General features: G+C 37.6%; 19 protein-coding genes and 3 long non-coding RNA genes across 52 annotated transcripts; 12 read left to right on the forward strand and 10 right to left on the reverse strand.

Moving 5' to 3' along the window:
• Window positions 1-1,958: 1,958 nt before the first annotated feature.
• zgc:154075 (Gfo/Idh/MocA family oxidoreductase) lies at window positions 1,959-35,132 on the reverse strand. Of its 2 annotated transcripts, none has more exons than XM_049462888.1 (14): window positions 35,022-35,132; window positions 15,059-15,163; window positions 14,896-14,980; window positions 14,726-14,799; window positions 13,476-13,535; window positions 11,650-11,757; window positions 11,483-11,539; window positions 9,957-10,087; window positions 9,801-9,855; window positions 9,410-9,502; window positions 9,153-9,287; window positions 3,611-3,712; window positions 3,359-3,520; window positions 1,959-2,444 (listed from the first exon to the last, which is right to left on the reverse strand). In XM_049462888.1, exons 1-14 carry the CDS (start codon window positions 35,076-35,078, stop codon window positions 2,319-2,321), a joined length of 1,350 nt encoding a protein of 449 aa, XP_049318845.1. In that variant the 5' UTR covers window positions 35,079-35,132; the 3' UTR covers window positions 1,959-2,318. The 2 variants fall into 2 exon arrangements, with proteins under 2 accessions (XP_049318845.1, XP_049318846.1); XM_049462889.1 differs by lacking the exon at window positions 35,022-35,132 and adding an exon at window positions 17,802-18,048.
• Window positions 35,133-36,302: 1,170 nt separating this feature from the next.
• On the forward strand, window positions 36,303-47,392 carry emc1 (ER membrane protein complex subunit 1). The gene is made up of 21 exons (XM_007246342.4): window positions 36,303-36,454; window positions 37,943-38,070; window positions 38,245-38,310; window positions 38,400-38,493; window positions 38,571-38,699; window positions 38,838-38,964; window positions 39,582-39,737; window positions 39,864-40,031; window positions 40,137-40,208; window positions 40,690-40,788; window positions 40,869-40,965; window positions 41,755-41,871; window positions 42,861-43,060; window positions 43,253-43,402; window positions 44,176-44,337; window positions 44,423-44,680; window positions 44,810-44,983; window positions 45,729-45,939; window positions 46,053-46,137; window positions 46,248-46,377; window positions 46,540-47,392. Exons 1-21 carry the CDS (start codon window positions 36,363-36,365, stop codon window positions 46,717-46,719), a joined length of 2,895 nt encoding a protein of 964 aa, XP_007246404.3. The 5' UTR covers window positions 36,303-36,362; the 3' UTR covers window positions 46,720-47,392.
• Window positions 47,393-49,880: 2,488 nt separating this feature from the next.
• ubr4 (ubiquitin protein ligase E3 component n-recognin 4) lies at window positions 49,881-101,028 on the forward strand. Of its 11 annotated transcripts, none has more exons than XM_049462980.1 (107): window positions 49,881-50,019; window positions 53,494-53,591; window positions 53,819-53,922; window positions 54,035-54,164; window positions 56,375-56,514; window positions 56,612-56,714; window positions 56,817-56,958; window positions 57,052-57,176; window positions 57,260-57,384; window positions 57,490-57,549; window positions 57,675-57,865; window positions 58,533-58,632; window positions 58,742-58,879; window positions 58,975-59,092; window positions 59,399-59,506; window positions 59,612-59,653; window positions 59,840-60,027; window positions 60,303-60,459; window positions 60,722-60,816; window positions 60,921-61,090; window positions 61,326-61,605; window positions 61,693-61,831; window positions 61,959-62,038; window positions 62,152-62,280; window positions 62,520-62,702; window positions 62,813-62,935; window positions 63,026-63,255; window positions 63,425-63,543; window positions 63,787-63,884; window positions 63,983-64,140; window positions 64,242-64,448; window positions 65,349-65,450; window positions 65,555-65,655; window positions 65,750-66,137; window positions 66,224-66,287; window positions 66,373-66,564; window positions 67,104-67,174; window positions 67,283-67,430; window positions 67,939-68,172; window positions 68,672-68,842; window positions 68,958-69,140; window positions 69,268-69,426; window positions 69,513-69,665; window positions 69,786-70,013; window positions 70,667-70,824; window positions 71,004-71,175; window positions 71,295-71,496; window positions 71,645-71,808; window positions 72,114-72,330; window positions 73,255-73,471; window positions 73,898-73,930; window positions 74,285-74,348; window positions 74,459-74,593; window positions 74,683-74,857; window positions 74,961-75,101; window positions 75,216-75,337; window positions 75,456-75,567; window positions 75,866-75,996; window positions 76,153-76,330; window positions 76,876-76,980; window positions 77,427-77,582; window positions 77,726-77,894; window positions 79,000-79,204; window positions 79,313-79,426; window positions 79,951-80,160; window positions 81,420-81,569; window positions 81,678-81,905; window positions 82,021-82,099; window positions 83,582-83,797; window positions 83,908-84,076; window positions 84,193-84,337; window positions 84,467-84,552; window positions 84,643-84,730; window positions 84,839-85,032; window positions 85,130-85,369; window positions 85,512-85,650; window positions 85,774-85,899; window positions 87,043-87,171; window positions 87,298-87,641; window positions 87,770-87,860; window positions 87,951-88,035; window positions 88,878-89,005; window positions 89,093-89,222; window positions 89,678-89,838; window positions 89,933-90,042; window positions 90,296-90,437; window positions 90,559-90,640; window positions 90,773-90,946; window positions 91,027-91,148; window positions 91,439-91,636; window positions 91,747-91,827; window positions 91,959-92,046; window positions 92,146-92,273; window positions 93,423-93,530; window positions 93,635-93,754; window positions 93,872-94,062; window positions 94,559-94,732; window positions 94,837-94,936; window positions 95,060-95,278; window positions 95,411-95,524; window positions 95,627-95,769; window positions 95,857-95,982; window positions 97,291-97,485; window positions 98,239-98,463; window positions 98,925-99,015; window positions 99,239-99,401; window positions 99,724-101,028. In XM_049462980.1, exons 1-107 carry the CDS (start codon window positions 49,895-49,897, stop codon window positions 99,786-99,788), a joined length of 15,666 nt encoding a protein of 5,221 aa, XP_049318937.1. In that variant the 5' UTR covers window positions 49,881-49,894; the 3' UTR covers window positions 99,789-101,028. The 11 variants fall into 11 exon arrangements, with proteins under 11 accessions (XP_049318937.1, XP_049318935.1, XP_049318936.1 ...); XM_049462978.1 differs by having other exon boundaries at window positions 60,722-60,807; window positions 67,283-67,475; XM_049462979.1 differs by lacking the exon at window positions 73,898-73,930 and having other exon boundaries at window positions 67,283-67,475.
• A 1,806-nt stretch (window positions 101,029-102,834) lies between these two features.
• iffo2a (intermediate filament family orphan 2a) lies at window positions 102,835-139,051 on the forward strand. Its single transcript, XM_007246329.4, has 9 exons — window positions 102,835-103,643; window positions 123,618-123,678; window positions 124,469-124,564; window positions 128,801-128,977; window positions 130,810-130,955; window positions 132,029-132,215; window positions 133,331-133,420; window positions 133,509-133,645; window positions 134,895-139,051. The coding sequence occupies exons 1-9, from the start codon at window positions 103,093-103,095 to the stop codon at window positions 135,214-135,216; spliced, it is 1,767 nt and encodes a 588-aa protein (XP_007246391.3). The 5' UTR covers window positions 102,835-103,092; the 3' UTR covers window positions 135,217-139,051.
• A 2,272-nt stretch (window positions 139,052-141,323) lies between these two features.
• LOC103022653 (taste receptor type 1 member 1) lies at window positions 141,324-150,616 on the forward strand. The gene is made up of 7 exons (XM_007246328.4): window positions 141,324-141,542; window positions 142,493-142,781; window positions 144,146-144,898; window positions 145,964-146,185; window positions 146,300-146,420; window positions 148,216-148,586; window positions 149,753-150,616. The coding sequence occupies exons 1-7, from the start codon at window positions 141,376-141,378 to the stop codon at window positions 150,305-150,307; spliced, it is 2,478 nt and encodes an 825-aa protein (XP_007246390.2). The 5' UTR covers window positions 141,324-141,375; the 3' UTR covers window positions 150,308-150,616.
• A 2,948-nt stretch (window positions 150,617-153,564) lies between these two features.
• her12 (hairy-related 12) lies at window positions 153,565-154,819 on the reverse strand. The gene is made up of 2 exons (XM_007246324.4): window positions 154,711-154,819; window positions 153,565-154,596 (listed from the first exon to the last, which is right to left on the reverse strand). Exons 1-2 carry the CDS (start codon window positions 154,777-154,779, stop codon window positions 154,132-154,134), a joined length of 534 nt encoding a protein of 177 aa, XP_007246386.2. The 5' UTR covers window positions 154,780-154,819; the 3' UTR covers window positions 153,565-154,131.
• Window positions 154,820-161,248: 6,429 nt separating this feature from the next.
• Window positions 161,249-162,506, reverse strand: LOC111194126 (transcription factor HES-5-like). Its single transcript, XM_049462988.1, has 2 exons — window positions 162,369-162,506; window positions 161,249-162,235 (listed from the first exon to the last, which is right to left on the reverse strand). Exons 1-2 carry the CDS (start codon window positions 162,429-162,431, stop codon window positions 161,816-161,818), a joined length of 483 nt encoding a protein of 160 aa, XP_049318945.1. The 5' UTR covers window positions 162,432-162,506; the 3' UTR covers window positions 161,249-161,815.
• A 2,069-nt stretch (window positions 162,507-164,575) lies between these two features.
• On the forward strand, window positions 164,576-165,982 carry LOC103022045 (transcription factor HES-5-like). Its single transcript, XM_049462989.1, is given in 4 exon segments — window positions 164,576-164,764; window positions 164,897-165,074; window positions 165,077-165,145; window positions 165,148-165,982. Coding segments are annotated over 4 exon segments (468 nt in total). The 5' UTR covers window positions 164,576-164,701; the 3' UTR covers window positions 165,306-165,982.
• A 6,428-nt stretch (window positions 165,983-172,410) lies between these two features.
• Window positions 172,411-173,771, reverse strand: LOC103022347 (transcription factor HES-5). Its single transcript, XM_007246327.4, has 2 exons — window positions 173,642-173,771; window positions 172,411-173,508 (listed from the first exon to the last, which is right to left on the reverse strand). Exons 1-2 carry the CDS (start codon window positions 173,702-173,704, stop codon window positions 173,089-173,091), a joined length of 483 nt encoding a protein of 160 aa, XP_007246389.3. The 5' UTR covers window positions 173,705-173,771; the 3' UTR covers window positions 172,411-173,088.
• Window positions 173,772-175,993: 2,222 nt separating this feature from the next.
• On the forward strand, window positions 175,994-177,685 carry LOC107197550 (uncharacterized). Its single transcript, XR_001518635.3, has 2 exons — window positions 175,994-176,111; window positions 176,897-177,685. It is a non-coding gene; the product is annotated as an uncharacterized LOC107197550 (long non-coding RNA).
• Window positions 177,686-180,697: 3,012 nt separating this feature from the next.
• Window positions 180,698-194,198, forward strand: draxinb (dorsal inhibitory axon guidance protein b). The gene is made up of 7 exons (XM_007246323.4): window positions 180,698-180,836; window positions 184,241-184,629; window positions 185,563-185,621; window positions 186,044-186,164; window positions 186,294-186,386; window positions 192,962-193,051; window positions 193,150-194,198. The coding sequence occupies exons 2-7, from the start codon at window positions 184,242-184,244 to the stop codon at window positions 193,263-193,265; spliced, it is 867 nt and encodes a 288-aa protein (XP_007246385.3). The 5' UTR covers window positions 180,698-180,836; window position 184,241; the 3' UTR covers window positions 193,266-194,198.
• A 2,351-nt stretch (window positions 194,199-196,549) lies between these two features.
• Window positions 196,550-204,266, forward strand: icmt (isoprenylcysteine carboxyl methyltransferase). Of its 2 annotated transcripts, XR_007423780.1 has the most exons (6): window positions 196,550-196,801; window positions 198,924-199,012; window positions 199,201-199,370; window positions 200,266-200,483; window positions 202,894-203,791; window positions 203,828-204,266. XR_007423780.1 is itself a non-coding variant. In XM_007246322.4 (5 exons), exons 1-5 carry the CDS (start codon window positions 196,583-196,585, stop codon window positions 203,074-203,076), a joined length of 879 nt encoding a protein of 292 aa, XP_007246384.2. In that variant the 5' UTR covers window positions 196,550-196,582; the 3' UTR covers window positions 203,077-204,266. The 2 variants fall into 2 exon arrangements, 1 of the variants encoding a protein (XP_007246384.2); XM_007246322.4 differs by having other exon boundaries at window positions 202,894-204,266.
• A 1,075-nt stretch (window positions 204,267-205,341) lies between these two features.
• Window positions 205,342-219,549, reverse strand: rnf207b (ring finger protein 207b). Of its 3 annotated transcripts, none has more exons than XM_049462833.1 (18): window positions 219,417-219,549; window positions 218,866-219,056; window positions 214,882-215,014; window positions 214,602-214,746; window positions 213,358-213,439; window positions 213,193-213,268; window positions 212,967-213,092; window positions 211,842-211,892; window positions 210,989-211,057; window positions 210,840-210,908; window positions 209,825-209,893; window positions 209,627-209,751; window positions 208,305-208,482; window positions 207,307-207,492; window positions 207,059-207,110; window positions 206,862-206,979; window positions 206,690-206,782; window positions 205,342-206,066 (listed from the first exon to the last, which is right to left on the reverse strand). In XM_049462833.1, the coding sequence occupies exons 2-18, from the start codon at window positions 219,054-219,056 to the stop codon at window positions 205,907-205,909; spliced, it is 1,923 nt and encodes a 640-aa protein (XP_049318790.1). In that variant the 5' UTR covers window positions 219,417-219,549; the 3' UTR covers window positions 205,342-205,906. The 3 variants fall into 3 exon arrangements, with proteins under 3 accessions (XP_049318790.1, XP_007246382.3, XP_007246383.3); XM_007246320.3 differs by having other exon boundaries at window positions 210,989-211,061; window positions 211,846-211,892; window positions 219,417-219,547; XM_007246321.4 differs by lacking the exons at window positions 218,866-219,056; window positions 219,417-219,549 and adding an exon at window positions 216,837-217,771 and having other exon boundaries at window positions 210,989-211,061; window positions 211,846-211,892.
• Window positions 219,550-220,963: 1,414 nt separating this feature from the next.
• On the forward strand, window positions 220,964-225,363 carry LOC103046662 (60S ribosomal protein L22). Its single transcript, XM_007246319.4, has 4 exons — window positions 220,964-221,042; window positions 221,964-222,071; window positions 224,933-225,057; window positions 225,171-225,363. The coding sequence occupies exons 1-4, from the start codon at window positions 221,031-221,033 to the stop codon at window positions 225,313-225,315; spliced, it is 390 nt and encodes a 129-aa protein (XP_007246381.1). The 5' UTR covers window positions 220,964-221,030; the 3' UTR covers window positions 225,316-225,363.
• A 1,627-nt stretch (window positions 225,364-226,990) lies between these two features.
• On the reverse strand, window positions 226,991-239,076 carry rcc2 (regulator of chromosome condensation 2). 3 transcript variants are annotated; one of them, XM_022677450.2, is made up of 13 exons: window positions 238,964-239,076; window positions 233,435-233,652; window positions 233,232-233,325; window positions 232,503-232,646; window positions 231,866-231,997; window positions 231,212-231,300; window positions 230,980-231,094; window positions 230,668-230,834; window positions 230,102-230,282; window positions 229,910-230,015; window positions 229,721-229,793; window positions 228,530-228,607; window positions 226,991-228,057 (listed from the first exon to the last, which is right to left on the reverse strand). In XM_022677450.2, the coding sequence occupies exons 2-13, from the start codon at window positions 233,636-233,638 to the stop codon at window positions 227,953-227,955; spliced, it is 1,488 nt and encodes a 495-aa protein (XP_022533171.1). In that variant the 5' UTR covers window positions 233,639-233,652; window positions 238,964-239,076; the 3' UTR covers window positions 226,991-227,952. The 3 variants fall into 3 exon arrangements, with proteins under 3 accessions (XP_022533171.1, XP_007243312.1, XP_007243311.1); XM_007243250.4 differs by lacking the exon at window positions 238,964-239,076 and adding an exon at window positions 235,581-235,767; XM_007243249.4 differs by lacking the exon at window positions 238,964-239,076 and adding an exon at window positions 235,158-235,359.
• A 2,398-nt stretch (window positions 239,077-241,474) lies between these two features.
• Window positions 241,475-317,480, forward strand: arhgef10lb (Rho guanine nucleotide exchange factor (GEF) 10-like b). 8 transcript variants are annotated; one of them, XM_049463267.1, is made up of 31 exons: window positions 241,475-241,812; window positions 251,970-252,035; window positions 258,810-259,136; window positions 259,246-259,273; window positions 260,356-260,429; window positions 260,544-260,615; window positions 262,408-262,476; window positions 264,321-264,449; window positions 266,588-266,724; window positions 270,080-270,193; window positions 272,855-272,963; window positions 275,076-275,179; window positions 275,459-275,536; window positions 277,982-278,161; window positions 281,312-281,428; window positions 282,635-282,727; window positions 285,319-285,489; window positions 290,554-290,699; window positions 290,868-290,909; window positions 291,273-291,445; window positions 294,248-294,363; window positions 297,005-297,132; window positions 298,754-298,854; window positions 298,974-299,095; window positions 307,872-307,958; window positions 309,375-309,589; window positions 310,995-311,152; window positions 312,555-312,697; window positions 314,755-314,926; window positions 316,236-316,358; window positions 316,465-317,480. In XM_049463267.1, the coding sequence occupies exons 2-31, from the start codon at window positions 251,999-252,001 to the stop codon at window positions 317,037-317,039; spliced, it is 4,140 nt and encodes a 1,379-aa protein (XP_049319224.1). In that variant the 5' UTR covers window positions 241,475-241,812; window positions 251,970-251,998; the 3' UTR covers window positions 317,040-317,480. The 8 variants fall into 8 exon arrangements, with proteins under 8 accessions (XP_049319224.1, XP_049319227.1, XP_049319220.1 ...); XM_049463263.1 differs by lacking the exons at window positions 241,475-241,812; window positions 251,970-252,035 and adding an exon at window positions 253,770-253,955; XM_049463268.1 differs by lacking the exons at window positions 241,475-241,812; window positions 251,970-252,035; window positions 270,080-270,193 and adding an exon at window positions 253,770-253,955.
• Window positions 267,402-267,978, reverse strand: LOC125780680 (uncharacterized). Of its 2 annotated transcripts, none has more exons than XR_007423953.1 (3): window positions 267,896-267,978; window positions 267,607-267,688; window positions 267,402-267,480 (listed from the first exon to the last, which is right to left on the reverse strand). It is a non-coding gene; the product is annotated as an uncharacterized LOC125780680 (long non-coding RNA). The 2 variants fall into 2 exon arrangements; XR_007423954.1 differs by having other exon boundaries at window positions 267,847-267,934.
• A 7,338-nt stretch (window positions 317,481-324,818) lies between the features above and the next one.
• Window positions 324,819-349,620, forward strand: igsf21b (immunoglobin superfamily, member 21b). Of its 3 annotated transcripts, none has more exons than XM_007246313.4 (10): window positions 324,819-325,255; window positions 333,033-333,145; window positions 334,021-334,142; window positions 334,270-334,388; window positions 335,126-335,241; window positions 337,087-337,570; window positions 341,428-341,528; window positions 343,073-343,265; window positions 344,583-344,621; window positions 347,503-349,620. In XM_007246313.4, exons 1-10 carry the CDS (start codon window positions 325,159-325,161, stop codon window positions 347,577-347,579), a joined length of 1,461 nt encoding a protein of 486 aa, XP_007246375.2. In that variant the 5' UTR covers window positions 324,819-325,158; the 3' UTR covers window positions 347,580-349,620. The 3 variants fall into 3 exon arrangements, with proteins under 3 accessions (XP_007246375.2, XP_049319230.1, XP_049319229.1); XM_049463272.1 differs by lacking the exon at window positions 324,819-325,255 and adding an exon at window positions 330,687-330,980; XM_049463273.1 differs by lacking the exon at window positions 333,033-333,145 and having other exon boundaries at window positions 325,176-325,255.
• Window positions 349,621-350,901: 1,281 nt separating this feature from the next.
• On the forward strand, window positions 350,902-362,675 carry dhrs3a (dehydrogenase/reductase (SDR family) member 3a). 2 transcript variants are annotated; one of them, XM_007246312.4, is made up of 6 exons: window positions 350,902-351,412; window positions 357,673-357,816; window positions 358,374-358,493; window positions 359,363-359,601; window positions 360,212-360,337; window positions 361,370-362,675. In XM_007246312.4, exons 1-6 carry the CDS (start codon window positions 351,215-351,217, stop codon window positions 361,452-361,454), a joined length of 912 nt encoding a protein of 303 aa, XP_007246374.2. In that variant the 5' UTR covers window positions 350,902-351,214; the 3' UTR covers window positions 361,455-362,675. The 2 variants fall into 2 exon arrangements, with proteins under 2 accessions (XP_007246374.2, XP_022533172.1); XM_022677451.2 differs by lacking the exon at window positions 350,902-351,412 and adding an exon at window positions 353,631-353,756.
• Window positions 362,676-371,812: 9,137 nt separating this feature from the next.
• Window positions 371,813-442,534, reverse strand: vps13d (vacuolar protein sorting 13 homolog D). Of its 4 annotated transcripts, none has more exons than XM_049486365.1 (70): window positions 442,351-442,534; window positions 440,087-440,295; window positions 439,914-439,991; window positions 439,002-439,192; window positions 438,826-438,906; window positions 438,601-438,717; window positions 437,968-438,072; window positions 437,693-437,863; window positions 436,665-436,765; window positions 435,806-435,974; window positions 435,266-435,367; window positions 434,820-435,021; window positions 434,267-434,449; window positions 434,058-434,188; window positions 433,914-433,980; window positions 433,576-433,755; window positions 432,895-433,025; window positions 432,668-432,800; window positions 430,308-432,563; window positions 429,417-429,568; window positions 428,236-429,333; window positions 427,444-427,534; window positions 427,220-427,346; window positions 426,925-427,105; window positions 423,675-423,899; window positions 421,885-422,053; window positions 421,549-421,762; window positions 420,028-420,199; window positions 419,592-419,707; window positions 418,796-419,008; window positions 418,050-418,321; window positions 417,796-417,929; window positions 417,069-417,224; window positions 416,759-416,957; window positions 416,298-416,372; window positions 414,274-414,471; window positions 414,009-414,098; window positions 413,097-413,237; window positions 412,841-412,972; window positions 412,360-412,434; window positions 410,889-410,994; window positions 410,615-410,767; window positions 410,263-410,398; window positions 409,933-409,980; window positions 409,683-409,833; window positions 408,398-408,614; window positions 408,039-408,286; window positions 406,408-406,599; window positions 406,168-406,294; window positions 405,899-406,041; window positions 405,635-405,765; window positions 404,644-404,819; window positions 404,031-404,154; window positions 403,657-403,892; window positions 401,852-401,954; window positions 401,600-401,757; window positions 400,021-400,129; window positions 399,748-399,918; window positions 398,301-398,402; window positions 397,908-398,057; window positions 397,649-397,798; window positions 396,202-396,295; window positions 395,958-396,106; window positions 394,277-394,411; window positions 393,918-394,085; window positions 384,657-384,789; window positions 384,358-384,553; window positions 378,844-378,975; window positions 377,090-377,330; window positions 371,813-374,646 (listed from the first exon to the last, which is right to left on the reverse strand). In XM_049486365.1, exons 2-70 carry the CDS (start codon window positions 440,181-440,183, stop codon window positions 374,515-374,517), a joined length of 13,236 nt encoding a protein of 4,411 aa, XP_049342322.1. In that variant the 5' UTR covers window positions 440,184-440,295; window positions 442,351-442,534; the 3' UTR covers window positions 371,813-374,514. The 4 variants fall into 4 exon arrangements, with proteins under 4 accessions (XP_049342322.1, XP_049342323.1, XP_049342321.1 ...); XM_049486366.1 differs by having other exon boundaries at window positions 423,717-423,899; window positions 441,829-442,534; XM_049486364.1 differs by having other exon boundaries at window positions 441,829-442,534.
• Window positions 442,535-455,544: 13,010 nt separating this feature from the next.
• lrrc38a (leucine rich repeat containing 38a) lies at window positions 455,545-471,384 on the reverse strand. Its single transcript, XM_007246311.3, has 2 exons — window positions 469,846-471,384; window positions 455,545-457,456 (listed from the first exon to the last, which is right to left on the reverse strand). Exons 1-2 carry the CDS (start codon window positions 470,474-470,476, stop codon window positions 457,212-457,214), a joined length of 876 nt encoding a protein of 291 aa, XP_007246373.1. The 5' UTR covers window positions 470,477-471,384; the 3' UTR covers window positions 455,545-457,211.
• Window positions 471,385-481,227: 9,843 nt separating this feature from the next.
• On the reverse strand, window positions 481,228-485,342 carry LOC111189403 (uncharacterized). Its single transcript, XR_002648748.2, has 2 exons — window positions 483,822-485,342; window positions 481,228-481,514 (listed from the first exon to the last, which is right to left on the reverse strand). It is a non-coding gene; the product is annotated as an uncharacterized LOC111189403 (long non-coding RNA).
• Between the last annotated feature and the right edge of the window lie 4,016 nt (window positions 485,343-489,358).

Genomic DNA, 489,358 nt, shown 5'->3' on the forward strand with positions numbered 1-489,358 from the left:
CAGAAATCAAACTCTGTTAAAGTTTAGCTACAACCAGATCCCTGGATAGACCAAACATCAGTAGATAAACTAAAGGAGCTTCAGAGAAAACATCAAAACCAAGTTAGACTGAAGGGCCTTAAAGGTTACTTGGCTGAACCTGAAGACACCTTATAAAACTTATGCCAATTCTGCCCCCTGCAGGATTTGGACTATTACTACAATCCCACAGTAACTGCTACCACCAGTTGGGTCAGATGAGTCCGTCACAGTGCCATTTTTGTCCCCAGGAAATTACATGTTAAATTTGCACACAAAATAACTTGTAACTAATAACATAAAAATGAATGAGTGACAGTAACAGGAGTCAGTGCCAGTAACTGGAGTGAGTTTTAGTAACAGGAAAGAGTATTGTCCCCTGGTTTATTTGATTTATTAATGTGAATATTAGTAAATGTAAACCACTTTTTCCATTTCAGTTTGGTTCATTATTTATCAATTTATTTAATAAATTGCAGGATGATACATTTTATCAATTTCAGGTCTTCTTGAAAAGATAAAAATGTGCATGCTCGTATGGTATTTTTTTGTCATAAATATAAATTGTTTAACCTTCTGCCTGAGTTAGACCAGTTCATGTTTTGAATAGTTAAATATAAGTTATTAGATTCAAAGTTTAAAAAAAGTTTAAAGAAAGACAGACAGAAGTGAGAAAAATGTGCAAAGAGTATAAAAACTTTGGTAGAACAGTGTATTAGATGGTTTTAAATAGCCAATTATCAATTTTCAAAGCAAAAGTGCAAAACGTTTAAAACCCATTAACCTGTGTGAACAACTGGTTCCACTATGTACTGTTACATTATAATCTCAGAGTGTTATGTGATGTAACATATGTAAAAAGATTTCTATTTACTGGAATGGTGAAATCTCTCTCCTGTTAAATTTTACCAAAAATACACTGATGTCTTTGTACTAAAAAGGGGAGTACCATGTGTTTGTGTTACTAATCCAACATAAACAAGCACAGCTTAGTTCCATTAACCAACTGACAGCTGACTTTCAGAGCAGTTCCTGCAGAGGACGGCTGCTCATCCAGAGTTCAAAGTCTGCAAAACCACCCAGCTTTATATAACACATGTTCTCCACTGACCGCAGGTCTAATGTCTAAACTGCTCTGACCAGAAACTGTGTTGGCCCAGTTTCCCAAAAGTAGTAGAGTATAATGCTTTTTGGCACGTTCTGTTCCACATTCTGTGTTTTTAAGTTTTGTATTGCTTTTCAGAAAAAGGTCTGTTTACTGTATTATTTAATTAGTTCTAAACACAGATTGAGGGCCATCAGGATCACATATACTAAATATACTAAATAATTTTGTTTTAAATCACAGAATTGTTCACAGTTATGCTCCTATAATGCCAAATTCCATTTTCCTTGAAAGCAGAACAAATCTCAGATAAAAAAATTATGTTCACATAGTGAACATCAAAATATAAATTGTTTAAAAAGATTTTCAAAAGGAAATTTCCTTTTAAGAACAGTTGCTGAAAAGGTTCCTGCTAAAAAAATCCTGGTGCTGGTTGACCAGTTTGGTCAAGATTTGTTGTATTGGTTGTCTAACTTAATTAGGCTGCTTATACTTGTAGACCTGTTAAATCATTAAATTCAATACATTATAATATAAGCTAAATTTTATATTATGCAGAACACAGTGCAGAGCCTGCTTACTTCTCTACTATTTAAAGACACACATAAAACATTGTGAAACATTACATTACATTTGGCAGACGCTTTTGTCCAAAGCGACTTACAATAGTGAAGTACAAAAGTAATAGAAGGTAAAAACATCTTTATATAGGGCCTAAAGGAGGTCAAAGGGAAGTAATGCGATAGAGGAGTGAAGGAGGGCAAGAAGGAAATGAGGTTAGAAGTAGTTAGTGTGTTAGAGGTGTTAGATGAGTAAGTGCTCTTTGAAACAAATGCAGTGTAAATTAACTACATCTTTATTTTTAGAATTACATTCATTTATGATGGTTTATCTTTGATTCTACGTGAAATTGTTACATAGGACTGCCTACAAACATTTAAGATCATTACTACAGATACGCCACATAAAATTCATTTTACATAATATAAAAAATCAGTAGAAAAATCACAATAAAATCTGATAAACTGAAAACAAATTAATTTCTGTTGTCACTGTCTTGCCCCAACAAAAAATAGTGCACTTTATTTCTAATACAAACTTGTAAAAATGATCAGGAATGTCCTGTATTTTACACATTAAAACAGGTAAAGTAAAGTTGGTGTAGATCCTTCATATACCAGTGTTCTTCTCACTTTTAGTCATGATCAGTTCCACAGAACACCACCCTGTTCTCTAGACGGGAACGTTCAGCCTCGAATACCAGTCTGTGACTCTCTAACGTCTCCTTCGGTCCGGACTTGATCAGCTGTGGATCTTCATTCTATGTCAGTTAAAAAGGACAGACATACAGTGGTTAGAACTTTAAGACAAATATATATCATTTTTTAAAGATATAAGTAAAAATTGATGTGGATGTGATTCTGTAGAGTTAATCGCTTAGGATCATTATCACCCACTGCGCTGTCCACTATGGGTGGTAATGCCTTCTATGATGTATTCCTGGTACACATGAAACACTGTGAATCCAGGAATGTTAAATGCCCACACAACTTAATGAGGTAATGGAATGTCTCCTTTATCTGGCAACACACTTTTCTCTTATAACTCAAGTCACCTTGCCATAAGTGTTCAATGTATACAAGATGACACCTCAAAAGTTACAACACTTCAGGGTCAATTTACATACTGCTGTTCCAGGATATGTCAGTGTATATACTAACGCATTCCAAAAATTAGAATATCATTAAAAAAGTTACTTAATTTCAGTAATTCGGTTCAAAATGTAAAAACTCATATATTGTATAGATGTATTACACACAGAGTGATCTATTTTAAGCGTTTGTTTCTTTTATTATTGATTATGGCTTACAGCCAATGAAAACCCAAACATCATGTCATCTTCTGGTGTTGTTCCACTGTGTTATATGAAGTCTAAAGTAAGTGCAGTGTTTTCCTGGGAAATCTTACAGCACTTCATGCTTCCCTCTGCTGACAACTTTTATGGAGATGGGGATTTTAATTTCCAGCAGGACTTGGCACACTGCGCACACTGCCAAAAGTTCCAATTGGTCTTATATAATATTCAAATTTTCTGAGACACTGATTTTTGGGTTTTCATTTATTTCATATTACATTTACAATGATATTCAATTTTTTGGGAAGCACTAGTACACTTATTAATACTTATGTTAGTAGCATGGTGTGCATGTGTTAGATTGAAAGTATGTAACTAACCGCAACAGCTGAAATGAAGGCAGAGACAAGGTGATAATCTGCCACCCCATGACCACCGGTGTTGAAGTTTCCAGGTGCGCTTTTAGGCACTGTATAATCTGTGGTCTTCTGTGTAAGAAAGTCGAACACTTGGAGATTCTTTCCATTGCAGGTCAGCTCCCCCTGTGGGACAAACAGAAAAATGTCAATTACTACTCAACACTAAAATCATTGACAATATAACAAAACATATAATCACCCTACTCTACCTACCCGGCTGCCTTGAATACTCGTTTTACGGTTGCATATTTCTTCTGTAAACGCCACCATGCTAAAAGAAGCAGTGAGGCCTCCTTCAAACTCCATGTTCACAACCTGAAGAGAAAGGAAAAAATTAGAGCATATGGTGGGCCTTCAATGTATACCTCTTAAATCCTTTATATAGCCCTAATCAGATGGAATTAGTTTCGCAGGGGGTTCTGGGGTAATTTTCTCTTTTACGAAGGGTCCTCTGTGATTTTATTCCTGTCCGGAACGACCATGTATGTGTGTTTCTCAGACGTCCTCTGAAAAAATTACAGGCTGAATAACCTACTGTTACAAACTCCACAGTCCTCCGGTAATTTTAGTCCCGTCCGGACAGACATCTTTCAGTTTCGTCATCTCGTATAATAACATAGCTACTTGTCCACTGCCACGCACTGTAGTTAAACTTTGGGTGCACGTTTCCACGGAGATCCATGTAAACACAAAAGCGAGTAGAAATGGAGGAGCTACTGAACCCTGGATGCAAGAGTTTCACTGAAAAGAAGTGTGAAATATTTTTTACAGACGTCCCCCTGAGAAACCAATACCGTCCAGATAGGGCTTATGACTATATTAACAAAGCTTTATTTAAGCCATTTCACACTTTCTGGCAAAATTATTTTAGTGTTGTGGGTGGTACGGTGGCTTAGTTGTTAGCACATTCCACTCCCAGCACTGTGTTTTCTTGGGTTCAAGTCCCTATCTGGGTGGAGTTTGCATGTTCTCCCTGTGTCTGCGTGGGTTTCCTTAGGGGACTCTACTTTCCTCCCACAGTCCAAAAACATAGAGATCAGGGGCCTCATGTACTAAAGGTGCGTACGCACAAAAACATTGCGTACGCCATATTTCACGCTCACGGTCTGATGTACTAAATTTGACTTGAACGTGTGAAAGTGCGTTCCCCCACGGAAGTTTTGTTTTGGGCGTACGCCTTTTTTTTGTGCGTATGTATTGTGTTTTCGTCATTTGGCGACACTTAGAGGCGATGCATTGAAATTACAACTATTAAGATATCCTTTATGCACACATTGAAGTAAGCATTATTGGGTAAAATAAAGTAAATTAATCAGACAGTTTCATTGTCTTACAGAAATAATCGTTTAACGTGTTTCCACTTAGCCTAGATCAGGTTTGCGCTGGAGTTGTTGGAGATGCAGCGTTGGCATTACTGGAAAATACTGCTAATGGCCGAATTCATTGAGCGCGCATTTTCCGTGACCATTATGTTTTTTTGGCCCATGATGATGACTGGCTTATAAGCAGTTTTAGATTTCCAAGAGCATAAGAAAACAAGCTGAGTGCGTGACGTGTGTCTTTTTGGTAGGCAACTCATTTAAAGCATTTAAATGAAAGCATTTATCTTAGAATAATAAAACTTAAAACATGGGTAATTATACGCTATGCGTATATAATTAGGGGTTCGAGCACGTAGTGCTAGAAACCCTATTGTAATTGTTCCGATTATTATAGTTCTTATTCTTTTTCTGCCATAGAAGTGATTGGGCAGAAGAAACCGTAAGGCCTACAGGGCTGAGACTTGGTCATATGGTAGTACTTCTCACCGCTACTCATATTCAAAAGATGAGCCCGATCGGCCTCAAGGGGGCGCTTTGGCGAAGGTCAACGAGTTTGGCCTCGTAACTCCTACGCCCTGATAGCTAAATTCTTGCATTATATGATTCCTTGGTTAATGGCAAATCAAAAAGGTCAATAGAACCACTAAGCTCCGCCCACTTAGATTTTTTGCTATTTAGCATAATATGCAAAACCTACTTTTGAGAACTTGTCCTAGGGTCATTGACTAATCCTGTCATATTTGGTGTCAAACAACTCAGCAGAGTCCCATTCTCAATAATTATTAAAAAAATCTTGAAATTTGCAAACAGTATGGCCGCCATATGCAAATTAATCTTACCGTGGCACACCCAAATTTACTTTAACAGCTGTAACTTTTGAATGCTTAAACCGACACTAATGCCACTTTAGACCTTTGATGGCAACATGATTCTGAGGTAGCATGTCAATCTGTGTAGACATACGCCCCCAGGGGGCGGAGCCAAAGCTAACAATCTGTTTCTCAGGAACCGTACGAGCTATCAAGCTCCCGTTTGGCATGTATCATCTATGGCCTATTACCAAATGATTCACTGAAGAAAAATTTGATATGCAAATTTTTGTGATCGCTATTAGCCAATCAGATTCCAGCAAGCTTTTGACAGGCTAAACAATGACCAGTCAGGACGATACTTATACCCTACATGTATATGAGGGCCTTCTATCATCCATTAAAATATGGCATTGATTGGCCTCAAGGGGGCGCTATAGCAGAAAATCAGTTATATCTAAAGGTACAAGTGGCCTAGGCTTGTTATTCTTTTTTAGTTGTATACTTTGCTGTAGCCTTTACAACTTTGTAATTACATGTGTTTACCAAAAATGCAAAGATTTTCATCAGTGGCCAAAAGCGTAAAAATTGCTCTTTTCGAACTTGTCTTTAAGTCCTTAATCAATCAAAACAAATTTGGTCTTGATGCAATCTTGAGACCCTGTAGGTAAATAATTATCAAAAAAATCTTGACATTTTAACTATTTGAGGCCCATAAACCTTGATCAAACATGTACGTGAAAGCCTTTTCAGATTTATTTGGCCAAAACTCTGTCAAAGTTTAAAACATGCCAAAACTGTTGAAGCTACTAATTAACAATGACATTTGAAGTACATCTGCCAAGTATGAGCCAAATAAGTCTTCAGTAGGCTCTACAGTGCAAAAATAACTATTTTCAATTTATTCTATTTATCGCTATTTTCCAACCTAAATGGACAGAAGACAGGAACCTTTCACCCTATCAACACACAAATTTATACACATATATAGACTGATAATCTGATCTTGATTGCAAATTTTCAGCCAAATCGGACATGTTTTGCCTCTACAACGGCTGGAAAACTACATCGATTTTGTAGGCCTCAAGCCTGTATTATCGCTTTTTTCAAATGTAAATGGACAGAAGTCAGGAACCTTTGACCCTATTGACACAGAAATTGACATACTTATATAGACTGATATTGTGATTTTGATTGCAAATTTGAGCCAAATCAGATATTTTTTGCCTCTAATATGGCCAAAGAGCAACAGCCATTTTGTAGGCCATAAGCCTGTATTATCACTTTTTTCAAACCTAAATGGTCAGAAGTCAGGAACCTTTGACCCTATCAACACACAAATTTACCTACATGTATATACAGACCACTTGATCATGAGTACCAATTTGGAGCCCAATCGGACTTTTCTTCTCTTTTTAATAAATAGAAACACACTGATAGGGAATGTTCTGTCTTTCTGATAGAGTGATAGATTTCCAGCAGGTTATATGTGGTCTCTTGCTGCGCTCTGGCGGTCATTTGGTGAAACAGTTACAGGTGAATTATTCTAAATAAAAGCTCTGCTGAACTTATTTAATCTTGCTTGTCTTGCTTAATTGAACATCTCTATCCTTCTTGGTCATGCTGGTCAGCCACCTGGGTCATTCTTGTTTATGCTCCACCCAATTTTTTTTTTTAATTTGCATAATATGCAAAACCTACTTTTGAGAACTTGTCTTTGCCTCCTTGTCCAATCATGACATGTTTGGTGTCAAACAGTTCAGCAGAGCTTACTCCTCAATAATTATTAAACAAAATCTTTAAATTTATAAACAATATGGCCGCCATATGCAAATTAGTTTTTCCATGGTGCAGTAAAATGTCTTTAACACTTATAACTTTTGAATGCTTAACCTGAAACTAATACCACTTCAGTCCTTTGATCATTACATGACTCTCAGATACCCTGTCAGTTTAAGTAGACATACACACCCAGGGGGCGGGGCCAATGCTCGATAGCTGTTTCTCTAGAACCATACAAGCGATCAAGGTCATCCTTGCCAATTATCATCTATGGCCCATGCACTAATGGTACACCAAATGAAAATTTGATATGGACACTTTTGTGGTCACTATAAGCCAATCACATTCCAGTAAGCTTTTGACAGGCTAAATGTTAATCAGGTCAAAACTTATACACTATTATTGATATTATTGGTTATTGATATGTGCCCTTTTATGCCTCACTGCTAGGCTCTCCAAATGCCCACTAGAGTGCAGCAAGAGACCACATAAAACCTGCTGAACACTACAGCACAATTTATCAATGCATTTCAACTAGTTTACTCACACCAATCATCTAGCATTGTCATTATGGTCTTTATGGTCACGCTGTTCACCTAGCTTGGTTATGCTGCCCATCCAGCTAGGTAATTCTGGTCATTCACATTGGTCATTATGGTCCTGCTGGTCATTCAGCTTTGTCATTATAGCAATGCTGGTCATCCAGCTTGGTCATACTGGCCAAACACCTTTGCCATGCTGGTCATCCAGTTTGGTGATGCCGGTCAACCAGCAACATGTTTTAAGCCTAACTGGCCTCCAGGGGCCTCTTTGACTGTAAAGCTCGAACCCCGTAAATCGCCGCTTGCGGCTATATTATTATTATTATTATTATTATTATTATTATTATTAATAATAATAATAATAATAATAATAATAATAATATTATTATTAATAATAATAATAATAATAATAATAATAATATAACATTATACTCTGAGTAATTGAGGGAGGAGTCGTGGCAAGTGTGCTGCTTTCGTGCATTTGCGCTTGATTTCAAGTTGATTGTGATGTACTAAGAGAAAGTACGTGGAATTCTGCCTACGCACGGTTTGATAAATCCGGATTTTTTGTGCGTACGGAACTTTTCAGATCTGAGCGTACGGAACATTTTAGTAGGAAGTCCACGCAAGTCTTAGTACATGAGGCCCCAGGTAAATTGGATACTCTAAAATTACCCAGAATACCTTAAATTGATCTGGTGTGTTTGTATGTGAATGTATGTATGACCAAAATATGGATTTGCACTCTGTCCTGGGTAAATGCTGTCTGTAGTGCCTGATGCAGTCTTTCAAATGGGCGGTTGTTTCTGGTTGAGAGTATGCTGTGCGCTATTGAAGTGTGTGTGGATGAGTGCTGATTATAAATCATTGTTTTTAAAACAGGATTGTATAGCATCTTGGGTTTTTAGAAAGGCACTTTATAACTAACTTTATTCATTTATCATTTCAGTCTGACAGTTCTGCTTTGCATTGTGTAAAATTACTTTTTTCATTTTTTTATGTGTAAAGTTGCTAATTTGAACATACAAATAGCATTTCTCTCTAATAACAATAATCTACACACTCCAGTCAGAATATAATGACCACCTTCTTGTATCTACATTCGCTGTCCATCTTATTAGCTCCACTGACAATACAGGAGTATATTGTAGATCTGTCATTACAAATTGTAGTCTTTTTATTTCTCTGCATACTGTATTATACCCTCACATCACCACCATGTCAGTGTCACTGCAGTGCTGCGAATCACCCACCACACAAATAATACCTCAGTATATAGAGTATATACAGCATAACTCACCTGATTTGAGCACACATCGTTGTCACACTCATAGACACATCTTCCATAGGGCCCAGTTTTCAAGGCCTCAGTTACTGACTCAATGTCAGGAACAGAAGTGGGGCACACTACTGACACTGGCCATCTTACCCAGCCCTAAAATACATTTAAAATTAAGAATAGAAATCCAATACTGATTATTATCCACAAACCTTTAGACAAAATTTTAATTCAGAGAGTATTTGGAATGTTATGTAAATGGGCTACAGTAATATTACCTGTTTAACTCTGTCCAGGTAGATTTTTTTTGCAGAATATGGGCAGCCACTCTCTACAGAACAGTCTAAGCACCGACTGGAAGCCCCTGAAGGCTAAATAAAAAAAGTGGTCAATTTAAGTATAGAACTACAAAGACCCTGAAATAACATAGTGTATTTTTTGCAGATAAAAGGGACTGGGTATTTTTTTATTTAGGTAAAAAAAAGGGATTATAACCAGATAGTATGTAGACCTGATAGTATCTGGAGCTCACCAGTTATTATCTGGTGCTTAATGCATAGTTTTTTAGTGTTTACCAGTTAGTATCTCATTAACATCGCCCTTTTACCTGATAAAAATACACCATGTTCTTTCAAATGCTGTGTACAGATCATTAAGCTGAAAACGTACCTTGTTTTCTTTACGGAAATGGCTGAGGGACCCAAATGATGAAACTTTTAAACACCTGTGAACCATAAGTGAAAACTTAATGAATTGTCCTTAAAAGTTACTTTTAAAATAGTGTCTTCAAATATGCTAAAACTAGTAAATACATCTGTTCAATACTTGCGTTCTCCAGCCCAGTGATGAATCAGGTCCAGGTCATGGCAGGATTTGGCTAAAAGAGCAAATGAGCTTTCGGCTTCATTCCTCCAGTTCCCTCTCACAAAAGAGTGAGCAAAGTGATAGTACCCCACCTGACAACACAACAGAGATGCAGTTAGTTTGCAGAAGAAAGTTAATTTAGATGTCATTCTAATAGATTAGAATTTACAGGGTACCCATGGCTGCCACAGCCTCAGGGTCAAGCATTTGACCCATCACATTTAAAAGCACTGTTGTGATGCCCAACCTCTTTTTAATTAAATGAAATCTGTTTAAAATCCTCCTCTCTTTACAACCACATGGACCACTGACTGATAAACACGAACAGTCAAACTTAGCAACACAACCAATAAAAAAAATATATTAGTCTGAAACTGTGTTAATCTGTTTAATTTATATTAAATGCTGATCTCCTGTTTTTTATGATCTACAGTTTAATCATACAACATCCAATAAGCCATAATTCTGGAGATGGAAACACCCTGTTGAGAAGAAAGATCAAGAGAGAAGTGCCAGACAGATTAGAGCTAACAGAAAGGTTACAGTGACTCATAAAACCACTCTGAATAATTTTGGAGAGCAGACAAGCACCTCAGAACGAACAACATCTTGAAAGATTTGAGGTGGATGGGCTCCAACTAGAAATGAAATGAAACTTAAAAAGATTTTTGGCCAAAACTGAGACTGAATAAAAATGAGACTGAATAAACATATGGCTGTTTTTCGCAGCTTTAAAATAAATCAAATATACTAAATGTTTTTTTATCATGCTTTAACACATTAAAAATACTTAACAGTGAACATGTTCTTCTTCTATTAATGTCCAAGAAGACTTATCAGAAAACAACAATTTGGTTTGGTATAAATAATTTGGTGTTTTTCCATTTTTGGCCAAATAATTATAGTTGCCAGATATTGTATCCACTGCTAACTCCAACAGCAGAAGAGCACAGTTTCTGTCAGTCAAGAACAGAAAGCTGAGGCTGCAGTCTGAACAGGCTCATCAAAACTGGAAAGTTTAAGACTAAAAAGCAAATAGAGGCTGTAAAGGCTGGTTTATGCTTTTGCATCGAGTCAAAGCATGGTCTACAGCTTAGCCTATGTGAGTGCCTTGCTATGCACTGCTTTCATGTGTCTGTGTCGCGCTGTAGTTTAAGCAGCAAAGACAGGAGGACTGTGTGGGTGGGAACACAAGGCTTTGTGGACCAATCACAGCCATAGTTACATTCTTAGAGAGGTGTGTGACAGACTACAGCATAGTTTGGACGCAGAAGTATAAATTGGTCTTAATGCAGAGATTATTAACCCTGCTTCTGGAGAGCTACCTTTAGCAGATCAATTCCACCTGATCCATCTCCAGGAGATTTGGGATGGTAGCTATCCAGCTATCCTAAGCTGTATTACTCAAGTATTCCTAATAAAGGCACAGTGAAGGGTTATTTAAGGCAGGTTAAAAGCATAAATTAGTAGTCCCATTTATCTCTTACCGGTTCAAAGTGCTGAATATGGAACACTTCTCCAACAGCTCCATTGTCAATGAGCTCCTAAAAGAAGAACAATCAGATCGGAACAAAACAGACAAATCAGAGCACACATCAGTCATTTTACTCACTCATCCAATATCATAAAAGTGCAGAAACTTAAATAAACACACCTTAATTTGGCTGATGACAGGGTCATATCGGAGAACGTGACACACTGTTAGAATTACACCACTCTGAATGCAAGCTTCTGCAATCTGCGTGCAGTCCTCTAGAGTCACCTGCAGAGAGAAACCAGCCCTTTATAGTCCAAAACAAAAGTCATACTGATATTGAGTCAACACCCATATATTCTTTAGATCTTTTCAGTAAAACAGCTGCACTCAGATTTCCCTTGAAAGCAACCAAAACAGGGTTTAAACACACCAAGCAATGTGATCAGATTTCAACAACATTTAGAGACAAAATTACATCAGCTGCAAGACAATACTTCCCCTCTCCCAGTTAGACGATTCATTGCCTGTTTAAAAGGCTTCTTGCAATAGTTTGGCAGTATGATAATAAGCAACATAAGCATTAATGTGCAATTTATACCAAAAAAAAGCAGATCAGATCTCAATCTGGTCACACTGAAGAAAGATTTTTAGTGAGAAATTTAAACAAACTTGAACAAAATATATACAGATACAATATAGACATTAATTGTAATGTTTCTGTCACAGCAAACTCACAAGAGAAGTTTTTGTACAGCACCAAAACAATTCACGTCGTTTACAGATAAAAAAAAAAAAATGTGTTTTAAACTTGGGAAAGTGGCCATGTTACTGAAGGCCTTGTTTTTAGGGGCAGTAATTAAGGCTACCCTTGTAAAAGAAAAGTGCACTTAAGTATATTTTTAAAAGTACACTTAACATGGAAAAGTAAATACTTTTAAAATTAAAATGAATACATACTTAAATTCATAATAAATGTACAATGTCGAAAGACCTTCAAGCAACGTAAGTATATTTCAATTGTAATTAAGCTCTATTTAAATACAACATAAAAGCATTAGCTTGTGCTTTTGAGTGTTTTTTGTAGAACTTCTGCGAAATTTAGGTATGTGTTTTTAAACATAATTTTTAAAATACTGTAAATGTACTACTTTGCATTTGATGCACATATTGTGTACACATTAATTCTACTGCAAAAAAACAACAAAAAAGCATTTTTAATAACTGCAAAAAAAAAAAAAAACTAAAAAGAATTTTAACAACACTAAAAGGCACTAGCAGTATTTAATTCCACTAAATATATATATATATATATATATATATATATATATATATATATATATATATATATATATATATTATCAACACAACATTTAATTTAAAGCATATTGCTTAAAAATATATTATATGGAAATAACGAGAAAATATATTTAATGTGTAAAAATGTGTAAGTATATTAAATTGAAAATGTTCATTTACATAATTGGAACATACCTTTAATGCCCTTAACAATACTTTTTTTTTCACAAGGGTAATCATAGATTATATTTTGCTTACAATGGAAAACCCCCAATCAAAATGCTGCATGCAGACCAAGACTAGGCTTGATATCTGTCTGAGAAACTGCCCCTTAGAATTTAGTATAAGCAGCCTTATTACGTTTTATTGTGTCCACTTTTATGCAACAATATCATATAACGACTTCAAGGCTATCAGTCTAACTGAAGTTAAACAAACAAAAAAACTGTGTCCTGTTTATGTGGAAGGAATGATATGACATGAGATATAATTATGTTTACTTGGAGAGGCTAAAGACAGTCATGTTATGTGATTTCTCTGTCAGTCACAACATGGAAGCTTACATTTACTGAATCAAAGTTTTCCCAAACTGATTATTCCTATGTGCCACCTGTTCTAACTTCGTAGAATTTGTTTTGGTCCTCAGAGAACTAAAAAAAAAGGAGCTGAATTCTCAGAACAGTATTGTTTGCAAAAGGATCACTTACAGCCATTGGCTTCTCTAGCAGTATATGATATCCCTTTTTCGCCAGGGCCACTGCAGGATCCTGGAAAACAGAGATTATCTATAAACAAGTGCAGATGGTGCAACAGTATTGTGCTTTCAAGGTTCAAGTTAATAAATACAACAGCTCAAAATAAAATAATTTACCTTTTACTTTTGTATGAAATGTATGGTCTTCATAAGAGTACTGTGACTTTTGGCCCTTAAAGTGACTTATTGAATATTTATCATATTTAAAAGGCTTCCAACTCACACATAATTCACAATTTTCCAGCTTAATCACTCTTTATTGTCACTAATTATTTTCTGTCATGGATGTGTCTACCCTGTCATAGCAAGCTATAGGACAAATGGAAAACATATTGTTTACATTATTTAAATTACCTCAATAATTTACCATGACAGGGTGGACAGCTTAAAGAGGTACTAAACCCTAAACTATATCTTTTTCATTTAGCTTAGCTCAAATGTGTTCCTTTGCAGTTATGAAACATACCAGTGCTTACAATCGTTTTTACGCTTTATTGCCTTCACCTTTATTGCCTTTATTTCCACCTCTGTAGCACACCTTCAAAAGTTCAACTGTGCTATATGCGAGTATGATATGTCTGTGTACTGGAGAAGTCCAACCATCTGCATCTTACCACTATCAGAGGCACACTGCTCCGCCCCTAAACCCATACATCACCCAGTGCTCTCTCCAAACTATTTATTTTGTGTTTTTTCTTTCGTTTGTTTTTTTCAAATTTGACCTGTGGGTGGTGTTAGCTAAAATCAGGGGGTTTAGTTACTTTTTAATATTTACCTTATATTAAAATATACATAATAATAATAATAATAATAATAATAATAATAATAATATAAATATTAGGTGGGATTATTATTCTTAAAATAAAACAAAGTGAAGGTTGCAATGTCACTGATGTCAGTGGTTACTTTCTTAAAGGGGAGGTGTTATCCTAAAATGACAGGATGGACAAGGCTTGATATACTTTCTAAATTATTAAAATAACATCTTTACAATGTAAAAAATATCATGAAAAATAATTAGTGTTAAGAAAACTGTATAAACTGTACAAAAAGTGCGATAAATTGATGGTTAATATTCCTCTATATTAACAATAATGTGTTTATTCAGATCAAATCTTGAGAAATGTATTGTTTCATTGTGTTCATATAAATTAAGACTATGCTGCACACAAAAGAAGCAAAACAATAGAAAAAATGACAAACCTTATGCAGGCGATCAGGAGTGCAGATAAAAACTGCATCTGCAAACTTCTCTCTCTCTGCCACACAGTGCCAGTCTGCAAACACCACAGTGATACGTTTTAAATCATCAGATGAGATGAATATTAATGAGATGATATAAAGAACTCTGAAAGAAGAGGCTAACCCTTTACCATCAAATGTGTTTTCTTCAGCAACTTTATGACGTTTCTGGAGCTTCGTTCGTGCAAAAGCTCTCGGGTCTGCAATCCCTACAACCTACAGTGAAGAGGATCTGACAGTTATAGTGATAAAGAAAGGTTTACACAAATAAAAACAGTAAATAGTCAGACATACCTGCATAAGTTCAGGATGGAAGGAGGCAAAGTCGGAGTAGGTCTCACCCCGACTCCCCGCCCCAACCACAATGACTTTAACAGGGGACGCCATGTTATCAGCAGTCTAAAATACAGAAAAAAAGGTTCTGTCTGTTACTGAAGAAATGTTTCTGACACTGTATGGAATCAATTTGGTTTTATTTATTTTTTTAATAATGGATATTTAAAAGTAAAATGCTTGTAATTATTGTATTGTATTTTGTATCTTATTCTTCCTGTAGTAAAAATCCAGTTTGGGAGTAAAATAAATTATATTTGGCGGACATAATTTTCTTCTCATAGGCACGTAGTGAAAATGAGAATAGTGTGAATTAGGGGTGTACTATTCTACACAATAATATCATCCTTATTTTTAATAATAAAAAATCCATATTGTGATAATAATTATATTCTGTCTTGAAAGCAGCATATTGTGTATTTGTTTTGTTGTTAATCATGGTACTGTAAATCTTTAAGGGTATTTTGTTTGTATATTTGTTTATGTTTGAAGTTACATGCATAAACACTTCAGCATTGTGAAATATTTGTATAAAATTATTTTATTTGTATGTTTTATTATTTATTTAGATACATTGTTATTATTGTTATAAGCAAATTGTATGTCAATTTTATTCATATAATATAAGGTAAATTATCTTAACCATATTTAAAAAATAAATAAATAAATAAAAAAGGCTTCGAAACTTTAAACAGACAAAATTGCAACCAAAGTGAAGTTTTAACAGAGGTTAGACAGTTCCTTCTGAGTAACACTTTAACCCTGGACTGTGTTTACTGCACTAAACTGATGCAACACTGTGTCACTGAGAGAATTCTTGACCTCACACACAAACTTATAACAATACAGATTTTACTGGCGTTTCAGAAGACTTCTAAAAGCCTGTTTGATTCAGGTAACATATAGTTTAGAAAAAACTATTAAACTATTTATACAGCTTAGGTCATTTTTAAGCTGTACATTCATAACCATCTACTTCCCACAGACACTGATGTCTGAATGCCACAGGTAATATGTATGCTTTGTTGTTTCTGATTTAGGCATTCCTCAGTTTATTAAAACAGAAGCTTAAAAACCTCAGGCAACACAAAACCCACCTACCCCTCTCCCTAATTCATACATTCAGACTGAACTGGGGCTGAGGGATAAAAGGGATATGAGTAAAAAATATGAGAGATTGAAAAGAAGTGGCAATATACAATATGGCACTGTACATTCATTACTGCCCCTTTAATAGTGATGTTTCTACAGCATAATTTGCAAAGTCTGTACTCTCTCCCTCCAGAAAGACAACCTATGCAAGTACCTAGCAGGTGCGATATTACAATATTGTCATGGTTGTATAAAATATATTTGATTCATATTTATATAACTTGGTATCTCTAACAAGCTGAAAACCCCATATTGTTTTATATGCATTAAAAACTGGATGTTTAAATGGTTGCTTGCCTGGTGGTTAGTAAAATGTTATTGCTTACACCGGTAGAAAATATTCTGTAGGTGATTCAATACAGTAACAAGAACCTCTTTTCAGCATTAATGAACCTTTTTTCCGCTTAAAATGTCTACCAGTGACACATTCTTATGTATGTCCTGGTATCTTTCTTACTGTTCTATACTGCTAAAAGAAAAAAATGTGCTTCTGCATTTTTTTTAATGTTGTACACTAGGCCAGTCAAAATAACCAATTTTTTGGACAACATATTTGTTTTCAGAAATAACTGCAATAAACAATAGTATTGTGAATGTATGTTAATTTTATGCCACTTAAAAAAATCTATATAATAGCATTAGAATGTAACTGCACTCTCTTAAAGAGCAATTAGCATTATCTAAGCATATTCTGATATTTGAATTGGAATATTGAAAAGGTAATTATGCAAGTAATGCACTAAAAATTCAGCAGTCAAAATGATTGAGCCAGAAAATGTAAAAAAATCACTTAATTTAAGTTATATTGTGCTTTACTGGTATGGTGTTAAATATAAATATTACATAATTTAATAAATAAAAACATCTATATATTAATAAGATAAGATAAAAAAATAAATTCAGGCTATTAAATGTATGCAATGGTGTAAAAGAGGCAAGATTTAAACCCTGCAAAAAAACAACTCAGCAAAAAAGTGTTGAGGTTATGTGGATGTATTGTATGATAATTAAATAACGTAGGTTATTGTGACAGGTCAATTTATTGTACACAATTATATATTTTTAATTATACTGTACATTATTAAAAGCATGTTTAGGTAGGTAGCTAGTCACATAAAGTCCTGGTAAATGCAGTATAGGATAGATTACTACAAAGAGTCAGAATTACAAAACAGTACTCTTTATCCAGCTGTTTAAATAAACATTTATCCAAAAGCAGTGTGTAAGACTGGTGGAGGAGAACATGCCCAGACGCAAATGAATGCTCTAAATGACAATATTTCTATTTGGAGTTGTCCGTAGTTTATAGAATAAAACATAAATGTTTATTTTACTCAAACATATACTTATAAATAGCAAAATCGGAGAAACTGATTCAGAAGCTGAACTGGTCATTTTTTTCCAGAGCTGAATATATACATAAATATGCAATGGCTTTATGAGCATTGATAATGATTATGTATTTAAAAGGCTACATAAGAATTAGCATTGTATATACAGTTATGAAAAAGGACTTACACTGATTTACCTAATCTAGCTAACATTAACTTACCTCTCTCTCCTCACAGCTCCTGTTTCTGCATTATTACACAGCGCTAATGAACAGCTCCAGCTCAGACTGTTGGGGTGCGTCTCAAACTGAATCAGCTACCTCAGGCACTTGCTGACTATAGATAGGGGACTTAAAGTGGGCGTTCTGATGAAGCTTGTCACTTGTAACTGTTTCGAGTCCAACACGCGAACAATAGAAGGTATCAGTACACGCTAAACAATGCCAGAATCCTGTTAACTATTATCTAGCTCTTAGAGATTAATACAACGCAGTAATCTCAGCTCGCAGGATGAAATGCATGCACACAATACACATTATTTAGGCACCTTCCTGCCTTAAAGTGCTCCCTGACTAGGCTTGATGTGTTGCATTTCAGACACAGCCATTAGATCCGCTGCTCCCACCTACTTCCTCGTTCACGTCACATCGAGTGTCACGAGACACCGCGTGAGGAGGGGATAGACCAGCGTGGAGAGCATGGAGAGATTAATAATAATAATAATAATAATAATAATAATAATAATAATAATAATAATAATAATAATAATAAACGTGTCTACCAGCGGTTTACTAAAACGCTAAATCCACAGAATTATAATTTTATTCCAAATTTTCATTTCGTTTTGATTACTGCAAACAGCACAGAAATATATGCATTCACAGTAAATATGTTTCTGTGGTGCTACACCCGCTGGCACACCAACTAGCACACGTACATTAATACACAATCGGCACACCAAACTGCAATCTTAAAGAAGCTGGCACACCAACTGGCAAAAAATCCAACACACCAAGTGGCACATCTTACAAAAGCCAGTACATCGACCGGCACATCTTTTAAAAAATCCGGTGTTACACCGTTTTCTGTGACCGTCGGGTTTTGTGACCACAGAGGGCGCTACTTCACAGTTTCTGTTCACGGGCACGAGCGCGCTGCGTAGACTGCGTAAGCTACGCGGACTCGCTTTATTTTCTCTTTCTGCTGCTGTCGAACGATGAAAAAAGGGTGTTTACATTTTTATGTTGTCTATAAATAAAATAAATGATCTTGAACATGAACGTTTCATTATTAATTCTCTGCATTTTCACGTCGTATGAAGAAAGTAGGGGGGGGGGGGGGGGGGGTGCACTGCAAAATACAAGCTTTTTCCCTAAACAAACCAAAACGTCAGAACCAGTAAAATATTAGATAAAACAGAAAACTGAGTAACACTAAGAAAATGTTTACTTTTATCCAATTACTTTTATGTTGAGTAGTATTGCAAAACAGAAGAAAATAGATTATCTCATACTTTACACCTGTTCTATTATGCTAAACATACATTAGATAATGTGTATCATATTTAAACTGATCTAAAAATTATTCAAATGGTAGTTATAATGCCCTATCCGATGTTAAAAGATTCCATTTTAATTCCATTTATTAAAAGGGTTAGGTTATTTTTTCATTGTTTTCTGTTATTTTGGAGACAAAATGGGCTGATACTTGATTCAACTGTAAAAATGTGCCTTTGTCAGGTCCTATCTTAAACATGAGTTATAAAGTTTTTTTTGTGAGAGTGAGGCAATCACTGGCCTTTACTCAAACTCTGACATCTGACATCAGAATATGTGACACTATTCATCTCCGTGTAAAACCAACCAAATCTTCACTCACTATTCCTTCACATTTTCAGCTTTACAAAACATTTATTACTGGACTTGATCGTAATGCTTTAGAATAGGGGTCATACTTTCTGACAGCTGGTATCAAAATATGTGACCCTATACCATCTTTATTAAATATAGTTTAAAACTTACCACATTTTCTCAGATTACTCACCATTCCTTCACCTTTTCAGCTACACAAAACATTAGTTACTGGACTTGACCATAATGCCTTAGAATAGGGGTCACACTTTCTGACAGCTGGTATCAGAATATGTGACCCTATACCATCTATACTAAATATAGTGTAAAACAAACCAAATACTGTCAGATTACTCACCATTCCTTCACCTTTTCAGCTATACAAAACATTTATTACTGGAATTGACCATAATGATTTAGAATAGGGGTCACACTTTCTGACAGCTGGTATCAAAATATGTGACCCTATGCCATCTTTATTAAATATAGTGTAAAACTAACCAAATCTTCTCAGATTACTCACTATTCCTTCACCTTTTCAGCTACACAAAACATTTATTACTGGACTTGACCATAATGCTTTAGAATAGGGGTCACACTTTCTGACAGCTGGTATCAGAATATGTGACCCTATACCATCTCTATTTAAAACTGTGTAAAGCTAACCACATTTTCTCAGATTACTCACTATTACTTCACCTTTTCAGCTTCACAAAATATTTATTACTGGACTTGACCATAATGATTTAGAATAGGGGTCACACTTTCTGACAGCTGGTATCAGAATATGTGACCCTATACCATCTCTATTAAATATAGTGCAAAACCAACCAAATACTGTCAGATTACTCACTATTCCTTCACCTTTTCAGCTACACAAAACATTTATTACTGGACTTGACCATAATGCTTTAGAATAGGGGTCACACTTTCTGACAGCTGGTATCAGAATATGTGACCCTATACCATCTCTATTTAAAACTGTGTAAAGCTAACCACATTTTCTCAGATTACTCACTATTACTTCACCTTTTCAGCTTCACAAAATATTTATTACTGGACTTGACCATAATGATTTAGAATAGGGGTCACACTTTCTGACAGCTGGTATCAGAATATGTGACCCTATACCATCTCTATTAAATATAGTGCAAAACCAACCAAATACTGTCAGATTACTCACTATTACTTCACCTTTTCAGCTACACAAAACATTTATTACTGGACTTGACCATAATGCTTTAGAATAGGGGTCACACTTTCTGACAGCTGGTATCAGAATATGTGACCCTATACCATCTCTATTAAATATAGTGCAAAACCAACCAAATACTGTCAGATTACTCACTATTACTTCACCTTTTCAGCTATACAAAATATTTATTACTGGACTTGACCATAATGATTTAGAATAGGGGTCACACTTTCTGACAGCTGGTATCAGAATATGTGACCCTATACCATCTCTATTAAATATAGTGCAAAACCAACCAAATACTGTCAGATTACTCACTATTCCTTCACCTTTTCAGCTACACAAAACATTTATTACTGGACTTGACCATAATGCTTTAGAATAGGGGTCACACTTTCTGACAGCTGGTATCAGAATATGTGACCCTATACCATCTCTATTTAAAACTGTGTAAAGCTAACCACATTTTCTCAGATTACTCACTATTACTTCACCTTTTCAGCTTCACAAAATATTTATTACTGGACTTGACCATAATGATTTAGAATAGGGGTCACACTTTCTGACAGCTGGTATCAGAATATGTGACCCTATACCATCTCTATTAAATATAGTGCAAAACCAACCAAATACTGTCAGATTACTCACTATTACTTCACCTTTTCAGCTATACAAAATATTTATTACTGGACTTGACCATAATGATTTAGAATAGGGGTCACACTTTCTGACAGCTGGTATCAGAATATGTGACCCTATACCATCTCCACATACAATAGTGTAAAACCAATAAAATCTTCTCAGATTACTCACTATTACTTCACCTTTTCAGCTATACAAAACATTTATTACTGGACTTGACCATAATGATTTAGAATAGGGGTCACACTTTCTGACAGCGGGCATCAGAATATGTGACCCTATTCCATCTTCATTTAAAATTGTGTGAAACCAATTAAATCTTTTCAAATCTTTTCAAATCAGTTTACTCAGCATTCCTTCACTTAGTCCTTTCAATCTGTTTCTTAGGCATTAAAATAATAATAATAATAATAATAATAATAATAATAATAATAATAATAATAATAATAATAATAATAATAATAATAATTTTTAAGTGTGTGAGAACACTAATATTTAAGAAGAAAATGTGTAATATATTGATTGTTTACACTTGCAGTGCATGGACATTAAACGTAGGGTTGGGGGAGGGGCTGTTTTCCCCCATCATGCTCTGTAACTGATGTTTTTTTTTAGTTGTGGTCAAGTTAGCTAGTTTCGGATTACGGTATACGGTACATGGATTGATTTTATTATGGACTCCAAAACTGCCAAAGAAATCAGAGAATTTCTTCTCACTGGCAAATACCCTGATGTTTTTGATAAGCATCAGAGGTACATACTGAGACGGAGGGCATCCAATTTCTGCATCACTGGTAAGGATACAGGCCATTAACATACTTCAAAATGGTTATTTTGTTAGTGATACTAATTATTGTCTGTAATATGTGCCTGCATATGTTGTAGAAACGTCAGTCATGATGATTTCTGTTGACTTCTTTAGACAACGAACTGTACTACATAAGACACAGGGGAACCGAAAAAGAGTGCAAGGTGAAGGTGGTGTGTAGTGCGGCAGAGGCTGATGCTCTCTTTGTCGAGTTTCACAGTAGTGGAATCGGAGCTCACTGTGGGCAAATAAAGACAAGGGATGCAATCTCTCAAAGATTCTACTGGCCTGGCATGTCTGGGGATATTGAGAAATGGGTATGTTTATATATTTAATCATGTTGAGTTGCAATTACTTCTTACTTCAGCAAATCAACTGTGGGATCGTATTATGTTTATCTATTCATATTTTGATATAGGTGTCACAGTGCACAGTTTGCCAGAAAAACAAGAGAGATATAAAGGCCAGCACGGAATACAAGCCGATCAAGGTATACACTTACATCAGTTGCTAAATAACACTTGCATATTTAATCCTTGTGAGTACTTAAAATACCCCTTTTTTATCTGGCACACTTGTGGGCCTCATCCTTGCCTTTGTTTTGGCCCAGTTGTGACTGAGTCTTCTGGCCCATATATTTTCAAGTAAATAAAATGAACAAATGTGACAGTATACTACCTATACTATAATACCTTTTTAAATTATATTGTCAAGTTAGATTTAGACACTGATTGAGCAGTCACGAAAGGAGCCAAATTATTTACTCAAGTCCTCTGATGTGTTTTTTTTTTCTCTTTTATTTGTTCTAGTATACAGTAACAGTAGTCATAATGAAGTAGGAGATTTTTCTACAATTGTTGGCTACATATCAGGGTCAGGACTGTACAAATTTACAAAATATGCTCCTCACATTACTTAAATTGTCTTCACCCTGACATGTGAAGCATTGGCATTGTGTTGTAAAATACAATTTTTGCAAATCACTTGTGACATTTTTTTATTATTATTAATCATAGGTTGTAAAAGAGTCTGCACACAATTACCAAAGATAGGTTATACTGATGTTTATACTTACTAAAAAGATACCATACTGACTGTAGGTTTCATAAATCTATTGATTGTTAAATAAATCAATTTTGTCACTATCAAAAATGCTAAATATTTGTTCTTATTCCTGATTGATTCAATAATCAATGCTGGAATTTAAATCTGTATGTATGTTTGTATGTATTATTATGGTCAGGTTTTTACTAGTTTCTGTTCTTTTCCTACAATGAATATTATAAATGTATATATGTATGTTTTTGCCTTTTTTGACAGACCAAAGTTCCATTTGAATTGGTGGGAATGGATCTCATCGGCAAGCTTGTGAAGACAGAGCAAAACCACCAGTACATATGTGTCATAATTGACTATTGTACTAGGTGGACTCAGGCATATGCACTAAAATCAAAGTCTGCAGAAGAGGTCACACAGAGCATTTTGAAATTTGTCTACCAATTTGAAGTGCCAAAACGGATTCTGACTGACCAAGGTAGAGAATTTGTCAATGCTGTGAGTATTTTTATTCCTTTATGATTATTTTACAGTTTTTCTCTGTCCCTTTAGAGCAGATTAACATTTAATTTCTCAAAAATATTAATTAATTTTCACATCATCTAATCAATTGTGCTCATCACAGAAACCATTTGTCATAATTTTACAGAAACAGCAAATGCTTTGGAGTGCAATTGCAAATGATTTTGTACAGCTGTCTGCTGTCATGTAGATCGCAATATATTATACTTTACTGTGCTGGACTGTCCTACCCCTCCATCCTAAACATCTAGCCATTAGTTCACTTCATATCTCCTTAAATTCAAATTAGTTAAAGCAGTTGTCCAGACCTGAGAATCCGATTTTATACATTTCTATTAGATATTTTGGATAAATATTAGTAGAATTGTGCCTTTTAGCAATGAAGGAAATTTTTTTGGTATGTTTCAGATAAAATAAGGGCCACATATGATCAATCCTGGCCCTACATTGGCAAAGGCCAATTAAAGGATGGCCTTAAACTGACAAAGCGCAGTGCTCTGATAGTTCTGTCTGCCAATCTGTCTAATGTGTGTTGTAAATCCTTTTCAACCGATATTCATTAACACAATACAAGATAGTTAATGTTCCAACAGATAAACTTTATTTTATTATTTATTTTTTATTATTTATGTTGTCAGAACCAGGCGGGAGGACAATAGATTTATTATACTGAAGACGTAGGTGTCAGGCAGGCACGGGGTCATGTCAAGATAGGATACAGTTTATGGGACCAAAGGGGGGGGCTGTTCAACCTTCTTCACTCACACCATAGTGGGATGATCTATATAATCTTGTGTATGTCTTTTGGTTTTCGAACATTCTCCTCGACTCTCTGAGCGGAGCATTGTTCCCGGAAGATCTTCTGAAATAAACTGTTAAATTAGCTGAAGACTTTGGTATCCTGACTCTTCTTGACTTCTCTACTCATCTCAACCATTTAAAAGAACTCAGGGGGAAACGCACTGGAAACGGCGCTGTAAGGGGTAGTGCGGCCTTTCCCGACAACAGTCATGACCCTTACCTGTTTCCAATTAACCTGTTCATCTGTGGGATGTTCCAAACAAGTGTTTTCTTGAGCATTCCTAAACTTCACCACTCTTTTGTTGCCCCTGTCCCAACTTTTTTGGAACGTGTTGCATCAAATTCAAAGTGAGTGAATATTTGCAAAAAAAAAAACAATAAAGTTTATCCGTTTGAACATTAAATATCTTGTCCTTTTAGTGTATTCAATTAAATATAGCTTGAAAAGCATTTGCACATCATCATATTCTTTTTTTACACAACATCCCAACTTGAATTGGGGTTGTACTTCAGTGAATCATACTCACATTTTAAATAGAATGTTTCTTTACAATATAATTGCTTTTCATGTTTACCTTTATGAATGGAAAAAATATCTACTGTTTCTTGGGGTAAAGCAAAAGTCTATGTCAATACACATATATTTCCAATATGTTTTATTATTTTTTTCTTATTCTGTAGATTAACTCACAAGTGTGTGAAGTACTTGGCATTAGAAGAAGTCTCTGTGCCCCATATCATCCTCAAACTAATGGGTTGGTGGAGAGACTGAACGGAACTATACAAAGGTAAAACAAAGACTGTTAAGGCTGTCATTACATTCTTCGTTAAGCTACTAAAAGTGTTGCTTTTCATATAATGATTTAGATAATGATGTTTATAAATATTATGGCTACTTGTGTATGTATATGTCAAATTGTGTATGTGTTTGTCATGTTTAGAGCTCTTGGCAAGATGGTGGATGAGAAACCTAACAACTGGGATCTGTACCTGGATGCAGTAATGTTTGGACTGCGCACAAAAAAGCAGTTAACCACACGGTTCTCCCCATTCTTTTTGATGTTCGGGAGAGAAGCACGTTATCCTGCTGAGGTGCCAGAGGACTATCAGGTTAAGTAAAATGTGTTCTTTTAAGAGGATACACATACAATGAGCAGCTATTATTTGGGTGATGGGACATTCTCAGCATTGCAGTGACACTGACATGGTGATGGTGTTTTTGCATGTGTTGAGCTGCAGTGTCCTTGCTGGACTAAAAATAGTCCACCAAAAGCATCTTATGGGTGGCGTCCTGTGGGCAACATTATTTTGGGCATTGTCTTGTTGGTAGCATCCTGTAAGCACTGATAAAGGACTAGAGGTGACCAACACAAACAGTGCTGCAAAAGATTCAGAGCTTATGTCTCTTTTACAAGGTGGAGCAGCTGTAGATAGGAGTGACTAGTAGAGTGATAGACAATGAGTGAACGTTTAAAAACTCCAGCAGTACTGCTGTATCTGATCCACTTGTACCAGCAAAACACACACTAACACCTCATACACCACCATGCTAATCAGTGCTAATCACTGCAATGCTGAGGATAACCACCCATCACGCAAATAATAATAGCTGCTCTGTGGTGGTCTCTCCAGTAGTGATCCTGATCCAGATTGTAGAATAGGGTGAAAGGAGGATAATTATATGCAGAGAAACAGATACAGGACTACAGTCAGGAATTACTGTATTATATATGCATTATAAACTACAAAGTGACCTATATGATCAGAGGAGACAGTGAGTGTAGAAATAAGTTGTTCCCAATAAAGATTTTGTTGTGTCTATACAGAAATTATTAATGCAAGATTAAGAAATTGCTCTTATTGAGATACTAAGTATATATATCTCAAGTTTTTTCCTTCCTTGTAGAATGAGGAATGGCTTCTATCTGTAGAATATGTTTTTCCACATAGAGGCCTAGTTTTTCTGGTAATCTGCCATGAGGGTTGTGAAATGGGTGGCGTATTAATGACATTGCTAACTGGTGTATTCAGACTATGGCTCCTTGTTTCATGTATATTTTATGTAACTTTTTAAAGAAGTATTTAAATTATGTTCAAGTTAATGAACAATAACTGTTGTACAATACATTATAAGGTAGAAAAGAGAAATTTGCTCATTTTTCTTTTAAGTAAGTTATTGGTATTACTGTGTTGGCTTTTAGTTTTGAGTAATCTGATTAAAAACTAGTTAAAATGAATGAAATTAATAAAATAAATACCACGTCAAATACTTTCAAGGTTGAACTGACCTTTTTGTTTTACTGTGAAAGGACAAAAACTACATTACTGCATTATACCAGAAATAACATAAATGCATAGAAACAACATTTAATGCATAGTAACTAACCAATGAATAAAGATAAAAGTATGTATTATCTAGCAGATAAAATCTGTGCAGGACAAAGAGTGTGCTTGCTGTATGAGGTCTGCATTATTTGATCACACATTATTTATATTAGTTCAGTTATTTTCTCTTGATGTAGCCAACAGATGTTGTACTGTACTGTAAGTACACATTTTTATTTGTTTATTGCCATACATTGTTACAGGTTGATGCTACTGTTGAGAATGTGCTTTCTGAAGAATTGGTGGCAATTGACATTGAGAGGCATGACAGAATCCTGAACATTGTCCAGGAGAATGTGGAAGGAGTTCAGGAGAGAACAAGAAAAAGGCTGCAGTCAAAACTCCCTCAGCAAAATCTTCAGGTGGGGGATGTAGTTCTGAGAAAGAATATCCGCAGCCAGCAACGAAAAGGAGGAAAGCTTGACCCAGAATTCCTCGGCCCCTTTACTATCACCAAAGTAGCAGGAAAAAGCATTGACCTTGTTGACTCCAATGGAAAAGCCATCCACAAGGTTAACATTGATCATTTAAAACTGTACAATGAACAGACCCCGAGGATACCACAAAAGTTAAAAGGGCATCATGATGTATTCAGTATCGCTCCTCCCTCAGTCACTTCCTCTCCACCAGCCACTGTCATCTCCTCTCCACCAGCCACTGTCACTTCCTCTCCACCAGCCACTGTCATCTCCTCTCCACCAGCCACTGTCATCTCCTCTCCACCAGCCACTGTCATCTCCTCTCCACCAGCCACTGTCATCTCCTCTCCACCAGCCACTGTCATCTCCTCTCCACCAGCCACTGCCAACCTCCACCCTTCTGTCATCTCTTCTCCATTATCCACTGTTCAACCTGCTGTTCAACCTGCTGTTACCACCTCCCCACCTACTTCCACCTCTTCTCTACCAGTTCCAGTCACATCCTCTCCACCTCCTGTCATCTCCTCTCCACCTTCTGGAACCATCTTTGCTCAAACATCTGTCTCCTCCTTAGAAAAATGTATGTATACATGAGCAGATTAAATTAAACCATCAGTATAGTACATACACCAGAAATACACAAGAAACTACATTTGTTTCTTTGAGTACAAATTTTCAGTTGGCATTTAACACTTTCAACAAAGCTTCATTACACTGTCTCACAAAAGTAGGTACACACCTCACATATTTTTTTAAATATCTTTTCATCTGAACACTGAAGATATGACACTTTAATACAATGTAATATAATCAGTGTACAGCTTGTATAACAAAGAAAATTAGCTGTGCCTTCATACAACTCAACACACATTAATGTCTGAACTGCTGGCAAGTGAGTACACCCCTAAGTGAAAATGGCCAAATTGTGCGGAAAGTGGCAATATTTTTTGTGACCACAATTATTATCTAGCCCTGTCTTAACCCTCTTGGGCATGGAGTTTACTAGAGCTTCACAGGTTGCTACAGGAATCTAATTTTGGTGCCAACAGTTTAGACATTAATAGCTGTGTGTTATTTTGAAAATTGCAACAAGAAAACACAATATGCTGCAGATTTTTTACACTTTATTGAAAGACCTTTCTACAATTTGTATTAATTGTTTCTTTAGGTGTGAAAGAGGCTTGGGAAGGAAAAAATGTTCATGTCCTTCTGTCAAAAATTGGACCATACAAATTGTTTTATTGGGACATCGCCAACCTAGCACCCAATCAACAGGTTGAAAGTGAGGTAAGATACATATTTTACGTTTTACGTTACGTTTTATCAACCTGTGACATCACAGAACATCATAAGTGATGTATATGAATTGATATTTACATTATTTTCTTCCTCATAGGTGATCAATGCTTATCTGAAGCATATTGTTCACAAGAAAAATCAAGAACATGGAGGCAAACAGGCACTATACATTGATTCTTTTGAAATGACTGGTATGTGGCAGGGGAAGAACACAAAACTGAAGGTAGGCAAATTACTGTTTTGCATTTTAATAATGCTGTATTATATGGATTTTCTAAAGTCTTGTTATAATTTTATAATTTTTGAACCTTTTTTAAGTGTGACCCCAATAACTTTCAAGTGATTCTGGGAGCTGTAAACGAGCCAAACCACTGGATACTGACAGTAAGAATACGATATTTTGTAAATTGTAATGATACTGTAATGTATCTGTAATATTATGTGTTTTTTGCTGTGACTATATGTGACTGATATACAAATATTTCTACACCTATATAGGCATTTTTTCCACAACAAAAAAGGAGTTTGGTGCTTGATTCTCTTGGAAACGCCTCCACAAAATTAGTCACATGTGAAAGGACAGCAAGGTACTCTTTTCATGATAATGAAAAATGGTCTATTATGAAGGCCAAGGAACAATATATACAATAATCTTTGTTTCTTTTTAGAGCATTCATGAGAAAGCGAGGGTGTGAGGTGTCCACATGGACAACAGAAACGGTTCCTCATGCATTACAGACAGATGCTGTGTCATGTGGAGTGTTTGTGCTGAAAGTAAGTTGATTTAAGTGTCCATTTTGAACTGAAGAACTGTTTGATGTTTTTCATAAAGCTAAATTGTTTAGTAAAAAAATATATGTATGGCCCAGTCAATAACTGTAAAGATTATACATATTTGAATATATACACCATAGATTCAAAATAGATGTTTTGGGATATTTTTGGACATAAGAATTGTTGGGTTCCAAATTCAGTTTTAGAACATTTCAAGCGCTATGAATTAACAGTTATATATGAAAGTGTTTTTATATGGCAGTTGATTTTAATTTCTTCATTCCTTAGTACGCTGAGAATATTCTGGCAGAGGAGCCACTGACATTTACTAATTCAAAATCAGCTGTTCAGACTTACAGATGGGAGGTGGCAATGACTTTGCTCAAGGAGACAGGTAAAATTCTTGTGTTGACCAATAATTCTATTTTTGATAAAGTAAGTATGTGTAATGAAAATCTGATCATCACAATCTGCAATTACTATTGTATTTTAATCAGATAATCTCGAAGATGTGTGCCACTACTGTGGAGAAAAAAGTGGAGAAACAGAAAAAAGCAAACGTGGGAAAAAAAAGAAAGGGCAAGCATGCAATACTGTCTGGGTAAGATGTTTTTCATTAATAAAAATAAAATTAAACAATATATAGGTATAGTATAGCATAATTTAATATAGTATACAGTAGTATAGTATAGTATGGAAAATCCAGTTAATATATAATATATAAAAATATGCATGTGATTGATTACAGATCCAGTGTGATGACTGCACTAGGTGGTTTCACCTAAATTGTGTGGGGAAACCCAACATAAATGAGAGCTACAGCTGTGCTGCATGCCAATAGCAAGAGAGCTATCTTACAAAGAGATCACTATTTTTTTTTTTTTATATATATATATAATTTTATTTCCATTTTTTTTCCCATTTTCTCCCAATTTTACACGGTCAGTTACCCAACCCACTCATTAGGACTCCCCCTAATACTAGTGATGCCCCAACACACCAGGAGGATGAAGACCAACCCCCCCCTTTCTCTGACAGGTGAAGTCAGACTCTGCCTATTTTTGAACAGCTGCTGATGCAGCATTGCCAAGTAGCATCATCAGCTCACAGACGCCTTGTGCTGATCGAAATCATCCTTTGGAGTGATGAGGGGAAAGAGTGCCATGTACCCACCCAGAGAGAGCAAGGCCAATTTTGCTGCCTGAGGGTTCCGGTAGCTAATGGCAACTACATAAACAGGATTTGAACCGGCGAGCTCCTGGTCATAGAGGCAGTGCAAAGCCTGCTGGACCACTCGGAGGCCATCACTATGTTTTGTTTTGACAGAAAGGTTTGTGTTTATGTGTATGTATCTTTTGCATGTTTTCCCATTATTTGAGCTTGATTATTATGTAGACTTTGCAATAAATAAGTATTTTCAACAGTGCCTCACTTTTTGAATTAAAATATATGTGCCTAGCCTGAATACACTCCTTTGCAATAATTATTGCTTTACTGAAAAGGTAAAGGAATAGTGAGTAATCTGAGAAGATTTGATTTTTGAATAGAGTCACAAATTCTGATACCAGCTGTCAGAATCAGTGACCCCTATTCTAAATCATTATGGTCAAGTCCAGTAATAAATGTTTTGTGTAGCAGAAAAGGTGAAGGAATGGTGAGTAATCTGACAGTATTTGGTTGGTTTTGCACTATATTTAATAGAGATGGTATAGGGTCACATATTCTGATACCAGCTGTCAGAAAGTGTGACCCCTATTCTAAATCATTATGGTCAAGTCCAGTAATAAATATTTTATATAGCTGAAAAGGTTAAGGAATAGTGAGTAATCTGAGAAAATGTGGTTAGCTTTACACAGTTTTAAATAGAGATGGTATAGGGTCACATATTCTGATACCAGCTGTCAGAAAGTGTGACCCCTATTCTAAATCATTATGGTCAATTCCAGTAATAAATGTTTTGTGTAGCTGAAAAGGTGAAGGAATAGTGAGTAATCTGACAGTATTTGGTTGGTTTTACACTATTTTAAATAGAGATGGTATAGGGTCACATATTCTGATACCAGCTGTCAGAAAGTGTGACCCCTATTCTAAATCATTATGGTCAAGTCCAGTAATAAATGTTTTGTGTAGCTGAAAAGGTGAAGGAATAGTGAGTAATCTGAGAAGATTTGGTTAGTTTTACACTATATTTAATAAAGATGGCATAGGGTCACATATTTTGATACCAGCTGTCAGAAAGTGTGACCCCTATTCTAAAGCATTATGGTCAAGTCCAGTAATAAATGTTTTGTATAGCTGAAAAGGTGAAGTAATAGTGAGTAATCTGACAGTATTTGGTTGGTTTTGCACTATATTTAATAGAGATGGTATAGGGTCACATATTCTGATACCAGCTGTCAGAAAGTGTGACCCCTATTCTAAATCATTATGGTCAAGTCCAGTAATAAATATTTTATATAGCTGAAAAGGTTAAGGAATAGTGAGTAATCTGAGAAAATGTGGTTAGCTTTACACAGTTTTAAATAGAGATGGTATAGGGTCACATATTCTGATACCAGCTGTCAGAAAGTGTGACCCCTATTCTAAATCATTATGGTCAATTCCAGTAATAAATGTTTTGTGTAGCTGAAAAGGTGAAGGAATAGTGAGTAATCTGACAGTATTTGGTTGGTTTTACACTATTTTAAATAGAGATGGTATAGGGTCACATATTCTGATACCAGCTGTCAGAAAGTGTGACCCCTATTCTAAATCATTATGGTCAAGTCCAGTAATAAATGTTTTGTGTAGCTGAAAAGGTGAAGGAATAGTGAGTAATCTGAGAAGATTTGGTTAGTTTTACACTATATTTAATAAAGATGGCATAGGGTCACATATTTTGATACCAGCTGTCAGAAAGTGTGACCCCTATTCTAAAGCATTATGGTCAAGTCCAGTAATAAATATTTTGTATAGCTGAAAAGGTGAAGTAATAGTGAGTAATCTGACAGTATTTGGTTGGTTTTGCACTATATTTAATAGAGATGGTATAGGGTCACATATTCTGATACCAGCTGTCAGAAAGTGTGACCCCTATTCTAAATCATTATGGTCAAGTCCAGTAATAAATATTTTGTGAAGCTGAAAAGGTGAAGTAATAGTGAGTAATCTGACAGTATTTGGTTGGTTTTGCACTATATTTAATAGAGATGGTATAGGGTCACATATTCTGATACCAGCTGTCAGAAAGTGTGACCCCTATTCTAAAGCATTATGGTCAAGTCCAGTAATAAATGTTTTGTGTAGCTGAAAAGGTGAAGGAATAGTGAGTAATCTGAGAAGATTTGGTTAGTTTTACACTATATTTAATAAAGATGGCATAGGGTCACATATTTTGATACCAGCTGTCAGAAAGTGTGACCCCTATTCTAAAGCATTATGGTCAAGTCCAGTAATAAATGTTTTGTGTAGCTGAAAAGGTGAAGTAATAGTGAGTAATCTGACAGTATTTGGTTGGTTTTGCACTATATTTAGTATAGATGGTATAGGGTCACATATTCTGATACCAGCTGTCAGAAAGTGTGACCCCTATTCTAAGGCATTATGGTCAAGTCCAGTAACTAATGTTTTGTGTAGCTGAAAAGGTGAAGGAATGGTGAGTAATCTGAGAAAATGTGGTAAGTTTTAAACTATATTTAATAAAGATGGTATAGGGTCACATATTTTGATACCAGCTGTCAGAAAGTATGACCCCTATTCTAAAGCATTACGATCAAGTCCAGTAATAAATGTTTTGTAAAGCTGAAAATGTGAAGTAATAGTGAGTGAAGATTTGGTTGGTTTTACACGGAGATGAATAGTGTCACATATTCTGATGTCAGATGTCAGAGTTTGAGTAAAGGCCAGTGATTGCCTCACTCTCACAAAAAAAACTTTATAACTCATGTTTAAGATAGGACCTGACAAAGGCACATTTTTACAGTTGAATCAAGTATCAGCCCATTTTGTCTCCAAAATAACAGAAAACAATGAAAAAATAACCTAACCCTTTTAATAAATGGAATTAAAATGGAATCTTTTAACATCGGATAGGGCATTATAACTACCATTTGAATAATTTTTAGATCAGTTTAAATATGATACACATTATCTAATGTATGTTTAGCATAATAGAACAGGTGTAAAGTATGAGATAATCTATTTTCTTCTTATCTAATATTTTACTGGTTCTGACGTTTTGGTTTGTTTAGGGAAAAAGCTTGTATTTTGCAGTGCACCCCCCCCCCCCCCCCCCCCTACTTTCTTCATACGACGTGAAAATGCAGAGAATTAATAATGAAACGTTCATGTTCAAGATCATTTATTTTATTTATAGACAACATAAAAATGTAAACACCCTTTTTTCATCGTTCGACAGCAGCAGAAAGAGAAAATAAAGCGAGTCCGCGTAGCTTACGCAGTCTACGCAGCGCGCTCGTGCCCGTGAACAGAAACTGTGAAGTAGCGCCCTCTGTGGTCACAAAACCCGACGGTCACAGAAAACGGTGTAACACCGGCACACCAACTGGCACATCTTACAACAGCCAGCACATTAACTGGAACATCTTTAAAAAATTCAACATACCAACTGACACATCTTACAGCAGCCAGCACATCAACTGGCACATCTTTAAAAAATCAGGCACACCAACTGGCACATCTTTAAAAAATCCGGCACACCTTACAGCAGCCAGCACATCAACTGGCACATCTTTAAAAAATCCAGCACACCAACTAGCACATTTTACAGCAGCCAGCACATCAACTGGCACATCTTACAACAGCTGGCACATCTTGGGAGAAACCAGCACATTGACCGGCACATCTTGCAGCATCCAGCACACCGACACATCATTGTTTTGCACACCATGCAAGCTTGATTCAAACAGGTATTAATACATATTTCAAAGAGATCTTATAATTTTTGAAAGCTTAATTTAGGATTTACCTGCTTGAATGGAGCAATCGAAAAACGCACGAGATGCGTAATTACGCACGGGATGCGTAAAAGCGCACGTGATGCGTAATTACGCACGAGATGCGCAATTACGCACGAGATGCGCAATTACGCACGAAATGCGTAAAAGCGCACGAGCTGCGTAATTACGCACGGGATGCGTAAAACGCATGAAACGCGTAAATACGCACGAGATGCGTAAAAATGTATATAAAATAGGAGAGGAGGAGTAGGAGAACCCTATACAGCACCGTGTCCGGTTCTGTCTTCTTCAGGACACGATTTAATAGGTGTGACATGGAAGGCATGTCTTATTCAAAGGACAGAAGTCCAAAGAAGTTATCAAATTTTCTAAATCTAGACAGCACACAATAACACATTTTCACTATGAGTAGCCTAGTGCAGCCAATAGGGCACTTTGTCTGTTTTTTACCAGGTACCAGGTTTCTACATGGTATACTTTCTCAATCGTAAAAACAGCATCCAGCGCCTCATGACCTGAGGTGTTTTAGAGCAGGGATACAGCTCTCCCGTTCTGTGAAAAAGGACTGCTAACGCTAGAGGGAGTCCGCGAGAGAGTCCTCAATAAATGGGGTAAATTGAGCTAAACAGCTAAAAACTCTAAATTAAAATAGTAACTACTACCTGTCCAAAATGCTTCTTTAATTTTGAAAATAATAATAAAGAACTGTTCTAAAAAAGTAAAGAAACTTACCTGTACGTAGCTATTTTTCGTACAGCATACAAGTTTTAGGCAGGAAGACGCTAGCATTTCTGCTAGTGTGCTGACCGGTTGGTGAGCTGATGCTACAATTAAAGCCAGAGCACGTTTAAAAGTTATACAACGATTTTAACTAAGGTTTTAAAGCTCGCTGTTTAATTAAAAACAAGTATCTCAATTTGGTAAATTTTTGGTTTACTACATACTATTTCATAGTCTAAAACACAAACTGTCCTTTTTACATTGTGTAAAAATTGATAAATGGGCCAAAATGAGCTGAAATTTACTCTTCACATTGACTTACATTTAAATAAAGCTAAGAAATCTTTAGCTAATTATCTCTCTAAAACGCTAAAGTTGCTGTTTTTGAGATACATGTTTTTCTTTGGACAGCGACTATAAATCAGCGGTGCTAAAACATTTGATATTGTTCTATGTTCAGGAAATAAGCAGCGATTTCAAACTCAAAACTCAGATTCGAACTGAATCGATTCATTTGAATCACAGTGTTTGATTCAAACTGGTTCGAAGTCTGTATCGAAACAAAAAATAAGCTTGACTTGACGGTCACAAATCAGGTTTTGAACCTTTTGATTCAGTCTTCCCAAACCCTCTGTTTGCCATCACTAGTAAAATGATCAGACATTTAGAAAATGTTGCTCAGTTGCTCCATGTGGATCCATTTTTTCGAACAACTCCAAATCTTTTCTGTTTGCAATGTATTTGCTGTATAGATTTTATAGTAGAATAGTAGTATATAATATGAATATAATATAATATTCTCATATAAAATCTATATAGCAAATAAATCAAATTAACTAAAATATATAATATATATTTTATTCAAATTGCATTGGAAGGCTGTATGTAATATTTTATATTAAATTACATAAAACATTCCTAAACAGTTAAAGAAAACATGATTAAAAAGTGTTATAAATGTTATTAAATTCAATTAAAGTAAAACATAACTTTGCCCCAAAGGCTAAAAACTTTAAAAAATAAAGAAAACGCATGATAATGTCTAAATGATGTACATTGTAATGGATGAAAGGTCGGAAAGGGTTAAAATATAGCTAAAAGGCTGCCCAGGGAACTGCCTGACTGTAATAATCCTAACAGCCTTCCTACAGATGCACATAAACACTGTAGTCAATCTGTTAGGGGTAATATGGAAAGTACAGTATGAAAAAACTGAAGGTTTAAATAAATGATATTATTTTCGTTTTGGTAATTAATGAATTAACGGATAGTGAGGGTTTGGTCGTTGGGTCCTGAATCGCGGAGGCTGATGGGACCCGCGGAGGATCTACAGTAGCAGCAGCAGCAGCAGCGATGGCCGGGCTGTGCTCTGTGTTTTCTGTGTGTCTGTGTTTATTAGGGTTCTCTGCGGCGGTGTTTGAGGACCAGGTGGGGAAGTTTGACTGGTATGTACAGGCGGAGAGATTATACACTCTGTAAATATCGCTGACAGGCAGCTTTCTGAAACACACCATTCAAACTGGTCACCGGGGAGCTAATGGCTAGCTGACTAATGGCAGCCAAAGCTAAAACTGATTGGCTGGTGGTGAGATGTAGCTTAGCTAAGCTAGTTAGCTTGCTTAGTTGTTCTAAATCATAATTATTGTAATCAGATTTATAGCTAGGGTTAAGTATCTATCATATCAAACAACTGGTCGATTAATGACAATAGTTAAACTGAATACACCTGCTGTCGCTTGCTAACCTAACCTATATGTTTTTGCTTCCTTAACGACTGATCCCAGCTTTATAGCTACAGTCATCATAATTATTCTTTCGGAAACTGCTAATCAGTTTTTCAGGTTTCTGAAAGAGAAATGTTGTGGTTTCAGTCTGAGTAGAACATGTCTACCCTTCTATTATTTTAACTAAGGACATTGACTAGAATTGCAAGATTATCTAGATTTCATTATTCTCATTTTCCATTCCAAAGATTGTGTAGACATGGTATTATTTGAGTCTCAGTAGAAATGTAGATTTTTTTGTTTGGTTTTTAAATGACATTTACTAGAACTTGTAACATAGCCCTCATTTTTATGTTGTGATGTTTAATTTAAGTAGGGCTGAACTGATGTGGTAATTCTGGGTTGATGCAGATATATTGAATTACAAATGTAAAGCTGATGATATCAGTATACACATTAAAAACTTACCAGCTAACTAGTTCTTACATCAGCTTTAAATGAACTAGTCTTATTAAACAATATATCTATTGAAACTAACAACAATATGTACATATCATTGGATTTTAAAGTAGGGCAGCCAGTGTCGGCCTGTTGTCAGTGGTGCAGCCAGTATTGTACAGCAATACACACGTAAACAAGATTCTGTTTAAAATATCTAGACATAGATATGATACCAATATGAGTCCAATGTCATCACGTATCCCTACGTTTTAGCCAGTGATTTTTTAGTGTAAAGAACTTACTACAGTCAGTGATGTGCAATAAATTTAAAACACATTTCGTGTTTTTAGTATCTTTTAGTGTTTTTGTTGGTTTTGTCTAGAAGCCAGTTAGTCAAAAATGTGCACACAACTGACTAAATGTGTTTTCCAAAATAGACAAATATAAAGATATTTGTATCTAAAGGCTTATACTAGCCTCTAGTGCTATCTGAGCCAAACCTAATATGATAAGAAAAATATGCATACTCATTTAAGTGTTTTTCACATGGCCAAAAATATATAATTGCTGTTTTTCTGTGAAAAATCTCATTGTATCTATTTCTTTTGTACATAATTTGATACAAGCAGCTGTGCATTGCATGAAACCATCATCATGAATGAACCAATGCAATACAATGTTCTGGAAACAGAGCTAGACTAATGAACAAATTCAACAGAAGCTAATTCATTATTGTTGCCTAAATGTTGTTGTGCAATCTTATTTTAGGAGACAGCAGTTTGTGGGGAAGGTGCAATTTGCACTGTTCGATACTCATTCCCAGGCATCTAAAAAGCTACTGGTGGCAACTGAGAAGAATATTTTTGCCTCTCTGAACTCCAGAACTGGAGATCTTTGTGAGTATTACTCTCCAAGATGCATTAGTTTAAATAAGAATAGTTACATTTTTTATAATTGACTGGAAAATGTAAGTTAAAATACATCGAATGTATTTATTTTTCTATGTATGAAGGTGTAGAATGAAGCAAGGATAAATATATGTAAGAGTGATCTCTTGTTTCTTTTTGTAGTCTGGCGACATGTTGACAAGACCGGACCAGATGGACATATTGATACACTTATGATGCATGGCCAAGGTACCTGTGAGAAAGTATGAATTTTAATTTTGCTACTAAATAAAGTGCAGCGAGTAAACTGTGAAACCGTGGTCTTTGCTGTTTACTAGATGCCGTTGTTGTTGTTGGGAATGGTCGACTTCTTCGATCCTGGGAGACCACTGTTGGAGGCTTAAATTGGGAGACAGTGCTTGATACTGGAAGGTTGGATGTTTGTGACCTTTATGATTATAATGGTGTTGTGATATTCAGAAATGTAATAACATATATTATCCCTTTAGTTTTCAGTCTGCTGCTTATATTGGAGTCCAAGATGTGGTGAGGTATGTTGCGGTGCTTAAGAAGTCTGCCATCTCGCTTCATTACCTTTCCAATGGCCATCAGAAATGGGTGGAAAATCTTCCAGAAAGGTGAAACTAGTTAATATTTTGCAGATGAATTATTTATTTTAATAGATATAAAATTGTTCTTTATGTCACTTATTTTTCTTGTAAATCTCTAAATCACTTCGTTACATTTTTTGCATTCTATTGTTTTGTATGTTTTAGTGACACTGTTCAATATCAGACGGTCTACTCTGGAGGGAATGGACAGGTCTTTGTTCTTGGTGTGGTCCCCAATTCTCATATTGTTATTGTTGAATACAACATAGAAGATGGAGAAATCATGAAACAGGTAAGCATGGATTCTATTGTTTTAATCAGGGCTGCCCAAAGTTACCCCGTTTAAAGAATGTTATTTGGCCCATTAGTAATGTACCCACAAAAATAAAATTAATATATATACACTCACTGTCAAAAGAAAATTGTGGCGAAAATAACTGCAATGCTATTTGGAAGGAAGATAAAGCTTGCTAGGGACAGTAATTGATGAGCTTATATGATATATGATATGGGAAGTACTTATTATGCTACACACAGAAGTAGTGTGTGACACATGTGAAACACAACATGCAGAATCTCCTGCAGTAATCCTTCCCATGCAGCTGGATTATTCATGCAGTTCCTGCAGATTTTGCAACAGATGTGGAGTGTTGATAGCACCTCTAATAGTATCCCACACATTTTTAATCAGGGGTCTGGTGATGCAGCTGGCTGTGGCATGGTGTCTGACTTCATGGCTTATTCCTTTGTCTGGAAAATATTGTTTTTTTTTTTTGTTTTTTTTATGCACGAAAAAATGTTAGCCTGTTTAATTATAAATAAATATTTTGTGTATTACAAATGTAACATTTGCAAATATTCCTGTCCTGGTGTGAATGATTCTCAGAAAACATATTTTGTTGTTCCTAGAAATCAGTTGCGGCTCCATGGTTGTCAAGCTTGCAGTCCAGCTGTGTGATGGTTGGTTCTGGGGTGCTTTTGTGTGCTGACCCAACTACAAAATCACTGTACACCTTCCCACTGCAGTCTGCTGATCAGACAACAATGACTCCAATCCTGCTTGAGGTAAACATTTTCCCTTCACTTGATATATATTTTATTTTCACTTTGTATCTGCCTAGCCTTTTTATAGGGTTGTCATTTTTATTGTTTATTTAACATGTAGATTATAACTGGTCTTTCTCTTTCCAGTCTCTGGGTGTTGAGGTGGCTGCAGGGTTCCAGCCGGTACTGATCTCCACTCAGCCCCATCCTGCCCGTCCTCCGCTCTCTGAATTCTTCCTGCAGCTTGGTCCAGATTACCACATCCTGCTGCAGCTGAAAGATGGCCTGGTTTCTACTCTCAGAGACTTTAACCCAGTATGCTATACACAATTGATTCTTAGCCGTAGGTGGTAAGATGGAAGTTTAATAGCACTCCTTTTTTTCCCCCTCAAAGAGCTGATTGATTTTTTTCCCTTATAGTCATATCTGGTGGCTTTTGCAACAACCGGGGAGAAGACAGTAGCTGCTGTTATGTCGCCAAAAAATGAGACCGTAAGTATTTTATTTATCCTCAGTAACTCTGACCCTTTTCATCTCCACACATATTCAGTAATTAGAGCTAATGGCTCTAATGTAACTTATTGTATTTATTGTATTGTTCTAGTCTTATATTTGCCCATTTGTTGCACGTTTGCTATTAAGGTAGTCTGTATTGTACGCACTGTATTGAATAGGGCTGGACAATATGACTGAAAACTCATATCTGTTTCAGAGAATAGCAATATATGATATATGCTACATGATGTGGAATCATAACAAAGTATAATGTCCAAGTATTAGTATTTATTTATAACACTCAAATAAAACATAGAATATCTAAATGGTAAATAGTTAATTGTGAATCTACAAAAACTGAACCCAGTAAACTGCACTGGATTATGCTGTTTGGTTGATGAAATTGGTGTTTTAAACCTTTCTGTTTTCCAATCCACTTTAATGTTGGGTTTTTATTTATCCATATTCCTATTCCTAGGCGAGTGTTATCAACCTGTACAGTGCTGATACGGGTCGGAGGCTTCTTGACACTACCATCATCTATTCCATGGACCCTAATGGAGGAAAGCCAGCAAAGGTAATTATTACTTATTGTTTTTAAAAGTGTTAAATGTTTGGTGTCTTACAGAACAAAGCAGATTTGGTTTGTCTCCTCAGTTGTACATCCACGCATTTCTGAAGAAAGATGATTCTGTGGGCTACAGGGTCTTGGTGCAGACTGAAGACCTCGTCCTCACCTTCCTACAGCAGCCTGGTATGTTTGCACAAGTTAATTAATTCATGTTTGTTCTGTACGTGAAATTGTGTGATTAATATGTTGTATATTTTCTATACAGTAAAAGTGTATTATTGTTGTAAACAGAGACAGGTTTTGACTTAGAAGACACATTGCAGGTTTTAGGGATTTTATGTATTGTAGAAACTTTTGCAACTCTCAATTCGCTTAACCGACCAGAAAATGTTTTGTGGCCCATATAACAATGTAACTGACCATTTAAAATAAACAACAGAGACTAATTAGTAAATGATCCATCTTTTGGATCTCGTGTTGTGTTGCATTGTGATTTATTTTTTCTGTTTTACTTTTATAAAAATCTGAATAAATTTAATAATAATTGCTGTTTGTTGATTTTACCAATTTTTCATTTTGCAAAACAGAAGAAAAAACATGTTTGGCCAGCAGACCCCTAGCAGTACCTCTAGTAGTAGTTTCTACCCACAGGTTGAAAAGCACTGCATAGAAAACAAACTAAAGTATGGCGTTTTCTCTGCAGAGCACAGTTTCCTATACATTTTAATTTAACAAAATGTACAAAAATTGTGTGTTCTGCATAGAGACAGTATTAATTACTTTTATTTATCCAAGGTGTGCTAACAATTGTATGGCATTTGTGAAACTCTTAGAATATTAGAATATACATTAGAAAATATTATTGTCTGAATTCTAGTTAATTCTCATATTAATCACAGTTACAGTCAAAGCTTTATTTTAAATATTACAATGTTCTGTTTTAGTGATATTATAGCTAAATGTTCTCTACAGGCAGGGTAGTGTGGAGCAGGGAGGAGGCTCTGGCTGATGTTGTTACAATGGAGATGGTGGACTTACCGCTCACAGGAACACAGGCAGAACTGGAGGGAGAGTTTGGAAAAAAAGCTGGTAATGTACAACATCCTGCATCATGTTGTGTCTTGGCACGTTCTCAGGTTCTCTCGGTTTTGTTATAATCTAATTCTCTTCTGTTTTATGTGCACAAAAATTATTGTGCTGTTCTTTTTTTACTACTACAATATTTGTCTTCTTTTCTAAAGCTTTGTTAAAATTCACTGTAGAATATACTTTTCTATGCTGTGAATGATTTTTACATTACTTTTATGGTCACATCAGCTGCTTACTAATGCTGCCTATGCTCACTAATGCACTGGTCTTCTGTCTGTCCCATAAGCCCTTGTCTTTTCTTGTGCTGCCCTCTGTATTTATTTTCTTTCCCTGTCGCTCTTTCTTTTCGCTGCACTTGGATCCAGCTATTCAAGGTAATTTGGAACATTTGCTTATATGTGTTTTATAACAGTATGTGCAGTAAGGTTTTCCATGTCGTATTATTTATTGTCTATTATTTATTGTGAAGCTTTATGGTTTTTGTAATTGTTTATGGTTTGAGTTTATATGCATGCACTAAATATTCAGTATAGTTATATATGTTTTTATTTTTATGTTCAAGTTTTATTTTGTTATATATTGATCAGTGACTTGAGTACTGTTTACTAAGTTACTAAATGTTTTAAACGGTTATTTTATTCAAACCTTTAAAACATTAGTTTTGTTGCAGCAGTATGTTCTTAAAATACAATAAAAAATATTTTTTATTACCAGGAATGTTGGTATTGCAAAAACACCCTAAAATACTGTGATATTATTCTTGGGCCATATTACACACTCCTAATGTACAGTTATTTTTCATAATAATTTACTAAACTTTATTTCGGTATAATTTAATATAATCTAAGTTTAAGGAGCAGTTGTGATTGAGATGGTATTGTTGCTTATCTGTTTATTGTAAACGTCAAGGGCAAATATAAAGAATTATGATTAGCAGGCGTACATTTATGTATGTGTATCTAAATGCCGTATTTTTGTGATGTTTGCAGATGGACTGTTACCCATGGTTCTTAAGAGGCTCTCCTCACAGTTCATCCTCCTGCAGGCCTGGATGAGCCATCTGTGGAAACTCTTCTATGACGCCCGAAAACCCCGAAGCCATGTTAAGAATGAAGTAACTTTTGAAACTTTATCTCGGGATGAATTCAACCTGCAGAAGATGATGGTGATGGTGACCGCATCGGGGAAGGTATGATGATTTTAGATTAATAGCTCGGAGAACCTCTTCTGTAGAATTTTTGTCTTTTCGTTTGTCTGTGGTCTTTTGTACAAATAAATCTGAGGAAGACGAGTATGACTTTTTCCTTTTTTTGTTTTTCTTTTTTTTGCAGCTGTTAGTATGTTTAATTTTTTGTTTTGTTTTGTTTTGTTTTGTTTTCAGCTCTTTGGAATTGATAGCAAATCTGGAACAGTTTTATGGAAGCAATACCTGGAAAACATCCAGCCCAATTCAGTCTTCAAACTAATGGTGCAGAGGACTACTGCTCATTTCCCTCACCCACCTCAATGCACTCTACTCGTCAAAGATAAGGTAGGTTTGTGATCAGTTTAAAAAAAAAAAACACACATTTATGAACTAGGGCTGAGTATTGGCCAAAACCTGGTGATATGATTTGTTTTACAAAACAGGGGATACAAATCAGTATATTGTGTGATGTATTGTGGTGGTTTCTTTGCCTAAAGAAATGTTTATTTTTTATACAGCTAGTAAGATGTCTACACAACTATAGGCTGTCTACAACACTGCTATCTAGTGGACTGAGTTTAGAATAAAACCAATTAAACTCCACTCTACCATCAATCTCTAATGTGTTTTTGAGAATTATTGCAAAACACAATACTGCAATGCTTAACACATTACACAATTTTCTCAGCATCCCTTTATTGACATGATGGCATGTGGGAATTCTATGCCGATGCTGATATCCGATATTATACATATAACTGTATATTTGCCGATGCCTATATACTTATTTACAACTTGCAGAGTAATGCCAGTAATAGCTATTGTAAAAGGCCGGACACTTTTAACCTATGCCTTAGACCAAAAGAAAAAAGTTCTTTCCAAATTCCAAATAAAAATATTTTCATTTACAGCGTTTATTTGCAGAAAATGAGAAATGGCTGAAATAACAAAAACGATGCAGAGATTTCAGAACTCAAATAATGCAAAGAAAACAAGTTTATATTTCTAAAGTTTTAAAAGTTCAGAAATCAATATTTGGTGCAATAACCCTGTTTTTTAATCACAGTTTATATTTGTAATCTGGTTGTTAACAGTTGCTTTCTTTTTTGTCTCTTCAGGACACAGGCCTTGGAAGTCTGTATGTCTTCAATCCCATTTTTGGCAAGAAGAGCCATATCAGTGTCCCAGCTTTGCCCAGACCCATCCTTCAGTCGCTGCTTCTTCCCCTCATGGATCAGGACTATTCTAAAGTCCTTCTTCTCATAGATGATCAGTACAAGGTTGGTCTTATTGGATTTTGTAGAAAGGACTAACAAAACAAACGAAATGCTTATACTTTAAGCACACTGTATCTGCCTCCCTCAGGTTACAGCATTTCCCTCCACTAAGAATGTTCTGCAGCAGCTGCAAGAGATGGCATCCTCTATTTTCTTCTATCTGGTCGACTCCAGTCAGGGCAGGCTGTCGGGTTTCCGTCTCCGTAAAGACCTGTCCACTGAGCTGATCTGGGAGGTGGTCATCCCCACTGAGGTGCAGAAAATAGTGGGGGTGAAAGGCAAGCGTGCTAATGAGCATGTCCACTCCCAGGGTCGGGTCATGGGAGATCGCAGTGTGCTTTATAAGGTAATATTTAGCCTACCTCAACAATTATTCAAATATTTATTTTTAAATGTAGGACTTTCAATTAAAGCTAATGTAGTATGTTTGTTGAAAATAATTAGACATTTGTTTCTCTCCTTAAATACCTTTTAGTACCTGAACCCCAATCTTCTGGCAGTGGTGACTGAAAGCACAGACAGCCACCAGGAGCGGAGCTTTGTGGGGATTTTCCTCATTGATGGTGTGACTGGTCGTATTGTTCATGAAGCAGTGCAGAGGAAGGCCAGAGGACCTGTTCACTTTGTGCACTCTGAGAACTGGGTGGTGGTGAGTAAACTGCTACCTCTGTCCTTTAATATGTTGGTTTTGAACAAGCCAATTGCATGTGAAACCTAATGCTGCAGTATTTTCGGCAACTAAAGCCAGGTTTGCATTGCACGATTTTAGGCCAGAAGTCACTGAGGGTTTTTGGAAATCTCTGACAAAACAATGATACAATAACATGCGAGTGATCGAGATTTGATATCTGGACCTGTCTACAACTATAAACTCGATAGTGTGAAAAGTGTTGTGACTGGACGTTAGTGCAGCAACTAGCTGCAGTCTATAAGAGGTTAAGAAGCAGGGTGAGAAGACAGCAATGGGTGGAGTTATACATGCATTTTATTTATCCATTTTCATTATCCATATTTTCCATTTTTTCTTCTGTACGTTTCTGCTGCCAATCAGTTCGCAATACAAATTCGTTTCTTACAGGCATTTGTTTTAATTAAAAGAAAAAAGATTTTTGGAGAGCAGACAGACTTGATTGGTATCTCTTCTGGGGAAAGACCTTTTTAAATTGTGACCTTTGCTCACTGATCAGACATGTAGTATGCAAAGAACAATCACTAAAATATTCCTGATTACAAGACAACAAGTTGTGTAGAGTGAGGAGTACAGCGATCTGACAATTCTGAAAGTCATGTAGTATAAAAATTATATTGTTCTGAATATGTATTTTAATTGTTTGATTTCTCTAAAATGAGGAATACAAAAATAAATGCTTGTTCTGTTTTTCTCTCTTTTGTAGTATGTGTACTGGAACACAAAGTCTAGGAGGAACGAGTTCTCTGTGCTTGAGCTGTTTGAGGGAATGGAGCTGTATAACAGCACAGTGTTCAGCTCTCTGGATAGACCTCGTCCACCTCAGGTCTTGCAGCAGTCCTACATATTCCCCTCACCTATAAGCACCTTGGAGGCAACACTCACTGAGAAGGGCATCACCAGCAGGCATTTGCTTGGTCAGTTCAATGGATTTAATTTGATTTAAATGATGTATTGGAAGTTGTGGTAAGGTCCGTTTCTAATTTTATAGCATGTTTATTTTATTTTTATTTTTTTTCCCTTTATTTAGTGGGACTCCCATCAGGAGCCATCATGTCTTTACCAAAGATGTTTCTGGACCCACGGAGACCAGAGGTGGCCTCGGATCAGAGCCGGTGAGCAATGAACTTACAGCTAGTGGCCACTATATATCTCTCTCAGATCTTATCAATGTAGTAATTAATTAATGTGTCTTGTTTTTGTGTCTCTTTCTTTCTTCCTTCAGCGAGGAAAATCTAATTCCATACTCTCCCGAAATGCCGATTCGCACTGAGTGGTTCATTAACTACAACCAAACCGTATCAAGAGTAAGGGGTATCTATACTGCCCCCTCTGGCCTGGAGTCCACATGTCTGGTATGTATTTTGAGTATTAGTATTATTAAAATATTAATGTATGAGATCACACCATATATTTATTTGTTTAATGCTAATGACAGTTTCATCTTGCCCGACATTTTCTAATTGGTATACTTACTGTATTTTTGAAGTAAGTGTCAATTTCTTCTTCATTTCAAGGTGGTTGCATATGGACTTGACATCTACCAGACCAGAGTGTACCCTTCCAAACAGTTTGATGTTCTAAAGGACGATTATGATTATGTTCTGATCAGCAGTGTGCTGCTTGGTCTATTTTTCGCTACTATGATAAGTAAGCGATTAGCAGAAGTAAAACTTCTTAATCGTGCATGGCGATAAAGAGCAGTTCCAGGCCTGATGACTGCATTCTCCGCCTTTTTTGCCACATGAAGACCCGGTTGATGACAGAAGACCAGCTGATGCCCGTGTCAGACTGCAAGGTCACAAAATGAGCATTGTGGGAGTTTTTGAAGTTGCAGCTAGCTGTTAAGGATGATGGCAGTACATGTTGGATTGTTTTTTTTTTCTTTATGCAAACACTGTCTTTAACATTTGCCCACACCATTAAACAGTTTTTCTAATTTATTGTGGTTTATGAGGTAAGTTCTATTGTAAATTTAGGCCCAATGTTTTTTTTTTTTTTAATAAATTATTTGAAATTTTTCAGATTGCCACAGCAGTTGTGTTTTCAGGTTGAGTAAATATGTATAGTGAAAAAATAATGTAACAGATAAGAAATTATGATCTCTAGTTTAAATATGTTTGTGTGGGTGATAACACTGGAGAATTAACATAAAATATACCTCTTAACTTATAATTAGATTTTTTTATATAAATATGGCCAAATTGTGTGATGTTTAGTTCCTCTTAATTTGCTTGTTTATCTTTTAGGACTGATCAGCCTTTAAACTATGTAGTTTCACAAACAGAATCAAATTTACAGAAATATGTTTAACCTTCTGTATGTGAAAAAGAACAAATCATCCAATAAAATTAAGTGTTTTTTGATCAACTGTAGGAATGGAGTGGTTTGTGTCGAGTGTGAACTCAATTGTGTTGATGAGACAACACTTCCTGCTTAAAGTTCTGAAGTATTTTATTTTATTCACCCCTGCTGGCTGTTTTGGTTCATGTTTGCGCTTTTACCCTATTATTAAAACTCTTAGGCCGGTATTGCTCTCCACATTTATATCACTATTTAGTTATTAAGCTATTTGAAACTGAAACCACACAGTTGCTGCAAAGCCTAGACTATGGCCCAGTTTGTAGGTGGGATAGGGTTTTTTTTCTGCCCTTGGGCAATGCTTGAATACCGTATATATCTTCGAAGTGAATTGATTCATATATATTTGAGCTGGAAAATAAGGAACTGCTGAATGAAGAAAAGTAGAAAACCCTCTGTATACCTAACTTGATTTAATGTTCTGGATTAATCCATGCATTATGGTGACCCACACAATTATGTTTTGCAGCTGAAGTCCAATTTTACTTATTTGATATGTTTCATTGTTTTTGAGGAATCATTTTTTTATCATTTTAAGGAATAGTTCACTGCAGACTAACTTTTTTGTTCCCTATAAAAGATAGGTGCAGAAACTAGTATACTTTGAGATTATGGTGAATCTTTTTGCCAAACCAACATGGAAAATAATTTTAGCCTGCAGTGCCACAAGTAAGTTGTAAGTTAAATGCAAGATCTCTGTAATATAGTTTTTCAAAATATATTACGATTGCAGAACTAGTTACGTTTTGTTCATTTTTAAAAAATTAGGAAGTTAATATCTAAAACTAGAATTTCTGGTATTAAAAGTTCAGCTTTTATAAATGGATTATATATGAAAGAGTGTTGTTCCAAAAGTCAGCAGGAACAAGTCAAAATTAAATTAAGGATATGTTCTTCTAACAGTCAGAATGGCTTTATTGATCATTCAGTCTTATATTATCAGAAAAAGTATCTGATATCTAAAATTTTGATTTTTTACGAGAAGTTGCATTACAGAGACCTTGCATTACATTTTTACAAGTAAAAATGAACTCTCAACTTGTATCACTGGGGCATTTTAGGCTACGATAATGTGCCACTCAAGTTTTGTTGTATGTCATTTATTATTCATTAACAAGATATGCATTTTAAGACCTTTGTAATTTAAATAATACAAGGCATGCATTAGATTTTGTTATTCTTTTTTTTTTTGTTTGTTTTAATAATAGGTATTGTCCAGATAAATTTGAGGTCTTGTTCCAAGATGAGGATTATGTTTAATAATATAACTCAAACATAAAACTCTGGCTGTGTGTTGTGTTAACAGTGTCTGAATGGTGCAGTAGATTGATACATTCATACATGCATACATAATATTCCCATATGGGGCCTCTTCTGCTCCAACAAGAAAGCAGAATATCTGGGTTGTACACTGAATCTTAAGCGAAGGGCAGACAGTAGACATTTTTAGGACACTTTGTTTTGCTTTACCACTATAGAGGTCACTTTGGACTTTGCATTTTAATAACAAGCTGATCATTTGAATTAGATGTTTAAGAGGAAGCGCCCGAAACAGAGCAGAGATGAGAGAAACTTAGTTTGGAGACATGTCATCTGCTGGTGTTGGTCCACTGTGTTATATCAAGTCCAAAGTCAGTGCAGTGATTTCCAAGATCTTACAGCGCTTCCTTCTTCCTTCTGCTGACAACTTTAATGCAGATTTCATTTTCCAGCAGGACTTGGCACACTGCCCACATTGCCAAAAGTGCCAATTGGTCTTATATAATCTAATTTTCATTGGCTGTAAGCCATAATCAACAATAAAAGAAATAAACGCTTAAAATTGATTACTCTGTGTGTAAAACTTTTATTTAATATGTGAGTTTCACATTTTGAACTGAATTACTGAAATGAAGTGACTTTCAATGATATTCAAATGTTTTGAGATGAACTAGTATATATACTTCTGAGTAATGAGAATAAGTAATGAGTAATGTGAATACTTATTGTGTATTTTCTTGCTCTGTTTGGACTGATCTTTTTTTAGACTCTAAGAAGAGGCTGTGTAAAGAAAAGTCCAATATATATGACCCTTATTTGGCCATAAGGAATTTTAATGTTAGGTAAATTTTTATACACAAAAAGAAATTTGCTAAAAAGATACCCTCGAGGAAAAAAAAAGTCAAACCTAGATAATTTGAAGCTTTCCAATTTTATATGAATTTGAATACTTTTGACACCTTTACCTGTACAGATACAGGTTTTATAGGTAGTTTTACTTTATTAACTCCAATGAAAATGTAAGCTAGTCACCTGCAGGAGATATTAATATATGAGATATATGAAATATTTAATGATACAGTAGATTATACAGGGTTTTTTTCTCTTAAATGTTGAAATGAGATAGCTAAGCTAGCTAGCATATAGCTAATGTTTTTTTTTTTCATGTTTACGTGTGACGACACGTCCTGTTGATCTGCGTCTGGTGATTAACCTCATTTCCTCCGCTAGACTCTAATAGAGAATCGCAAGATGGCGTCGAGTGGAGGAGATGGAGAACCGGAGTGGACCGCAGCCGTGCGGCCGCTTTTATCAGCGTCGTACACGGCCTTCGAGACGAAAGAGCTACCTCAGCTGATAGGATCCATCGTAAACAGGTCAGCGCGGGGTTTGTGCGGGAAAATCACGCGTGCAGGTCGTTAAACGAATTAGGAAATCCTGGCGTTAGCAGCAGCGGCGCTGCTAATGCTAACCGCTGCTGTACAGAGCGTTAGCTCCGCTAGCAATGTGGCTACATAAGATTCTGCTTCATCATCAGGCCGAATAGGAGACGAGCGGCTGGGTTACACCCCCTGGAACCCGTTAGAGACATCCAGTTATGGGTGTTTTGGGTGCTTATCGTGTTAGCGCAGGGGGAAGGCCTCAGTGTGGTGTTTTAGTCTGTGTAAATTATGTGTTTGAATCGTTTGTGAAGCCTGTTTTTCTGGTTACCACCCAAATAATTTAGCCCTAAACACAGCCTCAGAACCAGTAGTTAGCTAAGCTAGCTTGCTAGCTGGGTTAGCTTCAGAGCTAATGTCAGGAATAGCTGACAAGCAGGCAAGCGAGCTGAGGAGTTAAGCTAGCGGTAGTTAGGTAGCTAGCTTACACCGTGAGAACTGACACTTATTTATCTACAGCTTGCTATAGCTAGCTTAGCTAATTTCTTTAAGTGAAATATAGCTATAATATAACAGCAAAGTAGCGGAAACATTTATTTTAACTAGCTGGTGAGTTAAAAGTGTATCTAGGTAACGAACTGCTTGGCTTTTAGCATGTTTAATCAGCTAGCGCAGCCAGCTAACCTAGCGTTAGCGTCAGCCTGAACCCAGTTTTGTTTTGTTTAAACAAATCTAATTTTTCACCTGGATGACTAAACGTGTTGCCTATAGCATGTTCTGACTGTCAGTGTAGGTGTGTGTTTAGACAGAGCTGTCGGCACTGCTGTCAGTTTAAGTTTAGATAGCTTTCCGTGTTCTGTGTTGATAGGGAGAGACCCTGCTCTACCTGGTATTTTATTTAACCTAGCTAAGCTAACTTAGGTTAGCTAACGCTAACTAAGTAGTTAAACTGTCTCTGTAACTAACTATGAGACGCTGGTGTTTTTAGTGTTTGAGACTTTTAGTTTTTTGTGTTTTAAGCACTGGTGGAAGAAGCACTAACTACTTAATTCAGAGATAGCAAAGGGAAAATATTAGTTAACCTATGGCAGTAAAAATAGAAGTCCTTTTTTTAGAACTTCATCTGAGAAAGTAAAATATTCGAATTCAAACGTTTCCTAGATTAGCTTAATAAACTTTTGAAGGTAAAAAGTGGCAAAAATGTACTTGGGCTGTAATGTCCTGTTGTCATTTTTGTAATGTTAATGAACTGAGCAATTATTTAGATGTAAAGACCCCAGTATATACAGTAAATAGTCTGTTTTTTCTGGTGGAAGAAGTAACCAAACAATGTTGCTAGCTCTATCTACTGCTTAATTTAGAGATAGCAAAGAGAAATTATTAGTTACTTCAGTAAAAATCCACTTCTTTAGACCTTCACCTGAGTAAAAGTAAAGTATTTGCCTTCGAACATACTAAGTACCCTTAGCTAGATTAGCTCAATAAACTGTTGAAAAAAAAGTGGTATAATTTGCTATGGCTGTGATGTCCTGTTGTCATTTTTGTAATATGACTGATTGCCTGAACTACAATTATTAGATGCAAATACTCCAGTATTGCTAAACGGTTGTTGTTAAATATTCAGTTTGATTAGGTTGTAAATAGTGGTGGAAAAAGTAACCAAACCATGTAGTTAGCACTAGCTACTACTTAATTTAGAGATGGCAAAGGAAAAATATTAGTTACTTTAGTAAAAGTAGAAGTCTTCATTTTATGCCTCCCATCAAAGTAAAATTCTTTACTTTGAATGGTTTACTAAGTACATTTGAAAGCAAAAGTACCATGATTTGTTGAGGCTGTAATAATGTCCTGTTGTCATTTTTGTAACATGATTCATTGCTTGAACAACAATTTTAAGATGCAGAAATGCAAGTATTAATCCTGCTACACCAGATTTTTAATGCCAGTGGAATATTTGGTAAATAGTCTTCTGCCATTCTCTGTTAAAATGATAATAAACATGACAACATAACAAACAACTGAAGACTACCAGTTTCCATTTGGTTGAATCGAGTGGATTAAATGACTTTTTTTAGTTTAGTTAATTTAGTTACTTGTTTAACAATAACTTGCTGTAAACACATGTTAAAGGTTTTACTTTACTATACATAGTATACATAGTATCAACAAGCTGTATTGATAAGCATATAAGGATATAATCTTCTTAATTAAGATTATAAGCAGCATAAATTAAATGAAAAACATGTACACTGTACTACACATGAAATAATATTTGAACAGTATTTTTTTTAAGAATCTGTCACTGCTGATTTATTTTGGGTGCATGTTAACATTGCGGTAAATATTGTGTAGCTCTGTCTGCGTGTGACTATTTATGCCTTTATGCCTGCATTTAGACTGTGGTTTTATAGTAACCGTATCGATATAGAAATTATATTGTATTGATTGAGATTTAGAAATGTATTGTTAAATGCATTTTAGCCATATCGTCCAGCCTAAACTATACTGTACATTCAGTATGAATGAAACCTTATGGTTGAACTCAATATTAAAATACTGCAGAGTACAGATACAAACAAAAGCTACTTTACTGCTTTCATTCACGTAGTTCCTGTCCACCACTGCTGTATTCTGTTAATAGGGCAAGGTGTCCTTTACCTGTGGTTATGTCTTGCTAAACTGCTAACCTCTACAGGTCTGGTGTTGAAATGCTGTTGTGTTCTTATGATTTGCTAAAATTTTATATGCTTATATACTTTCTTTTCTGTAGTTTTTTGCTATGTGATAGTTCAGAATGAAACTAGAGTTCTCCTAATGTTATTTTATGTAGCAGGCTATAACTCGAAACATATGCAGTAGAGAAGTTTCATATTGTGTTTAAAGCACAGGAAAATTAAGTGTTTTTTTGCCTGCTTCTTTCATGTTGTTTAGTTGTATAACTTGTGCTGAAATGAAACTGAAACCTAGCTTTACAGTTCCTAGTGTTTTAGGCTGCATCAAAGTATATGGTATTACAAATTGGATATTTTGTTGATGTGAATGGAAATTTATGCGCTTTATTTCTTTGAATGTTTTATCACTTGGTCTTTTTGATTTTCTCATTAAATGTTAGTGTTACCTAAGTGCAGAATTGTCTACTTGGGCATGTTCTGCTCCTGATATTTTGCTTGCACTGCAACAGCTCTCAACTCTTATCAAACTCTCAGCCTTATGAAACTTACCTTTCATGTTTGCGCATGTTCTCCAGAGTCAGTATTTGATTCTGTGAAAATAGCCTGCTGCTCGCTTTTGCTGATAAAAAACGTCAGTAGCAATTTTGTGGAAAAAGTTATTACTTTGCAAGGGAAAAACATGAGTTTGCTGTCACATACTGTTCATTCATGGCAGGGATGCATGCCTCCACATTCAAATAAATACTGCTGTTTTTCAGGGGATGTTATATTTACTAATGTTTGACTCTTTCTTTGGCAGTGAATCTGAGATACTTCATCATGATAAACAATATGAGCCCTTCTACTCGTCTTTCGTGGCGCTCTCTGCACATTACATCACCACAGTATGTGGACAAAGTATGTGAATTTCCTTTATACATTTTTTTGAGTTAACAATGGTGTTATCAATCATAACCTTATTTAAAAATAAGTACTACTACTACTACTACTACTACTACTACTACAGGCAATTCAACTGAAAGTAGGATGTTCAAATATACTTTGCTAGAAGTATTGGAAAGCTGTTCCAAAAACTGAATAAACATTAACCTCTGTTTTTCCTCCTGTTTTCTTTCTGTCGCCAGTCCCCAGAAATCAGTTGCTGTCAGTAGCTGCAGCTTGTAAAGTATTGATTGAATTTTCTTTGCTGCGGCTCGAGAATCCAGATGAAGCATGTGCAGTTTCACAGGTGGGATGTGCAACACTTGGATCCAGAGTGCTGTGCAAATAAAATAGTCATTTACAAATTTTTAATTGAGCCTGGGTCTCTAATAATGGTTTATTCATTGTTCTTGTTACAGAAACACCTAATACTCTTAATAAAAGGCCTTTGCACTGGTTGCAGTCGACTAGATCGAACAGAGATCATCACCTTCACTGCAATGATGAAGTCTGCCAAACTTCCCCAGACTGTCAAAACGCTCTCTGACGGTAAGGAATCGTACACTTGCATGTTTTGTTATGGTTTTTACATCTTTTTAATTCAGCTTACAAAAATCTCTGCTTGATTGCTGTGTTTTGTGTGCCTACATTGATATGCCAGGGTTGTTTGTCTTGATTGGTTGATTGGTTAAAACTAAAGCTGGAAAAATATCTTAAGACACACAGGCCTAAAGGCTCATTTTATGATGTGACCTATTTCAGATTGTTCTAGTGACACGTTACCTTAGATATTGGGTTTTGGGTTTTCTGACTTACACAAATGTTTGTATGCATAGAAGAAGGGAAGCTATTTTGTGTCATTTGCATCACATATTTATGCATTTGTTTATGATTTAGGTACAGCAAGTTAAAAACAAATCATGGAATGATCTGTTGGCTGCACTGCCCCCATGATTTTTAGTAGTACTACTGCATTCCTTCCATAACCATAAGCTGTCAAAGAATGTGCACAAATAAAGATGAAATTAACTTAGAGTATAGATGATAGAAGGTTCTGTCCATATCTATATGTGTATATAACGTTGAGTAATAATAAGCCTTTAGATGTTGGTTTGCTGACTCAAAATATACAATATGATATTACAGTAATGATGTACCAGAAGTAATACATGAATTCTGATCTTAGTCAAAGTTTGACACATTGGCTTTTGTTCATTTATGCTTGTATGTATACAGATAAGTGGATCTTATCTGTAAGAGAGTGTTGCAGCTTTTACACATTGTGCATCGTACAGCTTTCTAAGTGGATCTTATCTGTAAGAGAGTGTTTCAGCTTTTACACATTGTGCATCCTACAGCTTTCTGTTCTCAATTTAAATAAATGTGTTTCTCCAGGTGTGCTTCACACTGCTTTTGCTTCGTTAAAACCACAGTGTCTTTCTAAGGTGGAACATCAGTAAGACACTTTAAGCATAGAAATGTGCTATCTGTTAAAGCTGATGTTTAGTGGCTGGTGTTGTTCGGGGATAAACGTTGCTGATTTTAACTGAAAAATTTGGAATTGGCCTTGCTTGTTGTTAGGATGCGGTATTAATCTATTCTAAGTTGTTACCAGTAACTCTTTACACTTTTTATTGGCTTTCTTCGCTTTGTAAGGGAGACTTGTGCTTGCATAGATGCATTTAAAGTATTGCTGTTGTGAGATATTGGCACTTATCGTGAGGTTAACTTGACATCATTTTTGAATAAACATACTAAACAGAACCCACAAGGGAATAAAAAAAGAACTTATTTGTTCTTGACTGTTTCTGTGTTGCTTTATGTGTGTTGTAATTTTTAAAGTAGGGATGCACTGAAAATCTTAATTGATAAAAACGGCAAAAAAATGTACTTTTGGTGTTCTACCAAATGTTTTATTTTGTTCAGTGTGGGGAAAAATGTTAATTTAGGTGCATCCCTAACCTGTAGTGGGAAACATCTTGAGCTGTGAAATAGTTCCATGCGGCTGACTTTTATTTGATTTATTTACTTTCTTTTGCTGCTCAGTTTTAGTGCTTTTTTTGTTGACTGGTTGAATTGGAGAGTGAGAGAACTAACATATCAGTTAAAAATCAGACTCAATTAAATTCATTAAGCTGTTACTATCTGAGCTATACTTTGGAAAACCATTCAGCGTATTAAAGCATTGTACTTGTTGGATCATGCCCTTGTTATTCTAGTTTTGCTCCGGAAAAGAGAATTGCATTATTCTTGTACCTGGGAAGACCTTGTACCTGATCTTGGTGCCAAAATTCACATTTATACTTTTGGTATGGGATACAAGCAGGCTACATGAATTTAGCTTAAGTCTCTGTTGCTGTGAGTCTTACCAAGTCAGCTATTTTTATGTAGCTTGTATGTTAAGTTTCAAGAGCACATGGCTTTTTAAATAATGGTTCAGTGACTTAAGATGAATAAATATTTTTTAATTATGCTTTAAAATTATACTTCTTTAGTCCCACACTGCAGAGTCCCATGAGCAGCATGTTACATTCTCAGAAGCGCAGATGTCTAGACAATGTCTTGTCTCTTCTGAGTCTATTAACCTTTTTTTCCCTTTCTGAGTGCCAACCGGGCAGAAAGAGAGCTTTGTTCCCTTTCCTCTGTCCGATAGGATTTGAACACTCTCGTTTCCAGATGGGCGCTCTTAGAGCTGGGGTTTTCTGGGCATTCGTGTGTACGCTCTGTGCTGATATCCTGTTCTCTTGTGTGTTCTCTAGTGGAGGACCAGAAGGAGCTGCCGTCCCCAGTCAACCCTGAGCTCCGGCACAAAGAAGTGCAAATGAACTTCTTCAATCAGTTGACATCAGTGTTTAACCCTGATATTACAGTCTTAGCCTCACCCTCTGCACACATGCAGGTATGCAGATACGTGCTTACACTCATACTTTATACATAGAAATCCTGTCCATAAATTGTGTGGTCTTAATATATGATGTCTTCTGTTTGCTTTGCAGACTGAGGGAGAGTGTGACGACCAAACAACGACAGATCAGGCAACACAGGCCAAAATGAAGAATGCCTTTGTCACACAAAATGTGTCCAGTTTACAAGAATTGGGTGCGTGGTTTTATTATTAAGATGGCCCTTTGGTGTTGTCTTGTCTGCATTATTGAGATACAGGTTCAATTAACTGAATTTTCTAATCTCGTCTCGTCACAGGGGGCTCGGAGAAGTTGCTGCGTGTGTGCCTCAATCTGCCCTACTTCTTACGCTACATCAACCGCTTCCAGGATGCTGTATCAGCAAACTCATTCTTCATTATGCCGGCCACTGTGGCAGATGCCACGGCTGTCCGAAATGGGTAAGGCTGTCGCTTTGTTATTGTTATTTTTGTACATAAATCGATTCTGTGTTCTTGTTATAATGTATGCTTTTCCAACCTGCTGTCTTCCAGATTTCACTCCCTTGTAATTGATGTGACCATGGCCTTGGATACTCTCTCTCTGCCGGTGCTGGAGCCTTTAACTCCTGGGAGACTTCTTGATGTGACTGTGCTGGCCCTGAGCTGTCTCTATGCAGGTGGGTGATCAGTCATTCAGCCTTAAATAGTAAGTCTAATGTTTATCTGAGAATTTAAACTAATGTTTATTCTTCACTTGTAGGTGTGAGTGTGGCAACGTGCATGGCCATTCTGCAAGTGGGTAGTGGCCTGCAGCTTCGCACCGCCTCCACAGGCTCTAAAGAGGAAGACTATGAGAATGATGCTGCTACTATTGTGCAGAAATGCGTGCGTTAAGTTCATCTATATATATTTTTTCTGTTCATATATCTTTTTTATTATATTAAATGAAATTCTTTCCTGTTGTAATCTCTTTTGGTGTCATCTGAACAGCTGGAGATCTACGACATGATTGGACAGGCCATCAGTAACTCGCGCCGAGCTGGAGGGGAGGTAATTAGAAAATGAATGTTGATGGGTAAAAAAATAAATAAAATAAAAGTTAAGAAATGCTGCCACGACATCAGAACCGGATATGCAAGTTTTTTCATTGTTTATTATTTGTCTTCTGATTGCAGCATTATCAGAACTTCCAGCTGCTGGGTGCCTGGTGCTTACTGAACAGCCTCTATTTGATATTGAACCTGAGCCCCACAGCTCTGGCAGATAAGGGGAAGGAGAAGGACCCTCTAGCAGCGCTGCGGGTCAGGGACATTGCTGCTCGCACCAAGGATGGGGCAGGATCCCCTAAACTCGGCCCTGGGAAAGGGTAGGTCCTTTTTGCTTGATATTTGGTTGGTCTAATTTCCCTTTTGAATGATAAGTGTAATGCTCCAGACCTTTTGACTTAGTATGAACCAAAGCAGCAGGTTTAAAAGATGCCTGAAACCACGGTCCGAACCAAAGGACCGAAAATAATAAAAAAAATCTGCAGTGTGAAAGCACTTAATTTTATATCTTTTTTATTTTATATCTTAATGGTCTGGCCTTTCAGACTTATTTCAGGAAGTTGAGGCAGGCTGTCCTCATCTATTCAACAATATAAGAAGAAAAGGAACCCGTGTTGTGCCAAAATCTGACGCCCCTTTGCACACAGTTATGCTTGTAACCTCTGTACTGTAACTGTATCTGAATCTGTTATTCTTATTCTGCTGTTTGAAAGTTAAAAGTTTGGCACTTAAAAGTGCAGAATTCTGATAGGAAGACAAAAAACAGAATCCAACTCTTCGCTATTCCGTGCACACGGTTCTATAAACCAATCAGTGTTCATTTTAGGAAGGCACAGCTCAAGAAGGTGGTGATAAGACGTAGATAAGTTCTTTAAGCTAGCTGGACCAAATGTGTACAGTGAAACAAAAACGTGAACTTTCAGGTCTGAAAATGCCCTAATCCTTTTTGTTTGTTTTTGTTATTTACGTTTTTTTCCTCACCTGAAGTCACCAAGGTTTTGGTGTTTTGTCTGTCATCCTGGCAAACCACTCAATCAAGCTGCTCACCTCACTGTTCCAAGATCTACAAGTTGAGGCACTGCACAGGGTAAGCGCACACAATGACACGTGCTAGCCTGTGCTATCTGATCTTTTTTATTATTAATTTTCAATTTAAATAGATGATTTGGCTCAGTGAAATTTTTTATCCTACCCAGGGCTGGGCCAGTGATGGGCCGCCGGCAGAGTTGAACATCATGGCCCAAAGCACATCAATCCAGAGAGTGCAGAGACTCATTGATTCTGTGCCTCTTACCAACCTGCTTTTCACGCTGCTCTCCACCTCCTATAAAAAGGTATGAGGTCAAACAATTGGTTAATCCTTACTGGGAGGAACCTCCCTGGTGTTGCTTGATCATAAATGTGGCTCCTCTGATTCTGCTTCTTTCAGGCCTGCGTGCTGCAGAGGCAGAGGAAAGGCTCAGTGAGCAGTGACGCCAGTGCCTCCACTGACTCGAACACTTACTACGAAGATGACTTCAGCAGTACGGAGGAGGACAGTAGCCAAGGTAACGAATGCAGCAGAGTTTTTCTTTCATGCAGACTTTGTAGTCGTGCCTTTAGAAAAGTTTAATTAATTTGTGTTGACAGATTTAAAAAACAGTATTTTGTATTTTGAGCAGAAATTAGGCATATGGTTGCCAAAATAATTTCTTCCTCTTCTCTATCATCTTTCTCTCTCTTTTTTTCCCTTTTTCTTCTTTTCTTTCAATGAATAACCACTTGAAGTAATCTAGTAGTGACCTAGTTCTGTAGCCCAGGCATATTTTCTTCAGCTTTGTAAGCTAGACTGTGTCTTTCATTGGCTGAGCTAGCATCAGGGCTGAGGAGAGTTAGGAGTGTTCTGAAGCAGTTTCTGAAGACTGCACGCTGTAATAGATGCACCAAAGTCAGGCCATACATGCTTGAGGGCGTAGAGACAGGTCAGTTTATTCCTGCTGCAGAGTGCTGTTGCACGTCAAGCATGCTGTGCTTTACTGCTCCGCCCTGGCAGCCTGCGCAGCTAGTGACAGTGTTCGTTATTTCAGCAGAGAGAAGACAGGAGAGGACAAGAGCAGCTTGTGTCTCAGGTCAGCAGATCTCTACATTAGGTCAGCCTTGTAGTGTCTAACTATGCTCCCTTTTATTGTGCTTTCAACAGTAAAGACTTGAAGTAGTCTTATCCACAGCTTGTAGAAACAGCAGCTGAGTATTTGCCTGCAATACAATGACCTCATAGAATTTGGAGATGAACTTGTGTCTCTGCGTGTTCACAGATGATGACAGTGAGCCCATTCTGGGCCTTTGGTTTGAGGAGACAATCTCTCCAAGTAAAGAGAAGGTTGCTCCCCCACCTCCCCCTCCACCCCCTCCTCTGGAGACTTCCCCAAGGCTTAAGAGCCCCAGCAAGCAGAACGCAGGAGAGAATGGGAATATCCTGGCAAGCCGCAAGGACCCAGAGTTGGTGAGGACAAATTGCTCTGTGTTGAGGTTGATCTATGAGTCTGTCTTGTGAAAAAATAATGTGAACAGTACAGCTGCATTCTTAGAACAAGAAGTGTGCTTTTCCTTTATAATAATTGGTGGGAATTTCCAGGCCAAAGAAAGACTTCTCTTCAAAAAGATCTCTTCTCTTCAAGCAGCAGTTGAATAAACTTTCGAACCTGTTAAAACAAGCTTGTCTTTTGACCTTTGAGGAAAATGTTTTACTTAGCAGAGAGTGATTATTTTTCTTTCCAGTTCTTAAGTCTGGCATCTAGCATCTTGAATTTCATCACTACATCCATGTTGAAGTCAAGGAATAACTTCATTCGCAACTACCTAAGTGTGTCCCTCACTGAGCAGCACATGGCCACCCTGGCAAGCATCATCAAGGACGTGGACAAAGATGTGAAGGGTAAGTTGTGAGATGTACATTTTAAGGTGTCCACGGATCCTAAAAATGTCTTAAAAGGTCTTAAATTTGTGTAGATAGAAGAACGGCCTTTAATATGGCTTGAATCCATCTCCCAAAAGTCTTAATCACAAAGATAATACATACAGTTCTGATACAGTAGGTGTAGAAAAGTGTAAATTTAACAAAGACTGGTTGGATAAATTGGGATTTATTTCCAAGATTACTCTTAAAGTGTTCATAACCTCACATGGCTTCTCTTCAGGTTCCTCTGATGAAGAATTTGCGTCAGCGCTGTACCACTTCAACCATTCTCTGGTAACATCAGACCTACCCTCTCCAGCTCTTCAGGTGTGCATGGTATTTGCCCCATTATTGGTCACATACAATTACGTTAATTCATTAAAAATTTCTGCTGTTTGTCTGTTTGTTTGTTTAACATTTTTTCTGTGTGTTTGGTTTAGAACACGTTGTTGCAGCAGTTAGGTGTGGCTCCATTCTCTGAAGGCCCCTGGCCCATGTACATCCACCCCCAGTCACTTTCAGTGCTCTCCAGGCTGCTGCTGATCTGGCAACACAAAGCAAGCCAGCAGGGAGACCCTGATGTGCCAGAGTGTATGAAAGTGTGGGAGAGGTGAGTGTAATATATATTTATGTTTAGCAATTTGAGCATCCACTGACGAGTCTAAGAAATGAGGAATCGCCTGTGGCTCTTTAGTGCATTAACGAATGCATTAACACCTGTGGAGTGTGTTTCTCAGCTAAATAAATTCTTAATGATTATTATTATTATTATTATTATTATTATTATTATGATTTTCGTTCTGGCCAGTGCAGCTTTTTAAAGTCTTCTCCCTGCTTTGTCTCAGGTTTATAGGCACTCTGAAGCAGCACACCCTGCAGGGAGCATTGCCCAGTGAGGAGGACCTGAATGTGGAGCACCTCCAGCTTTTGCTGCTCATCTTCCACAACCTTTCAGAGAAGGGCCGCCGCCACGTCATTACACTCTGCACGCAGGCCATCGCAGAGGTGGCCTCCCAAGTGGAATCTCAGTACCAGGCTGTGCCCCTGAACTTGGCCCGCATTCTGCTCGTTTTTGACTACCTACTACACCAGTACTCTAAAGTACCAATGTATCTGTTTGAGCAGGTATTTATTGTATTAGATTTTATTTATTATGGGTTAGTTGTTCATACTTGGGTGTGATCTTTATGGAACATTTGTTTGTGTGATCAGGTTCAGTACAATCTCCTAACTGCACCGACATCTGGGGCCAGTTCTACCCAGGAAGGGGGAAAACGAGGTACTTTACCAATTTACTATGGTTTTAAGGAGGTGGAAGAGAACTGGACCAAGCACTGCTCGGCAGGTAGGAGTAAGTCAAACCTTTTGTTTCTTTCAGTACTGTTATCAAAAATGTTTAATTGCTCACTAAATTTTGAAGCATTTCTAAGCAGTTAGAAGATGTCATCAATGATGTTTTTTCTGTTTATCTTGTTTAGATTCTACTGTGCAGCCCAAGTTCTACTGTGTGCTCTCCCCTGAAGCTTCAGAGGATGACAGAAGTCGACTTGACAGCAAGGTAAAGCAAAAAAAAAAAAAAAAAGTAAAACACAAGTTCACCATTTGAGTTCCCAGCACCAAATGTTTTCATGTGTCTGTGTGTTGATGTTCCTGTTGTTGTTTGTATCATAGGTCTTCCAAGTGCTGTTCAATGGGGCTGTAAAATACGACACCTTGTATTCCTCTCTCATCTCCCTGCTGGCTGCAGGGTCTCAATTTGACACAGCCAGGAGGCAGGAAAACAAACCTATCAGCCCAGTTGTGAGTCCCTTATTTTAACATTGTGATTTGTTTCATGACTAGTTAGTTAGAATGAATGAGTGTTTCTAATTTCTAAGTTTAGCTTCTCACATTTTAATTATTTTTTGTTGTTTGACAAAGTTGGGTAACCTCACTAGTGTGCATAGGTTAAGGTGTTTGTTTAATTCTGTTTAATGATATAATTTGCTGATTGATTCTTGTAGGCCTAACTCATTACATTTGTCTCTCTTTTCTTGCAGGAAGCATGTTCTCTCCAGTATTACTTCTTGATTCTGTGGAGGATACTGGGAGTTTTACCCCCATCTAAAGCATATATTGAACAACTCAAGACTGGTAACAGTGATCCTAGTGAGAGTGACATCCTGCACACTCTTAGATGGTCATCACGGTTAGGAGTCAGCGCATACGTCAACTGGATCAATGTGGGTTTTCTAAAATAAATTCATGGACTAGCATTCTTTATTACAGGAATACACAACTCTTCTAAATAGTTGTTTGGTTTTTCTAACTATTTTTTTTTTTATCCTCACAGGATCATTTGGTGAAACAGGGAATGAAATCAGACCAAGCGACCTATCTGATTGAAGTGGTGTCTTCCAAATGCAGCGCTGTGAAATATGATGTGGAGCTTGCGGAGGAGTACATTGCCAGACAGGTACTAATGACTGCTTGAGGGTAAAATAAATTGTTTTATGTTATTTTTTTGTAAGACATATAACTAAAAATCCTAATTTGTGTCTTCTAGATCTCTTCTTTCTGTTGTGTGGACCCCAACAGCATCCTGCCTCTTCACCAGATTCCTTCCCTTCAGACTATCTATACGCTGGACGCTGTCATCTCGAAAGTGCAGGTCTCCCGTAATGAGCATTTCTCGAAGGTGGCGGCAGAGACAGACACTCACAAATCCTTTGAGATTACTAAGAACCTGCTGCCTGCCACACTGCAGCTGATTGACATTTACACAGCCTTCACCAGGTGTGTACTATTATCTCTGCTGCTTAAAGCTTCAGGCTTATTCTGTTTTCATTATGATTATTATGAGTGTAACAGTAACATAATTATTTTTGTAAAAAAAATAAATAAATAAATAAAATCAGGATTTTCCACAGTTTAACACGTTCGTCTGTCTTGTTTGTCGGCACAGATCTTACCTGTTAATGAGTCTCCCAGAGGACGGGGAAAACAAGCCCACAGAAGCGAAACTGCAGGGCTATGCAGCTGTGCTGTCAATCGGCTCTACACGCTGCAAAGCGAATGTGCTTGGTAAGGATGCTTCGCAAGGATTTTAGCAGCTTTCTTTTTTGGTTTATGATGTAACTTGACTCTAAAACTGCACTAAAATAAATTTCATGTTATCATTCTGTATGAAGCTCGATCACTTTATTATATGCAGCCTGAAATAACAGGGAATTGTTCCCTTTGGTCTGTTAGTTATTATATAAATTAAATTCTGATTTTGAAATCAATTAACATTACTGTATCTTCTGCAACACACTGTGGTTTCAGGTCAGTCAGTAATGCAGAATCTGCCATCTGCTGTTCAAACACTATGTGAGACGTGGAATAGCATTCACACTAATGAGTTCCCAAACATCGGTTCATGGGTAAGTGTACTCCCGTAGTGCTATTTAACACCAGCATTATTAACCTGTTCTCAGGTCTGCAGCATTCTAATCCAAGGTATTTTTCCCCCCCATATCAGCGAAATGCCTTTGCTAATGACACCATTCCATCAGAGAGCTATATCAGTGCTGTCCAGGCGGCCCACCTGGGAACACTCAGTAATCAGTCTTTGCCCTTGGCCTCCTCCCTCAAACACATCCTGCTCACACTGGTGCGCCTTACTGGGGACCTCATTGTGTAAGTTACGTTACAACAGCACTGTACACTGTACAATACTGAGTGAACTAAATGATTAAAATAAAGTGGATTTATTGCTTTTTAAACTTGATTACTTACAGCACAGAGGAGCTGAACCCTCCATTGGTCATCCGCACACTTCTGCCTCTTCTACTGGAGAGCAGCACAGAGAGTGTGGCTGAGATCTGCAGCACATCTCTGGAGAGAATCCTGGGGCCTGCAGAATCTGATGCCTTTCTGGCACGTGTCTATGAGCGTCTCGTCACAGGCTGCTACAACATCATCGCCAACCACTCTGATCCCAATAGGTGAGAGACTTTCTTTAAGATCTAAATATACCATTTAGACATTTAGGCTGCCTTTCCACTGCAGGGCCAAATGGTTCCTTAAGCCACATTTGTACCATTTCACTTTGGAGCAAACGTACGGTTCCATTTGCTGTGCTGTGAAATAAGGACCAAGTGCTTTTCCACCAAAAGAGCTCGGGTTCTTGAACCCTGGTGCTTTTCTGCAAACCAGCCCGCGTTTCCACCAGTTTTTGTGGAACTGTCAAAACGTCACATTATACATCATAAACAGAAGGTGTTGCACAGCAACGTTGCTCCTGTACAAAAACTTTGCGCTGAAGAACCTAGTATTCTTTGGTTCTCGTTGTGAAATTAGGTTCAAAATTAGGTTTGCGAACCAGAGCAGATTTCACGAGTGAAACAGAGCATACTAACTACAACTTCTCCAAGCCTTGTCCGATGTAACCACCAGCTTTGTTCAACATCACTACTACAGTGCTAGCATGCCAACTATGAGTGCTATCCAGCATCGCAACCGCATCATTAGCACGCTGGCTACCTGCCTTATCCCACATTGGCTAGCTACATTAACATGTTGACTACAGTTTTTGTTCAGCATCAATATAAACATTAACTCACTGGCAACCAGCCTCTTCCCACATCACTATTCTACCTATCCAGCCTAAAACAGTGTTGGCAAGGTCCAGCTAGCCAGTCAGCAAATCCCAACACCATTAAGCCATGGTGAAATGTGCCTGTGTAAAAAAGGCCACCAAAAGATTATCTTCCTTGCTCAGAACTACTTGGAATTACAGTGGAAAAGCAGCCATTGTAATATTTCCCCCCTGAAAAAACTGGAGAATAAAAATGCTTTCAGACATGCCTAGAGTTTAGTCTTGTTTCCTTTTCGCTGTCTCTTAGTGGACTGGATGAGTCTGTGTTGGAGGAATGTCTGCAGTACCTGGAGAAGCAGTTGGAGAGCAGCCAAGTCCGCAAAGCCATGGAAGAATTCTTTTCATACAAGTACACAGCTACCTAACCTTTCTATTTTTCTGTACTTCGAAGAAAATATTTTATTTTTTTCCTAAATTCGCTCTTTCACACACTTTTTTTCTTGACCTTCTCAGTGGTGAACTGGTGCAAATCATGATGGCAACAGCAAATGAGAATTTATCCGCCAAGTTCTGCAACAGGGTTCTGAAGTTCTTCACCAAACTTTTCCAGCTCAGTAAGTAACCAGGAACAACATAATATTTATGTTAAATCTATCATCATTAGTCATATCATTTAATCTCTAATGTCTCTTTTTGTGCGCTCATTAGCGGAGAAGAGTCCCAACCCCAGCCTACTAAGTCTGTGTGGCTCTCTGGCCCAGCTGGCATGTGTTGAACCTTCAAGGCTGCAGGCCTGGCTAACCCGAATGACCGCGTCACCTCCAAAAGATTCTGACCAACTAGACACGGTGCAGGAGAACCGGCAGCTTCTGCAGCTTCTCACCAGCTACATAGTGCGAGACAATAGTCAGGTGGGCGAGGGTGTGTGTACAGTGCTGCTCAGCACTCTCATTCCCATGGCCACAGAGATGCTGGCCAGCGGAGACGGGGCTGGTTTTCCTGAGCTTATGGTCATCATGGCAACACTGGCTAGTGCTGGCCAAGGAGCGGGACACCTGCAGCTGCACAGAGCTGCTATTGACTGGCTTGGAAGATGGTGAGAAATAAAGGCCGATGGGCAAAATATGTGTAATATGTGTTGTGTGTGGACTGTAGTTAAATCACAATATTTTTCTTTTTCAGTAAAAAGTACTTGTATCAGAAGAATGTAATGGAGAAAGTCACAGCCAATGTGTCTCAAGGCAAAGTGAGTAAGCAATTTAAATTATTATTTTTCATATATATTTTCCAAGCAAACAGTCTAAGTGGTGTTTTACACTGTTTTGTCGCAGCATGCCAGCATGTTGGAGTGTGCGTGCCACATCATCTCATACCTGGCAGATGTGATGAATGCTCTGCGGCAGAGCAGTGGTCAAGGTTCATCCCAGCTACTGATGGAGGGCGAGGAGAAGGCCATTGAGGTGGACTCTGACTGGGTGGAGGAGCTGGCTGTTGAGGAGGAGGACTCGCAGGCTGAAGACTCGGTCAGGAATCTGTTTCAGATGCTAAGAATGATTGGCTTTTAAAGGAATTTGAGAAAATGTTTTAACTGATGATGCTGCAATTTCAGGGGTTTAAAGCCTAAAGATTCTTTCACACAGAGTATTTTTATTCATTTACTCATTTATTTATTGACACATCTATAGTGAAACCTTCACACGATGCATTTTTTTTTTGCCTTCTGTGCTCTGTAAACAGGGCTAGAAACTATGTATCTCTCAAATGTCCACAATTTTTTTTCTCTGCATACTGTCTACTTTGCTCTGCTCTGTTTTACTAATTATTATTATTATTTCTTTTTTGCTTTGTTTAACCTCTTCCATGCCTGCTCCTTAGCTGGTGGTTCTTTGTGGACATAAACAGACAAAGATGCACCTATGCAACCTAAACAGCCTTTTAGCTCTGCTTGATGTGTTTTTTTTTTGTTTTGTTTTTTTTTTTTGTCTGTAGAAATCAGTCTCCGTGTGAAAGGGTCTTAACTCTGCTGTATTTGTGATAATTTGGGTTTCTGTTCATCTTTTAGGATGAGGATTCCCTCTGCAATAAGCTCTGTACCTTTACCATTACGCAGAAGGAGTTCATGAACCAGCACTGGTAATGGAAGAACTTGCCATCCACTTAACGTCCCCACCCCCTCCAATGAAACACTATATATAATTAAACCCACAACCCTGGCCTTACTCCTCTCCTTTCACTATACAGGTATCATTGTCACACCTGTAAGATGGTGGATGGGGTAGGTGTGTGTACAGTGTGTGCCAAGGTCTGTCACAAAGACCACGAGATCTCCTATGCCAAATACGGCTCTTTCTTCTGTGACTGCGGGGCCAAGGAGGATGGCAGCTGCCAGGTGAGACCGAATACTTCAGGTCATCATGGGAAAAGAACAACAGCGGTAACTTTGGCTTGCAAATCATTTATCATTGACTTTCATCAACTAATTTGAGTTGTCCCTCAGCCCATCAGGACTTTCAGTATTTTTTTTTCCATGAGCCATCAAAGTTGTTCCTTCACAATAATGTAGTTATACATTTAAATTGATGATTGAATATGATATAAAAAATGCCTGTATTGTACTGCTGTGGCACTTTGCCCTAGGTAATTGGAAATGCTCAATCTTTTGCATTAAGCCATAACATCTCATGCATGCCTCTTTTATAAAAACACACAGCATGCAGAAACATTTTCAGTTAACCCTGACCTATAATTATAAATGTTTAAACATGTTTAGTTCCTTGCCTATCTTTGTACATCAAAATATCCCCTTAAACATGAATCACAGTTAATAATAAGATTTTATCTATAAGTGTCCATAAAAAAAATAAAACATGTCCCAAAATTGTTTCCTTGTGTAACAGGCACTGGTGAAAAGAAGCCCCAGTAGTGGTATGAGCTCCAATATGAAAGAGTCATCAGCCTTCCAGAGTGAGCTGCGGATGCCTGAAAGCGCCATCCGCCACCAGAGTGCATCACCTGCCGACAAGGGAAAAGTCACCATCTGTGATGGCAAAAGCAGCGACGATGAGAAACCCAAGAAAAGCAGTGTGTGCAAGAATATTGAGGGTTGCAGAGAAGACCTACTGGCCCAAGTGGTAAGAATGGCATGGCCGTGCTCTACTACTGTAAAGTAGGGCTGCAACAATTACTAAGCATAATTGAAAATCAGTGCATCGTTTAATTTGTATCTATGCATACGCTGCATAAAGTGCTTGAGTCAGTTTTATACACTGTATACCTGTTTTCGGAAGAAATGGGCTTACTGTCTCTAAAAGAGCCCAAACACAACATATTACAACAATAAATATCAGCCCATTCCACATTTAAACAAACTAACCACAAAGATAGAAAAGTACTAAGCTGTCCTGGTACAGTATTCACACCCTGAAACAGGAGCATCGCCAACTGGTAGCACAGATGGAAGGCATGACAAATAATCGCTGGCCAGTAGACTTGTATTTTCGACTACTTTAGTTTGAGCCCTACCAAAAATGTCTTTGATGTCAGCACTGTTGTAAATGCTTAACTCTTAGATTTTGTTCCTGTGCCTGACTTGTTCACACATGCACTGTAAATATTGTTTTTCTGCTATAGTCAAGTTCATCCACTGCAACTCTGGTGCTGGACCTGCTGATCTTTCTCATGGATGCCATTCAGTCAAACTTCCAGCAGGCCTCGGCTGTGGGCAGCAGCAGCCGTGCCCAACATGCTCTCAATGAACTGCACACCCAGGACAAGACTGTGGAGATGACTGATCAGCTCATGGTACGAATATAGCCAACAGCAACACAGAGTATAGATTTACAGAGTATAGAGGCATGTTATATCTAATACAATGTGAGTGTATGTCTAAAACGTGTGTGCTTGTGTGTATGTCCAGGTTCCTACTTTGGGCTCTCAGGAGGGAGCATTTGAAAATGTGAGGATGAACTACAGTGGAGATCAGGGTCAGACCATCAGGCAACTAATCAGTGCTCATGTGCTGCGCCGTGTGGCCATGTGTGTGCTCTCTTCTCCTCACGGGCGCAGACAACACCTTGCTGTCAGCCATGAGAAGGGCAAGGTAAGCTAGCAAACAATGTTGTGGTGTTGCTTAAGTTGTAAAGCTGTGAAGAATAATAATTATGCGATAGTATTTGTGTATTAAACACCTTATTACTGTTTCTTTTTTTATATATATTTTTTTGCAGATCACAGTCCTGCAGCTGTCAGCTCTCCTTAAGCAGGCTGACTCCAGCAAAAGGAAGCTAACTCTCACACGCCTGGCCTCTGCACCTGTGCCCTTCACTGTTCTCAGCCTGACTGGAAACCCCTGTAACGAGGACTACCTGGCTGTATGTGGTCTCAAGGTAAGATTAGTTATCTGCAGATCTGTAGTTGTATTTGTTTGTTTATGTATTTACTTATTGTCCTAATCATTTTTTTTTTTTTGCAGGATTGCCATGTGCTCACGTTCAGTAGTACAGGCTCAGTGTCAGATCACCTAGTGCTGCACCCCCAGCTGGCCACTGGCAATTTTATCATCAAAGCCATCTGGCTACCTGGATCTCAAACTGAACTAGCAATCATCACAGCTGACTTTGTTAAGGTTGTTAGTTTTTTATGATCACAAATATTAAACTTTGTAAAAAAAAAAAAAAAAAAAAAAAAAACGATCAGTTTATTTCCAAGTTTTATAACCGGAATGCAATTTTTTTCCCCCTCATAGGTCTATGACCTGTCTGTTGATGCTCTGAGCCCCATGTATTACTTCCTCTTGCCAAGCTCGAAGATCAGGGATGCTACATTCCTATTCAATGAGGAGGGAAAAAACATCATTGTCATCATGTCCTCTGCTGGCTACATGTACACTCAGGTGATGGATGAGTCCAGCAGTGCACAGCATGGCCCCTTCTATGTCACAAATGTGCTGGAGATCAATCATGAAGACTTAAAGGTACTTAAACTCTAACTTTGTAAATTACATACATACAGCTCTGTAAAAAATTAAGAGAACACTTCAATTTCTGAAGCTTCTCTGATTTTGCTATTTATAGGTATATGTTTGAATAAAATGAGCATTGGTGGTTTATTCTATAAACAACAGACATTTCTCCCAAATTCCAAGTAAAATACTGTCATTTAGAGAATTCATTTGCAGAAAATGAGAAATGGCTGAAAAAAAGAATGCAGAGCTTTCAGATCTTAAATAATGTTCAAAGTTCATATTCATGAAGTTTTGAGAGTTCAGAAATCAATACTTGGTGGAATAACCCTGGTTTTAATCAAAGTTTTCATGCATCTTGGCATGTTCTCCTCTGCCAGTCTTACACACTGCTTTTGGATAACTTTATACCTTTACGCCTGGTGCAAAAATTCAAGCAGTTCAGTTTGGTTTGATGGCTTGTGATCATCCATTTTCCTCTCGATTATATTCCTGAGGTTTTCAATTTGGTAAAATCAAAGGAACTCATCATTTTTAAGTGGTCTCTTATTTTTTTTTCCATAGCTGTATATACAGTTTTGCTCACATGACTTGAGCTGGTTTAATTTAAGTGAATTAGTCAGAGATGAATTTGCAAAATGACTCCTGATTGCTCTGTGTTACAGGACAGTAATGGCCAGGTGGCAGGAGGGGGAGTATCTGTGTATTATTCCCATGTCCTCCAGTTGTTGTTCTTCAGTTACAGCCAAGGGAAATCCTTTGCAGCCACAGTCAACCGTAGCAACATGGAGACACAGAGGCTATTTACGATAAATGTCAAAGGGTATGCCACTTCTTTTTTTTTTTTTTTTTAACCTGAGTGACTATTACATCAGCATTGCATTTTTATGCTTAATGTTATTTGTGCTTATGGACATTATAGTATGTCATCCCTTAAAACCTGAAATTTACATTTAACATTTAATTAATTGCTTTAAATAGAGTTTTTTCTCTTTTGTTTAGATCAAATGGAGGCAGTAAGACCTCTCCAGCTTTATGCCAGTGGTCTGAAGTAATGAACCACCCAGGGCTGGTGTGCTGTGTGCAGCAAACCACAGGGATCCCTCTGGTCATCATGGTCAAGCCAGACACTTTCCTCATTCAGGAGATAAAAACCTTGCCCGCCAAAGCCAAGGTATGTCTTTTTTTTTTTTTTTTTTTTTTTTGAGTAGAAATGAGTAGAAATATATGTTGGTCTGTCTGCATGTGACTCATTGTTTGTTGTTTTTCCTGAACTGTCTCCCTGCTGCCCAGATTCAGGACATGGTGGCCATTCGTCACACAGCCAGTAATGAGCAGCAGCGTACCACTATGATCCTTCTGTGTGAGGATGGCAGCCTACGTATCTACATGGCCAATGTGGAGAACACCTCCTACTGGCTCCAGCCCTCTCTGCAACCCAGCAGCGTCATTAGCATCATGAAGCCTGTCCGCAAACGCAAAGCTGCTGCTGCCAGTGAGCATTTCTCCTATTATTACAGCATATGTTGTCATACAGTCGCCTAAAGTTTGCAGCATTCTACATTTATTTATTTATTTATTATTTCTTTTTGAGTTTGCATTTTGATTCACTTGTTGTCTTTAAATATAAATCTCTGCTGCAGCTACACGTACATCCAGCCAGGTGACCTTCCCTGTGGATTTCTTTGAGCATAACCAGCAGCTGACAGAAGTGGAGTTTGGGGGAAATGACTTGCTTCAGGTTTACAATGGTCAGCAAATCAAACACCGCCTCAACTCCTCAGGGATGTATGTGGCCAACACCAAGGTAAGAAAATAACAATTGAAAATGTTATTGTGATTTTTAATATTTGTTGAAATAGTGAGGTTTCAAAGCAGGTAGATGAAAATAAGCATGACTGCCAAAGGTGGGAAGCTCTGCACAAGGAGCAACTGTGTTGAAGTTCAAGATGCTGGCAGTTTTTTGTAGTGTAGGCATGATAAATGCTTGCAGGGGTGGGTGTGGAAATAAAAAATAAATAAAATAAAGCCTGTGCAGTCTTCTACCTTGCAGCATATTTCAATGTAAAGCCAACAGCTTTTATTTATTTGTCCCTCCCACCTTCCTTTCAGCCTGGTGGCTTCACAGTGGAGGTGGTGAATAATAACAACTCTATGGTGATGACTGGAATGAGGGTGCAGGTTGGCACTCAGGCTATTGAAAGAGCTCCGTCGTACATCGAAATTTTTGGCCGCACAATGCAGATGAATTTGACTCGCTCCCGCTGGTTTGATCTGCCTTTCACTCGAGAGGAAGCTTTGCAGGCAGACAAGAAACTCTCAATCTTCAGTAAGTGCTTTGCATTGGTCTTTTTTTCCATACAAAATGATACTCTGTGTTGGGGTGGGGGGTTTTAACAAAAATGCATATCAGGTTGTTTTGCAAGATTCTGACTGTTTCACAGTATACAGTATTTATTTATTATTATTATTTACATTTATTTGCACAAATGGTCTTAAATATAGATTTGTGACTTACTGTACTGTTAGGAGTACATATAATATAATATAAAATACTAAGGCTTAAAAAGAAGACTTTGATTACTGTTGGGTTTATTTTGTCCCACAAAATTACACAATATATGAAGGTATCAGACTTCATTAGCAGATAAACAGCTGAAGAATTTAAACAATAGACCTTAAAAAGAGATATGCCAACAACTTGAACAGGCTTCCTTTACAAAACTAAATATTTTAAATGCTTCCATAAACACTTAAAAGGGAACTAAAATACTCAAAATGTAAGTATTCAAAGTATAAGATTTCTCAAATGTTCAATTAGACACAAGTTTAATATCAATATACAGTATATTATTATTATTAAAGCCACCAGAGGCGTTACAGTATTTAAGCAGCTGTTTGTCAGTTTCACAAATAAATTTAGTTCAGTGTGCATTATTATTTGTCCTTTAAACTACAGTATTAATATATTTAAAAGGGCTATAGTTACTCATATTGCAAGGAGCAGCAGAAGCTCCAAGAGTTCTGTTCTCATGTTTCTCCAGGCAGGACGGTGTGAGGCTCCACTGAACTGACCTGAACTCCAGCTAGCGTTAGCTATTAAGCTCTGCTACTGTGCTTTTTTTTGCCGCTGATGTTCTACACAGTGCTCTGCAGAGCCTCTAGCAGTATGGCTGTATGTGGAAAAACTGGTATACTGCCCAGAACTACCCTGTGTTATTTATTAATTATATATCCATTCACTTTGATTTAGTTGGAGCTTCTGTAGACCCTGCAGGAGTCACAATGCTAGACTCAATAAAGATCTATGGCAAAACCAAAGAGCAGTTTGGCTGGCCCGATGAACCTCCAGAGGACTTCCCTTCTGCCTCTGTCAACAATGTGTGCAGCCCCAACCTGAATCAGGGCAATGGCACTGGGGACAGCGATATCACCACTCCCACCTCCACAAGCGGCACAGTGCTGGAGAGGTAAGTCTGGACTGTGCACTGTTTATACTTCGTTTCTCTGATTTCAGATCAAAGCTTAAGTACAATTCGGTAATATTGGTACTCAAAGCTCAAAATCCTTCTCTTTTGTTCCATTTCTCTGTCCTCACTGTTAGTGTTCATCTCTACATGTGATCTTTTAACATATATCATTAACATAATTTCTTTTAACACATTGATGCTATAAAACAAGGTTTTAATAATACTTAGTACAAGAAAGAGGGCAGAGAGGTGTGGAGTGGAGGAGTGTGTGGTGCGTCCAGTGCATGGCTGCCTTCATATTGACTTGTGCTTGCATGCTTACATGTCCTCTGTTACATACAAATCATTTTATTTACTTGTTTCTTTCTGTGATCCTCACACATTTTTCTTTTTCTTTGCTCCCAAAAAAAAAACAATAAAATAAAGTTGCGAAACTGAGTCCTTATCAACCTTGGACCGGTTAGTAACCGCCCTTTCTCTGCTTGTTTGCATGGTGTTTGTGTGTGAGCGTGTGTGTGTGTGTGTGTGTGTGTGTGTGTGTGTGTGTGTGAAAACACACAAGGCAAAAGGAAAACAGTTACACTAAGCTTGCAATTAATTGCATATAAAAAGAAGGTGCAAGAGAATTTCACCTTTTCTTTAATGTCATGAATTATCTCATGTTATTGCTCACTTAGATGCTTATAAACATAGTTATATGATTTGGTATTTTGTGCAATTCTTTAAATTGTGTGGTTTTGAAGTATTTAATATTTTTTAAGATTTAAATTCCATGCATTTTATGGGAATAAATATTTTCTTTGCCCTTGTCAGGTTGGTGGTCAGTTCATTGGAAGCTCTGGAGAGCTGCTATGCTATTGGCACTGCCAGTGAGAAGGCAAGTATAAGCTGTTAACTTTTAATTTAATCTAATTTACAAACAAAAGTCCATAAAAAAACATTTTAACATAAATAAAATTTTGCACCTCTTTGTTTATAATGTTTTAGGAAAAAAGCAAAGGCCCAGCTCTGGAGTTAGCCACTCTTCTTCTGTCTATGCCAACTCCTGCTGGAGTCCAACAGCAGACCAAAGGCCTTCTGGCCAGTCTGCACACAAGCCGCACAGCCTACCACAACCACAAGGTATGGACACAGGCACATCTAGATAAACAGGGCCTAACCTGGGCTAATTTGACCACTTTCCCTATTGATTTATCTCTCTTTCTATGTAGGATCAGTCTCTGCTGAGCAATGCAGTGCAGTGTTTGAACAGCTGTAGTAAAGACGGTAAGGACTTGGACCCCGACGTGTTCCAGCGGCTGGTGATAACTGCCCGCTCCATTGCCATCATGAGACCCAACAACCTGGTGCACTTCACAGAGTCCAAGATGTCTCATGTAGAAACAGGTACACAAGAAAAAAATAATCATTAACATCTTACATTTGTTTAATATATTTTATGTTGTGTTTAAAGCCTGTTTCACTATAACTGATCTTTTGTCTTCTTTAGATCTGAGTGAAGATGGTAAGGATGGCTTGAAGCAGGCTGATGCTGAAGGCTGTAATTTTATCATGCAGCTGGTGAACAACTTCTGGAAGCTCCATGCTCTAAAACCCAAGAATGCTTTCCTTGCTCCTGCCTGTTTGCCTGGTAAATAATCTGATCTCGGTATTTTAGGCTGTGTTTATTGGCAATTTATCAAAAATATTTACACAATTTTTGCTCACACCATTAATTCCCACATTAATTTATTTTTTTTCCCAGGTCTGACTCATATTGAAGCCACAGTAAATGCACTGGTGGACATCATCCATGGCTACTGCACATGTGAATTGGACTACATCAATGTTGCCTCCAAAATCTACATGCAGATGTTGCTCTGCCCTGTAAGATATCATACATATGTTGTTACTGTGATGTCATTTTTTGCCATTTTAATACTTGCATTGTGCCTCATGTGGCTGATTTATAAATAGTAAATTTTGATATCTACAATTGTTACAGGATACGTCTGTAAGCTTTGCTTGCAAGCAGGCCCTGATAAGAGTGCTGAGACCCAGGAACAAGCGCAGGCATGTGACCTTGCCGTCTCCACCACGCTCCAACACTCCAATGGGTAAGAGCTTAATTAAGGATGATCTCGTCCCTGTCCAATGAAAAACAAGTTCTATCTTCATTTTTGTAGATTTTTAATTATTTATAATTTGAACACACGCACTGTCACTTACACGGTGTTAAAAATGTATTAAGACCTGAACCAATAGAAATGAACCTCTTAAACTTAAGTAGTTCTGTACTGTAAAGTTGCAGTTTTAAAGATATCTGTTTTTATTGGAGAGCAACGTCATGTATTTGTTAAATGTCTTATACTTTAACTTTATTTAAACTTGGCACATTTCTTGCTAAATGCTCAGGTGATAAGGATGATGATGACGACGATGATGCCGATGACAAGATGCAGCCGTCGGGTATGACAGGAGGGGAAGGTGGCAGGCAGGAGAGCCAAGAACAGAATGAAGTGGACCACGGAGATTTTGAGATGGTGGTGAGTTTTGGCCAAGGATTGGCCTTTTTTGAGATCCTGTTAGATTTTTTTAGCTTACTGTTATTGAGTAAGAGTGAATAGAATCCTGAACAATAGTGTTTTTTTAATAGTACATGAAGGCAGGTGTTATGTAACTCTCTTTTCTCTGATCTACAGTCCGAGTCCATGGTTCTGGAAACAGCGGAGAATGTAAACAATGGAAACCCATCACCTCTGGAGGCTCTCCTGGCTGGGGCTGAGGGCTTCCCCCCGATGCTGGATATCCCGCCTGATGCTGATGATGAGACCATGGTTGAACTGGCCATAGCTCTCAGTCTTCAGCAGGATCAGCAAGGTTAATATTTTGGTCAATAGCTTGACTCACATAAGCCAAGCATTTTATGCGTATGTACATAAAAGAAATTCTCTATATTGTCTATGTTTAGTTTTTTACGTTATTCGTACAGTCATGAAAAACCTTGAAAAGTCATGGAAATTGAAAATAGCAGTTTTCAGGCCTGGACAAGTTCTGGAAAAATAAAAATACCTGGAAAGTTTTGGAAAATTCATGGAAATTTGTTCTACAAATCTTTGCGTTTCTGTTTATCGATGGAAAAAATCTATTTTGAGCTAAAAGATATGTCAGCTCAGAGTTAATTCAGTAATTTAGCCGTAGACAATGGAGCTCTCAGGATCTGACACACATTTTATTATTAAAGATTGTTTATCAGATTTATTTAAGGCTGACTATAATCAATTTTAATTATAGTTTTAAATGATTTTCTAATTTTATTATTTATGTCTGTGCTGATGGCCATAAAAATTTGCAAAATTTAAAAAGTGTTTGAACACTGTTTTTTATTTTTATTTTCTTAATGTTTCTTTGTCTTCCTGATACAGGTAGTAGCAGCAGTGCTCTGGGCCTGCAGAGTCTGGGCCTTTCTGGCCAGGCTCCCAGCTCATCGTCTCTGGATGCAGGCACCTTGTCTGATACAACCGCATCAGGTAACTGCACCCACTGTTGTAGTAGTGCTTTAAACAGATACATTCATAGTGTAGTCATTTAATATTGATAGCACATCAACATCACAAAATGAATACATTTTTAAGTATATTGCATGCCCTATGTTTAGTTTTCTTATTTTTGTACTAGTGTTGGGCTAGAGCATTGTTTCTCAGTTCTCATCCAGGCACCCTGCTCTGCTCTGCACATTTTAGAGGTTTCCCTGCTTCCGACACACCTTCTGCCGTATAGAATTGCTTTGTTAATGAGCTAATTAGTTGAACCAGGAGTGTTTGGAGCAGTGAAAGCACTATATGTGCAAAGCACAGAGGCCCTGGGCTAGAGTGCTCCCTCTACATATAGAAAACTTTGGCATGCTTGTAATGATTGTTTGTGTGCACCTTTAGAAAACCCCCTTGCAAAGCCTGCTGTTTTTTTCCTGTAACAGCTCTGGTTATACTTTCAGCCCCAGCCTCGGACGATGAGGGGAGCACAGCAGCCACAGACGGCTCCACGCTGCGCACCTCTCCCGCCGAGCACGGGGGCAGTGTGGGCTCTGAGAGCGGAGGAAGTGCCATCGACTCAGTGGCTGGAGAACATAACGGTGAGTATGCAAATCTGCCTTATTATATATCATCTTATATGATATCTTTTTGTTCTTAATTAATCTTTTGACATCCAAGCCTGAGGCTGACTGTAGAATTTGAGGTTTTTTTTTTTTTTTTTTTTTTTTTTTTTTTTTTTTAGTGTCTGGGCGCAGCAGTGCTTATGGGGACACAGCAGTGGAAGGTCACCCTACAGGACCAGGCAGCGTAAGCTCCAGCACAGGAGCCATCAGCACCACCACAGCCCAGCAGGAGGGAGAGGGCTCGGAAGGAGAGGGAGAAAATGAGGGAGACATCCACACCAGCAACAGGTTTGCCTTTAACATAACTCCAGCTCTGGATGCTGCAAAGCTTTCTTATATTGAGAATCAAATGGCACATTTGTTATGAATTGTTTTTTTCATTATTTATTTCATAATGCAGTAAAATGAGTAAAGTGTTATAAGAGTACAATAAATTCCAATAATTGGGTAACAATAAAGGGGAGATAAAATGTGACAACACAACAACCCTTATTATATGCTAAAACCGAGATAACAGACCCGTCTTAAATAGAAAATACACAGAAAATAAGAGCTACCAGATTCAGCAATCAACCAGAAAGTCCTGAAACAGCTGGAAATATTAATGATTCTCTGCAGCTTAACCCATGAGAGCCCAGACCCGTTTCTGAATATTGATTCAGAATTCAGGAAGCAGCTCATTAATGTTTTTTCATGGTTACATGATTAATATTTGAAAGTTAAAATCCTGATGTAACACAAACCACTTTATATTGTTTTAGTAATCAGGTCAGAACTAGTTCTATGAAACATAAAACATTTAATTAAAGCATTTGAATGATTTAAATGGTTGTAAAAAAAAAAAAAAATACACTCTTTAAAAAACTAGTTTTATCTCCAGCTCTAAAACAGCACTACTACATTCTGTTAAAAAATATACTAAACATACTTGCACACTGCCCTTTGATGCTCCCAGGATGTTCAGTATATGTCCCTTAGTTTCGTAATAAATTATAAAGACAGAAACTTCTGTAAATAATGTTCCACATCTTTTAAAAGGTCTGTGACACATCAGTATGGGCTCTTTTGGGTTAAGAAAATACATTGAAGATGTCATTGTTTGGATATGCTGCTGCTTAGCATAGTGAAAAGGTCCTATTTCAAAACTTTTTCAGGTACTATCACTAATTTATTAAAAAAAAAAAAATGTTGTCAAGCACGCAAATATTACTGTGCTGAAATGCAGTAGACATTTTTTGACACCATAAGAGAGCTACTGTTTAAGCAGGTTTGATTATATTTACCAGTCAATCTGTCTGTGCTAGGGTTGGGCCGTTGCGGTCCTGGAGGACCTCTGGCTTTGCTATTTCTAGGTTACAGTTAAAAACTCTCTGCATGTGTCCCTTATCTCCAGGTTGCACATGGTGCGCTTGATGCTGCTGGAGCGGCTCTTGCAGCACCTGCCCCAGCTGCACAGTGTGGGTGGGGTGCGTGCCATCCCATACATGCAGGTGATCCTCATGTTGACTGCTGACCTGGATGGAGAAGATGAGAAGGACAAAGGAGCATTGGACGACCTGCTGGCTCAGCTCATTGCCGAGCTTGGCATGCACAAAAAGGTCAGAGTTCATCACCAGTGGTCTCAGTTAACACAAAACACAAAATTGATTGTTCATTGTTTTTCAACTGTAGCAGGTTTTACATGTTGCAAATGTTTTTGTATTTAGGACGTCTCCAAAAAGAATGAGCGCAGCCCAGTAAATGAGGTGCATCTGGTCATCATGAGGCTACTCAGTGTCTTCATGTCACGCACAAAGTCCGGCTCAAAGTCATCTTCTGAGGTATCAAGCATATTAAAATTTCTACAGCTCTAAAAAAAAAATAAGAGACCACTTCATTTTTTTAATCAGTTTTTCTGAGTTTGCTATTTATAGCTATATGTTTGAGTAAAATGAACATTGTAGTTTATAGAATAAAACAACAGACAACTTTTCTCCCAATTTCCAAAGAAAAATATTGTCATTTAGAGCATTTATTTGCAGAAAATAAGAAATAATGTAAAGAAAACAAGTTTATATTCACAAAGGTTCAAGAGTTCAGAAATCAATATTTGGTGGAATCATCACAGTTTTAATGCATCTTGGCATGTTCTCCTCCACCACACTGCTTTTGGATAAATTTATGCCACTTCTGGTGCAAAAATTCAAGCAGTTCAGTTTGGTTTGATGGCCTGTGATCATACATCTTCCTCTTGATTATATTCCAAAGGTTTTCTATTTGGTAAAATCAAAGAAACTCATCATGTTTAAGTTAGTTTCACTAAATTGTTTGGCATAACTTCTGTTTTGATTGTGATCCTCTGCAGTCCTCCTCTCTTATCTCTAATGCTACGGCTACTGCTCTGCTGAGTCTGGGTGCGATAGACTACTGCCTGCATGTGCTGAAGTCTCTGCTGGAGTTCTGGAAGACTCAGCAGGGTGAGGAGGAGCCAGCAGCTGCCAGTCAGCTCCTCAAACCCCACACCTCCTCCTCTCCCCCTGACATGAGCCCCTTCTTCCTGCGCCAGTATGTCAAGGTGAGAACCCCCTTTTTATGACCTGGAGCCGTGTCACTTTATACGGCTGTGAGAGTGCCTGTGTAAACTGTAGGTAGGTAGGTATGATGAAATATATAATTGAATAAAATAGTTCACTATTCAATTTTAAAACAAATACGGGTTTTAACATGATCTTACCCAGTTAGTAAAAAAAAGGCATGAAATATGACCAAAATTATTATTACTGTTAGGGGTGAGCCATATTGTATCGTACACAATATCACCAACATTTTTGAATATCGTGAATGGTAGTATACCCTGACACATCGTGCCATATTACCCCCCCCCCCCCCCCTAATTATCACATCAGGGTACTACTTTTAAGCTGTTTTTAGCAAAATAAAAATCTTCACTGTTCTCATTTCCCCGTTGTATATTTTCAGAGACAGATTATATCTGTACAGTATCATTTATTTTACTTTAATCCTGCATATATAGAAATATTTGGAGTGCATTATTAGTATCATGACATTTTGAATCAATGACTTCTTTTACAAATCTGATAAAATCCTTGTAATTTTAATATCTCAGTTAGGGGTCTGTCATATCATTGTACACACTAATAAAATTTAATTGTCATTTTCTTGCAGTAGTGTAATCTTAAAATATATTTTTTTAAATTTAGTGTTTTGACATATTGCCAAGAGTATTGTTATCATGAAAATACCATGAAATATTGTGATATTATTTTAGGGTCATATTGCCCACCACTAATTACTATTTGTCTTAATTTCTGTAAAACAAGCAATCCTATATTGATATAGAGAAATGAAGCCACTGCCTGAGGTCTACGGTTTTGTATCTTTAAGTTTGATTTACCTTTATTGACCTAAAAATGACAATGAATTCATAGGAAACAGTTACCTGTAACTGTACCTTTGTTATAAAGCCTGGGATAGCACTATGATTTTCCAATATATTTTATTAAAAAAAAATCTAAAATATGAATTCATATTTTAGCATCACTAATATAGAAACAATTTCTATTAGGACATTAAATTATTGTCCAGCCCGAATTGACCATAAATAAAAGAAACTAATCAGAAAGTTGTTAAGCTCAGCCACCAAATCAATGTGTACTTTTAACAGTAAGCAGAAAGGCTTTCTCAGCTTCTCTCTATGATCTTGGACAAGCCAGTTCTATATGCTGTGCAATCTACTGCAGGGAGCCAAGTCATTTAATATTTATGCATGTTTTGTTCTATATCATGCGTTATAATCTTCTTTTTTTCCGTCAGGGTCATGCTGCTGATGTCTTTGAAGCATACTCTCAGCTCCTCACTGAAATGGTGCTGCGCCTGCCCTATCAGATCAAAAAGATTGCTGACACAAACCCCCGCATTCCACCGCCCATCTTTGACCATTCTTGGTTCTACTTTCTCTCTGAGGTATGGCAGTTGTATACTTTCCAGGAACACATTCTTACAGTTTCACATTTCCTGTGTCTTAATTTCACTGATTTCATGTGATCAGTAATTTTTCTCATTCTTTTGTAGTACCTGATGATCCAGCAGACTCCGTTTGTGAGAAGGCAGGTGAGGAAGCTCCTGCTGTTTATTTGCGGGTCGAAGGAAAAGTACCGCCAGCTTCGAGATCTCCACACACTTGACTCTCACGTTCGCAGCATCAAAAAGCTTCTGGAAGAGCAGGGCATCTTCCTCAGGGGAGGCATCGTCACAGCAACCTCTGGCTCTGCTCTACAGTATGACACACTCATCAGTCTGGTGAGTGAGCAAAGCCCTGAGAGTGTGGTGTGTACAGTATATGTGTAGTCTGTGTTGCATAGGAGGTGCACAGGTACTGATATTGGGACTTTGCTTCTTTCTTGTTTTGTTTCAGATGGAACACCTGAAAGCATGTGCAGAAATTGCCACACAGAGAACTGTCAACTGGCAGAAGTTCTGTATGAAGGATGATTGTAAGTTTTCAATTTTTTTTTTTCTATTTTTAGGGAATTAGTTTAATATTGGATATGTATGGTCTACAAATTGCATTTGAATTTTGTGTCCTGTCTTTAGGGCTTGAGTTAAGTTCTCAGGTGTATTATGGCCACTAATTATAGAGCAGGCCTGGCTGTCCTCTCATTGGCCTTATTAATGAAACACGAGCAGAAGAAATATGTTTATACATATATATTTATTCATCAGGGTTAAGACTCACAATGTTTGCAAGTATGCATAAAAAAGCATTAAAGTGACTGCAGTGAGTATGTTTTATGGTAGTGATATGAAGTGGCAAAAAAATTTCCATGTGTGCACAATTTAGGAAAACATTGGCTTTCATTAGCATCAATTTGTATTTTTTTTCAGGAAGATCCATTTTACTGGTATTTTTATTTTATTTTATTTTATTTTTTTTTAATTACTTTTTTTTTTTTTTTTTCTCCCAATTTTCAAACTGCCCCGGAGAGGCTGACTTGCAGAAACACAGGGTGCCACTTTGCTTACAGAGTCAGTTTACATGTTGTATCATGAGTTACATCATTTTGCACAGTGCTAATTATTTCAAAGTGCTAGTTTCGCCCATAGGGAAGGTTAAGATCCATTTATCCCCAGTAGTATTTAATAAACTGATTCTATCTTAGCTGCAACATAAACGTAAATCTTTTCCATTGTGTATATTTCGAATCCCGCATCAATCCACTGTTTTTTTTGTTGGGGTATCCTGCTGCATCCATTTTCTAGTTACAGACTTTTTACTTGCTGCCAACAGTATTTAAGCAAATATTTATCATTTTTTCCTACTAAATGCAGCACCTTTCCCATGAAAAGATTCAGCCATGAAAATTCAAACTCAATTCCAAACAAATTCACTATAGCATTTCTAATCTCCTGCCAAAAGCCAGCCAATTCTGGACATTCCCAAAAAATGTGAAACTGATCGGCCATCTGAGTACCACACCCAGCACCATCCCTGCTGCTTTCCTTTTGCTATCAGGGCTCTTCTTTTAGGAGTTAAAAAAAACCTAACCAAGCATTTCCAGTTAAATTCTCTTAATAATCTGGAGTGTGATGTTGACATTGTCCATCTACAAAAGATAGCCCAGTCTTCATCTGAGATCGAGTCACTTTCTTTCTCCCATTTCGATTTTATTTTATGTTGTGGAGTGTCTCAGAGTAATCTAAATGCTCCTATATATGTTTGAAATTATCTTTTTGGTATCCTTCATTGTGTAGACATCTATAAAAGCCCAGATTGCCCTTTGGAATACTGATCTCTTTTAGTTGTTTGTTATAAGAATGTCTACATTTCGCTGGTAATTTTTGTGATGTTTTTACATTTTTTTCACAAGTTAAATACATTAAAAAAAAATTATTTAAACCAGGCATGCCCAGTTTTATCTGCAAATGCCAGTATTAATACCTTTGCAAAACTAATGTCTCTGTCTTTTCTTTTGCAGCGGTGCTGTACTTCCTTCTGCAAGTGAGTTTTCTGGTAGATGAAGGTGTGTCTCCAGTGCTGCTGCAGCTGCTTTCCTGTGCTCTGTGTGGTAGCAAAGTCCTGGCTGCCTCTTCCTCTGGAGGTTCTGCCTCAGGGACTGGAGCCTCACAGTCTTCTCAGAGCAAGTCGTCCAGCAAAAAGAGCAAGAAGGAGGACAAGGAGAAGGAAAAAGAAGGTGATTACCAATACTTTCAAGAACAGATGTGTTGTGAATGCAACAAATGTGAAAAATCACTTTGCCAAGGTTGCTTCAACTTTTTTTTTTTTGTTTTCTTCTGTTATCAGGCGAGGGAGCAGCTAGCCAGGAGGATCAGTTGTGCACTGCTCTGGTTGGTCAGCTCAACAAGTTTGCAGACAAAGAGACATTGATTCAGTTCCTGCGCTGCTTCTTGCTGGAGTCCAACTCTTCATCTGTGCGCTGGCAAGCACACTGCTTGGCCTTGCACATTTACAGGTACACCACAGGGCTCTGTTCTTTGGCCACTGTTTTTTTTACAACTAATAATTGACATCTTTAGTCAAAAAGAAAGTCACTGTATGTCATTAACTCTGTATTATAAATGCTTACAGGAACTCCAACAAATCTCAGCAGGAGTTGCTGCTGGACCTGACCTGGGCTATCTGGCCTGAGCTCCCTGCTTATGGTCGTAAAGCTGCTCAATTTGTGGACCTTCTGGGCTACTTTTCTCTTAAGACCCCTCAGACAGAAAAGAAGGTATGTTAGTACAGATCAAATGCATTTTACGTTTGAAATTTTGTGACGGGTAAATCTGTTGTGGGGTTTAATTTAAATACTGAAATAAAATTCTCACCATATATTGTTTATTGCATTTTATGCGTGTAGCTGAAGGAGTACTCTCAGAAAGCTGTGGAGATTTTGAGAGCACAAAACCATATTCTCACCAATCATCCCAACTCCAACATATATAAGTAAGTTTACAGAGTCTGTTGATGATCATTTGATTGCTCTGATGTCATTTCCATCACAATTTTAATTGTTTTACTGTCTCATTTGTTAAGCACCCTCTCTGGACTGGTGGAATTTGATGGATTTTACCTTGAAAGTGATCCCTGCTTAGTGTGCAACAATCCTGAAGTGCCCTTCTCTGTGAGTACAGTGGATCATATGGGAGTGCATTTTTATATTGTTTAAACCTTTATATTGGTCAATATATATTGTTTAATCACTATTTATTGCATCATTTTGTTTGGTTAGAACATCAAACTGTCATCTATCAAAGTGGATACTCGCTATACCACAACACAGCAAGTGGTGAAGTTGATTGGCAGCCACACCATCAGCAAAGTCACTGTGAAGATTGGAGATCTCAAAAGAACCAAGATGGTGCGCACCATCAATCTGTACTATAACAACAGGACTGTGCAGGCTATTGTGGAGCTAAAGAATAAGTACGTCATTTTCATCAATTGTTTACATATTTTTACCTGTGTGTCAAAATGTTTGGCTTAAATTAATTGCAAAATTGTCCCATTCATTCTGTTTTAGACCTGCTCGTTGGCATAAAGCTAAGAGGGTACCCTTGACCCCTGGACAGACAGAAGTGAAGATCGATCTCCCTCTGCCCATTGTGGCATCCAACCTGATGATTGAGTTTTCAGACTTTTATGAGAACTATCAGGCATCAACAGAGACCCTGCAGTGCCCTCGCTGCAGTGCTTCTGTACCTGCCAACCCAGGAGTGTGCGGCAACTGTGGAGAGAATGTTTACCAGTGTCACAAATGCAGGTACAGAGACATATTAATGCACTGTGCACAGGGATAAAAAATAAAAATAATTATTGTTATTTAAGGTTAAAGGTGGTTAAAAAATAAGTTTAAGTGACGTTAATTTGCTGAGTGTGGTGTTCTGATTTTTCCCAATTTCTAGATCCATTAATTACGATGAGAAGGATCCCTTCTTGTGTAATGCCTGTGGCTTCTGTAAATATGCTCGCTTTGACTTCATGCTCTATGCCAAACCCTGCTGTGCTGTGGATCCCATTGAAAACGAGGAAGACAGGAAAAAGGCATGAAACACTTCCTTAGATAAATATTTTTTTATATTTTATTCTCCTTGAATTAAATGAAATGATGATTAAGCGTTGTATTTTTTTTTTCTCTTTTAATTATTCTTTGCTTGTTCTGTGTAGGCTGTGACCAACATTAACACTCTTCTGGACAAGGCTGACCGTGTGTATCATCAACTGATGGGCCATCGACCTCAGCTTGAGAGTTTGCTGTCTAAAGTGAATGAGGCAGCTCCAGAGAAACCACAGGTCAGTCCTTAAAACATGGACAGTCTTGACTCATAACGTAAATGAGACCTCTGCTTGCAACCCAAGTTGCCAATAAGTGGATAATATTTCTAAATAAAACTAAAAAACAATTTAATCTTTAATCAATATATTATATAGGATCCTAGCGGGAACAAGAAAATAAAGAGAAAATAAACTAAACATTAACCTAAATTCTTTACTAACAAAGCAGGAGAAAACAAACATTAAACCATAAAACCCTTTTCTCTGCTCTGAGAGAATAGATATATCATCAATCAGACCAGCAAACTCGTGCTCATTACCTCCTAGTACTCTGGTAAAATTCCATGTACTAAAGTATGTATTTTGTTTTGATCATGCATTTTGCAATGTATTCCCAATTTAATCTGTAGTGAGTGTTTAGGGCCGCTTCCACTGGCAGATTAACAAACATGCTAATTCAGTAAGCCACCTATTGAGCTATCCGCCACTTTTATCCACATTTTCCTCCATACTGTTAACACTGTCGCTGTGCTGAAGACTCTTTTTCTACCCTGAGATTTTATAATACGGTAAAAAGACTTTAGTCAGCCTGGCTTAAACCACAATAAACTATTACTGCCCCCTCTCAGACATACAGGGAATTAAAAAAAAATAATAGCATTAAAAACAATAAATCAAGATTTTAATTGATCTTTAAGTGATTGTCACCATTAATATAAATATAATTTATTTTGCCAATCTAATGCTGATTCTTTAGATATTTAAATACCCATTTAATTTTGAATACCCATTAATAAACACTGAAAGGTTGGTATTCATAAAATTGTTTTAAGATTGGCAGGTCTGAATAAGTTTAATTAGACAAACTGAGGTCATGCACAGACTTGCAATCAATAAAGTCTAAATAATGCTTCTGTGTCAAACCTACGCCATAGGAAGTGTAACTGCACCTTGTGACACAGGTCAAAGTATAAAACAGTCTTAAAGCTGTGAGCTAGGAACACTCAAACAAATATACCCCTTTTTTCCTGTTCCTGTCCCTTTTTAAAACTGACTCCCTCTGGGTGTGGTCAATCAGGCCAGTGTGTAGTGCTCCTTCTTCACCCTGCTGTCATGAAGAACATACAGTTGTACTAATTGTGTAATGATGGTGTGTTGTAGGATGACACTGGTGCAGGAGCAGGCCTGGGCACCTCCACTGCAAGTGTAAACCGGTACATTCAGCAGCTCGCTCAGGAGTACAGTGGAGACTGCAAAACCTCATTTGATGAGCTCTCCAAGATCATTCAGGTAAGAGACAGTTCATCATATTTACATTTTAAAACATTCTGTCTCTACATATTTCTTAAGCAAAGTAAATAGTTGACCCAGTAAAACACACCAGAACCATGTTCGTGTTTCTCCTTCTTTACACAGAAAGTGCTTGCTTCTCGTAAAGAGCTGCTGGAGTATGATCTACAACAGCGAGAGGCAGCTACAAAGTCCTCCCGCACCAGCACCCAGCCCACCTTCACTGCCAGCCAGTATCGTGCACTGTCTGTGCTGGGCTGTGGGCACACCTCATCTACCAAGTGCTACGGATGTGCTTCTGCAGTTACTGGCCACTGCATCACACTTTTACGTGCCCTGGCCACTAACACCGCCATCAGGCAGATTCTGGTACTACAGGGACTCATCCGGGAACTGTTTGAGTACAACCTTCGCCGTGGTACTGGAGCCATGAGGGAAGAAGTCCGCCAGCTCATTTGCTTGCTGACCAGGTATAACTTTTTGGAAAAATATATCTGCAGACCTAATGACTTTAATAGCATAGTTAAAGAGCAGTGTTTTCTCAGACCCTGTTAATAATTTATATTGAAGTTAATGGTTGTATTGATCACTTTGGCAGAGATCACCCTGAAGCCACTCAGCAGATGAATGACCTCATTATTGCAAAGGTGTCGGCTGCCCTTAAGGGACATTGGGCCAATCCTGACCTGGTATGCCCTTTATCTTATCTAAGAGTAATGCTTTTTTTCTCCACTTTGTTTTATTTTGGTTATGTGACAGTGTGTGGTTTTGTTTTTTAGGTCAGTAGCCTACAGTACGAAATGCTGCTCCTCACAGACTCTATAGCAAAGGAGGGAGGTTGCTGGGAACTGAGACTACGCTGTGGTAAGCCAGCACACAGTTACCATGTTTTTCACATATAAATCACTATAAATCAACATCTATTTTCATACATAAGCCGAATTGTAAGCAACACTAGTAAGAAACTTCTAATAAGAAAAGTTAAGCTAAGTAAATAAAACTGTTTATTTGGATGAGTAAACTCTTCCATTTATTTACAGTAAGCTTACATTTCCTAGTTTCTCCAGCACTAAGGCTGGAGCATTAGCATAAGCGTCTATCTGCTAACAGTTAGCAGCTAATGCCACCTGTCAACGCTGAGGAACCCTGTTCCAGTAAGCCAAGGCGATATTAGCTAGCGGTTTGTCCCACGTAGCTTGTTTTAACACTGTAAACACTACAGGCCTATAATACTCCTCTCTAAACAAAGAGCGAGCTAGTGTGGTTGGCAGCTAATGCTAATGCTGCTCCAGCAGTGCTAGCCGGGGTTAGCAACAGGCTACAGACTGATAATACTCACCTCTGAACAGCTAAAGAGCTAGCGCTTAGCATACTTAGCGGCTAATGCTGGTGCTGGAGAACTGAACTGAAACTCCTGTACAACGCTGTACTTTACCAGAGTGGCTTTACTTCTCCTTACAACCTGACTGGTAAAATTCATACATAAGGTGCGCTGTATTAAAAGGCACACTGGCGTTTTTGGGACTATTTAAAAATGTTAAGTGCACCATATAATGTGAAAAAAATATACCGTATATATTTTTTAATGCTGTAGTTCTGGCCTGGATCTTGGTACTTATAACATTGTTTAACACAGACCACTTTTAGTCTCTGACATCATTTCATCGATTACACTCTAAAACATCACTATTTTATGTTGTCTACAGCCCTCAGCTTGTTCCTAATGGCAGTCAATATAAAGACTCCAGTAGTGGTGGAGAACATTACTCTGATGTGCCTGAGAATCTTACAGAAACTCATCAAGCCCCCTGCACCCACCAGCAAGAAAAACAAGGTACTGTGATTAAACTATCAACACTGACATTTTAAGTTGTTTTCTGGGCTTTCCATTCTATTAAATCTTATTCTCACACTTTTTCAGGATGCTGCTGTTGAATCCCTGACCACTGTCAAGCCATATAGCAACGAGATCCATGCTCAGGCTCAGCTCTGGCTCAAAAAGGATCCCAAGGCATCATATGAGGCCTGGAAAAAGTGCCTTCCTGCTAGATGTAAGTATTCTAGGTCTGCCAAAACACTTGAATGTGTTTACACACATTCATATAGCCTTGAGAGTACTTTTTTGCAACCAGCCATTATTCTCACAGATTAAAACACATGAACATAACGTAACACCCACTTGATGTGTTTTTTTACACATATAAGGATTAATATTATATAATCCTGTAGTTTCAGTGTAGCTCTGAGGTTGTTTTGTCGGGTGTGTGGATGCTTTGTTAAACACTGCTGACTTATTTCCAGTACCACAGTTTGTTTGCACTTATGCACAAACAGAGAAATTCTACAAAACTTCAGATATGCATATTCATGGCCTGATGAAAAACAATTAGTGAAAAAGTCCAGATTTCATAATCAGTAGTGCATGGAAAGATTCGTTGTCATCAGGTGCTAAAATATTAACTTAAACTGCTTTTATGTTCTACAATTTGTTTGCTCTCGTCTCCAGCAGGTCAAGAGCCTGCCTCAAAGCCTTTGAATAAGGCTGAGATCAGAAGACAGTACCTGATGGAGAAGTATGTTTGGAAGTGGAAGCAGTTCATGAGATCGAGATCAGAGGGTCTGTTTCCTCGCTTGCTTAAACTGGGCCACAACAACTGGCTAAGACAGGTGGGTAAACTCAATCTCTCTGATTTGCCTTTGTTGAACTTTTTGGGTCAAATTTCAAATTTGGGAAGCATCCTAATGTAATTTTGTTTTCCAGGTGCTCTTTACTCCAGCCACTCAAGCAGCAAGACAAGCCGCCTGCACCATTGTAGAGGCCCTAACAACGATCCCCAGCCGCAAGCAGCAAGTCCTGGACCTTCTTACAAGGTATGCTTTTGGGTATCCCTTTGATTAAGAGGGTGCTACTCTGAAATTAAAATGGTTTCACTGGTCATAGATTCTTTGTTTCAGAAAAAAGTACAGAAATACACCCCATAGCAATATTAACTGGTTTTAGTACTGTTTTTTCGTAATCATTTCTGTGGGACTATTTGCTAGATTGTTGGTAGGAAGTGAAGGCAGTGTTTGTCTGTCTGTCTGTGTTTGTATCTAAGCTAACGAAGCCCTTTTTATCATTCAGTTACCTGGACGAGCTCAGTATTGCTGGGGAATGTGCTGCTGAGTACCTGGCTCTCTACCAGAAGCTCATAAAACCGGCTCACTGGAAAGTGTACCTGGCTGCCCGAGGTGTTTTGCCATACATTGGTAATCTAATAACTAAGGTAACAGCATCTTCAGCTTTTCTTACAGTCAGTACTCTGTAACAACAAACTCTCATATTGTAGAGAAGTCCACATCTGTACATTAGTCTTACCTATTTGTTTCTTTAATTTTTTGCTTCAGGAAATTGCCCATCTCTTAGCACTGGAAGAAGCGACACTGAGTACAGACCTGCAGCAAGGATATGCCCTCAAGAGTCTCACTGGTAAGAGCAGTTCATAAATATATATTTTTTTAAATTGTGCTTCACTTGTTATATAGACATAAATGGCTTGCAAATTCATTATGCACTACAGAACATAAATGCTCTAATGCTATGTTATTGTCTCTGTTACAGGCCTGCTGTCCTCCTTTGTGGAAGTGGAGTCTATAAAACGGCATTTTAAAAGCCGGCTTGTGGGCACCGTGCTGAATGGGTACTTGTGTTTGAGGAAGCTAGTGGTTCAGAGAACCAAACTGATCGATGAGACTCAAGACATGCTGCTGGAGATGTTGGAGGACATGACCACAGGTATCTGCCATAACACTTAGCCTTTTCAACACTTTACAGCTGTACTACACAGAAATACTAATGTCTGATTATTGTTACAGGAACTGAGTCTGAGACAAAGGCCTTCATGGCAGTGTGCATTGAGACAGCCAAGCGCTACAACCTGGATGATTACCGCACTCCTGTCTTCATCTTTGAGAGGCTCTGCAGTATTATCTACCCTGTGAGTGACTCCTTTCTTGCATATTTTTTACCAGATAGACACGAAGTTTACAAACATGACAGACATTTGTTTGTGTCTTATAAGTGTCATCTTAGTATTAATGTAAAATGATTGTATTCCAGGTAATTTGGCTGTATTTCTAATGGTCTATTCATTTAAAATATAAAATTCAAATTGCGGAATACAAGTTTTAAATGTGGTTGCAGTGACCTTTTTCTACAAACAGCCCGGCTGATGCAATTCTTTGACATTCACACTTGTTCTCACTCTTGCACGTCCTGCTCTCTCAGGAGGAGAACGAGGTGACAGAGTTTTTCGTCACTCTGGAAAAGGACCCACAGCAGGAGGACTTTTTGCAGGGCCGCATGCCAGGGAACCCTTACAGCAGTAATGAACCTGGCATTGGCCCACTCATGAGGGACATCAAGAACAAGATCTGCCAAGATTGTGACCTGGTTGCTCTGCTGGAGGACGACAGTGGCATGGAGGTAGCTAATAAATACAGCAAACTTGTACTAAAGTAGAGCACAGGATTAGTTTTCTTTTTTTCTTTTGTGCTTTTATGCCTAATCATTTTGTGTGTTTTACCTTTTTTTAGCTTCTTGTGAATAACAAGATCATTAGTTTGGATCTGTCTGTGGCAGAGGTCTACAAGAAAGTCTGGTGTCCAACCAATGAGGTGAGGTTATGCAACAATATTTAGTGACTTATTAATCATTTATTATTAGTTTTAACCTGTTAGAATTTTATTTTGCATTTGTTTTGGCTTTGGATGCACTCTTAGATAGATGTGATTTGTTTTTTGTGAAGGGTGAGCCAATGAGAATCATTTATCGCATGAGAGGGCTTCTGGGTGATGCCACAGAGGAGTTCATTGAGTCTTTGGATTCTACCACAGGTCTGTAAAAGCATATTTACTAACTGGTCATTACTGTCAAGAAGCTGTTGCTAGATTGCTATTTATTCATTTTATTTTCACAAACTTTTTTATATTCAGATGAAGAGGAGGATGATGAAGAGGTGTATAAAATGGCTGGAGTCATGGCACAGTGTGGAGGATTGGAGTGCATGCTCAACAGACTGTCTGGAATCAAGGATTTCAAACAGGGCAGACACCTACTCACAGTATGTGTACAAATTTATTTATTTTATTTTATTTTTTAATTTATTTTGGACTTCGTCTTCAACATAGCATACACACTGACATGACAAAAGTCATGGGATTGTGAAATGTTAATTCAGGGACTGGCCTTGGGATAACACCCACATCTGTATAAGTTGTAAGGTGTGGTGTGGTGCAAGGTGACCTAAGTTTTCATGTCACACATGTTTGAAAAATATGTAATAGGAGGCATTACAGCTCGCTGTGGGCAGGGCAGTGGGTGATTTATGATTATGATTTGTGGCATCTGGCTAGAATTGTCAGTGCAGACAGACAAGTTACTCTGGCACAAATTATATCCATATTTAATGCAGGAAGCCCCACGTTATATTCTGCACATCAGTGCTGTTCACTTTAGCTACCATGGTACTATATTTTTTGCTCTACAAGGCGCATTGGATTATAAGGCGCGTTTTATTCGACTCTATTAAGGCACAGAGGTGTCGCAGTGTTTTGCTTCTTATTTAACAGGGCTCACCTCTTGGTAGAAAGACCTGTAAAGCTAAGCTAAGTAAAGTAAACAAAATTGCAATTCTTACAAAAAAAGAAAACATTTCAGATGAGTCAGACAAGTCAAAGCAGCATTGGATATTATTCTACACAGATTTCTCTCCTTAAGAGTTAAGTGCTTCCGTTTATTTACAGTAACCTTAGATTTCCAGATTAGCTAACCGCTAATGCTGCTTCAGCAGTGCTAGCTGGGGTTAGCAGCAGACTGATAATACTCGCCTCTAAACGGCCTAAGAGCTAACTAGCACTAAGCGGGTAATGCTATTTCTGCATTAGCAGTGCTAGCCAGGGTTAGCAACAGGCTACAGGCCGACAGTACTCACCTCTGAACGGCCAAAGAGCTAGAGCTTAGCGGCTGATGCTAATACTGCTGGAGAACTAAACTGAAACTCCTGTATAATGCTGTACTTCAGGGTGGCTTTACTGCTCCTTAAAACCTGACTAGTAAAATTCATACTTAAGGCACACTGGATTATATAGCGCACTGATTATTTTTGGGAAAATTAAAGGATTTTAAGTGCGCCTTACAGTGCGAAAAATACAGTTTCATATTTAAAATTTCAGAAGTAATAAAATTCGAAATCTTTGTTTTTCCTGTCTAGGTGTTGCTGAAACTGTTCAGCTACTGTGTTAAAGTAAAGATCAACAGACAGCAGCTGGTCAGACCAGAGATGAACACCCTGAATGTTATGCTGGGTACTTTGAACTTGGTGAGTAAGAGGAGAGTTTCAGTTTGCAAAATAATCAGACATTGCTGTAAATGTGTGTTTGTGTTTTTGTCAGCATGTTAGCTAAAGTTCTTTTTGTTCATCAGGCACTGGTAGCTGAGCAGGAGAGTAAAGACAGTGGAGGAGCATCCATAGCAGAGCAGGTCCTCAGTATCATGGAGATCATACTGGACGAGGCTAATGCTGAAACTGTGTCTGAGGACAAGGTGAACTATAAACAAGATTCCATTAAATTTTAAGCCTGTAATAAGTAATTATTGTATCAGTCTACACATGCTTTGTGAATGTTCTCTACCAACACGGCGCTATGATCTTTTTTGCAGGGTAACTTGCTGTTGACAGGAGATAAAGACCAGTTGGTGATGTTGCTGGACCAGATCAACACCACTTTCGTGCGCTCCAACCCCAGTGTTCTACAGGGTTTGCTGCGCATCATCCCGTACCTGTCCTTCGGCGAGCTGGAGAAAATGCACATCCTGGTGGAGCGTTTCAAACCCTGCTGCAGTTTTGACAAGTACATAATTTTATTAATTTAGTGTTTCATCAACATTAACATGTGATATTTAAGGTGAACTTAGAGTTTGTTAAAGTGAAGTTGCACTGAAGTAAATTAGTGATGCACTGATCTGAATTAAAAGTTCCGTTATGATACATAGACTTAGTTTATGTGCAATTAATAAAGCATATACAAAATATAAAAAAATGTATGTAGGGGGAGATCAAATAAAATAAAAATTATGGAATAAAGTTCTTAATTATTTGTGTTATTTATGTATTTATCACTGTTGTCCAAAGAGCCGGATATTTTATGAGCCAGTGTGTTCATCAGGTTTGTTCACTAAATATGTACCCAGTTCAACTAATTTTGTGAATATATGGACCAATATTGAATTCTAATATCTGATTAGTGCATCCCTAGCAAAATATAGCAAGTCTGCAGACAAATTCTTAACTGCTTTTTTATTTTATTTTATTTATTTATTTATTTGTTTGTTTGTTTGTTTGTTTAGGTATGATGAGGAGCATAATGCAGATGATAAAGTGTTCCTGGACTGCTTCTGCAAAATTGCAGCAGGAATCAAGAACAACAGCAACGGCCATCAGCTCAAAGACCTAATCCTGCAGAAGGGCATCACTCAGAGTGCTCTGGACTACATGAAGAAACATATCCCCAGCGCCAAAAAGTATGGCCTGTTTTACCACAGTACCACTGCACACTTGCGTTTTGGGATTTTTGTTCTAATAGGACTTTATTTACCCTATTTAAATGTACTTCAATATTTTACAGTCTTGATGCAGATGTTTGGAAGAAGTTCCTCGCCCGACCAGCCCTTCCCTTTATTCTCAGGCTGCTGCGGGGTCTGGCTACCCAGCACCCCCCAACACAGGTATTACAAATCTATTTATACTCCTTTGTTGTGTAGTCATATGATCATATCATGGTTTTTCAATTATCTGACTGTTTTTAAGATAAGGTGAGGCCTTTATTTATTTTTCCCTTGTTTTTTAAGATGCTGATTGGAACCGATTCCATTAGCAATTTGCACAAGCTGGAGCAGGTGTCCAGTGACGAGGGCATCGGCACTCTGGCTGAAAACCTTTTAGAGGCTTTGAGAGAACATGCAGATGTGAACCTGAAGATCGATGCAGCTCGAAGGGAGACGCGGGCAGAGAAGAAGCGTATGGCCATGGCAATGAGGCAGAAAGCTTTAGGCACCCTTGGCATGACTGTGAGTCTTTTATGTACAGAAAAAAATACCCGACAAACTATATATCCAAAATATCCATTATTTCTTAAGAGCTTATTTGAATTCTGTGTGCATATGTGTAATGTATGTTTGTGTATTGATGTTTCTTTTCAGACCAATGAGAAAGGTCAGGTGGTAACGAAGACGTCCCTGTTAAAGCAGATGGAGGAACTTATAGAGGAGCCAGGGTTAACCTGCTGTATCTGTCGAGAAGGCTACAAGTTTCAGGTTTGTGTGCCCAATTTATACATTTGACTTTATTTAAATTTATGAACAAAAATATTACCAGGATCTCTATCTTAACTTTATTTTTTTTATTTTTTTTTATAGCCAACTAAGGTCCTGGGTATCTACACGTTTACGAAGCGCGTGGCTCTGGAGGAGTTTGAGAACAAATCCCGCAAGCAGCAGGGCTACAGCACTGTTTCGCACTTTAACATAGTCCACTATGACTGTCATCTCGCTGCTGTCCGGTACGGGTGCTCTAACTTTGCTCTTGTTATCTTTATACAGCATGAAAATTATGGTCTGATCGTTTTTTGTGGTTATTATTGTGTCAGGCTTGCTCGAGGGCGTGAGGAGTGGGAAAGTGCCGCTCTACAGAACGCCAACACCAAGTGCAATGGGCTCCTGCCTGTGTGGGGGCCACACGTACCCGAATCAGCCTTTGCCACCTGTCTGGCAAGGTAGGCCATGTTTTATGTTGAGTTTCATAAAAAAACATTCTCATGAACGTAAATGACACAAATATTTGAAGTGTTTGTGGACACCATCCTTTATAATAAATGCATTCACCTACTTTAAGTTGTCTAGTTACTACAGAGTAACTAGTATTGCCAGTAGAATAGGACTCTTTGGATCATACCCTATTGGCACCATCAGCTGACATAGACTAAATGGAATGGGCAGAATAATGGTGCTTCCCCAGAGGTTTTGGTATTTACCATCCAACCTGAAACTCAGAGCAATGCTTTAAAATCTAGAAGAAGACCCCAAGACAGGAAACAAAGTTCTTCCAACAAAAGCAGAAGATAATGTTCCAATACTTTTGTCTGGAATATAATCAAGAGGAAGATGGATGATCACAAGCCGTCAAAACAAACTGAACTGCTTGAATTTTTGCACCAGGAGTGGCATAAAGTTATCCAAAAGCAGTGTGTAAGACTGGTGGAGGAGAACATGCCAACATGCATGAAAACCAAATATTGATTTCTGAAATGTATGAATATGAACTTGTTTTTCTTTGCATTATTTGAGGTCTGAAAGCTCTTTTTTATTTTTCTGCAAATAAATGTGCTAAATGACAATATTTTTATTTAGAATTTGGGAGAAATGTTTTTTGTAGTTTATAGAATAAAACAATGTTAATTTTACTTAAACATATAAATAGTAAGATCATTGAACCAGATTCTTCAGAAAGTGAATATGTTGCAGATAATTTGTATTAGGTGAGCATTTGTTATCTTCTAAAGCAGGGGTATTTAATTAAAATTTAGTACGGTCCAGTTGGAGAAAATTTCGTCAGTCCAAGGTCCAGACAGTCATTGTGTTATAATAATATATAATAATAATAAAATGCTTCTCTGGCCAGCATTTGTGTATATTCCTCCCCTGCCTCTCTCGCGGTCAGCATGTCTTTAGTTTCTGCCCGTTCTCTTTATAAAGGTGTTTTTTTTTTTCCCAGCCGCGTCCCAATTCACTAGCTGGGGCAGCAGGCTGCACAGGTCTGATTGGCAGAGGAAAGTGTTTCGGGATCTTACAACAAACGTGATTGGTCTGCGAGTTTACTGCGCCACAAAGCACGTAAACTGTGAAGACAATAAACGTTCTGATGCTTTAAATGAACAGTCAGAATTAAATCCTTCTCAGTAGTTTATGGGTTTGGGTCCACATTGAACAATGTCTGAGTCCGGACCTGGACCGCGGTCCGCCTATTAGTGACCCCTGGTCTAAAGCATGTAACTTTAATCACAAATCTCTTTGCTGCTTTGTAGGCACAATACATATCTGCAGGAGTGCACAGGGCAGAGGGAACCCACGTACCAGCTCAACATCCATGACACCAAGCTGCTGTTCCTGCGCTTTGCTATGGAGCAGTCCTTCAGTGTGGACACGGGGGGAGGAGGCCGTGAAAGCAACATCCACCTCATTCCCTATATCATTCACACTGTCCTTTATGTCCTCAACACGTGCGTTACTGTTTCATCACATTTGCTTACAGAACTCAATTTAAACCTACTTTTAAAAGAGTGTAAATCTCTTAGTACATAATTGTTCAGTTTATTTGAAACACTCTGTTTGGGGCTCTGGTGCCTTAGAGGTTAGCTCTTTAGTTATGTGGTTATTGACAGCAGGGCTGTGGGTCCAATACCAGGGTTCGACAGGCTGCAACTGCTGACTCCTGAAAAAGGTGCATCAATATTCTTCAATGTTCTTCAGACTGAGGAATCTACAGCTACACCTCTGCTGTTGATTGTTATTGTGCTAACGTTAGGAATGCACCGAATATTTGGCAACGAAAAATATTTCTGAAAATAGCAAAAAAAAAAAAAGCACTTTTGATGTTTGGTAAGTAATGAAATCAACAAAAAAAAAAACGGACCAGAATTGATTACTTTATGTAAGATCATATTACAGTGTTTAAAACAAATTTAAAGGCCTGTCTGCTTGGTTTTCTGTTAGTGTCAGCCACCACTGTGGTATTTTTAGAAAAAATTATTTATTGTTTTTGTCTGCTGGGATGTTAATGTACAAAAAATATTATTAAACTGCAGTTTATGCGACTGCTTTTAGTTAAGCCTTTAATATTTATACAAATGTTTTATTTTTGTTTGCTTTTAATTTGGATGCATGACTATTAACAGACAATCTAGTGAGTTCTATGAATTCCCTTTTATAATTTGTGTAGTGATAGCTTTTTAATGTCTATCTATATGTTCCAGCACAAGGGCCACGTCACGGGAAGAGAAGAACCTGCAGAGCTTCTTGGAGCAGCCGTGTGATAAATGGGTGGAGAGCTCTTATGAGGTGGATGGGCCACACTACTTTACTGTGCTGGCCATGCACATCCTGCCTCCTGAGCGGTGGAGGGCCACACGCATAGACTTCTTGCGCAGGCTCCTGGTCACTGCACATGCACGAAAGGTCTCACCAGGGGGCGCCAACAAGTAAGAGAGAAGCCTAGGCTGTGAAAAAAGCCTTTTTCCTTTAGTGTTTTTGCTTTGCCGCTACTGTGCCAACTTCCCTGTGGAGTAGGTTAAAATGAAGGTCTGAATAAATGCCAATGCTTAATTCAGCCTTCAGTGCTTAAAGTATGCTCTGTTTACTGTGTGAGATTCTGATTCTAATTAAATTAAACAATGACAAGACCTAGTTCTGCCACAGAGCAGTAGTGCTTAGCTAGCTGAAGATCTGTCTGTGTATGTTGTTGTGTTGTGTTAAGTAACATGTTCTGTTAAGGGACTTTGATCTTTTAATAAGCACTAATGTGTGTTTAATTGCAGTTGATTTTGTCAGTGTTGTTACTTTGATGTGTTATAATACCTAGATCATCTGTTATCACAAATAATCTGATATGAAATTATATGAATATATTGTGTTTGCTTAATTTACAACATGTCTGTTTCAGACTTACAGACAAAGCAGTGAAGGAGTATATGGTTTATCGCTCACCGCTTCTCTTCTGGGGCTTGGTGGACCTCATCTATGACATGTTCAGGGTAAGAGCACTTTGTCTGCCATCCAATAGTGTAATCTGTAATGATGAGAAGGTTGGGACTGTGTTGGTTTATTAATTAATTGTGAAAAGATTTATTTACACTTTCCATACTGTTCCAACTTTTTGTGGATGTGACTGACAATTATGCTTAAACTATTGTATTCCCTGTATATTACTAAAAATGCTGCTCAGTTCTGATTCAGTTTTTCTTGTGACTATTACAGAAAGTGCCCACCAGTAACACAGAGGGAGGCTGGTCCTTCTCACTCGCAGAATATGTGCGGCACAATGACATGCCCATCTACGAGGCTTCAGAAAGGGTGCTGAGGACTTTCCAGGACGAGCTGATGCCTGCTGAATCTTTCTCAGAGTTCCTGGATGTTGTAGGTGAGTAGAAACGCACAATTTTCGCCCACATTCCAGTCTGTATCTTAAATTACAGGGGAATTTACAGATTACACAGCATTTAGATTTGCCTGTAGGCTTTACTTGAATTTATTGTGTAGGATTAAATTACAGCTGTTAAGGAGCTGAGCAAGTGGCTTCTTGCAGTGAAACACACTGAGTAAATGATTTGTTCTCTTTATTAAACACTTCAGATTTGATCTAGATGAAGAAAAGTAAGGTGTGGTTCATGTTGATTCCTTTATCTTTCTAAGTTTGAAGCAGCTAGACTTTGTTTCAACCCTCTCATGATGTTTGTTTGCAGGGCTTCTCTCAGAAATCCCAGACCCTGACGGTTTTCTGCAGGACCTGTTGAACTCTGTGCCCTGATGGCATTCAGCCATTCCCCTCACCGGACACATGTCCACCCTGCTCAGTGCAGGTGTTCCTTAATCATGGAGGCTGTCCACCACATGGACACTGCTGCTCGCAGCTCCAAAAGGACACCTTTCAATCGGGAGTCTGCGCTCCCAAATTACAGCTCACACACTCTCTTTCACCACCACCTCCGCTCCTGATATCCGCTTGGGTTTGTTCTTTTACAGAATCTTCAACTATAACACTCCTAAAACAGAGAATTATATATGTAGTCTGACGAGTTAATGCATTTATTACAAATGTTTCCGTAACATCTAATACACTGAAACATGCTGTTTTGATCCAACACGTTGACAGGTGAATTCTTCAAGTAACTTTCAAATTTTGGGAATTTAATGATTGCGTAAAACAACTTCATGGCTTTTATTTGACCATTTTTTCTTTTCTTTTTTTTTCTTTTTTGAGTTAGCTTCCAGAATGACAGAGTGCTTCAGTTTCACAAAAGTGTGGACTGATACCTCGGCGTCATGCACATTGTTTCTGGACATTTTTGCAGTGGTGTTTAATAATCTGATTGTAATTTGTAAGCAAGGCAAGGCCTGTTGCTGGGTGTTTTTGAAGAGGTGCTTGTGTGAGGTTTCTCTCCTTGTCTGAATGAAAGAAACAGAATGGGAGTATATCTGATGTGTGTAAGCCCATTGAATCTGAAATGTATTTGTATTGAGGTTTTACCTGCTTCTACAATGAAACTCAACAACTGTCGAGATAACATTAATAAAAGGGCCTGCATCTTTACTTTGGAAGCTTTTTTTTGTTGGTTTCTTTTTGCTTTGTTTTCCTGCTTGGATTTTGTTTGTTCTGATCTGAAGTTTACAACACTAGGTTATTTTTGGGCTTTATCATTTTTATGTGACTTTTCCCCCAACATGAACCAAAATGTCCTACAGACAAGACATTTTTCTCAAAGGCCTTTTCTTTTGTTTTTGGTAAGCAAGGCGCCACTGAGAGCTGTCTTGGTGATTAAGTTAATTCGTAATATATATACATATATATATTTACAGTATATACACCTGTGAAGGGTGACCTTGTACTCTGAGCTGAATGCATGGTGTGGAGTTAAAAAAAAAAATCAATAAATAAAAGAACCCAGTTAGTGTTTCTTCACCTATTCCCGCTGCTACAATGTTCAATTGTTGCTGAATGTCCGCTTTTTGAATTAGCTCAAATTAATAAAGCTGTACGAATTCCACAAGCGACTCTTTGTCATCTGAATAATGAAAAAATGAAGAGAAGAGAGGGAAATAAAAGTGGAGGAAATCATTATTCTCTGCAAGCAGTTGTTTTGGAATCTAATTTTGCAGATTGCTTCTGTTGCCAGGAAACGATCCATCATGGGCTGGTCCACGGTGTCCTTCTGTTTAATGAGACAAAAGCTGTACAGCATTCTCATTAAACACATTTAGCTAAGCAGGGCTTATGCTACTTTACATGCAAAATTTAAACTGCAACAAAGCAAACTATGGACTCTGATACTGTTATTTTAATCCTAATTGTCATTAATCATTTATTTACTTGAGTAGATCACCACCACTAAAACATTTCGAAACTGTTTTTCTACTGTACTAAGACACAAAACCTTTCCTTAGTGTAAAGACTGGCACATTCTTCCTCCAATACATGTGAAGTCAGCCACCACCTCTTTTTGAACTGATGGTGATGCAGCATTTTGCCAAGTAGTATCACAGCACTCTCAGAAGAAAGCGCAGCGACTCTGTTCTGATGCATCAGCTCACAGATGCCTTGTGCTGAGTGACATCACCCTTTAGAGTGATGTGGGGAGAGAGCAAGGCCAATTGTGTGCTCTCGGGGCTTCAGCAGCCAAGCCGAGCAAGCTACATGAACAGGATTCGAAACAGCGATGATCTAATCATAGTGGCAGTGCTTAGCATACATAAAACAATTTTTACCTCAAATTGAGCTTCAAGCTGCCGCTGAAGCAGCATCACTAGGCAGCCAGTGCACTTATAGGAAGTGCACCAGACCCCGCCTCCTGGTACACTAGCTAACAGACACCTGTGCCAGAGAGAATCACAATGGGAGTAATTAGGGGAGAGAGCATTCACCATTGTGCTTTCTCAAGCTCCACCTTCCTAACACAGCATTATGTGGAACTTGGGTGATAGTGTTATTGTCTCTAAAGCTTTTAACTTGCACACTTAAACATAGTAGCAGTAGAACAATGCCAGATCACCTACCAAGTGTTTTGAGGAGGGAGCAGGAAACCAGATCCTGGGAAAACCAATGCAAACTCCAGACTCGTCACAAACAGATCAGAGCAAGGGGCATGTATAATCAGCATTCCAGGCTCCTAACCAGGCTCCTTAATTTCACCCCTAAATCAGTTATTATTAAATCAATAAAGCCTAATCATTGTAATAATAACTAGTATCCATGCTGAAAACCCCCATCTGAAGTCAGTGTCTTTGAAAATTAGAATTAATTAAACAAGTTGGTAATTTTGGCAGTGTGAACAGATGCCAAGGTCTGCTGGAAAATGAAATCTGCATCTCCATAAAGCTGGTCAGCCAGGGGAAGCATGAAGTGTAAAAATCTCTCATCCCGGCCCTCGTGATAAAGCATTGATGATTTAACCCTTTCAGACCCTGCATTCATTACAATGGACATCATGTATTTTCTTTATTTTAAAATGTTTTTTGCACATAACACTATTTTGAGCTGCTGTCCATCAGAATAGACCATGAACCAGCCAAAGAACAAGTTTATAAGTGAACGGGAAGGTGCTGTGTGTTGTATTTGCAGTTTTGAGGGTTGAATAAAGAAATAATGGAAAACAGTAAATGAAAAGGTGCTGTGTTGTATTTGCAGTTTTAAAGGTTAAATAAAGAAAAACACTGAATGAGAAGATGCTGTGTGTTGTATATGCAGTCAGCCCATCCCTGGTAAGTGAGGTCTGCAGCTCGTGCGCGCCCCTGTCCCGGGGGGGAGTTGGGCGGAAGCTGTCTGTGATTGGCTGCGGGGTTTTGGGGGCGGTCTGTGTGTGTGTCCTCAGTTTTCCGTGTGGAGAGAGTTCAGCCCGAGCCTCAGAGAGCGGATCCAGGCCGGGTCAGAACTGGGGAGCCGGTATCAGAGAGAGCGGTAATGCTATAACCGGGTTCCGCGCTCTGCTGTGTGTGAGTGGGTTTACCGGGGGATGAGGAGCCTGAGCCGCCGCTCCGTTATACCGGGGGGAGCGCGCCTCGCCCGGGGCCGGGCTGTGATGTGAGGACCCTGTGAATGAGCCGCCCGGAGCGCAGGGATGGATCTACCTCGCCGATTCCCAGACCAAACCCCGCCGCCGCTGTTCACGGAGGGCCCGCTGCCCTCAGCCTTATCCCACATGGCGGTTCCGCCCGTCGGTGCTGCCCCGGGGAGCGGCGCCGGCGCGGGGGTCAGCAGCGCCCTCAGGAACGACCTGGGCTCCAACATCCACGTCCTGAAGACCCTCAACCTGCGGTTCCGCTGCTTCCTCGCCAAAGTGCACGAGCTGGAGCGCAGGAACCGGCTGCTCGAGGCGCAGCTGCACCACGCGCAGGAGCTGTCCCGGTACCGGGCCCGCTTCCCCCGCGACCAGGCGGTGCAGACGGACCATGAGCTGCCGGTGAGAGAGGCGCGGATCCCGGGGAAGATCTGGAGCTTCTCCCACGCCACAACCCACGCAGGCCGCGTGGAGATCCACCACGGGCCCGGGGTCTCGTGGACGCACCCGGACGGTGTCGGGGTTCAGATTGACACCATCACCCCCGAGCTCAGGGCCCTTTACAACGTGCTGGCCAAAATAAAGCGCGAGAGAGATGAATACAGGAAGAGGTAAGATCAAACGCTGGCCGATATATCGTTTATAGCGGTAAACCGCGATACAGCTGCTCAGCTGTGGCGATACTGTCTTATTAGCGATGTGCTTAAAGGAGAAATCCGGTGTGAAATGGATTTGGCGTGTAGTGAAACATTATAACGAGTACGAGATTTTGTCAAATAGCCCACCCTACATTGACCCATCGCTTTTAGCTGATGTTTCCAACAGGTTGACAGTGCTAGAGATAGGGGCATAGCATTTTCCATGCAGAGAAATCACTTTTTTCGCTATTTTAACACCATTAACAAGCTCAAAGTAGCTCTGCACTTCATTGGTAGAATTCGGAGAGCCCTGATGTTTAAAACGAGGCACTGTGAACTTTGAAAGTGTTTAAACAGACTATTTAAACACACTGTAACTCGATAAGTCAACTGACGAGCATAAACAAATACATAGGATAAGGAAACTAATTGGAAAATGGATTCAGTGGAATTGTCTGTTGCTGGAAATATCTCATGCATCTCCTGCATTTCCACAGAATCAGTTTTGCAATCTTTTCCCCTATCCTAACTGTTCATTCGTGCTTATCAGTCATCAGTCAACTTATTGAAGTACCTATGCACTTTCAAATGCAAAACCCTCATATCCCTAAAATAACATCTTCACATGTAAAGAAATTTCAACTTTCAACTTTCAATAAAAGTCAGTTTAAAAAGGAATATAATTCAAATTCATATTGGGCCATTCAACATAATTTCTTTTGAAGCAAGCAATGTAATTGTGTTTTAGCCTTTGTTTGGATTGGTTGGGATTGATAGTTGGGTCGGATTAAGATCACAACACATTCTCACCTCACTTAAACTGCTAAACATTTCATTGCTCATTTTGTCAAATATTTTCTTATACTGTCTCTTGCTTTACTCTATTCTATTCCTCAATATTGCTTGTTTTTTTGTGTTTTTACTGCTGAATTTAATAGATTAAATTTCACTGTGCTGCTGATCCAGGTAGATTTAGTTAATTTCTGCATTTTTATGATCATTCATCATCTGCATTTTGTAAACACACATTTTATTTTAAGTAGCGCATACACACTCAAACCCATGCAAAACACTTGGATCTACAGGCTTCTGTTTAGAAGCATTCTCTTTAAGGCATAAATAAGCAAAGAAGGCTAGCTAACAGCACATAATAACTTATTTAATGCTAATTTAAACATTATGAGTCGGTTTTCTGGACAGGGATTAAGTCTAATCATAGATTATATTTTCCTTTTAATGGAAAACCTCCATTCATAACCCTTATATCCTAGTTCCTCCCAGCTCTAATACAACAACATATGTTTCACCTTGTGTCCATCTTCAGCTTGGATTGTTAGAAAAAAATAATACATCTCCTCTTATTTTAGATTAGTAGTATTTGTAGAATGATAATCTCCAGAGCTGAACTGTAATTGAGATGTTAGCACTCTGCTGATGGTTGGACCTGTTCCACAACATTTTAAACGAGTAACAGTATATCATACTCTCTCAGTCTGTGTCTACTGGAGAAATAGAATGAGCTCTAACGTATTTTTTATCTGATCTCAACAACTGTGAAGTATTTTTAAACAAATAGTATACTGATGTTTACGGTTGCTTAGCTGAGGTGTTCTTATCAAAGATCATGATAAACCATGCCAATGCCATTATCTTTTCCCACCAAACGAACAGAGCACATAGGGGCTTATTCATTCACTGGCAGGCACATCCTGTGAATGGCTTGCTGTAGCTTTAAGCCATTTCCTGCCTCTGTAGACTGGCCAGAGATGTTGCTTGTCTGCCTGCCATAACCATGCCGTAACTCAAACAAAGGCCAAACATGTTTAATACATTCACAGGACAGGCTAAAGGAGGAACTGTACAGAATCTTGTTAAATACTCAAATAATAATCAGTTAATGTTTTGTTTTATAATCTAATCTAGTCTTGTTTGAGGCGGGGGCTTTCCTGATAGCAGTGTTTTATCGCTGGATGTCTCATTCCCTCTGGTTTCTCACACAGTAGTAATAGTCTGGGTATGTGAACTATTGGATGAAAGAGCTTTGACCTGCACAATGATGCATTTCCAGGAATAGAATAGATTTGTGATTATTTTTATGCCCTCCTCTGTCCTCTTATTCATCGCGTCTCACAATAGTGGTGACGTGAAAATGAACAGACTGCTTTTTTTACACAGTGCTCACTAGGCCTGAACCTGCTGATATCACATATCACAATTCAGAGCTTTTGATTATTAGAGATGAAGCGCTAAGTGTTTTTGAACCATGACAACCATTGACAAATGTCTTTTAGCTGAATGTAACCTTTCCAGACATACTTGATAATAATGCATCATTATTATTGTGCATCTGCGATGGATTGGCGGCCTGTCCAGGGTGTATCCTGCCTTCCGCCCGATGCCGGCTGGGATAGGCTCCAGCACCCCCCCGCGACCCTTAATGGATGAAGCGGTTGATAATGACTTGACTTGACTATTATTGTGCATTGTTTCTCAAAGTAAAAAAATACTTTTTGGAATCTACCACATTTAAAACCTACTACTACACTAGTAGTAAGCACTAGTAGTGAGAGTCTGAGTGATGTACAATACCTGTCAACATTTTGGACAAATCACTTCCTGATTTAATGTTTTTTCTACATTTTGGATTAATATTAAACACATAAAAACAGTTAAAGGACATATGGAATTACAAAGTAAACCAAAAAAAGGATTTGGCCTCCTTAATCCCCTGAGATAAACCCATCTGAAGTAGGTGATTTGGGATGAGCTGGAGCACAATGTTAAGACAATGAGAAAATGCGAATAGTGGGCATATCTGTTCTTAAAACTAAATGTGGTACTTAGAAGAATCTAAAGTATAAAACATGTTCTGCTTTGTTTAACACTTTTTGTTTGTAAAATACAAATGTGTTCCTGTATCACTTTAATTGCTTTAATATCAAATTTATTCATGAACAGAAAAATCATACAAAGAAATAAAAAACACATTGAGTGAGGAAATGTGTCCAAACTTTTGATTGGTCCTGTACTCTTAAGAGGGTTATCCAGTTAGCTAGTGGTGTTGAGTGGCACATTAGTTTTACACAGTCAAAAATATGTGTGAGGTAGGAGCTTGAGGAAGAAACAGTAATTGCAATCACTTAAGTCCTTCTTATATCCAGCAGATTTGACATATCAACACCTCATAGCTTATTTATATTCAGTTTGGGTGAGTCCAAACTAGTTTGGAATTTAATCTCATTGCATTTCATGTTTTATTTCTTCACTTATCAAGTTCTTCTAAAATATGAGGTTGTCTTACGTGTTGACATCCAGCTTCAGTCTGCTTTGAAACATCCACTGTTTAAACCAGCTCTATTAATCTGTGCAGATTTAAAAGAGGTATTCTCTGTAGTGAAGGGAATTCATTCTTCAGCTGTTCGTGAAGAGCCAGCAGACACTGGCATGGTGCCAGCATATAATGCCATCCTCCACAAGCAGCTAGCCTACATTTACAGACCATCGTTAATCTTAGAAGTGGGCCTTACAAAAGCACTTAGAACTACTGGCATCATTTCTGTATTCTGCAGCTGAGCACATCTGAACTGAGTGCTAGCACATGTAATGGGTGATGTTTGGTGGCGGGAGGCTGAGTCTCGCTGTGTCCTGCTGCTGGATTTTGTAGGAGCAGGAGCAGCAGTGTGTATTCAAATCACTTTGTTCCTTTTTTATTTCCTACTCCCACTCTTTCAGTTCCATGGAATGCTTTGTGACCCGGATTAGCCATGTGTGGGAATTCCAGAGATGTGCACGGATGGTTAGCTCTGCTGTTGTGTTGATGTTTTATAATTAATGTGCATTAGAATTAATTTTTCCCTTAAGTTTTCTTTATAAAACTTTTTTTTAAATCTTTTGTTTGTAAAATATGTTTTAGGGATGCATCAAATATATATGGCAACTAAAAATATTCAGCTGAAAATCACAAAGAAGCACTTTCGGCTAAATCAGTAAAAAGACTGAATAATTTATACCAAATAAAGTTTTTCATGTTGCAGTATTTCCTCTAACATTGGAAATAATTAGCACTGCTGAGGTAACTTTATTATTAGAGAGTACAACAGCTGTAAAAAAACAAAATTGCTTAGGTAGCTAGCTAGCTAAATATCTGACTAGAATGGCACTGCTGAAGTAATTTCATGATTGGAAGAGCACTGCTGTAATTATTTCAGGATTAGAATTGCAATGCTGAAATAATTTCAGGATTAGGATAGCACTGCTAAAATAATTGCAGGATTAGAATAGCACTGCTGAGATCATTTCAAGAATAGAGTAGTACTGCAAAAAATAATAACAGGTTAGAAAAGCACTGCTGAGATAATTTTAGGATTAGAATAGTACTGCTGAAATAATTTAATTATTAGAATAGCCCTCTGAAAGTCCATACCTGTATACATTGTGAGGTGTTATCGTGTGAGTGAAGTGTGAGACATTGGCCAGCATGCTAATTGTAAAGCGATGTGAATTATCAGAGTTTGAGTAAGGCCTGATGGTGGGTGCTAGATGGGTTAAACCTTTAGCAATGCTAAGTTGTCCTCTGTGTCCAGTGGTTCCAGTTAGACAGGCCACAATATTTATTATATTAATCAAAAGCAGATGTTTTAGTGCATCTGCCTAGCATCACTTAATTTTCTTGCTCTTTCTGATTACATCAAAATATCTGCCGAATCTAACCATCTGTCCAATACTTTTTCTTTTATTTTTGATATGCGCCAATGCCAGTATCATCCTTCATCCCTGCTGAAGAGTTTCTTACGAAAGTGACAGAAGAAAATGAAGGGTGGGAATTGGGAACTCCTATTCAGGTTTACTGTTCTCCTGGGAAAGGGTGTTATTCATTCCTTTGCTGTTACACTGAGAGTAAGCACAGTCTGTACATCCATGAGTCACCACAGAGCTTTAACACGCTCTGATCACACAAGCGGGTGTGCTGGAGCATAAGGCGAGGCACGCTTTTGGAGGGTGGTCTTCACACACTGCTGTATGCTTTAAAGACTGGGACTGTTGCTGTCCAGTTCTGGTCAGAAATACTGGAAAAGGTTTTGCTTGAGGCGCAGTGATGGAGACACAGAGGGTGGGCTTTAGGCAGTGTGAAGTCATCTCTCAGGGGATTGGTCCATAGTGCTGCCTCACTGGGGGGAGAGGCCTTTGTCCTCCAGGCTCATGGAGGGTAGAAGGTTTTAGGCTGGCAGGGTCTGTATTTTTGCTGTGGGTGTGAAGCAGAGTGGTTGAACTATATAAAGATCTTAACTCCTGACAGTCTGCGGTTTCCTAGAAAATTCCATGTAATTTGGATGAGGACGTTTTGGTTGCTGCAGTGAAATGAGATGTTCCAGGCTTGAGAAAGTGGTCATTGTGGTAAAAAAGCAAGCCGTCAAAATAGCTGTTTTCTCCAGACGTGATTTTATAAACGGACAAACTTATAGAAGAGTCTAAACAAAGATTAAGAAGTGAAATTATTTGAGCCTCACTTTTAGCTAGATTAGATATCATTACAGTAACCTAATCATAACCTAATCTTTTATATCAAGAATAGTAAAATAGGAAAAGGAGCATGTTCTTAAAATTATTTTGTAAATAAATGTTAAGGCACTGTCTGCTGTTTTATATAGTGTGAAAAAGATTGTGTGTTAGGGATGCACCAAAATGACCATTTTTGCCCCAAAACAAAACTGAACAAAATAAAAAAATGCCCCGGTCATGACAGTCTTTTTTGCAAGTTTTGAATGCTCTTGAACTGATTGTTTTCAGCGCACAGTTTGCAGGCTTTCTTGTGCATGAGCTTCAGAAGAGGCTTTTAGGACAGTGCCAGGCAGATCGAGTATATGCAGTGTGTGGCTCAGACTTCTCAGACCACTGCTTAAACCTCTGCAGCAATGCTGGCAGCACTCAAGTCCTAATGTTATGTCTTGTAGAGAGTGAGACAGATTTTATATCTGCATTCTCAAACTTGGGTGGATGCAAAAGTAATATAGATATGACATATTGTAATTGATATCAGCACAACAGGTTACAGGTAATATAATCTTTATATGGTCAAAAATCGGATTTGATCTGACTCCAAAACCAGGATCCTTTATGAACACTAAACACTGTTTTGGAAAAGAATGAGTAGAAGCATCCCACCTCTAATGTCATGGCTTGTATATGCATAGACAGGATACTATGACACATGATCTGGTAGTTTTTATGAAGGGCAGGCACTCAGTGACATAATATTACGTTACGCATGTTCATACACTGTTATGCTCCAACTGGGGCTGATTGTAATATTATGTTACGTGCGCCAGATAGATGAGAATCACACCACAGGAATGTTGATGGCCAGTTCAGCCTTTCTCACAAAACACTGAGTACACAAAGTCAGTGCCCCTGTTACCCCCACCACCACCACCCCCTCTCTGATTTAGTACCTATTATTTTGTGGTCATGCACATGATTGAGTTGCTTGAAAAGCCTTTTCAGGAGCAGATTCGCTTGAATTGAGGTTGGCTTTTCTGCAGAAGGAAGGCCGGTGATTAAGCAGTGTATGACATAACCGCAGCAGAATGACTGTGGTAGCTGTGTGTGCAATCAAATTCACTGTGCAAAGCAACATGCGGAACAGAGAGCGTGCAGAGGCACATATATATCCACAATGATGGAGATATGCATTCAAACCAAGGCTATAAATGAGTCAGTCATGCAAATGTTCTCCACATGTGCTGATTAGTGCAGTTAAAGTAAAAGTTATACAGTAAAAATGACATCTAAGAGAATTCTATAATTTAACACTGTCCCGGATAAAATATGGTCCTACTCTCTACTGTGTTCAAAAATACTCTACCACAACAGTTGAAAAATAAACTCTGCGGTAGCCAATGGCAAGCTACATAAACAGGATTTGAACTAAAGTGTTAATTTAGTTCAAATCCTGTTTATGTAGCTTGCCATTGGCTACCGGAGCTCTGAGAGAGCACAATTGGCCTTGTTCTTTCTTGGTGGGTAGATAGCGCTCTCTCCCCTCATCACTCCAAAGGGTGATGTCGATCAGCACAAGGCATCTGTGAGCTGATGTATCAAAACCGATGTGATTTTACTCAGTAATGCTACATCAACAGCAGTTTGAAAAGAGGTGGTGGATGACTTTACATGTATCGGAGGAGGCATGTGCTAGTCTTTACCCTCCTGTTGTTGGGGCATTACTACTGAAAGGGGGAGTCTTAATGAGTGGTTTGGGTAAATGGCCATGTAAAATGGGGAGAAAATGGAAAAAATGAAATAAAAAAAAATTATAAATTAAGTAATTTATTTTAAAGGAAACTCACTGATTTTATTTAGACTGTAGACAGTGTTCTTTTGAATTAAATTTGGTATATTGTTATTTTCTGGGTCATTTATTCAGTTACAACATATTACTTTCCCAAAACTGTAAAGCAGAGTATATACTGGATTTTCATTTAGTTAATTGAAAAAGTAGTGCATGAGAAAATGTATTAGATTATAATAAAATTGCAATGCAAGTTAACAAGTTATGCTTCATAAAAGATATATCCTGAGCATACTTTATTTAGAACAGTAGAGGCAGTGGTCCTCTCATACACCACCTCTCCCATGGAGACTCTTTTCCAACTCCAAACAGTAAATTCTCATTTATCTAAACAACCAATATAATACATACACACACAATCTTCTGGAACAGAACACACTGTGGGCAGTAGAATGTTTAACTCCACCTCTCTGGATGTTTAACACTGAGGATTGTTAGGACAACACCCAGGGACTCAAAAATGATATGAAGTTGATGTTAGTGATTATAAAAGTGATTGACAGTCCAGCATATAGAGAGTAGATGTATATTAATATAATATAAGTATAATGTCAGTCAGAGACTAGAGGTGGATGTGTGTCAGACAGTGGCAGGGTTTAGCTGGTTGTAGGGTGTATCATGTCTAAATATTGATCTGGAAAGCAGTCAGTTCAGCCTTCTAGCCTCCCAGTCTGGACACAGATGTACATTTCTGAAAACCCTCGGGCTTCAGACTGGGATTATATTCACATGTCGGCCAACTGTCTCCTTTTGTTTCCTTCACACTAGTCCTCTTTCTTTCTTTCGTTCTTTCTTTCTTTCGTTCTATCTTTCTTTCTTTGTGTCTTTATTTTCTTTCTTTCTTTCTTTAGTTCTTTCTTTCTTTCTTTCTTTTTTTAGTTTTTTTTTTCGCCCTTTCTTTCTTTAGTTCTTTCTTTAGTTCGTTCTTCTTTCTTTAGTTCTTTCTTTTGTTCTTGCTTTCTTTCTTTAGATTTTTCGCTCTTTCTTTCGTTCTTTCTTTCACTCGTTCTTTCTTTCTCAGTTCAAGTTAAGTCTTTTGTATTTAAAACAGTTTAGATCTAAAAGAAAACGCTGTCATTTGCTGCATTCTTCACTATGGTATTTTTGCTGTTCTTTTTAAAAAACGTTTTGTTTAGTATAAATATAACAGTTTATAAATTTCTTTAAAGCAAAAAAAATCTGTAACTGTTTGTCTGTAGCAAAAACAGTACTTTACCCGGACTCTGATTTAAAATAATTATAACAGTGTATAAATAGTATATAGTGTATAGTGTAAGTGGTGCAGACAACCAATTCAAAGTTAGTAGAGTAAACTGCCAAATAAACAGCTTTCAAGAATTATTAAAATTACAGATATTTTTTATTGTGTCAGAATTCTTTTGCAATATTATTGCGTATGATACAATATGACACCCCTTTAGGACAAGTCATCTAGAGCAGGTGTTCTCAGCCCTTTCCACCTCATGTCCCACCTGTTTATAACTAGAAGACATAACGGCCCACAAGAAAAACCTTAAGAAAATCTCACTTTTCTTGTACACTGTCCCCAGAGGACAGGCTTGCGGACACTACAGGGTGAATTACGGCCCACTGGTGGTCCACAGCCTACAGGTAGAGAAACCCTGATCCAGAACTATCACAATCTGAAGCTGTCACGATGATTTATCATACTGCTGTGAGAAGTTAATTGAAAAAACGTGATATTATTGGAGGAGCCTGTTGTTCTAACAATATTTTATGCAGTTTAAAATGTAATTTTAAACAATGCCTCACAATAAAAATCCTTACATTTAAAAATGAATAAAAAAGTAAAACTGACTGATTCTGTTCAAATAAAAATTACAAAGCTGTTTGGTTGTTTTTGGAGTTCTTTAACACTGACCCAAGGTAACACTTGCCTTGTAGATTGGACTGATACAGAAGCAGTGCTGCTTCACAAGAGGTGAAGAGGTGAGTGTACTTAAGAGCAAATGCTTCTGCATGTGTTCAGACAGACACAGCACATTCCTGGGTTCAGTGTGCTATGTTTAAACTCTGTCTACACTGCTGAAAAGCCAGCTTTTTTTGGTACTGGGTTTCAGATGATCTAAGATGCTCTTTGATGGTTAAGGTGGTATAAATGCTGATCGTCATAGCCTATAACATGTTGTTGACCAGTAGATCTGTTTAATGCATTTGATTCTGGTCTTGCTGGTCATGTTTATCGTCCTGAATACTCACCCTTGTAAAAGAAAAAAAAATTAAGTATACTTTAAAAGTAAATACTTTTAGCATTAAAAGCAATACATACTTAAATACAGACTTAATGTACTACTTTGGAACAACTTACAACAACTTAAGTATATTTTAATTGTAATTAAGCTACATTTAAATACAACATAAAAACATTCAATGCTTTTTTTTGTACAACTCCTGCAAACTTTAGGTATATTTTAAGTAGATATGTGTTTTTTTTGTTTTTTAACATCATTTTTAATACCCTTGAAGCATATTGTAAATGTACTGATTTGCATACTGATGCACATGTTGCATACTGCACATGTTGTGTACACTTTAATGCTACTGGAAAGAAAATACACTAAAATGCACTCTAAGCAGTAGTTAATGCCACTACATATATTTTGTAACACAACATTTAATTTAAAAAACATATTGCTTAAAAAATACATTTTATGTAAATACAGGAAAGTATATTTAATGGGAATTTTCATATTCAATATTACATTAAAAATGTACTTTTAGTATTCTTATACTTCCTTTTCACATAGGTATGTTTGGTCATACTGTTCATGCTGGTTGATATTAAATATTAATATTTATGTAATATTAATATAATTATTATTATTATTAAGTACAAATGAAAATTAAACAATATTAATATAGCTTAACTTTTTTTTATCATAATTATTTTCTGGAACAATATATTGCTCAATCAAAATTGTCTTAGTGTTAGCTACATGTATTGTATAACACATTTCTCATCATACAGTGATCATAACTGCATTACGAATGTCACAAGCTCTCTTATCTGGGTTTGTTATGCTTTCCGTAATTCTGTGTTTCAACACCAACTGGGCTCAGGACTCTGCCGTGTGACTCTCTGACCCTGTGAGTTAGTATAGACAAAGTGATGATATGCATCAGAGGAAGAGGAACATGATACTATTGGTAAGGTTTATTTCCTCCAACCCCTGATTATTTCTACATGTTGTAGGAAGATTACAAAAAACGTCCAGAGTGTTTTTTAAATAGAATTAATTGAAAAGTTGGAATAAAAGGGCAGCTTTAATTACAGGTTTAGCTCAAGTTTTTATCTGTATGCTATAAAATGATGATTTTACTAATAAAATGATTTACTAATCAATGGTCATTTATCATGAAATGCACTCTTGTGATTGTGTTGTTAACATTCCTTTTGATATATGTTTCATGCAGTGCGTTACAGACAGTTTTGACTCCGGTTAGATCAGACTTTATGTTGGAAACAGAAGATTATCTCAAGCTCAGGTTTTAAGTTTGAGGATTACAGCAGATCAGAAGTTCCTGTTCATAATAAAGATTTTTCCATTGCTAATCTCAGTCAAAAAGCAAACCTGGAGGGTGCATTTATTTCTTTTCAGCTGTCCTTTGAGGTGATAAGATTTGTTCAGATGTTTAACAAGCCTGTTTATTACCCTTTTTATTTAACTTTAGAATGATACAGAACCCACATATGGTAGCAAAATTATAACGTTATTAAAAATTGTTTGAATATTATATATATAAACTGTATGTATGAATAGATTGTGGCCTTTCCTATACAGTAGCCTATACAGTATATGTTGTGTGATCAGCTCCACTTTGGTTCAGCTGAGCTAGTCCAGTTTGTTTTTGAGGGAGTGGATGATGAAGAGAAACGATGGCAGAAGCCAGCATTAGCTAGTATTAGCTTTTAGCCTATTTCAGATCCCTCTATAATCTCCTCCACTTTTGATTTATCATCTGCCAAAATTTGAGTTATCCCTCTACCAATATGTCGCAGGAAAATCAAATAACTTCTATAACTACCCGAGTCTGGAGGTGAAGTGCTGCTCTTCAGTATCAACAACATCATGCTCTCCCAAAGACAGTCAGATTTGAATATTAAGAGTCAAGACTGATAGTGTTCTGTTTTTTATGTTTTTGGAATTGGCCTGTATCACAGCTCAGTTTTGGTTTTGAAGCTCAGTTTTAATTTTGAAGGAGTGTTTGAGGTTTACAGTATTCCTGTTCTGTGTACTCAATTTTTATTGTACAGATATGTCAAGGAAAATACAGTTTGACATCCTTTGTATGTTGCTGAATTCTTTCGTGTTTATATGTGTCTCACCTGAGCTATTCAGCTATTATCTCACGATCACCCGAGATCTTCTTTATATGTCCAAGTTACAGCTGCTTGAATCCTTTCACATTCTAAAAAAAACATCCAAAATTCCTTAATTTAATTTACCCTACTGTCTGATAAATATAAACATTCCCTGTTCACACACAAGTACATGGCCTACCTCTTTCCTATTGAGCTGAACTCACCTGCTGAACTGCTCATATATTTAGTTTTAATATTTGTTTCTGACAATGCTGGAGACAAATTCTTCAGTGTCATGGTCTGCTATAAACTATAAAACATGGTACCACAGTCTCTCGGCTTCTGTTCTTCACTTTTTTAAAGTGACAGTCCATAAGTTTGGGGGATTTGGAGACCTCCCTGGTGAGTGAGTAATTTCCTACAGCAGGGGTCGGCAATAGGTGGCCCGTGGGCCAGATGTGGCCCACAAGCATGAAAAATGTGAGGTTGTTTGAACTATAATGAATGATAATGAAAAAAAAAATTAAATAAAATGGCGTGATTTTAGTTTCTGCCCGTTCTCGTTTTTCCGCCCATTCTTGGGCTCCCTATCTCCTTATAAGGGCGTTTTTTTTCTGGCCGTGTCCCAATTCACTAGCCGGGGCAGCGGTAGTGTAATGGACCGTGACCCTGACGACACAGGTTTGATCCCACGTGAGGAGCGGTGTGTTTATTTATTTATTTATTTTTTCCTTTCTTCTTGTGTTTACCTGCTTTGAATTCAACTCTTCTGCAGTTGGGTTCAACAACCCTCTGGGCTGGAGAGCTACTAGTCTGTAGCACTTCATTCCATTACACTCCATTTGCCAAACTTAATTGCCGACCCCTGTCCTACAGCATATGGAAGATTACTTTTTAAATGCAGATTAACGTAAACACACTGCCGGGTGAATTTTTTTGTCATAGTGTCAAATAAAAAAAAAAACCTCTAAATCCATCAAATATACCAGACAACTTTGCTTTAAGAATTTATATACTATGTGATACATGGATGATTATGCCAAGAGACTGATTCCATTCCATACATTCAAATATTGTGTCCCCTCCCAACTCAGGAATACTACTGCTTTCAATTTAAAAGAAAACAAATCTTACAGACTGCTGCTTTAAAAATGAGCTCAAAACCATCCATTTCTGTGTGATTCTTCTCTCAAGCCCCTGAACCACAGGTTTAGTATTCAGCTATTGATCTTCAGACTTCAGTATCTACTATCAGTTCTTCAGGAAACGCTTTGAAACTAATATGGCCGTTATGTATTTAGGAAAGTGAGGAATTGGAGTGGGCATCTACAGTCAGACCCTGAGGGTTTAAAGGGGATAAGGGGTCTGAGTGATTGAGAAAGTAAAGGATGAGCGTGAGAGTGAGGGTATCTCTGTGTTGCTCTAGGGAGGTGATATCTGCTTTTGAGGTCAGTTTTCTCACGTTCCCCCGGCTTTGTTCTCTTTCCCATTAACAGTTCTTTATTGGTTATACTGTAGAGAACAGGGTCGGATGGAGGAAGCGTACTGCAGGTTTTTAGAAGAGGATTATGTTTTCGTCATGCATTATTCACCAACAATGATGAAGTATGAAACTAGTAAACGCTCACGTGAATCCCGTGGGAATGAATAGACTGCCAGATAGTTTGTTAAATAGTAAAATAACATAACATGCTTTATTTTGTTACTCAGAAATGCATCATACCTTATTTTTTGTGTTAACCATGTAGACTCATTAAATAGTTAGGGGCATAGAAACATATTGATATTAGATTAGTTTGTTTATTTCTTTAAGTTACTTCTTCCCCACCCAACGTGCAATTTTCTTTTTGGAGTGGTTTGCTTGTGGTGAGAACATGATCTGGTTTTGATCTGACCCAGCTATCAAGTATACTGCTTTTTAATTAATCTAAACTGTTGATAAGGCACAGTTTAATCTGATATATTAGCCAGATGATATACTGCTTTGAACAAACGCTGTCTCTGCTGCTCCATGCTGTTTACACACTGAGCGCAGTCTGTGCAGCATTCACTGCTCACTGCAGCCTCAAAAAAAACAGTTTAAAAGCATATTTTCAGCGTTCTGTGTTAAAGCAGCTTCACACTGCACAGATGTACATGCTGGAATCCCGCTTGTATGGTGCTAGGCTTGAAACAAACCCAAGATATCGCACGGCACTCCATGCTGCACACCATGCTGAGTGAATATTTAGAACACCAAGAAAGCACAGTGTCTCATTTAAGAACTAATTACAAACCATATTTGCTTGTGACATACACGCTTGCTTTCACTCTACCTCTTGCCTTTCCAAGAGATCATATAACTAACTCACTTCAGCTAATAAAATAACAATAACAGAATAACAGTAACGCAGAAAATTCTCCTGAGAGTGAACAAGTGCTTCATACATCCGGAACTGAACCGGAGATTCAGTTCACATTCCACAGGGTGTATGAATTTGTCAGTGTCATGTGTCATCGTAAGCTCATCAGACTCACACTATGGGCTTTTCCCCTGAATCTTTAGTATTTCTTCTTCTCAGAGTGAACTGAAGGCTTGTGTACAGAGTGCTGGTGCTGTGGATCAGAGTAGATCAGGGATTATAAAGGGACTGAGAGGAGTCAGTTTCTCGTGCCCTTGGGCTATTGTCCAGTCAGCTGCACTGGAGCCCTCATCACTCTTACTTTATCCTGCTGCTGTCTGACCTACTGCTGTCTGACCTGTCCAGCCTACGGCACACACACACACACACACACACACACACATCTGTGTCACTGCTAATTCTGTGCTTCCATCTGTCCCACTGACCCACTACCCACTACTGAGTCATTCCAATAAATAAGCATATATCAGTTTCAATCATTTCTTCTTTTTGGGAGAAATCCTTACTATTGTCTTACTATTATTATACTATTTCTTACTATTGTTAGTCATTATTTTTTAAGTTATTATTTGAAGTGTCTTTATGAATAAAGAAATATAAGTCTAAACAAAGCACAATATAGTTATTTTAATAAGATATTTTTTATTTAATGCCCCAGATTCACTTTACATTCTACAGCAACTTTTTTTAAAGGGGTACTTAAACCTCCTAATTTTTGGTGACTCCACCCTCAGCTCGAATTTGAAAAAGGCAAAAAAAAAAGGGGTAAAAGGGGTAGTTTGAGTAGGGCACTGGGTGATGTATGGGTTTAGATGCAGGGCAGGAGAGAAAGCTGATTGGCTGAGGTGCAGCAGCAGCAGTGAGACACAGGTAAACCTAAAAGGGCGCTGCAGAGGCAGAAATGGCTGCAATAAAGGCGTTTTTTAAAGGTTAGGAAATGCATAAAATGTTTCATTACTTCAAAAGAACACATTTCAGCTATTAATGGAAAAATACAGTTTAAGGTTTAGTGGCTTTTTAAACAGGATTGTTAAATAAATAGGTGTATGAATTGTACATATTGAAATGAAAAGTCAACCTCTATTTTAGTTGTCTCTTAATTTTCCTTTACAGCTTTGCAGCCTCTAAATTGTATTCTGATTTTTTTATAATGCTACAGGTGGAGAAAAGTAATATAATATTATAATTCATGTTCCTTCCATGTTGCACACTGGACAGGGTGAAGGCACATTTTTAAGTGGACAGTACATTAACAAACACAGTAGAAAAAAACTACATTAAAAGTTGCAGAGTGCAGCAGAAGTTACAAAGCATTTTTTGGGCATGATATTTTGATCCCATTCATTTCCAGCAGTGAGTAGCAGAAATGTTGGCAAAAGAATCTGCAAAATTCTACACAGCAAAAATGTCTGTGCTGCAGCTGTGGAACAGTGCATTTTTCAGCCATATTGTTGCTACATTTAGGAAAATAATTTGAATATAGAAACTTTTACTAACATCTTATATATATAAAAAAATGGAGTTGTTTAAATATTTTAGTGGTGACAATCGCTTAGAACATTAATTGTATTAATCACAACAGTATTCTGTGATTAATTGTGGCCTGTACTAGAGATAGTATAACTTTAATATAACATCTCAGAGCAGTTTTGATGCTTTTTAAATTAGAACCTTTCAATGTGTTAAGCATCAGACATGAGCAGCTGTGAAAAGAGTGAATTGTGGGAGGATGTTTTGGCCAAACTTGGTAAAATGATTAATTTGTGGTCTAGCGGTCTAAAGCGCTGCCACCATGAACAGGAGATTGTCGGTTCGAATCCTGTTCATGTAGCTTGCCAGGATGTTTAATGTCACATGAAGCAAATTCAATTAAATTCCTCAGGCTTTTGCTGCTTGATACAAAAGAAAATTGAACAATTTTAGTTCCCAGAAGAAGCTTGTAACTTCCCATTACAATTCATTAGATTTATTTTTGGATACATATAGTGCATTATTTAATGTCATTACATTTAGGATCATTAACATCAATTCATGGGTTTTATAATATCGCAATTTACATTGCAGAGCAGCAAAATATCGCAATGTCATATTTTCCAATATCTTCCAGTCCTAATGATAAGTTGTGACAGGTCCAGGTATAAATGTAATAAATGTAGCTAGAAAATACATTCTATAAATGTTCTGAAAGCACAGAACTAGAACTGTTTGTGTTTCCAGTCTGAAAATGATTTATGTCTGAGCTTAGTCAAGCTGATGTTTGGCTTAAAGAATTAGCCAGACCATGATCCACTGCATATCTGCGTGGCTTAGAAAGTGTCTTTTCCCTCCCGGGGTCATCTAAGGACGTCAGACAGACAGAAGATCAGATAGACTTTCTCTCTGAGGGGAGAAATTCCCTGACCTCAAAAGTATTTTCTCATTATTTGTTTCTCATAATGTAAATTAAAACATGAATCCCAGACAATCCCAGAGAGTGGGAGAACAATGCAGCAGATGGCTTAACATGCAGTAAGCTGATGCAGTAAGCATGTAATACCTCTGCATTCCTCTGTTAGTAGAGTTTGTGTATTAATGCAGTTCTAACAGGCTCCTCAAGCCCTTTATGAGCTCTGTCTGCAGACCAGCTGACCCTGTCTGCGTCTCGGCCGGCTGAGTCAGCACTTGCCTCCACAGACTCAAACCTGCTTTTACAAGATGTTCTGAGATGCTCTGTGTCTGCTCCAGATGAAGGGTAGCGGTGTGTAATCCCTGGACTATGAGAGGAATGAATGGCATCCCAGGGAGTGAAGATCTCACCACAGAAAAGCTGCCTGAGGACTTTCATTTAACACTGACCACAAGAATCATCAGTCAAACGCCTTCATCTGAAAACCTGCTGCAACACAGGAACAGAAAAAAACATAGTTAAAAAAAAAAAAAAAACTATTTTCCCAGCTAACAAAGAACATTGTAGGAACATTTATTACCCAGAGCCAGAGGCGTATAGCCAGAGGCGTATATCTGCTCATTACAATTTATTTGATTTATTTTTGGATGAACAGAGTGCATTATTTAATGTAATTTTGGGTCAGAGAAATCAGTTTAGGGTTTTTTATAATATCGCAGTTTACGTTACAAGAACATTATGGGAACATTTTAAAAATGTTTGGAAAAGGTTCCAGGAAGGTTATGCTATAACGTTACAGAAACAAAGTTCCAGGAACATTCTAAAAACATGTGGCGTGATAATGGATTGCCTCACAATGTTATTAGAACGTTCCTCACATAACGTTTCTAGCTTGATGAATGTTTGGGAAACATTTTTGCTGCAAATTAGTAAACATTTCGAAAACATTTTGGAAACTTAAACAAGTAATATTCTCAAAACTAAAAATTAAACATTATTGCAGCAACCAGATCATTACCATTACCAGAACATTTAAAAATGTTAAATAAAAAACATTCTACTAACTAAAAATTGTTAGCACCTTTGTTTGAGTCATTAACTTTTTATCTCAACATCTGTATGCGTGTGTCTGTATCATGTTTTTATGTGTATATATATATATATATATATATATATATGTGTGTATATATATATATATATATATATATATATATTAATATATATATATATATTGCAGCTAAAACTTACTGTTTATGGGACAAACAAATAAATAGAAAATATATTAATAAATAGTAAAATATAGACTGGAAAACACAAGAGACCACCTACAAATTATGAGTTTCTTTGATTTTACCTAATTAAAAACCTCTGGAGTATAATCTAGAGGAAGATGGATGATCACAAACCCTCAAACCAAGATGAACTGCTTGAATTTCTCATTTTCTGCGAATTAATGGTCTAAATGACAAAATTCTTATTTGAAAGAAGAAAATCTGTAGTTTATAGAATAAAACAATTATGTTCATTTTACTCAAACGTATACTTATAAATAGCAAAATCAGGGAAACTGAAGTGCTCTCTTAATTGTTTTCCAGAGCTGCATATCACATTTTATATTTTGTCTTGTATGATAAATAAGCAAAAAACAGTAATTGATATTAAATTTGCTACACAAAGTGTTCGTAAATGTATTTATTTAATTAAAAAAGAGAGAGAGAACTTGGTTTATTTAAATGGTTCAACACAGACATACCAATGTTACCGATGTGTTCTTCAGTCCTTTTGCTTTTTGATTGTATATATAAACCCTTAGTTGTTAATGTTTGAATTCAGTTACTATAGCATAACTGATGCTGCAGTGAGGTAGGAAACTCTGGGAACATCAGAACATCAGAGACTTGACACAGTTAAACTGTCCACCAGTGACCCGCCATAAATCAGCAAGAAACAAACCGTGAGGTTTAAAACTGAGCATCTGCTGCGTGACACCCAGCACGACAACACTCAACAAAGACGAGCAGCTCAGTGAACTTCTTTAGAGGAAGTGAATCAGATGTTCCACTTTTAAGGCCTTGCTTGCATGCTCTATAGCCCTCTCCCATCACCATAGCAATTGTAAGGAAGCATGATAAAACCCTTTACGAGGCGTTTAGTTAGGGCCAATTTGTTGTCATGCGTTTGTTAGAGGGGTGGTTCTTTTCTCTGTTATTACTCTAATGAATGCCTCGTATATTAAGCCTTATTTAGTATATTTAAGACTTGAGTTCATGCATCTTTATCTAGATAAATTCTTTAAATGCATTATGTCACCTGTTATGCAATGTATTTTTGTCTTTAATGGCCTTTAAAGTTTGAGTTTGTTTACATGCATGTTTCTAATTTGATTCTTCTAGTTATCTGATCATTTAAGTAGTCATGTAAACAGATTAAAAAATCTAATTATAAAATCTGATAAAGATAACTGCATTTAAGCTAAGTTATCGTTATTAGTTAATATGTATATATTTTTACCTGTAGTATTGTCGAATTTCTCAGTCTGTGCACTTTTGTGCATAATCAACAATTTTGATTATAAATGTTTTTATTGAAAAAATTCTTCCATTTTTTTGGCAATTGTATCACCTGTTCATCTGCTAGTCTGCTAATCCACATGTGCTAAGGTAAAAACTAGCACATGCCTCCTCCGATACATGTGAAGTCAGCCAACGCCTCTTTCTTAACTGCTGCTAAAATAGCATTACAGGGTAGATTTACAGCACACACACATACAGCATCACATGTTCTCTCGTGTCTCCGGCAGCTGATGGCAAGCTAAATGACCGGGATTCGAACCAGCAATCTCCTGATCATAGTGGCAGTGCCTCTGCTGGACCATTTTTGAAGAGGATAACTGTCTACTGTACTTTTCTTTTCAAATTTCATAATAATAGACCAGAGGAAACCATAGCCTGTATTATTTAATTAATTTGTCTCATTTTTATTATGATTACATATATTATTTTTGTAAACACTCAAGCATACATTTCATTTTTGTATTTTATGATATTTTATCAGCAGACCAATTTGTTTATGGTCAACATACTGAGTTTATTGACTGATTATAAAGCAAAAATCTGACTACTGCTTTTCCTCATGTAAACTCTCGAGTTTAACTATGATCTAATTACCCACGATAATGAAGTGGATGTAGATGCTTTCTCTTTGATGACATCATACCGTGCCTGTTAAATCTGCACTGCAAAAATATGCTTTAAACTTCAGTTTAAATGATGATTCAGGTGTGTCAGTTGTGTGTGCACATGACTAAAACATGTTACACCAACACAACTGCTGCCAATCAGTTCATTTATTTTGGCGGGAAAAACACTTTAATCATTTGCATCCACTTGACACATCTAAATCATGTTAATTCCGGGCAGCGCTGTGTTTCTGCATGTGTTTCTTGTCTTCACATAAGATGTATAAACCACATGTGTGTACTGTGTTCCAGATGGGAGGAGGAGTTGTCCAAGCGCCAACAGATGGAGTCCATGGTGGAGACTTTACAGGAGGTGAGAGCTGCTCTCCACTGCCACACATCTTTCAGCTGTTCTGTTTAAATCATCGTCCAGGTTCATTTCTGGCTTCTGGGTTCAGTAAACAGATTTTAATCGGCTTGCTAATCAAATCTTCCAGTGTTTCACTATAACTGGGCAGTTTAAACTGGGCACCAGATGTTTTTACAGCAGCAGATGTTCTTTGGAACTGCTAATGCTGGAGGTCTTCATTGTTATGCTTTATTTACTTACATAATAGCAGTATGTAATTTGATCAAAAAGTGTTACCTCAAAACATGGCTACAGAACAATCGCACCTGTATAGGTTGTGAGGTGTTATCTTGTGAGGGAGGTTGGCGTTGGTCAGCGTGCCTGTTGGAGTTTGAGTGAGGCTTATAGTGGGTGACAATCTTAAGCTTTTCATAACAATCCTCAACCCTCAGTTTCACATTTATAGCATGTATTTTCAGAATATTAATTACAATACATTTGTGATGGTAGTAAAGAACTGAAGACTAATAGTGCTGCTCTCTGTAATGAAATGTACAGTTGGGTCAGTGTTGTTCAAGCACTGATATTAATTTATATTAATACATTAACAATATTAATATACAGCTCTGGAAAAGTAAATAGCAAAATCAGAGAAACTGATTCAGACACTGAAGTGGTCTCTTATTTTTTTTATACATGTATATATATTATATATATATATTACAGTTTATTGTATCAATATTAGCTGTTTAAAGTTAAGCTGTCTTTTCACAGTATTGTTATAATGTGGTTTTTGCTTGTGTTTTTCCCATAGAGCGCCCAGGAGTCTGAAGCCATACAAGGAGAGCTAAGTGAGAAAGTAGAACGCCTTAAAACAGAGCTGGTCGTCTTTAAGAGTCTCATGACTGATGTAAGTATTCTTCGTTTGCGATAATGGACAGTTGTTAAGTGCTCTTAGTGATGCTTAATAAGCCAGTGGCCATCTTTTGGTTTAGACTGTATTACTGGCTACTAATATACAGTACAGTCAGAATATTATGACTGACTTTATCCTTGTTTTAACACTTCTGGTGTGAGTGGATCAGACACAGCAGTGCTGCAGGAGTTTTTAAACACTGTTTCCTTTCACTGTCCACTTTATTAGATACTCCTGCCTAGCTATTCCACCTTGTAGATCATCCTCTAGTCCTTTGGCAGTGGCAAGCAGTAATACTGAGGTGTTTAAAAACTCCAGCAGCACTGCTGTGTCTGACCAACTAAAACCAGCACACTACACACTAAAGCCCTATCTTGACGGGATTAGTTTTTCAGGGGGATGTCTGTGAAAAATATTTTACCCTTCTACTTAGTTATAAAATTCTTGCATCCGGAGTGCAATTGAATTTTGAGTTTTTTGGCTTTCTCAGTCACATGACATTGCATTCAGTAGCTCCTCCATTTCCACTCATTGTTGTGTTTGCATGGATCTCTATGGAAACGCACACCTAAAGTGTAATTACGGTGCATAGCAGTGGACAAACAGCTATTTTATTAAATGTGAGGAGACAAAACTCAGAGATGTGTGTCCGGACTGAACTAAAATTACTGGAGGACCACAAAGTTCAGCGAAGAACAATAGGTCATTCTGACTGTAATTTTCTCAGAGGACGTATGAGAGAAAAAAAAAACACATACATGGTTGTTCTGGACGGGAATAAAATCGCAGAGGACCCCTCATAAAAGATAAAATTACCCCAGAACCCCCTGAAAGACTAAACCGTTTGAGATCAGCTTGTTAGGAGCATTATAATGTATGCAGAGAAACAGATGCTGTAATTATAGCAATACAAAGTACTTCTATATTATCAGTGGAGCTGAAAAAAATGAAAAGATATGTGTAGAAACAAGGAGGTGGTCATAATATACTGATTGGCCTCTGTGTTTGTGTTATTTGAATAATAAACAAGCAGATATTTTATTATCTTTCCTTTTTGTTCCATAGCTGTAAAGCTTTACAAGAGAACTTATGTGTTCCACATTAAAAGTTCCTCTTATCTTAATTGCACCCAATTAGTTCTGTCTCACGCAAATGATTCAGAACTCTTAAGCAAATTCCTGTAGCAGCTGCATCGCTAAAAGAGCACAGTAAGATAAATAAAACAAGCAGTAGATCAGTCAGGTCTCTGGCCCCACACAGATGCTCATTGTTCGCTTATGTTCAGCGGACCTGGCTCCTCACACTGCCACAGCCATAAACCACTGCCATGACTGCTCCATATTTTATGGCCTGGAACGCGTATGTTCACAGAACTGCCATGAATAACCAGAGAACCACAGTCCTGGAGTTCTGCTGAACACAGCTCCTCACTATCCCTTCCCTTCTCTTCTCTGCCCAGTCTTTAACTAGCTTTAACACCAAAGCATCTGCTCTCTGTCTCTCATAACGTCCAGAGCTGTACCATCTGCTCTCACTGCTTTAATTATGAACTTTCATAATCTTGTTGAGATGCTTTGAGCCTCTAACAGAGTGAAAGCTCTGAGTAACGCAGTCATTTAATACCATGCGCCACATTTTATCATTACACATGATCAAGTGCATCTCTAGAATGACTCATTCTAGCACTGGGCCCTGATCATCAACTGGACAACAGTTAATATACAGCTCTGAAAAAATCATTTTCTCTGATTTTGCTATTTATAGGTATATGTTTGAGTAAAATGAACATTGTTGTTTTATTTTATGAACTATGGACAACATTTTCCCCATTTCTCCTTGTCATTTAGAGCATTTATTTGTAAAAAATGGGAAATGACTGAAACAACAAAAAAAAAGATGCAGAGCTTTCAGACCTCAAATAATGCAAAGAAAAAAAGTTCAAAATCATAAAGATTAAGAGTTTTAAGAGTTCAGAAATCAATATTTGGTGGAATAACCCTGTTTTTTAATCACAGTTTTCGTGCATCTTGGCATGTTCTCCTCCACCAGTCTTACACACTGCTTTTGGATAACTTTGGTTATCCAACTCTGGTGCAAAACTTAAGCAGTTCAGCTTGGTTTGATGGCTTGTGATCATCCATCTTTCTCTTGATAATATTCCAGATGTTTTCAAGTTGGTAAAATCAAAGAATCTCATCATTTTTAAGTGGTCTCATTTTTTTTTTCTAGAGCTACTCATTTATCGTATTAATATTGCTTTTTTTAAGTTGCTTGTTTCATATTATAAAGAGCTGTCGCATCAATCATAAGACAAATTGCTTATTTTTTTAGCATTTTTATCACTGTTGCATACTTGCATTCTTATAACACTCCTTACAAAGATTGCTCAATTGATTGCATCCAGCTGCTGCCTTTCTTACAGCAATACAGACTGAATTGCTGCACTTGAACACAGAACAAAATCCTGCTTACTAAATAAAATACAAATGGCATGCATATTAAAATACAGATACAAATACATATTCTTCTGAATATCCAACACATACTGTATTTGTAACATATATTAAAATACATTTATACAAGATCTTTTGAATAGAAAAGGTATATCATATATTATATATTCAATATTGTCAAAATGTCAAATGTAATGGAGTTAAGTTAGCTCTCTTAAAAAGATTTTAAAAGTATTTTTTTATATATATTTCTATTGGTCCAGTCAAGGTTTAGTTGTGACACAATGTAGAGAACAACTGCCACAAGTCTGACAACTGAAAAATGTAAATAACAGAGAGGTACAGACAATTGCTGCTATGTGTCATACATATTTTTGTTTGTGTTTCAATCAAAATTAAAAAATAAAAAGCATTGTCTGTATATTTGCATGTGTCTAATATGTGATTCTTGTGTGTTCTCAGTAGAGTTGTATGTTTTTCTTCAGAACTCAAATATAGCCTGAGAACTTTTTGTCCCAGGTCAACCTGACAGAACCAAACCTGATCCAAACTGAACTGAACTGAGTGTGAAACAGGATCTAGATTCTGAAAAAAATCGAATGAATCCCAAAGCAAGGAGAAATGCAAGTCAAATGCAGTATAAAATAGAAGTTAAAGGCTGTGAGAACATATATGTGAAATCTGAACCTGACTCAAGCCTGACGCATATTTGGGAAGTGATGTCTGAACCTGACTGAGGAAATATTCTAATCTGTAGGGCTGGCTGACTCCTACTCTATCCTCAGTGAAGCTGTGGAGGGACAGTAAATCACACACTGTTGACTGGCAGTGAGGTGTAAAGTATCTCTGTGTTCTTGGCCTCGGAACTAAGTGTAGCTCTGCCTACGTCCAGAAAAAGAATCTTCATTCTCCTCAGTTTTAATAGTGTTAGTCTCTTTCTGCTCCTAGACAGAGGAAAATATCTGGACTATATATTTTCCTTTCAATGTAGAATTAAAAGCTTTAAAAGCTGTGTAGTCCAGGAATATGTTTAATCCCTGTCTGGAAAACTGCCCCTGTGGGTAATTTTGAATGGAGAACTTTTTTTTAATAATAAGAAAATATATTTGAAGTCTTATGTTTAATCCCTGTCTGGGAAACTGACCTCGTATTTCCCAAAAAGTTCTCTGACGTTCTCATACAGCTCTGGAAAAAAATTAAGAGACCACTTCAGTTTCTGAATCAGTTTCTCTGATTTTTCTATTTATATGCATATATTTGAGTGAAATAAACATTGTTGTTTTATTCTATAAACTACTGACAACATGTTTCCCAAATTCCAAATAAAAATATTGTTATTTAGAGCATTTATTTGCAGAAAATGGCTGAAATAACAAAAAGATGTAGAGCTTTCAGAACTCAAATAATGCAAAGAAAACAAGTTCATATTCATAGCTCAAGTTTTAAGAGTTCAGAAATCAATATTTCAATAAATCAATTTCAATGTTCTCCTCCACCAGTCTTACACAGTGCTTTTGGATAACTTTGTCACTCCTGGAGCAAAAATTCAAGCAGTTCAGTTTGGTTTGATGGCTTGTGATCATCTATCTTCCTCTTGATTATATTCCAGAGGTTTTCAATTTGGTAAAATCAAAGAAACTCATCATTTTTAAGTGATCTCTTAATTTTTTAGAGCTGTATATCACTTTTTAAACTTTGTTCATCTTTCTCTACACTGGATATTGAATAACCTCTGCATCAGGTTGACAAAGTTGTTTTTTCTTTTTTCACCAAACAGCAAATGTCAGAACTGGACTCCAAAATCCAAGAAAAAGCCATGAAGGTGGATATGGACATCTGTAGACGCATCGACATCACAGCCAAGTTGTGTGATGTGGCCCAGCAGAGGAATTCTGAAGACATGAGCAAAATGTTTCACGTCAGTCCCTCCAGAGCACCTCCAGACCAGAAAGCGGTACGACATGCAGACACATGGAATAAAACAGCCAGTGTGATGGTGTCCCTTTAAAGTGGGCTTAGTTCAGGCTTAAATACTGCAAGTAATCTCTGTATAAACTTTAGTGCTTCTGAGAAACAAGATTTTCTTTTTTGTGGCCTAATCAGACTAATCTCACCTCCTCAATCTTATCATTTATCATAAATCTTTCTACTATACTTCAAAAATAGTTCATGCTCATTCTTTTTAAATTTTGTATTTGTGTTTATTTGTGTTCAGAACCCCCCACAGTTAAGCACTGATGTTGCTCTGAGGTTGATCTCCCTTTTTGTCTTACGAGAAAAGATTTCAGAAACAAGTAAAACAATATTGACGTCTGCTTTAATTCTCTTCAGACAAAGAGAATAAAAAAAAATATATATATCCCTTTGGGGAGACTTTTTGTTTAATCAGTAATACCGGTATTATACATTAGAGATGGTATAAAACACAGAATTTAAAATGAAATGCAATATAATACTTTCAATTCAGCAAAACTACATAGACTCTGATTTTAACAATGTGCTTTTATTTTTTTCTGTTATTTTGTGCATTAAAAATGTAGCCATTTTAAAATTGTATTTTTTTAATATTTTTATTTTTTGTAACAATTATAAAAAATGTCAAATGAACAATTATCCGACTAAATTCACAACCTCAAAAATGTGTGGGTGGCTAAATAAATAAATTAGGGCCCTTCGTTGCACAATTTACTCTGATCTTCATATCATTGACGGTGGTTTACATAACTCTATATAGTCATTGTTTTGATGCAGTTGTTTCTTTACTTTTACTGCAAACTGCTTTTCATTATACATTTTAATTATACTGTATACATGAATTATACTATATTCATAATGCATACCTATATATTTGTCACAATATAAGTTGCTTTACTAGACACTTCATCCTGTCTATTGTAGTTGTATTCTACTGCATTTTCTGCACATTATTATTATTATTTTTTTTTTATTATTTATCTTTTACTATATGCTATTTTATAATTTGCTCATTTTGTTGCCTAGTATCTGCCTAGTATGTTCCCATTAGGGGTGGGCGATATGACTCAAAAATAATATCACGATATTTCAGGGTATTTTTGCGATACCGATATACTTGGCAAAAGAGGAAAACAGAAAAATTATTCATTAATTTCAGGAATATAGTATAATAGTATAACAGCATAATCATAATGTGGCAAAATAAATAATACAGCATAAAATAATATAATGCAGCAAAAAATATTGCAGAATATTTAGTGCATGCATATAAACTGCAAACTAAAACAATTATACAATAAATGCACCTAAAGCTTCACAGTAAATAATAGACTACTTTTAAGACAAACCATCCCTATTATCACGATATAGATTTTTAATATCATGATATTTCTGTCACAATATATTGTATACGATATAATATTGCACACCCCTACTTCCCATAACAATATGGCATTGCTATTTCTATCCATTTCCTATATTGCATTACATTGCTAATTTGAGCTTCTACAGTGTGTTTCTGATGCTTATCTTAATTGAATTGACTGTGCACACAGCAGTAATATGGGTGTGTATGCTCTGTGTAATATGCTAGCAGTAGTCTCACAGTATTAAACAGCATTAATGAGAAGAGTAATGCTCAGTGTTTACAGCAGCACGCAGGCTGAGTGAGCGTGTTCAGTGTGATTTGAGGGTGAAGTGACTGAGGATACACACTGTCCCTGGTCTGCTCTTGCTGCTGATATGAAGGGTAATTGAATTGTAGTTTTGTATTTGTGTGTGTGTGTGTGTGTGTGTGTGTGTGTGCTGAAGGTGTCTGCGGCGTGTAAGATGAGGGAGCGTAAGAGTGTGTGTGAGGAGGACGGTGTGCAGGCAGAGGCGGATGGTGGTGATCGTGAGGAGGAGGTGGCGGGATCTCTGAACATCACTGACGAGATGAAGCGCATGCTCAACCAGCTGTAAGTCACAGCCAGCAGCTTACCAACCCCAAGTTACAGACTTCAGTAATAATGTACAATGTAGAATATATCATTTAGAAAATAAGACCACTTAAAAAAGATGAGTTTCTTTGTTTTTATCAAATTGAAAACCTCCGGAATATTATCATAAGAAAAATGGATGATCACAAACCATCAAACCAAACTGAACTGCTTGAATGTTTGCACCAGGAGTGGCATAAAGTTATCCAAAAGCAGTGTGTAAGACTGGTGGAGGAGAACATGCCAAAATGCAGGAAAACTGTGATTAAAAACCAGGGTTATTCCACCAAATATTGATTTCTGAACTTTATAAATATAAACTTGTTTAAGAACTGAAAGATATTTTTGTTATTTCGTCCTTTTCTCATTTTCTGCAAATAAATGCTCTAAATTACTATTTTTATTTAGAATTTGGGAGGAATGTTGTATGTAGTTTATAGAATAAAACAAAAATGTTCATTTTATTCAAACATATACCTATAAATAGCAAAATCAAAGAAACTGATTCAGAAACTAAAGTGGTCTCTTCATTTTTTCCAGAGATGTATATACTTTTGTATTTGTGTTATTTGTATTTAATATAATATTAATGTTTTATTAAGCAAATAAACACTTACAGCTCAAATAAGAATCTGCAAACATACATTATCAAGTCCATGTAATGTCCTTTTTAGCAGGATTAAATACAGAAAGATCTTTGGGTGTTTTGCTGCTTGTTGCTTATGGTATACTGCCGCCTAGTGGTTATACAGTGGAATGACAGTTACAGTGTTCAAAATTTCACGATGCTTTGGATTTTTTTGAAGAGTAAAAAAATTCACCTCTCTTTCAAATTAATTTTGGGTTCTTTTTCCAAGAAAAATAAAAATAAAAAATCCAAATTTGTTTTGTTTTAGAAAATAGATACATTTTCTTACAGTGTTGTGTAGAGGAGGATGCTGTTTTAGCTTCTCCTCTTTCTTCTTTATCTCTTGTTTTCATGTATAAATACATTATATACTCATAAATACATACATAAATACAGTATATACTCAGATAGTGTTTTGTTTCAGGAGAGAGACGTTTGACTTTGACGATGACTGTGACAGTCTGGCCTGGGAGGAGACGGAGGAAACGCTGCTGCTGTGGGAGGATTTTGCTAACAGCCCTGTGATTAATACCAGTGCTGCTGGAGCTTCTGCTGGTGCTGTGTCTAATGCAGCCTGTGCTGCTGACTGCCAGGGAGAGACACAGGAGCAGGTCAGATTAATCAGCCCTCTTCCACCACTCAAGCTTTTACTGCTATTTATTTACTACAGCACTGCCATTAGGTGTTGATAGTGTGTTTGCTGCTTTCACTTTCATTACTTTGAAGAAAACTGATAAACTGTGACTTTAAAGGAGATCTCCGGTGTGAAATTGACTATTGGTGTAGTAAAACATGATGAAGAGTACTTACCTTTGTTTAATAACCCACCTCCATTCTCCTGCAGCTTTCTTCGACCCAGCAGTTTTTTTCATTTGTCCAAACACCCTTTAGACTAGGTGATGCGGAGCATGTTCCTGCCCCTGCAGATAAATAGCTTTTTACACTGTTATCCAGGCTCAAATTAGCCCCACACCTCATTGGTAGAATCTAGAAAGCCCTGACATTTAAAAAACGAGGCATTAAGAACTTTAAAAGTGCACAAGCTCATGTTTTACTACACCCAAAGTTCCCAATTTCACACCAGAGTTTTCCTTTAATGCTATAATATGTATTTTATTGCAATGTTTGTGGCATAAAATGTTCTGAACAAGTTTCTTTATTTATTTGTTTGTAAGAAAGATGTAAGAAAGATGACTATTATTGACTGAGTCATGTTTCACAACTCAAAATCAAATCAAATCTGTACTAACACTGTTAAAAATGATTTTATATTAAGTATTTCATTTAAATTAATGCTAATTTAGGCTCATTTTATTAGTAAAATGTTTCTGTATCAGCCACATTAATATTTTCATTGTTGGCCCCCAATAAATACAAATATTTTTATTTATTTATTTTTTTTTTTTTTACTTTTTTCGCATTAATTGCCTTTGTTTTGAAAGTAGAGAGTGTGGAAAAAGGCATGATTTAATGTAACACAGCTTGAACACTATTAACTTTTCATCCGATTAACATAATTTTAATATAAATAAAAGCTCACAATCCGATCCATGCTCACTCTATGTTTCTTAACCAATTATTTTTTAACACCAGTAATAAATATAAATCTACCATGTTATTATACAGCTTTATATATATATATATATATATATATATATATATATATATATATATATATATATATATATATATATATATAGTAAGTTGTTGTCTATGGTTCTTTCAGGATGGGAGTCTGCGCAGTCTGATAAATGAGACTGAGTCCATCTTTAAAACCAGAGAGCAGGAGTACCAGGCCACTATCGGACAGATCGAGGTGAGGGAGGAGCGGTTGAGTTATATTTGATTGATTTTTCTGTGTTAGTCCTGTTCTGGGTCTGAGGTTGTTGTTCTTGTCTCTGCAGCTGGAGCTGGCCACAGCCAAGAACGACATGACCAGACACCTGCATGAGTACATGGAGATGTGCAGTATGAAGAGAGGACTGGACGTACAGATGGAGACGTGCCGCAGGCTCATCAGGGGCTCCGAGGCCACTGGCAGGTGTGTTTAGAGGCGGAATTTAAAAGCCAAGTCTATGGTATAGCCCATGCAAGTGACCTAAGCTGTTGTGAGCCTTTATAGTTATGCATTTATGTGTCCTTATTTCTCTGAAGTTAAACTGTGAAAGTAGGAAAGTGTTAGCAGGAACAGGCATAAATTGGCATAAATTGTCTTGACATACTCTGTAGCATAAAACTCAAAATTGACAGTGAATCATGATGCACTTTTATTGTGTTTTTTGTGATGATGCAAAGTGAAAAAGAACATTATTAGTCACTACTGATCATTTTAGCTTCTAGTTTCCACAGTGTTGAATGTTCAGGGGAACTGTGGGGGACAAAAGGAAGTTGAAGGAAAATTAAATTGGCAGTCTGTATTATTTTGTTCCTAAACTGAAAGCAGAAGCATTTCTGAGTGGAGAAGGGACAAAATATTGTGTTTTAATATTGGTGCCAGTGTGCTGAAATGACCTTACCTGCTAAGCCTAATATATTTATTCTAAAAACTGGGGTGTCGGGTCGCTTTTCGCAGGAGTTCATTTGAGCATGTCACGCGTCTTTATGAATTTACGTCACAGGTACAGCCTCTGTAAGAGGATCCGGCTCAGTTTTTCTGAACAAGAGCGGCTGGTGGAGCAATGGAGACTTCAGAAGGGGAAACTCAGAGCTTAGTAGCTCATTCACTCATAGTAAAAACAAAGTGTGTTGAAATTTCTGACTAAGCGCGCTATCTCTCTCTCTCTGACTGAACATAACCTGGAATTGGATTCATCCGCTCTGAAAGGAGACCGCATCACACCCGCCCAGTTTAAAATGATTCTTCCGCATGTTCTGTGTAATTACCCATTCTCACCAGAAAGGGCCCTGTATCCAGTTCTGATGAAACAATCATACCATGGTTTAGCCTTTAATTATCTAGACATTTGAATACATTAGAAAACATTCATTCTGATTCATTCTTAAAATCAAAATTCTGAACTTTCATTCTTAGCGATTCAGGCTAGATTACTTTTTAAGCAATGTCGTACCCACTTAAAACTGTCTGTTCAGTAAAGAGATAAAGAGAGATTGATAAGAATAAACAAATGGACTTATAGTAGAATTAATACTTTAAGAATATATTTATTGAGCTTTAAGTATATATGTATTTGGGGAAATGTTTCTAATTGTATTCAACTGAGTGAACTGCTGTATAGCTCTTGTGTTCTGGCTTGGATTAAAGGCTTTGCTCTGATTGTTCTCTTTCACAGACACTCGCCCTCCTTCAGCTCCGTGGCCAGCAGTGACTCAGGAAACACAGACGACATGCAGGACGAACTGGAGAGAGACAGTGAGAGGGATGGAGACAGAGACGGAGAGAGGGATGGAGACAGAGGCGGAAAGAGGGTTGAGGACAAAAACGAAGAGAGGAATGAAGACAGAAACAAAGAGAGAAATGAAGATAGAGATGATGAGGTGGTACAGGAAACGGATGGAGAAAGGGAGGGAGAAAGAGATGGAAAGGAGAGCCCAGAAATGGACGGAGACATAGAAGGAGAAAGTGACAGAGAGAGAGAAGGAGAGGTCAGTTGACGATCAGCCCGGTCACTGTCCTCTTCTTTTAAGTAATGGTGAATCTCTGGCCCTCTCTTCTTCCTCTTCCTTGTTACATTATGACTTGGCATCTCTGAGACTGTCAGACCTGAAACTGTATTGGTGCTGTATTTGCTGTCCCTGCGTCAGGGGGATCAACTCTACCAGCTTAAAGCAGTTATAAGGCCTTACGACACCCACCCAACAAACACCGACAGGCACCAGCCTCCCACACTGGTAGAAGAATTTTGGCACTCAGCTTTACTCTGTTCTACAATACAAATGGCCAAAGCAAATGAAGCAGTTTGAGGGGCGACAGTAGAAGAGTATGGGTGGAGGAGAAACGTCTGGAAGAGTGTCTGTATTTAGCTGGTGTTTGTTGGAGAACTCTGGGTCAGGGTGCTCTGGAACTCTGGCCTATACAGGAAGATTCTACTGAAGCTGCGTCAAAGTCCTCCTCCTCATCAGCACTGCCACAGCATGGCTCCTTCACTGGCTTGCACACAGCTCACTCATTAAACCTACAGTGTACACCACTACAACACACCACATCCTCAGAACTCTCAACACCAACTCGGCTTTATAGTGGGCTACAGTTACAGTTAAGGTGGTCATTTGGAAGGTGCAGTACCTGTCAAAGGTTTGGACACACATTAGGGCTGCATGATATATATTGTTTAAGCATCGCCATTGCGATGGACGTGCGATGTCACTTAAAGCAATTATATCAAACACGTCATGTTGCAATGTTTTGATTCTTGCCACAAGAAGTAGATACACAGCGCTGTCTCTGTGTCTGTGTGAGTGACAGGCTGCTGCTGCCTGAGACGCGTGAAAGGGAGGGGGAGCCTAAGTGATGGGGTGGGGGGCAGGAGTAAACACGAAGTAACCGCATGGCCTTAATCATCCACATGGTTAAGCACATGCTTGTAAACGCATGTGTTGAAAGTTGTGAACCTCAGTCCAGCACAGTTTTGCGAAGATATTTCCAGTTACAGCTGAATTTAGGCTTTTATTCCCAGAAATCCTAGAAAAAACACTCTTATTTATCTTTTAAAAAGCCATCTTAATGCCTGATTAAAGAGCCGATTACTGTTGTTTTGCTGTTTTCCTTCCTAGAGCTTGGCGGTGACTCAGCTCTTAATCAGGTGCGGGTGTGGGCGGGGCTGGTGACGTCATGGGCCCTGCATTGTTTAATATTGCAATAAATATCATGGAAAAAAAAAGAACATTGCATTGTAAAAAAAATGTAAATATCGTGCAGCCCTAACATATGTTGTTTATTATTATTATTTACTGCAATGTAGATTAATATTAAAAACTTAAAATCAAGAGCTTAGCACCTCTAGAAACTCCTTTAAGACGGTTGGACAAATAATGAAGCCGACTTGACTTTTTTTCTTTATTTCATATCATTTTTTTTATATGCATTTTTTTATAGTGTCGATGTCTTCAGTATTAATCTACAATTAATTAAATAATAAAAATAAAGAAAAAAACATTAAGTCAGGAGGGATGTGTCCAAACGTTTGACTGGTGCTGTATTTGATGGTCAGTTAATGACAGTTTTAAAACTTTTGTATTACTAGCTTTATAAAGGATTGATTTTATTGGTCATGTTTTATATCAATAATGGTTTCAGTGGCAGTGGGCCAGATTCATAACACTCAGTACAAATATATAATCTAAATTACAGTTTTTACTAAGGATACAAACATTGTATTAAATGTTACAACAAATGCAGCAATGTAGAACGATGAAGAAAAAAAGGGAGATAAAAGCATTCAGATCCATCCATATAAACGCCATTGTTTCTATATCTGATCTGTGTTTTTATTTGACTGGCTGAGCCATATTGTAAAATATACATGTTACCTTCTGAAATCCGTCTTAAGAAAGTTTAGTTTATTTCAACTGCAGTCGTTGCAGTTTGCCATGATTCCCAATCTTATTACATCAAAAATGTGCCTTTTAAATAATAATAAATGCTATTCAGGCTTATGTGACCAAACATAACTGGAAAAATTACCATAATCATCATGAATTTTTATAGTTATGGACAGTGAGCGTTGATATTCAAACTCAAGAGCAAAACAAACACACCACTTTTTTTCAGTGCTGCTTCAGAAGCGCCGCCCCAAATTCACACAGAAGCACTGCGAGGAAAATAACACTGGGCTTGCAGACCAGAAGACAGCAAAGCATCCAAAACACAACATCCAAATCTCATTTCTGCTGGTTGGTAGCTGGTTGCAGATAGCCTAAGATGGTGTTTGATGGTCAAGGTGATTGAAAACACACTGTACCAGTGAGCTCACTGGTTAACCAGCCTTTTACCAGCGTGGCTGTACTGATCATGCTGTGGTCCTGCTGGTCATGAAGGTTGTTGACCAGCCCTCTCAAGCTTGGTCATATTGATTGTTTAGCTTGGTCGGTTTGATGATGCTTATAGAGCACCTAAACCATCAAACTCAATGCTCAAAACATACTCTATGCTGGTGAACCAGCTTAACCAGCTTGAGCGATTTCATCAATAAGCATTGGAGGAAAACAACATAGTTGTGTTATCATTAATTATTTTCACCCAATGAAATTAAAGACTTAATATATACATTTTGATTTAGTCTTACTGTGTGCCTTCCTGTCTCAGAATCCTGTCTGAATAGGCAGCATTTCTAACATTTCAGACACATCCACTCTATCTACAGAATTCCAGAGAGTAAACTAAAGGTCATTTGTGAGATTTAAAGGCTGGTGAGATTTATGAATCTGGTCCAATGCCCTGTATTGTTGCAATGTTTTTCAACAACAATGACAATATATTTTTTGTCTCTTAGTCAATCGGTCAGCAGTAGTATTGCATTGATTATGTCAGTATCTGTTATCCGGTGAAGAGTAACAGGAACAGGAAAAGATAGAAATCTAAAATATCTTCAGGAAATGATCACTGATACAACAACAGATCAGCCATGCAGTGTGCTTCCCAAAAATATCTGCACTCAGGAATTGGGTGACTGCACAACAAAACCAGTGGTGAAACTGTGCATTGAGTACTATGCAATAAGCTGTCTTGGACTAACTTTAAATGTGGTCATACCTTCTTTTTCTAGCCTTTTTTTCCTCTAAATACTGAATATAAGGTTCAGTATGTGTGTACTGACGTCCCTGATTAAAACCTTGTTGTTTTATTTGGCCTGTAATTCACTGAGCGTTCTGATCTTCCAGTGTCCAGAGAGGTGATGTCAAATCAGTAGTAAACCCAAACCCCATGTGCCTACAACTCTTCTTTATACAGTGTCTCTGTTGCCTTATAAGATCTGTTCCTTTATACATGCTTTTTAAAATAAAACATAATTAGAGACCTTAGACTGTAATTATTAATGTTCGAATCTGATCCTAGTTTAAGTCAAATTGTGAAATGTACATATTTGTAATATGTGCTGTAATTTAGTAAAATTGAGAGTCCTTTTTAATTAAAAAGCCATACTTGGTCCTCAGGTTTTTGTTAGTTTGTTTGTCAATTTGCTATTTGGAAAAATGCTTGTCAATTCCTTTTAAAACCTTCATCCTGCTCTTTATTTTGACATTAAATATCTGATCCAAGAACCTAAAGATATGAATACAAATTTGTGTTATTATTTTGATTGATTTCTTCTTGTTTGTATTATTTTACATGTTAAAAAGGGCTTGTTTTAGTGTGTGCTATTACGACTGTATTCTGAGTAATATGGAGATTTTAATCATTGTTGTCTTTTTTTAATTTATGGAAATTAATCATTCCATATTTTCTATCTTCTGTTTAATGGTCACTGAATAAATCAACATTGATATTGTATGTTTTCGGCTTTTTTTGTAGTTATTAACCTACAGTAGCTATATAGCAACCTAATTCAAATCTACTAACACTCTACTAACCCATCTATTTTCTTTCCTACTATATTAGTTACTTGATACGGTTTATTTATTTATTTAATTTAAATTCTATTTTTCTTTTTTTTTCCATTTTCTCCCCAATTTACACTGCCGATTACCCAACATTAGGATTCCCCTATCACTAGTGATGCCCCACCACCAGGAGGGTGAAGACTAGCACATGCCTCCTTCAATACATGTGAAGTCAGCCACCGCCTCTTTTCGAACTGCTGCTGAGTAGCATCACAGCGCACTCGGAGGAAAAAGGGTAGCTGCTCGGTTCTGATACATCAGCTCACAGGCGCCTTGTGCTGATTGCCATCACCCTTTGGAGTGATGTGGGGAGAGAGCGCCATCTACCCTCCCAGAGAGAGCAAGGCCAATTGTGCTCTCTCAGGGCTCCGGCAGCTGATGACAAGCTACAAGAACAGGATTCGGACCTGCGATCTCTTGATCATAGTGGCAGCGCTTAGCCTGTTGGAACACTTGGAGCCCCTATACGGGTTATTTTTACTATTATTTCACAGATTTGGTCCCTACTCTTCATTAAGACCGTTTAAGACCATGTATAAGGCTGATTAGTGTAGGTGTAGCTAATGTAACACTGTAAAAATATATAGTTCATCAGTTCAGTCTAAAAAGTGGGCCTGGTCAGTAGGTTACACTTGGGTTATTTTTATTTCTTATTATATAAACCCTATTTATTAATGTTTAATGTCTGTATCCCTCCCTCTAATCCACTGTTTTACATTAATTTGCCTCCTTCACATATAGGCTGCACTAGTGTGAAGTACAGGTTCAGAAAACAAAACAACACTGTGGTCTGATGTTTATCTTATACTGTGAAAATGCTCAGGTCTGCAGGCAAATTGCCCTTCAGTGGTCTGAATGTTGATACATTTGGCTGTAATTCAACTCCCCTCCTAAGTGGAGGAAACAGCAGAATTTGCTTGGACGGAGAGTTCGATCACATTTCAGGTTCCCAGAACGTTTCCACAATATCTGCTGTATGTAGAAATATCCAGTAGGATAAAACTGACAAAAAACAGGCTGATATTAAACTCATAGTCACTAGTTTGCAACCAGTGTCCTCACTGGGTAAAGGTTTTTATTTCTTAGAGTTTGTGAATTAAAAACCTTACTGTTTTTGTTGAGATTTTACATATTATTCTTTCATCCAGAAAACCTATGGTGAAGAGCAGAAGTCATTCACACACCAAACCTCCACACAAGCAACAAAATAAATGTTCCAATAGTAAACTCTAAAACTTAGTAAAATGTGTTTTGCCCTGCAAACAAAATGCTTTTTTCCTGAATCCTTGGCTCAGGGTAAACAAATTAGCTCCACCTGCATAATTTATTTGCTATTTTTGCAAACTAGTTCTGGGTTTTTTTGCAACAAGAAAAAGGTTAAACATTAACAAGACCCTAATCGTCAATTAGGTCACCATATGCAAATTTACCTTTTTAAAGGGTTTTAAAAAGCCAGTCGGTTGAGAGCAATTGAGCGAAAAATTGTAAGGGCATCTTTTTACAAATTCTAATTTACTCCATAGTCGTAACTCCTCAGTGTTTCGACTCACATTTGAACTCACAGATTATAGCTATATATTGGCTATATATTATATTTAGAGCATATAGCGCTTTTAGCAACAGACATTAAAAGTAAAGTACCTACTTATGTGATTTTTGTATTCATTTCCATGACCAGCGTTTAATCTGTAGAATTGGCTTTGTGTGTTTTTGGTTATTTGTGCTTGAACCAAACAATTGACACTTGTTTTATTTTATTTTATATAGCGTTTTAACAAAAGACATTGCCAAAAGTAGCTTTTCTTCTGTGCTTTGTTGTGCTTTTACAATCATTCTCCTCTTTTAAGTCATTATAAATTACTTCTAATTAGGAGATCATTGTATTCATTTCCAAGACCTGAGTTTTGTATAATGTAAATCCAGCAGTTGTTCTTTACATTGTGTCATGATAAATGGAAGACAACAGTGATGATACCACAGCAGAATTAGGCCAAACCTTCTTTTTCCATGTTTTATGAAATGCACACAGTCCTTTATTCTTAGAGGAAAACATGATGGTGAGAAACAAATGGCTGAATGCAAATCCACCTTTCTGTGACATTAACACTCTCGAACATGCAAATCCTGGCAGGTGATGGAGTGTAGAAAAGCGAGGATGTGTGTGTGTGTGTGAGTGTGGGCAAGGGGTCTGTGAAGAGCAGGTGTGGCTGAATCATGGGGGAGCTGATGTTTGGGACTCTGGTGCTGCTGGTGTGTGTGTGGAGCTGCTGTAATGGCGCTGGGCTGCAGTTTAAAGGAGATTTTACTATCCACGGCATGTTTCCTCTCCATAACGCTGTTCAGACCACCTCAGCTACGCCCTGTATGGCTACCTGTAGAGAGTAAGTCTACATTATATTTATATAATAAAAGTCTTCTGTTTCATTGTTTATGATTCTAATGAGGGGTATCTCTTGGGTTCTATAATATTATAAAATATATCCATTACAATTACATTTATTTTATGTATGTACAGATTTTTTTCAGTGATGTGTCAGAATTCACACTCCTTGACTGGTATTTTGACTTTTTTATTCAAACTTCAGCTTATGATACAAATATCTCTGAACATATTGGTTGACAGCTCTTGGTCAATAAGCTGGTTCATGCTTGAACCCACAAATTTCCACTTTTGTGGATATATTTTATTTTACAGCTTTTTTTAATGTTTTTTAATACAATTGATTAAATGTCTGCAGGTTTTTTATTTCCCTGAGCAGTGTTTAGTCTTAATTTGTAGCTCTGGGAAAAATTAAGAGACCACTTCAGTTTCTGAATCAGTTTCTCTGATTTTACTATTTATAGGTTTATTTTTAAGTAAAATGAACATTGTTGTTTTATTCTATAAACTTCGGACAACATTTCTCCAACATTCCAAAAAAAAATATTTTTCTGCATTTATTTGCAGAAAATGAGAAATGGCTGAAATAACAAAAAAGATGCATAGCTTTCAGACCTTAAATAATGCAAAAAAAACAAGTTCATATTCATAAAGATTTGAGAGTTCAGAAATTATTATTTGGTGGAATAACCCTGGTCTTTAATCACAGTTTTCATGCTTCTTGGCATGTTCTCCTCCACCAGTCTTACACACTGCTTTTGGATAACTTCATGCCACTCCTGGTGCACAAATCCCTCTTGATTATATTCCAGAGGTTTCAATTTGGTAAAATCAAAGAAACAAATTTTTAAGTGGTGTAGCTGTATATTTATGGAATTGTTGTAATTTATGGAATTCTTGAAATTGTTTTTGGGCGGATTGTTGCTGAAATATCTTGGGTTCTCTCTTTAGAGGAACAGATAACAAGCATGGCTTCCACTTGGTGCAGGCTCTGAGATATGCTGTGGAGGAGATCAACAGCGGCGCTGGGAATGAACAGCTCCTGCCAGGCATCACTCTGGGATATCAGATGTATGACATTTGCTCCCTCAGTGCCAGTGTTCTGGCTACTGTGGACCTGTTGGCTCAGCAGTATAACAGAGTGAAAGTGGAGCCCCAGGCGGTGGCTCTCATCGGTCCAGACAGCAGTGACTTCGCCTTCACTCCAGCTTCTGCTCTCGGCACCTACCTACTACCTGAGGTACCTCTATAGTGCTCGTACTGACCCAGTGACCCAGTGATGGAGTGACCTGTAGATTCTCCAAATCCTGTAATATTATTATACTGTGTTAGTTTAGTTTAGGTTAGTTTAATTTTTTAGAAATGTTGTGTAATATGTTACAAGGTTAGTACTGATTCATATACAGGCAGGTGATAAAAGGTAAGTGTGTTATATTAACTTATATTACAGTTTAAGGAACAGGAGATGAAGAAGATTTTTGTATTATTATTATATTGTGATAATATTGTGGTGTATGAGAAAAAAGAATCCAGCAATGGTTGCCACTATGTATAGTGTATGTCTATGTAATCTCTCTCTCTCTCTCTCTCTCTCTCTCTCTATTTATACACATTTGTGTCAGTATCAGAATACTGTGGCCTTTGGCCCTCAAAATATATAAAAGATGAATTAAGATTTTAACGACAGGGTGGATAATTTTAGGGACTTTCTAAGATTATTTAAACAGTTTAAGTTTTACCTCAACTAAGTATGGACACACTATGAGAAATATTTAATAAAATAATATTTTATTTATTAATATGTTTTCTATTTATTAATATTTTATCCCAACAGGATGGACATAACATCTTGAACACATTTAAATAGCTTCACATTTTTATGAAAATAGCTAAATATTTTATTTAAATTGTGCTATTTAATGACTTTAAAGAATTAATATTCAGCAATATTTGTAATAATGTGTTAATTCAGAGTAAATCTTGAGAAATGCATTGTTACACAGTGTTCGTATGAAACTGGAGAGCTAGGATTCATAATCAATTAATATTGATATTTTCAGTCATATTCAAAAGTTTGGTTTCAAGGGTTCTGCATATATAATGCAGAATTATATTCACATACACAGCTCTGAAAAAATATAAAAGACCACATTTTACCAAATTGAAAACCTCTGGAATATAATTAAGAGGAAGATGGCTGATCACAAGCCTTCAAATTAAGCTGAACTTTTTTGCACCAGGAGTGACATTAAAGTTATCCAAAAGCAGTGTGTAAGACTAGTGGAGGAGAACATGCCAAGATGCATGAAAACTGTGATTAAAACCAGGGTTATTCCACCAAATATTGATTTCTGAACTTTTAAAACTTTTTTTTATTTTTCATTGTTTGAGGTCTCAACGCTCTGCATCCTTTTTGTTATTTCAGCCATTTCTCATTTTCTGCAAATAAATGCTCTAAATGACAATATTTTTATTTCAGTGGTCTCTTAATTCTTTCCAGAACTGTATTGTTTATGCTTGGTACATTGAAGATAATTTACGTTCGGTGTGTATATTATATTATTTATTGCTCTGATGTAAATTTTCTTCTGTTCATTTTCACAGATCTCCTATGAAGCTTCCAATGAAGTGCTCAGTAACAAACTCAAGTACCCATCTTTCTTCCGCACCATCCCCAGCGACAAGAACCAGGTCGATGCCATGATCCAAATTCTTCTCAAGTTCAACTGGACCTGGATAGCACTTCTTGGCAGCGACAATTCTTATGGGCAGCAAGGAATGTTGAGTCTGTCCCAGCAAGCATCAGATAACGGCATATGCATCGCTTATCAGGCTGTGATCCCCACCCTGAACAGTGGCACACAGCAGAGAATGAGGGACATGGTCAGAAACATCATTAAAACCAAAGTGAACACTATAGTGGTGTTCTCCAGCAAGAGGATCGCCAAAGGCTTCTTCCCCTTTGTTATCGAGAGGAACGTGACGGGTAAAGTGTGGATTGGGACGGAGGACTGGTCCATGGCCACCCTGGTGTCTGCAATCCCAGGAATCAGCACTATTGGAACAGTTCTGGGTGTTTCTGTCAAATACATGCCTTTCGGGGGGTTTCGTGAATTTGAGACCCAAGCTATATCTAAGCTCAGAGATTTAAACTCCTCAGAGATTGACATGGTCGTCCCATGCCTGCAGAACACAGACCTGTACACAATGGCAGCTAAAGCCTATTCTCTGGAGAATTATGATATTACATCTTCTTTTAATGTGTATAAGGCGGTGTACGCAGTGGCGCATGCTCTGAGAGGGGCCCTCGGGTGTATGTCAGGAGGATGCCTGAAGAATAAAGTGCAGCCGTGGCAGGTCAGTATTTTTAATGCATAAGATTTATAGTTTGAAATGAACCAATTGATCATTTTGAGACTTTCTCAGACAGGCACTACACAGAGCTTTGAATGGAGAAAGTCTATGACTAGGCTTAATCCCTGTGTGGAAAACTGACCTCTATTTTGTTTGTATTATTTTGAATATAACGTAAGCTTTAAAATGTATGCATCACTGTCGCACAAAAACATACATTTCTCTTATTTTTTATGGTATCTATGAGCTGTCCTTTACATTATGTCAAAATGTTTTGATAAAATGAACAATTAAAATGCTCTTAAATTTATATTTTTTTATTTACTTCTACTTGAAAGTCTTAATTCTCAGTGGTATGGTGTTGCTCTCAGCCACCAAACCACTTTTTTGATCATTACACTGTCCTCTAAATTGTCCTCTAAATACAGCTCTGAAAAAAAAAAATACAATTATTTTAAAAATTAGTTTCTTTGATTTTACCAAATTGAAAACCTCTGGAATATAATCAAGCTGAACTGCTTGAATTTTTGCGCCAGGAGTGGCATAAAGTTATCCAATAGCAGTGTGTAAGACTGGTGGAGGAGAACATGCCAAGATGCATGAAAACTGTGATTAAAACAAATAAGTATTTCTGTTGATTTTTATTCGCAACAGAGATAAATATCATAAATAGAGGATTAAGATGTTTTATAAAGTTGAAATTTTACATTTTTGAAGGAAAAAGGGTTTTGTGTTACAGTGACAATATGCTAGCATGTCAAATGTCATGGGATAGAGTTGTCTACACCTTCACACAAGAGATTCTGGCAAACATCACTACCACTATCAATGCAGGAGGTGCTACACTTATTCCACATATTCCACAGGTCAGGTGGATATGACAAATGTCATGGGACACAATACTGTTGTTCTTGTCTTAATGGATTTGGCATGTCAGTGTGTTTATGATTATACATGAATTATACAATATTTTTGTCTATTTTTTTGTCATTGAGTGCTGTGAGAGACAAAAAGCTTATTAATTTTATGTAATTTCCTATTAACTCTATTTGTCTCTGAATTGTTCAGCTCTTTCAGCAGTTAAAGCGAGTGCGATTTCCTCTCAGAAACACAACCGTGTATTTTGATGAGAATGGAGACCCACCCACAGGATATGACATAGTGACGTGGACGTGGAAGTCTAAAGTATGGGCATTCAGAGTGGTGGGCTCATACAGCCCAGACCCCCCTGCTTTTCAGGTGGATCCAGCCCAGATTCAGTGGACAGGAGAGGTTTCAGACGTAACCATGGTGTGTGTATTTCTCCTTTATTGTTATATTTAAAACGTTTAACTTGTGAATGTATTGATTATGATCATCGTGGGTGAACATCTGTGCATTTTCTGTGTGTGTTTGATTTCTCAGGTGACTGTATCACAGTGTTCTCCAGAATGCCCCTATGGTCATCGGGAGCTCCAGGTTGGACAACATAAGTGCTGTTTCGAGTGCATGGCATGCCCTGCTTCCACTTTCCTCAACAAGTCTGGTAAACAAACAGTTCTCACAATAAATAGATGACTGAACCTTATTAAAAAAATACATTGAAGGTGACTCTCATTTACAATGCAGCCAAGCATTTACAGTTTAAACAGGATTTAACATATTTAATTACCAATAAGAAATATAAGAAACAAAATAGTAAAATAAATAAATGAACAAATACACATTTTAATTTGACATTTAATGTAGATGAATAAAATATGTGAAAAGGAGATAAAATAGGAAATTCTAAAAAGAGCATAAAAAACTGATATATAAAAAGTTAAGAATCTGAAAAAAATAAAAAGAAGAAAATATAATAATAGTAAAAGTAAAGTAAAATGATAAGAATGATAAGAAATGATAAAATGAATAATAATGAACTAAGAACATAAGAATCAAATTTAAAACATAAAAACAAAAAAACTGACTGAATAAATAAATAAATAAATAAATACAATTTTAAAGCAATTAAAAAAAATGAAAAGATAAACTCATTTAAAACAATCACAGGCTTTCTGATGTGCCTAGAAACTAAAAAAATAAAATGATTTAGTGAATCCCAGCGAGCTGAGCTTCAACATTTCCTATAGAGAATTCCAATTCGCTGGTGCACTGTAGCTAAAAGCAGATTTACTTATTGAAATGATAGAAATGCTGTACAGAAAATCAGACCACAAATAATCCAGGCTTTATTACATGCAGTACATGTAGCTCTGTAAATCACCACAAGGTGGCACACACTGCATTACATTGCACTACAGTTCATCACTCTCACAACTGTTGGAAGTCAAAATAAATGTCATATAATAAATAAGCATTAAAAGTTCATTGAGCGTTATTCTGAGTTTATTTTACTGTATTTTTATATCTGTATAAGTCTATTTATATTTAGCATAACATTATAGTTTGTTAGCCATCTTAATAAAGAGCATAATAAAATAAATAAGCTTAATTAAAGCTAATTTTAAGATCAAACCTGTTTGTGAGATATGTTGCCTTTATACACAGTTGTGTTAAAACATGTCATTGTCAGCTCAATGTCATTCAGCAAACTTGTGGTCATAAATAGATCAATTTTCGTAGGGTTATGCATGGAAAAAAAATCAGCCACAGTCTGTAATTCTGCCATTGCGGATCTTATAACGTGTATAAGAACTTTTTGGTAGAGAAAGTTCATAAAGTTTTCACTGAATGGAAATGTTTTATTAATATTTTATTTATTAATATAACACATATTGTGGATCATTTACTAAAAAATCCTGTATTGTTATATATATAGCTCCGTAAAAAATTAAGAGACCACTTCAGTTTCGGAATCAGTTTCTCTGATTTTGCTATTTATAGGTAAATGTTTGAGTAAAATGAACATTGTTGTTTTATTCTATAAACTACGGACAACATTTCTCCCAATTTCCTAATATATAATTTAGAGCATTTATTTGCTGAAAATGAGAAATGGCTGAATTAACAAAACAAGATGCAGAGCTTTTAGATCTCAAATAATGCAAAGAAAGCAAGTTTATATTTGTAAAGTTTTAGGAGATCAGAAATCAATATTTGGTGGAATAACCCTGGTTTTTAATCACAGTTTTCATTCATCTTGACATGTTTTCCTCCACCAGTCTTACACACTGCTTTTGGATACATTATGCCACTCCTGGTGCAAACATTCAAGCAGTTTAACTTGGGTTGATGGTGTGGGAGGTCTCTTATTTCTTTCCAGAGCTGTGTGTATTGCATTTTTGGAGAATATGGGAAAAAATCTTCAGTAACCAGTTTTACTCCATGTATCACTCCAGGCTCTACCAGCTGCCAGCCCTGTAAGCAGGATCAGTGGTCTCCAGCTGAGAGCGAGGAGTGTCTGAACAGGACTGTTCTGTATCTGCCCTGGAATTCTCCAATATCTTACGCTCTGCTGGTCCTGCTGACTCTCACTCTGCTGCTCACTGTGGGCACAGCTTTCCTCTTCCTGATCAACCTCAGCACCCCGGTGGTGAAGTCCGCTGGGGGCAGGACCTGTCTGCTCATGCTGCTGTCCATGACTGCAGCGTCCTGCAGCACACTGTGCCACTTCGGCGTGCCCACAAGAATCGCCTGCCTGCTCAAACAGTCCCTCTTTCTCCTCAGCTTCACCATCTGCCTGGCCTGCGTCACCGTTCGCTCCCTCCAGGTGAGAAAGGGCAGGTAGAGGGCAGGGTGGGTGAGAGGGGCCTGGATCTCTGAGGAGTAGAATAGGGAAGATTATTGAGAAAATTGGTCTTTTTTAAGTTATTGTTACATAAAAAATCTGTCTTTAATATTTATCAGCATTTAAACTTACATTTGTTGAAGACTTGTTGAAGCAAAATTCTGAATCAAAAGAACAGAAAAAAGCAACCAACATAAAATTTGTAAGATTGCGATTAAGGCTGTATGATAAACTGTATTTTTATCGTTAAATTTATCAAAAAGTTTTCACAGTTACCAAATCAAAAGAGCTGCAGTAATGCCTTAAATAACAGCAAACTCAAATTACATTACCCACAAACAGCAACAACAACAGAGAGAGCTCAAACTAACTAAATGTAATATATGCATCCTGACATGCCAAATGTCTTGGGACAGGAACTAGTTTTATGTCATAACATTTTTTATTCTTTCTTTATTTTGATTCAGATATCAATATGACATCAGTATTTTTTAACATGTTTCAGCATTGTGGATTACCTTGGTATGTGATTCATCTTTTTTTTACAACAGCCAAAACCAAGAAAGAAAATAAGAAAGAATAAAAGAGCAGAACAAACAATCTTCTTTTATATTTTTAAGAATGGGCATTTCTGGGAATATCTGGGAAATGTATCCTTCTAAAGCCTAATGAAAATAGGTTTTTCTTTACATTATATAGATTCAATAAATTATATTTTTTATATATTTTGTGAAAATCGTGAACGTTATTATACCCTGAAATATCGGCCACCCCTAATTATCACATCAGGGTACAGCGTTTTTGCTGTTTATAGCAAAAGAAAAATTCCCACAGTTCTCATTTCCCTTTATATATCTCTCTCCATTATCAATTATTTATACTTTAATCCTGGATATATGGAGATATTTGGAGTGCATTATTATTATCATGATATTCTGGATCATTGACTTCTGTTACAAATTGACTTCTGATAAAATTCTTTTTTTAATATCTCAGTTAGGGCTGTGCCACATCATATTGTATGCAATAATAAAATTTAATTTTCAGGTCAGTGCAGCATTCTTTAGTTTCCATATTGTTATTTTATTATATTCTATTATTATAGGTTTTTTTCCAAGTGTTTCAAGTGTGTTTGTATGTCTCTGCAGGTGGTATGCATATTCAAGTGGTCCTCTAAACTTCCCAGGTTTTATGACACCTGGGCCAAAAACCGAGGCCCTGAGTTCTTCATCCTGATTACGTCTGCAGTGGAGTTCCTTATCTCTGTCCTCCATGTGGTTTTATTCACACCGTACCCCTCCCAGAATTATGATCTGTACCAGGACAGCATCGTTCTAGAGTGCAGTAACACTCTCTCTCCCGGATCGTTTGTGGAGATTCTGTATGTGTCTCTGCTCACCATCGCTTGTTTTTGCCTTAGCTACATGGGTAAAGACCTGCCAGCCAATTACAACGAGGCCAAGTGCATTACCTTCAGCATCATGATCTACATGATCTCCTGGATCAGCTTCTTCACTGTCTACACCATTAACAGAGGGACTCTTACTATGGCACTGGAGGTGGTTGCTGTACTTTGTAGTGTGCTTGGAATACTTAGTGGATATTTTTTACCCAAAGTGTACATCATTGTTTTAAAACCTCGAATGAATACCACCGCCCACTTCCAAAACTGCATTCAAATGTATACCATGGCCAAACAGTGAAACCCCTGCTGCTGAAAGTCCCAAAGCTGATTAAATTAATTTATTAAATCATTGCAGACTTTTAAATGGCAAAAAGTATGCCATATTATATATACGGCATACTGGACATTGGAAGGTTAGGGTATACAATTGTTACTACCATTATAACAAGATACAAAGCAATCACTGTGTGTTCCATTTGTTTACTTTATGAGAAATTATGTAATACATGTAAGTTTAATACAAAAACCTCCTGAATAATAAAGAACATTTGAATATATAAGCAACACATAAATGCAACAATTTTCAGTACACAAGAATAAACATCTAAACATATGTGTTTAGTGAGACTTTCCATGTATTTATATAGGATAATAGAGAGAAATGTACATTTCGTTCAGTTGTAAAGTTCAATGGCTAATAAAAACTGAATCTCTTTGACAAACCAATAAACAGGCAAAGTTGTGAAGCAACGTTTTAACCCTTTGATGCGCAACATGGGAGTTTTAATTGTCTATATATTTGCAATGAATTAATTTAATTATTTAAAAATGTAAAGTATTTCTCAATTAACTTGTTTTTGATCATCAAACCTCCTTATTTTATTTTTTCCTTTCTTACTGTTTAAATTGAACCCCTTTGTGTGCACATCTCCCCATTTAGTATTCCGCATTCATTTTATGTCATTCAGAATTCTAGATTGTCCTCAATTAACTTGTTTCTGATCATCATACAACTTTATTTTATTTTTTACCTTTCTTGCTTTTTGAATAAAAGCTCTATGTGTGCATATGTTGTGCATCAAAGGGTTAAAGTGAGGATTAAAGTGATGATGTAAAACATAAAGGTAAGTTGTGGGTCAATATCTATATAACGTTTCTTTTGTGTCAGCTGCTTAGTCGTTTAAATCTCATACAAACACTGTGAATTAATTCATTTACAGTATAAAGATTATATAAATTTTACTTAATAATTCTCTATAATAAGCTAAGCTGCCCATCATGCTGTGGTAAATTTTTAAGAAAGATAAAATAATTTTAAAACATTAAAATGCATCTTTTACGCAGAACAAGGTCACTATTAACAATTCAAAATGTTTGCAGCTGTAGCTCAACTAGGTTTTCATTAAAAGCCAGTTTTTGCCAAAATTGTCCACCCTGTCATGTAACTTCCTGTGACAGGGTAGGCAAATGCATGGCTGAAAATAAACAAAAGTGAAGAAATAAAGTGATTAAGCTGGGAAAATATGATAAATAGTCAAATAGTCTGTGAAAACCTTAAAGGATAAATTCTGATATCCAGAAATTTTAACAGTTTGAAGCTTATTAGAAACCACGCTAGCTACAGCTCCGAGCGCCGCCATCACTGAACTGAAAATAACAGACTCTGCATAGTGTAGCAGCCAGCGCCAGGAAGCAGGCTATGTGGAGTCTATGTATATATATGCCTATGTTATTTTCAATTCAGTGATGGCGGCGCTCGGAGCTGACGCTAGTGTTATAGGATGTAAACCGTGTTTTTTTTTAATAAGCTTCTCGTGCACTTTTTAAGTTATTAATGCCTTATTTTAAATGTCTGGGCTCTCTGGATTCTAGCAAGGAGGTGTGAAGCAACTTGAAGCCTGGATAAGGGTGAAAAAAAGCGATTTATCAGGGCAAATTATGCCCCGTGTCACCCAGTCTGAAGGGTGTTTGGACAAACTGTTAAAAATACTTGATCTCTGAACGCTGTGGGAGAACAGAGGTGTGCTATTCATCAAAGGTAAGTACTTTTTATCATGTTTTACTACAATAAAAGTACATTTTACACCGGAGTTCTCATTTAAGTCATATAGTTTGGAAAGTTTTAAGGGCTAAAAGGCACAGTGTTCGGATAACAACCCTTTAAAAAAACGAGAAAAGGAATGTCCAGTATACCCGTCACTGGAGCAGAGGAGGATACAGTGTAACATAATAACAGTTTCACCCGTTTAAACAGCAGCTGGTTCTGAGATTGTCGTTTGCACGTTGTCTGCTTGGCATATGCTTGGACCCGGTGTGGAATAAAAGAAAAGGGGTAATTGTGTTAACAGACGAGAGAGAGAGAGAGAGAGAGAGAGAGAGAGAAGAGTAGTGCCTGCCACAGTCTACGTTGGCACAAGTGGCCATCTGTTCAGAACGTACTTTCGGGTAAGCGTGCCCAGTTTCACTGAAGGGGTTTCTTGGGAAAAGGTGAAAAGGTTTAACTGGGCAGCTGCTTTAAAAGGGTGCCACGGCAGATGTCCGTAAATCCCAGTGGTCAGTGATAGCTTTTAAACCAACGACACACAGGGTATCATGTGTATCTGGACCTCAGAAAAATAACCATACAGTCAGTATCACCACATCTATCTCCATTAGTTACTTACTACTTGTTTGTAGTGCAGGCACCCCCCCCCCCAACCCCCAACCAACCACAAAGACACACACACACACCCTGGGGGCAGATGAGAAGATAAAACAGGACATAGAGGAGGTCATCTCCATTGATTCTCAAGTGTGTGAGTAGCCTGACTGGGTGTGCTTCCCACACTACTCCCCTATTCAGTGTGTAATTCTCTCAGGGGGGCAGGACAATGGAAGTGTGCCTATAGAGAAGAGGCTCAATGATGCCATTTAAGAGGCATTTTCTTCACGAGCACAGATGTTGTGTTGCTAGTGAGTGTCTGTGTTGGTGTTTATAAGAAATGTGCTGCTCAGGAATCCTAATCCTGACACGATTATTTGGGAATATAACTGCCCCCCCCCCCCCCCTCCTTTCTTAAAAAAAATACAGAGTGAATTATGATGAAAGTTTTGTGAAGAAAAAAAAATACTTAGTACATACTTACTTAGTTGTAAAAGTATCAGATACGGATAAAAAAAGAAGAAACATGGGACAATTTTATTGATGAAAGTTTTATGTATCTCTAATTATTTTGACCATTTATGTGTAATATTGAGATAAATTGGGGTCTTTAATGGTGACAAGAAAATAAATTATCTTAAAACTGAGTTCTAAAAGTATCATATATAGCGAAAAAAGAAGAGAAATTGTGTTACAATTTTATTCCCAATTTTATTTAGGACCTTTAAATAAACAAAATTTGATACTTATAAGGCAGATTACCAGACAGAGATTAAGCCTAGTCTTGGACTACAAAGCATTCTGAATGGAGATTTTTTATTAAAAGTAAAATATAGTCTATATAACTAGACTACCATGGATTTGAGAATGTGCAACCGACAGGTATGAGAAAAAAAAAAGAAATGCTCAGCATGTTATTTGAAAAATAGAATTTATTAGCAATAAAAGTGAACAAGCTTGGTTTTACAAAATCAATCACAATACAAAAGTACAATATGCACAATCTGCTTACACACATACACAATGGACTGGTTCCTTTATCAAAGTTTACCGTAATCCTTAGTGAACATACAGTGCTGAATTCAATTCTCAACACGTAGAGAAATATTCTCTGGAACACTTGTAAATACAACACAAATTCATAAATCTGGCTTGTATAACACACATACTCCACTGGAGTAAAACGTTACCTATATATAAAGACACATCACACAGTACAGTATTTGCTCTAACAGAAGTCAAAAAAAAAAAGTTAGAAAAAAACGCCATGTGTTAAATATGCAAATAAGAGCCACCATTACACATATATATCTTTACATTGGCAAAAACTTGCCCACACATAAATTTCAAGCTTTAGCCAATCAATATGATGACAAAACATGATATGCTTATAATTCTGGAACTTAATATCTCCTACTAGAGTGAGGAACATGAACATCACTATTCCTCAGGTTTCAAAAGTTAATCATTCACCCAAACTTCTACCAAGGCCTCCAGACAGGCCTGCCAGGCTGCTGCTGGATGGTCAGTGCTTGACTATGCTTGGAGCTGGGGCTTAGGCTGGAGCTGGGGCTTGGGCTCAGTCTTGGGCTGGGGCTGGATGGAGCTTGGCTGCTGCAGCTGAGCTCTGTGCTGGTTCTTCTCTGGGCTTGGTGGAGCTGCTGGAACTCCTGGGCTGATCGTCCTCTGGTAGAATGGACGTTAAGGAAGTGCAGAGACTCCCTCCAGCAGTGTGAGTAGCCTTCGTTATAATCCTTCTGGGCCTGTACGGCTGGCAGTCGCTGCTGCTGCTTCAGGAAGCTGACAGTCATCTCCAGGATGTCTGCTTTCTCCAGCTTGGTGCTGGGGTCTTGGCTGTGGAGCTCCTTCTCCAGCAGCTTCTTGAGCTGGTCGATGCAGCTGTTGATGCGGTCTCTGCGCATCTTCTCGATGATTGGCTTTCTCAGCTGGAAATAAATTAGAGAAGAGATTTGGTTAAAACACTGTTCATAAAATTGAGAAAGAATAAAAAATAATGAGAACAGTAGAACAGTTTTTTTACAGCTTAAACTGTAACATACCTTAAGTCTGTCCTTTTCACTGAATCTCAGGTGGTCAAAGGTGGAGAGAGGAGCTGCGTGTGGAGCCATCTCTTTCTGTGTTTCTTCTTGGCTGCAGAATAAGTTGTGGGACCCTCTGAGGGACAGCCTGCTGTATTTATACTCCAGCATTTCCATTACAAAGTCATGTGGCTTGTGCTGGATTACTTTTCCCACACTCTGAGACCAGAGGGCTGGCTCATCACAACAATAGAGGCCATTCATTTTATGGTTAACTGGCTGCATGTCTTCTGTCGGGAGAAAGTTTCCCAAGGTATCAGAGGCATGCCACTTTTATTGTCTGAGAACTTTCTCGTAAGCTCTGGCTCAACTTTTAGGGCCAACAGTCGTTTGGCTGATCTACTTTACATGATATTTTTTCAAGCCCCTTGGATTTCTGACTGCTCTATCCTATATACTTAAAACCTTCATTAACAGGGTTAATAAAGCTGTGCTTTAGAGTGGCTGAAGCATGCACTGAAGTCAGCTTGATAAAAAGTAATTTAAACTTTGTTAAGTTGGATTTTTCACAATGTGTTTGACCTACATATAATTAATGGCTCATTTTTATAATCCTACAGCTCTGAATCTGAATCTATTGAGCCAAACAAATTCTATGGAAGTATATCCAGCATCTGTCAGCCTAAAACTAAAGTTTGTTGGCGACTGTTCTCTTCTACTTCCATGATATTTTGCTATTGCATCAAGTGGGCAACAAGTACTGGCTTTTGTTTCCGTAGACCATATGGCCATGCCAAAGCCAAGAGCTTTACCCAAGGTCTTCTAATCATTCTCTGCCTTCAAGTCCACCTCAAAAGTTCATACATACATATTCTGTTGCCAAAAGTATATAGTATAGTACAATATAGTATATTTACAATTAATGTAAAAAACGAACAAAGAAACCAAACAATCAGCAAATATATTTTTATTCAGTAAGGTGTATTAGTAACATATCTGATTTTTTATATGAATCAATGTAAATTGTTTAATAAAACAGACTAATTGCGATAGCACTCATTTATACAGTTATCAGCATTCATTCATATTATACATCCCCAACTCAGAAAGTCTGGCCTTTTATAGAATTTAATTTGTCAATGGTAAACAGAAGTTTAAGATGGTGTTATGCACCTACAGCTCTAGAAAAAAATAAGAGACCACTTAAAAATTAAAAATTGAAAACTTCTGGAATATAATCAAGAGGAAGATAGATGATCACAAGCCATCAAACCAAGCTGAACTGCTTGAATTTTTGCCTTAGGAGTGGCATAAAGTTATCCAAAAGCAGTGTGTAAAACTGGTGGAGGAGAACGTGCCAAGATGCATGAAAATTTTGATTAAACTTGTTTTCTTTGCATGAAAGCTCTTTGTTATTTGAGACATTTCTAATTTTCTGGAAATAATTGCTCTAAATTACAATATTTTTACTTGGAATTTGGGAGAAATGTCCGTAATTTATAAAATAAAAAACAACATGGTCATTTTACTCAAACATATAACTATAAATAGCAAAATCAGAGAAACTGATTGAGAAACTCCGGTGGTCTCTTAATTTTTTGGTCATATATATATATACATAAGAAAAACATTGGGGGGGAAATAGACTGTAGCTAGCTTTTTCCCCACTTTTCTCAAGCATGCCTGCAGTTTAAACACACACTAAACCTGTCCCACACTTCTACAGGAGTCCTGCAGAAGCACACAGAGGTGAGATAATGGCACGTGGTTAAACCGCGTGCACATCAAAGCGTTTCCTAGCACGACTGTAAACACACGGGCTGCTGGTTTGTGGGGTTTATTTCAGGCAGGACTGGCTTTGATAGGCGCTTCAGTAGCAGAGAGGTGGCAGAAATCTCACACTCAGACCTGACAAAGCTGTCACGTCCACGCGCCCGGCTCCGGAACTGAGGGACCGCGAGGAAGCGTGTCACATTAAATACTGACCGCGTGCGGGGGAGCGTGGGAGAGCACGTGGACCCACACTGCTGTCTGCAGCTCACACTTCATGAAACAGCTTATATAACCTACAGCCTAAATAACTGGAGAACCAGGCTGTAATTGTAAACTGTAGCAACAGTGGACGCGTGTGTGTATATAGTTCTTCCCAGGGCCGCCGCTCTGCATACGCAGACAACGCAGCCAGCGTTAGGCCTCAACCATTTTGCAGTTGCAGGGAGCCAAATTGACTGAGAATGAAATGTGTTGAAATTATGACATTATTAAATTTAAAACCCAATGTGAATTATTTATGATACGCTCATCTTTTTTGTCTTTAAACGTTGCATGGGGCACCTACTCTACTACTTAAAAGCGGCACGTTATTATTTTTGTGCATAATATAATGCCCCCACCCCTATTGCCTGAAATGGCACGGCTCGGTTTGCTCTGTTGGTTGTTGCCAGATGTGACATTTTCCAGTCAAATAAATAATCAAAAAAATGCATGGAGGCGCTAAATCTTGCGCATGTTTAACCATTTTTAAAGTGTATGTGGCCATTCTATACAAAAACTTGTCCAGTGCAATGTTTGTGTAAGTTAAAAACTTAAAATAAAATAAACAAATAGGATGAAAAATCGTAACTTATCTGGCAACCTTAGTCCTGACTAAAGTAGCAACGCTACTTGAGTTTGGCAGGAGACAAGTTCACCGCGCGAAGTTGCTACTAAATGGTAATTCAACTATGAAGCGACGGTTGAGCCTCCCTGACCAGTTATGCTTAGGGCCTCCAAAACCTTAGCAGCGGCCCTGGTTCTTCCCCTCAACCCACAGCTGAACTCACTGTATTTATCTAACTTATATTATAGCTGAGAAGAAACCTGCAGCCTGTAAACCAGGTGAGATGTTCAGCACTGACACGACAGTTCTCACATAAACACACTAACCTAGCTACTGTTTAAATGTTTGGGTTGTTTGCCCGGCTAGATTTGTGTTGTCCTTAACTACATATTATTATTTCATGGTATTTAAAAATATTAATTGAATTTTAATACATTAAAAACAAAACATTTGATTCTGTGTATGACACAGAAATAGGTTCAAATTCAATTCAGTTCAGTTCAATGAAACTTTATTTTCATTATACTGATCCTGGTCTGGTTTAACAGTACAACGAAACGCTGTTAGGCTACATCTCCAGTAAAGAAGGAAATTTGTGCAAAGATAGACATTAGACAGACATAATGCAATACAAAACACATAGTAAATGGACAAGGAGTACAGCAATAGACAGCAGACAATAAGCATGTACAAGGTGCAGTTAACTGTAGAGAATTTGTAGTGCAGTGATATAATTGGCCGATATGCATATACACATCTTGTACACATCTTGTAACTAAAAATGATGACTAAAATGATGAAAAATGAGTTTGTGCATGATATTTTATTAGTAAATGTCACTTTCCTGTTTGTAGTAGATGTAAATGCTTCCTCCATAGACAGTATTTGAGGCAAGAAGGCAACAGTCATGTCTGAATCCAAGTGTAGTACTGTGGTCTAAAATATTTGTATTGGGTAAATAAATGCTAATGAATAATGTTAAAACAGCTGAACATCCAGCCGTGGGTTGAAAAGTTCTGTAGATAATTTGGGTGCTGTTTAGCTTTTAGCTAAAGTTATCAATACACTAGAGAATGAATTGTAAGCAAGGCATAAACGTCGTTTCTTTAACTCTGCTAAAAATCCAGTTGGTCATTCAGAAAAAAACATACTCTATGTTAAACAAGAGCTAGTTAATGAGCTAGTCTACCAGCAAAGGCTATGCTGGTCTTGAGCTGGTCTTTTTAGCAGGTTTGTTTTGGACTTAGGTTAATGCTAAACAATACCACACTCTTTTACTAACCAAGTTTATTTGATCACTCACCATTTTACAAAGACACTTTGTTGAAAATATTGTGTGTAACTTTTGTACACAGAGTCTACTCAGAGCTCCTCTAAACTGCAGAAAGGTAATACAAACTGCTGTGAGATAAAACGCATACAAACCAACCCCAGTGTTTTGGAATGGGTCTGTCAGTATCTAAGAAAGTATCTGAATTAATGTGGTGGTGACCTTTAACACCAGCACTCGTGTGTGGGAATGGGTGGGGTAGGCAGTGCTGCCCTGTGTTTTGCTCCTCGGATTGTGCATGTGTCTCCCACACTCCTCACAAGCCACCCCAGACTCACAGACTCCATTCTTAAGAAGAGCACAGCCATGACTGATCCCTCCTATTGTCTCGACAAAGAGACAGCTTGGTTGGCTGGTCGAGTGTGAGAAAGCACCGGGCCTGCTGTCCACTGCCACTCCGTCCTGTAAATCAAAGCGGTTAATACCTTTAGACAATGAATTGAGAAAGTAAAAGGATTGTAGAGGTTTCACATTAGTTCTTTAAATTGTGTGCTATGATCCTCTCTCTATATACATCTCTGGTGAAAAAATAAGAGACCACTTAAAAATTAAGAGTTTTTTATTTTACCTAATTAAAAACCTCTGAAATATAATTAAGAGGAAGATGGATAATTACAAACCATCAAATCAAGCTGAACTACTTGATTTTTTGTACCTGGAGTGGCATAAAGTTATCCAAAAGAGAAGGAGAACATGCCAAGATGCATGAAAACTGTGATTAAAAACCAGGCTTATTCCACCAAATATTGATTTATGGGATCCTAAAACTTTATGAATATGAACTTGTTTTCTTTGCATTGTTTGAGGTCTGAAAGCTCTGCAGCTTTTTTGTTATTTTAGCCATTTCACATTTTCTGCAAATAAATGCTCTGAATGACAATATTTGTATTTGGAATTTGGAAGAAATGTCAGCCATAGTTTATAGAACAAAACAACAATGTTCACTTTACATATACCTATAAATAGCAAAATCAGAGAAACCGATTCAGAAACTTAGCATTGCCAAAGAGTGAGTTTTCTCCCATTACTTTTTATGGACGTCTGTAGCTCAAGGCCACTTATAAAGCACAGACAACAGGTGAGGGCATGTGAACTGGCTTTAGCTTACCAAGACCACATGGTCACACCAAGGCCAAGAGCTTTGCTCCAGTTCCCACCACCCTGTGTGGTCATACACTAAATATAAAAACCCTAAAAGAAAACCAGTGTCCTGCATAACGTACAAAAATGATAGTTTTATTGTGTTGATTTAACATTAGATAGTCTTGATTGCCTATGGTTCTGCTGTTTTTTTGTTTTATTTTGCATAAAAACTTAATTCACTTCATTTTTTAATTAATTTTCACTTCACTTCATACTTTCCTGCGCATGTGAAAGTATGCTATTTGTTGACCAACCTGTTGACTGGTATGGGAACTACGCTTGCAGTAGTCAGGCCTGTGCTGAGATTCCCATGCATTCTGTGTGAGAGGGCTGTCTTCCCTTTCCCACAGTCCATTCATTCACTGCCCTCAATAAAGGCACAAAAGAAGTGTGTCTTGTTACACATCACATTAGCCACGGTGTTTGATCTCTCTTTGTTCAAGGGGGAGACCTTACACATAGCAGGACCATCTGGACCTTAAGAGCTGCTTTGCTCCCAAGATTTTCCCAAGACTTCTTGTGTTGTAAAGTTGGCGGTTTCGGCATATGCTGTGAAGAAGTTGTAGAACTGGCACGGGGGGTAATTCCTCTTTCAGGAAGTCTGTATTGTATGGTTATGTTATTATAAACAGTACAATAGTGTGTAATATATTATCTTAAAGTTTGTGAAAACTTTTTTGAAAAAGTTTTTTAGAAAAAAAAAGTATTGTGAAGAACTTGTCAGATAAACACATCTTAAAGTTGTAATGTACAGCAAAGCTAATTATCAATAGTATAGTCCTACCAATTTATAGATTCTAAGAATTTGATGGTGTTGCTCACAGGTGGAATTTGGCCTCTGTCTTTAAACTATCCATGCGGGTAACTTAACACACACAGATACACACTAGTAAAAAAAAAAAAAAAAAAAGACATGCCCAGAGAGGTGGGCAGCCATCACCTGCATTAAGGGCCCTGCTCAGAGGTCCAACAGTAGCAGCTTGTTGAACCCTGGGAATTAAACCCACAATCCTGTTATTAATAAACCAGTGCTCTAAACCCTGAGCCACCACTGCCCTATATCAATAATGAATAATTATTTCTAAATGCAGTCTGAACTGCTAATGTACTGTAATAGGCTAGTGAGTGGTAGTGCAAATATAGACATTAGGTTTCACAAACCTCACCCACATCATAATCTCTAAACCATGGGTCAAGTCTTTAGTACCAACCACTAATCAGTCCCACTTATCTAATCTAATTACAGCCTCCAGAAGCACTTGAGCAGTTCAATGAGGTGTGATAGATTATAGATGTATAGATGTGTAACCTGTAGGATGCTAGCTCACCAGGAGCTACAGAATCCAGGCCACTGTCCAGGAGCTATTTAATTAGAGAGATCTAATAAGCAACTGGATATAAACTTTGGTTTATGCCCCATTTAATGTTGGCTGAGTTATTGTAACCAGTACTATGTGAGGTAAGAAAAATATGACAGACACAAGTGATATATTTCAAGAAAAATGCTTTTTTTTTAATGAGGTAGATGCTCAGCATCTTCGTAGACATCACTTTGATCAAAGTAATAACAGTACCAATGTGGTTTCACAGTTCAATGCACACTTTGCACAAACATTTCACCTCTTAAAAGAGATGATAATACACATACATTCTTATCATTGTGATAAAAAAAGGATCTAGGAAACATCCGTTCCAAGAAGGAACGTGATACAATACATGAGACAATCAATCCATAGGATCAATAACATTGGTTTCATAGAAACAAAAACAATGAATCTCAATGTGAGACTCTCCAATAAGAATAACTCTTAAAATAGAGCAGATTTAAAAACAAAGCAAAATGAAACATCGTACTAAAACAGTAGATATTTGCTATAAAGCTCTGCTAAGAGCTACTGTGATCTTCTGTGATCATCTTGATCAGAAATTCTTCCCAATCAGGAATACACCAGACAATGGTTTATAAACCAATACTCTTCTTTAACTGCAATAACAGTTAGAACGTTGAACTGTCCATGCCATCACCTTCAGGCATTTAATGTGGCTTGGTGGCTCTACCAGGGTCTCCAGAGAGCAGTAGATGCTGGAGGTTTCTCTTTGCTGCTGGTGCTGCAGGCTGGAGAGCTGAGCTGCAGGACACTTGTTCTGTTCTCCATGGAAGGCTGCATGGTGAAGAAGTGGCTCAGCAGTCTTCTCTGGGACGGAGTCTGAGCTCCACACTGAGACAGGAAGCTGACGGCCTCCTGCACGCACTTGCTGTAGCCTTCATTGGCTGCAGTGGAGCAGACAGAGTCATTGTGGGGCTGCTGCTGCTGCTGTTTCAGAAATTGAAGTGTCATCTCCAGGATGTCAGCTTTCTCCTGTCTGGAATCAGGCTGCTGCTTCAGGAATTCTCTGCCCAGGAGAGACTTGAGCTTCTCGATGCTGCTGTTGATGCGTTCTCTACGCATCTTCTCCACTATTGGCTTCCTCAGCTGGAGAGAGAAAAAAGAAATGCATGTTTAATTCCACTGATCAACTTCTGCTTTTGATTTCCACACTAAATCAATCTAGAAATGAAAGATAGGAATATAGGAGATGTGCTGCTGTAGTAGATTTTAGATTTACCTTGTTTGAAAGTGGAAGATGATCTTTGGAGTAGATGAGAGCTGCACTGACTGTAGGAGCCATGGCTGTGTGTCTTCTGTTGGAGTTCTCTGGGAGGAGAAGATGTGAGCTGTGCTGATCTCTCTCTCTCTCCCTCCTCTATTTATACTCCCCAATCTCCATATGAATGTGTGAGGCCTGGCTTTGCTGGAGGTTCTCACAGTCTGCAGCCAATGGGGGAGCTTGGATGACACTAAGGAACGGAGGGCTGCCACATGCTCAGTGAAGTGTGTGTTACTCAGGAAACAATCAGCCCAGCTCTGGGCAGCAGGTGGAGGGTGTGTGTGTGGGAGAGAGAAGTGTGTGAGAAAGTGGAGACCTCCAGATCTGTTACTGACAATACGGGGGTTAATTGGTGAAACAGCACGTGCCGCTCATCTAGAGTACATTTAGAAATTATTATATACTTGAAAGGATATTTAATTAAATTAGAATTACTTTGTTTCACATTTTTCGGAATTCAGGAAATTTATTTTGTAGCAGATTAGATTTAGTTATAGTTTATTGCAATGTGCAAATTTTAACCACTTCTGTGTGAGATAACATTAAGAAATGAACCATTAGCCCATGGTTAGAGTTGTGACTGCTCTTTTTACGGCTTTCCCACACTCCCTCCTTTCAGGCACAGGGGTAAACAAATATGTTGACAGGTCTAACAAAGGCCAAACATTATAGATAATGCTAAAGGCTAAGGAGTAAGAACATAGTTTTGAAATGTATAGTTTGTATTGTGGCACAATCTGATCCATGTACAGCACAGCTGAAATTCTATATGTTAGAAAATGTGATATGAATGAGTGCAGATAAATGCAATAATCTGATTTCTCAGCACATGTATACATACAGTATATTCAGAATTATTTCAGTCAAGCATGCAGATGCAACTCAATTGGACAGAGAAAGAAACCGTAAAAATACAATAGACTAAAAGAAACCATAAAAAACATATAAACATATGTTGTTGTTTTTTTTGCTGATTGTGAAATTATTGGTGGATTGCAAAGAAGAAATTAAAAGTTTTCCTTTATCTGATTATTTGAGTGCACGTTAACACATTGTAAACACAGTCATTTATTTAAATATATTAGACAGCAAGTGAATAGTCAGGTTTTTAAGTTGGTGTGTTGGAAACTGTTAAAATTGTCAAGCATAAGAATTTGAGTTTTAACAAAAAACTAATTCAGGCAGGTCTTGTGGGGTGTTTGCAGTATGCAGTGGTCAGTACCTTCAAAACAAGTAACAGGGTCACGGGTGCCCAAGACTCTTTGATGCCTGTGGTCTAATATCCAAGTAATATAAAGCTGTAAAGTTAGCTTTCTTTGTGGCACATGCTGAACTGACACACTTGTAGGCACTTTGGTGGTATTGATGTTTTGGGCTGAGGTGTGTTTATAGCTACCATTGCCAGTGACTTTTTTTCTAGAGCTATAGGAATGTTTGCAAGAAAGAGAAAGGGGCACAATAAAACCATCAGTCTGATGTTGGGCATCTCCACTGAGTTCTCAGCCATATGCTGAACTGGCTGTAATGAGGCACACTTCTATTGAGCTGTGTGTGTATGAATGGGGAGAGTGTGGGAAAGCTCTGGAGAGAGCAGTCTCACTCCTCTACTGCTCACACACTCCTGTATTTGTCAAGTCTCCATTCAACGACTGCTATTGATGTACACATCTGGTGGCGTGTAGGAATTTATGCTGGAATGTCTTGAGAACGAAGCTCAAAAACTGGGATGTCAAAAGGGTTCACAGTGATGGTTGTGAGAGAAATCAGACATCTGAAGTGTTTATAGTGACTGAAAGCTACAAAACTGAGAATTATTACATGAATTTAATTGTTGGAAAATTGTCTGTGACATCATATTTAGCCCAAAATGTAATATTACAAAGTGTTAAAAAAGGCAGACTACATGTGAGAGTTACATATTGGATATATCTGCACAAACATGTACTGTGAATGTTAATTTAAGACACACCATGCCACCCAGTGCTGATATGTACGTATCTGCTTTCCCACACAGTCCAGACCCCTCAACACACACCCCCTCCACCTGCTGCCCAGAGCTGGGCTGATTGTTTCCTGAGTAACACACACTTCACTGAGCATGTGGCAGCCCTCCGTTCCTTAGTGTCATCCAAGCTCCCCCATTGGCTGCAGACTGTGAGAACCTCCAGCAAAGCCAGGCCTCACACATTCATATGGAGATTGGGGAGTATAAATAGAGGAGGGAGAGAGAGAGAGATCAGCACAGCTCACATCTTCTCCTCCCAGAGAACTCCAACAGAAGACACACAGCCATGGCTCCTACAGTCAGTGCAGCTCTCATCTACTCCAAAGATCATCTTCCACTTTCAAACAAGGTAAATCTTAAATCTACTACAGCAGCATATTACCTATCTCCTATCTTTAACTTCTAGATTGATTTAGTGTGGAAATCAGAAGCAGAAGTTGATCAGTGGAATTAAACATGCATTTCTTTTTTCTCTCTCCAGCTGAGGAAGCCAATAGTGGAGAAGATGCGTAGAGAACGCATCAACAGCAGCATCGAAAAGCTCAAGTCTCTCCTGGGCCGAGAATTCCTAAAGCAGCAGCCTGATTCCAGACAGGAGAAAGCTGACATCCTGGAGATGACGCTTCAATTTCTGAAACAGCAGCAGCAGCCTCACAACGACTCTGCTCCACTGCAGCCAATGAAGGCTACAGCAAGTGTGTGCAGGAGGCCGTCAGCTTCCTGTCTCAGTGTGGAGCTCAGACTCCCAGAGTAGACTGCTGAGCCACTACCTCACAATGCAGCCTACCATGGAGAACAGAACAATTGTCCTGCAGCTCAGCTCTCCAGCCTGCAGCACCAGCAGCAAAGAGAAACCTCCAGCATCTACTGCTCTCTGGAGACCCTGGTAGACCCTGTGGACACTTTACCATTAGGAAACACTCTTTAACATGTCAGTCTAAGATTGACATTTTCTAAGATTTCCTAAATATGTAGGAATTTATTCCTCTTTTCTTTATGTCTCATTCTTACTATGCAAGAAGAGTCTCTTCATCCTTCATGTTTGTTTGAAGGGAGAAATAAAGCCCATAGTGGGTGGATGTTCTCTGCAGTTTGCAGCATGTTTAAATCTGCTTTCAGTCAAAGAAAGCTTTTCCTCTGATCTTCTTTCTCTTACTGTGTAAGAAAAATGCTTTCTGTTTGAAATGGAAACTTTTGATCTGAACTCTTGAGTGTAAAATGTCTGTGACATTCTGTAATCCAGTACTTTCCACTCCTGTGGAGTGAGATCTAGATCAGACTGTAGCTTCTGGACTCTGTGCAGTCTAAACATTTGTAACACAAGTTCTTTGTGATTGCAAACAAATGCATTTTTTTGCATGTATGAGAATATTCATATTCATTCAGCTATGTTAGCTGTGTGCACTTTGTTATGAGTTTATTACAACTTTAAGGCTCAGAACCTGAAATTTTCTGAGTTTATCTCCTTCAGTGAAGGTTATTGATGTTATATATCATTGTATTTGTGAAACCACAAAATCATTATATCCAAACATGTCCTGGAAATAAACTTAAATGAAACAATCAATATGTCTATGAATCATTCTGTTGCTGCTGAATATGATCAAACAATCCAAACACTCACATAAAGGTCAGTTTAGGTTTTGTAACTATAATAGTCCAAGCTAAATTTCCCCTAGGGTACATTAAATCAGTACAGTAGGGAAGATGATCAGTAGTCAAATGATGAGTGGGAGAACAGCTGATTGTTTGGTTTTGAACTGGTGACCAATGAATCAGACTGGAAAATTAAATCTGCATCTCAATAAAAGTTGTTGACACTATAAAGAATCACTTATTTTGCTAAAAATAAAAAACCCTTTCTATAGGGAACAGTTTTAAATCTGTTTAACAATTAACAATTTAGAGATTTCTTAACTGGTTCAAATGTATAACTCTCTGAGGTTTAATATTATAGTTCATTTACATACCTTTACTGTCACAGAAGAAAACCCACACCTTCAAAACAGGTAACTTTATAGGGAAAGGGAAATTGTTTAAAAAAAAAGTATTAATAATATAAACAGTCTTGTGATTTTTCCCATATTTAATCAAAAACAGTAGCATGTGTGAGGATGTTAGCTATCACCTTATGTATTAGTAAAATTTAAATATATCAAGGTTTGTAAAAAAAAAAAAAAAAAAAAAAAAAAAACAGCAACTGTGTTATTGGACTGTTGCCATGTGTGCAAATAAGAGTTCCACATTACCATGAACTGCTCAGCGTGACAGGGTTCTGATATTTTAGTCAGTGCATCTTGTGTGTTTTCTATGCAACTCCTGCACTTTTACGCATCTCATGCGCAATGAAGCATTCGGTGAGCTTTGATGCATCTGGGGTGGATTTCCTGAAAGCTTCATTAACCTGTACTTAAGATTGATCGTTAATTAAAGAGTGTTTCCTAAACCCGTGTGTAACTAAAGTACTAAGTAAACTCGCTCGCAGATTAACGAGTAACCCCACCCAGTCCTTATTCTAAAAGAGCATCTTTAAAGGTCACCTTCCGTCGTTTTTTCTTTCATTTTAAAATGTCTAGTTGTGGTCTCTAGTATGAATGAATGACATGTGAGCCGTTTTTGTAAAAAAAAAAGTGCTCAGGTGTCTCTGTATAGCTCTTTTTTAATGGACTGTTTGAGGGGTGTGTCCAAAATGACCGGATTCCAGCTTTGCTCATGAATATTCATACATGCAAACAGCATGCAAATATCTCTCATCTGATTGGCTAGGAGCACTGCGACGCCCCTCCACCGCTCTGCCGCTCACTGCCTCCCACCTCCTAACTGATGAGCGGTGATGTTGCGTCGCTTCAGCTCCGCCTCTGGGAGTTTCTCGAGCCAAGGTGGGCTGGTCTGTGAGTTTCTGCCTACGTAGGCAGAAAGATAATTCAAAATTCACCCGTTTTTCGGAGGGGGGGAGGGGGGATTTCTTTGCTTAGCTCCTGCAGACAATGGGGGCTGCAAAACAGTTTAATGTGCAGGTGTACACAACCTACTGTATTCCACAAAAAACAAGTAAAATCGGATTTTCGCGGAAGGTGACCTTTAAGGGAATTCTGCTTGCAGTTCAGCACCTTAAACACCAGGGACTGCCAATACTGAGGGAGAAAAATTAGATTAAAATCCCAAGAGTGTACAGAACTGTTCTCAAAGATAATTGTATAAAATATAAAACATAATCTGGTTGGTTAAATTTTTTGTTTATAAAATCATGTGTTTCTGTAAGTAAATAATATATATATATATATATATATATATATATATATATATATATATATATATATATATATATATATTGACTTGTGTGCTTTTAAGCTTTAATGTGTATTTACGCATCCAGTGCGCTTTTACGCATCCGTGCGCTTTTACCAATCCAATATGCTTTTACACGTGTGCTTTTACGCATTCCATGAGCTTTTACGCATTCCATGAGCTTTTACGCACAGTGATCAATACAAGAAAAAGACTGCAACTAAACCATAAACGCTTATTTTGTCACTTTGTGTACTGCAATAGTGTGCTTTTATGTAAGAATATTATGTGAAATTTTTAAACAAATTATTCTAAAGACTTCTGAAATAAGCTTTATTTAACGCCAGTCAGCCCCTATAAACAATGTTGCACTATTGAGGAAATGCTTGAGGTTTAGTGTGCAAGTACTTGAATTAAATGAATGATGTTCACATGAATATGCGCACCTTTTTTCCAGCAAAATGCAGTACTGTGTATCTTTGACAAAAACACGAGTGATATAGTTTCACAAGTTGTTACCACAAGTAATATATATTTCCCGTATAATATATATGTTCAGTATTGAAGTTATTTGACAGAGTTAATTTTTTTAGTGTTAACCCAAATGTGCAGCATCCGTTATTTGCATAATGGGTGTGTTTTAAAATCAATTTAAAATCATCGTTTCCTCAATTTAAAAGCATTGTTCCCTCAATTTAAAAAACATTGTTCCCAAAATGTTAAAATCATTGTACCCTCAATTTAAAATCATTGTTCCCTCAATTTAAAAAACATTGTTCCCAAAATTTAAAAATCAATGTACCCTCAATTTAAAATCATTGTTTCCTCAATTTAAAAATTATTGTTCCCACAGTTTAAAAATCAATGTTCCCTCATTTTTAAAAATCATTGTTCCCTCAATATAAAATAATTGTTCCCTCAATTTAAAAATTATTGTTCCCACAGTTTAAAAGTCATTGGTCCCTCAATTTAAAATTATTGTTTCCTGGGTTTAACACATTATTTCTTTAATTTAAAAATCATGTTAAAATGTTATTGTAATTAGTAATTGTGCTTTTTTTGTTGTCATTTTCTCCAAATATTCCAGGGTTTTAAAATATGAAAGTGTTTTTTCAATAATATTAGATTATTAACACATATCTTACATTCATTGTTAAGGAGATTATGTTAAAATTTACTCTTGCTAAGAGAACTGTCTGTATACTCTAAATGGAATAATTATTTTAATCCCACAACAGTTCAGATTTAATTTTAACTGTGGAGAAAATAGTTACTTATATTAATAAAAGAGAGTTAATGATACTAACTCAGGGAGTTTATTCTAAAAACCAGAATTTGTGCATCCTCTCCTCCCCTATATCTATCACTTCCTCTTCTATGCTCTCCTCCTCCTTATCTCCTTCTTCCTCTCCCTTAATCAGCTCTCCTTTATCCTCATTATCTCCTTCTTCTTCTCCCCTCATCATCTCTCCTATTTTCTCCTCCTCTTTATCTCCTTTTTCATCTCCTCTTTTCATCTCTATCCTCTCCTCTTCATCTTCTTCCTTCGGAATCCAGCAGGATCGCAGGTAAAAAGATCCAGCGACTGCAGCTGTAAATCCGGCACCGCAGAACAGAGGTATTAAAGAAGCCATTCCTTGCAGGAAGCTAATTTTTACCCGATGAACGATTGAAGTCTACCGTTCTTTCTTCCCCTTTTATAACGTCACTGGCGTCATAACGTCAGTGACGTCATCACTGATACGTGCTCTTACCTAGCTGTCACTTGTGCTCCATTAAGCAGCCCTGGCAACGCCGCGTACCATGTGACGTCACTGACAGTTGTGACATTACTATGACACCATGTAGCTAAGCAGTTGCTAGGTGGTTGCTAAGGTGTTGCTAGGTGGTTGCTAAGGCGTTGCTGTGGTGGTTGCTATGATGTTGCTTAGCAGTTGCTAGGTGGTTACAAAGGCATTGTATCCATGCTAGCAACTGCTTAGCAACATCATAGAAACCACCACGGATACCATAGCAATGCTTTAGCAACCACCTAGCAACACCTTAGCAAGTTGCTAGGTGGTTGCTAAGGCATTGCTATGGTATCCGTGGTGGTTTCTATGATGTTGCTAAGCAGTTGCTACGTGGTTGACAAGGTGTTGCTAGCAATGCACAACCATAATAATAACAGGACTAAATTTATTTGCAAAACATAAAACCAATCAGACCGTTTGTTTTCCCTCATAACTTCATTTAATTATAAATATGATGGCGAGTTGAGTGCACTTTAAATGTAGATCGAGATCTGTATCTTTTTATCGGCGCATCTTGTGTATTTTTTTAACTTTTTGTGCACTTTTACGGTTCTCCTGCGCTTTTATGCATACAGTGCACATTCACGCATTCCGTTTTTACACGCATTTAGTGCGGTTTTACGCATGAAAAAACTGTAAGAGCTTATTTTAACATAAATACCTGCATGCTGCCTAAGTTCTAATATTCATCACCTCTTTTTTCAGTACAAAAAAAAGAAAGAAAAATTAAAACTGAAGAGAGAGAAAGAACATAAAATATATTTTTGGACATTCCCCACAGAACCAGATCTCCTTCTTTTCCTCCTCTCATCTTCTCTCCTATCCCCTCCTCCTATATCCTTCTTCCTCTCCTCTCATCTTCTCTTCTATGCTCTCCTCTTTATCTATTTCTTCCTCTCCTCTTATTATCTCTATCCTCTCCGCTTGATCTTCTTCTTCCTTCGGAATCCAAACGCAGAATCGGCGGAGGTAATAAGATCCAGCGACTGCAGCGGTAAATCCGGCCCCGCACAGCAGAGGCAGTAAAGAAGCTATTTCTCGCACGAAGCTCATTTTTAGCCGCTAGATCGGAGCACAAGCGCACGCTAGGAACGTTCGATGAACGACTGAAGTCTACAGTTCTTTCTCCTCCTTTTACACTGTTAGTGACGTCACAATGTACACGGCGTTGCCAGGGCTGCTACCTGGAACACAAGTGTCGCTAGGTAGGAGCACGTATCAGTGTCAGTGTCAATGACGTTCGGCGTTGCCAGGGCAACAAACAACAAACAAATAAAAAAACATTCCAGATAGAGTAGGGACATTGATCTCTGAGTGACATTTACATAATAATAACAGGAATACATTTATTTACAAAACATAAAACCAATCAGACCATTTGTTTTCCCTCATAACTTCAAATTATTACAGATATGATGGCGAGATGAGTGCACTTTAAATGTAGATCGAGATCTGTATCTTTTCATCGGCGCATCTTGTGTATGTTTAACATTTTGGGCAGTTTTACGGTTCCATTGCGCTTTTATGCGTACAGTGCACATTTACGCATCCCGTGCGCTTTGATGCATCTGATGCGCTTTTACTCGTCTCCTGCGCATTTACGCATCTCGTGTGGTTTTACACATCTTGTGCATAGTGCACATGTACGCATCCCATGCACTTTTACACATCTCGTATGCGCATCTCGTGCGCTTTTACGCATGGTGCTCGAAACAAGAAAGCTGTACATACATCCCTAAACGCTCATTTTGTACCGGGATAATGTGGTTCTATATGAGAGTGTGCTATCTAAGCTCCCATAAACTCATTGATGCATCATTTTATCTTTGCCTGTGAATGAAAGAATAAATATAATATAATCTATATGATTTTAATAAATATAATTGAATTTTGCTTTCGTTCTATTGACTCTTCATAAACAGACAAGGAAAAATTTGTCCTGAATGAAATCTTTACTAAATGTCCCTGAAATCAAGCCCAGAATTAAGAATTATTTTAACATGCAGTTATGTAATTAGGCTTGGAGCACTGGTGGGTGTCTTCTGAATATACAGAAAGGTTCCCCTTAATTTTTTATGGTGTTTAGAGTACACTTAGTCTGTTCAGACACATTTTATCACTGAACTGTTGTATAAAGAAATGTATGATGTTTGATGAAATGATTCCTGATTCCGGAGCACTGGTCTGTCAACGACTTTAGTTATGTGCGCTCTCTGGAAGAAAGTGACAGAAGTCAGAGTCATGATTTTTCTTTTTCTGTTTTCTCCTACTTTTTTAACCTCCTGGTTTTTATTTTTATTCAGTTTGATGGCTATACTGAAACATGTCATCAGAAGGGATTTTAACTTTTACAATAAACATTGTTATAAACAGCTTTTCTTGTAAATGTATTTATGTGCTATGCTCAATTTGATCTTTGAATTAGATTTTTCTCACAAATAATTGTTTTACTGCTTTATTCTTTTTTCATTATTTTACACCCTTGAGCATGTTGTTTGTTTAACAAATGCTTCAACTATAATAATCAAAACATCTAAAAAGGTCATATTCAGCAGGAAAAGAAATAGAGAACATATTAAAATCATGCAGCAAATTACTCCTGGATGTGTTTTTTAGATGCTGTTCTTTGTGACCAGAGCTACTAACCACTGGCCTGTAGGAGCACAGAAGGGGAACAATGTGTTCTTTAATCATCAAAAAGGACCAACCAATTAGCTGTTCTCTCATCATGTAAGTCCTGATCATGTGCCCTACTGCACTGATTTATTGCCCCCTGGGCAAATTTAGCTTGGGCTATTATATCTATTAAACCTAAAAGTGAGTGTGTGGATTGTTTGACAAATGCTTCAATTATAATAAACAAAACATCTAAAATGATCATATTCAGCAGGAACAGAAATATATAGACAACATATTGATTGTTTCATTTGAGTTTATTTTCAGGACATTTTTGGATATAATGATTTTGTGGTTTCACAAATACCATGATATATAACATCAATACACTTCACTGAAGGAGATAAACTCAGAAAATTTCAGGTTCTGAGTCTTAAAGTTGTAATAAACTCATAACAAAGTGCAGACAGCTAACATAACTGAATGAATAATGTTCTCATACATGCAAAAACATGCATTTGTTTGATCAAAATCACAAAGAACTTGTGTTACAAATGTTTAGACTGCACAGAGTCCAAAAGCTACAGTCTGATCTAGATCTCACTCCACAGGAGTGGAAAGTACTGGATTACAGAATGTCACAGACATTTTACACTCAAGAGTTCAGATCAAAAGTTTCCATTTCAAACAGAAAACATTTTTCTTACATAGTAAGAGAAAGAAGATCAGAGGAAAAGCTTTCTTTGACTGAAAGCAGATTTAAAACAAGCTGCAAACTGCAGAGAACATCCACCCACTATGGGCTTTTTTCTCCCTTCAAACAAACATGAAGGATGAAGAGACTCTTCTTGCATAGTAAGAATGAGACATAAAGAAAAGAGGAATAAATTCCTACATATTTAGGAAATCTTAGTGAATGTCAATCTTAGACTGACATGTTAAAGAGTGTTTCCTAATGGTAAAGTGTCCACAGGGTCTACCAGGGTCTCCAGAGAGCAGTAGATGCTGGAGGTTTCTCTTTGCTGCTGGTGCTGCAGGCTGGAGAGCTGAGCTGCAGGACACTTGTTCTGTTCTCCATGGAAGGCTGCATGGTGAGGAAGTGGCTCAGCAGTCTTCCCTGGGACGGAGTCTGAGCTCCACACTGAGACATGAAGCTGACGGCCTCCTGCACGCACTTGCTGTAGCCTTCTTTGGCTGCAGTGGAGCAGACAGAGTCGTTGTGGGGCTGCTGCTGCTGCTGTTTCAGAAATTGAAGTGTCATCTCCAGGATGTCAGCTTTCTCCTGTCTGGAATCAGGCTGCTGCTTTAGGAATTCTCGGCCCAGGAGAGACTTGAGCTTTTCGATGCTGCTGTTGATGCGTTCTCTACGCATCTTCTCCACTATTGGCTTCCTCAGCTGGAGAGAGAAAAAAGAAATGCATGTTTAATTCCACTGATCAACTTTTGCTTCTAATTTCCACACTTAATCAATCTAGAAATGAAAGATAGGAATATAGGAGATGTGCTGCTGTAGTAGATTTTAGATTTACCTTGTTTGAAAGTGGAAGATGATCTTTGGAGTAGATGAGAGCTGCACTGACTGTAGGAGCCATGGCTGTGTGTCTTCTGTAGGAGTTCTCTGAGTGGAGAAGATGTGAGCTGTGCTGATCTCTCTCTCTGTCTCCCTCCTCTATTTATACTCCCCAATCTCCATATGAATGTGTGAGGCCTGGCTTTGCTGGAGGTTCTCACAGTCTGCAGCCAATGGGGGAGCTCGGATGACACTAAAGAACGGAGGGCTGCCACATGCTCAGTGAAGTGTGTGTTTCTCAGGAAACAATCAGCCCAGCTCTGGGTAGCAGGTGGAGGGTGGTTTTAAAGAGTTGCATTGTGTTTTGTAGGTGTGGGAAAGCAGTGACCTCGTAGTGTGGTCTCGATCTTTTTTTCTCTCAGCAATTTCACTTAGTGATATAAATACTAAATATTAGATTCTTCTATAGATTATTCTATATATAGAACAATCTAAAGCCTAAAACATATTCTGGTTTGTTCACTAAAATAACTCAACATGTGTGTAGAGCTTTAACATCTTCAATATTAAGTTTACAATGTAAAAAAGTTAAAAAAGCGCATTAAATGGGAAGGTCTGTCCAAAAGTTTGACTATTTTTTATATTTTATATACAATTATAGTAATTTATCATAGCATTTAAACAGTTCCTTTTTTATTATTTTATTCTACTCTTAAAACTGATACAGGTTCAGGGATTAAGCCTAGTTGTAGAATGTATTTTTTTTTTTTTACTTTTAATGGAAAATCTTAATTTAAAATGTTGTGTAGTTTAAGACTAGGTTTAATCCTTGTCTGCAAAACTACGCAGCAGACCTTATCTGTGCAAGTCTAACCATCTTGTGGCAAATCCAAAACTGTAAACTGTGACTAGCTCTTCTCCTTTCAACTTCTAAAGGTCAGAGTTACACACCTTTGCCACCTCAGTATGTTCACACTGTCCACTTTGGTCAGTTAAGAAGCCCTTTGGCCGCGTGCGGACACACACACACAGCTGGCTGGCCTGCTGTATAGGCCTCATTCAGGCGGTTGTGTTTCAGCAGGGAGAACGTGGGAGCGACTCTGCAGTACGGCTTCCCACACTTCTGGATTAATGACATTGAGCCTGAGCACAAAAGAAGTGTGGCCCTCTGCACAAAGCCAGAGTGACCAGCCCACCCCCATCAAAACTCGCAGGCCAGCCATCTGGATGGGGTTGTTCAGTTACTTCCCATAGACTGAATACACTGCCCAGCTTCATGTGTGGGAATAAGATATTGACTAACATCAATAATCAATAAGCAATAGCATATAATAAAACTAGCTTTTTTATTTTGTAATGCAGTATTATTTTGGTAATGCAATGAGATTGGTTTATTTACAAAATGTTTTAACTTTTATGTTAAAAGTAAGCTAAAAACGTAAGTATAAGGGACTTAAAAAGGTTGATTTCAAATATCTTGCCAAGATTTCATTGAAAACCCACCACCTATCTAAGCCCTTTATTATAAGTACCTTAAGAATGCACCAATAAATAAATAGATAAACATATATAAAAATAAATACCTAAATTGGAGCTTTACAACTTTGGAAATACTGAAATTGCAATAGTTCTTTGTTAACTGCATTATAAATCATGACATAAAAAAAACCTTAATACTAAAAAAGTCATAATACTAATAATGCACATTATGTATACAAGAATAGAAAAAAATAAAGATATTTTGCAGACATAATCTGCCACTGGTAGAAAAACAGTGTAAAAATTCCTTGTCCATCAATCAGTAAAAAATATCAGTTAAAATTAAAGGGCTAATATAACTATAGATAAATAATGTAGCCTTATAAACTAAAAATTATTTGGTAAGATGAATTAATAAAATATTTTTAGTAAATGTTCTGTTGAATATTTCACTTAAATAAAATAAAGATACAAAGAAATAAGCAAATAAATATATGATGCTCCTGTTTTTTTCATACTTGCCAGCAATCTTACCCATTACTCTACTTTTATCGTACTTGTTATTATAAAATAAATAAGGTATACACATGGTAGCTTAGCTTGTAGCTTTAAAGCGCTTGGGCAGATGTTTGACTGCACTTTCCCACAGCATTTCACAGGCAGAAGACAACATGAATTGCATCTGTGTTGATTCTCAGCCCTCAAAGCCGCCTTCTTAACAATGACTCTGTGACTTGATTGACAGGGGTTATGAAAAGTTCTCCCTCCCACCTGCTTGTGTAGTTCTCAGTTATTGTTCCTCAATTATTCCAACAATTCACTCTTGCATCGTTGTCTTGTTGAAGAACTCGGATTGGTTAAGAAGCTGTGAGAACTTGCATCTCATTACATGTAGATAGATGGTGTGTGTATAAATGCTGGATCAGGAGTAGATCAGATCAGATACGCCGCTCTTCCTTACAGCACCCTGACAACACTCAACTAAACACCATGAGAGATCTACAGACAAGGTATGCTTGAAATTTGGAGTATTTGGATTTATTTTGTTTATTTTATGATTTTCCTTTGATGCTAAATATAATAACATAAATCAGTATTAAAGTTGGTGAGGTTAAGAGATGTAATCCTGACACAGACCTTTAAATGGTTCTATGAATGATGCCATAGCAGAATCAAATTTGTAATATAGATGTGAGTCACTGGGCCTGTGCTACAATAACATATTTTATTGGAAAGTATATTGGCCTAGAAATAATTGCGTATTGCGTATAATAAGTGCTATTATTGTATTTGTAAGAACATTTTTATTACAATTATTTAATGATAATATAATAGCAAAATATTGCATTTACACACAGATTTAAATTATGAAAAACATTATATATTGATAATGATTAATATATTGAAACTGAAACATAAGCATTTTAAATATCTTATACAATTTTTTTATAAAAAATTTTAACAATGCCGACATACCAGCTTCTTTAATAGGCTCTTTTTGCTAATTAAAACATAATGAGCAATACTGAGTTCAGCAAAAATCTATCCATTCCTTGTGCGATAAGTTGTTAAAACGCTATTACTGTGACAGATCTGTGTGCGAGGCTTTAAATCAAGTGAAAAAGGTTCTTTATAATCACTCATGTCTATTACAAACAATGTTCTCTTTATAAACTCAGTAGTTGTGGTTCTACTATGGTGGCATCCCCCAAAGAACCATTTAAGGCCCCATTATTTTGAAAGAGTGTAATCCAGCATAACAAGGCCCTCACACTGGTCCTCTCTTTTTTCTCAGATGCAAGCTCCTGAGCTTGGAGAGGAAATGCACTGATGGTGTGGAACGCATTAAGACTGCTCTGGAGATCCAGCTGCACAGTGGCATCTCTCACACAGACATCTGGGAGAAGACGGTCTCGTTCTTCGCCCCAAAAAAGGCGCCAATCTTCCACGACGGTTACTCCAAGTACTCCAGAGAAACCCTGCGCTTCTTCCCAGCCTCGGCTGAAGATGTGGCCCCTCTGTGTTTTCAGCAGTAATTTACCTTCAAAACACAGAACTGAAATGAAACAGAAATGAAAACCAGTCTCGAGATGGATAAACATCACTCAGCACTGATCCTGGAATACTTGAAATTTGAACTCTTTTTTTTTTTGTGAATTTATTTTGATTATTATTTTTTGTTACTCTGAAGTATCAGAGTTTGTAGCTTAACTGCATGTGAGAAGTCTTTTGTAAAGACAGATTTTGTTTTAATGTTGTAATGAACGCAGCCCTGCATGGGTTTAATTTTGTCCACAGATGGACACTGGAAATGCTAATGTTCCTTAGCAGAACATAACTTAAGTGTACTATGAAGTGAAATGTCTGTTTAACAGATACGTGTAATATGTAAATGTTGAGCAGAGGATCTGAATTAAAGCCACATTCCTTTGTACAAAGGAACCATTAGTATGCGGTAATGCAAAAAAAAAGTCTATGTGTTAGAATTTTATATTATTTAATACATATTTGCAATGATGTATTACTTAATATGTATTTTTGAATATTTGTACTGAATGATTTTTGTAATAAAACCAGAAAATAATTTCTTGTGTGAACAGCATTTTTATATACATATTTCCTTTTGTTTCTTATGAAGACTTAAATTTCTGATTATTTTTTATTTTTTTCATTATAACAGTGACTATGCTTTTTTGCTTTCTTAATCTTGATCTTAAACAAGATCTGTTTAGAACTTATGCAAAAAAAACATGTATTTAATACTTATTTAATTATTATGTTTCTGGCATTATTCTATTAAGAATAACCTTAACACTTTTAATGTAAAATTTATTTTATTTTGTTTTATTTTAATGCTATTTTAAAGAGTTTATGTAGATTTTATAGGCTGGAAATCTCATCTGGTTCCAATAACAGAATTGAATGTACTCTTATGGTCATCATTTAAAGCAGGTGTTTAGAAAATATAAAAAAAATAAACTCTACAATGCCGTTATTGTTTCCTTAATTACATTTAAAACATTGTTTTAATGAGCCAAATAACTGAAACATTTTGCTTACAAAAAGAAAGAGTTCAGTGTTTCTCGGCCCTGGTGCTAGAGGCCCATTGTCCTGATTTAACACACAATTTAACCTCATAATGAGAGATTAATTAAGTGAGTAGTTGGATTAGGGGTGTTCGGAGAACCGCAGAGTACGGCAGTGTGCAGCGACTGAGAAACACTGGATCAAATCACAGCATTAAAATCAGTTAAACAAAAGGATTGATCTGTATCTCCACCTAGAGGCCATAACTAAACAACACAGTATCTGAATGGCGGTGTACACAGCGCCACCTGCCGGCACTGTAATTATTTCAGCTCATAATCAATTTTTGTAGAAATTAAAACATTGATATGAAAAGCAACATCAAATATATTATAGACAGAAATTACATATTTAGTATGTACAGTTTCCATTCTAAGTAGTTCTTATTAGAAGTTATTATTAATAACAACACTATTTTTACTATTGCATGCAAAACTACTTACTCAGCATAGCTGTAATGCTTTATTGTGTGCAATATTCAATTTACTATGTGTACCGTGATCTCTTCATCACCATTTGTGCAATATGTTTAACGTGCAATATTTTTTCTCAGCTTTTCACCTACTATTTATTTGCTATTTTTTCACTATTAGTCCTTGTGTAATAATACTGGCCACAACCTACAATAATCATCTCCCCTGTCCTTATTTTAGCTGCACTATATGTATATATTTTTCCTTTACTATATTTTTTGTATGTGTAATCTGTAACAGTACTGAAATCTTTTGTATATATAGATTTATTATCATTTGTTTATATATTTTCCTGAACCGTTTCTCTGTCATCTGTGCTGCTGTAAACATTGCAAATTTCCCCATTGTGGGATTAATAAAGTATTAACGTATCTTATCGTATCTTAGAACCTTGTCTTAGTTCTTTCCTGCTTTAACAAAAAAACACTTAAACTCAATAATGCACTGCTTTTGAGCTGATTGGTTGGATCAGGTGTGTTGGGAGCAGCGAAATCACTGTTCAGTGGGTTTTATTTTTTTATTTATGCTTAATTAATTTAATTCAATTTTATTGATATTGCACTTTTACAACAAAGGTTGTCACAAAGCAGCTTTACAGAGATACAGGTCCGAGCCACCTATGAGTAAGCAGCACCATGCTGATAGTGGCAATGCAGAGGGTAGTGGCAACTCCTTCAAACTAAAAGGAAGAAACCTTGAGAGGAACCAAGACTCAGTAAGAGGAACCCATGTCATGTTTATATCTACCTCATGCTGAATATACGCATATGTTATACTGTATATCAGAGTACTGTGGAGTCTTCATACTCTCTACTCACATTACAGTCATGGCACCCATCTGTCTTAACCATGAGGGAATTCCAAGCTAATACATTTCTTACAGCTGGGTTTCAGTAGGCTGCACATACCCTGAGGTGAGAGAGAGAGAACACCTCCTGGTTTCATCATCTGCTACAAAGGAGCCACAGTTTCTGTAGGAGACGCAGAAAACAGTTTCAGTAGAAGAATTATGGCGAGGACAAAAAAGAGGCAAACAGGAGACACAGTGCCCTAAGTCTCATAGGGAGAAATTTGATTGTGAGCCTATTATTTAATTATTTTTTTATTATTATTTTGTTAATTTAAAAAATAATAATGTGTCACAATAAATGCCAATGGAAGGGTGGAATAAAATAGAGAACTGTCTATTTCAGGGTTTCTCTATATAACATAACATAACAATCTTAATCTTGATCAGGGTTGGAGACCATAATATTAAACATTTTACATAGCTCTGGAAAACTAAGAGACTATTTAAAAATGATGAGTGTCTTTGATTTTACCAAATTGAAAACCTCTGGATTATTACAAGCCATCAAACCAAGCTGAACTGCTTGAACTTTTGCACCAGTAGTGAGACAAAGTTATCCAAAAACAGACTGGTGGAGAAGAACATGCCAAGATGCACGAAAACTGTGATTAAAAACTAGGGTTATTCCACCATTCATTAATATGAATGTGTTTTCTTTGCATTATTTGAGGTCTGAAAGCTCTGCATCTTTTTTGTTGTTTCAGCCATTTCTCATTTCTTGCAAATTAATGCTGTAAATGACAATTTTTTATTTGGAATTTGGGAGAAATGTTGTCCGTAGTTTATAGAAGAAAACAAAAATGTTCATTTTACTCAAACATATACCTATAAATAGCAAAATCAGAGAAACTGATTCAGAAACTGAAGTGGTCTCTTATATTTGTTTTTGTCATAGCTGTATATGCCAGTGTCAGTCTGAGGGTGTCTGTCTCTTCCAGAGATTGTTAGAGCTGTCAACGTTAAAGCGTTAACGCACGAGATTAATTTGGAAATTCATTTTTAAGCAAACTAATTACCACCAAATTTGACTTCAAATTCCGCCGTAATCTATACAGTCCAACGCGCGGATTTTTTTTCTGAAGCGGTTCGCTCCGCCTTCCTGCTCTCGGATTGGCTTTTGGAGCCTGTTTCATGCGCTAGTAGCTCTGATTGGCTACTTCAGGTCTTAGTATAAATATGGGAGGGAAATAAAAAAAGCATTGCCTGGCAGTATTTCCCACATCTGAAGAGCTGGAGTACCACTCAGCTACAGACATTACTACACTTTAAACACAAAAACCTCTCAGCCAGCCGAGGAGCTTCTGATCCAGACTGAAGAGAAACAGGTGAGGTGATTTTTTTCACTGGTTTAATATATGTGAATGTATGTATAACTAAATAGAGTGAGGAGCTTTATTTCATACTGTTCGTTCCTTCTGGTCCAATTTAGTTCAGATCAGTGTGCAGATCAGTTTTCAGTAATTAGCATACTACTGCAGCACTGGGTTCTGAGTCCTCAGGCAGTCCTAATGTAAGAGCCTGCTGTGATGAAGAAGAAAAAGTGATAAAAGAGTTGAATAGTTGTGTTTTTTATTTTCTATTTTCATTAAGAGTGGGCCAATATCAAAATATTGGAAAATTAATCAAAACGAATACTTACATTTGTAACTGTATCATGTTCAGGATCTGACAAGCATCTCCACTTCACTGTCTTTCATTGGAATCACTGTAAATTGTTTATTTAAACTATGTAGTTTTATATTTTACTCTTTTTTTCTTTTTTTCTTTTTGTTATTCACTTGTTTGCATAATTTTAAAAAAGTGGGAAATATCAAAATGTTGCAATGAATGGACCAGTAGAAATGGTCTAAGATGACTTTAAATTAAGTCCTTTTACATAGACTACCACTGAAATTGAAAAAGTTCAAATGATTATTATAGATTAAATCTGATTATGTCCGCCCACTGTCATTAATTTCAGTTCAGTCTTGGTTGATATCATGACATGTTGGATCACTAACCTCTGGTAAAAATAGCCTACCTGTAATATTTTAAATTACAATAAATATTTTATATTTTAGTTAAACATATTTTTAATTATGACATCAAACAAAATGAACTACAGAGCTTAAAACTAAAAATGAAATGGAACCAAGAAATATATATCACACACCCCACTAACTGCTACAGTCAAAAAGCGTAACAAATGGCATTATAAGAAATGTTCCTTTTTTTTCTTTGATGATTCCTTTCATTCTTTGAAGGAAATAATTCTTTCATCATATAGGGGGGCGGGGAACAGCAGTGCCTCAGTGCCAGCAGCATAACTCCATGAAATTGAAGATGATGAAACATGTTAAAATAGTTCATTTGCAGTTGTATCTGCATTCGCACACAGTATTTGTTCATTAAGTAGAAGGGGACAGTGCGTGGAGGTTCAGCTCTCTGACAAATTACCATAAATTACAGCTCAGAGCGCTCCATAAAAGTGGTTTCATGTCTAGCCTTGAGATATTGAGATTACAAACCATGGATCCAAGACTGTCAACACAGAGCCTTTAATAAGAAAAAATGCAGGGCAGGAAGACGGGGAAGAAGGCCATGTTAACTGAGAAGCTACTGATAAAGGTCAGATGGTCACTTCTAGTGGTCAGAAGTGTGGATGCCTGCTGGTGTTTGGAGATTGAGGAGTGTGGTTTGCCTGGTGGGGGTGTAGAGTAAATTAATCTTCAGATGTGCTGAAGGGTCGCTGTGGCTTGTTCTGTAGGCCGTGGGCTGTTAACCCTGGGTTACTGTGACAGGTCTGGAAACTTAAATACTGTGTAATTAAATATTAACAGGGAAAGGTTTTCCTGTGTGTGGTTATGGAGTGTGGGTTGTAGACCAACTGAGTATAACTACCCTGTTGAAAAATCCAGCTCAGGACCAGCCATTGCTGGTAGATGGTTTTTGATAGTCTAATCTAGTATTTTGTGTTCAGCAGTCTAAAGCACTGGCACTATGATCAGTAGATCACTTGTTCGAATCCTGTTTATGTAGCTTGAGTCCTGAGAAAGCACAATCAGCCTTGCTCTTTCTGGGTGGGTAGATGGTGCTCTCTCCCCACATCACTCCAAAGGGTGATGTCCGCAGCACAAGGCATCGAGAACCGAGTTGCTGGCCACTCGGCAAAGAGGTTCGAAAAGAGGCGGTGGTCAAAATCTTTACCAGCTAAAGCTGGCCATGCTGTTTCTGTTCAGCAGGGTAGTGTTAAACTGTATATAAGCTACACTTACATATCTCAACACACATATAATCAGTTAGATGTGCATTAAATGTATTCATAATTAATTGGTGCTGTACCAACTCAAAGAAAACTCAGAACTCTGAACAGAACTCAGAAATCTGTTCTGTATTTTAGATAATGTACCCTCCTGACATTTGCAGCTGTGGTGCATCTCTGTGGATCTCTGTGTTTTGAGTGCGAATTTGTTAAATCTTTGGTGGGACAGGACATGAAAGCAAACTTAGCTTGGCTAATTAGCCAGCAGCTACACCCCCCCCCTCCCCCCCCGAAGTGTGTGTGTGTAATCCATTTTTTGCTGGGAGAAAATCCCTTAGCTCAGATCAAGTTTTTCATCCCCATCGCAAAGATGCTTTACAAAAGTGCATCCATTCAGAGGAGCTTACACGGCTGTGTCTTGTCTGCCTTTTATATTTGCGATCAAATGTCAAAGAGTGAACACAGAATGGCCAAATATCCTGAGACAGCGAGCTGAAACACCACCCCCCCAAAAAAGCCCCAACCATGTTCTTTCTGCTGACAAAATCAAAGCATGGGGTGCTACACTGAGCTCTTATTGGTTTTTGGCTTCACTGCTTATGCATGTAGGGCAAGAACACAAAGAAAAAAGCCCTAACACAGTTAAAGAATCTGTCTCGGGTTTTTTGGAGGTTGGTAATCTTCATTTCTCAGCATGAACTGCTGTAGAGCTGAAGGCATTGAAAGCTATTAGAAAAGATAGGACCAGTTTTCTGGTAGCTCTGCAAGCAAGCTAGTCATGAACACGCAAAAAAAATGATAGGTTATGGGTCAGAGGAGTTTTAATGCCTGTTCCTGTCACTGTGTTCCAGTTACATGGCTTAAAACCAGCAACTCCCTTCTTCTGTTCTGTACTGCTATAAAAGAACATTCTGCACTTTTGCTTGCAGCCGAGTTAAATCACATTATTTGTGCTGGTTTTACTGAATGTTCCAACCCCACGTATCCTTTGCAGTGGAGAAAACTGCAATATATACACTCAGACGGAAGAATCTTGGCAGTATATTTGCAGAAAATGTATATACCATAGTATAAGCCTGGATAAGTTGAATTTGTTTATTTAATTTATTTTTTTCTCCCCATTTTCTCCCTAATTTAGCTACTTTAGGTGCTACTCAGCTGTATATCCCCCATAACTAGTGATGCCACAACACAAGGAGGGTGAAGTCTAGCACATGCCTCCTCTGATATATGTAAAGTCAGCGACCGCCATTTTTCAAACTGCTGCTTTGCATCAGAGTGCGATAATTTAATACCATATTTTTCCTTGCTCCAGGATTTAGGCAGGTGACAGGCAGTATAAAATACATTCTGAATACATGTTTCTTATTTTAGCACTTCTTAACAGTCTGTTTCAAAGACAATGCATTAGTACTGTTGTTTTCTGATTGAAAACTAATGTATTGAGATGTATTTGTCTTATGTGTTGTTTTTCTCTCTCATACTCAGGATGATGTCTTCCTCCTGGTGTTTTGGCTTTGCTGTCCTCCTCTTTGCCATGTTTATTCTGACACATGCTATAGAGGTCAACAGTAAATCTGTTAAAAATACTGCAAGTGACCAACATGACAATCCTGTCATCCGTTCCAAGTCAGAGAAACTGGGGCTTCAGAGGAAGCTGGATGGACTGAATGCAGTGCGACGGAGTGGTAGGCCTCAGAATGTTCGTATTGTGATTCAGAGCCAGTATGAAAGGCCTGAGGTGGAGGGTCTTACCCCAGTGCGTTTAGAGGTGGGTCCTGGAGACAAGAGGAGGAGGACGCATCTGAGGAAGAAGAGTCCTCAGTCTGGATACAGAGAGCTTGAAAGGCATAAAACTAAGGCTGTAAACGGCAGAGGTGAGTCTCTCACCTGTATCTGTTGCCATGCAAAATTTTATCTAGAGGTAAAAAATTAATGATGTTTTATAGTATTTGTGATAAATTGTCTTATTATATTGACAATATGCTTTTTTAAGTATATTAAGAATATCATCAGTGCTTAAAGAGCACTGCATAACTGTACATTCAATTTTAAATCTGAATAAACCAAAATAATAACTTCCACTGCATTAAATAAAACGTGAATACTAGTTTAGTCTAGTAAAATCTGCCACTGCTGATGCATTTTGTCTGAATGTCAAACAGCAAAACGTAGCTTGGCTAACCAGCATGGTGCCATCAAACTGTCCTTTACTACAATGAGTAACCCTGTTCAAAAAACAGTTAGCATCTCGGCTAACCGGTTCACACACTGCTGAGGCCTGCTTTTAGCATAATGGCTATCCCAATTCCCCCATGCAGTGGCAGGCTTTTGGCATTGTGGCTAAAACTCTTGTAGCCTGCTGAGGCCTGCTGTTAGCATTACAGCTAAAATGCTATTTGATTAAGAGTTTGTTCATAGTCTACTCACACATGATTTACTCAAAACTATTTTCAGGTATAAAGTTTACATGTCCATTAGGTCATACTGTGCTTTATTGGTATGTCTGACGAGATCAGTTTAATTGCAGTTTTATAATTGTTTTTTCTTTAATAAGTAGAACAAAATACACGTAGGCAATTCATATTATAAAACAGGGAAAAAGTGGGGAAAATGAATAAAAACGTAAAATAAAAAATGTTTTATTTAGTAAAAAAAAATTAGTTGGTGCATCATTAGTTAAAATCTGTCATGTTTGATTCCCACCTGTACAACACTAATTGAGGAGATGGTTTGGTTTATTTTATGGTTTGGTTTATTTTTTTGGTTTATCTTCACCATTACTGTACGTTTGACATTTACTCCTTTAGAACCTGAGCTAGCAGTGAAGGAGCAGGAGGTTTCCACAGTGCAGATGACGCCCCTGAAGGTACGAAGGTTTCAGTAATATTGCATTATCAATAATAATGGCTTCATGTGATGAGATTACCTGGATAATGGTCAAATAAAAGCCCAGAAGGATACGATTTTTATATTTCCAGGGCTCACTGGTCCATTTGGAAGCTGGTCAGCATATTACTCTGACACTCACTCAATTTTATGACCTCATTTCCAGCTCTCAGTCGAATAATATTGTACCTACAGGATGTTCTCCTTCTATTTATGAATGTTTAGTGTTCGCTTGATTTGAACTGAAGCACAGTGAAGCTGAGCTATTCAGTCTGAAGATGATCATCTTTAAGTATAAAGGAAATATTGTAATGAATCTGAATTGAAATTATGTAAATCAGTCTGACTCATATCTTTAACCAAACTGTTTTTTTTTTTTACATTTTAATGTGTGTCTTGTAGGAAGGAGATGATTCAGATAAAAACATGGTATTTACTATTGGCATGGCACTGTTAGACCATGATGTTGATAAGGCTGTGATACATAAGGCAGATACACAGCAGCAGCCATCTAAAAACACAGGTAAGATACGTATAATCAGATATGAATTTAAAAAAATGATGTGCCAGCTCTGCTTTTACCAATCTCAGTATCAATGACTAGATAAGGTTCAGGTATATACTGTATTTATAATATACAGTTTGGTTACAGGAAGACTGCAGACAAGGAGCTCCAGCAGTGGGAAGAAAATGACACCTTCCAAAAAAGCTGCAGGCTGTGATCATCATTTGGACTGTGTCCCAGGTCTCAGTATCTCCCTTTTTCCCTCTGTTTGATAAAAAACAAGAATTCCATTGTAAGAGTCTAGCTCTACACATAGCTGCAGACTTGTGTTTTCTCCATGCTTATGTCCTACCATGTGTTTTTTGCCATGTGTCTCTGTTCTGGTTTCTTACACTATGATTGCTTCAGCCCACCTAATTTGTTGTCTTTAACCATACCTTAGACTAGGGTTTCCAGTGTTTTTGGTATATCTATACCAGGAGTGGCATAAAGTTATACAAAAGCAGTGTGTAAGACTGGTGGAGGAGAACATGCCAAGATGCTGTGATTAAAAAACAGGGTTATTCCACCAAATATTGATTTCTGGACTCTTAAATCTTTATGAATATTGTGGCGTGGAAGAGGAAGGAAGACCCGTGAGACTCATGCTGAATGCTCAACAGCTCCTTTATTGAACAGGCTTGCCACTCGCTTACAGTCTTTAACAAGACTAGGAGAGCTAAAACCATTCACACCCAGAACTCAAAATAGCCCAAAGGCCACCAACCCAGCTGTGTGTCTCCCAGATGGCAGATCCAGAGTGGTGCCCACCCTCTCTGCATAACCCCTCCCAAGGGAGATGCCCCACGTCTGTCATCCTCGCACAAAGGAGAACAGAAACATGCCTCAGGCAGCCACACACACAACCCAGAGCCAAGACAAACCCCGTGTACAACAGAACATTTTTTTTTTTTTTTTTTTTTTTACAATCAGTCGCAAACAAAGTCATTAAGGCGGCGGGCGGCCTCCGTGCCCGCGGCAGCCTGGAGGGGCCGGGCACGGCACCGCCTGCCAGCGGCTCCGAAGAGCCAGAGTTCAGGTCAGGCACGAGTGCAAGGCCGGAAGGCTCCGCACCACCGTCCACAGTGTCCGACAGTCTCGGCCTATAGGGGGCCAGCCTATCACGGTGCACAATCATAGTGCGTCTGCCCCACCGGATCTTATACACCACCTCCCCCAGCCTGGACAGCACCAAGCACGGACCCACCCAGGCCGACTGGAGCTTCGGGCACAGTCCCTTCTTCCGCTGAGGGTTATATAGCCAAACCCTCGCCCCCACCGCCAACGGGTCCCCAAAGCAGCGCGTGTCGTACGCACGCTTCTGCTTCTGTCCGGCAGCAGACTGGTTGCAGCGCGCTAGACGGTGTGCTAATTCCAGCGAAGACATAAGGTCCGAGACAAAAGTGGGCGTGTCCGAAGCGTACCCGCCCCCGTCAGGAGGCGCCCCAAAAGCCAGGGAGACCGGCGTCCTCAGCTCGCGCCCGAACATAAGCAGAGCCGGCGTGAATCCCGTCGTCTCCTGCACAGTGGAGCGACAGGCCAGCAGCACTACTGGCAGGTGCCTGTCCCAGTCACGCTGGTTCTTGTCCAACACCATGGCCAACTGTGCCGCCAGCGTGCGGTTAAAACGTTCCACCAGTCCGTCACTCTGCGGATGAAGGGGCGTCGTCCTGGTCTTATGGATTCCCAGGATGCGGCAGACCTCCGCCATGACCTCCGACTCGAAATTTCTCCCCTGGTCGCTGTGCAGTTCTTCCGGAACCCCGAATCTGCAAAAGAACTCCCGCACCAGGATATCCGCAGTAGTGACCGCCCCTTGGTCCGGCACCGCGTAGGCCTCTGGCCACTTCGTGAAATAGTCCATCGCCACCAGAACAAAGCGATTTCCAGAGTCCGTCACTGGAAAGGGGCCCAGCACGTCCACGGCCACCCGCTCCATCAGGCTGCCGCACTGGTAAGGGTGAAGTGGGGCGTGGGGCGCCCTCGAGGGGCCCTTCTTGGCAGCGCACACGTCACAGCAGTGCATGAAGAGTTCCACGTCGGTTCTACACCCAGGCCAATAGAAGCGTTGCCTCAGGCGCTTCAGAGTCTTGGTGACACCAAAGTGCCCAGCCCCAGGTGACCCATGAACTCCCCGTAGGACCGATCCCCTAAGCGCCCGCGGTACCACCACCTGAAAAACGCGCCGCCCGTTCGCCGGATCCTCCCAGGTATGGCACAGCACACCGTCGGACAAACTAAAACTAGCCCAGTTGGAGCGCAACGCCTTAGCAATCGGGCCCAGCGGCACCACCTCCCCCCATGACGGTGTGACATTCGAGCTGAGCGCGTGTACTGCCCACGATAATTCACGATCCGCCCGTTGCGCATCGCGGAGCTGCTCTACGGACACCTGAGCCACCCGACAGCGCCAGTAACATCCCCGGAGATTGCAGCGCAGCGCGCAGTCTCAGCAGATTTCTCCTCAGCACGAGCACAATGTTTGCAGTCGGCGGCCACACACGGCCAGCGCGACAAAGCATCCGCGTTACTGTGGCCACGGGCCGGGCGGTGCACAACCTCAAAACGAAACTCCTGGAGTCTACACTTTGCCGGATTGAGCTTCAGGTTAGCCGCCTGAATCGCGCCGAGCACCATTTCAAGGTGAGACAGTGCGGAGTCGAAGTCGGTTCCGTGCGCCAAGACATCATCCAAATAAACGACGCAGCACGACCGCGGAACCCCGCATAAAACACGCTCCATAAGACGCTCAAAAGTAGCCGGCGAGTTACACAATCCGAACGGAAGCACCATGAAATGCCATAGGGCTGAGCCGAGCGAGAAAACGGTTTTCTCCCTATCCCCCGCCGCGAGGGGCACCTGCCAATATCCACTCCTCAGGTCTAACGAGCTGAACCAGGCTGAGCCAGACAGCTGGTCCAGCGTATCGTCGATCCTGGGGAGCGGGTAGGAGTCAAGCTTCGTGACAGCGCACGCAAAAATCCACGCAAAAGCGCCAATTTCCATTCTTTTTTGCAAGGACCACCGGGGCCGACCACGGGCTGCTCGAAGGCTCAATAATGCCCGTACTCGCCATCTCGCGGACTAACTGCTCCGCCGCTACGCGCTTTGCTAACGCCAGACGGTGCGGCCTCAGCCTGATGGGCTGGGCGTCACCCGTGTTTATCGAATGAACCGCAAGGTTAGTTTTAGTACACTCGCGCTCAGACACAGCGAAACTCGTGCGAAAACGGCCGATCAGTTCGCGCAAACGGAGTTGTTGGGGACCAGATAAACCCACACAACTGCGCTCCAGCATCTCCTCTATCGGATCTACACTCAACCCCGCATCCAGCGGACCCTCTACCATATCACGCACCGAATCACACACATTCCCTCCCACCAGTTCACTTACCCCTAACTCGTCGCGTAGCTCTACGGGGAGTCCAGTCACCAGCACCGAGCCCCGTGCACAGTCAATAGCTCCGACGCGTGAGAGCAGGTCCTTGCCCAGAATGCACGGGTCGTTGATGCGTCCTACCCAGAACTGTTGTTGAAAGGGCCCCTTGACGACATCAGTCGTCAACTCCGTTAATCCTAGGAGACCTATAGGCTCCCCAGTGACTGAAGAGAGAGCGATGCGCTGGCTGTTGTCAGTCACGAACTCGCCTGCTACCTCCGTCGCGAGCTCGGGCCGTATCAGTGAGACTGACGAGCCCATGTCCACCAGCGCGTTCACCGTCACTCCATTCAATGTGCATTTCAGGAAGTAGCCGCTGAGTCCGGCAGTTCCGGAAGCAGATCCCGAGGGTAAGTATAGCGTTCCTGGGGCCACCGTAACCCTCACTGGGTGGTCCCGGCTCCGTTTCCCGGCCGGCTGCAGTGCGCTCGCTTGTGGCCACGCCCCCCGCAGCGCCAGCACTCCAGTTGGGCATCAGACCGGCTCCGACCCCACCTCTGCGAATCACGGGCACCCGGCGACGCCCCCCACGGTCCAGGATGGCTTGAGAGGATGAGTTCGGACCGCTCCGCCACCTCCACCGCGGACTCCAGGGTCTGCGGGTCGGCCAGCCTCACGCTGAACTCACAAAAGTTGGGTAAGCTTGGCGGGTTAGCAGGGCCATCTCCGATGCCAGCACGCCCAGTGTCTCTCCCTGCTGTCGGCGTCTGTCCTCCACTAGCATTTTGGCGGCCGCCTCCGACGGTTGGCGGCTGAAACGCGTTCTCAGCGCCCGCGTCAGTTCAGGCAGCTCGCAGCGGCACTCGGCGGGGAGCTCGATCAGTACCCTCAGCGCGTCGCCCTGCAGCGCCAGGCAGAGGTTGGCTGCCGTCTCGGCGTCCGTCCAGCCCTCACCGCCCGCCACGATCTCAAGCTGAGCTTCGAAGGCTGTCCAGTCAGCGCTGCCGTCGTAGGGGGTAAGGCGGGGTTGAGCCGTCAAGCCCGCCATCCCGGAGGCTTGCGCCGCCATCATCGCGCCGTCCATTCCGCGAGTCGGCGCCGCTGTCTTCGTGCCATCCGCTCCGTGAGCCAGCGCCGCCGTCCTCGCGCCATCCGCTCTGGGAGCCAGCGCCGCCGTCCTCGCGCCATCCGCTCTGGGAGCCAGCGCCGCCGTGCTCGCGTCGTCCTCTCCCAGGCCACGACCTCCGAACAGCCCGCTGGCGCCGTCAGGTCCAAGTCCACTCCGCTGGAGAGCCTTGCCTCTAGTCCATTGGTCCGCTGTCTTCCTCCTCAGCCGTTCGATTTCCCCTGCCAGCAGCTCAATATCTTCCAGTAGGGTCACTTCTGACACCAAATGTGGCGTGGAAGAGGAAGGAAGACCCGTGAGACTCATGCTGAATGCTCAACAGCTCCTTTATTGAACAGGCTTGCCACTAGTCTTTAACAAGACTAGGAGAGCTAAAACCATTCACACCCAGAACTCAAAATAGCCCAAAGGCCACCAACCCAGCTGTGTGTCTCCCAGATGGCAGATCCAGAGTGGTGCCCACCCTCTCTGCATAACCCCTCCCAAGGGAGATGCCCCACCCCTGTCATCCTCGCACACAGGAGAACAGAAACATGCCTCAGGCAGCCACACACACAACCCAGAGCCGCCACAATATGAACTTGTTTTCTTTGCATTATTTGAGGTGTGAAAGCTCTGCATCTTTTTTGTTATTTCAGCCATATCTCATTTTCTAAAAAATAAATGCTCTAAGTAACAATACTTTCATGTGGGAAAAATGTTTCTGTAGTTTTTAGAATAAAACAATGTTCATTTTACTCAAACATATACCTATGAAAAGCAAAATTAGGGAAACTGATTTAAACTCTGAAGTGGTCTCTTAATTTTTTCCAGAGCTGTATTGTACTCTGAAGTGGCACAATCAGCCAACCAATATGTTAGTTAAGCTCAATGAGATAATGTGTATAACCCCTGTCTCTACTCACATATAAAACCTGAGGAGACCCTTGTCTCTACTCACATATAAAACCTTAAATACATTTTTAACACAAATAACGAGTAAAATACATTGGTCTGCTTCCTGCCCCCTCCGGACAGCAGCCCGACAGCCGCTCGTCTCAATTTTGAAATTACCAATATGCAGAATTTGATTAAACCGGCTCTGCTTACCTGTTTTGTGAAGTTCGGGCGTGAGTGGATCAGTACCGGATGCTGTCCTCTGCCATACTCGTCGGGGTCGGGGTCACCAAATTGTTGTAGAAATGAAAGTGAAAGATGGGTCCACACCCATCCCTCATGCGGGGTACAACTCCCCTGCATGTTCGTTTGATAGAGAGTCACAGACAGGTGGAGTGAAGTTGAAAGCAAACCAAGTATTTATTACAAAGTACTGAAGTTCAGGAGAACCCACACATGAAAGACAGTCTAAGAGCCGTCCCAGCATAAGTTCTGACCCCCCTCTGATCTGACTCCATGTTTATACCCCAAATGACGTGAAACCTGCTGATGAGGCGTTGCTAAAATCCTCTCATGTTAGCATGCATAATTTCACGTGTTAGTTTTCAAGTTTCACAGGTCTGACCGGACCCCTAGTGTTTGGCCTTGACTGTGTCCGGCTGGACAGTGTGGTATTGTTTCAAGAATTGACTGGGTCCAGTCAGACAGTGTGATATTGTTTCAGTAATTAGACAGTGCCGCCCTCCCTATGTGCGCGCGTCCTCCTCCCGCTTTGGTAGGTGAAGAATTTTGCGCGCACAGAGAGAAAGGCCGCACTGTTCGTCCCGAAGTCTCCTTTGTATCAGTTCAGTTCGTACAGAGTGCACCAGCCGATGATTGATGGCCGTTAGTCAGAGACATGCAGTGAACGAAATGTTTCAAGCATGAGCTACGCAAGTCACACAATAGATTTCATATGTTATATGTTAATGTGTTAGTGGCGCGTGGTTAGTCCGCCATACAATAGATCCTATGTGTTAGTAAATGCCTTATGTATCATGTGGGTTAATTTGTCATAATAAAGTCTGTGTTAGTCACATGCCTGATCAAACAATGTTTATCTATATGTGTAAATAATATGTATTGTGAGTATTGGTTAATCTTCTATATAAATGTGTATAAAATACAATGTGAGTAATAAAAATGATCAAATACAAGGTGAGTATTGGTTAATGCATATAAAATACAAGGTTTCACACAATGATTATGTAATTATAGATACTAAGATAAATAATCATAATTGAAAGATATTTGTCAATACACCCAAGGTAAAATAAACAGTAACTCTTCAATTTATAATATATATTTTTGTTATATATACATTAAACTATTGATTGGTTGTGTGTTGTTGTATAGGTTCCTGCTGCAACCTCAGAAAACACCTTTGTGAACCTCACAGCCGGGGCCTCAACAATAAATGCTATGATGACTGTATGTGTGAAGAAGGTACGTTTTAGTAAATATCATAATGTAACTTATACAGTTTAATTAAATAGTGTTTTTTACAAATGTATATAAATTATATAAAATCCATGTCTTTACAGGGCTCCGGTGTTTTGCTAAATTTCATCGCAATCATCGAGTCATTCACAAAAAGGGACGCTGTGTTGATCCTGAGTTTTTAAACAATGTACATGCACCGTCATACACTGCTGTCTGACAGAAACACATGTTCTCACTTTAATGTATAAAATGTTTGGCATTGTGTTTTTCTAGTGTTTGGCCGTGTATTTTACTTGGTTTGGCATACCCTACATAATTACCAAGAGCAAGCCTACTGACCAGCATGACCAACCTGGTTGCCCAGTTAAATTACTACTTATTAATAGTTATTGCCGTTCTATTTTTAATATTATAAAAGAATTATAAAATAATTTATTCCAGCAATTAATACTCTGTTGGGTGTGAAAGACTCAAATCAATCAAATAAATGCATAGGCACTAATAATATGGACCAGACCAAAGATGTTACTGAATTGCTAACAAAGATGCTCTTAAAATCCCAAATCAGGAAAACAAAGAGAGTTTGCAAAATGCAAATAAAAAATGCAATGTTTTTTCTCTTACTTTGACTTTTTTACAGAAGTAAAAAAATAAATAATGCTACATTTATACTTAAAGCTACATCTTGATTCCTGTGTTAAACGTGTTAGAATAATGAAAGATCTTCTATGTCTCCTATGTTGTGACTAAATAGTAATCATTTTCTCTATTCTGCTCTGATTTGTCACTAGTATGTAATCACTAATTGGCTACTGTAAAATGTGTTTTTTCTCTTTGATAGGTGCTGTTATATTCCATTCTCTTTTCTGATTGGCTCTTAGAATTTTTACCTTTTGTAATACTGGCTTGGGTATTTTCAACGATTTTCCATTGTATATTTAGCTTGTATAATTTTTGTCATATTTCTTTCAATTATCTGATTGGTTGCTGATATTTTTGTGTGATGAGATGTATACATAATATTGTATTATATTTTACTTTTAAAATTATTACTATAAATATTACCTGTACAATTTCATTTTTTAAATTGTCAATTATGTCGTTCTGCTCACTTCAAAAAATAAAACCTTGTATATATTCCATAAAATAATGTCAACATTTGTTTTCATTTACTAAAACCACGTTAATGATATTAGAGTAACATTTGCCTGCATTGCCAAATCCAATTTGAAAACGAATGTGATGTTCTGAAGACAAATACTAACCAGACCACATCTCCCAGTGTCTCTAACCAGCAGCTCCGCTTTACAGAGTAGACACAAAAGACAACAGACACAAAGGACACTTTAAGCTCAGGATAAACAACTAAATCTTCCCTTTGGCTTGAATTTTAATCACCCCGGGGAGCCCATACTAAGCATGCTGTATGAGAATCAACCCCACCATAACACTATAAGGCTTGAGTCTGTCAAATAAGCAAAGATCTTGTGCTTCTGTTTTCTTGCCTGATTGTAGTGTTCTGTTTTCTCCTACAGAGTGTATTGGAAAAATCCAGAAAGCAAGGTTTGGGGCTTATCTTGAGCATGACTAAATTCCACATTTTCATGTCTAACTCACTGGAAGCATTTAATAGTGTATAAAAAGTCCTGTATTCTCTCTTGTGTGTATGCTAAAAATAACTGTTTTAATATGTATCAAATAATAATAGGGTTTTTACCTGTAACATTATATTATAATATTATATATATATAATATTATATTTTAATGTATTTCTAGACATTGGCACCGGGCAGAAAACTGTACACAATGGGAACATTTCTAAAATAATATGTGATAAAATGCCAATTTACTATTATCCAAAATTAAAATGTAAAAAGTTTACATTTTAGGAAATTACACACTTTATTGGGTCTTTAATTTAAAAGACTGATATATATGTTTTATTATTGGCTAATATATTTTGTAAAGAAATCACATTTGATACCACTGCTTAAAAACAGCCATGCCAGCTGGAACTTGCTTAGCTCTTCACTAAGTCTTAGTATGTTTTTGATTGGGGTAGGTGGTCTACAAAAAGGCACAATATGACAAAGCTTGCTGATTAATGACCAAGCTTTAACCATTTATACTCTTCAACTCTTTTTAGACCCTGCGTCCATTACAATGGACATCGTGTTTTCTTTTTTGTATGTTTTGTTGCAAATTATGCTAAGTAAAGCATATTGTTCATCAGAACAGAACAAGCCAATGAAAAAAATACAGTAGCTCAGCCCCCTGCCACTGCATCAGAAAAAAAGAGTAACTCTAGTAACATTAGGGCATGACAGCACTAGAGCCAACAAAGCAAATAAGAGCTAATACTAATTAGAGAGCTTAAATTATAAAAGCTTACTAGTTTCATATGATTTGGAACATTTTATCATGTTAATCTTTCTGTTTATGGATGATTTCGGAAGTGAAATGGTCCGTATCAAATTTAAAATGAAAATGTTAAACACAAGGATCCAAAGCAATGGACATTAAAAAAAAACAATTTCATATTTAGCCCTATCCGGGTGGGATTAGTTTCTAAGGGAGATGTCTGTGAAAAATATTTCACACTTCTACTCCTGCATCTGGACTGCAAATGAAAAAACAGGAGGACCGGTGTTTTTTTTATTTTATTTTTTTTTTCTCGGTTACATGACATCGTGTTCAGTAGCTCCTCCATTTCCACTCCCTGTTGTGTTTACATGGATCTCCGTGGAAATGCATGTCCAAAGTGTAATTATGGTGAGCAGCAGTGGACAAATAGCTATTTTATTAAACGAGAGGAGAAACTTAGAAGATGTGAGTCCGGCTGGGACTAAAATTACAGGAGGACCATGGAGTTCAGTGAAAAACAATAGGTAATTTTTGTGTGGAGGACGTCTAAGAAAAACACATACATGGTTGTTTCAGACGGGAATAAAATCACAGAGGACCCTCAATAAAAGAGAAAATGATCCCAGGACCCCCCTAAGAAATTAATCACGTCCAGATAGTCTTCTTTTGGATGAATTGCAGACAGAAATCAGGATTCTTATATTTTTTACTGGAACATAATTCAGGTCTGAAAGGGTTTATTTATCCATTTCTAATACATTTCTAGAAAAAAAAACTGTTGTTTGTCTTACATCAGGATTTTAACCTTAACATATTATTACTCATGTTCACACATAAAAACATAAATAAGCTGCTCGTTGAATTTATCTGATTACGTTAATGGGTTAATGATGCGACTTCCCTTTAGGTAGTTTGCCTTAGAATGTAACGTTACCAATATAAAGAAATATTACTATATATTAAAACTAATAAATAAAATACTAAATACTAAAAATAAAATACTAAATACTAAAAATAAAACTAAACAACCTTCATTCAGCGTTTTTTGGGGGGTGTTTGGGGGTATGTTGGGGGGGCTGGCTCTGCTTGTCTCTCTCTCTCTCTGACGTACGGATCTGACCGGCAGTAAAGTCACGCGAGATTTCCCTACGAGACCTCCGTGTTTTCAACATGGCAGGCAGTAAGTTGGTGCTGGAAGGGAGGATAAGTGTAATAAGCTTTCTCTTAGGGCTCGGGGTGATTCTCATCCCTCTGCTTGTGAAGTTCGGCTCCCACATTGACTGGATATTCGATTACCTCACTGATGTGAACGGGAAAATAGCCATTGCCGTTTATATATCAGTTATCAACGGCTTCCTGCTGCTCATATACAAGGGTCCTCTGTACAGGGTGAGTGAGAGAGTCAGTTTATCTGCTTACTGCTGCTCTTTATTCTTTATTTATTCTTCTGTATCTTTCTAAATCAGTACAGCGACCTGGCTGATGTTTCTCTATGGTCAGTAGATTATACTGAACTGCCCCACTGGCAGTGAGTGTGAGAGAGAGAGCTTGTTGTGTGTCCAGTCATAATCCACCTTAAACGGGATTTAGAGGCTAAGTTAGCTCTCTGTCAGCAGGACAGTTTAACCCTCCTGTTATCTTTGAGATCAATTTGACCCAATTCACTAATTAAAATATCTGAAACAATGACTGCACTCAGTTCTAGTGCTTCGTATTTAAAGAGAACAACCAAATTAATATAAATGTAAGGATTTGTCCGAGTTGTATAAGTTGTCTGACCAGCGGAAACAATTAAGAGACCACTTCAGTATCTGAATTAGTTTATCTGATTTTTCGATTTATAGTTATATGTTTGAGTAAAATTAATATTGTTGGTGTATTCTATAAATTATGGACAACATTTCTTCAAAATTCCAAATAAAAATATTGTCATTTGAAGCATTTGTTTGCATAAAATGAGAAATGGCTGAAATAACAAAACAGACGCAGAGCTCAAATAATGGAGAAATGTATGCAACTACTGGTGCAAATATTTAAGCAGTTCAGCTTGGTTTGATGGCTTGTGATCATCCACCTTCCTTTTAATTATATTCCGAATGTTTTTTTAATTTGGTAAAATCAAAGAAACTCATCATTTTTAAGTTGTCTCTTATTTTGTTTACACCACCTGGATTTAACGAAGCAAATGATGTGGGGTTAAAGCTGCAGTTGGTCAGTTCTACGTTCAGCAACAGTATGTGCTACCTGAATATACTGAATATAGACCAGATTATTCTGTCAATCGATTTTTTTATTTTCCTATTCCAAGATGACAATCACAGGATTCATGGGGCTGGAATTGTGAGAGTGATTCAGGGAGCATGAGATCATTATTTTCACACGTGGATTGTTCACCACAGAGTGCAGACCTTAACCCCATTGAGAATCTTTGGGATGTGCTGGAGATTGTGCAGTGGTCAGCAACTACCCTTGAAATGAGACGTGTTCAAACTTTTGACTGGTACTGTATAAACAGCAGTGGTTCTCAAGCTTTTAAAACTTATTTTAAACTATGTACCACTCACGATCGAACTAAAACTTCCACATGCCGCCTATTTGGACTACTGGGTGGGTGTTGCTCGCTTTTGCAATTTACAAATCATTGATTATTGTTTCTGGTCAGTGCAGTAAGCCTACTGGGACATCTCAAATAACTTGACACAAAGGGTCAAAAGCGTAAGTCAATGTAGTGAAATACTCTCTCTACACAGCATTCCCTTGAACCCTATGGTAATTATTCAGCTATTAATCTAATCCTAATGCAGACATTTTCAAGAATAAGGGAGTTTCAAGGGCTTTCACCATAGGGCTATTGTAGAAACAGAAAATAATGATATTATTAATTGTAGTTTGAGAATTACTGATATAAAGTCTTCAGAACCTGGGATGAGAGTAAGAGCTTTAGTGTTGATTCTGCTCTCTTGTTGTAGTCCCTCTGCCCACCTGAAAGACAGGGTATAATAGATGTAGTGCTTATATAAATAAAATGGGTGCAGGCAGTGCAATTGGATATGCTGTCAGTCTTGTCCAAAATCTAAAAGCAATTGTTGTGCTCTTTATAACACCATCAATAAAAAAAATATATATTTTAAATGGCTGTGAGATTTAGTAGTGATTTGCTTATTTTTTCATAGTTGCATAACAGGTATCTTGCAGTTATTATGGGGGATGGGAAGGATTTGAGGAGCACTACATACACTGACATGCACTAGATACATGTATGTAATGGGGCAGAAACTATCATATCCCATTAAGTTTACCATGTTATATAAAGTTAAAAAAAGCTTGCATGACTACTCACAATGTAGACAAGTGTGGTAATATGTTTCATTTCAGTTGTTTGTTGAAGGATTAACTTAGGGGGGTCTAATTGACCCCAAGGATAATGGGTGTAAATTGTTTAGTCCATAGAGTGCTTTCTTATACTTAATGTATAAAATCATTTTCTTTTCTTTTTTTCTATCACAAACAGGTTGCAGTGCGAGCTTGCTTTCTAGGCTTTACGTTCGGATGTGGTCTGATAATAAGTTTGGGAGAAACGACATGGACACAGTTTGGCTGGTACAATAATCTTATTTGCTTTTTATGATTCACTTGGAATGATCATGTTTTCATAATGGAAATGTTAAATGAAAGTGCAAATACACAGTTTTAAACATGTTGCTGACACTGTCACTAAGCCTGTATGATTTGGTGATCATCCTGACACTGTCACTAAGTCTGAATTGGTAATATTTGCCTTTTTACAGGTACATGTGTTCACTGTCATTTTTCCACTACTCTGAGTACCTGGTCACAGCCATCATCAACCCGCGCAGTCTGTCTCTAGACTCCTTTCTGCTCAACCACAGTGTTGAGTACACTTTAGCAGCGGTTTCCTCCTGGATGGAGTTTACTGTGGAGAAGCTGCTGGTTCCAGGTTTGTTGCATGTTTATGATGCTGTATAGTAGTGTTTAATGCACTTCATGGTTTTTGAATCATCTTCAGGAGCCCCATTTGGTCTAGATTTTTGCTCTAGATCAGGGGTGTCCAAACGTTTTGTGATGGGGCCAGAAGGAGAAATATATTTGAAGTCACGGGCCACACGCCGTAATAAAACAAATAATGAAATATACCACTTTAAATAATATTTTTTTCCTGATTATTTTCTTTACACACCATTTTACTTGACTTTGTCTTTATCTTTGACAGTGTTGTGTAAACTAAGATTTTCAAATTGATGTTTAATTTCATGATGTCTCTTAATATTAAACTCCGTAATTACGGCAACTTTTAGACTCTTTGGCCCGTTTTTCTGCGATAGAAATGCGCACCCTCTCCTCTTTTCGACTATTTGGCCCGTTTTTCTGTGCTAAAAAATGCGCACTCTCTCCGCTTTTAGACTCTTTGGCCCGTTTTCTGCGCTAGAAATGCGCACCCTTTCCGCTTTTTAGCCTGTTTCTGACACCTAGCGTTCAAACTTTGAATCTCACATTATAAAAACCTGCTTAACAGCGGGACAACTTTCATTCTATTTCTAAAATACCTCACGGGCCGCTCCAAAAAAGGAAAAGGGCCGCAAATGGCCCGCGGGCCGTAGTTTGGACACCCCTGCTCTAGATTAACCTTTTGCTGCAACACATAAGGATACAATAAAATTATGCATCACCTGGTGAGTCATAAGAACAGATTTGAAAAGCACTATATACACTTCTATCATGTTGGTGACATCTTTGTTTTGTAGTAGATGTTAGACTTTATATTGGTTATAAATAGTCATCCTGTTCAGAAGTGCATTGATCTAGCTCATTCTCTGAAATACGTCTTCTGACAGAGCTGAAGCAGCTGAACTGGATCTGTTTCATTGGGCTGCTAATGGTATTATGTGGAGAAGGGCTGCGCAAGGCTGCTATGCTGACAGCAGGATCAAACTTCAACCATATAGTGCAGAATGAGAAGGCCCAGACTCACGTGCTGGTCACTAGTGGTGTATACGCATTCTTCAGACATCCATCCTATGTGGGCTGGTTCTACTGGAGCATCGGTACTCAGGTAGGTTGTCCTGTTTGTGGTGACATTATCAGTATAGCTTATTGTTTAAATAGGGTCTTCACTGTTTATATTTAACTGAACCTTTAATTTAAGTACCGTATTTTTCGGACTATAAGGCGCACTTAAAAACTTTTAATTTTCACAAAAATTGACAGTGCGTCTTATAATACGGTGCGCCTTTTGTATGGATTTTACTCGTCAGGTTGTAAGGAGCAGTAAACACACACTCCGTGCAGCGTTATAGAGAGTTTCAGTGCTATACAGAGTCCAGAGCCGTGCAGCTCCGAGGCTGAGCAGCAATAGCATTAGCTAGATGCTAACCGCTAAGCTAGCTAGCTTATTCACTGAGATCAGTATTATCTAAATTTTACTCGTCAGGTTGTAAGGAGCAGTAAACACACACTCCGTGCAGCGTTATACAGAGTTTCAGTGCTATACAGAGTCCAGAGCCGTGCAGCTCCGAGGCTGGAGCAGCAAATAGCATTAGCTAGCTTATTCACTGTTCAGAGATCAGTATTATCTAAATTTTACCCGTCAGGTGTAAGGAGCAGTAAACACACACTCTGTGCAGAGCAGCAATAGCATTAGCTAGATGCTAACCGCTTAGCTAGCTAGCTTTTTCACTGTTCAGAGATCAGTATTTTCTAAATTTAGCACTTTTAATACTGCTGGAGCAGTATTATTAGAGTTAGATGCTAATCGCTAAGCGTTCACCGTTCAGAGGTGAGTTATCGGCCTGTAAGTCTGTGCTGCTTTGCCTGGCTAGCATTAGCTAGATGCTAAGCGCTAACTCTCTCAGAGGTGAGTTTTATCAGCCTGTAATCTGCTTGTTTACAGTGTTAAAACAAGCTACGGGGGACGAATCGCTAGCTAATATCTCACTGTCTTACCAGAACACGCAGGATTACTCAGTGTAACGCTGTCGTTTAAGTTTGGGTTAACTTTACTAGTTTAGGTGACTAGCTAGCGTGCTAGCGGATAGCTATGCTAACGCTGGTGCAGCAAGCCTTAGTGGACATCTGGAAATCTAAGCTTACTGTAAATAAACTGAAGCACGTTACTCACCCAAATAAACAGTTTTCAGGAGAGGAATCTGTGTAGATTAATATCCAGCACTCGTTTGACTTTGAAAGAGCTAGATTTATATATACTGAGACGCTCCACCGGCAAGCGACCACCCCCGGTGGGGGAAGGGAAACATGGCGCCACCCCTGTTCACTTTGATATAGGCACCCTTTCTAGTGTCACTTGACGCGCCTTATAATGCGATGCGCCCTATGTATGGAAAAATAGCAGAAAATAGGCGTTCTTTGATAGTGCGTCTTATAATACCTTATAAGTACCTTATAGATACCTTATAGTCCGAAAAATACGGTAGAATTATTAGTGTGGTTGAAATTAAATTACTGCGTATTGTGTGGTTACTACTTGTGTGTTAATTGTCTGGGTTTGTATTCATTCATTCAGCTATTAAACAAAAACAAAGAAACTATGACCCTGCCCATATGTATCAGTTTTTTGGGTTTTTTTTTTTTAAATAAATTCTACACACGCAGACATAAAAAAGGCATACATGAGCATGTTGGCCTGGTACTAAACCTGTATTAAACACAGGTTTAATCCCAATTTACACACCAGTCCCACCATTGTGTGCTATGCAAGTCATGAAATTATGGGTTGTAATATTGTAGTGTAATATATTGTAACTAATACACAGATACATTTCTAGACGTATTATATGTATATATACAGCTCTGGAAAAAAATTAGACCACTTAAGCTTCTGAATCAGTTTCTCTGATTTTGCTATTTATATGTTTGCTATTTACTTGTTTGAGTAAAATGAACATTGTTGTTTTATTCTTTAAACTACGGACAACATTCCTCCTAAATTCCATATAAAAATAGTATTTTTAGCATTTATTTGTTGAAAATAGGAAATGACTGAAATAAAAAAGATACAGAGCTTGTAGACCTCAAATAATGCAAAGAAAACAAGTTCATATTCATAAAGTTTAAAGAGTTTAGGAATCAATATTTGCTGGAATAACCCTGGTTTTTAATTACAGTTTTCATGCATCTTGGCATGTTCTCCTCCACCAGTCTTACACACTGCTTTTGGATAACTTTATGCCACTCCTGGTGCAAAAATTCAAGCAGTTCAGCTTGGTTTGATGGCTTGTGATCATCCATTTTCCTCTTGATTATATTCCAGAGGTTTTCAATTTGGTAAAATCAAAGAAACTCATCGTTTTTAAGTGGTCTCATTTATTTCCAGAGCTGTATATTTTAAATATTCAAATAAAAAAATTGATTTTCAAATGAGTCATCAGGCCTGCCTAATCACTAATTACTGTAAATTATTTGATGTGTATAATGTGAATACCATTTTTTCCCTTTCTTCCATACAGATAATGCTGTTCAACCCATTATGCATGTTGGCCTACACTCTGGCCAGTTGGCGGTTCTTCCGGGAGCGTGTTGAAGAGGAGGAGATCTCGCTCATCCATTTCTTCGGAGAGGATTACATTGAATACAAGAAGAAAGTTTCCACTGGCTTGCCCTTTATCTCAGGCATCAGGATAAATTCGTAAGACTGGGATGGACACAGCGAGGGGAAACTTGGAAACCTCTAGAACACCTGGACACCTCTGACTGGCACTGTGAGCAAGCTGGTTACCCGGTGACCTTGTGGCTCCCCCCCTGCAGGAATGGCCGGGGGAGTAAGGACACGGCACAGAGACACTGAGCTGCTGATCTGTTCTGAGACACACAGCTATCTGCTCTGAGCAGGGTGGATCCCCTACCCCACAAACACAGCCACGAGTATCCCAGCACTCTCCTACATAACCCATCTGTCTGTTCGGGCCACCTTTCATACTGTCTCTGATGCTACATATAATATTTCTTATTTCTTACTTCTCATATCCATTATAAATCAGTTTTACTGTACCTCTGCTTCATAATATGGGTCCATTATCATATTCACTCATTTCACGTATAATTTCATGCCAAGTGTATCCCTTTTAGTTCTAGTCTTATCTGTTTGTTTGCTTTTAAATGTATTAAAATCTGAAGTATTTAAGAATATTGTCACTTTCGTGCAATAACCTTGTATCTCCATTTTTTTATGTCTGTTACTTTTTAATATTGTTGGACACTGGAAACTGTCCTGTATATTTTTTCCCAATATTAGAATAAACCAGTAGAAATAGTGAGTTGACATTTTGGAGATACATGCTTTTTTTTTTTTGCATGAAAATGACAATATGATTGAGTTTCTCGAGGGAAGTGAACTGCAGTGAGATGGTAACTTTAAATAGAACAAATAGAACAAGTTATAAGATAATCGACCTGGACTTAGAATACCAAATATGTGGCAGAAAAAAAATCTTTACTGTACAGAAAGGGTTGTTCTTTTTCTCTTAAAGCAGAATGTTGATTATGGTATTTCTAAACTTCTTTAAGAGGTAAATAAATAATAGATTCAGTAATTAAATATTCAGTAATGTTTTGAGACACGACTTGTATGCCCTGATCCACAGTATACTAGCTAATTTGATATTTTAGAGATTCACACTTTTTTGTCTTTTTGTGGATAGTGGAAAAGGGAGTTTTATTTAAGTGTGTGTAATTGCTTCGGATAGGTGTTACATTTTCTGGAGATTTTGGAATTTTTTATGACTTGTCAAACACTGTTCTGTCAGTTTTAGGTGCACACTGTTTTAAATGCTGAGTGCTGACAATCTGTAATAAATGTATGATTCCTAAATTAAGAAAGACATTGCTCTGGCTGTTGTAGGCAGTATTTTTTCCTGTTTTAAACATAATTTGAGTGGGCTTAAATGTCTTGGTTGTTTACTGAATTATTTTACTCTGCATAAAGTTGCCAAGTCTAACAGATGTATTTGTTGGCACCCACTATTCAAAATTTGGAAAGTCTGTCAGCTTACGCGTCCTACTATTTATGGCTCAGACTTGGGTGAGGCATTGTTTAAACTTTTTTTTCCATATTTTTCCATAATGCATATTCTCACATTATCATCACATTCTATTTCTGGTCCCATACTTCTTTTCATCCTCATTATCATCATCATCATTATTATGATCACATCAGTGTTTTCAATCTTCTGTGCATTTCACAAGTTAATCAGACAGCTAGGCTAACCAGATTCTGAGATTTTCACGCAAGATAGGGGGACATGTAGCCATATCCAGAGCCTCCTACTTCTTCACGTATCTCTGCTGCGTAAGGACTCCATTCTCTCCTCAGCATGGCCTAGCTTCAATGGACAAAATACTTTAGTAGAATCAGTTTCCTTTCATTAGCACATTTTCAGAGTTGTTTTGTCCCTATAAATTGTTAAACTCAAATATATTTTATACATCCAATAGGCTTCCTTGTACAGTAAGATGGCTGATTTGCAGTATATTAGTAATGTGAAAATGTGGAAAACCAATGAATGAAAGTGAACTGTACGATTATTCACACAACTGACATTTACAGCATACAGGATCTACCACAAGCCTCTAAATAAACACTGAGTATAAAGACAGAGTATGAGTTAATATTTAATATATAACATTATGCATTGATTTATTCTGTTAATGCAGGTCCAGAATACACTCATCATCAAGGAGAAGTTGCAAAAATAGTTGCACGCAGAAGGAAATGTCAGTTTGCAATTGCAATGCTATTGGGTAAAGGAAGGTAACGGTGAAACACTTGCTCATATTTTTGGAGCTACACTTACAGAAGCACTGTGTAATGCAATTAGCCAGACCTCTTAGCATGGGGTATTAAAGGTTCCTATGGGTTTATAGCATCCTACACTTTTTTTTTGGGGGGGGGGGGGGTTCCTTATAATCCAGTGCACCTTATGTATGAATTTTACCAGTCAGGTAAAAACAAGCAGTAAAGCCACTTTGCTAAAGTACAGCTTTATATAAGAATTTCAGTTTAGTTCTCCAGCCAGTACCAGAACCTCATTAACCTAATGTTGGGCTGTCAAAGAACCTAATGAAGTAATGAAGACCAACTGTAATCTGGCATCGATCAATATCGCATAACACCAGACCTTTTGGACATGTGACTCTTGACAACAAACCATTGATCCGTGTATGGATTTGTTGGTCGTCTCCACCAAGACAATAGCAGGACCAAATATGACCCTCTACGTTTCTGAATTACTCCATGACACTCAGGCACAGCCTTCCTTCTGTATGCAACTTTTCTTTGTTTTTTTGACAATATTTGTATAACATTATGCATGGATTTGCTTTGTAAATGCAGGTTCAAAATACTAGGAAAAGTTCATACTGGAAAGGATCAAGATCTACACATCATCATAACCAGTAGTGCATTGTCTATTGTATTGTCTTAACATGTAATTCATTGATTATGGGAACTGAGCCTATGCTTGATCAACTGAGATGTGGTTTCATCACTGGGGAACAGAGCCCCATGTCTGTTGTGCATTTCTGCTTGCTCAGCCTGTATAGATGATCCTTGCTGTTGAGATTTGGGTCATCTGATATGCTGAGTATACTGCAGTAGTCTTCATGGGCGCAGGTCAATTCATTGCTGTTGAGACAAACCACACATCACAAAATAGATTTTTATTAACCCTGGTTTCCCAATTAGGCAATTATCCACCCACTCACTAGAATTCCCAATGTCACTTGCAATGTTAAGTCCTCTAGGTTTGTGTTCAGACTGCAGACAAAAGGGATTTGGTTCTCTAATCAGATCTGTATAGATGACTGTCTGCGGTGTAATCAGATCAGATTTGCCTGTCAAAATCTGTAGGTTGGCTTCAGTAACTAACCCTTGTTGCATTTATTTGACTCCCACACTTCTGTCATTCAAGGATTTAATGAGGATGAGGTGCCCAGACTAACAAAAATAAATCTGCACACAATCTAGATTTGTCAAAAATGTAGGCTTTGGGATTTGGGCTCGCAGTCAGAACATAACCTAAGAGGGTAAGAACATGCACATGCCTCCCATCACCTCTTTCATATGCAGCATCACTACACATCCAGCATGCTCTCAACCAACAGATGTCTTCTATCTACCCCTACACTTGGCTGCTGATGGCAAGGCAGCATGACTCAGGATTCAAACTTACGATTCTCAGCATCTTAGTCTGCTGAGCTGATCTATTGGTTACTAATCATGAAAGACCAATAGTTGAGCTTGCTTACCTATGCTGGGTATCAGCTGTCATGGTGCTGTCCTCGTAAATCTTCAGCATAGTCTCAGTGCGGTCATCTTTGAGCTCCTTAGGTTCCTTCAGTCTGTTTAAGATCAAATGATCACAGTTACCTCAAAGGAACAGTGTTTAAAAAGAATACAACAGTACAGAAACACACTGACCTGGGCTCTAGGCGCTCTTTAACCTTTGCAATTGATTGGATGTATGGGCCAATTTGTCGAGCAATGGTAGTCAGGTAGGAATTCTCTTGCTTCAGCTGAAGCAAGTCATGAAGTTGTGCTAGAAATTGAAACATTTGAAAAGTATGAATTTATTACAGAAAGATTATGAATATAAAAGTATAGGTCCTTTAGTTTACCTTCATAAATTTCTTGCTCATTTGCCACCCTCTGGTATGTCTCTTCCCAAATCTACGAGACAGCGTTGTAACAAATGACATCGGTATTTAATTTTAAAGATCAATTTCATTTTATCCAATTGAATACATATTATTTATTTCGTTTATGTAGTATAATGCGTGTACAGGGGATCTTCCAAAAAAGAAAAAGATTGTTAACCAAAGTTATCTCCAAGGCAAATCACATTACTGGCATCCATGGCTCTTACCTCCTCAAACATGCCCCTCATCATCTCAACAGAGGAGTACTGAGACAATATCTCACTGTCCATCTGCAGAGACCTGTCCAGGATTTCACTCATGGTGTCTGTCTTAATGAGGGAGTGATGCTTAGTCAGGTCCCTGTGAATCTCCTGCACCTGGTCCTTAAGCTTCTGCATCTCTGTCTGCAAACTCTGCTCCATGAGGCAAAGCAAAACAGTACAAAAGCTTTGGTAAAGAAGAATTCCACATTTTTTGTTCTTAGGTTCTATAGATTAAATTAACACAGAATGTAAAAGTCATTCAGATTGATTTTTTTTTTAAACTTTGGTTTGGACCTCCTCATAGTGGAGGCTCTGTATGGCAAGTTAGTCCCCCCCCAAAAATGACCTCTTCTCTGCACTGTGTTAAGTTCAATTGGAACTAAAAATAGTTTGATTTAAAAATATATATACAGCTATATGTATATGTAATGCAGTTACAATATTCTGTATAATATGCAGGTCAAACCTACTGTCCTACAGTAATAGTAGTGCAGAAAGAATTAAGAGCATGTATGAATAATAATAATAAGCAATAAAGACACAGACTAATGCCTAATGCTTAAAGTCATGGGATAGCGGTATGTAAATGAATCAATAAATGTTATCTCAGGGGTGCAGTTAGAGAACAAGTTTGTAAGTTTGTATGTATATATATCTACATAAAATGTTCCAAAGTTTAAATATTTTGACTTAAATTTGGACACAAGAATACCGTGACATCTTGCACTTATTTTGAGAGTGAAAATTGTAAGTTAGACCATTATTCCTAAAAATTAGCTAAACATTCTTACACTTGCAATGTTGTTAGCATATTTCAAAAGAGAAATAGACCACATGCTAATGTATTTCAACTTTTTTTATGGGATTGCCCCACCTCATCTGCAGGAACCTTGCTTTACTCTAAACTTTTCTCAGACAAAGTCATAATCATGTAGGGTTAGAATCCTGTGTGCAGGTCTCACCCTGTAGCTGTTCTCGTAGTTCCCGCAGTGCTCCATGAAGGGGCTTTCTCCCCCCTCAGCGAGTAGGACTTTAGTGCTGATGTAGCGATGAGACGTGGGTTTACGGACCGCAGAGCAGCCGAGGGACATGTCACTGGCTGCTGGAGAGTGACAGGCCACTGACAGTGATGAGGGAAGCCTGGAGGGAGGATAAACTCTCTCATAGCTACATATATTTTCATACGTTTCATAATAGTTTCATAACTGACTACTTTTACTGATTACTTTAAAATAAGTCTCAATAACAATCAATGAATGATAGTCCCAGAGTTTAAAAAGTAAAAAAACTATTGAGATCTCTAATCTCAGATGTTCCAGGTCTATTACAGGGTTCTTGCACCATTTTAAAAGTCAAATTTAATGCTTTTAAGACCTTTTTAGGACCTTAATAAATATAATTTAAGACCCAAAAATGTAGTCATAATATCTTTAGTTCTCTCCCCGATAACGCTAGCTAACTTTCTGCTGACCTTAGTATGTTAGCTAACTCACTGCTAATGTTAGCTCGCTCTCCGCTAACGTTAGTCCTAACCCTGGTAACGTTTAAGCTCGTTTAAGCTAGCTAAAGTTAGTATGTTAGCTATCTTGCTGCTAATGTTAGTAGGTTAGCTAACTTGCTGCTTATGTTAGCTAGCTTTCTGCTAACCTCAGTTCTATCTCTGGTAACGTTAGCTAGCTTGCTTTAGCTAGCTCGTCGCTAAAGTTAGTATGTTAGCTAACTTAGCTTGCCGCTAAAGTCAGTATGTTAGCTAGCTCGCCGCTAAAGTTAGTATGTTAGCTAGCTCGCTGCTAATGTTAGCTAGCTCTCTGCTAACCTCAGGTCTATCCCTGGTAACGTTAGCTAGTTTGCTTTAGCTAGCTAAAGTAAGTATGTTAGCTAGCTTGCCGCTAAAGTTAATGTTAGCTAACTTGCCACTAATGTTCGCTAGCTCTCTGCTAACCTAAGTTCTTTCCCTGGATTAGATGTTTACGATGGGCCACTATGATTTCCCACTGGCATTAAATGCACCATCTGAAAATTTAACACTTACAGCAAATTTACAGTAAATTTAAGACAATTTAAGACCTTAATTGCCCAGAATTTAATTTAAGACATTTTAAGACTTTTTAAGGACCTGCAGGAACCCTGTATAATTAGATTACAAATACATGCTACATTACAACATCATGCTACATATAGCTCTTATGTTTCAGGTCATTAGATATTCTGGATTTTACATTTTGTATGTTGTGCTGAACGACTACATATACATGTCCCTGTGGAGAGACTGAAATAAACTAACAGTCCAACGCCATTGGCCAGGCCCAGTCCTGACACACTGCCTGTCGTGGACACTGATCTTCGTTGACCTAGCAGCAAGAGAGGCTCCAGGCAGCGGGCAAATTCAGACCGGTACTCCGTGTTTATCTGTGTAGAGAGACAATCATGTGACAGGTGATAACAATAAAGGGCACTATGTGAAAGTCAAGCCTGCTGTTACCTTACTGCTCTGAGCTGGCCTCAGCCTGTGAGGCAGCTTCACTATCTTCTTCAGCCTCTCCATCAGTTGCTGTGGGAGAAACACATTCATCAATGTCTGGACACAGTTCCTGAGCTTTTAAAAATTATATACTTTCTTTTGTGATTTTGGTATTTTACCATAAACTGCCTGGCCAAAAAAAAGTCAACACATGGATTTAACTATCCGGTGTTGCTGCAGGTGTTGCTCAGGTTCAGGTTGAGCAACAGTATGTGCTGAAAGAATGAGGTCAGCTGACTACCTAAATATACTGAATATAGACCAGGTTATTCCATCAATGGATTTTTTTCTTCCCTGATGGCACGGCCATATTCCAAGATAACAATGTCAGGATTCATGGAGCTGGAATTGTGAAAAAGTGGTTCAGGGAGCACGAGATCATCATTTTCACACATGGATTGTTCACCACAGAGTCCAGAACTTAACCGCATTGAGAATCAGTGGACATCACAAACCTCTACCATCATCAGTGCAAGATCTTGGTGAAAATTAATGCGACACTGGATTGAAATAAACGTTGTGACATTGCAGAAGCTTACTGAAACAATGCCACAGTGAATGCATGCCCCAATCAAAGCTAAAGGGTGTCCAATTAAATATTAGAGTGTTTTTTTTTTGGTGGTGACTTTTTTTTTGGCCAGGCAGTGTATTTGGCCAAACACCAAAAAAGGGAATAAATACTGCATGTGATAAACTATATAAATAATTTAATAAATTCAAAGTAACAGAAACTGGACACACAGATACACTATATTGCCAAAAGTACCAATCTGTTCAGACCATCAAACGTTATGTGGCCATCAAATTAGCTTAAGAGCAGTAGTGTAGAAAGCTCAATGGAATCAGCAGCTCCATTTAAGCTCCACATCAACAAACGCAATGCAGGTGAGCAGATACTTTTGGCAATAAAGTGAAGGTTTAACATGTCTTACATAGTAAAAATATGTGTTTAAAAAAATATGTCATGTCTACTTACATAACCCATGTCTAAAAACTCAAATTTATTTGCAGAACTAAGAAAAGCAGAGCATGTGACGAGATGAACCTACAGAAGGGAGAGAAAATGCTTTAAGAGAATGAATAGGTTGGAGAGCAGGAACAACAGACAGAAGAAAAAGCTCTGACCTGGAGAGTCGGCAGTAAAGCAGAAAGATGAGACAGCTGCTCTTTAAAAGCTCTTTCCTTTTCCTCATGCTGACTGTAAAATTCACAAATTTATTACCATTTTACTTTTAGAGTAAGATGTTGACTCCTAAATATAATGTATTCATTCTTTTGCTTATAAGATTCCAGCGCATGCCGCCTCAAATTGATGTGCAGTCACCCAAAGCCTTTTTTGGAACTGCCTCTAATGCAGCATCATCAGTCACCCAGAGGCACTTAAAAGAAATCAGCATCTACACAGAGAGAGCAAGGCCAATTGTGCTCTTTCAGGCTCCGGATGCTGATATGAGGCAGCATGGTCAGGAACTCAAACTCACAATTGTTCATTTAACATTTTTTGATGTGGAGGGATGGAGAGTGTTGTACACTAAAATGGACCTTTTTCTTTGCCTCTTTTTTTGCAATAATCATTTTTGATTGTTATTTAAATGGTTATATGGCTCCTGCTTTCTATAATCACGGCTGTAGAATGAGTAAGTAAATTTCTTTGCAGTAAACTGTTCTAAACCAAACCAAGTAGTGCATAATCATAAAACTTGCAGAAATCAATGGCATTCCCATTTGAGTACAGTTGGTACATTGTTTTTACATAGAAAGATTTAGAAAAAGACAAACGCTCAATAGTCAGCTTGTGAACAGTGGAAGTGAGGTGAGGTCGATTTACAGTATCATGGCTGAGATATTTTTAGACTGTCACAGGATCCATTCTGTCTTGCTGGTGCCTCATAGCTCACTGTCAATTTACTGCGGTTTAGTGTGGCTGATACAGATGCCGGGTGTTCATTATAATGAAACAAAAGAGCATGTGAAACACTTGCCTTTGAGCTGCTTTCAGAAGAACTCTCTTTCTCTCTGCCAGCTTTTCCTAAAACAGACAGACACCAAGTTAGAACCAAGTTAATTGCAATAAATAAAATGTTCTACATTAAAATAGTTAACATTAAAAGCATTAGTTATTTTGCTTATTTAAAATCCATTAGACATCACATCACACAAGGCCATTATGTTAGTTTCTGCTTAAACAACTAATTGCAACTTAATTGATCCCCCCTTTCCTTGCAATGCTTTAAACACTAGTAGGGCACATGCCTCCTTCAAAAGATAGTACAGAGAGCAAATATTACTATAATCACTCGTTTCCGGTTTGAATCTAGGTCTGATTCTGGCCCAAAATGCTTGGTTCACACCAAGGCTGAGTGATGCAGGTGTACTGTATAAGTATAACGCGAGAACTAGCCTAGGCCGCATGTGCCAACACCCTGGCTTCCAGGTATAATACGAAAACCGGCCAGATGCACATGTGCCAACACCCCGGTAGCTGAGTACAATGCAGGATCAGCCTTTTGTTGTCACTTTTGACAATTCTCTAATTGTCAAGTGAAAACCACACTGCCAATTTTGGCTCTGGACAATTTTAATGCTATCTAGTTGTGAGTCACTGTATTTGCTGCCAATGCAGTTTCATTAGGCAGCCAACTCACTCAGATAAAAGCACTGGATCCCCAGCCAGGGTTCTACCATGTTTTAATCAATACATTTCCATGATTTTTTCATGACTTTTCATGACCATACAATTTTTAAAACATCAGTGCATAGTAGGTCTAAAATGAATCACATAAAAATGCTGACACACTATTTTTAATAATAAAGTGTGTCAGATCCTGAGAGCTCATCGTGTAGGGCTAAATTACTTAATTAACTCTGAGCTGATGTATTTGTTAGCTCAAAATAGATTTTCTCCATCGATAAACTAAAACACAAAGATTTGTAGACCAAATATCCATGACTTTTCCAAAACTTATCCAGGCCTGGAAATTGCTATTCTCAGGTTTTTCATGACCGTATGAACCCTGCCAGCTCAGATATATCAGCCTATAGACGCCTGTACTGGCTAGCATCACAATGAGAGTGATGAGGGAAAAGCCTCATTGCATGTTACCTGCATGCTATTAAACAGAGTGCTGATCGCTGTCTCCTCTTCATCAACATTGGCTCGCACTTCTCCAATCATGGCCTTCAGCAGAATAATGGCTTCCCGGGCTGAAGTCTGGAGCTCCTTCACAGCCTGGAACAAGGAATAAGGGGACATGTTACAATTAAACAATGTGTATCCCAATATTAACCACTACATTTCTAGTAAGAGGTAAGAGATTAATTGCTCTTACTATGACGGCTTGGTCCAGTTTTTCACAGCCCTGCATATACGCCGTCTCAATATCAATGCAGTGTGCTCTGCTCTCACTATAAGCATGACCAGACAACAGTCAGACAACTGCCCATTCATTCAAAACTTCACAATGCATTTTAATTGCTGGGAAAAAGAAACCCACACTGGCATGTCTCTGAAACAGTTGATGCAAAGCATGGACTTCTTCTCTGTGGAGAACATGATGTATAGTTCTTCATGGAGGGCTGCAGTAAAGAAACAGAGCTCATTAGAGTTTCAGCAGAAATAACAGTGGCTGGTGAAAAAATGGCTTCTTCTCTAATGTTTATGTGTTTTTTTTGTGCCACAACTGGTCAAAATAATTTTTTTCAAGGTTCATTTTTTAACTTCTAGGTATGTTTAGGTAAAGATGCCTATTTTTCTTTGTGTAGAGTTGAACTGAATTGAATGTTTTAGAATAAGAGTCAGATTTCACGTTTTGCTTAACAGAGTTGTGAAATTATAATGTAATATAAATTATATTTTAGAACACATCTGGCATAGAGATGTCATCATGTCAGAGCTATTTTTATCATGAATGAAGTATAAAATAAACAGTACATCAAAGTAAGTAATTATTTTTCTAAAAAGATTATAATCTATATTAAAGTATTCTTGACTATAGACTTCAATAACATCATTATGTAAAGCTTTTCTGACTTAACAGGGAGAATGACACCTCAATCATTGGCACTCTGGGTTCAGAATGTTGGCTACTGCACTGTAATTTTCATTAGAACCTGTAATCGTCCAGCAATATTACAGTCCAGTTCTGTATCGCTCAGTGCATCAGCCAGACTTGCTTATAGCTGCCCATGAGGGGGCACTAAAAGCATGATTTGGAATTTAAAGCAGTGAAATAAAAGTGAATTATTCTACCTGGCTGTAGGAGGAGCTCAGGAGCACAACATAAAATTCGCACATAATGATGCTTTTTTTAAAATGATATTTTAAAATGAAAATTTTTTTAATAGGCAAGTTATTTTCCAACATTCACATCACACTTTATGAGTGGTCATATGTAAAAAGGTCCATTGGTGTAATATTAGCCTCATGTTCTCAGTGTGTAAACACAAACTTAAATCAGAATCAAGAAAGAATTGGTAAAAGTGTCATTTAATTTGACTCCACTTCCGTAAATTCAAATGAGATGTGAGTGCCCTCTACAGCACCAAACAGTTTTCACAAGAGGTCTCATGAACCTCCACCAAAGATCCATGGAGTGATATTCATCCATTTACAAATTGGTGGAACATCAATATAATATTGAGATATGATTAATATATGGTAAAATTGGTTAATAAAAAAAATTACGAGTAATAAAAAACTCAAATATTGTTTTTCTATATGATGTTTTTCAACACATACCACACTTTTTATGGGCTTCCTTGGTGCGTTTGGCCAGGGGGACAATTTCATGGCGCGAGAACATCTTGGCCGCATGGGTGGCTTCCCTGCAGTCTCCACACAAGGGCTGGTTACAAGTGTTGCAATAATACATTGTACCCACATCCTGACAGTTATAAAAACATAGTGTTACTTCAGTTAAGAAACCTCTGTCAGTGTAAACCTGAATCATATTATAGCTTTAGTTATTATTGTAGCTAGGCTAATGCTTCTGCATGCTAAATGAAAGGTGATGGAAGACCTGCTTCTTGCATTCCCAGTCACAGTTAGCACACTGCACAGCTTCCTCACAGTCCACCGAGTTATCCACCAAGAACTTCAGCAGGCGGTCCTCTGGAGGCAGAGCAGTTATTCCTTTCACAACAGACTGCTGTCTGAGGAGGGGGAGAGTTAAAACAACTTGTTTTGTTCCACTTTAAAGAGAGCTTGGCTGTTTTGATGTTACTTTCGCTGTTTCGCTGGTTGCTACACACACACACAGACATACACAAAATGTCTACCACTTCTATGCTCCTGCCTTCATAGTAACAAGGACAGAAATAGCATCATTTTGAATTCTTAGATAAAGCTGTGTGCTTATGAAGCTAGAAGCTAGAAGTAAACATGGACACAAACTGCTGAGCACACTATAGTAGAAAGGAGCCATCTCTTCCTAATTAGAAGATTCCTAATAAGTTACCACTCTTAAAATCTGGTTTAACATATCCTTACATTTACATTTTACTTAATTCAAACACTTTAACCCCTTAACAGGCCAGGAATTTTGTCAATTGTTTGCCTGACATTACACCACTAAATCTTGAGGATTTCTATTCAAACATTACATAAAAAGCTTTAATTTTCATTTTAAAGTCAATATTTTTCTGAATACAAATCAAACAGCTTGTGTCCTCCAAACCAAAATTTGAGATTCCTGTTACTGATCTGGAATTATTAGGTGGAGTAGAGAGAAAACAGGCAGCTTTTCTAAGTGTCTTGTATTGCAAAGCCCTTTAAATTTCAGAACGTAAATACGTTATTTTACTGCAGAAAAAAGAGTTTTGTATCACCTACACATGTAGCCCGTATACAGGACAGGGCATTTAAGGGGTTAAAGACTTCAGTGCATCATAAAATCTCAAATCAAATGTTTAATCTAACAATTATACCACCCATCTTGCCTTTATGCCTTCAAAGGCTCTATTCTTTTGAAGGTGGTGGATACAACACTTTAATATTTGTGTTGTGTTTAAAAGTGAGTTAGCTATAAGTGAAAATAATGTTAAATAGTCTGATGAAATGTTGGGTTAGCTAGCTATCTGTGCTAACTTAATTGTGTTCACAGCAGACTGCATTTACTTTGAATATGATACAACCATAAAGCATTTAATAGAAATTTACCAGAAATTCTAACACAAAGTCAGTCACTGTTAGTTACTATCATTACCACCCACTGCACTGTTCACTGTGGGTGGTAATACGTTCTATGTTGTATTCCCAGTACTGGTACACATGTGACACATGTAAATCAAAGAATGATAAATGCCTGCACAATTTCAATCAATCAACATTTATTTACACTCGGAATACATTAAGGGGACCCCTCTTTTTCAATGCAGCTGAGCCTAAATAAAAAAAAAATAAATAAATATTTCAGAAAAGGTTTGTCCTATCCATCTGGCACCTTATTCAAACTCTTACAATTCATGTCACATTCCCATGTGCAGGCTGGCCAGTGTTTACCTACCTAACAAGATAACACCTCACAACATATACAGGTATAAAAGGTAACATGTCATGATCAATTTACATATTTCTGTCCCTTGACTTTTGGCATATCTGTGTATTTACAGACCTACAGATCTAGCTAGCTAGCTACCTGTGCTAACTCAACAATGTTCACAAAATTAGCTACTTCAGACTGCATTTACTTTAAATATGATGCAACCATAAACTTTTTAATAGCAATTCACCAGAAATTCTAACACAAATGCTGAAGAAACAAACATTTGGAAGTGGGTGTGGCAGAATAAAGTTGCTGCTAAATCATCACATTCAGGCTAATAATATTAATAATTAAAAATGCACCTATGCATTTTAACACTCCTACAAATTAAGCTACAAGGCTGCAACTAAAAAAATGTCCTTGTAGACAATTATCCAAACAGACAAGCACTGAATCAAACCGCTGCAGATACTAATGAACTTTATACTTACATAAACATGCTGGTTCAACTGTGAACTTCTCCCCATTTTGAATGCATTTCCTCATGCGCAGTATCCATAGATAATGTATAGAAGAGAGCTGTTGCATGCCTTACTATTCTGTAGCGGGTGAAACGACAGCACAGAGAAGCTGCAACTGTCTCCTATCACACACAGCTCAGGATAACGGACCCAGTGCCAAGAACCTAAGCACCCCGTGTTTGTTTGAAGCCACAGTGGCCTTAATGGAGCATGTAGTGTGTATTTCCATTCAGGCTAAAACAAGATAAGGATTTATACTGCAGCTGTTGATTCCAGTCAGGTAATCCAGGCTGCAGCTGCCTCTGTTATGCCCTGGCACCAGGACACTGTATCAGTGTATGCCATTCTGCTCTATGAACTTGACACCACTGTGGTTTTTCAGATAGAATGAGGCTCATCACTAAGCTAATATTGTTCTTACATGTACTTACATGAACTTATAGGTTGTCAATAATCATAGGACAGGAACTAATATGCTGCTGATCACTATCAATACCACCCACTGTGCTGTTCACTGTGTATGGCAATAGAATGTTCAATTTCTGTGCCATTTCTTAAGGTAACAATGTATTATCAATTTACATATTGCTGTCCCATGACTTTTGGCATGTCAATGTATTTACAGACATGTTCTAGAAGTCAACTAATTACATCTCAGTCTACATTTTAGTTACAAGCAGGAACTCTGTACTCTTGCTTCGATGTTCAGAACCCGTCAAAGCTGAGATTTTACAAAGTATCTGGAGGTCCAAGAGGACCAGGATTGGGAAAACTAACAGAAGGAAAATAGTACCTTTCTATACCTCTTTTCTTTAAAAGGAAGTACAGTTGTTTGGACACTGCTGTTCAAATTCTATGTTTTTTGTATGGCTTTTTTTTGTATGTTTAGAGCAGAATTATTATTAATTATTGCACATTCAGGAAAAACAAGATACATACCATTTATAACATGTTATGTTGTGTTTTTCTTAAATATGTTAAATTAAAATAAATAATAATATAGCAAATACACAGTAATCAGAATTTTAAAATACAAGCATGTATTTGTTAGCTAAAATATAAACGATGAGTGGTGCAACCTCAAGGGTTCTTTTAAAAAAGGTTATGTCTCAAAAACTAATGTGGAACTGTTTTGCAGGTATTTAGAATCATTTTAAAAAGGTTCTATACAAAATCATTAAATTTTCGTTAAATCGTTAAATGGTTAAAAGGTTCTATTTATAATCATCTATATAAAGTGTTCATCATTACTGCAAAAAACATTTAGGTCTAGATTCTTTAAGTTGTCACAACATACAGAACCATTACTTTTCCTTAAAGAACCCAAATTAAAGAAATGCTCTGTTCACATAATTACCTAAAAGCTTAAATTGTAATTATAACAGTTAATTAGCTATTCCTCAAGCTAAAACACCATATGTTTTTTTACTCTTAATGTTATGTGTCTAGATGCAATTAGACTGTGTACTCCTAACCCTAAAAAGAGTGTAAAAACTGTTTTGGTGGTTTGTAGAACCATTTTTAAGATATTCTATTAAAAATCATCTATAAAAGGTTTACCAATAATGCCTTAGGACCTTTAAGCCAGGTACAAAAACTGGTGTGAAATTGTATTTTGAGTAGTTGTGGCCTTACAGAATTATTACTTTGTCTTAAAAAATCTGTGATAACTCCTTTTAACAAATTATATTTTTTAATCTAAAACTTCCCCAAATAAGAAAAAGGTTCTACTTTCAACCTTTACAAAACCTTAAAATGTTTAATGCATTAAATAACCGTTGTTTAGTACTATACAAAATGCTTTTTGCTTGAAAAGTTGTTTGTAATGTGTTATACTACAATCCAAATTGGAAAATATTGTAATACTACTTAAGTAGAATAACAAAATACAACTGCTCTAATACTTTTCACCACTGCTGTTAATATAGATTTTATATAAAGTTGAAGCAGACAAGATCAAGGTCCTGTTCAGGCTGAGGCTGCAGAAGCATGTTCTTACCCACAGAGGGGGCACGTCAGTCGGCTGTCCACAGCTCTACCACGCAGACAGCTGGCACAGAAGGTGTGATAACAATCCAGCAGGCAAGGATGCTCGTACTGTTCATGGCACAAGTGGCACACCAAAGGATGGCAGTTAGCACTGTCCGGGTCAAAGAGATTCTCCAAGGGGGCGAAGATTCCTCCAGACATCTGCAAAAGCAGAGAAGTTCTTCACATCCTCACAGCAGGCCAGACCAGCATGTATCTAATGCTTTAGCTACTGCTGGATACAGCAGGGTCTAGCTGGTGTAGCATGCTTTGATCTGATTCTCTGGCACTGAACCAGAAATAGAGGAACATAAAAGAACACACACTCATGCTTCTCCTCCCCCATGTACCTTAACACTGTCTGCGTCTATAAATAAACCTATTAGTTTTATCTAACAAAGACATGCGAACAAAATAAGCAGGACTGAATATGAAAGTTATATAAAATATAACTGAATTACAGCATCTATAGGAATAAGCAATCCGAAGTTGAACATATACAACACACAGGCGTTCATTCACCTTGCTGCTGTCCTAGCCCTGCTCTCTGTGGCTGGAATGAAAGCCATGTAGAGGGTTTGTGAGCCTGTGGAGATAGAGGGCTGGCCTTGACGTCAGGGGGAACCAGGGATCCACACAGTGGAACAGCTGAAAGGAGAGGAGGGCTGAGGGGGTTGTCAGGTATCCATATAACCAAACACTGATTACACAAGAGAAACCAGATAGCCTTAATCTATCAGCAAGTGACAAGAATAGTTTTCCTTTGGCACATCATAAAACGTGTAAAAGTGCATGCACAACCAGAAATATATGACACACACTGACAACCACTAAATACTTGTATTGTCTTGGTAAATAAATCTTGCATTTTTGCACTTTGTTTGTTTTTAAAGGAGCATAATATATTTTCATATCTTTACATAAGCAAGCAAGGGCTTAAGCAACATGAACAAGCTAATAGGCCAGTTAGGTCTGTCAAACCTTTTACATTATTGACTTATTGTACAATATAATAATATAGCTTAAAGTCTCTTTACTCTTTACTACTTTTTTCCGCTTTGAAGCAGACACTGTGTTTGTCCTAATCAACTTGTTTTTCTGAACATTTTCTTTTCCTAGCTACTGCAGACAGTGGAGGTTGAGGAACAGTTTTAAATGGAGCATGCATATACAACTCAGAGAGAACTATAGTATTTCACAAAGAACCAGAAAAAGAGGATTTTAGTGGAAGGAGACATTTAAACTGTGTATAATTTACAGGACAGTCAGAAAAAATATAAAATCTTAATGTTAATGCATAATAATGTAAATGCATAATCTTGAATAAAATATGTCAACTGCTTGGCAAACAATTTGTGAGTAATTTCAAATAATACATTCTAATGAAATAAGTCATCATAAATCATAAACAAGGGACATCACATTATTCAGGTTTTATAAGAATTTTACATGAACATGAATATGCAAATAACATAATTGAAACGTGTTAAAGTTAAAACTTAATTGTTCTTCTTATCTTTCTATATTATATACCCTTTCACTTGTACATGTGATCTTGTAAGAATTATCTATCTATATCATATACTATTGGAAATTCACTGGGATCAGGTAAAAACTACAAAGACCATAATCCTATGCAGCAGGATCTATATTCTGTTGTTCGTGTGTTCTTCTAAGCATTATCTATCTATATTAAATACCTATTTGTATATTATATACTCTATATGTTTAAGTGTCTTATTTTGGTATCTATCTATCATGTTTGCCTTCTTTTGATCATTACCTACTTGTCTATCTTCCCATTTTCATGTTTACATGTCTTCTTTCAGCATTATCTATTTATCTACGATATATTTTATGTTTAAAGTGTAGCCTAGAGGCACCAATCACCTTAATCCACCACTGTCTGCACCTTAAATATGAACACACTCCCTGAATAAAATCAATAACATAATTGAATAAAGCATAGCATGTTGGTAATACCAATCCTGTGGCTTGTGCTTCCTAAATACAGTGCACTGTATCACTAATAATAGTCAGAACTACTGATTACATCCACCCCATCTGCACTCGATTAAGCAGACCTCGACGTGGCGCATGCGCGCTCTGTGTTCTCTCTCTTAACCCGTTTTCGCAATGTCTCTGCTGGTGAGTTTCAGAGAGCAGCGTAAAATATTAACATTAAACCGGCTTTCTCTCCGGCGTGTGCTGGTATATTAGCGGCGACGGCTCTATGAAAGCCCGCTGTATCGTATAATGAGCTGAAATGAGAGTTCCCAAGTTTAATTTATCATATCTGGCCGTAAACGTTACGAGTGGCCTGTAGGGAGCTAACGTTAGCGAGGCTAGCTAACAGCTAGCTGAACGTTCAGCCTGCGTTCGCTGGCTGGAGAGTCAGCAGCACTTAAGCCTGTTTATAGAGCAGCTTTAAACCACCCTGCCGAATAACACAGAGGATCCCAATGGTGGCGTGTGCGTCACAGACCCTTTAAAAGCAGTGGATAGTTACAGTATTTTATCCATCATTTTAATTAATAAAATCTCTAAGTAACATACCCTGACATGTCCCGAGAGCACCACAGGATCACATCCATTCTCTATTCCACCTAAAAAATTCAGATCAGTAACAGGAATCAAACCCAAGTTCTGCAGGTAGTAAAGATAGACATAAAAACTAGACAAACATAAAGAAACTAAAGGTTTGGAGGAAAATAAATGATTTGTATTGAGGAAAATACTTATTTTAAAATGAAGTTCAGGAACGTGCCAATTTTATAATTGTTATTTATTATATTTTTAAAGTTGCAGATTTACTTAAATTTTTTAAAATAATTTCTATTACAATTGCAATTTGTAGCAACGTTTATTATCAAACATGAAACCTTTTTATGTCATGCTTGCATATAAAACTTCAAGATGTAGGTGTGTAATATCAAGCGCGATCATGGGTCATAATGAGTTATTTTTCTTGCAGGAAAGGATGACATTAGGCCATTATGATTTAGTGAGAACATGTAAAACAGGACACATCATTTAAAAAAATTCTAATCTCTATTTGTGTTTTTACAGAAAAGGAGGCCCGTCACCAAAGGTGGCAAGAAAAAGAAGCAGGTCCTGAAGTTCACCCTGGACTGCACTCACCCAGTAGAGGATGGCATTATGGATGCAGCCAACTTTGTATGATTTTTTTTTTTGTGTGTGTGTTTTAACATACAAACAGTGTTGGGAAGGTTACTTTTAAAATGTAATCCCTTACAGATTACTGATTACATCACTCAAAATGTAATTTGTAACGTAATCAGTTACGTTACTTCAAGTGAGTAACGTAATCTGATTACTTTGGATTACTTTAAATATTGTCATTTTTTTAAGCCTGAATGAATGTAGCAAACACATATTGCATATTATTCTTTTATTTTTCTTTCCAGTTAACAAATAGATAAACAAATAAAACAGCCTTTTCAATCACTCTATAAAAATACTTATGAAACCATTTCATCAAACAATTTTATGAAACACTTCTATAAATTGCTAATAAAACCATTTAAAACCAAACAATGTAACAACAACTGTAAGCTATCTATTTGCAGGTTTGCCACCAGTGTTAATTTTGACAACAAATTTTGATTTAGTCTTAGTCATAGTCTTGTGACGAAAATAGCATTTAGTTTTAGTCACAATTTAGTCATCTGAAATGTTTTTAGTTTTAGTCGACTTAATGTCATAAGAATATAGTCTACTAAAATTACAGTAAATTTAGTCGACTAAAATGTAAAGGGTGTAAATGTAAATGCTTTTTTCATCAGTTCCCTTGAATTATTAACTCTACATGTATACGAAATGAAACGTTTAATAACCACTTGAGTAATATTGTTAATGTTTGAAAGTGAAATATATTTTTTATATGATTTAATGTATATTATTATTATTGTAGGTGTGTGACTATATATATTTTACATTTAAAGCATTTTGCTCTAGAAATCAGGTCATTAAAAATCTGAATAGTTAAATTATAGTTTGAACAGAGCTGTAGATGCAAAAACGATCTAGTTTTATCTCCAGCAGTAACCCAGCACATCTACTGGAGCTACAGTCTATAAATAAGATCAGAAACACACCTTCACACACTGTCCTGTAGAGATGCTCTCAGGATGTACTGAGAGACTTCATGAGTTAAAGTAAGAAACTTATGAGAAAGTGCTGTAAGGAACTTTACACAGACTTTTGGGTTCATAGATTCACTTATTTTATTGTTTTATTTTGGTTGTATTATTGAGTTCCTTTCTGACCTGCTGCTGATTTAACACTAGCTATATCTTTCCCACTGTGGGACTAAACAGATGATCTGATCTTAATGAGTTAGGGTTCTGTATCAGTTCTGTGTTTTAGTGCACTGCCGAGTTAAACACATCAGCTCATGAAATAACATCAGCATTAAAACGCGGATCTCTGCATGGAGATCTGTGGGACTCTGGTCTGCAGAAGCTGAAAGATTAGTGGTGTTTTTACCGGTAATGGAGTCGCTCCACGCGGTTTACACGTTATCTTGTTTTTCGCGACGTCAAAAGAGAAATATATCGCCTCTCCTCTCTCTCTCTCTCCCTCTCTCTCTCTTCCTGCTGAACACTGTCGAGTTAACTTCCAGTCGAGCTCCGTAAGTATCGACAGGTTAATTCCCGGGTTTGTAACTGAGCGCGCGGCGCCACCTTCGCTAAAGTAGCAGTGATTGGATCTCTTCTTAACTGGTCCCTTTCTTTCACAGAACTAAATCAGTTCTGATTGGATTTCGTCCCTGCCAAACATTTTCGTCTCGTTTTTATTCGTTGACCAAAATGTCAGTTAATTTCGTCTCGTTGTGTGTGCGGAGCCGCTGTCTGCCCCTCCTCCCTGTGTGTATGTGTGTGTGCGCAGCGAGACGGGAGGAGGGGCAGACAGTTCCCTGTCATATCAGAGCGATTTCACCGCAAAATGTTATTTGCGTTTTGTCAGTGTTGGATTGGAAGAGCAAAAATAGGAAAGTACCGCAATGTAATCCTTTTATTTTAGCAGAGTAACTGTAATCTGATTACCACTTACTGAAGCAGTAACTGTAACGGATTACAGTTACCTATAATTTGTAATCTGATTACGTAACGCCGTTACATGTAATCCGTTACTTCCCAACACTGCATACAAATAACATGTCAGCCACAGTAGAACACAGAACTGCAGGAATAATAGATTGTATACTTGTATCTTACTGGGTTTTTCAATATTTAACAGTATCACTGACTTCTTGTAGCTGATTGCATTAGATTTAAAACCCTGATACTGACCACCTACAAAGAGTTCCTTTATTCTTGATTGCAATGGAAAAAAACTAGATCTGTTTCCAAGCACTCTTCCAATATAGTTTGGCTTGACCCTCCTTCATTAAAAGGGCCATGGAAGACAAATGTTCAGGCTTTTCTCTGTACTGGCACTAATGCAGTGGAACAAACTTCCACTGGGTGTCTAAACAGCAGAGTTCCTTAATTAGTACTTATCTGCTAGGTATGCATACTGATCTTTGTATTTAGCAGCATCTAAGCCTCCTCTTGTATTCTAGCCTGTATTTTCGAAGTAAATGATAAAGCACTTTTCTAAGTTGTTCTGGATAAGGGTGTCTGCTTAATGCCTTAAATGTAAATTACCTTCTAAAAATCCAACTCAAGACCAGCTGGTCTCAAGCTTGATTTTTTTGCAGGGATGTAAATCACACTTCAGGTAACCAAACAGACAAAATAAACCTATATACAAAGTGCAGTATCATCTGTACATTACATAGATTTTCTTAGTATTATTTACATTACTAATAGTGCTTGCAGAAAAAAATAAAAACAATAAAATAGAACCTTTATTTACCCATTATCCTATATGTCTGTGTATGTATAATGCACATATCTGATAATGTTACTCCTAATGAATCCTATTTGGACTAGTAGATTATTTACAAATGATACAATCGGTTAATACACACGAATGAAAAATACCTTAACTTTAATCTTCATTTTTAACAGGAGCAGTTCCTTCAGGAGCGCATCAAAGTGAATGGCAAAGCTGGAAACCTTGGAGGTGGACTCGTAACCATTGAAAGGAGCAAGAGCAAGATCACAGTATCTTCCGAGGTTCCTTTTTCCAAAAGGTTTGTCAGCTTTTATTGGTAAACCATGCGTCTTGCAGATGAATTCAGTATATTCAACGACTTTATTCTTAGTGGCTTTTCATACATCTCTTAACACACTTTTCCTTTTTCAGGTACCTGAAATATCTTACCAAGAAGTATCTGAAGAAGAACAACCTCAGAGATTGGCTTCGTGTTGTGGCGAACACAAAAGAGAGCTATGAGCTTCGCTACTTCCAGATCAACCAGGATGAGGAGGAGGATGATGACGAGGATTAAACTGTCCATCTTTTTTGTACGTTTCAATAAATTCATTTAATACTAGCATTTTCAACTTTGTCCTGGGATTTTTTGCCAAAATAAATAATTTAAGGCTCGCTTAAACATGTACTTAGCTGTTAATATAAAGGACAAACAGTGCATGGTTTATTATACTCAAAATTACAAAGATGAACAATAAGGCCTGTTAAATGCAAGTGGTAATCATGGGATGCACATGACGCAAGTATTGTCTGCAAAATATTATTAGTTGTAATTAGTCCAAAATACTTGGTACCTGAGGTAAAGCTTAAAAACATGTTTAGAGCTTGTCTGAGACTGCAAAATAAGCTTGATGGTCTTGTATAGATTTTGACTACTCAAATTTCTGAGAAACTGGGACCACTGTTCCAAAGCTTTGATAAAATCAACTGGGTCAGCAGCTCTCTTCCTGGAGATCAACTTTTCTGCAGTCTGTAGTTCCTCTGCAGGTACTAGTGCATCTCCAAAACAAATATATATCATTAAAAAGTTATTTTAGTAATTAAAATAATATTAAAATTTGAAACTCAAATTATATAGATATATTACACAGTGATCTATTCTAAGCATTTATTTCTTTTATTATTGATAATTATGGCTTACAGCCAATGAAAACCCCAAAATCTGTGTAAAATATATATAAGACCAATTGGTACTTTTGGCAGTGTGCCAAGTCCTGCCTGAAAATGAAAGTTGAAGTTGTCAGCAGAGAGAAGCATGAAGTGCTATAAGATTTTCGAGGAAAACACTGCACTCACTTTAGACTTGATATAACACAGTGGACCATGTGATCTGCTGGTGTTGGTCCGCTGTGTTATATCAAGTCTAAACTCAGTGCAGGACTTTGCACATTGCTTTGGACTTTGCACAAGTACCAATTGGTCTTACATAATATCCATATTTTCTAAGATACTAATTTTTGGGTTTTCATTAACTGTAATTATACACTGATTTTTTTTTTATTTTAATGTTTATTATTATTGCTTAATCTATATAAACTCAACTTTTTAAAATGAATCACTGAAATAAATGAACTTTAAGTACAGAGGTTGGACAATTTTAGTGTTGGAGGTTTCATGGCTAAATTAGAGCAGCCTGGTGGCCAATCTTCATTAATTGCACCAGAAAGAGCAGAGTGTGAAGGTTCAATTAGCAGGGTAAGAGCACAGTTTTGCTCAAAATATTGCAATGCACACAACATTAGGGGTGACATACCAAAAATTAAAAGGACAAAATGTTGGTGCACGTCCGGACAATAAATTATTGTGGTCTAAAACCAGGTGTTTCAGTGTCATTGTCCAACCCCTGTATATTCTTATGTTTTGAGATGCACAAGTATTTAAATGTCCACAGCCATGGTTGCTTACCAATGGTCCTGGAGGCCCACTACCTACACTTTTTTCAGCTCATGACTCTCCTTATCTAATCACTCCACTCATTAGCAGCCTTTCACTGAATAAAAATGTGTGTTAAAATAGAGAATGCACTAAAATGTGCAGGTCAGTGGACCTCAAGGACCAGGGTTGAGTAACAGCGTGAACTATCTAAAAATCTAAAAAGACTGACTTTCAATTAACAGATTCTACTACCTGGAATGCATTACATGTAACAGTACAGATGTTTTAAACACCCACAGTAAAGTATGGTTAACAAATTACCAACTTAATTGAGCCTTTATTTAACATTTTCAGGGAAGAAAAATAACACATTGGACATCCCAAATCCTCAACATACATTTTTCCAAACAAAAAAAATTTAAACACAAAAATTGTAAAAATTCTCCTGTAAAAGCACGATGCAGAGCTTGTTGCTTCCTTACATCCTGTAGTTGGACAATTCATACAACTTCTTGCAATTACTTAAATACAGGTAGTTCACTATAATAAACAATGGAATGACGAATACTTAAGCACAGATCAACACAAACAGATGGCACAGTACATAAAACTTTATACTGAAAACAATGAAACCCTACCGTGGTCCCAAATTACAGTGAGGAGAAGTCATCTTTGGGACAACAAAGCATCCACCGCCTGAATTACATCACTTAAAAAGGCACAAGTATGGAGTGTGGGTCTTTTCAGTGATAGCTAATTTATCAGCCCAAAGACAGGCTGCACCAAAATGATTTAGCACCGATTGTTGGAAAAAAAGCAGACAGGGAGCAGGGAGTTCTTTCCCAGCCAGCTTCATGGAATAAAATGAACAACCAAAAAAATAGCAATAATAAATCTTGAATGCTTTGATGAACCTCCTTTAGGAATGTAGAAGTGAGAAGTAGAAATCCAATGGGGTTTAAGTGCTTGGAGAGACCCATGCAAGGAGTCTCCCTCAGCTACAGATACTGTAGTAATAAAACAGGTGCATGAAGCCACAAGTTGAGCTACTGTGATGGACCTCCAGCTCACATGGATCAGTTATTGCAAGCTCCTTTCATACAGCTGTTCAAACTGATTTTGGAATATAGCTCCCATTGCAACCTGAAATCTGATGTCCTAAAAAATATCCCGTCCCAACCAAACTGTGACTACACAGATGACCTAGTGAGCAGAGGTATTCTGGGTCAAAAACAGAAGCCCCTGCAGAACATGAGAATGATGAAAGGACTGTGTCCAATCAGAGTGTGCGTGGGTTGTATTCTGGCAGCTTCTTAAGCCTCTCTTTTTCCTGGTCCGTTTCCTGGCGGGCAATAATCATTGAGTGTGCATATCCCATCACCACCTGAAGAGATAACAAAAGACAAACGTTAACTCAACGCTCATTCTGATATTCAGGATTGAGAAATTACTATCTTACATTTAATGTTATAGCCTGATGAGGGCTTTTATATATACACACACACACACACACACACACACACAATGGCATAAGAGGCATAACAGAACAAATGATGTAACTGCTTTTTAAGTGCATTTTCAAAAGGGTACTACATTATATAATGTGAATGATTTGAGATGTGTCGTTTATGTTGTGATGATGATTCAGGGCAGATTAGTGAACTAGGTCTTCTGTGAAAAGCCTCTCCACCCACGCCCATCAAAATGAGCACCGTAATCCTCAGACTTCACTAAACCCTCATCGGTTGAGACAGGCTTATGGCATCATCACGAAGGAACTTTCCAAAGAGCAAGCAAATGAGAAATACAACAGTGCTGCACTTTCACATTTTATTACTAGCAGCCTTATCTCTTACCTGTTCTGAATACACTCCATCCAGAGTTTTGACCTCCTGAGCTGTGGTGGAGGACTTGGGTTTGTTGTCACCATAACCCTAAAAAAAAAAAAAATATGCAGTATTAAAATACATTACAAAAATGCATTTATTTACAATGATTTAGACAGCATTCAAAATTTCTAGTACTCAATATGTATTAAACATAAATATACAAAATATTTACATTTATGGCATTTAGTAGACACTCATATCCAGTTCTTAAGTGTCCCTAATCAGTTTGATTAGATCCAAATAAGAGTCCCATATATTATATGGAAGGGATTGGAACACACCTCTTAATCACTAAATTCAGGCATTTCATTCAATCCTATTGCTACTGGTGTATAAAATCAAAAGGAAGCACAATAGCCCACAGCTGGATACACTACATCAAGCCCAAGTGTCAACCTAAGTATAAATCATGTACTGACTGCTCCCATCAAATATTTATGTGCTGGGTCATTTTTGGCTCTGTAGGCCAGCGTCAGGATTTTAAATATTATGCAGGCAGATAGGGCTGGGTACTGCTTAAAAAAATTAAATACTGATTCGATACTTTGAATTCTGTACCTATACCCAAACTTTTTCTAAATTCTCACATTGTTTATTTAACAGCCGACATAAGTAATCTCATTCTCATGCCGTCACCAATACTAATGAACATAATTGTGGCGTTTTATTAAAAAACAAAATAACTGTGTTTCTTTAACTGCTTAAACTATAAATATTTCCCCTAAGCATATTGCTGGATGCATTTCAGTTTTTAAAGGTTCTCTTTTGGAAATCAGCATTAGATTGGCAAAATTTAATTATATTTATATTAGTGATGTCAATCACTAAAAAATCAGTATTATTGTGAGGGGGAAAGTAATAATACGTCTGGCATACTTTTACTATATTAAAATATATCTGAGTGGAGTGAGCAGTTTGCATGTTATATGCAAATATTGAAAACAGGCACCAAATTTTTATTTTTTTATTTATTTGTATTTTTTTTTACCTTTCGGTACTCTGTAGTACCGTGATATTTTGGTCGGAAACTTTTTGTTATCAAATTTCAATACCCAGCCATACAGGCAGATAAAGGTGTCTGGTTGAAGGGAATGCAATAAGAGTGAGAGACATGGTCAGATCTAGAAACCACCACAACACTGTAAACCAAAAACATACCAGCTCTCCAAATGTAGGCGATGGTCCCCAGCTTATGGTGCTCTCATCAGCTGCAATGATAATGCTGCTCTTTCTAAGAAAACCAAGAGGACAGAGTTACTGTAAAAAGTCAAAAACTATAATTAAAAGCAAATGCTCTTTAACATATAGATTAGATATAGAATAAACAAGAGGGTTGCGAATGCTCACCCGCAGGCCAGGCTGCGAATCTTCCAGCCACAAAGGTCCTGCACGGCTTTTGGATACATGGTTGACTCGCGAGATGTGTTTGTCACACCCCAGAAAAACAGACCACCTGACAAACAACAATTGTTGAAAATATTTTACTAATAAAAAAAAACTCTGCCTTTTATTTTGTTTATTTAAAGAGACCACGCTTACCCATTTCATTAACAGCAAAGGAACACTGGTATCCACAGTATATCTGTGAGGCTCCACGGCCAGGGAAATCAAAGAGCTTGACCAAGCGAGGGACCATCTCATCCTTCTGCTCTGTGTGGCCCAGTCGTCCATAGCCTCCAAAACCCCAAGAGAACACACGCTTCTGCGAGTCCAGTACCAGCTGTGCACAGACAAAAGAAATATGATGATTAGTTACACTGGCTGCTGTAAAAAAAAAAAAATGTTGAGTCATTTCATTTCTAGGTCAGTTTTGCTTAAGAGATTGCATAATATTTGTGCTTGGGTTGACGATGCCAAGGGCATGTTTAGGCTGGCAATAATCACCCTCCTTTAGGACCCAATGCATCTTAGGTTTCAAATATCTTAACATAAAATGTCAAATCATTTTTTACAATCTGACCTCATTTTTTTTGGACCTCATTCATGTGTCAACATAACCATTTTCCAAGCTGTATCTCTTATCTAAACACTGTTTCAGTGAAGCTAAACAACCCCACTCATTTTAGCACTTGCATAAGCAAATGCTAGCTAGCTTGGCTACTTACTGTGTGATTTGCACCACATGCAACATCTCGAGCCACGACATTTGGTACAGGCAGGACCTGGCCGTCCTTGGTCTTCTCAATGAAAATGGCCACTCGTCGAGGTATGAGCTCGCAGTCAAACTCGATTCGTTGAGCACGAGCTATGAACTTTCCATCAGAATTATGTCCTGTAATAGACAGGAAAATTTTTTATACAAAATAAATAAATGAATGAATTAATTAATCAATTACATTTTTTTAAAGCTTTAAAAACACTGATGGGGCATGTGATGTGAATTATTGATGACAGCTTTAGTATATTTAACAGCTTACCTAGCTGACCATATTCTGGACACCCAAAGGAGTAGAGGTTACCCTTACAGTCAACCACCATACTAAACTCAGCACCGCAAGACACTTTAACCAGCGGCTGTCCGTTGTACATGACCTGTGGACATACACAAAAACATTGAACTTTAGACACCGGTTCACTTCCAGTTAATGTATATTGACATACATAACTATTAAAATAATGTGAAATTAACTTTATTAAAACTAATCTTACTGGAGCTGGAGTGAGAACAGCGTCCGTCTGAGTTCCTTGACCAAGTTGTCCAAGTTTGTTTTCGCCAAACGAGAAGAGAGTACCTTTTTCTACAAAAGAAAGAAAAGAAAAAACACCAGATTAAAACCACTTAATAGGCCAGGATTTTTGTAAATTGTCTGCCTGATATTACACCCCTACATCTTGAAGATTTCTATCAAAGCATCACATAAAACTTTTTCATGGTTGATAAGGAACATTACTAAAAAAATCATAATTGTAATTGAAAGTATAGAAAAATATTAAAGTAAATTTGCAACTGTCAAAATATAAAGAATAAAATCATAAAATTGTCTCTTTCCTGACTTCATTTTGAAATCAATATTTTCCTGAATAAAAATCGAACAGTTCATGTCCTCCAAACCTTTAGCTTTGTTTTGTTTGTCTAGTTTTTATGTCTAATTTCAAACATGCAGAATTTGGGTTCCTGATCTGGAATTATTAATTAGAAGTGTCCTCTATGAGATTTCAAAGCCCTCAGAATGTGAATAACCTATTTTACTGCAGAGAAGAAGGGTTTTGTATCACCTACACCTGTATACAGGTTAAGGCATGTTAAACCACAGAGTCTCACCAGCACCTTCCTGTAACCTGCACAGCGTCCAAATTATTCACCTGTTAAAGCGAGGGTGTGATTCCGCCCACAGGCAGCAGCCACAATCACCTCATCCCCTAAACCCTCCACTAGCTTCGGGGCATCCAGTCGCTTGGTGTCTCCATGGCCCAGCTGCCCCTTTTCATTGCGTCCTGAAAAACGGCAACAAATGATTTATAATTTTGTATAAGCAAAAAATAATTCACCTCACCAAAAGAATGCTGACAGGGAGAGCCAATAAATGTCAGTCTCAAGGTCATTTCTAAGCCTGTGATTAATGTATTATCAACTTATCGTACAATAAATGAACATGTAGAATACTTTTTTCTTGCTGTGATTACATGCATGTATTTTAGCAGAGACACTGTTCTCCTCTGTTGCCTGTATCTTTATTTTCTCTTACAATGCTAAACAAAACCACTTTTCTGTGTGTGCTGCGTAAGAAAATGAACCATGCCTTGTGGGGAAAGCGCATTCTTATCGTTAGCTGGATTAATCAGCATTTCTTCATTCTTTTCCCCATTTCATCATTTTAATTAAAAACCCACTATAGAGTTTTGTAATTTCATGATATTTTATAAAACGTCTGAAGCAGCAATTATTGTATGTAGGGTGAGAGAATCAATGAGAGCACTACATCTAAATTTAAGGACTTACCCCAGCTCCAGAGTTTGCCCTCTGTGGTTATGATCAGGCTGTGTGCAGCACATGGCCCAGATGCTACACTGCTCACCTGCACATCATTCAGACAGCCATAGCGGTGAGGACCCCACAGATTCTGTCCAAGATTCCTGTAGGCAGCTACGTAGACACAGATGATAAAGAAAAAAAATGTCAGATAATTTTAGAGGTTGATCCATTTTCAGGAATCTAGCCTTTACATGCTCTGGCTCACATACAGCTGCTGATTATAAAGACTGATACCCAATAAACAAATAAATAAAAATAATATCAATAAGAAAGCAAATAGGTAGTGGAGAGAATGAAACCACATTAAAAATCCATTTATATTTCCTGGTTCACCTTGGGTCCTTTAATGGAATGCATTTTCCTGATGCACAATAGACAAAGCAGCCAAGATCAATTCTTCATTGATCCCACTAGACCACAGTCTACATGCTGCACAGCTGTTACAACACTGTCTGAAGCCAGAGTCCACTAATGAAAACACGACCGTTTCCCTGCATGAACTTCACCTGACTCCATTTTGCACAACAATGCATACGGAGTAGCTTAGCCTAGAATTAATTAGAAACTAGAACATCCTAAGATGAAGTCCTAAAACAAATCATAAAAACAATTACAAAATCATACCGGTACACAAAAATACAGGCCTGCAAAACCCAACATCTTGCACAATCCCCTGCAGCAATTCACTGCTCATACCTTGCTGTTTGGGCACTTCTTTTCTGCCAATCAAGTCCCAGTTGGTAGCTCCAAAAACGAGCAGCTGCCCTTTAGCCTTAGGTAACTCAAGTTTCTATAAGAGGAAAGAAAATAGGAATCAAGACGTGTTTTTTTTTTTTTTTACTCATACAGTCGTTATAAATTACATGATGATTGTGGTGTTGAGAGTCTGGATCACTTACAATTTTTTCCTTTACATCATCCGACACAGTGACAGGCTGGAGGCCGGGTTTTGTTGCTTGCTTCCCTGGTTTCTTTGTATTTTCTTGCTCATACTCTTCAAACTCATCGTCGCTGCTGAACTCCCTTTCTTTCTTTTTACCGCTTGCTCTTTTTCTCTTCAATCCACCATTCCCAGAGACATCAGTGACCTTCTTGCGTGGCATATTAATGGAAAGATCTTAATATACAAAAAAATAAATAAGTATAGTCATTGGGTTACAATATGTGATATAAAATACTTCAGTGCACTTATAACAGAGATGTGCATTGTGTGAACCTACAAAAACCTATGTATAGCCACGGTATAGGAAGAACATTAACACAAAATTCTATAATTACTTTTTATCAGTGGAAATTTTTGGTAATTTCAGATTTGTCCACCACTGTGATTAGTCAGTACACGTTCACATTTATACATACACACACCTCATAAATGAATTACAAGTATAACAAACAATTTAACTACTACATAATTTAAAGTATCTTTAAATGTAGCACTGACTAGAATTAGAATCTACTTTAAAATATACCTACAATTCAATTTTGACTAGTAGTACAGGTACAGGTTTTACTAGTCAGAATTATAGCGTAGATAAAGAACAATTTCTACAATAAAACGTCACAGATGCGGATAGTGGAGATATACTACAATCTTCTTTTAAAGTTGAAAATGGTCATTACCGGTTATCAAAGGCTTTTTACTCCATAATACACTTTTACATAACTAGTTAAAATTCAAGTTTTGGCTAAAAATATTGCTGTTATTTAAATTTACCTCTGACTGAACATCTAATCTCAAAAATACAACGTAAACATAAAATGTAATTTTAACCACTTTTCCATCCCTGCTTACAACCGTTTTTTTAATATTGTGTGGTTAAATGTAAAATGTTAATTTAAAAAGGCAGAAGGTTGAGGATATTACGTTGATTCAACGTTAAAATGTCAACGTTTGCACATCCATTTAACATTAAAATATTGATTCAACGTTGTTTTAACGTTGCAACAACAACAACAACAGACATTACTTAAACCAAATTTTTAAACGCATTTTAACGTTGAGGGTCGGTTGTGTGGCAGCTGGGTTTTAATACATTTGAACAGTTTTATTTCTATAGTAGAGTTGCGGCTGAGAGGTGACGTTAACTAATAGTAGTAGTAGTACTAGTCACTGGAGTCGTTTTAGGCTAAACCGGCTCTTTACACAAGTTGAGAAAGTTGTTAAAGAGTAATTTTACTCCTCGTTTATTAGACATTATTTGAGTTAAACGTGTCGCTGGTCGTGTGCTGTGGTCGGCAGGACGGCAGCGCTCAGCCGGAGCTCCGCTGGGTTCTTTGTTTGTAGCGTATTATTTTATGCGGCTGGTTAGCGAACTAGCGCCGCTAGCAGTCCGTCCGCATCACCAGGCTGGCTAACTAAACAATTAGCTAACCTAAGCTAGCTGTCCGCATGAAAACCCGCTGCCCGGCGGATTCCCATCTTAAACACTAAAGTTACACAACTTATAACTTAACAAACGCGCGGAAAAGAGCGGCGAAAGCCTCGAGAAGGGTGAGAATCAATCAGACAGAATGATAGCGGTGTGAGGATGGATATTTAGCTAGCCGAGTTAGCATCAAGCCACACTGCATTTGCATGCAACAAAGCCGCGATCACAAACACCGAGCGCAGCATAAACGTACCGGCCGGAAACTTTTCCCTCTCCTTAAATGTGGATTTTGTGGCTCAGTGTATAACGGAGGCTTGCAGCAGCGCCGGCTCGATCTGTTATAGCTGGTTATTAATCTAAATACTGTCTGCAGACGCTGGGTTTCCTGATTCAGATGCTCCGCTCATGTCTGTCCGTCTTCCTCGTTTTTTTGATTGATTTGGAACAAAAGAATCTGCAGAGTCTCCGCGATCAAACCACGTGGGGGCCGCTCTCTCCCTCACTCAGCCCAGCTCAGCTACACTACTACACCGTGCCAGGCAGGCAAACACAGCCCCGCACTCGCCTCCCGTCTGAAGAAAAACACTTTAAACTGTCCAGAGAGTCCCATGCGGAGTTTATCTCCACTCAGACCAAACTTTCGCACTGCTCGGATAGTGTATTTTGGTTAGTTTACCTGTTTGTAAGGCTGCGGTGAATATGAAAGCACGCTGTGTTTAACAGGGAGGCTGCAGATGCTGCCGCTCTCCTCCCGTCGCTCTTTGTTTAAACTGAGCTCAACCCTGAACTAAATGGGGTTTGCTTACAGGAGCCCATTGAACTTTGGAGGCGTACAGCCCGCAAAACAGAAACACATGGGATTTGAAAGAGTGTGGACAGGACAGCCTTTAAATGGGCTTCTACACAGGTGTTTACTGCCCTCTGTTGGGCTGGAGGAGCTGTCCTGCCAAGCTTATACTGAATCAGTTTCTCAGATTTGGCTATTTATAGGTATATCTTCGAGTAAAATGAACATTTTTGTTTTATTCTATAAACCACAGACAACATTTCCCCCAAATTCCAAATAAAAATATTAGCATTTAGAGCATTTATTTGAAGAAAATGCGAAATGGCTAAAATAACAAAAAAAGATGCCCAGCTTTCAGACCTCAAATAATGCAAAGAAAACAAGTTCATATTCATACAATTTTAAGAGATAATCACAGTTTTTATGCATCTTGGCATGTTCTCCTCCATTAGTCTTACACACTGCTTTTGGATAACTTTATGCCACTCCTGGTGCAAAAATTCAAGCAGTTCAGCTTGGTTTGATGGCTTGTGATCATCCATCTTCCTCTTGATCATATTCTAGAGGCAATTTGGTAAAAATAAAGAAACTCATCATTTTTAAATGGTCTCTTATTTTTTTCCAGAGCTGTATAAGAGTGCATTTAAAAAAAATCAGAATATCACTGAAAAGTTAGTTCAGTTGAAAAATTTAATCTGCATCTCCAGCAGAGAAAAGCATGAAGTGCTGTACGATTTGCACTGACTTGATAGTAAGGGGTCTTATATAATATTCTAATTTTCCGAGACACTGATTTTCAGGTTTCTACAGCTGTAATAATCAACAGTAAAAGAAATAAACGCCTAAAATAGATCACTCTGTGTGTAATAGATCCAAATAATATATGAGTTTCACATTTTGAACTGAATTACTGAAATTAAGTAAATTTTTAATGATATTCAATTTTTTAAAAATGCAGTAGTATACAAACACAGACATGTATAAAGGTAGAAAAATAATACTCTAGAGATATAAAACGTTCTCTCAGTAAATTTCCACCTCAAAAAGAAAATTACACATTAAATTAAAGACAAATTAAATAAAAAGGTACTGCTTCCAACATTGATGTTTTTCATTGCACACAGTATATATCTTATATCTTGCATGTTTTGTCTGCTTAACTGCTTCGTTTATTTTGTAATGTAAAGTATTTGATGATGGTGATCTTTACCGGTGATCTTAGGTCCCTCAGGTATCGCTGCATTAAAAACAGGTGCAATTCTGTACAAAAAAACACTGCATGGGCTCAATAACACTTCTAAAAATCCTCTGTCAACAAAGTTTACCATGCAATCCACAAGAAAATGTTTTTGACCCTTTGTTCTTATTCTATTTTTATAATTGGATATTTCATGGCATGTGATAGCAAGGTACTTTCAACTATCCTATAGCAACTGCCAGCAGCCAGTAGGATAAGGTCCTTTCCTTAGTCAATCAATGTTTTAGGAGACTAAAGAAAGCAATATATTTGACTCAATTCACATTAAATATGCACATTAAAACAGATCATAGAGCTTCTGTAATATTAAATTTGTAGCATTATGAGTTAAACAGGGCAATGCTTTAAACCTGTTAATTAGTGTTAGTAATTCACTACAGTGGGAAAGTTAAATACATTATTAAAAAAATCTCAAACTTCTTAACTAGCTTTTGACTCATCAATGAGTGTGCACATTCAACCTCAACACACTTATTATATAAGAAACATTCTTGTAAATCACACCCAAAGTGAACTTTGAACACCTAAATCACTCATACTTGTGAATATGTGTAAATAGTCTGAATGAATAAGCTTAGGTGGAGGATGTCACATGCTCTTCACCTACACCACCACATCTGTCCTTCAGAGAATACTGTGTTTGTTTTTTGTGTGACTCACTCTTTCCAAAATTATAAGGTATAGCTGAGCTACTGTATGTATGTGTGGTCAGTATAAGAGGCAAGCAACAGCCTCAGACTCAACTAAAACAAGTTTGTTTACAGGTAGACATATGTAGTTACATGGCAGATAATTAATGGGTTAATGTTACTGTAATAGCATGTAGGTTCAGTGTAAATGGGGGGGGTTCCCAAAAAGTTCTTAGCACAAAGATGGCTCTTAGATGTTTGAGTGAGCTTAACACTGAGCAGTCTCTCTCCATGTTAAGATGTTCTTAATGCTAAGATGTTTTTTAGTAAACTGAGCCCAGATTAGTAGCTGGTTATAAGGAGATATCTAAGGCTTTAAATGAAGGCTTTGATTACAATAGGTTTAATTTGTCCTGCAAAATTACACAATATATATACATGGAACATATGTAAATAAATGTTGTTGTGTAAAGTGCAAGGTATTAAAATTAAAACCTAAAAAAGTGATATGCTAACAACTTTTTCACTATGTCCGTTTCAAAAGAAAATTCAAAATTCTAAAGTTCTATAAACACTATATACAGACCTAAGTAGAGAGATATTTTTTACATGTTCTATTGCAAAAATAAGACACAGGTTTAACATCAATATGATGTATAGAACACATTTTGTGTTACCTTTAACCACAAATTATTCATTATTAGGTCTACACATTGCAATGGTGTGTTCCAATCTGTGCCAGAGATTCATTTGTCCACATATAAATGTTAATTTGGTGTACACAAGCTCAATAAAAATACATTAAACTCATATGTAGTAAAATTATGAATATTATTATTTTTTAATTCAGTAAAAATTTTATTTTTAAATGAATTGTGTAAATTGCTTTTTACAAACCTTAATTCATTTAAAAGCCGTTCAATGTTTATTAAAAAGAAACATTAATACTAGCCTTAAAAAATAATTTTGTTACTCACATATACAACTCAACTTAGCTAGCGTAACTTAGCTTAGCTAGTGTAACTTAGCTTAGCTAGTGTAACTTAGCTTAGCTAGCAGTTATTTAGCCAGCTAAATTTGCACTTTTTTAACAAAATTAGTTAGCTACCGTTTTCATTTTAGATAACTAGTGCTAGCTGTCTATATTGCTAGAGTCATTCAGAATAAAAGAAGAACAATTTTGTGTTTTTTCAAAATTTTATAGCTACTGCTAACTACATACTAGCCTTTTCTACTTGGTGTTGATAAGTATAGGTAGGTTACGCTAATTCTGTCTAGCTAAATTTACCTAGCGTTAGCTTTCTAGGTAAGTTTACCTCACGATACATTTAACTTGTGAGAAATAACTTTACTTTTTATGTCCTTTTATATAATTACTCTCATACCTGCAAATTATGTTCCAGTGGCAAAGAGTCTCAAAAACACAAGAAAAGAACGGGCTAATTTAGCTAAGCTAAGCAAGCTAATTCGTATGCAACTCCTCCAAATCTCAGACCTCAGATTCTGGACAGTGTCTCTTACTCTCCTGCCAATTTCACCCATTTGACCTTTTCTAAAGACTACAAACAAATCAGCTTCTCTCCCTCAATGCACTGGTTAGACAGTCTCCTGATCAAAAGATACTAATTTTGTCTTTAAATCGACTGGACAGCATTTTGGCAGATGAACAGATTCCAGTTGGCTTTGTGTAAAAAGTTAAATAAATGGACGTTAAATGTGGGAACCGTGGTTTAACATATTGAGTTACCAGTAGAAAAACGGCCTCACAAACATTTTATCTGTGTGGGCTTTTTTGTGGGTCAATTTGAATGACTAATAACTTCTCTAGCTTTGTGAAGGAGAGATAATTTGCTTAACGGAAACTGCATGATTGTTTTGTTTGGATCTTTGGTATGAAGCTTGTGGACTTTCGTAATGTGCAGCTGTGGAAATCATTGCTGTGGAATTTATGTGTGGTCCACTTTTAGAAATAAGATTCTGTATAGTACCAAAAATGTTTATTTGTCTTTAAACTATAGTGTATATAGGACCGTATAGAAAAACCACTGTATGAGCCCAAGATATTATAATGTTTTGTCTGCATAACTTCATTTCATGAATTAATATACAGTATATCCATTACATTATTTCAGGCATGCAGCACATTTCGGTTCCAAGCAGAGGGGCAAAGATAAGCAGATGATGGGACTTTAATTTTGCACTTTTACTATGCAAAACATAAGCATTTTGCCAATCATGTACAGCAGTCTCATTAACATTTTTGGGCTGAAAGGCATCTGGGATGGACCATCACCGGAAACATGCATTGTGGAATCTGTATTACAGAACTTTTTTGGAAGGTATAGGAGTGTATCAGTATGTTACTGTTATGCAGCATTAATATGAAAAATGAAAAAACAAAATAATTTCCCTCAAGACATCAATGCATTTTTAATAAGACAATGTATGTGTGGATAATTTTGAAGCTCAAAATGTGACAACCCTGTACTGTTGTGCAGCTTAAGATGTGTTTGCAGAAAAAACATGACAAATTGGCACCTGAAACACTTCACTGCTTGGTATTATTAGTGCCAAAATGTATTTTTATGGAATGGCAGCATTATAAAGCAGTAAATGCTTTATTGGGCCAATTTATTTTGAACTTGTTGCAGAAATGCATATTAACACATGAAATGAAGTTGAGCAGACAAAACATGAATTAAATACAATAAATACAGGTGTGTACAATTGTAATTGGGGGTGCACTATTGCAGTTTGTGTTGTGTGTATATACAGCTCTGGAAAAAAATAAGAGACTACAAAAAAAATATGAGTTTCATTAAATTTACCAAAATGAAGACTGGTGGAGTAGAACATGCCAAGATGCATGAAAACTGTGATTAAAAACCAGGGTTGTTCCACCACATATTAATTTCTGAACTTCTAAAACTTTATGAATATAAACTTGTTTTCTTTGCATTATTTGAGGTCTTAAACCTCTGCATTTTTTTTTTGCTATTTCAGCCATTTCTCATTGTCTGCAAACAAATGCTTTAAATGACAATATTTTAATTTGGAATTTGGGAGAAATGTTGTCCATAGTTTAAAATAAAAAAATTTGAATAAAAAAAAACAATGTTAGTTTTACTCAAATATATACTTATAAATATCAAAATCCGAGAAACTGATTCAGAAACTGAAGTGGTCTCTCTCCTATTTTTTCCAGAGCTGGATATGTTTGGACACACCTGTTTTCAATGTGTTTTCTTTCTTTTTATTATGTTTTACGTTTTACATGTTGTATGATTCTTCTAAGAAGCCACATTTATCTTTAATGGAGAATTAGCCTACTCTTGGTATCTCAGTGTCTTCATGAGGTAGAGTCATTTGGAATAGATTTATTTAAGAAGTTACTGCAGGTGCTGAATAAACACAAACACTTTTTTGTTTTCTAGATAATTCCATCTGTGTCCCTTTATTGTTTTCATGTTTTTAATAGTAATCTACTATGTAAATCTATTTTACCAGGTACAGAATGACATTACTACCACATACTGCTACATATAGAGACTGCCTTAATTTAAGAACACTTGCATCCCTGTTTTTTAAGGGTGCAAATCTGTCCAAATCACCTGGCAACTGAACTACTAGTAGGACTGCTAGTCCTCTGCCCCAGTCCCCCCCCCCCCCCCTTTTTTTTTCTTTATATTGGCCCTGTGTTTTCCCATTCCTACCCCCCACAGCTCCCTGTCCCACCCTGAAAGTCTCAAAAATGAGACTAGGCTGTGATTGGCTCTGGTGTGGGCCTGCAGGCCTGCTATTGGCTGACAGAGCTTTGGAAGCATTTGCATTCTGAGGAAAGGCTGTGCCTATTGATGTGTTGCAGGGAGAGGGAGGGAGGGAGGAAAAGGAAGCAAAAAGGGAGGGACAGAGGAAAAGAATAGAGGGGAAGAGTCTCTTATTCCTAGGAACGAGTGTAGTGACAGTTCTGGTGGAAGGGGCTTTGGAGCTGGTGCCTTGTGGGAGAGGAGACAATGGTGGACGTCTCTGCATGCTTTCAAGGGCTGTGAGGAGAGGAGGAGGGCTGGATATTGAAGCACAGGGATCACTGGAGAGCTGCACTGCGCAAAGATGGGAGCTGAAATGACAATGGAGTTTTTTAAGCAGCTTGGTTCTTAGAAGAGGGGGATTCTTGGAGTTTGGAAACTAACAGGGATAAGGATTGTGGCATGTAAATCTCAGTTTGGAACAAGAGGTAAGAATATATGTATATATATATGTGTTTGTATGAATATGTTTGTCTGTGTCTGTGTGTGCCATCTCACTCCTTACTCCATTACCACAGTGTAACAAAGCTTGGATCCCTCACCCTTAGGGGGTCTTTCAGCATGATGAAGCAACTGCTCAGTGGTAATACATGTTTAAACACACAGATAAAAACAGGGCTGTCCTAGGCAGGGTTAACCTACAGATGTAGATCCAGTGTCTGGATTTCAGCATTACAGTAATTTAGCATGAAATGATTGATGCTTAAAAAATGTCTTTAATGGCTTTTAAAAAATGGCTTTTAAAAAAAACATCAGGTAAAAAAACACAGCTTTCTGCTAAGTAAAAACTAGATTACATTTTAAAAAGCCTTGAAAGAAACAGTGTCAGGTAAATCACATAACATTGTGTGCAGTGTAAAAGACAGCCCCACTAAACTGTTAATGTGCAACCTGTCACATTATGTGCTGCCTTATGTGATGTCACTCTCTTAGCCTCTCCTTTACTGCAATTTAATTTAACCTTCTCAATAGGCCAGGGCATTGCTACAGCTCTGGAAAAAAAATAAGAGGCCACTTCAGTTTCTCAATCGGTTTCTCTGATTTTGCTATTTATAGGTATATGTTTGAGTAAAATGAACATTGTTGTTTTATTCTATAAACCACTGACAACATTTCTCCTATTCCTAATTCCAAATAAAAATATTGTAATTTAGAGCATTTATGTGCAGAAAATGAGAAATGGCTGAAATAACAAAAAAGATGCAGAGCTTTCAAACCTCAAAAAATGGAAAGAAAACAAGTTCATATTCATTAAGTTTTAGGAGTTCAGAAATCAATATTTGGTGGAATAACCCTGTTTTTTAATCAGTTTTCCTGCATCTTGGCATGTTCTCCTCCACCAGTCTTACACACTGCTTTTGGAACTTGCTGCTGGAGTGGCATAACTTTATGCCACTCCTGGTGCAAAAATTCAAGCAGTTCAGCTTGGTTTGATGGCTTGTGATCATCCATCTTCCTCTTGATTATATTCCAGAGGTTTTCAAGGTTTGGATTGAACAACAACAAATAACATAAGTATTGTGTGTATAGACCTACTACGTAAATTGAAGCTAGTAACTTCCTTTTAACAACCATGACATAACAGTATTGTGCGACACAAACTATATAATAATCTAATGTCCCATTACTTTTAGGATGTTTTTTTGTCCAATACAAGCTAAAAAAGGCTGCACAACATTGACCTTTTAATTATGTGTGTGGGGCCTCCTAAACTGAATATGAGTGTGATTTCTGTCAAAGTCCCTTGTCTGTTCGTGTGGACAATTCCAGCTAGATGCTGCTGGTCATGATCATTACCATCTCCTGCACTGTCTACTGTGGGTAATAATGCTTTATATTAAATATTCCTGGAACATTGTGGATTGATGAATGTTAAATGCCCGTGAAACCTAGAAATTAAATATCCCATCCATCTGGAACCCATAACTAAGTCTCACGTTGCCTTGCCATGAGCATGCTGCCAGTGCTCAGCCTTACTCACAAAATAACTCCTCATCCTCACAACTTATATAGTTTACAAGCTGTCTACTAAATTAATACTTTATGAACAACCTACATACATGTCTTATGATTTTTAGTATGTCAGTCTACATTTTCAGCCATAAATGTATATATATATATATATATATATATATATATATATATATATATATATATATATATATATACATATATACAGATCCTTTACATCATGTCCCAAAATAAGACACTAGTAGACATTTCTTATGGAAAATGTACACTAACATACAGGAGTATAAATGTGTCAGAGAGACAGTTTTATGGCTAGGTACATTATATATTACTTTACATAGAATCATACAACTCAAAGACAAAGCCAGAGATATCGACATTCACCATTTGTGTTGGATACAGATGGAATTAGGCCTCCACCTTTAACCTATCTGTGCAGTGAACACACACTTACACGCTAGTGAGCAAACACACGCAGTTATAAAATGAGAGGTGGTCAGTTTTTGCAGTGGTGCCTGGAAACCAGGCAGGGTTAAGGGCCTTGCTCAAGGGCTTAACAGTGTCATCTTGGTGACCCCAGATATTGAACCCACAGCCATGTCATTCTCTAACCACTGAGCCACCACTGCCCAAGCTGAATGCTTTAATAGTTCTATGGGTGGATAAAGGTTTTTGCCTCTATGAAGAAACCAGTGTTATATGGATTATTATAGAAAATTTTAAAAGTTTACTTCATAGCACTAGGAAAAAATGGTATTGCAGCAAGTCACAAATCCCCCTTTTTGTAATTTAGAAAACCCTTATTGCTTAAAGCCAGTACATATGCTGATGTGGGAGTTTTACTGACACTAAGTTGACTTGTTTGGAGTGAAACTGGGTGGTTGATGGTCTTGTTGTGGTTATGATTAAGATTGAAACCAAAATGATCACAGGAGACAAAATATAGGAGGGAAATCTGTTCGCATCTACTTGGAAGCCGTGCATTGGATCTTTTCAAAATAGATTTTTGACAGGACATGGAAATGGTTTTCGTTAAAGGGGGTACAGAGTCATTGACATCATTAAGGCAGTAGCAGTATTGGGTAACAATAGTTGATATTGGGCAGTGGAAATGTTTGTGATTGCAGAGCGCATTTCATGATTTGTGAAATATATTTGAATAATTTCTTAAATGTTGTATTTAAAAATATTTTTAGAAATAAATATCATCTTAAAATTTCTGCCTGGATTCTACATTACCTACACAAATAGCAAAGTAGGCTAAAATACAGTCTATTGCTAGACCAAGCAAAAAGCAGTTATAAAATACATATTTTAAATACATATTGGAGCACACCCCCAAAAACTTGATGATTTCAATGTATGTTAATGTAAAGAAATATAAGATTTAAGTAATTTTGCATATTTTCTATTAGTTTGATAATCACAATTTGCTGTAAAGGGTAATAATGCTCTAAATGCTCTAATGATAAGGGGCCATGCATGGACCTAGGCCTGTAAAAAAACAATATAAACAACTATATAAACAAATAGTCTTTTAAAGTTATTTTTAGGTTATTTATAATGCTAGCATTCTAGAATGTTGTTAAACAATGGCATTTAGATGCTTTGTATATCTGCTTCCAATCACCAATGTTGTGAACAGTTTTGACTTTCCGTTCAACACTGCTGCATGACTGTTTACATCTTAAGGATTTAACCTCTCCAGCCTCTCTGTGGCGCCAAAAGTGTGTCTGGCTTTTTGCCCACTGGTTTGATTTAGGACTAACTCAGCTAGTTTGCTTTTCTTTTCATGTAATTACTAATTAGTAATCATTAGGGGTGAATTGTTAAAATGTTTCCATTTAAAGGAGAAATCTAGTGTAAAATGAACTTTTGTCGAATAGCCCACCTCCATTTACTCCTAGCATTAAAAAAAATACATTGTTTTTAGCCAATGTTCCCAACAGGCTTATAATGCTAGTAATAGGGGCACAACATTCCCCCTGAAAATAAAATGACTACTTTTACACCATTAACAAGCTTAAAGTAGCTCAACACTTCATTGGTAGAATTCCAAGAAGTGCACAGATAGTTCATTAAAAAACTTGAGATAGTTCTCTGGTGCCAATATCTTGAAATGAAGTCATGATAAGTCAACTGTAACTGGATCAGGTTCCAAGTTGATAGTACTTCATTAATTCAAGAAAGTACATGTACTGCAGCTAGAGCTAAATCTGAGTCAAGACTGAGATTTGGAGAGACAAGAACAAGACCAGATTTAGTTATTTATTATCATATAAAATTAAAAATAAAAGAAAATGGTAAAATTGATGAGCCCATAAAAAAGGTAGACTAGGGGAATAGATTGCTACATTTATTTTATGGAAATGCATTTAAATATCAAAATTGTACTGTTTTATTGTCATGGTATAGCAGTATGTGATCTGATCATAATGTGTTACTTACTGTATAAGTTGAGGGTTGTTATCTTGTGAGTAAGGTTGATTAGTGACACTGGACAATTATTAGAGTTGTAGCCTGATAGTAGGTACCAAATGGATGGGACGTTGGATAACCAGGTTCCATGTTGTGCAGGAATTGAACATTCCACAATTCACAGTGTCAGTGTGAAGCAGAAAACTAATGTGTCAAAGAAGACATTACTCCACTCAGTGGACAGAGCAGTAGGTGTGCTAATGATTGTGACTAGTCCTATGTCTGTACATATCCTGCAGGTCCGTATAGTGTTGTTTAGCATCCACCATGGGACATGGCAAAAGTCATGGGACCCAACATTTGGAATGTATTTCTGTATGTTCAAATCGCAACATGAAGTCTAGTATAAGACTATGCCAACTCATTAATTTATTCATTTATTCATCTTAAATCCATTTCGGGTCGTGGGAAGGCAGAATAAACCCAGGACAAACCACCAATCCATCACAGGGCAGACAGACAGACACACAGTCACTCACACCTAGGGACAATTTTAAATTCATTTCATACAGAAAATACAGGAAACCCACGCAGACACTGAAAGAGCATGCAAACTGCTTGATTAAATTCTTAAAAAAATAATTTACTGGAATATATTAGATTCAAAGTATTTTTATTAATGGAAAAACATTTAACATTCAGCAAGATATGGCATTTCTCTCACAAAAAGAATCGGATGATCACCCATTTATATACATGTTTGCCAAATACAGGTATATCTGTTCTTAAAAAGTGATAACATATTTACAAATATAATCATCAACACTTTGTAAACATGAAATTAGGCCTGTTAGGATAACTTATTGATAATTTATGATAATTTATAGATAAATTGTTTTAAAAAATAATTGTGATTAATGATATTATTGTAATTTTACTTTCATGCCACTAATATAATAATACGAAAACAGCATTAAAATGCAACTAGACTATTTTAAAAAGCACTAAGCCTTTGAAAATTAAGAAAAAATATACCGTGGTATATAAATATAAATATTTGTAAATATTCTTAAAAAATAAAATAATTCTACTAGTTAACATACCGGTCTGTTCATGTTAATAGATTTTCTTGCTAAAAAAACTTAATAAATAATCCAGCATTTTTTGGAAAATATATAGTCCAAAAAATAATTGTATTCTATAATTATATTAATTTTATTTTAATATTAATAAAATAATAATGTAGAAATATTATAATGGCATAATAATGCAGTTACTACAGTTTTACTACTTTTATTTATTAAGAATTTTCAGGCATAGAAATATAAATGTGTTTAAATGTCTTAAACAAATAAAACACAAATACAGTTTATACCAGCTTAATCACATTAATGGAGGCTTCTAAAGCAAAAACAATGGGTAATATTGAGTTAATCCAAAAACTTTTGAGGTCATGTCTTTATATCGGACAATGAGTCGATAATGTAATTATTGTGACAGGCCTGCAAGCAGTGAAAGAGAGAGTACATGAATGAGAGAGAGAGAGAGAGAGAAACAGAGAGAGTGAGAGAGTGAGAGAAAGGAGTGGGCATAGGGGTTAATGTGTGTGGAGGTGCAGATGTTTCAGGCTTTGTGTCCGTGGCCAAGGCGATGGCTGGGTTATTTATGTCACAGTGAGGCCAGGGCTCCATGACGATCAGCCATTCAGACCGTCTCTCTCCTCCACACACTTTCCCTCTCTCAGCTGATATGTGACTATCTGAAGAACCCACTCCTCTCTCTCTATTTCTCTTAACAATAAAACGAGAGTGCAGAACTGGACAGCACACTATTTCAGTTGTTCCTAAAGAACTTTACCATCAGTGAAGCTCGGCTTTTGTGGGAACTCAAAATGTGTTTTTCTTATAAAATGGATCTTCAATAAAGGCGGACTTTGTCTCAGAGTGAGAGCCGTGGCAATAAGCGCTTGGAGTTGACGTCTATGGCTGTACAATGCAGGAATGTTAGAGCCTGAAAATCCAAGTGCTTTTCTCTGTATTAGGGTTAGGGGTGTGGCGTATTGTATGGGACACACAATAAATCATGACAGCAATATTGTGATTTTAAAAAAGCATATTATTAATAAAGAGTATATATCTTTTTGGGATAATTGTTTATTTTTGCTATTTATATGCATGCCCAATATATATTGTATCCTTTAGTATTGTGGTAATTTTTTGTAACATTATTTTTATTACATTAATATGCTGATTCATTATCATTATTGATTGATTATTTTGGTATTCGACTAATCTAATGATTATTTTTTCGATTAGTCGATTAGTCAGCTATTATTTTTGCAATGTTCTCCATCTCTAAAAAAGATAGAAACAGCTGAACATGAGGTTTAAATGGCATTTAAATGTCCAGATGCTGTTTAAACATGGAAATTACTGATATTTAGTGAGTTAATATGTAATCTGATTTGTTTGGGCACTTTTGGAGACACAGACTAAGTTGAGTGTAAACTGTGTGATTGAGCCATTTACCCATCTCACATTGTGTGTTTATCCCCATTATTTTGTGAAATGCAGTACTGTTACAAAGTAAGCATTAGTTGGCAATTAAATTTGTAGACGACAAATTTAAATAATTAACATTGTCAATTATATTGACTAATCGTTGCAGCCCTAATTATTATTACTCTTAATTTATAAAATAATTGTGGTCATGGTAAGGTGCTGATGTTTACAAAAGGTTTGAAACTGTTATATGCAAGGATCTGTATTTTTCCAGTGTTTTATCACTGGTTTTATCACTGATTTTTAGGGCCATATTGCCCAATCCTAATTAGGATCTGACTAATATGAACATCACTGATATCAGCAATAGTGTTACTTAAAGAGGGTGGAATAATATCCAATACTGCCAATGCAATGTGGTCCAACCCAAAGCAGAGAACGCAAACAATAAGCACCATTTCTCTTCTTGTGTTATGAAGTTAATAAGGATATTTTTGCCTATTAGACCATGTCATTGGTTATGTTAGACTCAATTATCATATTATTAAAACTTTTTTCTTAGTGTATTGATCAGCAATGTGATAATTGTATCACCATGAAAAATAATATTAAAGGAGTCCAAGTACACCTGCATTTCTCCCACCAGTTTGTTTAGTAGCTAGCTGACCCTCATATATACATTTATACATATAGTGCATATATAGGGCTTTATGAAATCAACTTTTATTCTGTTTTCGTTTTTCATCATTTTTCATCACAGTTCGGCCTTTTACGTTTTAATAGTGCTGTCAAGTGATTTTTTTTATCCAGTTAGGAGAGTACTGTTCCAAATCTCATTAGTACATTTTACTCCTTATATAGTTCACTATCATACGCCCATCATTTATAAATGTGCACTAATTAAATCTTCCAATGTATACCATAATGCAATGCAGTGGTGTTGTGTCAGACATCCTCAGAGCTTCACAAACTAAGATAGTTTGTTGTTTGAATGTTCTCTAGTCAGCTAGTGAATAAGTGAACTGTTCAGCTTAGCATATGCCTCTTTTCGACACATTAAATCAGCCCTCCCCTCTTTTTCACCTGCTGTTGATGCAGCATGACTGGCTAGCTAGCACGCAAATAAACATAGCACAAAGAAAATACAGCTCTGGAAAAAAAAGAGACCATTTAATGATGAGTTTCTTTGATTGTACCAATTTTAAACCTCTGGAATATAATCAAGAGGAAGCTGGATTATCACAAGCCATCAAACCAAGCTGAACTGCTTGAAATTTTGCACCATGAGTGGCGGCATTAAGTTATCCAAAAGCAGTATGTAAGACTGGTGGAGGAGAACATGCCAAGATGCATGAAAACTGGGTTATTCCAAAAATCAGGGTTATGCCACCAAAAAATGTTTTCTGTACTCTTAAAACTTTATGAATATGAACTTGTTTTTCTTGCATTATTTGAGCAATTATTTGACAATAAATATTATACTGTTGGAAAGCCTTTTAGTTTCCCTTTCAAATGGAGTCACATTTGTAAGGAAAATGCATTTGTTGGATGAGGGTGTATGTGGCTTGCGCTCATAAAAAAATAAACAAATCTTTACTGCCAAACAGCTCATTTTGCCATTAACTTGATTGATGTTTGATGGGGTGCCTGTCTCTGACATCCCCTGTGATATGAAACATGGCTTTAAATTTGGAGATGGAACTAGAGCTCGCTCCAAATAAGGCTGCAACTTGGTTTTGATCCAGATCAAGCCAAATGTGGAATGCCGATTCTCTAAGCAGACCTCAACTGACCTGTGTAGCAGGGCCATGCTCACAGGTGCTGTCAGTCAGGTGCCAATCAAGCAGCATCTGGGGGAACCAGAAGCTCAAAACAAGTGTGAATAGAACAGCAAAATAAGCTGTTTGGCAACGACAGAGATTTGACAGGATTTGGGTAATTCTTCATGGGCACAACCCACATACTCAGCCCAGTCATGCTGCATCAATGGCAGGTGGAAAAAAGGCAAGGTCTGATATGATGTGTCCAAATGAGGCGTGTGCTAAGCTGTTTGGAATGGTTCACTCATTAACTCATTCACTGACTGACTAGAAAACGTCCAAACAACAAACCATTGGGTTTGGGAAATTGTTAACATTTTAACAATTTGTATAAAAAAACCTTTTAGATATATGAAAAAAATACAAAAATAAAAACATTTACTTTCTCTACATATGTATTTCCTGTACATTGTTGCTACTTGAAAATTATGCTTTTTTATCAAATGATAATCAGTTTTGTTGAATTTGCCATTTCATAAACTCACACAACATATTTTAATTAAAAGTCAATTCTTGTCATTTTAATGTGATTTTCCAGATAAGAAATGTGTAATATAAAACATACTATATATTTACTGGGCAAAGCTTATAAGATTTTTTTTACGATGATATACAGTACTGTGCAAGCGTTTTAGGCACCAAAGCAAATTACATTAATCCATTTATCTCAGCAAAATATGTGTGTTTTGCCTGAAAAAGCACCATATATGATTTAAGCAGATGCAAAAAAACAAACATACAGTAAAACATAACAAGAAATTCCAATTTTTAAATAAGTAAGTGTATATCCTGTGAACCAAGCTGAAGAACAAAGTGTAGTTCCAGATTTCTCCTGGATGATTTCCCTCAGCCAGCATGTGTATATGTTCAGTTCCATCAGCAGCTCACCTGATTTACCAAATTTACCAATTTACCAAACCAGTTGTTGATTAATATGATGAGAACTAGAAATAACTCTATTAAACTTAGATGAGCATTAGGAGATATTTTAAGGAAATCAGTGCTTTAAAAGCTTTGTTTCTTGTAAAATTGCTGTTTGTATTTATTGTAATGTTAGTGTTTTACTGAGTGTTTTAATAAACACTAACTTCACAGATAAGATTTTTCTTTACTGAAATTCCCACAGGTGCCTAAAACATTTGCACAATACTGTACATTATAGTGGTGCCTCCATCTCTGTATCTGTCATTACCTTTCTCACTTTTCCCTTCATCACACTGCACCTGCTAAATTATTCATTTAAACTGACCTCCAGTAAGCACTGAGCTTCAGGCCTATCTATGAAATGAAATGGGAGAGATCTCTGGTGATAAACAACTGTTAAGGAAGGCGATGAGATGGATTACTGTAATATAAAGTGTCTTAGCAACCTGACAGTATGTAAGCTTGATATAAATAACGGACTGACTGGAAATGTTTGAACTAGGCAGTCTCTCTAAATCCACTGCAAGTGTTTAGGCTGTGCTCATTCCTCAGAGCTGAGCTGGCCTGTTTTTCACTCACGTTGTTCCCTTTGCCCATTAAATGTGGGAGAACCCAGTCTGTCACAGGCAAGTCTGGATCCGCCACGCACCGCTGAGGAATTTAGCAGGCTCATACAGCATTACCACTGTTGGACAGATCCTCCTCTCGTGTTGCCTCCTCCTACCTGCATTCTCCTGCATACGGATATTGACTCATCATAGATTATTGATCAGAGAAGGCCAGGCCATTTGGGTTTAGTGTGACCCTACAGTGGCACTATAGTCTGCCCCACATTTTAGGGATTGTGACGACAGCTTCCAAAGAACAGTGATGTTGCAATAATGATAAATTTCATGAATCACCCCATGTGTCAGACAGTCTTCAGTAACATAACTCTTCTCTCGTTTACAGGAAGGCAGATGTGACTACAGGCCGAGCCCATGGCATCCCCGCAGTCCCTTACCCCACATCCTACAGGTGAACAAAACCCTTTTACATGTCTAAACCCATTATAGAGACAGTTCAGCTGTATATCAAATTCACACACTTTCAATCTTACTACTCCAGCCAAGACAAGCTGGAGTAGCAAGTGTTGGAAGCTCACCAGCTCAGCTACCAGTTTAGATTTATACACTGTTTAAAGATACATAAATCATCATCCTTTTACTTTAGACATTTAGTTACTTAATGGTGAAGGTAAAACACTAAGAACACTAAGAACTACAAAGGATATAAAAAATCAAATGATTATCAAAAAAGCATGTTTTTTTTTTATTAGGGGTGTGCCAATAGACACGTGACACAATCTCCATATCTTAATATTGTGATACCGTATATATTTTGCTAATTACTGTATTCATTTTAATTGTTTGTTTGCTGTTTTAATGCAGTAAATATCTTACAATTTACTTTTTTATTACATTAGTTGTTTTCTGATTTTTGGTATTTAGTTTTTTTTTGTTACACTATTACAAATTTATACAAAATCAAGGCCTTGGTAAATTACTGTTTATGAAATAATGAAATAATATTATGAAATATTTTTTCGTTCTATTTATTTTGTTGTAATATGTTCTTTAAATGAATTAAAACAATATTTTATCATATCGGCAAAAATATTGTTATTACAAAAATACCCTGAAATATCATGATATTATTTTAGGTACATATTGCCTACCTGAAATATTGTTTGATACAATTGGACATTGCACGCCTATATGATTTGATGATTGTGCATGCACCCATTGTGATGGCGATGCATAAGCAATAATGTACATTATTTATATTTATCATTTATACTTATATATTTTATATGTATAGACATATCACTATAGGAGAATTAAAAACAAAACAGTGTGAGGTTGCTTTTTAGATCTTAAAAATATGATGATAACTACATTGTCAAACAGGATTAGTTGCACATCCTATTAGGATAAATACGATGAAGAATGTGTGTCACCATGAAACGTTAAGCTGTAAGCCATTGAATTTGTGTGCTATTGTGAGAAGTATTTCAAATGATTTATAGACACTGCTTCTCACACATTATTTACTGATTTATACCTCTTCTCTACACATTTTTTGATGTAGTCCTACATAATCTTGTGCTTGAACTGTGTAACATCCTGTGATGTCTTGTTGATTATTCGTTGATTAGTCATTCATTATGGTTTTTCATCTTTCCAGGAAATAAACAAGGTAAAACCTAAAAAAACAGTTGCTGAATTTCACTGTAAACTGTTCTTTTTAACTGCTAGTGAAATAATTGAATGTGTATGTATAATAATAATATAATAATAATGTGTGTGGACTTTTGCATCATGCTTAGCATAAGCATGAACTCCCATTTCTTGTTAGTTGTATATGGAGCTCCACAGCTCCAGACACCAAACATGTTTTGGCTGCTTAAGTATATTTGGAGTAAGGAGCAATTATGCAAATATAATACTTTTGCTTCAGGTATTTCCAGCTCTTAAGCTCCTTGGTACAGCCTTGGGCAGTCAAAGGTGGAGGATTTGGACCAGAGCAGCTTGCAGCAGTTTCTGTAGGATCAGTGTTACAGCATGATTTTCTAGGTTTGGATCCGGTCCGTACCCAGTAAGACGTCCGAGTATTTGGCTCAGGCTGTGCAGTGTGACTGTCTTAATCTGCAGCGAGCCTGAGAAAGCGTTAGAGCGCTGCGTTGTTGTAAAGCTAGTTGACCATATGCTGTGTCAGAGGGATCCCACATCAATACCATATGCCACCTGGCCCTGACACACATCCATCCGACAGTCATGGAGACCGCCTGCATGACCCAGTCTCTCAAGTTTCTGGTTTCGCCAAAAATTCACCTGGCAAGTCCGAAGAGGTTTTCCTATTTTTGCTGGAGTGAAACTGATGAGGAGAGAAGGCAAGGTAATGACCTGGTGTTATTAATTCAGAAATATTTGGAAGATAGTCCACACAAAGAGAGCTGTGAATCAGGAAAGAACAGGGGGATTTTTAGCCTGTTTTGCCATTGACCCTTAGACTGATACTGAAGTCATGTGGTTTGATTGGAATACAGTTACTGTTTAACTAGACGAGCTACAGTAAATGGTACATCTAAAAGTACAGTTTCGAGTACAAACAAGCAAAAAGGCTGCTAAGACTTTCATTTGTGTATGCATTAAGTTGACCATATGGTGAGATTGACTAATCCCCTTTCTTTACCTGCCCTGGTCCTTTACTGCAGCTCTGGAGAAACAGTAATCCCCAGTTTCTTAATGTCTTCTAAGTGTCTAGCAGATTGTGTTATTGTTTTATTGTTTTCTAAAGCAGTGAGGTATACTCAATACCCATGGTGGGCTGGTGTGTGTTTGACGAGTAATGTGAAAGGAAAAACTGGTAGTTTATATTGGTGTCACTTCCACAGAGACATTGTTTACACCTGCTCACTTCATATAAGCAGTATCTGGATTGAATAGAGTATGCATTTACACTTGGTTGTCAAATGTGTCTCCAAATAGTTTGACTAAAATGTGACTGTTGTTTAAAGAAAATATGTCCTGGGAGGAGTTTTAGTTGTTGAATGCGTCTTGGAGAGATGGATGTTTTTGCACTATGCAAAAACGTGGTTCAAATGCATCCCAGGCAGAATTTTTTAAAACTTAGTTCCATGATAATACCAGTACTTAGTTTAAAAGCAATCTAGTTTTCATTTGTTTTGCTATTTTCTGTATATTTGTTTATGCTTGGTGTGGACTTTTTGTTACATTATTTAAGCATAAATAATTTAAACATAATACAAAAGAGGGAGTGCTATAAAGTGTAATATTGGCAATATTACACTTTATAGCAGAAACCTCTCAGATGTATAATTGTGATTATACCACAGTTCCATTATTGCTGTTTATTGAAAGATTTTGAGTTAAAGACGATGAGAAAATACGATCTGTTTGGTTATTACTGTAGCTGTGTTGTTTGGTTTGTAAGCGCTGCATCGTTGCTAGGTTACCTGTATGTGGTGAAGTAATACATGGAGAGCTTCGGTTACAGTGCATTACCGGCTGATAACTGAACTAATAAAACACCTCTGAGCCAATCACATTGCAGGTTCAGAACTAACTGTGGTATAATGTTACATTTCTAACTGCTGTTTACAAAAGAGAATATTTAAAAAAAAAAAAAAAATAGTCTCTGCAAAATATTTGAAACTGTTGTGAATAAAACTTGAACATTTATTTTGCTGCATTAATTTGTTAAACTTAAATTTTTTTTAATGTTTTGTAACATTGCCAAGAATATCGTTTAAAAAAAAATCCATAAAATGTTGTGATATAATTTTATGGCCATATCACCCACTGCTAGACTCAGACCACCTCCTGAAGTGGTTTTAGTGATTGAGTAATTTGTGTCTGGTTTAAATGCTTTTTGAGTGTGTAATACTTGCATTCTTATGATGCTTGGCTCAGATATAGGTGGCCAGGTGTAAACAGGATCTTAGAGTGGTTCAGATAATCTGTGTAACAATACAAAAAAAAATACATATGAACCTAATTTTGTTATAAATATGCAGGAGCATGTATGCTTAATGTACTTTAAATCATCTGAAGACTGCACACCGTGATTCATTTTTCATCCATTTCTGTATCTAGAGTAGTAACTATGGTTTCAAAGCACACAACACATTGAGTCAGCTGAGTGTAGAATTATGATCAAGATGACTGGAATCCAGTTTGTTACTGTGTCTCTGACCCATGGGCTGGACCCTGCAAACGTTTTACAGCTTGTTTTGCTCGTTCCGCCCAACTCTCTGCATGACTCACAAGAAGTTTTTTTTTTTGACTGCAGAATTTTAGACTAAGCCCACATACGCCCCTTGTTTCCATTGTATGCACAGTAACACATGGTCTCCCTGCCACAGACCTGCACAGCCATCGCACACGCTTTACTGTCTCCTTACGGTTGCATACATTGGATTTACCAATGTCTTGTCATCTGAAATGACGTTGCTGTTTGTTACCAGTCCTGTGGTGTTCACGTCTGTGTGTCTGTGTTATTTTCAGCCAGTAGGTCATAATTTTCCCTGGTCTTGGGTTTGGAACGGTGACATTTGTTGTGAACTGAAGGCAACCCACAGTTACTGTGGGACAGAATGGCCTTAGTTCTGACAGTAGTTAGCACAATCAGCCTTTTGCTCTTTGTTACACGCTGGGTAGTGATTCCCTGAGCCAGTGTGGTGCAGTGACGTTATGTGGTTTGTTACCCAGCAAATAGAGAGCTAACAGAGAGACAGAGAGCTTTAAATGGCTATTCCAGCCTAGACCTTGCCTTTAATAACCTCCCTGCTGAAAAACAAGTAAAACCAGGCAAGCCTAGTTTTGCCAAACCACCACTGGCTACAGAGAATCCCCAATGGAATTTCAATACCCTGCTAAAAAGTCCAGTTTGAGACCAGCTGGTCATCTAGAAAAAAACCATAACCTACACTGCTAGTTTAGCTTGTTAACTAGCTCTCTTGATAAGCGTAGATTATGTTTTTTTTCTGGATTTTTTAGCAGCATAGGGATGCTCTTTATTTTACTATTTTATATGACCCTGTTTGGTAAAGAACTCAAGTCTTGCTTCTTGGCTTTCAGAGCCTTAAGACATAGACTATATACTTTGTATTTTATTTTTTGGTGTGAAGGTTTCTTTCTTCTTTTTTTCTGTTCCTTTTTTGGGTTGATTTTTCATTACTTTGTCCTGTTTTGGCTCATTGATTTAAGCAAATTACAATAAATTAGAATAATTTATTAGTAATAATTTATTCCACTGCAATTATATAATAAATGTCAAGCATTTTAAAAACTTAATAAAGAAATCTTTATTAAAAAAAATATGTGAAGGGCCCTGACCAACATGGCCCTGTGCTGCCTTCAAGTCGTGTCAGAAATATCGTATTTACGAGATGAGAGCAAATGAATGCCACAAACCACAAACTCTTACCAGTGGAAAACGTTTTTTACATAAACCCCAAATTTCCCAGTTGGGGACGTGTTAGTAGCAAGAGGTCAATAAATTGATGCAGACAGATCATATTGTAAACTGCTTACACCTTTGTTATTGCTACAACACTTCAACACTTGCAGGTTGTTATTAGCTAACTAATAAAATCACTAGCAATACATGAAAAATGAAAAAATTACAAATCTAGTAAAATTCACAGTTCTATGGGACAAAAAAAAAACATCCCTCAACTAATGTGTGTCTTATTCGCTTCATTCTCTTGGAGTAGGGCAAAGTAAACCTCCTGTTTTTTTCTAATAATAGACCAAACAAAAGGTTATAAACAAAAGGATTTTCCTCCGAACCAAAAACACTCAAATACATGTCAATAATTACGACTTTTAACCTCGTAAATATGAGTTTCCGAGGAGGACTTGAAGGCAGCTAAAGCAATGCTAATATCACACTAGGGATGCTAACACAGGAGTAGCAGTGCTAAATAAGGCTAATGCTGCAATAGCAGTGGTAATACCACAGTAACTATGCTAAACGAGACCATGGACAGCCTGATGCAACGGCAGGGCCATTTAAGGTGGAACTGCTTATTTAGCTTTGTTTTTTTTAATCAAGAAAGTTGAGTTTGACAAACATACCATTTTTCTGTCTCTACACTTCTTTCATTTACAATAATATGTCAAGCAAAGATTGAAACACACACAAAACATCACAACTTTAGCCAAACTAATAAGAACATTACCTCTCAAAACGAAAGCTTGGAAAAAAGCTTTATTTTTCTACAGGATTTTTTGTCATGTAGTTAAATTCTATAGTGTAGTATTATTTACTTAATAGAATGTTTTTTTACTCACTGCATAACCTGTAATGCTTTATACCAATTTGTCATATAGCCAGTGGGAATTGCTGTGGTGCTTAATCAATCCTAATTGTTAATTTAGTAATTTATATGTAAAGTAATTTTTGTTTAATGGCGAATTTAAACCAGTTTTCACAGGAATATGTTACATTAGTTAGAGATAAATAATGTTAGATCCGGCTTTCTACTGTTTTCACTCGATCAGCAAAAATCAAACCAAAAAAAAAGGGGAAAAAAAGAAAACAAACAGCCCATCTCACCTAAACAACTTTCTTACACCTTTAGGGAATAACATGTCAGTCTAATGTTAGCTTAACTCCTTAAACTGGAAAATCTTGCTCTAGTGACCCTGTGGCATGTTTACAACCGATATAAGGGTGGTTACTGTTATATTTTGCATTTCTGTTCATAAAGCTGAAATGGTGTTTTTGTAATTAATAATATTAATGATATTAATTATATATATATTTTTAATATTCCTAATTTTTTTATTGGAAATACTTAAAGGCAGATTGACCTTTGTGTCAGCTGATTATAGTGTTAAAATATATCATTCTGTCATTAAACATCTGCTTGATTGTGATTATGGGCAGAATCATATATTATCAAAAACAATAATTATTCTGTTCAATTCTCAGAATGTATTAAAATGTAACCCCCACAAAAATGTTTGGTGTATTGTATTTAATCACTGTGTAAATAATCTCTATATTAACATTTGTTTATTCAGTGCATTTTTGTTGATAGCACAAGTTGAGATTTCGTGATACACTGAATTGTTTTCTAAAGCAACATAATCAATTCCTATTGAATTAGGAGATTCATAATAAAATCAAATCTGAATCATGAGGTCAGGGGTTTATACATGTGATTTCAGCCTAATACTATCTCATATGCTCAATTCTCTGAATATTCTGTGTTTTCAGAGTCTATGCCCACTGGAGTGGCTCAGACACCCCAGCAGGAGGAGGAAGAGGATGATGAAGACGAGGAGATGGGAGAGAAGTTTCAGTTTGATGATAGTGAAGAAGAAGAACACAATGCTGCTGGAAACTCTGGTGGAAATAAAACGTTAGGAGTTCCCCCTGCTGAAGCCCAGCCTTCTCAGGGTCCCAGTGGCATTATCATGGCCTCGAATGCACTTTACAGTCAAGCTATGAAGCGTGTCTCATCCGGTCTTTATCAGGAAATAAATGGAGGGACCTCTGCTGGTCAGGAGTACCAAACTATTCCTCCACATTTAACAAGCCCAGGTGAGGTTTTTGACAATGAGTTTATTTTGATTAAAAGTGGTTTAATAATTTGTTGGTATGGAGTGTGATGATGTTCTTGTAAGACAATTTTTTTCTGTTTTTAATTTAGATTTGGTTGCAAGACAGTCTCCTGATGGGTAAGTTGGCGGTAAAGCACAGACGTTTGGGTAGAGGTCAGTAAGGTTGACACATGTATAAGGTTGGCACATGTATAATAACGCAGCCACACAGCATAAATAACTTAAATAATGATGATTTATAATAATTAATATCACTGTATTTTTAAAAGCAGTTTATTAAAGGATACATTGTAGACAGATGTATTTAGTTTTGTAGTGATACATCACCAAACAATTAGAAGTTATTTACCAATTTACAATGTGTTTAAAATAATCTAGTCATGTTACTTTGTGTGTGTATGTATATGAGTGTAGTGGTAGAATATCTGTTGTCATTGTTTGTTGGTAACTCATTTAAAATAACTGTTTTATATTGAGGTGAGTGGACCTTATACTGTATGGTAGTCTAATAGTCAAATCAAATTCTGTGATATAATATTGATATTTCACATATTAAATGTTTTTTGCTACATTTAAAAATAAAACTGTGGGAAAAGTGCATTTTAAAGTGTTTAATTTTTTTTTTTTGTCTTTAATTTATCTTGTGAGAACACTCCTCTGTGCTGTCAGCTGGGCAGTAATGTCCATTATTAGCACTCTAAGGACACAAGATGGCAATTAAGGCAGTGTCATTAAAACCAAGATTCACAATTGGATCAGGATTAAAATAACCAATGCCCAATCAATTAATATATACAATAAAAATGCTTGGATTGGATCCGATCACCCCTAACCACTATTGCTTGCTGTTCCTCTAGATCATTCAGTTATACTGATAGTAAGATGTTTTGCTAATTTAGTTAATGTATATAAATATGTTTGACATTGCATAAATTAAATCTGTTTAAACTATTAACACAATTCTGTAATTATTGGTGAATCATCACACTTGCATAAAAATACCTCATTTAAGAACAATTGAGTTAGAATGTTAAAGTTGACAGTAATACTTTAAACAAGTCATTTCTTGTAGGTCAATAAATGATAAGTTACAGCCCAAAAACCTGGACCCATTTTTTATAGAGTTATATTAATGTTCATAGTAGATTTTGGAAATAATTCATTTGCTTGACTAGTGGCCACTCTTCTAAATGTTTCAGGAGTTCTGTTTCTGCTGAACCTCGAGCCACAGAGGAGACCAAGAGCACATGGAAGAGAAACACCATTTATGAAGGTATTTCTCTCCCCTGTTTAAAAAGTCTTGTTCTTGCACAATGTGTGGGTTTTCTGAAGGGACACACAGTTCTCAGAAACAGCCAGTGTCCGTCTCTGTGTCTGTGATCTGTAGGTTTCTATGCAGGATCTGAGAGCTACTATACGCCTGTCATTAAGAAGGATGTTCTCATGTTTGCTCAGTCAGGTCTGTAGCTCCGTTGGGAAGCTCTGTTACTACAAAAGTCCTCTGTTACCATCACAAAGACTGCAAAATGTGATTTAATGACCACACTCGAATCAGAGCAAAACCTTTCACTAATCAAAACCAGATATGAATGGGATGAGATCACTGGAAGGAAACACTCATTTCAAATTCCCCTTAAGATCAGCTTCATAATAAAGGGATCATGTGTCTTTCAGGGAAATGATTTCAGGGGCAACTTTCCAGGCCAAGATTTTCACATTTTCAGCCTGGCCAACTACTTGTGAATAATGGGATAATAAGTTTTGAAATAGTATGTATGCCCTATAAAGAAATATATCTATATCTTTGATTTTTATTATTTAGTATGTTGGTTTGTTGAATTATTTTAATTTCAAATTATGTATGCTTAATAGGTTTGTCGTATCGAACTCAACAATAAAGCAAAAAGTAATTACACAATAAATAATAGCAATCTTTATTTAGAGTATTTACTGTACCTTGTTTTTTATTTTGTTACACTATTAAGTTTTTACATATGTTACAGCTTATGAAATAGACAAACGTTTATAGATAGTTTATTTCTACTGTATACCGAACTTTAATATTCATTTTTTGCAGTATTTTATTCATGAAAAATAAGTATTTAGTTGTCACAAAAATCCAACGGGCCAAATTCGTCTCCCCCTAAATGTTTTTTATTTTACTTTACAGTGTATTTTTTTTGACATTCTACATGTTATAAGGGTGCTGTGAAATTATCTAGTTATATTAGTACGTTCAGGCTACTTTGTACTGTATTTATCTAATATTTGATTGTACCAGGTTTAACAGGATAAAACGCTTATAAAACACAAATATTTTGACTAGTTTTAGTGATTTTAGTGACTAAGATAACATGTGGGTACTGTACGTGTAGCCCAGCCGGAAACCAGACAGTTTTGCCCCAAGGTTTATGTGTCTTATGGTAATGGGCCACAGCAGACCAGTGATAGGTCCAGAAGGGGTTAAACATGGGCTCCACCTGGGTTGTACACTACACATGGGGCCTAGATGGGACCCATGTGATATTAGGGTGGGCTGTAATGATGGTGATGGGAATTATCCATTACAAACCCAGTCAGATTCCATGCCCACCTGAAACCTAATCTAATCCACGTTCCATCCTTATGATCTGCACATGAGCTCCTATTGGCTAGACTGTTTTAAATCACTGGGTGCTCATACAACTGTTTAGTAATTTATGAGATTTTTCATCAGCTGACTTTGATTTTAAGTATTTCTCTCTCTTTCTCTTTATCCCAATAAATGATAAAACATCAGGAAAATCATTCTTACATAACCGATCCATGATTAAAAAAAATCAGGTAACACTTTACAATAAGGGTACATTAATTAGCAGTACTTGCAGAATGTCTTACTTCATTATTAAATGAGACTTTTATTAACAGACATTATTAATCATTAGAAAATATTTTAAATTATGTCTCAATTTATTATTATTTAAACATTCTTAAGCATGCACATTTAGTTTACTAATGTTTAATAATGCTAGCACTTAACTAGTGTCAGTTCATAATTAGTTGAGACACAACTTAACTTACACATTTATTAATGCTTATCATTCGTACTGTTTTTTTTATAACTCTTATTGTAAAGTATTACCAAAACATCACACACACAGCGGCCTCCCTTGTTAATTGATTTGGCTGCAGATCAAAATGATACACAGATCCATGACTCCAGCTCTAAGATGAATCTGAGTGTTCTGAGTGAAGTGTGTGTGTCTGTTCAGCTCAAGTACCAGCTCGCTCTCAGGAATGGTTCAGTGTGGTGTCAGAACTCACACTGCGGCTGCATAAAGGTATATGTATCCCACAACTAGCCCCGCCCTCCGCTTAGCGTGCTCCTTTAGAGTTTGTTGCTGTAGGTTCATTTTAAACAGCAATCCTCCCTTTCCTTGTTGAAGCACATCCAAAATGCAAACTTTGCGTAAAATGCATTGATCTGAAGGTGGCAATCCTGCTAAATCATTTCTGTCAGAATAATGTAAATAATATGTATTTGACATACATTATATATAATAGTATGATAAAATTGCTCATATTGTGGCCATAGAAGTCCTAACCCTAATGTTCCAGCCTAAAATCAGGCTAAACAATATCTTGGTGTGTTTTTCCCCTACTGTATACAATAAGGGTGTAATCTTACATTTAAATAAACAATTTTATTGTCAACTTATAGTATATATACGCCTTAAATTTGTCTTAAAAATTCAAAATGAATCAAGTAAATAAATTAATTTACAATTTCTAAATAAAATGAACTTTGAATTTAACATAAATGCATTTAATAAAACAAACAAAAAATATGATACCAAATAAAGTTAAATGCAATTGTCTCTATTTATTATGCAAGAGGAAGCAGAAAAGAAAAACGTATGTATTAGGTCATGTCTAACATATTAGTTTGTGACTATCTTTATTTTAGCTGTTGTGCAAAAGAAATTGCAACTTTACACGAGAAGTACCTCTTAGCTTTTATTCCAAGATCATTTTGACGTTATTAAGCCATTCTGACAAACTTAAAAGCAACTTCTGCATTAAAATTGTATAAAATATTTAAGAATTATACAAAAAAAAAGATTTTTTGCATGACAATAGCTTTATACACACACCTATATATATATTTACACACTACCATCCTTGGTTTACCTGTTTGACATCTGTTACCTAGTATGATATTTTGATGCAAAACCCAAATGTTTTTAGTCTACGGCAGAAATAAAGAGATTGGTCACACTGTTACAATACGTTTAAAGGGGAGTGTGTACATTTTGTGTACTAAAAATGGAAACATTTTTTCAGGCACATGTGATGTAATATATGCCTTTTATGAATCTTTACATTAACATTTTTGTATTCAGAATATCTAATAAAACTCAATGATGTTTCAAGTCCTTGTGAGATTTTCCCCGCTTTCTTCCCCCTGATCTTCTGTGCAGTAGCTTAAAATTTGAGCTTTGTTTTAGTCTTGTGCTTTAGTGTTTAGTCTTAGTTTTGTGACTTTGCTATTTTGTGTATAATGTGTATAATTATCTACCTGGATCAGTCACTGTTGTTTTAGCTGCTTATGTGTATGTAGTGAAGGTGTGCACTCTATATATTGATTGGTCTTGTCAAGTGAAAGTGCTGTGTCCTGTACCTTCACTAACATTAAACTGGATATGACCTTCAGATACGCATGCTTAAACAGTTTTAGGATGTTTTTGTCTTTGAGATGTCCTGTAGCAGCAGACAGTCAGGCTTAACATAATACACCATCTGGTAAACACACAGTATCAGCAGATCTCTGTGCAGTGTTATTCCTGACTTTGGAATAGAAATGAAGGTGGTGTGGCTTGATTAGACTATCTGATATAACTGCTCCCTTATGGCTGCAGTGTTATGTTGGTATGATTTAATAAAAGTTGATTAAATTTGCTAGTGACATTGACATCTCTCTGTACGCTGCACCTCAGACTTATATTACATTTGTGCTTACTACAGCATTGTTGTAGCATCTGATTAGTACTCTCACTTTACAGCTACATTTTCAGCCTGCTCTTAGCTTTGCATCTTAGTGTAACGTAGAGTATCAGCTATATAAGAAAGGTTGTCATTGACATTGAACATAATTTCCTTACTCTATAAAATTTCTCTTCTTTAGGAAAACCTGCAATAGGAACAGAGGGAAATGTGGCCTCATCCACACCAGAGATGAACCTCGCCCCAGCCCCTCGCTCTGAGGTGATCTATGATGACGTCCCCTGTGAGAATATCCCCTCTCCTGATGCAGGTCAGTGAGTAACTCCAAGTACACTCTAAAAAACAGAGGTACGATATGAGAACTTTTTTGTACTCAGAGGTACACTCTTCATAATTGTACCCTCAAAGGTACAATATTGGTCTTTACGGGGTCAGATTTGTTCCTTCTGAAGTACAAAGTAATTTCTAACAGCAATAAATACAGATTTGTACCATTTAACCAGCAACTAAAGGTACATTCAGTATTCTGTATCACTGTATTAATAAACAATATATATATATATATATATATATATATATATATATATATATATATATATATATATATATATATATATATATATATATTTAAATTGCACATTTTTTATTTGAAAGCCAGACAATTTTGGATCATCAAGTTTTTGAGCCATATTTAGTTGATGATAATGTTTATAAATTGTATAATCTTTACTGGCACAAAAACCATGGGTACAAAAAAGGACTGTCACTGAAAAGTACTTTTTTGTACCTCAATATAAGGTACAGCCCCAGCGACAAGCTTTGTACCCTTTTAAGTACAAATCTGTACTGACTTTTCTTAGTGTGTACCTCCAAGCTCACTTACAGAATTACCCCATCTGTCTAATACAACATCTGAACAACTATCGCATTTAGGCTAACAGTCTAAACACAGATACAGGCATAGATGGCAACTTTTAGCCTTTACAGAGAAATAATCTGGATAATACAGGGTTCATATGGTCATGAAAAACCTGGAAAAGTCATGGGATTTCAAAATGGCAATTTCCAAGCCTGTATACGTTTTGGAAAAATTAAAATACCCCAAAAAGTTTTGGAAAAGTCATGGAAATTTGCAATCTACAAATCTTTTTTTTTTCCGACGAAGAAAAGTTATTTAAACTACCAAATACATCAGCTCAGAGTTTGTTCAGTAATTTAGCCCTACATGATGCTCTCAAAATGTGACACGTTTTATTATTGAAGATTGTGTGTTAACTTTGCTTAAAGAAATGTTTTTTCATATACTATTAATTTTAGGACTACTGTAATCAATTCTGTTCATAGTTTTAGTTGATTTTTGGTTTTATTGAAGGTAAACCAAAAATCAACTAAAACTATAAATGTATGGATAAGTCATGGATAAGTCATGGAAAAGTCATGGATAAAATTTGTTGGTTAAAAACTGTATTAACCCTGATTATATATTAGGATCACCTCATCTTAAAGTTTAGTGGAGCTTCTGATCAACATATTAATTTGGGATGGATACTGCATTGTTTTTGAAGAATACAGTGTCATGCTACATAAAGTGACAAAGAAGATTAGAGTACTGGTACCCGTATACCCTAGAACTGTTGTTGATTTAGAGTTCAAACTTAAGCGGATCCAGGATCAGATGCCTTTCTTCTTTTCTTTACGAGGATCTTACTCAAAGGAACAGATCCTAGATATGCACTTTTACTCTGATAAGCCAAACACTGGCACGACAAGAACATAGACTGTAGATTAAATAACTTTGTCCTCTACCTGTGCATGTTAATGATAACAGATAGTTGAAGTTAAACTCACTAATTGTAACAGCAGTTTTTGAATTTTCATTACTTCTAAAGGTTTCTGAATGTTTTTTCTGTAATTTAATTAATAAGGATTTAAAATATGATCATATAGCTGTTCAAAAAAAATAAATTAACAATAAATAAATCCACCGCCTCATCAGGAGCATGCCCAGGTGTTGTAAGGAGGTCATACAGGCACATGGAGCCAGACACACTACTGAGCCTCATTTTACCTCGTCTTGAGGAATTTCCACTGAAATTGGATCAGCCTGTCATTTAATTTTCCACTTTAATTTTAAATAGGATTCCAAATCCAGACTTCCATGGAATAATAATTTTGATTTACATTGATAATTTTTATCTTATTTTATTCTCAACGCATTCCACTAATTTTAACTGTAAAATTGTATTAATTGAGATCTAGATTGTGTTATTTTAGTGTACCTTTATTTTTTTAACAGTGTATTATATGCATGAGTCATTTATATTATATATAGACATGTTCTGAACAGTGTGTGAAATGGCTATGTGTCAAAAATGTCTGTTCAGAAAGTGCTCCCTCACAGCTGTACTATTTATATAGCTGTTTTCTGTTTCCTGCTCTCGTGTTTAGGCAATGATACGATCTATGAGGATGTTCAGAGGCATGATGAGTCAGCAGGGATGTTGGATAATGGCTGGAGCTCCAGTGAGTTCGAAAGCTATGACGAGCAGTCGGACACCGAGATCAAGCAGCCGGCCCGCAGCAAGGTGGGTAAGCATGGGGCCTGCTTATGTCTGGGCCTGGGTGCTATACATGGGATAAAATGCTGAGTAATGGATATGTAAATAAATCTTCATTATTCCACTTCAAAGCTGGAATATCTGTCTCATTTTCAAATGAGAATTTGACCTAAATTCTAAATTACACAATATCTCATATATTCTAAATGTAGTCTATCAGCCATGGTTGGTGTCTAAAGTTAGATATGGAGTAAGTTTAACCAGTTATGGAAGTTCACAGCCACTATCGTTTATCAAACATGTTGCCTTGTCATAACAGTACTAGTAGCAGCAGTCATATGTCTACTTTGTTTATTCTTTGAGATAAGAGCGTGTCATGCAGTTTCAGAAAGCAACAGAAACAGATGTTTTTGAGAGGACATCATAACAACTCAACACACCTTGAGGCATTTATTTGATAGTATTTTCTTATGTTTCTAGATTGTCTTTCACAGACTCACGGATGCTTTATCATACAAAAAAAAATCATATATAAAACAGATATTGTGACTAGTCTCCTGTAGTCCTTATGTGCGTGTAGCCACAAAGACCATAAGGCTCTTAGTGTCCAATGTCTCATTCTGCTGATCTGAAGGGTGTTCGCATAGACTGCCCTTTATTCACCCTTATTAAGAACATTCAACAATAATTGCTGTACAGCAGACTCAGCAGTAGCCTATTATCCACAATTTCCTTTTATTGCATCTGTGTTCAACTGGAGCATGTGGGTTATTTCCGAGCTGCCTAAACATCAAAAGAGAATAATTATATAGGTGTGAGTGAGAAGTATTTTTGGAACAGTTATTTAGTGCTATGTGTCCTAAAATAACTATTAATAATAGCAAAAAAAGTTAAGTAGTTGTTCCTTACCTTGAGGACTAATGCACTAAAAGTGTGCAAGTTGCTGACTTGACTTTCACCTGAGTACAGACTTAGAGGAGGACCACAAACCCTAGGGCATAATTTAGGACTTGGTGTAATTAATGCCACACGGGTGACACACATGCAGATTACAATCAGAGAATTTATTAAACACAGTAACAGTATAACAGGGAAAAACAAGCACAGGTCTAGCTAAGCACAGAAAGGCAACACGAATAAACAACATACCAGATGGGTTAAAGCAGAAGATCATACACTGAAGATCAGCAATACTAACCATGGGCAAGTCAGAGGACAAGGTCCAAAAGCAGGCAAGGGTCTAAACCAGAACACAATAACAAACAAAGGTGCTAAGGTAAATCAGAAGTCAGTAAAGAAACAGACAGGGGTCATACATGAAAGGCAGAGAAGATGAAGAGAACACGAGGTAAAAGAGCTATAGACTAGATTCAATATCAGGCACAAAGAACAGGAGACGAGGGGTATTCATACAGGGCAGCACAGGTGAGAACAATCAGACTAATTAGTAAGAAGGAGAGTTTGTGAGAGGCAGAGGCAGTGGCAGTGACCAGAGCTGTACATTAATTTACGTAATTTTTAGTGAAGGTTTCACACCTGAAATTTATTTCTCTAGTGAAAATAAATCAATAAAATTTTCCCTATAGGTTTGTTTTCACACAGGCAAAAACCTAAATACACCAAAATGCGGTTATTTTGGAACCGCAAGCCCAAGAGTGCAAACAAACGATTTCAAGTCCATTTTAACATTTAAAACACCCAGAATCACATACATTCTTTCTTTGTATTTTTTGTTATTGGAATTGACCAGCTTGCCCTTACTGTGTATGAACATTTTAAGAGGAAGTCTTGCTATATTCAAGATTTAAGACTCAAAGAGTTTATTGTCATGAGCACAGTAAGGAAACTTACCATTGTCCTTGTACAATGAAATTATTATTTTGCTCCTCGCCAAGTATACCACATTAAGAGAAAATAATACAATAAAGCAAAAAATAATAAACTAACTAAATATAAATATTAAATTGGTGTTAAATTTTCATCATTACATTACATGTTAACAATGTTTCTGCTGTTAAAGTTATTATTTTCGAGATAACTGTCGTTCTTCAGATTGTGTGACCATGTGTGAGGGAAACTGTACTCAGTTTAATCAGAAATGTAATTTTAACTGAACCAAACTGCATGAAAGTGCTGATCAGTTCTGCATTTAGTCACAAGGTGGCAATATCTAGCTGTTATCAGATACATGCATTCCCACATCAGACACACTGGCTTTATTTTACATTGAGTTACTTGTATAAAGTAAATGGCACGACAGACGAACAGCTAGCGCGGACTGCTGTGCTCTGTAGGCAGAGTTTAGATGGTAAAGAGGAACACTAAATGAGTCGGCCAGTGGATTTATTTTCACTCAGCAAACTCTTTCAGTTCTCTTTCCTTCCTGGGGTTTCCATGTTCCTCTCCTGCTTTGGCTCATTTTAGTCTGTGCTCTCGGGTGGCCATCTGTCTGTCTCTCTCTTTCTCTCTGTCTCTATCTCTTTTTCTGTCTGCGAACACTGCTGATCAGCACTTCAGTTGCAGATGCGTAATGACATGCATGATCTCTGCTGAACACAGGTACAGAATAGCTTCACTAAACTAATCAGAGCGCTGCTGCAGGTCTCGCTGGAATGAATACTAAATATATCTGTGCTTGTTTACTTTGGTCTGTAGCTGTTGTGTGGAATTTGTGTGCTAATCACATGAGAAATCACTGCATAACACACTAGCGGTCAAAAGTTTGGAATCAGTGTCTGCTGTTATGTAAAAGCGGAATAGTGGCAGAGATAAGGGTGATTGTAAAGGGCTTGTAAATATTTGATTAATATATATTTAAAATATGTATTACATAGCTAAAGCAAATAACTTGAAAAACTTTCTGATATATGAATTGTTCTGTTACACTTCCATAGTAAAGGGACCAATAGAAATGTATCAGGATTACTTGGAATAGACTCTTTTTATATTGACCTCCTTTTATTGACCTCCTTTTTTTATATTGACCTCCTTTTTTTTTTTTACCTGTAAAGTGGCAGTTATTTATATAAATGTTTTTGTGACGTGACATTTTTTTTCTTTTTGTTGCTAAAAAAAAGCATGTTATATTGCTAAAACTAAAATGGCAAAAATTGCATTTATTATTTATACCTAAAATTAACAACAAAACAAAAATATAAAAAGCGATTCCAAACTTTTCAGCACTACTGTGACACTACTGTGCTCTTTTGATTGTCTTTAAATGTTTCTCTGTCTGCTTTCACTCTGATTGTTCTTTTTTTTCTTCCTCGTCTTCCCTTTCTCTCTGTCTTTCTGCTTCTTTCTCCTCTTAAATATCGATCCAAATCATCATCTCTAATTGATGGGGCGTCCACTGGGAATATGGACACGATGATGACTGTAGATTTCTCCGGACGTACGGCGCCTAAAGGAGCGTTGTGTCCGGACCAAGCGTGAGCTGGCCATGCGGTTAGTGGCTCCAGACGTCAGCCAGATCAAACAGTCCTATGACATCAAGGTATACCATCCCTACTGTATCCCAGGAGCAGCATAGATGCACACTTATACATCATTTTTGTTGCAATTAACATAGATACATGGATGTGTTATACTTTATTTAGAGAGATTTGGAGCACATTTCTAATAATATCTTAATCTTTATGTAGTTAGTGACCTGTAACATCAGTATCAGTAACATGACACAATACATTTATGAAATGAATTATGCTGTATTGACATACCATGCATCTGTGTACAATTTGGTAAAACTTTATTTAAAGGGCAGGTACATAAAAGATTCATAACATCTGTAAAATGTAAGGCATTCATATTTAAATTTATATTTACTGTATTTAAATGTATCTAACACTTAAATGTATCTAAAAACTTTCCTTGTAGAGTGCTTACCTGTATTGTTTTCAGCTTTAAATCCTTAAAAGAGATTAACCTGATTAAGCAGACTTCATTAACAATGGTGAGCGACAAAATAAACTAATTTGGCAAGACTTTATTTGACAATAATTCGAAATTAACTTTATTTTAATTTAATTTAATAGTACCTACGAAGGTACTTCATAGCACATTCATAAGCATTGAATACTGAACTTCTATAGCATTATTCATATAGCATTATTCATTCTGAATTTAATTTATTTATTATTATCTGTTTTTATTATTTTATTTTGTTTAACTTTTATTTTACTTAGCTCATAGATTTATCTAAAACTATTTTTATTGATCCCTATATTTTAATTTGTCTTATTGTTTCTAATATTTTGTTTTTATTCTATAATTTGCTATGTACAGCACTTTGTTGCAGCTGTTGTTGTTTTTAAAGTGCTCTATAAATAAAGTTGAGTTGAGTTGAGACCTCTCTTGTCATTCAATGGACACACCCTCTGAGATGTCCTATTATTATATTATTTGTATAGTTTAACCCTATTCTGCTCTACTAGTTTATTTATTGTCCTTTGTTTACATCTTTACAAATTTGCACTGCTAAATTATTATATCACCTCATTCTTGCACTTTCTGTAGGGCTGACATCAGTCATCTCCCCAATATGCACAACAGCTGGTGTTCATTGTTGTTTTATGTGTGTATACCTTTAAGGCACCCCTACCCTGTAGTAATGGTATGGCCCAATTGAGAAAGGGGCGGAGCTACAGGTTGGGGGAGTCTAGAAAGGGAAGCCATTTTGAGTCGGCCATGCTGCTGGGGCTTCAAAATTTTCTGTTCTGCTGAAAGGCATGGTTAATTTGGTGAATGGTAGTGATGGGCAGATGAAGCCTCATTGGGTGTATGGCACATTTCCCAAACTGTATCGACACTGTGTTGAAACTGTGTTGCTGTATCACTTAATGGCGACATCTGCTGGACTAAGAAAGTCATTGCAAGCAACTGCGCGAGGAAATGCATCGGTCACGTGGTTTTCCTTAAAATGATACGCGGCCCGACACAGGGGTTCGCCTTGTTTGCTCGGTGCATGCGCTGAAGTTTCAGTGTCGTCAGACCCATCGCTACCAAACGACACAGGAAGTGTATCGGTCACGTGGTTTTCCTTAACTTGATACGCGCACCGACACGGGGTTTCGCCTTGACAGCTCGGCGCATGTGTCGAGGTTTCAGGGTCGTCAGACCCATCACTAGTGAATGGAGCTGCTGGTTAAAAGAGCTAGCATTTGCTAGTTCATAGTATTTGCTAGTTCAGAGTATGTCCATAAACAATCTGTGTTTATGGACAGATTTGACCTGTTTTATTTTCCTTTTTGTACAGTTTTTTCTTTTTCTATTTTTTATTTTTAAGAATTTAGAGCAAAGCCAGTTGTGCTCTCTCAGGGCTCCGGCAGCTGAGGGCAAATTACGTGAACAGGATTCTAACTGGCGATCTCAAGGGCAACCTTTTTTTACAAAGACTCTACTTTTATACTTTATTTGTGTTGTATTTTTATATGTATCATTGTATCTTATCCTTCTTTTGTAACATCTATCTATCTGTCTATCTATCTGTCTATCTATCTGTCTATCTATCTGTCTATCTATCTGTCTATCTATCTATCTATCTAAATTTGATAAACAGCTTGTGGCCTTACTCGCATCAGGATGAAATTAATAAAATGTATTAGTATTAAGTGTTGAATATGGACATTGTTTATGAAATGGAAAAACAGATAATTAAGGCATGAAATAACGTTACCAATGTATATTACATGTCTATTGAAAATGTGTTAAAACTACAGTTTGAGGACCTTGAAATAATTTATAGAAGTTAGGTCATGCTGCGAGTGATAGCATCATCTAGTCATAAATATCAAAATATTGTTTTAGAAATACATTATTTAATGTTTTTGAATGTGTTATGAAGCTCTTATGGAGGTACAGTAGTTAAACGTGTTGCTATACAGAGTTATAAGCAGGGAACCATTTTCTAAACATCCCTGCTCTTGCTCTGTCTTGCACAATGGAAAAAGGGCTTTTTCTTCTCAGTTTTGCTTCACATTGAAAATGAAACTATTGAAACACCTTTAAACATGTAGCAGCTGAGCCATGAGGGACGTTCAGAGAGTGACTTTGGCCCGGGTGCTGTACACGCTGTTCTCTGTAACAGAATCACCTGCTTTTTTCTCCTTTTCCTCTGAGCTACAGATGCCTGTTTCAGCACTCATCTCCTCTCTTCCAGGTTCAACAGCTCATGAAAGCTGCCCGGAACGGCACTAAGGATGGCCTGGAGAAGACGAAAATAGCCATGATGCGCAAAGTCTCCTTCCTGAATAAAAAAGAGATCATAGGTTTGAGTTTTTCTTTCTTTCAATCAATGCTTTTTGACTTTTGATATACATTGTAAAAAAAATGAGTTTTCCAAACAGGGATTAAGCCTAGTCGTAGATTATGTTTTCTGGAAAACTTAAATGATAAAGTAACTGATTATTACTAATCTTTTATTTTTTAAGTTGAGTTAACTCAACTTAGTTTACATTTTTGTTTAACTAGTTCTTCATCTCAATTAGGTCAACAATATATACCAAAGTTAAATAGTAGTAGTAGATCGTAAAAAAACAGTACCAAACTAAATGAGTTGCCTCTTAAATGGCTTTAATATTTTATAAGGTGTTTAGTCTGTAGTTCCCCTATTAATTTGTTTACAGTTTACTCCTGTCTATAAGTTAGAACTTAAACTACTACACTACTATTGTATGGGATCTCCAGACTTTTATTTTCTCATATTGATAAGCTGCAGTTATACTGTTGTGTCAGTGTAGAACTTAAACTAGTAAAATGACAGTAACATAAAACACTTCTGAGTACACTTTTGTGTTTACCTTTCCAGTGAATCTTAGACAAAGAAATGTATATGGTTTTACATCTTAGAGTGGCACAACTGTCTAACTGCCTGGACAGTAGATTATTATTTTGAATCCTGTCAATTCCACAGTCCTCCATGGTCAGTATTCTGAGAATATGAAGACTTATGTGATATGGGGGCTTTCTAAGTCATAGACCATGGGTTTGCAATTAAGTTTGGCCGTGGACCAGATATTTTGTATGTGGTGAAAAAAATTCTGTTTTGGAAAATGTAGTGTAATGGGATGGAGTGCTACAGACTAGTAGCTCTCCAGCCCAGGGGGTTGTTGAACCCAATTGCAGAAGAGTTGATTTCAAAGCAGGTAAATCCAAGAAGAAAGGAAAAAATAAAATAAAAATGAACACATCGCTCCTCACACAGGATCGAACCCGTGTCGTCAGAGTCGTGATCCAATACACTACCACTGCCCCAGCTAGTGAATTGGGACATGGCCGGGAAAATCGCCTTATAAGAGGCCTAAGAACGGGCGGAAGCTAAAGTCACGCCGAGCGCGACAGAGAGACAGCGGAGGAATGTAAACAAAACACAAAAGCTCGCCAGAAGCATTTTATTTATTTATTTTTTTTTTTTTTTCATTATTGTCCATTATAGTTCAAACAACCTCACGGGCCAGATGTTTCATGCTTTCCGCCTACTGCCGACCCCTGTCGTAGACTTCACATCTTTTCTAACAATTTAAGACGTTTCATCTGCAGCTTGTTTATTAATGTTTTTTGAGTCAGCTCTATTTGAGCCCTAAATCTAAGTTTATAAATGTTTGTCTAAGTTTGAGTTAATAAAAAAAAGTCTCTAATCGTTTCCTTTGTAGAAAAAAATATTTCAGTTAGAACACTGTTTGATTAAACTAAAAACACTCTCTTAATCAGTTATTGGCATTATTAGAAGTGTGACTTAAGAGACTTTTGAATACCAAAAGCTTTGTAATCTGTTCCTTTGCATAATTTTAAAAAGTTAGAAGAGTGTTTGAAGAGTGTTTGCTCCTCCAATGAACGTCGCCTCGCTTTGTCAAACATTCACACAAAGCAATCCAGACTGTTCTCATACAGAGTTCCCCAATGGTGGAACAAACTACCTTCCACTACCAGATCAGGAGAATCTCTCGCTATCTTTAAGAAACTCCTGAAGACAGAGCTCTTCAAAGAGCACTTACTCTCCTAACACCTCTAACACACTAACTACTTCTAACCTCATTTCCTTCTTCCCCTCCTCCACTCCTCTATCCTATTATTCCCCTTTGACCTCCTTTTATCCCTATCCAAAGTTGTTTTTACCTTTAAACTTATTTTACATTGTACCTGACTATTGTAAGTCCCTTTGGACAAAAGCGTCTGCCAAATGTAATGTAACGTAATGTAATGTAATGATTAAACTAAGTTAAGTTAACTTAAGGAATGCTCTCATCAGTTACTTTATCACTTCAGGTTGGTCTGCTCTTAGATTTATACAGTGTAAATCATTTAAACAGCTTTAAATTAAGGATTATTTAGGAGTGTGGTGGAGCTAAGTGTTTGCTGACTGTAAATGTGAAATGATGCAGATGACACAGAAGATGATTCTGGTTACCTGGATGTGACTGTTTCTGAAGTGAAGCATCCACCACCACAGCTGTGTCCCATGCCAGAGGGCCTCAATAGCCAACAGGTGTGTGTGTGTGTGTGTGTGTGCTCGTGTGTTTGTCTCCTTCTTTCTGTGTGCTTGTATCTAATAATTGTAAGTGTGTGTATTTCTTATCACTGCTGTCTCCAAAACTTAATTTTTCCATATTGTGTGTCCTTTAATCCGTGGTATTATTAGATACGCATGCTGTACAGCTGTCAGTGTATTTTGGGCTGTTTGGGAGTTTTCCGTTCCATTATAAATGTGCCAAATATGTGGGACTATTCTGTTGCAATAACAAAACTTTTTTTTTTTTTCCTTCAGATCGTAAGGCGTCATATTCTTGGCTCTATTGTCCAGAGTGAGATAAGCTACTTGGACTCCCTCAAAAGGATCCTGCAAGTAGGTGGCTTATTGTTACGGATTTGATTATATAATTAACTAATATGCAGCCTCTTTTCATTTAGTTCTGGCAGCGTTCAGCCTATCATACTGCGTGGTCCACAACTAGTCCAAAATTACTTATAGCAATAATGTAACACAATCTTATATTGAGAGTTAAGAATGTTTTAAGAAATGTACCCTTCTCCTGTGAAGTTAACAATTTGGAAATGTGAGGTTTTGTTACTACAAAGATGATGCAAGTTAGTAATACACTCATGGAACTTCAGAAACACTTTTCTAGGAAGACTGTAGCTAGTGCTGGGTTTGGTCTGAGGGTCTCATTGGATGAATTTCACAAAATGCTTGAAATATTATTTGAGATTCTGGCACACATGTAAAAGCAGCTGTATTGGTTTAAATCCAATGACCAATGGAACACCACCAAAGAACACTGAAATTGTTGTTTTGTTTGTGAGACAATATGCAACAATACTCTGAAAGTATTCTCTGGCATTCATTTCAGTATTGATTTGAGTATTGAACAGAATTAAACTGTGGCAAGAACAGATCCCTTACTTATTCACCACCTCCACCATCCTGGAGGAGCAGATGGTAGATGTGTTGGGTTCATGGATTGAAGCTGTCGGCTCCAAATTCCAAATTTCCTACCATATGTCTGAGAAGAATTAAATTTATCAGACATGGCAATGTTTTTCCAGTATTTTACTGTTTAGTTTTGGTGAGCCTGTGGCTAATACAACTTCAGCTTTCTATTTTTGGAAAACAGAAGTGAAACTTGATGTGGTCTTAAAAGTATAGCTCATATACAGCTCTGGAGACCACTTAAAATGATGATTTTTTTTTACCAAATTAAAAAAACTCTGGAATATAATCAAGAAAAAGATGGATGATCACAAGCCATCAAACCACACTGAACTGCTTGAATTTTTGCACCAGGAGTAGCATAAAGTTATCCAAAAGCAGTGTGTAAGATTAGTGGAGGAGAACATGCCAAGTAGGGCTGCCACAAACGATTATTTTTATAGTCGACTAATCACCGATTATTTTTTATGATTAGTCGACTAATCGGATCATACGTTAATTGAATATAAAACACAGTTTATCACAATAGAATGCAGCTGCTATTATACAACCAACATTAGATTTCAGCTATATGCTAACTAAAAATAAAAACAATTAAAATCATAGTTCATTAAACCTTTAATGAAATATGCAGCTTGTTGTAACAGACAATTATTTTACTGTTTAGCATAAAGTGTAAACAACTGTGTAAAATAAGGATGAGGCACTGGCATTTATGAAACATCTCAACCGTGAGGTTGTTTGAACTATTATGAAAAAAAAGTATATTAATAAAAAAGGCCTCTCTGTCCAGATATTGTGTACATTACCGTACACAGGGCAGCGGTCTGCACAGATCTGATTGGCAGAGGAGAGCGTTTGGTGATTTTACACCACACATGACTGATCTGTGAGTTTACTGCACCGAAAAGCACTGAAAACAGAAGCCACTGTCAGAATGAAATCCTTCTCTGTAGTTTATCGGTTTGGGACGGCATTTGTGACAACGTCTGGGTCCGGATCCGGATCGCGGTCCGCCTATTAGTGACCTCTGTTTTAAAGCTATCAAGATGAGTAAGTTAAGTACTAAGTTAACGCTCTGTTTACGCAAATTTTAGCAGCTAAATAGCAATTTAGCTTCTTCGTCATTTAATCAGCCACAACATGCCTCCTTTTCAGGTGCTCGTGCATCGCGGTTGTGCTGCCGAGGAAGGCAAGTTCTTCATTGCAGATATTGCATTGCACGCGTTTCACTTTTATTTTCTTGGTGATCCCACACTTTTGAGTTCTGTAGCGGGGTAGCCATGAAACCAGAGCCTGTCTGTATAATGTCCTGAGATGTCGTCCACTACCTACCCCGGTTTCCACTACTGCGCATGTGCGTCCAGGACAGAAAGGCAGTTGCAGCAGTTTGGAGAGAAAAACAAAGAAAAAAAAAAAAAAACGACTAATCGACTATTAAATTAGTCGTCGACTATTTTAATAGTCGACATAATCGTGACTAGTCGACTAATCGTGGCAGCCCTAATGCCAAGATGCATGAAAATTGTATTTAGAAACCAGGGTTATTCCACCAAATATTGATTGAATATAAACTTGTATTCTTTGCATTATTTGAGGTCTGAAACCTCTGCATTCTTTTTGTTATTTCAGCCATTTCTTATTTTCTGCAAATAAATGCTCTAAATGAAAATATTTTTATTTGGAATTTGGGAGAAATTAACAACAATGTTCATTTTACTCAAACATATACCTATAAATAGTATACAATATAATACATTTCTCTTTGAGTATATATACTATAAGCAGAAGTCTTCATCTAAAGTATTTCTTTTTCCAAGAAGAAATGTATTCATCTCATACATTCTAATCCTCTCTCAGGATTACCAGAAGCCGTTACTGGAGGCAGAGCCACGTATACTCAGCTCTAAGAAAATCCAGCCCATTTTCTATCGGCTCAAAGAGATCCTGCAGTGCCATGCCATGTTCCAGATTGCTCTGGCCTCCCGCGTGGCAGAGTGGGACTGTACAGAGACCATCGGCGACCTCTTTGTAGCCTCAGTGAGTCTTAACACCTCCTCTATACATGTCCTGTCCTAAAAAGGCTCAAATTTCCGTGCTCATACTGATGATAATGATGTTGAAGTTACATTTATATAGCTCCTTTCGAGACCCATATTCTCAACTTGCATGAAGCTTGTGCAGAAAGACAAGCTTGATCCTGTTTACACAAGTCTCTTTTAATTTATTTACAGTCTTTGCAGTGACATGATGTGTTTAGTAATAAGAGTTATCTGAGTAGATAAGCTGCCATGTTTGCTGAAGAGTGAGCTCTTTCATCAGGCCCCTAACTTTAATAAACATCTCTTACTTCAGAAAATAACACAGATAGCAAGTGAATGCTTATGTAATGCAATGTGTCATATTTCAGTAGAGTACTTACTTTGGCAGCATAAGGGTTAATCAGAAAAGCTTCTGTAAGCAGTCCAGATTGGTCACACATGTTTATAATAAAGAATGTGGTGGAATATCTAGATGATCTGGAGAGTTAAGGTGCTTTTACGCTAGGGCTGGGCAATATATCATAAATATATTCATAAATTTAAAACTATTCTATGCAAGAGATAAAAAAATATTATGCCAGCTAAACGTTACCATTTGTCTAGAGTTTATTTCCAGAAAACATGTGCATGGGTCATTTGTGTTTAAATGGAATGGTTTATTTCCTGGAAGAATGACACTCGGCAGAGTACATGTGCAAATGTTGCTGTAAAAGTAGTTAGTCATAATTAAAGGAGCAGCATAATGACTTTATTTCACCATCTCATAGGATTTCGGCTCTTGCTCGTGAATATTCATACATGCAAACATATCATCTCTGATTGGCTAACAGCAATGCAAGGCAGCGAGACGGACAACTGTTACTCTAATACAGCGTTTCTCAAAGTGTGGGGCGCGCCCCACTAGTGGGTCGCGTGGGTATTGCAGGTGGGGCGCAGGGAATCGGGAGAAATAAACCTTTTTAAACTTGTCCTTTAAATGCCTTTTTGTTTTGCCAATAAAAGGGGCGAGGGCGCGGCGGGCATAAGCCCCGGATGTTTAAAATGTCGGCGGAACAACGTAAACAGTACAACAGAGCAGTAGAGGTGTGTACAAAATGGACAAATTTGTTACAAGGACCACAAAAGTTGGCGAGTCCGCGCCAACAGAGAAACAGAAGACAGACGGGCCAAATCATTCGAAATGCCAACCAAAAAGAAGGTATGATGAGGCATATCTTGCTTTTGGATTCACTGTAGCTGAGGTGGGAGATGAGGAGCGACCCATGTGTGTTCTGTGTCTTAGACAATTGGCAGCAGACAGTATGAGACCTAACAAATTGCGCAGACACTTGGAGACCTCACACCCAGCTCACGCTGATAAGCCCATCAATTTTTTTCAACGAAAACTCGCAGAATACCGTCAGCAGGAAAAGCGAATGGTGAAAGCTGCGTCAGTGAATAGTAAAGCACAAATGGCATCTTACAGAGTTGCATATAGAGTCATTTTTTGTCACTTTGTTCTGCCTTTGCTCTTTTTTTGCACAGATTGAAAATGAAGAAACTAAACCATAATTTAGTCATTGGTCATATTCATTTGTTGTTTTTTGTCATTTTGTTCTGCCTTTGCTCTGCACATATTGAAATTGGATAAATTAACCAAAACTTAGTAGGCCAATTTTCTGTATTTTTTTTTTATTTTGAACATTGATGTTAATATTTTAGAGTGTTATAATGTTAACCTTCTGCTTAAGAGACAAATTGATGTTACTTAATAAATTAATTGTAAAATTTAAAACTTGCATTAGTATTTTATTACCATTTTGTTGGAGCGATATGGGACAGGTGGGGCGCAGAATTTCCCCTTCTTCTGAGGTGGGGAATGATAGAAAAAGTTTGAGAACCACTGCTCTAATAAAAGTCTTTCCAAAGTCATATGTTACTGTTGCTGTGCTGTTCTAGTCTTAGAGTCTCTGTAAAACACCAAATCCATCGGAGATCCTATGTAAAACTATGTAAACATACAGAGGTGGGTAGTCCAGGTCCAGAAAGTAAAAATTCACCCTGGGGTTTTGTTGGCAGTTGGAACAAAACGCGCTGGGGTGGATTTTTACTTTTAAAAAGTTTTAAACATACACCTACCTATCTCAATTATAATTCGCTGGTATTGTTTCATAGACATATTTTATCCATTTGTTCTTGTGGGCGGTCGTGAGCCAAAGTTGGCGAGGCCATGAATTCATGAGTTGACATAGACACGGTGCTTTACCTGATCAACTCGAGTTTCATGTGCATCATGAATTTACAACTCAGAGAGACCTATTGTATTTTACAAAGAACAAGAAAAAGGATGGATTTTAGCAGAAGGAGATATTTTAATCATACCACCCAGCCTTATTTCACACCTATCTTGTTTGGGCTGGACTTTCAGATTTTTCAGTGTCGTCCAAACATAGCAGGTGTGAAAGGTGCCACCAGCCCTTTACCGGACCAAAACACAAAAAGTTGGTCCGACCAAAATAGGTGTTTTTAGTTCAGAGCACTTAAACCAGAGTTTGGTTCATCTGCAGTGTGAAAGTGTATTAGATAGAGTCCTACAGCTTCAGAGAACACAGTTCCACTGTTCTTAATGAGAAGGGGAGACTGTAAATGTTTGGACAGGGTCAGGTTTATTAACATGGATTAATTCCAGATTGAGCTTCAGATTCTGGCCTATAGTGTATATTTCCAATTGAAGAACTTTATCAACTTTTAATTAACCCTACACGATTGTTCATCTGTGTGCTGTAATGTTCTTTGTGTGTTCTCTAGATTGACTAGTTTTTAGCTTGGTTCTGGCAGAGTGCTGCAGGGGCTTTTTTTCACATGGAAAAACAGGAGATTCTGTGCTCAGCAGTTCTATTTAAATAGTGCTCATTTCCTTTCCTGTGCCCAAGCTGTGACTAACAGCTGTGCATTTACTTTGTACGTTCAGTTCATGTTCGATTACTCAAAAGGAAAATAATGTGTGTGTGCCTACCCTTGGCTGGCTCTGGGGGAAGAGTGCATCCACAGCTAAAAGCGTGGGCATGCAGATTTTCTTTTTAGACTGTTCGGCACATTCCTTTGTGTGAACTGTAGTGACAGTTTGTGCGCACATTCACGTACTCACTTATCTCCCATTTCCTTGCAGTTCTCAAAATCAATGGTGCTGGATGTGTACAGTGATTATGTCAACAACTTTACCAATGCGATGGCTCTTATCAAGAAGGCCTGTATGTCTAAGCCAGCATTCCTGGAGTTTCTCAAGGTGAATTTCCTTTGTTCTTTTTGCTTATCATATATTATATACAGCTCTGGAAAAAAATTAGGAGACCACTTTAGTTTCTGAATCAGTTTATCTGATTTTGCTATTATAGGTATATGTTTGAATAAGATAAACATGGTTGTTTTATTCTGTAAACTACGGACAACAAAAAAGATACAGAGCTTTTAGACCTCAAATAATGCAAAGAAAACAAGTTTATATTAGTAGAGTTTTTAGAGTTCAGAAATCAATATTTGGTGGAGTAACCCTGGTTTTTAATCACAGTTTTCCTGCATTTGGCATGTTCTCCTCCACCAGTCTTACACACTGCTTTTGGATAACTTTATGACACTCCTGGTGCAAAAATTCAAGCAGTTTAGCAGTACTAAGCAAAGTTAGACATGTGCTTGGGATAGACACTTCCAGTTCCCATTCCACCTTACCTCAGACTTCTAGTTGGAAGTTCTAACCAACCACAGTTTGTGAGGAGGCTAAAAATGAGTTTTAACAGTTTAACCAATAGTCATGAATGTTACAATTTTTAGAAGCTGCTACAGCCGTTTGTTTGTTCTCATGTTCAATTGTAGCCAAACGCCACTGGTCACGATCATTACCACCCACTGTGCTGTCCACTGTGCGTGGTAATGGCTTCCATTACCTATTCCATTTACAAATGTGACATTTCAGAAACTTCAGTTTAAACCTCAACTTCAGTGTTCAGTAGCCTCACTCAAAAGATAACACCTCACAACTTATGGATCAGGGGATTCCCAAGCTTTTCACTAATGTAACACTTCATGATCGCTTCAATTTACATACTCTTATCTCATGACTCTTGGCATGTCTGTGTGTTTTTGATGTGCCTAAAATTTTGCTAGCTAAAATGTATCACTGATCTGTTGTTTTACCTCAGTTTTACTTCATCTTACACTCACAGTATATAATATATGAGCTATATTGTGAACTATTTAAATGTAGAAAATTAATTCGGCGTCAGTATTGTGCCAAAAAATGTTTATTATTATTAAAATGTGATGTATTTTAATGTATGTCAGTGTATGATAATTATTTTTACAGTTCCAAAGTTAACACATTAGTTTTCAGCTGTATGCCATGTACTGTCCTTTTCCACATGTCATCATTTTTGTATGACAATTAAAAATGTAATGTAACAAATGCGTTGAAATTACATCCAATTTCTGCTTTCAGAAGAAGCAGGCTGCCAGCACCGACAGAATCACCCTTTATGGGCTTATGGTGAAACCAATCCAGCGCTTTCCACAGTTTATTCTCCTACTGCAGGTCAGTCTACACCCACACAAACATACACTTACCAAAAAAATAAAAAAAACGCTGTCTTAGTTCTTTTTTTTTTTTACTGTAAACAGTTTTAGATTGAGCTAAAATTAACTTTTTCTAGACTCCCCATGCTTAAAATGCTATGGAATTTCCTCAGTATGCTTAGAGGAAGTGAAACAGAGAGGGACATACCCGCAAAAAATACACACCAGCGTTCTGAAACCCAGAATTATAGACTGCACTGTGGAGAACATCATGTCTGAGCGTGCCATCTAGCCAACTGGTTAGGTGGGAGAGATTACCACTGCACTTCATAATCCTCTTACGTTCCCTCAGCAGCAGCAGCGGCAGCAACAACATACAGCAGAGCATTATCTAATGATCTCCCAGCCTTCACTCATTACTCATTCACGGCACTTTACCACACTTCTGCATTCTCTTTACTATATACACACTCCTTTGATCACACAGTAACCGGAAGGGAAAGATGAATAGACAGTGTTTTTTTCACGCTCATTAGCAGCTCACAAGGTTCTTATGTTTACACGGACATGGTTCATTTAGCAAGACAGGATGTACAGAATATGCCAGAAATGATCTTGTCTTTATGTACTGGAGCTAGAAAGACATTATGGGAGGTCTTTACATGTAAATTGTGGGTGGTGAGGGTTTAAAACTGCATCATTTCATATTTGCTGCCTTGATCTGATTGTGGTATTCCAGCTGCATTGAATTTGGAACATTATAATTGATTATAATTGGTTGGCGCTCATTTTATGTTAATTAATCAGAAAGATGAGTTTGTTGTTTTGATTCGAGCTGTGAATATAAAGGTTGGCACATTAATTTTACTGTCTTGTGTGTCTATGTGTGCTATATCTTACGTAAATAATCACCTTGTTATGTTTACATATTAAGAATTCATTCTATTGAGAAAATCTAATTGAATTAATGGTGTCATAAATATGTCTGTAAAAACCTACACTGTAACAAATTCCTGTATTTTTTTTACAGTAAATGTATACAGTAAATTACTGTTTAACAATGCTCCATTGTAAAACTGTAGAACACAAGGCATCTTGGGATGCCATATCAATATTCCTGAGGAAAAAGCAGGTTTTATTTAAGATGATTCTTAGGAATGTGCTGCTTTTTTGTGAGACATACATCATCAGTATAAATTCTTGCCTATTAGGGCTACCTGTCTACTCTCTCTTCAGCTATTCAGTTATACTTTACATAATAGGTGACTGCCTGGCCCTACAGTGTTGTAGACCATAAGTGCAGGTTGCCATTTTTTGTAACTTTTTTTTTTTTTTTACTAAAATCCTGACTATATACAGGCTGAGAAATGCAATGCAGTAACTTGCGGTGTTTCTGCTGCCAGTATTTTACTGTTCATTTACTGTAAAATTCTTTACAGTGTATGGCTATAGTGTATAGTTTTATAATTCAGCTTTTATCTTTTTTATGTTAGTTTAGAAAATGTTATAACTGATAGTCGCTCTTACGTGACACATTTGTGCAGTTTTTCACTTTTTTGACCTTATGTGAGTGGCAGTTGCTGTTACATTGTTATATATATTTTTTTTACATTTTCATAATGAATAGACCAATAGAAATGCTCCAAAATTACTTGAAATATAGCAAAATAGTTAGTTATTTTGGAGAGACAAGGTTTGTACATGATGAATTTTGATTTAATGATGATTTATTCTCTATTAGGGAAAAGAGTTTTGTTTGAGTTAAGTTGGAGTCTGAAATGATTAATTGCGTATACAGCTTTTTAATATGTAATGAATGCTGAAATTTAAATAGCAAATATGGGCATGTTACACTTATTTTATGCACTTCATTTTTTTTTTTTTTTAATTGGACAACACTTTCGATGAATCCTGCACACATAATACATTAAAAAAGCATTTATAATGGAGTATATGGCATACCTAATATCTCATATTAGGTATTAGATTTTCATAAGCTTGTATAAGAACTTATGTGTACTAACAGTGACATACACAATGTTATAAATCAGCATAAAAGTGTGACTTTTAGTTTTAGTGTAGAGTTTATAAACTTTATAGAGGTTTCATAATGCCTTTGTGGATACTAATATAAGGCATTATGAAACTTGTATAAAGAGACATACTTGTACTTTATAACGTGTTATATAATGTATTTTTTTTATGTAAGTACATATCTTCGCTGTCCTATGAAAAACACTTATCTACATTTTTTTGTCGATTTTTAGTTTACTACGTTATTTGAACAGACAAACTGCCCCTTACACTGTGCCAAAATGTCTTGATGAACGGACCAATAGAAACTTCCATTGACAGTTTAGAAAGTTTTTTTCTCTCTCCTGTAAAGTTGCTGTTTTGGAGATAAGTGTTTTTCATCGGACAGCGACGGTGTGAGTTATTATACAAGCTTATGTCATAACATTATGTATGACATATAATGCATTATGAATACAGGACACTCTGATACATGATATATATGCATATGTGTGATCTTGTACTTTAGGCTGACATTAAATAAAAAAACTAATTTTTTGTGTGTGTGTGTGTGTGTGTGTGTGTGTGTGTAATCAGGACATGCTGAAGAACACCCCGGCCGGGCACAGTGACAGGCTGCCGCTGCAGCTGGCTCTGACCGAGCTGGAGACGTTGGCGGAGAAGCTGAACGAGCAGAAGCGCTTGGCTGAGCAGCTCTCTGAGATCCAGCAGCTCGCACGCAGCAACAGCGACCGGGCCCTAAGCAAGGTCATACACCCAAACACACACCCGCACCTCTGCTACACACACTTCAAAGAGTTGCTCAGCAAAGCGATTGCGTGCCTCAGCATCCTCAGCCTCTTTAGCAGACACAGAGGGGAAGAAGATGAAAAGCTGGCACTCTCAATCTCGGAGTTATTTCCCCGTTTCCTCTTCCCTGAAATATATTTAATACCTCCTCCTCCGGGATTTATCGAGAGCCGTGTTAGTTCAGCACATTAGCATACAGGAGAGTATCTGGACTCAGCAGGAACAATAAATCCATTCATCACTTTAATGATCCTTTATTATTTTAGTGATATTAAATTCCAAACCTTCATATATAACGCAGATCCTTATTCATTTCCGGCTGAAAAGTAATAGGGCCCGTTCCTAAGTGGCAATGCAGTTATTTGACTCTGGCTGTGAGCTATCATGACTGATGATTTGGGTCATGCACTAGTGCAGTTATGGCCTCGCATCTGTCGGAGACTGAGAGAGCTTGGCTTGTAAATGGAGCCTTTATGATGCTCTCTATTCACTAGAGGGTGCTCCTGTCTCTCCCACCAGCTGCGCAGTAGGAAGGGAGAAAAAAAAATCACTCTCAACCAGCCTTCAGATGCTAATGAGCTATGGGCTAAACAGTTTTCTGGTTTCTCCAAGGTTATAGCAATTCATCCTTGCTAGTTTTTGGCTTTGGTTCAGATTAAAAGTGCTGCGTTCAAAGCATTACAAAAAGATCACAGTCACTACAGATGTGGAAAGGTTGAGTTCTCGTGTTGTGTTACAACAGAAGCTGTATTCTTGCTTTCTGGCTCTCAGAAAAGCTGCTACACAAGTTTCTGACTCAAGTCCAGCCTTCAGAGATGGATATATTTAAAGCTGCAGTACTTCTGTATTTTTGAGTTGAGAGAGTTAAAATATTCGAATCAATGTTATCGGTGTCCTGGCACAACCATCCCAGCAAAAGTAATATATTCATTCTAAAAACTGAGCAGTATGGCAGGCTACAAGTTGGTAAAATCTTTCTTTAATGCTTTTTGTATTCTCACCAAAGAGGTCTCTAAATCCCCAAATCTGTCAAAAAGTTACGGACCCTCACTTTAAATTGAAATCAGTGGTATTTCCAATGATCACAAAATGCACCCTATAAGACTTATAATCACTGTATCATCCACACACTTGTGAAACTTGTGGAAATGAGTCTGTTCTCATATTTAATCTAAAACTCATTAGAACACATAATATAGAGAAAAGGAGACAAACAACTTCCTTGAGAAGATTCAGCCAAAGAGAGTAGCTGTAGTGTAGTGTATTCTACAAGTTAAAAAATCTTTGAAAATCTTATATCCAACCAACCATATTTTGGTCCAAATTCAAAAAAATCAGTTTCTCTGCTAAAATATACTTTGAAGCCGATTGGTGTTAAATAACAGTCCTTCATGAGATCCAGGTAACTCTAAATGTTTAAAGAGGAGATTAAGCAGTGTTAAGGAGGACTCCTCTTCAAGCTCTGTATAAAAACTGCATTGGATCTACCTTATTCTCAACCTGTGCCAATATATAATTCTTGACCATCTTTTCGAAACATTTCATAATTAAAGATGTCACGGCTAAAATCTATCTAAAATCATTGTACTATTATAGAGGGTTTTCGAATATTTGGAACTTTTGCAGGCTTAAGGACTGAGAGAAAAAGAAATGAAATATGCCACACAGTTGATCTGCACATGCTTTTAGCAACCTTCCACTCACCTTATCTGCATCAGAGATCTTTCTAATGTTTACTTGTTGCTTGCTTTTCTGGACCTCAGCCCTTATACTGCAGTACTTTTTTCAGCAGTAAAGTCATGGGTGTCAAATCGTGTATAAAAAGCATTCAGTGCATCGGCAAGACCAGTATCAGAATAAAAAACCTTCTAGTGCCACACCTCTCACATTTTTCTCATTCTATCCAATAGTATTTTTCATCCCTTGCTAGACTGTCTTTAGGTTATTGCCAGAAAGCAATAATCCCTCTCATTTTTACTCTTACGTCTTAACTTGTCTTTCTTCATTTGTGATTTTACTGTTTTTTTATTGCGCCCACGTCATTAAACCTTCCTTTTCCTTAATGCCTCTTTTTTCTTTCCCAAAAAGACCTTTCCTTCATGAGAGATCCAGGGCTTATTGTTACGTAAACATTCTTCTTAGACATTGTTAAAAAAAGCATGACAGTGATTTCAACATTACAGTCTGTAGACTCCTGGAAGTCAGACCAGTTTGTACAGTCAAAACAGCCCTGCAGGGTCGAGATACTGTCAGGGAGAAGAGGTAGGACTGTCCAATGAACACTCACATACAGCATATCTGGAAAAAATAAGAGACCGCTTCAGTTTCTGAATCAGTTTGTCTGATTTTGCTATTTATAGGTTTATGTTTGAGTAAAATGCACATTGTTGTTTTATTCCATAAAGTACGGACAATATTTCTCCCAAATTCCAAATAGAAATAGTCATTTAGAGCCTTAATTTGCAGAAAATAAGAAATAGCTGAAAAAAAGATGCAGAGCTTTCAGACCTCAAATAATGCAAGTAAGCAAGTTCATAATCATAAAGTTTTAACAGTTCAGAAATCAATATTTGGTGGAATAACCCAAAACTTTTTTATCACAGATTTCATGCATCTTGTGATGTTCTCCTCCACCAGTCTTACACACTGCTTTTGGATAACTTTATGCCACTCCTGGTGCAAAAAGTCAGGCAGTTCAGCTTGGTTTGATGGCTTGTGATCATCCATCTTCCTCTTGATTATATTCCAGAGGTTTTCAATTTAGTAAAACCAAAGAAGCTCATAATTTTTAAGTGGTCTCTTATATTTTTCCAGAGCTGTATATGTAACATAGCTATGTGATGATGACATTACTTTGTGAAACTCTTGTACGTTTTCATTTAATGACAGAAATCAATTACAAATGATGCTTCACTGGATGTTCCACCCTGTTTCCCCTTTTTTCCTTCACATTGTAAAGAGATCTGTGGATAACTGAGGGCAGCAATGGATATGTTGTAGTTTTTGTGACAGATTTCTATGACATAACTCAAAAAAAAAAAAATGCAGCCCCCTTCAGCTGCAACCTAGGCTTTGGAACACAGCTAATATTAAGCCAGTTCCATTTTTTCCATTATTATTATTACTCAGCTAAATGTGATTACATGTTTTTTTCTGCACTGGATTTTACTGTGCTGCTGGTAGGCCGTAGTTACCTTAAAATAACCTTAAAATGCTGTCCCACTTTTACCTGAAACAATGTAGGAGGCTTGTGACAGCTCACACAAGCACAAAAGACACGAGAATAGAGCTTTTATGTGGCTCCCCTGGTCCATTTTTCAAAAACTATCCTACTTTTGCTTAGTTGAGACAGGCACCGGTCCTGCTCTGGGGGATTGTGGAAGCAGCAGTGGACTGAAGCTGGCGATGGGAGTTAAAAAATAGGGGAAAACATTAGAATCTTGGAACTTCAGTCAGATCATATATGATTTATGTTTTTCTCATGAAACGTTTGAAGAATTGAGAGGCTCCCGAGTGGCGCAACTATCTAAGCGTTAGCCTTATCATAGGGAGGTCAATCTCTGATGCCACAACCATCAGTGCCTGGGATTTCAAGAGAGCATGTGTGGTGGGGGGTGTCCAAGCTGGTTTGTATGGAACCTGGCAGCTACTAAACTGGGGAAATACAGTTGGGAAGAAAAATCAGGGGAAAATCAGATAAAATATATTATTAAAACTGCCACTGAGTTATGACAAAGATAAGTGTGTGAATAAAGTGAATATTGCAACAGTCACTATGTGACTAATCTTGTTATGTATACTATAAGTGCATTAAGTTTTTTTTTACCAATTTTAATGCAATAGGTTTTCACTGTGTAGTTCTGTAAATAGTAATAGAGGTAGTTATTCAGTTTCTCTGCATACTTCCTACTCTACATATCCTCCATTCACTTTGTTCTTCAATTGTCAGAACCCTAAAGGGCCGTTACAGAGCAGCTGTTACTATGGTGGTGGGTCATTTTCAGGATTTCAGTAACACTAATAGGGTGGTAGTGATGTGTATTCAGACACGGCAGTGCTGCTTGAGTTTTTAAACACCTTAGTATCACTGCTGGACTAAGGGCTTTTTTACACTAGCACTATTTGGTCTGGTTTAAACAGACTCTGGTTCGTTTGTACCTTTAGTGCGGTTTAATTGAGCAGGTCTGAAAACAGTAATCGCACTCGAGTGCGGATCAAAAGAACCAGACTGAGACCAGCTATTGGAGGTGGTCTCGGTTCGGTTTTAAACGAGCTCTGGAGCAGTTTGCTTGTGGTGAGCTATCAAATATACCCTTTTTACTTGAGCTAAACTGCTGATAAGGTGCAGTTTATTCGGATATAATAACCTAGCCAGATAACACAAATTAGTTACCACAGCTATGAACAAACACTGTCTCTGCTCCATGCTGTTTACATGCGAGGTCTGTGCTGTGCTCACTACTATTTACTATGTGTACATCTGCGCTGAACGTCTTGTTAAAAACACTCCGTTTGAAAGCGCAGCGTTTCAGCATTCTGTGTTACCCCGCTTCACGCTGCTCAGATATATGCAGTGGAATATTTACTTTCTTACTCTGACGCTAGACAGCTCTGACCAATCAGAGGAGACAATGAGCTAGAGTGGAGCATTTTGGTGCGTTTATCTTTGTTCCTGTGTGAAACTAAACCAAACAGAGGGAGAAAACACTACAAGTAAGCAAACTTATCAACTGATTCGGACCAAAGAAACGAACATTAAAAACTCAGCCACCAAAGTCCTGTGGCAACATCTCACACAAGAAACAACAACACTGTGCCTACTGTGAATTCTTTGAAAAATGACCCACTTTATTCACGTGGGTAAAACGTTAAAGGTCAGGGATCCTGTAAATTTGTATGAAATAGGCTATATGCTCTACAAATGTTTCGTTGAGTTGTCATGACTATATAGAACCACTGGCTTTACTGAAGAACCCATGAGTGTGCAGATCGATTAATAGGTTGATAAATTTGTGTCCACAGCAACTAAATGCAGACCAGAAGCAGCTGATTTTGTGTGAAACGCTGATCGAGACCGTCTACGGGGAGAAGGGTCAGGTTCTCAAGTCCAAGGAGCGTAAAGTCTTTCTCCTCAACGATATGCTCGTCTGCGCAAACATCAATTTAAAGTAAGTTATGCTAACAGCTGTTTTTTTTTTAGATGTCTTTCAGGTGTTCTATTAGACATTCTGTAACTCTCACATATTCTTTTTTGTTTAAAGACACTTTGAGGTCCTGAGGCCTCGTCTTTTGTGGTTCACAGCTGCTTTACTTGCCCTTTTTATCTGATGATCTAGATACATTTCAAGTGGCATTGATTGCGTCATTGATGAGCCAAGGTAACATTTCAAGTTTGAAGTCTGTGAAGTGTTTGAGTTATGACAGTGGGGCTTATGGAGTCTTCAAAGTCTTCTGATCAGTGTGATTTCACAGCATTTCGACGCAAAACGGGCACTATTCAACTTCACGGTTCTAATCTTCAATGCGGATGATGCATGACGCGAATAGTAATTCCCTCCTATCACAGCGTGGTCTATCATATTCTTTGTTTGCCAAATTGATCACAAGAGCTCATTCTTATCCTCGCGATTGTGTCACAATTATTCTTAAGCCCTCTGATCACAAATTATATCTAATCACAGTTTGGTCTTTGTTGCGTCACGCTCTTTACATCTTTAAACTGCGCCTTTGTCTTCAATCAGGGGCCCTCCGGATATCAGCAGCCTGGTCCCTGTTGGTCCAAAGTACACGGTGAAGTGGAGCGCACCTCTGCAGCAGGTTCAAGTGGTGGAGGTGGGCCAGGAGAACCCCCAGAACAACGACAGCATTTATCAGCCCAGTGGGAACAGACGTCTGAGCTCTGCCAACACACAAGGTCAGCATGGTTCCGCCGACCCCCCGCAGAACTGTGACAGAATTAAAGAGCATAGTGAACAATAGCAGCATAGAGTGCTTTGATGAATGGGACGGGGCCAGCTTGGGCACAATAGTAAAATATTGATATTCTCAGTCTTTAGAAATCCTGACCTTGTAAAAGTTTTACGCTATTTGGGTTTCTTTTTGTGTTTGTAGGAACACTGACTCAACTCTACAGTAGGGCTGGGCAGTATTTTATAAAATCTCAATATTCTCAAAATATATAAATGATTCTGTTTTAGATTTTTTTTTACTTCTTACTAGAGCTGGCGATTGATTAAAATAAAGACTCTTCTTAACACAAACTTTTTACAATGGATTTGTGTAAAATATAGGGCAATATATATATATATATATATATATATATATATATATATATATATATATACAATACCAGTCAAGAGTTTGGACACCTCTTCTCATTCAATGTGTTTCTTTTAACATTGTAAATATATCATTATATTGAAGACATTAAAGCTATACAGGAAATCATGAAGAATTATTTAGTAAAAAAGTGTTTAACAAACGAAAATATGTTTTATATTTAGCTTTGATAAAAGATTTGCACACTCTTGGTATTTTCTCAGTGGCTTCATAAGGTAAAGTCACCTGGAAAAATAAGCTGCCGTCTGAACCCAACAGTAGCAAAACCGTGTTTACACCACTAAATACCACAAACTTGCAATGAAACACTAATATATAACCAGGCTGTGTAAAAAGAAAGAATTACAACAGAAGGTTGTGGCTAAAAATGACTAAAATAAATATTTAATTGCGTAAACCAGTGTAACTAAGTGTAAATAAATTTTCAGTTTAATCTAATGTGTTAACCACTAAAAATATATAGTATTTACTTTTTTTACAGTATAGTTTTTTATGTGTAGATGTGCCACCAAAAATATGTACAGTACCATTCAGAACTTTGAAATATGCAAACTGTTTCTTTTGCATTCATTATTTCATGAGAGTCCAAACCGTGCAAACAGAATAAATCCTGTATAAAAACATATATAAAACATGAAAAGTTTAAGTTAACTATTTTTAAAACATAGCACACAGCTCCTTTCAATCTTAAAAGCTGCTTTTATATTAAATAAGATCTAACATTAGTTATAACTGAATGAACAAATAGGGCTGTTTTTTTCCTGCATGCAGTAGCTCCACTGCTAGACAGTTTATGCCCATGGTCACATAAATGCTCTGCTCTAACTCAATACCTGTACTTCTGTGACTACACCAATCACAGTCTTCCCAGATACAGGATTGTTTATTACAAGTCAATACCTCCACTCTGCTACACACACGCACACACACACACACACACACACACACTGCGTTTCTATTATTTACCGGAGGAACTGAGAGATACAGTCAGAAGAGTCTCTGTAGGGCTCTGAACAAATCCCTGCACTTGTTCTCCCAGAGTGAGTACACATCTCAGGGGGCAAAGCGCTGGCCTGATTCTCAGATAAGATGTTCTCACGTCCTTGGGAATTTATTTGTATTTTGATTTTAGAGTTTTGCTTTTGATGTTCTTGGGGGGATGTGGTGCTTTCATGCTGTTAGCGTATACGCTTTTACACTTTCTTATCTTTTGAGAAGTGTAGAATACCCTCCAAAAATACAGTACCAAACAAAACTATTTTAATTGAGTCAGGGTAAAAACTAAAGTTTCATAAAGTGATTAATATTTCCTGGAGAATGATAAGATCAGACGTGGTCTTGTTTCGTTTTTTTATTTATATTTATTCATTATTGAGGGGGTGAGAAAATAGGATAAAAATAATAATAATAATAAATCAGGAAGGTAGAGAAACAGGACAAATCCAATGAGAAAAAAAAGCATTAATAATATCCAGTATAAGAGCAGAGGAATCATTGATGAAAAGGTAAATGTACAAAACTAAATAATAAAAGCACAGCTAAACACAGAATTTGTTATTTTAGCCATTTCTCATTTTCTGCAAATAAATGCTCTGAATGACAATATTTTTAGGTGGAATTTGGGAGAAATGTTGTCTGTAGTTTATAGAATAAAACAACAATGTTTATACCTATAAATAGCAAAATCAGAGAAACTGATTCAGAAACTGAAGTGGTCTCTTAATTTTGATCCAGAGCTGGATATATTTGTATCATGCTTATTTTTTTAGCTCAAATATTTTGGAACATAATAAGTCAGTCCTTATCTATTTACAATGATTTGGGTTGCCATCGTGGAGGTTGCCTTTGATCCCTTGCTTTGAAATATCAGGTATTCTGAATTTCATTCCTTTTCATTCATTTTAGAATGAATTGCTGTTCATTTCATCATTCTGGACACAGAATCCTAATTTTGTACAACATCCTATCTTCTTACTAATTATTTTGGAACATGTGAGGTTACACAGGACAGCATATTATTAAAAAATTAAACAATTATGTCTACAAACTGTTTAGTTTTATAGGACAGAAATATAATTTTGTGTTAATAAAAAAAAATGAATGTCTTTCATTTCAAATCATTTCTTTTTTTTACAAAAGCACTTAATAAAATAAAATACTATAAATAAAATGGCAGTTAAAAAGAAAGTGTTATCAAATGGTTGATACATGGTTATTTATTGGAAGTCCTCAGTTAATTTTTAGTGTTATAGTGTATTATTTATTGAGTGCATTTGTTTAATACACACATGCCTCATCTGCTCTGGTTAATCCTGATTCAGGATCAGTAGATAGAATGTGGATTATGGAGCATGAGATAATGAAAGGTTTGTTGTAGGCAAGCTGTTCCTGGGGCCGCCGAGGTTGTATCAGGAGCTGCAGGAGCTTCAGCATGACCTTTCAGTGGTGGAGGAGGTCACGCTGCTCGTGGGCACTCTGCAAGGAGCTTATCAGGTACGGCTCTCTATCTCTCTCCAGCTACAGCAGCACAGCACTGACTAATGGTTACAGATGTCCTGATCCACTTTATATTCTCTTCACTGCCTTTACTACCGAGTATTTGCTCAAGACCCAAAGCAATATTTACATTTGTGTAAATAACACAGACACACATAATAAATTACACACATAAATTACATTTAATAGAATACACTGGATTCCTGGTTCCTTAAAAAAAAACTGCAGTAAAAATTGTTCTTAGTTTTTAGTATTGTATTACTCCTATCTGTATCAGAGTATATACCCCTCTTATATCTTAACACATAGATACTCTTTAACTGATTTAATGTGCATTGTATTCTCTAAAGTGGATAAAAAATTGTTTCAGAAATTAAAAGCACCTAATTTGCCAGATTTGTATAACATGACTACATTAAATACATTAATATATCCTTTACTCCAAAAAAAATGAGTTATCTTATTTTAAGGCAATACATTTATTTTTTTCTGTTAAGAATCTTTGTCTTATGAAGCTTTATAAGTGTATCAGTGGCATGCAGTGAATATAGTGGCTACCCCTTCTGCAAACCAGCAGATGCTTTGAATTAGTTGCTGTTTTTTTATTTTAGTTAATTTATAAAATAAGTCCATACACTTAGAGTAACTATAATATATATTTCCTGATTAAAAATTATGTAGTTATTTACATACACTTTTCTTTCACCCCTTCTCTGAAGGGTTAGAAGGGCCTCACTGCACACCACTGAAGTGTACAATTATTGCTTATTTTAGAAACAACAATCTAAACCAGTCTAATTTAGAAGTCACTGGTCACTGGTCAAGTAGCAAGTGATACTTGTGTCCAAATGTAAGCTGCTTTTTTTTTTAAATATAAGTGTCTTATATCAAGGATTTTGTGCTTTTAAGATTATTTTAAGCTTATTTTAAGAAATCGTACTAAGAAATTGTGTGTTTTTCCCATTGCTTTATATAAGCATTTACATCTCAGTTTGTATAGATTTATTTTATTTTTTGTAAAATGTAACTAGTTTTGTAATTAGCTAATAAGCCTAATACAATGGATTTCAAACTTTCATTCTTTTAAACAACAAATGTTCTCAAATGGTTTGAGACAATTGACACTTTTAAGGTGGCCCAGGATTAGGGTGCAGCATGGAACAAACAGTAACATAAGACAGCTTAAAACTAGAGTAATGCAATAAATACAATAATAAACACAGCAGACATTAGATTAGTTTATCAGACGGGACAGTGCAGTACAGACACAGTAGTATAGTCTGTCTGTGCATGGTGAGGATATGGTGCAGAGTTATATAACTTGCTTTGACTTATATAGGTATATGCAATGTCAGCTTATTACATACTGGAACCAGGAGTTACTGAGGTAGAGAGCATATGGGTTTTAGGCAGAATGCAGTGTTTTAGCAGCAAGTATTCCTGATAGAATAAAACTACCATAGGTAGGGACTGGGAGCATCAGTAGAGATGCATTCAGTTTATTTATTTATTTTTTTTTCAGTTTGCATTGAGACACCCATTCAATAATCTCTTTTTACATTCTGTGCTAAGTTTTCAGTGCATTTTTTATCAGTTTAATTTACTGGCCGTTTCAGGCTAAATTTGAACATTGCTAAATAGGTATAAAACTTAATTGTTTCATTTTTTTTTCATTTATTTGGTAAAGAAGAAATAGATCAGTTTTTCCAATCTTTAGTTTTTCATTTCTGCCTTTCTAGAAAATGTTTCCAAATTTCTTGTTTTTTTTATTTCTGCACCTTAGAACTTTAGAAAAAATGAAAAAATTAATCTTCTCTCATTTGTTTTAAGATTTTTCCATTTTTGCACCTAATGGTTAAATGCAGCTTATATTTGTTTGAAAAATCTTAAAATTGAGAGAAGATTTAATGTTTTAATTTTTCCTAAAATTCTAATTGTGAGGTGCAGAAATAAAAAAACTAGAAAATTGGAAAAATGTATGAACATGTGTCAGTGTAACGTTTAGCTGTTTATTTTTCTGACTGTATTATTCAAAATGAAATAGAAATGGGTTTTCATTCAATCTTTTTAAATGTCAAGATTTTCATTTCAGCCATTCGAAAACAGAATTTCAAAAAAAGGAAAAGTTGAATGTTCTCTTGATTTTCAGATTTGTCCATTTTTGTATCTTGTAAACAAACATCTGATGGTATAATCCAACTTGCAAAAAGCAAAAATCGAAAAATCAGAAAATAAAAGATTTTTTTTTTTTTTTCATTTTCCTGAAATTCTGATTGTGAGAGGGCAGAGATTTAAAAAAAAAACTAAAATTGGGAAATTGGATGAAAAGTTATTTCTTGTACGCTGCACTATGTTAAAAAATTAAATAATGAGTTTTTACATTCAATTTTCTATTTTTGCATTTAGTTTCAAACGGTCAGAATATTTAATTAATAAATGTTACATTGATCAACATGGAAACTGAATGGATGCTACACCAACTGGTCAGTAGATTTACCATCAATTTACTATGTTCAAATTTAGCTTTAAATGGTCAGACAATTGAATTGATACCCGTTACACTGACCCTAAGTGACATGTTAACTGCCACTCCCTGACAGGTGTCTCTGCTTTTGTGTGTGTGTGTGTGTATGCACAGAATCTTAACACCACGGTGGGGCAGGACTGGTGCCTGGCCCTGCAGAGGCTCATCCGCATCAAAGAAGACGAGATCCAGTGTGCCAACAAGTGCTGTCTGAGACTCAGGGTGCCTGGCAAGCCTGACAAGTGAGTGGTGAAGAAGCTCTCGGAGCAATGAGCGTGGGCCAGGCAAAATGGAGCTCTGTAGTAAATTGCTGTAATGCGTGCAGATGCAACAGGCTGGCTGAGAGAAGCGTGCTCGATTTACAGTGATTGAAATGATTTGTAGCGGAGTTCTTCTCCTCCTCGCTGGTCTTGCTCAGGACCATCAGCTGCAGCTGCTCTTCCACGCTCTCAGCAGCCAAATGGACCGGGTAGAGCTTGGCTTCAGTAACAGGACTTTGGTGGGAACAGATGTTGGCCAGTCAGCTGGGCTAAGAGCTATTAGACAGCGTGGTTTAAGCAGCAGCAGCCTTGTGGATTTCTTGTGTTGCTCACTTATTCTACTTTAGAATAAACAGGTCTGTCACAGCTAATGTAAACGCTAACAGCTTTTTCATCAAATTGCTTCTGTTCATGCAGTAAAAAATTAGCTCTGGATGTGTATATACACTGACATTCCAAAAATCATGGCAGTATTACAGTTAGCAGTATCCAAAGTAGTCATCAAGTGTTACCTAAGGGAACAGCTTGAGAAAGCTCACACTTATGTAAGTTGTGAGGTGCTGTCTTGTGAGTGAGGCTAAACACTGGCCAGCATGCTCATGGCAAGGCAATATGAATTATGAATCGTTAAGTGTGCCAGATGGATGAACATTCATTTGCAGTATCACATATATAAACAGAATATGCCATAGAAAGCATTTCCATCCACAGTCCACAGTGTAGTGAGTGGTAATGAATGTGAGCAGTGAGCATCTTTTTAGAATTGTCAAGGTGAACAGACGAGACCACTTCAATTTCTGAATCAGTTTCTCTGATTTTGCTTTAAAGGTATATGTTGAAGTAAAATGAACATTGTTTTGTTCTATAAACTACGGACAACATTTCTTCCAAAAGCAGAGATTTCAGACATCAAATAATGCAAAGAAAACAAGTTCATACTCATAAAGTTAAGAAATCAGTATTTGGTGGAATAGCCCTGTTTTTTAATCACAGTTTTCATGCATCTTGGCATGTTCTCCTCCACCAGTCTTACACATTGCTTTTGGATACCTTTATGCCTGCATTCCTGGTGCAAAAATTTACGCAGTTCAGCTTAGTTTGATGGCTTGTGATTATTCAGCTTCCTCTTGATTATATTCCAGAGGATTTCAATTTGGTAAAATCAAAGAAACTAATCTTTTAAAAGTGGTCTCTTATTTTTTTTTCCAGAGCTGTATATTAGGAATATCAACATAACAACATATGTTCAGCAACCAAAATATTTTTATGAGAAAGAAAGCATGCAAAAAAGTATCCAAATAATTGAAAAAATTTATAATTTCTTATTAAAATAAAACAATTTAGACAATTTAACATATGCAAATGGGAAAACTTGCTGATTGTTGAAATAAATTATTATTATCCATATTGTTTTATGCCATTACCCTATTATTTTATAATAAAATTAGATTTTCGGTTAAATCGTAATTGTTGAAGTTAGTATTTACATTCTTGTTGAATCTGTATATTAATATCATGAATTTACTTTCTTTTAATGTCTTAAAAATACATTTATTTGTGTCTGTATTTATTTGTGTGTGTTTTTGCATTAATTCCACAACAGGTCTGGCCGTCCAGTGAGTTTCACAGTGGTTTTCAACACTCCCAGCCCAATCAGTAAAATCTCATGGGTCAATCGTTTGCATCTGGCTAAGATCTCTCAGAGTAAGTCAGTGTCTTATAAATCTGTGTATTTCTGAACTCATTGCTTCACTGATGCTTTCTTTAAGCTCATATTCTTGTGGCTGCGTGATGCTTGTGGCTGAGCCTGTTACTGTGTGTAGGGGAGGAGAACTTGCCCGGCTGGGTTTGTGCAGAGGATGATGAGAAGAATAAGCCTCCGTTCTGGTGCCCGTTACTGGCCTGTCGTGTGCCTGTGTTCTCTCCCAAAGCACAAGATCAGAAGGTGAGTCACAACACAGAGCTTTTAGTTTTCTATAACAATTTCCCAATAGCGCAATTTATATTTTGCAGTCCTTGTGGAAGTGGGACACAGCATTCCCTATAGTTGGACGCACCGTTTTTGTGAGTCTGTGAGTGATGCCGCTAATTTGAACGCGGTGGTTTTCGGCTAATTGTGGAGGTTTTACTTTTAGTAATCAGAGATTGCTTTTTTAGAGCTGGTTGTTAAAGATTTGGCACTTAAAGCTCATTTTCAATGTAATCATGTTCCTGCTTTTCACTCCTACTGTCTGCCAAATTGCTTCTGTTACTTTCCTCCAGCATCTCTCCCAGATCTCACATTTGGGCTTTTTTTTTATACGATACAATGCTTAATTGTTCTACAAATTACCTCATCTTTTTCCTTTGCTGTAAAAAGTATTTACCCCCTACATCACCATTGTAAAAGCATAACTGCCACCCCCCTAAACGTAGTAACTGGTCTTGGCACATTTTCTACAACTAAATTTTTCCTATGTCCTGTGTGCCACTGAATTTTAAACAGTTTTTTAAATTATATATTTATTATACAACTACAGTCCTTATTTAACAATTACTAGTACTGTCATTTATAGCCTATACATATACAATAGCAGTGATCCAGGCGTGTTGCATTAACACTGTTAATTTCAATATATTATCTTTTATATCACTGGGAAAGAAAAGTAGATCTACTTTTTATATGCAAAGTGTTTCAAATAGAGCTGTTTATTGGACAGAGCTTGGTGATATGTATCTTGATACAGGGGTTACGATTCAATATATCACATTATTTAAGGATACTGTAAGTAACAATATATTTGATTGTTTTATTGTCAATTATCACAGTGTAAAAACATACTATTATGTTTATAAAATCTGAGTAAACGAAAAGTTTTGTTTTATTGCAATTTAAGGACAGAAAAAAACACTGCCCTCTAGTGGGTGGGGTTTAGCTACAACATAAAGTTAACCACTTTTTGACAGCAGTTTTTACATGTAAACTAATAGTGTAAAATAATGTGTAAATTGTTTTTCAGATTAAAAATAGACCCAGCATAACAAATAACAAATCATATTGCAATATGATACTATATACTATATGATATAATATATAGAATATATATATATGCATAATATATTCTTACACCCCAAGTATTAAAACGTAGCAAGTACTACAGCATGGTCTTACATTAACTTTCATTATATTTCAGTTCTCTATTTTATTTAAGTAAGCAAACTATGTGTTGACATTGTGTTATGGCCTAGAGGCATATCCAATTATGCATAATTTGACTCAGGCATGCATATTAATCACAGGTGTTGGTTAATTGCATTAATATGAATTTTAATGTAAATGTTCAATCCAATAAACAGTGAGTCTGTTTTTTTTGTTTTTTTTGCCACAGTATTGCTTGAATGGATTTGTTGCCACTGAATTTTAAACAGTTTTTAATTTTAATTACGTGTTTGTTGAACAACTGATGGTACTATCATTTATGGCATATACATAAGCTTCAGCTCAAACTGACTGCAGAGTGACACAATCAGCAGTCTGGCGCTGGCCCAGCAGTGGTCAAGGAACACTCTTTGTGTCTTTATGTGTGCCTCATAAAAAGAAATACAAAAGACAAGGCCAGATTGAGTGTATAGCCATAATTAGCAGGTGGAAACGAGTTATATTGAAAGCCTTGTCTGCTGCTTTGGTAATTTGTGATTTAAAAAAAAAAAAAAGAAGTTTCAAAACAGGTTTCATGAGTATTATGATAAGAAGGCTTTGAAACATTGCTATGAGGATTTGATTGCATTTAATGAAAAGAGAGTTTGTTAGTAAGGTTGGGATGTTTCATGATCAACTCCAACGCCAACTCATCCAACTCAAAGGTTTTTGGTGGAGCACCATCATCACCTGGCATTAGGCATGGTGCCAGTAGGGTCATGTGTGCATGTGTTTTCAGCAATGGGTGCAACTTATTGTAGCTGAATGCATTTATTACGTATAAGTGTGTTCACAAACATTTAGAAATACAGAGTATATTTATGTTTGTATACCAACTACTGGTAATAGCATTTCTGGCATATATATATATATATATGCACAAACTGACTGCCTGCAGAGTGGCAGAATCAAGAGCCTGGCGCTGGTCCTGATAATAGCAGCAGTCAAGGGATCTGGCATTAGGGGGTCTAAAGTGGTCTAAAGTGCTGCCACTATGATCGTGAGATCGCTAGTTCGAATCCTGATCATGCAGCTTGCCAGCTGCCGGTGCCCTGAGAGTTGCTGCGCTTTCCTCCCAACATCTCGAACAGCAGTTTAAAAAGAAGTGGCGCGACGAGTGGTCCAGCAGTCTAAAGCGCTGCCACTATGAGCGGGAGGTCGCAGGTTCGAACCCCCGCTCAAGCTGCCGGCGTTAGAGGGAGCAAAATTGGCCCTGCTCCCTCTGGGTGGGTAGATGGCGCTCTCTCCCCACATCACTCCTATGGTGATGTCTGCAGCACAGGGCGTCTGTGAGCTGATGTACCGGAGCCGAGCCGCTGTGCTTTCCTCCGAGCGCGCTGGCTGCTCGGTAATGCTGCATCAGCAGCAGCTCGAAAAGAAGCGGTGGCTGACTTCACATGTATCGGAGGAAGCATGTGTTAGTCTTCACCCTCCTGGTGTGTTGGGGCATCACTAGTGATAGGGGGAGTCCTAATGAGTGGGTTGGGTAATTGGCTGTGTAAATTGGGGAGAAAATGGGGAAAATTAGAAATAAAATTATAAAAAAAAAAAAAAAAAAAAGAGCAAGTGGCTGACTTCACATGTGTGGAAAATGGGAAAAATAATTAGAAATAAAATTATTAAAAATAAAGGAATGTGTGTCTTACAAAAATAAAAAGAAAAGAAAAGGCCATCTGTATACATCTGTTATGCACACTCTAGCTGTGTGTCTCACAAGCAAAAACAAAAAAAGCCAATTATGGAAAATGGTCAGCTGTAGCTAGGAGGTAGAAACTATTTGTATTGAAAAGACTGTGTGCCGCGGTGGTGATTGTGATCTGTTAAATTGCCAATTGACGATTATAACTACATATGTCCTGCTATGGAAAAGGAAAATAACAGTCATTACACGCACACACACACACACACACTAAAGCTGAATGGATATGCCCTGGCAGCGCTCTGTATGCAGCAGCCTGTGATTTGCAGCTTATTTCACCTTGGCCAAACTCCCTTAAGTCTTGATCTGTGAATTTGGCAGTGCGACATGGAGAATTAGGCCGTATTTAAGCGCAGAGATTAAATAGAATAGGAACAATGGAGAGGAAACGTCTTGCAGAGGAGAAAATCAAAGTCCACAAGGGAAGGGAAGGAATGATATGCTTTTCACTCTGGGACCTGTAGACACAGGCGGTGTGGGAAGGGAATAACTTGTGGTGCACGCAGTCCTTGTTTGATAGAACGGATCAAGAGGGATTGAACTTGACAAATTCATTTGGAGTCGCTCTGTCTCTCCGTGCGAATCTACACCGTGTTCTGAGAGTATATTAGGCTGTTGAAGGCAGCGGCTTCTTCTCTGTTGATTTTGGAGAAGCCGAGGTAAATAAGTGCCTTTATTGGGTCAGGCAGTGAGCTGTTTATCCAGGGTGAGGTGCGGAGTGTTGTAGGAAAAACGTCTGCAGTGCGAGAATGCAGGCTGTCTGCTGTTTCTTTACTTTCGTGACACAACCCTTCTCCCATGTATATGGAAAGCAAACAACATGAAAGGCAGGGATGGAATATAAAGAGAAAAGAGGCAGGGATAGAGAGAGTGAGGGTGAGAAGGATGACATTTCTCAGCTGACAGGTAATTCAATATTCTGAAATCTCTCAAGCTAGTTTTTTTCCCATTCTAACAGCTGGGTCTGTACAAAACACTAAATTTAATCATAAAATATTTGGGTCAATATCAATATAATGTGCCCTGTTGTGTCTGCAGCATAGTTGTTTAAATTTCACACAATCACTGTGTAACAATACATGTCTCAATAGATTTATTTTGAATGAATACATTATTACAAATATATAAGAATGTTAAACTTTACTTTTGATACATCTCTCTTTGATGTAGGGGTGTTTTTTACATGTCTGCATTGCTGCCTGCTTAAGCTGAATGAATATTTTGAATGGTATAATACTTTTTACAAATATATAGATTTTTCCTAAATCTTTGAAGATGAATCTTAATAGTTTAGGCATTTACTTATTAATTTAGCTATTTTCATAAAAAAACATCAAGCTAATTAAACATGTACAAACATTCCCTGTTCACTCTTTTGTATTCTGATAAACCTGCCCCTTAAGAAAGGATCCTTTAACATCAGTGACATCACAACCCTCACATTGTTTTGGCTTCCAGGAACTGATTAAACTTGCTGCTGCACTTTTAGCAATTAATAATTTCAGTTTCACTTAATGTGTCTCATATCGCCTTCATGTTTATCTGATCTTAAATATAATATAAATAAATCATTTTAGAAAATCAAAACATATCTTTGAACAAAGTCACCATAAAATATTCAACATGTTTGCAACTCTAGGCCGACCATGTTTTTGTTATTCAATGTCAATTTTTCAATTTTTGCTTAAATTGTCCACCCTTCCGTACAGCTTGCTATGAAGTGGTGAACACACGCATGACAGGAAATTATAGATTATATGATATTATTATATATACAGCTCTGGAACTGATACCACTTAAAAATGGTAAGTTTATTTGATTTTACCATAATTGAAAACCTCTGGAATGTAATCAAGAGGAAGATGGATGATCACAAGCCATCAAACCACCAAGCTGAACTGCTTGATTTTTTTTTTTTACCAGGAGTGGCATAAAGTTATCCAAAAGCAGTGTGTAAGACTGGTGGAGGAGAACATGCCAAGATGCATGAAAACTGATTAAAAAACAGGGTTATTCCACCAAATATTGATTTCTGAATTCTTAAAACTTTATGAATATGAACTTGTTTTCTTTGCATTATTTGAGGTCTGAAAGCTCTGCATCCTTTTTGTTATTTAAGCCATTTCTCATTTTCTGCAAACAAATGCTCTAAACGACAATATTTGTATTTGAAATTTGGGAGACATTTTGTCTGTAGTTTATAGAATAAAACATCAATGTTAATTTTAATCAAACATAAACCTATAAATAGCAAAATCAGAGAAACTGATTCAGAAACTCTTCTTTTTTTCAGAGCTGTATATATATATATATATATATATATATATATATATATATATATATATATATACACATGAACCTTCTGAATAGAAATATATAGAGGGAAAATCTGATTTCTATGTAAATATGATAAATAATAAAAAATAGAAAGTCAAGACGACCAAAGGGCACAGTATTCTGATAATGATCCACTTCAGAAGGAAAATGTGTGACTTTTTACACATTTTTTTTCACCCTGACTCTGAGCAGGGCACCAGTGTTCCAGTACATGGGCAGTATGATGGGATGTGAGATTGTCTGACATAAAGCCTAAGTATAAATAATTCCAACAGGCTAAGTCATGCACATATTAATCACCCTGCTTCATGTTTTTGTAGAGAGGAAAATAACAGAAGAATAACAGCCTTGGCCCCGATAGATGAAAAAGGGCTTCATCCCTGCTGAACTAGTCCAGGAGGGGAGGACTTCAGCCTGGGCACTCTAGCATTCATGTGCCCCCACTCCTTTTACCAGAGCCTTATAGGTTAGCCTAGCATAGCTAGCTCAGAGTATCATATCTCTCTCCTTTTTATCTACATCCAAACAGAGCACACCAAAACACAAACAAGTCTCATTTGTGATATTTTTGGGCTGTAAAAATTAAGTTTGGACAGGATTTAATTATTTATTATTATTTATAATTGTATTACTGTTTTCTATATATATATATTTCTTGTAAATTCGCTACAAAAGATATTTAAACAGTTTAAGATCTTAGTGAGAAGAAGTGTTCACTTTGAAAGGGAACTTGAAGGCTTGAAGCGAACTCATTACAAATAATACAACACAATATTATAAAACACGTATAATATAAATGTCCAAATGTTTTTGCACATCTACAGGTAGCCATACTGTTTCAAACCATTTCTGAGAGAGCGAGAGAGAGCGAGAGAGAGCGAGAGACAGAGAGAGACAGAGCGAGAGACAGAGAGAGACAGAGAGAGACAGAGAGAGACAGAGAGAGACAGAGAGAGACAGAGAGAGACAGAGACAGAAGGATACTGTTTAACAAAAACAGAAAAACTTCTGCTTGATTTAATAAAGCTTTTCCTCAATAAATAAAAAAAATCTCTTACATTAAGTTTAATAGTTTATTATTAAATATAAGGAACATATTGTTTTTTATATTATTATCTCTAAATATTGTTTTTCTGCCTAATCAGTTAATGAAGAAAATCCTGTGATTTCATCAGGCACAAAGACAAATTCTTTTAAACATCATTAGAACCTGACAGACATCTGTAGGACTGTAATGTGGCATATAATAGGGAGTAGTAGCAATGAATTGTATGTATTCAATTTATGTCACTGTTTATGAACATTTTTATATATAAATTGTATTTAGATTTATTTATTTATTTTATATCATTTATTAGTCTATTTTGTAAATTAGTAAATGTTCCCCTATTATTGTCATTAACACTAACATACATTAAGAGGTTTTTAGCCTCCTCACACTCTCACACATATACACACACACACACTGCCACAATCCAACAGCTTTAATAGTTGCAAACTTGAAGCCCCCGGCCACAACACCCTAACCGCAGCGGACTCCTGTAGATTCTGGTGTCCTTTTTTTTTTAGGTCACCTTACTTATTTGTTATTGCAAGCATCGTGTGTTATCGCAGAATGCAGCGTTGTACAGTCTACTGTATAAAATTGAAGTTGTTGACTGTATTTAATGCGTTTGTTTGGTGTGACGGACACGTTACTGTTGGTAATTGAGATTAGCGTAGTGTTGGCAGGCAGGGGGTGTACTTATTCCCCATATGGGTCGTTAATGATTAGGGGTGGCATAAGAACTGGGGCTGGTGGGCGTAAGCTGTAAGTGGGAGGCAATTTGTGTTTTAATAATGTTATGTAGGCTTAATTAAGCCAAACTTGTCTACTGTTGATTTTCTTCCCTTTTTTTGCCTTTTCCCTCACGTCGCTCCAGTCAGCGTGTTTTTTAGGTATGCCTTCGCACGTATCTGTCAGTGTGAGAGAGTACATATTTAAAAGCTTATTTGATGCAAAAAAGAAAACACAATCAGATTTCAACCCCTTTTTCAATTACTTTCTGTAATTAAAGCACATCAAACGGTGAACAGTAGGACCTTTAATTGCTGTGCCTTCAAATAACCTTCTTATTAAAAATAAGGAAATAAAAAATAAGTGAAGAAAGGAACAATGAACTTCATTTAGTAATAAACCTTAAACACTGAGATATGGTCAGTCTTAATATTCATGGATCACGCTGCTTTAAGAAGTGGATTTTTTCTCAATAAACTGGTACCACAACAGTTTGTGACTTTACATTCATTACAGTATTATTATATTGGGGCAGTTTAAATAAAAATGGGATTATTGTCATTTTAATATTAAATTCAGGCAGTAGACTAGATTTTACTGTCAACAGTGTTAAATGGTTTGGTGTTACAGTCAGCAGTGTTTCAGGTAGAGGTGTTACAATCTGCAGTGTTACAGACAGTGGGGTTACAGTCTACAGACAGCAGTGTTTCAGACATTCAGGTTACAGTCAGTGGTGTTACAGTCAGTGGTGTTACAGTCAGTGGGGTTACAGTCAGTGGGGTTACAGTCTACAGACAGCAGTGTTTCAGACATTCAGGTTACAGTCAGTGGTGTTACAGTCAGTGGTGTTACAGTCAGTGGTGTTACAGTCTACAGTCAGCAGTGTTTCAGACCTTCAGGTTAAATTCAGTGGTGTTACATTCAGCAGTGTTACAGTCAGTGGGGTTACAGTCAGCAGTGTTGTTAATAGTGGGATTACGGTCTACAGTTAGCAGTTTTACAATCAGCAGTGTTATATTCAATGGTGTTACAAGCACTGGTGTTACAGGCAGCAATGTTGTAGGCAGTGACATTACAGTAAGCAATGTTGTAGGCAGTGGGATTTATGGTCTACAGTTAGCAGTGTTGCAGTCAGTAGTGTTACAGGCAGTGGTGTAATTGAGAGCAGTGTTAGGCAGTGGTGTTATTGACAGCAGTGTTACGTCAGTGCTGCAGACTGAACGAGCGGAGTTACATAACACATGGGGTAGTATGTTTTTTTTTTTTAAGGATAGTAGATGAACAAACACAGTGGAGTACTAAAAGTATTAAGAGGACTAAAATCTGAACAGAATTCTGTAAAAGGCTCTCATTTACATCGCCCAGCCTTATGGTGTCTGATTTTACATGGATTAATAAAAAGCTTTATTTGCTTTTTTATCTGTTTCATTAAGAATGTCAATTGAACTGTTTGTTCTGTATATTGTGCTGCTATAACCAGCTTGACTTTCAATGGAGGTCAGAGTAAAAAGGTATTTTTCCAGGTCATTAATGAAAAGAACAACTTGCCGATTCACATGTTTGAGAAGGTGAAAAGTGAGTCTGACAGTGAGAATATGCCAGTTAGATATGCTGACATCTTTGATTTGCAGAGTGCTGCACAGACATGCTTGTCTTTCTACACAGCAGCACTTTTATGTTAGGCTTGCCTTGAACCGAGTGTAATCTCAAGCTCTGCTTTTTCTCCATAGCTACAGATGGCCCTTCACAACCCAGTCCATTGTGCTCTGCTTGGGTTTTCTGCTGCCAGTACTTCTTTGCCTCAAGGCTATCTGTGGGTGAGCACATCTCCTTCACACCATCTTCATTAACACACCTTCAAAGAACCGATATCTACCAATTTATGGAGTTTTGGTGCACTGAGAGACAAGGCATTAAAAAAGAAGAAAAGTCCAAATCCTTGTCAAAAAAACTTTAATGTTCTGTTTGTGTGTAATGATGTTGGAGAGTATTCATTTTCACTGCATCAATTCCATTTCAGCGCTGGTTTTCGATGCTTTTAAGACCATTTGTTTCCTAAAGAACATGCACAGAAGCATGGCGGCATGGCCTTAAAAATCTGCAATTTAAATAGTGTAATCGACATTTATAATTATGGGCTAAGCAAGACTAAAAGGTTTTTGAAAGGCATCAGAACAACCTCAGATATTCACATCAAGCACACACATCAAAGGGCATCCCATAAATGATTCATTCATGTGCTGTGTTACTGCAGTTTCTCTCTTCTGCATCCTCCTCTTCCCTAGAACCTTCGGTTGTTACTAGTTAGGAAAAGTTCTGTATGTCACCCCTTTTTATGTTTGTTCTCTTTCTCTCTCTCTCTCTCTCTCTCTCTTCCTTTCTATACTCGTCATCAAAGAAATGGTTGCAAAAATAGTTGCACCAAGATTGCTGTGCTATTCGGAAGGAAGATGAACGTTACCAGGAGCAATAAATAATTAAACATTTACGGAATGATATGGGCAACTTTTGGTCATATTTATTGAGCTACAAATACAGAATTCTCTTTTTTTTTTAAGAATGTGTGTTAGGCTTTGAGTGCTCCAGTGGGCTTAGCGCTGCCACTATGGTCAGGAGAGTACCGGTTCGAATCCTGTTCATGTAGCTTGCCATCAGCTACAGGAGCCCTGGGAGAGCACAATTGGCCTTGCTTTCTCTGGGTGGGTAGATGGCGTTCGCTCCCCTCATAATTTCAAAGGGTGATGCCGATCAGCAAAAGTCATCTGTGAGCTGATGTATCAGAACCGAGTCACTGCACTTTCCTCCTCCGAGTTCGAAAAGAAGTGGTGGCTGACTTCACATGTATCGGAGGAGGCATGTGCTAGTCTTCACCCTCCTGGTGTTGGGGCATCACTAGTGATAAGGGGAGTCATGTAAATTGGGAAGAAAATGGAAAAAAAAAAAAATAATAATCTGGACCTCTCTATAAGAGCAGCATGGGGACGAGCGTCGTCCTGATGGAATAGCGCCTCCACACACTGATTCGTCTCAACCAAGACAATAGTGAGACTCATCACTGAAGATGACCCACTGACGTTCTGAGTCACTCCATGACAGTCTTGCATGACTGCCCGCAACATTTCATTCCTGTGGTTGTTTCCTTCTGGGTGCAACTATTTTTTGACTATAAGTGTTTTTTCCTCAGACTCGCTTTCTCACACATACACTCACACTTTTCTCTGTGTCCTGGACAGGTGGCCAGTGGTGGAGATGACACCCATGGGCAGGTGGAGATTTTCTCTCTGAACAGATCCACTCCACGCTCAGTCAAGAGCTTCCCTCTGGGCTCTCCAGTGCTGAGCCTCGAGTACGTGACGGAACCCAGCGCCGCGGAGGAGGAGGAGGGACAGGCCGTTGAGGGACCTGCCAGGATTGGAAACACCATCTGTGTGGGGTTACAAGATGGCAGGTAGGTCTGCAAAACCAGGAAGGAGAAGATGCATTCCTATAAACGTTGATGTTTATCTGAATAGTCGTGCTGTAACAGTGCATGGTACCAATGCATGGTGCTCACATTTTGGTACCTGATACCTGGTTAATTTTCCACATCTCCCCCTGAAATGTAGCTGTAATGTCAGAAAAAAAACACCACTACTTCATCTTCAGAGCGACGGCACAGTAAAAATAGAAACCGCTGAAGAGACTGTGTTCCCTATTCTCGGTCTGTAGCTCTTGTCATTCTGTATAGTGGCAGTTCTCTTCGGCCAGTAGGAAATAGGAAGCTGCAAGATTAATACGTCACATTTTAGTCCTGACTCCTGCAGTTAGTTGCGTTAATTTTGACAGGTAATTTTGGTTTAGTTTTTGTCTTGATGTAGTTATTGTTAGTTTAAGTCTTATTTTTTAACAGATGAAAACTAAAAACATTTTAGTCCAGCTTTAGTTAATTAAATTTTAAATTATTTAGTTTTAATTTTAAAAACCATATGTAATATCTTAAAAATTGTTACATTTACAGGCAGTTTCCTAAACAGGGATTAAACCTAGTCTCTATTCAAAATGCTGTGTTTTACAAGACTAGGCTTAATCCTTGTCTGGAGAGCTGCTCATTAAAATGAAATGAAATTGGAAATTAGAAAACAAATTAGAAAAAAAATATATAATTATAATTTACATAAAATTAATATAATATAATATAATATAATACACATTTTATATTACACAATTTACATTTTTAAAATTCTTCACACTTAACAGACAGTCCCTCACCATCTTTAGTGGTTTTTGTAGTAATTCTATCTATTTTAATTAAATGATCACAGTGAGCTTGAAACATCAATTTATACTGATGTTTCTGTTTATTTAAATAATGGCGTTTTTCCACTGCACGGGTTGTTTTTCACTACTACAGAATGAGCTGGTCCTAAAATGTATCTGGTTCTAGGCACCAGGTACCAAATTTATCTAATGGGAAACAAAAAAGCAGAGTAGATTTGAGTTGAGTTGAGTAGTGTAGGGACCATGCAGTGGAAAAGTGCCATAATAGTCTTTTCAGCTGTTGTTCAGTTTCAGAGAGAAATGTGAACCTGTGCATTTGTATTTATCGTTGCTGTCCAATGAAAAACACTTATCTCAATTTTTGTAAATTTTTAGTTTACTACATAATTTGAACAGACAAACTGTCCCTTACACTGTGCCAAAATTTCTTGATAAACGGACCGATAGAACCACTTTAAAATGAGCTGGAATAAACTCTTTTTACATTGACTTCCATTTAAAGTTTAGAAGTTTTTTTTTTCTCTCCTGTAAAGTTGCTATTTTGGAGATAAGTGTTTTTAATTGGACAGCGACATTATGTATTTATCTAATTGCAGCATTCTAGTGTACGGCAGTGTGGACACTGCTGCCCAGTGCCTCCTGACCTTCCGTAATCCTGAGGGTTGTCCTGTCCTGTGCCTAAAACACTCTGAAGACTGTCTCTTTGCTGGACTGACTAATGGAAAAGTCGTGGTTTATAGCAGAAAGGCTGGAGGTAAGAAACTCTGATCACATTTGCTGTTGGCACAGTAAATTTGATGAAAGCGTGCTGAGAGGAGCAAGAAGAAAAAAAAGTCATTTTCATTTTAATATCAGTGGAAAGTCAACAGAAGGGACTGAAGCTATTCTCCCTGATTACTGCATGTCCAGCTGAGTGAAGCACAGATCCTCTTCAGTAGCCCAGTGTTTGGGCAAGTTTTATTCACTTATTATTCAAGCCCAGCAGTGAGTTCTGATTGTGCTGCCACTGTAGTGCTGGACAGATTTATTTGCCTCTAATAATGTGAATTGAATTGAATTTGTATGTAGACACTGTACAATGCTATGCTTTGGTTGTAGAACATTGTGTAAACAAGGGACGCTCTATGAATATGGAAATGTTCTCGTTGCTTTAACAGCACGGTGTAGCAAACTCTCCCTTCAGGCTTTCATAACATACAGCTTTCATGACATACTCGATTACAGCGCTGAAACAATGTAGAGGGGGAAAAGAAACAAGTAAATGACTTTCTCTTTTTATTATGGTTACACATTGCTTTAGAAATATTGTTTTATTTACATTCTTCTTGCTATTTTTCTGCTGGAGTTTTTCTCTTAACATTTCGTAACTTGTCACAAAGTTGTTGAGATATCACCACCCCTTTTAACTGGTGATAAGTCTGTGTGATGTGTTTTTTTTTTACTTTGCTATAATCAGAATTCTTTCCCATTTATACTGTAGTATGTTGGAATAATAATAATGGGGCAAAATTCTACTTTAGACACCTACTTTACTTCTGCTTGACCGATACACACTTTGCATATATTATCTCAGAGTATGTCCCCTAGAATTAATTCACTGTCATTTTTAACCTGCTCTTGTTTATTTGTGATTTTAATCTCATCCTTCATTCCTCCCATTCAGTCCTATTAATTTTTTCCCTCCCAAAGCCCAGTCTCCTCCTGTCATGACAGCCTCAAAACTGCATGTATTCCTTTAGGCCAGGTCCCCAAAGCTCTAATCCACAGTCAGTCTAACCTGCACTCAGTTTGCCCTGATTGTGTTTTTATTTTTTTATCCCTTTTTCACTCCAATTCTTTTTTGCACCTGTACAAGCCATAAAGTTTCTGTTTCAGACAGCCCCCAAAGTTATTTAAACTTCAATAGAGCAGGTAACTGAACTGTAGTCCACAAATGTACATAAGGCCCATACTCTCCTGTTTGTCCTTTTTCCATCCCTCATTTCATTCCCATTCAGAAAATGTACTTTTCTAGTTATTTATTACAGCCATGTCCCAGCCTGTCACAGCCTGTTTAAGATGTTTGGCTCTTTATTTGGAGAAATGATGGCAAAAAAAGAGATCTGCCATGTTTTTCAGGCTTTTCTTTTTTATTTATTTTTATATATTTTTTTCAGAGACATTGTGGGATCTGGACTCCAGCAGACTGGTGGTGGTGGGATATGCGCCTGTGCTCAAACTCCTTAAGATAGATCAGTGCGTGTGGGCTAGCTGCGCAAATCAAGTCGCTGTCATCGAGGGTGAAAATCTCAGCACGCAGGTAAGTGCTATCATCTTTATCCATCTGTATTCATCCTTATATATACCATTTCATCTAGTGGCATGTCGAGAAGAGAAAACAGAAGGGCAAAACGTCTTTTTTTTTTTTTTTGTTTTTGTTGACAAAAAAAAAACTAGCAAAAGCTGCTAAATGTGACTTGTGTGTAGATGTATTCCTCTCTGCAAAAAAAAAAAACACTGCAGAAAGGTCTTCATCTCTCCAACTTCTGTCACCCTGGCTGCTTCTAAAGACCTTTTGTTGACAGGTGTAAACAACGCCAATGAGGCGAGGCAAGTCTTCTGCCTCTGCCGATCAAAGCCCGAGCTTTCCTCTGCAGTGAAGCCGGCTTCAGTACGGGGTTGAATCACATCTTTATAAGTGCAGGTTATAGTGTTTTTTGGTGTGTTATTTCGACATATAGCTCGCTTCCCTTGTGAGCTCCATTATGACAGAGCATCCTAAGCAGTACATAAAAGGTATCCTCCCTGTAGAAGCCCAACAGCATGTTCGCGTGCGAGCCTTTGATCACTTCTGACAGCTGAGCCAACCTTCTCCATTTTGCCGCAAGGAGCACACCCCCTCCCTCCACCCTGACGCTTAATAGCAGGAATAAATTTGGCTCCAGCAGTCGGAAATTGAACTGGAGCTGAGAACATCCCCATACATATATATATATATATATATATATATACATGGGTGACGTGATGCCTGATTTTACCGAAATCAAGTAAAAACATTTATTACGATTCAATATTTTTCCTTCAAAATCCTTGTGCCAGTAATGCAAATAGAATGTATTATGTAAGAGTTTATTTTTGACTGAAGATGTGATTTATTTTGTTTTGTGTTGTAAAGTAAACACGCAAAATGTCCTGTGATGTGATAGGAATATAGATGAGTATGAAATGTATGAAATATAAACATTTATAACATAAATCAGTAACATCTGAACTATTTATAATCATTTTTGGCATTATTAGAAACATATTTACTTTAAAAACAAGATAATATATAAGATTTATAAATATAAGATTTTAAAATGTACAAGTAAGATGTACCTACAATAATTATAGCAGTAAATAAGGTTTTGTGAAAATGAAAATGCTGTTCTGTGGCATGACATTTTTTAAACTGGCAGTTTATTGGTCAATTATCATGGTTCTTTAGTCAAGCAAGAAACAGTCACTCAGGTATTTGACTGTGATTTAAAGATTGTATTTATTTTATTAATTTTACAAATTTCATACCTTAAAAAACAAACATCCCCTTTTTTGTTAGCCCTGCAGTGCGATGACACTATGTTAATAAATGTAATTAAAATTTAAATAGTCATTTTATTTGATTTTTAAATTTAATTTTTAATTTTATCCAATTGTGCTCTCTCGTATTCTGGCTGCTGATAGCAAACAGCATGATTCTGAATTCGAACCGGCAATCCTTGGACCACTTGGAGGCTTAATTAAGATTATCGTGTTTTTTTTTTTATCTTACTGTAATGTAATGTCACGTCGCAGAACAATTTATATTGGAAGTTGTGAGTAAAGCTTATAAAATGATAGAAAAAGAAAAACATATCTAGGGAACACTAGCAGTTCAGGACAATTTAAAACATTGAATTGCAGTGGCCTCCAGTTGTCAAATACTTATACTGTATATATTTGTGTGTACATATGGACATACAAACTAGCTAGTATGCAAAAATAACGCATTATCTGCGATTGAAAGGCATAAAAAATAGATCTGCATAGCTTAAAGATTTTGTGTCCAGAAATGAAGCGTTTCTGCGTTTCTGTTGTCTTTCACAGTGTTGAGCCTGTATGTTCCACGTAATGTTTTGCTGTTGTTTACTGGTGCTTTTGTGTTCCTTCTGCTTTTGTTTTCTACTCCCCCAACCACCCCCCCCACACACACTTACACACACACATACACACATACACAAATACACAGACCAATACACACACACACACACACACACACCAAAACACACTCTCTTTCATGGGATTTCTCTATTGTTTTCTCGCTTCCCCCTAAACCTATGTTTCTTGCTGTGTTCTCAGAGCTTTGAAGCTCACCCGGACCCGATGGTGAACGTGACACATATGGTGCGTGCAGGGGGAGGGGTGTGGATGGGGTTCTCGGAGGGTTCCTCACTACGCCTCTTCCACACTGAGACTCTGGAGCTCCTGCAAGAGATAAACATCTCAACACGCTCAGCCTACCTGAGCCCAGGCAAGTGTGGGATGTCAGCAGTGTGCTGTGTGCTCTATATATATATATATATATATATATATATACATATATATATATATATATATCAATCACCTCGTAGCCTCACTCTCCTATCTGTCAGTCAACTGGGGGAAATTCTGTAAATAAAATAAAAACGTAAATAACCACATAAATCAAATGTACACAAATCTACAGTCTTCCTTTGAGGAGATGACATACTGTTATCTATAAATGGATAAAAGTGTGCTTCAGCGAGCTGTGACACATTTCCATTTCTACATAAGCAAGTCTGTTTGAGATTATTTAACTGCTTGACACAGGCAGGTGTGACACTTATATAAGATATAAGATATTGATATAAGAATTGATGGAAATGTTTAAGATTTTTTTTTTTTGTTTAAACCCTCAAATGCAAATCAGCGCAGTCATACCAAAAAAAAATGTGTGTTTCTAAGATAAGATTTTACAGTAGAAAAGAAAGAAGAAAAATGATTTTGGATCATTTTTATTTGTTTGTTAATTATACAATTAAGATATTAAGTGTTTTAGTGATGAAATGCTAATTCATAAACATTTACAGCATGCACACGTTGAACTGCATAAACCTGTATTAATACTGCAGTGAAAAATCACATGCCTGGGCTCTCCTTACATAAATAAATATTAGATTTAAATGTCAGTAAAATCTCTGCAGTGCTGACATTTTTAATAACACCATGATATAGCAATTTTGCCTCTTATAATAACGGCTTCAAAATCATTTTAATGCATATTTGACTAATAAAGAGAGTGGCATCATTTAATTGGGCTAAAAGTAGCCAGCATTTTTATGTTAATGTCAGTGATGTAATATTCTATTTGGCTTCTATTGATTGCTACCTAATGTAAGCTGTGTTAAATTAGTTTTGTCAATCAGTAGGGTATTAGTATAATATATAATATAATACGCTAAAGAATAATCTAAAGGTTAATTGCTGAGTCAAGCTGACCTGAATTTACTAACAGTTTAATACTATAGCCTATTTTACTGTAGCTTCAGTGCAACTTAGGTATTAATTTTAGACATTAAAGATTAAGAAATTAAGGTTAGGATGAGAATTATGTATAGATTTTGAATTGCAGTAAAAATGTTCTGATTAAAAATGGGATAACCATGAATTGAAATGATAAAAACATTTGAGAGGGTGGAAATTATTGTTTAAAATGTAGAATTAGTGTTTCTTTAGTACAAAACCCCATACATAAGTGTAACATATAGATTTATTAATGCTAATTAATTTTCCATTTGTTTTTGTTTTTTTCTCAATAGGTCAAAAGACTGTGTGTGTCACCAGCCTTCTTATCTGCCAGGGTCTGCTGTGGGTGGGCACTGCTCAGGGCATCATTGTCACTCTGCCAGTACCCAAACTGGAGGGCATCCCTAAAATAACAGGTGAGCCATGACAACCAAGCTTTTAATTTCTAAATTAAGCTGTTGGTGCAAACCTGGCACAAATCTTTTTTTCTTTTTTTCTTTTTTTTGCGCTTGTCTCCTACAGGTAAAGGTATGACCTCGCTGAACGCTCACAACGGCCCAGTGGAGTTTCTGGTGGCCACCTGCAGCACTTTGTCCCCAGACTTGCTGAAGAGGGACTCTCTGGTGGATGGGATGGACTCTGGCAGTGAAGGAGAGGACAGGGACAGGAGCCATTCGTCCCAGGAGTCGCTGAAAGAGCAACTTCAGCAGCAGCAGCAACAGGAGGACGGTTCTCCGCAGAGGGAGCACAAACCCAAAGGGGTTTTACTGCAGTACCGCCTGCGCTCCACCTCCCAGCTCCCCGGCAAACTCCTGACCGCCCAGCCTGAGGAAGCCTCCAACTCCTCGCAGGAGTCTCTGGAGCACACGCTGGAGGACGGCTCCATCTACGAGCTGAGCGACGACCCCGAGGTTTGGGTCAGGGGCCCGGGGCCGTCCGCCAAGGAGGGAACGCGCAGGGAGAGGGTGATGTCAGCCGCTGTTATATCAGGAGGACGAGGCTTCCGCAGACTCACCGTGGCTGGCTCCGCCTCCTCCTCTTCATCTGGCGCCAATGACAATGCGCTTATGGTCTGGCAGCTCCCGCTCACAGTCTGACTGAAGCGATGACAAGTGACAGACTAGAAAGACTAGAAGATAGATGCTGACTTGGTCTTTGTGAGACAGGAGATTGAAGAAACACTGAAGGACAGAGAGAATAAATGCTTTTGTTTGTACATTCCAAACCACTTGCAGACACTTCCGACAGGATATCAGCAGCACACCACTCCTCTACTGCATCGCTTATAAGCAGTGGAATGGAATCTCTCTTGCTACGTTTCTAAATGTCAAAAATGATTGAATCTGATTACATCCCCATGTTGCATGGAGAGGTTCTTCTAGATGGAACATACTCAAAAAGGCCAAGACCCATCAAACCTCTTGCATTATGGAAAAAGGGTATTTTAGTGGCACATCACTGCGGATGTACAGTATATACGTATACAGTAGAAGTCCAAAGAAAGACAGAGGAGTAAAAAAAAAAAAAAAAAAAAAAAATCCTGCAGTAAATCTCAACTGTCTTACTGTCTTTCTGTTTTGACTCGATCCAGAATGTGAAAGAGCTATCCTTAAAAGAAAGAAAGGAAAAAAAAGGATTAGGTACTTGTTATTGATGGTACTTGTTGTACACTGTGTCACTTTGTTAAAAAAAGAGAGAGAAAAGAATAAATGGTCTTTACTGCAGTGCAGAAATCATTTTCTTTTTGTTCTCTGTTCTGTTCTTCTCTTGTCAACAACTCTTTCAAAGCTGGACGTTTCGAGGATGTCTTAACACGTTTTCGAGGATGTCTTACAAATGCCTTTTCATTTCGAACATGGCACTGTGGGGACCCAAGCCGTTTGAGACGTCGCTGTTGTAGCTCGGAAGACGTATGTTTACGCCGTGCCCATTTTCATCCTCTTATCTCTGAGCAGCCATAGGCAGCCCTCCCAATAAACATATCAGCAGAGGCTGAATGAAGCAGCTCACGCGCTGCCTAATGTATGCATGCAGTGACTCAAACCCGACGTGACGGGAAAACCAAATCGCACTGTATGCCTGACAGATACTGTGTCAGACGTGATGTGGGAGATTTCGGGGAGAGCTGTCTGCCTGATGCGATGTCTCCCCCTGTTCATCAGCCAGAACATTAAAACTAGTGACGTGAAGCAAACTGAATAACATTGATTATCTTGTTACAGTGGTCCTGTCATGCAGTGTGATGTGGCAGGAAGTGAACTGCCAGTTTTTGAAGGTGATGTTTCAGAAGCGGGAAAGATGGGTAAGAGCTGAGAAACTTTGAACGTGGACAAATTGTGAGAGCTAGATGACTGGTTGTGCTTTGTGTGTCCACAGTATGCAGTGGTGAGAACCTACCAAAAGTTATCCATAGAGGGAAAACTAGTGACTGGGTCACGGACACCAAGGCTCAGTATACCAGTAGAGATCAGATCAGATCAGAGAAGAATCTACACAATATTAGGCAAGTGGTTGTAACGATGTGACTGAACACTGTATTGCACTGGTAATAAGTGATGACACGTGAATGTACTGCGTTCAGTAAAAGAACGTGATGTGTTGAGCACTCCCGTTGGGATTCCTGCAGGGCTTTTTGAACAAAGCACTCGTTGTACATGTTCTGTTTTATTAAGCATGAACCCACTGTTAAACCTTGTTTTGATAGATGTTTACAGCACATACAGTACAAAAGTACATTTGAAACATGAACAAATCCACTGCGCTAGAGAGAATATACTGGAGAATATATAGCCTCTTTCTAAATCTAAAGAATGCTTTAAAACTATCTACACAGTGTACTCTTTTATTAATGGCCATCCAGCAGAAGACTGCACTCAGGACGAGGCAAGTTCACCTAAGAGTGCCAGTCAATATCTAGGCATGCATCACCAGAGGAAACCCACACTCATGGAGAAAACATGCAAATTTCCACAGGTAGGGACTTGAACCCAAGATACTAGTGCTGAGAGACAAATGTGCAAACCATCAAGCCAACTGCCGAAACTGACTTCAAACTCAGAGAACTCCCTTCATTCACCTGATTTTCTTTTTGTGAATCTTTGTATTGTTTTTCCCTTTTTCCAAGAACAAGTGCAATATACAGAAGCAAGTAAAATATATAAAAACATTGAACACAAGATTAAAATAATGTAAATAACACAACACATTTGCACACACATCTCTATTTACATACATAACTGCATTCATCTGATTTCCAGTCAAAACATCCATTAAGTATAAGTTCTATTTTTCAGTGCCAGAAAAACAGCAAAAAAAAAAAATAAGAGCACCTTAAAAGGCCTATTCATGCCTTTTGACCATATACATTTTGACATACACTGACATAAATAACACACAACAACATTAAAAGTGTATTGAGGAATACTTTCAAATTGAAAGGAGGATCTAATACCATGTTGGGCCAGCCCTAGCCTTGGTACATTCAGTGAGATATGAGATACGATTAAGCGTGGATGCATATAGGTTCTGTATGGCATCCTGTGGTACATTTGTCAGCAGAAATTACTGCTGGGTCTGTAGATCCTGCACACGTGTAGGTTGTCAAAGCCTGGGTCCCAATTGGTTTGAGAACGTTTTGATTGCAGTAAAATCCGGAAATCAGACAGACTAAGGAAGTGTTGCAGTGTGGCAAAGACATTTCTAAAAAAAACTTTGCTGTGGATGCCCTGCCATGAGAAGCAACACATGTTGTCACAGACTGTCTTGCACATATATTTGAGCTGCTCGTGTCTCTTGTATCCCTTGTATACTAGGAATCAATGACTCTCATTAGCTCTCCTGATCATCACTTCAGCTGTTGGGCCAGTTCCTTGCTTCACAGCAAAGGCAGGATTGAAACTCCCGTCATACATAAGACTATCTTTGTATTCCAAACAGAAGCTGGATTTGTTGATAAAGAAAATGGGAAAAAATGGTGATGCCAGCTGGTGGGCAATTTGACAAAATTACCAGTACCTGCTTCTGTCGGTCCAATGAAGCACCCCTCTCGAAGTCTGTGAACTGAGTAAAATATGTTTGAGTGCATTGCAGAGGAATGTCTAGCAGTCAGTGGTCTCTCACCAGGAGGTACATTAACCAAAAGTAGCCTCTGAGAGCGTGTATTTAAAGTAAAAAAATGTGTCTGCATGATTTTACATCAAATTTTTATCCTGTTTTCTTACAATTTAGATGGCCAATTATCCAACCTACTCATTAGGACTCCCCCTATCACTAGTGATGCCCCAACACCAGGAGGGTGAAGAATAGCACATGCCTCCTCTGATACATGTGAAGTCAGTCCTCGCCTCTTTTAAACTGCTGCTGAAGCAGCATTGCCGAGTAGCATCACAGTGCGCTCGGAGGAAAACACAGCAACTCGGTTCTGATACATCAGCTCACAGACGTCTTGTGCTGATCGGCATCACCCTTTAGTGATGTGGGGAGAGAGTGATGTGGGTAGCTGATGGCAAGCTACATGAATGGGATTCAAACCAGTGGTCTCCCAATCATAGTGGCAGCGCCTTAGTCTGCTGGACCACTCTGAGACCCTTTTTTTTTTTTTTTTTACATTTTTACACATTCAATGATGCTCAGCTCTGGGCAATTTTGGTAATCTGACTGGATTACCATGTTCTTTCTTGTCAGTTTCCTTTACCTAGTGCAATTATCGTAATCAGCTCCACATCTTTTTTTTTTTTTCCAGACCCACATTGTGTGGGTCAAGAAAAAGTATAGTCTCTCACTCTTGCACAATACTGTACACATGCTTTTGGAACTCAGTCGGAATGCAGTTGAATGCATTACTTTTTTAGTGGAAGCAGTCATAAATTGTAAAATATTCACAAGGCAACGCTTGTTTTATGGTCAGTTTGGACCAGAACAGCATGGCAAGAATAATAATGGCAAGTCAGTCCACAACCGAGCACGTAGGAGATGAAGTTGTAGAAGAGGCTTATGTCTTCAGACTGAGAACCAAGATATAATACCATTAGGAACCTTGCGGAGAGGTGTATTAAGGGAGCCTATAGGCCTAGCGGCTGATCAATATTTCATGCTGGCAGTCATCTGTTTGAAGATGTGTGATTGGCTTGTGGGTTGTAATCCAGCCACTGATTGTGGCTAATTGACAGCTATAGTCAAGATAATGCCTTTATGTTTGTTGGCCATGTTTGAAGAGAACAATTGCTCTGGTGATTTGTGTTGACGAACTTCAAGTGCTCCTAACTGTGCGAAAACAGACAGCGATTACTTAGAGTGCAGCAGCATGCGCTGAATTTTTTCCCTGTTTGTGCTATGTGCCAGTCAAGAGTCTTTTTCAAATCCTTTCAACTCAGCGGGACAGCAAGGCGAAGCCAAGCCTGATTCCGAATACTTGCACTGCCTGTAGAAGATCGAGGGGAAAAAACTTTCAATTAATATGCCCCGTGAAACTCCATTCCCTCTTTTAATCATGCATTTGTCATGACGTTGAGAATGCCCTGAAAAAAGAGCGCACTGAGATTAATTTCTTAATTTCCTTACAAATAAAAAAAATTACATTCGCACACTTATTGCAAAAAGAAGGTAATCCCAAGAGGAAAAGTGTGTTAATGAAATATATTTTATTCATGTAGAAATGGTGCACATTCTAGATCAAGCAGATTCAGTTCATTTCCTGTCAGTGTGTGCATGGTTGCAGTTTCTTCCTATAGATCTTTAGGCTGCAGTGGTCTTAGACAGCCCAGAAAAATACTGTGATAGTAATACCACTATATACGGTTAGAAAACATACTACTAATACACATACTGTAAAAATAATAAAATAATTCATTTTGAGTAAAAGTACTGATCTGTTGGTTCAGCTCATCGGATTTACTTTAATGACTATATAAACTAGGTGCTGCATGGCTACTGAAAAATTGTCTTTCCAGGAGGAATGAAGGAAAGATTCATTAAAAAATCTCCTGTGTTATTCACAGATAAAGAATTAACATTCTTTCATTAAAATGTCATTAAAATGTCATGAATTATATTGCCCTATACAAGAAAATCCTACTGAGTCAGGAAGTGCTTAAGATTGGTAATGAATCTGCTGCCTGAAGGCTGAGAGATTTTTTAACCCTTTAAATTCCTCTGATATACTAGTTGCATTTTCCCAACTGTTAACAGTGTTCTGAGATAAGTGTTTGGTCTACATGCTACATACATCTATGGAAAAAAAAAAGACACCACTTAAACCACCTGTAATATAATCAAGAGGAAGATGGATGATCACAAGCCATCAAACCAAGCTGAACTGCTTGATTTTTTGCACCAGGAGTGGCATACATTTATCCAAAAGCAGTGTGTAAGGCTGGTGGAGGAGAACATGCCAAGATGCATGAAAACTGTGATTAAAAACAGGGTTATACCACCAAATATTAATTTCTGATCTCTTTTTCTGCAAATAAATGCTCTAAATGACAATAATATTATTTGGAATTTGGGAGAAAATGTTGTGCGTAGTTTATAGAATAAAACAACAATGTTAACTTTACTCAAACATATACCTATAAATAGCAAAATCAGATAAACTGATTCAGAAACTGAAGTGGCCTTTTATTTTTTTCCAGAGCTGTATTTGTTTCCAAACTCTCATGGTGGAGAGGTTTATGTAAAGTATCATCCAGCTCCCAAAAAAGTTAAAAGAGTTATCTTTAATGTTAAAGTTGTTAACTTACACCTTTTCAAATAATTTACATTTACCATTGCATATTCATAAAATGTTGAATTTGAAAAAAGGTCACAGTATAAATATGATTAACAATATGAAAAAAAAAATCAGTGCATTCCTGAAGATTTACATTTTGATTGCGATCAGCCTGTTATTTGGCACATTAACCAAATATAGCATGGGAGAACAAGATTTCTAGTGTACAGAGTTTTTGTACAGTACTATACGTGGCTCATTCTAGAATTGCAGGTACATTTATGTATGGCAAGACTTGACCTTTCAATAAACTATTCAAACCATTTAAAAAATGAACAAAAGTGTCAGTAATGGAGTTGACATTTTCCACCATTTTGTGCCTTAATGTTGTGTGCTAAGTAACTAGATTCTTCATGGCAAAATCTTAAAACAGAATTTAAGGGCTTAAGGATTTTCAAAACCTTAATATTAAACTTATAGGGAGATTGTCTCAATTTTACAAAAACATTTTTAACAAAAATTTATTTTGGTCTATTGTTAAATTTTGATGGCTGCAGTCGAGGTGGGCCCCACACCATAGAAGGCTGTTCTAAAGTGTAGAATTCTTCATATACAGCCGAGAAACACAGTCAACATTTGGAGAATTTGAAAGACTTTGATGTATAATGTGTGGGCTTCAGTTACCCACAGTTCTCTGTGCACAAACAAAGAAAGGGAGAAAAATAAAAACACCAACATTAAACTGAAAGGACAGAAATTAAAGCCTCCAGAGCAGAGTTTATTTATTATTTAAACAAATGTTTTTTAATCATTTATAAATTATTTATTTGAAATGAAATGGAAAATAAAAAGGCACATAAATTTTGACCAGTCTGACCTTGTCTTCAGCCAAGACACATCTACTGAGATAAGAGCTGCTTCCCAATGCATTGCATAGTATTACATACTAATACTATAAGCAATATACTATACACTGATCCTAATAGTGTGGGTTTGTCAGTTTAGTACACATTAGTTTTTCTTTTTTGTTCCCCACCCTTTTTTCAGTTTACACAGCTCTGGAAAAAAATAAGAGACTACTTCAGTTTCTGAATCAGTTTCTCCGATTTTGCTATTTATAGGTATATGTTTGAATAAAATAAACATTGTTGGTTTATTTTATAAACTACGGACAACATTTCTTCCAAATTCCAAATAAAAATATTGTCATTTAGAGCATTTATTTGCAGAGAATGAGAAATGGCCAAAATAACAAAAAACCTGCAGAGCTTTCAGACCTTAAATAATGCAAAGAAAACAAGTTCATATTCATAAAGTTTTAAGAGTTCAGAAATCAATATTTGGTGGAATAACCCTGGTTTTTAATCACAGTTTTCATACATTTTGGCAGGTTCTCCTCCACCAGTCTTACACACTGCTTTTGGATAACTTTATGCCACTCCTGGTGCAAAAATTCAAGCAGTTCAGCTTGGTTTGATGGCCTGCGATCATCCATCTTACTATTGATTATATTCTAGATGTTTCCAATTTGGTAAAATCAAAGAAACTCATCATTTTAACTGCTCTCTTATTTTTTATAAGCCTATTGTTCCAGACATGAGTAGCTAGTAATTGTAACCACACTGAAAAAGGGACCAGTTCTGAGTATGTATGGTGGACATGAGAATATACTTAACTTCACACTACATACTCAAATTCTAGTTAGTATTAGTAATTAGTATTAGTCTTTGCTAAAATCTCCAGATTTATCCACTCTGGAAAGAGCTTGCACAACAGTTAACGTTTTTAAGTACTACATTCACCAATGCCTATTGGTTGTTTTTCCATCATCATGCAACATGCAACCAAAAAAATACTCAATGTTTTTATTTTATCAGGGTTTTTAATATAAAATGTTTATTTGTTTATTTAAAGATAAGTAGATGTGTATTTGTTTTATACGTGAGATGCACCCCACAGTTCTAGGATGATCCACACACACAGAGTTCATCCCAAAGCTTAACCCCTGTATCAGACAGTGCGTGAGGGAGGCGCGCGCTCGCTCGTGCGCTCTGTGTGCTTCGCTGGAGGCTGCACAGCAGCAGCAGCAGCGCTGGCTGGAGCGGGAGCGCGCGAGAGAGCAAGCGAGCGAGCGAGCGCGTGCGTGCGCGGCGCGCGGGCGGGCGGGCGGGCAGGCGGGCGAAGAGCGAGTTGTCGCGAGCGAGGGCGCGCGAGAGAGAGGGAATTTGAGTGGAAGCTGTTGCTGCCTCGGCGATAATCCCCCTCTCAGCCCCCCTGTAATTCTGGATGCAGCCACCAGCAGCACAGAGCCGCGGGCGGGCGCCTCTCTGAACACAGGAGCGCAGAGACTCGAGCCCGAGCCCGGACCCGGACCGCAGCCCGGAGAGAGAACAGGAGACATGGAGCGCCCTGAGCACGTGCCCGGCGCAGCGGCAGCAGCGCGTGCGGGACGGGGGCTGAGCGCGCTGCCCGAGCAGCTCTGAGGGGAACCGTGAGGGAATGCGACGCGTATGGCTTCACTCAGCAGCTCAGATAAGAAAATGAACACTGTAGTCACTTTACTGCTGCTGCTCCTCTGCTTCTCCGCGCTGGTGGATCTGGTGAGAGGTGAGGAAGGGGGTGGTGAGAATTTGTTTTTTGTTTGCTTTTTGTGAGTCATTGTTGCTCGTAGCTGTTTTAACCAGGCGCGCATTGAGTTTTCTTTTTCACAGTCCACGCGCTGCATGGCACTGATGCAAACTTAGCTGGCCAGAGGTCAGTCAGTCAGTGAGGAGAGAGAACTGCTCTCAGCATGTGAACTGTGGGCGTTTTCACCGGCAACACTGCTGTAAAAAGACAAGAAGGGCTGCAACTAATGATGATTTTTGTAGTTGACTAAAAATCTGTCGATTTATTTTTTCGATTAGTTGATTAGTCAGTTATTATTTCTGCAATCTCGGCTTCCTGTGGGGTACAGCTCCTGTTCCAATTAGAGTTGCAACTAATTGGACTGCAACTAATGATTATTTTGCAAGTTAATTCATCTGTCGAACATTTTTTCGATTAGTTGATTAGTCAACTATTATTTCTGCAATCTCTGCTTACTGTGGGGCACAGCTCCTGTTCCAATTAGAGCTGCAACTAATTGGACTGCAACTAATGAGTATTTTGATTGTTGACTAATCTGTAGGTTATTTAAAAACAAAGTAGTTGATTAATCAACGATTGTTTGACTATTATTTTTTGCCGTGAGTCGATTAGTCAGTGATTATTTCTGCTATAACCTCCATCTCTGATTGGGGCCACAACTAATGATGATTTTGGTAGTTTAATAATCTGACGATTATTTTTTCAATTAGTTGATTAATCAGCAATTATTTCTGCAATTTCTGCTTACTGTGGGGCATAGCATCTGTTCCAGTTAGAGCTGCAACTACTAAAGATTATTTTGGTAGTTAACTAATCTGTAGGTTATTTAAAAACAAAGTATTTGATTAATCAACGATTGTCTGAGTATTATTTTTTTGCAGTGAGTCGATTAGTCAATGATTATTTCTGCTATAACCTCCATCTCTGATTGGGGCCACAACCAATGATGATTTTGGTAGTTTACTAATCTGTCGATTATTTTTTTGGATTAGTTGATTAGTCAGCTATTATTTCTGCAATCTCTGCTTACTGTGGGGCATAGCTCCTGTTCCAATTAGAGCTGCAACTACTAATGATTATTTTGGTAGTTGACTAATCTGTCGATTATTTTTGGGGTGGACTATTATTTTTTTGCAGTAAGTCGATTAGTAAAAAATTATTTCTGCTATAACCTCCATCTCTGATTATTTTGGTAGTTGACTAATCTGTCGATTATTTATTATTTTTGATTAATTGATTAGTCAGTTATTATTTATTCCACCTCTGCTTTCTATGGGGCACAGCTCCTGTTCAAATTAGAACTGCAACTAATTGGACTGCAACTAATGATAATTTAGGTAGTTGTCTAATGTGTTGATTGTTAAAAAAAATGTTGATTAGGCAAAGATTGTTATGCAACTAATAATTAATGTATGTCTGATATAGTCCGACTATTATTTTTGCAGGGAGTCGATTAGTCAATGATAATTTCTGCTATAACCTCTATTTCTGATTGGGGCTGCAACGTATGACTATTTTGGTAATTGTCTAATCTGTCTAATATTTTTGTCGATTAGTCAACTAATATTTATGCCATCTCTGCTCCCTGTGGGCACAGCTATTGTTCAAAGTAGAGCTGCAAAATGATTATTTTGGTAGTTGACTAATCTGTTGATTATTTTTCAAAAAAGTTGATTATCAACAGGTGTTTATGCAACTAATTATTATAGTATTACAATATATGCAACTTGTTATTGTAGTTTTCCGCTAGTCTGACTATTGTTTGCAGTGAGTCAGTGATTATTTCTGCTATAACCTCCATCTCAGCTTGGGGCTGCAACTAATAATTATTTTAGTTGTCGACTAATCTGTCATTTTTAAATGTATGTGTTTATTTGTTTATTTTCCAGTAGTCTATTTAACCAGCCATTATTTCTGTCCCATTTTGTGGACATGATTCCTATTCCAATCTGGGCTGCAACTAATAATTATTTTAGCAGTGAGATACTTTGTCTTTTTTTCCCTGATTATTCTAATAGTTAGCAGTTATTTCTGCCAAGCTGGCCATCTCTGTTAACTGTTATTTATTTTTTTCTTCAGTTCATTAACAATGTCCTCCTTGTCTTGTCTGTGTCCTGTGTTTTACCTCACCTGCTCAACTCTGCACACCTGTTAATGTCACCTGTTGTCCGATTTCTCCCTTAACGGCAGTAACGTTTAGCCATAATGTTGACTAATCGTTGCAGCCCTGAAGGCAAGGAGTGGATAAGTGGTGAAAGAACACATTGTGTATTGCAGCAGTACTCCAGTGTTTGTGTGTGTGTGCGTGTGTGTGTGGTCTTTGCCAATGACAAAGAACACACACTTCCCACTTCCACCATTCATCTCCACTAGGTGATGTCAACTGCAGGCTAACTTCCCTGCAGGCATCCAGTGCAGTAACACATCTACTGTAATATGCTGTAATAAAACTCTCACTGTTTCAGCATCTTCAGAGCACTGCGCTGTATAGAACACTGATGCTGTATTCTGTCTCACTGATTTTACTACATTCTGCCTCAGTGGAGACCATTGTCTCACACTAGGTTATAGATAGTTATAGAAATCAGGAATGAAGAATAAAGGCTTACGGTTTTGTCCTGACCCATATTTCTGGGAGTTAATCTGCACATAAAACAATTAAAGGTCACTGATGGCATTGACTAATAATGTGAATCACTGACTGAGTCATCTTTTCTTAAGTGATATTTGACTCGTCATTTTTGAAGATGAGCAGTTGCATAACATTCAATGTCATTTACTCTAGTCCAGCCCGTCGCCGTCCGAGCGCGCTGTGTTGCAGTATAGGCAGTCATGATTGCCTAGTGATTATCCAGTAATTACAGCAGCATCTCCATGATAGCCTCTCAAAAGTCCCTACTGTCGCAGTAATTCAGTAATGCTTACTAGCTCAGCTGTATGTCATGTTGTGCAGATCTGTCCTTGAGAGATCTTTACTTCACTGTATTCTTCAAGCATTTAGGATATAGAAGCTCAAAATAGATTAAACTCAAAGAAAGCACTGATACTACTCTTTTTTGTGATTAATTTGATTTGGTTGAAGTCATTGCAAGGGTCATCACTGGTGAAACTACAAGAATAACATGAGTGAAGCTTCAAACCTGTCTTTAAAAATGCAAATTATCAACTTGAGACACAAAAAAGCATATAAGAAAGCATTTGCTCACATCATTTGGCCCGAATCCGACTGTCAGTTCAGTTGGGAGTTGGATAATTAAAGGTTGGCTTTCTGTTCTTGTTGGTACCATGTAATATAATAGGTAGTGTAGCCTTGATGTTCAGCTGTAGCGAAGTCCAGTAATGAAATCAGCTTGTAGGTTTAGAGAAAGGGAGTGAGTATTGAATAAATGTCAGTCATTTACTTTCAGCCAGTGTAACCATATGATGAGGAAAGACTTACTCTGACTTTATTCAAAGTCCTGTCAGAGGCTCTCAGCTGAGTTCCTCAGGGAAGGTGGAGAAAATACAATTCAAGACCATATATAATGAGGAAAAGTTTTGTTTCACAGCTCAAATATGTCTGAAAATTCATGAAAAACATATAAAACATATAAACATATAAAAGTTCTAGATTAGATTATTAGATAAATTCCATACAAAATACAAAACTTCATCACTGAATATTCATGCATCAAATATATACGACATCTGACATTATTAGGGTGAAAATGGCTAAAAAAGCACTTTTAATATCAGGCTGAATAAGTGAAACTTATATTGATACCAATTAATACCAGTATGACTTATAGACTGCCTGGCTAAAAAAAAGTCACACACTTTAATATTTGACTGTGGCATCATTTTCACAAGCCTATGCAATGTTACAATATTTATTTCTGTCCAGTGTTGCATTCATTTTTCCTCAAGATCCTATTTGTATTGATGAGGAATCATAGCACTTCCCAGATTATAGCACTTCCCTGACAGACTTGTATGGTAGGCACTAGACATGAGTGCATCACTTCAGCCACTTTTCTTCTTATCCAGATGCTCCGTTACTCTGAAACAGGGTAAATCTGAACTCATCAGACCACCTGACCCTCTTCCTTTGCTCCAGAGCCCAGTCTTTATGCTCCCTAGCAAATTAAAGTATTTTTTGCTGCTTAGCTTGACTGATTAGTGGTTTTCTTAAGGCTACACAGCTATTTAGTTCCAATTCTTTGAGTTTTCTACACATTGTGCGTGTGGAAATGCTCTTACTTTCACTATTAAACTTTTAAACATATCCCTGAGTTCAAATGCTGTTTTTCTATGATTTAATTTTCACCAAAAAATATTTCAGACCACATTTCTTCCTCAAAGATGATGTTCCTCCACTGTCCTTCGTCTGTTTTTATAATGTAACGTATTTTCCTCTACCACAGCATGTGTCTTTCCACATGGTTGTTTAACAAATGAGAAGCTACTCACTGCAAGTAACTTGTGGCCAGCTAAAACATAATCGCACATGCAGTAATTATCCAATAGGAGGCTCTTACCTATTTGCTTAGCTTGGATTTTTTTGGATAATTTATTATGCATCAGATTGTGCTTTGTTGGTGTGTCTCTTGGAATGTTAAACTTGTTGAGTAGTTTTTATATAGTTTTTTTTGCTGTGCTTTTTCTTTAAAAAAAGGAAAATACATTTAGACTACGCAAAAATCCTGCAACATAATGTGCCCAATATTCAGTGTTTGGACAAATTTTAAATCAGTATTTTAAATTTACCATATCCCTAGCTATCCCAGTTATCGGTAGGTTATGACATAATAACAATAGTGTTAAACAGCATGTTAAACAATACTGTGTTGTCCAATCCCACTTAGTTCTGCTTTGTACATTCTAGCATTTTTCTTCTCGAAAAGACCCATTTTAATCTCCAGATATGTTTGATACTGAGCTGATAAAATGATTCAGGTGCATTAGAGCAGAGACAGATAGAAAACAGTGAAACAGTGCAGCTAAAGGAGATTCCACTAAGCAGAACTGGGGAATACCGCATTAGCACATGCTGACGTGACCTTATCATCGCAAAGTCCCAACTAATCCCTCTAGATGTGTGCAGATGTCTTCAGAATGCCTACCTCTTCACATCTACTGTGGGCAAACTTCTGACCCCAGTTTTCTATACATTTGTTATGTAAAATCTTATTTTCAGTTAATAAATGGGTCCTTTTCAGAGTTAAAGTCACTCATATTTAGCATTACATATTACTGTATATGGTTTGCTAAGTGCTTGCAGGATGATAGGACCTTCTGGCCTTAGTGCCTGAGCTGCATGTGGGGCAGCAATGCAGAAGCACTTGGTTGATGGAAGAAAAGCCCATGGATTAGGGAGGGAGGGGGTCGGGGGAGAAAAACATGAAAAATAATCCATTCGCCGACGTCACAGTGGATGAGCCAATACGGAGGAACTGGGGGATTTTGTAGGTCACTGAATTTGTGACAGATTATATTGCTTCCCACACTGATTTCACTTTATCACATGGGGATCATCTCAATGGGCTTGTACCCAAGGCACTCTCCAACTCTGGGCCGGGTTATTCGTGTCAGTCGATATTTTAATGTACTGAATAATATCAGTACATTGTTTCATGCAGGAGTTAAACGGGGTCATTCTGCTTCATTTGGGTCATTTTTGTTCGTTAGAATAACAACAGCACAATATGGCTGTCAGCGACTGGTGGTAAGTATCTCAACAAAGACCATTGGTGCTGTTCGTGTTTGGTCATCAGGTTTAGTAAATCAACCGTAGCAGCATAACACCACGCGCTTGATAAAGGATTTACTAAAAACCATGTGATTACATTTAGTACGTACCCTTTAAGCCTTAAACTATTTGCGATGAATACATGTGACCTTGTAACGACCGTTACATAATGCGCTAAGCTGCACAACATCTTTTTCTAATGCATGATAACAGATGGATGGATGGCATATAGCTAGAAAGCTCTTTGATGTATTTTTTTTCTACCTGAAATGGATGACAATGACGAACGACGTCATTGAATTGATGTTTTCCCTTTCAGCCTAATCTAATAATCTAATATGTGGTTTTTGAGGTTTCAATAAGAAATTACTGCTTCACTTTGGAATAATATCAGTTTAAGCTGATGAGAGCAGTTATTTGTACTTGGTAGATAAATATTAGTTTAACAGCCATGCTGAGTCGACTGATTTTGAACCACATAAAATATTGATTAGATCACTTAGAGAATCTCAGCAGTAAGACATCTTCCCCTGGCCTGCTTCCAGTCTTTGTATAAATTGGTTTTTGAACTGTTTTTCTAATCAGAAATGCATTTTTCCATCTCTTGGGGTCCATACAAATGCCTTTTCATAATTTATAACAATTTTCTCAAATCTTATTTGTGAATTTCAGAGAATATATATATAGTCCAGTGATGGTAATAATCAGTTCTGAACATTAACTGTAACTGTTTCCATAATTGTTTTTACAATCATATTCCATTTTATTAGCTCCATTGTCCATATGATTGCAGACTGTAGTCCTGTATCTGTTTCTCTGCATAGTTTATTATTCTTCTTTCACCTGGTTCTTTAATAATCAGGACCCCACAGGACCACCACAGAGCAGGAATTATTTGGGTGGTGGTCATTCTCAGCCTTGCAGTGACACTGGTATGGTGGTAGAGTGTTATTGTTTGTTGCGCTGGTATATGTGTAAATTAGATACGGCAGTGCTGCTGGAGTTTTTACACACCTCAATATCACTGCTAGTCCACCAAAAGTTTCTTCTGGAATTAAGGGGAAATAAGTGGAAATTTGATGTACTTTGCTGCACTGATGGCATAACAGCTTGAGAAGCGTTAGTGAGGTCAGGCATTAATATTGAATGATAACTTCTGCATCACAAATGACCCTTACCTCATGCCAAAGGTACTGGATGGAGCTTCCTCAGCCCAGTGATAGAGGCCTATACCCCTATTGCTGCTGATACTTGGCTTTGGATATGTTGAGCTCTGGAGCAGTGGTTTCCATCCCTCCTAACCCACCAACACACACACTCATTGTCAAATAAATAATTGCAAAAATAGTTGCATCCAGAAGAAAGTGTGGGATTGCAATGTTATTCAGAAAGAATATAAAAGTTACCAGCAGCCATAAAAGAAAACATATTTAGACTGATATGAGCCACTCTTGGTCTTGTTGTGTCCACACACAGACTCGTTGGTCTTTTCCACCAAGAAAATTGTGAAATTTGATCATCTGCCATTTGGTGTCACTCCATGACAGACTGGTATGACAACCCAACCTGAAAGTTGATTCCTTCTGGGTGCAACTATTTTTTTGTGATATACTTCACTAACACATCTTCTACTCAGTTAATGCTTGCAAATTAGCTGATTAATTGAATCATGTTTTTTGGGAGTATGGAAAAACTCAAATGTGCAGGAGGTTCAGAGGGTCCTCCAGAAGCAGGGCTGGGAACCACCGCTCCAGAGCATCTCATTCTATTTTTGCAGTTCTTTTTTTCATGGATACTATACACGCAGTGGGTGCCCCTTTCATGTAGCTTTCATTCACTCCTTTTGCACACACTGTGTACTTTTCTATACACTGGGTTCTGACTGATTATCAGTTATAGTAATGCTGAAGATTATAATAATTCTCAAGACTGTAAGATTATAGTAATCCTGCTCCCGTATAGTCATTGGGATGAAAGTGTTCTGGGGAACTCCAGGTTCAGTGTGTGATCTTTCCTTATGTCCCGCAGGGTATTTAACAGTTACCATCGAGCCTCTGCCCCCCGTTGTTATGGGCGATACGGTGACTTTGAAGTGCAATTTCAGAACTGACGGCAACCTGCGAGAAATAGTGTGGTTTCGGGTGAGTGAGCCAAGGCCAAATCTCAGCATTCACCCCATCAAAAATAATATTGTTTTTTTTTTCCCCTTTCTAAAGCAGTCAGCCATTAATTTCCTGCATACGTTTTATAACAACAGCCCCAACCCCCCTTCCGATACAGTGCGAAAGCACAGTGGACTGAAATATGAAAATATATTCAGGATTAAAGGTTCATGGTTCAGTGGTTCGAGGACAAGGCTTTTTCATTTTGAGATCTTTTTTTGGCATGCTGCGCCACGGCCCTGAAAGATGAGTTTCCTGATACGGCATTCAATTACAGCGCATTAGCAGCAGGCCAAAAACTATTTCTTCTCCCACAATGTGATGACATTTTTAATAGAACTCTGTCACTTCATCTGCAGCACCCTTATTAATTTATGTAGCGGAGTCATAAATTGTGGCCTCTCGGCTTCGCTACAAAAAAAATTGCCAATCTTTAATGATTGAAAACAGTCCAAAGGGTCCTTACTACTTGAACCCTTTTCTCAAATTGAAATTGAAAAACCAGCGTTTTAATTTTATATTTATTTTTGTTTATTATGTCCCTTTTTTGTTCATGCCTGAGAATTGTAATATGGCAGTTTTTATGTAAAGTATGTTATGGACCTAAATTGTAAAACAGTCAACTTTACTGGGGACACTATTATTTTGAGTAGTTGACCAATTTTTGCTTAATATTTAATTCCATATATTTTTAAATAGTTTAAAATTATTTTATTTAACAATTTAACAGCCAGGTTTGGCTCATCTAAGAGCAGGTAAAAAGGAATTTGAAAAAAACATGATTTGACTACTGTTAGTACTCAAATAGCTGTTGGTGCTTCACTTCAATGACATTTTGTGTCCTTCTTTTAAAGGTTACAGAGGGTGGCAGTTCAAAGCAGAAGATATTTACCTACGATGCCATGTACAATACCAATTTCTCTCACATGGAGGATTTTCGCAGAAGAGAGGACCTTGTTTACCAGTCAACTGTGAGGTAAAGGTCACGTCCAGCTGAGCCGTGGCTTACGTTTGATATTGCCTGTTGTCTCCCCTGTCAGAATGCACTAAGGCACTTTTATAATAATGGAGACTTCTTTCTTCATTGTCTGTGTTGTTACTAGGCTCCCCGAGGTTCAAATGGAAGACAACGGGCCATATGAATGCCACGTGGGGATCTACGACAGGGCATCCAGAGACAAGGTGGTCTTAGCATCTGGAAGCATAACACTTGCTGTTATGTGTAGGTTCTAGTCCTGTTTACATAGACCACTATCATCTCTAATGTTAGCACTCACTGTTTCACATGGAATATTCTGGGTGGTGCACTTTAGATAAGCTTTGAGACACATGCATTAGTCAGTTTTTATGTATTTGTACCTCCCCTGTTGTTCTAAGTTGTTTAAGAGCATATAATGCTAGGAGAGAGCAGATAATGCTTTTTTTTAAATGTGCAGTAGCTGTAAAAGCAGTATGCAGATTTTTTTTTTTTGTCTTGGTTTTGAGCTGTCTATTTGCCCGTGGGTCTCAGGGGGGAAGCTCAGAATCATGTTAAGCCAACTCCTCTAGCTTGCTTTGATTAATTGAGTGAGTAATTCTCCAGAGGAGAGCATGCTGTGACATGAGGAGTGAGATGTGTGCAGAAGCTCTTGTAATGATCTGCTAAGTACTGATAGAAGTGAGAATTGTCATGCTGAAAAAGGATTATGTGCGCATGGTGAAGAAGGCGATGTGGTAGCGATGTGATGGCCTGGTTTTGAACGTATGTATTTCGATGAGCAGATTGCTTTGAGGCCATTTGAGCATTTGTAACTAGGCAGGCGTTGGCACAGAACGTGAGTCAGGGCTCCTCTAATGACTTTTTGAACTTTCCTTGTGAACTTTCTGTGGCCTTAAGCTCACTTCGGAACTGTATCCTCTCTCCAGCCATCTAAATGATTTGATACACTAATGAGTACAACTGACTTTTTCCCCTCTCAGCACCTCCAAAATCCATCTCTGTAATTGCGGCAGACCAACCGTCTCGATTCAATCGCTATGAGGCCCAAAACTTCACCCTTGTGTGCATCGTGACTGGAGGAAAACCTGCGCCTGTGGTTAGTCCTTGATTTATTGTAAGAAAGTTCCTCAAATGTGCATTGATGACCTCTAAACCTTGTCAGACCTTAAAAGGGTATATTTCTTCGGAAATCTTCTTTAGTTTAGATTAGGAAATGCTAGGCTAATGTTGTTAACAAGCAATGCTCATAGGTTGTTCACACCTGAAATGTCCTGTTAGTTTTGATTTTACACTGCAATTAAGTTAGTGCACTAAAGAACTACATCCTGTTTTCATTGATTGGTTTGTAGAAGGATGTGTGACACATTTTTGTTTGTTATCAGTTATGCGAGTTGCCATTCCAAGTGTTGTGCAGAATTCTGCCTTAATTCCTGTCGAATCTTTTCACAACGCACAGCAAAAAGAGTGAAACAGATTCCCTTTGGATTAATTTTAGATTCCCTTTGGATTCATTTTATTCCTATTTTTAAATAAGAGTTAATCTACTGCAGTTAATCTGCAGTAGATACAGGAATGGCAAGCGTATTCTGTTAAGTTCAGTTTCTTCTTCTGTTGTTTATTGGGTGGCAATATCTTGGCCTTAATTTAGTGCAATTGGTTTGTAAAGTATGAACTAGCTAAATAAGTGTATCACACTGCATACAAGCTAAACCATGGTTCAGTTGGTCCAGACCGAGAGCAATAATTGTATAGCAATAATTGTAGTATCATACAACGTACAGTATCATGGTCTTGTTTTAAGGCAAAGGAGTACTACAGAGACATGAGGTGATAAGAAATTATGTAGTTCCATCAAAAGCAACCAAAGAATTCAGGGTTTCGATTCAGATCAACTGATTTGATTTACCATGATGTAGCATGTACCATGATTTGGTACATCTGCAGTGTGAAAACACTGTTTTTAGATGTATGGATTTCCAGGCCTATTGGGTCAGGGTATTGTCCCCCATTAAATTAAGGAAGTAAAAAAAAAAGATTTTTTTTGCTGAAATGTAATCCCTTCAGGCTGCATTGTAGCCTATGCCATAGTCTATATAATGTGCACTGTTCCAGAAATAAGCATGTCGGGTTGTTTGTTTTTCTGAGGTGAAACTCATTCACCCAACTTGCAATATGGGTGGCAGGTCATGTTTGAAAGTTATGTATCTACTGTTACTGTAGAAAAACCCTTATTGAAGCAGAGAAATAAAAAGCATTCTAGGGTAATCTGTTATGCTCATACTGCTATGTGACAAATGTGAAGGGAATCAGATTCTGGAGGGGAACAGAAACTGACAACATTCTATAATCGTCAAGCAATTGTCGAGTACAGCGAGACCTAGTTCTATAATTCTTCCACTAAACTGCAGTGTGGACCTGAATTGAACCGGATCAAATGTATACAGCATAAAACAAACCTATGTTATGACTCCTTAGAGACATTAAGGTATGAAAATGCCCTGTAAAATTAGAAAGGGAATAGGACAGCGGGAGACTGAAATCCTGCTCTGGAACCTGAGAACCAGCATTAGAGAATTTTAGTTCATCTCAGCCTTCACACAATGAATTCCTAACAAGCGTCTTCACTGACATTCAGGACTAAGCTTTCCAAAATCCTCTTAGCACAAAAGTCACTGTTAAATGATAGACCAAAAATCACATTAAACACCTTCTCTAACAGTTACAGTGTTCCTAATGTTACATAGCTTGAAAATGCATGAGAAACTGGGTCTAGATGTATATACTGTACTCAGAAATGATCAGATAATGTTATGGAAGCTAATTAGTGTAGAAGTATTTTGCTGACTTGAATGCAAAACTTCAAAATAACTGTGACATGGTATCCTCTTTAGTTTACTTGCTGTGCTCTCTCTCTCTCTCTCTCTCTCTCTCTCTCTCTTAGGTGTACTTTAAGAGGGATGGTGAGCTGATTGAGGTGGTCCCTTCTGCCAAGTCCTCTAATGCCGCTGAGAGCAGAGGCTTGTTCTCGGTGAAAGACAGCAGGCCTCTGATCAGTCGGGATCTGGATGACACAAAGCTGCAGAAGTCGCTGTCTCTGCTTGAGCCGGACGTGGTGCCGGTGCGGCTAGACCGGGTCCGTCCCCATCAGAGCTATACCCCAGGGGCACTCGGCCAGGAGAGCCCGCGGCCCACCACTGAGATAATCCCAGAGACTGTGGTCAGCCGGGAGTTCCCGCGCTGGGTGCTGAGCTCCAGCCCACTCTACTACTTCAACCACACGCAGACGGAGTTCAGCGATGGCACCATGGAGGTGCAGGCCATGCTCACCTGGCACCTGAACCCACAGCTGGACAACGATGCTCTGTTCAGCTGTGAGGTCAAACACCCTGCCCTCTCCATGCCCATGCAGGCTGAAGTGACGCTGTGTAAGTGTATGAACACACACATTACTCATACCCAGCTCTGGTTTAGGAGCTGTACTGTCCTGCAGAGTTAAAGGAGAAGTCCGGTGTAAAAAGGACTTTTGGTGTAGTAAAACATAATAAAAAGTATTTACCTTTGATAAAGAGCACACCTCCGTTCTCCCACAGCGTTCCAAGATCCAGAAATTTTAACAGTTTGTCCAAACACCCTTCAGACTGGGTGACACAGGGCATAATTTATGTATATATATATATATATCTGTCATCAATACAGTGATGGCGTTATAGGCTGTACACAGTGGTTTTTAATAAGCTAATTGTGCACTTTTTAAGTTATTAATGCCTCTTTTTAAATGTCAGGGCTCTCCGGATTCGAGCAAGGAGGTGTGGAGCTACTTTGAGTCTGGATAACAGTTAAAAAAGTGATTTATCGGGGCAAATGATGCCCTGTGTCACCCAGTCTGAAGGGTGTTTGAACAAACTGTTAACATTTCTGGACCTCAGAACTCTCTGGGAGAATGGAGGAATGGATTACTTTTTACTTCACCAAAAGTCCATTTTACACCGGAGTTCTCCTTTAAATTCCACAAACTAGCACACCTGATCCAAATAATTATATCACTGGCAGTGATAGAGTCTACTTTACTTTTTTTTGGAACAATATTTTGCAGTATATCCACAAAGTGCATGGTTTACAAAACTGGAAGTGCACTGGATTGTTGTTTTCCTCTGTGAAAAATTAACTCAGCATTTAGGATCGTTTTGTGGACAGGAATTATTGCTAGCAGTAGACTGTATTTTTTTCTTTTAATGGAAAATCTCTATTCAAAATACTGTTGTATTTTTTACAGTTATTTTAGAATTATTTTAAGGTATTTTTGGCATTTACTGTAGTTAACCTGCAATCTGTTTTAACCATGGCACACCTATCCTTGTTATAAAACTTTTTTTTTTTCACCAATCTCTTTTAAACACTTATTACTGGTGCTTCGAGTGGTCCAGTGGGCTAAATGCTGTTACTAAAATCAGGAGATTGCCGCTTCGAATCCTGTTCAAGTAATTTGCCATCAGCTACCGGAGTCCTGAGAGAGCACAATTGGCCTTTCTCTCTTTGAGTGGGTAGATGGTGCTCTTTCCCCACATCACTCCAAAGGGTGATGTTGATAAGCACAAAGTTGCATCTGTGAGCTGATGTATCAGATCCGATTTGCTGCGCTTTCCTCCGAGTGTGCTGTGATGCTACTCGGTAATGCTACATCAGCAGCAGTTCGAAAAGAGGCAGAATCTGATTTCACATGTATCGGAGGAGGCATGTGCTAGTCTTCACTCTCCTGAATAATAACTGTATATGAATAATAACATCACTAGAAATAATAAAAATAAATGCTGTGTAGTCCACGACTAGGTCTATTCCCTGTCTGGGAAACTGCCCCATGGTGTGTTGTTGTATTTATTCACAGTTAGTTTATAATTATTTTAATGTGTTTTGGCATTTTCTGTAGTTAAACTGCAATCTGTTTTAACTGTGGCACACCTATCATTGTTAAAAGAAAAAAATATATATTTTTTTTACCCATCCCTTTAAAACACTTATTGCTCCCTAGCAGCTCAATATGAAATTACACACTGACAATACAAGTTAACCCTTTAACATCCTTACCAAGAAAAAAAGGTGGAATATTGTCTTTTTGTTTGTTAGTTCTTTTTAAAGACCCCACTTTTTAAGTATATACCTCTATAAAAATCATACAAAAATCTATTAATACAAAACAAATAGTTGTATGTGCTACAAAAGTTCGTACTTCCATTCATTAAAACCTTTAAAACTATAATACACCAAGTATTATTATCTTTACCTTCAAAAATTCCACCAAAAGCAATCAACAAGTGTGAAGTAATTTACAGAGAACTAAAAAGTCACACCATTGAAGGACACAGCGACCCCTAGAGGATTTTCTTTAGTCTAATGCAGTGGTTCTCAAACTTTTTCTATCATTCCCCACCTCAGAAGAAGGGGAAATTCTGCGCCCCACCTGTCCCATATCGCTCCAACAAAATGGTAATAAAATACTAATGCAAGTTTTAAATTTTACAATTAATTTATTAAGTAACATCAATTTGTCTCTTAAGCAGAAGGTTAACATTATAACACTCTAAAATATTAACATCAATGTTCAAAATAAAAAAAAAATACAGAAAATTGGCCTACTAAGTTTTGGTTAATTTATCCAATTTCAATATGTGCAGAGCAAAGGCAGAACAAAATGACAAAAAACAACAAATGAATATGACCAATGACTAAATTATGGTTTAGTTTCTTCATTTTCAATCTGTGCAAAAAAAGAGCAAAGGCAGAACAAAGTGACAAAAAATGACTCTATATGCAACTCTGTAAGATGCCATTTGTGCTTTACTATTCACTGACGCAGCTTTCACCATTCGCTTTTCCTGCTGACGGTATTCTGCGAGTTTTCGTTGAAAAAAATTGATGGGCTTATCAGCGTGAGCTGGGTGTGAGGTCTCCAAGTGTCTGCGCAATTTGTTAGGTCTCATACTGTCTGCTGCCAATTGTCTAAGACACAGAACACACATGGGTCGCTCCTCATCTCCCACCTCAGCTACAGTGAATCCAAAAGCAAGATATGCCTCATCATACCTTCTTTTTGGTTGGCATTTCGAATGATTTGGCCCGTCTGTCTTCTGTTTCTCTGTTGGCGCGGACTCGCCAACTTTTGTGGTCCTTGTAACAAATTTGTCCATTTTGTACACACCTCTACTGCTCTGTTGTACTGTTTACGTTGTTCCGCCGACATTTTAAACATCCGGGGCTTATGCCCGCCGCGCCCTCGCCCCTTTTATTGGCAAAACAAAAAGGCATTTAAAGGACAAGTTTAAAAAGGTTTATTTCTCCCGATTCCCTGCGCCCCACCTGCAATACCCACGCGACCCACTAGTGGGGCGCGCCCCACACTTTGAGAAACGCTGGTCTAATGTACCTCCACTGATTAGTAGAGGTAAAACAATCAGACTCAAAATGTGCTTTACCAAAAAAATTGGGCAGGATTTTAAAGAGTTAAAGCTGGTTCATACCTACAGGGGATGTGTGTGGTATTAATACACAGTTGCTGCTATTGGGGAACCATTATAATACAAAGCTGTTCAAAAACAAATATGGAAACAGATCTTTCCCACACAGTACAAAAGAGGATCAAAAGAAGAATGAATTTTTCGCTGACCCAACCATTTATTTCATAAGCTGTGTAAACACACACTGGACACACACGCTCATAGATTATCTATCTGCAATCACTATTATGATGCATCCCCAGTATAAATAAATCAGCCTTAAATCTGTTCATTTGCAGCACTGAAAACATTTAGGAAGAATAAAAAGCTATAAAATGTTCTATAACCTGTACACTTATTTTGTGCACTTAGACAAATCAACAGTATATGTAATTTGGCCAGTATCCAGTTTGTCCAGTAAATGCTCTTGTTAATTTGCTTTCCCACAGGATATTAAGCACAAGGGATCCTGCAGTAGAGGCTTAATTAATAAAATTCTGCTCTCACAGTGGTTGATCATGTGCATGTTCACACTAGACCTGATGAAACAAGTCCAAAACATGAAATCACAGCTTCCTGTGTCCCACCACATTGCACAACAATTCAATACTGCATTTTGAAGAAGCACTGTGCTGCCTTTATTTTTGGATATTGTGTGAGTGTGTGTGAGTGTGTGAGTGTGTGAGTGTGTGAGTGTGTGAGTGTGTGAGTGTGTGTGTGTGTGTGTGTGTGTGTGTGTGTGTGTGTGCGAGTGTATGTGTATTCATTCTTGCTTTCTCTCTTACTTTCCCAAGCTGCTCCAAAAGGACCAAAACTATCCATGACTCCGAGCAGAGCAAAAGTGGGAGATACAGTCCGCATTGCTGTGGAGGGATTCCAAGTGGGAACAAAGGGGGTAAGATCAATACATGCCACTTACAGTGAAGATACATGCCACAGTGAAGAGGGTTGACATTTGAAAAATGTCAATATTAAAGTACAAATGGAAGTAAAAATTCAATTTATACTGAATGCATATAGTGGAATTTTATATTAGGTGGGTTGTAGGCCACTTGTCCTATAGACGTGGTATATATTCTTGTACCACATTTTAACAATTTTATTCAGTTTTATGTAACTTTATTAGCTCTCATGGCATACCATACCAAGATGCATGAAAAATGTGATTAAAAAACAGGATTATTCCATTTCTAAACCCCTTAAACGTTATGAATATAAACTTGTTTTCTTTGCATTATCTGAGGTCTGAAAGCTCTACATCTTTGTTATTTTGCTTTCAAAAACACAAAACAGATACATAGTATGAAAGCAAACTTAAACAAAGCTTTTATCATGTTTGCATAAGAGGAAAAAAACTAAATTAATTTATTATCTAGTAGATGAGTGCTATAAATGAGATACAACCACAAGACAGTACTCGTATACTCGTCTCCTATAGCAGTGCTATTTATTCTTCTTAATACTTTGCAACAATATTGATATTTCAACAGTTTTATTCAGTTTTACGTAACTTCATTAGCTCTTATAACATATATACATTTCCATTCTGAGCTCTGTTACATTGCATTGGTTGGTCTACTGCCCTGATGCTTCTACATGTAGCTGGAAGCAAGTCGGAAGCTTCCGGAATTTAAATGAGGAGTCTTATATGCAGGCAGTGTATGCATGTAAGGGAAATGAATATTGCCATAGGGATTTTTACTGCATATGAATGTTAATTGCCTTTAAACCTCTTCTCTTTCCAGGCATTTAGTGTCATTAAGCAAAATGCATGGGGATAAATGAGCTTTGTGTTTATGCTAGTAATGAATAGCAGTCTATTGTGGGGGTGTCCAAAGCTGGTGGGCTGGAGTCCAGCAGGGTTTGATGGATTTCCTGCTCAAACACACCTGATTCAATTCGTTACTTAATTACCATATTGATTAAGCATATTTAAGCTCTGAAATTTGAACCTGAGCTGGCCATGAAAAGGTCTGTTGCAGTGTCGCTTTGGGATTTCTCATAATCAGAATTGTTTAAACTAGGGTTCTTAGAATATCTGGCAACCAAAATAAGTTGGCCAAAGAAGCACTGGAATATACTAGAATGTTAAAAATCATAATTTTGTAATTGTTTTTTAAAAAATGATACAAAAATAAATTTAATTTATGCCGCTGTGAAAATAAATGAAAACTTATTCAGTATTTTGTGATTAGCCTTCGGCTCAAAATGTTCGCTTCAGTGCATCCTTAGTTTAAACCCGAACACCTACTCTCCATACTCTCATAATCACATATTAATGTCAAAGTACTTACTCAATAATTCATATACATTCTGAATTAAAATCCCTGAGATGAATGCATGAATTATAAGACCAGAGTTGAAAAAGTTAAAGCTGTTATACTGTATTTTAAACTGTGTTTTATACTCTATATGGTGTTTGTGGTGTGTGTTGTACAGAACGAGGTGTTCCCAGAGCCTCTGTTCACCTGGACGCGTGTTGGGGGGCTGCTGCTGGATGGCAGTTCTGAGAGGGAAGGGAAGGTTCTGATTCTGGAGAGAGTTCCTGCAGAGCTTAATGGCTCCATGTATCGCTGCACTGTGGAGAATCCACTAGGCTCAACCAACACACACACGCGCCTCATAGTGTTCGGTCAGTATCAAGCACTGTACACACACATATTATAATGCTGTGAATTAGACACACTCCTCATAGTGTTCTGTTTAAAGAGAATTTAAATCAGTTTTATATGAGTTCTGTATTAAGTAATATGTGAATAAAGTATTGAATGTGGTGGTGAAAGGAATCAGAATCTGCATTTCTAAATGTTTTCAAAAGTTTTGGTCTTAACCCTTTCTTGCATGATTTATCAAATAAATAGATAGATGTTTTTCACAGCTGTTTTTTTTTTTACCAACAATCAAAGCTTAATAAATGTTCAGCAATTTTTTTCTGTATCTATTTTATTTAATAAAGATTCACAACAGTGCACTGTAGTGGACACGGTGTATTATTTAATTATAATGCACTTCAATAGTAAATAGTTCATTCAAAAACACAAAAATTTGAATGTGTTTATACAGCTCTGGAAAAAAATAAGAGATTCAGTTTCTGAATCAGTTTCTCTGATTTTGCTATTTATAGGTTTATGTTTTTTCCCAAATTCCAAATAAAAATATTGTAATCTAGAGCATTTATTTGCAGAAAATGAGAAAAGGATGCAGAGCTTTCAGACCTCAAATAATGCAAAGAAAACAAGTTCATATTCATAAAATTTTAAGAGTTCAGAAATCAATATTTGGTGGAATAACCCAGTTTTCATGCATCTTGATATGTTCTCCTCCACCAGTCTTACACACTGCTTTTAGATAGCATAATGCCACTGCTGGTGCAAAAATCAAGCAGCTTAGTTTGGTTTGATGGTTTGATGATCCATCTTCCTCTTTATTATATTCCAGAGGTTTCCAATTTGGTCTCTTATTTTTTTTCCAGAGCTCTATGTATATAATCAATAAATTACGTAAAACAAAGCTTTCATGGCAACCCGTATGACAAAATATTTAAATAAATGTATGATCTACTATATGAGTGGTCTAAATGAGATATTAAAGATATACACCAAGGTATAAATGAACCATATAAACACCATGTAAGAACAATAATAAATTACTTCTTTTATTCAAGTGCCATGGAATATCTCTAGGGGAAAAGAGCAGTTGGTAATCAATAATATGATGTATCTGTCTGCTGTTGGCAGAGCATGGAAAATGCAAATATAGCAATATTTCTTACATTAAGGTTATGAGCACTGGACTGGCCCGCCTGCAGTCCTGAGCTGGCCAATAGAGAACGTGTGAAGAATTTTTTAGATAAAAAAAAAGCAACCTGGATTAATTAATGTAAATATCTTACAATTTAAACCATCTTGAGGAAATATGTCTTGTGTATTGTTTTTCTGTTTCTGAATAGAAAACCCAAGAATAAAGAAGGAGACGCTACAATTTAATGGTAAGATCATAATTTATAAAAAAAAGAATGATTGAATAAAATAACTAATGCTGTTATAGAGTAATATTGGTAGATAATTCACATTTTATGGGGCAGGAGCTTTTCTCATGTCCCATGCTATAGCCAAAGATGCTTGTCTTTTCGCATGTACATGTACAATTCCAGCTGCCCATACTGTGCTGTCCACTGTGGGTTTTAATGTCTTTTATGCTGTCTTCTTGGTTCATACTTGACACTGTTAATAGAGCAATGTGACATGCTGGCCAGTATTCAGCCTCACTCATAAGATAACACCTCACAGCATAGACAGATGTGAGCATTCCCAAGCCATCTGAGATAACACTTCATGATCAATCTATGTGTATACTGCTGTAACATTTGGTATGTCTGTGTATGTGCATTAAAACACATCAGAGACTGTAAAAAAAGATGGACGCCGTATCTCCGTTCCCATTCATTCAATGAAAATGAAGCCAAAATCTTCCGCCATGTTGGCGATCCTGCCACCTGATTCTGCGCAGTAGAGTCCAGAGGAGGGAGAAAGACTGTGGAGAGCAGCCTACTCATTTAAATAACCCCGCCCCTGAGGCCTGCCTCGCGGTCACAGACTGCAGAGCGGGGCGGAGCGGAGCTGACGGTCTGTTATTGGCAGTGTTGGGAAGGTTACTTTTAAAATGTAATCCCTTACAGATTACTGATTACATCACTCAAAATGTAATTTGTAACGTAATCAGTTACATTACTTCAAGTGAGTAACGTAATCTGATTACTTTGGATTACTTTAAATATTGTCATTTTTTTAAGCCTGAATGAATGTAACAAATAGATAAACAAATAAAACAGCCTTTTCAATCACTCTATAAAAATACTTATGAAACCATTTCATCAAACAATTTTATAAAACACTTCTATAAATTGATGATAAAACCATTTAAAACCAAACAATGTAACAACAACCGTAAGCTATCTATTTGCAGGTTTGCCACCAGTGTTAATTTTGACAACAAATTGTGATTTAGTCTTAGTCATAGTCTTGTGATGAAAATAGTATTTAGTTTTAGTCACAATTTAGTCATCTGAAATGTTTTTAGTTTTAGTCGACTTAATGTCATAAGAATATAGTCGACTAAAATTACAGTAAATTTAGTCGACTAAAATGTAAAGGGTGTAAATGTAAATGCTTTTTCATCAGTTCCCTTGAATTATTAACTATACACTTATACGAAATGAAACGTTTAATAACCACTTGAGTAATATTGTTAATGTTTGAAAGTGAAATATATTTATATATGATTTAATGTATATTATTATTATTATTATTACTATTATTATTGTAGGTGTGTGACTATACATATTTTACATTTAAAATTTTGCTCTAGAAATCAGGTCATAAAACATCTGAATAGTTAAATTATAGTTTGAACAGAGCTGTAGATGCAAAAACTTTTAAAGGATCTAGTTTTATCTCCAGCACTAACAGCACACCTACTGTAGCTACAGTATATAAATGAACACACATTCACACACTGTCCTGTAGAGATGCTCTCAGGATGTACAGAGAGACTTCATGAGTTAAAGTGAGAAACTTATGAGAAAGTGCTGTAAGGAACTTTACACAGACTTTTGGGTTCATAGATTCACTTATTTTATTGTTTTATTTTCGTTATATTATTGAGTTCCTTTCTGACCTGCTGCTGATTTATCACTAGCTATATCTTTCCCACTGTGAGACTAAACAGATGATCGGATCTTAATGAGTTAGGGTTCTGTATCAGTTCTGTGTTTTAGTGCACTGCCGAGTTAAACACATCAGCTCATGAAATAACATCAGTATTAAAACGCGGATCTCTGCATGGAGATCTGTGTGACTCTGGTCTGCAGAAGCTGAAAGATTAGTGGTGTTTTTACCGGAGATGGAGTCGCTCCACGCGGTTTACACGTTATCTTGTTTTTCGCGACGTCAAAAGAGAAATATATCGGCCCTCTCTCTCTCTCTCCCTGCTGAACACTGTGGAGTTAACTTCCAGTCGAGCTCCGTATCGACAGTTTAATTCCGCGCGGCGCTGCTGCAGGAGAGGCGGGTACTCCACCTTCGCTAAAGTAGCAGTGATTGGATCTCTTCCTAACTGGTCCCTACCTTTCACAGACCTAAATCAGTTCTGATTGGATTTCGTCCCTGCCAAACATTTTCGTCTCGTTTTTATTCGTTGACCAAAATGTCAGTTAATTTCGTCTCGTTGTGTGAGCGTGGAGCCGCTGTGAGCCGCTGCCCCTCCTTCCCTGTCATATCAGAGTGTATTCACCGCAAAATGTTATTTGCGTTTTGTCAGTGTTGGATTGGAAGAGCAAAAATAGGAAAGTACCGCAATGTAACCCTTTTATTTTAGCAGAGTAACTGTAATCTGATTACCACTTACTGAAGCAGTAACTGTAACGGATTACAGTTACTTATAATTTGTAATCTGATTACGTAACGCCGTTACATGTAATCCGTTACTTCCCAACACTGGTTATTGGTCCCGCCCATAACCAGCCCTTTTACAATAAGCACACCTTTTTTTAATAGAGCTGAATAACGTTTTAAACACCGAATTCTGTGGGGATATAATAATTTAACAATATAAGCAGAGGTTACACTAGCTGTTGCATTTAAATATTGGAGGTAGATTTACAGTATATTAGAAAAAAACGTGATTGAAAGTTGTCTGTTTTGCCATTGAAACCTATGGGAATGGGTGGAGTTACACGGCTTTCTGCAGCCGAACAGCAGGGGGCGCCCGACCTGTGGTGGCTTCACTTTTAAGAGACGACCCTCTGTCCAGCTATATACAGTCTATGGAACACATAAACTGATAGTGAATGATTGTTGTATGTATTTCAGTTGCTGACTCGGGGGGCGAGGGGTTTGGACCCACGTTGATGATGCTGCTGCTGTCAGTGACCCTGGAGTTCACATGAACAGACGGATGGATATTGGCTTTATTCTGTCCTCACCCTGACAGCTTCTCAACTTTTACAGCTCTTCAGACGTCTGCTATTTCTCTCACTCTCTCAGCTCTGCTCTGTCTATCAAGATGAAACACAGGTGAAACAAATAGAGAAGGAAAGGCCAAAAGCGCACTTCATTCAGCCACGGTTCAACTCGCATCACTTAACTCGTCTTTCCTAAAATCTGCACTTGCCTTGGCTTTGCACTCATTTCTCTCGAACTGTACGTGTGATCTTCAAGTATGGATTCGAACGAATTATTAAATGCAGCCCTCGCCATGCAAAACTTTATGTACCTGCAGTGAAGATGCCATATTGCTAAGCTGTTCACTGCTGGGTTTTTATTTATTTTTTCGTTGTTGTTTGTTTTATTAGTTTAACTTTTTAAAATTAGTGTCAGTGGTGACCAATCCCTGCTCTTAGAGATCTGCCTTTCTGCAGTCATCAGCTCCAGGACATCTATGTACAACTCCAAATTAGAAACAGTTGGGACAGTTTATAAATGCAAATAAGGGTTTCTTACATTTACTATATTAACTTCATTTCATTTGGTAATATGCATACATTCCTGCTTTTTTAAGCCTGCAACACATTCCATTCCAACCATGTTTTTTTTAAACTTAGAAATTGGTAGTAACTGTGCAGTCATATGTTCCATCATATGACTTTTTGTAGCCATTGACAAATGGTGGGGGATCAGGCTTTGTCCAATTATTGATCATTATTTTTCTTGCAACCATCAACAAAATGTGCATTAAATAACATCGAGCAGTGGTAAACATACAATCAGGCAGCACTTCCAATAGTAACAATAACAGATACAGGAGAACAAGAAGATCCAGGATTTTTTCTAATTCCACTTTAGCCATTTTCCAGAACGTCTGAACTTTAGGACAGTCCCAAAATATATGTGTATGGTCACCAACCATACCACAGATTCTCCAGCATTTATTGTTTGTAGTATTTTTAAAAACACAAACAGCCAACGGTGTCCTGAAGTACCTTATTTTAACCTTCCAGTCAAACTCTTTCCATACCTGGCTCTCTGTGAACATTTACCATGTTTTAATGTTGCCATTCCTTCTCACAACACTTAAAAAAAAAGTTTTTTGGCACTGAGGATACAAAGACTATACCCTCGTTATCTGCAGCCAAGATTTTGCTATTTTGGCAGCATGTGGTTTTGCATTGTGTTGAAAAAAATCATAGAAAAAGTTGAATATGAATATCTTGAAAAGTTGTTTCTTGTGTCTTGAAGTCAGCACATGTTGCACTAAGATTTCAATATACTTTTCTACATTAACGTGGCCGTCACAGAAGTGGACTGACCCAACACCATTAGGCACACAGCGTCCATGTCTTCCCAAAAAAGTTCTTGAATACTGATTCATCTGATTAAGATACACCTCATGATTGCAACTATTATGAGCCCTAAATTGACTCATCACAACTTTTTGGCCAATGTAAAATACTGGAATCAATGTTTATTAACAAATAAACATAAAATATTTTGGGTTCATGCTGTCTGCAATCAAATTAAGGACGAAGTGTTTGTTTTTTTATATTTGCATTTTCCATACTGTCCCAACCGTTTCTGATTTAGATGGGCTAGATTTGAGTTAGAGCTGAAATCAGAAGCAAACCAGAGTAGATCTGCAGGAGGAGGGCTGGTGATCACTGATGTGGTCTTGATAGGAATTTAGATGTACTGCAAGTTCAACAGAAGCAGCTTCACCTGCCACATCTCACCAGTAGGTGGCGGTGGAGACTTCACAACAGAAGACTCCTGAGGCAGAGTGCTGTGTGATGTTTCTGGTCAGTTATGTAATGCATTAGAGACCTTTATCTAGGCAGAGATATATATATAAAAGCTGAGTTCTAAAGGAAGAGAGGATTTTATACCTTGTTTTTGTTCTCTCTGTAGAAGCCCTACGAACTGTGATATTTTGTATTGTGAGAAGCAACTGAAGATATAATGAATAAATAAAGCACTGCTATTTAATCCCACTTACTTCATTGAGGTTTGTTTCAAGCCACTGTTGTGATCCATTATTATTTTTCTTTTTTTGTTTGTTACACTCTCTCTTCTTCTAGAGAAGCTTATGCTGGGGCAAATGATCATGTGTATGAGTCACTTTAATGATAGCCACTTCAGCCTCATAGAAACAATAAATATAAATGTACTACTTGTTTAGAAATGTGTGTGTATATGTGTAAATGTGTAATATGCATTTTCTAGTTATGATAGCAGGGTTCTTTAAAATTTTAGAACTTTTGAGAACTGCATCAAGAACAACCCAGCTAAAGTTAAAAAACAGCAGCTCAAGTTTTTGATAGACTGGTGTTTGCTGATTTAGTTGGTCTATAAACATGATTAAACTGATCAAGCTTTACAACCAGTATGACCAAGATTGACCACGATGAATGACCAGCATGGCCACACTGGTTGACGAGCTTGACTAAATCAAATGCAACATACACCAAACTGATTAAAAGCACAAACCACCTTAATCATCAAAGACCAGTTTAGACCATCTGAAACCAGCTACCAGCAAAAAATTGTCTTTGATGGTAATGGTAGTTAAAAAAGCTGGTTACTGAGTTAAAAACATCTCTATACTAGTAAGCTAGCTTAATAACCAGCTTTTCTTTACACCCCATTACCATCAAAGGCCAGTTTTGCTGGTAGCTGATGGTCTAAACTGATCTTTGATGGTCATGGTGATTAGAAAAGCTGGTTTCCTACAAGTAAGGGGGAATGTTGTCCACTGGATAACCAGCTTTTTAAAACCACATTGACCATCAAAGACCAGTCTAGATCATTTAAAACCATCTACCAGAAAAAAATAGTCTTTTATGGTAATGGTAGTTAATAAAGCTGGTTATTCAGATGAAAACATTCTCAGCTTTTGACCATTTTGCCATTTTGGCTTATGTTGAATTTGATTTTGTCACGCTCGTCAACCAGTGTGGCCATGCTGGTAAATAATTATGGTCAATCTTGGTCAGCTTGATCATGCTTATAGACCAACTAAACCAGCAAAGATCAGTCCATCAAAAACATACCCTATATAATGGGCAAATCTAAACTGGTCAACCAGCGTAACCAGCTTGATCAGCATTTTTAAACACACTATTGCCATCAAAGATCAGTTTTTGCTGGTAGCTGGTAGACCATCTGAAACCAGCTACCAGCAAAAACTGGTCTTAAACTGGACTTTTTAAACAGGCAGAGGATGACTGAGGAATGACTGGATGACAGAGAGAGAGAGAAAGAGAAAGAGAGTGAATGTGTGTGCGCGTGTGTGTACCTGAGTGTATCTAGCCCAGCAGGCAGCAGGCTAGACTGGAGACACCTGGTCTGGTATAAAGGCTGAGCTCGGCTTTATATGTATGTAGTCGTGCTCCAACCAGGAGGGTCCAACCACACCACCACCAAGCCTGCGTGGAACTTCTAGAGGAGGCTGAACAGAACAGCAGTGGCGCACACACACTCATACACACACTCTCACACACAACTCACACACAGAGACGCACTCCCTCTGGACTTGAGCAGCTCTCCTCCTTGGCTTCTCCAGCAGCAGCAGTCTGTCCTCTCGCTCGCTATGATGGATCTAAAGCTGTGGGGATGCGCGCTGCTCTTTCCCCTGCAGATATTCCTCTGCGTCCTGAGGGCAGCCGTGCGCTTTCTGCTGCCCCCGAGGCGCAAAGACCTGGGCACCGACGTGGTTCTGGTGACCGGGGGAGGCAGAGGAATCGGCCGACACCTGGCCAAAGAATTCGCCAAGCAAGGAGCCAAAAAGGTACCAGATTTAATCACCTCTAGCCTCTACCTGAGCTGCGCTTCAACACGCGCTTCAACACGCGCAACTTTATGCGTAAAGCAGACTCTGTTTAGACGGTTACGCAAAGCCGCTGGAACGTAAGCAGGATGTAATACAGCGTAAACCTGACTGAACCTCATCACTTTTTCACTTTGTCAGTTCTTCAGATTAATCATCTTATAACGTGTTTGTGTCACTAATTAGACTTCTAATCAGTTGAATTAGCTCAGTGTGTAAGATTACAGATTAATGCTTTATTATAAGAGCAATATATAGTTGTAATTTACGAGTGTTTACAGCAAATTTAGTTCACGTGTCACTTCTCATTTCTACGCATGGCTTAGTGTTATCACTAAGGGGCAGTTCACCAAAATAATCAAATTTCCACAATTTTCCCCCCACCACCACAAAAGTTTGCTTTTTCATTTGTGTATTATATTAAACAAGTATATTCAGTAAGACCCAGTGTGACAAAGTATTTGTTTGAGAATTAGATTTTTGGTGGAATAGTCATTTAAGGCTACATTAATTATATTAGCCAATGAACTCCAATCTTGATTTGAATTTGAATTTTAAAAGATAAAATTAAGTAAATATTTATTTTTAATAAACTAGTCATTTAAGCCTATGTATTATGTTAGAACTGAAGTAAACTTTAAACATCAATCATGTCCTACTTTGGTTAGCTATATGTTGGATAAGGGAACATTACAAAAAAGAAAGAAAAAAAATAGTTATTTAAGTCTATATCTATTATATTATCTCCATAATATTACACAGATTGTATTATAAATAGCAAAAAAAAAAGTAAAAAAAAAAAAAAGTAAACTTAACTTACACATTAATCATGCTTTGCTTTGTTTGATTTCATATTGGGTAAGAGAAATGTTGTAAATTTGTACATTTTTGGTGAACTAGTCCTTCATGCCTGTGTCAGTTCCATTAGTCAAGGAACTCCAGGGCAAAAATAAACAAAACTTTAAACATTGTGTAAAATTATATTTTTGGTGAACTAGCCCTCAAACATTATTTTAGCCATGTTGCTCCATTCAAAACCCAAGTTAACTCCTGACACAAAACATGATTTGATCAACTAAATATTTGAGTAAGGGAAACTTAAGTAAAAGTTATTTTTGGTCAACTAGTCCTTTAGGCTTAGATGTTTTTATATAAGCCAAGGACAAACTTGAAACACCCACCATGACTTGACTTGATCAACTATGTGTTGGGTAAAGAAAGATTTTGTACATTTAATTTTGGTGAACTGGTTCTTCTTTACATGTATATATTATTATAATTATCCAAGGAGCTCCAGTTCAAACTGAAGTAAACCTCAGAACCAACCATGATTTGACTTTTGTGTTTTTTGGTAAATTAACATTTTTATACATTTTATTTTTTTGTGAACCTTGCTTTGATCCAACTACATGTTGTGTAAGAAAAAAGTGGTGATCCAGCCCTTTAAACCTATATCTGTAGTATTAGCCAAATTGCTCTAGTTGACAACTAAAGCAAACTTAAAACACCATCTATTTTGGGCAAAGGGAATTTTTAAAAAAGTTGATTTGTTGGAGAACTGGTCCTTATACATCACATTAGCCTATGGGCATTACATTAGACAAGCAGCTTTATTTCAAAATTTAAATTTAGACACCAATCAGAACTTAACCAGCTATATTGTGAGTAAGGGAAAGCACAACTCTGTACCGGAAAAAAATGGCATTATAGTAAGTATGATGCCTATAATATTATGATAGGAAATATGCCAATAAATGTGCCCTTAATCAGTTGTTTTGGTAGCAGTTAGTTAGCAGTCCACTGAATACCCTATATAATCCCTTATTAGCTTACATGTTAATGAATGGAGTCGCTGAATGCCTAAAGAAAGGGAGAGACTGGGTCGTTTAGACTCATTAAAATGCTTCAGTGACATTTGTAATGCAGTGGATTTCTCTGAGAGATAGAATTCTCCTCAGACTGCCCTTTTTTTAAAGGAGTAGCTCAGTCAGAAATGCTAATGTTGCTAACAGTGAATGCATATGAATAGTCACCAATTAACATTATGCACATGACGTCATGCTAATTGGTGTTTAACCTTCAGTCATTGTTAGTCATGTTGTGTTAGCCTATTTGCCGGAGCTGCTCCTTTAAGAGCATAATGCTTTAATGGAGGCTGTGTATTGTGTTTTTTTCTAGAGATGGCACTGGTTAAATGTCCCTAGCCAACAAAAGTTGGAGTGAACTGCCACTGCCCCCGAACGCAGAGAGTCGCTTGTGTTTCATGTGCCTCCTCGGATTCTCCTCTGCGGGCACACAAACACAGGTGTTTCCTAAGCCTTTCTGCTTTTATAAATGCCCAACAATGGAGTGCTGACAGGCAAGACTGACTGTTTTGTTGAGCTTAAATGATCTATGACTTTTTAACCTCCGCGCTCGTACTTCCCTGTTCTGAACGGAGGGGAAAAAGACGGAGGATAAAGCAAAGTTCAGCACATTATCACCACAGATTTTTTGGCAGGACTGTCAAATTTTGACTTTCACACTTCACTGACCCCGTACTGAAATAGAATAAGGATAGAGCTTATATAGACTAATACATTGTTTTCAATGATATCAATGACAGGGCTAACTCTTCTGCTTTACAATTATATGTGTGTGTATGTGTCGGTGAGTGAGAGAGATATTATGTGTGTGTGTGTGTGTGTGTGTGTGTGTGTGTGTGTGTATACATGAGGAGTACATGCCTGTGGGTGTAGGTTGGTGTATCTGTGTGTGTGTGTGAATGGATCGCATGCAGGTGGTGTAGTAGGCAAGAAAGCACCTTACAGATTGGTTACCACAACCAAGTTCATTGGCAGGTCAGCCAGCTTTAGTAGAGTAGGGCTGATGATGTCATCAGTGTTATTGTGCAGGCTTCTCACTCCCAGAGGAAAAGACTCAAATGGAAAGCCAGAGGAGTTGAGTAAGTGCATGAATGTGTGTGTGTGTGTGTGTGTGTGTGTGTATAAGCCAAGCTAAGTAAGCATACAACAGTCAGGAAGGCCATAACTGTCAGTTCCTCTCCTTTGACCTGTTGTTTACTAGAACATCTTGGAGAAAGCCGTAAAAATGCGGCTTCCTTTCTGCATTTAAAAGTACTGGTATATATATTTAACATTTTTCCAACCCTATATTGCATAAAACACTCTATATAATTTTCCGCAATTCAAACAACACAATTCACCTCAATTAAATGTTCTATAAACATCGCTTTTTAAAGTCGACCACAATGCACTAAACAGCTTTACACAAGCCACCAGTGAGCAAGCTGAGGGACAGTGGTGGGAAAAACTCTTTAAAAGTCTAAAAGCCTGAGGAGGAAGCACTGAGAGGAACTGAAACTCGATAATGAAAAGCAGTGCTCCTCTGGGCCGCAGTGAATAATACAGTGATGATAAACAAATGAGAATGAGCTGTATAATTAAAGAAATGAGATTTGCTTGGAATCTCACTTGAATCGTAGGAGAGAGCTCTAAGAAAAAAGGCAATATAGTTGTGTGACTCAAAAGTACACAGAAAGCACTTACTGTTTAATTGTACAGTATATTTACTTTGATATAAAGTATTGATTCATAAGGCTTTATGTACATATTATACATTTTTAGCAACAGAAAAAAACTGAATACATACAACTACATGCTGGAAAGAAATGAGAGACCCCTTAAAAATGATGAGTTTATTTGACTTTACCAAATTGAAAACCTCTGGAATATAATCAAAAGGAAGATGGATGATCACAATCCATCAAACCAAGCTGAACTGCTTACATTTGTGCACCAGGAGTGGTATAAAGTTGTCCAACAGCAGTGTGTAAAACTGGTGGAGGAGAACATGCCAAGTTGCATGAAAACTGTGTATGAACTTGTTTTCTTTGCATTATTTGAGGTCTGAAAGCTCTGCATCTTTTTTGTTATTTCAGCCATTTCCCATTTTCTGCAAATAATGCTCTAAATGTCAATATTTGTATTTGGAATTTGGGAAAAATGTTGTCTGTAGTTTATAGAATAAAACAATGTTCATTTTACTCAAAAATCTACCTTTAATTAATTTAGTGTTTTTTTTTTATATAGCCAAGAGTATTGTTATCTAAAAAAAAACATGAAATATCATGATATTATTTTAGAGCCATATTGCCCTCCCCTAATATCAGTACTAATGGTACAAATAATAAAAATTGTATATATTTATGAAATAGAGTGGAATAATGAGTGAAAAGTATAAAAGTATAAATGGTACAGTGTGTTGGTAAAGGTGTAGAGCCAGGATTGCCTCCATGCTCCCAGCTGGGCATTGGCCTGAGCCTGACCCCAACAGCCCTAATGAGGGGAGCACAGGCTGCCCCCTCCGCTTGTCCTCTAGTGGCCCTGCTGCTTGAACTTTTACTGATAATGGGACACTCTCTGTGTGCTGATTGTGACACTGGTTCGGCACGAGTCAGGAGGCAGATCATTCAGCAGTTGAGAGTGCACACCTGTTGCCTGCTTATCCTAGTGCTCTCTGTTTCACTGTATCTCTCTCTCTCTAACTCTCTCCTTGTCTTTCTCTTTCTCTCTCGCTCTCTGCAATATTATGCAGACAATAAAGGGTTCATCAGACGACTGAACCGTGTAATGCCTTTGAGCGTGTGTATGTGTATGTGTGTGTGTGTGTGTCTGTGTGTTTGTGTGTGTGTGAGTGAGAGAAAGAGAGAGAGATGAAGACGGACGGGGTGAGGGAGGAGGACTCATTCTGGCGTTACCTCTCTCTGACCTCCCCTGAATGACAGATCTAATAGCCAGTGAGTAGAGCGGCCCACGCAGGCTGACCCCGTCTGCTATCACTCTCACTGGCTCTCCCGCAGCCTCCTGCCGAAAGATATGGGAATACATCTCCGCCTTTCCCCTCCTCCTGAGGGAACACCAACACATTGTTTGTGTAATAATGTTTGGAAATCGTATCGATGGTCGGATGTTCTGGGATGCATTAATCATTAACCTGCTGGGAGAGTTTTCAACAACTCTCCTGAAAGTAGATGATTCTAAATGGTTCCTGGCTCAGATGTAGGTTACTAGGAAAAGCCTCTTCTGCCTCTTGTGTGGTAACTCTTGTGCAGAGCTTCTGATAATTGTAGTATAGTGATTTTAGTAACTCTAGTGCAGAGCCTACTGTAACTCTACTACTGAGAAACTAGTAACTCCATTAGAACCTCTGGTACAAAACATTCAGGTTCTATGGTATAGAACCTCTGGTATCTCTGGTATAGAGCCTCTGATAACTTTAGTACAGAGACTCTGATAACTCTGGTATAGAGGTTCTGGCAACTCTGGTATAGAGCCTCTGGTAACTCTGGTATATAGCCTTTGATTAGTCTAGTATAAAGCATCTGATAACTGGTTCAGAGCCTCTGGTAACTCTGGTATAAAGCCTCTGATAACTCTGGTATAGAGCCTCTGACAAACTCTGGTAGAGAGCCTTTTATAACTCTGGTATAGAACCTCTCATAACTCTGATACAGAGCCTCTGATAACTCTGGTATAGAGCATCTGATAACTCTGGTATAGAGCCTCTGATAACTTTGGTACAGAGCCTCTGATAATTTTGGTATAGAGCCTCTGGTAACTCTGGTATAGAGCCTCTGATAACTCTGGCACAGGGTCTCTAATAACTCTGGTATAGAGCCTCTTGTAACTCTGGTACAGAGCCTCTGAAAGCTCTGGTATAGAGCCTCTGGTAACTCTGGTACAGGGTCTCTAATAACTCTGGTATAGAGCCTATGGTAACTCTGGTATAGAGCCTCTGATAACTCTGGCACAGGGTCTCTAATAACTCTGGTATAGAGCCTCTTGAAACTCTGGTACAGAGCCTCTGATAACTCTGGTATAGAGCCTCTGGTAACTCTGGTACAGAGCCTCTGATAACTCTGGTATAGAGCCTCTGGTAACTCTGGTACAGAGCCTCTGATAACTCTGGTATAGAGCCTCTGGTAACTCTGGTATAGAGCCTCTGATAACTCTGGTACAGGGTCTCTAATAACTCTGGTATAGAGCCTATGGTAACTCTGGTATAGAGCCTCTGATAATGCTGGTATAGAGCCTCTCATAACTCTGTTACAGAGCCTCTGATAACTCCGGTACAGAGCATTTGATAAATCTGGTCCAGAATTTCTTCATGTCCTGGTTTTAAATGTATTCTAACAGCTTCTCCTCCTATTCCTCTTTCAGGTGATTCTGTGGGGCCGCACTGAGAAGTGTCTAAAAGAAACCTGTGAGGAGATCTCAGCAGCAGGAACAGAATGTCACTACTTCGTGTGTGATGTGGGGAACAGGGAGGAGGTGTACCAGCAGGCCAAGGTGGTGAGGGAGAAGGTAAGTTAAAACTGTCCGTTTGCACAATACTGAGAAGACATCCAAAGACCCAGATCAGAAAGTATTTTCAGGGTATGAAGTTACTTATTATGTCTCATGGTCAGTGCTGTCCATAAACTATGAAAGTGCCTCATAGCAGCCGAAGGATAAGCTTATTTGCTTGAAGGCATGCTCTCAGATTTGCTATGTAGGAAAGCTGAAGCAAGGCTACATCAATTTTAACGTTTATCGACTGGAGTAGTATCATGAAAACCAATGAGATCAGAGGCCTGAAGAACCGTTTCAAAGCTCTGCCGGCTTTATGGCCACAATCACTATAACAGCAGGATCAAACACTAGATCCTGTAAATCTAGTAAATCATCCTGTTTTGTTCTTTTCATGTTAGGAAAGCTCAGGATAGTCAGATGCTGAAATAGAATCAGAAGGTTAAAGTAATACATACAGTAAAGTCTTCTACATACAGTACAATAATTAAACAAGTGGCTTTAAAGTTCCTTGTGCTTTACTCAGAGAATATGGAACTAGCCCAGACTGAATATTTTGTATTCCTTTAAAGGTTGGCGACGTTACCATCCTGGTGAATAACGCAGCAGTGGTTCATGGGAAAAGTCTGATGAACAGTGATGATGATGCACTTCTGAAAACGCAGCATGTCAATACGCTCGGTCAGTTCTGGGTAAGTAAAGGGCCCAGCGCTCATTTTCTTCCCTCTAAGGAATACAAGAGTATCGTCCCACTGTAACCTTCCCCTGAACCCGACAATTGCACACGGCTTGCTTTGTGGATTTCAAAACATTCTTACTTACATAAACACATCCAAGTCATTTGGCGTGCGATCTGTTTTGGAATATTCCCTCATAATTAATCAATGTTATTGCCAGGAGAGGAAAAAGTCTGCTTTAAACATCACATTCCTCACATAAAACAATCAGAGGTTCTTGTATAGAAGAAGGTCTAAAACAACAAACCCCGGTCAGGATAACTGGCTGCTCTTCAAAGAACCTCCCAGAGGTTCATTTCCAATAAAAGAAGTGAAGTTAAAGCAGCGTTTATAAGAAATCTGATCGAATATATAGGTCCAAACTTGGGTCATATTCAGAAGGAATTCACAGTGGATGGTAATCGGAGGTGGCGTTCAGATGTTTTAGATATGTCAAATAAGCAGTGCCGAAGGTGGTAGTACTTTGTTGTGCTCTTAACTTGAAACACATGGGTTTTTTTGGCAGACAGGTTTTTGATATGCGGAGGCATGGCAAGGCCAGCGGATCGATGTAATAATAGTAGTTCACAGTCATTAATCCTCTGACTTCAGATCAAACGAACGAATGCGGGCCAAACTTCTGCCAAACATCTGCTAAATCAATCAAGACTCATAGTTGGACGGATCACTTTCTCTTATGGGATATTCCACGGCCTTCTTACAGTCCTCATTGCTTTTGTGCTGAAGCTTTTCTTCTTGTTATTGGAAATTCCTAAAGCTAGTCAGGGGAATAGCAGTGAAAAGTAAGAACAATGCAGAATGTGTCCCGTCTCTCTTCCCCACAGACCACGAAAGCTTTCCTGCCTCGGATGCTGGAGCTGTGCCACGGCCACGTGGTATGCATCAACTCCATCCTTTCTCTTTCTTCCATCCCCGGAGCTATCGACTACTGCACGTCTAAAGCCTCGGCCTACGCCTTCATGGAGAGTCTGACTCTGGGATTGCTGGACTGTCCTGGAGTCGACTGCACCACAATATTGCCCTTCCACACAGACACTGAGATGTTTCAGGGCATGCGAGTCAGGTAGGGTATGAGCTAAGCTCAGTTCTAAGGGCACTAAGGGCATTTTTACACCTGTACTTTTTAGTCTGGCTGAATTACACTCTGGTTCATTTTGATGAGATTCATTTGGGCAGGTGTGAATACAGAAATCACACATTTGGATGCGAACCTTGAAAGGAAGTGGTCTTGGTCTGGCCTTGAATTAACCAACTCAGCTATCATGTGTACTCTGATACTGTTTCTCTATGTTAAATTGCACAGGAAAATGCATTAATCCAGAGCACAGACCACCTTCCTGTGTTTATTGTCTTGATCCCGCCCCAGACAGGTTTGACCAATAGGCATAAAAAACTCTTAAAAGTCTTGCGTTTTGTTGTGACACATTTTGATGTGCTTGCATATTTCCCTTTGTAAAAACAAACCAAAGGGAAAATGCTCCAAATTTACAAACTTTTTAAACGATTAATACCAAAGCAAACAAACTCCAGGTGTGAAATCACCCTAAGTGTTTCTACACAGCTGGGAATGTGAGTCTGCATGTAAATAAAGAAATAAAATAATGAACATAGTGTAAAATTAATGGTGAAATCATGTTATTCTAACAGCTGTAACTCTGTGTCTAATTTGTCAGGTTCCCTCAGCTCTTTCCTCCACTGAATCCTGAGATGGTGGCCCAGAGAACTGTAGATGCAGTCAGGACAAACACGGCTTTTGTTGTTCTGCCATGGACCATGCACTTCATTGTTGCCCTAAAGAGGTGAGTTATTGATGTACAGATTACCAGATGTACAAAATCTCTTCTCCAATGTATTGACCAATCAAATGCCTTTGTTGCTGAATATAATCAGATAGAAATGCTCTGAAATCTGGTAGTAAGCGTTTCCTGTACAGTAGAGACAGTTACTCCAAGAAAAGCAGGCAGAATGTCCCAATATGTTTGTCAGAATACTAGTGCATCTCAAAAAAATCAGTGTCTCAGAAAATTGTGTTATTATATAAGACCAATCTTTATTTTTTGGCATTGTGGGCAGTGTGCCAAGTCCTGCTGGAAAATAAAATCCACATCTCCATAAAAGTTGTCAGCAGAGGGAAGCATGAAGTGCTGTAAGATTTTCTGGGAAAACACTGCTTTAGACTTGATATAACACAATGATTGGATCAACCATCATTGATTATCAGTAAAATTTACATTTCATTTAGAAATCAAGAAACCAGAGTCTGGATGAAAAGTGGAGAGACACACAGTACAAGCTGTTTGAGGTCTAGTGTGAAGTTTCTACAATCAGTGATGGTTTAGAGAGACATGTCATCTGCTGGTGTTAACCATAATGATCAACAAGAAAAGAAATGAACGCTTAAAATAGATCACTTTGTGTTTAATACATCAATATAATTTATAAGTTTCACATTCTGAACGGAATTACAGGAATAAAGTTTTTAAAAAAAATAATGATGTTCAAATTTTTCGAGATGCACTAGTAGTGTACGAGGGGGACATTTGTCATTGTGGAAGCTGCACATACCTATTACACTATCACACACTTGCCTCAAACTGCATCAAATTGTTGATTATTTAATTTGACACTATTGCTATCTTTGGTATAGCTTGAACTAAAATTATCATATAACAAATTTGAATGTTGTTCATCCAGTCTCTAATGTCTTGTGCTGTTTTTATGCATCTGTACTTCTTTGCTCTGACTTGACTGCCTTATGGCAGCTGTAGCTCTGCTGTGTTTACTTCCCGTAACCGTTGATTAACATTTGAATTTCTTGTTTTGGCCTCCAGCCTTCTGCCTCAGAGCGCTCTGGAGGAAATTCACAAGTTTGCGGGAAGCTACACCTGCATGAACACATTCAAGGGACGGACATAAAGCGGCGTCTGCAGGAAAGCATGGAATGTGAAAAAGTGTTTTTTCAACAAACTTATCGAGCAGTGCAAGCACTCCCCTGTCCCTGGAACGACAAAAACAAGCTGTAGCGAAGGACTTGAGGATCACAGGGATACGGCGTATCACAGTGGCTGTCTGTCCAGCATCATTTTGTCCGTGGGTGTAGCGTGGACTGATCTTTTGTAGTTGCTTGTGCTGGTAATATTGGTGTGTTAGTCTGAATGGCTCACAGGTTTGCTAGTGGGAGCGTTCCTTGGACCTGTGGGGTTATACTGGAGTTAGTCTCATTAACCAATAGAGAAGCTGGTTTTGGGAACCTTCTAGAGGAGCATCCAGAGAGGAGGTCGGTCCTTCACACAGACGACATGGATTTAGAGCAGGTTTTGTAGGTTCGTACTAATTTGGAAAGCTTTTTTATTGTAATTTAAGACACTGCAGATTGTTTCTCTGACTCATTTTCAGTAAATCCAGTGTAATCTTCTCCATATTAATGTCAACACTGAATAAAAGTATTTGATATTAAAATAACGCTGGTCAGTGTTATTCTGTGTGTGTTCATGTGGGTCAGAAAACAGGGGAATGTATGTCCCTGGCAGTGAGCTTGTTCCTTCTCAGCCAAAACTCACAGGCATTTCATGGTCAGCATTCCTCCAGAGCGCGCCAGCCAATCATGAGCTCATAGCGCTGGAGGTAGGGTTGTCAAAACACAGGCTCTACTTAACAGGAAAGCACACTGCAGAGGGTCAGCCACTGGAGGGCTAATGGACGGATTTCAGTGGGTTTACTCAAATAATCGAGGGTTGCCGGCATCGTTTTCAGCTTTGTCAAATGCGTTTCCGTACCCAGCTGCTATAAATGATCATCCTTAGGAAAGTCGTATCCTTTAGAAGGCAAACTATATAAAAATGCCCCTCCCTCACCTCTGCATTAGTCATTTTGGTCTCCAGATCAGAGGATAGTACCTCATAAAATACAACCAGACTAATTTCAGGCAGCTGTTGTCCTTCTCTAATTGCATGGCAGGTATAAATACTGGCAGACTCATGTTTCTTTAACCACATTGTTAAAAAAAAAGTGCCCTGTTGTCTATCAACACTTTTGTAATGCTGAAATGTCTTAAATGTTTTTTTCCTCTTTCTAAGATTCTAAGATAACATATTGCCTGTATTAATACAGAAATAAATAAATGTCAGCTTAATTTTTTTCCTCTTATTTGTGTCTTCCTTTAAATACTGTGGGCTCCAAAGTTAGGTAACACCAGTGACATTTTTTCATAAAAAAAAGGGATTTTATAAAATATGTGCAACTTACGTTAATTCACATGTTGTCAATTATTATATATCTACTAAAGTATGCTTTTTATTTTAGTTGTATTCTATTTCCTCACAGTTCCCTAAGTATAAAGTGGATAACACCAGTGACTTTAAAGCTTCAGATCATGAAATCATAAGCTAAAATGTTTAGAATATTCAAATAACTGAAACATGACAATGTGCTTTACTTCATAGATCCTCAATACACTACAATACACAAACAGAAGTCAAGTAATGCCATCAGTGTGGTTTTAGATTCAAAATAATATATAATAGATTTTATGCTGTGTGGTAACACCGCTGACAATGTCATATATTTTAAAGTCATTATTATTTCAGTTAAAATGGCCGAAAAACACATTTACCTCTAAATATAACATTCACCCTTTACATATCACTTCAAGGACAATCACTTCTGTTCTGGTTGGAAAACTAAACAATGGATTAAAAAAACAACATTGACTAATTGATGGCTTAAAGTTTTTTTTTTCTCGTAGAGAGGGGCTTGGGGGTGCTGGTGCTACCTCATATATACTCATATATTATATAAATGTATTACACAATGAGTGATGTATTTTAGTGTTTATTTATTTTATTGTTAATGATTATAGCTAACAGCCAATGAAAACCTAAAAATTTGTGTCTCATAAATTTAGAATATTATATAAAACCAATTGATACTTTTGGCAGTGTGCGCAGTGTGCCAAGTCCTGCTAGAAAATAAAATCTGCATCTCCATTAAAAAATAGTCAGCAGAGGCAAGCATGAAGAACTGTAAGTGTAAGTGCTGTAAGATTTTGAGGGAAAACACTGTGTGCCTCTCCACTCTTCCTCCAGACTCTGGACCCTTGAATTTCAAATGAAATCAAAATTTACTAATGGTCAGTGGTCACTGTGTTATACTATCAAATCTAAAGTCAGTGCAGTGTTTTCCCAGAAAATCTTACAGCAGCATATCATGCTTTCCTATACTGACAACTTTTATGGAGATGCATATTTCATTTTCCAGCAGGACTTGGCACACTGCCTACACTTGTCTTATATAATATTCTATTTTTTGAGACACTGTTTTTTGGGTTTTCATTGGCTGTAAACCATAATCATCAACAATAAAATAAATAAACGCCTAAAATAGATCACTCTTTGTGTAATACAGCTATATAATATTTGAGTTTCACATTTTGAAATGAATACTAAAATAAAGTAACTTATCAGTAATATTCATTTTTTTAGATGCACTTTAGATGTATATATTCAGCCTCTTATATGTTTATTTTGTTTATTTTTAGTGTGAATAACACAATGTTTATATCATTTTATTGACAAAACTAAACGGTTATTTTAGACTAAACTAAATTACATAAAGTAACACAGGTGACGTAAGTGGGTGAAGCACGCATTGAACCTTTGACCTTACGCTCATTTCCTGTTTACCTGAGCGCAGAGTTTGTATGTTAGCGTCCGTTAATAGCAACATTATTAATATGACTCTGGCGCGTTTTATACTTCTTAAACCTCCAGAGCCTCAGTCAGGAGGAAGGAGAGTGTCTGTGGCGCTGTATGGAGCTTTAGGTGAAGTTAATAGGTCTTGTGAAGGTGCTGAACAGTGCTGGAAGTAATTCACCTGCACCAGGTAAGACCAGAGGACGGAGAGGAGGAGGACCAAGCGGCTCAAACACGCTGGATAAAGAACGAGCTGACTAACAGTAAGTGCCGGATTATTTTCTGTGTTTTTTTTTGTTTTTTTTTATAAATGTAGTGCATTTAAGACACTTATCATCGTTCCTGATCATTAGTGATGCTCATTAAAAGAGCATTGGGTCTGTAGAATGGAATAATGTTGATTAAATTAAATAATCTCTTTAACTATCAAAAAATAAAATATTAGCAAGTGAAATAATCTTATTTAATTTAAAAAAGGCAATACATATTTTTTACAATGTGTTGTAGGAGTATGATTTAGATTATTTTTATTTAATATTTTTTCACCTTATTTTATAAGTAATTTAAACTCCAATTAAAAACAAAAATCCCTGTTTATATTCCAGTTTGTATTATGATTCTTGTGTCCAAATTTAAGACAATTTTTACTTGATATAAGAAAGCTTAGTAACGTGTTTGCCATGTTTTTTGGTTTATAAAGGCGTATATAAATCAGTTTACATATATTTTGTTTAGTTTTTGCATATTTTGTTTAGATTTTTTGCAGTGTTTTGGAAGTGGATTTAGCAGGGAGGATGTTAATGTTAATATTAATCTAGATGGGAACATTGTGAGAAACTTTCTAATAACTTTGTGATGCAAACCATTATTACTCCATTAGTTTTCAGAACATTCTTGGAACATTGTTCTTAGAATGTTCCCTGTTAGCTGAAAAACCAAGATGCCAAAATGCCAAATGTGATGCTCCTCTAATGGAGAAGTTAGATATTAAAGAAAGTAAAGAGTTTAATCTAATATAATACAGTTAATTTCAGTTAAGAATGAAGACATCTTAGCTTTTTGAAGGCTGAAGAAAATTGGAACTGGTTGGTTGGCTCTTCAAACAGTGTGATTCTGCCTCTGGGTATAAAACTGTCCTCTATGTCTCAATCACTGCAATAAAAATATAATATAATAAATAATAAATGTTTAATATGATAAATAAATGTATAATATAATAAATGTTTTATTAGAACTGTGTACTGTGGATGCACCCCACCAAAAAACAAGCACGGAACTTAAAATACATAAAAATTAATCCCAGCCCATAATTCAAACTTTATAACCTTACAATCTCGCTGGCGACATCAGCATTAAGCAAAAGGTTCGACTCAACTCGAAACTAAACCTTGGATCTCCATGTGGCTGATGCTGCCAGTGGAAATGGTTCAAATTGGGATCATGACATGAAACTGTGTCATGGCCCACACGTGTGCTGGAGAAGTCAGCTCAAATCTCCGGGGGCGAGTTCAGAGCAAGGTTAGCCAAATAGTAGATAAATGTGAGGAGGCTGTTGGACGGACAGCTCACCCTGTGATGAACTCTTCGCCCCGCGCTGAACAGAACAGCTTCATGAGACCCGGCACAGGTGGAAAGGAGAGAAGGAGGGACCGTAACGACTGTCCAGGGGCACCGGTGGGCCGGGTTGGGGGGTGTTTTGGGGTCATGTCATACTTCATGGCCTCATCTCTGAAGTTCAGAGAAGTTCATCATCTCAGATGTTCAGAGTTGGCAGGAGCTTTCTACAGTATATTATGCAGCTTCAAAAGGAAAGGTTCTGGTCTTGGATGTAAGGTTTTGTTTATGTTCTTTGAACTTTAAAAAAAGTTCCTAAGACTCACTGAGGTCACCTTTTAGGGGGGAAAAAAATAGTGATTGTTCTATACGCAAGGGTGCTTCAAAGTTTGGCCAGTCAGGATGTTTGATTTGAAGTATATTGTTTTTAAGGTAGCTTAAATTAATTTTTTTTGAGCATGCCAAAAGCTGTGGGACAGGAACTAGCTTTGTGTCCCATGACTTTTGCCATGTCGCATGAGTGTAGGGGTGTGCCATATCGTATCGAACGCAATAACATCGCCAATATCATGAACAATATTATACCATGAAATATCGAGCCATTTCTCCAACCCCTAATTATTACATCAGGGTAATACTTTTTGGTGTTTTTTAGCAACAAAAAAAATCACATTGTTCTCAATTCCCATTATATTCCCATTTCCATTATATATCCCAATTCCCATTGTATATCTACTAGAGACCAGAGACTGATTATATCTGTCCAGTATCATTTATTTTACTTTAATCCTGGATATGTGGAGATATATGGAGTGCATTACTAGTATCATGACATTCTAGACCATTGACTGTTCTGTTACAAATCTGATAAAATTCTTGTATTTTTTTAATATCTCAGGTAGGGGTGTGCTATACTATATTGTATGCAATAGTAAAATTAGGAAGTGTAGAAGTGTATTCTTAAAATAGTTTTTTGCATATCAAAGTATCGTTTTGAATAAAAAATACCATGAAATATCATGATATTAATTTAGAGCCATATTGCCCACCCCTACATGAAAGTATGGAACGCTGCTCTGACCCGTTCACACTGTTCACAGGCAATTTTAGCCAGATGCTGCCGGTCACAATCATTAACACCCACTGTCTACTTTCTTATAACCTATACAGGTGTAGGCATTCCCAATCTACCCCCTGAGGTAACACTTCATGATCAGGTTTTACACACTACTATCCCCTGACTTATGGCATATATCTGTATGATAGAATAACAGTGCACATTCACTGGATTTTACAATCCTCTGTATATATTTTTTTAAATGCCTGCCATGTCTTGCTTTAGCAAAAGAGACCATTAACATAAAATATAAGCTCCTCCTTAACTTTGCCCACTCAACTCTGATGGGATGCCATATACAGGTGCTGGTCAACGAATTAGAATAATTTGAAATAGTGCAATCATGAAATTCTTTGAATGCATTTTTTGTGCAGAAAGCAAATCAGGTGTTCACCGCACCTGTCCTACTCGTTAGACTAATCACAGAACTCTTTACCTGGAAAAAAATTTGCTCAGCTGAGCTTTCCAAAAGGCCCATTTAGGCCATTTAACTGTGACACTGTTGTTTTATTGAATTAGAATAATGGAGAAACCGTTTCATTGAATTAGAATAAATGCTCGAATTTTTGTTTTCTGTGAAGAGTGTTCACTGTGCAGTATAAAGTCAGGGTTGAGTAGAATCTCTAAGTTGTAAAATCAATCATGGGTAAGCAGCGCAACCTCTCAACCGGAATAGTGGCTCAAATTCAAGCCCTTCGCCAACAAGGCTTGACCCAAACTAAAATTGCTGAGCAGCTCGGCATCAGCCAGTCTTCCGTCTGCAAAGCTCTCAAGAAAAACTGCAGCAAGCGCACCAACTGTTCCGGCGTCCGAAAAAGTTCTGCTCGCGACAACAAGCAGCTGAGAAAGATCGCAGTGAGCAACCGGTTCAAGTCCACTTCCGAGCTCACCGACTTGTGGAACAAGCAGACCGGCGCTGACGTCTCCAGATCAACCACTTACCGTCGTGTGCGCGAACTCTGCTTCAAATCTCGCGTTCCAGCAGTAAAACCGATGCTGAACAAGAAACAAATGGAGAAACGGCTGAAGTGGGCCAAAGAACACGGCGAGTGGACTGCTGAAGACTGGCAGAAAGTGGTCTTCAGTGACGAATCACGCTTCTGCATCTCCTTCGGTGACCAAGGTCCTCGTGTCTGGCGTCGTGGTGGCGAAACCTACAACCACGAGTGCGTGAAAAGATCCGTCAAGTTTCCCCAGAGCGTTACGGTCTGGGGATGCATGTCCGCTCGAGGTGTAGGGAAACTCTGCTTCCTCAAGAAGACTGTCAATGCTGCCGTATATCAAGATGTTCTGGAAACGTTCCTGATTCCGACTGTTGAGGAACAGTTCGGCGAAGAAGACTTCATATTTCAACAGGATCTTGCACCGGCTCATGCGGCAAAGTCGACAAAAGATTGGTTCACTAAAAAACAGCTTGAAGTTTTGGCATGGCCGGCCAACTCACCTGACCTCAATGTCATTGAAAACCTTTGGGCCATCGTCAAGCGGAAAATTTGCGACAGAAAGCCTACTACGCTGGACCAACTGAAGCAGAACATCGCCACTGCCTGGGAAGCTGTGAGTGCGGAAACTTGCGACAAGCTGGTCAAATCGATGCCGCGGAGACTTCAGGCAGTCATACAAGCCAAGGGGGCAGCCACAAAATACTGAGAAAGTGATGATTGTAATTATAATAAAAATTATTCTAATTCAATGAAACGGTTTCTCCATTATTCTAATTCAATAAAACAACAGTGTCACAGTTAAATGGCCTAAATGGGCCTTTTGGAAAGCTCAGCTGAGCAAATTTTTTTCCAGGTAACGAGTTCTGTGATTAGTCTAACGAGTAGGACAGGTGCGGTGAACACCTGATTTGCTTTCTGCACAAAAAATGCATTCAAAGAATTTCATGATTGCACTATTTCAAATTATTCTAATTCGTTGACCAGCACCGTACACCTCCATACAGTTCAATATTGTTTAAAATAGTTTTTAATTATGTATTGAAATAATAACAAAACCTGATTTTTAATTGCAGTTTCCTTTTTAAAATATTTATTTACTGATTTGCCAAAAGTCAGAGATAGCAGTATGTAAATTGACTATGAAGTGTTACCTGAGGCTATGACCTGGAAATGTCCACAACGGTATAGTTTGTGAGATGTTATCTTGTGAGTGAGGTATATAACACTGGCCAGTGTATCCATGGTAAGGCCTGATAGTGTGTGATAGTGCTAGATTCTGTTTAAAGTTTGAAGTTGTATGTAGACCAGATTTGAATGGGATCCGTACTTTTCTCATCAAAAGAGTTTTGATTTAATTAAGAAATGTATTCAGTATTTTATCTCTCTATAAACCCCTTAACAATAATCAATGCACACCAACAATAGGAAGAACTTGTGTAACTTCTGTAATTTTGTGTTTAAAAAGACTCTGTCTTTCTGAATCTGCTGAAGTTTATAGGGCTTTCTTGTGCACCGAACTGAAGCAAATAGGCAGTTCAATTTCTCGAAGACATTCTTTCCACTGAGCGCATTCATTCCACTGAGGCTCAGTATTTTTTGCAGGAAAGGTCTCAGGAGACGTCTTTGTGGTGGAGGAAACATGCATGAAATTGAGTATAATGGCGACAGTTGGCTGAACAATCTTTGACCTACGATGTGAGGATAGTGTTCTTCATCTGGCTTCATTTAACGCTTCATGAAATACAAGTTCGGGCCATTCTAATAGATTATCATGGATACTCTGCGAAATCCTTGAGCCGAAATTGCTGGTATTAGCAGCTTAGGCTCTTTGGATGGCCTGGCATTGTGTGCATCCATCAATAAGTGATGAGCAAGGTGGTGGAAAGAGAGATAAACGGACCCTGAGCCGCTTCTCAGCAAGGGGGAGACCCTGGAGCCTCCAGTGCTCTGTCAGTCAAGAAGAAGAATGAAGGCTGGGAGCTCAGAGCACAGCCATCCATGTTCAGCTCCAGGGATTTCAGACCTTGCTGTGTCCAGCGAGAATTAAGCAGAGGTTACACAACCCTGCTAAAGTAATACGAGCACAGTGATGAAACACAGCGAGGAAAAATAGGCCATAACACTTTTTTGGGGGTGGGGGGAGGAGGTCTTTTTAGAACTGTTATACAGTCACTTCCATTATTGTTTTAATAATGCACATATCCAGTATCCAGAGCTTGAAGTGGGCAGTTAGCACAAATATGCAGCACCAAAACTTCCACTTTTTAATTTTTGGAATACCAGTAATTTTCCTACCTGTCAGTAATTTTCACAAGCTGCTGGTACGTAAACAATGTTCTAATTTCCAAGATTTCACATGATTAAAATGTGTCTTTTTAAGCCTCCTCACTGGCCCTATTTTTTATTTTTGTAAAATTCAGTTTTACTTTTTCTGTTTTCGATTTTTATCATTTTATCGTAAGTTGTCCAGATCCTAAAGCAGGAAATCAGTTCTGACTTTTTTTTGTGACCTCCTGGATGAGTTGTCCATGCCCTTTTGGAGTAATTTTGTTAGGTTGGTCACTCCTGGGAAAGTTCACCAGTGTACCATGTTATCTTCATTTGTGAATAATAGCTTTTGTTTTTAACTTTTTTGCAACCTTTGTAACCTTTTCCAGACTAATAGATGCGTCAGTGACTTTGTCGTCTCATCTGTTTTAGTTTCTTCATATCCTGACAAAATGTGCTGCTTCTTTAGGTATTTTATCCTCCTTCATGTTGCCAGACAGGTTCTGTTTAAGTAGTTTCTTGATTCTATAGGTCTGGCAGTAATCAGGCCTGGTTGTGGCTAGAGAAATTGAACTTATCTTATCAAAAATGTGGTAAATCACAGTTCATTCATTTTTAAATGATGATTTAATTTATTTTGCTCTTGAAAATGAATATCATTTAAAAAATATATTTTTGTATTTACTCAGGTTATGTTTGTCTGATACAAACGTTTATTTAATGATCTTAAAAATGTAGGTATGACAATAAAATAAGAGTTAAAACTTTTCAGGAAAATGATAATAGGATATACCATATAATAGGAGTTAATGTAATTTGTTTTTAATTCCAACTCATTTGGGTGCAAATGGTCAGAAGTAGCAGGAGTACAGAATTTATTATTTTTTTTTTCTAGTCATCTAAATCTCATTTACCACACATATCCCTTAGCTCAGGTGTAGCAAAGCATCTGCTAACTTGTATCCCTGTTTCTACATATTTAACCCGGTAGCTCCTCCCCTAGATTATACCATACCCCACAGAGGTAGGGAGTGATTTATTAGTATCATGAGCTTTTGGATCATTGACTTCTGTTACAATCTGGTAAAATTCTTAATCAGAGGTGTTCCATATCATATGGGATCACATCGCCAAATAAAATAATTAATATTAACATTGATTTTGATGCAGTAGTGTCTCTTGAAATACACTACTATTTTTATTAAATGTTTTGTCATATCACCAAAAAATAAAATTATCACAAAAATACCCTGAAATATTGTGATATTATTTTAGGGCCATATCACCCAGCCCTAATTGCCAGCACAAATCACCATTTACAGTGTGTACACATAACATTTCTTTTCTTTTCCAGGTTTTTGTATCCGTCTCATTCTATTAAGGACTGACTCTCACCCAGGTAAAACTTGAGCGCTTCCAACTCCTACTCTTTCAGGATCCTACATCAGTGTGATTATGAGCAGTGCTGGATAAGAACAGGTAATTATTTACACAATTATCTATGTTGGTGATGTGTTAGGGGTATTGTGCATTTATTACAACGAGGCTTTTGACAGTTATGCACTCAATTATAAAAAGGATATATCAATCCAATAAAAAGCTTTGAATAGCATTAAATAGCTATTAAATATCTTTCAGAGAAGTGAGACAAATCTGAGCATTCCTCTTAGCATATTTATGAAGTGATGGAGAGACACAGGGTTAATTTAAAATACACACATTTTTATTATTAGGCTTTACAGTATATACAAACAGAAGAGATTTACACAATTTTATCTTATGAGTTACTACTATTCATGTGCAGATTTTCTGTGCCTGCTAAACAGAGAAAACCATTTTACACTTGCATATTCACGGTAACAGCACTGAAAACAGTGCAGAATTAAAATCTCACTTTTTTTTGCTGCTCTCAGTGAAGTTATTGATTTAAAGGAAGTTTACTATTACTAAATACCTATTTAAAAAGATCTAGTACAACAAATCTCACAAATATATGCTATTCTTTATGAATATAGAACTGAGTGTAATGTGAAAAAGAAACAGAACACACCACATATTTTTTGTCTACATTTTTGGGGAAGAGCAGTGTACCATCATGAGCTGTGAAACTTAAAGTCTAGTAAAAATTCAAACAAAACAAAAAAGTCCTGTAAGTATTATAAACAAATTGGGGGCAACTTAATAAATATATAACAAAAAAATAATATAGCCAGATGTAAACTTAAGCAACACACACAAACCTGTGTACCATCAATGCAGTTAATAGCAGTGGTGTGGTACAGTTAACACCAGGAATAATGCATTAAGAAAGTGCCAAATAATTAGGATTAAAAACAATATACAAAATGAAAGTGGGAATTCTGAGTGAGAATAATGGAAAAGCACAGTAGTTATCTGGCAGCTTTGCCTTCACATGATTTAACCAAAATGTCACAGACAAAGAAGCATTGGAAATTAAAGTTAGTGGTCTTTTTGACGCTAAAAAACAATGTCAGCAAGAAAAAAAGGCACAAAATGTTGCATTCAATCACTGCAGAGCAACAGCGGTTTATTTGAATCCAAAATAATATATCTATGCACTTCATACTTCAGGTCAGACTTCAGTTTGGGATTAGTGTTATGATTACGATTGTGACTTCCACAATATTTTGTGTTACAACCCTTTAGTGAATTGCTTGTTCTACAAACAGTTAGCATATCTGGCTTAAGTCACAAGAAAATTAAAAGGCTTATAGAAAATATGTAGATCTTGAAAATAAATAAAAAAGAATTAAATCAAATCTAGAGGTTTTAAATGTCAGGACTGGACTGCAGGCAGAGCTGTGAAAGTGTCACGAGACATTTACACTCCTCTGTTTAAGAGTGTGTATACATGCACTTCATAATCTGACTACTAAAAAAACTTTAGTTTTGAGACAGTAATCTGATCAATGCGTTTACATGGACTTTGGTAATCAGATAACTAGAAAACTCCTAAGTTTACTTGAGTAGTTCAATTGAGCTGCAGTATAAGCATACATCAGTCAGAAGATGGGGATTATTTATCGAGTGAATTTGGTGCCAAAAATTGTATGCACAAAAAAAAAGTCTGCAATCAAAAATTTAAGAATCAAAAGGAAAAAGTGTATGCTGCAAATACAAAAGAGAAAAAAATTACTTAAATGATATTCGTTTGGACTTTGTTGGTTTTTTACTTTCACTTTTGTTTCTGAAATCTCTTGTTTGATTCTGCTTAATTTTTTGGCACAGCTTTTACAGGTGAGCGGGGCTTAGAAGAAGGTGTTCTCTTTGAACCTCCATTTGTAGGTCTCAGACAAGGATTTAGGGTACCAGTTAGTCCAAAATCAGGTGACCAATAGAGATTCAAGAGGAACACCTTCTTCTAAGCTCCATCCATCCGTTAAAAATGGGCCAAAACTCCACAGCAAATCCACTAAAACACAAAAATGAAAAGCAAAGACTGGCAAAATCCAAACTGAAATAATTTGTAAGTGACTGTAAAGGATAATAAAGTAATCAAGTATTTATAAAAACATGTATTTGCTATATATTTTTCTCTTTTGAATTTGCAACATACACTTTTTCTTTCTGATTCCTAAAATTTTGTTTGTAGATTTTTTTTGCATTAAACTTTTGGCACAAAATTTACTTAATTTACTTCAGCATCTCTAAAATCCAGCTCTCATTATTGGATTTTAAAATTTGAAATCTGATACCTGAATAATCAGGTAACTGCAGAAATCTGTTTATAATCAGATTATGTAGTGCATGTAAACACGCTCTGTGTTTTTGTGTGTTTATGCTGGATCTTGCTCACTAGTGAGCGGTAAAGAGCAGCAGCATTTTGTTACATCTCTATCAGTGCAATTCAAAGTGAAATATCATCCACAAACAACACCCTCTATAGATATATAGATAGTAATAAAAAAACGTCTTTAAAGGCAGTTTGTACAGCAATCCCAGAATCCACTTCCTCTCAGACCTCCATAATTTCTCAATAACAATATGTACAGTACATGGCAGACAGTGGCATACTGGCGTGTATCTATATATTTATATGTACATATTTGCTCTATACACAAACATATACATGTTATAGTTATATATATATGTATATATACTCTCAGCAACAAACACCACTCAAACTCTATACATAGCTGTAAAAAACAAAAACAAAACACAGAACTTAATAAAATATACTTGCATATTTTTCATAGTTAAATCTGTGCTTAAATGTAGAATATTACAGTAGACAGTAGTTGTTTGCATCATAAAAGAATCCCTTCAGTGTGAATGACTGCAGACGACTGCACTCTCTTTCTGATTCACTGCTTTCTAGTCCCAAAAGCTCTACAGGAAGAAATGCCTTCAGTTCCAATAAACAGGTTAGTAGAAATACAGAGTTAGGAGTCCAGTAAGAGGCTGTCCTCGTTGTCGCTGGGGGGTAACATGAGCTGCTGCTCGTAGTAAAGGCTCTTGGCGTAGTTGATTTCTTGGGAGATCTTGACAGCAAGGCTCTCGCTCTTCACATGAACCTAAATAGAATAGGAGAGTCAGTGTTTTAGCAAACATAAAAAAAAAAAAACTTTTCATCCACGTGTTTTATGTGCATTTTGAGAAAGTTTGTGATCAATAGCTAAATAATGTGTATACCAAACATGTGGAGTGAAGATGTTCACTTTTTACTTTAAATAGTGAAAAATGAAGAGTGCTGATGGAAAATTTGGCTATGTTTCTTCCAGTGGCGTGCAGTGAATATAGTGGGTACCCCTTCTGTAATCCTCCCCCACCCCCACAGCGCTGAGAAGGGGTTAGACAGCCATGGCCCCGCCCCCGGAGTGAAAATCATGAATCCGATTGGTAAGACTGTCCTTTAACTTTGCTAATATACTCATTACTACACCCTTCAAAAAATCAGCAGAAGGGTCACACAGACACATGGGAGCGGAAGCCATTTTAAAAAGCTTTGATTGGTTAAAACCGCTGTCAGTCATATAAGAGTCCTGTAGCAACTAAGAAACACCCAGACTAATGCTTTGAATTAGTTTGTTTTTTTATTTTAGTTAATTTATAAAATAAATTCTTACACTTACAATAACTATGATATATATTTCCTGATTAAAATGTATGTAATTATTTACATGCATTTATTGTCACCTCTTCTCTGAAGGGTTAGAAGGGTCTCACTGCACACCACTGTTTTTTCATTTGACATTTGTGTTTGGCTACAAGAATTATTTTAAGTGATGTAGCCAAAAATGTGCCTTCTATCCCACTACTTCACTTACTTTGTGTTTCACGTACATGTATTTCAAACAGTGTCCGGTCTCCTCATTTATTACGTCATTGTGGACTGAGGCATAAATGTGTTAGTGTTTCCATAAACAGATTTGATAGCCAAGATATTCAAATCTGGTCTAAGCAAAAAAAAAAAAAAAAAAAAATTGTATTTAGGTTTGTAATGTCAACATAGCCAAAAATGTGCTTTATATCCCACTACTAAAGAATTTAATATTTAATCACTTTTTTCTTTTAGATATCAAATGTAGAAATATAGCAGGATATAAGACATGTTTGGCTATGTTTCTACATTTGACATTTGACGATTGGCTACATTCACCCCTTTTCCAAAAATTAAATCAATAATTTTTTGGCTTACATTAGATTTGTCTGTTCACATTCATAAATGTGAGAGACCTGTATTGCTATCTGTAATGTGATCAAGTCTGTTCATGTAAACCCTGATACCTTTATGCATTTCTTCTCAACAGTGATGTTATAAATGAGAAGACCTGGTCGCTGTCTAAAATATGGAATTTCCCACCCTTTTGATGTGCTAGTAAGGAAATCTAGTGTTGTAGTGTTTGGCATTAATGAGCCAAACACTTTAAACTAACTGGAACTGGAAATAACTGTTCAGTGATGTTGCAAAGATTGCCACCAAGTGAACAAAGGCTTTCCTATAAGGACTCTGGTTTCTATCACAAACAGCAAACCAAGTGCATGTCTACAGGCTAAAAAAAACCTAATAGAATCCAATTGAACCCTTCATATTCTTACCACATCTGAGACCACACATAAAAGCAACTCAAACATGATTTGACATGAACACAAAGGCATGAAAAATATATAATCTGTGCCACATTAAGGCAAGAAAAAAAAATCCTATTTAAGTCACTTCAGTAATGTGATCATAGCCTGTGTGATTACATTCTCTCTTTTAGCCATTTGTTGTGGTGCTGTTCTCAGTGATCTTGTGGGCACCCTAAACACTAATTAAATGCGTCTTTGCTTTCTCTGTTTGACTCATGAATTTTTAGGGATGTACACTAAAGAAAGTCAAAACAATGATCTCAAAAGTTTCAAATCCTCCTGGAATAAATGGCATGCTGAGGGAGCTAAAATATTATGTTGGGGGAAAAACGTGACCTTCAGGAAATTGTAGATAAAATATCTTTAACCATGTACATTTTATAAAATAAAATGGCTGTTTTGGAAACCGTGAAAACCAGAGTGTGATCATGAACAATAAGACATTATCAATAATTCTGCTAAAATCCACTTTTTCTTGTTCTTTGTGAAATACAATAGTTCTCTCTTCCTCAACCTCCATCGTCTGCAGTAGTGTATACATTAACTTGTGAATTCATGGCTGTGACCGCGCTGAAGTCAGACAGACACATCTCGTCAGACAGGAGATAAGTGCTGTTAGCCAATCAGAGGTGATATAATCGCATGTATATTCAATATTCATGAGCATGAGCCGAAATCCTATTGTATCTTCCCTCCCACTCCTTCACAGGAATAAAGCACTGTTATACCGGATCACCAGAACCCTTTTTTTTTTTTTCTTTCAAAAAACAGCTCACATGGAATTAATTCATACTGGAGACCACAAGTAGACATTTTAAAATGAATTAAAGAAAAACAATGGAATGAGACCTTTAAATAAACTCAATATAAAGCAAATAGTCTCACCATAGGTTTTTGGTGGGATGGGCCTGGGATGGCCACAGCACTGCCTGTGCTTTCAGCTTTCTTGGTGAGCTGAACATACACCTTCCCATGGTCCTTAGAAACCAGACAGTGATAGAGGTCGTCGTATTTGACCTCCAGGAAAATTGCTTCTCGGTCCACGTATTCCCCAGGCTTGAGGAAGTACACCACTTTAGAGGAGATGAGCACACAGTAGGTGTCTATAGGCTCCACAGCGATGAAGCTATAGAGAGAGGAAGACCAGAGGATTAAACCATTATCTCATTTTAAACGTAACGCATACATAAATTCATTTATCAACAACATTCTATATTTTGACTATTCTACTGTCAAACAAAATATGTATTGATTATTACTTACTAAAATACACCAGTTTTCAGTAAATATTTTTAAGTATTAATATTGTATTTGATTGTTTTCTTTATTAAAACACTTGAGGCTGGGTATTACACTGATTTTACAATAATTATATGGGTTTTAAGTCTAACATGGTCTCAGTTGGCTAACTGCTTCAGTAATATGCAGTAAGTGGCCTCTGCTGACATGAAGCACATTCAACATGTATAAATGGAGGAGAGTGATTATGATGAAGGTCCTGCATGGCCGGGTGTGTGAGAGCCTGGTGAGCGGATGGCGTGGTGCTGCTGCTGGGGAGAGTAATGGGCTGTGTGGCACCTCTGAGGGGAGAGGTCATCTGGGCCACAGGGGGGGCTGCTGATCTGGATGGATTAGCCTCGGAGGTGACAAACGCCTTTCCTGGCCCGGCTTCAAGCACAGCCGCAAGGTCTTAGACTACTAACCCAAAGCTGCCTCATAGTCCTGCTAGGCGCCTGTTAACACCTCAGTGTGTCACTTTCCAGAACAAAGATGTGATGCAGGCAAATGTGATGTTCAGCTTTTCCGACATCAATTCATGAATGAATAAGTGAAATTTAGAATCTGCGTAAATGTTTTTTTTTGTTTTAAAGAAAGACTTCTGATATTTTTTATTCATCTCTATGGATGTGTATAAATAATATGCTACTATGTAATTCAAGTTTTTTCATATGACGTGTTTTATAATCAATTTAGGTTATCCATTTACAGTACCAATCAAAGGTTTGGACACACCTCTTCTCATTTAATGTTTTCTTTCCTTTTAAGATTTTTTTTTTAGTAAATTTAATATTAACATTAAAGCTATACTTACTTAAAACACATGCTGAATTATTTTTGTATTATTTTATACTTTAGATTCTTCTGAGTAGCCACATTTATCTTTGAGGAGAGATCAGCACACTCTTGGTATTTTAATCTCAGTTTCTGCATGAGGGAGAGTCCCCTAGAATAGTTTTCTCAGTCTTGAATGAGTTCCTGAAGGTGCTGAACAATAGTTGCTCTTTTTCCCTCATGCTGTGAAGCTCCAGCTCATCCCAAATCAGCATCTCAGTTGATCAGGTTTAGGTCAGGGGATTGTATATAGACTGAGGCTATAGACTGTTTTTTTTTTTAAATACATAATTCCATATGTGCCCCTTAATTTTTTTTTCATGTTTTATTATTAATCTACAATCTAGAAAACAAATTAAATAAAGAGGTGTTTCCAAACTTTTGACTGGTACCATGTATATATAGATATATTTAAACTTTCCATATAGGTGTTTAATTCTGATCTAAATGTTTTTTTTCTTTCTTATTTTTGGGAAAAATATATTTTTTCTCTATGTTTAGAACATTGATCTACAGTAAATACTCACTATTCGGAGTGGATGTTGTCGGTGAGGCGGAAGAGTTGCTCCTGCCCATCAGCTTGTGTGGAGGAAAAGCGTGGAAGCAATCCCTGAGGACCCTTACAGCAGCGTGGCTTCCTCACCCGCTGCACACCTAGCCTGCAATTTACACACACACACACAAATCAACACCAGTCTGTTACTTCACACACTAAGAAAGAACACTACAAATGTGCATACCCAAAAACTCTAACCATACAGCAAACATGGTATAAAAAAAGTTGTTTAAAAAATAAAATAATTTTCGATTCTTAGGGTTCCTTTATTTTTGTACAATTGTTTTTTCTGCTTCACAGACTAGTATAAACTATTACTGAAAGCCAAAAAGAACAATGAACAATGATGAGTTTCTTTGATTTTACCAAATTTACCCAAACCTCTGGCATTAAGCTATTCAAAAGCAGTGTGTAAGACTGGTGGAGGAGAACATGCCAAGATGCATTTAAAAAAAACTATTATTTAAAACCAGCGTTATTCCACCAAATATTGATTTCTGAACTCTTAAAACTGCAAGAATATGAACTTGTTGTCTTTGCATTATTTGAGGTCTAAAGGCTCTGCATCTTTTGGTTATTTTAGTAATTTCTCATTTTCTGCAAATAAATGCTTTAAAATGAATGTTGTCTGTAGTTTATATAATGTGTTTAATTTACTGAAACATACACCTATAAATATAAGTAACTATAAATAGCAAAATCAGAGAAATTGATTCAGAAACTAAGGTGGTCTCTTATGTTTTTCCAAAGCTGTGTATGAATGAATGAATGAATGAATTAATGAATGAATAAATGAGTGTGTGTGTCTATATGCTCATGGATTGGCACGTCCTCTACTGCTTGCTGAAATCCTCCAGGAGGACGGTTGTTTTGGTTGAGACTATCCTGTGCAAAAATAAAATGTACCATACAATATACAGGTATTTTACATCAACAGCACCACATTTGATCTGATGAGCAACTTCTGCCTTCATTCCATCTCTACTTTAAACTCACAGCAGAAGATGAAAATGTCACTGTTCTTCTACTGTCTTACATTTCATGGACGAAGCCTAAGAAACTGAAAGGACAGGCCGAGCAGCTACAATGCCAAGGTAAAACCTGAGCCTCAGTTCTCCTATGATTGACCCCTCTCCCTGGCTGCCACTGAGCTGAAATTCCTACATCTGGCTTGAATCTGGGCCTGAAGTCATTTGATTAGAGTTGATAGTTTCCAGTTGATTCACAAAGACGGCAGTGTACTGTTTCTCTGTTCTGTTTAAAGTGCGGCCTTGCGCGTCTGCGGCAGCTGCTGCTGCTAATCTAGAACTGAGCTGGGGATGAGAGGCATGAGGGAACAGCACAACTGAGGATGGCTCTCTGAAGAACGACAGAGAGGCCTGAGGGTTTCTTTTGGAGATCTTTTCCTGACCTATCCATTACACCACAAAAACCCTGCAAAGAAACGGCCTCTGTGATTCCGATGCATAGAAAAACAGATGGCCACAATTCCTGCTTCCAAGAAAGTTAAAGTTCACCTTTCTCAAATGCAAGATAGGGAAACACAAAACAGTCTGAACCACAGAAGCTCCTCTGCCTGTACAAATTTACAGCATCAATCCACCACTTGTTGCTTCAGTAAAGCGTAATCTCAGGACTGCTTCTTCTTTATGAGAAGCCAACACTTCCACATGCACTTGGCTCACATACTTTCTGAGGCATGGATCATAATCATAACCATAAGTCATGAGATCTGGCCCTGGGTATCCAGTGAGACTCCTAACCTCTCCTCCTCCAGCCTCACCCAATGCTCTGAAGGCCCTTGCGCACAATGCCCTGCACTCGATTGTGCTGCTGGAACAATAGGGTTCAACTCTAGGTCAGGCTCAGGGCTTGGAGTCCAGCCAGTCATCTGTCAATGGGTGCAAACAAACAGCTCTTACTTCTTGCTCCCTTCCGAGAAAAAGCATGAGCAGCAGGACTGAGGGTGGGGACTAGGGGTGGGGGGAGGAGGAATGGTGGGGGCTAGGCTGCTGTACGGTGGAGCTGCTTGACTCAGCACACTATATAGACACCTGTTTAGAGCATAGGAGCTGGAATAATGTTAATCTTCAGCTCCCTGCCAAAAAATATAACTTAATAAGGGAACAGTTACAACACTGTGGCAGGGAATATCTTTTAGATCCCCAAAGTCTCTGCATAGAGACGGTAGGCCGTGTCAGAAACACTTAACTTAAGCAACATTGTGTATTAAATTGCAGAAACAGGCCAATGGAGCATACATCATTTGTTTCAGAGGAAAAGCTTCACTTATTATATAAGTCTAGCTGCACTTCAGTCACATGTCACATGCAAGATGCATGAAAATTAGAGTTTTGTAAGAGCACAAATGAATGGTTTCCTGTTTTTCAGACATAGAGCTCCATAGATCTTACTCACTGTGCAAAGCTACATATTCTTTTCTACTGTAGGCAGGGGAAAAAAGTCTAGTGCTTAACATATTTAATTTTGATTCTTTGGAACAATTCTATAATCTTTGAAAAGTTATTTGGAAAAACTTCATAATGAAGGTCATGGCCAATAAACTGAGGTTTGTTCCCTCTCTGAAAAAAAAAGAAACCCCATAAAAATGACCATAAGCCATCAAACCATCAAATAGCACATTTTAATGGCACTGGGATGGCCTGGCCTGGAGTAAAGAGAAAGATCTCATATTTCATGTGCAGTACTCGAAACTCTAAAATCAATTCAAGAGAATGCCTCTTGAACTGATTCATCACTGTCGGGTAAAAAGCACATTTCTCTACAATTGTAACTTTTCGGAGTAGTAGGGTAATGGTTGTTTAAAAAAAAAAAGGTTGGCATTTTTGGCACCTTTCTATTGGGACTTTCATTGTGAAAGTCTGATTTGAATGATGTTGAGAACTAAGAACGAGAAAAAAAAATTGTGCAACAGTGACAATACTAGATTACGAAACAATGAAACCAAAGAAGAAACATACGTAACTACTTGCTAATTTCATCACCTAACCAGACATCTGATATGGATTTTTTTAAACAGGCAAATGTTCTTGCTGAAACTGCAATTGCGAAACTCTGCAGTGAATTTTTAACTTAAAATAACAGATCCAAGAAGGGGAAATACAATGACACAATGCCATTTCTACAAACCTGCCAAGAGGGACAGATACGAAAAGACACAGAGACAAGAGATAAAAGTGGATTTAACTTGATAAAATTAAGTAAGATAAAAAAAATAATAAACAAACAAAAAAAAAAAACACAATGTAACAAAGCCCACCACACACCAGATGTACCAGGTCGAATTAATACATTCTAAACCTTTTAGACATTAATTAATTTCAAGTAATTAATTTCCAATTTTAATTTTGGAGCGTCTCCATTAGTCCTTTTCTCACGAAACTGTGCAACAATGTAAACAACTAACCTATTCACATTATGTGGAAAAAGGTAGAAACGGAGACATAAAGATTTTTTTGTGATGAATTGGATTATGAAACTGTGTAACCAAAGAGGAAACACACGTAGCTAATCGCTAATTTCTTCCCCTAATCAGAAATCAGATATAAAATCTGACGTTCACCACAACATCTCCATCATCAAGCCCCTCCCTGCGCTGGCTGAGTCAAAGTCAAAAGGCAGAGCACACACAAAGCGAATTTCATATGCTGTGCAGGGGTAATAGAAACGACATGCTTTTCAAACTTAACTGACAGCTATGAGCTTGGAGCAGGGTGCTTATTTAGCCAGAGCCCGAGCCCCTGCCGCTGCCCCCCGGCACTTCTCCGCTTTGTTTTGGGATTGTAATTGAGCTGGCTCTGGAAGGCTGCCTGGTTTGCATACTGGAGTGAGGAGGGGTACATGTGTGTGTATGTGTGTGTGTATGTGCGTAGATGTGTGTGGGGGTGGAGGGAGGGAAGGGGGGTGTGCTGAGAGATGAAGGAGGGAGAGTTCACAAGCAGGGCAAGAGAGCAAAGGGAGTGTGTGGACAGTTGCAGTTCTCCTGGCTCGCTCCTGTCTGTTTCTCATTTACTTGTTTATTTCCTGTTTGTGATCCGGCCGTGGACGCAGGAGATGTAATGGGGCTGTTGCACTTGAGAAGACGTGGCAGTATCAAACATTTTCCCCGCAGGCATTTTGGAGCGTCCTGTTTGTGGCCACGTTTGCATGAAAACCACAAAATAGGAGAAAGTCTTGAGGCCGGCATTTAGAAGAGAGTAAAACAAGGTTTAATGGGGACTGATTAGAGGTAAGGGGAAAGGGAAAAATATTGTATCATGATAAAAGAAATCAGGTTAGATTATATATATATATATATATATATATATATATATATATATATATTGGGCGATTTTGACATGGAGAAAAAAATGCTTCAGCAGTGGCAGATTATTGACTATATAATCCAAAATAGTAGTGATTTTAATTCAGTTTTTGCTGCACAAATTACGCTTTTTGGAATGTTTAAAAAAGCATATTGTCAATATGATAAGAAAAATGATCATAATGAGATACAATACCATGAAGGACTAACACACCAGTTTGTGTGGACACTGAAGTATGAAAGTGCTTGATCTGCCAAGGGGACGAGTGAAAGAGTGAGTGAGTGAGTGAGTGAACGAGTAAGTAAGGAAGTGAGCATGTTCAGGAACAGTTACAGAATGGGACGAGACCTTGCTGTACCTGCCAGTGTGTTTTTGAAAGAGTGTAATAGCAGGGTCAGACAGTGTCCGCTGTGACCCATGAATCCTGCGCGTTTTCGGTGTGAACTTTGGCTGAACTCCTCGCCGCACTGTGGCAGGCACGCTCCGAATGCCTCCCCCCCCCCAAAAAACCCTCCCCTAGTTCCCCACTGCACAGTTCACCAGCAGGTCCTTCACACACACACACACACACACCTCCTCTCTCCTCCCCCACCCGCTGCACAGGGTTGGAGGGCAGGAAACTCTCTCATTCCTCCTGCAGTTGGAGCAGAAAAGCTACAAACACTCAGCGCGGCGAGTCCGACTCCCACCGCCGCCTGGCCGCCTCACATATACATAGGCAAATGCAGAACAAATGGCTTTACATACCAGACACCCTGTGTAATATGAGCTGCTATTGGGCCCCCTCATAAAAGATCAGGTAGGGCGGTGTCGGAGCCAGAGGTGGGGGGTCACACCCAGAGGGAAGGCTCTTAAAGCAGTGAGCGGGAGCGATTAAAAGCTTTTGTGTAGTGGTGTGGATCATTAGGAGGCATTCATTAGAGTGAAAACCCCACCAGCCACAAGCTAAACCAATTAAAAGCCAGGTGGGATTTATAGGTACATCTGGTGTTTAAGTGTTTATGGAGAGTTCACAGAGCCTAAGGCAGAGTCCACAACCCTGTAAACATCATGAAACCACAAAAGCTGGGGTGGGAAAGCCGGGGTGTAGGTGTGTGCGTGGGTAATGACTTGCACAGCGACTGGAATTGTGTAATGAATCGGAGAGAACTGTACCGTACCTGTGGTTGCTCAGGCTGGCCATGTCTCGCACAGTCTGAGCTGTTTCAGAGGCAAAATCCAGAGCTCCCGCTACCGGCTTGGTCACGGTGCCGACAAGTCCTTTCCCTAATCCTGAGAAGAAGCCGCTAACACCTCCCTCAGTCTTCACACCCTCCACTGTGGATGTGATGACACTCGTCAGGCCGCCGATAATACCTGGATGATGGAAAGATCACGTGAGAAAACAGGAAACCTTTGGTACCTGCTTCATATCCTTTACATTAGAAACATGCAAATGCAAACAGTGCTGCTACTGTACCGTGAGCAAGTCCATGAATGCCTGCCACCAGGTGTTCTCCGCTGGTGGCTCCGTGATAACGAATGTACTCTCGCTCGCTCTGGTGCCGGTTGTCCATGGTCTTTCCAAGGCCGTCAGAAAGGGTACCAGCAAACTGCAGAAACAAACAGGTAAACATAAAGAGCATGATGCACCATATACACAAGTGCAAGGCAATTTAATATTGTAGAAAATTCCTACTTAAAGGTGAACTTGCGTCTATTGAATAGCCCACCTCCGTTCTCCTGCAGCTTTCTGAGATCCAGTATTTTGTGCACTTTGCCCAAACAGGCTTTAAAATGAGTGAGACAGGGCATATTTTATTTTAATTTTTTGCACTGTTATTCAGGCTCAGTGTAGCTCCACACCTCATTGGTAGAATCTGGAGAGCCCCGACACAAGTTTATTAAAAGCCACTGTTTACATCCCATAGCTTAGGTAAATCTCTGGGCACCGCCATCTTAAATTTAAGTTATAGTTATATTTATATAATTTGTTGTTGGTTCTTTGCATTCAAATCTCGACAGTAACCAGATATTTTTTTTTTATCAACAGATGGAATTCATGCATTTCCAAGGAAGTCATTTTGCAATCTGCTCAAATACCCAACCTATTTGTTTGTGCTTGATGGTTGACTTAGATCTAAGATGGTAGTAAAAGCGATTTATCTGCAGGGGCCAAATATGCAATATTACATTACATTACATTACATTTGGAAGACGCTTTTGTCCAAAGCGACTTACAATAGTCAAGTACAAAAAGTAATAGAAGATAAAGGTAAAAAATATCTTTAGAGAGGGCCTAAAGGAGGTGAAAGGGAAATAATGGGATAGAGAAGTAAAGGAGGCGAAGAAGGAAATGAGGATAGAAGTAGTTAGTTTGTTAGAGGTGTTAGGAGAGTATGCCCTGGATGCCCTTAGTATGCCCTTAGCAATATGCCATGGCTCACTCTTTCTAAAGCCTGTTTGGGCAAAGTGCACAAAATACTGGATCTCTGAAAGCTGAGGGAGAACAGAGGAGGGCTATTCAAGAAAGGTAAGTACTTTTTTTTTTATCATGTTTCTATACACCCAAGTCCATTTCACACTAGAGTTCTCTTAAAATCAAGCCACTGCTGATGTTATCCAACAGGAATTTGTTAAACTAGCTAAGTAAAGTCTAGTGTTTGTTTAAAGAGGTCTGAAGATTGAAGTTGGCAGCCCTGTATTGTTTTAACAAACACAGAATGAATGCCAGTCAATGTCAGTGTTTGGGTTGCTAAAACCTGAAATAATCAAGTAAACGATGCTTTATTAACAAGGAAAATGCATAAACCATCCAAGAACAAAAACCTTTGAGCTCTACGGCATCTGGGATGGAGCACCAGTTGGTCTGAAGTACATGCTCAGGTCAAGGAGGTGAAAAAAAGGCCAGTTATAGCTGTGTTGGTGCAAGAGAGAAGCACATAGCGCATACATAAAAGCAAAAAGTCTCATGAATTCCGATTTGAACGTTTACATTCATGTTGCATGTTGTGGATCAGACACTTATCCAATTTAGAACCACATATGGAAGTGGCTCAGATTAAAAAAAAAAAAAAAAAAATCGGATTTGGCACGTTTACACAGCCATGCAAAAATCACATCTGAGCCGCATTGAGCAAAAATCAGATGAGTCACTTTAGCCTGGAAATGTGAACATAGTGTGCTTTAAATGTTATGAGAAGGAAAGGTAACATTGCAAAGTCAAAAATGCACTACCACTGCAACTTTTTTAGAATGTGTAAATGTAAATATAAGTAATAAAATATAAGAAACTGCATTTTTCACTTACATCTTCCAAAATTTTCAAACTGTTCTTCTGTTTTAGAGTTGCATCTACTAAAATTGCACATCTCACAAGTTCTCTCAATGCTTGTCCTGACACGTTCAAGCCACCCATAAGGTGAAATGATTAACAATTCATGTCTCAATAAATCTTCATCCCATTCAAGAATTTGTCTCTTAAAATAACAAGCTGTTGCAATGCCAACATTGGCCCTTTCAGCCTGTTAAAAGCCTCCTGCAGGGTCCCTAAGGAGTGGACTGTCTGCTTTGGACAACATCAATGACTTATTGTGGCTCTCAGTGTGAAGTGATTGATAACTCATTTGTCTTAGTCAAAGGTCTTTCCATACACATGACCCAAAAAAGCTGTTTCATGCAGTCAGTCACACATTCAAGAGGCTTTTCTGTAGACGAGAACGCGCATAGAAGTTCAATTCTGAAGAGAATTCTTCAGAAGGAAATTAAATCTGGATCGGTCATTCTTTGTAAGGCGTCCATGAGATAAATTACACAGCCATCTATCTGCGCAGAGCAATGACATTAAATAACCCATGACTACGAAAACATTATTTACAAGACTTCACGCTCTGAAGCAGCGGTGCATTTCTCATCGCTGTATCCGCTCCACTGTTGAGTTATGGGGACGCTGATTTTTCACAGCGCCTCATCCAGCTGTCAAATATATCAGGCAGTAATTTGTCTAGCGGGGTGGCTTTCTACCCTCTCGGCACAGTTGATCTGACTTTGCCCAGAGCCCCCCCCCCCCACCAATCCCCAGCAGGTGCCTCCTGGAATTGGGTTTGTGTTACAGGCCGAGCGAGCGCCCTACTGGAGCCTGAGCACTGGGTAAACACAGGCGCATTCTGCAGAGCTCCGGCAGGAGCCAGGCATGAACTTGGGATGACCTCTCCAAGCAAAGTCCCTGGTGAGTTCATCTGAAGGCCAGCTCCAATTCTCTCCACCTCCTCCTCCTCCTCCACCGTGTCTTTTTTTTTTCTTTTTTTTTAACTGTGCTGTGAAACTAAACCAATACACTTACCAGATCGGAGACTGGAGGGGATGGGAGAGGAAGAGGAGAATGCTTTCAAGTTTATGGCCCCCCCATCTCCCTGGTCAAACCATCAGTTCCTCCAGTCTGAGAGCAGGGCCCCTCACTGCATGTGTGTGTACGTATGCGTGTGTGTGTGTGGTGTGTGTGTGTGTGGCTGGGTTCAGGGGGAATACAGCCATAGTGTGACTGTCATAAACTAGTTCAGGGTGCAGCAATCAAAGAGGAAGGACTCTATATGAGGTAAAGATGGTGAAGCTGCTCCGGAGACAACAAAGCTCCAGTTCAGCCACGATTAAGCATGCCTTAAAGCAAGCAGGGGAAACATGATATGTGCACAGATTAACACAAGCTCACCATACAGCAGCTGTAGAGATGCAGTAACACAGGAAAGCTCAGGAAGTTCAGAGATTTGAGGATTATTACTGAGTATTACTGGGTAAGTTCTTACTGCCCTGCTTCTCTGGAGTGGTGTGCATTGGGAGATCTAGGTTGGGTCAATGGTCCATGGATTCATGCTGCTGACATCAAATTCTGACCCTAACATTTATGTTTCTTAGCAGAAATAATGTAATAATTATTAGACCAGGCTATGTTAATCTTTATGAACCTGGGCCCACTGTAGCCTCAGTTTTCTGTTCTTGGCTAACCAAAGTGGAATCCATCCAAGTAAAAGCTTTATGACCATTCTGAAGTGCTTTTCTCGTATATGAGTAAATGACATATTTCTGTCAGATTAAACCCTCTGGCAACTAAACACTGACCTCATTTACAAGATTATTTCTGTCTTCAGAACTGACTTTCACTAGATTTACTTTTACATCTAACCTACGCCATGTAGGTTAGATGTAAGCCCAACAGGCACCTGCCCAGAAATGTAACAACGCCAACAGAAGCAGCTGTGATTGGCCGCCAACCCTTGTATTCCCACCCACACCTTCCCGCCTTCGTCCAAGAAAATCAGCATTTCTAGAAATATTCAAACTAGCTGACGACGAAAACATGCTCAAAATCACTGAAATCGCATATTTTCCCTATTCTGTTGTTAATACTATTAAATAAAACTGCTTTCCCATATCAGTTTTTAAGCTTATTTGTTTGCCATTTACCTAACACTCTAATCCAAAATGGCTTAAAAGTTTACTAGTATTACAGAGATGGGCCAATACAGTGTTAGGAAAAGTGATGCACCAATTCTTCTATTTTTTTTATTTATTTTTTGTGCAACAAAAAAATATTTACAAAATTTAACAGTTTGGTTAAAGGCCATAAACATTTTTTTTTTGCAGTCAGTCTCAGCTGGGCTGGAGAGATTTAGATGTGATGCTCGCTAACAGTTTCTTTAAGATGGATTACTTGCAGAGTTGATGACAGACCTAAATCACTGTGTGAGCTCAGTCCTCACACAGCCCTGTGGCTATACAGAGCTCTCCTGTCTGTTTTCAACTCAAAGGCATTTTTTCTATGTGTTGGGTCTTGGAAGCAATCCTAGAAGAACCACTGCAATGTGTCCTGAAATAAATTAGTCATTGTTCGGTGTAAACTATTCAAACTTTCTATTTTTGGCAACCAAAAACATGCAGCCAAAAACGATTCTTCAGCCAAACATTTTTGGTTCAAAACATACAGGAATCAAACACACAGTCTCCCACATAGTAATGTAATAGATTTTTTGCATGAATGTATCAAATATATTTGTGTTTCTTAAAGTTTTTGCTTGGCTGTGAAACACAAAATACAAAGCCGCAACTGCCAGAATGTTTGTAAGTAAATTCTGGGTGGTCATCAGCTTAGTTTACAAAGATCATCAGTAGAACAGTAGAACAAGGCTATTCCCTGGTAGGGTATAAAGACTTTGAAGCTTTGGGATGCAAAGCCAAACCAAAAGCTTTTAAAGACCTAGAACATTCTTCATGTTAAAAACGTTACAGAATTTTTATGATGTTGGTGGATGGTCTTGGCAAAGCTTTTTATTTGACCTGCTAGACAGATATTCCTGGAAACTCTTGGTGTGTGTATGGGGTATAATATTTGTTTGTTAGAAATTCTTCCAGCAGCAGAGGAAAAATCTGTACTTGTAACCAGTGTCAAAAGTCAAAAGCTTTTCCTTTTTCTTTCTTTAAGACAACTGCCAAAATCAAAAAACCTCTCGAAACTAACAAAAACATATTCGTTTTATCCCAATACATTTTAATTTCAGATTATTAAAAGGCTAAATTAGCTCAAAACATTACTGATCAGCTATATATGATTACGGTCTGCAGTAAAAGGCAGCAGTGAGTGCAGATGAGCTACAGCAGGAATCTGCATTGGAAGCGGGAGCAGGATTTGGTGATGGAGCCTGCTGTCTCAGCGTGCTCTCATAGCCAGAGCAGTAAATGAGGAGGAGCGGACGGAGGGGGAAAAACACACAAAGGGGCTGTATGACAGGGAGCTGGCCGCCACTGAAAGGCCGGGGCTCTGTGGCCCCGTCAGCCAGGCATGCTGGGAGCTGGCTGCAGGGCTAGAAGTGAAGGCTGGGGCAGCACTCAGGTCTGACCACACACAGTCCGCACAGCTACTGTACGGGCCATCTGCTGCCGCACTCGCCAGCACCGGGCGCAAATGAAGCCTGTCAGGGCAATGAGCAAATGAGGCCTGTCAGAGCCCAGCTAATAAGAGTCCAGCTGCTGGAGTCCAAGTACTGCGTCTGAGCTCAGTAATGTTAATATTATCATTTTAGTTATGAAAAAGGCAAGTAGGTTTGTGTTAGGGCTGGCCCGAATAGCGTTTTTTGAGCTCCGGATATTCGGCACTGATTCGAAGCGAATATTCGAATATTCGTTTTTAAAAAAATAAATAAATAAAATAAATAAATAAAGCAAATCACGGCCCCTTTAATCCACTGAAAAATGTTCAATTTGCTCTGACCGACGAGACATATTCACCCCGGATTTTTGGTGTTTTTATCCCCCATATTTTTTCTGTGTTTTTAGCCCAGATTTCTTTGTGTTTTCATCCCGGAATTTTCTTCTGCCCCACACGCGGCTTATCCGCTGCGTAAGCAGGCTAGGAGGCTGCTGCTGCACGGTTTCTCCGCTGCGCAAGCCAGCCCAGTAAATTGCTGTTTGTGTTTTCACACTTAGGCTATTTGCTTAAAAAAAAAAAAAAAAAAAAACGTTTGTTCAGGAAGTATTTTATATTCTTAAACATTGTTAATTATATTAGAGGACAGTCATTGTAAACTGTACTTGGTCTATTTCGGTTAAAGGATTGTGCAGGGCATATTACTGATTTTGTATTTTTGCACTTGGGCTATAAGCTCAATATTAAATATTTCGTTTGTTTAGAAATTATTTTATATTTTTAAACCATGTTAAATTATATTAGAGTAGAGGAAAGTCATTGTTAATGACGTTATTGTACTTGGTCTATTTCGGTTTAAGCATTGTACAGGGCATAGCCGTATTACTGATTTTGTATTTTTGCACTTGGGCTATAAGCTCAATATTAAATATTTCGTTTGCTTAGAAATTATTTTATATTTTTAAACCATTTTAAATTATATTAGATAAGAGGAAATTCGTTCAGACATCATTTTTGTAGGCCAGGCTTTTGTAACCGATTTAGCCCCTACTGTTGCCACATTACCCCTTACGTTTTATTATATAAATCAGTTTCGAAGAGCCTGCATTTTTTTTTTATCATGTATAATAGAGGTCTGCGCGAGACTGATTTTTAAACCCACTCTTCCACGCTCCCGCGTTTCTGTCTCGTTACCGCTCCGCAAAAAAATTGCTTCTTTTAATCCCGCGCCCGCCCGCCACATACACATTTCTGCCGCTCCCGCCCCACGTTCCTAATATAAATTAAATAAACTACATTTAATGCTTCAAATTTACTTATATATTTATTAAAACAGCAGCGCTGAATAGTGTGGTCCCGTTCCTTACCCCAGTCCAAACACCATCGGTGTGTGCGTGTGTGTGTCGGTCCATCCTGCTCGTTGAGAGTTTTCTTTAGGTTTTTTTTTTTTTTTTACAATTATTACAGTTTTCTTGCTCCCGCATCGTCTGGATTAAACTCCCGCTCCAGCCAATAACAGTTCAGTTCTGTCCCGCGCGCAAGATATTCTGACGGGACCCACAAGAACAGAAGTGGTTAGAGTGAGGTGGAACTCTGGAAAGGAGAAAAAAAACGAATATCCGAATACCAAAATTAAAAACCGAATACCTACTCAACGAACGAATATCCGAATACCCGAATATTCGGGTCCAGCCCTAGTTTGTGTACAGTTGCGGAAATGCAGCAGCCACGAAAAAAACATGCCTGCGTGATAAATTCATGCAGGAAATAGTTGCAAAAGTAGTAGCTGCATCCAAGAGGAAGAGTCTATTTGCAATTCTATTCAGAAGGAAGGTAAACGTTGATAGAGACAACAAATTATAATATTTATACCAGCATGGAAAATTCTTGATAGAATTTAATGAGCAACACAAAATACAGAAGTAGTGTGTAACAGTTGTATCACGTGTCGCTCTATAACAAACTGCCACGACTACCTATAGTGTTTCATTTGTGATGGTTAATTCAAGTACTTTTTTGTGACGGGGGGAACAAAAAAAAAAAAACACACTTTTAAGTACCACACTCATATTCAATCCCAGCTGTGAAATACCCTGTGAATATTCTTCATTAAAAAGTGACACTAGGTACCACTAAAAACTAAAAGAAAACCTCTGGAATATAATCAAGAGGAAGATGGATGATCACAAGCCATCAAACCAAGCTGAGCTGCTTAAATCTTTGCACCAGGAGTGGCATGAAGTTATTCAAAAGCGGTGTGTAAGACTGGTGGAGGAGAACATGCCAAGATGCATGAAAACTGTGATTAAAAACCAGGGTTACTCCATCAAATATTGATTTCTGAACTCTTAAAACGTGAACTATGAACATGAACTTGTTCTGTATCTTTTTTGTTATTTCAGCCATTTTTCATTTTCTGCTAATAAATGCTCTAAATTTGGAATCTGGGAGAAATGTTGTCTGTAGTTTATAGAATAAACCTACAATGTTCATTTTATTCAAATATATACCCATAAAGAGCAAAATCAGAGAAACTGATTCAAAAACTGAAGTGGTCTCTTCATTTTTTCCAGAGCTGTATTTTAAAAGGTTCAAATGCTCACTTTAGACTATTGCAGGTCGTTTTGATATTAATTTAATGTGATGCTCCAGACCAAGTTATCTAATGATAGAACTGAATACAAAATCAAGGTTATTACCATCCTTAATGCATATTAGAAAAGGAATCAGGTCAGGATGCTCAGCTGGGGAACAAAGCATGCGCCTGGGCATTTTGTGCTGTTCCTGGGTTTTTCGTGGAAACAATCAAATGACTGAATAGATTCTTCTATTCATGCATATCATTTCAGTGTTCACAGAAATCTAAGAGTACTGAGAACACTGTCCACTTCATCACTTCATGTCCTGATTCAAAGGCCTTTTACAGGCTTTTTAAGCACTTTTATATAATAATATGAAGCTACATGTATGGTTTATAGATTTTTTGGTTTACAGAAGGGTTAACCACCTATTTTTTTATTTCTCTTTGCTATTTGGGCTAATTAACACCTGATTAGTGTAAAAACAAAGAATTATTATATGTAGTTTCTGGGAGAAATGATGTCCACATATGAGGACTTCGACGAGTTTTATATTTCGATAGAACACAATAAAGTAGCAATTAGTAATGATGAGCAAAACAGCATTTTTTGCCTGAGTGCAAAACAAAAGTAGAAACAACAATTGAGCCCCTTTGAGCAAAATGCCTAATTTGAAATGCTGATTCTTCAGGAACACATAAAGTAAAAAAAACAATTAATAAACATTTAAATGTATTTACTGTTCATTTAAATTTAAATCGAAACTATAACGTGTTAATTGTTTTTTTGCCACCACTAGGTGACTGTATAATGGCCTCATAACAGGACACCAGGCCCTTGTAGAGCAATATTTTGTGTTGTGGTCTAAACAACCCAAAATGTGATGTCCACACGTGTATAGTCATTGCTGACACAGGAATCATCAGGATAACCTGTTGCACCCATATTGCTGTATGACAGTGTACATACAAAGGGGAGTCAGATTTTGGCACAACACCATTTCTTTCACTTTTTCTCTATTGTATAATGGATACCAATAGCCTGTCTCAATTTCCTTTAATTGGTCCAAAAGTCCAAACAATAAATTAAATATGTTCACTTTCAAACAAATAAAACCATGGTTTGATTGATCTGAACCGTAGCCATCTCTTTTGGTCACACCAAATTTTGAATCTTTGGTTCAGACAGTGGTTCACAGCACCCTTCACACCTTCAGACCAAACAAAAAAAAATCTTCGGAAATTACCTTTGCTGCCGAGTTTGAGACGCCATGCGTTACGTTACGGATGAGACCTCCCACATTGCCGTACTTGATGAGCTCTGATACACCCTCTGTAACATCATTCAGCAGGCCAATAGGGTTGCCCAGGAAGTCCACTGAGCCCAAGATCTGAGCAGCCTGACTGAGCAGCTCCTGAAAACAACAGAACACATCAGAACCGGCATATAGGCTGCTTGTGTAGAGAAGTTCTTCTCAAACTTTGGGTTATTCAGCTTTAGAAAAGCATCTAATCCTGCACAGAGAATCTGAAGGAAAATGATGAACTTAAAGTTTCTACTCATGTCTGTGAAACAGTGAAACAGAAGGTATCAAAGCACTCGCACCTCTCTGAAGTGCTTGAGAATATCATTGATGATGATCTCCTGGGTCTCGTAGGGGTGAACTCGAGTGAAGGGATACATGTTAATGACGGCATCCTCAAATTTGATAAGAGGTGTTCCCAAAGTTCCCTTTAGAGCCTGTATGGAACACAGAGGAAATAGGAATTAAACTACAAAAACTTTCACCACAAAAAAGATTAGCAGAAGCTCAGCAGAACACAAATTGTGCCTGTTCTAAGGAGATTGATCCACATCAGACGTCAAAAAAAAAAAAAAAAAAAACTATTGCACATAAAAATGAAACTTAATTTTTATCATCTTACACTACCATTTTATGAATTTCAAAACACTGCTTTAAAACTGCATTCATTGGGCCTTTAAAATTTCCGCAATGCAGAAAATACAGGTGTAATCACGGAATTGAAGAATAAAAGTGGAATTCAGATATGAACACAAAATACACAGAATTAGAAAATGTAAAAAAAAAAAAAAAAAAAAAAAAAAAAAAAAAACAGTGACTGGCAGACTGGCAATGTAGCCTGGCGCTAGTGTTCATATCACATCATATCAAACAGCACAACTTACCTTTTCTGAAAACAAACAAATAAAATGGAATTTGGCAAAAAATGCATTCATTCATGGCCCTGCATTATATTACTAGTAGGAATGTACAGTAGAATATGTATTCGACTGAAGGTCAAAAAATCCTTTTGGGTAAATAAGTGAATAGTCCCAATAATTTATGCCAAATAATGATACTACGGATGATGAGATTACATTACAATTAGTTGGGATGTTAAAAAAAGTTCTAATAGTTTTTCTTTGAAAAGCAAGCCAACAATGTATTTAGGCTATAATGTTTACGCAATAATGATAAAAAAAAGTGAAAAACTCTGAAAACCTTCAAAAAGAAAAAAAAACGTGCTCAATAAGCAGCCTTTTTGGTGCATCTCTAATGACCAGTAAAGCTCTGGAAAAAAAAATGAGAGACCACTTCAGTTGCTGAATCAGTATCTTTGATTTTGCTATTTATAGGTTTATGTTTGAGTAAAATGAACATTGTTGTTTTATTCTATAAACTACGGACAACATTTCTCCCAAATTCTAAATAAAAATATTGTCATTTAAAGCATTTATTTGCAGAAAATGAGAAATGGCTGAAATAACAAAAAACATGCAGAGCTTTCAGACCTCAAATAATGCAAAGAAAACAAGCTCATATTAATAAAGTTTTAAGATATTTGGTTGAATAACCCTGAATTTTAATTACAGTTTTCATGCATCTTGGCATGTTCTCCTCCACCAGTCTTACACACTGCTTTTGGGTAACTTTATAACACTCCTGGTGCAAAAGCAGGCAGTTTAGCTTGGTTTGATGGCTTAAGATCATCCATCTTGAGGTTTTGAGTTTAGTAAAATTAAAGAAACTCAATTTTTAAGTGGTCTCTTATTTTTTTCCCAGAGCTGTATATATTACATATATTACATATTCTCGACACCAAGACGCACTAGCTGTAGTGTGACTGAAATGAGTAAAACTGATGAGAAATTATCAGTGGTTGGTTAAGAGAAATGCTATTGTTTTCCACGATGTGAGAAGAACAAATACCATAATACTTAAATTACCAAAATGTTCTTAAATCAGTACAGAAGCACAGGACACACAGTGATGTGTCTACATTACCATGAGGTCTGGAGGCAGCTTGTGAGATGTGAAGACACTCAGTTTGACCTGGGGAAGGCTGATTTTAAGGTTCTCAAAGTAGTATCGTTTTGGAGGCCCTGCATCCTCACTGGCCTTCTCATACAGGTTCTCATCCAACTTCTCGACCTCTGAAACACAGCAACATTTCACAGTCACACACCACTTTAAAGGGAAAAGCGTTCTCGTCTTTACATATGACAATATGTACTGCTTTATATACAACCTTCTGTTTGTCCATAGCCGAAGAATGCCAGTATCTTGAGCAGGAGTTTCTCTTCAATGATGACTGTAAAGCGCCGGGCAGTGACCATCAGGTGCTGGTGAATAAAACAATTATTTGATTTAAAACATTAAATAATGAAATAAAAGGATATTTAGTTTTTACAGCAGCAGTATTTGGTCTGGTTAAAACAAAATCAGACTGGTTCTTTTGAACTCTCGGTGAAGTTCGTTTGAGCAGGTGTAAAAACAGAAAACTGTAATTGTACTCGGGTGCAGAATAAAACAAGTGTTCCAAGATAAGTGAGAATAGGTGGTCTCAGGTTTGATTGTGGTGAGAACATGATCTGGTCTTAACCCAACCCAACCGTACTTTTTTTTACTCTTTTTTATTTGAACTAAACAGCTGGTCAAATGCAGCAATAATCTGATATATATTAGCCAGATAACGTATTTTTTGCACTATAAGACCCACTTAAAATCCTTTCATTTTCCCAAAAACCACCAGTGCGCCTTTTAGTCCAGTGTGTCTTATGTATGAATTTTACCAGTCAGGTTATAAGTAGCAGTTTCAGTTTAGTGTCTCCTGCACCGGGGCTGGAGTAGCATTAGCATTAGCCGCTAACCACTATTTCCCGTTCAGAGGTGAGTATTAATCTGCCTGTAGCCTGCTGCTAACACCGGCTAGCACTCGTTTGACTTTAAAAGAAAGTATTTTTTTTATAACAGTTTTGTTTAGTTAGCTTAGCTTTACTTAACTTAGTTAGCTTCCACCTCCACCAACACCCAGCGACGGGACCTACTGAATTAGAAGTTCCTTATAGAGGCTCTTAAAGTGTGCCTTATAATCCAGTACACCTTAAGTATGAAAATAGACCAGAAAAAAGACATTTATTGACAGTGTGGTGCACCTTATCGTTTATTCGTAGCTGTGGTAATTATCATTATCAGGCTAATATATCAGTTTAACCTCGCCTTTTTAGCAGTTTAGCTCAAATAAATGCACTATATTTAATAACTGGGTCGGATCGAGATCGGATTACGTTCTCACCACCGCTCCAGAGTTCGTTCGGGACCGGACCGCACTTCCTCCAAGTGGTCTCGGTCCGGCTGTTTTGATCCGCACCAGAGTGCGATTACTGTTTTCACACCTGCTCAATCAAACCGCACTAAAGGTCCAAACAAACCAGAGTCCGTTTTAACTGGACCAAATAATGCTATATTTACCTTCTTGCACTAGACAGCTCAGACTAATCATAAAAGACATAGTGCTCACGTGGTGTGTTGGGGTAAAATTTGGTGTGTGAGGTTTAAGCATGTGTGAAAACAAACCAAACCAACGGGAATAACATTCCAAGAAAACGAACTCAACCCACTGATCCAGACCAGAGAAATGAACTACAGTTCTAAAAACGCCCTTAAATAAAACGAAAGAAGATATCAAGTCTTACTTTGAAGAGCTCTGTGAGCATGAGACTGCTGGGCACTTTGACAGCATTGATTTGCAAAGCAGGTCCGGAGTCTGCCACAGTGCTCTCACTAGAGCCTGGAGTCACACACAGCATAACAGGCTGAGTGGTGCCAAGGAGTTGGTTATCCACCTGAAGAAGAGATAAAGTGGAGAGAGACAACGCTTATTACTTTTCACCTCCAGGGACAAAACAAATTGGGAAAAAATACAACAAAATTGCCTATTTTTGCTGCAATCACCTGAATGTTCTGCACGCTGAGCTCCAGCATCTTGCTAGCAGCAGTGCGAGTAAAGTGCACATTGATGCCTGTCAGTGTGGCAAAAACCAGCTCCTCAGGCACTTTGTTCACCAGGGAAAGACCCACGCCATCCTCAAGGTTCACCAACAACTATATGCACCAAACAGAGAGAGAGAGAGAGAGAGAGAGAGAGAGAAAGAGAGAGCGTTATAGTGATGTGGAATGTGACATGTACGTTCATTCATTCATTTACTTATTTATTTTGACCTGTAAAAAAAAAAAGTTATAGGTTCGTGAGTTGGTAATTCACCGTTTTACCATTACTGCTTTTTTATATAAACCATTTAATCTACTGTATCAAGGTATAATGATCAAGAATTTAAGCAAATTAACCTCAAGTTCCTCTTCAACAGTCTTCTTCTGATCCTCCTTACTAGGTTCCTCCTCTGTGCTGGGAGAAGTTCTGTTTATGCGGCGCTGATTAAAGTCACTAATCTGAAAGGGGAGGAAAAATGATCCAGTCAGTATAATATGCATTTTAATGCAGTGTAATGCACAAATTGTACACATTCACCATTACCAGTATTTTCATTTTCAGGTAGTAGAGAGAGCACTGGTCTAATAATCTGACCTTAACAACAATTAACAACACCCAGGAGCTATTTTAACAATTTTGTTCCACTTCATGTACCACATGTGATGCGAATGAATAAAATAAAATCTCCTTGAATCCTTGAATCTAGTTCATATGGGTGTTTTAATACAGAAAACACACTAAAATGTGAAGGCAGTAGGCCTCTGGGACCAGAGTTGGAAAGCATCAGTGACCAACAGTACTGGAGGGCTGGAGTCCAAAATAGTTTGATAATTTTAAAATTTTAAACTAGGAAACCTACCAAACTGTGCTAACCCTGAAGCTAAAGAGTTCTGATTCTGAAGTAGCAGTAATACGTCACTTAGCTTTATAGCTAAATCATTATCTGAAGAGCAGTATCCTTAGATTAGGTTATATAAGCGAAAAGAAATCTTTTATATACAGCTATACATACTGGTTTCTATAATTTAACCAAATTGAAAACCTCTGGAAAATAATACGATTACTGTGATTATAAAACCAGGGTTATTCCACCAAATATTGATTTCTAAATTCTTTAAATATGAACTTGTTTTCTTTGCATTATTTAAGGTCTGAAAGCTTTGCATCTTTTTTGTTATTTCAGCCATTTCTCATTTTCTGCAAACAAATGCTCCAAATTACAATATTTTTATTTGGAATTTGGGAGAAATGTGGTCCATAGTTTACAGAATAAAATGACAATTTTACTTAAACATATAGTTATAAATAGCAAAATCAGAAAAACTGAATCAGAAACTGAAGTGGTCTCTTAAATAATCTTAATTTCCAGAGCTGTACATTTTAAATTATATGTATTTTTGCTTTATTTATTTAGTTTTGTCATGTACCTTTTTGTAACACTCAAACAAATAATAATATGCTAAACCTGTAAAAGTATGCTCAAGGAGAGCTAACTTATCTGTTAAAACATTGTGAAACACATAAAAACACTGCAAAATAACACATATGAAAAATGAATAATATCTTAACCCAGAGCAGAGCGGTACAAAAAAATTACTGAGGCACGCACTCAGTGTTAAGCTCTGCAAAAATACACCTACATTCACATTCAATTCTCGAGTAACTCTTTAAAGATTGCAAAAAAAAAAACTAGGTATGAAGTAAAAAAACTAAGCATTTTTATCTGATAGACGAACAACTGTATCCTGGGGTGTTATCTGGATTGTTAATCCCTCCATTTTCTGACACACTGACTAATTTTACCTGCAGTACACGAGTAGGTCCATCGGGCAGAACCTGAACAGACAGGACCCCAGAGCCTGGTCTCATCTTCTGGTTAATGAACTGCTGCTCTGGAAGGAGATCAAGCAATCCTTGCGTAGGCCCCAGCACCACCTCTGCACCATCATACAGCCCTGAGACTCCTCCCTTAACCTGTGACAAGAGTTACAACAACCATTTATACATTTAACAATGACACAACGAGAATACAGAAAAAAAAAAGACCCAAACAAGATCAAGCAAACAGAGGCAGACCTGCACCACCAGTCTGGGTAAGCCACAGGTCAGCATGCCAGAGCTGAAGTGCCATGTCTGGGTAGTACTGCGGCGAGAGTCTGGCCTCCTCAGCATCAGAGGCTCATAACTGCATGACAGATAGAAAGAGTGTATGAAAAGTGTGTGCAATAGAGAAAGGAGTGGGTGGATAAAAGAGGATTAGAGAATGATGGAGAGCATGACAGTCTGATTTCTTAACAGCTATATGATTAATACATTTAAACGCCTGAACTGATGCCTACATTCAGCTTTCAACTGATGGCTTGCTGTTAAACAAAAAAACGAACGATCAAGGCCAACGGGAATGAGAATCAAGGCCAATGTTTATTTTTGGAGAGCGTGTTACACAACTTCTCAAATTTGTGAGGATTGTGTGGGTGTGACACAACAGCAAAACCCTAATCTGGAGGCTAAAAGATGAGATATGATACGAGTAATTAGGAAACAATGCCCTCCAACCAGGACAAATTAGAATGCATGAGTTTCACATTTTGGACTCGTCACATGATTCGTTTAAAGTAGGTCTGTAACTTATACAACTTGATGTGCAAGTTATCTGGATTGACTGACACCGTGACCTAGTTCACACCTGGCATTAACGTGCGTCCGGATTGCACAGAAAATTTGGCAACAGAAAATATTTAGCTAAAAAATTAAGTATTTGCATGTAAATATTTACTATCACAGAATAACAGAATCATCAATATCAAACTATAACTCATTTGTAGTTGCAGCGTTTTTAAAGTAGTAAAAGCAGACCAAATCCGCATCTGATACAATATGCATCACAAGACGGCGGACATGATTCATTAGATCACAGTTGGTTCCTTCCCTGCAATGTGATTGGCTGAGAGGCGTTCTATGAGTGCCGTTATCAGCCGATAATGCACTGTAACTGAAGCTCTCCATGTATTACTCCCCCACATACAGGTAACCTACAGTAGCAACAATGCAGCGCTTACAAACCAAACAGCACATCTACAAACAGAAAAGCAATGGAACTATTTTAACTTGTGTAGTGATTACAAACAAACAAATTGTATTTTCAGATCTTCTTTAACTCAAAATCTTTCAATAAACAGCAATAATGGAACTGTGGTATAATTGCAAAAATACACTCAAGGTTCGTGGTATAAATATCAGCACTGTGGCCTTGTGCCTATGATCACAGCACAGCAGTGCCAATATTACACGTTATAGCATAATTACACCTTGAGTGTATTATTGCTTAAATATATTGTATTTTAATGTATTATTATTGCTTAAATATATTGTATTTTAATGTATTATGCAATTCTAATTGCTAGATCTAACAACAGAGTACAACACTGCCATCTAGTGTTTGGGGTTTAAAAACAACACTAAATGAACCACAGTCTTCTACCAATCTTTATGTATATACAGTAATAATTAAGAATCAGTGCTGTGTTTTTAAAATTGACACAGTATTAAATAATTTTTTTACACCCCTAACGTTATTGTCAGGTGTGAACAGAAACATGTAACATGAATGCAGGCCTCCTGTAACATTATGGCTTAGTACTGCATGACCACAAACCTGTTGTCTGTGACAGCCGCCAGTCCGGCGATGTCCAGCACTAGTGAAGAGTCGAGAGGTCGGGGCTGGGCAGGTTTACTCTGAGGAGGAGAGGAACCCTCATGACAAAGCATTCCTTTCCCCGTCATTCTCCACAGCTGAGATCTCTTGCCTGGCTCCTACAGAAGAAACAAAGAAGCAAAAAAGATATTAGAATACAAATCTGCTGAAGAAGCTCAGGTAACAAAGGTATCTGAAGAGACAAAGACGCACCTTTTTCTTCAGGATCACTCTTTGTGTCTTTGGTTCAACATCTAACACCAGTTCAGCACTGCTGGCCACGCGCTTTATTACTCCTGGTCTTTTACTTGCATCCCTGAAGTTACAGCAAATCTTTAGTTATTAATCATTGTAGGGTATTAATAAGAGTTCACAAACAAAAACATAGATTCAACAAACCCTTTATTAGGAACACTAAAGTAGTACTTGGCAGGGGCTCCTTTTGGTATCAGAATAGATCCGCACCCTTTAGAAGCTAAGTGGACTTCACAAGATGCTGGAAACATGCTATGAATTTTCTGTTTAGCCACATTCCAAAGGTGTTTTATTGGATTCAGGTCTGTGACTGAAGGCCACAGATGAACACTAAATATTAATTTTCATGAAAAATGTATATGTTTTATATTAATAACTTTTGTAAATAAATTTAGTTAGGTTCACAATATATAAAGTGAACAATGAGTTACTGAAATAGGTATCTTCTACTTGGAAATCCCAAAAAGGAAAGTTCAAAGAATGCTTCTACAGATCAAGCTCACTTCCACTGGCAAACATCAAGAAACATGTTTTAGGACTTGTCAAACTAGGTGGAAATATACAAAAAATTGACATGCAGGTCTTTTAATGTTGCAGTGCTGTGCAGCGCTGTGCAATATCCCACAGGTCAAAATGCTGTTCTTCAATTATGTCACATTACATGGCCCAGTCCCCATTCAATATTGGCCTCAAGTTTGTGTAGTCTGATCCTGGCCCCACTTGTGCTGTTCTGTCAGGCTGAACAAGTCTGGCCATTCTCAGTTTACCTATCTGGTCAACAAAGATACGGTCTGAACTTCAGATTCTGTTGTGCTAAACATCCCAGCAAATCAAAAATAAATACCGCAATCAAAATCACTGAGATCACATTTTCTCCCCATTCTGATCGTTGATGTGAACATTATCGAAAGCTGCTGATCCATATTTGCATGCTTTTATGCAATGCACCGTTACCCATAAGCTAGAGCTAGAGGTCGGGCCCACAAAATCTAGCCCAACTAGGCCCATAAATTGTCTTTGTGAGCCTGAGACCGATTTAAACAAGACAATTTTTAAGCAAGTAGTGAATTAATTATTATTATTATTATTTTTTTGGGGGGGCTTTTTGAATGAGTGTAATCTGTTCAGAATGATGTTAATAAACATTGCAACACTGAAGAAGCATAGACCTATTATTTAAGAAAAATACTTATTAAGAAGAGATCTCCTCGTATAATATAACTAATATAATTAACAATGTTTAAAAATATAAAATAATTTCTGAACAAATATTTTTAATTTTTTTTAAGCATACAGCCTTAGTGCAAAACACCAAAAAACAACAATAAGGCTACACACTGCAAACTCAATGAACTGGAATAAAACAAGAATAACATAATTTACAACGACTTTCCTCAACATATATATATATTTTTTTAATTATATAGCAGTACACACAGCACTGCAAGTCAAGTGCGTAATGCGGAGAAGTGGAGGAACTGAGCAGTTCCAGAGCTGCATAATTATAACTTATTATAACTTAACTATAACACAGTTTGATTTGTTACTTTGTTATATTCTGTTTATCAAAACATAGCTTTATATAAAATAAAAATAGCAATTAACAAAAGAGAGAATCTAAGCTCTACCATAAGTTGTTGCATAAGTTATTGCAGAAATGGAGGTGCAAGTGTTCCTAACACAACGCTTGATGAGTGAACACAACCTCGATATTCATAACATTGCTATAAAAAAAAGTTTAAAACATATGTTCAGTCACTCACTGAGAGAAAGTGAAAGTGGCAGCGATGTAGATGAAGTTCTCATAGTAGAGCTTGTTGTACTCTCTGAAGAAGTTCATGTCGGCGGTGACCTCAGAGGAGCCGGCTCCTTTTACAGTCAGAGTGAGGTAAGGGGAAAGAGTGGGCTCATCACAGGCATAGTCCAGCACTGCCCCAGCCTTCACTTCCGTATGCAATCTAATGTCTGGAACTCCATGTTGCCAAAACTGAATAGGCACCTAGGGATAAGATCAAAATCACATGTTAAAGCAGATATGAAAACAAAAAAAAACAAATAACGGGAACCAATATGAACACATTAACACAATGATCAAAGAAATAATGGAAGTAATTTATACTAAAGGGTTTCCTCTTACTTCAGAGATGTTGTCTATGCGGAAGGGAGGGGGTAACTGGTCAGCATCACTGAATGAGATTTGATATGTTGCTCCTTTCAGGGTGATCTCGGCACGAAGAAAGAAGCAGTTCCCCAAAGTGTCCCTAGGGAAAATTTCATTTAATGAATGTTTAGTCCACTTTGCTCTTAAGACTTCTTAAAGCAGCAGTGCCTAAGATTTTTTATTTATTTAAGCTGAAAGCAGTAGTATTCCTGAGTTGGAAGGGGAAAAATATTCTGATTTTGTGGTATCAGTGTGTAATATATGTCTAATATATAAATGATATAAACAGAGTGGTCTGTAAGGTTTTTTGTTGGATGTAAAATTTGCTTTATATATTTTGACAGTATTTCACAAACGAACAAAATGAACAAAACAATATACTGTAAGAAACAGAATCTTATACAGCAATTTCTTTACATTGAACTGCATTAAAAGTACCCTTCTACATGATCTGTGCAATTACACACTCTCACCAGAGAGGAGTGTAAATCCAAAAATCTCCAAAACATATGATTTCACAAAATCACTGATTCCAGTAAGGAATATATTTATTTATAGCTGTTCCAATTAAACAGTTAACATAGAGTACCTCATATTGACATGGAAAGATTTTGGTTTGTTGACCTCAAACCCTCCAGACCAGGTGCAGTTGGTTACATCCATGAGTCGGACACACAGCAGTTGGTCATAGTCGTTTCTAGGCCAGTGGAACACCACGCTGGATCCTGGCAGGGTGGAGATGTAGCCATCGGGATTGGCTGTGCCCTAAAGTGTGATATAACCGAACCAAAGGTTTTACTAATTTCAAGAATATACAATTCTGAAAAAAAATTACAATTGAGTTTCTTTTGTTTCACCAAATTAAAAAACTCTGTAATATAATCAAGAGGAAGATGGATGATCACAAGCCATCAAACCAAACTGAACTGCTTGAATTTTCGCACCAGGAGTGGCATAAAATTATTCAAAAGTAGTGTGTAAGACTGGTGGAGGAGAACAGGCCAAGATGCATGAAAACTGTGATTAAAAACCAGGGTTATTCCACCAGATATTGATTTCTGAACTCTTAAAACTTTATGAATATGAACTTGTTTTCTTTGCATTATTTGAGGTCTGAAATACATGCTCTAAATGACAATTTTATTTGGAATTTGGGAAAAATGTTGTCCGTAGTTTATAGAATAAAACAACAATGTTCATTGTACTCAAACAAATATCTATAAATTGCAAAATCAGAAAAACTGGTTCAGAAATTGAAGCAGTCTCTTATTTTTTTCAGAGCTGTACTACAAGAAATAAAAGTTCAATTTAACATGATTAAATTACTAAGACTAATAATAGTTATAATAAAATAAACAATCTAAAATAAAGTAACAAAAAGTATCAAAATATCTAACCTATTACAAAGAAAAAATACCCTTGAAGTTTACAGCAAATGGCAAAAAAAAGAGATAACTTTTATTATCACAATACAGACTTTATACTTATTACATAAGATACAATATGTCACAATCCTAGTAGTCCAGACTACAACAGATAATAAAAGGCATGCTTAAAAAACGAACAAAGTTAGTTCTTACCTTCCCTTTGGCAAACTCTCTTTGGGAGAAGGCCAGTTTATGCGAAGACTGATTGTCAAGAAGATAGCGTGGTGCAAAAGTCACAATGTGGGTGTCCTGGTACCTCCCTTTGCCCTTTCTGACATTAATGCCTTGATATTTAGATGATACAAGAAATGGAAGTTATGTATTATAAATGCACATAAAACAGCACAATAATAATAAAAAAAAACATTACAGAAAAGAGAGATTGTTTTTGCATTTTTTTTTTTTTTTTTTGCACACCTATATTATAGATGAGTCCTGGTCTATTTCCAGGCTGGATTACTTTGACTGCCCGAACTCCACTGCCTCCATCCAAAGAGAAACCCTGACACCACCCTGGAACACCGTCTGGGTGGATCCCTTTCCCAACTCGCATAGTACACCTGATTCACAATGAGAAAAGAGAGAGAGAGTCAATTGATAATTCTATGTCAAAATCTACTACTGAATAACAGGATAATCATGATCTAAAAGAGAAAAGAAAAGTGCATTGTCCTTGTTTCACTTACATGGTAGGCTGCTCTTTATCTGTATAACAGAAGAGAAGTGGGCTTAGACTCCTCGCCAACTCGTGCTCCTCAAACTGCCCAGCAGCATCCATTTTTCCGTTGTCCTGGCGGAAGATCAGAGGCAGTCCTGCAGGGGAAAATGCAACAGAAAAACAATTGCATGCAGGTTACACCAGCTCGCTCTTTTTATCATCACACCTTTGTAGTTCAGCAGTTAAGAGTAATGAGCGGGAGGTGTACCGGTCTTGTTTAGAAGCCAGTAGGGGGCGGAGATAAGGATCTTGAGCGCTCCCTGTGCACGGAGAACGATGCGGATCGTGAGACACAGCAGTCGTCTGTTGGTGTCGTACAGACGCATGCGCACCACGTAGTTCTGTGTGCCAGGAGGAATCAACAGCTCCTTACACACTGTAAAGTTCTCCAGGAGAATACCTGAGAAGAGTTAGAAACGAATACTATTATTATTATTATTATTATTATTACATGCATCTTTAAAAAGATATTCTATACATTCTGAATTACTACTGAAAGACAACACTTTAAATGGACATTTCATGGTACATTTCAGATGCTTTTTAGAATTTGTAGACTTTTAACTTCAACTTTAAGACTTTTAACTTGCACTTGTTTTCCTAACCCAAAAATCTCAACTCAAACACAATACTAACCCTCATCCTAGACCCAACACTAAGGCCAGAACAATACATTGGAAAAATAGCTAATATAATGCAAATAATTATCAACTTTGCGGCTTAGTGGTTAGCAAGTTCACCTCCCAGCACTGGGGTCTTGGATTCAAGTCCCTATCTGGGTGGAGTTCACATGTTCTCCCTGTGTTTGCATGGGAATCCTTAGGGGATTTCGCTTTCCTCCCACCTCCCACAGGCCAAAAACATGGAGATCAGGTAAATTGGACACTCTAAAATTACCCAGAATGCACTTAATTTATCTGGTGTGTATGCAAGTTTGCGTGTGTAAATGTATATATGACTGTGCCCAAATATGGATTGGCACTGTCCTGGGTAAAATGCTGTAGTGCCTGATGCAGTCCTTCAGATGGACGGTTGTTTCCAGTTGAGAGTACGCTGTGCGCTATTGGCTGCAGCTTTTCACCAGTGTGTGGATGAGAGCTGAGTTTAAATGATTGTGTGTAAACTGTAAAGCATCCTTGGGTGTCTAGAAGGCACTATATTAGTGTAACTAACTGGAACCTCATAAATAGTAACCTCTTTTTTGCTTGTAGAAAACCATTTTTCTGTAAAATTAATGCAGGCAAACATAAATGCTTCAAACAGTAACAATATTAGCATTCAGAAGAAGGCAGTTGATATCTTGTGAACCAGTTTGAAAAAACAAATCTTGATTCCAGATTTCTCCTGAAAGTAATAATGCAGCTCTTGGATTTGAATAATTCCATTACCAGCCCACCTGATTAAGTCTAATAACTCAAATACTAAATTCCTGTCAGTAGATCTCTGGAGGCCTTTTAATGAATGAACACTTATTCTGTATATGTTTTTCATCTATTTTTATTGTAATACTAATATTTTACTGCCCAGATAAGATGCTTTTCAATTAATTTGCACAGTACTGCCTATTAAAAACAGTTCTGGTCAATATTAATGTTCATTATATTTTTTTAGCTCCTAAAAATCTGTATCTGTACTGTCTGCAAAATTTTATACCAGTCAACACTAAAGTAAGACAAAAATCAAGCCCTAAAACCTAAAACACAGCCGATAATCACTCAAGCCCTCAGTTTCTCCAAATAGATTAACAACTTGGACATCTGTTGCAGCATTAGTGTACTATTCAAAGAGAAATAATATTTTTAAAAAAATCGGTTTCTTAAATAAAAGTTTTCAGCTTACCCAACTCCAAATTCTGTGAGGTATCTGCCGCATGGAGCACTGCCTCCTTTCCTGGCTTCATGGTTCCCTTAATTGAAGTCCCTTTGATGTAATAGTTAAGGTCACAGGGCAGCAGATTAGCCAGCACTAATGTGGGCAGTAGGTAGATGGTGTGACCTGGCTGTCGGTAGATCTGCTTGGCACCACCACTGACGGTTTTGGCAGGCTGCTGGTCGGGGTAGTGCTCTTTTTTGATTACAACACAAAACCTAGAAACGAAGAAGATGATACTAATATTTTAAAAGCTAAACAGGATTTGCATTCCACTGAATATTTTTTTAAATAGTCAAATCTCAGTTTAAACCTCTCAACCTATTTACCTGAAGCTGCGTTTGAGCTGGTCATCAAAGTCCGCTGACTGGCACTCCCTCTTACTGCTGCTGATCTCCCCCGGGCGTTCCACACTGGTCCAGTGTATGGGCACCTTACAGAAAAACAGCCCCAGGCCTTTGGGTCGAGCCTGAAGCCTCCATGAAGTTAGGTGGAGTGGAATAGCCAGGGCTTCCCCGGGCAGGATTGGTGGAAGCACGACTGGTTCTGTTGAAGAGAACACATTAAAACTATGTTAAAAAAAATTACGTTGCTTTGAGAAAACAAAAGAGAAGCAGGAGAATAGTAGGGCTGCCCCTAAAAATCGACAAGTCAAATCAGCAGTCTGAGACTCATCAGTTGCTTGAGATTCTTTAAGTTGAGTAGTCAAGAGCTTATTTTTTTTTAAATGGACAAAATACACTAAAATGCAAGAAAATTACATTTTAGTAATAATTCATTCTAATTATGGCGGATTGTGTTGGGAGGAACCCTCAGAGTTTACTCTTTTCTCTTAATCACAGACAGGTGGGATTTATCAGGGAAGCACTATCAAAGCACAGTTCTCTCTTTTTTTTTTAAGTGAGAGCATAGAAAAAAAAGACAGAGACTTAAGTTCATTGTTATGGTAGCGTTTGATTGATTTATTTTGGTGCAATGTTAGGGCAGGCTTAGTCTGTGTTTGTCTTTGACCAGCTCTGCCATCCAGTCAAGTGATTCATCACATGGGGCTAACTGACATGTTTGCTGAAAATAAATCTGTTACTGATCAGGAGATCGCCTGTTCGAATCCTGTGCATGTAGCTTGCCATCTGCTACCGTAGTCCTTAAAGAGCACAACTGGTCTTGCTTTCTCTGGGAGGGTAGATGGCGCTCTCTCCCCACATCACTCCTAAGGTGATGTCAATCAGCACAAGGCATCTGTGAGCTGATGTATCGGAACGCTACATGCGCTGTGATGCTACTCGGCAATGCTGCATCAGAAGCAGTTCAAAAAGAGGTGGTGGCTGACGAAACAAGCTAAACACAAAAAAACGTGTGTGCTGTCCGTCTCATTATTCCACAAATGCATATGTTGGCTGATAATTAAATTAGACTTCAATTCAGATTATACATCAAAATATCTAAAGACGTTTCTTTGACTCTGCTAACTTTCTTACTGTGGTGGAAATCAGCTGTGAAACTCAGGACAATATGATTTTTTTTAAAGGCAAGATAATAATTATATAAGAAAAAAGATAAATATTCACACTGAATGGCCGAATCTGATCCGCTACAGAAAAGTTTAGCACTTACTGTCTGGAGCAGAGGGGCTGTCCAGTCGGACCTCCATTGGAACCTCCAAACGATTTTTCACCATGAGAGCAGACTGCACTGTGATGACTTTGCGTGCACTACCCTCCATGGTGATGGAGAAGACCACTCTAACAGGGGGCAAGGCCGAGAACTGCACACAAAAGTTTCAATACAGAGAATCACAAATCCTGAACTTTTGTTGAACTTTTTTGATGATCAATGAGTAGAAAAGTTGAAAACACATACGTACATATACATGAGGATGTATGATGTTGGTTCTGCTGATTGGGCTTCCAACCTAAAGATGACATATCAAAGCAAATGCTTCAAATATTTCCATTCCAGCCCAATTTAGTATTAGCAGAAAACCGGATTATATCATCATAAAAACATCAAAGGAAAGATTAAAAAGAAAACCCCATGAGAGTTGAGTTCAAGGACCTTCAAGTAATGTCTGGTGAATCATCAAGTACAGAGAATTTCAGAGAATCATTCCAACATTAATCAGATCAGTCTGTTGCCAGAGAGATTAATATTGTGATTGGAGGGCTTATATTTTAAAAGGGGGGCAAATACTCACGGTGTTGGAGGGGTTATTGCGATCAGGAGCGGCGTATCGGAAGAACACTCCGACCTTATCTACTGAGACAGGCTTCACCTGCTCCCAGCCTCCAACACGCACCAGCAGCTGGTGCAGCTTCAGCTCATGGGTGTGTCTGAGGACAAGATAACAAATAAAACCAAATAAATACAACAGATAGGCTATTACTAATATAACTTATTATATAACAATTTGAAATGGACAATATTGGTGAGGTTTTACTGAAGGTTGTAGCTGAGCTGAGCTCAGATCAGCTGAGCTGTTCCTATTCAGAAATCCCACTGTTTATTTTTTTCCAGCTATATTTCAATGCGGAGAAGTTCACACACACCTGTGCCTAAGTTTCTCACGGGCCTCAAACTCAAAAGGAATCTCCTCTCCTGGCAGCACTTCTCTCCACTGACTGATGTTATGTGTGTCATCCGTCCCCGGCCCATGCACGTCTGATATAGAATCAGCACTACCGCTGTGAGACAGTGCCACCCTGTGGACAAAAGAGTATCAATGTGATGTTATAATATAGCAGCTGCAAACTCAACAAGTTCTAATTATAGTCAAAATGGGCAATAAACAGAAAGTTTAATAAAAAAAGGAGATGTTCTGACCTGGTTGGGGTGGTGGTGAGCGTGGCAAACCACATGGTACAGCCAGTATGGTTACGTAAGGCATAAGGAATAAATGGCTGCCTCCTCTTTGAAAGCTTCACATCCGCTGGAATCACACAAGGAAAAGCATGTTTAGCAAACATAAGTTATTCTCTGTAAATCAGTAATACTCGGTTATAAATTAAAGTTAATTAAAAAAAAAAAAAAAACAGAACACGTAAAGTGAACAAGGTGGTTCAAGTCCTTATTCAGCACTTGAATGAAACTTATGCAACCCCTGATTGCATTTTTCATGTCATGTCAATGCAAACAGACCAAAACTATGTTCACACAGCAGGTTAAAGAGGCCCAAGTCTGTATTCTGTGACAACGTGTTATCTGTGTGCCAGTGCAACAAAAAACACTTCTAGAAATCTGACATTTAAATTCTGCCGCATATTGCCACTTAAACATGTGGTACATAAACATGATACATGTAAAATGTGGCAGCTGTAATTTATTAAAATTTTGTCAAGGAGAAAGGGGAAAAGGTTTGCAAGGAGAAGAGAAAATGGACAACAGCAGTGAATAAGGTTTTTAGTGGTGGGATAACAATCTCATATAAGGGTTCATATACTTTTTAACCAATAAAATTACATGATTTTTTCAGGACTTTTCCATGCCTTCAAGGCAAATTTGCATGACCATGCGATTTTTAAAACATCAGGGCATCAATAAACGGAAACACAAAGATTTGTAGACCTAATTTCCATGACTTTTCCAAAACTTTCTGGGCATTTTTATTTTTCCAAAACTTGTCCAGGCCTAGAAATTGCTATTTTCAAATTCCATGACTTTTCCAGGTTTTTCATGATCATACAAACCCTGTCAAATATTTGCGGTGAGGTCTACTTTAAACATGCCTTAAAGGCTTGTGTTGTGACTGCTCATGTTTCTAATAAAATTACTTTAATTACTTGGAAACAGGACATGCTGGTTTAAGGCCTTTTCACATCCCTTTTTTTTACAATAAGCTTGAACACTTCTGCAGTTATAACTCTACTGTCAGCCACCTAGACTCATTTTTAACCCAAAACTTTATGTGAATCAGTGCTCTTTTGCACATATGTGCATCAGTTTATTAACAGGAACTGCTTGCTCTGCTCTGTGATCATACTCAATATGTGTCCCACACACAACAGTGTCAAAGTCATATGACATCCACATGACTTTCTGATCCTCAAAACCGTACACAGAAGCCATGGATTGAAAATACATATGAATAAAGCAATGTTGGCTGCAAAGCAAACATGCTATGTGGATAATAAAAACAACATATCCAGATGGTTCATGAAATAAAAAAAAGGAAAAGGATAAAAAGGAATGGCTATGGGTTGAAGGTAGAAAAGAAGCCTAAGAATCCTACTAATGATAGAAACACCAGACAGGTGTGACTGGCTTTAAATTTCACGGCTCAGTCTAAGAACGGTACCTCGGGCATGTATCTGCTGCTCAAGGCAAGTCAAGCTGGCAGTGCTCCTAGTTCTAAGGTGGGCAAGAGGCACACCTGACAGTAGAGAGAGACGGTTAAGACAGAGGATAAAGAGAGAGACAGACATGCAAGTATGACAGGAAGAAGTGGACAGAGAACAGGAAAGGCTGCTGTGATTAGGAGAAAATCTTGTAGTATCTCAAAGAAACAAAGAAAAAAAAATCACTTAAATTTTTATCATTAGTCATGCTATGTAATGCTGTTACATGTCTGAAAGGAGAATATACTGTTTTGTTTGCTTGTTTGTTTATTTATTTAACCACAGCACTTAAAACAAGAACATAATCTTACTTGATTCATTACTATAATAAAATTCCCAAAGGTAAATTTTTGTAGTGCAATGTAATAAAATATCCAGAATCTTTTTTTTTTCCTTTACTCTTGGCTGGATCTCAAACCTGAATGCATGCCTGCTACTCACTCTGGCCAAAGGAAGGGGGGTCCACAGAGGAGCCCATCCAAGACAGCGAGGAAGAGGAGGAGGACTGTGGCGACTGCTCGTCTTCCTTACAGTAATCTGCTAACCACGAAGTCTTGGTGGTGCTGTACTGCTCTGTGTGTCAGAACGACAGGCCGACAGCAGGGTGAGAAAAACAGCACACTACTCATAAATATGGAGGCAAACAGTTAGAGAAAATACGGCAAGTGAGTAACAGAGTTCGACCCAGACTGGATACCCAGTAAGACAGAGGTGATGTTGATGTCCAGCCTCTGCTTGGCTCGCACTCCCATCTTCAGGCGAGGAGGATGGAGACGGCCTGCCGCCTGCTGCTGCCAGTTTAGAACACACGGCCAGGGTTCAATAAACGGCTCCCAGCCTGCCCACATACACACACAGAAGCAGAAACCACAGTCATCAACACCTCAATGTCTCTGCAGATTACACTCCAATGAATACTATGCTGAGACAGCAGGCAAATTGGTTTCGTCTTTCAATTAAAAACTGCTGAGATGATGTTACAATATTCTGGGCAAGTAATTAGATTAAATATGTATGCCTGGGCAAAATATTGTCAATTTTGATACATTCAAAAATGCCTTATACAATATTTGGTTTTTAATCACAGTTTTCCTGCATCTTGGCATGTTCTCCTCCACCAGTCTTACACACTGCTTTTGGATAACTTTATGCTACTCCTGGTGCAAAAATTCAAGCGGTTCAGCTTGGTTTAATGGCTTGTGATCATCCATCTTCCTCTTGATTATATTCCTCTTGGTTTTTAATTTGGTAAAATCAAAGAAACTCATAATTTTTTTCCAGAGCTGTATAAATAGAAATAATACTGTAATATTGCACCTGCTACATTACAAGCATATGCGTAAGATTTAATTTCTAAAACAAACAATGTGCACAGGCTGTTTGTGTGGAAATTGTTTAGTGTTGTTTCTAAAGGGACGACCCTTGACTGAGTTATAGTCCGCCAGTGTGAACATAGCAAAAAAAAAAAAAAAAAACGTCTTTTAAGTGCATATTGTGCCTTTAAGTCCTATCATAATAAGAGCAGTACCGTTTCGGAGATGACTGCTCCAAGCTTTCATCACGCAACTCTAAAGCTTAGTGTAAAGCCTTTGAATCTGCTCCAGCTCACCTGAGAGCTCTCTGTTGTAGTAATCTCCAGACAGAGTGAAGCTAGCATTTCCTTCTTGGGTCGATCCAATCCTCTGAAGCACCGACAGCCCTTTGATGATGCAAAAAGACCTTTTATAAAGCATCACAAATGTCCCAAAATGCTTCTATGATGGTTCAAGCTGACATGGCATACCATTACAATGTCATTACAATAGCAAAAAATACTCTTTCAACCCTTCGTCAAAACCAGGACAGAAGTCTAGACAAGATATATAAGATCTTACGTGAGAAGGTGAGCTCAGCCAGGGGGACATCACGATCCAGGCAGTCATCAATGAAGCAGATACACACGCTCTCTGCCTTGACCTCCACCCCAGAGAGAGGTGTAGCTGAGTGGGAGCCTGACTCAGAGTTGGATCTGCTCCTTCCAGACATGGCCTCTGCATTCTCCAGCAGCCATGTAGCAGCCTGATCCAGCTGGCCTGTAACACACATACAAACACACACACATTACTATATTATCCAGCTGTTCCACCACATTTTACTTAATCTCTTCATTTAAAGCTGATGTCTGCAAGTTTTGGGATTTGGGGGATTGAGGGCCCTCTCTGGTAAAAATGGGTTAATGCACCGAGCATGTGGAAGAATCATTTTAAACTGGGAGGGTGTGATGAGGTCTCCTTTCTAGGGCTGCCACGATTAGTCGACTAGTCACGATTATGTCGACTATTAAAATAGTCGACGACTAATTTAATAGTCGATTAGTCGTTTGTTTTTTTTTTCTTTGTTTTTCTCTCCAAACTGCTGCGACTGCCTTTCTGTCCTGGACGCACATGCGCAGTAGTGGAAACCGGGGTAGGTAGTGGACGACATCTCAGGACATTATACAGACAGGCTCTGGTTTCATGGCTACCCCGCTACAGAACTCAAAAGTGTGGGATCACCAAGAAAATAAAAGTGAAACGCGTGCAATGCAATATCTGCAATGAAGAACTTGCCTTCCTCGGCAGCACAACCGCGATGCATGAGCACCTGAAAAGGAGGCATGTTGTGGCTGATTAAATGACGAAGAAGCTAAATTGCTATTTAGCTGCTAAAATTAGCGTAAACAGAGCGTTAACTTAGTACTTAACTTACTCATCTTGATAGCTTTAAAACAGAGGTCACTAATAGGCAGACCGCGATCCGGATCCGGACCCAGACGTTGTCACAAATGCCGTCCCAAACCGATAAACTACAGAGAAGGATTTCATTCTGACAGTGGCTTCTGTTTTCAGTGCTTTTCGGTGCAGTAAACTCACAGATCAGTCATGTGTGGTGTAAAATCACCAAACGCTCTCCTCTGCCAATCAGATCTGTGCAGACCGCTGCCCTGTGTACGGTAATGTACACAATATCTGGACAGAGAGGCATTTTTTATTAATATACTTTTTTTTCATAATAGTTCAAACAACCTCACGGTTGAGATGTTTCATAAATGCCAGTGCCTTATCCTTATTTTACACAGTTGTTTACACTTTATGCTAAACAGTAAAATAATTGTCTGTTACAACAAGCTGCATATTTCATTAAAGGTTTAATGAACTATGATTTTAATTGTTTATTTATTTATTTTTAGTTAGCATATAGCTGAAATCTAATGTTGGTTGTATAATAGCAGCTGCATTCTATTGTGATAAACTGTGTTTTATATTCAATTAACGTATGATCCGATTAGTCGACTAATCATAAAAAATAATCGGTGATTAGTCGACTATAAAAATAATCGTTTGTGGCAGCCCTACTCCTTTCAGAGCCGATAAATCTGATTCCAGGTTATGTTCAGTCAGAGAGAGAGAAGGAGAGAGAGCTTGAGGGGATTTCTTCAGAGGATTTAAGAGAGTTATTATATAGGGTTGTCAGTTTTGTTAGTGTAAATGAATAAGCTACTGAGCTCTGAGTTTCCTCTTCTGAAATCTCTATTGCTCCACCGGCCGCTCACCTTTAGCAAAATTGAGCCGGATCCTCTTTCAGAGGCTGTACGTGTGATTTAAGGATGTAAAGACGTGTGACGTGGCCTGAAGAACCCTCGCAAAAAGCGACCAGACACCACAGTTTTTAGAATGAATATTTTAGGTTTAGCAGGGATGGTCGTTCCAGCACATTGGTAACATTAAACACAATATTCTGTCGCTTCTTCACATTTAGAAATGCTTCTGCCTTCCGTTTAGAAACAAAATAATATGTATATCCACTTTAATAAGCCAGGGCAATGAAAATCAGCAAGGCATTGATGACTTGTACTTACTATACAACTATGGTACTTTACCTCTGCAGAGAATTAGAGCCCGCCTGCAGTCTTCCTTCCTGAATCCCAAATCCTGCAAGTGTGTTAGCTGGCCTTCTGAAAAAGCATACAAAGAGCAGAAATCCAATTATTATAAAATGGAATGATTTACCAATTAACCATGAATGTTAGTGTTATTTTTTTTCTGTGTAAAATGTACACTAATACTCAATATTTATCTCAATGATTACTAGGATAATATAGCTTCCAATAAAAAGACAGGCCTATTCACTAACATAACCCAAAGCTGTTGGCTAATACCATGTATTACTCATGTGTGCTACTGTAAAAATTCCTATAATCTTCATGAAGATTATACTGTTTATTTGATAATGCTGCAGATGATAAACATTTATTCACTTCTCATTAATTCTAAACACACATTGTCCAAAAAAAAAAAAAAAAAAAAAAAACACTCCAATGATGTTCTGTGTTTCTCCTACCCAGTAGGGCCTCTGTACGGTGCCTGAAGCTGTCTTTTGGTTTGGAGGAAGTATCTGGACTGGCAGTGGAAGGGGCTGTCTGGGAGACAGAAGCAGGGTCGGTGATACTAGGGGACCCGGTGGGGATAGACTTGGCAATAGCCAGAAAGAGTTGTACATCATTGTAGGAAAGTCGAATATCCAGAGCAGGAAACTGGATCTGTGAAAACAACAACAAAAAAAAAGTGGATTGCTGGACTGAAAGAGAACGACTGAACGACTGAAAGAGAACTGACAGAATAACTCAAAAAGTCAATAAAGTAAAGCCCACCTCCAGCAAAGGAGGAAAGTCCTCAATATTGAAGGCATCCAGCAGTCCAGAGCTGCTCTGGTAGGTAGGGCTGCCACAGAGCTCCACCTGTACGTTCACGGGATCAATGATGGACAGGGCTGTCTCCTGCTCACTGCCAAGCCGGCAAGAAAACACCTGAATAGACAGGAATATGGAAAGAGAAAAAAGGGGGAAAAAAGTCCAGCTATTTATTTACAGTAGTTATTAGGGACGTAATAATTTTTGGTTGAATCTGAATAAAGAAAAAAAAAGCAAGTAAAAAGCAATCACACATTTTTAATATTTCAACTAAATAACTTTCCTTAGCTAACTTTTATCTAATCATAAATGTACTTTAGCAGTGCAATTTTAGTCATGAATTTACCTTAGTACTTCCATTCTAATCTTACATTTAACCCAGCAGTGCTAGTCAAGTATGTAGCTAGCATTTTTGTTAAACAAAACAATTTCAACAGTAAAGACAGCTCGGCTAATATTAATATCCTAGCTCTGTATAGCTTCTCTCTTTCAGCTAGTACATCTAAAACAATCCCAACAGCAAAGGAAACACTGCAATATGACTTTAGATAAATTAGTTACAGTTCTGTCTTTTCACTTATTAGGCTTAACACTGAATTTGCCTACTTAAGCATTATCATCAATCAAATATTCTGTGTATTCCTAATAGTTGTTATAAAATGCTATAGTACTAATCTTAAGGCTTCACCTCAATTCCAGCCAAGCTGCCAGAGAAGGGTCGGTCCAGAAGGCGCGGCTTGTAGGTGAGAACAGTGGTGCCCTTCAGGATGATGGCATTGGTGTCCAAACACGAAGAGTCTTCCACAACCACAAACTCTGTGCCTGAACAGAACAGCAAACAAGTAGCCCACTCAATTCCCACGAAAAAAAAAAAATGATACAAGTAACCCGACCAAAAAGGCATTACCAAAAATACATATTGCAGTGTGCTGGAATATTTACCCGTCACATTGAGCTTGAACTCCAGATATTTGTCTTGGGTGACCGGAACAGTAGAGCGTTTAGTAACGACGCCACTCTTGACGGTTTTGGGCATGACGGCGCCTGTGCTGCCCGGGTCACTGCTGCCACTGGGCCAACGCTGGCGGCTGGGTGCTGCCCCCTTCTCCGCTGGCATGTGCAGGAAGTCTCTGACCAGCTGGAGCCAGTCGAAGATCAGGAACACACGCAGGTTATTCAGGACTACAGTGAAACACGAAGAGTCTCGGGTAGATCTAGGACACAGATTAAAGAGTAAAAATGGTCAGACGAGGCTTAAAGTACCTAGTGTATTGGGAACACTCAGAGTTGTATAACTTGTGAGTGAGGTTAACTACTGGCAAGTGTGCTCATTTTTGAATACATTAAGTATTGAGGCCTGATATTGGGTGCCAGATCAATCTAACACTTTCCATTTCTGAACTTATAAGCATATCATAAGCGTAATGTGTATAACCAAAGGCATTACCACCCACAGTGCAGTGGTTGCTTATGATAATGACCAGTGATGCCTGGCTAGAATTGTCTGAGCTAACAAACAATCAATCACATTTAATGCAGGAGGCCCCAAACACACATCTCCTGCAGTTCATTGCAGAGTTTTCAGTCATAGAATATAAGACATAATTCTAGCCCATGTCACATGACTTGCCATGGCATGCCAGTGTATTTGAGGTGTACAAAATGTGAAATTATGTGTGAAGAGACACCTATAATGCAGCTCCAGCTGCAGGGAGGACCGGTTGGTGCCAGTTCTAGAGGGCTGTAGAATGCAGTCGAACACATTATGCTTGCCCTCTGTGGCTTTGCTGGGGCCGCTGTTCCGCGTGTCATAGGCCAGGAGTGAATGAGAGACCAAGTTCACAGACTTGGACCCATTGGAAAAGCTCTCAAACAGCAACTTGGACTTCATGAAGTCAAACCTATGTAAGGAACAAATACAAAGATCTGAAAAAAACCCCTCTGAAATATACACAAGAGGAAGACGGATAATCACAAGCCATTAAACCAAACTGAACTGCTTGAATTTTTGCACCAGGAGTGGCATAAAGTTATCCAAAAGCAGTGCGTAAGACTGGTGGAGGAGAACATGCCAAGATGCATGAAAACTGCATAAAAAATAGGGTTATTCCATCAAATATTGATTTCGGAACTTCGAAAGCTTTATGGAATATGAACTTGTTTTCTTTGCATTATTTGATGTCTTTTTTGTTATTTCAGGCATTTCATATTTTCTGCAAATAAATGCTCTAAATCATAACATTTTTATTTGAAATTTGGGAGGAATGTTGTCCGTAGTTTATAGAATAAATCAACCATGTTCATTTTACTTAAACATATACCTATAAATAGCAAAATCATACCATTGGTGTAAGACAAAAACCTTCTTTAACCACCAGACAGTTTTCCCTTATACTGTTCTTTACACAAATGCCACAAAATATGAATATATTACACACACTATGTATATAAACCCAGGATTATTAGACACATCAAGATACACACCTTGCCAAAGACTGCTTATGCCCAGAGGATTTGGGGCCATCCAGTAACTCCAGACTGACATTCATCATGTCAACTAGGAGCGAGAGGCTTGTATAAACGTCACCACTCAGCACCGTCTGTCAGTGACAAATGCAGAAGGAGGAGAAGACATTAACAAAGCTTTAAATGTGTCTCCTGAGTGAGTAATTCAGCTTCAGCACTTTCCAAGGATTTATGCATTCCGTTTCCCCCAAATTCTGCAGAGCAGTTCTGCCTACAAATTACCCATCTGGCTGTAGTTTTAAAACAATACAGTGGTAAAAGGTTTTTTTACTACATGAAGCAAGACCAAAACACACATATACATTATTATTTTAACTGTAGTATACACAAATATAAATAGAACACATAACATATATACATAATCACTATATAAGATCAGGAGTAAGGAGATTACATAGCCACTGGGATCCTGCAAGTTGTAGGGTCTGAGGAACTCCTCCACAGGCTCTCCTAGGTTGTGCTCCAGCAGGCCACGGATTAGCTGATACCTCTCCAGGTTCAGGGAGCAGTGCACAGAAGACAGGCTGCCATGGATGGACATATCTGGGACTGCATGACTCAGCTCCCTACAGTATAGAGATAGAACATGATTGAGTTGTGTGACATGAAGTGAAAATATCAGGAAACTATCAGGAGCTGAACAGCTCTGTGATGCCCATATAAAAACAGCATTACTGAATGACTTTAAGACAAACAGCCCATGATACACTGCAGGATCATATTCTTATATATTTTTCATATATTTACAGAAGCTATAAAACATTGAGATGCTTTATTTTAAGCATTAACACAAGTAGAACTAACCCTAAATCCTGAAAGAGCCCACTTGTACTAAAAAAAAAAAAATCGTCTAAAACTGAAACTGAACAAAATTAAACATTTGACAGACAGCAAAATTCCAAACACAGTGTTTCACTATAAATTATATAGGCTAAATTTGAAAAAATAAAAAAGATATTTAAACACATTATTTGTCATATTTTTAACATCCTAGATCACATATTAAAGCACAAGACTGACTTAAAGAACATTAAATCAGCAGTTTTGAGTGTGTTGTGTCTGGGCACTTTGAGACATGGACTTGGGATGGCCAGAGAAAGAGTTCACATACAGCTCTAGAAAAATAAATTGATGAGTTTCTTTGATTTTACCAAATTAAAAAACTCTGTTTATCATCAAGAGGAAGATGGACGATCACAAGCCATCAAACCAAACTGAACTGCTGCTTGAATTTTTGCAGCAGGAGAGGCGTAAAGTTATCCAAAAGCAGTGTGTAAGACTGGTGGAGGAGAAGGTGCCAAGATGCATAAAATCTGCAATTTCTGAACTCTTAAAATTTGAATGAATGAATATGAACTTGTTTTATTTGCATTATTTGAGGTCTAAAAGCTTTGCATCTTTTTGTTATTTCAGCCATTTCTTATTTTCTGCAAATAAATGCTCTAAATTACCATATTTTTATTTGGAATATGGGAGAAATGATGTCTGTAGTTTAAAGAATAAAACAACAATGTTCATTTTACTCAAACATATACCTATAAATAGCAAATTCAGAGAAACTGATTCAGAAACTAAAGTGGTCTTCATATATGATGCGATACATGTGTTACTCTGAAGCTCAGAAGCCAGAAATTGCGTTTTAGCTGTGATGCTAAAAGTAGGCCATGCCAGGCTTATAGAATTTTAGCTGTGATGCTTACTGTGGGCCTTTGCAAGGTATCAGTGTGTAAGCATTGATTCTAACTATTTTTCTGGGATTGATTATTCATTGATAGTTGATGAAGGCACTGGTTAGATAGGGTAAGTTTTCCTTTTTGATATGATGTGTGCATCATCTCAGTTGCATTTTTTTTAACCTTGAGTTATAAAGCTCAGAATACGAACATGTATTTATTGCAACACTGATTGCACTTACTTGTCTAGGTTACGCTCCACTTTTAGTTTGAGGCGGCAGCGCTCTTTCAGTAGACTGCCTCCTGTTCTGCGCACTGAGTAGGATGTAAACACCAAATCTGTGTCCACATGCTTCCCTCCACTGTCCCACGGTTCACAAGGCAGCCGCTCTGCAGCAAATAAATCCATCTCCTCCAGATCCAGGGCAATGCAGTCCAGGAGACATACGTGATCTTCTACAGCACAGGGGCATAAGTTACATAACATTAAAAACATCACTATCAAACAAAGATAACTGAAAGGAAGAGATTGAGGGGAATGTTTGGTTAATGTTAGATTGTAGTTTTATAGTATTTACCTGGGCTTGGGGGCATGGTGTCTTCAGGCATGCACCCCATGGCAGGCTGGGGTCTACCAAGAGTGAAAGTAGAGCTTGCAGAGGCTGTGGTGCTGGAGGCTTTGACTTTGCTTGCTGATGTATTCTCCCTTGCTTTTGAAGAAGCAGGTTGAGCATTGTTCACCTGATCCTTTAGCGAAGAAATAAAAAGCATCTAATTTAGTCACAAAACAACCTAACAGGGTTTATTACTGAATACAAAATGCAAACGTAGCTGTAGATAATGAAAACCAAACAAAAAAATATAGACATTAGATATATAGATCAGAGACGTTAACATTAGAGAAATTGAATAAATCACAGTCACAGTGTTCTTCAGTATTATAAAGCATGAAACAGGGCAGAAACATTGATTTCATGCTGTATGTGCATCAGAAAAATGCTTTCAGATTTCACACAGAGTAGTGCTCAGAGTAGCTGAGACTATAAGTAAAAAGGTACAGTCATGAAAATTAGGACACTCCATAAAAAGCACTGTAATAAACATATTTAAACACATGGATATTTGACTTTTTTTCATATTAATTATTATTACTTAATACATTAAACTAAAGAAATAGGTTGCCACAGCTATCAAGAGCCACCATCCAAAAGAAGACTGCACAGATTTTATTTTCATAGAAGATATGCAAGAAGGAAACCTTTATTCTTGCCAAAATACACTGCCTGGCCAAAAAAAAAGTCACCACCAAAAAAAAAGGTCACACACTTATATTTGTTTAATTCTTTGATTAAAGCATTTACTGTGGCATTGTTTCAATAAGATTCTGCAATATCACAAGATTAACTTTAATCCAGTGTTGCATTAATTTTTCTTGCAGCATTGATGGTAGAGTCTGACCCCTGCAAGTCTTCTCCGGCACATCCCAAAGATTCTCAATGGGGTTAAGGTCTGGACTCTGTGGTGAACTCTCTCAATCCATGTGTGATAATGATGATCTTATGCTCCCTGAACCACTCTGTCACAATTCCAGCCCCATGAATCCATTGTAATTGTGGCATTGTACTCTTGGAATATGTCTGTGTCATCAGGGAAGAAAAATCCATTGATGGAATAACCAGAATGAAGTCAGCTGACCTCATTCTTTCAGCACATACTTGCTGAATCTAAACCTGACCAACTGCAGCATCAACCCCACATCATTTACTTACTTTAATCCAGGTGGTGACTTTTTATTTTGGCCAGGCAGTGTATTATTATCTCCAAAGCACTTGTTTCTTTATACATATGAAATTAGATCAAATATCCATATATTTAAGGTTTTCATGCCATACTATATATTTTCTCACATAAAATTATGTGGTTGCAGGTCACTAAAGGAGTGACAAACGCATTTGAACTGGGCATGGCAAGAAAAATACCTCAAACCTTTAAACCGCCAAACCACCAATGACTGATACCTTGTAGTGTGAGGGGTCCTTGTATGAATTAGCATGCAAAATTAAATTCTTAAGAAACAAAAAGTTACAACATGTTATTTTTTTATTTTTACATTTCCACCAAAACACCCTTTATTAATAATCATGCACAGTGAGTTAGCTGGAACTGCACCCTTGGAGCACTTTCGTCCCGAGCTCTATTTAGTAGGAGTCTGCAGCTATAAAATGCTCCCAACCCTTAAAAACTAAAAAACAAAGAACTCACACTCTCCTACTTAACCAAGCAGAGGGAAAATGCTCCTGAGATGCTTCTTAGGGTTGCAGAGTTTGTGCAGTGGGTGTGGGTAAGCATGTATGATGGCAGGACTCACCAGAGAGGGGAAAAAGGTATGTGCCATGGTAAGTTTCTCTACCTTGTCTCTGAGAGAGAAGGTGCCGTGGGTTCCTGCTGGCAGGAATCTGTTGCTCACTTTGAGCTGGCCTAGGTTGGCCACTATGAGGCGCTTTGAGCGGGAGCTCTCTGGGATCAGGAGGACAGGAGCCCCTGCCTCAATGTCCAAGAGCATGCGGGAGGCTCGCTGGGGTCGTTCACGGACCTACAGGACAGAAAGTGATATTAATGTAGGAAAATTAGACCATGGTTACCATTATCAAGTTTAACTACTCTCATTTCACAATAGGTTTTATGAACAGGATACACTGAATTGGCAAAAAAAAAAACTGGAGAGGAGTGTATTGCTCCACACTGTACTTGCACAAATTAAATTCAGTAAAACATTCAGGGACACTTATGAGGTGTACAATGTCAGCATAGTACTGTTAGCTTAGCTAACTCATGTCCAACATTTGTTTGTTTGCCAAAAGACTGACTGCTTTTCCATGTGTAAATTCCACGTTAGCTAGCTACATATGATTTGAGTAATGTGATTTTGAGGTAATTGTATGAGTACATTTATGTTTAGAATAGCACTGTTGAAATATTGACAAACAAACATTGCAGAGGTAGCTAGCTACATAGATAAGTGACTAGAATAGCATGGCTAAAGTAAATTTACCATTAAAATAGCACTACTGAAAATAAAATAGAAATAAAAAGAATAAAATAAATAAAATAGCACTTCTGAGGTACATTATGATTAGAATGACACTGCTGAGGTAGCTAGCTAACTAGTTATATTTGTGACAGTTAGTCAATAAATATATATTTTTTAAATTGTAGCTTTGATAAACTGTTTTTGTTTAAAGGGGCAAAACTACATTTAGACTTTTTAACTTTTTCAATGATTAAAGTGGCAAATTCAATGAAAACCTATGAAAAATCATACTGAGTATTTGGTATAAGGCCGTTGGACAACTGTTACATTGTGACCAAAACCGAACATTTTTATAACCTGTTTTAACACAAACACACAGTTATTATTAAGAGAGGTAAAAAACAAAAAAGCTAATTGAAAAGAAAAATAGTGCGACTATATTCCAATTAATTAAGACTAAAGGTTTCTGATGCTCATTTGAGTTTAAGAAATAATTTTCTATTCAAATTACTATTTTTTATTTTATTTTTTTTATTTGTTCACCAATTTAGCTAAATCCAAACATCTTCAAGATTTATCAGTTGGGCTCCAAGATTCTTCATGCAGTGGAAAAAAATAAATGGAGAGCATCACCATCAGATGCATCTCTGCTGATTCTAATAACCTCACCCAATTAAGAGCTGCAGTTTAATATGAGCTGTGAGCATCCTAATGAGGAACTCCTGATCCCTGGCTGGAGGCATGTGAAAGGAGATTAGAGCGTGGGCAGACAGAGCTCAGTCTCTGTGGTCTGACAGCAATGAGAGCTGACAACACCCTGTGTAACCTTCACTCTGCAGCAGACACACAGGATGCCTCTCAGACTGGCAGCTTTCAAACACCTTGTTAGCTCAGCAGCACTGCCGTTCAGTATTACCAGGGATCAATCTGAGTGAAGAATAAAAATTCAAGTGCAAACACACCTATTATATAAAGATGACCTGTAGGGCCGGATGCTGAATTTTTATTTTATTTTTTTTTGGATACCAGGACTTTGAATTCAGTACAGATACCCAAATTACAGCATTACTTTAACTGCTGAAACTACAAATGAAATAATATTTATATTAGCGATGTCAGAGTGATTGAGAGATACACAGTGAGCGAGCGAGACACAGTCAGTGCGCGTGTGCGAGCGAGAGAGACAGAGTGAGCCTGAGAGGTCTTTCGGTACTCTGGAGTTCCGAGACATTTCAATCTGTACCTGTTTGGTATCGAATTTCAATACCCAGCCCTAAGGACATCACACTGTCTGGATCAAATTACAGAAAAAGAAGAAAAAATTGAGAGCCCAAAGTAGAATTGTCACAGGTGTTTTTCCTCTCTGTTACAGGTTGGTGGAACATCAACATAATACTGAAGCTGCTATTACAATGGCCAGGACAATTTTCAGGGCAACTGAACTGCAATGACTTGTGAAATGACTCGTCAAAAAAGAAAAAAAAAAAACTGCATTTCAAGACATATATATGACTGTAAAGGGGCGCAGTAAAAATATTGATAAAAAAAAGGGCTGCAACGATTAGCCAATATAATCAACAATAGTCGACAATGAAAAATTGTAGTCAACAAATTTAAATAATCAACAATCATTAATTTGTAACAGTGCTGCATTACACAAAGTGCTGGGATTGATTGATTGATTGATTGAGTAGGTTTTTAACGCCGTGCCGACACACTAGGGTCATTTTTACGGCGGTACTTAAATCAGTTATTCAAACTGCGTCATTACAAAAAATAATAATAATTAAATAATAATAATAAATAAATAAATAAACAAATAAACAAATATATATATATATATATATATATATATATATATATATATATATATATATATATATATATATATATATATATATACATATATTACATACACACAAAAACAATTCTAAAAGATGTTTTATATTTTAAAAAAGTCAAAACATTTATAATTTTTCCAGGTGCTGCAGTTTTAAGCACATTTGGCATCTCACTTTCATTAAAAAACCTCAGTCTATCTGAGTGCAGTGGTTTGCAGTCTATTAAAATGTGTTTTATAGTAAGTCTGTCTTTACAAGGATGACAGGTTGGAGAATCTTCTCTAGTTAGTAAAGTGCTGGGAACAGAAGAAGCACAGTGGGAGATAAATAGGGGGAAATGGCTTAGTTACACAGTTTACACTCAACTTACTGTGTTTCCAAAAGTGCCCAAAATAACAGATTACATATTTAATCAATAAATATTAGTACTTTCCATGTTTACAGCATCTAGACACTTAAATTCCCCTTAAATCCCATGTTTAGATTTTTATATTGTTTCTAGATGTGGAGGACATGCCAGAAATAATCATTGACTAACTCAAAAAATAATCAGATTAGTCAACTACCAATATAAAAATTAGTTGCAGCCCTAAAATAAACTAATAAACCTCCAATGTCACTACATATTGTTGTGGACAAAGACACCTGAAATCAACTTTACAAATAAACCATACTAATTACAAAAGTTTCCATTACAAGGACACACTGAGATTAAACAAACAAGTAAAAAAAAGTGGCACACTTACAGCCTGACCTTCCACTGCTGCTCTCTGTCTGCCTAGAACGTCTTGTAACTGAGTGAAATGCTGGATAAAAGCCACCACTTCAGTCTGGAACCGCTGTGTGTGGACATACTGCACTGAAGCCATCTGCAGAGACACCTTCATATCACACTCCCTTTCTAGGTAAGGGTCAGGCTCTCCATACCTGCACAAGAACAGAAGCAATGACTTGTTGATAAGAAACTTGTAATTAAATGAAAAAAAAAAAACATTGTGTTTATTTAATAAAATATAATTATTAAATAAGAATAAGAATTACTTGTGTATGTTGAAGATGAGGGCCTCTCCACCCCGAGTTGTGAAGCGCTCCCTGTACAGGTCACCATGAGGGGTCAGGTCGATCAGTGACAGACTACCCAGGCTTCCTTGCAAGGCAAGATCTCCATCTAAAAAAGAACAAAAGAATAAGATGTAAATGTTAACAACAGCTGAAATGATGTAAATGTCAAGTGCCAAACACTTAAGAAAGACACTTTAACTTACCAATCATTTCTAAGTGTGTAAACAGTTTAGACACGCTAGCCTTAGCAAGCTCAGTGATCTTCTTATTCAACACCAGAGTCAGGGAATGAACCTGTTGAAGCAGAAGAGAAATATAAGTCTGCATTTTGATTTATATGTATATATAAAAAAAAAAAAGATAAAAAGGTAGGAATGCGCACAATACACCAAAATGATTAAAGTGACAATGGTTTAAAAAAAAGCCCTCAAGTGAAAAGACTGAATAATTAATACTGATGTTTGTATGTTACCACGTCTGCTGGGATGTTGTTAAAAAAAAATAAACATTGTACTTTTGTAATTGCTTTTTCTTTTAAAAAGTAAGAAAAACATTCATCTTAGCTATTCAATTATAAAACAAATGGCAAAATGAATCAAAACCTACAAAAAAACAATTCAGTATTTGAACTAGATGCATCACAGCTTCTATTTGTATTTAGGTAATAAATTATCCCAGAAATAACTGAGATAAACAATGATATTATTTTTTTGACAGTATAATAACATAATATAGAAATCACATTCACTTAAATACCAGTTAATTATTAACTATTAAGAATGTTTATAGTGAAATAAAACTCACACAAAGTTTACATATCAGTTAATTCACATTAATTGCCATTTCTTGTTAAGAAAATCAGAATGACAAATACTGAAGGCGGTATAAATGATTAAGGTCATGTACATATATTGTACAATAACGTAATTATCTTGATTATTTTTATTATTTTCATTTTGACACATTCCTAATAAAATGAATGCCTAATTATATACCTTCAGGTCTATTTTAGTGTTGACCCTCTCCTCCATTTCCTCCTCGCTCATTTCCGAGCACATATCAGATAAGTCAGTGGGAGCTGTGTTGTATAGTGGATGTCCAGGCATGGGCTGAGGAGAGGTTGTAGGCACTTTCACAGCATGGTTATTGGCAGTAGAACCGATGCCAAAAAAGTCCAGAATGACGACCCAGGTTTGCAGCGTGATGAGAACGTCCAGGCAGTTGAAGTCTACATCTATGCTACGTCCGACGCTGCCATAGCGGGTCTTAAACTCCGGGTGTCGCTTGTCCACCAGAAGAACATTAATGTGAACCAGGGAGTCATCAAAGTCTGGTGGAGGATGAGGGGATGGTGTATTCCGAGAGGGTGAAGGGGGAGGGGTGCTGGGGCATTCTGGGTCCTTCTTACTTTTGCGGCTGGACGCAGACGGAGTACTGGGGTGCCTCTGATAAAACTGGAAGACATTCTGGGCCTCCTCGATTTGAGCTGGCAGTGAGCGCGGCATGTCTGGGTACATGGCATTGGATGCCGATGGACACGATTGAGAGAGGTACTCTTTAGGACTGAAGGTAGACGGCTTTGGAGCGCCTCTAGAAACCATGAGGTGCTTGTGCTTGGACTCTGGATTTTGTTCTAGAAGGTCTTCCATTAGCAGGGAACGAAGGGCCAGCTGGACTGACAAAGAGTAAGGATGGTCCTTAGCAAAGTCTCCCTCCAGGTCCTGGAACCGAACACTGACCAATCCCTGAGACCCTTGGCTGAGGTCTGCACTCAGCTGCACCTGGAGCTCAGACACCTTGAAGTTGATTCTGATCTGGGTGAAGGAGGGAGGCTGGAGAGGAGGGCTGGTGCTCTGGAGCGGTAGTGGGGTTGAGAGGGAGGATGATATTGAAGAGTATGATAATCCAATAAGAGGGGGATCTCGAGCAAACAAGCCACCCTGTGGGTCTGGGAAGCGATGTGGTTTGGTGGAGGAGGGTGTAGGTGGTGGGGGAGTTGGTGGCTGACTGGGAGACACTCTCTGGTCTTCAATGACTGACAGGTTATCCAGAGTTTGAAGGACCTGCTCATACACAGGCTTACAGAGGAAAACCTACATAAAAAAAGAAAAAGGAAGGTGTCAGAAAAATGTCAAAGAAAAGTAGATAACATAAGTGCATAAGTAAGACTACTTACCTGTACAGCGTTCACAAATTTGCCCTCAACTCTCAACAGTCCTGTACTTTGGTATGGTTCATCACAAGATAGAAAGGTGAACTGTGTGTTCTCATCTATGGGAACTTTCTCCAGAGTGCACTGAATGGTGGTGTCTTTTAGAATGTGGAAAGCTGAGAAATAAAGAGAAAATAAAATGGCAATAAAATTAGATAGAGCATTTAAATTGCATCAAAAAGTTTTAAGGAGGCTCTCTGATAGACAAGTAGGCTATTTCAATGTCTTACGAAGCTTTTACACCTACTAGGTTTGCTGGGGACCTTTAAACCTTTTTCTTTCATCCAATACAAACAAAGGGGCTGCTAATCAATGTCCAGACCAAAGGACAAAAATTAGAGGAACCTGAGGCAGACATTCGTCACTAGAGCTGGGCGATATGGAACAAAACTAATATCTTGATATTTTTTTCTCTGAATGGTGATATACAATATATATCGCAACATTGTATCATTCCATAAGGTAATAACAGTCTGTGGTCTGTGAATTTCGCCAAAATCATTCAGTCAAGTATAGGGAGAGATGGAAGTGTGATGCCAACAGAAGGTAACAAAGTTCTTTAGTGTGCTCAATAAACTGCAGTTTGAAATCAAAACTATGCAAACCGCATGTATACTATGTAACACACATACACATTAACCTTGGTTCAGACTGAGATCCAGACTTTCAGGTATAAAAAAGATCCATTAATTTCTCCACTAAAACAAGCTGCTCTTTGATAGACTCTTTTATAAAACAGTTCAATCGGGTAATTTGGACAACATGCAACTATATGGAAACTTATAACAGCAAGAAAACAAACCATAAAAAAGTTAAATAATGCCAGATAATAAAGATAAGGATGAATATTCTCACCTTTTCCACGGCTTAGATACTCAAAGAAGTCATGGCGAGTAAACCGTTGCTCTTCAAAGCCGACAGTGCTGCTATGAGCTGGTGATTGACTGGAATTGAAGCTGCTGTCAGGGCGAGGTGCCTTCCTCAAAACTAGCTGACTGGTATTGACAGAATACAGCCGTATATCCTTAATTTCAACCTGTAACTTCTCCCCTTCAGAGTCTTGTCCAGCGACAAAGTTCTGAATGGTAATGCTTCCCAAGTGACCGACAAGAAGCTCTGGGTGGCCATGTTTCCGAGGAATGGACACAACAGGAGATTCTATACTGACATTTAGAGTAAGTTTAACCAGAAAGGAGTCCAGGCCTGGTTCTTCCTTAGCATCTATTAGATCCATTTCATCTTCAAAGGGGTCCAGTGTCCAGTTGCACTGACTATGTGACCTGGATCTCCTAGATGGGGTCTCAAACAGAGACACCATCCCACTGTATTCTGCTGTTTTTGTGGCCAGCACTGTGGATACTTTTGTAGCAGCAGTCTTAAGCATGGAGCGGAAGTTGTCTTCTACCTCATTGGCAGACAGACTGAGTTCTTTTAAGAACTTGGCAGAGTGGTTGTAGTGCAATGATGCCATATGAAGTTCTAAAGAACACTCTCCTTGAGACTTTTCCAAAAGACGGAAATTTAAAGCTTCGGAGGAAGTTAATGCAGATGTAGGAATGGTTAATTCAGAAGCTTTTGTTGCAGAAGGGTCATCTTCTGAATTTCCGATACTGACCACAAACTGGCCTCGTCCACTTTCCTGAGTAAGATCTAAAAGCTGAATGCATCCCAAGGAGCCATTGATGTCCAGGCGACTTCCCATTGATACATTGACCTTTGTCCCATTTATACTGGCCGTGGCAATTTTCATGCCCCTCTTTTCGCCACCCATGACAGTTCCAGTCGAAACTGTCCGCAGAAGAAGCAAATTTAATCTATGGATTTCTACAGTCAATTCTGTATTCTGATCATATGTAGACTGATACGTCTCGTCCTGACCCTGTCCATTGGGCAGTGGTGGTGGTGGTTGAGGTGTTGGTGGAGTCCAAGAGCTTTCTTCTTTGGGAAAGGACTGCTGGAGAAACTTCAGCAGCTCTACAATAGTTTCAGGGTTGAGAATAATATCCAAGTTGTTGACCTGCAAGGTGGTAACCTGAAGGGAGCTATCCAAGTTCATGGATGGACAGTCTGAGCTGACAAACTGATATTCCAGCTTAATGAGAACCTCCTGGTCTCTAAGAAACGAGCTGAGCGGAGATACCTTGTCAAAGGGCATTCCCAGTTCTGAAGGCTCTGGTGACTTCCCATCTTGTGAAACTGGTGACGTAGGTTGGCTTTCTCTTAAACTGCCAGTGGGCACATCAAAACTGAGGTGTTTATGGGATGCCACAAGCAGGTCAAAGTCAGAGCCATATGTCTGCAAGGTATCCACCAAGAGAAGACCATGAACTGTGAGGGCAACCTCAGCATCATAAGGTCGCTTCACGAAATGAGCATTTGTACCAAACACCTTGAGGACGGAGATATACCGCCCTCCACTTTCAACACCAAGCTGCATGTAGTTTATGTTGAATTCTGCAAGGAGGAGCCTGGATTCAACCAGAACCTCCCGTGTGTGCTGCTCAAGGGTCATCACACTCTTTGTGAGGTTTTTGTCAGACCCTTGGAGCTTCCACTGACTGTCCTCTCTTTGAAAGATTTTTTCATGGCGAAGCGTTAAAGGATCAGGAGACCTGAGACTCTCAGCTTTATCACCTCTGCCCTCATCTTCACTAGTACTGCTCAGCCTAGCCAGGCAGCTTCTCAGTGCGGTCATCTTCTCCAAGTTGATGTGCACTTTCAGGTCTGGTAAAGTCCCAGACAGAACCGCTCCTGGCAGCTGAGGGTCCGAGGTGTAACGCAGCCTCTGTTCCAGCTGTAAGAGCACATTAAACTTCTCCACGACATGGGTGGGCCCCACTTCACTCTCCTGAAGATGTTTCCAGTTGTCTTTGTAGCGACCAACCATGATCTGCAGATCATTGAATGATAAGGAGTATTTCTCATACAGCATCCTGCTAAAAGACTGGGATCCCTCCACAGATTTGAGGCTAGAGAGGTCCACAGTCTTCTCCTGCTCTTTGAAATCCGTCTCTGATTCAGGTGGAGGTGTAGCTAGAGGAGTCTGGTATTCCTCGTCGCTTAACTCATCCCCTTCTGATGGAGTGGCTTTGGACTTTGTTTGAAGATCATCTGTAAACACAGAATCAAATTCAAAATCAGAATAAACTACCATCAAAATTAGCTAGACAGGCAACCAAACAAACAAAATCTGCACACATTTTCACATTCTTTACCTTGTGAATTGGTAAGAAGGATACGACCAAGATCAACTACCACTAGCATTGGGTCATCAGACTGAAAATCATCTGGAAATATAACTTGAGGAGCACATATATCCAGTTTCATCGTCCAACGCTTACTATTCTCCTGTAGTTGAAAAAAGAAACAAATGTCCTAAGTCATAACAAATGCACACACACCAACCACAGATAATAATCATTTGAAAATAATAGTTACTTACAATGAACTCTCCAACTAGAAGCTGGTCTATGGTCTGACGGATTTCAGCTTTTGTCTGCATTTTGAGCTTGTTATATTGCCTCCTTGCTGCTTCAGCCACTCTCAATTCTAGCTCAGATTGATATCCAAACCCTGAAAACAAAACCAGTGAAATCAAAGCATTCAATAGAATTAATATTTATGAAGCCAAAATCGTTTTTCATGTTGGCCGTAGAGGCCAGAAGTAGAGACACAGTAATCTGTATTCATTAATAAAAAGTTCATACACTTTTTAACCAATAACTTTCCATGCCTTCAAGGCAATTTTTTTTCAACAAAATCAACTAAAATTATAATTAAAACTGATTGTAGTAGGTGTAAAATGATCAGATAAAATGTTGACACAATCTTTAATAAGAAAATGTGTGTCAGATCCTGAGAGCTCCATTTGTGTAGGGCTAAATTACTGAATTAACTCTGAGCTGACGTATTTGTTAGCTCAAAACAGATTTTCTCCATCGATTAACTGAAACACATTTGTAGATCAAATTTCCATGACTTTTCCAAAACGTCCTGGGTATTTTTATTTTTCCTAAACTTATACAGACATATAAATAGCTATGAATTTTCCAGGTTTTTTTATGACCGTATGAACCCTGTAAAAATAGAACTTCTAAACAGCAAAAAGTTAACAAATGTCTACCTGAGGTATGTACTCGACCCTTATAGAAAAAGTCGGCCACTTTCTTGATAGCCTGAGGATTGTAGATAATGTTGAGAGGGCTGGTATTGACCTCCAGTCTCCTCTCAAATTTGCTTCTTATCGGGTTACGCTCATAGATCATCTCAAAGACAGGAGACGCAGAAGACTCAGTATCAGCAGCTGAAAAATATAAAGAAAGTCAAAAACTGATTTAGCCAGAGAACACAAAAATCCATCATGTGTCCAAATCAATATTGTATTACTTTATCAGAGGTTCACATTTATCATTTTTCAAAAGTAATCACACAAATTGGGTTGCCCCTGCAGAAGCCACTTACCAACGTTGCTTTTGTCTGTACTACTACTCTGTCCAAAGGGTTGATTGATGGCAACTGCAACTTTGTCCTAAAATAGAGGGAGAAGTTATTATGGCCAAAACATTAAAGTACAGAAAAGACTGAAAAATTCCTATAGAAACCTACTGGTTTTGGAGACACCAATACTGGGAATATGGAGCCCTGTGTGGTGAGATCTCTTAGAAATAATCCTCCAAGCTTTACAGAGAGCAGAGAAGACTCTGAGCGAGGCAGTGACTCAATGCCAATCTTCACGCCTACAAGTAAAATCAAAATTTAGCATCACAAAATGTGGGTTACAGTCAATTAGGTGCAGTATACTGAATTTACTTCACCTGAAAACTCCAACTGAATAACTCCACTCTCACTGGACAGTGGATTCAATTTATCCTGCTGGAAAAGAGTGACCGCTGCCTTCTCTAGAAGGAAATCCAGCCGTGCAAAGAGGTGATCCCTCCTGGTAAAAGTGTTGAGAGTCTGAGAGTCTTCCAAAGGGTCGAAGAGATCATCTGTTTCAGCTGTGGATGAAATTTGCATATATCAAATTAATCATCTGTATACTGTAAAGTGACAGTCTGTAGGTTTGGGGATTTAGGGATATCTTGCTGGTGAGAATGTGTACTTGTGCAGAAAAAGCATGAAGAAAAGTACTTTTAATCCACATTAATGTAAATAAATCGCTGCGTGAAATTTTGGCTTTTTAGTGTACTGGTATGTTCAATTTGTTTATTTATGCAATACTAATAATTGTAGAAAGCAGTTTCATCCAGCAAATCTACCAGACCACAACAGGGGGATAACAATAGTACAATGTGAAAGTCGTACAATTTTTGGGTGCATTCTTTTAATCTCAATATGACGTGCATGTTTAGAACACTGAAAACTCACTCAGAATATCCCACTGAGCAGTTCCAGGCATGAGCTCATCTGTTACTGGCTGCCCATCTGGCCCCCTCTCAGCACCTCCATACCAGCCACCCCATCCGGGGAACCAGGATTGCAGGTACTGGATCATACCCGAACTTCCACTCCTTGGAATTGAACTGGAAGGGGAGGAGGCTGGTGGTTCTGACATGGGCTCTCTTACACTCTGCAAATTGAATTTAAGGTAAAGATGTAGACACAGATAACTGGTAATGCATTTTCAAGAGGTGTTTCTCAATGAAACACTCCTTCCAGTATTCAAATTACTGTCATTGTTGTTCTTGGCAGATTAAAATTCAGTTTTACAAAGCAAGTCAAAAAACAGACATACCAAATGGGTGGTACAGACTACAAGACGTCTGATTTTAGTTAATGTGCTTTTGACCTAAATAACACAAATCTTTGCTTGCCTCTGCGATTTCCTCCTGCTTGCGAAAAGAGTCATGAACGATTTCCCTGAGACTCTGCAACTCCTCCAGGGTCTGCTCATCTTCAATCCTCTCAAACTCATCCTGTTTTTAGAAGTGACAGACTGCAGATTAGAGCTGCATGATACTGAAAAAACCGACATTGCAATAAAAAAACTAAAACAAAAGTATTTTGTTTGTGAAATGAAGAAATACAATAACACGTCACCAGCAATCAGTAATCTAGCATACCATAATACTAAAAGGCTACTGTATGTATGTATGTATGTATGCAATCTGTACTGGTGAGAAATGTGTCTTACATGACACTGCACATTATGTAATGAGTCGATTACGCATACCAACATTGCGATGACAATACAGACATGATATACTGTGCAGTCCTACTGCAGATCACAGTTCTGCAGGCTAAATGTTTCATTTGTAAAAGCAGACTTGTTAAATATATATGACATTGAAAAGGCCCGGTAGTAAGCTTTGTGTCAAGCCATTAAGTCTATAAGACTAATGAGGGTGTTTTACCTCCTCCTGTGGGCTCAGAGTAACTCCTTTAAGCCTCTGGCGGTAAAGGCTAGTGTAGAGCTGAGCATCGCGCGCTCGCTGAAGAGCAAAATCCCAGTTCCCTCGCCTTCGCTTCTCCCTGATCTCGTCTAGGTTTGCACTGATGGCAAATATCCACCACTGGCGGCAACTGTTTCAAAAATCAATAAAATACATTTTATGTTCGTCACCAAAAGATATTATATTAAAAGTATAGAGTAAATGAACAAAAATATGAAATTTTAGGGTGGCATCTAATAACTATTTCGGTAGTTACATAATCTGTTGTTTATTTTACTGATTATTCGATTAGTCACCAATTATTTCTGCTTTGCCCTCCTTCTTTGTTTCCTGTGGGCACAGCTCCTGTTTACAGCTTTCTCAAGCACTTCATAACCGCTTAAAATGCTTTTAAAATGCCCAGAAGACATCCTTTTGGCGCTTCTGGTATTAAGAGTGAAATAGCAGTCATAAACACACCCCCAGGGTGTTGTAAAGTGCTTTGCAGCTACAACTAAATGACTATTTAACACTGAAATTAGGAGTCTTTTTAGATTTTTATAACTTTTTAGATTAGATTTGTCAATTTGGTCAACAAATCGTTGAAGCCATACTAGAATGTCCTGCACTATTGTGAGGATTTGATGGCATTTAGCAACAAAGCTAGCCAAAGCCCATATCAGGCATTAGGTTCATGCTTATCTGTTGTTTAAACAAACATCAGAATGCATTTACACATCTGTGTCAGTAATAGGTGCAACTTAAAGTAGCTGAATGCATTTATTACTAAAGGATAGTGTATATAAATATTCATGTGAAAGCATAACACTGCAATCCTTACTTTCCTGAGACAGGGACTTTGGGTCTCCACTTGCGGAACAGCATCTCCCTCTCTTTTCTGTCCAGCTCTTTGAGAAAGGCCATTATCTGCTGATACTGGACCTGTTGTTTTGTTTAATGTTATAAAAATAAAAAAAAGCTTTAATACAGAATGTTTAAGGAAACCTTACATACAAACTGTGAGAAAAATTAAATTAAATTTAATACAGGGATGCACCAATAAGATACTGAATATTGTACACAATATTAATAAAACTAGCTGGATCATCAGGTATCAGATAACTGGGTCAATGCATTCACTAAACATAATGCCTGCAAAGAGAACAGCTACATGCTGGTATTCTACGTTTCATAAATATAGATACACAACAAAGAACAAATATCATAGCAAACATCAAGGATTACCTCATTAACTATCAGAAAGTTATTTAACATGGAAAAACAGTTAGCATTTCAGCTTAAACTAGCTGTTAGCACTGCAGCTAAATTATCAATCTAGAATTCATAACTTGGGTTCAGACCAGTGTTCTCAAGTCTCACGTGCACCTCAGCGAGTTCACATGCTCACACACCACACATGGTATTTCTCACGCTTGCCAATCCATTGGATGTATATTATAATGTACTGTTGTTGAGCCAATCAGAATATAGATCGCTCTGTTGTTAGGCAGATCCAGTCAAAGAGGGTGGAGTTTCAGCCAACCCCCCCCACATTTAACCACTGAAGAACTCCCACCAAACTTCAAAACTTAAGAGCCGTGGTTCAGATATAATCTGATCTAACCATCATGTTGTCATCAACTGAGTAGAATTTAGCTGTTTTTTCTGAACTGGATTGCTCATTAATTTAAAGAAATTAAATCTTAGTTTAAATAGGATAGCAGACATCCTGTGCAGCCATCTCTGTTCACAGACTGTACAAGTGTCCTCCAGAAAAAGTGTATTGGTGCATCCCTAAATTAATACATGTAATATGTAATTTACAAAAAGTCACCACTGTCTTTGAGCTAAGCTAATGCAGAGCAGTACCTGTGAGAGATGCAGTGACAGAGGCTCCAGCTGGACCTGACCCTCAATGCGGGGGGTACTGCGAGAGCGCAGAGGCTCCTTAGAGGCGTTCCTCCTCAGCAGCACAGAAGCGCACACAGGCTCAAATATGTACTGATGCTCTCGGCTCTGCATGCAGGCAGTCATGCTCTCCTGTATTAAATGTATAAAAAAGTATAACGTACGGGAAAATTGTTTACCACTAAAAAAAATCCTGAGACTACTTTGTAAAAGAAAATATTCTTTAACATTGCTACCTGTATCTCAGCTGGAGGAAGATTTCCAAGCATAGTGCACTTGGTATCCCAGTACACACTGAACTCCTCGATTTCCAACTGCTTCTGTCGCATGAGCTTCTGAGCCTGTGAAGACAGAGATATGTTCTAATTTGCATATACAATAGCGTGACTGACAAAAAATGGTGTACACAAATATTTTAGGGCTATAAACACCCCTTTATGCATAAACAAACATTTATACAAATTGAGATAAATGGGAGGTGTGTATAAAGAAACAATGCTTGTATTTTATTAAAACCCATACCTGCAATATATCAATTTCTCTTTCTTTCTAATCATCATATATAACACAGGCAAATCAAGTCAAGACAAGTACTAATATTGCATACTTCCAGCGTTCATCATCGCTGTCAAGATATAACCTCACAACTTAACAGTAATTATCTATTAGCATTAAGATTACACAAAGAAGAGCTAAAAATTTTGGAAGATGCTAAGAAATCATAAACAAATAGTGATGATATGTGGATTTATTTATAATATATCTAATCAGTGGAGTCACTGTGAACCAAAAATGAAACCAAAAATACAAAATAAAAAATAAGTCTTTTATTTTCCAGAATTCATCTTAATATCTACTGTTTATCTTACCAGTTCTTTAGATGGGTTCTGTGCCGACACATTCTTAATACACACTCCAAACGCGAATGGTTTTTCTGGGTTGGAGAAGTTATCCTCAAACCTTAAGTGAACACCTTGAATCTTCAGCTGTAAAGAAAGATTTCATTACATTTTATTTACAATCAGCTGAAATATCCCGTAACAGAAAAGTTTGAACTTTAATCTACAAATAAATCATATGTGAAAATAAGTTACCTCAATGTTTTCAACTATTCTGGTGACCACAGAGGCAGTGACAGAGTACCAGTATGACTCTCCCTTCTGCTCACATTCACTCTGAACAACAAAAACAGTCACATTTACACAAAAGCTCTTTAGTTACATTTCAGTCACCTTCTGGTTTAGTTATTTTTAAGCCTGTGCTTCACTACCTTCCATTTGTCCTCCAAGGCTTTGAGCAGCTGTTTCTTCAGCTCTCGCTCGGCTTCCTTTTCCTGTGCCTCATCGTATTCCTGAGGGTGTGCAGGGCCAATAATAAGATTCAGCTGGGACATGGAAATGAGCCATGGGTCACTGTGAGGACGATAGAAGGGGATCTGGAGCACAATCTTCCCAATGAAGCCTGCACACATTTAAAACGCAAAACAAGCATTAAGTTTATGAAAAAGAGTTTCTTTTAAAAGGATTATTTTATACAAGAGACATTATAAATGAGAACATTGGCCACTGGTTGAAATATGAATAGGGGTTCCGGTAACATTCAACATGGTGTCTGTTTACAGATAAAGTTCTGCTCTTCAACAAAAGAAAGATAATCAGTTTGCTCCTTTTGCTGCAAGGGGAGCACTATATACTTTAACTTAATGCTCCTGTAAAGTGGACAAATAGAGTGCTTGGAAGGCTCTTATTTAAGCTCTTAGGCTTGCCTTACTCAGTACATCACGTTGAGCGCCCCACACAAAACAATTGGAGCTATGCTCTAATAAAATAACTTCAATTAATAATAGTTAAATAGCTTGTTGGAATGTTGATTTAGCCTAGCTAGCTAGCTACTTTATGATCCATGTCCACAACAGTAGCCTACCTCCATTTTAAAAGTGGGCGTGGCAGAAAAAGGTGAATAAGGACTTTAATTATACTCAGCAGTTTTTAACAAGACTAACCTGATTTGAACATTTTCTGCATTCACTTCATTTTACATTAACAAAGCAAGTCAAAGTTAAATATTTCAGTGCAACAAAGAAGACACTCTTCAGTGTCACCAAACCAGAAATTCCTGATCTTCCATATTTAGAGATGGTAAAACAGACAAATCATCTTTAGGGCCATCGAATAACTCGTACCTGCTTTGACTTCAAAAGGAAGATCAAACTCTCTGAGGGCATCTTTCCTTAATGGAAGGTTCTCAAGTTCTACCGCTCCTAGAAGACAAAGAAAAAGTGCATTCACTCGATTTTCTGAAATATTTATATTAACTCAAACAGCATGTCTTCAAGTCAACAGGGAAAAGCCTTACCTTTGAGGAGAGCGACAGAAAGTTGATCAGTGTTAAGATTGCTGACATATTTGCCCAGGTATGTGTTGAGTACCCAGGCAACAAGTCCCTCCAACATTATGAGACGTCAGGGTGGAGGGACTGGGCTGAGGTGGGGGTAAATGGGAGGGGATCTTCGGTAGCAACGGACAGGGGTTTCACTCTGAATGCTTACAGCGGTCATTTGAAGTCTAGCAAAACAAAATGGCAAAGATTACAAATTGCATAATGAAAGAGTTATCCAAAAGCAAAGTCATAGTGATGTCATAAGTCATACAGCATACATTGCACGGGCCTTATTTCAAAGTACACTGACTGTATGGAATAGTCTAAAACCATTTTTTTGTATTTACTGGCAGGCAAAAACGGCTTTTTGAACTCACAACTCTTTCAGTAAATGTAGCTGAGAAGGTAAGATATGATAATCTAACTGCATTTTTAAACCATATATCTTTAAGATTTTAAACTTCAGTACAAAAAAACACTAAAACACCAAAAATGGGCCTGCAAGCAACCATACAAGACCTGGTAGACCACCAAAACTGCCTGCTTTAGTAAGGCAAGAACTAATGTTAGCATTTGTGAGAGAAATAGACTATCCATGCTTCACTGTTAGAAAGACAAAGAATGCTTCCTTCTTTTTGTCCTGACCTGTTCTGAAAATGAATATCTTGTATTTAAATGCTAGTTTGCATTTATATGTTGTAAATAAACTCTGACGGTCTGTGATATTTGCATAATGCTATGTCTAATATTGAAGAAAGCCATAAAACAGTAAATAAAGCAAAGCAGGACATGTGAAACTAGACAATGGCAAGAGTTAAGCTAGCTGATTATGAGCTACATGCATGAACAGAAAAATATAGTTACTACTCTCTCTCTCTCTTATATCTTTAGACACTGACAAGCACACAGCTAGACAGACAGCTCAGACAGTGATCAGTGCCAAGCAGAAACAGGACTGCCAAAATATTGCTGTGGTGTAGTAGTAGTTATACTTCAGTTTCTGAATGAGTTTCCTATGTAAAGGTATACGTTTGAGTAAAATGAACCTTGTTGTTTTATTCTATAAACTACGGACAACATTTCTCCCAAATTCCATTATAAAAATATTTTCATTTAGAGCATTTATTTGCAGAAAATGAAAAAGAAGCAGAGCTTTCAGACCTCAAATAATGTAAAGAAAACAAGTTCATATTAAAAAAAATGTAAGAGTTCAGAAATCCTGAATCCTGAGTTCAGAATAACCCTGGTTTTGAATCACAGTTTTCATGAATCTTTGCATGTTCTCCTCCACCAGTCTTACACACTGCTTTTGGATAACTTTATGCCACTCCTGGTGCAAAAATTCAAGCAGTTCAGCTTGGTTGGATGGCTTTTGATCATCCATCTTCCTCTTGATTATATTCCAGAGGTTTTCAATATGGTAAAAAAAATCATACTTTTAAAGTGGTCTTTAAATAGTGGACGTAAGAGAGTAGAGAAAGTACAGATACCGCATTTTAGTATTAAGTACAGTAAGCTAGTAAAGTAGTTGATCACTGCAAGTGGTGCTTAGATAGGATCAATGTGCGATTACAGTGGGCTGTAATAATGGGGCCTATTTGGAAAGCTGGGTACCAACAAAAAACACATGTAGCTCCATATGAGAATGCTGGCTGTGGTCCTGAAACAAAACTGTAGCTGTTAAGGGTGATTATAGTTAGATTGATAGTTCTGCTTACCATTCTTTTAGGCCCAGGCGTGAAAGCAACCAGTTATGTAGTTAGCTTAGTCACTTTATTCCACACCTTGCTAAACTAGACAGCTGAAAGTAACTTAATAATAGTGTTGCCAGAACATTTAACTAGCTATAAAGAACCCCCAGACAACCAGAGTAATTAAGATAGCCTAGCTGGCTAACGTGGAGTTACACTGCGCAGCAAAACAGAAACAGAAACATGTAAACACATGCTAAGCTAGTTTAGTTAGTCTCTCAGCAGCTTAGCTAGCTTTCTAATTAGCTAGTTAACCTAGCGGGGTCCTTCTCGTCTTCTCCGCATATTATACACCACAGAGCTGACAGCACACACACTGACAAAGCGGACTAACAAACAAACGGCGAGCAAACAACTCCAGCGCCCCGGTCAGAGAGAGAGGAGCTGCGGGGGTAAAGGTTACAGTCGCTACTACACTGAGCCTGTTAGCCGCTTTAGCATAACTGCACAGACAACCAGCAACTTTCCACACATAGCTAACCTACACACCTGCTCTAACCGACCCGCTGCCTCCGTCTCTCAGCGCTCTGCTGTACCGCCCCCCGGCTCTTATCCTCCGCGCTTTATCCAGCTATCTGCCCGCTTTACTCAGCGTCTCTCCGCTCTTTGTGTTTATCGCTGAGCCCCATGTCAAACTGACACAAGCGCTGAGTTTCCTGGAACAAGCCAACAGCGCCGTACGAACTGTTCACACGAACCGATTCCTTTACAAACGATTCATTACTCCACTGAACCCAGGTGTAGAAGTATACAGCTCTGGGAAAAAATAAGAGACCACTTACAATAGATTAGTTTCTTCGTTTTGACCAAATAAAAAAATAAACATAAACATAAATCTACATATAATCTGAGTAAAACGAAAATTCATTAAATTTTCAGTAAAGTTAACGTTACACATGTAAATTTCAGCTGTTGCAATGCCCCATATAAAAAATAATTTATGTAAAATACATTTGAAAGTGTATGAAACGGGTCAACATTATTTTTCTTAATGTCCTGCAATTGTTTGAAATACATTTTTAAAAATAAGGAATACAGTTGACAAACAGCTATAAAATATAATAAAATATATTATATAAATTATACTATGAATTTTGGAGCAAAGTCGCAGAATATTTAAATCTGTCTGACTTGTAGCTATGTAACATTTCTTATACTTGTGTATTTTTTTGCTTTATTTCATAAAATATATATATATATATATATATATATATATATATATATATATATATATATATATATATATATATATATATATATATTAATAACACTGATGCCTATTCTCATTGGTGTGCTATTTGTTTGTGGTGATTGATTAATGTGCTATTTTTCTGTACATTGCATTTACTTTATAACCAATAAAACAATACATTTTTAGATTAGCTTTTCATTTTCGCTCTGTACAAGATTCTAACCTCTTATTATTCCTACTTACTTGTGTTTTTTTGTCTGAATAAATGTGTAGAAGAATCATAGGGATTTGCAGAAATCAGTAATAGTATTAATAGAAAAGGTTATGACATAATGAACTTGGCTTGTTGTAAAACAAATGAATCTACGAGTCTAAGTTCGGTTCATTTTAGCGAATATGTCCAAAGAATCGATTCAGCAAACTGAACCAAACTGACGAGCAAAGTTCCAACCGGGCTTTTCCGGTCACGTGCCAAAACAAAGCGATTTGCCGCGCCTGCGCTGTAGTAGACATCTAGCGTTGGGAGGTCTGGGTGGGCTGGGCGACATGGCCCTAAAGTAATATCACAATATTTCAGGATATAAAGATATGTTTGCAGATATGACAAAACATTTAACAGTAAAAAATAATAATTCCATGAATAACAAAATTATTATACAATTTTATTTGGTGATATTATTGTATATAATATGATATGATATGATATTACTAATTGAGATTTTTACCAGATTGTAACAGAAGTCCTTGATCCATCATGTCATGATACTAATAATGCACTCCATATATCCAGGATTGAAGTAAAATTAAATATATTAGACAGACACTATCTGTCTCTACTAGATATTTAATGGAAAATGAGGTCAGTGTGAATTCTTTTGCTACAACCAGCAAAAACATTGTACCCTGATTGTCCATATGGCCCTAAAATGAATGAGTTTATATATTTTAGTATATTTGTTTATATTCAAAATTCTTGGCGATATTACTACGTACCATAAGATACGACACACCCCTACTCAAAAATGTCAATTTCTTGTTTATTTATAGAATTACTTACTAAAAAAGTTAATAAGATATTTTACTAAAGCTAAAGCTTGATATTTTGATATTTCAGTATTATTCATAAGTATAAATAACAGTGATCTCTAAAGCTAAAGCTTGAAGTTATGGCATTTAAATAACAGCAGATTAAATATTTAAATATAATTGTTTAATTAATTGATTTATTCAGGAAAAGTACAAATCTAAATCTAAGGTGTTGCAATGCCCCATATAAGAAATTAATATATGTAAAATGCATTTAAAATTGTATGAAAATAGTAAAAAAAATGTATTTTTCAAACGTTTAAAAAAATAAAATTACATAATGTAAAATAAATTTTAAATAAATGAATGTATATATATATATATATATTTGGGATAAGACAAGACAAAAAACTGTACAAATCAAATTATAAATGGTACCATATCATATAGTGTTAAATAACTAAATAACATGCACAAAATCTCTAAAACATATACAGTACAGTATCCAAATGTATCTGTAGCTGAAAAAGATGTGTAGTTCCAGTGTTGGCCAGGGTGAGTCTCGCTTGTACAATAAGTGCTAAAGAAAGAGGCCATGGCAGCTTTAAAACGTGATCCACGGGGTGCCAGTGATGCTCATTTCTTTCTGTCTCATGTCTTTTTCGAGGTGTTGTTTTCCTCTGTAACTGGCCTAACGGCTAAAGCCTTAATTAGAGAAAAGACTGAGCTGTAAGCAAGATGTTTGTCACCCACGTGCATTTTAATGACTCTTTTTCTTTCCTTTACACACACACTTTCACAAATACACACACATACACACATATAAAATGCACTTTTGAGTTCATGTTCTGATCTGTTTGGCCATGCTTTGAGCAGAGCTTAAAATGTAGGTTTCTTATTTCTGTGCTAGATTATGAAATCAGGGCACACGCTGGTGTGTATTTAAACTGCTGTGAGTTGTAATAAATCCTCTAAGACAAATTTGCTTTACACCAGATACGGTGTGTCAGCTTCTTTCAAATGTCTGCCATTAGCACTGTACTGTCAGGGGTCATCTTTCACTAATGACTCAAGTTCCAGGCCTTTTTCTATGTGCTCTCAATCTACGACTCTAATTACTGAACTACAGAAATACCGTGACTACATCAGATGTGATAAAATGCACTATGTAGTGTAATCCACCCAGATGCCACAATGTAATCCCTTTGGCCACACCAGTTATTCCCTGATGTCAAAACCACCATCCCCCCACGCGTTAAAGGGGCAACGCAGACGTTTTTGGCTGCCTCCATTTGTGATGTATCTTGAAAGTAAATTTACCGTTCTCCTGCAGAGCACACGGAATAACAATAATCCCAGCAGATGTGGAGCTCCACACCCCCCTGGCCGGTCATGTGCAGGCACATAATCCATGGCATGCCTTCAGTGGCGTAAAGGGCCATCTGTTCAGCTTACAGCACTACAAACCTCCACATCTGGACAGAAGAGGGGGGCAGTACTCTCTGTATTTTAGGCACTTAAAATACTCTTGTCTGTGATTTTGTGATGATGCATTTGTGGGAGTACATCACAATCTGATTCTGACAATACAAAACAATTGTAATTGTCTTTTTTAAATACCTTTTTTATTGTGATACACAAACAAGTTGTTAAAAAATGACTTTAGAGATTTTAAAACAATGTACCATTTTGTATGTGAAACATGAATGGATATCTGTGGTTGTTCTCCTGTGTAATCAGCACCGAAGGGGTGGAGCGCTATGACCTGTGTAAGTCAAGCAGCATCAGTGTCAGTAACAGTAGAGGGCCACAGGAAGCAAGGTCACGCTGCTGTTGTTCTCAGGGATCTGGGTTGCATTCTCAGGGTGTAGATAATGACTGGAAAGCTGGGGAGATCAGTGTCCCAAGCCCAGGCTTTACTATAATCTTCACTGTTGTCCAATTAGGTTGACTCTGACAGGTGCCATTGGTCATCTGGGTTCAGGAGCATGTTCTTGTTTTCTTCTGTGACTTTGTTAAACCACATTTTCATCCATTCCTATCATTTTTAAATTATTTGAGTGAAAGAAGATAACCTAGTGCTTAAACAAACATAGAAAGACAATTAATCAATTGTTTTTTTGGTGTTTAACAACCAGAAACTACTAATAATTGCATGACCCCAGTGAATCAATACATTCTAAGTCTAAATATTTAAGACATTCCCTTTCTAATGAATGTGTTCACCTACTTTAAATTGCACCCATTGCTGACACAGATGTGCAAATGCACATACCGCATGTCTTGTATTATCAAATGAATTGGACTCTGAAGCAAATAAGTACATTTTGTTTGCCACTATGCGTAAAGTCAGGCATGGGCTACAGGGCTATAATATGGAAGGTAAATCCTGCCAAAAATAATACTGAAATGAAAACACTAAAATGAAAATGTAAATACCATTTTGTGCTTTCTTTTTACCATAGTATAAAGCCTCCAGCATTGAGCATTGAGTTAGAGAGTTATGGGCTCTGAGTGGTCTAGCAGGCTAAGCACTGCTACTATGATCAGGAGATTATTTGTTCGAATCCTGTTCATGTAGCTTGCCATCAGCTACCAGAGCCCTGAAAGAGCACAATTGGTCTTGCTCTCTCTGCTTTGGGTGGGTAGATGGCGCTCTCTCCCCACATCACTCCAAAGGGTGATGTTGATCAGCACAAGGCGTCTGTGAGCTAATGTATCAGAACAGAGTTGCTGCGCTTTCCTCAGAACGCACTGTGATGCTACTCGGAAATGATGCATCAGCAGCAGTTTGAAAAGAAGCGGTGGCTGACTTCACATGTATCAGAGGAGGGGTGTGTTAGTCTTCACCCTCCTGGTGTTGGGGCATCACTAGTGATAGGGGGAGTCCTAATGAGTGAGTTAAGTAATTGGCTGCGTTAACTGGTAAGAAAATGGGATATAGATTAGAAATAAAATTAAAAGAAAAGTTAGAGAGTTGGGATAATAATATGTGGTGGTGATCATCAAACATCTTGACCTTATTAAGGCTCTTGTTGATGAATGCAATCAAATTCTTCCCTGGGCAGTAGTAACTCTTAATCCAACAGACTTAGGCAGCCTTGACTCCCAGAAGAAAAAATTATCAATACTTTTGTTCATATAGATTATTAACATCATGTGTATGAGAGGCACCACACACTGCAATGACATGGCAAAGACAAACAAATACTGTCAAAAATGCACACACATACCACATGTCATGGGACAGGATTTATTATCTTGTCCCGTGACTTCTGTTATGTCCAGCAGAAGCTAAAGAAAGCTCTACTGACCTGAGCGATGTGCATGTGGGTCCTCTCGCATTCAGTTTGGATGTGATTTCTGAGTCGCTCATCTCTTCGCATGGACAGTTCTTGCCAGATGCTGCCAGTCACAATCATTGTCACCCATATCATTATGCACTTGTTTATCATCTTATTTTAAAACCATGGACATTATTATAAAGATGGGTCCTGCTCAAACTGTGGAAAACTTACCTATACCATTATTCTTCCGCCAACAAACTTTGCTGGCACTATGCATTCAAGCACACAGTGTTTCTCCCGGGATTCAGCGAACTAGATTTTGGACAGCGGAAAGTTTCAGCATGATTCATTACTTCAGAGAAAGTTTCAGCTGCTCCAGAGCACAGTGGTGGTGTAAAGATAATGCTTGCTATTGTGTATGTGTTAAATTTAGGCCTATGGATCTTGTTTAAAAATGACATGATATTTTGATTAAGTGCCACAATAGAAGTTGCTGAGCTCATCAATTTAACAATTCCGCTTACAGTGTTTGCCAGCGGCACCTTTATCAGACTTTAGTACCTGCAAGGCTACTGCATTGCAGTGCATGGTCTCATCATACACACCTGATTTACCTCTTCAGCAAATTCAACTCATATTAAAGGACCGATATGTATCATAAATTTCTGAGGTAACTTAAGCACTGGCCCCTTTTTAGCTTGTAGTGCTTCAGACAATATGTTCTTTAAATTGTCTGTTATGAAGTGTAAATCTGATTGTATACTTTTTAATACTCTGATCCAACCCAGTGCCCATTCCCCAGTCTTATTTTGCCAGGTCTGGAACACAATAGCAGTTAAATACAGTGTCTGGCACCTTCGTTATCCTTCTAAGAAAAGCTCCATGACCAGAATTGAAATACAGTAAAGTAAATTTTGCCATTGCATTTAATAGATGAGGACAGCTTTGAGCGTAGAGGGACTACAAGTTAGCTATTTTCTCCTTAACAGGGAAGCACTGAGCTTCTGCTAAGGTTAGCTAACCGTAGCTAAGTAAATTACCACAACCACTAGCTAGCAGGGATAGGCATTTTACGTAATTTGAACATTTGAGTGCTTGCATTTATTCTCAGTGGTCCATGTGCAGTTTGGGTTATCAGAGCAGTGAATATTTAAGATAAGTAAAGTGATATCTAGAAGATAAGTGATAATTTAAGTACTCTTTAAAGAGATGGGTTTTAATCGACTTCCATGGGTCTTAAAGGAAGATTGGAAGGGCTTTTGTTAAGAAATGTTTAACTGTATATAGCAGCTTATAAAAAAGGAAAGAACATACAACATAATTGCACCAGGTTAAAATACATTAAATAATCTCAAACATACTTTCCTGTAATGTATATGTACAGCTCTGAAAAAAAATAAGAGACCACTTTAGTTTCTGAATCAGTTTCTCTGATTTTGCTATTCATAGGTATATGTTTGAGTAAAATTAACAGTTTTATTCTATAAACCACAGACAACATTTCTCCCAAATTCCAAATACAAATATTGTAATTTAAAGCATTTATTTGCAGAAAATTAGTAACAAATGGCTGAAATAAAAAAAAAAGATGCAGAGCTTTCAGACCTCAAATAGTGCAAAGAAAACAAGTTAATATTCATGAAGTTTCAAGAGTTCAGAAATCAATATTTGGTGGAATAACCCTGGTTTTTAATCACAGTTTTCATGCATATTGGCATGTTCTCCTCCACCAGTCTTACACACTGCTTTTGAATACCTTTATGCCACTCCTGGTGCAAACATTCAAGCAGTTCAGCTTGGTTTGATTGCTTGTGATTACTAATCTTTCTCTTGATTATATTTTAGAGGTTTTCGATTTGGTAAAATCAAAGAAACTCATACTTTTTTAGAGGTCTCTTATTTTTTTTCCAGAGCTGTATGTATTTTTGTGTATATTTGTGCACCACTGCCATTTTTATTTGGTCTTGCAGCTCTGATCTGGGCTGGTGTGAAGGCAGGGTGAGAGTCATGACAGTGCAGATCTCCTCACCAGTGCCTCAGTCACTGCATCCCTCCTCAGCCCAGTTGGCCCATAGCCACGTAACCATGGCGACAACGAGAATTCCGCCAACGAGGATGCTCATATCGATATATATGTTTTTCTGTCTCATCCTACTATCTTCTGAGAAAACACGAAAGGGAATGTAAACAATTACCACAGAGCTGTGGTCTGTGGGGTGTGTGTGGAGGGGGGCTGCTCGGGCCCAGGCTCTGCTGGAGCTGCGTTTGGAGCTTGTTTGCTGTAGCCATGCCCCACAGCTAGAACTGTGTGCTGTCAGGTTGCTTTACAGCGCACGAGTCACTGCTGTTCAGCCAGGGACATCCCCCATCCACAGCAGCTCCCTCCATCATCACCGCCTAATCTCCCACCCGGAATAACGCTCCACTGCCTCGTGTGTGTGTGTGTGTGTCTGTGTGTGTTTAGGATTATTGCTCTAGACTCCGATGATTTTGATCCAGTTTCACCAGATTATCAGTTCATCGCTTGGTACAATCTGGAACTGTGCTCAAACATTTGAGACGACACTTCCTTTTAAACACGCAGCAAGACATCCTCCTTGTGGGTCCTAATAAAATCATATGGGTCATTATCTCAATACTGTGCCTACTGTACTTCTGCCTCTCATAACCTTTGTTTTTATTATTGTGTGTATTTATTATATTAGTAAGATCTCAGAAACTACACAGAAATCATGTTTTCACTGCATCTCATATGCATTTGTCCACCAGGTCATGGCAAGCTGCATCACAGGGTGGATAATTTTAATGGAGCTGCAAAAAGCTGCATGTTAAAATGTTCATTTGTTTTATATATATATATATATATATATATATATATATATATATATATATATATATATATATATATATATATATATACAGCTCTGAAAAAAAGAGATCACTTCATTTTTTTCTGATTTTGCTACTTATAGGTTTATATTTGAGTAATATGAATATTGTTGTTTTATTCTATAAACTACGGACAACATTTCTCCCAAATTTCAAATATTGTCATTTTAAAGCATTTATTTGCAAAAAATGAGAAATGGCTGAAATAACAAAAAGATGCAGAGCTTTCAGACCTCAAATAATACAAAATACAGAGTTCAGAAATCAACATTTGGTGAAATAAACCTGTTTTTTAATCAGTTTTGTGCATCTTGGCATGTTCTCCTCCACCAGTCTTACACACTGCTTTTGGATAACTTTATGTCACTCCTGACGCAAAACTTCAAAAAGTTGGATTGATGGCTTGTGATCATCCATCTTCCTCTTGATTATATTCCAGAGGTTTTCAATTTGGTAAAATCAAAGATACTCATAATTTTTATGTGGTCTTTTATTTTTTTCCAGAGCTGTATTTTATTTTACTACGACAGGGAGGACAGTTTAAGATGTCTTTACATCAGCCAAATATGAAGATAATATGATAAGTATTAAGGGAAACTAATATTATTAATTGAGTGTTTTCATTCCCTTGAAAATAAAAAAAACAGTGTGAAGGTTGTGATGTCACTGATACTATCAAAGGTTTATTTCTTAAAGGGGCGGGGTTATCCCAAGATGACTGGTAAACCCAGAGTTTGCGAGTACGTTTAAATAGATTCATGTTTTAATAAAAAAAAGACAAATGTCCAGTTTCACCAGATTATCATTTCATCGCTTGGTACAATCTGGAACTGTGCTCAAACATTTGAAACGACACTTCCTTTTAAACACGCACCAATACATCCTCCTTATAAATCATATGGGTCATTATCTTAATACTGTGCCTACTGTACTGTACTGGACCTCAAAACATTAGATTGTTTTAGTCTTTTTTTATTTTATCAATATTTATCATATTTTATCAATATAAATCACGTTTTCACTGCATTTCATATGCATTTGTCCACCTTGTCATGGCAAGCTGCATCACAGGTTGGACAATTTTGAAAAATTGATGAAAATTTGGTGAAAATGTGGTTGATCTGGTTCAGAGCTGTATTATGAATTGTTTATGTTCTGTTTCAACGATGCATCTTGATTTTCTTTAGATATATTTTATTTCACCAAGACAGGGAGGACAGTTTAAGCTGTCTTAACATAAGATAAATATGGAGATAATTATTAAGCAAAACTAATATTATTAATTGCCAAAAATTCAGCAAGTGTCTTCAGTCCCTTAAAAATAAAACAGAGTGTAAGTTGTGATGTCACTGATAGGTTCCTTTCTTAAAGAGGGCAGGTAAACACGGAATTTACATTTTAATATGCTCTATATTTTAATTAAAAAAGCCAAAAATTCCAGGCTCACCAAATTACCATTTCATTGCTGTGTATAATCTGGAATGGTACTCAAACCCTGGAGACGACACTTCCTTTTAAACACACACCACGACATCCTCCTTGTGGGTCCTAATAAAATCATATGGGTCATTATCTTAATACTGTGCCTACTGTACTGTACTGGACCTCAAAACATTTGACATTTTTAATTAATTTGAGTATTTATCCTATTTATAAGCTTAAATAGCTTGACATTTTAATACAAATAACTAAACAAATAAACAAAATGTCCAACCTAAAAAAAATCTTTTAAACATTTTTCACATGTGTTATACAACCTCTGAAAAGATTTTCAACCTCAGCAGGCAGCACTGCAGGCAGAGTGAAAAACCCGCCCCCACATCAAAGAAAACTGTATTAAAGATAGGAAAATGACTTGAAGGTAACATTTCTCAGTATTTGTAATAATGTGATCATTGAGATTAAATCTTGAGAAATGTATTGTTACTTACTGTTTGTATTAAATTTAAACAACTATGCTCAACTATGGTCTGAACACAAAAGGCACGTTATATTGATATTGATCCATTTCATCGTTTTGTACAATCTGGAGCTGCGCTCAGACATCTGAGATGACACTTCCTTTTAATCATGCACCGTGACATCCTCCAATTGGGGCCTAATAAAATCATAAAATGTGAGACTGACTGGAGGAAACAAAACCAAACAAATGATGTGTACCGGATATCAGCACAGGAAATCACAGTAATGTGCTGCTAAGCAATGTGGGGCACCGAAGATAAAACAACAGATGTGGAAGAAATTGCTGTAAAGAAGGGAAGATCAGGCTGTTTTTCCTCCCCTCTCTCTCTTTCTCTCTCTCTTTCTCTCTCTCTCATTACTCAGTTTGATCAAAGATGCACAGCCAGATTGTTGCTGCTACACTACATGTGCTGTAAGATTATTCCTCCCACAGACTGCAGATGTACACACACCATTTCTTCCGTCTTCTCTCAGAAAATATTTGCTGTATGTCAGACAAACTGCCCCATTAAATCAGCAGAAATTTGTGAATGTAACATTTCATCGTGTCACAAATTGCTGCGCTATGGTTTCTGACATTGTTGCTGTGTAGAGTCTCAGATAAACAGTCAGCTGCGGGAGTCTGAGCGTTCTGAGCATCAGACGTTGACATGTTTTGACATTTCTTAAATTACAATAGAGCTAAAATGCAAAATACAGAATGTGCTTCTGATTCCGCTTTAAGAAACACAGTGTGGAAAAGTGCCAAAACACAAGAAACTAGACCAGTAGATCACAAGCCATCAAACCAAGCTGAACTGCTTAAATTGTTGCATTATACAAAAGTTATACAAAAGCAGTGTGTAAGACTGGTGGAGGAGAACATGCCAATAAATATGAAAACTGTGAATAAAAAACAGGGTTATTAATTAATATTAACTTGTTTTCTTTGCATTATTTTAGGTCTGAAAGCTCTGCATCTCTTTTGTTATTTCAGTCATTTCTCATTTTCTGCAAATAAATGCTCTGAATTACATAATGTTTATTTGGAATTTGGGAAAAAATGTTGTCTGTAGTTCATAGAATAAAACAACAATGTTCATTTTACTCAAACATATACCTATAAATAGCAAAATCAGAGAAACTGATTCAGAAACTAAAGTGTTTTTAATTTTCAGAGTTGTATTTTTGTCTCGTTTTGTCTAATTTAACTTGCTACAATTGTTGATAAACTGTAGAGTCTCTGCATTTTACCTAGATTCTGCTTTTGTACCAAATCATGATTACAATCACCTGTTGACATCCTGCACTGCTTTATTACTATTTATTATTATAGGTGCTTTTTTTTACCTCTTTAGTAGCCAAAAAAAATACTACTTGTTGAAATATGTGACAAGCCTGAAATGCTGGAATGGAAGTACATTACCCAGTGAAATGTAGTTGACCATCTTTTATAAAGATATATTTTATATACTGTATATACTGTCTGCTATCAAATAATCAAATAGTCAATAAATGTACTAAACATTTTTGTCCCAATATTTCCGGGTTCTAAAAGAAAATGTGATTGAGAGAGCTGAAAGGATTATTTTATGCGTTTAACCTCCTAGGACCTTTTTCACGTTTTTGGGTTGTCTAGACCACAACACTAATTTTGCTCTATAAGGGCCTGGTGTCCTCGTATGAGGACATTATACTGTCACAAAGTGGTGGCCGAAGAGTTTAACACATTGCAGTTTCGGTTTTCTTGAGAAATTTAAATAAACAGTAAATGTTTTTTTTTTTTTTACTTTGTTATGTATTCGTGTTGAAGCAGCACTTCAAATTAGCCGTTTTGCTCAAAGGGGCACAATTGTTGTTTCTACTTTTGTTTTGCTCTCAGGCAAAGGACGCTGCTGTGTTCAGTCACAAAATAAATGTTTTGCACATCGTTACTAATTGAAACTTCATTGTGTCCTCAAGTCCTCATATGTGGACATCATTTTTCTCAGAAACTACATCATATAAAAAGATATTTCTTTGTTTTTACACTAATCAGGTGCCAATTAGCCCAAATAGCAAAGAGAAATGCATGCCATACAAGAGATCGGGTCTTAGGAGGTTGAATGCGAATTGATACATTTGTCCATTTTGCAATGAAGTGCATCCACAAATAAATAGTATACTTACCTAGATTAAGTTTTTTTTTCCTCAGTGCACACATGGAAAAAGCAACACCTACATTTCTATGGGAAAAATAGTTGGAAATCTTATGTAAACAAAAAAAAATCATGTATTTGCATTGTCAGATGGAAAATGAGCCAAACACTTGTTTAACACTTTGGCGTCACCATTTATTCCATTAGAACATAAAGTAAAAAAAAGAACCAAAACTGAACAAAAGAGGATTGAAAAAAAAAAGAATGAAAAATTCCCTTTCTATTCACAGTTGTTACATTTGATTACACATTTAATTTTGTAATTTAATCCTCAAAATCTTCTCCCATTAACCACATTTGCAACATCAGGGTATGGTCTTACACATTTGATGCATGACATTTAGTTAGCTGTTAGTATATTTCTCTAATTCTGCCCATAAACATGATGGATTACATTTTTTTTACTATTCCTGTATTCCTTATCACACTCCCACATTATACTACTACCTGTTACAAAATGCTCACTTTTAAGGAATTCTTTGGTGACATTATGATTTATGATTTATGATAAAGTCTACTTTATGGCTCACTGGGATTATGTGCAATATATCAACTCTTAAAGTGCAAGTAGATAAACCTAACCTCAGTACTAAGTGAGATTTACTTCTCTGTTAACAAAAATAACATAGAAAAAATATCAATTACCTTGCACATTTACATAAAAATATATGCAATGATATGCTCCAATTGATGTGCTAAAATGTTATGCTCAGTACTTCTTAAAGAAGAATTCCAACAATTAAAAAAAAACCTAGATAATTTAGTTGTTGTCATTCAGTGGTTTGATGTGAAATGGTGAACACTAGGGAATCTTTAATGTTTTTATAGTAGTGGGGGAAAGTACTAGGGGTCATGATATTTCCAGGTTAGGGTTATAGTTCCAGGTTCTCCCTCTGTCTCCGTTGAGTTCATACTACATTTCCCAGAATCCTCATTAATTTAACACATTGTATTTCACTCCAGCCAATCAAGGATAGTTACCTAGATCCTCATCACCTGAATACTTAACCACTTTCACCTGTTGCTCATTATCCTGCTCTATTAAAACCTGTCTGTCTGTTTTTAAGCTTCTTTGCAAAGTATTGCTAATTTACCATGATATGTTGTAGTATTTTTCCTTTTGGGTTGTCCCTTTGCTTTTGAGACCTGGTTTTGATTTTCTCTCTGTTTTTGACTTTAGATTGCATTTGGTTTCACTTGGTATCTTACTCATGTCTGTCATTCTTAATCTTATTTAGTAGTGGGGCTTTTAAAAAAGATCAAAGCAAGCAGCAAATTATTTTTAAAAGATCAGTTTTTTTATTAAAGTCTTTCTTATAGATAACTGAAAGAAGTGTATTGTCTGTACTATTTACGGGAAAGTCACATGACTTTTCTGTTTTTTTTTTTTTTTTTAAGCAATGTGCAAAAACACTGTTCCATTTAAATTCTTAGTATTTAGGCCCAATCTCATTTTACCCCTTTGCCCTACTACTTACCCCTACCTCTTCTTTTCAAATGTGTAATCCTCCCTCTAAGAATTGGGACAACCCTTCAAGGACCCAATACGTCATCCGGAGGGTTAAAGTTCAGTAACCTAGCTGCTGCTGATTAACTAGTTAACTTTAGGGCTTTATTGTATGTCGTCAGAAAGGAGGGAGATGGTGCAAAAAAATATTATTATTGTGCATTCCTTAATTCCTTTGTGAGGGGGAGCTAAAATTAGCTTTGATTAGCTTTTTTTTTTTTTTTTTCTGTTCTGCCTTAAATGCTGCAGCCCCTGCAGTCTGTTGCACCATTTAAGGTGGAACGGGAACGTTAGCTAGCTAGCTAGCTATTGAGACAAACTAATAGCGAACTTTTTTATGCTTATTATGAATAATTTGACCATAAAACATTGAAACTACACATTAAACTATGGTAATGTAGTGCTAATGGTCATTTTAACAAGAGATACTTTTTGTACTTTTTGATTCTCATACCCCTGGGTTTGAAGTTAGCCTATGAAAAATCTCCATTTAAAGGTCTAACAAGCCCTATCTATCTATTCCCCCTACCCCTCCAGACTAACAGGAATGGTGACACCCCTACTATTGTTTAGCTGCTTTGAACTTTGAACCACATTGAAGTGTAAGCATTGTTTTACATCTGCAAGTATCTGGTTTGTCTAACTAATAGTATAGGATTCTGCAATGGCGATACATTTACCAATGAACCTGCACAAGTCGAGTTGTGTAGATTTATATGCTTGACAAAACCAAAAAAATATCTCATATATATTTATTTTTTATATATTTAGCTATATCTTACGTTAAATAGATCATACCTCTTTACTGTTCTTTATCTAAAACCTATTGTAAAAAATATATCTAGCACTGGTATATCTGGTATTTCTACATATCTGATTCTCATATCTCTGTTTATAGGAGCGGTGTCTTTCACATCAAACCACGCTGAATGGCATTGTTTACATCATAACAATGTAATTATGCAGAAATCAAATATTAAAACTGCTGGAATTCCACTTTAACTAACAGCCTGAATAAAGAGGTCTACAACACAGTAATGTTACGCAGTGTTGTTACTGGAACAGTTTACGTCTTAAGGCTTGGTTCAGTAATTTGTATTCAAGTATAAAATCCTTCCAACGTCGTACATCATTTCTGCCTCATTCATAGAGTTTGGGAGTCCCGCGACCTGTGGCGGCTTATTGAGCCTCACCTTTGTCACCGTGGGGTAATATAAGGGTCTTTTGTGAAGACGCAACCCAGCGCCCCTCTCTGAGTCATCTGTGTACACATCCATGAACCTGCCGCTGTGGCCTCGCAGGCTTTACACTCAGTCCTCCCCCTCCTCCTCGTCTGTCCTTTTGGATTTGAGCCGCTGGAAACAGTGGATCGTGGAGGCCAAAAAGAAGCTGGCGATGATGGCGGCCACTGATATACAGATCCCGGAGAAAATGACTATCAGATAGTCTTTAAGAGTGAGCATCCCCCGACATTCTCGGAAACTGTCCTCAGAAAGCCAGCTCAGAGGGACCGGATCAACCTCGTTTTTGACGATACACTCCATGCCGTCCAGCTCTGCAGGGGAAAGCACAAGCGTCACACTAAGATGAAACAGCACAGATATATATATATATATATATATAGACTTCAGATGCTCAAATGACCTATTCATCAACAGATAATCTCAAATGCAGTGGGGGAAAATGATCATAAGTATCTATCCATATTTAGTGAACATATAAGAAGAATAAGCTGATTTGGTGGATTTACATGGATTTACAATGATGTTTATAATTTGTCTATTGCATGTAATGTGAAGGATGATCACCATTATATCAGCAATACAACATACCATTATAATGCATACAAACATAAATATCTTCATGTACTCCAGCCATAATATGATGATTTTACCTCAACAACGATAAATTAACTTTCAGTTAAAGTCCCACTAGGTAGGATTGAGATTTTGTGCTTGTGGGCTCCCCCTACAGTTGTAGAGTGTAATAAATGTTTCAGGCGGATTCGTTTCTCTTTCTTGTTTTCTGGCTTTCACAGACATATTCGGTCTCTTTCTAGCTTCTGCCAGATTATCTGTATGTTAGTTTGTAAAGAATGAATCAGTAGTCCTTGTAGAACTTTAAGAACTGAAGGTCAGAAAGCAGGTCGCAGTTTTCGCAAGCGTTGGTCGCGGCCGCCTTGGAAAACATACAGAGTCTGGTTTGAGCTCAGAGGAGCTCTGGCACAGACACGAGAGGACAGCTATTCCACCTATTACACCTCAATGCAGCGCTGCAGTGAGATTCAAGCTGTAATTTTACTTCTTTAAAAAGATCAAAAATCAAGGAAATCCTACCTAGTGCTGCTTTAAAGGAGAACTCCGGTGTAAAATTGACTTTGGGTGTAGTAAAACATGTTTAAGGGTACTAACCTTTATTGAATAGCAGACCTCCTTTTTTCTGCAGCTTTTCCGAGATCCAGTAATTTTGTGCGTCCACTTGCCCCTGCAGATTTTTTTTTTCTACACCGTTATCCAGGCTCAACATAGCCCCACACACTTCATTGGTAGGATCCATAGAGCCCTGACATTTAAAACGAGGCATTAATAGCTTTAAAACTGCACAGTACGTTTATTAAAAGCTACTGTTTACATCCCATAGTGTAGGTAAATCTCTGTGAGCTGCCATCTTAAAGTAAAGTCCTGATCAGTACAGTGATGGCAGCATCCGTTTTGTCAGACACAGTGTTTTTTTAATAAGCTTCTTGTCCACTTTTAAAGTTACGAATACCTCGTTTTAAATGTCAGAGCTCTCCGGATTCTACCAATGAATTGTGGAGCTACTTTGAGCTGGATACCGGTGTAAAAATGTATTTATCTTCAGGGGCAAGTGGATGCCCCGAAGTGCACAAAATTACTGGATCTCGGAAAGCTGTGGGAGAGCGGAGGTGGGCTGTTCAACAAAGGTTAATAGTCTTTATCATGTTTTACTATACCCAAAGTCAATTTTACACCGGAGTTCTCCTTTAAATCCCATATTGATTATTAAACTCTCCAGTTTATTGATTTATATAAATCCCTGAGAGGCCTTGTAGTACATGTCTACTAGAACTTTAGCATGGACACATCCTATTCATTACAATGGAGAGAGCATGCTGGGTTGCACTGCGATGAATACAGCCTTTCTCTACAGTAAGAAAAATTCAACAGAGCTCAACTTTAATACGATAAATAAGTAAGGCCGTCAAGCTGTGTCCAGGCAATCGGAAAGACGTAGACTGCTCTTGTGTGAGCGACACACCCAGAACAGGTGCCTTCAAACCACAGAAGAGATGCTGACATGGATTTAGAGAGATCCAGTGTGGCAAAATACATTAAAGAAACGTGCCCTGATAGACGTTTGACCTGTCCAGCCACTAACTGACGTTTTCAGAAGGTGGTTTTCCCTGTCACCCACCACAGATCAGCTTCACACTGTCCAGTTAATGCCACTTGCCTTGGATTAGTTGCCCAACATTCACTCCTGACTAAATTGAACAATGGAATTTTAAATACAGTGTTCTCAAGTCTCACGCTTTGAGCGTGTGACACACGCACCTCAGTGAGTTCACACGCTCACACGCCACAAATGGTATTTCTCACGCTTGCTAATCCATCGGCTGTATATTATAATGTACTGACGTTGAGCCAATCAGAATATATATCGCACTGTTGTTAGGCAGACCTAGTCAAAGAGGGTGGAGTTTCAGCCAGAACTATTTAATAACTTCCATTGTTGCTGTTGATATTATTACTATTAAATACTGCTTTTATTATTTTTATCACCACTATAATGATTATATTAGTACACCTAAGCATAAAGGTCTATGACGCTATGTCATGTAATTTGTAAGTACTGTAGTCCAGAGACCAGAGGTGAATGGGTTCTCCCTGTGAGTCTTGGTTCCTCCCAAGGGTTCTTTTTCCAGCTCTGAGGGAGCTTTCCCTTACTGCTGTCACACACTGATGGTTTTATGTTAAAAAATATGTTTTATTTTTTCTGGTACCAGATTTCTGTAAATCTGCTTTGTGACAACATAATGCGTATTACAAATTGCTATTTAAAATTGATTTGATTGATTACATAAATTAAATATCGAATGGTTACTGGTAAAACCTGGCTTCCTTGAAGACATGCACAGTCACCCTGGAACTTATTCAACACAGCTGCATAAAATCAAGTGTAAATAAGTTTTATGTCTTGCAGTAAGACATACAAACAATTCAGCTTCTTATTCATGAAACCAATGATTGTAGGAAAACAAATACAGCGCAACATCTGTAAAAAATGAAGGTCCAGGTCCAGGGATTCTGCTGGCTGGGTGGTTAATCGGGTTTTTACAAATCAGTAGGCGAGTCTGGTTTTGCCTCTGGTTGCAAATTCAACAACATGACAGACACACTGGGCTTCATTTCTACAGAAATTAAGGGAATGATACTACTGAATTAATGTTCTATTTATGTCACTGTGTGGTATTTATATTGGCCATTAAAGTGAAACTGAACAGATTGGATGAGTTTCCTCAGTATGTTAAAACTCTGTTTTTATGCTAATGTTTTGATAGAGCTGTTAAAAAGTAAGTTTTCACCCATCTATATATATCACATCAAAAAGTATTACATCCACTTTAGTACAAGGATGACCTTGTTTAAATGAATGGTATTAATGTGTAATCTCTGTTACTTTGTTTTATAGTACTGCTTTGATTATTTTATAGCATGTTTTGTTAATTTTGTTGCTTGTAATTTAAACCCAATCTACCCAGATGGGAATTTGAAAGATGAAACTGATAAACAATAAAGTCATCAGTGGAATTTGTGCACTTATTTTAAAACAAGATGATGATTACTTACTGGCCAGATAAATGGCTTTAATACATTCCTAAAAAAAATCAGACACACAAATTGGCATTACATTAAGAAGAAGGGATTAGTGCTGCTTTTTACTATCTGATACAGATTTGACCTGATTAGAGTTCTGTCCTATTTGTTGTGATAATATGACTGCAATATTACAAAAACAAACTTTCATCATAACATTACATCTACAAGGTAAGATCATAAGAAATATGTGTGTGTGTGCGTGCAGTAATTAAAAAAACAGGAATCGTGAAAATGTCAGAATTCCAATGTTGTGAACATTATAATGTTGGTATACTGGTGTACTTATCAAGGTTTAGCTTCAAGCTTTTAGTTTTTTATTTCAATAATACTATAACAATATATAATATAACTTCATGCCAATGCTAAAACACACACATTTATAAAAAGTAGAATTGGGACTAGAACTATGTGTATTAATGTTTTTCATGGATATGTGTTGGAAAGGCTCATTTGAATGTTAATGCTAGTTCAACAGATATGTTGGCTATGAGATTTGGGTAAACATTTCTGGATTAAAAAGTATGTTTCCCCCTTTTTCTTTAAGTGGGGGATGTGTCATGCTATTAATAATGTTATCTGTGTAAAATAAATGGTATTGGTGGATGTATCTGGCTCATAAGTCATGAAAAAATTGAAAATCTTCCCTTAGTATGAAGTAAGCTGCTGCCTGATGTTTATGGCATAATTTGCAATATGTCACATTTACTGCAGATGCACACATTGCGAAGAGACCACTTAAAAATTAGTGTTTTCTTTGATTTTACCTAATTGAAAACCTGTGGAATGTAATTAAGAGGAAGATGGATGATCACAAATCATCAAATCAAGCTGAACTGAATTTTTGCACCAGGAGTGGCATAAAGTTCCAAAATCAGTGTGTAAGACTGGTGGAGAAGAATATGCCAAGATGCATGAAAACTGTGATTAAAAACCAGGGTTATTCTACCAAATATTGATTTCTGAAAACTTTATGAATATAAACTTTTTTTTTTTTTTGCATTATTAGAGGTCTGAAAGCTCTGCATTGTTTTTTTTTATTTCAGCCATTTCTCATTTTCTGCAAATAAATGCTCTAAATGACTATATTTTTATTTGGGATTTGGGAGAAATTTTGTCCATAGTTTAAAATAAAATAAAATAACAATGTTCATTTTACTCAAACATATTTCTATAAATAGCAAAATCAAAGAAACTGATTCAGAACTGAAGTGGTCTCTTAATTTTTTATAGAGCTGTATATTGTGCAGGCTTGGCCAGTATTGCCACAGTGCATGGACTAATAGAAGTTCTCCAAAAATGAAATAATTTTTACATTGAGTTGCACTGAAAGCTAAAAACATTTACTCTTTCACCATTTTTTGCCATTTGTGGTACTACTATACCATAAATAGAGATGGAGATACAAGATCTTTCTCTGGCAGCAACAATATACTTGGAGAGTCGGTGCTAAATTTGTGATTTTCACTAATTTCCACTAAACATATTCAATATTCCTTTAGAAAATAATATTTCAAGGCATTATAATACACATGATTAGTATAAAATTGTATAATAAAAATATGATACTGAACAATTTTAACAGTGGATTTTTTTTACATACAGATAAAAAATGAAAAATGTGTCCTTTTACACTGTGAGAAATTTTCTGCCCACTCTCCCCATGTCATGACAGTCTAGTAGCATCGTGACAGACAGGCCGCACCAGGAACGAGGCCAAATGCGCGTTGCTTCGGCTTGGTTAGCGCTATACACAGCACTGAGGACCCGTGCTCTGACACATCTATCGTGAGATCAGGTGAAAAACAGCCCCGCTTCACAGACAGTTACGTCAGATTAATCTACAACCAACCAGGGGAAATAAAGCTGCCTGAAAACACCAAATACCTACATCTTTATCCCCTGTTTTTTTTTTTAATTAAAAAAATAAAATATTATAAATATATATATATATATATCGAACAGAAATGTATTTGTTAAATTGAACGAGAATCCAAACAATTCAGTACATTTGTTGTTTCTCACGAACAGCACCGCTCCTGAATTTCAAAGAATATCAGTGAGAAGCGGTCTCTCTGATAATGCACATTACATAACTGGGGGAGAGTGGGATGGGATTCTCTCCAATGTTGCTTTCCCTCTCTTCGAGGCCATCATTCATTTGTTAAATTTTCTGCTTTGCTCTGTGTTTTTTCACAGAAGGAGCCTTTAATCTGCTTTCGGCGGCGTGGTCATCGGACACCAGATGACAGATTTAAAGTGGAACATCTACGTAATACAATCATGCTGACAGACAAACACAACCAAACAGAACGGCATAGCAGACACCACACAACCTCTCCCATTAATCACATTTATACTCAAATCTCCCTGGAGTGTATAGAAAAAATACATCTGAATTATTAATTCAATTGAAAACCACGGGTCAATATCAATATAATATGCACTTTGTGTCCGCAACATAGCTCAGATTTCATACAAACACTGTGTACCAATACACTTTCAAGCCTTACTCTATACAATTACATTATTACACATACAGCTCTGAAAAAAGAAAATTAAGAGACCACTTCAGTTTCTGAATCAGTTTCTCTGATTTTGCTATTTGTATGTATATATAGGTGTTTGAGTAAAATCAACATTGTTGTTTTATTCTATAAACTACAGACAACATTTCTCCCAAATTCAATTTAATTCAAATAAAAATATTGAGCATTAATTTGCATCTCAGCATGTTCTCCTCCACAAGTCTTACACACTGCTTTTAGATAACTTTATGCCACCCCTGGTGCAAAAAAAAATAAACAGTTCAGCTTGGTTTGAAGGCTTGAGATCATCCATCTTCCTCTTGATTATATTCCAGAGGTTTTTAATTTGGTAAAATAAAAGAAACTCATCATTTTTAAGTGGTCTCTAATTTTTTTCCAGAGCTGTACAGAGAAACGTTACCAGAAAAACTAATATTTTTATTCATTTTTAGACCTTTTATTTAGTAATTTCTCTATTTTCATGAACATATCAAGATATTTAAAAAATGTCTGTATATTTCTTGTCCATACTGAAATATTGGGCTAACACCTTTAAGAAAGTAAGCTTCAACATCAGTGACATCACAACCTTCCATCCATCTTTTCATCCATCCATCCATGCAAAAACAACAACAATCCAGATAAAAGAAGCAAGTAATTAACATAAATATGTGTGCTAAGAATAGCCAGGCTCGCTCTGTATTTCATAACCCTTTCTCCTATAATAAAATGAGGCAGCAGCAGAGACAGCATTATATTTAATGGACCTCTCTCTCTCTCTCTCTCTTTCTCTCCAGTGATAAAAAGAGACGCTACTGTTTTTGCCGTACTGTCATTGGCAAAAGTCAGTTGTCATCAACAATTGTTTCCATCCAGTCTGTTTGTTTACTCGGTTCACAGGTTAACCCATTATATGCTGTGTTTTTATACATCCTAAAAATTATGGTGCAATGAGTAAATTGCAAAAAAGCAAAAAAGCAATATATACTAGCTAAGCTTATCCTAAGGTATATTGGTCATTATCAAATTATCATTATATGTTTGGCCCTATTTTATTTTTATATTTTAACTACCGGTTTTTATCATATATATATGAGAAATTAAAACTACAGAGAAAATCCCATTTTCAAAGCTTCCTTACTTTATATTTTCACTTCCATGCATGCACCCACCTGTTCACAGCAAGCTGTACAAAAGTTTTTAATTAAAACTGGGATTAAAACAGGGAATTTGAGTAGCAGACATTTTTTAAATTCTTCTAAAAAAAATACATTTTGATTTTCAATCATCATTTTCTTTATCTTTATATTTTACCATGACAAAATAGACAATTTAAGCTTTATCTCAGCGTAATATGGAAACAAATTGAGAAATATTAAGTAAAATGAATATTATTAATTGCTGAACATGCAGCGCAAAATGACTTCAGTGCCTTATACATAATAAATAAATCAGTATTAATGTGGTGATGTCACTGATGTTGAAATTACTTTATAAAACACAGAATTGTGTTATTATACATTTAACCCTATATACCATGATAGAGATGATATAACCACCTTTTGGATTTTTTTATATGTAAAAAATATTTTTTTTACATATAAAAAATGTAAAAAACCCAAAAGGTGTTTATTTGCCTGAGGGCAGCACCATGCCATATAAAGTTAAAATGTCCACATTTTTAAAAAATCTTTACATTTTTTTTAAAACACAGAATTGTATTATGTAATCATTTAACCCTATGCGACATGGTGTTGCCCCAGGCATAAAAAACATTTTGGATTTTTTAAATGTAAAAATGTACATTTGGCAATTTAAAGGTAATGTTGGTTGTTTTGTTTTAATTCACTTACTAAAACAGTGTTTTTTTTATATGTGTTGCCTCAAGGCAGCATTACACACTTAGATCACGAGGCAGTAATGCTAGAGAAGTCATTCTTAAATGTTTTGATTAATATAGGCTCCGAAAAAGTCTTTGTCATGCTTAGAGGGTTAAAAGAATTATTCACCTTAACCAGGCAGCACTGTAGACATGGCAAAAAGCCCACCCATCACATCAACAAGAACTGTATAAAATGAGTACTAAATGTACTAAAGACTAAGATTCCTCTGTATTTGTAATAGTGTATTCAGCCAGAGTAAATCTTGACACAAAAACAGTGAGTAAAAAAGCCAGAAATCAATAAATCAATATATTACCAGAGTTGGTAAACTTGAAGTGTTTTCTTATTGATTTGCTTTGTTTTTGCACCAAGTGCACCAAAATGTACCACAACAAACCAGAGGAGAACATTCCCTGTCTCTACTGATCAGACCTGTCTGGATTGAAAAGGTAAATACAAAAAGAAGGTCCTGTGTTCTGCACTAGTGCATATTACTGTACAGTTTAACACAGAGCGACAGCAGAGATGAGATATGTTAATAGCTGGGGTAATTGAAGCTGAAACCTGCAGCGTACATCTATAGATGTGTCAGATTGAGGTCAGATCACAAACTATCAGCTCCAGAATTCCTCTCAAGGATCTCTCTACGGTTCTTATGGCTCTTTTTAGAGTTTTAACTGTACTTAAAAGTGGCGATTTAAAAACACTCTTAAGCCCTTATTGGACGGGATTAGCTTCTCAGGGGGACGTAAAAAGTATTTCAGACTTCTACTCAGTGAACTCTTGCATCTGGACAGCAATTGAAAAAAAAAACAGGAGGAACAGTGAGTTTCTTTTTTTTTTGTTTTCTTGGTCACATGACATCTCGTTCAGTAGCTCCTCCATTTCCAATTGCTGTTGTGTTTTTGTAGATCTTTGTGAAAATGCGTGCCCAAAGTGTAGTTACGGTGCGTGACAGTGGACAAATAGCTATTTTATTAAACACGAGGTGACGAAACTCAGAGATGTGCGTCCAGCCGGGACTAAAATTACCATAGGACCACAGAGTTCAGCGAAAAACAGTAGGTAATTTAGTCTGTAATTTTCTCAGACGATGTCTGAGAAAAACACGTACATGGTCTTTCTGGACGGGAATAAAAAAAGAAAATTACCCCAGGACCCCCTGAGAAACTAGTCCAATCCTGATAGGGCTTAAGAGGGTAATAATTATTTGAATATGTTTTAAATAAGTGTATGAAATCGAAATGTTGCTGTAGAAATCTAAAACGTTCTTTGAGTGATGTCATAGAATAACCATTTTAGGTTTACCAAGTTTAGATTAGCCAAATAACCCACCCACTCACTAGGACTCCCCCTATCACTAGCAATGTTCCTAATATTCCTCTGAGACATGAGGAGCCAACCACAGCCTCTTTTCAAACTGTCACCAAAGTAGCATCACCAAAACAAAGGAAATTTCCGGATACCCAGCTCTGATACACTGGCTAACAGATACCTGCGCATCAGCATCACTGGAATGGAATTGGTGAGTAGAGAAAGCACCATTTGTCCACCAAGAGAGAGAGAGAGAGAGAGCATGGCCAATTGTGCTCTCTCAGGCTCTGGCTGCTGATGGCAAAGCACCATAACCCAGGGTTCAAACTCGTGATCCTCTGTGCACTGTGATAATTAGATCACTTTATTAATCCCGGAGGAAAATTCACAAATTGCAGTAGTTAAAGGTACAGAAATGGCAAACACAGTATCAAAAAAATCGAATAATATTATACAATGTATACATGAAAAAAAGCTAAATAATAAAATGGAAAGATATAAAAAGATGTGTGATTGTGAAGAACATTTCACAGATTTAAATGTAAATGTAAATGTTCTGAACCAGTTTAAAGGATTTCTGGCATCGCTGCCTTAAAGAACCCTTTGTAGCACCTTTTTATTTTTAGGAGTGTAGGTGACATCAGTACCTGCTGATGACTCAGTCAGCGCTCTATTAATTCATATCTCATGCTTGGTAGCTGAACAGCATGAGGAGGAGTTGGAGGCACGATACAACAGCTACTCCATTCATATCTCACTTTTACCCCTTCGCCCGGAGACCCATGTGCATGTGTGAGTAACATATCACACGTCACGTGTGTGCACAACACATTACACATTACCTCGCTCAGCACATACACATGCACACGATCAGTCTCATTAGTTCCTGGCTGTAGGAGAGCGCAGTTCGTGTTTCTTCGTGGCAAGCCTCTAAAGTGTGTTAGAAACACACTGTCATCAGGATCAGATTCTGTGTTGTATTGAATTATGGATGCCAAGTGTTCACCTATGACCCGGGCGCATGCTTGACAACTACGCTGCTGTGTTTTAGTTGGTGACATTTACAAACAAAAGGGTAAATGAAGACCACAACAGTAGTACATTATTATGAAGTAAGTGAATTCTTTTGAAAGAAAAATACATAATTCTAAGTCCTAAATCTCCAAATGGATTATAATATAACCTTCAGAAATCAGAAAGGTCTATGACTGTATTAAAATGCAAATAAATAATGCTGTGTTTCTTACATTTACTTTGATTTACCTTAATTTGATTTAACTGCAGACAGTATAAACCCAAGATATTTCATATTTCAACTTATTTTAATTTGTAAATTTGAAAAAAAAAAAAAACATCCATTTCTGCATTTAAGGTCTGCAACACATTAAAGGAGGGATTGAAAGAAAAGTATATTTTTACAATGTGGTTACATTGCTTCTCACTGAAAACATTTAAAAAATCTTTTAAAGTGTATCAGGTGTCATTTTGTCTCCATCTTCCTTTAAACACGTCCAGTACCCGTTCCCTCTGTGTGCAGCATGTGATTTTGCATTGTCTCGTTGAAACATACATTAAAGATCTCATTCCATTGTTTTTTCATTTATTTTTAAATGTCTAGTTGTGGTCTCTAGTATGAATGAATGTCATGTGAGCTGTTTTTTCGGAATCAACCGGAGATCCAATTTAAACTATAGTTACTTACATACAAGATAGCTAACACTAGCTAGCTTGTGTAAACAGAGCTGTAAGCTCTTTAGCTACAGTGTCGGCTCTGCTGCAGCCAGTCCTCAGCTCTGCCTGTGGGCGGCCCCTTGCAAAAGTGGGCGAGGCCATGAACTCTAGGATTGACGTGATCAACTCGTATTTCTGAGTATTTCTGAGTATTCTTATCTACTGCAAACAACAGAGGTTGAAGAAAAGTTTAATATGCAGCATGCATACCATGACAGACCCTGGCTTCTGAACGTACATCTGGATGGTACTTTTATTTTTTTCTAAAATGTTCTGGAAAAACAACTTGTTTGACCACAACACAACGTTTTCCCTGTATTAAGATCCATCCAATATGCCTCCGAGCCCAGGGAAGTCAATGGTGTTTCTGAACATGGTTAAGTTTTAGGTGGAGTTAATAAAGGATTGATACAATTTTCCCTTACCAATGTGGTGCTATTAGCTACTGATAAATGGTGGTTCTTTATTTTGTGCCCTTCCAATTTTATTGGAAGACAATTCATTTTAAACATCAAAGATCAAATAACCTTTACAATCACCTGTTGACATCACCTGTGAAATCAGTTAAATTGCATCCACACTTTTTTGCATTTACCATTCTCTCCCAGCCTTTTCTGATACGGGGTTGTATAAAGAAATACTATAATCACTACATCACCTTTGTTGTTTTCAGACATGCTTTTGGTAAATAATGCTTCTTTAAAATATTAATGTTCAAATGAACTTGAACATGTTTAATCCTCATGTTAAATTTGGTGTTTTTTCAAATGAATACTGGAAATTACAGTTAAATTAGCTAAATATTCACTAGATTCCTAATGGTATTTCACATAACAACAGGTGAGTATTGTGTGAAACATGCCAAGCATATTGGGTGAACATTAAAAACAGGAACAGAAGGGAAGTGAACCTAATTCCTCATAAATTACACAAAGTCCATGTAGCTGTCCAGGTCAGCCCTCCCTGAGAAACAGGAAGACCTTGAACCTCAATCTGATACTGCGTGACCTTACCTTGTGGAACTAATGATCAGTGACCTAATGAACTGAGGATGGTATGTCTACAAAAAACATCTGCTTCTGTTTCAGCCAATCACACATTGTGCACTTGCAGTTGTCCAATCACACCAGAAGTAGGGTAGTGAGTGTTTGCAATATGGCACCTGTTTCATAAATTATGTATATAACGAAAAAGTAGCACATTGTTATGATCGCCTGTGGTGCTGACCTCATTGTCTTGATCTCAATAAATGTCATACATCATTAAAGTGTCGTCTGGATATAGTGGTGGTATGTGGTGCTGCAAATGTTATCTTTTAGAGAGAGGAACACAATGGAGACTCTGACAGCAATCAGCTTATGTCATCAAACCCTGGTCTGATTACGGGTTTGAGCAAAGCACTTTCCTTTCAGTTACTCATCAATGTGTTCATCATAGGCAGCATGTGACCATCATTACTATCAATAACCCCCTCAACCCACCACCCCCAACATCACCAACCCCACTACTACCCACTCTCTTTTTGTGAGCAGATCAAAGCATATGATAAATACTCACAACAAACAAATAGAGATTTTTTAATCAGCTTACCATTTTTGAGCTTATGACGATTTTCCATCAGCCAGAGAAATAGTTTGGCAAAATGACAGTCGCACAGCCAGGGGTTCCCCTCCAGGCGTATTACTCGCAGGGAAGGCAGCTGGCTCAGCACCTTGACGTCCAGTTTTGAGAGGTTACTCCGCTCCAGCTCCAGCTCCCTTAAGGAGGTGAGGCCAGAGAAGGCGTCTTCGCCCACCATACTCAAATAGGGGTTGTTTCCCAGTCGCAGCTTAATCAAGCTGCGGGATTCTCCAAAAGTCCCGGAGGAGATCTCGGTCAGGTTGTTGCCTCCCAGATCCAGGTAGACGAGTCTGGAGGACGTGCCCAGGAAGGTCCCGGGCTCCAGTCTAGTCAGGGAGTTATTCCTCAGGTCCAGGTAAACCAGGTCACTGTGGAGAACCAAGAAATCAGAGGGGATGAAAGCTATCCAGTTGTTCGACAGGAGGAGCCTCCGCACGTCCAGAGGGATGGAGTCTGGTAGACGGGTGAGCCCTTGACCTGTGCAGTTCACAGTGTGATGGTCTGGACACAGGCAGATGGATGGGCAGGTTTGGCCCAAAGCAAAAAAGGTAGAGGACAGCAAGGCGAGGAAAGACTGAAGCCAGTGAACACATGAGAACATTGTTAAGGGGGTTGAGAGGTGAAAGGGGGGGAACGGGGGAACAGGGGGGTGGGGTGGGGGTTAAGGAAGAAAGGGGGATCGGAGAGGGGCAAAGGAGAATGGAGGTAGGGAAGGGTCAGGGGGCAGGAGACGAGGAAGAGGGAGGGGGGAACATGAGGAAGGAGGAGAAGGAGTCAGAGTCGTCGCGAAGGCATCTTTTCTTTTCTGTTAGATCACAGGCTTAAAAAAAGCTCCAGCATCAAACAACAGCACACATCGAACAAAGACACGGAACGATGTTCTCCAAGAGATCATGTAGCAAGCGGTGTGGGTCGAGTGGCAGCCTGCTGGCTCTGAGGAGAGGCAGGGAGGGAGAGGGAGAGGGAGCGAGAGCGTGAGAGAGAGAGCGAGAGAGAGAGAGAGACACGCGGGGGATTAGTGGAGAGGTAAATAGAAACGAGCAAAACCACAGACTAGGGGGTGGGAGGGAGGCTGGGGCGGGAGGGAGAAAAAGAGGATGTGACAGAAAGGGAGGTGTTGGTTGGCTGGGTTTTTACCCACAGTCTCTGCTGACTGCTGAAGCCCGAATCTTCAGTGCCACTGCCTCCAGTGCCTGCTGTATGGACCATCTCCATTTTGGTCCATCCCCTCCTTTGCCTCAGTGCACACAACCCTCAGCTTGGTGGCTATAACAGATTTGACCCGAGGCTGGCTGGAGCCCGGCTGGCTCGCCAAATCCTGGAAAGACTGGATGCCCAGAAGACAGCAGTGGTCGTGGACGATAACGCTTAGCTTCTGTTTCTGCTTCTGTCTTCCCGACGCAAATGATTCAGTCAGCAGACGAACACATATTCCAGCTCTATTGCCATGGTGATGAGGATGAGCCCATATCCATCTGCATACACATTAGTGTCCTGAAAGAGTGAGAGATGGAAAACTGTCAAAATGACCAGGGGTCTCTCTTGACCATGAGTACACTGTAATCCTGGATTAAGTAGAATTTACTTAAATCATTGGAGGAAACCGGTTGCCTTAAAATTATTCAGTATTATTCACTAAAAAACTTGAGTTAATTAAACTTAAATTGTATCTGTTAGTTTCTTTAGTTGACATTTTGTTAAATGAATTACAATTGAATTACAATAAATGTGATTCAAATTGTATGCATATTTAGTTTTCTTTCTTAACTTAATTTCAATAAAATATAGCTTTGAAACAGTCATAAAAATTTTGATGGAGAAAAAAATGTTGTTGGAGGATACAACCAGTATGCAAATAGATAGTGCTAGAAACGTAAAGAATAAAGATACAACAAATACATAACTCAAAGAGAAATGTTCGGGAATATTTCGTTTAGACAATATAACAGAATTTATTTTTGATTTCAAATTAATTTTGGGGTTCACAGCCTATTTATGACACGTTAGCACAGTGAGCACAGTGTAACAAGGTAACACAGTTTGAGTTTGATGGTTTTTGCAATAATATAACAGCTCTTTCAATATGTTTATTTATAATATTGTGATAACGATATACAGTAAATATGATTTATCTTACAGGCCTGACCAGGAGACTCACTTCACCAGAAGCGTATTACTTTAATCTCATTCAGCACACAACACTTCTAAAATAGCACACAGGTAGTAAATCATGCACCCCCTAGATCACACACTGTAATATAAAGTCACTATTGTTTACCTTCCGGAGTGCACGGCTACTATGTAAACCCAGAGGAGTCTTCAGCTGTGTGCTGAACTACAGTGGCATAGACTAAAAGAGCATTTCAGACAACAAAAGGCTCTAACGGCACCTCTCTCCCCCAGCTCTCTCTCCCGTGACACCGTTGCTCGTTGGCTCTCCAGCTGTTGTTTATTTCTGTCTCGCCGTGGGTCCAGATTCGTGTGCACTCCTGTGCTGCTGTAAATCTCCAGCCCAACACGACATATGCTGTGAGCACGGACAGCTTTCCACTTTCATTACACATGCTGGAGAGGAGAGCAATAAAACAGTGCAATTAAAAAAAATACACTTCTTGACATCTGTATCCAACCCATCTGTACCTGCCCCTCTGCCAGTCATCTGTCAGTCAACGTGGTAATCCTATTGTTACTAATGTGACATTTTGCTCTGTGTGCCATAATGTGCAACAGACCGGAGGAAATGTCATTTTCATTAGTGGGGTAAAGTACAAGGTAAGTACAGGATATCCTCCCAGTGGTTCAGCCAGCCTTGCAGGGAAAGCCAGACTGTGCTTCCCATATGAAATTAAAGTCAGGCATCTGAATAAATGATGAATGTCAGGCGCGGCATGCTGTTTGACACAGTATGCGCTAGGCAGCTGTTCTGGAGGAAGTAACAAGGTAGGAAACCCGGGAACCATGCCACCAATGCCACCTTGCAGTTTAGACCTAACAGCCTAAGAATAGTCTACAGCAGTGTTTCAGTCTCAACACTGGTCCTTGGGGCCCACTGCCCTGTACATTTTAGTGTATTGCCTGCTTTAACCTCCAACCCAGTTAACGGTTGTTAATGAGCTGATTAGTTGGATCAGTTATGTTGAGAGCAGTGAAAACTTGATCCGTTTCTCAATATGCTTTTATTTTAAAAAAAAATTGAGTTCTCTTGTTCTTGGCTGATGTCGTCTTCCCCAGTCCAAATTGCATTTCAATACTCAGGAACGTATTTACCAAAAATGTACCAAAAAGTTCCTGGACATATTCTTGCTCTGGTCTAAAATCTGAGGATGCACCATAGATCAGCGGCTCAGCATTGATGGAATGGCAAAACATGATATTTGGATCCACAAATTATTTCTCATATTATATAATTTTCTTACCAATTTGGAAGGCAAATTACCCACCTAATTACACTCCTTAATACTTCCCTTATCAATAGTAATGACCCCAAATTTAGGAGGGTAAAAGGCTGGCACATGCCTCCTCCAATACAAGTAAAGTCAGAAACCGTTTCTTTTCCAAATCACTAGATAGCCAATGCACTCAGATGGAAAGGGCAGTGACCCTGCTCTGATTCATTAGCTAGCAGACACCTGTGCTGACCTGCATCACACTAGAAGTGATGAGGGGAAAGAGTGCCATTGACCCACCATACCAGCAAGGGCATGGCCAACTGTGCTCTCTCTGACTCTGGCTGTTGATGGCAAGCAGCATGACCTAGGATTCAAAACAGTGATTGAACCCTGCCTTAGTTTGCTGGAACTCTTGGGAGTGCCTGCTTTAAAAAACAGAAGGTGATAAACGGATAGTAAAGATGTCAAATCTTGTTTAAGTAGTATCATAAGGATTATATATAAGTTTATATATACATTTTAATAGACACTATAAGGAACTTCTAATTCTGCAAGTCTTGCAGCTGGGTGGTGGTGGGGGGTAGCTAACTAAGTTAAAGCTAAGCTAAGTAAATAAAACTGTAATAAAAAGTTATTTTAAAGCCAATTTATCTTCTGAAAACTGTTTATTTGGGTGAGTAAAGCATTTTCATTTATTTTACAATAAGCTTAGATTCCAAAACTTCTCCAGTACTAAGACTGGAGCTTTAGCATTAGAAGCGATATTACCTATACTCACCTCTGAGCAACAAAAGAGCTAGCCTGGTTAGTGGCTAATGCTAATGCTGCTCCAGCAGTGCTAGCCAGTGTTAGCAGCAGGCTACAGGCTGATATTACTTACCTCGAAATGCTAATGCTACTCCTGCCCCGATGCTGGAGAACTTAACTGAAACTCCTATTTATCCTCCTGAGACCTGGCCTATTCATTTGTGTCCCCTGTAGTGGACATTATGTTTCTGCATCTCACACTTTACTTGTTTGAGTTACACTAATAAGTCCTGCTGTATCTTAAAGAGGACATCCTGAGCTTTCCAGTGATACCACATGTTTGGGCGGGTGGGGTACTGACAAATTCTACTTCCTATTTCTAAAAAATGGATTCTATAACAACAAGCACATTTTATGGAAGGAGAAAGGATTAGTAAAATATTCTTTATTTATTGCATTTCTACTATGAAATTCATGTATTTTATTTATTCTGAGGTTGTTAGGAATTATTTAATGAAGTCTGAGAGCAGTTTAATTACTTTTGGGATTGAATAATAGCCATTTTATAAATGTCCTCTACAGTGGACACCAGGATGATCTTCATGTCTTTTACAGCCAGTAATTTTTAATGCATTGTTTTAGGAGACAGGACAGAAGCAAAGAAGATTTTGTACAAAATAATTGAGGGAGATTCAGACTCAGATTTATCAGATGAGGAACCTGACGAAGAAGAGATAGGGGGTTCTAATGGGGCAGAAAGCTCATCAGATGAGAACACAGACCAGCAAGAAAGCCGTCGTCCTCTGTGGGCCAGGACAAGCACGTATGTTTTATTTAGTTCTAGGATTACCATCCAGTTTTATCCAGTAAAAAAAAAGATAAATAAACCATTCATTGTTAAACTAATGCCTTTCCTTGGCAACAGATAGTACAGTAAATAAAATAATTAATATCATACCATTTTGATTAGATTGGTTATGCCATCATTGGTTCTGCCATTCATTATTATTACACATGAGTAAGTCACAACGTATGCAAAAGAGAATAAATAAGCTTTCAGATAAACAGAACTTGTTTCTTTTACATCACTAAATTCAACAAACTAAAATGAAACTAGAACTAGAATGAAAGTCCAATATATCCTGGTATTATTGTTATTGTTTAACTTGTTAAATTTCATTGTTCCGTAGATTAAAATAGTCCTGATGTCCACTATAGTAGACATGCTATAAAAATAAAAATACATTTGAAAAAGTCTAAATGGTAATCTGTTTTATTTACTCCTAAGAGATAGGAAATCACAAAAAAACATAAATTGCAAGACACTTTTTTTCTCAGTTCTCAGGAGGATAAAGCTGTAATTAAGCAGAGTGGCTTTACTGCTCTTTACAACCTGACATTCATACATAAGGCGCAATGGATTAAAAGGCGCACTAAAGATTTTTAGGAAAATGAAAGAATTCTATGTGCTCCTTATAGTGCGAAAAATACAGTACTCTCCTGCGGTAGGCTTAGCTAAGCTGCTTAGATTTAGTCTTCAGTAGTATCATTTGATAAAGTTTTTTTTTAAATAGCAAGTACACAACATCTCATTAGCCCTTCCTTTTTTGTGTTACGTGTCAAATTAAAATTCATGCAGTACTCAATAGACTAGCTCAGTGTTTCTTAGTCCTGGTACTGGTGTTCCCCTTACCCTTGTTCCCAAAACACCTGACTCAACAAATTAGTAACTAACTGAGCTAAAATTCTTATGTAGGGCTTACATGGGTGGAACGTGGGCTAGGTAGGATCTAGGTGGGCATAGGCTCCAGGGTAGATAGATAGATAGATAGATAGTTTATTGATCCCGAAGGAAATTTAGCAGACAGTAGCAATTACACAACATAGTAGAAACAAAAACAATACACAGTAGAAACAAACAATAAGTGTAGTACAATACACTTATTGAGGGATAAAATTCTAAATTGAGACTTAAAAAATATATATACATAAATATATAAATACAAAAAAACTATAGAAAGTGTGGAAGTAAACAGTCGTAGATATGAGGTAGTGCAGTAAAAGAATAAACTAAAGTATAGGAGGTATTAGTAGATATGACTATTAAACATAAACATAAGCAAGTATTATATTTAAGTTAGGTGCGTAGTGTAGTGTCCAGGGGTGCAAAAGTACAGGATGTACAGTAAAGTGTCCCGGAGTGCAAATGTACAGGATGTACAGTAGAGTGTCCAGGAGTGCAAGTGTACAGGATGTACAGTAAAGTGACAAGTGTCCAGGAGTGCAAATAAACAGTATATACAGTAAAGAGGCAAAAGAGTCTCAGGGTGTAGATGTGTATGGTGTTTTTCCAGTACAGATTAAAAAAAAAAAAGGCTGTGATTAAGAAAGCACATATGAGCCTTGTTTCTCATCTGTCTTCTCTCTTCCGGCTCCACTGGGAGGAGTTGAAGAGTCTGATGGCTCTCGGGACGAACGATCTTCTCAGTCTGTCCGTAGAGCAGCTCTGTGACAAGAACCTGCCACTGAAACTGCTCCTATGATCCATGATGATGGAATGTAATGGGTGACCATCATCATCATGGGTAGGGTTGTGCATTTATTTTTACTGGGTCCGACTTGAGCTTCTCACCATTACAGCAAAGCAAAATCTAATATGGGTACCACCTAAGCCCCTGAAAACGACGAGGCTCATCACTGACATTTATATGTGGTGCCATCATGGAACCATAGCCAAACTTACTAATTCCCAGTTGGGCTACCCTTACAAATCACACATGGATCTTTAAAAGGACCTTTTGAATGTCAGTGTATTAAAACAGTGAAACAACTACAAATATGCAGTGTATCCATGTACAGCTCTGGAAAAAATAAGAGACCACTTAAAAATGATGAGTTTCTCTGATTTTACCAAATTAAAACCCTCTGGAATATAATCCAGAGGAAGATGGATGATGACAAGCCATCAAACCAAGCTGAACTGCTTGAATTTTTGCATAAAGTTGTCAAGATGGATAGAAACAGTGATTAAAAACCAGGGTTATTTTTACCAAATATTGATTTCTGAACTCTTAAAACTTTATGAATATAAATTTGTTTTCTTTGCATTATTTGAGGTCTGTTGTCTTTAGTTTATAGAAAAAAATGTTAATTTTACTCAAACATATACCTATAAATAGCGAAATCAGTGAAACTGATTCAGAAACTGAAGTGGTCTCTTAATTTATTCCAGAGCTGTATATATGTAAATATCCAGGATGAGGACTGAGAACCTCTGGATTAACCTCAACATATTTAAAGCAAAACTGCAGCACTGAGCAAGATACACTCTTTCTTATTGTTCAAATTGTCTATTTTCACATTATAATAGCATTAAACACAACTCTGACCTTTATGCAAGCTGAGGCAGGTGTGAAGTGGTTTACTTGCCGTGTTATATGTGTAATATTCTCCAACTGAGGCCAGTCTGAAACCTGAGCTGGCCTTCCTGCGTCTCGCTGTGCAATGGTGCACATGTGCATGAGGCGACAGGGTGCCAGCGCCATCAAAAGGAGCACCTGTCAACAGAGGCACTGGAACATGGTGACACAGTTTTATTCCAGGTGCATTGTGGGCCCTCATGCCGGATGATTGTCAGTAACATAGCCAGGACTGAAGATCCCTTGGCGTGCTATATCTCTGATAAAAGATGAATAAAAGCACAATCTTTAGAGTGAAGGCATTACTGTCATCGGCGTGTTATAATGCATTCAGAAGCTAAGCAAGCCATGCAATTCCTCTCTGAGACCTACAATAAAGATGCTGGTTCTTTTATCAATGCTATATTAAAAAAAACTATATTTGATTTTACCATGTTGAAGCCATATTCAGCAAAATATAACTGATTGTTTGTGGCGTCTTATGAGACATTACGCCTTGCAACAGGAGAGTGTCCCTGCTGCCTAATAAAAAGACTTTTATCTCTCTTGGTGAGAGACCACTGACGCCAAGACATGCCACTGTGGTACAATCAATCGAATTTTGCTCAGCTGACAGTCTTTGTAAGGTGAAATATATTTTATAACTAAGAAAAGAAGGATGGTCATTTTAACAAACTCCCCACAAGCTAGACCAGGGTTCGGCAATAGGCTTAAAACATCTGGCCTGTGAGGTTGTTTGAACTGTAATGAACGATAATGAAAAAAAAAATAAATAAAATGCCTCTCTGGTGAACTTTTGTTTACATTCCTCCCCTCTCTCTTTGTCGCGCTTGGTGTTACTTTAGTATCTGCCCGTTCTTGTTTTTCGGTCCATGCTTTGGCTCCCTGTCTTCTTTCAAGGGCCTTTTTTTCTGGCCCTGTCCAAATTCACAAGCCGGGGCAGTGATAGTGTATTGGACCGCAACACTGACGACTCAGGTTCGATCCTGCGTGAGGAGCGGTGTGTTTATTTATTTATTTTTTTCTTTTCTTCTTGGCTCTACCTGCTTTGAATTTAACTGTTTTGCAATTGGGTTCAACAACCCTCTTGGCTGGAGAGCTACTAGTCTTTAGCACTCCATCCCATTACACTTCCTTTTCCAAAAAAGTTTTTTTTTTTTGTGGCCCGCCACGTAATGGCTTTACTTATTAAATAACTTATTATAACTTATAATTTCCGACCCCTCATCTTGGCTGTCTGTCAGCCAGCCACAATCATCTTTATTTGCAGTGGTGCTGTGTGAACAAGAAACCTAAACTGATATGGACTGGAACCGTAACGCCTTGAGTGACAAATTCAGGTTCTGATAGGGATCTGATGAGTGAACTGTGAAGCGACACACACTTTCTCTAATTTCACTCTTGTTTTCCCTTTTCCTTCATTTAACCTCTATTTATAATGGATACCTATTAAAATAGTTGGCAGCAAACCAAAGTAAGTAAGATGTTTGTTTTGTATTTTAAGATAAAATCTGAGAGGCATGTGCGGTGTGGTAGAGTAGGCTTGAGCAGTTATAAAGTGAAGGTTCACCACAGGGATACTGCATGGACACTTCCAGATTCAGATTGAAAGATTCAAAGAGTTTATTGTCATGTGCACAGTAAAAAAAACAAGTTTTCTCGTACAATAAAATTCTTCCAGGTGAATTTAAGGTGGATTTTTCTTAACTTTTCTTTTCTTTGTGCAAAAAAAAAAAAAAAACATATTTACCTTCACAAAGTTCAAATCATTTGAAAAATGATTGTGACTCCTACTGACTACCCAATCAGCCTCTGGCAGTCACCAATATATAAAGCTCTCGCAATATATAAAGACCCTTCTCATCTTTTAACACTGTCCTTTTAAACCCTAGGCCCCTCCCCTAATTATCCTGGGTCATACCATTATTGCGGCTCACACAGCAGAGGTTCCTTCAATCATTTCACCTGACAAAACAACACCCAATAATTATATACACAATGCTTCTAAAATGCATATACATGGCCATGAGACACTGTTGTACCGGTTAGTATGTTTCAGCTAGCTTTTTAATTAACCTTTCTCTTCTTTTACAGGCTCTACCAGTGAGATCCCCCCTTCCCTAGGTTAACTGTGGATCCTGCCGGCTTCTAGATGAAGACCCACTCAGCAGGTAAGTACTTGAGACATTTTACCCTTAATGTCCAGTTCTAGGGTTATATGTAAAAATGTTGGTGATGAGTCAACTCCTAGTGGTTTCATAACACCATGCCATTCACAAAGCCATGAGACAGAAGAAACAGATGTTAAGCACTCATGTCTCATGGTGGCCTCCACTGAGACACATACAGATGGAAATCTATGAGAGAACCTCCTTTGGAGTCACAGAAAATGAGCTGTCACAGTTGAAGTCCCTCAAGGCTCTAAATAAGGATCACTGTTATTTACCTTACACCATTACCACTGGGCAAAGTCATTAGCAAACATAATGGCCTTAACCATTATAAGGTTATTCCTGTGACACCTGCTCATATAATGTTTCTTCTAAAATCATTTGTATTGAAAGAGTTAATCCTGCTTTTGTCTCTATTGTACAGGAAAGTCTTTTAGAGCATTGCCATGTAGACTTAAATGCATTTAAAAAAACAATTTTGTATAAAGAAAAAAAGAATATATAGCAAGATTACTTAAAATTAGTCTCACAATAAGTATATATCTCAAGAAAACAATATAATTTTTACATCTGCCCGATAACATAACCATGTGGGGCCTGTTAATAAGCCCGACTTGGACAGTTTCCATGTGGACCCATTATATGGATGTCACTAAGGGGACCAGAAAGAGTTAATTCCTTAACAGGCCAGGATTTTTGCCAATTTTCTGCCTGACATTAAACCCCAAAATCTTGAGGATTTCTATTCGAGTATTACATTAAAAGCTTTCATGTATTATAAGGAATGTTACTGAAAATCATAATTGTAATAGAAAGAATAGAAAAATAGTGAAGTAAATCTTCAACTGTACAAATATAATGAATAAAATCATGAAACTGTCTTTCCTGAACTTCATTTTGAAATCAATACGAATCCTGAATACAAATTAACCAGCTCATGACATCCAAATTTTTTGTTTCATTATGGTTGTTTAGTTTTTACGTCTATTTTCAAACATGCAGAATTTGGGTTGATTCCTATTACTGATCTGAAATTATTAAGTGAAGTAGAGAGAAAACAGGCAGCTTCTACAATTATTCTGTAGAAGATTTCAAAGCCCTCATTTTTTTTTTGAATGTAAATAAGTTATTTTACTGCAGAAAAAAGGGTTTTGTATTACGTACACCTGTAGCCTGTATACAGTTTGAGGCATTTTAAGGGGTTAAGAAAAAACAATAAAAAAAAGACATATTTTTAAGAGATTGCTTAAAATTAGGCCCACAAAATGTATATATCTCAAGAAAAACAATATAACTGCTACATTACCAGATACAATAACCATGTGGGGCCTGTAATTTATCCCAACTAGACCCCCATATACATATGTGTCACTAAGGGGACCAGAAAAGTTTGAACAATGGGCCCCATCTGGGTTGTACCCTCCACATAGGGTGTAAATGGAACTACTTGATATTAAGGTGGGCTGTAATAATGTGTGGCCTAACTGGGTACCAGTTACAAAAAACCCACTCAGAGACCCTGCACACCTGGAGCCCATGCTGCACCAATTTGAGCCCCATATTTACACCATTAGAAACACATATTACATTTTAGTAAAACATAAATAAATACAGTTTACATATAAATATGATTCATACACATTTATATGGATATCTGTTTTCATAACAGGAAATATTCAAGTGTCGACCTACCCATCCCTACTTTCTGACTGCTTCTCTAGCACTGGGTGAACAGGGTCACAGTCATGGTAGGGGAGGTTCCCAGCTGCTGTGTGGGTCACTCATTGATGGGTTTCGAGGACATGCAGGCGCACTCTCTGTAAATATCCTCCAGTGGAGCTGGTGGGGATTACAGGGTGGGAGAAATTCTGCTTGACTGCTGGTGCCTTAAAAAGGAAGCAAAGCAAAAGCATCTGCAGGGAACAGATCAGAGAAACTGTAATTAATCCTAATAGCAGAGACCTTGCTAGAGGCCTGTGCTTAATACCACGCTGTAAAACACACTTTTAAAGTGACATGACAGCTAAACGTTCACACTGAGGGAGAGTCTACCAGAATTAGCCTTGGTTCATCTTTAAACTGAGGAGGAACAGTATGTTTTGTTGGTGAATTTTAAATGGCCGAATCCTTCTGTTTTCAGTCAGTTGCTTTTTATTCTGTCATACTCAGACAAGCATGATTACAGATCATAAGCAGTTTATGTGTATTATTAGCTCTTTTGTCATCCTCCTAAGTAGATTCATAAAACCAGCCAATCCTTTTTAAATAGTGCCTGAAATGATAATTCAATTAAACAGTGTGCTGAACAGGATGCACATAAAATTTTATGATTCTCTTTGTCTGCTTGTACCACTTGGCATCAGCCAACAGACTAACCAGCTGATATGATGATCAAAGACTATTCTCTGAGCTATACTGTCCTCTGGTGTTCAAGAGGAACATGGCATCTTTTTCACCTACACAACTGATGAAGATGGAAACTGGGGTCAAATCAAAATATCTGATTCTGATTCAGATTTTAAAATAATATTGCATAAAATCTATAATCTTTAGCAACATAATTTTATACTTTTGATTAAATTTGGATTTTATGATTTTAAATTGTATCTAAACAATTTAGTCACAGGTATTTTGCTGCTGTTACCAGTGAATTTGGAACACAATTCTCAATGTTTAGGATTTAATACTTAACTCAAATAAACAGTAGAAAGTCTAAAGCTGTGCTCAGAATGGTTCTCTCATTAATTAATTCACTATATAGAATATATAAAAAAAAATAAGAGAACACTTAAAATATTTTGAGTTTCTTTGATTTTACCAAATTAAAAACCTTTGGAATAAAATCAAGAGGAAGATGGATAATCACAAGCCATCAAACCAAGCTGAACTGCTTGGATTTTTGCACCATAAGTGGCATAAAATTATCCAAAAGCAGTGTGTAAGACTGGTGGAGGAGAACATGCCAAGATGCATGAAAACTTTGATTAAAAAACAGGATTATTCCACCAAATATTGATTTCTGAACTCTTAAACTTGTTTTCTTTGCAGTATTTATTTCTGTAAAAGAATGCAGATATGGTCTTAAGTAACTGAAACATTTTAGCTCTGGGAGTGTGTGGGATTCCCAAAGCTCGTTGTGGTGGGATTACCCAGAATTCTTTACTGTCTCTTTGAGTGGAAAAACAGTGTTTTAAAAACACTAATCTAGGTGACAAACATGAGGTTGTGTTTCAACTGTGATCAATTATACTGACTATTTTTTAAATATGAATTCAGTTTAGATAAGTGTAAAAAGTAAAAAAAAAATGTTTAAAAAAAAGTGGTTACAATGGACACTTTAATCCCACAATGCAATGCGAGGCAAAAAGGGAGAAGCTACTATTGTCTGGAACAAAATTAAAATAATAGAATTCTACACCTACAGTGAGATATGTCGTGACTGTTCCTTTTCCTGTACGTACAAAACAGGTTACTACATTAATATATAGTACTATCCTAGAAGACCCACACTTTTACATTTAGTATATATCTTACAGTATTAGTGTGAAGTACACAATTTATACATTAGACTAACAATAAGCACCTAAAAAAAAGTACTCATCCTTGCGAACAATCTTGCTAAATGTGATCAAGCGAGTAAAAGTGAGGGGGGTACAAGGCAAAAATCCATGAGAAAACAGAAAATAGCAAAGAGACACAGTTCACTTCTCCAGTTATAAAGTCTCAGGACTTCATAATTATCATAATTAGAACTGGTGAGACAGGTCATGAATTGTAATTATGAAATATGAGCTCAAACACTTAACAACCATGGGCAGCTCCAAGCAACTGACTGGAAATTAAGCTGATTGATGCCCACAAAGCAGAGGAAGGCTATAAAAGCCATCAAATAGCTTGCAGCTTGCAATTTCCCCTGTCTGAAATGTAATTAGGTAATTCCAGATCCAATATTGACTGATTATATCAGTCTCAATTCGTTTTATCATTTATTTAAAAAAAAAGCTCATTTCTAAAAAAATATTGGCATAATTTAGTCTTTTTTTGAAGAAGAAAAAAATCAACACCAGCCTTTTTTATTTTTGCAAATAAACCCATTATACTGTAGATAATTCAACAGAAAACTCATTCATAGGGTTAAGTTCCAGGGCCTCCAGCTTTAGTCACAGTGTGTGTGTAGCTGTTGGTATTAGAGCTAAATGAACAGTGACAGTGCAGAATACCTGTGACTGACATGACTTCCTATATCCCTAAAGGTTTAAGGCACATCTGAGTATGCTGTCCATTTTCGAATGTCTGAATTGGAACACTGCATTCTGGGTCTGAAATGTAAGAAATGCTGATTACTCTTATATGATTCTGATGCAGGAAGGTATGGAAGCCCATTTCTGCCACCTAAAAAAAGTTGCCTCTGTTTGAGATACTAAGTCATTATTGAGATACTATCTCATTATTTTGAGATATTAAGTCATTTTTTAGATACTACAGAAGTTGGACAATGAACGTGAAACACCTGTCATTTTAGTGTGGGAGGTTTCACAGCTAAATTGGAGCAGCCTGGTGGCCAATCTTCATTAATTGCACATTGCACCAGTAAGAGCAGAGTGTGAAGGTTCAATTAGCAGGGTAAGAGAACAGTTTTACTCAAAATACTGCAATGGACACAACATTATGGGTGACATACCAGAGTTCAAAAGAGGACAAATTGTTGGTGCACGTCTTGCTGGCGCATCTGTGAACAAAACTGCGAGTCTTTGTGATGTATCAAGAGCCACAGTATCCAGGGTAATGTCAGCGTACCACCAAGAAGTACCAACCACATCCAACAGGATTAACTGTGGACGCAAGAGGAAGCTGTCTGAAAGGGATGTTCGAGCGGCTAAACCGGATTGTATTCAAAAAACATAAAACCACGTCTGCCTAAATCACGGCAGAATTCAACGTGTACCTCAACTCTCCTAGTTCCACCAGAACTGTCCGTCAGGACAATAAATTATTGTGGTCTAAAACCAGGTGTTTCAGTTTCATTATCCAACCCCTGTATACCATTATTTTCAGATACTATCTCATTATTCTGTGATAGACTTGCTATCTCAAAATGATAACTTAGTATCTCAAAATGACTTTGTATTTTAAAATAAGGACTAAATATTTACTTACTTTCCTCAAAATAATGTGCTGGATTTTCTTTTTTTATTTTAGGTGTCAGGAACGGGCTTCCGTTGGAAAGCACCCAGTTTTATCTGAATCTTTGTTTAGTAATCTAGCCTTTAGTTTTATTATGCTTAACTGCTAACTTCTAATAACAGAACAGCTAAATATAATATTACTGCATATCTAACAGTTAGCTGATTTTATATATATTTTTATTTGGATGTAAAGACTTTGATCTATAAAGTGATATATAAAATCACTTTTTCTTACATTCAGAGACAGGGATTGTAAAAATCATAGCTAATTAATTACTCCTGTCTGAAATGTAAGGAATGCTAGCTACATGACTACTTAAGATGGTATTTTAAGGAGGAAAGGCTGTCTGTCTACCTATCTATCAGCTGAATGTGAACCAGAATTAACCAAAATCTATCTACATTATATCCGCTTTCTTTTTTTCATGTTTAAGTGTCTTCTTTTGAATCATTATCTATTTATCTGGCTATTTCTTTAATATCCCATTCTCTTGTCTATGTTTCTATAAGTGCAACATAAAAAAGAGGCAAAACACAAAATAAGAGAAAAATATCTAAAGTTTATTAAAGCTTTAAACTATTAGACTAATAAAATGTAATGCAAAGAGGAAATTGAAAACACGTACATGAACATGTCAAAAATATAATAAAAATCTATCTATTCTATTTTATCTGTTCTATCTATCTGTTCTATGTATCGATTGATCTATCTATTCTATTTATCTGTTCTTACTGTTCTATCTATCTATCGTTCTATCTATTCTATTTTATCTGTTCTATCTATCTGTTCTATGTATCGATTGATCTATCTATTCTATTTATCTGTTCTTACTGATCTATCTATCTATCGTTCTATCTATTCTATTTTATCTGTTCTATCTATCTATTTGTTCTAACTGCTCTATCTATCTATTTTATCTGTTCTATCTATCTGTACTATTTGTTCTATCTATCTATCAACTTTTCTACCTATCAACTGTTCTATCTATCTATCTATCTATCTATCTATCTATCTATCTATCTATCTATCTATCTATCTATCTATCTACCGTTCTATCTACTGATCTATCTATCTATTTTATCTGTTCTACCTATTTGTTCTATCTATCTATCTTATTTGTTCTAACTGTTACATCTATTTGTTCTTACTGTTCTATCTATCTATTTTATCTGTTCTATTTATCTGTTCTAACTGTTCTATCTATCTATCTATCTTTTTTATTTGTTCTATCTTTCTGTTTTAACTGTTCTATCTACAGTGAGTCCAAGAAGTATTTGATCCCTTGCTGATTTTCTTCGTTGGCCCACTAATAAAGACATGATCATTCTATACTTTTAATGGTAGATGTATTCTTACATGGAGAGACAGAATATTAAAAAGAAAATCCAGAAAATAAATCTAAGGAATATATATTAATTGATTTGTATTTCATGGAGTGAAATAAGTATTTGATCCCTTAGTATTCATTAGCAGTTCTGGCTATTACAGACCAGTTAGACACTCCCAATCAACTTGTTACCTGACCTGAAGCCACCTGTTCTCACTAATCACTTGTGTGAAAAACACCTGTCCACAGAATCAGACAGATCACACAGATTTCAAGTCTCCAACATGGGTAAAACCAAAGAGCTGTCACAGGACCTCAGAGTCAGAATTGTTGACCTTCACAAAGCTGGAATGGGCTACAAAAAGATTAGTAAGGTGTTGGATGTGAAAGTAACAACTATTGGTGCAATTATCAGAAAGTTTAAAGAGTATAACATGACAATCAACAGACCTCGGCCCGGTGCTCCAAAGAAGATTTCGCATCGTGGGGTGGCAATGATGCTGAGAACGGTCAGAAATCGTCCTGCAACCACTCGGCAGGAGTTAGCAAATGACCTGAAGGCAGCTGGGACCACAGTTTGCAAGGAAACAATTGGCAACACTTTGCGCAACAATGGATTCACATCCTGCAGTGCCCGAAAGGTACCCCTGCTGAAGAGAGCACATGTGGAGGCGCGCCTCAAGTATGCCAATGATCATTTGAAAGATGAACCAAGTTATTGGGAGAAGGTTTTGTGGTCAGACGAGACCAAAATTGAACTTTTTGGCCTCAACTCCACCCGCCATGTGTGGAGGAAGAAAAATGCTGCCTATGACCCCAAGAACACTGTGCCCACCGTCAAGCATGGAGGTGGAAGCATGTTTTGGGGGTGTTTCTCTGCCAAGGGTACAGGGCTACTTCACCGCATCACTGGGAAGATGGATGGAGCCATGTACCGCACAATCCTGAGGGACAACCTCCTCCCCTCTGCCAGGGATCTGAAAATGGGCCGTGGTTGGGTCTTCCAACATGATAACGACCCTAAACATACAGCAAAGGATTGGCTCAAGAAAAATCACATTAAGGTCATGGAGTGGCCCAGCCAGTCGCCAGACCTCAATCCGATCGAAAATCTATGGAGGGAGCTGAAGGTCAGAGTTGCCAAGCGACAGCCCACCAACCTTCATGATTTAGAGAGGATCTGCAAAGAAGAGTGGGCCAAAATTCCCCCTGGTGTGTGTGCTAAACTTGTGGTTAACTACAACAAACGTCTCACCGCTGTGCTTGCAAACAAAGGCTTTGCCACTAAGTATTGAGTGTGTTTGGCAAGAGGGATCAAATACTTATTTTCCTCATTGAAATACAAATTAATTAAAATATATTCTTTAAAATTATATTCTGGATTTTTGTCTTGATATTCTGTCTCTCCATGTTAGAATATATCTACCATTAAAAGTGCAGAAGGATAGTGTCTTTACTCAGTGTATCTATCTATCTATCTGATCTGTTCTATCTATCTATCTTATCTGTTCTATCTATCTATTTGTTCTAACTGTTATATCTATTTGTTATAACTGTTCTGTCTATCTTTGTATCATTCTATCTATTTTATCTATATGTTCTAACTGCTCTATCTATTTTATTTGTTCTATCTATCTATCTGTTTTAACTATTCTATCTATTTGTTCTAACTGTTCTATATATCTATCTATCTGTTCTAACTGTTCTATCTATCTATCTATTTTATTTGTTCTATCTATCAATCTGTTTTAACTGTTCTATCTATTTGTTCTAACTGTTCTATCTATTTATCTATCTATCTATTTGATCTGTTCTACCTATCTGTTCTATCTATCTATTTGTTCTGTTCTATCTACCTATCTATCTATCTTTGTTCTAACTGTTCTATCTATCTATCTATCTATCTATCTATCTATCTATTTGATTTGTTCTATCTATCTATCTTATCTGTTCTATCTATCTATTTGTTCTAACTGTTCTATCTATCTATCTATTTATTCATCTATCTATCTGTTCTAACTGTTCTATCTATCTATCTATTTTATTTGTTCTATCTATCAATCTGTTTTAACTGTTCTATCTATTTGTTCTAACTGTTCTATCTATCTATCTATCTGATCTGTTATATCTATCTATCTAATCTGTTCTATATATCTATATATATCTATTTGTTCTAACTGTTCTATCTATTTTATCTGTTCTATCTATCTATCTATTTTATTTGTTCTATCTATCTGTTTTAACTGTTCTATCTATTTGTTCTAACTGTTCTATCTATCTATCTATTTGATCTGTTCTATCTATCTATGTTCTAACTGTTGTATCTATTTGATCTGTTCTATCTATCTATCTATTTATCTATTTGTTCTAACTGTTATATTTATTTTATCTGTTCTATCTATCTCTATATATATGTATCTATATATCTATCTATCTCTGTCTATCTATCTATATCTATCTATGAATTTATTCTATCTATTTTATCTGTTCTATCTATCTGTTCTAACTGTTCTATCTATCTATCTATCTATCTATTTTATTTGTGCTATCTATGTTTTAACTGTTCTATCTATTTATCTATCTATCTATTTGATCTGTTCTATCTATCTGTTCTATCTATCTATATATCTATCTATTTGTTCTAACTGTTCTATCTATCTATCTATCTATCTATCTATCTATCTATCTATCTATCTATCTATCTATCCGTTTGACCTCCTTTAAGCCCTATCTAAAAATGGGTTATCTTAATTCCTATTACTTTTGTACTTCATTATTGTAAGTCGCTTTGGACAAAAGCGTCTGCCAAATGTAATGTAATGTAATCTATCTATCTGTTTTAACTGTTCTATCTATCTGTTCTAACTGTTCTATCTATTTATCTATTTGTTCTAACTGTTATATCTATTTTATCTGTTCTATCTATCTATCTATTTGTTCTAACTGTTCTATCTATCTATCTATCTATCTATCTATCTATCTATCTATCTATATCTATATATATGTATCTATATATCTATCTATATCTATTTATCTATATCTATATATATCTCTATCTATCTATCTATCTCTATGTATTTATTCTGTCTATCTATCTATCTGTTTTAACTGTTCTATCTATTTGTTCTATCTGTCTATCTAACTGTTCTATTTATATATCTATCTATCTAAGTGTTCTATCTAACTATTCTATCTATCTATCTATCTATCTATCTATCTATCTGTTCTATCTATCTGTTCTAT

The sequence above is a fragment of the Astyanax mexicanus genome, chromosome 13 (genome assembly GCF_023375975.1).
Source record: "Astyanax mexicanus isolate ESR-SI-001 chromosome 13, AstMex3_surface, whole genome shotgun sequence".
Taxonomy (NCBI): domain Eukaryota; kingdom Metazoa; phylum Chordata; class Actinopteri; order Characiformes; family Acestrorhamphidae; genus Astyanax; species Astyanax mexicanus.

Coding starts and splice junctions, on each gene's coding strand:
- emc1 (XM_007246342.4), top strand. CDS start 36,363: ATGGCCGGGCTGTGCTCTGTGTTTTCTGTGTGTCTGTGTTTATTAGGG. Junction 40,209..40,689: donor TGTCGCCAAAAAATGAGACC/GTAAGTATTTTA, acceptor TCCTATTCCTAG/GCGAGTGTTATCAACCTGTA. Junction 46,138..46,247: donor GTGGCCTCGGATCAGAGCCG/GTGAGCAATGAA, acceptor TTCTTCCTTCAG/CGAGGAAAATCTAATTCCAT.
- ubr4 (XM_049462978.1), top strand. CDS start 49,895: ATGGCGTCGAGTGGAGGAGATGGAGAACCGGAGTGGACCGCAGCCGTG. Junction 56,515..56,611: donor CACCCTCTGCACACATGCAG/GTATGCAGATAC, acceptor TTTGCTTTGCAG/ACTGAGGGAGAGTGTGACGA. Junction 68,173..68,671: donor AAGACCTACTGGCCCAAGTG/GTAAGAATGGCA, acceptor TTTCTGCTATAG/TCAAGTTCATCCACTGCAAC.
- LOC103022347 (XM_007246327.4), bottom strand. CDS start 173,704: ATGGCTCCTACAGTCAGTGCAGCTCTCATCTACTCCAAAGATCATCTT. Junction 173,509..173,641: donor ATCTTCCACTTTCAAACAAG/GTAAATCTAAAA, acceptor TTCTCTCTCCAG/CTGAGGAAGCCAATAGTGGA.
- rnf207b (XM_049462833.1), bottom strand. CDS start 219,056: ATGTCTGGAGGAATCTTCGCCCCCTTGGAGAATCTCTTTGACCCGGAC. Junction 215,015..218,865: donor CTGACGTGCCCCCTCTGTGG/GTAAGAACATGC, acceptor CCCCCTCCTCAG/ACAGCAGTCTGTTGTGAAAG. Junction 214,747..214,881: donor ACTGGGAATGCAAGAAGCAG/GTCTTCCATCAC, acceptor TATAACTGTCAG/GATGTGGGTACAATGTATTA.
- draxinb (XM_007246323.4), top strand. CDS start 184,242: ATGATGTCTTCCTCCTGGTGTTTTGGCTTTGCTGTCCTCCTCTTTGCC. Junction 184,630..185,562: donor TAAGGCTGTAAACGGCAGAG/GTGAGTCTCTCA, acceptor TTACTCCTTTAG/AACCTGAGCTAGCAGTGAAG. Junction 186,387..192,961: donor TCATTTGGACTGTGTCCCAG/GTCTCAGTATCT, acceptor GTTGTTGTATAG/GTTCCTGCTGCAACCTCAGA.
- LOC103046662 (XM_007246319.4), top strand. Junction 222,072..224,932: donor TTATGGATGCAGCCAACTTT/GTATGATTTTTT, acceptor CATTTTTAACAG/GAGCAGTTCCTTCAGGAGCG. Junction 225,058..225,170: donor GAGGTTCCTTTTTCCAAAAG/GTTTGTCAGCTT, acceptor TTCCTTTTTCAG/GTACCTGAAATATCTTACCA.
- zgc:154075 (XM_049462888.1), bottom strand. CDS start 35,078: ATGCTAGCGTCTTCCTGCCTAAAACTTGTATGCTGTACGAAAAATAGC. Junction 9,856..9,956: donor CACTGGGCTGGAGAACGCAA/GTATTGAACAGA, acceptor TATGGTTCACAG/GTGTTTAAAAGTTTCATCAT. Junction 9,503..9,800: donor ATTTCCGTAAAGAAAACAAG/GTACGTTTTCAG, acceptor TTTTTTATTTAG/CCTTCAGGGGCTTCCAGTCG.
- icmt (XM_007246322.4), top strand. CDS start 196,583: ATGGCAGGCAGTAAGTTGGTGCTGGAAGGGAGGATAAGTGTAATAAGC. Junction 196,802..198,923: donor ACAAGGGTCCTCTGTACAGG/GTGAGTGAGAGA, acceptor TATCACAAACAG/GTTGCAGTGCGAGCTTGCTT. Junction 200,484..202,893: donor ACTGGAGCATCGGTACTCAG/GTAGGTTGTCCT, acceptor TCTTCCATACAG/ATAATGCTGTTCAACCCATT.
- LOC103022653 (XM_007246328.4), top strand. CDS start 141,376: ATGGGGGAGCTGATGTTTGGGACTCTGGTGCTGCTGGTGTGTGTGTGG. Junction 142,782..144,145: donor GCACCTACCTACTACCTGAG/GTACCTCTATAG, acceptor TCATTTTCACAG/ATCTCCTATGAAGCTTCCAA. Junction 148,587..149,752: donor TCACCGTTCGCTCCCTCCAG/GTGAGAAAGGGC, acceptor ATGTCTCTGCAG/GTGGTATGCATATTCAAGTG.
- LOC111194126 (XM_049462988.1), bottom strand. CDS start 162,431: ATGGCTCCTACAGTCAGTGCAGCTCTCATCTACTCCAAAGATCATCTT. Junction 162,236..162,368: donor ATCTTCCACTTTCAAACAAG/GTAAATCTAAAA, acceptor TTCTCTCTCCAG/CTGAGGAAGCCAATAGTGGA.
- lrrc38a (XM_007246311.3), bottom strand. CDS start 470,476: ATGTTCTCATGTGTTCACTGGCTTCAGTCTTTCCTCGCCTTGCTGTCC. Junction 457,457..469,845: donor TCGTCATAAGCTCAAAAATG/GTAAGCTGATTA, acceptor TTTCCCCTGCAG/AGCTGGACGGCATGGAGTGT.
- her12 (XM_007246324.4), bottom strand. CDS start 154,779: ATGGCTCCACACGCAGCTCCTCTCTCCACCTTTGACCACCTGAGATTC. Junction 154,597..154,710: donor GTGAAAAGGACAGACTTAAG/GTATGTTACAGT, acceptor ATTTATTTCCAG/CTGAGAAAGCCAATCATCGA.
- igsf21b (XM_007246313.4), top strand. CDS start 325,159: ATGGCTTCACTCAGCAGCTCAGATAAGAAAATGAACACTGTAGTCACT. Junction 334,389..335,125: donor CATAACACTTGCTGTTATGT/GTAGGTTCTAGT, acceptor TTCCCCTCTCAG/CACCTCCAAAATCCATCTCT. Junction 335,242..337,086: donor GAGGAAAACCTGCGCCTGTG/GTTAGTCCTTGA, acceptor TCTCTCTCTTAG/GTGTACTTTAAGAGGGATGG.
- rcc2 (XM_022677450.2), bottom strand. CDS start 233,638: ATGCCACGCAAGAAGGTCACTGATGTCTCTGGGAATGGTGGATTGAAG. Junction 232,647..233,231: donor AGAAGTGCCCAAACAGCAAG/GTATGAGCAGTG, acceptor GTGTCTACGTAG/CTGCCTACAGGAATCTTGGA. Junction 231,301..231,865: donor TCACACCCTCGCTTTAACAG/GTGAATAATTTG, acceptor TTTCTTTTGTAG/AAAAAGGTACTCTCTTCTCG.
- iffo2a (XM_007246329.4), top strand. CDS start 103,093: ATGGATCTACCTCGCCGATTCCCAGACCAAACCCCGCCGCCGCTGTTC. Junction 123,679..124,468: donor TGGTGGAGACTTTACAGGAG/GTGAGAGCTGCT, acceptor TTTTTCCCATAG/AGCGCCCAGGAGTCTGAAGC. Junction 133,646..134,894: donor GGCTCCGAGGCCACTGGCAG/GTGTGTTTAGAG, acceptor TCTCTTTCACAG/ACACTCGCCCTCCTTCAGCT.
- dhrs3a (XM_007246312.4), top strand. CDS start 351,215: ATGATGGATCTAAAGCTGTGGGGATGCGCGCTGCTCTTTCCCCTGCAG. Junction 351,413..357,672: donor CCAAGCAAGGAGCCAAAAAG/GTACCAGATTTA, acceptor TTCCTCTTTCAG/GTGATTCTGTGGGGCCGCAC. Junction 359,602..360,211: donor TTTCAGGGCATGCGAGTCAG/GTAGGGTATGAG, acceptor CTAATTTGTCAG/GTTCCCTCAGCTCTTTCCTC.
- vps13d (XM_049486365.1), bottom strand. CDS start 440,183: ATGTTGGAGGGACTTGTTGCCTGGGTACTCAACACATACCTGGGCAAA. Junction 434,189..434,266: donor TATTCAGTTGGAGTTTTCAG/GTGAAGTAAATT, acceptor TTTTACTTGTAG/GCGTGAAGATTGGCATTGAG. Junction 418,322..418,795: donor CAGCTGGAGCTGCATTATAG/GTGTCTCTTCAC, acceptor TCTGTGTCCTAG/ATCTACCCGAGACTCTTCGT.
- arhgef10lb (XM_049463263.1), top strand. CDS start 253,835: ATGGAGACCGCCTGCATGACCCAGTCTCTCAAGTTTCTGGTTTCGCCA. Junction 260,616..262,407: donor TCTCATGTTTGCTCAGTCAG/GTCTGTAGCTCC, acceptor GTGTCTGTTCAG/CTCAAGTACCAGCTCGCTCT. Junction 316,359..316,464: donor GGGCATCCCTAAAATAACAG/GTGAGCCATGAC, acceptor TGTCTCCTACAG/GTAAAGGTATGACCTCGCTG.